Below are 441300 nucleotides of genomic sequence, written 5' to 3'. Positions count from 1 at the left end.
GCTCTCTCTCTAGAACAGATAAGTAAATCTTGAGGAGAAAAAAAAGCTTGCAATGATTTGAAAGGGCTTGTAGGCTTGTTCTGAAATGGTAATAGCTGTAATTTTGTCTATCCTGGAAAGCAGATAGTTTATATGGATAAAGAAGTGTGGAAAAGGTGGGAAGAGTAAACAGGGATAAAGAAATGTGGTAGAAAAAGTACAAAGAAGAACGACTATCAAAAGGTGAGTTTGGGAACCAGTGAAGACCTATTTCACATGTTAGGTATTAGAATTATCAAATGGCAGGGTGATCAAATTCATAAATCATTTAAACCTTATTTCCATGGAAAAAAGCTTTCTCTACTTGCTCGATAAAACTTGCCAAAAAGATAACCCTTACTTATTGCTTAAGTTCATTTCTGCATGCACTGAAAGGATGTATATTGTATTACCAGGTAAGGGATTGGGACAATTCACCTACTTCCAATTAACTTATCTAGAAGTTGTGATATGAAAGAGTGTAGTAGAGCACAAGAAGTTTGCTTGTTTTCCACAACTGGACCACAAGACTGTAGCTTACTGTCAATGTAAAATCAGTCTCCCATGAGCCCTTCACAGCTAAGCCTGAGACTCGGTTATAATACAGTGGTTGGAATTAGGTGCTAAGGGCCGAGAATTACCGTGGCTTCCCTACATAACATTCTGAGCAGGATTGCATATGGTGTTGCATATGTGTGTACAAGTATTCCTTAGCAACACAACAGCTTGTGAAGAGGGTTATATTAGTAAGAATGCTGCTGGTAACCAGAGAAGACCCAATTCTGTGGGCTCATAAAGAGTTTAGAGATAACAGAGAACCCTGGTTTCCTTCCTTCCTTCCTTCTCAACCTGTCACTCTGCATTTTCTTTCTGGGCTAATAATACTCCTGATCAAAGATGCCTACCATGATTTCCAGGTGTCACGTATAAGCCAACAATGTCCAGTGAAAGAAAATAACCTGTTTTTTCTTTGCCGTTAGTGACTGTAAAACCTTTCCCAAAGCTTGGCATACTCCCCCTTGTGCCTCGACTACATCTGGCTCAAATACCTGACAAAGGGAATGAGACCACTCTGGTGTAGATGGGTCATATTTACTCAAGTTGCCTGCATGAGAGTGGGCACTGGATCAAAACAGACGGCCAAAATGAAGAAGCAAATAAGGGCTTCCGAGCAGGCATAACCAAACTGCAACAGGGGGAAATGAAATGTTGAGGACCGATAAGATATCAGACATCTTCTGCCCTGGAAGAAGAGCTTGGTCTAAGACTGGTTCTCAACCACATCAAACTTAGCAGATCCTTTTTACTATAACATGGGAACATTTGTAACCTTGATCACACCCACTATCCTAAAAAGAAATTTATGTATAGCTCACCTATATACACAGTTTCAGAAAGGGTCAGTCTCCTGTCTTTACTGTGAAGGAGAAATGAAATCAATTTGTGATAAAACATGCATTTCAACATATAAACGCCCAGATACTACTACACTAGAAAACATGAAGTAAGTAGTCAGGTGTTTGCTCTTAAGCATGAAAGAAGTGAAATTGCTCAATCAAGTACTGTTAACACTCGGATATTTTAAAATGAAGACTGAATTCATGGGGCACCTGGTGGCTCAGTGGTTGAGCATTTGCCTTTGGCTCAGGTCATGATCCCAGGGTCCTGGTATAGAGACCTATACCGGGTTCCCTGCAGGGAGCCTGCTTCTCCCTCTGCCTGTGTCTCTGCCTCTCTCTCTGTGTCTCTCATGAAGAAATAAATAAAATCTTTTAAATAAGACTGAATTCATGATTCATGAAAGCTATAAGGTTACATATAATGTGTACTCACAACATGTATGTTTTATTGGCTAAAGAACATATATAACATTACTGTTGGAAATACCATTTTCCAATTAGTGATCAAATTCTTGCTGAAGTCTTTTTTTTTTTTTTTTAAGATTTTATTTACTTATTCGTGAGAGACACAGAGAGAGGCACAGACACAGGCAGAGGGAGAAGCAGGCTCTATTCCATGCAGGAAGCCTGATGTGGGACTCGATCCCTGGTCCCCAGGACCACACCCTGGGCTGAAGGCGGCACTAAACCACTGAGCCACCCAGGCTGCCCTCTTGCTGAAGTCTTGATTAAAAGAATAATATTCCTTCTGTTGGTAGCATAGTTTGTCTCTAGAGAATATTTAAATTATATAAGTAACAAGATAGTAGTCCTAGGCTCAGATAAAAAAGGTAGCTTGATATTTTTATTGAAGTAATGTTGACATTTTGTAAGTTTAATGTGTACATTTGGTACATTTATATATTGCAATATGATTACTAGGGTTACCTAACACCTCTATTATGTCACATAAATATCATTTCTCTTGGGGTGCCTGGATGCCTCAGTTGGTTAAGTGTACAACTCTTGGTTTCGGCTCATGTTGTGATCTTAGGGTGGTGAGACTGAGCCCCACATTGGGCTCACTGCTTAGCGGGGAGTCTGCTTGAGATTCTCTCTCTCCCTCTCCCCCACCCATTCCTCTCCACTTGCATGCACATGCTCTCTCTCTCTAATAATCTTTAAAATTTTTTCTTTTATGTGGTGGAAACAATTAAGATCTAGTCTCTTAGCGACTTTGAAGGTTATAATACAGTATTGTTGCCTATAACCACTATCCTGTGCATTAGATATCCAGGACTTACTTACCAGTTGAAAATTTGTACTTCACATTTTAAAATATTTAATAGTTTTTATAATAGTTTTAGATTTGTAGAAATGATGCAAAGTTCCCATATATCCCAGTTTCCTTTATTTTTAAAGTCTTATATTAGTATGCTAACTTGTTACCACTAATGAAACTACATTGATGCATTATTATTAACCAAAGTCTAGACTTTATTTAGATTTTCTTAGGTTTTTTTTTTTTTTAAGATTTTATTGTATTTGAGAGAGAGAGTGTGTGTGTGTGTTAGTGAGAGAGAGCGAGCACAAGCTGTGGGGAGGGGCAGAAGCAGAGGGGAAAGCAGACTCCCTGTTGAGCAGGAAGCTTGACAAGGGGCTCCACCCCAGGACCCTGGGATCATGACCTGAGCTGAAGGCAAACACTTAACAGACTGAGCCACCCAGGCACCCCCAGATTTTCTTAGTTTTTAGCTACTTTCCTTTGTTACAGGATTTCATCCAGGATCCCATATTACATTTAGTCACGTCTCCTTAGACTCCTGTAGAATGTGATGGTTTTTTAGACTTCCCTTGTTCTGGAGAACTTTGATAGTTTTGAGGAGTGATGACTAGTCAGAGTGTTTTCTCAGTTGGGATTTTATTAATAGGAATTTTTTTCTCATGATGAACCTGGGATTGTGGTTTTATAGGAGAAAGCCTATAGAGGTAAAGTGTCCTTATCACATCTGATCAAGGGTGCACATAATCAACACGGTGTATCACTGATGTGCATCTTGATCACTAGGCTGAGGTGGCTTTGGTTGTTTCTCTACTGTCAAGTTAATCTCCACCTACCCCCTTTCCAAGCTGTGCTCTTTGAAAGGAGGTCAGTAAAAAAAAAAAAAAAAAAAAAAAAAAAAAAAAGGTCAGTTATGTGAAGCCCAACTTCTTAAGGGGAAAAGCAAGTTTTTTACCTATACGAATGCTCAGTGAGACTTTTTAAAGTTGTGCAGGCCTTTACAGGATGTCTCACAACTCTGTCCCACGTCCACTAAGGAAGGACCAGTTGTGAAACTCAGCCGGAAATGCCCCATGAGTTTCCAAAACTACCCCTAGGGGTCAGGATTGCCCTGTGGAGAGCCACTGGTCTCAGCTCTCAACCACTAGTTTCTGTAAAGTGGAGTGTGAACTTAGAGCATTTACAAAGGAATCTGAGTTCAGAATCAATAGTTTCATGCTTTTCTCTGTGGGTTTTTTTTTTTGCCTCTAACTCAGAAGCAGTTTATTTTAGTTTTTTGTCTTTGAGAGTTCTTCAGAACATTCAATTTTCCTTTTACATAAACTTTCTTTGTTGCTTAAATTCATTTTGCATTTTATTTCATTTTAAAAGTTTTTTTAGAGAGAGAGCACATATGAGCAGGGGGAGGGGCAAAAGGAGAGGGAGAGAGAGAATCTCAAGCGGACTCTGCCCTGAGCACAGAGCCAGATGTGGGGTGTGATTCCAGAGACCCTGAGATCATGACCTGTAGTTGAAGTCAAGAGTCCTACACTTAGGGTGCCTGGGTGGCCCAGTGGTTAAACATCCACCTTCAGTTCAAGTCATGGTCCTGGGGTGCTGGGATCAAGCCCCATGTAGGGTTCCCTGATCAACAGCCTGGTTCTCCCTTTCCCCAGACCCCACTCATGCTCCCTCATTCTCTCACTCTCTAATACATACATACATACATACATACAATCTTTAAAATAAAGAGAGAGAGTCCCACACTTAAATGACTGAGCCACCACGTGCCCCTGTATTTTATTTTAAACTAGAGCCTAAAAATGGACCACGAATCTATGGCACACTGGGAGCAGAAGCGCCACCCTGTGTTTATTTGAGAAAGTGCTAGTCAATATACACACAAAACCAATGTAGTGTAATCATCATATTGAACAGCCTCACTCTTCCCCAGGGGTGGTCTCTGTACCAGCAGCAGCAGCAGCACTGGACACCTAGTTAAAAATTAAGATCTTCAGGCTTCACCTGAGACCTCCTGAAGGCGAAGCTTTATTTTCAAAGGATCTCCAAGCAATTAGTAAACAAAATAAAGTTTGAGAAGCAGTTATACAGACTCTTTTCTAAAGCCACTAATATTAGTGTATCTCCAAAAATATGAATTCTTTTCTCCCACTATTATAAATATAGTAAAACACTCATTATTTGTAGCAATGAATATAAGGGACATGTATCTAATCTACAAACTTAGAAGTGTAAGAAATGGAATTTTTATTCTAATTACACATAATCTAAAGGCCCCATTTTCTAAAGGGGTAGGTAGATACTGAATCTCAATAAATTCAGGCTCTCTCCTGCTGCCTTTATCTGAGGTAAAATCTTAAGTTCCTGTAATGTCTGGAAGATTGGAGGAATGTGAGCATCTTATCTTTCCACAGCAGAATCACTCTATTGACATTTGTTAAAATGTCAAGTATCCTTTTTGGTCCTTTGTTATAGATCTATGTAGTCTGCTGTTAGACTATCCTGCATTCTTAAGGTTGAGGCTCTTTCAGGTCTGTCACCTTTCTTGCTACTTCATTCTTCTATTTCCATGCTGTGTCAGCTATTTCCCCATTCTGCTGTTTCCATGTTATGTCAAGGAACTCCCTGGGGCTAAGAGTTTTTCTCTATAACATTTACCCAGGGAACACTAGATCGTTCTGCAGCTCCTATATCACATGAGACCATGGGAAACTAAGTCATGAGGTTTATATATGGTCCACCTATTAGACATCTACCACGGCCATTTCCTCAGGGATCCGCTAACATCCAGGGTTTCTACCTGGGATGCCAAATAGAGGGCCCCTTTCTATTCCAGAACTGCAGACACTCTGTCCCAGGACTCTGATTTCCCTTGACCTTAACCCACAGGTGTAGAGGAAGGTGGGGCCTCTAGGGGATTTACCAGGTCTCAGAGCTCTCCCTCCTCACAACTCAAAGCATGAAGTTTAGATTTTTAAAAGTCAAAGGCCCTTTTCTTTTGTAACATTCCAAATGCCCGTGTTGTAGCTGCCTGAGAAGAGAAGGGCCATGGGTCACAGAAATGTAGGGAGAAAAGTTAACGTTTTAAAGTACCATGCCACATGAATAATAGGATATAAATCCTTTAAGTTTTTATACAGCATTTATAAACTCTTATATTATGTGGTGTGCTCAACATGAGTGGGGACACACAATCAATAATATTAAGTGTTCTCACAGAATCAGAAGGTATGCATAAGGGATGCTTTACTGAACATTATAATTTGTGGAGCAAACTGCACAGAACAACTACAGCACAACACTGAAGCAAAGTCAAGAGTAAAATAGGTTTATTTATTTATTAAATATTTTATTTATTTATTTATGAAAGACACACAGAGAGAGGCAGAGACATAGGCAGAGGGAGGAGCAGGCTCCCTGTGGGGAGCCTGATGTAGGACTTGATCCAGGGATCCCGGGATCATGTCCTGAGCCAAAGTCAGATACTCAACTGCTAAGCCACCCAGGCATTCCATAAAATGGGTTTAAAAGCAATAATAACTAACCTACTCAGGGCTTTTAGTGGTAAGTTGTAACACCCAAAGGACCACCCTTAAATCAGTGCTCCCCTTTTGGGAGCAAGGACCCCTAGACAAGCAGGGCCTAGTGTTGTGGGGGTTGGAAGCAAAGATGCCCCAAGGGAATAACTAAGCAATGGTGGTAGGCAGGGGCTGCTCATATTTCTACCCTTTGGTTCCTAAACCGATATAATGCCTATTGGGAGTACAGAACTAATAATGATACTTGATTCAGGGTATACAATGTGCCCTGGCAGATGGCATCATATCATTGCAGGGTTCTATCTCCAAGCTGATACCTCAGCTACACCTTTAGAAGAGTATCTCATCATACTCTCACACCAGCAGCTTCTCATCTCTCCAAATCTAATTTAAACTGGCTCAAGCACCCACATGCCATTACAAGGGAAGTTCAGAATCACTCTTGGTGGTGCAGTATCTGATAGCGGGTTCCATGGCCACATGTCCACTACTACATCTCCTTTGTTGTAAAATGGACCCTTCGGCTGTCATCACTATGAGAAAAACATGCTCCAGGCAGCCACTGCCCTTCTAGCCTAGATCCAATCATGGGATGCATGGAGCAGAGCCATCCCAGGTGTCCCATACGCTGAAAAAGAGTGACCTTAGCTGATCTGCATGGGCAAGAAATAAGTGCTTACTGTATGCTACTGAGATTTTGTGGCTGTTTGTTACACAGCGTTTTTGTGGCAATAACTGCTTGGCACACATTTATATCTTTACACCCCAAATTTCTTAGTTCATCTGGTTCTTCTTTCTAACTTCTTAAGTGGAATGATTACTTATTAATACTATTTTTAAATCTCAAAAGTGTACTTAAAAATATTAGGTTTTCCTGATGATACAAACAAATGGAAAGATATTCCATGCTCATGGATTAGAAGAACAAATATTGTTAAAAGTCTATGCTACCCAAAGAAATCCACAGATTTAATGGAATCCCTATCAAAATACCAACAGCATTTTATACAGGATCAGAACAAATAATCCTAAAATTTTTATGGAAGCACAAAAGACCCATAATGGTCAAAGAAATCTTGAAAAAGAAGAACTGGAGGTATTATAATCCCAGATTACAAGATACACTACAAAGCTGTAGTAATAAAAACAGTGTGGTACTGGCATAAAAATAAACACACAAATCAACAAAGAGTCCTGAAGTAAACCTACAATTATATGGTCAATTAATCTATGACAAAGCAAGCAAGAATATGCAATGCGAAACATACAGTCTCTTCAACAAATGGTGCTGGGAATACTGGAAAGCTACATGCAAAAGAATGGAACTGGACTACTTTCTTACTCCACACACAAAAATAAACTCAAAATGAATTAAGGACCTAAACATGAGACCTGAAACCATAAACATCCTAGAAGAGAGCACAGTCAGTAACTTCTCTGACATCGGCCATAGCAACATTTTTCTAGATAGGTCTCCTGAAGCAAGGGAAACAAAAGCAAAAGTATACTATTGGGACTACATCAAAATAAAAAGCTTCTGCACAGCAAAAGAAACAGTCCATGAAAGTAAAGGACAACCAACTGAATGGGAGAAGATATTTGCAAATGACATATCTGATAAAGGGTTAGTATCTAAAACATATAAAGAATTCATACAACTCAACACACACAAAAAACAAATAATCCAATTAAAGAATGGGCTGAAGACATGAATGGACATTTTCTCAAAGACCTACAGATGGCCAACAGCCACATGAAAAGATGCTCAAAATCACTAATCAGCAGGGAAATGCAAATCAAAACCACAATAAGATATCACATCACCCTTGTGAGAATGGCTAAAATCAACAACACAAACAACAGGTGTTGGTGAAGATTTGGAGAAAGAAGATCCCTCTTGCACTGCTGGTGGGAATGCAAACTGGTGCAGCCACTGTGGAAAACAGAATGGAGGTTCCTCAAAAATTAAAAATAGAGCTACGTATGATCCAGTAACTCCACTACTGGGTATTATTCAAAGAATATGAAAACACTAATTTGAGAAGATATATGTACTCCTATGATTACTACAGCATTATTTACAATAGCCAAATTATGAAAGCATCCCAAGTGTCCATTGATAAATGAAAAGATAAAGATGTGGTATGTATACACAATGCAATATTACACAGCCAGAAAAGAATGAAATCTTGTCATTTGCAAAAACATGGATGGAGCTAGACAGTATAATGATAAGTGAAATGAGTCAGAGAAAGACAAATACAGTGTACTTTCACTCATATATGAAATTTAAAAGGCAGAACAAATGAACAAAGAAAAAAAGAGAAAACCACAAAATAGATTCTTAATTCTAGAGAACAAACTGATGGTGACCAGCGAGGAGATGGGAGGGGGATGGGTGAAATACTTGAAGGGAATTAAGAGTACACTTACCATGATGAGCACTGAGAAATGTACAGAGTTGAATCACTGTATTGTATACCTGAAACTAATATAGTACTGTATGTTAACTAAGCTGGGATTAAAAAAATAGGTAATTAGGTTAAAATGAAAAACAAATTTAAAAAAATAAAAATATTAGCTTTTCCTTAGAACGGTTTTGCTCACACAGCACAGCTTTTATTTACTATGTAGGCACACAGTGTTATTCTTTTATATGTATTTTTTAAATGTCCATTTTGATTTCCTCTTTAACTCTAGAAGATAAATCTTATTTTGTTACCGTTTTGATGTTAATTGTAGTTTACTGCATTGTGGCTAGTGAATGAGAACTGTGTCATTTCTTCCTGTTGAAATTTACTATAATTTTCTTTGTGAACAAGCATATGCTTGATTCTTGCTACTGTTCCTTGGACAAAAACGGAATGTATCTTGTTATGGTACACTAAGTTCTATTTACAACAGCTAGATCAAGCTGAGAATTTAATTAAAATACTCCACAGTCACTGCTATCCCCTCCCCCTCCTTCTTATCCTTCCTCTTTTTCTTCTTCCTCTTCCTCCTCTTCCTCTTCTTATTTGTCTACTTGGTGCACTGAATTCTAAGAAACATATTGAAGCCTCTTAAAAAAATGTAGTTTTACAATTTTTTTTTTTTGGTAAGTTTTTGCCTCCCATAGTTTGCTACTATAATTTTTGATACATAAAGGTTTAGAACAGATCTTCATTTCTTGGACTTTTATCATAAAAAATACCCTTTCTTTTTCTGTGTAATGCTGTTGGTCTTGAATTCCATTATATGTGAAATTGATATTGCCACCTGTACTTTCTTTTTGTTTGCATTTAGGTGGAATTTTTGCTCTTCTCTTTCTCCTTTAAAATTTTTCTACTTTATTATTTTTAGCTAGTCAAAGTACATAGAAAAAAAAGTGAATCGTTTCCTTCTCCTCCAATAACATCTTTTTTTTTTTTTTTTTACGATTATTTATTTATTCATGAGAGACACAGAGAGGGAGAGGCAGAGTCACAGGCCGAGGGAGAAGCAGGCTCCTTGCAGGAAGCCCGATGTGGGACTCCATCCCAGGACTCCATGATCATGCCCTGAGCTGAAGGCAGATGCTCAACCGCTGAGCCACCCAGCAGGCGTCTCCAGCAACAGCGATCTTTTTTTTTTTTTTTTTAAAGATTATTTTATTTATTCAGGAGAGACACAGGCAGAGACACAGGCAGAGGGAGAAACAGGCTCCTTGAAGGCAGCCTGATGCAGAACCCCATCCCAGGACCCCGGGATCATGCCCTGAGCCAAAGGCTCAACCACTTGAGCCACCCAGATGCTCCCAATAACAGCTATCTTGAATAAATTAATGTTAAAACGTTGGTGTATACCTATACCTTCAATACTATTCCTTAAAGTTCATAAGTAAGTATAACTGTGTTATGGTAGGCTGAATAATGGTTCCCCAAAATACCCAGGTCCTAATCTCTGGAGCCAGTGAATGTTACCTTCTATGGAAAAACAGTCTTTGTATATGTGGTTAAGTTGGGGATTTTGAGATCAGGAGATTATCCTGAATTATCCAGGTGGACCCTAAATGCAATCATAAATGTCCCTGTAAGAAGAGAGAGAGACATTTGACACAGAAGAGGAAAAGACAATCTGGCAATGCCAGTAGAGACTGAAGTGATATGGCCCCAAGCCAAGGAATGTTGGCAGCCACCAGAAGCTGGAAAAGACAAGGAACAGATTTTCCTCTAATGACTCTGAAGAGAACATAGAAATTCAACATATTTATAATACTCTTTGATATATCTTTAGACACATAAGGGTATATAGTGCTTTATAACTCTCAAGGTACGAATATAGGTCCAGGACTCCTATCTCTGCAAATCAAATTTAAATTGGCTCAATCATCCAGATACCATTTAGGTAGGAAATTCAGAATCACTCTATTGGTCTACTCCCATTGACCTGAAATTGATTTTTCTCAATGAAGTATGTGTGCCTTCTGTATCACAACCATCTGAAGATATTGTTAAAAACAGACTCCCCTGATATCCATCAATTAGAATCTCTGGCAGATCATTCTATGCACAACCAACACATAATCTTTCTTAGTCTGAAATTTCCACATGACTTCTAGACTAGCACTCCCCAATAGAATTTTCTACAATGAAAGAAATGTTCTACACGTGCATTGTGTAGCCCCTGGCCACATGTGGTTATTGAGTTCTTAAAATGTGACTAGTGTGACTGAGAAACTGAATTTCTAACTTAATTAAATTTAAATAGTCACATGAGGCTAGAGGCTACCTATTGGATGGTGCAGTTCCAGATGGTTAGTCCTTGAGAGCAAATGCTGCATCTTCAATCTCTGTATCCCCTCTGTGCCTGGCACATGGTAACCTGTAAATAAAAACTGAAATAGGAAGCAGGCCTGCACTACTTTCATTTTTTGAGGTTCCTGGTATATTAAGAAGAAATGACAAAACAGGATTACAAAATTTGTGGTAGATTTTAACTGTTTACACTCCTTTTTTATCTTGTAATGAGGAATTTTAACATTTACTCTTAGCAACCTTCAAATATGCAATACAGTATTGTTACTATTTTTAAAAGATTTTATTTATTCATGACACACACACACACACACACACACACACAGGCAGAGACATAAGCAGAGGGAGAAGCAGTCTTCCTGCGGGAAGCCATCTGATGCAGGACTCAATCCCAGAACCCTGGAATCATGACTAAACCCGAAGGCAGATGCTCAACCAGTGAGCCATCCAGGTGTCCTGCAATACAGTATTATTAACTGAAGCTACCATGCTGTACATCCCATCCCCACAATTTCTTTTATAACTGGAATTTTGTACCATCTGACCCCCTTCACTCATTTCACCCATTCTCCAGCCTCTGCCTCTGTCAACAACCAATTGTTCTCGGTATGTTTGAGCTCAGTTTTGTTTTTCTTATTGTTTTAGATTCCACATTTGAGTGCAATCATATGGTATTTGTTTTTCTGTCCGACTTATTTCACTTAGCATGATGCCCTCAGGATCTATCCAACTTGCTGCAAATAACAAAATTTCATTCTTCTTTTATGGCTTAATCATATCTATTGTTCATACATACATATTGTCTCTTTATTCATTCAGGAACACTTTGCTTCCATATCTTGGCTATTGTAAATAATGCTTTAATGAACATGGGAGTGCAGATATATTTTTAAAATAGTGTTTAGGGGTGCCTGGGTGACTCAGTGGTTGAGTGTCTGCCTTTGGCTCAGGGTGAGATCCCGGGGTCCTGGGATGGAGTCCTGCATCAGGCTCCCCACAGGGAGCCTGTTTCTCCCTCTGCCTGTGTCTCTGTGTCTCTCATGAATACATAAGCAACATCTTTTAAAAAAATAGTGTTTACATAAATACCCAGAAGTGAAATACTGGATCATATGGTAGTTCTATTTTTAACCTTTTGAGGAAGCTCCATACTGTTTTCCATAGTGGCTGCACCAATTTACATTCCCACCAACTGTGCACAAGGATTCCCTTTTCTCCACATCCTTGCCAATACTTGTCATTTCTTACCTTGTACTTTCTTTTTTTTTTTTTTAAGATTTTATTTATTTATTTATTCATGATAGAGAGATAGAGAGAGAGGCAGAGACACAGGCAGAGGGAGAAGCAGGCTCCATGCCGGGAGCCCAACATGGGACTCGATCCCGGGACTCCAGGATTACCCCTGGGCCGAAGGCAGGCGCTTACCTTGCACTTTCAAAGTGCCTTTTTTGTCTATTCTCCAGATAATTACAAGATTAAAATATTATATCATAGACACATTGTAGTGTGATGAGAATGCCTAATTGTTACAGAGTATTCAATTGCCTTTGTACCTTCAACTTAACAAATATAAAAGATGTAGTAAGACAGTGGCAAATCCTGCTTTAAGAGTTTCTGTGTACCTTCGGGGATCCCCAGGTGGCTTGGCAGTTCAGCGCCTGTCTTCGGTCCAGGGTGTGATCCTGGAGTCCTGGGATCGAGTCCCACATTGGGCTCCCTGCATGGAGCCTGCTTCTCCCTCTGCCTGTGTCTCTGCCTCTCTCTTTATGTCTATCGTGAATAAAAAAATATTAAAAAAATTTTTTCTGTGTACCTTCAGTTGAAGCATATACGTGCATATATATATATGCCTGTGAATACAAATCAGGTCACTACTACATGGTAGAAAGAAATTTAAAACAAATAATATGATTTAGATTAGCTAGTAGAAAAGATAATTCTTCAAATTCTGGCCTACTAAAAGAATATATTGAGAGAGGCTGTGAGAAATTATTTGATTGGAGAATTAGGGATTTTTTTTTTTTTTTTTAAGATTTTATTTATTTATTCATCAGAAAGAGAGAGAGGCGGAGCCTGATGTGGGACTCGATTCCAGGTCTCCAGGATCACGCCCTGGGCTGAAGGGGGCGCTAAACCACTGAGCCACCCAGGCAGCCCAAGAATCAGGGATTTCAAGTTTCCTACGTATGCTTGCCAATTACCTTACCTATCTACTTCCATCAGAAGAGGGAGAGAAAAGACTGACATCGTATAGATTGGCAATAGTATTAAAACTTCTTTGAAAATAATTCATTTTTCTAGCTGAATTGAAACCCTGGAGACCTAATAAAACAAGACATTCTTATCAGCATGGAAGTTTCCAATCCTGCTCGAAGTAAGGGCACATGGCTACATATAAGGCAGTTATCATTATAGGTTTATTATTAATTTCTCTAGCTTTTGCCACAATCAACTGAGGTGGCCAGTGCAACTGCACACAGAATATAGAGAATTATAACTAAGTCCAAGCAAGAGAAAACCCAAATTTAAATAGGTTAGGACCAGGGAACAAATTAGAATGCAAATATGTAGGCCACAGGTTCCTATTGAGGCACTAAAGCTGAGATAAAGTTTGACTCAGAGCTTCCTGATGGCCACAGTGAAAAGGGAAACACATCTAGTTACATAATCTACTTGTTTGTAAGGAAGACATATTCAATTATTCAAGGGCAGCCAGGCATTTCATATCACTTGGCTCTGAAAGATAATTCTCTCACAGAATTTTCCATGGGCAACATAAAATGACCAAATGCACAAGCGCTGCAGTAAATGCATTAGTGGGCTTTGTGGAGGAGTCACTTCCTCCTCCTATGTATGCTGAAGACACAATATTCAAAAGACAAGTCAGTAAAACACTCCTGGAAGGGGGTGAGAGGGTTTCCGTGTGTATGAGCTTAGGATAATATGATCAGGTACGTAGTTTTCTGAGGGACCGGCGAACACTCTGTTGTTGAGTAATGGCGAATTCATATTGTTTAGAATTCAGGAATCCAATTCGCAGATGGCAGGTGGTTGACAACCTCCTATGAAGAATGAGTCATCCCATGGAGATTCTCACCTAGATAGAAACATATCTCTCTATGTGGTGGTGAACAGAGGGAGAACCTGGAGGGAATCCAGGATTTTCCTTTAAAAACAGCTCTTCAAAAATAAGAAAAATAGGTGTGCCTATGTGGCTCAGTCAGTTGAGCATTCAACTCTTGATTTCAGCTCAGATCATGATTTCAGGGTTGTTAGATTGAGCTCCCTGTTGGGCTCCGTGCTCAGTGTGGAGTCTACTTGTCCCTCTCCCTCTGCTCCTCCCTTGCTCTAATAAATAAAATTTTTAAAATAAGAAAAATTAATAAGTGTTCAAGTCCATAAAGTTCTATCTGATAGAACAGATGGTCTGTAAACTCACATACAAACCTGGTTTTTGTGTGTGTGTGTGTTTTCTTCGTTTTTACAAAGTCAACTAGGTAACTAACACATTAGTTACCAATACTTAGAGAGCAATAGATTTCAAATCTGGCAACCCTGATAGTGGTCCCACCACTTGGCAACAATCTGCTGGGTTGAGGGTAGAGCATTTAGGTATGTGAATGCCCTGTTAGAAAATGAAGATTTGGACTGAAAAATTTTCAAAGAAATGATCAATTGTTCACTTTGGATATAGGAAAATCTGTATAATGTTCCCATGAAATGTATGGCTTTTAGCAAAGTGACTGGCCAGCAGGTCTACCTGAAAGAATCACTTGCAAAATATATCTTTAAATAAAGAAATGAATCTGGTATTTTATCGGATCTAAGCCAATTAAACTTGAGAACATGTACCAAAATAATTATTTTTATTTTAGAACAAGTGATCTTTATCCATTCTTTCAGTCAATGGTAAATCACAAAATCAACTGTATATGAAACTTCATTGTAATAAAATATCAGCATTAAGGAAGATAATCGACTTTTTATCTTTAAAGCAAGGTAGTATATGTCAAAATAATCCAAAAGTGGTTTTCAGATTATTTAGAAATAGTTTAAAAACAAGGAGGTCCACAACATGCATGCTACTTGAAATACTTTATGATCTGTTTGAACACAAATTCTATTGATCTGGACTTCCAAGAAATGCAGAAGTCCTGGTTTTCTAAGAACTAGGACTCTATATTGAACCCGTGGAATTCAACTTGAAATTAGTTCTTGTTCACAGAATAAAGCCTGAGAAATCATTTAAAGCAGCAAACATTGTTTTATTTGCATTTTCTAATTATAAATGTACACTATCAAAAATTTAGAAAATAAAGAATTTAGAAAAAAAAAGAATTTAGATTATTTTTTCCCCAACTTTTTATTTTGAAAAATTTCAAACCAACAGAATACAGATACACAGACCAACAGTCCTCCCAGTTACTAATTAATGCTGAGCCTCAATTTACTCGGAGCTTCTTGGCAAAGTGAAAGGAGTAAACAGTTATATAATTCACATGGCCTATAAGGAAAAAACATATCAATTACTCAAGGGTAGCCAAGTGTATTGTGACATTTGGCCTGAGAAAAAATTCTCTTGTGTTCACTTAATAAGGAATACAAAGCATATCATACACAACAACCTACAGTTACTGCATCGATGAGTTCTGGAAACTATGTCATCTAGTATCCCTCAATGTTAGCAGAGGGTATGAAAGTAGCAGCCTGGAGGGAAAAGCATAGACTCTAGGCTCTCACTGCCTAGGGTTGAATCCTGGCCCCATCAATTATTGTGTGATCCTGAGTAAACTATTTAATCTTTCTGTGCCTTAGTTTCCTGATTTATAAAGTATTGTGATTAATACCACATACCTCGAAGAGCTGTTATGAGACCTAAATGAGTTAATACCTAGCATCTACCTAAATCAAGACCTGGCATATAGTAAGCATCATTATTAAAATAAATGCTAAAGAAAAAGTGTGCACATGATGTGGTAGTATAGAGGAAGGGCACTTAAACCAAGGGCTGAGGAAAGATGGATGCCTGTGCTGGGTCCAAATCTTAGTCTACTACTTAATTGCTGTTAGTATGACCTTGACCAGATTACTTCAACTTTGTTTTCTCGCCCGCTATAATAGAGATATAATGTCACCTGTTGCTACAGTAAGCGTATGTCTACAAAATTAAATGAGATACTGAGGAGTAGATAAGCAGATGTAATAGAACATGGTATGTATAATAAATAGATGTTTCTTCTTGGATCTGGTGGAAAAGTCAATGAATTCCTCTAGCATTCAACTTTTACACATGTCCATTTTTTTCCCAATTAAACAGTGTAATTTGTTTAGAACTGGTTGTACATAAATAATCTTTCAGATCACAAAACTACTTAGGAATGTTTAATGATTGGCATTGGCTTAGCACAACCCTGTTTTTTTTTAATAACCGTTGAAAATGTTGTGGTACAGTTATATTCATTTCTGAGGCATACTATGCCTGAGAGAGTAGGTAAATACCTTGATTTCCATTAGACAAAACTGCCGCCGTATCTGTATCGCTTTATACATCCCTCATTTCATTTCATACAGGTTTCTACTATAGCATGTGGAATACTGTGTTACAGATAATAGTTCATTCAATTTGTACCTTGCTTTGTTTAAAAAAGAACTATGGTGATTAGTTACATACTTACTTATGTGTTTACCTCCCTTCCAAAATCTGTGAGCTTCTCAGATAACTATGTCAGAGCCATAGTGTCTACACAGAAGCTGGCATATAATATACTGACTATCAATGTTTGGTGAAGTAATCTGAGTAGGATTTGAAGTGTGCTGTTATAAGCAAATGAGTTTAATATAAAGTTGGGGGGATTACCCAGGAATTTATGTGAAAATCAGAGACAGCCTGATCTCTCTTTGGGTGGATGAGAAAACCAAAGCCTGGAATAGTTAAGTGATTTTTATTCAAGGTTATTTAGCTAGTTTGTTGCCAGAACCCAGACTAGAGTTTTAAAATTCCACTTGCAAACCACTGCAGGGTCCAATCCACTATACTGACCTGCCTTTCAGACCCTAGTGATTCGATGTCTATACCTACTACCCCACTAAAGCCATTATTATTGGTCACCAATCATTTTTGTGTTGCTAAATCTAATCAGTGCTTTTCAGCTCTCGATATACTTGAGCTATTTGTGATCTCTGACTCTGCTGACCTATCTCCATCTTGCAATTCTTTCCAATCTTGGCTTTTGAGGTATTATCCTCATCTAGTTCCTTTACCTCTCTGGCCATCATTCCTCAGACTTTGTAGGCTTCTGTTCATCTGCCACTCCCTTTTACAGTTAGTTTTACTCTCTCCTTGGTGTTCTTTATTGCTTCTTCTATACTTTCTCCCTGATTGATCTCATCCATGCCTAGGACTTAAATCACCAATTAAAAGTTAATGTCCTCTAAATCTATTTTGTTTTGACTCGAGTTCTCTCCTCATTCATAGTGTAATTCAATTTCTTATTGGACATTTCCCTCTGGATGTGCAGGTTCCCTCCATCAAGTCACAGTCACAATGTCTCTGAGGGAGCCTATGAAACTGCACCCTTCTTTTTCACATAAAGGACAATGTAGCAGAAGATCAAATATCATCTTTACTACTGATTGTATTAGTTTCCTATTGCTGTTGTAACAAATACCACAAACTTAGTAAACAGCAGAAATTTATTACCTTAGTCTGAAGATTAGAAATCCTAAAATCAACGTACTGGCAGAGCTGCATTCTCTCTGGGGACTTTAAGGGGGAATCCATTTCCTTGCCTTTTCCAGTTTCCAGAAGCTGTCTGCATTCCTTGGCTTCATCTTCAATGCCAGCAGTACATATTCTTCAAATCTCTCTTTTTCTCTTACCTTTGTTTCCATCTTATCTTTCTCCCTGATTCCGACCTTCCTACCTCCAAGCCCAGACAGATAACCTAAAATAATCTCTCCATCTCAAGATCCTCGACTTAATTACAACTGCAAAGTCCCTTTTGCCATGTTAAGGGAGGGAACATATTCACAGATTCATTCACATGAACATCATTGGGGGACCATTATTCTGTATAATACAACCGATGAAGTTGGTATTGGATATTACCTGAAGGCAGAGAGCCTCCTAATGCCAAATTCTGAAGTTAAACAGGTTTACGGACTTTGTAGCCTGGGACCAGGCACCCTCAACCCCACTCAGGTCCTGCTCCTGGAGGAGCAGAGAACACACCGAGGCAATTCTTTGAAGACAATTTTCTTTTAACAGAAAAGAATGGGGTGGGCAATATTATGTCCAGTTTCTCCTTTTAGATTCACCAATCAGGAAGTCACTCCTTCAGGGAGGAGTGAGCTGGGGCGGGTGCCTCGAGAGGGCATATTATATCAATGGATATCACTTCAAATGGAAGAGTATCATGAGTGGAGACTAAGCGTTTCCACAATAGGCATATCCGTATTTGAACTCATCACCAAGTAACTCATCCCACAAATCTCCATCCTCCACCACGGTCACCACTACCATCTGGTAACTTAGCACAGAAACCGTGGATAACCCAGACTCATCTTTCTTCCCATCTTCCTAAATGGTTCTACCATCTACTCCAGCACCCATACTAAGAACGTATGCCCCCACTCAGTGCTGACCACCCTAACAGCACTCACACGCGTTCTTTCTCCTACATCTCCACAGCCAAAATCTTTGTTTTTTTCTTATAAAGACTTTAGTTACTTATTCTTGAGAGAGAGGCAGAGAGAGAAGCAGGCTCCGTGCAGGGAGCCCGACGTGGGCCTTGATACTGGGTCCCAGGATCACGCCCTGGGCCGAAGGCTTCCTGGGTCAACCGCTGAGCCACCCAGGCTGCCCCGCCCAGACCTTTGTTAAGGCCCTTATCACTGGACTGGAGGAGTAGAGCAGGGGCCTCAATACTGGTCTCCCGCTCTTAAGTCTTACTCTTCTGTCCGTGTTCACTCCCATTATCTTTGCTTATGAAACAGCCTTTGCCTGGAATTACGCCCTTTATAGTCAGTCTCCAACCGCCCCCCCCCCAGCCTGGTACCCCAGTTTGCCCAAGCGTCAAGCAAAACTTGAGTAATCAACATCAGCCAGGATCAGACTTGAATCTAGGTTTCTCTGACTCCAAAGTCCCTGCTCTCATCTGCTCTTGCTCGACTGCCTTCTCCTAACATTAAAAATTAATTTTAAGAAAAAAAAAATCACTTAGAGCCTGATGGGCTTTATACTTCCCAAAGCGCCTCCGCAAACATTCTTCCCTCTTAGCCTCACAATCCTCCAGCGTAGGCAGGATGGGTCCTGCCGCCCCGTTTATAAAATGAGGACCCCGGGGAATTCAAGGCTCCGCTCATCACCCCCCGCTGCCGGGTTGAGGAGTCACTGAGCGGCTTCCCGCGTTAACCACGCCCGCAGCCCCCTCTGGTCCCGCTCCCCGCGCGACCTCCCCGCACTTCACAGAAGCGGCCGGCGGGATCCGCGCCAGTCCGGACGAGGCCACTGCTCCTTCCACCGCAGGCTCCCTGAACCTCGCGACAGGGACCGTCCCGTCCGCAATGACGAGTCGGTGACGCAATACGGTGACGTACGGTGACGTGGCTTACCCGGAGCCAGGAGCCGGCAGGGCAGCCACACCCTGGGGCCCCCAGCTCAGGAGGGCCACGGGTCGGGCGGGTGGGGAAACGCCGCGAAACCAGCCTGGGAGACCCCTCCCGCCCTGAACCGTCAGATCCCGCCCGCCGCCGCCGCCGCCGCCCGGTTGCTAAGTGACGCCAGCGCGCAGAGGCGCGTGCGCGGCCACGGCGCTGTGCGTGAGGGCGGACGCGCGCCGCGGCGGCGGCGGCGGCGGCGGCGGCGGCGAGGACGGCGGCGGCGGCGGCCGAGGGGGCGGTGGCTACGAGGAGCGGGCGGAAGAGGCGTCGGTGCGGGCGGCTAGGTCGCGGAGGACCCTCGTTGGGGTGAGTGGCCGGCGCCTCGCAGGGGGGTGGGGCCTGGCCGCACCTGCCGGCGGGCCCGGGGCGGTCCCGCGCGCGCCGCTCCACGCCCCTCTGCCGCTTTTTCCGGGGGCGGGGGAGGGTCGGTTCCTGGGCACGGGCGCTCGGGGAAGCGGCGGCGAGGGCCGGGCGACGGCGGGTGGTCCCGGAAGGTGTGGTGGGAAGTCGGTGTCTGGGGGCGTCGGGGCGGCTTCGCCAGGGCTCCCGGAGCGAGGAGCCGCAGTCTGGAGAAGCCCAGGCTCTCCCAGAGCCGCCTGGCAGCCTGCCTGAGACCCGGTGGACCGAGCCCGAGCCCGAGCCCGAGCCCGAGGGGAGGCGGGGCGCGGGGCGCGGGGCGCGCGGTGGGGGTGCGGAAAGTTTGGCGCTGCGGGGCCCTTCCTCGCCCCTGCCCTGGCTGGGATCCGAGGCGGAGCCGGTTGTTATGGAGAGTTGTGAATCCGTGCGGGCGAGCGGCGCCAGACACACCCACGACCTGGGGAAGGCGGTCGGTCTGTCAGCGCTGCCAGGGGGCGGCCAACCTGTTGCCTGGACTTTCCAGCTTCACGTGTCTGTGCACGTGCCTGAAGCCCGCGGACAGCTCTGCCCCGCGCCTCCCGTCACGCTGCTGCTGCTACGGGTTTTGAGGCCGGGGGCGGATATCCATCCTCGTAGACTCCAGTCAGCTGTTTTTTATTTCCCCGAAGTCTGTTGTGTTTCTGTCGTTATGAGGACCGAGGAAGTATGGAGGCACTGCCTCTTTGTTTTGTTTTTAATTTCCTTTAAAAGTAGTACACACTTGCTAGTTACCGGGCAGAAAAAAGCATATTCTCTCCACGTGCGGGCTAGAGCCTGGTGGTGGGCGGACAGGCCTGGGTGTAAGGTGCGGCAGGTCAGCAGCCCCGTGGTCCCAGTGCGCCCGCTCCCCTCAGGCGTCTATGTGTGGTGGTTGTCGTTACCTTTCTTGGGAGAAAAGAGTATTGGAGGCGGGGGAAAAGAGGGTATTTCCTGACTTTTGATGAAGACCGTGCGTGGAACTGGCACAGAGACTGTACTGAAATTCAGTCGTATAATCTGTGCAAGAGAATTGAAGAGAGTAACTTGTAAGTTTTCGTTCAGCTCTAAAATATTGTGGGCCAGTTTCCTAAGTAAGGATCCGTAAAGTGTGCTGCCTGAGATGCTTGCATCTTGGGACCAATAATAACCTTGCTCTGTAGCACTAAGAGTAATGGAAATTCAGTGTCTCTTGCTCTCCAGACTGTACCAACTTTTAGGACAGGTATCGTGTCTTTTTTACTCATGGCCATATCTTAAGCATCTACAAGAGCGTTTGCCACAGAGTACGCAGGTTATAGGTATTTGTTACACATTGCACTATGAGTGTTTATTGATGTAGAGCAAGCGTTTAACTTCGTCCATCTAGTAGTTAATACATGTGCCCCTGTGCATATAGTCACGTTACATGTGGGAGAAGGTTTATGGGTACAAATGACATAGAAGAGCTGGCTTTTTTTAAAGAGAAATCTGGCTAGGAAAACAAAGCATATGTATGTCAAATCATTATGAAACCAAATGAGGCAGTATGTAAACAAGTGCTATGTGAGGTGCTGTACTTTAAGTGCAGCGGAAATTTAGAAAAACCAAGACCTGTGGTGGGCTGAGGTAGTGAACTCTTTGGAAGAGTTACAAAATTTGAGTTAGAGAAGAGATAAATCACATGTTGAGAAAATAGTGTGAATCTGCTGGGTGAGGGCTATATTGAGACCTTCGTGTCATGTCTGGTGAGTGGAGTAGAAGATCTCTGATAGGGAGATACTGGAGAGAGAAGGTTTAGCAGGCTGGAGAGGGAATGTCTTAAGACTAAGGCAGGCCGGGATGCCTGGGTGGCTCAGCGGTTGAGCGTGTCTTTGGCTCAGGCTGTGATCCCACGGTTCTGGGATCGAGTCCCATATCGGACTCCCTGCAGGGAGCCTGCTTCTCCCTCTGCCTTTGTCTCTCTCTGTGTGTGTATTTCATAAATAAATAAATAAAATCTTAAAAAAAAAAAAAAACTAAGGCAAGCTTATCAGCATCACACTGATAGCAGGATAGGGCCTGCTTGCTGGGTGGGATGGGAGTTGTGTTAAAGTAGAGTCCTAGACAAAAATAAGTGTTATCCTTACTTAAAATTAAGAGATATTATGGTTGAACCAGGATCAGGTTGTTGTATACTTCTGAATTCAGTTACTAATTTGAATAAATGCCTCACTAATGTGAGTGTATCTTATGTAGTCGGCAGTGCATGTCCCCATTTCTAAAATCTGTCATGCTTGGGCCTTTCCATTGGAAATCTGAAATGATGTACCCAAAGCAATTATCCAGCCACTCTCAGTAACACAGTTTTGCTTGGGATTATCTGTTATAGTGGTCTGTGAGGATTGTAGTTACTGCTGATCCTGTAAATACACAAATAATGTTTGCTAGGAAAGGAGTCTATTTGAAGAAAGACACTAAAAAATATTGACAGAAAGATTTGAGAAAATTAAAGATATTGCTGCTGAATATTGAACCTTTGATCTTTATAATATCTTTTGTTGTTAATGTGGAAATTCTTTGGAGTGGTGAATAAACCTGAAGTTGGATTGCTAACCTACCATGTGTAGAGTTGCAACACCATATGTTGCATTATTTAACAACTCAGCAAATATTTATTGGGTGCTGGCTATGGCTAGATACTGTGGTCAGTGCTGGGAAGACAAAGAATAAGACACCTCTTGAGATACTAAGTGTTCGTTAGACTACGGAACCCCTAACTGTGGTATAAGAGTTAATCACTTTGGAATAAGTAAAATGCTAAGGGCATTGATCACTTTGGCTGGGGAAAATTTGATAGAATCAGGGAAAGCTTTCACAAGAAGAGGATAGAACTTAACCCTGGAGGTTGCGTAGAATTTTGCACATGTAAAAGGGAAAATGAACATTCCAAGCAGAGGGGAGAACATAAGCAAAGTTGTCAAAGATTAAAACTAATAGGGTTTTTGGAAAACCTTGAGTTGTTTCTCTTGATGAGACAGGAAAGGAATGTTTGGAGCCAAATTACTTTGGGGTCTTTCATTCCATTCTAAAAAGCTTAGACTTACCCCCCCCCCCCCCCCCCCCCCCCCCCCCGCCCTGCCAATGCCCCTCTCATGTTGGCGATGGAGAGCCTTAGAAGGTGGACGAATCAGACCAGAAAGTTAACTGACAAGTCCTGTGCAGAATTGCATGAGAGTGAAGAGGCAGGGAAACCCGTTAGGATGTAGATGAGAGCTGCTGGGAGCTTGAAGAGGGAAGGTGGGAGTGGATGGATTGTAGAGCTATTTTAGATGTTAAAATCTCTAAATGTTATGACCAGCTAGAGGTGAGAGAGTGAGAAGTCAAAGATGTGTCTGGCTTGAGTAACTGATGATTATGATGACATTAAATTAATGGAGGAGGAACAGATATGCAGGGGAGAGAAGAAATGATGTTAATGTTAATTATCAGGTCCCTGTGTAGAGTTTAGAGAGAGCCACTAGGTGATTGGAAATTCTACTCCAGAGTTGATGAGACAGTTTAGGAATAACTGTGACAGTCTTCAAGGATATGTTTCCATAGTACTATTCTAGAAGTGAGTATAGCAGCTAACGCTGCTGTGGACTTTGGGGTCAGGAAAACTGGAGGTCAGATCTGTTTAACTTATTGGTTGAGTTGGGCAACCTTGGGCAAGTTGTTTAATATCTCTAAGCCTAAATTTCCTTTGAAAAGTGGGGTTAGTAATACCTTAAAGAATCATTGTGGAGATTAAGATAATATGTGCATGATGATTAGCACAGTGCCTAGCTTATAAATACTTAATGATAACTGCTGCTATTAGTAGTGGTAGTTATAGTTATCATTGTAGAGGTAGTAGAATATATAACTACCCAGAAAGATGGAGAATGAGAACTAGAAAGGACAAGGAATGGAACTTTTGGACATTAGCGCTTGGATCAAACTTTGAATGGTTCTCAAACTTAAGCATGCATCACAAATACCTGAGGCCTTGATAAAACACAGATTGCTGGGCCCCAACAGTCTGAGTGGGGTCAAGAATTTGCATTTTGAAGAAGGTCTCTGGTGATGCTGATGCTTGTGTTCCCAAGACCACACTTTGAGAACTACTGACTTGGAGGTTGGTTGAAAGAAGAGAAATCAGCGTAGAGACTAACAGAGAGATTGGGCAGCTGGAAAACCAGGAGAGAGTTCAGAGAAGGTTAGGGAGGTAGCAGCCTGAAGACTTTAGATCCACCAGTGTGCTTCCAGTTCTATAGGTCTCATCCCATTCTTATTTCTGTCTTCTCCAGAATGTGGCACAATGCTTGGCACATAGCATTGCTTGAATGAACCTTGGAAGCCCCTTAATACTGTTCTTGTGCATGATTACACATACTTTGCATGCAGATTTCATTCATCCTCTTATATCTCTGCTGAGTCATAGAGAAGTTACTGTTTCTGGTTTTACACATAGACACAGACGCATGTGCTCGTGCGCGTGCTCAGTAGCTATAGAAAATTTCTTCCAAATGATGCATTAGCTGGGTGCTGTGACTTTGTGTTGGATGTCCTAACTCCTCCCTTTATTTTTAATGTCAGAGTCCAGTTTGCAAAATATTTGTCCATAACAGATGTCAAGATTACAGTCTGTGTCTTGTATTAGGCACTTTGCAGGTTTATTAGATATAGGTATACTCCCTATACCTTGGAAGTTTATAATAAGATGGGCAAAGGAAAGGAGTAGAAGGTGATAACGATTACAAAAATGTGGATTGAGGGGTACCTGAATATAAAGACTTAGTCCTTGTTTGCTGATATACCTTGGATCTTACGTGTCTCATATACTGAGGACTTTTGTCATGCAGAACAAATATTAGTTCTAATCTCTGACAGGAATTTGTAAGAGAGTTCCACTGTGTAAGAAAATCAAACAGTAGTTGCTTGTATAAGATACAAGCATGTTATAAAGAGATTTCAGGAGGTAAGTTGTAGTTTCATGACTCACTAGTTAGCTACTCACCATGCTTCCTGGTCTCTTGTTTTCTCTCAGTTATTCTGTTAACATTTGTTAAGTATCTACCATGTGCCAGAAACTGTATAAAGTGCTGGCTGTAGAGAAATAATTGCTCTGGGTATCTAGCACTGGCATTAGTTGGGGGTATAATATGTGTGAATGAGTGTGTACACACATTGTCAGGGGGAAGATCTGATACTTGCATTTTATAATTTTAAGAATATATTGATATGAGCAGACATCAAGGACTTGAAGTTGAATTCATCCAGCCTTATGTATGCAAGGAGCCATGAAAAAATATAGAAATAAAAGGTTTTGAATATATATTTCTTTTATTAGAAAGAGCACAAGCAGGAGGGCCAGAGGTGGGGTGGGGGAGAGAATCTCAAGCAGACTCCATGCTGAGCGCAGAACCTAACATGGGGCTTGATCTCAGGACCCTGAGATCATGACCTGAGCCAAAACCAAGAATGGGGTACCTAACAGACTATGCCACCCTGGCACCCCAATAAACACAAAGTTTTAAACAAAGAATGTATACTTCAGTAGAGGAGGAAAAATGTATTTATAATACTTAATAGTATTAAGTATAGTAATAGTAATAGTATTAAGTATCATAGAATATGATAAGTACTGTATAAATATTGGTCACAGACTAGAGTCTCCAATGCTTGTTGAGTACCTGAGTGTTCAATTGTGATTTCAATTCATACGTTATTTACTAGGTATTCCAGAAATTGTAATATCATAAATCCAAATTAATATCCTGGAATGCCTCTTGCATCTTTATATGATACCAGAAAATATCTGGTAGTCTGTGTCTTTGTTTCTTGGTTTGGGAAATATTCTTCTAGTACATGAAAGCAAAAAGGTTATTAACAACTGGCTATTGTTTGTCAAGTCACTGCATTATTCTAGGGCTCTTTTCTATATGTTGTTTAATCCTTATAATAGGTTTGTAAATTGGGTATTGTCTCTACTTTACTAATAAGGCGATTGAGATTCAGAATGGGGAGAACAGTTTGCCTGCCATTTGTGGCCAGGGAGTTGAGGCTTAGACTCCAGAGTCATTGCTCTTCATGTCAGCTATTGGCATCGGCGTGGGGCCTAGCACGCAAGTATCCAGATGGAGGAATCCAATCTTGTTTTGCTGATTTGGGAAAAGTTATTGGAGGAAGTTAGAATTTTAATAACTGCCTGAACAATTGAAGACAATTTGATAATATTTTTGGGATAGAGGGGAAAAGGAGGTGGACTTTTAAAAGCCTCAGTGCTAATTCTTCTGTGATGACATGGCTATATTTGACCCCACATTTTTTTTAGTTCTGACAAGAGATTTTACATAAACATCAGATTTCCCACTTTTCTATATATAGGTACAAGTCTTCAAGAGGAGGAACTAACTGTACTTTTCCAAGCTAATGACATTTAAAATAAATTCAGAACTCCTTTTTTTTTTTTTTTATCACGTAGTGAAAAATACCTTGCTCTTCACCCTAAACAGTGAGGTGTTCTCTCCACACCACTCATTCCTTCTATCCCTCCACATGTTTATTTTTTAATCTGTTTACAAGTTAAATAGTTGTATATTCTATTTGATTTATCCCTTTTGGGTCCTATTTTATATATTCCTGAAATAACAACTGTAAGCATCTTTGTAAAGCAGAGTCAGTTCTGGCTAATTTCACTATTAATACCTTTATAAAATTATAATTATACCGATAGATATCAAATGCCGTATTACCTGTTGTTATATAACAAATTACCCCCTTCAAATTAGCAGCTTAAAACAACACTTTTTTTTTTTTTTTTTTTTAGAGAGAGGAAGTGGGGAGGGATGGGGCAGAGAGGGAGAGAAAATCTTAAGCAGGTTCTACATCCAGCTCAGAGCCTGACAGGGACCTCTACAACCCTGAGATCATGCCCTGAACTGAAAATCAGAAGTCAGAAGCCCAATTGACTGAACCACCCAGGCGCCTCAGACATTTATCTAATGATTTCTGTGGGTTAGGAATTCATTTGCAGCTTTGCTGGGTGATTCTGGCCCAAAGTCTCTGATGAATTGCTCTACACCTGTTGACCAGCACTGCCATAGTCATCCAAAGGCTTGATTGGGACTGGAGGGTCTGCTTCCTAGATGGCTACTTCACATGACTGTTAGCACAAGTCCTTAGGTCTTTAATAAAAGAGGTCTTTAATAAAAGAGGTCTTTAATAAAAAGGGGCTGTTTGAGTGTATGTCAGCTGATTTCACCCAGAGCAAGGGATGCAAGAGTGAGGAAGGAGGATACCACATGACTTAATATGGTCTGTCTTGAAAACGTACACTGCCACTTCTGCTCTATCCCATTTGTTATAAGCAGGTCACTAAGGTCAGCTCACACTCTAAGAAAGACAAGTAGCCTCTACTTTTTTTAGGGGGGGATGGGTCAAAGAATCTGTAGACATATTTTAAAACACGATAAATCCATTGTCATATGAAGCTGTATCGTCAGCTGAAATTATATCTATTTTTTTAAAAAGATTTTATTTATTAGAGAGTGTGCATGCAAGAGCGAGGGGAGGGTCTGGGGAGAGGGAGAAACAGACTCTCCACTGAGCAGGAAGCCCGATTCAGGCCTCAATCCCAGGACCCCAAGATCATGGCCTGAGCTGAAGGCAGAGGCTTAATGGACTGAGCCACCCAGGCACCCCTGATTGTCTCTATTGTCACATGTGTAGTAATGTAGTAGTTGTTTTGACTTGTGTATTCACAGTATTTTCTGGAAATGTTCTGAAGGTGGTGGTTTTTTAAATCTAAAGCAGGTTTTCACATATTACAGATTTGTTGGTGATATCTTGAAGTTTCGCATCTATTTCATTAGCTGCAGTTCCAATACCACTGGAATACTTTGATTTTTATCTTATTTTATTAACTTTTTCTTGTATCATTTCATTTACACTATTTAATGGTTTTTATGGTTAATCATAAAGGTTTTTTTATATTAAGATTTTATTTATTTACTCATGAGAGGCACACAGAGAGAGGCAGAGACATAGGCAGAGAGAGAAACAGGCTCCCTGTGGGGAGCTGGAGGCAGGACTTGATCCCAGACCCCGGGATCACAACCTGAGCCAAAGGCTGAGACTCAACCATTGAGCCATCCAGGCATCCCTCCAGGATTAATCTTAAATAGAACCAAACATTTCAAGACAAATTAATTTACTTTCTAAACTTTTTTTTTTTAAAGATTTTATTTATTCATGAGAGACACACACAGAGAGAGAGAGAGAGAGAGAGGCAGAGATATAGGCAGAGGGAGAAGCAGGCCCCATGCAGGGAGCCTGATGTGGGACTCGATCCTGGGTCTCCAGGTTCATGCCCTGAGCTGAAGGTGACGCTAAATCGCTGAGCCACCCAGGGATCCCCACTTTCTAAACTTTTAGAAGAAAAGTCCTTGCTTAATCCATGTTTGAAGGCACTCATTTCAGCTTCTACAGAGCACAGTGACTTTGGGTTTCATGGTTTGGATGAGGCTGTTAACTTTGTTCACATCCTTTGGGTACTTGAGAAATTCTTCTTGAGTGAGATCCTTAATTAGCTCCATTGGATTCCAAATTTTGTTCTTTAGAAAGTATATGTAGGATATAATTGGTTTAGTCGGAGAACCTTTTTGGAACATCACAGTTAGGTACATATTTTGGCACTTTATTTCTTTAGTTTGTTTTTCAATTTTTAAAAAAGGTTCTTATTTATTTTGGAGAGAGAAAGGAAGCGAGCATGAGCAGGGGAAGGGGCAGGTGAAGAGGGAAAGAGAAAATGTCAAGCAGACTCTGTGCTGAGTATGGAGCCCGACATGGGCTCTATCTTACGACCCTGAGATCATGACCTAAGCTGAAACCAAGAGGTGGACACTTAACCAACTGAGCCATCCAGGCGTCTCTATTTCTTTAGATGTTAAATAGATTTAGACTTCACTGTCCCTACCCCCAGCAGGTATCAATTACCTTACTTTTTTCTTTTTTTTTTTTTTTGACCTAATTTTACACAGAAAAGAATTCTACATTCCTCCAAATGTTAACATTTTACCACATTTGTTTTATCCTTTCTCTTTTTGTCTCTCTCTCTCTCACACACACACACACACACACACACTGTTCAAGAGTAAGCTACAGAGCATTATTTACAATAGCTAAACTGTGGAGGTAGCCTAAGTGTCCCATCAATAGTTGAATGGATAAATTATATAATGGAATATTATTCAGCCATAAAAAGAATGAAAATTTGCCATTTGTGCCAACATCTATGGATATAGAGGATATAGATGAAATAAGTCAATTAGAGCAAGACATATACCATGTGATTTCACTCACATATGGAATTTAAGAAACAAACAAAAAACCCCAAATGAACAAAGAAGAAAAGACAATAAATGAACTCTTCACTATAGAGAACAAACTGATGGTTCCCCAGAGGGGAAGTGGGTAGGGTAGGGTGGGTGGAAAGATGAAGAGGATTAAGATCACTCTTACCTTAATGAGACCTGAAAAAATGTATGGAACTGTTGAATCATTAACTTGTACACCTGGAACTACTATAACTGTATGTTACGTACCCTTGAATTGAAATCAATAATAAAAAGAGTAAGTGGCAGATACAATACCCTTTTACCCCAATCCTTCTGTGTGCATTTCCTTAGAAGAAAAAAGAATATTCTTATACTAACTACATTCTAATCATCAGGAAATTAGTATTAATGTAGTATTGTTATTGTCCTGATTGGCTTATGAGTGAATGCCTTTCATAGCAACAACAAAAACCACTCACACACTACCTTCAGTTGTTTTCCTTTGGTCTCCTTTAGTCCGGAACAGTTCCTCAATAGTTGTCTTTGTGACACTGGCATTTTTGAGGAGTATAGGCCAGTTTTGTTTTGTTTTAATATTTGTGCTGCCGAAGAGAGCACTTGTTTTGCTTTAAAACAGAGTGTCCCTCATTCGAGGTTTGTCTGGTGTGCCTTCATGATTCAGTCCACGTTAATCCATTTTTGGCAAGGCTACCACCATGTGTTTCTCGGTGCGTCACCTCAGGAAGGCCAGTGATGCCGCTGTTACTGCTGATGTTACCTTCCGATCATTTTAGTTAATAAGGAGTCTGCCCGGTTTCCCCACTGTAAAGTTACTATTTTTTCCTTTGTAACTGATAAGTGTTTTCTAGAGAAATTCTTTGAGACTATGAATATCCTGTTACTCTTAGACATTTACCTACTAGTTTTAGCATCCATTGTTGATTCTTTCCTGAATCAATTTTGCCAAATGAATATTTCCTAATTCTATTATTCCTCCTACATTTATTAGTTGAATTCTCCCCATTAGTTAATATCACTATGAACTCACAGATTCTTGTGTTATTCAGTGGGTTATGGTTATTATTTATCTTTAACTTTCTGTAAGTGTAGTTAGCATACAGTGCTGTGTTAGTTTCAGGTGTACAATATAGTGATGCAGCAGTTCCATACATAACCCAGTGTTCCTTACAATGCACTCCTTATCCCTATCACCTATTTCACCCAGCCCCTCTGGTAACCATCGGTTTGTTCTCGATAGTTAAGAGTCTATTTCTTGGCTTCTGTCTCTCTTTCTCACTGTCTCATTTACCTTTACTATCATTATTTCTTTTACTCAAATTGCTGCGTATTCATCCAGTGGGAACTTTTTCAAGCTGGTTTTGTCTTTGTGATGTGTCCCCAATATTCTTTGAGCACGTCCTTATTTTCTGGTACAACAAGATAGTCCTATTTTCCTGGCCCCTCCTTTGGATTCAGTTCTAGATTCTCTTAGCAAACAGAGGTGTGTGTGTGTGTGTGTGTGTGTGTGTGTGTGTTTGTGCCCACACACCTCTATATCTAGTTTTGTGTATTTCTGTTAAACCCATGAGCTTACACTGACACTTCCAGTTTCAGTCCTACAACACAGGGTTTTTTCTGTCATTATTCTTTTCATATTTGTAACTCCCTTCTCCTACAGTGAGAACCTGGTTCCCCCCTTTGACCTTATATTTACTTATTTGTACACTTAATATACCTAGAAAGTAAATTCAAAATAGCTAGCCTGTGCCTCTGTGAAAATGAAAGCCATTAACAAGAATTCAGTATTTAACTTTTAACCTTTAGCCTGAAGGCATACAGTACAGCCACTTTGTTCAAAAGTTACATAGTTATGTATCCCCTTCAGTGTGATTATGTTATTTATTTGAAATAGTTTGGTTCATATTAATTCTCTGTATTTCATGTCACTCTATTATCTCCCCATTTTTTATTTTATTTACTGTCCTTTTTTGAGCCTGTGAAACAATAACCAATAATAATGGTTGCAGAAGTCAAGAAGGCATTCTCAGAAGTGTCATTCCCATTTCTTCTGTCCTGTCTACCCTCTTCCTAACCACTTCCTATAATCTATTCATTTACCCAGCTTTATCCTTATTGTATTTCTTTTTGCACAAATAACCAGATAATATGTATATTTTCTTATTTCCCCATTTTTTTCTTACCCCAAAAGTGCTGTAGATATTCTTTTGCATTTTACTTTTTGCACTTAACATTGTATCCTGGAAACCACTCAACATAAGTTCCTAGAGATCTTTCTGTTATTTTTTTTACAGCCTCATAAAATTTCTTTGTGAGGAGGTCACCTGCTTGCTTCTATGGGGTTTCTTATATTTATCTAGTACTTTGGAACACTTTCCTCTTGTTGCCTCATTCCATTCATGCTTCCTTCTATCTTTCCTGTTTAGGTTAGGTGCCTTTCTGAGGCTTCCTTACCCACACTCTCCAAGCCATAGATTAATTTCTTAGCAGATTGAATTTGCTTTTCTTCCCTCTCAATCCTTTGTCCTGATGAATGCTACATTATTCATCTAAGCTGAAAAGCTGACTGTCCTGAACGCCTTTGCTCTTGTACCCTCGTATTCTTGTTAATAATCCCTCATACTCATTTTCTCCTTTCCATTCTTAGGGCTTTTACAACTTCACTGAAGTCCTCAATTTCTTGCCTAGATTATTGCATTAGAATCCTAACTATAGAGCAATGGTTCTAGGACAGTGTTAAAGTCACCTGGTAATTTGTTCGAAATGCAAATTTGAGGACCTCACCTTTTGAATCAGAAACTCTGGGGATGAGGCCTGGCAACCTGTGTTTTACTGTTCCCTCTAGGTGGTTCTGAAACAACTAAAGTTTGGGGACCATGGACAGAGTGTTTACAAAATTGTAGAAGGAGATTTTAAAGAAACTAGTAGATACTGAAAGTGGAGAAAGAAGTAAACAAGCTGTGAAAATGGGAACACTTGAACTGAGGAGCCTCCTTTAAAAAGGAAGAAGGAAAGCTCTTGGGTTCCTTCCTGGCTTTCGTCTTTTTATCCTGTAGAACATGTAGTCTTTGGCACAGGATCCTACAGCTTACACTGATACTTTCCCTGCCTGGGTCCCAGCTTGTATAGAAAATGTCTATATCTTTTAAAACTTTTGTTTCTGCTGTCCAGCAACACATATACAGAAAAGTACATGGAACGCAAATGCTGAACTTAATTACTTTAAAGTAAAATCTAGTTTATTTCCACTTCATTAAGAAATAAAACCCTGCTAGCCCCCAGTCACGCATCAGGTGCTCCTTTTCGATCTCAGCCCCTCTCCTAAAAGTAAACACTGTCCTGACTTTTTTTTAAAAAAGATTTTATTTATTCATTAGAGACACAGAGAAAGAGAGAGAGAAGCAGAGACACAGGCAGAGGGAGAAGCAGGCTCCATGCCGGGAACCCGACGTGGGACTCGATCCCGGGTCTCCAGGATCACATCCTGGGCCACAGGCGGCGCTAAACTACCGTGCCACCGGGGCTGCCCTGTCCTGACTTTTATAATATTACTTCCTTATTCTTTTTTTTTTTTTTTTTAACATTTTATCCTTTAAGTATACACAGAAAACACTTATAGGTTACTAGACCTATTTTTGAACTTTATATGAATGAATGAAATATGTGTGTGTTCCTTATGTTGGGCTTTTAAATTTAATATTACATTTTGATATTATTCATCTTGTTGCATACAGCTAATTTTTTCATGTTCACTGCTGCATAGTGAACATAAGTCCATTTCAGGACTATACAATTTATCCTTTCTGCTTTTGATGGACATATGGGTTGTTTCTAGGGACTTTTGTGTTTTAGCTAGGATGTTTTTTTATATGCTCGTGAATATATCTTACCTTAGTGTATAATAGAGTAAAATACTGAGTTTTATGGAATGCAGATCTTCAATATTAGTAGATAACAGCAAACTTTTCTAAAGTGGTTAAACCATTTAAATATTTCTGTTTATTTTTGAACCTTTATATTATCAGTATGAGTATGACCCACATCAAGCCACCTAATACTCATACCATAGTTTTCAGTACCTTGCTGAAGTCCTAGAGATGGAGAAGGCAGCTTAATGAAGAAATCAAACAGCTTAGCTAACATCAACTCATTATCTTTTTTTAAAAAATCTGTTTTAAGGAGGTAATATATGGACATGGTACAAAATTCAAAAATATGAGGGGATATACTGTGGAAGGTAACTCTTCCTTTCATCCTTACCTGACAGACATCCAGTTCTTCCTTCTGGAAGCAGGTGCTATTACCACTGGTATATTAATTTGTTCAACAAATTTTTATTGAGTGCCACTTAAGCACCAAGAACTGTTCTACTGTTTGGGGATAGAGGGCTGAACAAAATAGGCAAAGATCTGCTGTCATTTATGAAGGCTCCCGTTCTATTGGAATGATTAAAAGTAGTGAAGATTTCTATATGTCTTTTCAGAAATATTCTGTGTGCATATGGCACATTCTTATGTTTATTCCTAAACATAAATGTCGCATACCACATTACTGTGTCACGCTTTTTCCTCATTGCATCTTGGAGGCTGTTACATATCCATATATGAAAAGGCTGCCTGATTCTCTTTAGCAGCCCTTACAATTATCAGGACAGAAAATTGTAGAAGACTGAAATGGGCATAAAAAAAATCACAGACTGTCATATCCAGTGCATTCGTCTGGACTCTCTGTGCCTTTCATTGTCTTTGAGCTGTTTTATAACTGTAAATTGTAGAAAACTGACAGTTATGCAGATGATTCTTGTTTATAGAAACACAAGTTGATTTTGTCCAGCAGAATGCAATTGAATGTTGCCCTGGGGATAGTGACTAGTTTTGCATCTATTTGTAAAGCAGTGTTAGCATTCCAGATACTGCACGCACCTGTGTGTGTGTGTGTGTGTGTTGACTACTTTGGACTCTTTATCTTACTGACTGCTTCATTAATTATTGATTTAAATAAAGTCTTTGATACGTTTTATATTTGTATCATGATTTTACCTTTTTTAAATTTTTTTTATTTTATTTTTTGATTTTACCTTTTTAAAACATTATCTTTTAACAGATACATTACAATGACTCCCTTTTTAATGGGCATTTCACTTCTTTATAAAGTGGTTCCTACCAATTTTAGATGGCTTTAATGACTAGGAAAATCTGTGCTATCATGAAGCAGTACTTTTTGATGCTTTGACAAGGAAATTAATGGATGTGAGAGTTCTAGTAATTCTTCCATTAAGCATTCTGACCTAGCCCCTGCCTTCAAGGAGTTTATTGTCTAGCGGAGGAGGAGTAGGAATGATACAGATGAAGTGTATAGTACAGATATTGGGTAATTACTGAGATAGCTAAGACGAGGTTCCCCGGAGGGAGGAAAGAACTGCATGGTTTCCTCACAGCATCTGCTTTTTCTCACAGGCTGTGCTTGCTAAGGCAACTGGATGTCTCCCTCTTTGTGATGCCAGGTGCTAGCACACTTGTTTTTAGGCTGACTATGGAACTATAGTTAAGTCTTTGGGACTCAAATGGAATCCTGTGGCTCCAACTACGAACACGGTGGTTTGTCTATTCCTATGATGGCATTAGCAAGAGAATATAGTGGAGTCACATAGTTGGGGTGGGAGTGGGTTAGTGGTTATATTCTAAAGTCAGGACAAAATGTAAAAATCGAGTACTGTGAAAATTTCCTGTAGCAAACCCTTTAATGCCTATAAAATACCCTATCATGGTTCTCTTAGTACAGGAATGTCCTAAAATCAGCTAATTTGAGTTATGAGAATTTAATTTTACTAGTTTCGTTTGACACCCCTAATTTGGCTTGTCAACACCTCACATTACTAACCATTTCCTGGCCTGCCTCTAAAGCACCACCACGAAACAGTCTTTGCAGTTACGCAATTTGGTGCTTGATAGAGTTGTCTCAGTTACTTCGTTTCTCATTCTGTCGGTAATAATCTTTTGTGCAGTTGCATTGTTTTCATTGATTTCTTTGCTCTCTCACTGTTCTGTCACTCCTCCATTAAAGGTTTAATTACCCCAGTATTAACATATGTACACTTTGTTAATTCCTGAGGAATTGTGTACCATTTATTTCAGTGAATACTATTAAATTGTTTTGATGGGAAGAAATAACCCTCTCAGAGTTTTTAAAGGATTGGTTACTTTTCCTAAGGCAGGATAACTCTGTTCTTCCACTCCTCTTCCTCTGTTATCACTGTTTCTGTTGGTCCTTCAATTAATTTTTTGCTGCTTCCACTTATTTTTCAATGATTGAGAAACTTCTGAAATCACTTATACCTTGTTTTAAGCTTAAGTACAGCAGGGAACATTGAGTGGGTTCACTCAGTGTTCCCACTATTTCTGACTCTTCCTTCTATATAAGTAATTGAATTCACATAAGTTAAATTCGAATATGATGTGATACTCTCATGGTAAAAATCTGACCTAATTCAGGTGGAATTGGAGAGAAGATTCCCAGGCCGCTTCTCTCTCATCCATCCAGACATCTGTTGAGTTCTTGCTAGGTTATATTAAGTGATGTGGATACAAAAGAGAATGATTTATGTTTCCTGTCCACAAAGAACTTGTAACTTGGTAGAGGTGGTAGATTTCAAGGTAGATGTTTGTGATATAAAGTGGTAAGTGCTGTGAGAACAATATATCCAGCTATATCAGCTTCAAATTTATATGCCATGAATACTTTAGTCTATCAGTACTTCTGAGGAGACCTCTGAATAAGCACTGATATTCAGAGAAGGCTTCCTGGTGATGGGTGACACCTCATTAGGCCTGAAGAATGTGGCCAATGCAGGGGGTCAAGGGAATATGTGTTTTTACAGAGAGATGGCAAAGTGTGCCAGGGCAAGTGGTGTTGCTGAAGCATAAAGTGAAAGGCAAAGTGGAGGCTAGAGTGGTAAGTAAGGGTCAGTTCAGAGAGGGCCATGGATGCCCTGTCTGTGAATATGTGTATCATTCCATTGACTATAATATGATTAGTGTTAATAATATAATCACTAAGAGCTACCATTTGTTAAGCATTTACTAAATGCCAGGAACTATATTCAGTGTTTTCATAGTTATCTCACTTATCTCACTCACTTATCTCATTTAATCCTTTGGGACATTCATAAATGAAAATAATGGAGGTGCAGAGAAGTTGAGTAACTTGTTCAAGGTCATGTCTTGACCTTGCAGTGAGTGCAGAGAGGGGATTCCAAAGTACAGAGGTCTGACAGCAGAGCCTTTTAATTGGAGAATAATTTAAAAAGTGTTAAGCCAGAGAGTAGCTTGATTATATCTTCATTTCAGATTGGTTATTGTACAAAATGAGTGGAGATGGAATTGAGGGGGACAAAATAGGAGGTGGAGAGATAGTTTGGAAGCTGTCATAGTGCAGGTAAGAGATGATTGAAACCTGAATCAGAGTAGAAGTTATTAGGCATAGGAGGGATGAATTAAAGGAATAATATTTAGGAGGTAAAATGAGGAGATAATGGGGCTCCTGGGTGGCTCAATCAGTTAAGCATCTGACTCTTGGTTTTAGCTCTAGTTATGATCTCAGGATTGTGGAATCAAGCCCAGTGTTGGGAATCCGTGCTCAGTGGGGAGTCTGCTTCTCTGTCTCTCCCTCTGCCCCTCCCCCTGCTCACATGCTCTTTCTCTCCCAAATAAATCTTTTAAAAAAAGTTAATTGATTAGACGGGGGTGGGAGGGGTGGTGGGGTGGGGGTGGGGGTCAGGGAAAGGAAGTTAAGGGAAATGTGCAGGTTTTTAGCATGGGTTACTTATGTGGCATACCATATATTAAGACAAAGGACACTGGAGAAAAACGGAAATTAAGAGAAGATTAGTTTGATACTGAGTATGCTGACTTGAAATGCCAGTGGGGACATGTGGTAGAATATTGCAAGCATCTGTACATATGAATCTGAAATTCAGAAGGGATATCTGGCCTAGAGATGAGAGATTTGGAAGTTAACAGGTAGTAGTTGGAACCTGGAGGAACGATAAAAGGAAGGCATAGCCCTGGGGAATATGACTCTTAAAGACACAGTAGTGAAAGAAAGAGACACAAAGGTAAAAGGAGAACCAGGAGAGAAGAGTGTCACAGAGGCTCAGGGAGCAGAGTTTCAAGAAGGGTATGTTCAAGAGTGTCACATGCTGCAGAGAGGTCCAGAAAGGTAAGAATGGAAAAGTGAATCTTGGATATTCCAATTAAGACGTCATTGATGACCCTGGTAAGAGCGGTTTCAGTGGGGGTGGTGGGCTGATAGTGAGGCTTCAGTGGATTCAGGAGTGAATTGGAGGTTAAAAAGAGGAGACCAGGGGTGTGGATAACCTCTTGAAAAATTTGAATAAAAACTGGAAAAGGGATAATAAAGTATGTGTGAAGTGCAAGATTGAACAACTAGCTCTAAACTCTTCATGCTCCCAACCTTGGGGGAAGCTGATGTGGGCTCAGTTCAACAAGTTGAAAGTTATTGAAATCTTTGGAATATATAGACTCAAATCCTGGGGTCAGCTGCTTCCTTTGTGACTGCCTGGTAGTCTTTCTATTCTTGAATGGAATAAAATTTGCTCCAATTTGTTGTCAGTGCTATATGTATATCAGAAAGTCATCACCAAAGCACATTGTTGTGCCCAAGATTGCGAATCTGAGAAACCACCAAGGAGCCGACACATGCAAACACATGAGGGTTTATTTACATGCTCAAGCTTGGGTCCAAGTATACCTGACACAGCGGAGCAGGCACTTGGATCCTGGAACTGGGTTACAGCTGGGTTTTTTATAGGCTGGTCTAGGGGATTTTCAGAAGGGGTGGAGGAATTTCTCAAGTTCTGTGTACATTTTGATATGGGGCTTTCAAGGGCATTGAGCTCTGTTCTTATTCTAATAGGGGCTTTCTGCCCTTGGCTTGGGCTCTGTTCTTATTTTCTAGGATGTTAAGCTGCTGTTTTCTTCCTGTAACTGAAGTAATGCAAATTTCAGCTCTTATTCACAGGGGTCTGGGATGGCTGTATTTGTGCTAACGCTGAACTTGAGGTGGAATGGCCTTGATTTTTCTCGGCCTCCACAGCATCATCCTAAATGATATTTTGGCAAAAAAAACAAAACAAAACAAAAAAAAAACAAAAAACCAAAAAACCAAAAAGTGATGGGAGAGATTAGTGGAGGAATCTCTGGGAAGGAAAATATGTCAGCCATTATACTATGTCCTTTATGTGTTTTATTTTGTATTTTATTGCTTCCTCATAGCCATCATAATGGGGGTGGGCTTATCCCCATTTTCTCAATGAGGAATTGAGATCCTATAGCCCTATCTTTCCTTATCTTTTTTTTTTTTCTTCTTCTTTCTTTTTCTTTCCTTATCTTATGCCAGGTTCTGCCACTGATGAGTGACCTTGGACAAGTTTCTCCGTTTCCTTGTCTATAAGGAGCTGTGGGTTTTGATCTTGAGATGCTTTCCAGCTCTAGGGTTCTAGGAATCTGTGAATATTTATTAATAATGTTGCTATTTGGGCATGAAAAAAGACTATTCAGGGAATTTCCCCCCTTTCAGTGAATTAATAACTTAATAGTAACACTGTCAGATTGTTCAGACTAAATAATTTATTTTCCCATCACAGAGTGAATACCCATTATGTATGTGGCCTTAGAAGGGTACTGTAAAATAAATCAAGTAAATAGGCTTGGTGACAGGCTCTCCATCAATTGTTACTAGCCCTGGGCACATGGGCAAATAGCTACCTGCAAGATTGTGTGATGATTTGAAAGTGTGTTATAGGTTAAGTGCTAAGTATTTTTATTAATTTAGGAAGTACTTTGGCATGTGGCCTTTAAAAATTACATTATTATATTATCATAAATCTTGATTAAGGCAACAAAATGTATTTACTATGGCCAGCTTCACAGCTGGGGTGAAATATTTTATAGTGTGTATAATGAGCCACTAGATGATGGTGATTTTCTGTTCACATCTGAAAGATGAGAGTTGGGAAATGAATTAGAGGCTTTAAAGGGCTATTTAATTGTGAAGATTAATTTCAAGGAACAGTATCATGTGCTCGGTGAGTACTTAATAATTGAGGAGGAGGAGGGGAAAAAAGGGAATTTTGAGGCTTTTGAACCTTTGTAAGTCCCATTTTGGAAAAAGGTTAGGATAAAAATATGCTAATGTGCTAATGACTTTCAAAGACATGCTCTAAAACAGTGATGTAAAAGAAGCAAAATTAACCAATACTAGGCATTTTGAGAGTAAATATATTCTGTTTGAAGCCAGTGTATTCCAGATATACTGATCCTGGCAAGCAGAGGTTTTCAGTGGGTGTGGGTAGAATCTCCCCTCAGAGGGCATCTTGAAAATTTATAGGGAGATTTTTGTTTTCTTTCTTTCTTTCTTTCTTTCTTTCTTTCTTTCTTTCTTTCTTTCTTTCTTTCTTTCTTTCTTTCTTTCTTTCTTTTTCTTTCTTTCTTTCTTCTTTCTTTCTTTCTTTCTTCTTTCTTTCTTTCTTTCTTTCTTTCTTTCTTTCTTTCTTTCTTTCTTTCTTTCTTTCTTTTCTTCTTTTTAAGATTTTATTTATTTCAGAGAGACAGAGAGAGCAAGCAAGCAAGCAAGCAAGCATGAGTGGGAGGAGGGACAGAGGCAGAGGGAGAAGCAGACTCCCTGCTGAGCAGGGAACCGACTGTGGGGCTTATCCTAGGACCCTGGGATCATGACCTGAGCCAAAGGCAGATGCTCAGCCACCTAAGCAACCTGGGACATTTTTGTTTTCTAATGTGGTTGAGATATATATTATTTTATTATAAATTATTTTCTTTTGATTTTTCCCTTCTATTTTAGCCTATATATATATACACACACACACACATATACATACATATATATATATATACACATATATATATAAAGTGTTTAGTAGGTTCTAAATCTCAGCGTGTTGAGGGTATGGGTGTTAAAGTATTTGTTATAAAAAGTAAACTTTGGGTCTGATGGGATTGATTGCCATTGTATTAGTTTTCTTTGATGCAGAACAATGTACCTCAAACTTCTAGCTTAAAAGTAATAGCCATTTTACAGTTTCTATAGGGCAGAAGTCCAGGCACTGTATAGCTATATTGTTTGCTCATGGTCTCCCTAGGCTAAAACCAACGTGTCTGTAGGGGCTGCCATCCCATCTGCGGCTTGGGGTCCTCTACCCAGGCTCAGTGGTGGTAGACAGAACTCAACTCCTTGCCCTTATGTGACTGAGGTCCTCATTTTCTTGGTGGCTATAAGTGGGTGGTGGGGGTCACTCTCAGGCCCTAACTATGTGGCCTGCTCACAGCTTGGCAACTTCTTAAGAGCCAGCTGGAGAATCCTTTTAGTCTGCTATAATAGAGAGAGTGTGTATATATGTATGTATATATGTGTATATATATATATATATATATATATATCTGCATATCTGTATGTAAGATAGCCTAATCACATGGACAGCTATGCCATATTCACAGGTACTGCCCAAACTCAAGGGAAGGGGATTGATTATATAGGATGCTTACACCAGGGGTGGAAATCATGGAATTTTGCCTACCACATAGCTACTAGTATCAACCTTTCATACCTCTATCTCCTTTTCTTTTTAATTTAATTTTTTTTAGTGTAAAGATTTTATTTCTTTGAGAGCGAGAGAGAGTGAAAGAGAGAAAGAGAGATCATGAGTAGGGAGTAGGAGTAGAGGGAGAAGCAAACTCCCAGCTGAGCAGGGAACACGATACAGGACTCAATCCCAGGATCCTGGGACCATGACCAGAGCTGAAGGTAGATGCTTAAGGCAGTGAGCCACCCAGGTGCCCAGGACCTCTATCTCCTATGTCAGTGCAGTTCACTTATTTGAAATGAGACCCATTGAGCTACTTTAAGCATTTGTATATGTGTTGAGTACCTGCTATGCAACAGGTACTTTTCTAGGCACTGAGAGGAACAGGGCAGAGTCTTTACCCCCATGGATGTTATCTTCTAGTGATAAGTGCTGTGAAGAGAATATATTATATAATATATATTATATATCGGTGGAATAGAGGGTTAGAAGTGGGGTGAGGAGGGGTATTCCCTTAGGGAATGCAGTCAAGGAGCAGACATCTGAATGGTGATAGTAATGTGGATCCAGAGAACAAAACACTCCGGCAGAGGGAAGGTAAATATAAGGACCCAGAGTTCAGGGACAAGCTGGTCTGTGTTTAAGGAACAGCAAGACTAGAGTGGACAGAGTAGAATGTGTGAGAAGAGGGGGAGGAGAGGAGTTCAGGGCAGGTGGTTGAGTGTCAGCACATGCAGAGCCTGGTAGGCCTTGGTAAAGGGTATGATTTTTATTTAAAGTGAGCTAAGGAGGCATTGGAGGTTTGTAAGCAATGAAGTGACCAGTCTGATTTGCAAAAGATTTGTGTTGGGAAATGGCCTCTCGAGGAAGGCTGATGTATAAATACTAAGAGATGATTCTACAAAGGAGATGATTACAGTGTATGAGTGCAGATGACAAGGGGCCCTGGCTCCACCAAAGTCAGAGAAGGCTGCCTGAAGAAATGGTACCTGAGTCACACGTAAGGGTGGAAGGTGAAAAAGGAAGGGTGGTCCCAGAGGGGGAGCAACTTATGCCAGGGCTCCATTGCACAAGGGAGCTTGTCATGGGAGTGACTGTTGGGGGAAGTGATGGTGGAGTTGATAGGAGCAGATTCCACAAGCCCTGAAAGCCTCATAAAATGTTTTTCTTGTGTTCTTTCAAATCAATAGCATTGGAAACCACTTAAGGGTTTTAAGCGGGAGTAGGTATCACAAAGAGAAGGGTTGAGGGGAATAGTTCAGAATGTTTTATAAATTGACAGATTCCAGTTTGGCTGTTGTGTGGAGGTTGGTTTGGAGTGGATTAGTTAGGAGCTAAGTGATGGTCTCAGGGAGAGACAAGTGTGGTATGGACTAGAATGGTAGCATAGTTGTTAAGAAGTAGTAAATCAATTTCAGAGCTCATTTAGGAGGTAAAACCAAAAGACTTCCTGCTGGATTGGGTATGGGAAGTGAGGTCAAAGGAGGTGTCATTCTGGTTTCCATGATTGGACTCACTGAGCTGGGAACACTCATGGGGACAGCATGGGGACAGTGTTTTTGTGGGAGAGAGGACATGGAGAGTATGAAGTGAGTTTTGAAGTACCTTTGAGGTAACTAAGTGAAGATGTAAAGTAGGCAGTGGTATATAGGGGTCTGGAATTCAGAGAAGAGGTGTCTCAATATCTATGTGGCCTTTATTGGTTAATTTTGAGGACTTAGATATGACTGACAGTGTATTAGATTCTGGGGATATAAAGAGGAGTAAGATGTTCATTCAGTATTTGTTGAGTACCTGTGGGCACGATGTCATGGTTATTGCCCTCTGTGAGTTACTTCACCATCAAGGTGAGTCAATAACAAAATCCCAGTATGGGGTGTGGGGGCAGTGGTAGAGGGAAACAGAGCATCTAACAGGGGCATCTGACCTAGATTGGCAGCATCAGTGAACGCTCTTGCGGAAAGGCATGAAACCCGTTCTGAGCCTTGGAAGTAGAGGCATATTAGCCAGACGGGAGAATTTAAGAGGTTCTGGCAGTAACCTGGTCATATGAGAGAAGACAGTGGCATCTCAGAAAAACCATCCAGTCTAAATCCCTGGCTTTCATTAGACGCTGAAGAAGTGGGAAGGCAACATCTGTGAATGGAAAAATAGAATAATGATATATCAAAGATTGTAAGAGAATGTTGACTCTCAGGATTATACTGTTGTTAATATTTGTTTATGCTCCATTGAAGTACTTCTGGAATCTACAGTTGAAAAAGCAATTGAAAAAATTGAGAAATAAGAGAAACATTATGTAAAGTGTGATACAGGAGCATAACCTTGGTTAGTAAAGTGGAGATTAAAAAATCAAATACCTGCTGAATAATAGGGGGAGGGAAAACTTATTAATGAAAACATTTGATTATAAATAATTGAGAGATATTTTTAAGATGAGCTCATATATTTTTATAATCTCTGAGAATGACACAGAGTTGTGCCTTTGTGTCTATAGCTTGTGCTTGGGTCATCTCAGTGTCATATTTATGGATTGAATGTTGTCCTTGTGGGACACCAGGGAGCAATACCTAGCCGCTGTTCTTCAGGAATTTGTGTTTTGACTCATTTTTAGCTAACTCTTAAAAATCTGTTATTTGCTAAATTTCTCTCTGCATCAGCATTTGCTCATTCCTCCTCATATTGCTGCTTCTCAGTAAACTGCAACAAATCACATCTGGGGTTTTCATGCTTTTCTTAAAAAAAAAAATGCCTCCTTCGATAAACATAAATATCTCATCACCGTTTTTTTTTTTTTAAAGATTTTATTTATTTATTCATAGAGATGCAGAGAGAGAGAGAGAGAGAGAGAGAGAGAGAGAGAGAGGCAGAGACACAGGCAGAGGGAGAAGCAGGCTCCATGCAGAGAGCCTGATGTGGGACTTGATCCAGGGTCTCCAGATCACGCCCTGGGCTGCAGGCGGCGCAAAACCGCTGCGCCACCGGGGCTGCCCTCATCACCTTTTTTAAGGTAATACTTTAAAGTTTCTTGAAATACCATTTATGTAAAAGATAAACCAGTTCTTGTTTTAAAAGAAGGAAACACTTTAGAAGTAAATTGAGTTTAAATGTAAAACTTGCCACCATTCGCTTGTGGGTCCCGCACACCCATTCCCCTCCCTGAAAAGTATTGCTGTTACTTTCCACTTGGGGTACTGATTGGATGTTTTTGCTGTTAAAAGCAATGCGTAATTATAACCTTATATATTCCTGGAAGTACGATTGTGGGGTTATGGGAAATTGATATTTAGGAATTTCGTAAATTCAGCCAAACTGACCTCCAAAAAGCTGACCAGTTTATACTTCCAACCATGTATAAGAGTATTGTTTCCTATACATATGACTTAGCTATAGAGTTTTAGAACTTGAAGTTACCCCAGAATGTTGCCTAACCACTCCCACCCCTTTTCCAAGGTAGAAACTGAGTCTCAGGACTCGAAATAATTTGTCTAGATCTTACCTAGCAGAACTTATGAGTACTTCCCAGTCTCAGATCTGTGTTCCCTTGGGGGCATCATAGTTTTAGACACATTTTATATTATAAGGTTCTACCATACTGTGTATCTGTTTCTTTCTCTGTTGTTTCTCAAATTTCCTTTTCAGTCTCACATTTTCAGGTATTGCCCTAAGACTCCTGCCCTTGCCATACTGTCTGTGTAGAACATCTTTTATGTAATAGCCTTAAAAAACTACCTTCTTCCATTATTTAAAACCCACCTTATCTACAGGGTGTATGGGTTACCTTAGATATACTCATGGTATAGCACAGTATTTTAAGAATCTTGTTTTCTTATCAGCAGCTAAACCCTACCTGGTTGGCTAAGTAAAACATAAGCTGCTTCATTCTTTATAACTTTACACTACTTCTGCTACACTTGATCGTTTTATGTTTGTCAAATAATGTAATGCCATTTCAATTAAATGAAATCCAGCTTAACATAAAAAACTTTATTAGTCGTAATTTTTTTTCTCTTAGAAATGACCTTCAGAAATATTCTTTTTTTTTGGTGGGGGGGACTTCAGAAATATTCTACTTAAGAAGTATGAATAGATTCTCCTCCTCTTGTGTCGAAATATTTATTCCTAAGGTGCTTGCCTTGTAGGCTTACTTTTCTTATAAAGGCATGGTCCTTGTATCTTTTCTTGATGGGCTGTGAGAATTTGTGTCAATGACATCCCAAGTTGATGCTGTAGCTGAGCTGGTCACATATCAAGATTATGACTTTAGGTAAAGAGTCGACTGATGAAATTCTAAGGAACAGAGATGAGCCTCGATGCGTATTTTGATCATGATAAAAGACATAGAATTCAATATTAGATGTGAATTAAATTTGGTCCATGAATGTTGTTCAAAACCAAGGATAGCAGTCTAATCATAAGCTCATCAATTATTCAGTAGCATCTTGGGGGTATTAGTGCACAGAATATAGAAGACCTGTACACTACCCTTTAGAGTTTTTGTTCTAAAACAGAATGAGAAAAACATACACTATTCTCTTATTTTATGGGTTTTATTCTCCCACAGTGTAAGTGAAGTTTATACATGCACCAGAAGAGGGTGAAAGGCAGGCCACCTATTTGCCTATTCACAGGGGCTTCTGAAAGATTTGGGGTAAAATTAAGATTGGAACATGACAGGGTGACAGTTTTAAAGGAAATGTCCATTTTACTAATCTTAAGAGGCATGGACTTCTTGAACTTTTTGCCTAAGTTTTTCTGTTGCTAAGATGAAAGTTATTTGCTTGACGTGCTATTCATTCCCTTATTGTTATGTATACACTATAGTTTTTTTTTTTCTTTTTTCTTTTTTTTTTTTTTTACACTATAGTTTTAGATGTGGCTATAGATTTGACTTTGGTTACAAATTTGGATCAGTGGCTGTCATTTTGGCCAGTAACTCCTAATCTACATAATAATTATCTCTGATTTTTATTTATTTTTATTTATTTATTTTTGCACTGCAGTAGGAAATGTTATGTTGAAGGAATAAAGAATGCTTATAAAACTAAAGGGAAAGGGATAACAAAAAGGAAGATTAGTATAATTTGTGAACATTTCCTTTAGATTATGTTCTAGAATGGCAACAAATTAACTTATAAATCAAGATTTTGGGTGAATTAACTTCTCAGACTTGATCTTTTTTTAAAATTCACAATTTACAGAAAATAGCCTGTATATTGGAGTTTAACAAACTGCGTTAAAGTATGCACAGTAGAACATTTTTATAACATCTACAGATGAAAAGCCAATTTTCTTTACACAGACGATAATGCAAATGTTCACAGTAGCTTTGCTACAAAGAAATTAGATTGTTGCAATTGATTATTCCACTGTTTTAATGGGAGTTCATGCTATAATAATGCTTATTAATTAGAAAAATATTGTATAATTTAAGTCTAGGCAAGAATATTACATACCCATAAGTTGCCACTGAAGAAATTAAACAGAAATGGCTTGTCCTGTATTTTCAAATATTATTACAACTCATCGTAATGCACTCATCGTGACTTTTACATTGCTTTCTGGCTCTGGGTGCATGTATTTTTTTGCTCCCAGCATACGGTTCATGCGGTTTTCAACCTGGAAAAGGATAGTTATATAAACTCCGAGAACTATAAATGATAGTTACTTCTTAGAATTGCAGTCTGTGACTTGTCATTCCCAAAAGTTATCCCATTGTGTAGAGATTGCATTATAGGGGCTTAAACAGTGGAAAAAATGAGCTGAGAGACTGAGGGAAGATTGGTAACTGGATAATGCAGGTCTTTGGGTAAACGTTCAGAACTTAGATTACTAAAATCTGATGATTTTTCTGCACCTTAACGCCTTTCTGAAGCATAAGCTCAAGAAGGTTTTTTTCAGGGAAGAAAGAAGCAGCAAATTTCAGTATCTGGGGAAACGTTAAAACATAACAGAGGGAAGCACATTTGGGCCATTTGATACTTGTTTTTTTTTCCTAGAATAGCTGATTTAAATGCTTTTGTTTGCAGGTATTTGGGAAACTTTTTTTTTTTTTTTTTGGAAAGATTGTTTTAGAGATTGGATCCATAGAAACTGAAGACAGCTTGAATTGAATAGAAAATAAAATTAATATTGCAAATTACATACTGGGCTGTTTTGCCTCAGGAGTCTTAGATGTTTCGTGAATGAGTGATAGAATAGCTTCTCACAACCACCACAGAATTAGATATCATTGCCAAACTGAGCCAGAAGCATTGCCTGGTTTAGGAGAATGCTTCTCAAAAGATGGCCCAAGGCCACTGGTGAGCCCTGATCAAAAAATATTGGCAAGTGTCCGTTGATCTCGTAGTCTTTCATTTATATATATCCTTTGGCTACTTATTAAAAACTAACCAACTGAAGCATTAAGGATATGCAAAATGTGGCATTCATAAATCTACATTAGCATAGTACTAGAGTTTATAAAGGATTCTATTTTTTAAAAAATGTTAGCAGTATTTTAATATGTATCTGAATAAATGATATGTATGTGATGTTGCTATCTTCTAAATTTATTTATTTATTATTTTTTAAAAGATTTTATTTTTTTGAGAGAGCCAGCCTATGCATGGATGCACAAGTGGGAGAGGGGTAGAGGGAGAAGCAGACTTTGTGCTGGGCAGAGCCCAACACGGCTTGATCCCAGCACCCTGAGATCATGACCTGAGCCAAAGACAGACCCTTAACCAACTTAGCCACTCAGACATCCATAAAATTTTAAAAAATATTTTTAATTTAAGTATAATTAAAAAAAATAAGTATAATTAACATACAGTATTAGTTTCAGGTATACAATTCGATGTTCTGCTAATAATTCTGGCCACTATGGAGCCTGTAAAACATTGTAAAGCTCCTGTTTCAGATATAAACACGCGTAAGTTAGAATTATTTTACGTCTTCAGGAAGATACATATTATCAGTGTACATTGAATTGGTTGTGCTTTTCACAGTTGTTTTTATACTTGCTTTTTTTAAGTCTAAATTACTGTTGAGTTGTATCATCAGTTTAGTTTGTTACAGGTTTTTACTTCACCCCAGAGTGTATATGGATGCATATTTGTATTAACAATAGTCTTGGTAAAAACAAAAACATTAGTCTTGATCTGTAGTTTTTCAGTAACTAGAATTTAACAATGTTGCGACTAAAGTCTGAATTCTTCTTCCTATATCATTAAAGCTGATGTATATGTAATCTCCAAAAGTTGACTTGAAAAGGGACACTTCATTCTTATCACCCATGACATATTCTACCCACTCTGAATAGGGTATCTTTAAAAAGTTTGAGAACTGATCAGAGGAGGTAGTTGACAGGACTCAAAGTGAGAATCATTTCTGATTTTTCCCATGTCACTGTGGCATAGCTCTTCTACATTCAGGAATTTGATAAACCTTGGTTTGGATCTGCTATTTACTGTTTGTGTCCTTGGACAAGTGCCTAATCTTGTCTGTGTCTCAATTTCCTATCTGTAAAGTAGGATAAAAAACATTACCTTCCTAAGCCAGTTATTTGAATATTAGATAACATGTTGTGTGTAAAATGCTTAGGACTCTGCCTGGTTTATAGTCCTCTGTAGATAGCATTATTATTAGATGAAAGGTCCTTTCTGTGTCCTCCTGCAAAATGGTTAATTTGCTACTAATTTGTAGTTTTGTTTTAAGCTTCTTTTTGAGTTAAAACATTCAACCAATATTTATTTATTCAATGCCTTTTATATGGAGGTTCATTGTTAATTATAGTGTATACTTCAAGTTATCTTGATTATTTCAAACTTGGGGGTCATTTTTACTGCAATCTACTTGACATATAACAGATTTAAAATATATAACATGTTAATTTGGTACATTTATATAATGTAATATGATTGCCATTGTAGCCATAATTACCACCTTTATCATGTTACATAATTAGCATTTTTTAAAAGATTTTTTTGTTTATTTATTTATGAGAGACACAGAGAGGCAGAGACACAGGCAGAGGGAGAAGCAGGCTCCATGCAGGGAGCCTGACGTGGGACTTGATCCTGGGTCTCCAGGATCACACCCTGAGCCGAAGGCGGCACTAAACCACTGAGCCACCTGGGCTGCCCGGCATTTCTTTTTAGTGGTTGCAATAATTAAAATTTAATCTTCTGGCAAGTTTGATGATTATAATATAGTATTGTTGTCTATATTCACTGTAGTATGCATTAGATCTGTAGGACTAACATTGGCAGGGGTCACCTTCTTATAAAATCTAATTACTAGGAGTGGAGTTCTCATAATGGCTATTTACTTGTCTCCTTATTTTGGCAATGTTACATTATCTTCTATCAGTGGTTTCCTTGAAGGAACTGTTTTTAGTCCACTTGTCATCTTGTGAGCAATAATTTAAAGTCAGATAATACTTAGAAAATTCACATAAGCAGACACAGGTAAACCTAATACGTTCTTGAACAAATGAGAACACTTCCTGGAGTCCTGCCTCTTTGTGGAATTCCTTAGACATTTATCTTATGACACAAGTGACTGTTTTTTGACATACAGATCATGAGAGGAGGCAGCATCCATCACTTACTAAATATTGCTAAAGCTTAATTTCTCCCCTCATTTTTCTATATTAAAAATACATGTCAACAGAGTGTTAAGGTTTTCTCACCAAATTCCTATGGCTTGTATTGTAGTCATTCTGGCATGCGAGCATCCCATTTTGGAGAACAAGTAGCCAACTGTTAGAATATTAACTTTTATTCTGATATAAGAGTGTAACATAATTTTCTGAGTTTCTGTTCATTTAATAATCTGTTCAGCATAGTTATAGCTTTATTTTTTATTTTTTATTTTTTAAAGATTTTATTTACTTATTCATGAGAGAGAGAGAGAGAGAGAGAGAAAGAGGCAGAGACGCAGGCAGAGGGAGAATCAGGCTCCATGCAGGGAGCCCGATGCAGGACTCGATCCCGGGTCTCCAGGATCACGCCCTGGGCTGAAGGCGGCACTAAACCACTGAGCCACCGGGGCTTCCTAGTTACAGCTTTAGTATGGTACTTAGAGAAGATAACTGTATTTTGCTTTCTAAAAATCATAAAATTATGGCTTACTAGTTCTAGAATTGACATTGTCATCTAGTCCTAGCTTTCTCAGTAGACAGTGAGTTCTTCAAAGGTAGTAACTTTATCTTTTATTAATCTTTGTGTTGCTATCACTTAGCACTGGGCCTGTATCACAGAAGACAGCTCAGTAAATCTTTTTTTTTTTCCTCAACAAATCTTTTATCAGATGAATTGCATACAAATTTAGAAACTAGTTTGTCCCTTGACAAAGAAGTAGAAAATCAACGTGGTAATTGCCAAATGGAATCAAATAATCTTGTCAAATGTTTTTGTTATGATACAGTTATTTAAAAGTGTTCCAAGCTATGCATATCTATAAACATTTATTTACAAACATATAAAATCATAGAGTGACAAGAATTTGGAACGAAACTGGACATTATAAATCATTTCATCTTTCCCAGGGAAAGACATTTGGGGAATCCTGATGCCGGAAAATGCCTGTGAACTACAGCCATGTTTTTCACTGTGGCCCTTTACTGCCCCCGTGACAGGACTCCTCTGCAAGGTTTAAAAGTAGACTTGCAGAACACAGGACCAAGGTTACACCTACCAGTGTGGTCAGTGCACACCTGTTTATTCAAACTTTTGGATGACAAGGGTAGAGTATATATCAAAAGAAGTGAAGTATCCTTCCCATGAGAAAGTAGAAAGTGATTTTTTGAGAGTGTTTAAGATGCAGACAAGATATCCTTTAATCTCCCCAGGCGATATTAATTTAAAGTTTAAGGAATACTACTTCAAATTACACACCACGTGGGTACCAAGAGCAGAAAGAAATTGCTAAACCATATGCTTGTAAATGCCATAGCTTTCCTCAAGAGAAAGATCATTTATATTTTGCAATTAAAAAGCAGAAGGTCTTTTTACCCATAAAGGCCTTTCAGTCAGGATATAGGCGGGTCAGAGAAGGCTTCCCAGGGGAGATTTATACAGCATTCAAGGACTCATTGGCATCTCCCCCTGGTAGAACTTTGCTCTTTGTCTATTTCCTGATTACACACTGGAGAATGAACTTTAAAAAATGTGGAAAGCTCTCTTAAAGCAGGGTTTGTAAACAGTTCTGCCAGAAATGAGCTTTAAATAAGGAAATTGATATTTAGGTCAACTTGTTTTTTTCAAACTCCTTAAGAGGTACTTATAATATTACAACATTATAAACTGCATATGGTAGTCTCGCTTTATTGATGGCCATTGTTTATTATTTCGGTTAGAACAATGGATATGGGTGTCTTATTGCATAGTAAATAGCCAACAACCCTCAGAATTTTAGTACTGTGGCTTTAGTCATTTTTTCTTGAAATGCATTTGAACCCGTGAAATTGACCCAACTGTGAAAGAGATAGTTTCTGTACCACCATCCTAGGTAAATAAATCCATATAGAGTCCCAGAACCCTCACCTAATGATACAATATGCTATCATGAATGGTGCCATTTCCTGGTGGTGATACTCTTCCCTCTCTTCCAGTAAGTCCCTTGTTCCTTCTGCTTTCCTATTCTCCTTCCTCCCACCTTGAAAGTATAGCTTGAGTGAATAAATTACTCTTGCCGTCTTCTGTGAACATCAGCAAATTTAGACTCAGGCTGTCAACAGGAGCAAATCTCAGAGCACTGTGTTTGCATGTGAAAAAAAATACGCCTTAAGTCTAGAAAATGTCATACTGAAAGTCTCTAAGGTGAAGATGTTTCAGTTGGGATGTATCAGATAAGGGTGTCCTAGTAGGCCATGCTGCTGAGGTATCTGATATTCATTCCTGCCTTAGTGTAATGCCTGTCTTGGTGTAATGAACTTTTTGTCCTTGTCTTCAAGTTGTTAATTAATTTTCATCTGCGGAGATAATATATAGTCCCTCTGCTTACTGTTCTTAGTCACTAAATCAGGTACTTCTGGTTGTGGCAAATTAAAACACTTGCTATCTCATACACAAACTAATTTATTTTGTAATTTTAGTGGCCAAGGTTATTAGAATATTTGTATAAAGTTTTATTATAAATAAAACGTGCTTACAAAATTTTAAACATTACAAAAATATGTAGTGCTATAGAAAATATTCCCATAACCTTGATCCATTGGGATAACCCTTGTTAACAGTTTGATGTTTGCTGTTTAAAAATGTATTTAACAAAATAACATTTTACTATAATACTGTTTTGCAGTTTTTCTATGCAACATTTTTTCCATGTAAATACATTTTTCCATGTTGATACATATATTTTAGATTTTTTCAGTGTCAGTAGTATCTAAATTTATTCTTTTTAAATCATTATATAATATTCCACTATATAGATTTGCCATTATTTATCCAGTTACCTTTAAATGAGCATTAAAGCTTTTTCCAGTTTTTTTACTGTTACAGAAAATATTGAGGTTGCTATCATTATATATTTTATTTTGTGTTCTTGTGTGAATATCCTGATTACTTTTTAAAAAATAGCCAACATCTTTTATTGAAAAAAATTCCAAAAAAATTTCCATATTTTCTCCCACTGAATTGAAATGCTTTAATATATTATATCTTATATATACTAATATATTTATATATATATTAGATATATGATATATATTATTTGGGCTTATTTCTGGACTGATATGTTCCAATGATCTTTCTAATATGACATTGTTCTAATTGATTTAATTTATGATTTGCTTTCTCATCCACTAAGCTGGTCCCCCACTGTTCTTTTTTTTCCTACAATATATACCAAATTACATATTTATTCTTCCAGATGAATTCCTTTATCCCAATTTAATTTAAAGACGCTGTTTTGATTGTGATTAGGATTACTTTTAATTCCTATATTAATTAGTACTGTGTTTTTCAACTTAAAACACTTCTGGATAAATATAAAAATCTCAATACTCATTCTCAATTTTTTTTTAAAGATTTTTTTAAATTTATTCATGAGAGAGAGAGAGAGACTGAGACACAGGCAGAGGGAGAAGCAGGCTCCATGCACGGAACCTGACACAGGACTCGATCCCAGGTCTCCAGGATCAGGCCCTGGGTTGAAGGTGGCACTAAACCACTGAGCCACCCCGGCTACCCTCATTCTCAATTTTTTCTGTGTGCCCATTTGTCAAATTTTTACCTGTTACCCCTACCAAGAATGTTTTCTTGAATTTTGCAGTTTCAAAACATTTAAAGTACAATAAAATATTGAATATACTTTTTTTGTACACTGATTTAGGGATGATTGATCTCTTTAAACATTAGATCTTTTTGTGTCCAAACAATGTATATCTCTTCATTTATTTCTCTTAAATTCTTCAATGGACTTTGATCATTTCCTTTACCTTTTCCATGAGTTTATTTCTGTGCTTTGCAATTATAAATTGCAAATCTTTTTATTCATATTTTCTACCTGCTGGTTTTTGGGATGCAAGAGTACTATATATTTTCTTATAATAATATTATGAGATCACCTTAGTGAACCTCCCTTATTTTCTCATATTTTTTCAGTTGATTCTCATGGATTTTTCAAATGGGCAATGAGATTATCTGCAATTTTTCAAATGGACAATGAGATTATCTGCAATAGTGATTATGTTGCCTCTTTGTTTTCTAATCCATTTATCTTTAACTTGGTTCAATTAATTTCATTTTCTTTTGTTTCTGAGAAGTGTTAATAGTGATAAGAGCAGATATCCTTGTCTTATTTCTGATTTCCTAGGAATGTTTCTGGTGTTTTATTATTAACCAAAAGCTTATATCTGTTACAGTTAGGCTACATATGTATATACATGTAGTTATCAAGTTAAGGAAGTATTAGTATCCTAATAAAAGAAAATATCCTTTTATTCCTATTCACTTAGAAGTTTTTAAAAATAAACTTAGTAGTGATTGTTTAAAAGGATATTTTAGCTTTTATTGAGCTAATTTTATTATGATTTTAGGATTTTTTTCCACTCTGACCTTTTGATGACTTATTTTTCCTAATATTCATCTGTCCTTCTTGTAATTGACCCACTGTGTCATGAATCCTGCTTAATTCTGTTTTTCAATATTTTACATAGGATTTTTGTTATTTATGCTGGTTTTTGAGAGTGTGGGTATGGGCATCTTGCTGTCAGGGTTAAACTTGCTTCATAAGAAGCAGCTGAAAACTACTTCCCATATGCACAGGAATTGTTTAAATAGCATTGGATTTATCCTTGAAATTTTGAAGAAACCCGTCCCTAAAACTATTTGGTTCTGGCATAATGGGAGGTCAGGGGTCAGGAATACATTTGGGCAAGTAGGGTAGGCTATTTTCTTGATATTCCTCTTTCCAATCCAAACCAAAGATTAAATAAGTACATCAGATAGACTTTTAGGCTCCTTGTTTTCAGTGCTTTTTCTAACATTATTAGATCCTCTAGTTGAACTGTACAGAAAATGGCTAACATAGGACTGAACTGCTATCTTTAGGAAGTCTGCTTATAAGGTTGGCCCTTCTCTGGCATCTAGATGGAAACTTAGATTTTAGAAGGGTTCCTGCCATCAATTGATAAAAGTGAATCTAACACTTAAGCAGTTTGTACACACAATATAGTTTATGTTGAACACTACTTTCCTTGTGGGAGTCTGGAATTTGAATACATGCCAGACAGGGGCTACTTATTGGAATAATACGCATTATAAATACCCAGGGCAGTGAGTCTCTAACAGGTACTTCCACTGGGAGAGGACCTGTGGCAGCTTATGTCTGGTCTCAGACTTTGCCTAATGTACTTTTTCAAAAACTTTGCTAATTTTGCTTTCTGTTCTTTGGCTGTAAAAAATCACAGTCATGAGTATAATCATATGCTGAGTCGTGAGAGTTCATTTCATATGTCAGGCCAAAACAGTGATATTAAAAGACAGTGGCAGAGTTATAAAATATAACTTTAAAAATAATCTATAACCATATCATTACAGATGTGGAAACAATCTCATGTAAGTTAGAAAATTTGTCAAGGATCACATATGTTGACAGTGGCAGAATAAGTTTAAAGCTTAAGAAACAAGTCAATAAGCAGTTTACTTCAATGAACTTTAACATTTTTTTCCAATTTTATTTATCACATTTAAATTGGAAGTTTAAAAAAATTAACTTTGTAGATGTGTGTTTCTAAAATATGCTTCTTAAAATGCAATTAGGTAGACCCAAACTATTAATTACTTCGCGCTTAAGTCAGGGCATTGGGCAAAAATATTTTCAAATGTTTTCTGTTTATAAGATGTAACATTGGTAATTTTGTTGGCACTATGTACATCTTTGCAGTAAGATTCAAAATGGAATCAAATTCTCCGTGGATTTTCTCAGTGGATATTTCGGGTATTTTTGTGCACCCGAGTAAGGTATGTGACCCTACAACAAGAGAGTCTAAACCAGAGGCTCCTTTTCAGCCTGCTGGTTAGAATCACTTCAGGAGAGTGATTACATATTTCAGGCCAACTAAATCATAGTTTCTGATGTGGGGTGGAAGCATCTTTTTTTTCCCCCTTTGTTAAAGCTCCCATACAATTCCAATGTGTGTAAGCTCATTGACAGTCAGTGGTCTAATTAAAATTATTTTATATGCAAATAAAAATTTTATTTAATCCATAGTAAGTGGCTGTTTTCTATACCTGGCAATATTCACTTTATGTCTTCAGTTGGAAAAGCATGATTAAAATGTAAATTCAGCAAAATGAAGTTGTATGTATTAAGAGGTACAGATCTGGAGAACCTATTAAGGTAGATATTTCTAAATGTAGTATTGATGTTTATTATGTATCAGTTGAAGACTTATAAATTTACCTTTGAGCTAGTTATCCAAAAATCAATAATTTCTTATCAAGAATTGTTTCATCTCACCTATGACCTGGATAAAATTTTAAGTGAATAATTATGCCAGAGAATATATTCACTGGGTATATGCATTGCATTTGTTAAGGCAAGGAAAGAGTCTATTTTGTTTAGAGCCATACACCATCAGTGAAATATGGCATAGTGATGTGAGAGTTCAGGTTGAAGAGGAGTGAGGTTTTGAAGTCAGGTACCAGTAGATTTTGGAGTTTCGTGACTGACACAGAAAATGACTGTGTTATTTTGAACATCAAGTGGGTAACACATCCAGAAAACAAAAACCAGAAACAGTCTGATCCTTTATCTAGAGTATAGCCAGTCTTGATCATATGTTAGAGCAGAGTTTGGCAAACTACAGTTAAATCTGCCCCTTTTCAGTAAGTAGTTTTATTGGAACATAGCCATGGGCTCATTCATTTACTTATTGTCTATGGCTGTTTTTGGCTCCAGTGTTTTATACAGAGACCATATTGCCTGTAAAGCCTAAAATATTTACTATCTGACCCTTTGCAGAAAGTTTGCCAACTCCTATATTAGACTGTTGTATCATACATTAAACAATCAAATCATGCATGTTAAGGCTTTCAAATGGAGTTTGTACTTGAAGAAGAGGGATTTGCTTGGCAATTAGGGGGGTATGCTGCATCCTTTTGATGCTCCTACTATAGAGGGCCGGAGCTTGTCCACTTATCTTGCCTGACTCAACCTCCATGTTCCTCTATGTCACAGTCCTTGCTGTTGCTCTCTCTGTTGGGGGTAGAGGAAGTAACTGGAGTAGCAAGTAACTGGAGATCCTGGACCGTGAGGATTTTTCACTGCAGTTTCTGGGTATAAAGACCACTTTTTGTATACCTTGCTAATAATAATGGATCTAGATATGGAAGTTTAAAAATGAAGAGTAGTTTAACCTTTACTCCTGGTCCAAGTGGAGAGTTGAGGAAGGTGTGAAGATCTAGTGAAGAAGTACATCTGTCTCAATTGCCCCTAGTCTCTGGTGCAGTAGAGGGGTAGCTGTCAGCTACATCTTCACCTGGGGCACCTGAATGCCAGTGAAGGCTCTTATTTATTTACCCTTGGAAAACCGGTACCTGCAAATATTAGAGAGATTGAAGAATATAAGCACATTTAGCTTTCAAAGGACATAACTCCCCTTTCTAACATATGACTATTAATCAAGTTTTAGCCTTTTGGCTCCTAGTTACATCTGTAGAAAAGCACTGCCTACAAAAGTAAGGAAGTGCCTGTAAATGAGATTAAATGTAACAATGTTCTGGTAAGCACAGGCAACCTCCTATCAGAGCTGCAAGTTTGTACTAGAAGTTACAGTCTTGAGAAAAATATTGGTTTTTTTTTTTTTTTTTTTTTGAAGGAGGTTAAGATTTCATTAATAAATGTCAGGCTATTTCAATGATTCTAGAAGATTATTAATTTTTTTAATAAAATATTTAAGATATTTTCAGACCAAAACCTCTGAAGGTATTTGGAATCTGATGATTTAGTTTATTCTGCTTATGATTTAGGTCTGGATCTATGTCCAAATGACTCTCCTTCTGGGTACAGTTAGTTGTACCCAACTTCATTAAATAGATATGTGCTACAAAAGGAGTTCTGGTTGTTGATTTTTTTTTTTCACAGTTCTAGAATATGATGGCTCCAAGTGCTGTTTCTTGGCATTTTTGTTTTTCTAGTGGGATAAAACACTGAAGGTAGCACTGTAGTTCATGGAGTCAGGCTGAATTGCTTCCCAGAATAAATTGGTTGATAGAAATACCAGTAATGATGAAATCTCTCTCATGTGATTTGTTTGAAAGTACTTTAAATTCTTAGCTATGTTTATGGTATGTGATTTTCTCAGTGTACTGCCCTCCCCTCACTAATTCTTATCCCTTCTTTACATAACAGATCAACGACTATCACCTATTCTACAAGATGAGCAACAGCCACCCTCTTCGCCCCTTTACTGCAGTGGGGGAAATTGACCATGTGCACATTTTGTCTGAACATATTGGTGCCTTGCTGATTGGGGAGGAGTATGGTGATGTCACATTTGTTGTGGAAAAGAAACGTTTTCCTGCCCACAGGGTAATTTTAGCAGCGAGGTGCCAGTATTTTCGGTAAGTGTATACTTTTGAAGATTCAAGTAACTTGTGGAAAACACTGGTATTTTCTCCTCTATGAAGAATATGTAACAAAGCATAATGAAACTTGCAAACTTTGAATTCAACTTCTATAAGAATTCCATCTTTGTGGACTTTTTGTTAGTTTAAAAAACAACAACAAACAACAACACCTTTTCCTTCAGGAGCCATCTGAGAACCAGAGGATAAGAAGGCTTCCCATACTCCACTGTCCCTCATCAACCCTTTTTCAGAGTCTCAAGCATATCTCTCAGGCTGAGTCTTTGTGGACCTCATCTGCTTCTCACAGCTGATGACTGATGGAATTTAAGCTGATTTACTGGCTGTTAGGCTTCCTGTCGCTAATGAACATGTATACCTGTTAGTTTCAGACCACTGAGGCCCAGGACCTGTAGGTAACCCAATGGATCTCTCTTCTGAGATGGCAGTTTGGCAACCCCAAATTAAAGGAAATTTAAGTATTTACTGAAACTTCATTTTAGTTACATAGAAGAAACTTCATTTTAGTTACATAGAAGTAAAACTAAGTAAACTAAGTCAAACTATGTACTAATGTAAAAAAGAAAAATCCCACTTATATGCAGCTATTGTTTGTCATTCAAATCTTTAACTTCCAGGGTTATGAAACCCTGGTTATTAAACTAATCTCTAATTACTCTACATTTTACCCAATATTTGTAAAAAGGGAATGATCACTGAATTATTGACTGAATGATAACTTATCCTTGATAAATCCATAGAGTCTCTATCCACAAAATCATGGATTGACCTGGGAAACTCATATCTAAAAACTGAGGTGCCAGTGGCTTAGAGAAAATTTCACTTACCTTCTAGTGAAAACTACAGTATGATTTTCACAACCAGAATTAAGCAAGTCAATAAAACAATATCTGGAGTCACATACATTGTCTAGTGGGTTTAATTCTCTCGGAAATATTTACTATTCAGCTAGAATTCTTTTAGTACATTTTAAACATTTTTAGGACATCTCATCTTGTACATATAAAATGCCACTGTAGATGAAGCCAGGAGCTTTGGAAAGAGAGGAGTCTTTTAAGAGTGCTCAGTGATACTTTCCTATGCCCCTTGATAGTGACCAGCTTGACTCACGCAGCTGGCCTTGATCTGGTCGTTATTAGTTACCTGCCTTTGTCCTCTGCACACTTTTCTTTTTGTGTTTTCCTTTTCTTACTTTTGCTTCACTCATTATTGTTAAAGTGTTTTAGAGACCATTCCTTATCAAGTCAGAACTTTTCAACCTTATGTTTAATATTTGTTAATATTATATATCTTTGCTCCTCCAAAAATAATTCAATACAACTGTGTGTGGATATCTTTTAGATGATCAGTGTATTCTTAAAAGAAACTCACCTGCTTTTAGAAATTGGAAGATCATATTGAGTGAATGGACTATACTCCCTTCACTTACTGAATTTGTTCTTGGTGTCTCTGTAGATATCGAGCATTTATAATATATGATGGCTCACAAGGCTCATGTCGGAGTCATTGGTAATACTGTCTTAGATTCTCATTGCTGGCACTGTCCATATTGCAAAGGAAAATTAGGAGAAGCTTCACTCATTGTTGTCTTAGAGCCTGTCAGTTAAGATAAGGACAACTAACTGTATAGAGGGAATTTTTCACAATTTGGGGGTTCATATTTAGTGTTCCAAGGGAGCCTCATCAAAACTACTTTTAAAGCATTGAGAATTTACATGAGTACCAAGGACCACACTGCAGGAGTAGTAAATCTTGGCGAGATCTTTCTAGAAAAGTATTTTTTAATCTATTAATTTTAGAGCCATGTTCTCTGGATTAATGAAAACCTTCAAGAGTGTTTTGGGGCACAGTATAACCCAGTGAAGAAATATGCTCAGAATATCCATGGATCTCTTCTTAGATGGTTTCTACTATTTCCCTGAGGCAAGCAGAAATGCTAAGGCCTGGAGGAGAGTGGGGAGGAATTCCAATAGGTATGGAGGGAATCCTTGAAATGCTAGTCCTACTATGACAATCTTAGAAGCAGGGGGAATCTCTTTTTTCCCCCCTTATTCTCTTATTTTCACTTTTACACATTTTCTTTCTGCCTTTTATGCTTCCTTTTCTGTATTCCTCCCTTGTCCTCTTTTCTTTCCTGATGGAATAGAGGCTTATTAATTGGTTCATATTATTCCTTTGACAGTAATAAAGGTAGAAATTCAAATTCATTACCTGGCTGGATTGTCTAGTTTTCATTTTTTAGATGATCAGTTAAGCAATAATAGGATTCTTTTTTAATCTGAGAAATTACTGAAAAGACAGGAAAAAAAAAACAAGCCAAATCACCCATGATCCCATCCCCAATTTTATATTTAATTTATAAAGTAACAAATGGCAGTCCTTCCCTCCCAGCCCTCTAATCACACTTCCCAAAGACAACCTCTGTTAACAGTATAAGATGAATTTCCCCCAATTTTTCTCAATGTAAATAGATATATCTCTATACACCTATGTAGGTACATGTATAAGTACATGGTATATACTTTTTCCCATGCAACACATACAGGTCTGCAACTTGACTATATACTATATCCTGGTTATCTTTCTAAGACTGTATATTTTGAGCTACTTAATCTCTGTAATGGCTGCACAGAAGTGTATCTCACAGTTTCTTAACTATGTTTCTGTTGTTGATGGACATTTAAGATTTTCGTTCAGTGTTTCCATTGTTTCACTCTATATTCTTATACATGTATCTTTACTTTGCTGTGTATCTTTACTTTGCTGTATTTTTTCTCTAGAATTGAGTCCTAACAGTGAGATTACTGAGTTGAAGGACATGCCCGTTTTAGATTTGAATAGAAATTACTTAAATTACTTTGCCTAAAGGGGTGCCTATTTATAGACTCAAAGCAGTGCATGGGAGAACCTGTTATTTCATTGCTTTTGCAGCACTGAATAGTTAACAGGGTTTTTAATTTCTGTCAGTCTGACAGGGGAGAATGGCACCTGATTGTGTGTAATTGTTTTTATCTGATTATGTTTTTTCCTACAGAGTTTTACTTTTTAAACCTTATTGACCTTTAATATGTTTATATGGATTTTGCAAGAGCTCTTTCATCTTTCTATTTAATGAATGTCTATTACCTATTTGAATTCTCAGTATATTTCATCAGCCCAATTGTTGATAGAATTAATCCAAAATAGTTTATAAACCATTTCTTTTTCTTTAGAGAATTATTTAAATGATTACTGTGCATTTCTTCACCTGAATCTTTGTGTCATTAAACAAATTTATGTTTGCATAATGCTGATAACCATGATTTCATAATATTGTAGCAACTCTTATTTGAGGTTTTCCTCATGCATTTCTTCTCTGATGTGTAGAGCATTACTGTATGGTGGAATGAGAGAATCACAACCTGAAGCAGAAATCCCTCTCCAAGATACCACTGCAGAAGCATTCACAATGCTGCTTAAATACATCTACACTGGGCGGGCAACGCTGACAGATGAGAAGGAGGAGGTGTTGCTGGACTTTTTGAGCCTGGCTCATAAATATGGATTTCCAGAGCTGGAGGATTCTACCTCTGAGTATCTCTGCACCATACTTAACATTCAGAATGTCTGCATGACTTTTGATGTTGCCAGCCTCTACTCACTTCCCAAGTTAACTTGCATGTGCTGCATGTTTATGGACAGAAATGCTCAGGAGGTGCTCTCAAGTGAAGGCTTCCTTTCCCTTTCTAAGGTGTGTCATCATCTGCAAGTACAGGCATGCATCGTGTTATTTAGATCTGTGCAGTAGGAGAAGAGCCATAGACTAAAAATTAAAAAATAAAAATCCTTGATCTGGAAGGGGTCATCTGTCTAGCTATCTGCCTCCAGCTACTAAGACTATGTAGATCATATAACAGAGAGGTAAATTGGTTCTATGTCTAAAAGAGGCTGTGCTGCAGAGTGGGTGTTTTCAAAGTGATGACTGTCAGGTTTTTTGTGGTGTTGCATACTATTTTTTCATTTTGTATTTCTCCCACAGAGAGATGCAACTAATAATTTGTTATTATGAGAGAGAAAATTCATACAGGATATTTCCTGTGTCATTGGCCCTACCAATACCTCAAATCAGAGCTAGGGCAACAAGGGAGAAAAAGGAACTTATACGAGAGGCTGTCATTTTAAGTCATCCTCTCCCACCCACCCCCACCACTCCCACTGCTGCCAGCTGGCTCAAAAATAAACTCTTTTCCTTAGATCTCTCTCTGAACTCTGGTCTCTTCTTTCCCTTTTTGTGTTCCTCCTAGGACCTGAATATTTCAAATGAAAAAAACCTATTTGAAAAGCTACATATTTTGGCTTGAGTGTAAACCATGATTTTTACTATCCTACTTAATTTTTTGGAAGCAAGGGTCTTTGAGGTTTGCACCAGTGTTACTGGAGATGAGTCTAGAAATCTGAGATCAAAAATATGGGAGTGCAATAATATTGTGAAACAAAAGATTTCGAACTTTAAATACTGAATGTATCCTACTGACTTATAAATTTAAACTCTCCTGAAGAACCTGCATGGAATGACAGCTCCTCATGTTGCCATTTTTCTTCTTGTTTTATTGAAGATAGGTGCAGATATGTTAGAAAGACTAGACATTTGATGTAGTGGTACAAGATGCCCATGGCTATTCATGGAGCCCTGGTGGGCAAGAGAGTATATGGCACAAAGATTAAAGAAAGAAGATGGTCAAAGAGTTGTTGAGATATAAGTGATACTTGTAGTTCTGTGAGGTTTTGCTGATTGATTGGATATATGGCTGAGCTCCATAATAAATGGATTTTTTTTATCCTTTTCAGACAGCACTTTTAAACATCGTATTAAGAGATTCATTTGCAGCTCCTGAGAAAGATATTTTTCTAGCCTTGTTAAATTGGTGTAAGCACAATTCAAAGGAGAATCATGCTGAAATCATGCAGGCTGTGCGTTTGCCTCTGATGAGCCTCACTGAACTGCTGAACGTTGTGAGGCCTTCAGGACTGTTGTCTCCTGATGCTATTCTGGATGCTATTAAAGTTCGATCAGAGAGCCGGGATATGGACCTCAATTACAGAGGCATGCTCAGTAAGTACCTGTTTACCCTAATCTCAGGAAAAGTTTTCTCCCTCGCCTGACAGTCTCAGCTACAAAATGAGCTACAAAACTCTAGTTGCAGGTGTATGTGATATGTGTGGGTCTAAGAACATAGAGCTCTGCTTCCTCTTGTTTTCCTCTTAATTCCCTCAGAGACCGTTGAGTCTTCATAGACCCCAGCATCGGTATTTCTTGCCAGGCCTAGACAGATTTATTCAGCTGTGTCCTAGAATATCAGAAATAGACACTCTGCTGAAAAGCTTCTTCTCATGCTAAGACCTTTCCTGCCTTCCTCCATCCAATTAGCCTTGAGTCCATGCTCTGTTCCCATTCCGTACTGTGACGTGGAGATTCTAAATGATAGTAATAGTTACCACTTGTGTTACATATCCAACACTTACGTGATTGTTCTTATTGATAAAAACAATGGCAGTTAGGAAGTATTTATAAAGTGTTTATATTATCAGTAACAGTTCTACATGATCACTTAATTCTCACAACAACTTATTTTTACAATGAGGAAACTGAATCACAGAGAGATTACACAGAAAGATTCTGAGCAGAGAAGCAGACCTGTGTAGCTAGGCTGTGTAATGAACCACCACACTACACTGCATAAATACAAAATACAGTCTCCTCTGATCCTTTTAATATACTTGTGAAAATAAGACCTACTCCCGTGAAAAGTTAAGTAGGACCATGTTTAAGGTGAACGCATGCTATGAATTTCGAAGGAGGATACAGCTTGGAAGAACTGAGGGAGATTTCATGGAGATCAGGAAGCCTGAGGTGAATCCTGGCCTTAGATATGAGGGTCTTCAGGGTGGAGTGTGTTTCAAGGGGAGGACTGGTTGCGTTTGACAGACAAGGTAGTGCGTTCAAAGGCCTGGGAACAGAAGAAGTGGATGAGAGCAGAGGGGCTCACCTTGATAAACAATGTATATAAAGGTCAGCTCAGGCAAAATCGTGGAAGTCTTCTAACCAGCTTGGGATTTTGCTGATGCACAATGAGAAGCTGATTTTCAAAAGTGAGAGATGTGTGAGTCTGATGATGGTCTTGAAAGTTTGATCTATGGTGCTACGCTTGATGATTTGGAATAAGGAAAACTGGTTTGGGGAGACCAGTGAGGAGGGTGTTTGATCTGTACAAAGTTGATATAACCGTAAACTAGATTGGCAGTAGGGAAAAGGGAAAGTACATATGTATAAGGGAGATATTATTCTGAAAATTAGATCTTGATGATTTATGGGATTTAAATTTAAGAATTAAGTTTAGGAGGAAGTTACCTTATTTTTTCAAATCCAAGAAACCGGAAGTTCTCAAGTGCCATTGTTTTATTTGCCACTAAGAAAGGAAACAGTATTGCCAGTTAAATCATAACACACCATCATGTCTGTATCCCAGTTTCAGAAATGTTAAAATTTGAAAAAAAATATGTATCTTAGAATTAATGAAATGTAGTAGTTCTGAAGATGCTGAGCTTAATTTAAGACTGAGTTTGAGGGTTTCTGGAACATCTAAGTACTAAGTCCTGTCTCATGTTAGTCATTTCCCTGAGTCATCTTTTCCTTGACCATGCTCAGACATTCTCTTAAATACTGATTGATCTTAAGTAGGTGTCCTTAGTCTGGATTTCTCTTCTGACTCATCAGATTTAGATTTCTTTTCTTTCTTTTTTTTTTAAAAGATTTTATTTATTCTCAAGAGACACAGAGAGAGAGAGGCAGAGACACAGGCAGAGAGAGAAAGCAGGCTTCATGCAGGGAGTCCAATGTGGGACTCGATCCCAGGTGTCCAGGATCATGCCCTGGGCTAAAGGCAGGTGCCAAACCGCTGAGCTACCCAGGCATCCCTAGATTTCTTTTCTTTTCTTTTCTTTTCTTTTCTTTTCTTTTCTTTTCTTTTCTTTTCTTTTCTTTTCTTTTCTTTTCTTTTCTTTTCTTTTCTTTTCTTTTCTTTCTTTTTTTTCCCCCTAGATTTCTTTTCAAAGCATTTCCTCACTCCTGCAAAAATATCCCAAGCCTATCCCTGTAATGAATTTAGTTATAGGGCCCTGCCAACACCTCAAATCAAAGCTAGGGCAACAAGGGAGAAAAAGGAACTTATATGAGAGGATCAGACAATGATGACTTAGAAATTCTAAAATACAAGTTTACTCATCTTGTTACTTCTCCCCCCTCCACTGTCCCACTCTTTATCCAAGACTACCCTCAACTAGGACCCCTCTCTAGCACCTCTGGTCTCCTCCCAGACCTCTCTCGAGCTGTTCCCTCTAGCTGCCATATTATTTCTCTACTGCTTTTCATTCTAATTCACACACTGGATGGTCAATGCATTGTATTTACTATCTTTTCAAACCGATGCCTAACTCCCTGTTTACCCAAGCTTCTGCTCAGACAACTCACCAACCGACCATAATTTATATGCCAAAGTTTTCTCTCAGTCCTCATTTTCTGATCTTTCAGCATCCTTAGATACCAGTGACCACCTTCTCTGTATAGAAGTTCTCTCCTCAGTTGGCTTCTATAACCCTTCTTTTCACTGGATATAGAAGAAAAAGTATTGGTTTTGGAACTAAAGAAGTTTGACCTCAAATCCTGAATGAGTCACTTGCTAGTTGTGTGACTTGATATTAAGTTCCATAAGGAATTATACTTTTAGTCCTACTAAAAAGTCCCCATCAAGTTTCCTAATATTTTATGAGAATTTAAATAATGTATGCAAATAATGTCTGTAAACTCAATCTAGGAAACCATTGTTATCATTATTTGTGTTCTTCCTCACCTCTGTCAGTCTGTAGGAATTACTGCATTGGTCATAGAAGCATGTGTGTGAATTAGAATGAAAGGCAGTAGAGAAATACTATGACAGCTAGAGGAACAGCTCGAGAGAGGTCTGGGAGGAGACCAGAGGTGCTAGAGAGGGGTCCTAGTTGAGGGTAGTCTTGGATAAAGAGTGGGACAGTGGAGGGGGGAGAAGTAACAAGATGAGTAAAATTGTATTTTAGAATTTCTAAGTCATCATTGTCTGATCCTCTCATATAAGTTCCTTTTTCTCCCTTGTTGCCCTAGCTTTGATTTGAGGTGTTGGTAGGGCCCTATAACTAAATTCATTACAGGGATAGGCTTGGGACACTTTTGCAGGACTGAGGAGATGCTTTGGACACTTTACATAGTTGGTGGTAGCTTAGAATTGACCAGCTGGTCAATGTAGGTGTCAGACTTGGGTTATAATGAAGCCATGAGACTACTGTGAAAGGGAGTACTCAATAAGCTGAGGCACACTCAGTTCTGGATGATATATTTACATAATTATTACTTATAAATGTTAAATTTTTCTTTTTTTTTTTTTTTTTTTTTTTTTTTATGATAGTCACAGAGAGAAAGAGAGGCAGAGACACAGGCAGAGGGAGAAGCAGGCTCCATGCACCGGGAGCCCGACGTGGGACCCGATCCCGGGTCTCCAGGATCGCGCCCTGGGGCAAAGGCAGGCGCTAAACCGCTGCGCCACCCAGGGATCCCTGTTAAATTTTTCATTTGGGATAAATCAGTGGGATCTTGAGGAAGAAATTATACAGATATTTGGGAATCTTTATCTAACTTCTAAACTTGAGAAATGATTAAACAACAGGCTGGTTTTCTGACTTTTTACCTATATGGACAGCAAAATCAGCAATATTAACACCAAGGATGCATATCACTTTCCTATAAGCTCCTTAAAAAATAGGTTATTCTCTAAGTAAATGTTATCCAAATATACCATTATTTTCTTTTATTACATTTCTTCACTGTTAAGAAAACATAGTCTAAAACTTTAGAAGTTGAGGCGCCTGGGTGGCTTAGTCCATGAAGTGTCTGCCTTCCCCTCAGGTCATGATCTCAGGGTCCTGGGATTGAGCCCTGCATTCAGCTCTAGCTCCCTGCTCAGCCGGGTCTACTTTACCCTCTCCCTCTGGCCCTTCCTCTCCCCCTGTTCATGCTTGCTTGCTCGATCCCCCCCCTCCTTCCCTCCCTCCCTCCCTCTCTCCCTGTCTCACAAATAAATAAATAAAATCTTAAAAAAATAAAATTTCAGAAGTCTTCCTAGAGTGTTCTGGAAGGATAGTTATGCTTATTTTGAAACTGTTGACCAAATTTGTTTGTTCTCCCCTGGGTATAGCTTTATAGCTATATATAGCTTTATATATATATAGCTTTATAGCTATAGTCTTTGGGACTTTTCATGAATTGTGGAGAGGTTCTCTCCTGGACTGGGGACTGCACAGATACTAATGCTTTTTCTTTTGAGTTGATTAGTATTGGTAGTTGGGGGTTCAATTCTCAGAGCTGCATATCCTGAGGATTTTAACCAAATTACAGCAATGTTTCTCCTCCTTAAAAAAAAAGGGGGGGATCCAAAGGATATATTTTTTAAAGATTTTATTTATTTATTTATTCATGAGAGACACCAAGAAAGAGGCAGAGACACAGAGGCAGAGGGAGAAGCAGGCTCCCTGTGGGGAGCCTAATGCATAACTCAGTCCCAGGATCCCAGGATCAAGCCCTGAGCAGAAAAAAAGGGGGATCCGAAGGATATATTTTTTAAAGATTTTATTTATTTATTCATGAGAGACACCAAGAGGCAGAGAGACACAGAGGCAGAGGGAGAAGCAGGCTCCCTGTGGGGAGCCTAATGCATAACTCAGTCCCAGGATCCCAGGATCAAGCCCTGAGCAGAAGGCAGCTGAACTGCAGAGCCACCCAGGCACCACCACCCACAAAGGTTATTTTTTAACTTAACAGTTATGATTAGTCTTTCTGGGGAGATGGTTTTGGCTAGTTTTGTACACACACCTGGGGAAAGGAATTATCTCTTAATGAAATTATTTTTTTTCCTTAGAATATTTTAACTACCTGCACTCAAACCATTCCCTTAATGCTTAGTTTGTCATAACTATTGAGGTATTATTTCTGCCTTGAAAGTGGTTTTTCTGATCAGACTGGATTATACTACTTTTGTGTGTCTCAGATTTTATTTTACTTTATATTTTTAAAAGATTTTATTTATTTATTCATGAGAGACACAGAGAGAGAGGCAGAGAAATAGGCAGAGGTAGAATCAGGCTCCCTGTGGGAAGCCTGATGTCGAACTTGATCCCGTACCCCAGGATCACGCCCTGAGCCAAAGACAGATGCTCAACCCCTGAGCCACCCAGATGACTTGTGCGTGTCTAAGATTCTAGACTTTAGGAAAGAGGACCATAATTATTATTGAGGAAATAATAATAAGAGGAAATAACAATTTATTATTTCTTCACATGTTTATAGCAGGGAGCATATCACAACTTCCATTCTCAAGATTTCACTTTTTAAAACATTTTATTTATTTATTTGAGAGAGAGAGAAGAAGCACAAGCCAATGGAAGGGCAGAGGGAGAGAGAGTCTCAAGCAGACTTACTGCTGAGCATGGAGCCCAGTGCAGGGCTTGAGCTCGGGACCTGAGTCAAAGCCAAGAGTCAGCTACTCAACCGACTGAGCCACCCAGCTACCCCTGAAACTTTTAATACTTTAAAACTTTTTGACTTATATTTTATTTATCTCTCCAACTACAGTTTATAGTATCTTCATTGGTAAACTAGGGGCTTCACAAGGAATCCCTCCTGAGTATTCCTCAGTGGAGGCATTTTATGTCCGATATGTACTTGTCTGTATGAGATGATGAGCTGCTGGAGGCTGAGTCCACTGCAGTCCAGCACACAGAAGACAGCTTAGGAGTTTTCTGTTCTTTAAATAATAAATAGGATGAAGGTTCCATTCAGCTCTTAGAAGTTTTCATTCTGTGATCTTTATAAGTAACTTGCCTAAAGTTACTGAGTGAAATCAATGCCTGAGCTGGAACCAAAGTGCTGATCTGACTCATGAGGCCAGTGCTCTTCAATAGAGTCTCCTGCCTGGAATATTGTCTGTTTCTGTTTTGTGTTTGGTGTGTTTGAGCACCAGTACTGTTAAGTGTGGAGAGGAAGCTTGTGGAGAGTGGAGATAATGGGGAGAGTTGGAAGACAGGAGTGTCAAGGAAGCCATTTGTAATGCTGTGTTTGTTACAAGGGAGCAGCCACACGTTTTTCAGGGAAGTCAGGTTGGGGAGTACAAAATGATTTGGGGTACAGAATTAGGTAAAGAGATTGCAGTGGGCAGAGAACTGAGTGTGGCTCCAAATGTTACCCATCATGAGTGGACAACTATCTCAGCCTAGATGGTAATCTTAGGCTGAGATAGTTCAGTAAAGATAGTTCAGTAAAGAACTACTAGAAAGTTCAGTAAAGGATAATTAAGAACATAACACAATTAAAGAAAAACTCAAGATAATTAGCCTAGCAGCACTCAGATTTTGGCACTGTTTCACTAGCGGCAGGTCTTATTCATTTTCTTTGTTTTTCTAATAATTGGCTTGTTTCTGCCTAGCTGTGGAACTTCAAAGCTTAATTTTTTTCATGTTTGTAAAATGCATCCAAAATTACAAACATAAGGAAAACTTTTGTTATCTGCTATGTTGTTTAATCCCTAACACCCTATATTCTTTGAGAGCTCAGAGCTCTTTTTCTCTACTGATAAAATTATAGATGGTAAGAATATTTGTGGTTTGAGGTATTTTACTATGACTTGAATTTTCTCATGATCACTTTTCTTCTTAAATTATTCTTAAATGTAACTATAGGTTTTTCATATGCATGCAGACATACACACATGCACAAATACTTGGGAGTTGGATTTTTATCCCATGAGACATTCAGATTATGGTCACCATGAGAGAATTTCCACTTGTGTAAATGTTTCCCGTTTTAAAGTAAAAGATACTTTCAGGGGATCTGTATCAAGAATAGTTAGAAAAGTTCTCAAGCACTCTTGAAATAAACTTCAAAAGAAGACTTTAGACTTGTAGCAATTTCATTTCTATTTTAGACTTTTAGTTATAGTCACTTGAAACCTTTGTGCCTAGTGTTTTATTCTGAGCTTGATAAATTTTAGAGATGAAGGAGCTTATATTTAGAGAAAATCAAAGAGTAGCAACACTTTCTAAATTCTGAAAGCTTGAGTTCCTCCCTTTTTGGCGTGGTCTTGACTAATGGTGTCAGAACTGTTGGAGGTGGTTCCAGTGGTCTTCAACAACAGGCTTCAGACCCCCACATTTTACACCCAGCAATAAAGGAACAGATCTCTTTTTACCAAGGGGTACACATTGTTGACACTGAAAAGTGCAAATTGGAAGTTTTTGTTTGCTTTATAAACTGCTTCATCTCTAGATTGGAGGCTGCAGGAGGGCAGGACCCATTTCTGTTTCATTCTCTCATAGATTCCTATGGTATCTGGTACAGATTGAATCCTCTGTAAATGGTTTTTGGCTGAATGCTTTATACTTACAGGGTACTGTAGCATGTATTATTTGTGGTACGATATTTACAGTAATGCAGTGGGTGGGTTGGACATAGCATTATTTGTAGATGAGAAAACAGATTCTGATTCAAAGGCACTGAGGGGTCTCACTCAGGGCCAGTGGGTGGTGGAGCCCAAGTCTTCTCACTTTAAATACAACTTTGTTTGTTTTTATCCTATATCAGACTCTGTTTTTTTTTTTAATTTTTATTTATTTTATTATTTATGATAGTCACAGAGAGAGAGAGAGAGAGGCAGAGACACAGGCAGAGGGAGAAGCAGGCTCCATGCACCGGGAGCCCGACGTGGGATTTGATCCCGGGTCTCCAGGATTGCGCCCTGGGCCAAAGGCAGGCGCCAAACTGCTGCGCCACCCAGGGATCCCAATATATCAGACTCTGTTTTTTCCCTCTGAGTCTTAGGCCACCTTACAGGGAAGGGATTAGAGAGAGGGATAAATATGGTCTTCCCGTCAAAAATCCTTATGAGAGAGGTGGCAGGCAGGGCTCCTGGAGGCAGACTGCCAAGTTCTAATCATAGCTCTGTCACTGGCGGGCTCTGTGACCTTAGGAACCAAAGTCTGTCTGGCTTTTCTCTGCCCTTACTTCCCCATCTGTGAAATGGACACATAATGGTATTTCATGCAAAGAGTTATAAGGAGTAAATCAAAGGAATTAATAAGGTTTGTTAAATAAGTGAGAAATAAATATGAAGAATATGTACGATTACCATGAACTAATAGAACTCAGGAAGTTATAAACCTGTATGAAAAACGCAGAAGAGGTTGAGCATGACTAGGTTTCATTTGCTTTTTTCTTTTCTGAGTTGCCTTAGCCTTTTGCAAGTTAAATAGTCCCATGCACCCCCCATTTGTCACCTGCATTATTGTCATCTTTGTTATCACTCTCTTTACCTGGCTTCATCTGAAAATTATATAAATATATATATATATATATATATAAAATTTTCAATGTAATGAAAATCATATATATATAATTTTCAATGTAATATATAATTTTATTATTTTAATATAAATAATATAAAATATAAAATAATATTAAAATAATTATTTTAATATAATTTATATTATATATAATTATATATATAGAGAGAGAGAGCGCGAGCATGTGTGTGTGCGACCAGGGGTTCAGGAAAGAGAGAAAATCATAAGCAGGCTCTGTGGCCAGCACAGAGCCTGATGCAGGGCTCAATCTCACAACCCTGAGATCACGACCTGAGCTAAAATCAAAAGTCAGACACTTAATCAACTGAGCCACCCAGGCATCCCTGAAAAAAATTTTTTTTAAAACCACATTTTCAAAGAAATATACGGTGATGAGTTACTTACCCCTTTTCCCTAAGAGCCTTATTATAGCTTGCACTGTTCCCTATTCAGATCACATAGTCAAGATGTATATGTACTGTGAGAATTCAGCATTTATTTATAGTCTGTAAACTTGCTTAGTTCTCTTATTATTGTGTGTTTTTTAGTATATAACTTTGTAATCATTCTGATAAATTATTTTTTAGAGCTTACTATGTGCTTTGCAAGTATCATCTCATTCAACCCTTCCAACAAATAAGCGAAAACACTTGGGGCTAGGGATTGCCCTCTTGAGAGACTGAAGTTCAGAGAAGATAACTTCCCCAAAGTGGTTTGCCTGGTTAAAGGTGTCGCCACTATTTGAACTCTGACTCTGAAGGTCAAGCTCTTCACATCTGCTAAAGCTGCCACCTGTCCCTCCACGGGGAGTGTCAGTTAGAACGTTGGCACCTAGAGGACAGGCTCCAGATCTGTGAAGCAAGCTTTGCAAGGAGGACTTCAGAGTTCCAGAAACAATTGACACTTAATAAATCTAGTGTGGGAAGGGGGAAGGAGTTTAATTAGAACCATAACATTGATTTTGATGACAGACTGAATTTTCAGTTGTAAAAATGCTCAAGTGAAGTAAAAATACACCTTTTACACAAATTGTTTTTTAGCTAGATTAACTTCTTGAGTATTATCTGTGTATGGTCCGTGTCCAGCAACTCTAGTATATGTATTGTAATGTGTCTTATGTTGCTTTATCAGAGATCTTTTTTTTTAATAAATTTATTTTTTATTCGTGTTCAATTTACCAACATACAGAATAACACCCAGTGCTCATCCTGTCAAGTGCCCCCCTCCGTGCCCGTCACCCATTCACCCCCACCCCCCTCCCCTTCCACCACCCCTAGTTCGTTTCCCAGAGTTAGGAGTCTTTATGTTCTGTCTCCCTTTCTGATGTTTCCCACACATTTCTTCTCCCTTCCCTTATATTTCCTTTCACTATTATGTATATTCCGCAAATGAATGAGACCATATAATGTTTGTCCTTCTCCGATTGACTAACTTCACTCAGCATAATACCCTCCAGTTCCATCCACATTGAAGCAAATGGTGGGTATCTGTTGTTTCTAATGGCTGAGTAATATTCCATTGTATACATAAACCACATCTTCTTTATCCATTCATCTTTCGATGGACACCGAGGCTCCTTCCACAGTTTGGCTATTGTGGACATTGCTGTTATAAACATTGGGGTGCAGGTGTCCCGGCGTTTCATTGCATCTGAATCTTTGGGGTAAATCCCCAACAGTGCAATTGCTGGGTCATAGGGCAGGTCTATTTTTAACTCTTTGAGGAACCTCCACACAGTTTTCCAGAGTGGCTGCACCAGGTCACATTCCCACCAACAGTGTAAGAGGGTTCCCTTTTCTCCGCATCCTCTCCAACATTTGTGGTTTCCTGCCTTGTTAATTTTCCCCATTCTCACTGGTGTGAGGTGGTATCTCATTGTGGTTTTGATTTGTATTTCCCTGATGGCAAGTGATGTGGAGCATTTTCTCATGTGCTTGTTGCCATGTCTATGTCTTCCTCTGTGAGATTTCTCTTCATGTCTTTTGCCCATTTCATGATTGGATTGTTTCTTTGGTGTTGAGTTTAAGAAGTTCTTTATAGATCTTGGAAACTAGCCCTTTATCTGATACGTCATTTGCAAATATCTTCTCCCATTCTGTAGGTTGTCTTTTAGTTTTGTTGACTGTATCCTTTGCTGTGCAAAAGCTTCTTATCTTGATGAAGTCCCAATAGTTCATTTTTGCTTTTGTTTCTTTTGCCTTCCTGGATGTATCTTGCAAGAAGTTACTGTGGCCGAGTTCAAAAAGGGTGTTGCCTGTGTTCTCCTCTAGGATTTTGATGGAATCTTGTCTCACATTTAGATCTTTCATCCATTTTGAGTTTATCTTTGTGTATGGTGCAAGAGAGTGGTCTAGTTTCATTCTTCTGCATGTGGATGTCCACTTTTCCCAGCACCATTTATTGAAGAGACTGTCTTTCTTCCAATGGATAGTCTTTCCTCCTTTATCGAATATTAGTTGGCCATAAAGTTCAGGGTCCACTTCTGGGTTCTCTATTCTGTTCCATTGATCTATGTGTCTGTTTTTGTGCCAATACCACACTGTCTTGATGATGCTTTGTAGTACACAGCTTTGTAGTACAACCTGAAATCTGGCATTGTGATGCCCCCAGATATGGTTTTCTTTTGTAAAATTCCCCTGGCTATTCGGGGTCTTTTCTGATTCCACACAAATCTTAAAATAATTTGTTCTAACTCTCTGAAGAAAGTCCATGTTATTTTGATAGGGATTGCATTAAACGTGTAAATTGCCCTGGGTAACATTGACATTTTCACAATATTAATTCTGCCAATCCAGAAGCATGGAATATTTTTCTATCTCTTTGTGTCTTCCTCAATTTCTTTCAGAAGTGTTCTATAGTTTTTAGGGTATAGATCCTTTACCTCTGGTTAGGTTTATTTCTAGGTATCTTATGCTTTTGGGTGCAATTGTAAATGGGATGGACTCCTTAATTTCTCTTTCTTCAGTCTCATTGTTAGTGTATAGAAATGCCATTGATTTCTGGGCATTGATTTTGTATCCTGCCATGCTACCAAATTGCTGTATGAGTTCTAGCAATCTTGGGGTGGAGGCTTTTGGGTTTTCTATGTAGAGTATCATGTCATCGGTGAAGAGGGAGAGTTTGACTACTTCTTTGCCAATTTGAATGCCTTTAATGTCTTTTTGTTGTCTGATTGCTGAGGCTAGGACTTCCAGTACTATGTTGAATAGCAGTAGTGAGAGTAGACATCCCTGTCTTGTTCCTAATATTAGGGGAAAGGCTCTCAGTGCTTCCCCATTGAGAATGATATTTGCTGTGGGCTTTTCATAGATGGCTTTTAAGATGTTGAGGAATGTTCCCTCTATCCCTATACTCTGAAGAGTTTTGATCAGGAATGGATGCTGTATTTTGTCAAATGCTTTCTCTGCATCTAATGAGAGGATCATATGGTTCTTGGTTTTTCTCCTGCTGATATGATGAATCACATTGATTGTTTTACGAGTGTTGAACCAGTCTTGTGTCCCGGGGATAAATCCTACTTGGTCATGGTGAATAATTTTCTTAATGGATCCTATTGGCCAGTATCTTGTTGAGAGTTTTTGCATCCATGTTCATCAGGGATATTGGTCTGTAATTCTCCTTTTTGGTGGGGTCTTTGTCTGGTTTTGGAATTAAGGTGATGCTGGCCTCATAGAACGAATTTGGAAGTACTCCATCTCTTTCTATCTTTCCAAACAGCTTTAGTAGAATAGGTATGGTTTCTTCTTTAAACGTTTGATAGAATTCCCCTGGGGAACCATCTGGCCCTGGACTTTTGTGTCTTCGGAGGTATTTGATGACTGCTTCAATTTCCTCCCTGGTTATTGGCCTGTTCAGGTTTTCTATTTCTTCCTGTTCCAGTTTTGGTAGTTTGTGGCTTTCCAGGAATGCGTCCATTTCTTCTAGATTGCCTAATTTATTGGTGTATAACTGCTCATAATATGTTTTTAAAATCGTTTGTATTTCCTTGGTGTTGGTAGTGATCTCTCCTTTTTTATTCATGATTTTATTAATTTGAGTCTTTTCTATTTTGTTTTTAATAAGGCTGGCTAATGGTTTATCTATCTTATTAATTCTTTCAAAGAACCAACTCCTGGTTCTGTTAATGTGTTCCACAGTTCTTCTGGTCTCGATTTCGTTGAGTTCTGCTCGAATCTTTATTAACTCTCTTCTTCTGCTGGGTGTACGATCTATTTGCTGTTTTTTCTCTAGCTCCTTTATGTGTAAGGTTAGCTTTTGTATTTGAGTTCTTTCCAGTTTTTGAATGGCTGCTTGTATTGCGATGTATTTCCCCCTTAGGACTGCTTTTGCTGCATTCCAAAGATTTTGAACGGCTGTATCTTCATTCTCATTAGTTTCCATGAATCTTTTTAATTCTTCCTTAATTTTCTGGTTGACCCTTTCATCTTTTAGCAGGATGGTCCTTAACCTCCACGTGTTTGAGGTCCTTCCAAACTTCTTGTGATTTAGTTCTAATTTCAAGGTATTATGGTCTGAGAATATGCAGGCGACGATCCCAATCTTTTGGTATCGGTTCAGACCCGATTTGTGACCCAGTATGTGGTCTATTCTGGAGAAAGTTCCATGTGCACTTGAGAAGAATGTGTATTCAGTTGAGTTTGGATGTAAAGTTCTGTAGATATCTGTGAAATCCATCTGGTCCAGTGTATCATTTAAAGCTCTCGTTTCTTTGGAGATGTTGTGTTTAGAAGACCTATCGAGTATAGAAAGAGCTAGATTGAAGTCACCAAGTATAAGTGTATTATTATCTAAGTATTTCTTCACTTTGGTTATTAATTTATTTATATATTTGGCAGCTCCCACATTCAGGGCATATATATTGAGGATTGTTAAGTCCTCTTGTTGGATAGATCCTTTAAGTATGATATAGTGTCCCTCTTCATCTCTCACTACAGTCTTCGAGGTAAATTTTAGTTTATCTGATATAAGGATGGCTACCCCTGCTTTCTTTTGAGAACCATTTGAATGGTAAATGGTTCCCCAACCTTTTATTTTTAGGCTGTAGGTGTTCTTCTGTCTAAAATGAGTCTCTTGTAGACAGCAAATAGATGGGTCCTGCTTTTTTATCCAGTCTGAAACCCTGCGCCTTTTGATGGGGTCATTAGGCCCGTTCACGTTCAGAGTTACTATCGAAAGGTAGGAGTTTAGTGTCATCATGATATCTATTCAGTCCTTGTTTTTGTGGATTGTTCCACTGAACTTCTTCTTAAAGGGGAATTTTAAGAGTCCCCCTAAAATTTTTTGCAGAGCTGGTTTGGAGGTCACATATTCTTTCAGTTCCTGCCTGTCTTGGAAGCTCTTTATCTCTCCTTCCATTTTGAATGAGAGCCTTGCTGGATATTCTTGGTTGCATGTTCTTCTCATTTAGGACCCTGAATATATCCTGCCAGCCCTTTCTGGCCTGCCAGGTCTCTGTGGAGAGGTCTGCTGTTACCCTAATACTCCTCCCCATAAAAGTCAGGGATTTCTTGTCTCTTGCTGCTTTAAGGATCTTCTCTTTATCTTTGGAATTTGCAAGCTTAACTATTAGATGTCGAGGTGTTGAACGGTTTTTATTGATTTTAGTGGGGGGATCTCTCTATTTCCTGGATCTGAATGCCTGTTTCCCTTCCCAGATTAGGAAAGTTTTCAGCTATCATTTGTTTAAATACATATTCTGGCCCTCTGTCTTTTCGGCACCCTTGGGAACCCCAGTTAAACGTAGGTTTTTCTTCCTCAGGCTGTCGTTTATTTCCCTTAATCTATCTTCATGGTCTTTTAATTGTTTGTCTCTTTTTTCCTCAGTTTCCCTCTTTGCCATCAACTTGTCTTCTATGTCACTTACTCGTTCTTCCACCTCGTTAACCCTTGTCGTTAGGACTTCTAGTTTGGATTGCATCTCATTCAATTGATTTTTAATTTCTGCCTGATTGGATCTAAATTCTGCAGTCAAGAAGTCTCTTGAGTCCTTTATGCTTTTTTCTAGAGCCACCAGTAGCTGTATAATAGTGCTTCTGAATTAGCTTTCTGACATTGAATTGTAATCCAGATTTTGTAACTCTGTGGGAGAGAGGACTGTTTCTGATTCTTTCTTTTGAGGTGAGGTTTTCTTTCTAGTCATTTTGCTCAGTGCAGAGTGGCCAAAAACAAGTTGTATTGGGAGAAGGAGAAAAAGGGAGGAGAGAAAGAAGGAAAGAAAAGAGAAAAAAAACAAGAAAAAAGGAAGAAGAGAAGAAAAAGAGAGAAAAAGAAAGGGAAAAAAAAAGGGTGGGGGAAGCAAACAAATCAAAAAGAAAAAAAAACCCAAAAACATGGGGGAGTATCTTCTGATTCTGTATACTTTAAGTCCCTTGGCTTCCCCTGGAACTTGTCCGTCTCGTTGGTCTTCTGGGGGATGGGCCTGTTGTGCTGATTTTCAGGTGTGAGCACTTGGGGGAGCTGCTCTGCCCCCTCCCTGGTGCAGGGCTCAGTGGGGGTTGTTTACCCCGTGAGGCCGCAGGAGGAACAACCGCAGTGGTGGCAGCCAGCTCTGGAGCCCTAGAGTCAGCTGCCGCAGTAACTAGGGAGCCCTCCATTTGCAGGGCCTGGAGGCTCCGGGCAGGAGCGTCCTTGGGGTCCTGGGCCCTCCCAGCCTCTGCGTGTCCCGGGGGAGGCCGGATCCCGGGCTGTGTCCCGGCGCCCTGTGCTCGCGGGGCCTGCGCTGTTGGATTCGCGCTCCCGCCCCGCAGCCCCCTCCGCGGAGCCGCCCCCGAGCCCCTCCGAGCTGCTCCTGGAACCGCGCAGCACCCTCCACACGGAGCCTCTTCCTCTGCCCGAGCCCCCCGAGCTGCTCCCGTCCCGCAGCCCCCTCCGCGAAGCCGCCCCCGAGCCCCCTCCGAGCTGCTCCCGCCCCGCAGCCCCCTCCGCGGAGCCGCCCCCGAGCCCCCCGAGCTGCTCCCGTCCCGCAGCCCCCTCCGCGGAGCCGCCCCCGAGCCCCCCGAGCTGCTCCCGTCCCGCAGCCCCCTCCGCGGAGCCGCCCCCGAGCCCCTCCGAGCTGCTCCGGGTCCCGCCGTGCGCTGCAGCCCTTAGGGAGCTCGGCACACTCTCCCGGGCGCAGGTGCCTGTTAGTGTCCCCGGGAGCCCGAGGGCATCCCCGCCCTCCTGGGTCCTGCTCCAACTCCCCGCGAGCCTCTTTCCGCCCGGGAAGGTCGGTGCAGCTCCTGCTCCTCCGGGACGGGGCTCTCCTGTCCTGGGGACACTCGCCCCGGCCTCAGCCCGGCTCCTCGCGGGGCCCCACCCCCTTGGAGGCCTTTTGTGTCTTTATTTCTTTTTCCCCGTCTTCCTACCTTGATACAAGCGCGAACTCTTCTCACTGTAGCATTCCAGCTGGTCTCTCTTTAAATCTCAGGCCGAATTCGTAGATTTTCAGGATGATTTGAAGGTGATCTAGGTAATTTGGTGGGGACGGGTGACTGGGGACCCTACTCTTCTGCCATCTTGCCCCTCCCCGCTTTATCAGAGATCTGACCTGTCAGCTTTGCTTTTCTATGTTGCGCTCACTCCAGATGGCAGCTATAGGTCATCTTATATGCCATTTTTGTCCTGTAGATATTAAATTAAGGCTACTAATAGAGTGAACATGTCAGAGCTGATTTGTTTGTCCTAGTACTTGTTTTGTTTCTAGTATTACCGACTTTTTCTTAGTAACATTAGTCTTAGGCACTCTGTGGCTTTGGTGTGTCATTGAATTTAAACTGTGGGTGGTATCTTAATCCTCATAGACATTCCACATCTTGTATCTCCACAGACTTCTCTCTGCCATTTTTAAATGAAATGCACGTGATAAAATCAACTAGAATGCTAGAATTTTGTGTTCTTCCCAACAATACAGAATAATTACTAAGTAATCATTAACCTTGCTTTCTCTGTTTTTAACTGTAGTACCAGAAGAAAATATTGCAACTATGAAGTATGGAGCCCAGGTTGTAAAAGGGGAGCTGAAGTCGGCCTTATTAGACGGTGATACTCAAAATTATGATTTGGATCATGGATTTTCTAGGCACCCGATTGATGATGACTGCCGTTCTGGCATTGAGATTAAGCTAGGTCAGCCATCTATTATCAATCACATTCGGATACTCCTGTGGGACCGAGATAGCCGGTGAGTGATTAGCATGACTTGGACAGAAAATGACATTATGTTTGATTGAGTTGGCCTAATTTTGTGGTCGTCTTCTTTGGCTTTTCAGATTTGATGGTTTATTTCCTTGGGATCGTTTTGCTATTTCTTTTGAAGTTTAGTTCTGGGGGAAGAGTTAAAGGCTATTATCCTTAAAAAAAATTTTTTTTTTTTGCTTTTTTTCTGCTTATAAAAGTAATGAATATGTGTTTATCATGGAAAACATAGTATAGAAAAACACAAAGACGAAGAATGAAACCATTAGTAAATCACTGGCCATTAATAACCTTTGTATATAGCTAGTATGTATCTAACTAGCACATGTAACTATATGTATTTAACTAGTCACATACACAAAACAGAAATCTGTAAAACCACACATAGTTTTACAAAATAAAGGCTAACTTCACTTTGTAATTAATACATTGTGAACATTCTACTTTAAAAAAATATCCCTTTAAAATATACTTTTAATTGTTATTTAGTATTCTTTCTGGGTTACCAATATTTATTTACTTGATTACTTACTTTTGAATACTATAACTTTTTAGATGCATTTAATCCTATGGATGAAGGAAAAATTTTCTTTTCTTGTGTGGATGAATAATCATTCTCAAATATAGGAAGTTTGTGAAAAAGATTTGGTGAGCTCCAGCCTCAGAACCCACTCTGTTTTGTAGTGGCTTCAAGATTCTGCCTTCTATCCAGCACCTCTGACACTTCCCCCACTGTAGTTTCTAGGGTTCATCCATGATGCTTAGAAGTACCAGAGCAGTTGGGCGACCAAAAATTGTCTCTCATGACTGCCATCATTAACTTAAACCCTCTATACCCAGAAATTGGCATAGAGTCTCCTAGGCCCTACTCACGCCTCTTTGAGTCTGGGCTGGGAGGACTTGGTAGTATTGGCAATGATACCCTTGCGTGGTACTGCATTTCTCCTTGCACACTGGCCACCACTCAGGCCTTTTCGGCCATTTGAACCAAATATGAGGGAAGCTTCATGAAGGGAGTTTGCATTTCCCATAGGTATGGGTGTTTGAGGCTCCCAGGTTATCTTCATCTGTTTTTTCTTTATTAAGAATATATGTCCTGATATGTATCTTGTTGGATATAAAATGATGTTTAGTTGGCAAAATGGAGCTAATCCACATGTGATTTCCAAGAGTCTCTGGGCTAATAATAATAGTATAACAGTAATAATACTTATATAGCACTTTCATTACTTTTATGTGGTAGGTACTGTTCTCAAAGCTTTACATATATTTGTTTAATTAATTGTGAAATTAGTATAAAGATAATAAAAGAAAATGTTAGTATGTTTGAAACCGAAAGTAGTTACCATTTCCATGATGTTAAATATTTATAGGCCGCTTTACTTTAGTATATGCATTACATTCACAGGGGACTTAGCTTGACCATGTAGCAGTTCTTTTCTCACAGAAGTTATCATTCTCAGCAAAGGTGAAAAATTCAGAATCTTAAGCCCAAAAGATTCTGACATGTGTTGTAAAATTATAACCTGCATTACTGATAACCCAGAGAGGTTCAATAAAAGGTTATAACCTGTTTGAGACTGAGCGATAAAATGAATGGAGTGAGGGGACAGCAGAAAATGAGGGGATGACACAAAATAAGCTGACCTTTTCTGGTCACAACTGTTGGTTGCAGGCTGACATTTATGGTCGTCTAAATCTTCTGAGATTGTTCCTGTTGATATTACAGTACAAGTAATAACTGCATCTCAAATTTAAATTTGGCTTATGACAGGGGAATACAGATTTGTTCAGGATGGGACCAGCATCTAATGGTCCAGGGTAGCTGACTAGGGAATGATAGGCTATTTTCATTACTGCCAGATTATTAGCTGCCAAATTCTATGTTGTACCCAGAAGAAACACGTATTATCTCTTCACCCATGTCATTTATTTTTCTTTGGGCTGCATATTTGTGTGGGATGGTGGAGACTGGGAGGGAGATAAGCAGGTCTTTCTGAGGAACCATTCCGAGTTGGCTTCCCTGAGAGAATAGAGCTGAGCACCCAGACTAGGGAAGGTAGAAGGAGAAGGCCCATCTCCCACTTACCAATTTTCTGTTCTCTCTTCTATTATGGCTTTATTAATCTAATATAGTAGGAGCAAGCCATCCTGGCTCTGTTTGAAAAGGAACAAATATCTTGCATGCTGGGTATGTGCCAGACAGTGTGCTAGGCCCTGAATATGTGAAGATAAATATGGCATGCTCCTTGTTTTTAAGCAGCTTGTGATCTAATAAGGCATACAGACCTGTGGAGAGAGAATTACAGTACATTGTGGTGCACACTGCAATAGCAAGATCTATACAGATTTTATTATTATCAGAATTTGATTGTTATGCAGAAAGTTTTGATAGTTTGTAATACAGAAAATATAATTAGTAAGTTATATTTTTTGTATCTTTTAATGTTTTATTGAAGTATAACTTGGTTTTGTTATTTTAATATGGTACTTTTTTCTGCATTTTTCTTTTGATTCATAGGTCTTATTCATACTTCATTGAAGTGTCAATGGATGAACTTGATTGGATCAGAGTGATTGATCATTCGCAGTATCTGTGTCGTTCTTGGCAAAAGTTGTATTTTCCAGCCCGTGTCTGCCGGTTAGTTCTCATGGTTAATTAATGATTTTGCTATTTACTTAAGGAGATTTGGACCTTGGGAAACGGGCTACTTTTTTTTTTTGTCTTAAGGAAGAAGACTTTTTCAGGATATCAGTTACCATATGCATCCCAACTTTAAAAACTTAGGGAAAATATGGAAACTGAAACATCTTAATTCTAGAGTGTATTCTGTTTTATCCACAGTGTTTTGTGCCATACTTATGCAGGAGACAGGCAGTGAACGAGAAGGGACAGAGAACACTGCAAAGTGGAAATGGTTTTTAAGCTCCTTTGGTAGTCCTCAAGGCCAAGAGGAGATTTTTGGATGTTAGTTTGCACATTCTGAGTATCTGTGTTCTTTTTCTAGGTCAGTGCTTATCAATGGAGTTTGACAGAGTAAATATTTCTAGTGGGTTGGGTTTGGAGCAGGGGAAGTGGAGCTGGTGGGGCCCCAGACTCACAGCCTCCCTTCAACCAGAGCAATTTCGCTTTTATTGTTGTTATGTATTGTAGCCCCATGGAAGGTTGTTCTTAAAAAGTGTTGATGAGCTACTGTTCTCATATTTCATAGTCTTCCTTTAGGTTTAAGCCATCTTTTAAACTTCTGAAATTCTGCAAAACCTATACTGTTAATGAATTTGGGAGTTGGGAAAATAGTTCGAGGTGCCTGAAATTCTGCTGGGTTTGTTTTTTTTCTCTGGCAATTTTCCCCTTGGAAATTTCTCTCAGGTATTCCTTACCTTAAAGTCAAAAGATCAAAGGCAGAAAATGATTGGTTCATTTAGTCCAGTGTGGCAAGAGGAGAAGGAAAGGCATATGCTGGGCATAAACCAGGGACAGTGTGGACTCTTACTCCCTCCCGACCCTACCTCATCCATGACCCTAGCTGACCTCCTACTGTGGCTAATTTGGAGCAGATGGGGATGGCCCATAGCACTTAACTCTCTCAGTCAGAAGACAACCTTTAACTTAGTAAACTTATGATCGAGCAGCATCAGGATGAATTCTTACCTCCTCCAAAGGAATTCCACAAAACCTTTCAGCCTTTCTGGTACAGTAAAGAAATGTTGCCTACATTTTTTTTATTATTATTATGGGTATGAATGGACACAATATTGTTACCCAGGGACTCTCTTGTGTGAAAATGAAGAAAATCAATTTCATTTCCCCAAAGAGAGACTAAAATACTTTAGTATTGCAGGTCTGGCAGTTGCTTTTCTATCAGAGGAGTTTTGAATGGATTAAAATGAGAGGGATGAGAAATTGAGTGAAGATTTTGTATCTCAGAGCTGCCTAGGGATTCTTTGAGAGTGACAGAGGGCCCCCAACTTGGAGGAGGAGATTGAGTCTGCATTGACACAGGCTATTACGGTTGTATGGGATTGAAAAATAAGCAGCATAGCAACCAAAGCATCTGATGTGGACAGAAGGACTGTGTGTTTGCATTTAATTTGAAACAAGAGAAACATGACTCCCAGAACAAATCATGAATATAATACTAGCCATGACAGAGTCTGTGTGCTTTACCCACTCGAAAACTCACGCTGTATGGAGGGAGATGTGTGCCCTCAGTCATGATCGCTGGCTTTTACAAAATATACTTCCCCTTATTTATTAATGGGCATTATTTATACTCCCCTTTTGTGATTTTGCCTCTTCTGAGTGGCCTTGCTCTTACTGATGTAACTTTTTTGTGTCATAGAGGTTGGCTGTATTAGTTTTTGTCTTGGGATAGCCAGTTCCCAACTCTGGCCTAGAAAAATTCAGCAAAGGTGATGTTAGAGATAGTGATAACAGGAAAAGGGAAGAGTCTTGATACCCATATTAGTTAAGAAACAAAATTTCAAAGATTTATAACCACTTTAACATATATCACTACATTACTTTATAAACTCTGCCTTTTGTAAAACGTTGGGGACTTTGAAGTTAAAAATGAACCTAAGAATGAGTCTCAGTTGATTATCTAAGGATGTCTTATACTTGGTATTTCTTTTCTTTTCTTTAAATACTTATTTATTTTAGAGAGAAAGAGAGTGAGCAGTGGGGAGGGGCAGAGGGAGAGGTAGAGAGAGTCTCAAGCAGACTCTATGCTGAGCGCAAAGCCCAACACAGGGCTCAATCCCACGATCCTGAGATCACAACCTGAGTGGAAACCAGGAGTCAGTTGCCCAACTGACTGCGCCACCCAGGTGACCCTGTACTTGGTATTTATCTTCATAATCGTTTATTGACTTTCTAAGCAATGTTTTAAATAAACGTTTTCCAGGGACTTCACTGGGCACATATAAATTCATCATTTCCTTAGCATGTAAGTGTTCACTTTGCATTATTTAGTTAATTTGCACATTTGTATGTTACCTTTGTTTTTCAATGTCATTTGAGTCTTTTTGTCTTACTTCTGATACTAAAATTACAACTTCTTGGAAGTGAGTATGGATTCAGATCTTTTATTATTCTTGCATGGTACTCAGGCTATGATGTAGTATGCAGTAGGTACTCTATAAATGGTTTCATGGGGTCAAGGCACTGACTGCATAATGAAAAGAGATCGATTCAGCATTGACCTGCATATATAGTCATTGTTTTTTTTTTATCCATGTTATTTGTTAAAATGTATATCGGTGCTAGAAAGGTCTCCAGTACATGGTTTACAAAAATAACCTTCTATATTTTCATGAAGAAACTGAATTTTGAGGTTAATTTTGAAGGATGTGAATATCATGTATTGAGGAAAGATTATATCAAATATATTCACAAAAGAAGAGAGACTATGAGTTGGGGAGTGTGAGATTACCTAGCTCTCTCTGAGTCTTGGCTGGATTGCATGTAAATCAGCGCTCTGTAGTCAAAAAACAAAACAAAACAAAAACATGGGCTTTGGAGTTAGAGCTCTTCTCACTCTCTGGTTTCATCTGATCATGGCATGGTGATCTTAGTAAAGTTGTGCCTCTCCAAGCTTTTGTTTCTATACCAGTAAAAAACAGGAATAACAACACCATTTATGAGTTCTGCTGTGGAAGGTTTAGATGACATAGCATGTATACAAACATTAAGTACAGTGCCTAGCCCAAAGTGAAGGCTCCGTCACTAGTGGTTTTTATTTTTAGTTTTTTTTTTCTTTTTATAATTTTAAAATTGTTTTAATTTTTATTTTTTTCTGATTTTTAAGACTCCACTTGTGTTTGACCTTCAGAGAAAAAGACCCATTCTTGCCATCCTCTCTAGCCACTGTGGCAGTCACTGTGAGGAAGTTGTTACTGACCTCAGGAGCTTAGTCTTCTCAACACTTTTCCAGATTGCTGGTCCATACACAACAGTCCCAACATGCCTTAAATGGTTTGCTCTACCTTCATAACTGCCTGTTTCCAACAGTTTTAATGTATCTTAATTTTGGTAAAGCATTTTTTTATTGTAGCAAAATATATATGGCATGCATTTTGCCATTTATATATTTGTGGAATGCAATTCAGTTAACACTTCACCTTGGCAAGGTAGTGGACATTGTCTAGCTGCAACAGATAGGATAATATCAGGCTTCAAAGCCAGAGTGATTGCTCCACCCACAGTGGTGAATGGAGGGAAATGATCTGCTCTGTTTTCCTGGGTCCTGTTTAGGAACGTGTTGTAGGGTAAATGGGGACTACTCTATGTAGCCAAAAGCCTAGACTAATAACTCCCCTCACTGAGCCCCTTCCTGAGGATGAAGAAAATTGACTTGTCCATGTTAGTATAATCTTTCATATGTCCCCCGAATCATGTTATGTCTTACCAGCTTTCTCAGGGAAAGGCAATTTCTGCCATACCTTTATGTTGTCTGCTTGGCTATCTAGTAAACTCCCATCTAGATTTTTCTAGATGCTGGAGCCCAGGGCTAAACAAAAAACACTAATAAGGAGTGGCAAATATGGAATGCTTTGGGAGTGTCTTTGAGAGTGTCTTAAAAAAATTTTTGGCTCTTTTTCAACATGGTGCTGGGAATTTGGCAGCCATTTAATGTTGCTGAAGTAGGAGAAGACTTGAAAATGTGGATGTGAAGGATAGAGGACGATTTCGGAGCCTGCAGGTGGCTTGGGTAGCTGGAATCACAAAAGTGATCCTGGGACAAAACCCAGGAGTTTAGAAAAGGAATAGTGGCCTAAAAGCACAGTCCTCAGGGTATGCCTGTTGAGAGATGGAAGAAAAGAGGAGATAGCAGACATGTTTAAACATGCTGCAGAAAAAAAATAAATAAATAAATAAACATGCTGCAGGAGCTGGGCAGAGCCGTGAGAGGGCAATCAGGAGGGGCAGTCACTGAACACTGGCCATCGAGGGTACAGAGAAGGTGCCAGTGGGATGGCCGCATTTCACACAAGACTGGGCTTCTGCCTTTCCTATTATTTTTTAAGTACTATCATGGAAATGTGTTGTTCATGACCTTTTTATTATCAAATTATAATGTAGGACGTATTTTAAATGTTGATAAAGCTTGTCTTTTGGTAAAGTTGTATCCAATTTCCACCAGTAGCACATGAAAATGCTTTCTCTGAACCCTTGCCAATGTAGGCTTGTCAACATTTTGCCAGTGTGAGCTACGATTTATAAAAATAAATGAATAAATAAATAAGACCTCTTAATTTAGATTTATCATCAGTGAGGTACAGTATTGTTTAATAATGGTTATATGTTCTTATTTATGAAAAGTCTGTTTTTGTCTTCTGCATATTTTTCTTCTGAGGCAGTTATCTTTTTCTATCTTATGAGAACTTCATTTTGATATGTTGATATATACACATTGAAATATACAGGTGTGTGTATGTGTATATATATATATATATATATATATATATATATATATGCCATCTTTTTGCCTGTCATGTATTGTGCAATTTGTTTTTCATTTTTAGTGTCTTACTGGTACTTTTTGCCATCCAGAATTTTACTTTTTAAAAAATGTCCAGTCTCTTAATCTTTTTTTTTTTTTTTTTTAAATCTCTGGTGGTTTGCTATCATGTTTAGAAAGGTGTTTCTCAAAATTTTTTCTACTATTTGTTATTTTTGTCTTTATATCTAGATGTTAATTCAGCCAGAACATTTTTTGTGTGTTTTCAGGTAGGGATAGTCAGTTACTAAGGCAATTTATTTAATAATTGTTCCTTACCACACGAATGTGAACAGTCATATTTATCTTATGCTAAATTCTAGCATTTACTCCACTGTTTCACTGATTTCTTTGCCTATAGCTGAAAGTGTTTTAACTGTAGTTTCCCTTCCCTCCTTTTTCTTCTTTTCTTAGAATGAGGTATTATAATGTGCCACATGTGTCGTGGAAAAAAGAAAGAGTGTTATAGAGCATCTGCCAGCCTGTCTTCTGGTCTCATTGGTCACATTAGAGGCCATAAATGATGATAAACATCTTACTAGCATTGTTCTGTTTTAACTTTAACAAGAAATTTAGGCATGCTTCATCAGCTAAAGATTTTTCTTCATTTATTCGTCTGTTCATTCATTTGTCACTCACTCATTCCAAAATAAGCTCCTACTTTGTGCTATGCACTGTACTTAATTATATCAAGGCCACAACACCTGAAGAAGACTGCCATAGTTTTTCCTCTCATGGCATGTGGGAGGATTCCACTTATCAACAAGTAATAAGAACACATCAAGTTATTTTAAGTGTTGTGAAGATGGTACTGATAGTGACTAGGCTCAAGGGGAGGTGCGTGTGTGGGGGTGGGGTGGGGTGGGGTGGCGGGTGGATATTTTAAGTAGGTGGTTTGGGAAGGTCCAAGAAGGGATATTTTTAATTGAGGTGAAAGGAGTGATATTTTCTGGTCATTGTTTTAGATATTTAGCCTTTCTTTGGTGTACATGGACTATTAATCAGGACTAACTGGTCTACTGTTGGAGGCCTCATTAGATGAATACTAAAACTGTACTGTGTTTTGGTACACGGCACTTTAATCTCTTTTATTGCTACCATACATTCCAGGTCCCTCCTCATCCCTGCCATCATTAGAGGCAGTATAATTTTTTTTTTTTTTTTTTTTACCCATCTTCATTAGATTATAGTACCTACACAGTGCTGTAGATCTACAGGACATAAAACAAATGAGAAAATAAACATTGCTATTTATGGAAGCATTCTTTCCCAGCCATATTCACATTGTACAAAAGCTGAGTGTTTTCTTTCTTTTTCTTCATTGTTCTTCCCTGTGCCCATAACTGGGCATTGATATATTTATTTACTTTTAAAGGAAGGCACTTTTACATTATTTTTTGGTTCACCAGGATGCTTTAGAATTGTAGCTAGAATTATGCTGAGACTTTACTTTCTTTATGTGATTGGTGTCTTCTGAGTTCAAGAAATGCCTTATTCAGATGTAAAGGAAAAAGGAAAAATTTCACTTTACAAAAGTAATTTTAGTTCATACTTGGTATGAATTGTATCTCTACCTACAACTTTGATGTCATAATTGAACTAGCATAGAGCAAGCAACCCTGCATTCAGAGGAACATTTTTTTCTAAGAATGCAAAGCAAAATGTAGCCACATGGTGTCACTAAATCATAACAGTTTTACTTGAGGACAAAGAGGTTGAAATCACTTTTTAAAAAAATAAAACTGTATTTATATATAAATTGTTCTGAAGTCTGTGATTTTTGAAATAACATGTGAAACTATTTGTGCCATTTAAGTCTTCCAACTCATGTGATGCATTAATTATGTTTGAAATCCTGTAGAAGTATATATACATACAAGCCGGCTCTTAACTCCTTGTCTACAAATTACAGCAGATATGTGGACCTCTGTAGTATAGTCATTCAGTTTCATACAAATAAGGTTTTTTTTTTTTTTTTTTTTTAATCTTCCTTTGGAATTTTGGCTGAAATTTTGAGGTAGCCATGTTGACATCTGCTTTTTTTTTTTTTTTTTTTTTTTTTTTTAAGATTTATTTATTTGACAGGTCACAAGCAGGGGAAGCTGCAGGCAGAGGGCAAAGGGAGAAGCAGACTCCCCCACTGAGTAGGGAGCCTGATGTGGGACTAGATCCCAGGACCTCAGTGTGGGGCTCCATCCCAGGACCTCAGGATCATGATCTGAGCCCAAGGCAGACACTTAATGGACTGAGCCACCCCAGTGCCCCTTCCTCTGAAATTTTGAAATAAATAAGTAGACGGACTCAAAAAAAGATAGAGCCATTAAATATTTATAAAGAATCAGGGAGCAGAAGAAAGGAGGATAAGAAAGAGAAAGACGGGATTACAGGAGCTTGGGAGAGACAGGAAGAGGACAGTCCAACATTGATTCAGCATCTTCTCTGGCCAGACACATCATTACCTTGTGTCATCCTCACAATAGCTCCACAAGAGAAATACTGCTAACTACCTAATTTTACAAACAAGGAAATTGAGCCTTAGAGAAGCTAAATTTGCAGGTCCCTCTGACTACACAGGTAACAACAGAGTTCTACATTGCCTCTGTAGAATATGAGGTAAAGAAAGAGCTCTAGTTAAGGTAGGAGGAGATGTGCAGCCCTGAAGAAGCTCTTGCTACCTCTTGGGCACCAGCAGTTTCCAGGTATACTGAAAGAGAGGGCCCAGTGTGGCCGCGTTCTGCTCTGCTTGCGCTGGTCACAGCCACTGTGACTATAAGGCTACTAACGATGTGGATGAGGATGATGATGTTGGGGAGGAGGAGGAGGATAAACAATTGGGGAACTTTTCACTTTTAAAATACTCCCAAGGGAGCATAGCAGTCCTTTATCTAGGTATGTTTTGTCAGTTTGTCAATAGAGCTTTGAATTTTCCGGCCCTTTTAGTTCCTAATAAGATCATTCTAGACTTTATTATTACATAGTGAGCCTGATGTTCTTAACTCCTGATTTGTTTTGTTTCCACTGTATTTAGAAACATACCTTCTCTGTTAGGGAGTTTCTTGTCATGCGATCTCTGCAGCATCATGAATTGTTTCTTTTCTCTTTTAAAATTTAGGAATTTTCTATTTATTATTTTCACCTACAATCCTCTCTTACTAAGCCAAAAGAAAAAACATATCCACCATGTTTTATATTCAGCAAGACCTTTGAGACGCAGCTACTTGTGCTTTTCAGTTGCATCCAAGGCTTTTCTGTTTTATTTTGTATAAAGGGCACTAGCACGTTGAACTTTTGTGTGTGCAGTGGAGTTGGAATATGAGAAAACAGAACAGCGTTGTCCTTTCCTTTGTATTTTATTTTATAAATTTAGAATCTAAATTAGTGTCTTTTAATAAGCCTATTGTATGAGATGATGTTAATAACACTAATGACCTGTTATTATTGCCACAAACAGCCGTTGTCTGTTTTTCATTCTGGAAGGGCAAGAACTATATTTGGTGGTGCTAATAGTTGCTTCCCAAGCAGTTAGGTCCAGGATCAAGTGCAGCCAGCACCTCTCTGGCTGAGTATCAGAATCCTTTCTGCTTGCACCCTCCTCAGTACTACTCTGTTACTTAATGGGTTTATTCATGTAGACATTCATTCAACAAACAGGTACTGAACAGCTGCTGTATTTTAAAGGCACTTAGTTTAGGGGTGGGCATAAAAGGATGAAAAAGACACAATTTCTGCTTTTCTAAGGATTGATAAAGTAAAATGTGAAGGAAGACTTGGCTATGCAGGAGCATAGTTATGGGAGTTCCTGCAGAAGAAAGGATTTGGACTGAGTCATAAAGGACCAAGGAATTGAGCAGGCAAACAAAAGGAGAAAAGATATCCTGCATATGCAGGATACTTGCCAAGGCACTGGACTTGACCAAACCTGAACAATTTTCTCAAAACTCTCCATCATTGGGTCCTTCTTCTTCTTTAACATAATCCTTGGTTCTTATGAAAAATGTCTTATTTTGTCTCACCAGTCAAAATCATCTACTTATCATCTACCTCCCTGTACCTTACTAAGCTCTGAGACATGTACATAAATGACCATCCTCTCTTTATGTGACCTTGTAGAAACAGTAGAACTGTTTCAGATATCTGGGACTTGGTTTTATTTAAAGCTTTTTTTTTTTTTTTTTTTTTAAACTTCTTTCAATAAGATTAGAAGACTCCATGGAGAAAACTGTAAATTAGGTTAATTTTCACAAATAATATTCAGAGAATAGTAAAAATTCCCAAGAAGCAGAGAAAAAGTCCCTGTTTTAGAGCCAGGATTGGAGTCAATGTGTCTGTGTTTTGCTTAGAAAAATAACACATTTTCATAGGTACTTCACTGTCCAGTACATGCGCTGTATAAAGAAATTGGTGTGAGTGCATCAGTTTTTCTACTTGAGATCTCCTTTTGGTACCTGTTTTGGTGCTGGAGTTCTCCCAACTCTTAATTATGGAACTTAGGGAATCCTGATCCAGGAAGCCAGGTACTATTGGTCTGTCAAGGAGAAAGCAAGGAAGAACTAGAATACAGAGCCATCTGGGACTCTGGGCCCCTTAATATGAATGAGGGGCCTCCAGCATTGGTGAGCTATGGATGGAACTGGGAACTGGAACCTAAGGATCAATGGCAGTGGTGGGTAAGAGTTTCTCGGACCTCCCACACAGCTTCCAGAGTGAATTAAAAAAAATGCTATGAATGGAGCAAAGCTTCACTGACTTTGCTTTTTCGAAAGATCAAGAAGAGAGAAGGACAGCTAGATCTCAGATCTTGGAGGTCAGGGAAAAAAACTTAGATACAGATTTATTTGTGATTTATGTAGTCTTTTCTGATCCTGCTTACTTTGGAAATGGTAATCAAAAAAAAGATATTGGTGAAGTAGTTAATAATTGTCTCAGTGGAGAGTTAAGCCTATGTATATTAACATTTTACCTCATACGGCTTAGCATGGTTGCTCTGACCTTTTAGCATTTATAGCTTAAATCACCCAATTTAGTCATTAATTATATAATGTGTCTTGTGTGCCTCTCTAATTATTTTGTCGTTCCTGGGCCTCACTTTGGTAGTAGTTGCTCATTAGATATGTTGTCGAATCTCTTTAGCCCTCTAACATTCCTGAATGAAGGTGCCTGAATAATAATCTATTTTTCTGACAAAATTCTTTTAGCCTTGCTATTTTTTTCCCTCGTGTTAGAAGAAGATACCAGGAAATAAGATTTTGTAATATTTCTTTCTGCAGAAAATATGCTCGTAGCAGACTGTATGTACAAGTCCCATGGTTAATAAAACCATTAGAGCTTTCTCAGTGATCATTATAAATGGTACAAGTTCCCTAGATCAGGGTGCTTTCTGTGGATACAAGGTTGGCTCAGGGGAGAGCAGACCAGAAGTGAAACCAGATTGCTTGTCTGCTGCCAGAAATTCTGGGCAGAGTGCCAAACTTGGTTCACCTTCTAAAAATTCATCTCCCAATATGAAAATAGAGGGCTCGATCCCTGCAAGGAATGGTAGTAGCATGAACACTTGGACTTCCTTCAGCCCCGAGTACTTTATCAATATGAGGAAAGCTAGGGGGAACTGATCAGTATGGACTGGCAGCTTTGACCCCATTTAAGAGCCGTAATATTTTCTTTAGTAGTCTTACTTCATTATGTTTCAAATTATAATTTCATCAGTTAATAATTGTTCTTTCAAATAATGTGGGTCATATATACACATGAATATGTTCTGCCTGCTAGGAAGCTGTAGGTTTAACTTCTAATAGTCCTAGAAATTCTGTGCACATTATGAAGCTATTAGGATGTAACAGCTGTTTTAGTTCTTTCACCCTGCAAAAGAAATGTGATGCAGACTAAAATGATCAGTAATTATGTATTTTGAAAGCTAAAGCTTCAGTTTTAGAAAGAGCTAATTTACACATTAGATACTGATAAAACTACAGTATCCTATGAGTTTCAAAGTTAGCCTTATCTCTTGCCTAAGACTATGAAAAAGAATCTGTGCCAAAAGACATTTTTCCCTCTTTGAAATCCTCCTTTGCATTGCCTATTGTAATTTTGAAGTTGCAAATCAACAGTAATGAAGAACTGCTTGATATTTTTCTAAAGAAAAAAATTAGAAGGAATATGAGAGGGAGTAGGATTTAGAAGGATTTTATTTTATTTCTGTTGATCAGTGCCTGCCATCTGCCTTCCATTTAATGTTGTAGAAGCATGCATGCGTTTCTCAGTTCTGAACAGATGATGTGCATGGTTTGTTGAGATATATGTGTATTCTGGATGTGTGTGTGTGTATATATACCTACAGTGCTTAAGATCACACTTGAAGTGTAAAACAGATAATGAGTCTCCATTTTGGTCTGATTTGCATATTCGGTTCTTGTACACAAAACAAAAGACAATGACACTGATTTTCTTTTCTACTTTAGAATCAGCACTAACCAGCTGTCAACAAATATTTTGATTAAACACTTTCCTTTATTGGGGAACTTTGGGGCACATTCTTTGTATAAACATATTGTTTTCTTTGATTTCAAAGGACATATTTTCAATATGATTCATGGATGCATCACACCAGTAAGCTGTCATGCACAAAAATATATTTTCCTCTGTAAAATTCCTTTTTACCATTGATTTCTCTAGGGCAAAAATGTGACTCAGAACAGAATATTCCAACTCAGGATATTTGCCTGAAATAAAGGTGGTAAATAAAAGTATAAGCCTGCTTTAAGTAAACTGAAAAATTTAAAGTACAGATTCACTAAACTAAACTAAATTTAGTACAGACTTTTCTAAGAGATTTTGAAAGAAGGTTTAATAGTTCCTCTAGTACATTTAAAATATGATTTGAGAATAGAAATTTTGTTAACATTTTAATAAATGTTCATTTAGTCTTCCTTATTTAATCATACATAAACATGTTATTTACAAAATAACATATTAACATATTATGGAATATGTACTATTCTGAAACCTTGCACAGATATATTTATATTCACTGTGGCTGTTGTAGCATGTCAGTACATAAACTTTTTTTAATCCTTTTTAATAGCACAATATTCTGAATGTACTGTTGTTTACCTAACAGTCCCCTACTGAGGAATTTAGGATGTTTTCAGTTTTACTACTATAGAACACTATAGTCTCTGCATAGTTAATTAACTCTTCACATGGACAGAGTCAAAGGATGTAATCACCTTAAAATGCAAAGCATACTGATAAATGCCATCCAAAAGCATCATACCAGTTTTTCTAACAGGACTATATGATAGTACCTGTTTCCCCATATCTTTATCAACAGTAAGCGTTATCATCATTTTTAAATCTTTTGTCAAGCTGGTCTCTCATTTGTTTTATTGTGCAGATTTTTGGTTATTTGTAAAGTTAAACAACTGCGCATCTGTTTGTTGATAAGCATCCATATTTTAATATAAAAGACAAAATGTGAGTTGGCCTGAAAGAATGGGTTGAATTTTGATAGGGTAATTTTAGAGGGCTTTTTCTGTGATGTCATCTAGGAAAGTGATTTTCAACTGGGGATGATTTTGCACCAAAATCTTTGACAGTCACAGTTGAAGGGCAGGGTTCTACTGGCACCTAAGGGGTAGAAAGGATGCTGCTAAATATCCTGCAATGTACAGGACAGCCTCCCATGACAAAGAATTATGCAACCCAAAATGTCAACAGTGCCAAGGTTAAGACACCCTGATTTAGGGAAATGTTACAGTAATTCCATATCTGAAAGGGGCTTGAATTAGGATGTCAAACTCAATGCCCAGTTGAATATGGAATAATAATAACAAAAAGTTGAGACAAAGAAAGCTTAAATGTTTGGAACCTAGGTGCCCAGGAGGTGGGATGACACTGGTGGACAAAAGTTGTGAGGGAGCCCGTTTGAGCTAGTTGCAGAATTAATACTTAGGAAACAAATTGTGACCCTCTGTTTCATCTGCGTTGCTTTTATATAGTGAAATTTTTATTTATTGTGTGGTTCCAGGATTGTGTTGAGTTTTGGATTACAAACTCACTAACTAGTATCAAACATCTGATCTCAGGTTCTTCTTTTGGAAATGTTCTTCTTTCATCTCTAACTACTGAAATCTGGTCCGTTCATGTAGTAAGCTGAAGTGCCATTTCCTCCAGGAAATCTTCCTTAATCTCCGCAAATGAAATAAAACTACGTTTTCCTCATTTATTCAGTAAATACTTATCAAGTGCCTGCTACATGACAGGCACAGTGCTAGGTAGTAGAGCTCCAGTGGAGAGCCTTAAGCACACATCCCCTGCCCTTGTGGAGTTTACAGCTTAGCAGGAAAATCAGATATTAAACAAAATAATTACAGGTAAAGGAAGCTATGATAAAGGCAAAGAAGGAAGACACTAGTGAGCATTAGAGGCATGGCAGAAGAACACGGTTTCAGCTGGGTGAGGCAGGGGAAGTCTTTTTAGGGCAGTGTTATTTAAGTAGAGATCCACGTGGTGATGGGCAGTTAACTGGGAAAACAAAAGCAGGGAAAGTAGGGAAAGCATTTGGAGCTGGAACAGGAAAGCTTTGAGGGAGAAGAGATGTAGACCTGTTTAAGGACATGAGAATTAGTCATTGTGATGGTGTGGTAGGGTGGTGGCAAGATTGAGAGGCAGAGGTAGGTGGTGGCTAGGTTGTTCAGGACTGGCAGGACCATACTTAAAAGCTTGTGTTCTTGGGGAATCCCTAGGTGGCTCAGCAGTTGAGTGCCTGCCTTCGGCCCAGGGCCTGATCCTGGAGACCCGGGATCGAGTCCCATGTTGAGCTCCCTGCATGGAGTCTGCTTTTTCTTCTGCTTGTGTCTCTGCCTCTCTCTCTCCATACCTCACATGAATAAATAAATAAAATCTTAAAAAAAAAAAAGAAAAAAAAGAAAAAGCTTGTGTTCTTGCGAATGTGTAGTCCTGGGGGAGGGGATTAGCAAGGGCATGATATGATCTTACTTAAGTTTTTAAAAGTCAAAAACAAAAAGTTTTTAAAAGTCCTGTCTCCTTTGTGGGGAATAGGTTGAGGTGGGTGGGAGACCAGTTGGGAGGGCTCTGCTGTAGTTTAGGAAAGGAATGCTGATTGCTTACGTAAAGATGGTGGCATGAATTCAGGGAGAAATGGGTGGATTCAAGATGTGTTCTTCAGGTTGTGAGACTTCCAAGAAGTGTTGTTCCATATACAGGCTAGGAGATGAAAAAGGAGGTCCGGGTTGGAAATAAGAAATTTAAGAGTTGTTGTCTTACAGCATGGTATTTGAAGCCATGGCAGTTGATTAGATTCAGAGGAGATAGAATGTGATTGGGTGCAGAAGTAGAAAAGAGGACCTAGAACTGAGTCTGAGCGCTCTAGAACTTGCTCAAGTAGGAGAGGAGAAGGCAACGAAGGAAATGGGGAAGGAGCAGCCAACAGGAGAAGGACAAGCAGGAAAGTGTGGCTTCAGGAAGGAGGGATAGATCTAGATGCCAGATTTCCCTGGGAGATGAAGTAGATGGAGGGAGGAAAAGTATCCCTTGGTCTTGGCAACATGGAGTACACTGCCCCTCCCCCCCCCTTAGTGGTAACTGACATGGCCGGGGTGGAAGCCAGGTTAGAATCAGTTAAAGAAATAAATTTATAATGGGTCATGAAATGTAAAGTGCATATACTCATTGAGGCAGCAGGTTCCTTTTGGTGAAATTCGTTCAAAGAAAATGTGTATGCAAGGATGCTGATGGCAGCACTATTTGTAGGTATCAAAAAACCCGTAAACTGCCAAAATGCCCATCAAGAAAGGAATTCATTTAAATTAAAAAGAATTAATTGTATCTACATGAATTGACCTAGGAGGATTTCCATACAAATTGTTACATGAAAAACACATGCAGATCATGTGTTAACTCTGTTGCTTCTTTTTATCAATAATCAAACAACTTTTATATGTATATAAATGTCTGTATGGATTTATATGAGCATAGAAAATGGTGTGGAAGGGTACACATCAAACTTCAATATTGATTACTTAAGGAAAATGAAGTGGGGGTAAGGAAAGTAGAAAAATAGTATTCGGTTTTTATTTATCTTTTGTTATGCTTGCTGTAACATTTTATTTTTATTAAAAAGGGTTGAACTTAAAAAAACAGCTCTGAGATGTGAGCAAATGGAGAAAGAAAGAATAGATAACTGTTGACAAACTTGGCCCTGAAGGTGAATAAAGATTACAGGATAGAAGGTAGTAATGGATGTACTTTAAGGATGAGAGGTACAAAAGCATGTTTAAATGAAGATTAAAAGGATCCAGGAGGGAAAGATTAAAGAGGGAGAGAGAAAGCCGGTGGATTGAGAGACCTTCATTTTGCATGACAGGAGGAGGGAAAGAGGGGACAAATCCAGTCCCAGGTTGCAAGTGCCAGTGTGGATGGCTTTTGTTTCGTTTGAGACATATGGAATCAATGTCAGCTACTCAGCTGCAGGTGAAAGGAATGTTGGAGGTTTGAGGACAGTGAAGAAAGGCAAGAAAGGCATAGTTGCTGCAGACAGTGGGAGAGTCTGAGTCTGTTTGACTGTTTGAGACTGGTAAGCATGATCTGCCAGTAGTGATTCCATCTACCTTGTATGATTGTTTTTGGTGACATTCCATTGCTCAAGTTCATGTTCAGAAAAAATAAGTGGTTGAATTTGGGTGAGAGTTTGGCTAGTCCAGTGCAATAGCAGGTGGCAGGACAAGGAGGTAAAGAGTATTTGCAGAGACTCAGGAAGAAAAGTCTAGAGATTATTGCTGCTGGGACAGTGGTAATAATTGCTTACTTTCAGGTATGTTTTCTACTTCATTTTTGTTTTATGCTGACACCACTGCCTTGACCAGCACTATCATTTTTCAATGCATGTAGAGAACTGCTCTTTTGACCCATTAACTGTGAAGAAGATGTAGCGATTTACTGGCTTTCTTATAGCTCTTGAAAACAGATCCTGGGGCTTATTTTTAAATCTAAAACTTAGGTAAACCTGTGTATACAATCAGATTCTAGAAAGAAAGCAAACGAAGAAAAAGTAGTAGATTTGATTGAAACTGAAAATACGGCTTTCATGGTGCTTATGGCCATTGCCCGTGTCGTACCTAGAAGGGCAGTACGGTGTTTGCAAACTTTTCAGTTGCTTGGCCAACTGAGAGTTGATTCTGAACATTGTCATTGAACAGTACTCATTATTTGACCATTATCCCATTGGTTTTATCAGTTTCTTATTTATGTTGTCATCTTAGAGAAGACATGACCAATAGATATGACATCTTTGGAACAGACCTTAGGAGTAAGTTTTATTGCTGTCATAAGGTGTTTTAAAATATATCTTATGGGTTAAAAATAGACCTGCCCTACGACCCAGCAATTGCACTGTTGGGGATTTACCCCAAAGATTCAGATGCAATGAAACGCCGGGACACCTGCACCCTGATGTTTCTAGCAGCAATGTCCACAATAGCCAAACTGTGGAAGGAGCCTCGGTGTCCATCGAAAGATGAATGGATAAAGAAGATGTGGTTTATGTATACAATGGAATATTACTCAGCCATTAGAAACGACAGATACCCACCATTTGCTTCAACGTGGATGGAACTGGAGGGTATTATGCTGAGTGAAATAAGTCAATCGGAGAAGGACAAACATTATATGTTCTCATTCATTTGCGGAATATACATAATAGTGAAAGGGAATAGAAGAGAAGGGAGAGGAAATGTGTGGGAAATATCAGAAAGGGAGACAGAACATAAAGACTCCTAACTCTGGGAAACGAACTAGGGGTGGTGGAAGGGGAGGAGGGTGGGGGGTGGGGGTGAATGGGTGACAGGCACTGAGGGGGGCACTTGACGGGATGAGCACTGGGTGTTATTCTGTATGTTGGTAAATTGAACACCAATGAAAAATAAATTTATTATAAAAATATATATATCTTATGGAATGTGGGTCTCAAGGACTCTGACTCACATATTGGTCTCTGGAGGTTTTGGGTTTGTTTGTTTTAATACAAATTGTTGATATTTTAAAAATGGCATCTGTGGTATATTCATAATAAGGATGTATGCTGAGTACTGTGTGCTTTTATATAAATTACTTTTTTCAGTTCTTAAAATAATTCTTAAAGATAGGTTTGATTATTCTCATTTTATAGACCCTCAGAATGGTTAAGTACTTTGCCCAAGATCTCAAAACCAGAAAGATTTAAGATTCTTTGGCTTCAAAGGCTGTTGTAGTGTCACTGAGAGAATCCATTCACTTATCTAAATAACTTCTTCCTTCTTATTTGTAAGGCTTAGCAGATATGTCCTTCGGCCTGGGAGCTCATTTTTGGGAGGGAGGAGCTTTATTTATAATACTGGCTTTCTCAAGGAATTCTGACAAATTCCATATAATGATATCAGGACATCTTGTTAGATGTTAGAGCCTCATCAGAGACTGGAAATTTATATGCTGTTATAATGCCTGAAAGAAGGAGATATTTACTCAGCTAAGATATGGTTTATAGCACAGGTACTGACTCCCTACAATTTTCTAGACACATTTAAGTATTTCATTTGGTCTTGGCTGGGAGCTTAGGAACCATTTCATTTCACATGTGGGCAAAGTGGGATTGGATTGCACAATGAACATATAATCACACAGCTGGAACACAACATCTGGGATTGAGGACCAGGTCTATCTGACTCTAAAGGTCTTTTTTAACACACACTACTGTCTTTTCCATCTCTGTTTATCTCATGGCATTATCTTTGTTTTCTTGTGAGGCTTCAAAGATAAAAAATGTTGTTTTATTTTGGACTTCAGGATTCCGAAGTAATAGCTTTTCCCACAGGGCAATCAGCACATACTCACACTCTTACTCACTCTATAGAACAAGGAATATCTGCATGCTACATATTTTTTAATCTTTTTAAAGCACTTAGTACCTTCATTAGATTGAGGTTCTTGCAGCTGCCAGATATACATTTAGATGCTTCAATTAATAAGTCAAGATTTTAATTTTGCTGCTATGGTTAGCAAGTGATGCCAGAATAAAATAATTTCCATTTTCAAAGAGTAGAATGCATAGTAGGTGTCATTTTATTCAGTCTGTTTACACTGTGATGATAGGGCATGTGGACTAGGCAATATTTAAAATGTAAAATATTAGGATGTGTTTCTCAGATTTACTTGTGGTCCTCTGAGAAAGTTTTCTAGCTCCCAAAGACAAAAGCATTTCTGTGATGATTGCGGCCATTCGTATATGGTTCCCCTTGTTCACTGAATACATCGTTTCATGCCTTACAGTCTCAAAGGGTGCATGGGGAAACAGAAACCATCATAATATTAAAATGTTCACTGATGAACTGTCCATGTGTAAAAATCAGTTCTCACTCAAACATTCATCCCTGGTGAATTCTGTCCCTGCCCATCCTGTTAGTTACAGTGTTTCACTGATTGTTGGGAAAGTGTAAAATCATTGTCCTCAATTGCAGAGTCAAATAGCAGATTTTGCAAAAATACAGGAAATAAAGATTTAATGAAATCAAGAAAAATAATGTTGGAGAACTGCCAGACCTGCATGCAGAGTCATTGGCAGATACACCAGCAAATGACTGTAGAAGAGAAAATCCACCGAAATAATGACACATTAGGCATTTCAAGAGAAGGATCTAACTATGAAAAGTTAAAAGATTTGGTGATATCTGCATTTTTGGAAGAATCTGTCATTCTAATTGTGCTGGGAAGTTAGTGAGGAAATGTTAGAAGAACTGTATCTAATGGTATTGAACAAGTGTTTATTACTACTACTATTTGGGTCAGCACAGAGTTGCATTTATTACTTAAATTTTCTTAAGTAGAAGATAAAATACACTGATATTTGACTTTATAATTTTTTAACTTAACGAAACTCTTCTTCCCACATTCACTGTGAAGTTTTGGTCCCCGTATTAAGTGAATTGACTCTAAATGTCCTTTTTCATGTAACTATTGTCCTCACATCATGAGAACCTCCTATAATAGCTGTCTTCTACAGTTATGCTGGTTATGAGCAACAACAAAAAACACTGGCGTGGTGAGTTAGAGAGAGGGATGACTCATCCTGAGTAAAATTGTCTTTTAACCAGTTAGGCAAAGAAACAAAACCTGATGAACCATGGGCTCTTCTATAAGAATGGCTAGCCAACAGATTCCACTTCCATGTTGGAGAAAGGACTTCGGGTCATTCATTAAATCAAAAGGTGTTACCTAAATAAAGATTTCCATTGGGGGTGGGGGGGCTAAGAGGAATGCTTGGCATTGTTTTTAAGTCTTTTGTTTTTCTTCAATAACATCGTGCATCACTTTAATGTTACTCAGACTCCGACAGGAATAAATTTTGGAACTTCTTAATACATTTGAAAAGAAAAACGTGTTTGTAACTTCACCAACCTTCATTTGGCCCATTGATTGACTTGGCAGACTCAGCTAAAACATCAAGAGTGGAGCCGAATGTATACTGCTGGCTGCTTTCACTACAGCCAAGGTTCTGGATGCCCATTATCTCTAGAAATGATGTTCCTTTTGAGGTTTTTTTTTTTTTTTTTTTTTTTTTTTTTTTTAAGTCTTAGAGTCTAACCTGAGTGGCTCAGAGGTTGAGCATCTGCTTTGGCTCTGGTCGTGAACCCGGGGTCCTGGGATTGAGTCCCATATTGGGCTCCCCGCAGGGAGTCTGCTTCTCCCTCTGCCTAGGTCTCTATCTCTCTTTTCTCTATCGTGAATAAATAAATAAAATCTTAAAAAAAAAAAAAAAAGTCTTAGAGTCTGTGGAATATCCCAAAATGGTGGCAGTGTCAGTGAATTCAGTATTTTCTGGATTTGAAATATGTGTGAAGAACATACATCAGTTAAAAGTATAATGCATAGTTGATTTTCTGGTAACCTCCAACAACATGCAAGCTCTGTTCTAAGCAAAACCAGAAGATTGTTTTTTTTTTTTTTTTGAGACCTGCAAAGTAATGTATACCTTAAAGCCATTCTCCAAATAGAGCTCATTCATAATGACCCCCATTTACATTCATGCATCCCTTGAACTTAGGCCAGAATATTTATCTGTGCAATTTAAGTAGCAACACGTTAGTTAAGTGCTTGATTTAAAATAGCTGGCATTTTAATTTATTTTTCTTTATTGGAAAAGTTCATCCCTTTGAGAGGGGTTGAATTAGTCATTGTGTAGTTTAGATAAGTCCCTTGATCTGGGGACAAAACATTTGCAGGATTTGTGGAATTGTCTATAGTACCTGTATGAGGGACATGTCATGAATCTCTTAATAGTTGTGAGATTGCTTTTCACTGAAAAGTATGACATGTGTGACTGGCTCCTTCTCCTCCATTTTATGGCAAATCATGTAGCTCCTATATCATGCTAACCATAAATCTTAATTTATATTTGTTCAAGGATTTTACTCTGAGATTCACCTTCTTAGAGCTGAAAAGGTTCAATACCATATGGTTTCTTTTTATTAATATGATTAAGGATATATTTTCATCAAATATACCATCTGTTTGTTATAAGAAGAATACAGGTAGGTACATTGATATAGCTCTTTCACTTTTTTTTCCTTTTAACCTCCATCTAATTAGCTGATCAGTATAAATCTCTTAGATTGGATTATTTAGAAAATATTTTAGAAAAAAAAGGTATGTATTGAAGTGAGAGCTCCTTCAGGGCAGGTTTTAGCCATCTTTTTGTCACACATATACCTTGTGTTATGTTACATACATAGTAAAATTTTGGAGAATGTGGCAAAGCGATCTGTAGTTATGGTGTTTTCTGTTATATTATAAAACTACAGAAATACATTATTAGGTTGGAATTAAATTTGGCTGACTGAATAACTGATGGTTTCTTGTTCCTAGTCCTGTGGTTGGCTCATAGTTGACATTCAAGGAGTGCTTCTTGACTTAGCTAATGAATTAATTAATTGATAGATTCTTGGGATAATTGAGTCTGATGACTAAATGAGGTTTAAGAACAGTCACGTAACCTTTATTATAATAATGTGTTTTAATAATCTTGCAAGATCAGAATTTGCTAAAAAAATTTGTTTTAATAACTTTGCAGGATAAGAGTATGAAATAGTCTCAAAAACATAATTTATTTATTTTTCTTTATATTCACTATCTAAACCCCCATTGAGTTTTGTGGGTTTTTTTGTTATATTCTCTCTGCCAGATATCTGTATGCTTAAAATGAGCTTTTAAGGTTCCAGTTTAATAAATGTGTAACCCAGGGGTCACTTAGAGTCTTCAACTCCATGCAGTCTGGGTAAGAGTGCCTCAATATCAATTCCCAATTCCATGGTGTTGGAAAGTCCAAAACTCCAAAGATATCTGAAAAATGCAAGGACTTACTTCCTTACCGTTCTCTGCCTTTGGTCTCCTTTATTCTTACATGCTAAATTTGTGCTGCATCAAATGCCCGATGTGAAACTTGGCACAGTTTTCAGTTCCTCCAGAAGAACATTTTCCAACAGAAGCATTTGTGACAATGTTGTCTGTTTTGAGGCTTTCACTGGGAGAGACAAGGAAAAATTTAACATCATTCATCCCATTATTAATGCCTTTAAAAATCTGTATTAGACATTAGTTTTCTTTACTCATTGAAAAATATTTAATGAGTTAGGTACTGTGCTGGGTACTTGGCAATCAGGGATGAGCAAAAGGTAGATAGGTCCCCATTTTCGTGTAGCTTATAGACCAGCAGGGGAGTTAGGTCATCAAGCAGGTACACAGATGAATATAAAATTCTAACTGTGGTTAAGTGCAGCGCAAAGAAGTACATGGTGCTGGAGGACATTTACTGGAGATGGGATGGGTGAAGATTAAAAGAGATTACCAGTGGGACGCCTGGGTGGCTCTGTGGTTGAGTGTCTGCCTTCAGCTCAGGGTGTGATCCTGAGATCCTGGGATCGAGTCTGCAGGGAGCTCTGCGTATGTCTCTGCCTCTCTCTCTGTCTTTCATGAATAAATAAATAAAATCTTAAAAAGAGAGAGAGAGAGAGGGAGAAAGAGAGAGAGATTACGTGGCCAAGGAGGGCGTGGTGCTGGAAGAATGAGAGGCAAAGGCAAGTTGTGGAGTTTCTTTCCCACATGCTGCTATTTGTATTTTCTTCTTGGGTACTTTTGTCTCTTGGTGCCCAATCTTGTTGGCTGCCTTCTCCTCCAAGATTTTCCCTCAGAACGTCCCAGGTCTTCTCCCTGTTAGAGCAGTTCTGCTATGTTCATGTCCATTTTTATAAAACACTCTATGTTCCTGCCAAGATTTCACCTCTAGATCAAGGGAACTATTCCAGACCACACATTGGCAACATCATTCATTTTTTCCTTCACTCATTCAACAAATATTTATTGCATACTTGTTCTCTGCAGTTTGCCTTCTAGGAGCCAGTGATACAACCTTTCAGGAGTTTACAGTCCAGTTCGGGGAGCACTTAAACCCTCTTACAAGATAGTTGAGCTTATGAGAAACAAAAATATTTCTTTTGTGACATAGCAAACAGTTACTTACATGAATCAGGGATGGCTCAGAATGAAATACAACCAAAAACTGTGGCTTCCAACCTAAAATAAAATGTATAATTTTGAAAGTTGTATGTCTTAATTTTCTACACTATCAGATCACCAAATTAAGTACTATGTAAATCTTTTAAAATTTATTTATGTATAAATATAATGATTCTAAAGTAGATTTACCTGTTGTTGTTCCATCATTTTTGCCCAATTAAGTCCTAAAGGAAATAACGTCAGGCGTGTGGGTGATTTTTTTTTTAAATAATTGCATGAGTTTTTTATAGTCCTGTTTTCTGTGAGTATATGTTAGTAAATTCTCATTTTGTTTGGTATTCTATATTTTTAAAGACAGGTGGGCTGTATTAAAATTATTAACTTCCTTTAACCAAAAACATACTTCTTGGTAAGCCTAATGAGCTTTCCTGGAGGGATCATTTGGTATCAGTGGTAGGGAGGGGTAAAACTCTGTAGCAAAAAAAAAAAAAAAAAAAAAAAAAAAAAAAAAAAAAAAAATTGACACTTAGAAGACTAAACCAGTGAATGGATATTTTGTTGAATGTGTTCCTTGTTTTAAGAATAATCTAGAAAACCACTGGATGCAGAACTTCCTCCTTACTACAGCTTAGTAATCCATTTAGATCCTTTAAGTTGGATCATTCAGCAAGATGACTAATTGGAAGTCTTGCCATCATCTCTTTTTTTAGGGTTAGAAGGATTATTATCTGTTGGTTCTTAAACCAGATAGAACCCTATATTACCTAGAATCTTTTTTAGAAGACTTTTTGTTTTTGATCTTTTGGAGAGGCCATGTGTCCCAACCTTCCATTAATATTATGAACTGAGGTGTAAGGTCTATCTAGTTTTTTCTTTTCTGACACTCAAAATGTCAGCCTGAAAGCTGCTAGAATTAAGGTAGTGCTGGCAGAGGTGACAGCTTTTTTCTTGGATCTGTCTCAGTGACCAGTTTGCTCCCTCCAATTCTGTTCCATATTGAGTGAAAATTATAGTCCCCTCACCGCTGTCTTGGAATTAATTTTACTTTGAGATTGACATACCATTGGGTGGTGACCCTGTTTGTCTTTTGCCCTCTAAGCCAATTTTCTAATCCAGCCTCACCAGATTCCTATGTTGTAATATTTGAATGTTGAACTAACTAATCATAGAATGATACTTTGATTTTTTTTCCGCTTTTGATATTTTTAAATGTAAATATATACAGAGAGAATGGTGAATGGTAGAACAGGAATTCCTATGTCTTCAGCCATAATGCTAAAAACGCCTAATAATTTCTGCATAATGGGTACTTCTAAAACCTGCCCTCCCTTTTCTCTCCTTCCTGCCCTAAATCCTGCCTTCAGCATCTTTAGCTTGGACCTCCCTAGCTAAAAATCCTTCTCTTTGACCTTCTCTAGTCCATCCTCCACATTGCAATCAGTTATCTTCCTACAGTACAAACTAATCTTGTTATTCCCCAGTGTAAAGACTTTCAGTCGTTTTTCCTTGTCTATACCATGAAATCCAAGATCCTCAGCGCAGAGGCAGTATGGTGTAAGGGTTAGGAGTAGAATTCTAGCGTCTGTCTACTTGGCTTTAAGTTTGGCTTTCACTTTCTAGCTGAATGGCTTTGGCCAGCCAATTCATTTATTTGTCCTCAGTTTGTACACCTGAAAATGGAGAGAACAGTAGTGGCCTCTTTGTATGAGAAGGATTGCTGTGATGGTTGAATTGCTTAAAAACAGTATAAAGGAATGAAAGCAATGCCTGTCACGTAGTACATGCTTAGTAAGTATTAGACCTCTGTGCTGTCTTCTAGCCTCATGTCCTGCTGAAACCTGAAGCCAACCAAACCCTTGCTTATGGGTTCCAAGTGTACACTATATTAGTTCATTATACTGCATCCTTAAACATCTTCCTTTGCCCAGACTGAACTCACCCTACCTGATAACTAAGCATTGCCTTCCCTTGTGGAAATATCCCAGGCTAATCTGAACAACCTGAGTATTATAGGCATTGAGGATTCAGCAAAGTACAAATTGCACAAAAATGCCTGTCTTTGTGGAGATTATGTTCTAATGGGTAGAGAAGTAAACAAATAAGTAAGGCAAGGAAGAAGGACTAGGATATTTATGGGGTAGGGTTAGCAACTTCGGATAGGCAAGACCTCATTTTAAAGGAGACATCTGAGTAATGACCCCAAGAAGATTAGGAAATAAGCCAATATGGATGAAGAATGTTCCAGGCTGAAGGAACAGCACCTGGCCCTGACCTGGGAATATGCCTTCTATGTGCTACGAATGGTTAGGAGGCCACTAGAGCTTGAGCAGAAGGAAAAGTAGTATAAGATGGGGTCAAAGAGAAAAGGGGCCAGATTTGTGGGGCTTGGTTGAGTGAGATGGAGAGCCAGTGGAGGATGTTGAGCAGACGAATCCTGTGATCTGATCATTCTAACTTCTGGGTGGAGGATAGGCTGGAGAGGGGCAGAAGTAGCAAAAATAATTTAGGCAAAAGATGGTGGTGACTTGAATGAGGGTAGGAGCAGTGGAGGTAGGGGAAAGTGCTTTAGATTATAATATATTTTGAAGATAGAGCTAATGACATTGACCAGTAGATTTTGGGATAAGAAAGAAAGAAGAGAATTGGGTGACACCAAGACTTTTGGCCTCAACAACCCGAAGGATGGAATTGTGGTAAACTGAGATAAAGGGAACTATGAAGAGGTGGTTTTAGAACAGTTTGAACATTTTAGATTTAAGATGCCTTTTAGATGTCCAGGTGGGAATGTTAAAAAGACACTTGAATTATATCTAAAGTCCAAGGGAATCTGGGCTAGATCTATACATTTAGGAAGTATCAGCATAAGATGTGTCTTATAGCTGCGAGACTGGATCAGATCATCAGTGGTAAGAGGGTGAGGACAGAAGAAGGATCCAGCACATTAGAGCAGAGTCAGGCAAGGATGGAATCTTGGAAGCCAAGGGATGGAGTGACTGTGTTGTGCTGCTAAGAGGTCATATAAGAAGGAGACTGATGCTTGATGACTGGATTTGGCAACACAAAGGTCCTGTGCCCTTGGGAAGTAGTTGGTGAGTGGTGGGATGGAAACCTGATTGGAGTAGGTTCATAAGGGACGAGAAGAGGGGAATAACAGTGTGGATTAGACAATGTTTTCGAGAAGCTTAACTGTGAAAGAAAGAAAAGAAGTAGGGGGTAGTGGTTCCCTGAAGCTTAGCTACATATTCACTCCTGCTATCAATTGTCTGGGAAAAGTTATTTTTGCAGAAACCTAGTTATTACCATTAAGATTTTTCCCCCTCTCCTGACAGCTGTCATTTCGAGTTGCTTCCCTCCTTTACTTTGACAATACCTAAGTTAGGACCTACTACAATCTTGCTTTCTAATCCTCAGACGGGATGCAAAAATCCTGAGCCAGCCCCTGCTTGGAAACAGAGACTGTCCTCCAAATCAATTTAATAGGAGTGTCAGTTTGGAAACACAGCATTTCCTAAGACTTGGTACAATGCCATTCGCACCAAGTAGAAGAGCTGATATTTATCGAGTGCTTCCTCTGTGCCAGCACAGTCTAGGTGTTTTACATCATTATCCATTTAACCATAATAGCTACTCGGAGTGATAGAACTTCATAAAGAAAAGCTTACAGGTAAATAATCAGGATTTGTGACAACCCTCTTAGCATTTTGTTTTATCTTACAAACTTTGATAGCTCATTGGAATGCCCAGGGATGTTTTATGAATGACTTTGAAGTGCCAGGCACATTTATGGAACTGGGCATGGACGCATTAAAAGGAGTTACACTATGGGTTACTTTTTAAAAAAGATTATGAACTTCTGGTTAAGAAGATAACCTTTTTTTTTTTTTTTAACTGACAAGCTAGATTTTGGGAAAAACACCCAATTCCATGAAAATCTTCCAAAAGATCTTAAATCCTTAGAATTTACAGGTCCCTTTCTGCAGTTATTGATTTTTCCTGGTGCCTTTTCTATAACGTTGCCTGGCTGTATCCACTTCCTTATGGATTTATTGCTCATCTTTTTACCCTGCTCTCTTTAGAGGAATGCTGTGTCAAACTTTTATCCCTTCCATCAGGTTCCAACAATTTAAAAGTAGATTGTGCTCCTGGCCTAAATATGTTGACAATGACCCTTAATATTTGAATTATAGGATGGTTTTCTGGTAAACATCTTAGTATACTGTTTTCTTTTTATGTATGGACCTTGCCTCTTTATTCATTTACATTTCTCTAGGGAAAGATAAATGCCTGAATGGTACAAAAAATAAATTTTGCTTTGAAATGGCTCTGTTCTTTTTTTTTTAAAGGTACAATCTAGGAATATACTATTTTAAAATTTTGAACTTTGTAGGCACATTTTCATTTTAAAAGAAGAAGCAAAATGACTTTTAAAACATGTGTTGGCAAAACTTGAAAGAAAAAAAAAAAAGTCTCTAGCCTGACCAGAGAACAGGAAGAAATGATTACCAATGATTTCAATTTCCAGTAAATTACAAAGCATACGTAATAGGCTTCGAAGAGAGATCATTCCTATGGCATACTTCATGCTGCCTTCACAGATAAGTGTGTAAATGAAGGGAAATGAATTGTTTCAGCCTGGCAAATCTGTACCATTTTGGTGGAGTGAAAATGAGTGAAATTGAAATAATTCTATCATTCCTTACTGAAAATAAAACATATGAATGTTGTGGTATGTTTCTAGAGAATAGTGTACTTATAGATTTGCTACAGGACACATAATACTGAATGAGATGTAACTAAATATCAAAAAGAAGGGTATAATAGTGTATTATATAATTTGCACTCTAAAATTTGTAAATTTGAAATATTTGGTGACTAGGAACAATTTTTTAAAAAACTCTTTAGAACTTAGCAAATTTTTCACAATGGGAAAGAAACTTCCTATATATATTCATTTAACAAGTATTTTTTGAAAGCCTGCAGTATGCTAGGTTATATTATTAATAAAACAAAAAAATTTGTCTGGCTCCTGCCATTAAGGAGCTTATATTCTAGAGGAGGAAACAGATAATAAACAACCATATAGCTAATTGTATCATTTCACTTACCACACCGTAAAGGCTGTGAATGCAAAGAGGTCCTCCCAAAGGAAATGACTTTTAGGCTGAGACCAGAATGGCAAGGAGGTAACCAAGGAATCAGGAGGTGCAAGGAGTTCAAAGAACTGAGAGAAGCAGAGTCAGGCAGTGTGGGTAGAGCAACTGAACAAGGGCAGAGAGACACGAAATGAAGCTGGTGTAGTGGGCCCAGGATAAGTCCCATAATGCCTCGTAGGTCATCTTGTAGGTTTTGAACTTTATTCCGAGAGCAAGGAGAAGCTATTAAAGTATTTTTAGCAGGTTTGCATTTTTAGAAGATCATCATGGGCAAAGGACCTGAGTAGACGTCCTTCCAAAGAAGATATGCAAATGGCCAATAAGTACACGTAAAGGTGCTCCACATCATTTGCCGTTGGGGAATGCAGATCAAAACCACAGTGAGATAACACTTTACAACCAATAGGTTGGCTGTTACCAAAAACAAATAGAAATGGCAAATAGCAAGTATTGACAAGGATATGGAGAAATTGGAACTCTTGTGCATTGCTGTTGGGAATGTAAAATATGCAGCTGCTGTGGAAAAGAGTTTGGCAGTTCTTCAAAAAGTTAAACATAGTTAAACCTTTAAAATTTTTACTTAAAAACTATCATTTCAAAATATGTGTAAGAGTTAAACATATAAATAGTAAAAGTTAAACCATGTGATCCTAAGTATATACTGAAAAGATTTTAGGGGCACCTGGGTGGCTCAGTCAGTTAAGCCTTGGACTCTTGGTTTCCACTCAGGTCATGATCTCAGGGTCCTGGGATTGAGCCATGAGCCCCACATCAGGCTCCGTGCTTGGTGAGGAGTCTGCTTCCCCTCCCCACTCTGATCCTCCCCTGGCTCATGCTCTCTCTATCTCTCTCAAATCAATTAATCAGTCTAAAACAAAAGAAAAAGAAAGCAGAGACTTAGGCACATGGATACTGATGTTCACAGCAAAATTATTCACAGTTGCTAAGAGATGGGAGCAACTCAAGTGTCCGTTAGCTGTTGAATGGATAAACAAAATGTCATCTATCCATACAATGGAATATTACTTAAGCCTTAAAAAGAAATGCAATTCTGATACATGCCACCATATGGATGAAAACATGGTAGGTGAAATGAACCAGACACAGAAGGAAAGTATTGTACTTTTCTACTTAAATGAGGTACCTAGAATAGGCAAATTAATGGAGACAAAGTAGAATAAAGGTTACCAGGGCCTCAAGGTCGTGGTGCACGGAGAGTCATTATTTAATGGGTAGATTTCTATTTGGGATAATGAAAAAGTTCCAGAAATGGATAGTGGTGACAGTTGTACAACATGGTGAATACACTTAATGCCACTGAATTGTATACTTAAAAATTGTTAAAATAGTCAAAGTCCAACATAGAATATTTTTTAAAATATTACCATGCGTATCAGTTAGGAATGCGTTTTAATACAAATCACAAAAGATCCTATTAATCATGGTTTAAATAATTAGGGTGCTTATTTTTCTTACAAATCTGGAGGTTGGGGGATCCCTGGGTAGCTCAGTGGTTTAGAGCCTTCGGCCCAGGGTGTAATCCTGGAGTCCTGGGATTGAGTCCCATGTGTCTGGCTTCCTGCATGGAGCCTGCTTCTCCCTCTGCCTATGTCTCTGCCTCTCTCTCTCTCTCTCTGTGGCTCTTGTGAATAAATGAATAAAATCTTAAGAAAGAAAGAAAGAAAGAAAGAAAAAGAAAGAAAGAAAGAAAGAAAGAAAAGAGAAAGAAGAAAGAGAAAGAAAGAAGAAAGAAAGGAAAGAAAGAAAAGAAAAGAAAGAAAAGAGAAAAGAAAAGAAGAAAAGAAAAGAAAAGAAAGAAAACTGGAGGTTGGCAGTCTGATATGCAGGGCAACAACACATTTAGGAGCCAAGCTATTTCTTATTTCTGCTTTTCCATTCTGAAATCCTTAGTGTGTTATTGTCCTCATGCTTGTCTCTGTAGGTCACCAAATGTCTGTTCTACCTTCAGGCCTACCTCCAGGCCCTTGTTAGTATTCTAGGTAGGAAAAAGAAGGAAAACTAGCAGGAAGGAGCAGCACCCATGTCCAGAAAAAAAAAAAAAGCTCATTGGCTATACAATCTTTGTGTCACCCTGCATTTCTTTTCTCATATACCACATCCACTCCAGCAGCAAATCCTGTTGGCCCTACCTTCAAAATAAATCAGAATTGGGACCATTTTTCACTGTATGTGTTGCAGCTGCACTAGTCCAAGCCAGCAGCATCTCCTAGATTATTATAGTGGCCTAATGCCTTGTCTCCCTGCTTCCATTCTTGCCTATAGATTCCCAGCCTCTGGGTTTTTGGGGGCTTTTTTAAAAGACATAATTCACATACCATAAAATTTGCCCTTTTAGAAAGTGTACAATTCAGTGATTTTTAGTCTTTTCATGGGGTTGTACAGTCATTACAACAGTATAAGCCCAGAGGATGTTCTTTTTTAAACATAAGTCAAAATCTTCTTAAAGCATTCTAGGAACTCCTTGTGTCATTTAGGGCAAAAGCACCATTCTTGAGCAGCCTGCAAGGCCTGCATGATCTGGCTGCCCGTCACCTCTCAGACTTTATCTCCTGCAGCCTCCCTTCACCACTGCTATGACTACACTGGCTTCTCACTGTTTCATTCCAGATGTGCTGCTCCTTCAGGACCTGTGCCCTTGCTGTTCCCTCTGCCTGGAATGCTTCTTCCCTTATACCGCCTTCCAGCTTCTCCTGATGTCACCCTTTCAGTGTAGGCCCTTTCCTGATCACTCTGCTTAAAATTGCAGCTCCTTCTGTGTATACATGCATGCGCGCTGACATACCCACCAACACACATTTGCCATTCTCCCTCTACCCCTTTCTTTTTTTTTTTTTTTTAAAGATTTTATTTATTCATGAGAGACACACACACACACAGAGAGAGAGAGAGAGAGGCAGAGACATAGGCAGAGGGAGAAGCAGGCTCCATGCAGGAGGCCCAATGCGGAATTCGATCCCAGGACTTCAGGATCATGCCCTGGGCAAAAGGCAGGCGCTAAACCACTGAGCCACCCAGGGAGCCAACCTCTACCCCTTTCATACTCCATTTTCCTTTTAGTCTTCATCACCTTCCAGTACACTGGAAGTTGCTAACCTATTTTGTTTATTGTTTGTCTCTCTCTGCTAAATGAACTCCTGAGGGCAAGGTTGTTTGACTGTTTGATCCCAGCATCTTGAACACTTGTAGTACAAATTTGCTGAGTGACTAAAATGTGTTATATGGTACCCCAGTGGGCAACAGAGGCTGGCCTCCTCTTCCTAGATCAGTAGGAATGAGAAAAGGGGTAGGGAATAGGGTTGACTGAGCCCATTTAAAGTTGCAAGAGCTATTATGGTAGTACATTATTTATTTGACGAGTATTTATAATTAAGTTGTAGGCAGTGGAATTATAAAGGCAGAGAAGACATTTGTGGTTCCTGCTGGAGTGGAGTATACATTCTAGAAGGATGAGATATAAAATCGGTAAATAAATAAGCACTATGATGTTAAGTAGCAATGATTGCTATGAAGAAAATAAGACAAAGACAAGGTAAAAGAAAATAAAGATAGGTTACAGAGGACACTGCTTTATATTCTGTGATCAGAAAGATGCTAAAAGGTGACACTGGAGGTAAAACCTGAATGACAAGGAGGAAATAGCCCTGTGGATATCTGTGAGAGAAGCCTTCCAAGCTTGGTAACAAGGAAGAGAAAGAATGAAGCATAGTGAGTAAGGCAAGTTGCAGGAGATGAAGCCGGACAGGTTATCTCATGCAGGGCCTTTTAAGCCATGTGTATATATAAGAATATATATTAAGAATGTATATATTAAGAATGTGTGTATATATATTATTTCTGTTTGTTTGTTTGTCTTTGTTAATGGACATTTAGGTTGTCCCTACTTTCAGGCTACTATGATTAATCATGCACAAGATTGGGATCCTTGGGTGGCGCAGCGGTTTGGCGCCTGCCTTTGGCCCAGGGCACGATCCTGGAGACCCGGGATTGAATCCCACGTCGGGCTCCCGGTGCATGGAGCCTGCTTCTTGCTTCTCCCTCTGCCTGTGTCTCTGCCTCTCTCTCTCTCTCTTTCTGTGACTATCATAAATAAATAAATAAAAATTAAAAAATCATGCACGAGATTTTGTATGGACATTTTGTGTGGACATATTTTTTTCTGTTAACATTTTTTTATTTGAGTATAGTTGACACACAATGTTACATTAGTTTCAAGTGTACAACATAGTGATTCAACTTTTTTCTACCTTATGCTGTGCTCACCACAAGTGTAGCTACCATCTGTCACCATACAATATTGCAGTGCTATTGCAGTATCATTGACTATATTCCCTATGCTGTGCCTTTTATTTCTATGACTTACTCATTCCATAACTGGAAGCCTGTATCTCCCACTCCCCTTCACTGATTTTGCCCATCCCCACATTTCCCTTTACTTTGGCAACCATCACATCTCTGTATTTATAGGTCTGATTCTGCTTTTTGTTTATTTTTTCATTTGTTTTGTTTTTCAGATTCCATATGTAAGTGAAATCATATGATATTTGTCTTTTTCAGTCTGACTTATTTCACTTAGCATAATGCCCACTAGTTCCATCCATGTTGCAAATAGCAAGATTCCATCCTTTTTAGAGCTGCATAATAGTTCTCTGTGTGTGTGTGTGTGTGTGTGTGTGTGTACACCACATCTTCTTCATCCATTCATCTATCAATGGACACTTGAGTTGCCTCCGTATCTTGGCTATGTAAATAATAAACATAGGAATGTGTATATCTTTTTGACTTAGTGTTTTCATTAGATAAATACCCAGTAGTGGAATTACTAGGTTGTATGGTATTCTATTTTTAGTTTTTTGAAGAACCTCCATACTATTTTCCACAGTAACTATACTAATTTATATTTCAACCAAAAGAGTATGAGGGTTTCTTTTTCTGCATGTTCTCTCCAACCCTTGTTATTTCTTTTTTTTTTTTTTATTTTATTTATTTTTTATTTATTTATTTTTTTTAACCCTTGTTATTTCTTATCTTTTTGAATCTAGCCATTCTTACGGGTATGAGGTGATATCTCATTGTGGTTTTGATTTGCATTTTCCTGATGATTAGTGATGTTGAACATCTTTTCATGTATCCATTGGCCATCTGTGTGTCTTTTTTGGAAAAAATGTCTGTTCAGTTCTTCTGCCCATTTTTTAATCAGATTGTTTTTTTGGTGTTGATTTATATGAGTTATTTTAGGATATTGACCCCTTATCACATGTACCATTTGCAAATATCTTCTCCCATTCAGTAGGTCGCCTTTTTGTATTCTTGATCGTTTCCTTTGCTGTGCAAAAGCTTTTTATTTTAACATGGTTCCAGTAGTTTATTTTTGCTTTTGTTTCTCTTGCCTTAAGAGACCTATCTAGAAAAATATTGCTACAGCTAGTGTCAGAGAAATTATTGCGTGTGTTCTTTTCTACAGTCTTTAAGGTTTCAGGTGTCACATTTAGGTTTTTAACTTATTTTGAATTTATTTTTCTGTATGGTATTAGAGAGTGGTCCAGTTTCATTCTTCTGCGTGTAGTTGTCCAGTCTTCCCAGCATCATTTATCGAAAAAACTGTCTTTTCCTCATTGTATTTTCTTTCCTCCTTTGTTATAGGTTAATTGACCATACAATCATGAGTTTATTTCTGAGCTCTTTATTCTGTTCCATTAGTCTATGTGTCTCTTGTGCCAGTGCCATACTGTTTTGATTAATACAGCTTTGTAACATATCTTGAAATCTGGGATTGTGAGATCTCCAGCCTTGTTTTTCTTGCTCAGGATTGTTTTGTCTATTTGGGGTCTTTTGTGGTACCATATGAATTTTAGTGTCCTGTGTTCTAGTTCTATGACAGAAGCTGTTGGTGTTTTGATAGGGATTGCATTGAATCTGTAGATCACTTTGGGTAGTATGGATACTTTAGCAATATTTTTCCAATCCACAAACATGGAATATCTTTCCATTTGTGTTATCTTCAGTTTCTTTAAATCAGTGTTTTATAGTTTTCAGTGTATAGGTCTTTTACCTCCTTGGTTACACTTATTTCTAGGTATTTTATTCTTTTGGGTGCAATCGTAAGTGGAATTGTTTTCTTAATTTCTCTTTCTGCTACTTCACTATTAATGTATCGAAACAAGAGTTTGTATTTTTACTTTAAGTCACTGTGGAGTCATTAGAAAGTTTAGCTAGGGGAGTAATACTCTGATTCACAGTTTAAATATGAACTTGTACTAGAATGGATTCACATACTCATTTGCTTTCACTGGTCATGCAGTGTAAAAGTATGTAGCAGACTTATATAAACAAAATGATAGTGAAACTGCATTGATAAATGGCAACTCACCTTTGGCCTAAGTGTTGGGAGACAAGTGGAGAGGTGGCTGTCAAACAAACCAGGAGGACATTAGGCCCTATATCAGTAACCATAGCCTCTTCTGAGCCCGACCAAATTTAAGGCAAGTGGAATTATATGGAAATGTTGCCAAGTCTTTTAATTTTCAAAGAGAGAGAGGAATCCAAATTGTTTTGTTAAACTTTTTAATTCATAAGTATTAGCAACTAATGTAAGTAATTTATAAAAATCCTGTGGGCCAGTCATAACAGCCTTGCAGGTAGGATAGGGTTCCAGAGATGACAGTTTGCAATCTCTGGATTAGGGTGATAGCAGTGGATATGTTAAAAAAAAAAAAAAAAAAAAAAAAACCAACAACAGAGGAGTTTGAGATATAATTTGAAAGTAGTAATGACAAGCATGATGATAGAGTGGATGTGGAAGATACAGGAGAGATGGAAGAATGGGAAGCCTCACCCTTGACACTGGATTTCTGACATGAACAATCGGATGAATAGTAAGTAGTTCATTTACTGAGATAGGGATATCTGGGGAAAGGCATATCGTGAGTACAGGAACACCCAACATTTGGTATTAGCAGTTTTTGGGTTTGAGATGCCTGCCTGTGAGTCATCAAAATGGAGATTTCCATAGAGACTGTGTGTAAAGGACTGGCACATGGAAAACAGGTCTTGATTAAAGGTACAAATTGGGAGTTACTGACATACAGTTGAGTTGAAGCTATGAAAGTAGATGAGCTCAGCTAGGGTGAAGGATTGAGAGAGTAGACAGTGTGTGTCTAGCCTGAGAGTCATAACTGTTACATTGTGATAATCCTCTGTGTTCTCCCTCTTCTTATACTCTTCTTCATATAAAATTAGGGGTTAAACAAGTAATAAAAATTATGTTTCCTACTTGAGAAAATAAATACTGCTTTTATCTTTTTAGTAACTGTTAACCATGATCCTAGGAACCTCAGGAATTCAAACTCATAAGGAGTTACTCATATGCAAGTAGAAGAAATGGCTGGTTTTATATTATACTTGCTAGAAGCAGAGGGAAAAGCAGCATTTTGACTAACTCTCAGTAGAAATTTCAGAGTGCAGGTCAGTCCCAGAATGAAATTTTTATAGTTACACTCTGTGTTCATGCTCCACTTATAAAATTCCATCCTATTTGAATTCCTCCCTCCTTCCTGTCCTTCCTCCCACCTTCCTCAAATATTTGAGCACCTACTACATGTAAAGCACTATATCAGCATAGGTAACATAGTAGTCAAAACAAAAAACAAGCCATGAAACTTATCATCTATTGTAAGCAATAATATATGTTTAAATATTCTATTATCCTGACGTTCATTTTTTAAAATTTTTCATGTTTTTTTTTTTTTTATATACAGGAGGGGGTAGCATGAGAGGCCTAAAAATAAAAATCAGAATAAATACGAATGATACATGTTTCACTTTCAGAGTCTTTCACCTGAGACCTCCAGAAACATAGTCATTAAGTTTCTATAATTTACCATTTCACCTATGTGCAACATTAAGACAGCTATTGTGTTTTCTTGGCTTGCTTTCCTTCTGATCAAGCTGTGAATGTATGTGAAAGAAAAGTATCCTGCTTAGCACAGACTATGTGAGGGTGATGCTGTGTGCAGAGTATTGCCACTCTAAGATTTGGCATCTTAGAACACAGCAGGAGAAATAAATCACAGCTCTGCTTTACTTTGGAGTTAAATTCAGAGTAGTAATTTTATTTTTTAAAAATTTATACTTAAACCTTTAGATGTCTCAACATTCATTTCCAGTGAAACATCCCTGAAGCTCTCCTGTTAGTTGGACCAAGCTTTGGTGTCCAGAGATAGCAACGTTTTCTTAGGTTAGACTTTTTATCTTATAAATCCTTATAAAGTTGGCCCTTTAGGTTGACCTTCAGATATAAGACATACTGCTTTTGTTTGGTGCTTTAAAAAAAAAAGAACAAAAAGTGAATCTGAACAGAGCCTGGCTTTTCTTTTTGTTAGAATTTTGTATCTGCTTTTATACCATATGAGCACCTGGAGACATCTTAAGATGGACATGATTTTATAAATCTTAAAAAATAAAGGCCTTATAGGTTTGGTGTTTGCAAGTGTGTAACATGCTGTAGGTCAGTGAGTCTGTTGCAATGCAATAAGGTTTATTGTATTGCAAACCAGTCTCTCAAAAATATGGTCATGGGTTACTAGCCTAATTCATAAAATGGGCCCCTGATATGGAATGCCCCACATTCCATATTAATTTATTCCATATTAATTTTTTATATCTGCATTATGTGTATTATTATTACATAGTACTTCTTAAGTGCCCCAAATTTCTTAGACACTGTACAAAATCAGATGATGGAACTTGACAAAATCTGATAGAGGAACAAGAAGTTGTTTGGCATACTGGCACAGGAGCAAGGTAGAGGAAGGGAAGTCCTGCTTGTCTGTGATGCTCCTATTTTGATGCCCATGCCCCTACTATACTATTGATTCCTAAACTATTTCAGTCCCATTTAAAATTTGCTTGTGATTCACATGTCCTGTTCACTATAGGCATTAATAAAGAACTTTAACTTTTAAGAGGAAAGCACTTTCCTCTTAAACATTAAGATGACATCAACATCTCTGCCCCTCACTCTGTGAGAAACCTTTAAGACTGGCAGTGCAACCACCACGGGGTCTCTAGCTATACTTACTTCCCTTAGCTTGTGTACTCTAATATGGCACAAAATTTTTCTTTAGTCATATTTCTATGAGTCTAATCCCCTATAGAGCTTAATACGGAATCATACTTTAAAATACTTTATTTTTAATACCTGTAGTCAAATCTCCTTTATCTTTTAATAATTACTATGCTTTCCATTTTACTTATGGTAAATTGTTATGCCTGTGTTGAATTGGTCCAGCTTTCTAATTATGCTCCCATCATTTGGCTTGTACCCAGGAAACACGAGTCATTTTTCATAGTATCCCGGGAAAAAGATAATCAAATAAATCTCTTTTAAAAATTAATAGACATTTTCAAAGCCAACTAGAAATGATTTGCAGATTGTTTTTGATCATCTGTGCTTCTGCCTTCAGTTAACATAAATAATCAGAAGTTGGCTGTGGCACAGTGTAATTCTTGAACGGAGCAGTGGTCATCTGGTAATAAATACTTTCAAGACCAGCCATCTGTCCTAAAGGAATTCAGACACCAGAGTCTCAGATTCTTTACTTCACTTCTACCCATCATGGAAATTAGTGTTAACCTTGATTTCATTTGGTTAGAGGAATAAATACATTTAAATAAGGCTGGTATTGATATTATTTGTTTGAACTACAAAAAGTTAATATTACATTAGTTGTTGATAATGTTGATATTAGTTAAATGTGGTATAAGTGATTTAAAATTTGGTAAACAGGAATGCCTGGATGGCTCAGCAGTTGAGCGTCTGCCTTCGGCCCAGGGCGTGATTCTGGGTCCAGGGATCAAGTCCCACATCTGACTCCCTCCAAGGAGCCTGCTTCTCCCTCTGCCTCTCTCTCTGTGTCTCTCATGAATAAATAAATGAAATCTTTAAAAAAGAAATAAAATAAAATAAAATTTGGTAAACAAAGGGCTATAGACTTAGTAAATTTTTTTAAAAGATTTTATTTATTTATTTATTTATTTATTTATTTATTTATTTATTTATTTGATAAAGTAAGAGAGAGAGAGGAAGTAAACAAGCCCAGGGAGCGGCAGACAGAGGGAAAGGGAGAAGCAGACTCCCTGCTGAGCAGGGAGCCCCACGCAGGGCTTGATCCCAGGCCCCTGGGATCATGACCTGAGCCAAAGGCAGACACTTAACCGAATGAGCCCCCCAGGTGATGTAAATAATAATTTGGGGGTATTGATATTACTCTTGCTTATATATAAGAAATGTTTAAAAAAATGTTATGTAGATAACACCTGTCACTCCTAAAATATATTTAGATTTCAGCGTTAAAATCAGAAGGAATACTTTTATCATTTCTCTCACTTCTCCCACTTCCATTTGCTTTTTATTGTTAGTATTGATGATGCACGTGCTCCTAAGGAACTATTAATTTCCCCAAAGTAATTTGTAATTTTCTCATCTTTTGGGTTTAATACTATGGACTCAACCATTACTTTTTTATTTTAAGAAATTAATTAATTCCTAGGTATCAAGTTTGTTTAGGAATAGATTTAAACTAGGTGTTTTTTTCTGCTAAATTGGTACCTCATTACTATGAATGTGCAACGAGTGGTTGGGGTTCTAATAGGCAACTCTGATGTTTAATTTTACCAATATCTGTATCAGTAAGGGTATAGATTAAACTATCCTGTCAGAGAGATATGCTCGCCCTTGTGTTAAAATGGAAGATTAACCTGATACATTAGATCTGCAAAATCAGCAGAAATGGAAAGAATTGCTCTTTGCCCTGCAGGGGTCTTTGACAATCTGTGTGTATTTACATATCCCCCCAAAAAAGTCATTCAGAAGGACTTTTGGCCACTTGTGAAGGGATAGTAAAAGGAAATTCACCAAGATAAATTCCAAGAGAGTAGATCCAAGCACTTTATAAGAGAGTAGTTGTTTCTATGCCTAAAAGTAAGGCTGTTGGTCTGATGCCTTTGTTCATTTGAATCCTAACATTTTTGGAGTAGTACAGACTCATCAGGCACCTTCCTGATCCCCATGCCATTCTTTCCTCAGAGAAAGATCATGCAATCTATAAATATTTCTGATTTCTAAGGCAGTGATTTCTCATGATTAAAAAGAAGTGGTTGGAAATCATAGTGATATATCTCCTCCTTCTCACAGAAATTTGTCTCTGACTATCATTTTTACTAATACTGAAGTGGTTTAACTACAGGAATGGGATGTGCTGATCATGCCAGTATGTATTCTTGACATGACATGTCAAATACTTATGACAAAGTATTGTATATTGTAAATTAATAAATCATTCTAGTGCTTACTTCAGTCTTAAGTGAATTTTACTAAGGGCGAGTCCATTTCTAAGGGCTTGATCACCCAGATACTGACAAGGGAGTGAGATTTGGCTGGCTTCCCCTTGTTTGATAACAACACTCTCCCCAAGGAGGGAATGGCTAATTGGGATCTTTGGTAACTCATGTCTTCACCATGAGTTGTGAGAACTGTAGCTAGAGGACAGAGACTGTCTCTTTTTGTTTTTGTTTTTAAATATTTTGTTTATTAATTTGAGAGAGATAAAAAGCACATGTGAATGAGGGGAGGAGCAGAGAGAGAGGGAAAGCCAACTCTACACTGAGCATAGATCCTGAAGTAGGGCTCAATCCCAGGACCCTGAGATCACTACCTGAGCTGAAACGAAGAGTTAGGATACTCAACAGACCAAGCCACCCAGGTGCTCCATCTTTGTGGTTTTATTATATAGTGTTATCAAGTAAGAGTGGCTTTATGAAGGAATTGAAGTTTTTGTCTAAATGCCACCAAAATGAATATCAGCTGTACCAAAACTAAAACTCATAGTACCCATCTTACAGCATTGTAAGATTTAAATTAAATTAGTTTACATATATATATGTGTGTGTGTGTGTGTGTGTGTATACATATATATATATATATATATACACACACACTAATACAGGCACTATATATAGTGTTTAATACAGTGCTTGATACATAGTAAGCATGATGTAGTAATAATAACAGGAGTAAGAAACATTCTAGACCAAAATGCTGTTGGAATATTTTGTGGTAGAGTAAGCTGAATATTTGAAGGACAGACAGGATTTGATTAATCTTAGAGGAGGGGCGAGCCCTGTCCAGGCAAGTCAGGGAGACTGCAGGATGTATAGAGGGCACTGACTGGACTGGTTTGGTTGGGATGGGATTGTCTGAACCATGAGATTTGAGGGCTGGGCAGAAAGGCCCAGAGTTATGCCCAACTCTGTGACCTTCAGTATATTGTCAGCAGTTTGCATTTGACCTTTGTAGGGGGGAGGGTACAAGCATATTTTAATTCTAATAAGAGGTAGTTTGCCGGATTGATGGAGACAAGTGGTGAGAATGGTGACCAGGGACATTACAGCCATCACACAGATCTGATCTGGGATGGGTACAGTAAAAGCAGAGAAGAAGAGACGTTTGCAAGAGGCATTGTCATGGATAGTTGAAAGGCTTTGCCTGCCTTTAACTTTTGAGCAGTTTCCTCCTGTCTAGGGTGTGCTCTACCCTCATGGTATTTTTAACTACAGAGAGAAAATTAGAATAAGAAGCAATCTGTGGATGGAATATCAAATTTTTGGACACGCTTAGATTGAAGGTTGGAAATGTCTGACAGACAGTTGGAATGAAGGACTGTAACTCAGGAGACAAGTCAAGGCTAGAGGTAGAAACATGGCAATGATCTCCTTGAAACTAATATTTGAAGCCATGAGAAGAGTCAAGATCTTTAAGAAAGAAAATAGGAAAAGCTAAGCCAACTCCTTGAGGAACATCTGGTTTAAAGGAATGTGGCAAAGCAGCCGGAGAATTGGGAGACAACCAAAATGGTGTTAATGATTCACATTAAAGAAGAGTTTGCAAACAGTGCCTACTCATCAGCGTCAGAGGCTACAGAACAGACAGGATGAGACCTAAAATTGTAATTGAATCTGGTCATAAGGAGACCATTAGTAATCTTGGTAAGTGAAGTATCAGGAGAGTACAAGAAGCCAGATTTTGGGACTTCTGTCTGAGAAGTAGGTGTGAAAGGAAGAAGAAATATAGGATGGCTCTAATAGGCTCAAGTTAAGATTTTTTCAAAAAATGGTAGATGTGTACAGTTTCAGGTAGAGAGAGAGAAGCCAGTGGGAAAAGAGAGATTACAGATTTGGGGGAGGGTGGTAAACTGGCAAGGAGCTGGAGTTAGATGGGAAGGACACAGTGGAACCTGTGGGCTTAGCTTCACAAAGGAGGAAGCCCACACTCTTAGGCAGTGACCTGGGATCTTGTGCATCACACAAGGCTGGATCCCCAGCATGTATTTGGAAACAGCATATAAAAGGAAGAAGGTGGGCTAGTTATAAAAACAGATACTCAGAAATAGGTGAAAACAAGTGAGTTAATAATGTCTAATGTGTTAAATTATTTTAAGATAGGAAACAAGACCATCAGACAAGATATTCCTGAGGATGTTAACAATGCTGGTTAGCATCTACCTTGTGTTGAGCACCATTATAAGTGTTTTACACAAACTATCTCATTTATTTCTCAAACAAACCTATTATAGTAACTAATTTGGAATATTTGTTAACATTTAAGACATTTATAGTGGGAATGGTGCCTAGGAAGCAAACTGTAAGATATATTCTTTACAATCTGTAATAGCAGTGTATTTTTAAAAAATGACTTCTTTTTTGGCTATTCTAAAAGTAATATATGCTTATTGAAGAAAATTTGGAAAATAAAGAAAAGTATTCATTTAAACAAAATAATCCTAAACCCGCAGATAGCCTATTTTGACAATTTTTAATATTTTTGTGAATCTTTTTTCCAAGTTTATTTGTTATTTTTATAAAATTATATCATTGTGTGTGTACACAAGTATATCTGTATGTTTAAAAATTTATCGAGTATTATTTCATGTTATCAAACATACCATCAAAATTTCACTGGGTCATTGCTGTATTTTGTTCTTACAAATAATGTTACAGGGACCATCATTCTTTGTCTACAGTTCTTATTATTACCTTGGGCTCCTGTATTACTCAGGACTTCTTGGTATGTCAATGATAGGAACCCACCCTGAACTAGCTGAGGTGGAAACAATGTTTGGGCTTGGCTATAACTGCTGGAATTATCAGGGATGCCGCTGGGGCCCTGGGGTAGCCAGAGCCAAGGTCAACCCAAATGCCTCAAAACCCTCACTGCTCATTCTTGGTTCTGTCTGCATGTTTGCTTTCTGAAACAGTTTCTCCCCATACCTTGGGAAATGAGACCACAGATAGCCCCTGGGCCATAGCTTCCAGCATTGGCAGCCGAGTGGGACCACAGCTTGCTTTTCTCAAGAGAATTATAAAGTTTTTCAAACAAAAAGATTTACTGTACGAGTATGTTACTATATTTGCTTTATCACATAGCTATCAATCCTGTTATCCAGTAATGCATCTTTTATTTATTTATTTATTTTAATTTTTTTTTTTATTTATGATAGTCACACACAGAGAGAGAGAGAGGGAGAGACATAGGCAGAGGGAGAAGCAGGCTCCATGCACCGGGAGCCCGACGTGGGATTCGATCCCGGGTCTCCAGGATCGCGCCCTGGGCCAAAGGCAGGCGCCAGACCGCTGCGCCACCCAGGGATCCCTGCATCTTTTAAAAATACATTTCAAAGTCAATTACAGATACCAGTATACTTTCTTCTGAGTACTTCAAGATCATATCATTAACTTAGAGTTCAATATTTATTTACATTTTTTTCTTCTGATGTGAAATTTGCATACAAAGAAATATACACATTTTAAGTTAAATTTGCTGACTTTTGACAAATCCATACTCACATCCTTATGCTCACTTTTTATGATCTTAAGATGTAAAAAATCCCAGGAAATTGTTCTGACTAGCCTACTTTGGGCCTGGCTTCCATTCCTAAGCTCACATAGAGTGAAAAAGGTACCATTTCCCACATGCAAAGGATGCTGGACAGATAGAACTATAGATATCTACAGGAGAGAGCTTTCTGGAAATTGAATTACACTAATTGAATTTAGACAGCATGACTTTATGTTATATTAAAGAATGTATATTGGGTTCTTTTCCTTCAGAAAGCTGCCTGTATTGTCCCAGAGTAATATTCCTTTATTCTGTGTATTTGTGCTTCATCATTTTTTCTTTAATTGATAATATCACGTATGTCTTAAAAAATAGATTGTGAGCTCTTGTGGGCAGAGACCGGTTATTTTCCAAATCTAACCTTACCCTTTGTATAATGGCATGTAATGGTAGGTACTCAGATTCTTCTCCAACCAGCCAGATCCTTTATGCATCACTGAAGATGCTTTTAGCTGCATGTAATAGGAAACCGTGATCCAAAGAGGATTAAATAACAAGGAAGCATACTTCCTTATGTAAAATGCTGAGATTGGCCAGCTTCAGGGTTGGCCTTAATTTGTGTTTTAAGGATGTTGTCAGTGACCTAAGATTTTCTGTCTTTAGGCTCTCATTGCTTTAGGCCAACACACTATGTCAGCTTTGTCCTCAGACAGTATCTTTTCATGATCATAAGACGGTTCTTAAAAGTCCAGACATTGGGGCGCCTAAGTGGCTCAGTTAAGTGTCTGCTTTTGGCTCAGGTCATGAACTCAGGGTCCTGGGATGGAGCCCCGCATCTGGTTCCCTGCTCAACGGGGAGTCTGTTTCTCTCTCTTCCCCTGCCCCTCCCCCATCCCCATTCATGCTCACACTCTCTCTCTCAAATAGATAAATAGAATCTTAAAAAAAAAAAAGTCCAGGCATCACATCTAGGTACATTAGTATCTCTTTTTTCTTGTCCCTCAAAAGATCTAAGAAACCTTTTCCAGAAGCCCACTAGCCAACTTCCACATGTCATTGGCTAGAACTAGTTGAAATCATCAACTGAGTCAGTCACTGGTGAAGATAATGGAACAATGGTGATATCTGATCAAGATTTACACCTGGATAGAGCATCCATCCCCTTTTCACTTGAGAGGGACATTGACTGATACAGTCAGGACTCTGCTAGAAAGAAGGAAGGAATTTTGAAAAGGCAACAAATATAGTGCAATTTGACAGCATTATTACTTAATGGAAATGCCTAGTTTTGTCCTATGAAGTTGGTGGGGGGGGGGGGACAGGTGGAAGAAATTTATATTTGACTCTTGTTGCTATCTGAATGCTTTCATAGGGACATTTGATCTGTATTGGCCCTGGTCTTTTAGGTTTTAGGTGCGTGATATTTTTTCCTAGGATTTATCAGTGCTTGACTCTGATTGAAAATATGCATTTTCATTTTTTCTTCTTAATTTCACCTGGAATTAATTCCTATAAGCCTCCGTTTCAGGAAAACAGAACCTGAGGCAAGGATTAAGTGTTAATGCTTTTTTTTTTTTTTTTTTTGAGAGGTATAGATCCAGGTCTGCAAGGGTAAAAGCAAAAGGGAGAGAAACAAAGATGCAAAGAAATGGATTTGATGTGTTGTTGAGCTAGCTCTTGCTTCAAAAATTGTAAAGAGACACAGTAGGTCACTAAGCAGGCATGTTCACTTGCCAACAGAATTTCTCTGAAAGGGTATCAAGGAGGAACTATACATGGAGTAGTCCTTGGAAAAAATCAAGAAAGGGGGGAATTTACCTATCTGGTTTCCTTTTGTCTCCTGTTCCTAGTAGTTGGAAGTTTATGCCCTGGAGAGCTGACTCCTGACTCCTCTGCACTCCCAAGTTGTATCATCTAGGTCCTTTGTGGGTATTCAGGATGATAGATCCTATGCACTGCAGAGTGAGATTTCATTCGTGTCCAAAAGTGACTTGGATGAGGCACCAGCTGAGTGGGCAGGAAGGAGAGGGAGATGGTTGCAGGTATCTGAGAAAGTATGCAGGTTTGTATCCTAATATTCTAAAGAAGATTAAAGTTGAACTTAACTTGTTATAATAGCATTACAGCAGTCCCCCCCCCCCCTTATCTGTGGTTTTGCCTTCCACAGTTTCAGTTACAGCAATATGGAAGCAGATAATCCTTCTGACATATCATCATAAGAAGTCCAGTAGTAGTCTAAAGCTACGTCATAATGTCTGTCATTCCCCTCACTTCGTCCCATCACGTGGGCATTTTATCATCTCACATCATCATGAGAAGAGGGGTGAGTACAGTACAATAAGATATTTTGAGAGAGAGAGAGAGACCACATTCACATAACTTCCATAACAGTATATTGTTATAATTGTTCTGTTTTGTTATTAGCTATTGTTGTTAACCTCTTGCTGTGCCTAATTTGTAAATTAAACTTTGTCATAGGTATAATATGTATGTATGATTAGAAAGACAGTATATACAGGGTTCAGTTCCTTCTGTGGTTTGTGGCATTCACTGGGGTCCTGGAATGTATCCCCCATAGATGGGGCAGGCTCCTCCTGTACTTTGGTTTTTAATTATTTGGAAACATACTAGTTTCAGAAAATGAGCCAAAAACTGCTTTTGCTATTGCAGGCTATAAAGTTTAAGATAAGCATCTTATGAAATGTTTTACTTGTCTCTGGTTTGGGAATCACTTTAAGAAGTGTTGGCGGTATTCCAGAGCTCACAAATCATATTGGTTGTTGTGGATCTAGGTCAACATCAACTTCTTCAATAGTCATCCTAAAATATGACTGAGACTGAATGGAGTAGCTCTGGGCACCCTGAGATTGTCTAGTCTTTCCAAGTTTATCAAGATTGATGGGCTCTTTGGAGCTCTAGACACTTGGAAATCCTCTAAGTATTGGCTTTGAATTCTGAAAGTTCTTACAAGGCCACCTTCTTTTCAGAGAGCAATTTTTGCTTTTTATTCAGATTGCAGAGAGAAAATTGTATTGAATTGGTGACAGAAGAGGCACAATTTGATGGAATAAAGGAAAGAATGTCTTTTCTGAGTTGGTTTGGTTTTTGCATTCTTCATATATTTCTTCCATTTTCTTGGGGGGAAGATCTTTGTTTTTTTCCATTAGCGTACTTTACTCAGATCACCATGTCTGCTTAATAGGTATTACAGAGTGATGGTAGCTGTTTTTGTGTGGGAGATTAAAGGATGAGCTTGCCAGAGATGAATGTTAATTGGGTGCATCTAATAAGCCTGAGGAGACTTCCTGCTTCTGTGTCGTCATAGGAACTAAGGCAGAGCAGTTGGACATTCTCAGCATGTCTGTAGCCGAATGCTCTTGACCCATTCTGAATTGGCTACAGTGGATGGCACTGGCATGACACTGGGAGGCCATGTAGCTCTGGAAGCTGCATTGGAAGCATGAGAATCCTTTGCCAGCAGCCTTTGGTTTGTGCTATCTGGATTTTGGAAAGTGTTCTGAAAGGATTTTTTTTTTTCACCAGGCTTTATGTCTAGACTTAACCTAGGGATATAAAGTCACATTAGCTATATTAGCATTAAGACACAGTTCTACGTGTATTTGGTGAGTTGACCTTCTTCCTATTCTAAAAAATTCGTAGAATGACCATTACTTACTTGATGTAGGATAATCTTGCAAATAAAAAATACATCCCTCCATTTTCTAGTCCAGTGAAGATGTTTGCCTTTCTCTTCTGTCCATCTTGGACACTTATTACCAACCATGAGTGTGAGGCTACTTGTAGGGCTGATTTAAGGTGAGATATTTTCTCCTTTTTGAGGCTCTGCTTATGAGCTAGAATCATAAAAATTCAAGAATTGTGCCAAATGTTCTTTTGTTGATGACTGTGATTTAGTCTGTTATGTAACTGTAATGTATAATTTACACATCCTGAAGATCATCAGTCTCTGTACAGAGTGACTATATTTAACCCTCACTTCTTTGGAAAAAGAGAACATTACCAATTATCTTTGAAACTATATTTGTGAGACAATGCACATTGATCCACCCTCTGTCTCCATTTTTAATTTTTGGTGCATTAAGTAGTACTTTATGATTTATTCTATGCTTTTCATGTATAAAGGCTCAAAGGGGAGAGAGCTTAGCAGCAGATGACTAAATCTTGAGGTCCCTACTGCTTATATTGTCTAAACCCAGAACAACAGGCATAATATCCCTGTCATCTCTATTAATAGGCAGGTCCAAAGAGAACAAAAGGGTAAATTTCTCTCCACTATTATCTTTTGGTTACAGAGATGGAGTGAAGAGAGAGAATATTGAAATACTTAATGGTGAACAGTTCTACACTTAGTAGTATGAAAATAACAGTTCCTTTTTCTATTTTGTGATGCCACTACTGCCTAGGTAGTTTTTGAGAAAGGTAGTTTTGAGGTTTTTGAGAAAGAAAATAGTGTTGATTTTTTTGTATCTTAACCTTTGTAAGTTAAGTCCAGTTCTAAGCTCAGATTCCATAATGGTGTCTTGTAAACAAATTCACTTATTCACCACCCAACATTATGCCTCATTGCCTTGCTGCAGGCTCTGTTTATATGAAGTTGTCATGATGTAACAGGAAATGTTGACTGTATTCACATAGGACTGTGTTCCCTTAAGAAAGAAAGCCTTGAATAAGAAAATGATGTTCTCATTAAATCAGCTCTTTAAGAGTAGGTGGGAGGAATTGCTATCGATCTAATAGATTTAATAGTTCATATACAAAGTCTGTGGAATAGAAGTAATATTCTGCAGCTGAGTAACCATAGATTAATCCATCTTCAGACAGAATTCTGGAAGCATCTGTAAAACTAGAAAATTACTTTTTCTTTTTTCAGGCACAACTGGACTAAATGCATTTCCCAAATACTTTAGAATTAAATTATATCCTCATAAGTAGATCTACTAAAAATTATACAAAAAATTGAAATAAAATCATAAAATATAAATGTTAGGTTCCTCTTGGCTACATTTGCTCTGGTGCCAGTTTGTTTGGAAGGGCTGCAGTGTTGAAGGGTAACCAGAGGTCACTTGTAGAAAGTCTTTCTTTGTTAGGGGTTCTCTAATAGCTAGTGGTGGTCTATTTTAGTTCAGTTGGATGAAGTAGTCCTTTTAAGGTGGGTGGTGAAATCAGACATTTAAGCTTCTCTTCATGCTCTCCTTTTGACCCTTTTAAACCTTTTTCTTTTGTTCCACTCACTGAAAGCATAGCACTGAGCCCTCCTTCTTTGTCAGGAAAGGCCAGCCATTCCCTTTCCCCTTTCTGCCCTAACCTTTAATGAGTGGTTGGTTCTGTGAAGATATGGGGGCTCCCAGGACATGTGAGACTTTTGATAGGTATAAGTGGCATTCTATGGATGGAGATGAGGTGTTGCCGATCATATTCATGCTTCATGTTCATATAAACTATGTATTCCATTCATGCTTCACACCCATGGGAAAGTCCGTTTGGGTAGTGTATACCGTTTGAAGGTTCTTGAAGCAATAAAAAGTAAAATAATACTATTAACAACTACAATTCTGTGTATCGGAAATGAAAAATTGCAGAAGGAATTAGGCCTTTTGATAAATTTACAACTAAAAGAATAGACCTGTATTAGGATCAATAGCAGTACCATGCACTTCTATAGAGCACCGCAGTTCACAGAGCACTCTTCATCTGAGTTTCACGTGGCCTTCTATGATAGCAGGTAGCAGGGTATAAAGTGGTTTCTTTAGACTTAAAATCCCTGGATCTAAATCTTCATACCAATGATTTTAATCGGGATGATTGCTGCATTGTATTATTGAACTGCTTGAGTAGTCAGTCTCTTATTGGTGAAGCCGTTCTTTGTGCCTCCTCTTTTCCCTTTTCTGCCTCTCTCATCACTGTCACTTTCCAGTTTGGAAACTGAAGCAGATGTAGCCATCTTTCTTTACTTTTGTTCTATGCTGGCATTTGCCTTCTTCTAAATGAGGTTGTCCTTTATGAGACAGCTGGCAATTTGTTTCTACAGTCAAGGCTCATATACTTTCAGAACCTGGGATGTTACTAAGCCTTCAAAAATAAAAATATCATCTGAATGAGCACTGCCCTGATGCTGATGTGCTACGCTGCCTCCTCCCCACAAAACAAAAGCCACAACCTGAATGTGTCTAGTCACTGGCATCAGTACTTCTCCTTATCTACCCCACTTCTCCTGATAGTTTTAAACAATCAATAGTAGTGCGTAAGAATGGCTATAAATAGACATTGTATGTGTGTGTGTGTGTGTGTGTGTGTGTCTTCATATGGATCTCTTTTCTCCAAGTAGTCATTCCTTCAGTTCATTTTCATGAGCAGTACTCTTAATATGATTTTAATACCAGCCCATGAAGAATTTTTTTCTCTTTCATTTATATCAGGGTAGTTGAAAGCATCATGAGACTTTGAAAGCACAATGGGAACATTTCTTAAAACATGCTTTTATTAAATCAACCTTATGAGAAAAATTCTATAAGCCAGATAAACCCCAAAGCTCCCTGGGCTTTAATGAGTTGCAGAGTTAGGCATTGGGTTAAGGATAGGGAACCATGAATTCCTCAGAATTTTATACTTGGAGTGCATTGTCCAGCCCAGTCAAAAAACACTGCTTTTTGACTGAATCGTTGTTATATCTTTGTCAATTCTGGTGTTTTTAGGTTAGGAATATTTTAGAAACTTGTTACTTTTATATTACATGTATCATAAACTTTAACATTAGGCTACATGGAAATATTTAAGCCTCAACCGATATTGTAGATCACTGTAGTAGTTAGTTAAACATGTGTATAGTACAGTGGTTAGTTTAAATTCTATCAGTATAGTAGTTAAACGTATTTATAGGGGCACCTGAGTGGCTCATGGTTGGACATCTGCCTTTGGCTCAGGTCACAATCTTGGAGTCCTGGGATCGAGTCTCACACTGGGCTCACACCACAGCCTACTTCAACCTCTTCCCATGTCTCTGCCTCTCTCTATATAGTTCTCATGAAAAAATAAATAAAAATCTTTTTAAAAAAATCCTTAAACATTTATTGACAGAATAAATAGTTTATATTGATAGTTTATATTGATACGGATTCACTTTTAAAATCTACCACTTCGTAGTTAAAAGCTCACTTCTTAGGGGTAGTAATGGTATTTCCTGACATTTATTAATCTGTTGATTACTGCCTCTAAAAGGATTGTTTTGTTTTGCTTTGCGAAAGGATCAGGCTTTGTGATTTACATCCCAGCAACACATCAGCTCTATTATAGAAGCTGGTAGGGATTTTGCAGAGCATGTTATGTAAAGTTGCTAAAGAAGCATTCATTTCAGTTCAGTAAGCGAACTCCCACCTTTTGCTTGGCACTGCAAAGACAGTGACAGACAGTGAACCCACATCCCTATTCTTAAACAGCTCACAGTTTACTGGAAGAGGGAGTTTTATGTGGGGTCATCTCAGCTGATGGCACCTCACCGATAGTCACCATATGGTGTTTGGTGTGCACCCTGTGATTACACGGGTTATGGGAACCACCCCATCTCTTTCTTCAGTTACACTTGGTGTTGGTTTTTCAGTGCTCTGTGGCTCAAGCTCAGTATCCCCACTCTGAGCTTGGACAAGAGCCTCACCCCATTTCATTTACCTTTCTTCTGCTTGCACATATCTGAGGTTCCATCTTTCCCAGAATCGTACCTCCTGTCCTTCCTGTCATCTATTCAGGCAAATCTTTTACTCTCTTGTGTGACAATTTTCCAGATCTATGTGAAAAACAAGTTGATGGTTTCCCTTCATCCTTTGTTTGAATTGTACTTAATGAATATGTAGTTAATCACTATCATTCAAATGGGATTCAAATACACTGAAGGTATTTACAAAATACTGTGGAAGAAGAACACAGGCGGAAATGTTTAATTATTTTTGGGGAATTCAGAAAATGTTTCATAAAGAAAATAATCTTTATCTAGGTCTTCAAGGATGAGTCCGAGTTGCCCAGGTGGGAAGATTATTTGGGGGCAGAGGGAATAGTGTATATGAAAAGTTATGGCATCATGAAAGAACATGGCCTTTTGGGGAACGTGCTGGACTGCATGCTGTGCACGTTCATCTGGTGATGCTGGTGCTGGGAGACAATGGCAACCAACAAGATTTGTATGATAAGCTCTGAAATACAAAAGCCAAGCGCATGCAGTTCTTTTAGAATGCTGTGTACTGGCATGTTACCAGCTGTTTAAGGCACTTGATAAATTTTTTTTTGATGAAACATGAGGCTAAGAGGAGCTGGCTCTTTGATCAGGGGAGGAAAATACGAGTAATCCTTTAAGAACCATATTCATTCATCATTCATCAGGCATTCATTCAACAAATATATACTGAGGCTGCTGCGTTTAGAGCAACAAGGGAGATATAAAGATGCTCCTGCCCTGTTTGTGCAATGCCTCTTCCCCAAATACAGGGTTTTATTAGATTTTCCTTTTGAGAAGTGTTAATTCTGTGCCATTTTTTTATGGTTTATGCATGCTTGCTACTAAAGCTAAAGCACTGTATATTATTGCTCTCTCCAAAAGGTTCAAAACCATTTAACCCACTCCACTGCTTTATTTCAGGAGTTTCTCACTCTGCATTTTGAGGAGAGTACAAGCATTCAAATGGCTGGCATTTTTCTGTGTATTGTGCCTTTCTAGCCAGCATTTATAAGGTCAAGAAGGCGGAGCATACAGGATTATAGATGTGAAAGCTGATTTGTACTGAACCTTTTAGGCCTAACGTATCGTAGCTGCCATTCTTTACTTATAGTCGATGCAAAAAGAATATAGTTTAACTGTAGCAAAGAAAAACTGAATAACACTGAAAGCAGAATAGAAATTTTATTCTTAAGAATTGGACTCCTGGTAATATGCCCTATTATGCATGTGTGAGAGAACATTCAAACCTGTTCTAGAGGATTATTTTAAATTCATCTGTTCCCTTCCTCTCCCTTCCCTTCCCGCCCTTCCCTTCCTTTTCATCCACCCACTGCTTGTTCCCTTCTTTCCTTTGCCACATATTTACTGAGAAACTTGAATGCACCAGCACTCTGCTGGTATTGGATTACAATCGTAAACATCAGGCTCCTTGTCCTATGGGAGGGTACAGCAGTTATTCACAACCCTGGCTGTGCATTAGCTATACATACAAGCCTTTAAAAAGCACAGATGCTGAGGCCCCTGCCCTGGAGATTCTGATTCAGTGGTTCTGAGGTGGGTAGGTAGGACAACTGATGAGTTAATAGGCAATTAACAGTTCTCTGAAGTGAGGTATACAGGATAGTTCAGGAGTTCAAAGGAGGATCACCCAACCTAGTCTTGGAAGATCAGGGTTGGTGGGAGGGGTGCAGAATAGAAGGCAAAAGCCTTTCGCAGGCTTTTGGGAATAACATGTATGGACTGCAAGAATGAGAGAGTGTGGAAAATTGGTAGTTTATTGTGGTGGGAGAAGAGAAGAAGCAAGAATAGTGAGAGATGATTCGAGAGGCAAACAGAGTTCAAGTCATTCAGGGCTTTGTCAGCCAGGGTAAGAAATTTGAATTTTATCCTGAAGACAATTGAATAAGAGAGGGAGATTAGAACAAAATTGGAAGACTTTTGCAGATATCTAGACAAGAAAATGGCCAGAAGTGGCTGGAATTAAAATAGTGGAGATGTAGAGCAGTGGACAATTTAAAGGAATATTTAGTTTTAAAAAAAAAAGTAAATCACCTACAAAAAAAGTATTAAGTTGATAGAATATGCTGACCTTGGTTAATATTAAATGTGTTGTTGGAGGTGGGAATGAGAGACATCAGTATATCAAAGAGTAGGTTCTTGGCTTGGGCTCATGGGATGGATAAAAGTACCATTCACTAAGATAAAAACACAAGAGAAGGGGGCAGATTTGGGAAGGGAGGTAATAAGTTCAGTTTAAACACGCTGAGTTTGAGGTGCCAGTCGGACATCTAGGTAGAGGTGTCAACTGGGTATTTAGGCAAGTGGCCTGAAACATGGGAATAGGATCTGAGCTAAAGATAAAGATTTGGGAGATATTTGCATATCAACAGTAACTGAAACTGCATGGGTTCGTGAAATGATTGATTCAGTGTGTATATATAGAGAAAGTTCTGGGTCTAATGGTTTAAAACGCTTAAGAGCACCAACATTTTAGGAAAGGAGAAGAAAAGGGAGACCCTTAGAAAGATTGAAAAGGAATGGTAAAGGTAGGAGTAACATCAAGAGGATGAACTGTCATATAAGGCAAGAAAGCTTTCTAAGAATGAAGGCATGACCAACAGGGTTAAGTATCATTAGGAGATTAATTTTTTTAAATTCCCATTTGTTTTAACAACAGGAATGTTCTAACAGTTGCATGGCATAGGGAGAAGTAAGTTCAATGGTGTAAGCTAAAATAATCATGAGTTACATCAAATCATCGTGTTGTAAACACCTTAAACCAATACAGTGTTTTGTTTTGTTTTGTTTTTAAGATTTTATTTATTTATTCATGAGAGACAGAGAGAGAGAGAGGCAGAGACACAGGCAGAGAGAGAAGCAGATTCCATGGAAGGAGTCCAATGTGGGACTCGATCCCAGGGCCCCAGGATCACGCCCCGGGCCAAAGGCAGACGCTCAACCACTGAGCCACTCAGGCATCCCGTCAATACAGTGTTATATGTAAATTTTATCTCAATAAAACTGGAAAAATAATCATGAGTAGACAATTGTTTCAAGAGATTAGGGACAACAGAGATAGGATGAATGGTCTTACCTAGAGGCAGAAAAGTTGAAGGAGAATTGTTGAGATAGAAGTTTGATCTTTCTGTTGGTTGCCACCATCCCCTACCCCTCTGGGGTGATGGATCATTGAAGACCCTCTGTGAATCAGACTCTGTGTTCTACGCTGGGAAGAGATCCTTGTTCCCATGGATCTTAATTATAGTAAAATGATTTCTTAGTAATTGAATAACAAACAAATAAAACTAATCAGGAAGGAAATAAACAGGATGCTGTGAGAGGACCTACTTAAGATAGTGCAGTCAGGAGAGGAGGACACCTATGGAGGTGTCTTTTTTTTTTTTTTTTTTTTTTTAATTTATTTATGATAGCCACAGAGAGAGAGAGAGAGAGAGGCGGAGACATAGGCAGAAGGGAGAAGCAGGCTCCGTGCACCGGGAGCCTGATGTGGGATTCGATCCCGGGTCTCCAGGATCGCGCCCTGGGCCAAAGGCCGGCGCTAAACCACTGCGCCACCCAGGGATCCCTGGAGGTGTCTTTTTAAACTGAAATCTGATGGGTGAGAAGGAGACAGGATGGAAGGAACCTCAGCAAAAGTGTTTCATTCAGGGAGAGTATTAAGTGCATAAGTCCTAGGATGGGAAAGAGCTTGGTGCATTCTAGAAACCAGCAGGAACAAAAGGTTTCCATGGCCACAGTGAGGTGAGCTGAGGAGAGAAGTATGAGTTAGGCCATGTACACATGTATTAGTTTATGTTTTATTCAAGAGCAGTGGGAAGCCATTGGAAGAACTAGAATGACACAATCTGATTAAGTTCTAAAAAAGTCATGATGGCTGTTTTGTGGAAAGTGGGTAACAAATGGAGGAAGGGCAGGAATAGAAGCAGGGATATCAGTTAGTGGTTGGTTGGATTAGGGTGGGGGTAGAGAAAAGAGGATGACTAGCAAAATGTGTTCTGAAGATAGAATCAGCATGATTTACCTGATGATTGTTTGAGGGATAGAGGGACAGGGAGGAAGAGGGAGCACTTCACTGTGTGGTTAGTGTCTGTATAAATGGTGACACTGTTTACTGAGGGGGAAGAAACTGAGAGGGGGCCAGATTTTCAGTGTGGGTTGGGGCTGGGAGAACATGCAGAATTAAGAGTTCCTATTTTATACATGCTAAAATTCAATTACATAAGAGATTTTAGCTCAGCACTCGAATGTAGATATGTGGAGGTTATAGGAGAGGTTTGGTCTGTGGCTAGAGATTTAAAGTTTATTGATATATAAATGTGTTTCAAGCCATAAGAATAGACAGGATCATTTGAGAAGAGGAGGCAGGACCAAGCCCTGTGGAATGCTAGCATTTAGGAGTCAGAAAGAGGAGACAAAGCTTACAAAAGCAATTGAGAAAACAGCTAAAGAAGTAGTAGGAAACTCATGGTCCAGCAGAAGCTGAGAGAGGAGTGTTTTAGGAATGAAGGGAATATGTGATTCTTGAGTTGTTCTACAATGGTCAGAAAAGTGACTATACATTTGGCCTCATGTAGATTAATGTTTACCATTGCAAAAGCATTTTCAGTGTTATGGTGGGGGCAGAAGATGTGTGAAAGAAAGAGCAAGTGAGGAAGTAAAGTTATACCAATCACACTGGATCTATTAGAATCTATCTAATCACTCTTTTAAGGGCTATATGATGGCCCATAGTGTGGTTCTACTGTAACTTATTCAACCATTTATGATCAGTGAACGTTTGCCTTATTTTCGTTTTTGCAATTGAAAATGAGGCTATCATTAACATTCTTCCCTCTGCTAACCTCATCTCACACAAGCATGTGCACCTCTGTGTGTTGTATCCTTACACACTGGTGAATTTATTTGTATAGGAAAGATTCTAGGGATGAGATTACTAGGTTGAAGAATATATATGTATTTTATGTAATTTTAGCTGGTATTGATAATTACTTTCCTAAAAAGCTGGAAAGATTCACATTTCTCCAGCAATTTATGAGTGTTTGATGATACAGGAGAAAGGAGATCTACATGAAGGTGCAAAGTTTTTATATAGGGTAAGAAGAGATGGATTCTTAAGCATGTGTGAAGGCACTGGGCTATGGTAGGAAAAGGCCACATTCTCCGTTGTAATGGGGGAGAAAAAAAAGGCTTGAGATGTCCATAGTTTTATAGTTTGGGAGGTAGTAACATGAGGAAGTTTTATAGTCTCAGTGAAATAAGATATGGAATCACCAATTGAAGAGAATTGGAACTTGGAAAGCTCAAAAACCAAAATCATTACTAGGAAGTTGAGAATAGTGTCTAGTAAGATTGGTGGGCCATGATGAATTAAAGTGAAGCCTGCCTGTGTGAATTTTCTCTAGCTGTTTACTGTCAGTTGGGTTTGTGCTCAGAGGACATGGATACCTGTGGTCAACTAGCACTGGAGTTTGCCAGGCAAGTATGGTGAAGGGAGAAGGATAAGGGAAGGAGGGTATACTGCAAGGGAATGATTATTCATAGACCATATAGTCTCAGCTCAACAAAAAAGGAAACAAAAGGTGATAGGAAGGGGTTGTGAGATTGGGACAGGGTCAATGCATTAGACAGACTTTTTAGCAGTGAAGATGCTAAGGCATGTGAACAGAAGGGTGGGAAGGGGCACTGGAATATGAGGTATGTGAATTTAGAATTTTGGCTCAGGTATGATTTCTGTTGAGAAAGTCAAGGAGTTGCCTGTGAATTTGGGTCACCGAGGAATAACAGAAGTGGGATCCCTGAAAGAGGATACTAAGGGCATAACAGACGGAGATATTGTTTGCATAGTGTCCGTTCTTGACATGTGGTGACAGGAGTGAGAGTAGAGGGGCAGTGAGCCAGGAGTAGAAGTTTCCAGTTGGTGGAGCAAGTGTGAAGTTGGCAGACAACTGTGGCAGCGTGGGTGGGAGGTGGCCCTGAGCTTTGAAAGAGCAGAGAGATTTGTAGGCAAATGAGGAAGAGGTGGGTGTAGGATAGTAATGGGGAATAGTTGCCTCCCCTCCCTCCTGGCCCTGGGACTCATGGGACATTGAAAGAAACAGAGTCTTCTCTTGTGAGCGATGCGGGGTAAGCATATTTACATGTTGATGATAAGGAATCAGGAGTGAAGGGAGAAGGCAGAGGGACAGGGTGGAGAGCAGAGGCTCCTGAGAAGGGAGAAAAGATGGGCTGTAGTCTTACTGGCAAGATTGGCCTTGGCCTCCTTCTAGAGGGGCAGCAAGCCTGGGTGTGGGTTGGGTAACTAGAGGCTGGTGCCTCTTCCTATTTACCATAGAAGGTAGTGAGAACAGCTGCTGAGGGTAGGGCTGTAGGAGACTGAAAGGAATAGAGGAGGTTTGAAATAGCAGCTGTGGAGAGTAGAGGAATAGACATGAGATGTGGAAGGATCTTCAGGAGATGGTGAGATTATGAGTTAGGCATAAACTTCTCCCTCTCACCCTTCCCTTTACATATGTAATGTCTATTTTACTCTGTTCCCATCAGACGGAATGAATTTGCTTGCTCATCTGTGTTTCCATAGTGTTAAACGCCTACTTTTATGTCACTCATCATATTGTGTTACAGTGATTTACCTGTTTTCCCTTTCACAGTGTGAGCTCCTTGATAGTAGGGCTTATGTCTCATTTATCTTCTCTTCATGATCACCTAGAATAATGATGAGAACATAGCAGGCACTCAGTTAGTGTTTATTGAATCGAATTGAATTACACAAGTATAATCATTTTCTTATAGTTCTTTTCCTTCATTGATCTGACACCATATATTCTAAATAACTTACTGGTTTCAGTGGGCACACTGTGCACATTAAGGGTAAGCCATGCCATGCAAGAGCAAGACCTGTGCAGAAGATTAAGGTATCCCACTAGTCTCCACAGGTTTGGCATGAATTTATTTACCTGAAGAATTTATGTCAACAGAATCTTTGTTTGCCTTGCTATTGACCTTACTCTTTGACTATAAGGACATTTTTTGGAGAATGTAGTGAATGTCCATATTCTTCTGATTGAATGGTACTGCACTGTGTGATTTGAAAGCTGTGGGAGGCTAAACATGGAAAAGAGAGCTTTTCTTATAAAAAGAAGCCAATAAACAAAATAATAAAAGTCACCTTGCTTCCAAAATTTGGAAATATTGTAGTGACATGAAGACCATACAACCATGGAAAAATATTAATTTGCCCATTAACATGCTCATATTGTTTTGTGGGTAGGAAAATGAAGGTACATTAAGTATTATGCATATTCCATGTCAGTGGCCACAACTTTGGAAGGAAGCTTCCTTAGGTTCCCTCCAAGATAGAATTAGAGAATCACATGTGAGAAGGGACCATGGAGGTAAGCTAGTCCAGCCATCCAGTGCAATATTTGAATGCCCTCTTCATGCCTACCAGGTAGGTGCCCAGCATTTACTTGTATACCTCTGAGGATCGGCAGTTATTCTGAGAACAGAAACCACGCTTTGCACTGACACTAGAACGTTGCTATGTCTGTAACAGTAGTTCACAAAACTTGGGTGTCTAGGAGTCCTTTATACTCTTCAAAATTATTAAGGACCGCAAAGAGTTTCTGTTTATGTAGGGTACATCTACTAGTATTTATTTATTAATTTTAAAATGCAGTGATAATAAGCCTATTACATGTCGACATAAGTAATATTTTTAATGAAAAATAGCTATGTATTTTCCAAAACAAAATAAATTTAGCAAGGAGAGTGGCCTTGCAAATCTTAGTGTTTGTTATGATAAGTAGAAGACCTCTGGATTCTCATATCTGTTTCTCATTCAGCCTGTTGTGATTTCACAGATCACGTAGCCTGTGGCAAGCTCAATCGTACGTACTGGAAGGCAAATAACTTCTTAGAATTAAAAAAGTTTGACCTCATACACCTCTTGAGAGATTCTGGGACCCGTAGGAGTCACCAAACCATAACTTAAGAACTGGTACTATTGTGTGCACATCAGCAGATGGGATGATTGATGAAGTAGACTGTCAGGTGCTGGAATCAAAGAAAAAAAAATAGTTACAGAAGGGCAGATGGAAAATATGCTCACACCCGCAGTGAACAAATATTGAGTGCTTACCGTGTGCCTGAATGTAGAGCCCTGAAAATTCGCACATTCGCATCGACTGTACCCTGTCTTCGTCAATGCGAAAACTATTTTTGGGTTTTAAGTTACCTATTTTACCTATAGTGTCCATTAACTGAGAAAATAACAAAAAGCTACTATGAATGTAGTTCCCTTTTTAAAAAAATTTCTATAGTAATCATCACAACGGTGTCTATGGATATGAGAAAATGAATACCATGTCTCTGTCTTCATACATTATACAGTTGGTTTCCAGGTAGTGCTTGGAGTCCACAGGGATTTGCCAAACCCCAGCGCATAACTGTGCCTGGTCTGTGTACCTGCCCCCACCACCTGTCATCCCAGGCTGGGAACCATGGTTCCACGTGTGGTCCCTCCACCCCAGAAGTCATTCATCAGTTCTTGTCATCAGCATTAAAGGTGTTGAGTGATAGAGTTGTTTTGGAGTTGTTTTGAAACTGTCATGACTTTTGGTGCCTTTCATTAAGATGGCTGGGTGTCATAAAGGAAAGCCAAAGACAAATGCCTTTGCTTCTGGAGCCTCTGGTTCTCTTCGTTTGCACTTCTCTTGCCAAGAGCAGTGGATGGGCACATACAGATTGAGCATGGCTCCCCTGCCCTGTGAGATGTTGCTGAGAGCTTGTGGAAGAGAATTGTATTGAGAGAGTTAATATTGAGTTAGAGAAAAGTGGGAAGTGTGGTAATAGTGCAAGGAGAGGAGTGAGAAATTAAATGGTATCTTTTTAGAAGTCTGCCTTATTGTAGTCTGCATTGCTCCTTGGGGATTTTTCTACTGAGTACAAGAAAATCAGCAAGCACTTCTTGAAAAACCCAGATGAAATTACTGCCATAAATTTTTATTTTTTTTTCATGGTATAAAAACCTTAATTTAGATGGGGAGGGTTTATTACCAGTGTTTTCTTGGCATGGCTAAGTTCAATTAATTTCACATGACAAGCTCACCACCCCTCCCTTTGCCCTTTTTTTTTTTTCTCAATATGTGGACAGTACAATTTGTTATTGGTTTGCCTTTGGCTCTGGAGACCTCATTAAGGGTCTGAAAAAGGGATTCTATCTCTCTTTCTTTGACACCTTTCTGTTTTCTACAGGATTCAGACCATTTGCATTGTCACATGGAAAGTATGTATGGTATGTGTGAGGGGAAGGTTACCAGATAAAAGTGGTGCTGTTTATACCTTTAAAATACTGATTTGAAATGACTGTTCCAAGTTAAGAAATTGTTGCCACAGTGTTCAACTAAGGGAGCTCAGCTTAAGATGAGATCTCTGGAAAGAACATGGGCACACTTAGACAGGAAACTTATTTAGCTGTTATGACAGTTCATATGTAACATACCTGGTTGTTTGAAAGCAGGAACAAGATGTCAACAGAATATTGTATTTACTCATACTCCTAAAACATAGGGAGCTGCACCTTCACATTCTTGTTCCTATCAGAACACTGTGAGCATATCTTGCAAACAAGGGAAATAATCTATGGTGTTTTGTTTTGTTTTTCTCTGCATGGCAATATAGAATCTATTGTAGTGTGAATAAAAGAAGTCACAAGAGATTCATTACTGTTTGTGAAGTATACTGTGTGTCTTTCAGCATGCATTTCTTTATTTTACTTACAAACTAGATATAAAAATTAGAATCGAGGTGATAGAGAATATATATTGCATAAATAAGCAATTCAAACAAAAGTTTTACCATTATAACAAATAAATGCCCCGCTTCAGAGGTTGGAGATTAGAATCCTGTTACATTAAATGCTTGACAATTAATTAGCTATTGTCTATAAAGTTCCCAAGATGACAAGTTACTTAAACACTATTATTAGGAGTAGCTGGATTAGTAATAATAATGTTCAAGTGCCATTGGCAACAATGAGGAGATTTTAAAAATAAAGATAAATGCGTGTGATCACAGTCAAAGTGATTTGTGAGCTGCATGCAGAGCAGACGGTCCCCATGCGTAGTGCTTTCTGAGCCTGCAGTGTGGAATGGGCAGTACTTGGCACAGTGTTCCAAGGAGGATGAGACAAAAGTGCTTAATTTGTTAATATTTTTTCTCTGCTTTTTGTGTATTGCTTAACCCCTTGTCAAAATAGTGTTCACTTAGCAAAATTAAAAAGAAAATAAGAAAGCTGACAGAAAACAGGCTCGGCAGAAGGCCAAGTGTAAAAACTGAACCTCTAGCCGTTGCTGACAGGCATTGTTTTAAGATTCCAAATGTGCTAGATCATTCATTAATGTGTTTTGTGTTTTTTAAAAAAATATATGGTACATAATTGGATTGGAGAAAAACGTGTGGGAATTTAACTTGATTGTACAGGTTTTTGTTGTGTAGAATTTATGTCCTTTGGGCCCCATCGGTTTCGGATGTAATTTTTTGAGAAAATCAACATGGAACCGAGAACTGGCCCAATATCAATAACGGGTGAATTACCAAACGAAATGCACATTGTATCCTTCTTATGGAGAGTGAAACTCACAAGAGGAATGATGAGGGGCTTCTTGATTTTTAGAATAAAAAAAATTTTTAAATGGATGATGTGCAGAAGCAGTGGTGCCCATCAGCTATTTTCTATGTCCCTTATGCGACTCAGCCTCTATTGCTGTGAGGCTTGGGCTATGTGACTAGTTCAGGCCAGTGGGCTCTGGGCAGAAGGGGTGTATGGCACTTCCCAGCCAAAGCATTTAAAAGCCAGCGTGCCCCCTTCCAACCCCTTCAGGTTTACTTTCTGCCCTGTATTTTTCAGTATTAGATAACAGAACAAAATAGAACCATACAAATTTTGAAATACGTATGTGCCTCTAAATAGTGACAGAAATTCAGCTTATGTTAACATATATCTATTTAGCACAGTCTGCTGTTAGAAGCATGCATAATAGCATTCTCTTCTCCATGAATATGGAATGCGGATGACAGACTAGCTCTGGTATTGTGGTGTGATCCTTGATACTTCATACGGGCCCTGGAAAGCCCACACCAAGGAAAGCACTGGGATAGGTTGGATTTGGTTTTAGATATTACAGACAAGTGCCTTAGTCAAATTCATACAGTGAACCACTTTTATAAATGATCAGACTTTTGTCTCTGATGCTTCTCTGGGAATCACTCAAATGTTGAGCTCAGTAAAGATTTTTATTAATATGAAAGTAAAGTGTTTTTGTAAAGATAACAAAACTCAAACATAGTAGTGTTAAGACCAAGGGACACCTCAGCTTTAAATCCATTTGTTTTTAGCATACCTAACCCATGTTATTCTCACTGAATGCCTCTTTCTGTATACCTGGCTGTTGCTACCTTGGTTGTTTGCTTGTAGTTCGGCTCTAGCCAAGCTTGTTTAATTAAGACTTGGAAAAATACCTTTAGCCCTGCCTGGGATTTGAGAAAATAGGTAGATCTGAAACCTTTGCTTGCTGCAATAGCTGCTCAGCTAGTTGGCGGGAGTTTTGTAGCAACAAGGTTTAGAACATGATGATTTTCATTTTAATAGGTCTAGTTGTAAGGAGTAGTCATCTGTTTCAATGGAAGTTCTTACTGAATACTTCATTCCTTTCCTGTCCCCTACCCCCCCCCTTTCTCTCCCTCTTTCTTCTCATATAATGAACTGAGAAACCTGAAGAATGGGACCCCCACTCTGCTGCCATGTGTGGGGTCCAGAATCCTGCTCAGTTGGAAGAGCTAGCCAGTTCTGTCACTATACTTAGGAGATATCTTACTGAATATGGCATCTTTGGTGATGAGTGAAATGATAAAAGAGGGAATGTAATTTGAAGAAAAAAAGGACAGCATATTCTTGGACCTACATTAGAGAATATAAATCACAGATCAATATAAAGTTCAGATAATAATTCTTGATCCAGAAATTATATGTGACAGCAATGGGAGGTTGGGAAAAGTTCTCTGTGTGTACATTTTGAGAAGTACAGTGTTTTTATTTAGTACAGTTATATATTCATTTCTAACAGACTGCATCTTAAAAGGATTGGACTTTTATAGATTCTATGAATATTCAGAGAGTCACCAAAACCAATTCCATCTTTTACCTTATGCATCCAGACCCATCTGTCATGTGCTCACTAGATGGTCCTAGCTCTGTATTGTGAGCTTTCCCTTTTGAGAAAAAGGTATTTCCTGCGTGGATGGATGGGAGTATGGGGGAGGACATGTGGTCCCTTTGCTGCCCTGGTTGAAAGTTTTAGCCCTCAAGGTGGATCTTGGTGTGTGTGTTTGTGTCACTAGGCCCACTTTGGGATCTGGCATCAGCTCTCTCTTGATTTTAGGGCCTTGTGTAGGACTCAGACACAGCAAGAGAAGGCAGATTGGCCATTGCTGCTAGTAAGTCATCAGGGTACTTGGCAAGCTGGCAAAAGCCAGAAACCTCACCATTTGCATTTTAATTGGCGTGACCATTAGCCTAAAGTCCGAATTTTAAAAATTGTCCCTTGAGCCCTTTCTCCCTTTTACCCTCTCATTTTCCTGAAGCTGATTAGCATCTTCTAAAAGAAAATGTTTCTCCACATTTTAAAACTCATGCCCTTTTTGATAAACATAAGAGATCTTACACCTCCTTTATTATTTTTTTTTAAGATGCATTTATTTATTTTTGAGAGAGAGCACGTGAGAGGGTGGCCAGAGGGAGAGAGAAACTTAAGCGGACTTCGGACTTCGTACTGAATGTGGAGCAGGATGGAGCCTGATGTGGGGTTCAATCTCACAGCCTAAGCTGAAATCAAGAGTTGGAGGCCCAGATGACTGCGCTACCTAGATGCCTTCCAAATCTTATGCTTCCTTTAATGTTATTTAAAATATCCATTAAAAAGTAAGAATTGCTAGGCACCAAAGTGGCTCAGTCGGTTAAGCATCTGGCCTTTGGCTTAGGTCATGATCCCAGGGTCCTGGGATTGAGCCCCACGTCGGGCACCCTTCTCAGTAAGGAGCCTCCTCCCTCTGCCTCTGCCTGTACTCTCTCTCTCTCTTTCTGTCAAATAAGTTAATAAAATCTTTAAAAAGAAAAAAAGTGAGAATTGCAACAAAAGAATCAAGGCAATGACATTTTTAGAATGATGCCTTTTTTTTACTTCAGTCACATGAGGTCAGTTTGAAAATGAGGTCTGCTTGTTTGCCACAAGCATTTTTTCCTCTTCTTTCTATTGATAAAGCACAGCCTAGGTAACTTTCACATCAACTTGTTCAACTGCTTTGTTTTCATGGTCACACAAGGCAAGAGAGCCTGCTTTGCAAATGGTCTATGTTATTCTGAAAATGCATGTTCAGACTACACATGTGCCCATCTTCCCCAGAAAAAGATTTCGGTATGACTCCTGTGCCATTTCCCACCACCTCACTACTTTAAATACTTAACTATAAAGAGAAAAACAGATGAAAGTAATTAAGCTGGGATAAGTAAGACATTCTTATTCATGAGTACATCCCTGTCTTTCAGCCATTGTCCCCAAGGGTCTCTATGATTGCTCCTCCTCTTTACTGTCTGACCACCTCCATATCTACCGGCCAGGTGATTGATTGGGCCTGGTCCTGCAGTCTTACTTGGACAAAAGTAATCCAGCACCATTGATTCCCATCACATTCATAATTCTGCTGGATAGACACTTGTGATGCCTTAAATATAAGATAATGTATAGAAAACTTGGTGCAATGATAGCATATGACACACAGAACATGTTAGTTCTGTTCCCTTGCCTGCCCTCCCCAAAATTCAGTGTTTTTGCTTCTAGAATCATCTTTGGGTCTTCTCATGTATGATGGTAGAAGAGGACAGAATTTTCATGGATGAAATTCTAAGTGGGTTTTATTGATTTATCCATGTGCCTCCGTCTCTTCTTACTCTGGTTCCAGTCCTCCTTATAGGGAGGATAGGTCTTTTGCATTCTTTCATTAGTAAGGATGAGTATAAGAAAACCAGCATTTTTTGAGGATCTCCTATGTGAGTGCAGGCACCAGGGCAAGTATTTTACTTGCATCATTACATAGAATCCTCACAGTGTTCCCATGAAATGAGAATAATTATCTCCATTTCACAGAGGAAGAAATTGAGGCACAGAGATGTATTTTTGCCTCAGTTGCTCTGCAGTGGTGGAGTCAAAATCCACTATGGAGTTGCTTTATAGGTTCCAATGAAATGAATGATCTTTTCAAAAACATGTTTAACTTTTCTGCTTTTTGGGTAGGCAGAAGAAGAAAAAAAATAAATGATTATCATTCTTTGGAAAATAATTACTTTACTCTGCCTAGTAACTATTTGCTGTAGGGTCTGGGGCAGTGCTTTCCATACCTTGCAGTTTATAGAGTAGAAAACCAGGAATATTATAATCACTTAACTCTATTTTCACTTGTTAATATAGCTCAAATTATCTCTTTCATATGGGAAATCAGTGTACTTTCAGGAATGGAAGTATTATAGGTTGGCCTAAGGGAGCTTTTTTGATAACCTTTAAGGGTAAATAGCTTTCCCTGCTTCTTTAGAATAATATTTGGAGCTCTTAACTTTGGATCCATTTTAATAGGAGTTGTGATAATGAAAAAATAATGTACATAGGAAGAATCTTTTAAACCGTTATTTAAAAGCAATTGTTCATATCCAGAAAAAAATAGTATAAGATATTTCTATAATTTTGAAGTTGCTCTTTGTACTCATTGTTTTGTACAACAGTTCCATGATTTTTATAAAATCTCACTCTAGGTTAGATTTTAACACATAAAAAAATAGTTAATACCACTGTAGTGCTGACATTCCAGCTGTTTTTCTAGGCTTATAGAAAATAATTCACTCATTGTTGTAACTGTGTCTGTGTAAGGTTTGGTTTTGTTTTACTTTGATTTTTTTTTAACTCTCCAGAATATTATTATTTCCTCCTTTCTTTCTTCTTTATTTCTGCTTGCTTTCTTTCTTTCTTTCTTTCTTTCTTTCTCTTTCTTTTTCCTCTTCCTCCTCCTCCTCCTCCTTCATTGATTTATTTATTTTATAGAGAAAATGCACATGAGCAGAGGGAAGGGCAGAGGGAGAGATTCTCAAGTAGATTCCCCACTGAGCACAGAGCCCCACATGGGGCTTGATCCCATGACTCTGAAATCATGAACTGAGCTGAAGTAAAAAAAATAGAGTGCTCAACCAACTGAGCCACCCAGGCACCCCTCTCCAGAACATTTTTTTTTGGAGCAATTTAGATTTGAGTAAAAATCTGTAAGGTCAGTGAGGGAAATTGGCAATGGAAAGATGGTCTGATATTGAAAATATGTGGTGAGATAAGCCATTGTCTTCAAAAATAATAATAAAAGGAGCTAACGTTATATCATCACCATTCAAGATGGAAAGATTTGCTGCTACACTTCATCCTTTGAAAATTGCATTTTGAGCTTCTGACCACTGGAGGGCGCTGTGCTACTGCAAACCACTTACTCAAATCAGAAGTCGTCAAATCTCTTCATTTGTTCTTCTCACTAAAAAGATAAAGGATTTATATTCTTGTAATGCCAAATCAGTTCATACTTAACATTCAGCCTTTAGCTGTAGAAACTTGTTTGAATGACAGTAATGGCTTCATTTCAAGTTATTTAAATGTTTAATGCTGTGTAATTTACTCAAATGTGTATAATCCTTTATTTAACTAGATGAAAATAATATACTGTTAACATTGTTTTTAGCATTAATTAATGTGACTAATTGAAGTTAAAAACACTAAAACAAATTTCCTTGTTTTGTTGCATGATCAGACTGCAAAGAGCTTTCCCTCTGGCTGGGGCTGTTCTTGGTTCAGTGCCCATCTCCCCTTAACCCTGCTCTTTGCCCCACACACACTCCACCCTCTCCCTGCTATTTCTGTGGTTAATTTGATTTCAGTATACTGACAGCTATGGTTGGTAGCAAAACTGATTAGATTGTTTCCCCTCTGGAAACTTGTCTTTGCAATGCATTGTGATAGGAGCTTCCTACTGTTATTTTGTTATTCCAAAATAAACGTGGTAATAATTGAAATCACTAAATTACTATAAACACTTAAAAGGAGGGAGAAAACATGGAAGTACGTTGACATCACTAGTATTGGCAGTTGGTGAGAGCTCATTTTCAGCAGAGCCTCAGTATTCCTGCCTGAAGACCCTATCAACACAGCTCTATTGCCATTGACTCTCAGTAATAATTAAAAAACCAAAAGCCCCTGCTGTTTTCAAGGCTTTGGTATGGTCTTGGAAGTCAGAGCAGAGTAAGTCAAAACCAGGTAACACCTTTATGGTAGCTTGTGTATCCATCCTACTGTGATGTGTTATGTTGGAACTGCCCGTTACAGTTCTCTGTAGGCATAAATAATTCTTCCTCCTTAAACATGGCTCCTCCAGAGTGCCAGAGAAAGGAACATTTTCACTCATTGGAATTGTTGATAAATACCCTTTATTCATAGTGATTGTTAGGTCACAACATGCTTTGTTGTTTTAAACTCTGGAAGTTTTGTCTACAAACTGAACAATTTTTTAAGGGTTAAAAATGCAGAAGCTTCTCATTGTTTTTTAAGATTAAATTCTAGATGAGAATTATCTTAGGTTAAAAGACACCTACAAACACAATTTGTCAATTCCTCACAGTGTTTTGTATCATCACATAATTCTTTATATGCAGTGGCACAATTTTACTTTGTGAATAAAATCAAGTTGAGAATTTAAATTTAATTTCATGAGCAAAAGGCAATCTAATTTAATTTAATGAGCAAAGTGCACATTGGCTCTGGTTTATTTGTTTACCAACAATTTTTTTAAAGAATTTATATGATATATATGTCACAACATAGTTATCATAATTTTGTGTATACTTTATAAATGTACATATATTAAGATATATTTTTTAAACATTGTGTGCATGTGTGTATACTGTTAAAAAGACAAAATTCAGCCAAGTCAATTTGAAGATCTAATAGACTTCATTCAATGATTCATGAATCAAGCAACATCCCATCTAGCAAATAGAAAAGGAGTTCAGAGGAGCTATACAAAATGGAAGGCTTTTGTCAGCAGAAGAGGGCAGGGACAAGGAAAAAGTGGACTATCTCATCTTTCTTTGGGAGATAAAAGGGATGTATCAGGCAGGTTACCTCTACTGCCAACCAGGGAATTTTAGACTGACCCATTACAATTTCCATTCCTGGGGGAGCTTGAAATTGCAGTTAGGTTCAGTATTAAGTTTTGGTTTGGGGATATGGGCTTAACATAAGTGACTCCATCTTGGGCCTCTTGTGTCATCTTTTACCCCCTTTTGATCGGACTCTCAGCTTAACTGAAATGTAACCAAAATTTAAGTGCTACTTGCAGCTGCTACTCAGGCCATGCTGTTTTTTGGTTAATCTCTGTGGTTATTATTCACAGGTCACAATTTAAGGTTTATGATTTTTGAGTCAGTCATTCTTCTCTTTTGTTTTCTAATATTCCTGCCTTAGGGAGATCATTTGCTTGGTAGTTAATGGCTGAGAACATGTATTTAAAGCTTTTGAGAGAATACAGCGCACCAGGGAGATTACTATGATTTTTATAAGCAGGATAATTCCTAGTGTCTGGAGTGCACTCTAGACGTGTGTTCCCCAAGACTCAAACCAATCAAAATTAAGTAAGTCAAAAGAAAGACCCCACTGATGGAGTCACTTTTTAAAAATCAAGTGGCTTGTGCAGTGATCTTATGTAATTGAGTTTCAACTCCCCAGAAGTGTTAATCCAGGTGTAGCAGGTGATACTGGATACACAGCACAGACATCTCCTTGTTCTGCGAAAAGTTCATCAAGAGCTATCCTATTGTCCCAGGCAACTTTGGCCAGAGAATTTCAGGATTTTCACTAGGCAGCTGTTACATTAGCAGCAGATTCTGTTGTACTATTAAGAGTTAAGGAAAGGTTCCTGATCATAGCCTAGTTTGTACTCACTCCTGACCAGAGAAGTGAGGCCCTGCCAAAGGAAGCAAATCCTGAATCATGAATGTTTCCTGGTAATTCCCATCTGAATCTGTGACTCAGGACTGGAAAGTTGACAGCCATGGAGGCCAGTACAATTTTAAGGGTCTATAGACCACATAAGTGGTTTTATTCTGGTTGTCCCTTGTGTACCTCTCATTGCATAGAGCCCAGTCTCAAGTTCCCCAGTGTTTCGAGTTGTTAACTAGAGACAGGGAAGTAGACCAGGGTGTTGCCAGCATCCTGGATAGATTGGAATTCTTGATGACCAGTACAGCAGTCTGAAAGGTTATCTCCCTTAGCAATGGCTTGGGAACTATGGATAATGGCATTAACTTTCCAGGCCAATGCCAGAGTAAAGGAATGAAAGAGAGGGCTTCATATTTAGTTAAAGTTTGAAGTCTTTTTTTTTTTTTTTTTTTATTATTTTATTTATTTATTTATTCATGATAGTCACAGAGAGAGAGAGAGAGGCAGAGACACAGGCAGAGGGAGAAGCAGGCTCCATGCACCGGGAGCCCGACGTGGGACTCGATCCCGGGTCTCCAGGATCGCGCCCCGGGCCAAAGGCAGGCGCCAAACCGCTGCGCCACCCAGGGATCCCCAAGTTTGAAGTCTTGATCCAGCATCTTGGGAGGAGGCAATCTAACTCAATGTCAGCTACTTCTCTTCTTAGTCAGTTTGATTTGGAGGTCTTCAACATTGGCATAGGACCAGATGCCAGGTGGAGCCTTTCTCAATTCTAAGATGTGTGTATTCAAAGTTCAAGTCCCTAAAGTTTAGCTGCTAAACTTCTTACTTGCCAAACTTCCTAAATTTTTTCCCAGTTCACTTTTATGATCTTAAAGTTGTCAGAAACTTGTACTTGTCAAGAGTCCTCTTCTTGAATTTCCTTGAAGGTGAATACTTTTATAAGAACACTTTTGCAAAGAAATCATTAGAGTTAAACAATAACTGCCTGTAAATGACAAAAGACTTACACATTCCCATTGTTAGGGACACCTCGCTGTCTTAGTCAGTAGAGCTTGTGACTCTTGATCTCCAGGTCATGAGTTCAAGCCCCACCTTGGGTGTAGTGCTTACTTAAAAAAAAAAAGGCAGAGGATCCCTGGGTGGCGCAGCAGTTTGGCGCCTGCCTTTGGCCCAGGGCGCGATCCTGGAGACCTGGGATCGAATCCCACATCAGGCTCCCGGTGCATGGAGCCTGCTTTTCCCTCTGCCTGTGTCTCTGCCTCTCTCTCTCTCTCTCTCTGTGACTATCATAAATAAAAATTAAAAAAAAAAAAAAAGGCAGATTGTTAACTATTTGAGAGCTCATTATAATGGAATTGACAAAGAAATTTGGTTATTTCTGTGACATAACATTTCAAGAGAATAATTGGAAATATGACTGACAAACATTACATATCAGACTTTTAGGAATTTTGAGCACTTATGTTTAATAACATGCATAGAAGGATATTCATAAAGAAGGTTTAGCATCACTTATTGACAGTACTTCTCATGTAAATTAGTATGTCAAATATGCTTAATTAGTTTAACATCTTCCTTTTTGTAAGAAGAACAAATGTTAGATGTTTCAGAGATCCTCTTGAAAATCCCAAAGTTAGGAATATAAAAAGTAGTGAAAGGGAATAAAAGGGAAAGGAGAAAAAATGAGTGGGAAATATCAGAAAGGGAGACAGAACATGAGAGACTCCTAACTCTGGGAAACAAACTAGGAGTGGTGGAAAGGGAGGTGGGCGGGGGGTGGGGGTGACTGGGTGACGGGCACTGAGGGGGACACTTCATGGGATGAGCACTTGGGTGTTATTCTATATGTTGGCAAGTTGAACACCAATAAAAAATAAATTTATTAAAAAAAAAGAAAATCAAAAAAAAAAAAAAAAAAAAAAAAAAAAAAGAAAATCCCAAAGTTAGTTCAATATCAAAAAGACTTTATTTTTATTTTGGAAAGCTTGTAAAAAAACGTCAAAAAAATTTTTTTTAATTTTTTTTATTCTTTAAAGATTGATTGATTGATTGATTGATTTTTGATAGACAGAGAGAGAGAGAGAGAGAGAGAGAGAGAGAGAGGCAGAGACACAGGCAGAAAGAGAAGCAGGCTCCATGCCGGGAGCCTGACGTGGGATTCGATCCCAGGACTCCAGGATTGCGCCCTGGGCCAAAGGCAGACACCAAACTGCTAAGCCACCCAGGGATCCCCCTGTCAAAATGTTTTAAAACATTTGGTTGAATAGGATCATAGGTCAGTGTGAAACAATGCTATAGTTCTCTGTTTAACCATGATGACAGAGACTTCACTTGGCAAAAACAGAAAATTAAATAGCTGTACAGTTTCTTGTTAAGAGTAGGCCAATAAAACCAAAAAAAACTTGTCTTTTTTGCAGATGAAAGAAAATTAAGTTTAGTTTTATGTAAGTATACTTTGATATTTTTTTGAAATCCCTTAGTAACATTCAATCTTGTCCAGCTTGACCACACATAGAATTCCTTTCTCAAGAATTTTTTTTTCTCCAAACTTTATACAGTTTTGTCCTGTTTTTCCTCTTTCCCATTTTGAAATTACCAGCCTACCTTTAGGACAAAACTACTTTCTTTTCCATCAACACAAAAGCATTTCCATTCCTTATACCTTCTTTTACTGAAAATACACATCCTACTTTCCTTGTGTACAGAGGTGTTTCCCTTGATGTTTCCAATAGTTTTAGCTATACGTTAGAATTCTTTATCTTTAAAAACTGAATTTCTGGTAAAAATAAAGAAGTAAACAATAGTGAACTTCGTGTAGCTTGGCAAATTTATAAATACTTTTTATAATTTTTAGAAACCTGCCTTCTCCTGGTATATTTCTCAGCATGACACACAAAACATGTTTACTAATAGATTCAGCTATCTGTTAATTCCTCTGTAAGAAGCAGCAAAAAATAGAAAGACCTATGTTTAGTACTTAATGTTTTAGTATTTTATCTTCTTTGGAAATAATCTGGAACTTAATTCAACCTTTAACTTAGGAAAACTTTTTATCCTATTTGTATTTATTTAAATCACTTTTTTTTGAGATTTTATTTATTTATTCATGAAAGAGAGAGAAAGAAAGAGAGACAGGCAGAGACATAGGCAGAGAGAGAAGCAGGCTCCATGCAGGGACCCTGATGTGGGACTCGATCCTGGGACTCTAGGATGACAGCCTGGGCTAAAGGCAGGGATCCCCCAATGCACTTGTTCTTAACAAGTATGTTTAGATTACCTGCAAAAACTTCATGAGACCTTAGACAAACTCAGCCATCATCCCAAGCTAGTTTTCTTGCTGACAGTCTTTGTAAGAGATAACATGAACCCATTTGACCTTTAGTAAGCAGGAGAATAAAAGCTATATGTCTGCATAATTTTTTTTTAAGATTTTATTTATTTATTCATGAGAGACAGAGAGAGAGAGAGAGAGAGAGAGAGAGAAAGGCAGAGACACAGGCAGAGGGAGAAGCAGGCTCCATTCAGGGAGCCCGATAAGGGACTCAATCCCGGGACTCCAGGATCACGTCCTGGGCCAAAGGCAGGCACTAAACCGCTGAGCCACCAAAAGATCCCCTGTCTGCATTATTTTTAATTCATAATTCAATTATGAAGATATGTCTATGTTAATTAAACCAGCAAACTTTAAATTAGTTTTAATACCAAATATTTTCCCAGATCATGTGAGCCTGAAATTCGAGTTAGCTTTTGTTATATTTCTCAGAATTTCATTTATGTTGATACTTCATTTTCATAATACCAATAAAATAGAGCTCTTTCAGAAATTAATTTTGGCAATACCATCCAGAGGTAGAAAAGTACCATAAATCCACAACACATCTATATATAAACACCCTCAACAGAGACCTTATAGCTTCTGTTTTAAAATTACTGCCATGAATCAGGTACAAAACTCACTAGTTATAAAAGAAGTTGGATCTAAGTTGTTTTTCTGCTTTTGTAAAGATTTGTAAGATAAGGGCAGTTGATTTTAATTCTTCAAGGAGTGGGATTGCAACTTAAATGATATTATAGGCTAATTCATCCATAAATCCTTTCACAAGAGCTTTAGGTTTTTCTTTGCCTCTGGATACCTTTAGCTTAAGGGATGAGGCCTGAAAGGAAAGTTCTTACCACATTCTGAATTTCTAACCAGAGAGATACTTGAAAATTATTTTAATTATGTTGTCAGTTTTCAGCCAGGACAAACAGCAAGCATTTCTGACAGTATTAAATAACCCCTCGAAGATGTAAGAGAGGTCCCCAATGAAGATATAAAAGATACTTCATTTTCCTCTCTCTACCGGGGGTGGGAGAAGACTGAGGGGTGGTATGGACTACAGATTGAAGTCTGGGAGAGATGACTCTGATAAAAACTCTCACCCTGGGATCCCTGGGTGGCGCAGCAGTTTGGCGCCTGCCTTTGGCCCAGGGCGCGATCCTGGAGACCCGGGATCGAATCCCACGTCGGGCTCCCGGTGCATGGAGCCTGCTTATGTCTCTGCCTCTCTCTCTCTCTCTCTCTCTCTCTCTCTCTCTCTGTGACTATCATAAATAAATAATAATTAAAAAAAAAAAAACCTCTCACCCTTAGCTGGCTTTTGCCCAGGATCCCCCTCTGCAGGCTCAGAGAGGGGTTTAGAGAGGGTAGCTCCAATATCTCCCAGAATTCAGCAAGTTTTTTTTATTAATTTTAATTTTAGTTTCCCTTTGGTGTTTATGGGAATAATAACAGTTTACTAGAAAATCCCTTGGAATCTTATCAAACCCAGGAGGGGCCCCTATGGGAGTAGATATGAGGAGCATTTGTAAGGTCACTAACTTCATGGACTTTGTTTACAGTCTTGTCTCAAAGTCCTTTCAAAGTGCTCAGCTAGGGTCACAACAGTGGCCTCTCATTCTATTTTCTGCCTTTTTATCAGTCCATTAATCAGGAAGTAACCCATTTAAAAAACTTTTGAAGATCCTCCCTGGTGGGTGGGAAATTCTTTGACTATGGCTTTAGATGAGCCTTTGACCTTGGAAGGAGATACCTCAAGAGGATCCCTATAGGCTTGGGTAGTCTTATTTTAAAAGGTAACTGTTTAATAATCTGTTCAGAGTGGAAAGGCAATTCAGAGGATCACTAAAATAAGTATCAAGTAAAGCAGGACAGAGAGAGGTGATAGGAGTTAAGTCAGTCTTGCTATCTTTTGTTTTAGGCACCTCTTATATCTTTATTTTTATTTTATTTTTTTTTTAGCCTCTACAACAAATCTTTCAATGAAGCTGTTTTGGAATTTTGAAGCCTTGTGGAGACTTCTTATGCCAGTTAAAATAGGCATCACATTCTGTTTGTTTTATTTGCAAGCCCTTGCTTTTCAATGCACTTCTTCAGTGATCTTCCCTAATTGGAACATTTCTCATAATGGCCATTGTAGATCTTGCCTGTAATTCCTCAGAGAGCTGGCAGCAGTTTGTTAGGACCCTAGCAACAGACAGTGTTTAACCCATTTTCTGTCTAGCCATATCTAGCTGCAGATAGAGTGTAACTCATATTTCTCTCTGGCTGTATTTTGGGGCCCCCAACATTATGGTTACCAAGTCAAGCTCTCAGGACATAGTAAGATTTTGCTATTTTTGTGTATGCTTACAGTTTCTGAAACCATCGTTCTTAGACATTAAATAAGCAGGTGGGCCAGAAGGTGGCATGTTCAACTCTTTGAAATTAAAGGAAATTATCTTTCTTTTTTATTTATTTACCTATTTATCTAAGCTTTGGAGCCTCAGAACCAAATTAATACCCAAAAAGAAGATACTGCAGGTTTGGAGATTGGGTGGTGTTTTATAGTGTACATTGCACAGAAAATTTCTTGGGGTTGGTGGGTGACCTAGTATCAATCTAACCCATTCACTGACCACTTATCCTAATGTGGGAGTCTTTGAGTTAGGTGGTGAATGTTCTAACAGCTTTTAAATGCTTTGCTTGTACCCACCAATTTTTGCAGCTTTTTGGTTTCAGAAATCTCTACTAGCAATAGCCTTTGTCTTCACAAAATAAGACAAACAAATACATGAACCTTAACACATTAGTAGTAACCAAGAGATGTTACTATAGACTGGCCAAGAGAAGGGCCTATGTGCACCTTGAACTGGGCAAAGTATGAACCTAGCAGACACCAAAATGAGAACTGGAAACTAGGCTGAGTTTCCCCACAAAAGGGAGATTACAGTCAATTAGATTAGGAGCATGACACAAAGAGAGCAGAGCTCAGAATCTAGAAGAACTTCCCAATGGCCCTCAGAAATGGCAAGAAAGATGGTTCACAGGGTACCGTGCCGGTGTTCCTTGTTCCAAATGTTATCAGGATTTTGCTTAAGATCCCACTGCTGCCACCTGTTATTTTAAAAAATAAAACTCTGGGCAGCCTCGGTGACTCAGTGGTTTAGCACCGCCTTCCGCCCAAGGCATGATCCTGGAGACCCGGAATGGAGTCCCGCGGGTCCGGCTCCCTGCATGGAGCCTGCTTCTCTTTCTGCCTGTGTCTCTGCCTTTTTCCTTCTGTGTCTCTCATGAATAAATAAATAAAGTCTTTTAAAAATAAAAATAAAATAAATAAAAAATAAAACTCAACTAAGTCAATTTGAAGATCTAATAGGCTTTATTCAACAATGGATGAATCTAGTAGCATCTCATCTAGCAGATAGGACCTCAGAGGAGCTGTATAAAATGAAGGCTTTTGTTAGCAGAAGGAGACAGGGACAAGGAAAAAGGCAGATTACCTCGTCTTTCTTTGGGCTGTGGAATGTATCATCTCACTACTGCTGACCAGAGAATTCCAGGCTAATTTAGGATTACATTCCTGGGGGAGGTTGAAATTGCAGTTAGTTTAGGTATTAAGCTTTGGTTTGGGAACATGGGCCTAGCAGAGGTGATTCCATTTGAGGCTTGTCTCCTACTTGTCTCAGTTGGGTAAAACAAAATAGTTGGAACAAAAAATTATGTTTATTCTTACATATATGCCATATGGCTCTTTTAGGAGATGCGTTTATGAAATTCATAAATAGCCAAGTGATAGAAGTGTAAAAGTCATTATTTTAGTTATATCATTCTTCTCTCTCAAGTCCGTAAACAACAAGAATGCCAGTACTTTATAAAGAGGCCTTCCTTCCGTTTGATCTTTAAAAACACTATCCTAGGGAGTTGGTGTAAATATTAACTGCATTTTAAAGTCAAGGACATGAACATGAACTATCAGAACATTAAAATTACTTTCCCAAGATCCCAGCAGTATCATGGTATGAAGCTGGAACTGAGTTCAGTTTCCTGTTCTTCTTCTCCATCTTCTCTCCTTTGAAGGCTGATGTGGACCCCAGAGGGAAGCCATGAACCGAGATCCCAGAAAGAGCCCTTCTACCCAGGGAAGGCAGCCTTGTTTCCCCGGTGTGTTCTAGACTTGCCTAGGCTATTTTTGTGTATCCATTTTCTCATCTCTACAGTGGGATCTAGTTAGTCTTTTTTCAGTTTTATCCAAAATATCATAAATAATGGAGTGGTAATTTATTAAGAATTTTGAGCCTGGAGGTAAAAATCTACTTACAGTGTAGTTTTTTGTTTTGTGGTTTTTATTTATTTTAAGTTTGTTTGTTTATTTATTTATTTATTTATTTATTTATATTTATTTTGTTTTTATTTATTACCTCCTTTGTTTTTGGAAGGGGCAAGTTGCTCTTTTCTTTTCTTTATGTGAAAGACAGTAAACACAGCTTGCAAAGTACTGGAAGTAAACAGATAGATGGGGCCTTTTCCATCATTGAAACACAAGGAACTAACTCTAATCATTCCTAATAAGCCTTGTTGGACCAGGTGAAGGACTCATGATTTGTTTTTCTTCCTCCATTGCTTCCTAGCTTTGTGGTTTCTTCTCACTTGAGAATAGTCCTTTTTTTAAAATATACTTATTGATGTGTGGTAATAGATAGGCTGATTTCTGTAATAGATGCAATGTTATCAGTGTTTGACTGCAAAGATTAAATTAAACCATAAATTAAGACATAACATTTCCTAAAGACATTTTATGTTTTAATCAGTGCTAAGATGAAAAAAGATAAATAACTGCTAAAGTAGCAATAAGGTAAAGAAAATGAACCACCATTACCACTTAATATTATGCAAGAAAAAATAATTACTTGTTAAGTACATGTAAATAAATACTAGTTACCAAAAAAAGGTAAGAAGGGCTTTAGTTCATTAATGTGATTTCTTGTGATCTCGTGTAACCTGGACTTGGGACTTTGTTGGTAGCATCCACAGCACAGTGCTACTCTGATTTCACCAGTGTCTTGCCTTCCCTGGCAGTGTCATAATGCTTGAGAGTGAGAATTGTTTTGTCACAGTATTGTATTTTTCAGGTACCTCATGGGGATGGGAGACATCGCTTTCACACTGTCACAGCTCCACCAATCTGTTCTTGAGACTGTTTCTTCTCTGCTTGAGTTTCGCTGTCTTTTATTCCTTTTCATGCCTGTGATCTAACTCAAGCCTACCCTCAAAGAGCTTCCTCTCAACATAACCCTCACACCTTGTGGAACCTTTTCTCTTTCACCTTAGAACTTTCACCACTTTTTCTCATCAAGTCCCTTCGGGGGCTTTGTTATTCTGGCTTGTATGACAATATCCAACATTTACAGCCTACCACCTGACTCAGAGGAGACCACAGTGAGGTTCCCTGGTGTGTTCTCTGGGAAAATCTGTGCATAGTGTTAAGCCCTTTTCTAGCTTTGGTTCTGTCTGCCTTTGACCTTGTAGATCATGCTGACTGGCTTGAAGTGAATTTATGTAACCTACGTGTCAAAAGGACTTTTTAAGTTCTCTCCTCATTGACAGGTCTCTCTGGGGTGAGGATTCTAACCAGCCTGCAACATCTAGCACTGAGTTCCCTTCCTTCATGTGCCAATAAGAATGAGCCTTGGAACTGGACATGTCTTTTGAGATTGTAGTGTCCATGCCTCTCATTTTATAGGGGAGACATATGGTGCCCAGAGAGACTGTGGGATTTGCCTAGGGACATGCAGCCAGTGAGCAGCAAATCCAGGACTAGCATCCTATTCCCCTGGCTCTGAAGCCATCGAGTAGTGTTTCCTCTACACATTTCTGCCATCTGGCCACCATTGTGCAGAACCTGTGTGGGCTGCACAGATTTGGAAGACTTATACTGTCTACTTTTTGGAGACTAATGTACATCATTGGCCAGATCCAGGAGATATGGCCACACATCAACATTGGGCTATCCTGATCTCTACCAAAAGCACAAAGAACAGAGAGAGGATTTGATTAGATTGCTACATTTCTGAAATTTAAAAAACAATTTTAAAAAGATAAAATTAAAAGGTAAATGGCAAAGTAGGAAAAATACAAAAATTATGACCAAAAGAAAAGGTCAAAATCTTTACTGTTGGCTCTTAAAAAGAATAAGATGAACAACCCAGAAGAAAAATGGGAATAGGACATGTAAGAGGAGGAATTGTGCTTATCCAATGGGAAAATATTCTGAATTATGCTCATAGTCATGGTAGTAAGGGTGGAGTAAAAATTCTGTCATAGATGCCTGTCCCAGAAGAATTAGCTATAGGGATTATGATACATAAATGCGATGGAATTGTCCAACCATTAAAACGGTTTTAGGAGAATGTATGTGACACAGAAATGTTCATGGGTTGACTTGTAACAAATGGGGGAAAAAAGATACTAAAATAAGCAGTTTTCTAATTTTTTAAATGACATATGTGTATATGTACTTTTAAAAACCTGTAAGAAAATACACCAAATGTTAAGTATTTGTCATTGAATGGAGGGATTATGAATGATTACTTTCCTCTTTAAATTTTTTTACATTTTCTAAATTTTCTGTGATGTTTACTACTTTTGAAATTATAAAAAAGAAACAAGCATGTCTTATAAGAGAGATTGAGACCTCACCTTGAATCACACATTCTTTGCAGATATGCTGGTTCCCTTTGGACTTTTTTAAAAAGCTGTCTCTCCTGCTTTTCAGTTTGCAGAGTGTGTGTCTGTGGTAGGACAAAGGCCACACCAAACAGTGGGAATAGATTCAGCCTAAGAACTGGGATGTACCAAGGTACTCTGTGTGCACATTCTAGCCGGGAAAACTCATTGCCCCTCTACTGGGGGTTTCTTCATTTACAGAGTGAAGGGTTTGGTTCCTGGTTTCTAAGGCCCCTTGCCAGTCAAAAATTGGATCGCTCTGAATTTTCCCAGACTCTTCGGCAATCTGCTTTCCTTTCTATGTCCCCTTGTATCATCTCATTGATCCTCATTTGGAAGGCCAGACCCACCTTAAAATTTGACTCTGGGAAGTTTTGTAGTCTAGGGTATTTGAAAACCCCAAAACCCCAAAACCTCCATAGATACTTTCTAAACCCTTCTAGGAATTGTTTCTTCTAAGCAGTGTTTTATTCTCTGTTACAACTATCTTATATTTTGCATCCTACACCCTAGACCAGGGGTCAGCAAACTTTTCTGATAAAGGACCTACAGTAAATATTTTAGGCTCTGTGAGCTACATAGAAGTCTCTGCGACATGTTTGTCTTTTTTCTCTTTAAATGAATCTTTTAAAAGATGTAAAATCCATTCCTCGCTCGGAGGCCCTGAGCAGGCAGGCCATAATTTGCTGACCTGTGTTCATAACTGTAGAGAAACAAGAAATTCTCTTCTCAATACCTGGAATCTGCATTATAGGACTGTTTTAAGTTGTGTGTGTGTGGTTTTTTTTTTTTTTAATATTATGTTCTTATGTTCTTTATAGTATCCCTGAAAATACCCTAAAATCCTAGATTTGAGTGAAGACTCAAAAAGTTGACCCTCATGTTTTTTCAGCAGGGTACGTTCAGTGCTTTAAACTCTCCCTTCTAAACATAGTTAAGACCACAGCTTTTATAATCATATGGACATGGGTTTGGTCCCAACTTGATCATTTTTCCCCTATGGCCTTTCAGGTTAGTTAGCCATGCTGAGCCTTAGCCTCCTTAGCTCTAGAATGAGGGCAGTAAAACCTGCATGTGTCAAAGGAAATCAGGCTTATAATACAGTTTTGGTATAGCTCTTGGCACTCTTTGAGATTACTCAGTTGGTATGGGATATTATTATCCCTTTGTTTTTAAATGTTTAAATTATTTTGTAAATTCCAGTATAATTAACATACAGTATTAGTTTCAGGCGTATGATAGCGATTCAAAAATTCTATGCATTATTCAGTGCTCATCTTGATAAGTGTTCTCTAATCCCCTCATCTGTTTCACCCATCCCCCATCCACCACCCCTCTAGTGACCATCAATTTGTTCTCTATATTTAAGAGTCTTTTTGGTTTGTCTCTTTTTTTGTTGTTCATTTGTTTTGTTTCTTAAATTCTACATATGAGTGAAATCATGCTGTTTTATCTTTCTTTGATTTATTTCACCTAGCATTAAATTCCCTAGGTCCATCCATGTTGTTGCAAATGGCAAGATTTCATTCTTTTTTATGGCTGAGTCCATTGTATAAATATACCACATCTTTATACATTCATCCATCAATGGACATTTAGTTCTTTCTATAATTTAGCTATAGTAAATAATGTGGCAATATTCATAGGGGTGAATATATCTTTCCAAATTAGTGTTTTTTTATTCTTTGGGTAAATACCCAGTAGATCATATGGTAACTCTATTTTCAATTTTATGAGGATCCCCCTCCACACACAGTGTTCTCTACCATGGCTGCACCAATTTGCATTCCCATGAACAGTGCACGAGGGTCCCTTTTTCTCCACAACACTTGTTGTTTCTTATGTTTTGATTTTAGCCATTCTCACAGGTGTGAAATCATGTCTCATTTGCATTTCCCTGATGATGAGTGATGTTAAGTATCTTTACATGTGTCTGTTGGCCATCTGTATGTCTCCTTTGGAGAAATGTCTGTGTCTTCTGCCCATTTAAATTGGATTATTTATTTTGGGGGGTTGAGTTTTATAAGTTCTTTATATATTTTATGGTTTTTTTTGTTTTTTTTATTTTTATTTTTTTAAAGATTTTATTTATTTATTCATGAGAGACAGAGACAGAGAGAAGCAGAGACACAGGCAGAGGGAGAAGCAGGCTCCATGCAGGGAGCCCAACGTGGGACTCAATCCCGGGTCTCCAGGATCAGGCCCTGGGCTGAAAGCGGCACTAAACTGCTGCGCCACCAGGGCTGCCCCCTCTTTATGTATTTTGGATATTAATAGTCCGTTTTTGTTTTAAAAGGATGTTCAATGTTCTTCTTCCAGAACTAATTACAATCTCAAATAGTAGTCAATCCCACGAAGTGTTTCCATGACTCTAACTCACATCTTGTCTACTCTAGGACTCATCGTCCTAGTCTACTGAACCTGTAGTACATTTCTTTCTATTTAATCCTCATTAGACATAAAAAAAAAAAGAAAAGAAAACAACCAGTAATGACCTCCTGAAGAATGAAAATAAAATACATCCTCATCAATTCTAGTTCTGTTAACCTTTGTCATAAGTCTGATTTCTCTACGCACTAGTTATTTTTATGTTTCATCTTTACCCTTCCTTTGCCCTTCTGCAGTTGAAGAGCAAAGAGCTGGGCATAATATCCTAAACAACGATTTCATCATCATTTCATTCATCCGTTCAGTAAGTATTTATAGAATGCTTGCAATGCACTGAACACTATGCCTCGAGCTGGCCATATAGCAATGAACAAGACCAAGTCTCAGCCCTGTGCACCTTACATTCTAGCAGGAGAGGTAGACAAATGAGGTGTCAATAAATAAATATGATACTTGCTGGTTGTGTTTTGAAGGAATTGGAATGGGGTAATGAGCTAGTAAGTGACTGAGTTTAGGGAAGGGACACTTGGGGAGTGAGATGGTCAGGGAAAGCCCCTCTAACAAAGTCATTTGAGCTGAGACTTAAATGATCAGAAGTTGGCCATGCCGAGAGCTAAGAGAAGAGTATTGCAAGCTAGTGAATAGCCATGGTAAAGGTTGTGAAGTGGGAACTAGCTTGGGGTGTTTGAGGAGCAGAAAAAAAAAACATGTATGTCTGAAATCTGGTGATGGTCTGGTCTGCAGGGTGTTGGGAGAAGGTGTGGCTAGAAATGAGAACAGAGAGGAAGGCAGAAGCCAGAAACCATAGGCTTTGGTGTATGGAATTTACTCTAAAAATCCATTGGAGAGTTTCAACCAGAGAATGGAGAAACGTGGTATATATTTTTGAAAGATCACTCTAGCTGCTGTAAGAATGCACTATAAAGGGGACAGGAAGTTAGGGAGGCAAGGAGAAGCAAACACTGAGAATGAGGAAGGAACTGCCAGTGAGGTAGGAATTAAAAAAGAGAATGTTCATGGAAGCCTGAAGAAGACAGTCTTTCAGTAAGGGCAGAGGGGATATGGGAGTGGGCAGTAGATGCTACATAAGACAGATAAGAATAGAAAATTAACTAGTTGATCTAGCAAAATGGAACTTATTGTTGACTTTGCTAAGAACCAATTGAGTAGAGTCATGGGAGAAAATGGAGGGGGAGGTAACAGGATAGCCATACACACAGAAGATGAAAGCAGAAAGTATTACCAGGAGGGGAAGCAGAGAAGTGGCAAAGAGGCTGGAGGGGGCTCAGGGTCCAGGGAGGATGATACCAACGTGTTTGTATGTAAATTAGAATGATTCCACAGGAAGGGACGATTTGATAATGCAGGAGAGTGGATCTTTGCAGGGGCCAAGTGAGAGAAGGGCTGGGACCTCATACTCAAGTGGAAGATTGGCTTTGGGTAGGGATTAGGTTCCATCTTCCAATAGCAGAGGCAGAGTATGCATAGAAGAGATACACACAAGTAGACTGAAAGAGGCAAAAATGGAAGAATTTCCTTCATGTTCACAATCCTTGTGCTTTGTTGGGTCTTTGTGGTGTGTTATGGCCCTCTAGATTTTTTTCTTTTTTTGGTGCTGTTATGCTGATTTATTTGTGCAATATATTTCTTTTCTCCTTCTGCAGGCCATGTGTCTTACATACAGATCTGTTTACATGTCTGTTTCTCCCACTAAACTGGCATCTCTTCAAAGAGAGTGGTTATCTTTGTATCTCTAGACACAGCTCACTGTTTGGCAAGAACTCAGTTGAAGCAATGACAGCTCCATCAGTACAAAGGACTCATGTAGCAGCTACACAAACATGCAGTAGAAAGGAAAGTAATTCAAGAGCATGAATAACATTTAGTGTTTATATTATTTAGAAGAATGAATATATCTTTTTTTTTTTTAAGTTGAATGAATTATTACTGATAACCAGAACTGGGGAGTGCTAAGGGTAAAAAAGGAACCACCTCACAACCTCTTGGAAGGATGTGGGATTTTAACAGCCTTTTTGGATAGGGATGAGTTAGTGTCTGGCATGCCATGCTAGAAAACACTGGTCGAAAACATAGGTTCAGGAGAAAGTGAAACTCAGACTTTTATGAGGAAGAGCAAATCCCACTATGGTCAGTTGTTTGAGGGGATCTCAGGAGCAAGGAGGTTGTATGATAAGAACAAGATAAATGTTGAAGAGAAATGGGCCAAGCAGATTTGTGCTGAAATGAGTGAGAACAACTTTATAGAAAGTTTCGGTTTAGCGTGCAAAGCTCTTTCCCAAATGCCTTCTGCTTGGATTGAGAGAAAAAACTACAACAAAACAAAATAGTTAACTTTCCCCTTCAACATTACATAGCACATCCTCAATGAAACATGACTTTCTGAGTTACAAGCTGCCCCTGCAAAGATGCTGGTTGTAAGAGCATAATCCAATGCATGCCCTGAAATTAATGTTCCATGGGTGCTCCAGATTTGTGTGACGTACTGTAAGTTATATCCAACCCAACTTTAAACCGGCTGCATTAAGTATCATAAAATGAGTTGGCCTGAAAGGAACCATCTGAATAAAGAAGCTTTTATGCCTTTATAACTCCTTACTGCATGACCCCAGGTCACTACCCTTGATACTGGGTGCTTCCTCTCTCACTTTTCACTCTCTTGCCTTTGTTGGGTGGGAGGTCTCCACACCAGGCTTTCTTTCTCTTTTTGGCTGCTAGATGCTAGCAAATGGTGCTGCCATCCCATTGTAGCTGAAAGATATAGGCAGTGGCCTCTCCATCATATCTCTCCCCCTCCCAGAGGCCCGTGGGGTATCAGCGGAAGAAAGGTCACAATCAGAGCTGCCTACTCCACAAAGCTCATTTCCTCCAGACTCATGAAAATGCCATCTTCATCTTTCCCCTGGATTTTTACTTTTCAAAACACTTTCCGATGTGCGGCTTCATTTTATTTTACATTAAACTGACAACATAACATCTCACCAGGTATCTGCTGGGAATACAATTCTGCCCTCGCTGTGCCGTGCCATCTTGCTATTCTGTCTTTGTTACTTAGCTTGCATTCAGAAAGGAATTAATTTGAATTACACAATGCTGTGGTTGTCTCCTTAAAGAAAGCTAGATTCTTGTACACCTTGGGAAAGTATCTATCTGTGAACATATTCAAATCTTCTGGGTTATGTGCCATTCCTCTTTTCTCCTCTTTCTCTTTCACATCATCATGGGGTCCCCTGAAGTTAGAGCTAAATCTTGTTTTGCAATCCTCCACCCAATGGGATTGTACTCAAGGAGCCTATGGCTTCTGTCTTTCGTTTCCTTTTACCTGAGAGAAGTTGATATAAGTGGAAAGGCATTTTCTAAACATAGGGCTACTGCCATAAAAGAAGAGGCTTTTTACTCTGCTGAAGGTGCTCAGGAGTTAGCTTACTCCTCCAGGCGGATTTGGAACAAGCTTGGATTTAGAAATTAAGTTTCTTGTTCTGGGTGTGTTGATTGAGTGGTCATGGCAACATCCGTGGCCTAGTCACACAGATGTGGTCCAGAAAGAGAGTATTGCCTTGTACAGCAGTGATTCAAGCCTGGATCTGGATTTTTAAATGTTGGAAGATTTTAAATAAATGGGATTTTTTTCCTCCAAAGATTTTAAAAACTTTGCCATGGTGTTGTTAATTTAATCACTACCTCAAATTTGTCACATAGCCAATTTGTGTTTTTACTAACATGAAGGACAGTATTATTTTTATGCTTTCTCCTTTCTGTCTTTCTACTTTTTCCCATCTACACTGTGGGTTATCAGATAAACTTAAATAGGAAGGTCAATACCGGGTTAACTAGAGTTTAAGTAATGCTGTGAGTAGGAAGCTGGGTAGAATGAGAGTAGGGACTGGATGGGTTGTGTGTCTGAACGCTGGTCAGTTTGATATGTTCCACATTGGACCCGTTGTTTTCTACTTACCCTTTATGGCTTATTTGGAAACTATCTCATAGGCAGAACAAAGCTCAGCAAAATCTCTACTCTTGCAGTTTGGCTTGTGTTCTTGAGGTTTCCATCTGATAACAGTATAGTTTAGAGAGAACTTTTCAAGCTTTTTTTGAACTCCTGAGACTCTTATTTTGTCTTTGCCTGCAGCCAAGATAATTGAAGCTTAGTCAGTCTGTTTCAGGGGCACATCTTCAGGTAGAATGTGGTATAGTTTGGGATGTTTAGATAGACCAAAGGGATTGCAACTTGTAGCTCTTCCTAGAGCTATAATTCTGGTTGTGTGTATGATGAAAATGAAATGGAATTTTAGCCCACAAGACATACTAAGGCAATTTAGTCATTATTCGGTAGCAGCCTCTCTTGTAATTTCCAAAGCCTCCTCAGATTTTTGATATGGTAATTGTTCATTCCCTTCTTCAAGGAAAACAGGATCCCTCAGCCCTTCCCTGCAATTGCTGAAATGGATTCATACAGAGTTTGAAGGTGAGTGAAGTAGGTGAGAGGCCATCCAGAAGCCAAGAACTGCCATTTCTTCCATTCTTAGTTCTTCTGCTTTGTCCACATTTCTCCCAGTGAAGACAGAGTTGAATTCAATGATGCAGAAAGGAGAGAGAGTGGTTGTACAGGAATGATGAAGTTTGGTACCTTCCTCACTGCCAACCATATAATTTTCTTTAAAAAATGAGAGGATACAGACAGCCAAATCATACTAATAGACCACTTACCAACATCCACAAGCCCAGGGATGCCTAAAAGACCAGTAAATGGAGGTGTCAGATGATATATGTGGGTAAATTAATATGATATTCAAATCAAGAAAGTAAAAACAAAGTATTTCAGGGATGGTAAAGCTCACCAAAGCACAGTACTCACAAATATCTAGCCTTCCTCTGCATACCCCTCTGTCAAGTACGAACCCACCCAAGCAGACACTGACAGACATTGTGAACCTCTGCTCCCTCCCTGGTAGAAGGCATTTGAGGGGACAGAGAGGGAGCAGCATATTGACCACGTGCTGTTTCCTCTTAGGCACCTGCATGTACCTTTGTCCCACCTCATGCTGCACAGCATCCCTGTGCAGCAAGGCTCTTCTCGTGTTTACTGAGGAAGAAACTGGAGCTCAGAGAAGTCACGCCATTTTTTGAAAAGGGGGGAAAAAAAGTGGTGGGACCAGATTTTGAAACCAGGTCTGACTCCATGACCTTAAGCAGATCCTTTTTCTACTAAACTGTGCTGCCTCACCAAAAACTATGGGCTTCTTCACCTGACGTATTTGTAGCATGTTTACTCTTCAGTTTGAGTCAAGTGAGTGATTCTTAAATGACTCCAGGATAAGGGGACCTCCGGTGGAGGCTTTATAAAAAACAAATATCCCCAGTTAGTATTGCTTTCATCTTCACTTTCTTAACTAAAATCAGCATTGATTCTTTTTTATTCCCTAATAGTATTAAAATATGATAACATTAGGGTGACAGAAAATAAAATCGGCAGATATAGATACTGCCTAGGAGATCAGTAAAATGTGAGAATTGGCAACAGTTAAAGTAGGTCTTATCTAAAAAGTATGAACATAAATACAAAGCACAGGCTTTAAAAGCATTTCATATAAAGATAACTCTATGTGCTAGACAGGGTTTTTTTAAGGTGTAAAGGAAATACAATCTTGCTTCTGAGCACCTTTTTATAAGCATGATTCTGCCCCTGGCATGTCCTGTAGATGAGTTAGCTCTTATAAAAGAAGCCATGTCTATTTAGTTTTATTCAGACTTTAGATCTAGCATATAGTAGGTACTCAGGAAGGATTATGTTAGGGACTCAATGTTCATCTTCCTAAAATTCATACATTGAAGTCGTAACTCCCAATGTGGTGGTATTTGGAGGTGGGACCTTTGTTGATAATTAGGTTTAGATGAGGTGGTGAGGGTGAGGCCCCTATGTTGTGATTAATGTCCTCATTTAAAATTAAAAAACAAAACAAAACAGGAGAGACAAGAGATCTCTGTTTTTCTCTCTCACCACATGAGCACACAGCAAGAAGGTGGCTAGTGGCAATCAGGAAGAGAGCTCTTGCCAGGAACCAGATTAGTTAGCACCTCAGTCTCGGGCTTGCCAGCCTCCAGGACAGTGAGAAATAAACATCTTTATATAAGCTACCTAGTCTGTGGTACCTTGTTAAAACAGCAAAGCTAAGACTGGCTAGTGGAAATGATTCTGAAATCAGCGTTTAAAAAAATGTTGCCATCTTTCCAGGACTTTATTTGGCTTCTGTTCCTTTTATGTCTGAATGGCTGTACTGTCCTCTAATTTTGACTGCCATCCTCAGTGATAAGAGGAAGAAAGCACGGATTAAGATTTCTCTTTTCCTTTCTCCAACTTCTGCCTCATTTCCATTTTCGGTTAGGAAAGACATCTGTCTTTGTCTATCCGTCCCCTCTCAACCCTTATTAATCATCTGCAAACCCCACCCATTCCATCCCAGGTGTCCTCTCACTCACACCTGAACAGCATTGGCAGGACCCTTCCTAGTGCTGCTCTACCCTCCTTGGGTGTATTTAAAAATCAGTTAATGAAAGTTTCTATTTAAAAGCTCCAAGGGAAAATTAGGTAGAGTAATAACATTTTCATATGATTATTTGCCATATTGGCATTGAGGCAGAGAAATCTGTTAGAAAAACTGTTTGCTCTTTTCCCATGTGTCCATAATAATATAGAGCTGGATATGCTGTCTCTATTCTGAAGCTGTCATGTGTTGTAATAACTGGTTTAACACTTATTATCTTTTTTAATGCAAAGAGGAAATTGTCAGAGTTCACAACAGTAAAATAGATCCTTTGTTATTTGTATTATTTTCTCTTGAAAGTAGATTTTACTCTCTTTGCCTTGATAAAATTGGAGTTTATGTGGTAAAAGATGATGGCATGACATGAAATGCCAGGATTTGGGCAGTATCAGAGCAGAGCAGGATTCAGATGAAGCTTTAATTGGTTATTTTTAGAACCAATGTTTATAGACAAAGCTGTCAACTCAAATCATAGCCTAACCTCATAGGATCTTGGTGCTGTATCAGAATAATTATTCATCAATGACTTTAATGTATCTTCCTGGAGTGACTAAAAGCATCCTTTCCATGCTGGTTCCTGAGCACATATCACACATCCTGGTTTTACTCAGGCCTGTGTTCATGTATTGTAGGGGTAGGAGGAGGGAAGATGTATCCTCACTGGTACACTAAATTATGCTTTTAATTTTATATCCCTGGGAGGAATTTGTGATCAGATTATTCTGGACTTTGTACTGGCTTTGAAAACAATTTCTGAGGTGCCGAATGGTTAAGCTTAAAAACTAGTTTCATTGACTTTTAATGAACCTTTGATATTCAGCAGTTAGATTAAACAGAGTGAAAAACACAATGGCAATCCCAACTTAATTTTCTACAGCCTTTCAAATGGACGTTTGGGTTATGGAATGGACATTTTCAAACTTGCTTGGCATTTTGCATTCTTTGAAAAGTTAGAGAAAGGAGCTGCTGGTTGGAGTTCTGTCATAGGATGGGCTAGGGATGAGACCACTGAATTTGAGCCATTGTGTTTCTGGGCCTGGCTCTGCCACTGGCTCTCCCAAGGACCTGAACAGAGTGTCTCTGTACTTTTTAGAAGTCTGTTTTCTCTTTCACAAATTTCAGTGGTTGAGCTAGATCCTGTCTCAGGTCTTTTCTCTGCCTTAATAACTGTTGGTGATTTCCAGTGGCAAGAGTGGCAGCAGCTTTTGGGCAGGAAGCAGCAGGGACCCAGGAGATGAGGGCCGCACTAGACTTCCAAGAGCCCAGCAGTGCCCTCAGTGTGCAATAACTTCATTCGGAGCAAGCAACAAATATTAAAAGCCTATAGAGAAGGGACTGTGCCTGGTGCTGTGGGGCAGGATGAAAAAACAAAAACATAGTTGATTTGATGGAGAAGTGAGAGCTAAAGGCACAGAATAGACATTGATGAATCAAGACAGCACATGTTGTGTCAGATGAGTTCTTTCTGTAGCAAAGGTTATGAGCAGGAATTGAGATACTTGGGGAAGCCCTCCTGGACTCAGAGCTATGGAACAGGAGCAGGCCATGTGCAGGCAAGGGTAGAAGCTGGTTCATGGGAAACAGAGTCACAGACTTTTGGGCAAAGACTGCAAGGGCAGCCTAAGGATTAGGCTGAATTTTTTCCTTTTAAATGTAACCATTACTGGGAGATCTTTCTGAGAATAAAGGTATTACTGTTATGGAAAATTTGGATACTAAAAAAATATCATAAGGAAGTGAAAATCATCCATAACCTCATAATCTGTAGATCACCATTTTAATCTTTGATTTATTTCTTTTTGGTCATATGTCTGTGCATGTATTTTACAAATGAACTTCAGATCATATTATTTATATTTTATGTCCTTTTTTTACTTAATATTTTATTACTTTTCCCTACATTATTAAATATTCCTGTAAGTTTTTCAGGACTGTATATCATTTCATTATGCAGAGATACTATAATTTTTTTCTTGTATTGAAGCACATGTGGATTATTTGTTTTGATATTGTAAGTAATGTGGTGATGAATATTCTTATATATAAAATTTTACTTTTTCTCATACACAAATTATGTGGATTTGATATTTCAAAAATTATGCTTCTACTTTTATTTTTTATTTATTTTTAAAGATTTTATTTATTTATTCATGAGAGACACAGAGAGGCAGAGACACAGGCAGAGGGAGAGGCAGGCTCTTCCCAGGGAGCCTGATGTGGGACTCGATCCCAGGACCGGGGTCACGCCCTGAGCCGAAGGCAGATGCTTAACTGCTGAGCCACCCAGGTGTCCCTTAGAGTTTATAATCTTCTTGAGCTTCCATATTGTCTCTGAGGGTAAAAGAAGGGGAAGAATCAGAAATGATGAATAAGGACTTGAACTTAGACGGTTGGTAGGATACAGATGTCATTGACAGAAATGGAGAAATAGGCCAAGTTAAATTAGGAGAGGGATGATGAATCCAATTTTTGACACATTGAATTTCAGGATTAAAGTGGGATAATCCATTGGTAAAATCCAGCATTTCAATACCAACCTCTTGCCTTAATGAAACAAGGCCTGGGTTAACTTTTTGTTCATTTCTTATTTGGGAGTGTTATTCATGAATCAGAGAACTTTTGTAACTGTTTTTTTTGTTTTGTTTTTTTTTTTGTTTTGTTTTTTAAGAATATTACATTTATCTTTCTAAATGGCAGGTAAAGAAATATAATGAAGCTATCATTTTTGTTGCCCTTGAAGCCATGGCATTGTGCCATCTCAATTACAGAAGTCCTGACACCTCCCTGTTCTGTGTGGAGGAGAAAAACAAATTGGAACTTTCCTCCTCCTTCCCTACCTCAGCCACTACCGTCAACTCCTACTTCAATTATTTTGGAAAAATATCTAAATTGCAAATGTGGGGAGTTTCCATAGTGTTTTCATATACTTACGGGGATCTAATCATGTATCAAGCTTATAATGTTAGATTTTGAATGTAGTGTTTAAAGCTTTGATATTTTGTAGAACTGCAAACATAAATTTAAATCAGAAGCTGATTTGATCCGAGAAGTAATAGAAATATTCTTTGCTCTGTGAAATGTGAGTAATGCAAGAATGGACTTGATTATGACTTGAGCAGGATTATGGATCTTAGAAAACCAAACCTAGATATGAGCTCATCTGTTCACAATTTAGACCTAGCATATTTTTAGAAAGTAAGTGAAAATAAAAACCAAAACCCCATCTCATATAGATGCCTTTGGCCTTGTATCTCTAGAAGTCCTAACATTTATCCCTGGGCTTGTTGGTTATCTTTCACTTGTTTTCAAGATGGAGACTGCCTTTGAGATAGAAGTCAGGCACCATCTGTAGGTCATACAAAAATTTTTAAAAGTTACTTAAAAGTCCAAGGTGTTGTCTTTTTGCTGCTTGGGCACCTTTCTGTGACAGTGTCCAGCTCTCTTTCTCAGTAACTGCCTCAGCCTGACACAGTTGTACTTGCTGCTTAATGCTCTGTAAAATGTTGTTTAAATATTTCTAACTTATTGTTTCATGCTGGGTTTTATGGAACATAAATTTCTATTTAGGCCACTAATTTACAGTAGAAGTTTGTTACTAATATCACTGCAGGCTCCATCCATCTAAAAATATTGCTCATAACCTACGCTAAAAATATGTTATATATTTGCACTGTATGTAAACAGTGTTGTGTTTTATTAGTGTGCAGTGCTTTGTCTATGGAAATGTCGTATCGCAGCATATATTTAGAGGGGCCAGGAACTCAAATAGGGAGGAAAGTCTACAGAAAAGTGAAATCTCTGCAGGATGGGATTTATGGAATTTTCAGTGTGCTTTGCAGAAAATCTACATACAATGCCTACATTTTCTCCCCAAAACAAAGTGGAATCTTGCAGAATGTTCTGGGAAGCTCTGTTATTTCATGTATTCTCCATCTTCGTAAGTTGCTTATAGAAGATTGAAATTGCAAATATATTCAACTTAAAAGAGGCAGTCATTTTTCCTGTAATGACCATGGTTTTATTTACTTTTTAATAGTTATTAAATGGACCAGAGATAATATAAGTTGTATCTTCTTTCTGGTAGCGAAGAGGGGTAATTTTAGGGAATGGCATTTTGTTTTCTTTCTCTACCTGCTCTTGAGCTGGAAGAGGTGGTTCAGGGAATGCAAGGTTTAAGACTTTGGAAGAATTTCTTTGTATCATTTTGAGTAACCTTTAGCTACTACAAGTTATTTAGAGTGGTTACCTGAAAGTATTCAGTTCTGAGTTCTAATCCTGGCCTTCACTAGTAAAAATGAGAGAAAGAAAGCAGATTCATTATGATTAAACCCTAGTGACACAAATTTGTTTAATTCCAAACGTCCTGATGGGTCTGAGACAGCGCACGTGCTGACCACTTCTTCCTCACTATGATAACATCATAGCCACTGGGCATCACCTAGTAAATGCAAGGCTGGTACTTGTTGACTAGTAGCAAAGATATTGTGTCTCAAAAACAGACTGATATAAGTGGCCAATTAAACCACCAGAGCTGAGCTTTTATCACCTCTTAAAGGTATGTTGAGATTTGATAGCCAGGCTCTTAAATGTGAAATCTTAGAACTTATTTAAAATACATTTGCAGAAAATTAAGGCCATTGGTTCTGCCCCTAAAGCAGTGATGCTGTGGTAAGAAGTTTATCATCCTGTGTTTTCATGGTTCCCCAGAGTGCCAAAAGCCAACATCTGTGATGAAGATTTTTTACAAACAACTCGGAGTTTTAATGTAGCAAATGAACCTTAGAAAACTGCTCTCTTTTTATTTTACTACTACATACAATGCATGTTAAAGAAGAAGCGGTGAATCACATAATTAAATGTGATTTTTTAAAAACCTTTGAGGTGGCACTTTCCAATTGATACCCACTGGCATTTTGCTTGGTTTGTTGCACTGAGGCCAGAGGTCTTCCAAAGCTCATCTCGTCTAAAGGCAAACCCAGAGTGAAGGGTGCTTTATTAGCAACGCATTGCTCAGTGTGTCTTTAGATAGCTCATGCTGTCATGCTATCATCACTTTGCTTTACATAGGCATAGACTCCACCAGGCCTCTTGTTGGTCATGTTTAACTCAGAAACTTCAAAAATGTTCCTTTAAAATGATAAAGCATTCTCCAAAAGCTGACCACTAGATTATTAAAATAAATAAATAAATGGAATAATAACCTGAGTAATAAAGGTTTTGCAAAAAAGGCTTTTTTTCCTGAGTTCACAATAAAATGAGCACTCGCTAACCAACATTTGTATCCACAGACAAGGCATTTCCTCCAAGTTCCCCCCTGAGCTCTCCTCCACTCATCCTCAGCCTATGCTTTCATTTTCAAGACCAAGACATACTTGGGCTACGTGGAGATTCTATGGGCAAGACCATGGTTGCCCTCCTCTCTAAACTTGGCCTCCCACCCAAGCTTCAGCCTGTGCCAGGCAGGATGATAAATGTGAAAATTGGTCTGCATTTTGCGGCCAGGTTCTTCACTTTGTCATTTTCTTTCCTCCCCTGGTTATTTCTTCAGTTCTTATAAAAAAGGAAAACAAAGCCCATTTAACAACTGCAAAGCACACAGTCTGCAGAGGCCTTAAAGATTACTGGCAACAAAATGTATTTATGTCTTTAATAAGGATTTGAAATTTACCACTCACTAGATAAATTTTCCCTCTCTGTTCTTTCTCTCTGGAAATCCTTGGTGTTGGGTGAAACAATTTGGTCTACAGGATATTACATTAATGTCTTTTGATTTCTAAGAAAATATTTTATAGTGTTTTCTGCCAATAATAAAATTTGGGGATAATTCTAAATTCTGGCATACACAGGCAGTTTTAAATTAAACATTAAATTATTCTGAATGGCTTGCAAATGTCTGGAAACAGAGAGTACATCCCATGTAACAAATGTACATAGGTGTGAGAGTTTATTGACAGGCCAAAGATGTGGCAATGGAATACAGGTGATATATTTCAAGGTGAGCATTGAGTGATCTTTTGTGAAATCCAAATTAAAATCACTCAGATGAAGTGATCATGTTGCCTGCCTAATGGTCTTTTATCAAAGTCTATCTTAAAAGATGAGGTTACAGTGCCACAAATGAGGCAGAATATTTTAAAAGTGGGCTTTCTGATCACTCCTGATCTCTCTTTTCCATACTCTTCAGGAGAGAAGGCCAGGCAGGTGTCAGAGACTTTATTTGGAGATGAGGAGCCTGGAAGTACTGTGGAATTTCCCCATAGAGTATGTTGAGCTGGGCCATCCACTGCTTTTGCCTCATTCAGGTTATTGTTGACCACTCATCCAACATTTCTGAATAGGCCTCTTTTTTTTCTTTTTTGATTCAACTTTAGATTTCTACAGACATACAAATGAGAATAGTGGGCCTGAAAAATTGTTATTTTATTTCCTATTAAGGAATGGAATTACTTCCTTTTCTTTATATCATTATTATTTTTTTTATTTTTGGTGTTTTGATAATCTTCTGAGTTCCAAATCTATCTTCAGGGTTTCCCTTACACATAGTTAAATATTTTGGATGATTATTAGGGAAAGAGGGCTAGGAGTTTTGTTCAGAGAGTAGTCAATCTTTGAGATAGAATATAGACACTGTATTTCAACCTATAAATGTTTGGAGACTGTGATATTCATTCGTTAGCCATTCTGCTTATGTTTGAGGATTTCTGGAGCTACCGTGACATACTGCTCATAGTAACATCATAGAAAAACATCTGTTTTGATTTGAATTTTAAAATACTATTTTAGGAAACCTAGACAGTTCTAGAAAAAAATAAAACGTGATTCCTGCCTTCAGGTGGCTTACGATTTGATAGTTGCAAAAGAACTCTAACATGTGTTAAGTGAGATAAAGAAGTATGGAATACTCTGGGAGTCTAGTGGAAGGAAGCCAGTATATGCAAGGATAATTAGGGAAAGGCTTTCTAAAAAATATTTATGGGAGGCCCTAATATCTGAAAAATGTGGGCCATCTTTCAAGGCCTAATAAAAATATTTTTTTTAGGAAGCCTTCCCTGATTATCTCTTCAATGTACTTGCCCTTTCCTGGGTATGTTCTCACACCCCACTGTGCCACTGTAACTCTTTAAATGTTAGAAGACAGGGAGTGAAGATGTAGGAGTCATAGATGATCAAACTATAAGCTTGGGTAATCTAGGAAAACTGTGCAGCCAGAACAGAGAGATGAAAAGGAGGGAGGAGACGAGTTTTGATGAGTTGATGAATCTTTTGGACATGATGAAGCTGAAGTGCCACCAAAATATTAAAGTAGCTTTTCCAACAGGCAGGTGGAAAGTGGAATGATGTTTCATAGGGGTGGATTAGGTTTTGAATTTATTCTGCACAAGCTGAAGCTATGAATGTGAATGGAAGAAATTGTGTATCAGGTTCTTCTAACTCTAACTTTCTGATACCTAAGTAAAACTATTCCTAGTAACTCTTTGACTAGCGTCTAAGTTGGCACTATGGTCTGCTATTCTGTTAGTAGGGTGAAGTTAATTTCTGTAATTTCTATTTTGGATTTATAACTGAGGTCTTTGTATATAGTGGTGCTAATTAGAGCTAAGTTCAGAAACAGATAAATATGTTTGTTCTTGTGAAAATGACAGGCATCCCTTCCCTAGATCTAGGGGGAGAAACGTTGAGGAGAAAGAAGGGCCTGGCAGGTTCTGGAAACCAAAACTGAAAATCAGGACAAAAAAAGGATGTGATCCTTTTCCATAGCCACCTCTTTCTGGGGGTTTGGGAAACTGTCTTACTAACTTTTTCAAATTCTGTAATCTTTTTTTTTTTTTTTCTTTCCTTAAATTCAAGACCACAAATAGGAAAAGCTGTCATTTGCATTTTGGTTTAATCAGCTCTCTCATTAGCACATTCTAATGTAAGTGTTCCCTGATTTTATTGACTGAAGTCTACTAGATGTTGTATGTGTGGAAGAGAAAACTTTTGTAACCTTGGCTTAATAAGCAAAGGTTTTTAAATCACTTAGGGAAAAGCAATGAAAGTGATGAATTATACTTTATCAAATATAAAAACTTTGGCTCTTCTAAGGACACTGTTAAGACAGTGAAAAGACGAGCCACAAATTAGGGGAAAATACTTGCAAATCATGTATTTGACAAGGAACTTGGATTCAGAATACATGAAGAGTACATGTTATGCAGTAATTTAAAAACCCTAAAAACCCAAGAATAAAAGGGCAAAAGATTTCAACAGATATTTCATCAGAGAGGGTATATGAATGGCAAATAAGCACATGAAAACATGCTCACTATCCTTAGTCATTAGGGAAATGTAAATGAAAACAAAATGAGATGCCACTACTAGATTGGCTCAAATTAAAAAGACCAGCCATACCAAATGTTGATGAAGATGTGAAGGAACTTGTAACTCTTATACTTTGCTGCTCTGCTGATGAGAATATAATATAGTACAGCCACCCTGGAAAATAGTTTGGCAGTGCTTACATTGACAATTTCCTAAAATGGTGAACCTGCATTTACCTTATGAGTTAGCCATTCCACAATTAGATTTTACCCCCCCCAAAATGAAAACATACACCATACAAAGACTTAGATACATGAATGTTCACAGCAGCTTCATTTGTAATATCAAAAACTGGAGACAACCCTAATGTCCATTAGATAAATGAAGAGAGAAATTGTGATGAGTCCCTACAATGGAATACTACCCAGCAATAAAAAAGGGTATTGACACACGCAACCATGTGGATGGACCTGAATATAGTAATGTTTAGGATTGTAATTTTGTAGAGGAGAAATAGAAGCAAAGCAAGGAAATTCTTTGATTGCCTATAGCTTAAGTGGTTACATTATTTGCAAAAGCCTTGTTGGCTGTTTGTAATTGATCTTTTTATCCTTGAGGCATTTATAGGAATTAATTCTGGCTTAAATTTCATTTTGCTTACATAAGCTACCAAGGCCTTAGAGCCACCTCAGTCTGGTGACTTACTTGTTTGATTACGTAAACAAGAGAAACAAACCAAACAAAAAGGAGTACATACTACGTGATCCTATTTATAGAAATTTCTAGAAAATTCAGTTATCTATAGTGCCAGAAAGCACTACAGATTGGGAACAGGTGTGGAGAGTGGGGAGATATAGGAGGGTAGGATATCAGAGGGACCCAAGGAAACTTTGAGGGGGGATGATGTATATGTGCATAATCATGATTATAGTGATGCTTTCATGTGTCAAAAATGATCAAACTATACATGTCAAATATATGCCATTTGGTTCATTCAGTTAAATGTCAATAAATCATACAAGGCAGAGAAAACCACTTTCTTTTAAGAGGGGGTTGGAATTATGAGGCTCAGAGTTTTTAACAACCTGGGAGAGATTTTTAGGACTTGAATTTGGGTCCAGTTTGCCTGAGGTATTCCTAAAGGAAACATGGAAGTGTGTAGCTATAAAATTTACTTTGTCATTCCCTTCACCTGGGAGGACAAACAGAATGAAAGTCCTAGTTAGGATTTGGGAGGTGATTTCCTAAAGCACAAAATTTAATTACTTTTATAGATAGGTGACAAAAATTAAAGATTTCATCAACTATTAAGTTATCCAGCTTAAAAAAAAAAAAAAAAAAAAAAAAGCCCTGACTGTGAAATAATTAGTAACAATTTCCAAGGGTTGGCTGAGTGTCTATATGGTATATGAAGAAACATTTCCTTTTGTTTATTATAAATTCACCAGCTATTAAAGTACCCATTGTTCTTATATTACACTAGTAAATTCTTTTTTTCTTTTTTCTTGGAAGGAGAAATAAATACACAACTGCAGTGTGCATAATGATGTTCAGACTAATGTTGTTACCAACCAAAAAACAAATAGCAATGTGTTGTCAGCTTCCTGGATTGAAGTGACATAAGGGGCAGACGGGTTTTATCATTTCTCAGATCCAACTGTTTGATGATTGCTGTGATATTACTAAATTGGAAAGGAAAAGAAACCCACAAAACGTAAATACATAGAGAAACTCATGTAGAAATAAGATCATTTGGTTTTTTGTTTGTTTTTACTGTATCAAATTTAGATTGCAGACCCTTGGAAGTGTAGTATTGTAACAAGAAGTCTGTTAACTTATGGGCTAAAGTATAAGCAAAGATTATCTTTGAAGTAATGATAGATTGCCCCCCTCACAAACACACTATTAAATAGGCTATTTGTGTAGGATTTTTAGTGATATCTCTATCATAAGTTAGCTGGAGATGATCCCCTACAGATGATGAAACAAATGAGACAGCATAAACCTGTGATTTTGTTCATGAAAGATGGCAAACAAACCAAGGTATACAAATCAATCCAAGAGGCAACAATAGGAAACAAAATAAAAAATAACATACTGGCCTCTACTTTAAAAGAATTAGTCTTTGCAAATAATTATACTTGCAAATAAAATATCCATTTCTGCAGCGTAAAATGGGCTCTTTGACCACAATTAGTCACTGAACTAGTCTCCTCTGGATTATCCTTAGTTATAAATATGATTTTTAACTGTGAAGGTATATCAATAAGGATAGACTAAGGTATGTTGTAACAACAGAATAATCAGAATCTCAGTAACATAGCATAACAAAAGTCTGTTTCTTGTTGGCATTACACATCTACCATAGGTTAGAGATTCTGTTCCACAGAGTCTCTCAGGGACTGAGTCTGATGGAAGCTCCACTGTCTTATAGTTGTATCTTCTGGAACATGTGGCCTCCTTAGTCACTGTAGCAGGGGAAGGAATAGTTGGAGAGTTATACATTAGCCTTTTTCAGCATGAAAATGACATGTTCCTTTACTCACAGTGCATTGGCCAAAGCCAGTAATGTCTCCACCTAAAGTAGCTGGAAAATTGTGAGTCCATGTGTGGTCAATAATAAGTAAATGTGAAGAAAGATGGTTAGCTTATTATTACATAACATGAACTCTACTTTGACATCTTTGAAATAAAACCTTTAATAGAAAGTTTATGTTAAATAATTAAAAGTATCTGACTGCTAAAGATGCTTATAAAATGGCCTTTTTATGTCATGCTTGTATTTTTTATGTATTCTCATTTGGTAATAAGCAGGGGAAGAGAAGAAGAGAATCAATGTATTCTTCAGTTTACTATTATTCATGTAAATATTAAATTGCCAGTTCCCATTTTCCAAATAATCAAAATGACTTGTGACCACAAAGTGAGATTGTGTATGTGTGTGTTTGTATAGAAATATGTGGCTACAAGGGTGCCTGGGTGGCTCAGTTGGTTTGAACGGCCAACTCTTGGTTTTAGCTCAAGTCATGATCTCAGAGTCCTGGAATTGAGCCCTGAGTTGGGGGTCCATGTTCAGCAGAGTCTGCTTGAAGATTTTGTCTCCTCTTCCCTCTGCCCCTCCCCCACTGCCTAAGATTTAAATAAATCTTAAAAAAAGAAAAGAAAAAGAAATTGTGGCTACCGTGAAAATTCAAGACAGATTTTGAAAACAGCTAGAGTGATATAAGGCTTATTTGGTTGGGAGTTTCTCCAGTCCCAGTTTTTACTGAGTTATTATGTTCCTTTTCCCTCCAATAAAGTCAGGCCATTGAGGAAAAGCATCTTCTATCATGATAGCATGATGTTGAGGTTTTATTTAGGCTATTTCCTGTCTTTATAGGGAACAAATGTGGCACGAATCTAGGCTAGCAATGTCAGAGCTAGTAGAGTCCCTTCGCATTCTTTTTTTTTTTTTCTTTTTTAAGATTTTATTTATTTATTTGAGAGAGAGAGCAGCAAGATAGAGTATGAGAGGGTGAGGGGCAGAGGGAAAGCAAACTCCCCTGTGGGGCTCAATCCTGGAACTCTGGGATCATGACCTGAGCCAAAGGAGATGCTTAAGCGACTGAGCCACCAAGCGCCCCAAGTCCCTTTGCGTTAAGAACACCAGGGAAATTATTAATATTCAGACCATCAAATTCCAGAGATTCTTAGTCTCAATTTAACCCAGTCATTTGAGCTTTTAATTCTAATGAAGGGAAAGACTTCATCATTATTTTTCGGATAGGAAATCAAAGCAGTAGAGAAGATAATCCTCAAAAGTTCCAGTTGAAAACCAGCTTCCTTTACCTGCAGACAAATATATTAACTGCTCTTTTGAAGAGCCCCTTTTGCTTGAGATACTAATTGCCCACCATGGACACTGCAAAATATAGCATTTGAAGTTTCCACTCTGGGACTCTAGTCTCTCCTTAGAGTTGCTCATTTTTACCACTCCAGTCCACTTTGGACAACCTGATGTTATCATCCCTCACGTGTTAGTTAGCCTGTGAGAGTTCCACAACCACTTATAAGTACTTGTTAAGTATCAGGCACCAAGATTTGTTAAATATGAGAAAGACATGATCTGTGTACTTGAAGAACTAATAAGCCAATAAGCCAGTTAGGGGAGAGAGACATGTAAACATATTTTTGTTTTATGGTGAGTGCTAAGGGCTTTATCCTGAACTACTCTCTTTTCTCTACCTATAGTCTCCTTTCTTATACATGTATATGCTTCTGGCTCTCAGATTTACCCCTTTGGTCCAAGCTTCTCTATTATGTTCCAGCTATTGACCAGAAATATCTACATGTGTGTCCCTTAGAAATCTCAAACTTAACATATCCCAAACAGATCTTTGATTTTCACTCCTCCAATCAGTTCTTCTCTGTCTCAGTGAATGCATTATTCACCCCATTTTCTTGGTCCCCAAACCTAGGAGCCATCTTTGATTCTTCCCTTTTTTTTTTTGTTCTGAATGCTTTAGCTCATTGGAGAGTCCTGTTGGCTTTAACTCTAAAATAATCTTAAATCTGCTTCTCCCTCTGCCTATGTCTCTGCCTCTCTCTCTCTCTCTCTCTGTGTGACTATCATAAATAAAAAAAAAAAAATTAAAAAAAAAAAAAAAGGGATCCCTGGGTGGCGCAGCGGTTTAGCGCCTGCCTTTGGACCAGGGCGCGATCCTGGAGACCCAGGATCGAATCCCACGTCAGGCTCCCGGCATGGAGCCTGCTTCTCCCTCTGCCTATGTCTCTGCCTCTCTCTCTCTCTCTCTCTGTGACTATCATAAATAAAAAAAAAAAATTAAAAAAAAAATAATAATCTTAAATCTGTCCACTGCAGTTATTTTGCACTGCTATCTCTCCATCTGATACTGGCAACATTTCTTGCCTGGACTGTAGTGGTCTCCTAACTGGTTTCCTTGCTTGCCCCTCCAATTAATTCCTTATGTAGCGAGACAAATCTGTGAAGTTAAGGAAGATTGAATTACTTTCTTTGCTTAAAACCCTTCAGTGGTTTCTTACCTTCAAACTCCTCCAAGGCCTCTAAGCTTTTCCCTGCCTCTACTTCATCTTCATCTCATGCCTCATTCTGCTTACCTTGGTGGGTTCCAGTTATAATGGCCTTCTTGTTTTCCTTGAACTTGCCAAACTCTTTCCCACCAAGGGTGTTGTTAGCCTTACTCTCCTCTCTGCCTTTATGTTCGTCTCTTTGGAGTGGATCTTGGCTCAAGTATCACCTTTTCAGAGAGTCTTTTCTGATAACCCTTCTTCATCATGTGACTTTATTTCATTCAAAGTGATTATTATAATGCCATGCCAGATAACTTAGTGAAAGTCTGTGACAAACTGAGGCGGGGAATGATAAATAAAACAGATGATATTTGAATAGATAGATTAAAAAGGACTGCAAGAGTGAGAAAATACTTGCAATTTCACATATATGGCACGGGACTTGTATCCAGAATATATAAGGAACTCTTAAAACTCAATAGTAAGAAAACAGACAACATAATTTTTTAAAGGTAAAGGATTTTAACAGGTGCTTCATCACAGAAGATACCTTGATGACAAGCACAGGAAAAGATGCTTCACACATTAATCATTAAGAAAATGCAAATTAGGGCAGCCCCCATGGTGCAGTGGTTTATCGCCGCCTGCAGCCTGGGTGTGATCCTGGAGACCCGGGATCGAGTCCCACTCAGGCTCCCTGCATGGAGCCTGCTTCTCCCTCTGCCTGTGTCTCTGCCTCTCTCTCTGTGTGTGTGTCTCTATGAATAAGTAAATAAAATATTTTTAAAAAAATAAAATGCAAATTAAAACCACAATGAGATAACAAAAACCACAATAAGATACCACCAGATGCATATTAGGATTACTTTAAAAAACAAAACAAAACAAAAAAAAACCCAGGAGTACCAAGTCCTGGCTAGGATGGAGAACATCTGAAATTCTCACTTGTTACTGGTAGGAATGCAGAATACTATAGACGTTTTGGAAAATAGTCCAGCAATTCCTTAGAAAGTTAAGCATACACCTACATGTGACCCAGCCATTCCACACAGAAACTTGAATGTTTATAGCAACATTAATAATAATTTGTAAAAGCTGCATATAACACAAATGCATCTTCAGTTGGTGGATGAGTAAACAAATTGTGGTATATCCATATTCTAGACTACTACTCAGCAGTAAAAAGGGAACAGGTTACTCACAGACACAAGAGCATGGATGAATCTCATATGTATTATGCTAAGTGAAAGGAGCAAGATACTACATACTGTATGCTTCTATCATATGTCATTCTGCAAAAAGCAAAACTATAGCAACGGAAAACAGATGACTACTAACCAGTAGAAGTCAGGGGAGGTTTCCCTGCAGAGAGCACAGCGGTGTGTTTTGGGTTAGTGAAATTGTTCTCTGATTGTAGGAGTGGCAGTTTTTAAAGTTCATAGAACAGTACCCCAAAAAGAATAATTTTAACAGTTAATTAAACTTAAAATGAAACAACATGATCATGGGCATTGCTATGTAAACCTTGATTTTGTTTCTTTGTTTTATTACACTGGTTGTTGTACTGCCAGGCTAACAAAATTCAGTTATCTTCTTTCCATAAAAGAAGTATCTAGTTATAGGAAGTGTTGGTTTCTTTCAGGCAGCCCACATGACAGTGGTGTTATAGGAACCCCGGGTGGCGCAGCGGTTTAGCGCCTGCCTTTGGCCCAGGGCACGATCCTGGAGACCCGGGATCAAATCCCACGTCGGGCTCCCGGTGCATGGAGCCTGCTTCTCCCTCTGCCTGTGTCTCTGCCCCTCCCTCTCTCTCTCTCTCTCTCTGACTATCATAAATAAATAAAAATTAAAAAAAAAAGCTGATAATGCTGTATTAATTCTTCTCATGTTTTATTGGCTTTTGTTATGTGAATGAGGTTTATATTTATCATGAACTCAAATTATTATTTCCAATATTTAATTTTATAGTAATGCTGCCTTTTAAAGCTATTTGTGGAAAGATACTTTTTAAACTTACATTTTCCTAAAAATGAGATTTTTTGTAATGTTTTATGACCCATTCCATATGTGAACTTTAACCTCAAAAATAATTAGACTGGCAGCCCCCGTGGCGCAGCGGTTTAGCGCCGCCTGCAGCCTGGGGTGTGATCCTGGAGACCCAGGATCGAGTCCCGCATCAGGCTCCCTGCATGGAGCCTGCTTCTCCCTCTGCCTGCGTCTCTGCCTCTCTCTCTCTCTCTCTCTGTGTCTCTCATGAATAAATAAATAAAATCTTAAAAAAAAATCCTTAAAAAAATTAGACTAAGAAGGTACATAACACAGTGTTTCTCCCAATTTTTAATACTTGGTGCTCATCTCTAATACAGCAGCTGCGGATATGATCATTGAGTTAACATTTATCAGACAGCGTTTTGTACGCTAACTTCATTATATTTTGTCCCAATCCATTGTGCAAATGTTAGGTTAATTAGTTGAAACCCAGACCTACTTGGCTGAAGAATTTCTAGTTTGAAGTACATCAGAGTCATTATTCACTGTACCTTTTGATCTCCTTTGAAAAACTTCCCAGCATTTATTTTTCTATTATCCTCCCTCAACAAAAGGAAACCACTTTTTGAGCTGCTGATGTGTGTATAGTTCTGTTTCATGAGTCTGTAGAATACCAGGTTGGATTTGGAAGGCATCCTCAACATTCCTGCACTGTTTGAAACTTATCCCATGGCCCGATGTCTCCTCTTTCCAAAAAGCAGCTTGATTTATTTATGTAACACTTGCTGCAGTTTTAGCATTTCAATTCCCTCTATCATCTTCTTTCTCCATTTAGGGTGATATGCAATATGCAGGGGGACATTTGATGTTCCAGTGGATATCATAAGAGAATATTGAAGAGCTAAGTAGGGAGCATTCTTCATAAGAGTCTATCCAGTTACCAGGCTGTATTCAATCACAGGGTGGTACTGGAGCTATATCCTCATCTACATCATAGCATTTCTTTTAAAACTTGTCATTTAAAAACTATAAAACCAAATATTTAAAAGCACTCTGGATGTTTACTTTGCTGAGCCTTACTGTTGATTTTGTTGTTTTATGGAACGCCGTAGAGGAGTCCATTGTTAATCACGTCCTAACCCTATAAAATATGTAACAAGCTGCTGAACAGAATGATGACAGCAGACAGAGAACAGAGTTTCATTTGAATGCATGCAAATATAGAGGTTTTCCAGAAAGTCATTTTTAAAGTATGAGCCACATTTTGAAAATAAAACAAAGAATAACGCCTTGGAGTAGAAATCTGTAATGAAACCCATAATAGCTGAAAGAGTACAATAAATTCTGTGGGGAGAGCATTCCATTTTCTGTTCCTTTTCAAATTCTAATACTAAACTCTATTAGTAGTCAGTATAAAATAATGAGACATGAAGCCCTGCTGGTGTAAAACTATTACTAATCTGTTACTTTGCATAAATTTTCACTCAAACGATTGTCTGTGGTCTTCTTATGAAGGACCTGTTATATGCTTTCCAGCTAAACAGATGAGACCTATTAACCATCTCCTTTGAATGAATGGTGTTGGAATTTGCAGGCGTTGCACTTTTTACAAGTTTGGAAAAGAAAGGGGTTGAATGCAAGGGACACAAGAGTATTTACTCAAATCAGAGATCAGTGTTCTTCTGTGAATATGTGAATTGAAGTTCCTCTCATTAGTGTTAGGATTCACACTAAGGAAAAGCAGAAAGGTTTTTTTACTCTAAAGATAGGTATATTCTAAAGGGGTCACTTTCCTACATTTTAGTTACATCATTGTTTTACTCTTCATAACTATAACAAGAAATTTGGGGATCCCTGGGTGGCTCAGTGGTTTAGCACCTGCCTTGGGCCCAGGGCATGATCCTGGAGTCCCAGAATAGAGTCCCATGTCAGGCTTCTGCATGGGACCTGCTTCTCCCTCTGCCTGTGTCTCTGCCTCTCTCTCTCTCTGTGTCTCTCATGAATAAATAAAGTCTTAAAAAAAAAAAAAAGAAAGAAAAAGAAATTTATTATTTCCTCTCCTACAAAGCCTGATCTTGTCCTTGTCTTTCCTGTCTCAGTCATGTTGTCTCTTGGTCATACAGACTTATAAATTAAGTCAGTCTTGATTCCTTTTCTCTTACTTCGTATGTTTAAGCAGCTGCCAGGTTCCTTTGATTCATCTTTCATAATTTCTCTCACATCTGTCTTTCTGTTCGCATTGCCAGCATCCTAGTGCAGACCATTATGGACTCATGCCTTAATTATTACATTTTTAATTGGTTTCCCAACCTCAAGTTAATTCCCTCCCGATCCATGCTGCATATTACCACTAGATTTATCTCATTAAAACATAGCTTTTCTTACCCTCACCATTTTGAAAGTTTGGAAGTGATTGCAGAAGCAATTGAAGCTATTAGTTTTATGAACGGATGGCATGGTATTATTGGTGGTGTATTGGCTTAGGAGCCAAACAGACAAAAGCTGGAATCTCAGATTAATCCTTTAGTAATGGCATGACCTTAGGCACTGAGTTACTTGACCCCCTGGGGCCTTAAGTTCTTCAACTGAAAATAGAATAATACCACGGTTGTTATAGGGAGTAACCAGGGTATGTCAGGTACCTCGTTTAGCAGACTCAATTAGTGATAGGTCTTGTTGGTAGAAGTATTATTGCTGTTACCATTATCTTTAGGAAAAAATGAAGAAAGGAAATTGAGATCAGGAAGCCTAAGGGAAAGAGCCCTTCTATACTGGCAGGTGCTTCTGAAAGAATGAAGACTGTAAAACATTTGTTTATTTTACAGTGTTTGCATTTTTTATATGTCTAGTTTCTTCTCCTTAAATAGACCACAGTATGTGATTTTTCAGATCCATTAAAACTTCTCTGCAAACCCAAGGATCCAAAAGGTCATTGATTTCAATTAGGAAATTAACACTGATTTTCCGCATTGCAGCTTCATATAAGGTGATATGTGCCAGATGGGAATGAGAGACAGAGATGGACATCAGAGAAATTATCAAAAATGAATAAAGAGGACTTCACAAACCATGCCAGGAGTAAATTGTGGTAGAAAAGCAGAGACCGAGAGTGGCAAACTTTTATGCAGAAAGTTTAGGGAGAAAAGAAAGAATAAAATAGGGCATTAGCTGTGGTGCCCCTGGCCTCAGGGAGAGGGGAAGGCTTTTCTACCACAGGCTGGTGACATAAAATATTTAGAAGACAGAAGGGAACCAGTGTTGAGGATAACTATGGAAACAAGGATTCATCATCCTTGTACCATAGAAGAAATGAAAACTGCTACTCTTTTGCCTCTCTTTTGTGACTCTTGATCATTGGTAGACATGTTTGAAGTACATATTTAAGGTTAGTGGCAGGGACTAGATGAGAAAATTACGTTTTGTAAAAATGTCTTCTTATGTAAAACCCAGGGGGAAAAACTGACTGTTACTTATCAGTTAGTTTGATTTAGGGCTGTGGGACTTTCTTGTATATTTAAGTGTGTCCTGGGACCTCAATGGCTAGAGATGAGCACCCGCCTTCACGCAGCTTACACTTAAGTAAGCACTAAATACCCACAAGATAAGACATTCATTCAGTACATATGTGTTAAATTTATGTTTGTAATGCAGTGTGTGCCAATTTGTGTGCAACTAAGGAAGATAGAATGGGAATGAGACACAGACCTTTCCCTCAGAGTATGTACTGTTAACTCCATTGTATAGTAACAAGTTCCACTGGTATGGTACAAAATAGTGCTATAGTTTAGAGTAATCAGGAGTCATGTGTAGTTGGAAAATCAGCAAAGAAATCATTCATCATTTGTTCACACTGGATCTTGAAGGGGTAGATAGGCTTTCAATAGACAAAGAGAAGGAGTTAGTGAGACTTGAGTGAGGATGTTTCCTAAGAGAGGCAACAACAAAAATAAATGATTGGAGCAGGCAATCTATTTGGACAGCTCGAGCAATGGTAGAGGGTAAGTAATAGATGAAGCTTCAGAGGTCATCTAGTCTAGTTCTCAATCTTGAGTGTACATTGGAATCACCTCGAGGACTTGTTAAAATGCAGATTCCCAGACACTTCCCTGTTCTGAGTCATGAAACCTAGAGAGAGGTCCAGGAGTTTGCATGATTTTTTGCATTCCTATTATTTTCTGTTCAGCAAGCATATTAGTTGGTTATAGTTCAGTTTGTCCTTATATTACACTTACAAAAATGCTGACCTGGTCCCAAACTTTCAACCAGTGCTTTACCCCATTTCTAAGGATCTAAGTGGTTGTCTACTCTTTGCATGAACCAGAACCCTGTCTTCTGAGACAGCCTATTCCGTCTTTGAATAGCCCTGCTAAGAAAGTTTTTCCTTTTATTGAGCTGAAGTTTCTCTGTCGATTCTATCCATTGATTTCGCTATCCCACCTTGAGACCACAGAAAACAATAATAGGCCTTTTCCCATGTGAGAGCCCTTCAAATATTAGAGAGCCTCTCTTTTGTAGGCTGAACACATCCAGGTCCTCATTGGTTTGGTTTTGAGTCCTTTCCTTGTCCTGGATGCTTGCCTCTGAATGTGTTCCAGTTTTTCTGTGACCTTTGTAAAGTGTAGCACCCAGAACTAAACATTATTACTACGTGGTCTCTGAGTTGTGTATGAATAGTACCCAGATGGGCCATGTGGTTTTATCAATTATTTCCTCATATGGTCCTCATAAATATTGTAATGGAAACATGGGGACAAAGGATTGATTGGAATAACCTTTATTAAGAGATTTTATGCCACTGAGAAAAAGAGACTCCAACTGGCTTGTATGCTTGCTACTAAATTTTGGAATGTAATAGAATGAGAAAGAATAATGTTTTTGCCCCTTTTTTCTCCCATGCTTAGTTTTACTCTAAGTCATGACTTATAAAAAATAGGCATCTCTTACCTCCTTCCATGGTAGCACTTACTTTCTTAATTTTTTAAGTTTAAATCTTCTAATTTTAATTTCAATATAGTTAACGTACAATGTTATATTAGTTTCAGGTATACAATATAGTGATTCAACAGTTCTATACATTACTCAGTAAATGTACTCTTTTTTTTTTTTAATTTTTATTTATTTGTGATAGTCACACACAGAGAGAGAGGCAGAGACACAGGCAGAGGGAGAAGCAGGCTCCATGCACCGGGAGCCCGATGTAGGATTCGATCCTGGGTCTTCAGGATCGCGCCCCGGGCCAAAGGCAGGCGCCAAACCGCTGCGCCACCCAGGGATCCCAGTAAATGTACTCTTATTCCCCATCTCATGTTTCCGCTGTCCACCCACCCACCTCCCCTCTGGTCACTACCAGTTTGTTCTCTAGAGTTACAAGTCTGTTTTTGGGTTTGTCTCTTTTTTTTTCTTTGTTTTGTTGAAGTTCAAAATGAGTGAAATCATATGGTACTTCTTAACGCTTTCTTTATTCTGTCCCCTGCCCTGTCTTTTTTTCCTTTCCTTATGTGTTAAGAATTTTGCATGTATCAGGTTAGAAGGATTATCTGAGCTTTCATCTCATTTGAGGTACTTTCAAGGAGAGCAAGGTGGAGAATTTGGGTGGCACAAGAGGGGTTTCAGTTTGGGGACAGAGCAAAGTCAGCCATGTCTGTCCCTTCCGTCCTCCTGTGTGGCGCCTGACACACTCTGATTGCTATAGGAAGTTCCTTAGGCAAGGGCTTGGGGTTAAGCTAACCAGAGCTGCAGCTGAACAAGCTGAATTTAAAGCATAAATTGCCTTTTGAAGGGCAAAGTAAGTATTGGAGGGTTACATAAATGTACATTTCTAGGTCTGTTTTAAAGCTGTTGAACCAGGACAAAGAATGTTCATGTATCTTCCCACAGACCTTATTCTCCTATGGCTGTAGTTTTAACTCTGTTTTTGTATCCCAGCAACATCTTTGAATTTTCCCTCAAAAAAGCTTAAATATCAGTTGTTTCAAGATGGAGTATTTTTCTAACCTGGTAAACTATATTGTATAGCCTTCTAATGATGACGCTAGTTGGGGGTGGAAGAGGGGCAGGAGAGATACAATGTTCTTTCCTTTTCCTGAGGAAGCCCTATAATAATTTTTCCTGTTTTCTAATATAAATTATTAAGACAAGATGTCTATTAATTAGCTCTCTTGTGTCAGTTCAGTATGACTGGACAGAGTTTGTATTCTAGCATCCTTGAATTTTTCCACTTTCATGCCCTTTAACAGCATGCTAAATTGGTTGATGACTGTTAGAGCTTTTATTTCTTCTCCTGCTGATATTTTTCTTCTAGAATAAGGGTGCCAGTGGGCTTTGCATGAACTCAATCACAGTTTCCAAATATTACTATCATTTTAGGCTCTTTTTGACTTTGCTGAATTATTTGCAACATCCTTTGTCTGTTGCTTGTTATACCAAGTGATTGAAAAGTCCCTTGAGTCTCTTCCTATCTTTCTGATCCCAAAATTGACGGCTGAATTGTAACAAATTGCTATATATACTGACCCAAATTCTCTATCTCTAATTGATGGGTCATTCATACTTCATGAGTGTTAACAAAGCAGCAGAATTTTTCTGAATCTCCACTCTACTGCAGCATTTTGTCTCTCTCAGTACTAGTGAGCTTTTATAGAGCTTGATATATTTTTGTTTACTCAAAAAAAGTAACTGCAGTTTAGTACTCTTAACAAAAATCCAAGCAATGACAGCTCTTTTGATGAGTTGTAAAATTGCCACTAATAAAGAAGAAAAATATGAATTACATGGGGAAGAGTTATTGTTGTTGATTAAAAAAAAAACAAGGATTTTTTTTAAGGATAATTTTATGCTTTCTAATTAGCCAAGTGCATAGGAATTTTGCCTGCTCTCCCTAATTTGTCTAGATTTGTGTGCGCGATTTGACTTAGGACTTTGCGGTATGTGTTAAAAAATTGATTCCACGCTGCCTAGCTATTTATTGTATGTAGTGAGCGTTTGCTTTGACATCAAACAGACCTGGGTTCAGATTCAACTGTATGAACTTGGGTAAACTACTTATCTAAGCCTCAGTTTCCTTATCCATTAAATATGGTAATACTAGATCCTGTCTCATATAGTACAAGATTAAATGAAATCATAAATATAAAACTGCTCTTAGTGCCTGGCATAGAGTTAGCATTCAATAAATGGCAGGTATCAGTGGTGAACAAGAGTGTTCTATGAGCAGAGTCCACCTCATTGCTGGTTGAGAGAGATACTAAACAAATCCTTATGAAAGTATAGGAGTACCTTGTTGTATTATGCTTTGCTTTATTGCACTTCGGAGATGATTGTGTTTTTTACATACTGAAGGCTTGCGTCAACCCTGTGTGGAGTAAGTCTATCAGTACCATTTTTCCAACAGCATTTCCTCACTTCATGTCTCTGTGACACATTTTGGTAATTCTCATAATATTTCAAATATCTTCATTATTATTATATTTGTTGTGGTGATTTGTAATCCGTGATCTTTGATGTTACTATTGTAATAGTTTTGGGGATGCCAGGAACCGCACCCACATAGGATGGTGAACTTAATAAATTTTGTCTGTGTTCTGAGTGCTCTACCAACTAGCCATTCTCTTGCCTCTCCCTGACTTTGGGCCTACCTATTCCCTGAGACACAATTTTGAAATTAAGCCTGTTAATTACCTAATAGTGGCCTCTAAGCGTTCAAGTGAAAGGAAGAGTCAAGTCACACGTCTCTCATTCTAAATCAAAGGCTGGAAATGCTTAAGTTTAGTGAGGAAGACCTATCAAAAGCCAAGGCAGGCCAAAAGGTAGGCCTCTTGTGCCAAAACCATTAGCCAAGTTGTGAATGCAAAGGTAAAGCTTTTGAAAGAAATTAAGAGTTCTACTCCAATGAACACACGAATAACAAGAAGGTGAAACAGCCTTTGTGTCAACATGGAGAAGATTTTGGCGGTCTAGTTAGAAGATCAAGCCAGCTATCTATATTATTTTCTTAAGCCAAAGCCTGATCCAGAGCAAGGTCCTCTTTTTAATTCTTTGAAGGCTGTGAGAAGTCGGGAAGCTGCAGGAAAAGAGTCTAAAGCTAGCAGAAGTTGGTTCATGAGGTTTAAGGAAAGAAGCTTTCTCTGTAACACAAAAATGTGAGGGGGAGCAACAAATGCTGGTAGAGAAGCTGTAGCAAGTTATCCAGAAGATCTAGCTAAGATAATCCATGATAGTGGATACACTAAACAACAGATTTTCAGTATAGACAAAACAACCTTCTATTGGAGGAAGATGCCATCTGGGACTCTCTAATCTAAAGAAGAGAAGTCAGTGCCTGGCTTCAAAGCTTCAAAGTACAATCTGACTCTCTCATTAAGAGCTACTGCAACTGCTGACTTTAAGTTAAAGCCAGTGCTCATTTACCATTCTGGAAAACCTAGGGCCCTTAAGAATTATGCTAACTCTACTCTGCCTGTGCTCTATAAATGGAACAACAAAGTCTGGATGACAGCATATCTATTTACAACATAGTTTACTGAATATTTTAAATCCACTGTTGAGATCTACTCAGAAAAAAAAAAAATATTCCTTTCAAAATATTGCTACTCTTTGACAATGCACATGGTCACCCGAGATCTATGGAGATGGAGATGAACAACAAGATTAATGTTGTTTTCATGCCTATTCACACAACATCCATTCTGCATCCATTTCATGGGTCAAGGAGTCATTTCAGCTTTCACATTGTATTTAAGAAATACATTTCTTAAGGCTATTGCTGCCATTGATAGCAGTTCCTTTGATGGATCTGGACAAAGTAAATTGAAAGCCTTCAGAAAAGTATTCACCATTTTAGATGCCATTAAAAACATTTTTGATGAATAGTGAAAGGTCAGAATATAAACAGTACTGACAGGAGTTTGAAAGAAGTTGATTCCACCCATCATGTAGGACTTTGAGGAGTTCGAGACTTGAGTGGAGGAAGTAATCGCAGGTGGAGTAGAAAGAGGAAGAGAATTAGAATCATATGTGGAGCCTGAAGATGGGACCGCGTGGCCACAATCTTATGATCAAACTTGAGTGGATGAAGAGCTACTTATTACCAACAAGCAAAGAAAGTGGTTTCTTGAGACAGATTCTACCCCTGGTGAAGATTGTTGAAATGACACCAAAGGATTTAGAATATTCCCTAAACAGAGTTGATAAAGCAGCAGCAGAATTTGAAAGGATTGACTCCACTTTTGAAAGAGCTTCTGTGGGTAAAATGCTATCAAATTGCATCGTATGCTACACAGAAAAATTGTTCATGAAAGGAAGAGTCAATCAATATGGCAAACTTAATCATTGTTTTTCTTTTTTTTCTATTTTCTTTCTTTCTTTTTTTTTTTTTTGAAAGTGAAGGTGCACATAAGCAGGGAGTATGAGAGAGCAGAAGGAGAGGGATAGAATCTTAAACAGGGTCCATGCCCAAAACAGAGCCCAATGCAGGGCTCAATCTCATGGCCCCAAGATCATGACCTGAGCTGAAATCAAGTCGGACGCCTAGCCATCTGAGCCATCAGGCACCCCCATTGTGGTTTAAGAAACTGCCACAACCACCCCCAACTTTCAGTCACCACTACCCTGATCAGTCAACAGCCATCAACATGAAGGCAAGACCCTCCCCCAGCAAAAAGATTACAATTTGCTGAAATCCCAGATGATGGTTAACATATTTTAGCAATAATGTAGTTTTTAATTAAGGTATATACAAGTGTTACTTAGACACAGTGCTATTATTGCAGTATAGTATGGGATAAACATATCTTTTATATGCACTAAAAAACCAAAAAATTCATTTGATTTGCCTTATCGCAATATTTACTTTATTGCAGTAGTCTGGAACTGAATTTACAATATCTGTGAGATATGCCTATGATTGTTTAATTTTGATTACCTATGCAACATGGGCAAAATACAGGATCTGTTCAAAGAAGCTGCTTTTCTATGGTCAATCCCTTGTGGTGATTTACATTGACTGAGTGTGCTGTGTCTTCAGCTGGGTTGATTAACTGGAAGCAAGGGGGGTGGTGTGGGAGAAGAAAGACAGGGAGAGAGTGAGAAGGGGAGGAGAGAGAAAAAAAGGAGGGAAGGGAGAGAGGAGAAGACAGAGGAAAAGAGATTAAAGCCAATTTCCTGATTTCCAACTTGAAAGCTGAGTGCCTTCTGTTCCCTACAATGAATGAGAGGATGGCGGAGAAGTCTTTTGGAAGGGAAGACAGGAGGAGATAGTACCATGTACCCTTATAGTGGGAAACAGGAGTAGAAATGCCAAGATAGGCAGAGAGTGAGACAGGGATGGGGTATGCAGCATGAAATGAACATGAAAACACATGCCAGAAACAGAAGTGTACAGCTAGGCTGTGACACATCGCTAGGTGTTGAGGCATGGGAAGATTTAGCCAGGGAAAGGCACATTTACCTCCCTTCACAGGGACTTAGGCCAGTCTAGACTGATCTAAATGTGTTTTCTTTTCCATTCATAGAGGACTTTTCTCTGTTAGTATCAGGTTTGAATCTTTGTTAGTAACTTTCACCAAGGTCTAAATCTATTTTTCTTTGATTAAGTCTGTGTAGATGTATTATCCAGTCTTGTTTGGGAAATTGTTCACGTGGCCCTTTGTGTCACAAGGTCATATCACCACAGTCCATTTGCGGGCTAAATATTTGCTGGCCATACAAAAGCAGAAATCAAGAGGATTCTGTCCAGCTTGAGCTCTTTACAATGTTGTTTTTTTTAAAAAGTCTTGCTACTGCTTTATTCAGTATCGCAAGGGAGCCTATTCTGCATTACTGTCTCCAAATTTCCTTCTTCATAGGAAAAGGACATCTGTTGCTGACCAGAGCAGATAGGATGAAGTTTCTGGTGGCTTCATTATTAGGATGGGCATGTTCTTACTCTGCGGATATTCAGTACTTTTTTTTTTATATACATAGCTACAGCAAGGTTCTGTTATTATATGACTTTAAGGTTATTGCCCACTAACTCTTGTCCCCATAAAATAATAGGCGAATCTAACAAAAGCCTACTCCTCAACACCAGCTGTTGATTTTGTTATTTGTATTATGATACATTCTGGTTTAGGGGCACCATTCTGTCTTGCCATGGTGTTGCCTGGGCCTTTTGGATAGGAACTTTTGCTCTCACTGAGGAATTCTGGGGAGGAAGCTTCATGCTTAAGCAAGTGACTCTGGAACCAGAATGCCTGGGTTATCGCTGGCTTTGTGCATTCTAGCCGTGTGACTCTGGGCAGTAGGGCTGTAGGATTTCATTTGTACCACATGTAAAATGGGACAGTTGGTAACATCTACTTCATAGGTTGTTGTCAGGAATAATGAGGTACCATATTTAAAGCACTTAGAATAAAATCTGTGACATAGTAAAAGCTCAATAAATGTTAGCTATGGTTGCATTCCCTATACCCGCCCTCCCCCCCCCCCCCCCCCCCCCCCCGGTTGGAAGTGATATATTTTTCCTCTCTGTGACACTCTGTAGTATCTGATACAGGATTCTGTATTCAGAAACCTTCTGCAGCCAACCTGCTTTCCCTCTAAAAGGTTGTGGGACTTAGTAAAGAAATGGAGAAGGGCTCAGTATATCCAAAGGAACCACTAGCACCTAAGAGAAATGAAGAGCAGCTTCAAAACTGGCCCCTTTTGAGCTGTGAGTGGCACCACATACTTTGGGCTGAGACCAGATCACCAGCCTCCCTTGCTTCCCAGGAGTTTTCTCTTTTACCTCAGTGTGTTAGCTCCCAATTCTGTAGAACAGTGAGGTTTTACCCTCAAAGTTATAACTCCTATTATTGCCTTTATAGGTGGTCACCCTACTTCTCTCCTTCTCCACAGGGTGTTTCTGGGAATCATATGATAAAATGAGTTACAGTTTTTCTATACTTATAGGAAAAATAAAAGTGTCTGTTATTTCACTCACTTACACTTCAGCATCAAAAAATTCTAGATTGAGCCAATGCTAAATCAGAAAAGTGAAGATACATCAAGTGAAACATCTTCAGGCCCTTAAAATTTCTAGAAGTCATATGATTATAAGGTTGCAGAGGGCTTACAAATGATCTAGTCTGACCCTCATTTCACAGGTAGTAAAAGAGGCCTGGAGATGCTCTATGTACCTTCAACCTGCCCTCATCACGGTCACCAGTTATTTACACAGTGCTAAGCCCCCTGGTCTGTTAGGACCTGGTCCTCTTTTACCTCCCAGCAGCATTTGATTCGGTGGATCCCACCCTGCTCCTTGAAACGCTTCATCTACTTGACTCCAGGACACCATCCTCCCTGGTTTTCCTTCCACCTCACTGGCCACTCCTACTTTGCATGTCACCAGTGCCTCCTTTTCTCCCTGACCTCTAACTGAAGTGCCTTGGACTCTGGCCATGGCCCTCCTTCCTTCTCTCTTTATACTCATGCTCATACTCTTGGTGATCTCATCTGGGCTCCAGGGCTTTAAACCATTTCTAGGTTCAAAATTCCCAAATTTCTCTCTCCAGCCAGACTTCTCCCTTGAGCTCCAGGGTCACAAATTCAGCTGCTTACATGTCACCTTTACTTGGATAGCCAATAGACATCTGAAATATAATATAAACAGAGGCATGCTTCTGAACGAGCCCCTGATATCCCCCCTCCTCCTGCAGTCTTCCATACTGTGACAAATAGCAACTCCATCGGTTGGCTCAGGCCAAAAACCTGGGCACCTTCCAATCTATCGATAAGTCTCATTAGTTCCATCTTCAGGATTTTTCTAGAACATGTTCTTTTTTCACTGTCTCAGTTGCCCCCACCCCTATTCAACACCTACCCTCTGTCTTCTGTTTGGACCCTTGACACCTGGTGTCTTCTCAGCCCAGCAGCTTTTAAAGTCACTGTTCATAATATTCCTAGCCTTGTCTTTTCACCTGCAGTGATTTCCCATCCCACCCTAATTAAAAGTCACACTGCTTACAGTAGCCTACAAAGCCCCACATTAACTGGTGCCACATTATTACCTCATAAACTTTCTTTTTTACGACTTTTGCTTTGTTTCCTCCACTCCAGCCACAATAACCTCCTTGTATGCCACTTCAACATACAAGGCATACTCTTGCCTCAGGATCTTTGAATTTGTGGTTTCCTCTCCTGGAAGCTTTTTCCTCGAGATACTAGTGTGACTCATTGCCTTAATCTTCTTCAGGTCTTCAGTTGAATGTCATTTTCTCAGTAAGGCCTTTCCCAGCTACCCTGTTTTGAAAATTGCCAAATGCCTACCATCCTTCACTGTTTTATTTTTCTTCATAGCATGGGATCACCATATACCATATGTATTTTACTGATTTATTTCATCTTGTTTACCATTTATGTCTTCCCTCAGAAAAATCCCTCCTAGATCTCCCAGGATCTGGAGCTGTACATGACACATAGTAGATGCTCAGTAATTGTAATTTAAAGGTTGAAAGAATGAACTCTTGCCTTCCTTCGTAGTTTTCAGAGGAATCTGTTCACTTAATTGAAGCCTGAATGACCAAAAGTTTATTGCCTGTTGTTTTTATTTTAAAACATTGCCTTATTGGTAGTACCTGGGAGATGTTTGAGTAGTTCTTTTTGCTTACTCCCTTTGAGCTTATACCCTGTTCATCACTCCCATAATGCCAAAAGAATTGGAGTTATCTACTTGCCATCTCAGTTCTGAAAGGCTGTTAGCTTCTAGTTTGTACCTAGCATAGTGATCATCATCTCTCCACTTGAACTGTTTGTCAGCTACCCAAGCTTAGATTGAGAGTCCAGAGTATGTGAAAGTGATTTTTTATGTATCATATTGCCATAGAGTAGTAAGACAGTAGTAGCACTCCCAAAGCCATATCTTTTCTACAGATATTTCAGAACTTCAAAGTCAGTGCTGTCCACGTAGGTGAAAGTGTCCTCCTGCTCTGTCCCCAGAGATCACTGGGCTTTGGAGCTCATGGATTTTGCTTTGATTAGAATTCCAGCTCTGCCACTTATCCAGCTGTGTGACCTTGAAAAAGTTTCTTAAAATCTAAGACTGGGTCTGAAATGTCACCCTTCAGCACAAGTGAGCTTCCCATTGCCTTTTCTGCTCCCTTGTCCCTTTTCTCTTCCTATCCTCTTCCCAGAGAAGAGATTGATTGCTGAGTTTTCAAATCTTAAATACAGAGATCTCCAGCTGGACATTGTCCCATGCTTTAAAATTGTATTCTAAATTAATCTTGCACATTTCAGTATGATCTTTCCCCCTTAATTGTTATTAATGAAACCACCTTCTTTGTGTGCCTGAGTTCTGTGTTCTGAGAAAAGCCTCAAATCTGTGTTTTACAAGCATTGCAAAGTAAGACAGATATGTCTTGGATGTAAGATTAAAGATGACTGCATCAGAAAACATGTGGAAAGAGTATTACTGCTCTCATAGTTCCTCTCAGGATGCCATTCTTTTTCAAAGAAATAACAAGAATCCCAGAAAAAGACATCTATCATTTTCACACATCTTCTTTTCAGTGACTAGAAATAAAAATTACTAATAATGGGAAAAGAGCATGAATCTAAATGAGGTATTTGCATCTTCCTCTATCCCTTTGTCCTCCAGCTGTTGCAAGCTAAACTGGTAAACCTCGCAGCTATGGGGTTAGAGGCTAAGATACTGACTAGGACCTTCTTCCCCCTTGTAAGGAGTTACTAGTTGTTGTCACCCTTCCATGTTTACCCTAGGGGAGTAGGACACATCCAAGGATGGGTTTGTCATTAATGTCCCTGTTCTCCCTCCATCTTTGTGTCACCTTGACCTTTCAGTTTTAAAACATATACAGATCATCATGGTTGACTCTGCATTTATGTATTCACACTCCTTAAGCCTTGGATTTACTGTAACTTGTGTTAACTAATATATTAGGGTAGAATACATTATCCTCAGTTCAGCTTTTCTTTTTGATACTATGTTTGTTTCTGCATCTCTAGGAGGATAGGGGAAACTGGCTTGCTTTACATATCACGGGAAGCCAGAGGGAAAAGCTGGTCACTCAGAGAGTGGGGCGTACATACATATTCCTGTGACTACAACTACCCCCATCATAGACTTGTAATTTATAGCACTTCCTGTTTACAGATGCTGCAAGGGGGGTTCCTTGTGTGACTTGAATAATGCCAAGAGCTGACTCCAGCAGATAGAGATTTTCGTTCTTGCTGAGAGAAAAGCACAGAGCTAGGGCATGAGGTTTATCCAAACCTGTCTTGTTCACCCTTTTTTTAAATAAAAACCTCCATGATTAAGAATGTTGATGTTAACATATATCTATCCAGACTAGAATTTGGGTGGCTGTTGCTTCATTAGTTTCATTTATAGGAGATTCTATAGCCTTTCCTTCAGTGTTAGACAATGAAATATGGGGGTGGGAGTGAGTGGGATATTTGGATTTAAGATGAGAAATTGGAATGTGTCTTTTTGGATGTTCCTCACTCTACAGCTTCTATTAGTTGTGGGCAGGAATCTGTAACTGTTACCCTCATTTTTTACCTTTAATGAAATGATACTTCCTATTTAGTTGCTTATTAGTACAAGACAGAGATTTTTTTTTAAATTTTCAGGTTCAAGATACTTAGAGGAGATTTATGACATTTAGTGATTTTGCTCCAAATTGTTAACTTTATATTCGGTGTTAATATTGAACATTCCCTTAGATCTGTGGTTATACCAGAATATTCCCGTGCCTCAATGTATTATTAGAAAGAGAGATCTATGGGGTACTTCTGTTCTAAAGGTTGGATATTTTTTTAGTATATTCTAGATTTCTTTTTAGCAAATTTTTAATTATTGTTTCTCGAAGGTGAAATTTAATAGCTTTCTGTGTCTCATGCTTATGAAAGGATGAGAGGAAAACAGGACATGAAGTAGTAGTGTTTCTCTGGGCTAAGAGTGAACCAAAGGAACATAGCTCCTTAGCTGTGGTAAAACAAGTCAAACCTGTATTAAGCATTGTATATGTTCCTAGAAATTTGGGAAAACGTAGAAGCAACAGTATATTTTCTATTGTCTTGAGGTTTTTACGTGGATAGATACAGTAATTTCTCCATATCCTTATATAACAGCATATTTCCTATTCTCTAAAACTTTTTACATGAATAGATACAGATAATCTCTCTAATGTCCTTATCTGTATCTGTATTTGTATGTCTCTGTAGACATAGATATTTATCTGTATCTATAGATGTAAATAACATATTATATATATCTACATGTAGACAGCTAGTATATGTATTTATATATACACATACCTACATGAAACAACTAAAATGAAAATTCATGTGTAATCACAAACTTTTTGAATGCAGGCTAATACTAGAGAGAAAGCAAAAGAGAACTTGAAATTGGATGAACTCATTCAACAAATATTGGTTGAGTGCCAAACACTCACTCTTGCAGTCACTGAGGATAGAACAGTGAGCCCAACAAACATGGTCCATGTTGTTGTGGAGCTTATTATTTTATGGTAGAAGAAAGAAAGGTAATAAATAAACAATGAAATACATATGACAGTTGCAGATGTGATGAATGCTAGAAGAAAATAAAACATGGTTTAGGAATTGGGAAACTTCAAATGGCATGGCCAGAAAAGGTAAAATTTGCCTTGAAGCTTATGTGGCAGGAAGGAATCAGAGAAGTAAAAACCTCTGGGGATGCTTTCCAGGCAGAAGGAGTACTCTGGCAAAGCTGCAAGGTTAGGATGAGCTCGGTATGTAAAAGGACCAGAAGGAAGGCCCTTATGGCCAGAGGGATGATAGTAATCTGTGAAGCTACAGATGGGGCTAGAATCTTGATCAGGTGGGGCTCTGTAGGCTCTGTCAGGGAGTTTGAGTTTCATTCCAAGTGAGATGGGATGCCATTATAAGCAACTTTTTAAAAACTTTTTTTTAAGTTTTTTTTTAAATTTTTATTTATTTATGATAGTCACACACACACACAGAGAGAGAGAGAGAGAGAGAGAGAGGCAGAGACATAGGCAGAGGGAGAAGCAGGCTCCATGCACCGGGAGCCCGACATGGGATTCGATCCCGGGTCTCCAGGATCGCGCCCTGGGCCAAAGGCAGGCGCTAAACCACTGCGCCACCCAGGGATCCCTTTAAAAACTTTTAAAGGAAGTGTTTACTCTTGTTGCAGTGGTGATACAGGCAGAGAAGAATAGAAGCAGAGAGACCAGTAAGGAGTTAAAATGGCCCTGAGGAGAGGTGATGGGAGCTGGGCCTTGGATGCTACTAGTGGAAAAAGAGAGCTATGATCAGATTCAGGATATATCTAGAATTTGCCAGTGGAGTAGATACAGTTTGGGGAAGAGAGAAATTGTTGTTTTAAGCAAGTAGATATAGGATGGTGAAGAGGACCATGGGAGGAGCAGATTTGAAGGACAGAAATCAAGACTTTTGGGATCCCTGGGTGGCTCAGCAGTTTGGTGCCTGCCTTCATCCCAGGGTGTGATCCTGGAGTCCCAGGATTGAGTCCCACGTTGGGCTCCCTGCATGGAGCCTGCTCCCTCTGCCTGTGTCTCTGCCTCTCTCTCTCTCTCTCTCTCTCTCTCTCTGTCTCTCATGAATAAATAAATAAAATCTTTAAGAAAAAAAAAAGGAAATTGAGACTTTTGTTTTGGTCATGTTAATCTTCACATGCATAGTTCTGACCTGTACTATGGATATTGATGGCTGTGGATGTTGATCAAATTGTTCTAATGTCCTCATTTTTTAAAAAAGGGGTTGGTAATAGTACCTATGCCCTATTGCTGTTGTGAAAATTAAATGAATTAATACCCCTGAAGCACTTAAAAGACACCATTGGACACTCCTTAAATTCTCAGTAAATGGGGATCCCTGGGTGGCGCAGCGGTTTGGCGCCTGCCTTTGGCCCAGGGCGCGATCCTGGAGACCCGGGATCGAATCCCACATCAGGCTCCCAGTGCATGGAGCCTGCTTCTCCCTCTGCCTGTGTCTCTGCCTCTCTCTCTCTCTCTCTGTGACTATCATAAATAAATAAATAAATAAATAAATAAATAAATAAATAAATAAATAAATAAATTCTCAGTAAATGTTAACTGTTGCTGCTGCTACTGTTGTTAATATTATTATGATCAAAATGGTATATATTCAAGTGAGATGTTGAATAGGCAACAGGATATGTAAGTCTGTAGCTCAGGACAGAAGTAAGGACTGGAGATGAACTTTGATGGTTATCGGTATACAAGTAGATATTTAAAACCATGGGACTAAATAAAAAAATAAAAAATAAAAAAATAAAACCATGGGACTAGATGACATTGCTTGTGGGGAGAGGAGCGAAGGGGAAGGGGTGAGGACTGAGGGATGGAGAGCCACCAACATTTAGAGATCAGGAGAGGATGCAAAGTCAAAGAACTGAGAAGATGCTGTCAGGGGACATGAGAGAAACCCAAATGGTATGGATGACACCATGGAAGCAAAGTGTAGGAAGAGTTAAAAGACAAAGGTTAAATACATCAAATGATGCTGAAAACAAAGTAAGAGTAAAAAGGAGGATAGACCTGATCATCATTTGTCAAAGGGTAAACTGATGGCAACCTTGACGAGCCGTTTCAGTGGAGTGGTGGGAATGAAATCCCTATTGGAGTGGCTGGAGAGAATGGGGATGTCACAAATGGGGCAGTAACTTGAAAAGGATAGAGTTTGGAAGATGTCTGGTGTTTGTATATTACCTGGAATGTTTCAGCAGAGAGAGTTTTTTGAGAAAAGAAGGAAAGGGAATAATTGTTAGGAACAAAGTCCTTCAGTATTCAAGTAGGATATGATCTGAAAGAGATATTGAAAGAGTTTTTTGAGAAAAGAAGGAAAGGGAATAATTGTTAGGAACAAAGTCCTTCAGTATTCAAGAAAGGATATGATCTGAAAGAGATATTGAAGGGGAACAGAGATACTTCTTCCATTATAAATGGAGGCAAGATAGAATATGGACACAGCCACAGGTAAGACAGTGGATTTGAGGATGGAATGGTGGTAATTTTCCTTTCATTACATGCTTTTCAAAATGAAGTATAAAGCGAAGTAGTTACTAAGAAAGGAGGAGGAAACTTTGAAGTATTCACAATGAGTTGAGGACCTGGGCAAATGCTATAGGCAACAAAAATTGACTTAAAAAATTCAAAGCTAGAATAAGGAAATAATAAGGAAGGGATAGTCCTCAACTAACAAAGGCGATTTAATAACATGTATTACCCTTGAAAAAAACAATTATTAAACTCCTAACTTACTTACATTTTCTTCAGTAGGGAGTTTGGCCTTCAAAAAGGAAAGGGTAAAACAAACATGGTTGAGAAGAATTTGAAGCCCAGTGTGGGTAAGAGAGTCAAAGGAAGAGTAAAGAAGTATTTGCCGCTTTGGATTGTTCTACTCTTTCGACTATGCTAAATTACATCCCAAGGGGACTCCCAAGAACTTTCAGATCCAATTTTGGATTTTTCATTCACCATGATTTCTAGACAGAAGACTAAAGTACTACAGGTGATTTTTTTTTCCCCCCAAAAGAGAGATTTTATATACAAATAACAATAGGCCTGATTTTTTATCCCTGGCAGAGTTCTAGAACTAATGATTAGCTTGATTTATAAGCATTTAAGGGAAAATGCATAGTTCTAGTAACCAGTTTGAGTTGTCTAAAAACAAGTCAGTCATTCCCAAATAAATGGATTTTCCTTTAGAGTTTTCTTGGAAAATCGGGGCAATGCTATAGACACAGAATATCTTGATTTTAGCAAAGTGTTTGATGTGGTTTCTCATGACATTTTAAAAAACAAGGATTGGGTCGGCTGGTGGCTCAGCAGTTGAGCATCTGCCTTTGGCTCAGGGCGTGATCCCAGTTCAGGGATGAAGTCCCACATTGGGCTCCTTGCAAGGGAGCCTGCTTCTCCCTCTGCCCATGTCTCTGCGTCTCTCTGTCTGTGTCTCTCATGAATAAATAAATAAAATCTTTAAAAAAATAAAAATAATGAAATAAATTAAAAACAAGGATGAGTTAACATTTAAGTATCTATATGTGCAAAGCACTTGATAAAATGGTGAAATTATATAGAAAGTTGGTTCTAAAATCAGCCACCTGTAGCAGGGTATCACAGGATTCTGTTCTTGGCTCTGTCTTAACCAAGTCTTCAGAAATGTAGATGAAAATATAAGGGGTGCGTGGAGAGAACTAATGCAGTAGATGACATGGCCAAATGAATAAATCATCTCAATGACTGGATAAGCTGTGTTACTTAACAGTCATCCAAGAGCCATTCAATTAGTTCATTTATTGGTGTTTATTGAGAGCTTTGTATCAAATACTGTTCTTGGTGTTGGGAATATGCAGGAAAACAAAGAGCAATGAGTTCATGGTCCGTGCCTTCAAAGGCCATATAGTATGCTAAAAGAATGCATTAATAGAGCAGTTTTCAACCTAGAGGAGTGTACAAAGGTCTTTTAGGGCATAAGGAGGGGAGTGGTCAGTTCAATGAGGGTGCTGCTCCATGTTGTGCAGCTTTTTCTTCCAAGTGCCCAGCACCTGCAGAGGAGTCATCACTTCAAGCTCCTCCACACCTATTTCATAAATCCTTTGTGTCGCATGCACCTGTTGATGTTTAAATGTCAGGGAATGTATCTCAATCTTTGGAGCCCTATCTTTTCTTCCTCACCCTCGCTCCCACTACTGTGAACAAACCCTCCTCCCAGAACCTGTAACCTTGAGTAGCTGTTCTTTGTCCCCATATTTTTGAAAGGACCTGGTTACCTCTTTTTATGCAAATATAGAAAAGTACCTTCACTTATGCAAATGCTGAACATTAATGCTTCCTAGTGCCCAGGAGCAATGTTCCCTCAAACATTACACTGTTCTGGAGTAACAAACTATGAAGGTTAAGTGTACGGGAACAGTTTAATCTTGTAATCAAATAAAACTTACTCTAGTTAACACAAAACACGTAATAACGAACCTTATCGTTATTGTGCTGCATTGTAATTAGTCAAATCAAGAGTGGTTGACCTAAGAGAATACAATTAGCATTTCTTTTATACGTGGAAGTAGATCTTTGTGCTGTTTTCTCTTCCTTTTGTTAGTTCTCCATTACCTATAATTATCTTACTGTTGACAGATTTTCTTGAGACCAGTATAATCTAATCATTTTATGAACTCCTAAACACATATACAAATACATTGACATGCAGGTTAGAAAAATAAAACTCTAGTCCTTCTAGCTGCTGGGATTCCCTCCTCTCCCTTCTAGGGAGGTGTCTTTTCTGTGGTTAACTTGTGCAGTATCTGTCTGCTCTTCCTCCCCTGCTGTTGACTTTTCTCAATTCCAGATGCACACTGGAATCATTTTGGGAGTTTTTTTATGAAACCAAGATGCCTAGATCCCCCCCTCACTGAGAATGTGACTCAATTGGTCTGGGGGTAGGTCCACCATCTGTATTTTTTTTAAGCACCTCAGTTAATTTTAATATGCAATTAGGGCTGAGCATTAACTACACATAAAAGAATGGAGGTATAGTGTGGTTTCTTGGGGGATGTCCCAGGAGGGTTAGTGGAGCATCATGGTGCTCTCTAGAGGGCAGAGAGGTCATGCTGGCCTGGATATTAAGGTACAGAGTGTAGAGAGAGATTTCACCTAGGAATCTGGGGAGACCAGGGATTGAAGCTTCATTTCTGACATGTAAGGGAGTATTGGAGGCTGGATGATTCTGCCCTAGAGTACACATTGTACCACATCAGACATTCTTCATTATTTCTTGCAACACCTAGTAACAGGCTTGGAGCACCTCTAGATAGCCTCCTCTTCTTTTTTTTTTTTTTTTTTAAGATTTATTTATTTATTTATGATAGAAAGAGAGAGAGAGAGAGAGAGGCAGAGACACAACACAGGAGGAAGGAGAAGCAGGCTCCGTGCCGGGAGCCCGATGTGGAACTCGATCCTGGGACTCGATGCCGGGACTCGATCCTGGGACTCCAGGATCGCGCCCTGGGCCAAAGGCAGGCGCTAAACCGCTGAGCCACCCAGGGATCCCCGACAGCCTCCTCTTCTTTGTAGGTCCATCTTAATCCTCCTTTTTATAAAGACACCAATAATTAGATTAGCTTCTGGGTTTGGCTTGCCATTAAATACAGTGTGATTTCAAGGGGCAACCTGAACTCCTTCTCTCTCCCATTCCCCGTCTTGGATATAACTTTCAGTTAGAATCTTAGAGCTTGAAGGATGATAAGTCATCCTTCTCATTTTTAGATGAGACATTGAAACCTATAGAAATTAAATTTACTGCCTAATGTCACACTAATGATGTAAGTATTAGAACTGAAATGAAAACCCAGTTCTCTTGGCCACAATTTCATTGCCTTTTCTGTACATCATACTGTCTTCTATGTTCTTCTACATATTTCCAGTAGAAAATGTCTCTATATTTTGAAGATAGATTAACTTTTGGAAACTTTTGTAACTCATTCAGATTCAAGTCTAGTAGGATGGGAAATTTACCTAATATTTGCAGTCCATAATTGACAGAAAATTTACAATGAACTGGAGCATTGTCATTGAGCCAATTGTTGGGCAATATTACTTTTTTCTGTATCACAGAGAATTTCTTAACTGCTTCAGAATTTTTCCCTTATAAACTGAATGGACAGTATGACCTTGTGGAATAAATTTTGAATGTACTATGCCATCTGCTTGCTGATGCCTGAAGTTCCTTTAAAGGAGAAAAAGATTTTCATTCCACAATTAGAAGTAAAAGCCTTAAGATGCAAATGCCTCTGAGACATAACCCATTGAAACTCATTCACTCACTCACAAATCAATCAGTAAAGTATAAAAATAATACTAATGGCCATCACTTACTTAGTTCCTCTTAAGTACCTAGCTCCTAGATGCTTTGCATACTCATCTCTAGTAATTTATACAAAAAAATTGAATGTCAGTATTATTTCCATTTTGCAGATGAGGAAGCCCAAACTTCTGAAAGGTCAATTAACTTGTCCAGGGTCTTGCAGCTAGTAAGTGAAAGTGCTGAACATGGCATGGCCCCTGTCATGAACTAGTTAAAAATATAGTCACTTATTTATCTTGGATGAATAGGCCAACAGATCTGGTTGAAGTTTTTGAAATTCTAAAAACTTTGAACCCAGTTTGTTATCTGATTTATCATTGTTATTATTATTATTATTATTATTATTATTATTATTATATGATTTAACTACAGAATCCCATTACTTGTATCCTTTGACCTGATGGATTTCCAGTTTTGTTAACCATTTTGACTTTAATTACCCAAATAAAAAATAAGGAGTTTATTTATAATGACCTGTTTGGCATTTGTGTAGGTTTCCTTTGGTCTTCTTATGATAATTTATAAAGAAGTTAATGGATTTTGATAAAATCACTTAAACTTAAAGGATATCAGGCACACTTATTCCCAGAAAACCCTGGGTAAAATAATTAAATGAGCAAGTTATGACATCTGAGAAATGGGGTTTTCAAATGGGGATATTCTGAATTATCATCTTGAGTAAATTTTACTTTTCTTTCTTTTTTTTTTTTTATTTTAAGATTTTATTTATTCATGAGAGACACAGAAGGAGGCAGAGACACAGGTAGAGGGAGAAGCAGGCTCCATGCAGGGAGCCCGATGTGGGACTTGATCCCAGGACTCCAGGATCATGCTCTGGGCCAAAGGCGGATGCTCAACCACTGAGCCACCCAGGTGTCCCTAAATTTTGTTTTTCATAGAAGATCTAGTCTTAGGATATTAAATCTCTGTTCAGTAGGGGAGAATGCCACATCCTTATTTCATTTAGAACATTGGTTCTTATCTCTATGAGGCCCAACATTCCCTTTTTTAACAAAAAAACGATATATAATGGCCTTTACCATCCTGAAATAAAATTTTAGAAAATATAACCTACCCACAAAAGCAAATGTTTTAAAAAATCAGTGTAACCCCAACTTGGTTTTTTTAGTGGAATTTAATAGACTGATTCTAAAATTTATAAAGGCGTTTTATAAAGGGTCAAAAATAAGCACGTTACCTATGAAGGAGAGGAACAGGATGGCAAGACTAGCTTTACTACCTACCTACTAGGACTTATCAGGAAGGGACACATTTGAGGTTTCTGAGGTGCTGACTAGGGGTTTATTTTACAACTGTTTGCTAAGTTGTACCTTTGTACTTTATCCATTTTGCAATGTGTTGGTTATATCATAATGAAAAGGAGCCTTGAATAAATCAATATTATGCTCTAGCTGTGGCACAAAGAATAAATGGAAGGAAAGGGTTCTACTGGAAGGTGAAAGTGCTCCCACAGATTCCCAGAGTACCTTCCAGAGTGACATCATCCCCATGGAAAATCTCTGATTGAGAAAGTTAACTTGATAGGGAGGTTTTATTTGATGGCACTGGTTTTTTATTTAACCAATTGAAGAATTGTTTCTTAATTAGCTATTCTAAGTCTCACCTCATGCTGCATTCTGATCCTTTGTGGAAACTGAGAGCAAGTGATTGTTATTTCTGGAGGTGAACATGCATATTTGGGGCCAAGCTTTCTGTATTTTAATATCTGTTGTCCCTATTTCCATTTCTTCCTCCTTTGTCTTCTTTTGCTCTATTAATATACTCTGTACTTGTCATAATGAACTTAATTATTTACTCCATTGACAAGTTAGCTTTAGTCAGAACTTCTTGTGTCTGGCTAATGGCTCTGTTTGGTATCATCTCAAAATTCAGTGTAATCTATTTCTCATGCATTTATCTGGTCATGGATACAAATATTAAACATACAGCATTGTTAAAGCTGGCCATGTTACCATGAACCACTTAAATCCTTTGCTCCATGTACTTTATCCTGAGGCTGACATACAGAAAGCTGAACATCCCTGAGATGAGCTGTCTCATCTATCAGGCAGCCTAGGATAGATATAGATATAGATATAGATATAGATATAGATATAGATGATATAGATATAGATATAGTTATAGATATAGATAGATATACACATACATACACACACAGAGAAGGAAATTATTAAAAGATAAGAATAAATTTTAAAACCAAAACATGTTTAAAAACAAATGAAGAAAATAATCTTGCCATCTAAACAGTCTTGCCTTTTAAAACACTTATTTTTTAAAAGATTTATTTATTTGAGAGAGAGTGCATGAGCATGAGAGAGTGCATGAGCACGAGAGAGCACAAGTGAAATTGGGGTTGGGGGGAGAAGCAGACTCCACACTGAGGAGGGAGCCCTTTGAGGGGCTTGATCCTTGGACTCTGGGTCATGACCTGAGCTGAAGGCAGACGCTTAACCAACTGAGCCACCCAGACACCCCTAAAACACTTCTATTAGTAAATATACTTTAAGACATCGTAAAAGGAAATAATCTTAAAAGTTTCATCCAGGCATATCAATGTAACATTTTAACTTTTTTCCATATTCAACAGTTATAAGGTCTTTTAAAATTTTTGTGCGTTTCTTATCTAACATTATCTTTTAAACATTTTGCATTGTAGCCATCACAGGTACCAATTTTAATGATTGTGCAGTATTTTATCTTTTTGATAAAATTCTGTTGACATCTTGATGATCAAGTCAGAAGCAATCACAAGTGTCCATGACCCAGGGATTTTACTGAAGCACAAGTTTGGGTCACGACTGGTGTGGTCCCACAGGTGCCAAATGAGTTTCTTAGGTAGTGAGTGAGCAGAGTTCTGCCCAATGTAGTGTTTTGGTGCCTTCATGTTGTTTCCTGCTGGTCCTTATGTGTACAGTAACTCTTAGAAAGTGGTTAAAGAAAAATACCCTCATAGACACTCTTAAGTTCTTAGATATTGTCACCATAGTAATGATGCAGAGTAGTGTTTATTTAATAACACAATCTATTAGTCTTATAAAAAGTTCTAGTCATCTATTTATAGAATAATTAAAAGCATAAAAGGTTCATTTTTTTTTTCAGTTTTACTTATTTGTCAGGGAAGTGAGATGTTTTGCAGGATTTATAGCTTTATGAGTACCTTGGGATAAATCAGTTTTGACTATTTCAGGGCTAGTACAATTTATTTATATTCCACTGTTGGACATGTAATTTGTAGAGAAGGAAGATTGTTTTGAGCACAATAAAAAGTGTTAAAAATGTTTTCTATTAATACTTCTAAGCCAGCATTTTAGAGTCTTCCAAAATGAGCACTTTTTTCTGGAGTAGATCATATTCTGATTCTCTTAATTACCATGAATTTGACATTTCATATGAGGAAAAAAGGGACTGATGAAAGAGTCTCATCAATATGATGTCCCAAAATTTCTAAATTATAAGCACTACCTCTTTTTGGTTAGCAGCTTTACTGAGATATAATTCATATACCATTCAATTCATTAGTTAAAGTGTACTATCCAGTGCTTTAAATATATTTACAGAGTTGTGCAACTATCACAATTAAATTTTACATTTTCTTTGCCGTCAAAAGGAACTCCATGCCCTGTAGATATCACGCTCCCCTTTTCCCATTCCAACCCCCTACCCCAGCCTCAGGCAATCACTAATATTTCCGTCTCTATAGGTTTGCCTACTCTGAATAGTTTGTATAAACTAAATCATAAAATATGTGGTATTTTGTGACTTATTTTACTTAATGTAATGTTTTCTTTTTTTTTTTTTTTAATGTAATGTTTTCAAGGTTCATCCATGTTGTAGCATGATACAGGTACTAATAAGTACTTCATTCCTTTTTATGACCAAAAAAATATTCCATTAAATACATTTTGTTTCTACATTGTTGATTGGAAAGTAGGATTTTTCAAGAACTTGAAATCCCCGACTCTAGAACTGATAGAGGAATGGATAAGAGAAGTTTTGCCCATAGCCAACCTCTAAAAGAATGATCAGCAAATGGAAAGGATGTCCTGACCCTTTCCTACAGACCTTCTTGGGAATAGAAATTATAGGCAAAAGTTAAATCTACTCCTAACATCCTATAAACAGAATCCCCCTTGAGCCATCAGGATGGTGGGAGGGAGAGCAGAGAACATGGTGCTCTATCACATATAGAACTCAGCCAGGTATGAAGAGATAGGATTTGCCACCTAAGAAGATTATGAAACGCATACTAAGATTAAACTAGCAGTATTTCTAAATAAAGGCAATTTCCATGCCTGAAATTTATCTCACTAATTGTCCTCAAGTGTGAACACATAGCTATTTTATAAGAATGAGTTTAGTGATCTTTGGCCCACCTTGCTTAAGAATAGTGGTACCATGTTCAGACCCTCTAGTTCACACATTCTCATCTAGGGGGCAGGATATTGCCCACAGAGGTGAAAATTGGCTCTTGGGGTCAAAAAGATCTTATTCATTTATGTATAAAGCACAGATACATATAGGCAGTACATAAATAAGTTATGCTACTAAAATTTCATTGGAAGCAAAAGTAATTAGGAAAAAAAGTCTAAAAAATCTTCTCAGGAGGGATGGTAATGAAAAACATCATGAGAAATACTGGCATACAGAGGAAAATCATCATCCTAGAGGAACCTGAGAAATTTCAGGCTCCATTTGGGGATTTTCCTGAGGATCTCACATAGCAGCTGGGAAACTTTAGCTCACCCACTGCGCTCATACACACATATGCTCTCTCTTCCTCCTACCTCCTTTTCATACCTACTCTTTTTGGGGTGGGCAGGAGGTGTTGAGAGTGGTAGAGCTGGAGAGGGAAAAAGGACCAGAATACATTTGGGTAGATAAGTCTGGACCAATTTGTAAATGGACAGTCTTCTATACAATTAGGCCAATTTCTGCATCTGGACCATAACACATTTACATGATAGTTGTGCAACCCTAAACATATTTCTCCCTGTACTTGGAGTCAGAAAGAGTGATTTTGTGTAATTTATTTCCCTTGGAAGGCTCATCTCATACCAACACTTTTGTTTCATCAAGATCCTTTATATTTTTCCCTTAAAATTTCAATGCAGTTAAATCTGACTCTTTATGGGCTATAAGCAAAGACATAAATGATAATAGAAAAAAACATTCTTCAATTATAGCAGGCAAGAGTTCTAGGGTACATTGTTTAGCTGCCTTCTTTTTCCATGGTAGAAAGTTGATAAATGACTTTTAAAAGGTTTTCCTTTTTTTTTTTTTTTTTTTCCATCTTCCCCTTTGGGAAAAAAGTAAGCTGTGATGCTCAGTTACCGAAAACAAATGTTACTCATACTGTGGGAAAATGTAAAAAAGTCACCTAAACTAATATTCATATACTTAACTTGTTTATTCAACAAATGTTTGAATACCAGTTATTTGTCAAGAGTTTATTAGATACTGGGGCACAGAGGTGAATAAGACAAAGTCTCACCCTCAAAGAGGCTACATTCTGGGCAGAAGACATAGATGAAAAGCAGTCAGCCCTTCCCTCTCAGTGAGAGGCAGGCAACAGTAGAGAATGTCTCAAGCAGTATAAGAATTGACGGGACACCTACCTCAGGCAGGTAGGGCTAACTTAAGCGCTACCTCCTAGGATCTGTCCTTACCGATAGATGAGGTGCTTGAGCAAAATCTGGGTGTCACAGACAGAGCCACAGAGGGTGAGAGAACGTAGCTCCCAAGTCTTGGGCAGACAAGTTACTTGGTCCCCTTGCTAGAAGTATTGTTTAATAGTACTTTAGAGATGCTGAGGGCTGTAGAGGAAGAGTTGAGTGAGCCCTCTGGTGACTAGGTCCCAGATTGCAGAACTCGTGCTCTGTGGCTAAGGAGCAGGATTTTCTTAGATGGCAATTCAACATCTACTTGTGCCCCTCAAGAATACCCCTGGGGCCTTTCACTCTCCCCACCCTTCCCACATCCCAGTGTTCTTATGCAGTGCTCAGTACTTTAGAATTCTGTTAAGTATAGTTTTCCTCCATCTCTTTCAGGTTCTTTCTGGCAATGTTTAGCCCCTACCAATGTTAGAATGCTCCATATAGCCAGTCTCTGTTCTGATACGGCTTTAGAGGCTCCGCTAGGGTATTTTAACTTGGTCTTGAAGTTATTGAAGAAATACGATCAAGGAAGGGATACTTATTTTTTTGAGGACTCCTGTGGCAGGCAACAAGAATCAATGGATAGGAATGAAGTTGGGTGAAGGCACCAAACTAAAAAAGAAAAGCCAGTAGGAAATTATGATCATGACCTGACAAAATTGGATGAGGTTGGGGTAATAGAGATGAAGAAGAGGAATTGGATTTGAAAGTTATTTAGATGATAAATCAATAATACTTAGAGAGTGGAACGCCTGGGTAGCTCAGTGGTTTAGTGCCTGCCTTTGGCCCAGGGCGTGATCCTGGAGTCCTGGAATCGAGTCCCACATCAGGCTCCCTGCGTGGGAGCCTGCTTCTCCCTCTGCCTGTGTCTCTGCCTCTCTTTCTGTGCCTCTCATGAATAAATAATAAATAAAATCTTTAAATAATGATAATAATAATAATACTTAGAGAGTAATTGACTAGAAATAGAGGATAACTCTCCAGCTTCTGCCTTGGATGCTGGATTAGTATCTTACTGCTACTATTACAAACTGTCACAAACTTAGTGGTTCAAAAACAGCACAGATTTATTGTCTTTCAGTTCTGGAAGTCAGAACTGAAAGGGTCTCACCAGGCTAAAATCATGGTGTCACTAATGCTTTGTTTCCTTCTGGAGCCTCTAAGGGAGAGGCTGTGTGTGTGTGTGTGTGTGTGTGTGTGTGTATCTTTTTTCTAGATTCTTAAGGCTGCCCTGCCCACATTCCTTGATTCATAGTCTTCTTCCATCTTCAAAGCCAGAAATGGCTGGTTGATTCTTTCTCATACCACATCCCTCTGACTTTCGATCTCTGCCTTTCTCTTCCACATTTAAAGACGTTGGCAGTTTTATTTGTCCCACCCAGATAATGCAGGGTAATTGCATTGCCCCATCTCAAGGTCACTTGATTAGTGACTTTAATTTCTCTTTGCTAATAGCCTAGTCTGTTCACAGATTTTGGGTATTAGGATATGGACATCTTTGGGACTACTTATCTGTTCTGCCTACTGTAAATGCCCATGGAGGTAATGTTGCCATAGCTGTGTTGAAAAGGAAAAAGTTTGTGTGGAAGGAGCACTGAGTTGATAATTTCTGTCTTAGATATTTGCAGGTTAGAGTCCCACATGGGACCTTCCAGAGAAAATGTCCAGTAGGCAGTTGGAATGTGAGTCTGGAGCTTAGAAATTATTAATTTGGGTGTTAGTTTAAGAATAGTAGCTGAAGTCATGATTGTGGATGAGATTGCCTAGGATAGGTATACAGAGTAATAACAAGAGAAAGCCAGGTGAGACTCTTTGATAACACACTGTGTTGAAGAGACAAAATAAAGGAAAAGGACCATGCATAAAAGAGCAAGAGACTGGTAACATAGGAATAGGCAGGAAGAATAAAGGAAAGAATGGTGTCACAAAAGAAGGCACAGCAGACTGTAAAATCTCTGAATTGGTCCAGTGGAGTGATGGGAGCAGAGGAATAGATGGGAAGAGGGAAAGTAGAAATTGATATGAAGCAAGGAAAAGAGAAAGGGCGGTAGCTAGAGGGAGGATACCTTCTGTGAAAAGTTTTTTTGTGTGTGTGTTTTTAATAATAAATGATTGGGGGGGAAATGATGAGTTCATAACAGCAGGCCCTGTGACTTGCACTTTGTTATTCAAAAAACTAGGAAAATGTATTGGTAGAGCAACTATTATCTATTATTTTTGAGATGCCATGGAGCACAAAAGACAGCTGTAAAAAACTAAAGAATAGCTTCTGGATGATCCTGGTAATTACAGATGTCTTCCAATTCCAGATAGCAAGGAAGATATTACAACACATCATCAAACCATCCACTTTAAATAAGCACCTTGACAAACACTAGGCACTGAATAGTAATGACTGTGTTTTTGCAAATGGCAAATTTTGTCAGTTGTTAAGTTCCCCGGTATGGGTCACAAACAAAAGGAGATAATAAAAGTAACACCTAAACTTTGGTGAAACTTTTTGAGATGTTTTGAACTGTATAATTGCTAAATGTGCACATAGTTGACATAGTAGTTGACAATGGCACTATTAGTAGCTTCAGTAAATTTATCTGTGTGCCAGACATTGTGCAGAATACTGGTCACATATTGAATCGGAATACTGGACACATATTGAATCATTCAATCTTCACAACAGCACCATCAAGTAGATACTCTCTTATCCCCATTTCGTGGATAGAGATCTTCTCAGAAGTCACACAGTACATCAGTGAGACGGAAGGGCTGCGTCAGGCATCAAAGGAGCTGACTTCTAATCTGAATTCTGTTTTTTAGAAAAAGGGGGGAAAAAGCACTTTTGTGACTGTGGGCAAGTCCCAGTAAAGGATGATGTACTACTTTTCTTTTTTTTTAAAGAATGAGATTCTAGAATGCTTATATAGAAAAATAACATGTAAAACTAAGATATCACAGTATGCACCAATTGTATCACACACACTTGTAGAAAATTATGTTCCTTTCTAATCTCTATTTAGACAAGTGATGACTAACTAGCTGGTCTAGAGAAGAGCAACCCAAATGATGAATGAGTTAAAAAATAAGCCACCTGAAAAAAAATTTTTTTTTTTTATGATAGTCACAGAGAGAGAGAGAGAGAGAGGCAGAGACATAGGCAGAGGGAGAAGCAGGCTCCATGCAAGCCCGATGTGGGACTCGATCCCCAGACTCCAGGATCACACCCTGAGCTGAAGGCAGACGCTCAACTGCTGAGCCACCCAGGCGTCCCTGCTTTTGTTTTTATACTCAGAAAATCACACACACGCACACACACACACGCACACACACACACACACACATTCTAGAGCTAGCCTTTTAAAAAAAATTCTTAAGGAGAAAAGTAAGCCAGAGTTATGAGCATCTGTTTTTCTGTGTTTTAGAAATACTTTTATGGTTTAAAAATAAAAATAATAACAGTTGCTGGCTACTCTCTGCCTTATGCAATATCTTTCATTTCAAAACTAATGAATACTTATTAAATCTGTATAGACCATCTTAGGAAAGTAATGTCATGGTGTTGCAAATTAAACTTGCTTAAGGAATTAAAGTGATTCACTTTATATTATAGGCCACCAACTATTTCTCTTATGGACAGTTGTCCATAGTTGTCTAGGTATCTATTTTTCTCTAGCACCAGTACTGCAATAGTACCTAAAGCAATCGAAGAATTTCCTATCACTTTCTCTCTTGATACTTGCGTTGAGCTCTGTGTGTGCTAAGAATGGACTGAGGGGTGACATGGAAGAAATGCCTACCTTTAGCCCTAGTTGCAGAGAAAGGGGTAGAGACAAAAGTAATTCAGAAGTCCTGTTGGCAGCAAGACTCATTAGGAAATAATAAAAACTGTTGCCTCTTCTTCGTGTAGATCTCTCTGTTCTTTATGAATTCTACTTGAAAGTTATTTTCTCTGGAGTATTTCCAGCTTGTATGTTAAGGGGTTTTTCAGGAATATTTCTTATTAAGCCAGTATGGAAACATAATGACCCTCTGACTGTGTCTCTTGACACAGGGCTAAGGTATGAATGTAGTAGTCTTAGAATTGTTTCAAAGTTGGAGCTCTTGGGAGGCTCAGTTAGTTAAGCATCCAACTCTTGATCTTATCTCAGGTCTTGATCTCAGGGTCATGAGTCTGAGCCCTGTACTGGGCATGGAGCCTATTTAAAAAAAACAAAATAGGGATCCCTGGGTGGTGCAGTGGTTTAGCGCCTGCCTTTGGCCCAGGGCGTGATCCTGGAGACCCGGGATCAAATCCCAAGTCGGGCTCCCTGCATGGAGCCTGCTTCTCCCTCTGCCTATGTCTCTGCCTCTCTCTCTCTCTCTCTCTCTCTCTCTCTGTCTCTCTCTGTGACTATCATGAATAGGTAAATAAAATCTTTAAAAAAAAAAAAAAGAATTGTTTCAGCTTAGGTAGAAGAAAAACAAATTTTGGTGTGCTTGTCTCCCTATCTGCATTACAAAGCTTTGGATTCTTCAATCTTCAATGCATTTAACCTTTGGGCATTAGAATAAGTGAGTGGAAGGAATAAGAGATGTGAGACCTTTTTTTAAAAGTTGGAAAATGGATAGGACATTGTGCTGTCGCTCATACTACATTATGACTTGAATGAAACAGTGCATGGCAGGGATGGCCTTTGGAGAGTGATTCACAAGTGGCAGTGACAGAAGTTGGCTACTACTCTTGTCTACCAGGCCACCGCAGGGAATCATGTTCACTCACTACTTAGATGCCTTGATTTTAAATCACAGCCTTCAGGTGTGAATAAGTAAAAAAGCTGACTTTTAGGTTATATATTAACTGGTTTCATTGGTACTCCTTTTCTGGAGGAAAAAAAAAAATCCGTTATATCCGAAAAGAAAACAGAAAGCAGCTTTCCTTTGATCATTCATCTGATCATTCATCAGAGCGGGCCCATTCAGGTCCTTGAATGCAAGGATTCTTGAATCGATCTGGATGGGTAGGCAAGCATCCTGGATTTTGTTCGTCTTCTAATCGAATCCAGTTTTGATCATCATTTGCATAGTTCTTTCAAGGTTTCCTATTGATTATCCTTGTAGCCATGAATATAGGAAAACATTGTGAAAATACCTTGGCAAAATGAAATAATATTTTGCTTTTTTGTTGAAAATAATCCCTTAACTGATTTTAACCTGCCTAGTTACCCACATTTAACTTACCTATCTTATCTCCCTCTTCTAAAATAGAACTGAAGTCTAGCACATTGAGAAAATGACTTTAAATGTGTAACTGGAATTCTTCAGAATCCCCCCACGAGACTACGCAAGGGGGTACTACTACAGATTGCACGCAGAACAACTGTGGCTAATTCACTCCTTTTCTGGATTCACACCCAGCCAGGCTTGTGCACAGATATCAGAAAGAGTAAACATACCAGTAATTAATTGGTCTTAAACATAAAATTTCAAAGAACTGGAATTCAAAATTGATCTCCCACTGAAGAGCTTCCTCTCTTACTGCTCAGAAGTGATCTTTCAATTAGGGCTCATTCTGAAAGCTACCTGTTTGAATTGGACTGGGAATAAATGTTGAAATTTACTGACAACAACTCATTGCTTAATCTCTGGCAATTTTGTTTCATTATGTGATCAACAGATATGTTGTAAGTCAGATTCAAAATGAAAATTAAAGTTTAAACAGTTAAAGTGTGGTCACCAAATAATTTTTCAGACTTGTAGGAAAATTAAAATCTGTTTGAGAAGTACTCTCGGATGCAACACAGATTTTTATTCTGTTCTTTTCTTACTCTCTCCCATCTCTGCACCCCTGGTTGTTTGTGTGTTTATTTATGAAAGGCAGTCAAGTACCAAGAACAAACCAAGGAATTGGACTCAGAAGATGTCATTTTTGGACCTGGCTCTGTCACTTATTAGCTGTACGAATCCTGCTCAGACTGGTCAGTGAAGTCTCTTGAGCAAGGTGATACAAGTACCTGTCCTGCCTCCCTCACCAGGGTGATTATTAATTTCGGATGATTTGATGCATTTAGAAACTTTAACTTATCCTAGTGTCATTTCTCTTAATGAGATCACACACCTGGAATCAGTCCTTTTGTCTTTTGATACTGCCTTTGACGATAAGGGTATCAGAAAACTACTTGCCCAGGCTTTTCTACTACTACTGAACTCTCTGGAATTGGGAATGCCAAGTCCTTATGGTAATAAAATTTAATTTCTTAATCTAAGATTCCTTTCCAAGTGCTAATTCTGACAGGAAATTTAATGGAATGGTAATGTATGTATATTCCTATACAGAGTGATGTGGGACTTGCTTAAACTTGCTGATAGTAGGGATCCCTGGGTGGCGTAGCGGTTTGGCGCCTGCCTTCGGCCCAGGGCGCGATCCTGGAGACCCGGGATCGAATCCCACATCGGGCTCCCGGTGCATGGAGCCTGCTTCTCCCTCTGCCCGTGTCTCTCCCCCTCTCTCTCTCTCTCTGTGACTATCATAAGTAAATAAAAAGAAAAATATTTAAAAAAAAAAAACTTGCTGATAGTAGAATTTGGAGGTTGTTTTGTTTCTTTTTTTTTTTAAATCAATTCTCAGACTGTAGATCAACATTTTAACAGTACCTACAATTTGGCAAAGAATTTTGCCTTTGGCCTGTGTTGATGCTCTTATAGTTTCTCTTTCTGGGACTCTAAAATATTAGATATGTTGGAGCCAAAGATTTAAGAAGGTGCAAGGTCCCCCTCCCATAGAATTCCAAAGAATTTGTTTCCTTATCTTCCCCTGTCCTTTACCTCAGGACCTGTGAATGCCTGTTGGATATAAGTTCAGATTCTGGGTTAAGAAGCCTCAAATTTAGCCCACTGGAAGGGTAGCTCACAAATACATCTTTCTGCTGGCCACATTGCCCTTTGACATTCTTACCACTATACAGAGCTCCGAAGCATGCCCGTTTCGCCACTACTCCCCAACATCGTCTCCATATTTCATCAACTAATCCTCCAGAAGCTTTTTGACAATTTAATATGTAACTGTTACACACATATGACTTGCAGAATTAGTCTAAATGAAAAAAAAAAGAATTAGTATAAATGCTGAATTGTTTATTATCTTAATATTAAAATATTTATGATTAGTATAGAAATTCAAGTAGGCTACTTTTCCTGATTGCATTGATTTCTTCTTACTTGAGGATACTTGGTTTTTAGAAATCACAGAACAAATCTGGATAAAATAATTTGAAGGTGCAGTCATGAAACAGTATTTCATTTGCACTGGGAATGCAACACTAGCTTGCTTAGCTAGCTTCCTTCCTTCCTTCCTTCCTTCCTTCCTTCCTTCCTTCCTTCCTTCCTTCCTTCCTTCCTTCCAACAGAACAAATAAAATTTGTGTTTTTGTAGGGCTTATTTTTCATTATAGCTTCAATATTGGAGTGGAAATTAAGTTTATGAATTTGAATCTGATTTTTCAGTCTTCTAACTTCCGATAAGTTATGTGCTGATGCAGAGCTGCTGTTTTTAGGTCATAGTGATTTGGCTTTTCTAGAAGCTATTCTTTTTCTAAGTGACTGACAGGAATCATTACTCTCTATGGCAAGAAACCAGAAGTTGGCAGGAGCCCTATAACAACTGTCCAATTGGATTTATTTTTTTTAACTGTTGTGCCAATTTCCAAATTATCTTCAGTTATAGGGCATCTGTTTTCTTAAAAAGGTTCAAAGCGAGTGATACGCATATAGTGACAGGCCTGCCCAGGTCAGTTGTGAGGAGACAGGGCCTTCCTCAGAAAAAGAGTTTCTATTTAGTGCTCTGGACAGAAGCCAGGGATCACAGTACGTTCCTAGAATTGTGCCAAGTCAAAGCCACAACCATCAGGCAATTGTGTATTAGTTCCTGAAACTCCCATTGTGACTCTGATTCCTTCTGATTGTTTAGAGGTATGAATCTGACAAGGATCGCTTTGTAACGATTGACAATAAGCACTAAAAGCTTCAGTGATTATACTAATATTTCCTGCCTCAGCTGCTTCCCAGTATGAATTTTAAAACACTGAAAAGAAAGGGCCAGAGCTCTACTCTGAAGAGAATTCTGCCTCTTTTCCGAGAGAATTAACTGAGGCAGAAAGTGTTTTTCAGGTGAGGGCCACTCGGAGCTGAGCCCTGCCTTTTCACCTGCATTTAAACAGCTCCACTTTATCCCCTGTTTTGCTGGCCAGGGCCAATTTGATAATAACAAGCCCAGAATGAAAAACATCTGTTTATTTCCCCTTATCTGCTGGTACCAACTAGAAATGCTTTTGCTTGTTTGAGCTTTGCCCTCCCCAGAATCTTGTTATTTGTTCTGAATTTGGGTTTTGGCAGAATGATATCCCATGCATGCCAGGCAGACCCAGGGATGTGTATTTAGTAACATGGGGTTTTGTTTTCTTTTTTTATTGACTTGCTTTAGGCTGAAGCTTTCAGCTTTTAAATGTCTGACTCTTCTCCCATTGTCCTAGCTATGCTGTCAGTAATAAATGCATCCTCTCTTTTGGAATTGGGCTGGATAAGATGCAAATTTGTCTCTTTGGTTCCTTTACTTAGTGAGTTTACCCTACAGGGCCTGCTGCTGTTTTAAAATACTCCGAGACTTGGGACACTTGACTGGCTCAGTTGGTAGAGCACGTGGCTCTTGATCTTGGGGTTGTGAGTTTGAACCCCATGTTGGGGTAGAGGTTTTTTTTTTTTAATGTTAAGTATTCAAGACTCACAAAACTGTTTTTTGGTAAAAGAAGAGTTCTTATTCTCTAAGTCTGCCTAGGGGAGAAAATAGGCTAGTGCTATAAAGGAATAGATCTACATTAGCTACCTTTTTTAATTTATTTTTTTATTGAGATATAATTCACATATCATAGAGGTGACCATTTTGCAGTGTACAGTTAAGTGGGTTTTAGTACATTTAGAAGGTTGTGCAACCATCACTTCTGTCTAATGTAACATTCCCATCACCCGTAAAAAGAACCCCATACCCATAAGCAGTCGCTCCCTATTAGCCTTTCCCCCCCAACCCTTAGCAACCACAACCACTAATCTACTTTGTCTCCATGAATTTGTCTCTTCTAAATATTTCATTTGAAAGTAATCATACAATATTGTGGCCTTTTGTATCTGCCTGCTTTTACTTATCATAACGTTTTCAGGATTCATCTGTGTTGTAGCGTGAGTCAGTACTTTGTTCTTCTTTATGGTAATGTTCCGTTGTATGAATAAATAATTTTATTTATCCACTCATCAGTTTCTGGATATTTGGGGTTTTTTTCATCCTTTAGCTATTATAAATAATGCAGCTATAAACATTTATGTACAACTCTTTAAAAATTTATTTATTTATTTATTTATTCATTCATTCATTCATGATAGACATAGAGAGAGAGAGAGAGAGAGGCAGAGACACAGGAGGAGGGAGAAGCAGGCTCCATGCTGGGAACCCGACGTGGGACTCGATCCCGGGACTCCAGGATTGCGCCCTGGGCCAAAGGCAGGCGCTAAACTGCTGAGCCACCCCGGGATCCCCTATGTACAACTTTTCATGTGGACATGTTTTTAATTCACTTGAGTATATATACCTCGCAGTAGAACTGCTAGGTCCATATGCCAACTTTATGTTTAAATTTTTGAGGACCTTTCAGACTGTTTTTGATGGGCTGCACCATTATATATTCCCACCATCAGTGTATGATGGTTTTTAATTTTCAACATCCCAACCAACACTTGTATTAACAATCACAATTTTTGTTCACAGACATCCTAGTGGGTATAAAATGATACCATATCATGGTTTGGTTTGCATTTATCTGATCAGTAATGATGTTGAGCATCTGTTTCATGTTCTTATTTGGTATTTGCATATTTTCTTTGGAGAAATATTTTATTCAGATCCTTTGCCCACTTTTTAATTGAGTTATTCTTCATTTATCCATTATTTAATTGGGTTGTCTTTTTATTACTGAGTTTTAAGAGTTCTTTACATATTGTGTATTAAAGAACTTTGTCAGATATATATTTTGGGAATATTTTTCTCCTATGGGTTGCCTTTTTAGTTTCTTGATAATGTCCTTTGTGAAGTACAAAAAGTTTTAATTTTGATGAAGTCTAATTTATTTTTTCTTTGATTGCTTTTGCTTTAGGTTTTATATCTAAGACATTATTTTACCTAAACCAGGATCATGAAGATATACACCACTGTTTTCTTCTAAGAGCTCTTTTATTTAGGTCTTGGATCTATTTTGAGTTAATTTTTATATATGATATATGGCAAGAATGTAAATTCATTCTTTTGCATGTGGATATCCAGTTGTTTCAGCATCATCTTCTGAAAGCTTCTTCTTTCCCCCATTGAATTGTCATGGCACCCTTGTCAGCAATCAATTGACCATAAATGAATGGGTTTATTTCTGGACTCTGGAATTCTATTCCTTTATTATATATGTCTGTCTTTATGCCAGTACCATGCTATCTTGATTACTATGGTTTTATAGTAAGTTTTGAAAATGGGAAATGTGAATCTTCTGACTTTTCCTCCAAGATTGTTTTGACTATTTTGGGTTCTTTCCATAAGAATTTTAGGATTTGATTGTCAATTTTAAAAAAAACACCAGCTGGGATTCTGAAAAGGATTACATGGAATCTGTAGATTGCTTTAAGGGAATATTACCATCTTAACAATATTAAATCTTCCAATCCATGAACACAAAATGTCTTTCCATCTATTTAGGGCTGTTTTAATTCCTTTAGATCTATTTTTGTAGTTTTCAGTGTATATATCTTTCACTTTTGTTATTCCTAACCATTTTATTCTTTTGATGCTATTGTAATGGAATTGTTTTCTTAATCTTACTTTCATCTTGTTCATTGCTCACATATAGAATAGAAGTGCAACTGATTTTTGTATATTGATTATATCCACTACTTTTAAGAATATATGCTTGTTGTAATTTCAGATATATTGGAACCAGTTGATAAAGCCAGTGGTCATCTTCTTTGTGATTCTTTTAAAGATGAGACTATGTATAGGTAACATTTATTGGGCACTGATATGTCATGCACTAAGTTATTATGTTATGTTGGATTATTTTCATTTCATTCTTCTGTGTCTGTTTTACAGTAAGGCATCCTTGCCCATAGACCTACTGTGAATACGTAAGTGGCTGAGCTGAGACTTGAACCCAGATCTCTCACCACAAAAACTAGCTTCTTAACTACTTGGCCATTACTATCTTACTGGAAAAATGCATGGTAGTTCTACCCTAAAAGGCAGGCAATAGGTTAAGTAACATGGAAATATTTTCCTGGCCTATGTTTCTTCTCTTCTCTTTTCATTTTTTTTTTAAGATTTTATTCATGAGAGACACAGAGAGAGAGGCAGAGACATAGGCAGGGGGAGAAGCAGGCTCCCTGCAAGGAGCCTGATGCAGGACTCAATCCCCAGACTGTGGGATCACGACCTGAGCCAAAGGCAGATGCTCAATCACTGAGCCACCTAGGTGTCCCTAATTTTGGTTTCTTATCAGAGTTGATAATTTTCCTTTTGTACAATGGTGATTCTCTCTCTCTTTGAGGAAATTTTAATTTCAGAGAGACATTTTAGCAAGAACATATGAACCACTATAGAGCCTGGAGGCAGGAGGTTCTCTCAACAGGCAGGAGATGACTAAGTAGCAATAGAAAACATGAGATAAAGTTGTGCCTTTGAGAGACACTTTGAAAGTAGAATCCAGAAGCCAGTTATATATGGAAATGAAAAAGAGAAACGAATGAAAGGTGACTGAGACTGTTAGCTTCAATGGCCAAATAAATGGTGATGACACTGGCTAAAAGGTAGGTTAGTTAGGTGGGAGAGGATGGTGGGTTCAGTGGAGCAGTAGAGGGAAGCTGGTGATGTAAAGGTTGTAATCTTAGAGTATAGTATAGTAGAAATATGACCTGATTAATATTCTAGTTCATCACTTACTACAAGTTATTTAATTTGTTGTTTAACAGATATGTTGCTGACCGTGTAATGGTAAATAAAACAGACATGGTCCCTATCGTCACAGGACTTAAGAGTTTATTAAGCAAGTCAGACGTAGTAAACACAAAGTACATAAATAACAATTATACATACCATGGAGGGACGGAATAAAATGCTATGAGAGAATAATATGAGGTCCTGATCTAGAAAGGGGGTCAGGAAGAAGTGACTCTAGACTAGAGCTGTGACCTGCCTGCAGTATGGTAGGAATTAGCTTGGCTTAAAGTGGGAAAGAAGCCTTTTAGGCAGAAGGAATGGTAGGTATCTATCTCACAGTATTTTGGTGAGGATTACATAATCATGTAAATGAAAATGCCCAGGCCCGTCACAAAGTATATGCTTTAAAACAACAACAACAACAAAACATTTTTTAAGGTGGCTATAGTTAGCTGAATACTTTTATAATCAGAAATCCAGGTAAACCTTATTATTTAAAGTAGTTGAAGCTCTGGGACAGACTGAATTAGTCTTGGAGAGTGTATTTGCTGAAACAAGAAGATCTGAGATATCCTAGGGAATGACAATTGGGGTAAATCAAAGAGTATGTAGATGTAGAAGAGCCTAACAAGGAAAAGTGAGATGGGAAGGAGGAAATGTGGAGAGTGTCAAAAAAGGTGGAGGGAGGGAAGACTTTTGAGAATAAAGGATGGGTAACCATTCTGGATGCTCTGAAGACTATCACGTAGGACAAAGACTGCAGAGAAATCATGAAGTTAGCCTTTAAGTGGATACTGGCTGATCTGTAAGATCAGTTTCTGTAGAGCAAGGAAAGAAGAGAGTAGAATAAGAAGCTAACTTGGAGATGTAGAAATGAAAGGAGTGTTATGTATGAGCAAACTATGAGTTCAAGAAATGTGATAAGAAAGGGGATTTCAGGGATCCCTGGGTGGCGCAGTGGTTTAGCGCCTGCCTTTGGCCCAGGGCGCGATCCTGGAGACCCAGGATCGAATCCCACATCGGGTTCCGGTGCATGGAGCCTGCTTCTCCTTCTGCCTATGTCTCTGCCTCTCTCTCTCTCTCTGTGTGACTATCATAAATAAATAAAAATTTTTAAAAAATTAAAAAAAAAACGAAAGGGGATTTCATATAGTGAATAGAGTGAAAACAGATGTGTTGCTTAAGGATCTGGTCTGAGAGGAAGTGGCTGGTGGAGAGAGAGAGCTGTGGAAGATATGAGAAGAAAAATAACTGATGGGCAGAGGGAAGAAGGAATTGGCGAAGGAGGCAGGATATTGCAGGGTAGGCATATAGTGAAGAGGAATATAGTAGAGAGAAGATCGAACAGAAAGGGGAAAAATAGTGAAAAGAAGAGAATTGGAAGACACCGTATTGATGGCCTCCATTTTCTCCTTAAAATAGCAGGCAGAGGTCAGGTAGAGAGGTGAAGGTTTACAGTGAAAGAGAGGCCTACAGGAAAAAGGAATTGCTGAAATCTATTGGTCTTATAAAATACGGTGTAACTAGGAGGTATGATAATATGTTTTGTCTTACTTAAATGGTATTAATACATATTTGTGTAGTATACTTTAATTTACACAGTGCTTTTAGATATGCCTTCTTATTCTGACCCCTGCTAACCCTATGAAACGAATGCCTACATGCATTGATCATCACACCTTTATTTGTCTTTCCTTTCTCTTTTTTTTTTTTTTTTTTAAGAGAGAGAGAGAAGGAGAGTGCATGCAAAGGGGGAAAGGGATAGAGGGAGAGGGAGAGAGAGAATCCTAAGCAGACTTCACATCGAGCATGGAGCCTGATGCAGGGCTGGATCCCGTAACCCTGAGATCATGCCCTGAGCCAAAATCAAGAGTTGGACACCTAACCTATTTAGCCACCCGGGCGCCCCTCTTTCTCCTTTTTCTTACAGAGAAAGTAATCAACCATAGTACAGGTATTTATTATCTACTGTGTGCCAGGCACTGTGGATCCAAAAGCAAATGAAAGACACAGTGCTGCCCTCACTGAAATCCAAGAAGAGAATAGACTCTGGAGCAGGCAGGTTATCTATCTGCCATAGATAACCAGACCTGTCTAGGATAGTTGGTAAGCATGTGTAGAGAATCAAAATTATTCACTAGCTCATCAATTATTTCATTTTACTGACAAGCAAACTGATACTTAGGAAGGTTAAGTGGCCACAGTTCACATGATCGGTAGGTAGCATGGCAGAAACTAAAGTCTTCATATTCCCAGATCCAAGATTTTTTTCTCTTGCACTGTTGCTTTTCGTGTGATTATATGCAGATAGAATTTGTAGTTCACCTAATTGACAATTTTAAGATTTAGAGCTTTACTTCCAGATATCTAAATATTTTGAATCTAGGTAGTATTATATGCTTTATATTAAAGTCTAGAGAGATTAAGAAGTCAGTGGGATTTAGATGTGGTCCATTGAAAAGCTTTTTATAATGGATTTAATTTAGTTTTTGTTCAGAAACTCATTTGGCTTTTGAGACACAGTCATTTCTCAGTGTTTTGCAAAATGTTTGCAAATTCTTCCTACTATAGCACTTGCTATTATATCATAAGGAACACTGGTGAGGGCTATTCCTGAATACCATTTATTTTAAAAACAAACCTTTTCTTTGTGAAAACAAATGTTTCTCTATCTTAGTGTTGTGAAATGTATTTCATCTTAGAAAACCCACAATGGAATGAAAAGTGGTGTGATTACAAAGGCTCTGAACTGAGGAACAGGGAGTATGTGGATTCTGGGCAAGTCCCTTCTCCTAGCTATAAAATGAAGTAATTACTTTTAAAAAATGGATATGAGAAATCAGGGAAAAAAATGTTAAGTGCTTAGACTTACACATTTGCAATAAACAGATAGTGTTAAGCTGTCTTTCAGCCACTAGCTTACTTCCCCATCCTGTCATAATTAACTTGTCTGGGGGTTTCCTTATTTTCTGACCTGTTTGCCTATGAAGGGAGGGTAAATGTGCAATGAAATCATTTAGAGCTGAAGAGCATGTGGATGGAGGATGGTGAATGGGCCTGGATGAGAGATCCCTGCTAGATAATCAGCCTGGACTTTCATTGTCTCTTTAGTTCAAGTCATTCAATGGTGACTCTTGAGAGGATATTAACTTCCTTTTTCCTGGGTATTTTGCCTGAATATGTGCTATGCCACTTCAAAGTGAGCATTGTTCCTTGGTATGCCCTTTTACTACTAATGTTTAGGCTTACACTGCACATTTTTACCTGAGCGTGAGGGAAGGAGGGAGAAGGGGAAAGGGAGAAGACTTGCAAAACAGGCACAAGTACAATTTTATATACTTTTCTCACCAAACTGTGAGCCATAGACTATTTAGATGTTAAGGCCTAGAGAAGTCATCTAGCCCAGTGCTTTGTGCTCCATGGAATCCAGTATATGTCATGGCCAAGTGGATGAGGGCTCCTTGTAGTTAGGAAACATGTACCTTAAAGAATGGTAATAAAGATCAAATGAGGTCATGTCACTTCCCTATTTAAAACTTCCCATGACTCACCTTTGCCTACAGAATGAAATCCAAGGTCCTTAGCTTAAAATACAAAGCCTTTCATGATCTGCACCCTCTTGTGCCTTCTCCTGTTCCATTCCTCATGCCTTGTATTCTGATAGGACCAGACTCCTGCTGTTCCCTAAACTTGCCAAGCTGTCTCACAACTCTGCGTCTGCACTTGGTGTTTCTTCTATATAAAATGTTCTTCTCTCTCTGTTTGCCCAGCATTCTTCCTTGCTCCCATCTCATTTATCCCTGTGCTTAAAGAGCCACCCAGCCCTATCCCATTACTCAGTGTCCTTTGATCCTGCTCTATGTCTGGTATAACATTCATCACAGTCCAGAATATCCTTCATGTATTTGTTTTTGTTCTCCACTCTTCTCACTGTGCATATTTTCCCCAAGTAATCTCATGGGTTCACGTGACATCAGTCAGTAGAGATCTTCATCTCCTGCCTACATCTCCCCCTGTGTTTCCAGCTCCCACCTGAAATGGCCTGTGTGGCTTCCTTAGAGTGAACATATATCACATCAAATTCACAACAGAATGCCTCAAGCTAACTAATCCTGTACTCCAACATTTCCTCTTTACGTGTTCTCATCTTAGTGAAAGACATCCACTTGCCTCAGCCAGAAAGCTAGGCATCATTCCTTCTTCCTTTCTTTTTCCTTCTACAGCCAGTTATACCAGTCTTGGATATGGAGCTCTCTCCTCAAATTCCTTTCCATCCATGCTCTTTTCTTTTCTTTTTTTTTTTTTTAAGGTTTTATTTATTCATGAGAGTCACACACACAGAGAGAGAAGCAGAGACATAGGCAGAGGGAGAAGCAGGCTCAATGCAGGGAGCCCGATGCAGGACTTGATCCCGGGACTCCAGGATCATGCCCTGAGCCAAAGGCAGACACTCAACCGCTGAGCCACCCATCCCAATCCACCCTCTTTTCTACATCTCCATTGAAACAACTAGCTGCCCTTTTCTTGCCTAAATTACTTACTGTATTATTCCAGGTCCTCGAGACATTGCTGTCCAACAGAAATACATGTTATTTGAAACTTTTACATTAAAAAAGGTAAAAAGAAACAAGTAAAATACACTTCAATAGTTATCTTATTTAAACCATATATCCGAAATAAAATCAGTTCAACATATAATCAGTATTTAAAATTATTTATTATATATTTTGAACCACTTTATTTTGATATGAACAAGAAGCTACACGCATTTAATGTATACAGCTTGATGAGTTTGGAGGTAAGAGTATAAACCAAACTATGCCATCAATAACATATCTGTCACCTCCTCAGGTTTTCTACTGCCCTCTTTTATAGATAATGATGATTATTGATGATAAGAACACTTAACATATGTCCCTGAATTATGCCCCACTTCCCTTAGCAAATATTTAAGTATAACTACATTATTGGGGTGCCTGGGTGGCTCAGTTGGTTAAGCATCTGACTTTTGATTTCAGCTCAGGTCATGATCTCAGGGTCATGGAATTGAGGCCCCCATCAAGCTCCATGCTGGGTGTGGAGCCTGCTTAAGATTCACTCTCTCCCTCTGCCCCCTCCGTGTGCTCTCTCTCTAAACAAACAAACAAAATGCATAATTGTTAAGTATAGGTATATGCTGTGTAACAGATCCTAGACCTTACTCATCTGGCATAAATGAAACTTTGTACCCTTTGACTGATGCCTGCCCCCCAGCCCCTGGCAACTACCATTCTGATCTTTGCTTGTATGAATTTGACCATTTTAGATTGCTCACATGAGTGGTATTAGGTAGCATTTGTCCTTCTGTGTCTGGCTTATTTCATAACATTCTTAGCTCCTAGGTTCAACCATGTTGTCACAAGTGGTCGATTTACCTCCTTTATTTTTTTTTTTGATTTACCTCCTTTATGAAGGATATAAATGGGATATAAATGGAATAATATTCCATTGTTGATCTATGCCACATTTTCCAATATAAAAAGTTATTAATGAGGTATTTTAAATTCTCTCTTTTTTTAATACTTAAGTCTTCAAAAATCAGCACATCTCAATTTGGATTAGCCACATTTCTGCCTCTAAAAAGGCAACTGTAGTTAGAAGACTCAATACAGCATCACAGCTCTAAAATCTAGAGCCTGAAGCAAGGATTAAAGTGGTGACATTGTCTTTGGTAGGGTCCAGCCCAGAGTCGTGAGGGTAGAGGTTAAATAAGGAAAAATTTGATGCAGTGAATTACCATGCTGGTCACCACCTTATAACCACCAAAGACACATAGCAGGTTTTTCAGTGAACATATTTCTCTCTCATCTTTTATCCATTGATCAAGGTTCACCGCATGAGAAACTAATTTCTCTATACCTCCTCCAACCCCTTGACAACTGTTCAGAAAGCAGTATGACATTTTATCCAAATCTATATATGGAAGGGTGCCTCATCATGGGTTAAAGAGAATGTTGGAGGATGTTGAGAGAACCAGAGTCAACATTAGCTTTGCATCCAGTACAGTGAATGAATGAGTTTTTTGACTCTGGTTTGTGTGTGTGTCTATATGTCTCTCTCTCTCTCCCCAGTACATTTTTCTACACTATAGTCAGGTACTCTTGCTAAATGTAAATATGACTCTGTCGTTTTCCCTACTTCAGAACCTCCAGTGACTCTCCACTGTTTTCAGGATAAAGTCCAACACGTGTTTTGTTCAAAGTTTTACTTGGTCTGGCCTTGCCTACCTTTCTAGCTTCTGGTTTCAGCCACCTCCCTCCCATCTTGAATGCTATGTGTATTACTTACCTGTTTCTGGGTAACAAATTAATACAAACACAATGATTTAAAACACAAGGAGTGGACAGCCCAGGTGGCTCAGCAGTTTAGCGCAGCCTTCAGTGCAGGGCGTGGTCCTGGAGTCCCGGGATGGAGTCCCACGATCGAGTCCCATGTCGGGCTCCCTGCATGGAGCCTGTTTCTCCCTCTGCCTGTGTCTCTGCCTCTTTCTCTCTCTCTGCCTCTGTCTCTCATGAATAAATAAATTAAATATTAAAAAAAAAAAAGGAAAACACAATGAGCATTTCTTATCTCATAGTTTCTGTGGGTTAGCTGGGTGGTTCCGGCTCAAGGTCTTTTATGGGATTGTAGCCAAGTTGACTGCTAGCGCTGTGGTCGTCTGAAGGTTTGACTAGGTGAGGGATTTACTGCAATTCTCGGCAGGCCTTAGTTCTTCTCTTCTAGAGAGCTTCTTGAGAGTCCTCACAGCCTGGTAGCTGCTTCCCTGCACCCCACCCCCCAAAAAAGTGACTAAGAGAGCAAAGCAAAAGCCACAGTGGTTTGTTTTGTTTTGTTTCACCTAGCCTTAGAAGTCACACGTGGTCATTTTCATAATATCCTGTTGCTTACAAAGGTCAGCCTTTTGTAGGGGCACAAATAACAGAAAACAGCCATCGGGGGCTATATGGCAGATTGGCTACCACTGAATGATGCATCTGTAGAATTTAAGTCCTTCTAACATGAATTGATTTATCTCTGAGCATTTCCACATACTGTTCTTGCTTCCCACGAAAGAACTCTCTTGTTTCTCTTCTCGTTTGCCTCGCTAACTCCTATTTATCCTTCACCCATGGCTTCTTTATTCCGTGCTATTAGAGCACGCTCTCTCCTATCGTAGCACTTCTCACATTTGGTCACAGCTGCCTGTTTCCTAGCCTGTTTCCCCCATTAGACTCTGAGTTCCCAAGGGTAGAGACCATGTCTTTCTAGTTTGTTGTTGTATCCCCAATGCCGAGCATAATACCTGGCAACATGTTGCAGGTTGATTGGAAAGATGAAGGAAAAGATGTGTGAATATATGGCTGAATCACTTACCAGACCTCTTGTCTTTTCTTTTAGACTCTGACTCATAAAGAACAGTGCTCTGGTCTTTTCATTTCTGTATCCCAGGGTAAACATAGAGCGCAGCAGATAAGAACCCCCTAGTAAATATCCCTTTTCCTTTTCTTCTCTTACCCCTCTATTTTTCATAATGGAATAAAGATTTCAAGAGACTCAGCATCTCAGTGGATCTGTCATTAGTGATAAATCTGATTATTTACAAAAATTCACCCCTCGATTATCTCTTATTTCAATTCTGATATTCCACTGTAAGTGAACATTGTAATATGATTCCAGATAATATGTAGTTGTGTTTAATAACTGTAGCAGTGTTCATTCCAGCTTAAGTGGATACCTTGAACATGAAAGGTGTTTCCTGAGTGGTGAATAAACTTAACATATTGATAAGTGCTTTTTACAGAGTAACTGTGGTGAAGCTTCAGGTTGTATGAATAGTTTTTCTTCGATCTTGATTCTGTTAACACAAGGAATTACTCACTGACATGTAAGTTGAAGGAAATCGTTTCTGCTTCTGGATTTGAAATTTAGGAGAAAATTGACCTACTACTTGTGGCATTTGATTGTTTTTAAGGCCAGTTATCTTCAGCTACCCTGCTAGCTATGCAAGACAGCAAGTGAAAGGGAGGCTTATTATCAGCAATGCTGGCCCTGTCTCCTCCCCTCAGAGTGCACAGAACCAGGAGTCAATTACCAAGAACAATTACCAAGAACCCAGTAGGATGAAAGCACTAACCTGGGACATAAAATTTGGCTATGCATTCCTTTTATTCTGTTCATCTTCTTTAAAAATTATTGTTTTATTTTGAGGTGCCTGGGTGGCTCAGTCGGTTAAACGTCTGACTCTTAGTTTTGGCTCAGATCATGATCTCAGGGTCATGAGATAGATCCCCACATTGTCAGGCTCACTGCGCTCAGTGGAGAGTCTGCTGAGAGTCTGTCTCTCCCTCTCCCCCTGCCCTTGCTTGCATATTTGCACACACACACTCTCTCTCTCTCTCTCTCTAATTAAATAAATAAATAAATAGATAAATAAATCTATCTTTACAAAATTGTCTTATTTTTTTTTTGTTTTATAAATTAATTCCATATTTGTTCTTTGCACTTTCATTTTCAAATTCTCCTAGCAATTCATTAAAAGGTTTTGGGCTTTGGAATTGAACAGAACTTATTCAAATTCTGACTGCTCCTTCTTACTGGCTTTGAGTCATTGGACTAGTTACTTTATATCTCTGAATCTTATTTTTTTTTTTTAATGTGTAGGATGGGGATAGAAATGACCCCTCCATAGATGGTCACCAAGCTCAATAAGATATTTTATGTAAAGTGCCTAGTGTGGTATGTGGTATACAGTAGATGCTTAATCAAGATTGGATAATACTCCTTCCTCAGACTGTTTTGTTGCCTACCTCAAAGCAGTGCTTAGCAGGTGTCATGGTGATTGAATCACGTTGCCCCAGGAATAAGTGTATTAAGTACTCTGTCAGAGAAGTAGTTCCCTAGGCCATCTGACAAAACTCCTAGTCTACTCTCTTGCTTATTTTATTTTTCAACCAACCAGAGAAGTCCAGTCAGAGAGTATTGTGCTTTTCCTGTGTTTGTTTTCTTTTCTCCTGTTTTGTGTTCCCTTTTCTTCTTTGACCTTGTTTTCTTCTTCTTCCCTTTGATGGTGACTGATATTTTTAGATCCCTGCTTACCTCCATTTTGTGGTATCACCGGGACTAGTTCCCCACCCTACCAGCCTTTACCATGCTGTAGAATCTAGACTCTCTCCTGGAAAGCCTTTGTTTCTAACACTCATAGTTGGGCTTTCCTTGGTGTCCTGCCAAGAAGTAGTTGTTTGAGTGATGTGTCCTCCTTTTTCCCCATATGATCTTCACAGAGATTTGTCTGGGAGGAGTGTGGTGGGCCCCACAAATACACTGGGTATATCCAGATCTTGAGTTGAGTGGCCTGTTAAAACAGGTCTGTGTCAAAAGTGATGAATAGTTTTTGTGGATTTTGAGCAAGTTGCCAATCGATCAGCCACTGTTTAATGAGAGAGAGGCACTGTAAGAGGAGCAAAAGCCCAGCTGCCTGTTCAGGGAGCCACCTGCCTTTTCTCTTTACTTCATTTTCTTGCTAATGAAGGAACCAATTGGTTTAGAACGATCAATGCTGACCTATTAGGATCAGACATTGTTTTGGCATTGCCAAGGCAATTAAATTCAGCAGGGTGAGGATTAGAGAGAGAAAGGCTGTGAAAAAAGAGAAACAAGAGGCTTTTTATTCAGAAACAACCACACTGGTATTAGAGGTATAAAAAGGATTAGTTAAAAAAGAATTAATCATTAGAGCATTTTCTTTCTTGGTGAAATAATCAGAAGATTTGTTGACATTAGTTCTTAGATTTAGGAAGATAGGAAGCTCTGCCTCGCTGATCTGACTTAAGGTACAAGCCTGTATTATTGCTCTCTTTCCTCTTTAGAGCTGTGACTCATCCAAAAAAGCCTCCTCTCTAAGCCTCCATCAGGTAGTAGGTACTGTGACCTATGTGTTAGATTTTCCGAAGCAGCTCTGACTTTAAATAGTCTGGTCCCTCATCATTCCATTAACAGAAAATGTGATTCAGAAATTGTTGATCAGTATATCACTGAAGACTTGATGGAGAGCATAGTATATAAAATCCTTGAGAGCAGGGTTCATGAGCTAATCATCCTGGAACACACAGCCCTCCTCCTAATTCTTTCAGCCAAGTATGATGCCTTCCACTTAAATGCTCAGTAAATATTTGAGTAAACTAACTGACAGATTGATGAAATGAATAAGAGGTTGGGTCTTTAAAAATGGGTAGAATTTGAAAACTTGGTGTTCCAGGGTTAAGAAAAGAACAGGGGCAAGCATATAAAAGCAAAAATGAGTAGAGAAGTTAGGGAAACCATAGGTCCTTTCCAGAGTGGAAGGCATCTACTCAAGCTGCAATTCCCAGACTGAGATTTCACCAGCCTGTGTAATTTCCAAAAGTAGTTTTGCTAAGTAGAAATGTTGACTGTCTTGACCCATAATATCAAAATATGAAATGGATATAATTTGACCAAAAAAGAGCCATTGCTTAAATTGCTTATATTTCACTATATCTTTTCAATTCTCTGTAGTTCTTTCTGCTCTACTAAGGAGAACTGTTTGCACAGATATAGGTATGGCCTCTATTGTCTTGGTCCTTATAGAGTGCCTCCTTCAGAGTTGTGACTAGATTGCCTCTCATGGGCTGGCTCATGGTGTGCCCAGAAAGTAATTAAGATCGCTGCCAGCATCTCTTTGCAATCAAAATAGAGCCCTGCATCAGCTTAAGCAATGACCATGAAGATGATTCCCTGCATGTTCCTCAGAGTGGTATAATATCTTTGATTTGCAAGTAATATCAAGTAATATCTAGATGTCTACATCTGGTGAGTCTTTGATTCTCTCACTGGTTTCCCATGCTTTTTGGCTTGGTTTATATATCATCTATGGAAGTGTCTTTCTTCTGCAAGAAGAGCTAAATGTCCTACTGTCTTTGCTTCAGAATGTTTTCTGCAGTTTTTATTGGATAACTGCCCTGAAATTGCCAGAGAACTTTATACCAGTGGTCTCATAACTTTTTAAATCGTGCACACTATTAGTTTTTTAAAAATTTGCACATGAAAAAGATAATTAACATTATGAGTCATCAAGGAAATGCAAATCAAACTACAGTGAAACACCACTTCATACCCAGTGGGATGACTAGAATTAAACTGATGGTTGCCAGAGAGAGGGGTGAGAGGGAAGAGTTGGGCAAAATGGTGAAAGTGAGTGGGAGATACAGGCTTCCAGTTATGGAATGAATAAGTCACGAGAATAAAAGGCACAGCATAAGGAATATAGTCAAAGATACTGTAGCAGCAATGTAACAGGACAGATGGTAGCTACACTAGGTGAACATAGCTTAATGTAGAAACTTGTCAAATCCCCAAGTCATACACCTGAAATTCACATAACATTGTGTGTCAGCTATACTCAAATAAAAGGAAAAAAATATGGTATTAAAAAAAAAAATCCCTGATAACAACAAATGTTGGCAAGGATGTAGAAACACTGGAACCTTCATAAACTGCTGGTGGCAATGCAAAAATGGTACAATCACTTTGGAAAACAGTCTGACAGTTCCCCAAAAAGTTAAATATGGAGTTACCATTTAACCTAGCAATTCCACTTCTAGGCATATATCCAATAGAAATGAAAATACATATCCACATGAAAACTTGAACATGAATGTTTATAACAGCATTATTCACAATAGCCACATGGTGGAAAAGACCCAAATGTCCTCAACTGATGAATGGATACAGAATATGTGTTACAACTGTGTAATGGAATATTATTCAGCCATTAAAAGGAATGAGTTACCAATATATGCTACAACATTGATGAATCTTGAAAATATTATGCTAAGTGAAAGAAGCCAGCCATAAAAGATCACACATTTTGTGACTCCATTTATACAAAATGTGCAGGAAGTCAATTGGTGGTTTCTTAGGATTGGGGAAATAGGAAGGTAGGGAGGTTGATAACTGAAAGATACAGGGCTGTTTTCTGAGGTGATGAAATGTGCTAAAAATTGATGGTGGTGATGGTTGTATACCTCTGTGAATACACTACAAACCACTGAACTGTGTACTTTAAACAGGTGAATTGTAAAGTATGTGAATTTTTTCCTTACTGAAGCTTTGACAAAAAAGATTTCCATGAGACACCTGGGTAGCTCAGTGGTTGAGCATCTGCCTTTGACTCAAGTCATGATCCTGGGGTCCTGGGATTGAGTCTTGCTCAGGCTCACTTCAAGGAGCCTGCTTCTCCCTCTGCCTATGTCTCTGCCTCTCTCTCTTTGTGTCTCTCATGAATAAATAAATCTCTAACAAAAAAATTTCCAAGCAGGCACCCCAATGTAAGTATATTTATTCATTTATTAATTATATACGTATATTCCTGTACCATTATATACGTATATTCCTGTACCATGCTGCACTATATACATTATACAGCACGAATATGTAGACATTTAAAAAGCATACAATGAAGGTAGTGGTAATATAAAGTCTAGTATTTTCTTTTTGTGACGAATCAAAATTTTACAAGCCCTTGGAGTACATGCATCCTACTTTGGAAAGCAGTCTTTGTGACCACATGATAAAGAATAATGTATGTGAGACAAGCCTATAAAGGAAGGCTAGGTCTTGCAAGTCCAAGGAGCCTTCTATATTCTTATAGCCTAGCACACGTATAGCCTATCCTCTATATGATGGCATGAGCAAAAAGGTATTTTGAATCCTTTCATTGTACCATCAGAAAGAAGTTTGAGTGGCATATGATAACAATCAATGATGGCCCTAGTAGCCTTATATTTCATAATTACTACTAGAATATATTCAATATGTATGTGGGACTCTACAGAGAGAGAAGGAAGAAATCCTATTCCCAACTGAATGACATAAAGCTGTATTTTTATTAAGAGCTTTGACTGACAATATAAATCATAAATCACCAGCATGAAACTTGAGGCACCCTGTAAAATGTACCATCCTGGTATATTTTAATATTCATAGTACCCAGGATTTTAAAGCTATCATATACTGAATTAAGGCATCCAATTTTTTTATTCAATATTTTCTTTTTTTCAAGTGAGTCAGTCTTCTTAATCCTTTGTATAATTTCTTTATCATGTCAGCCAACAATAATCAATTTGGATATTTCTGTATTTGAATGATTGGTTCATGAAAAAGATGGTGAATAATTGCATATTTTTCATTAAATCTTTGTATACCGTAGATACTCTAAAGCATAATCAGTTGTGAATAAATGTGAACACCTAGCAGCATTTAGTATGGGTTTATAAGTGTAGTGCAAGTATTTAATACGTATTTATTGGCAGTGATACTGATGTTAAAGGGTTAAAAGGAGACTATTTTCAAATTGCCTGGCTCTGTTTGGAATGTACAAAGAATATGGTATTGCATTTGCTTGTTTTTTGGTGCAGTAATGTATCATTAACAATTTATTGTGGTGTATCAAGCCATGAAACAGACCACGTCTTGAGCATATTTCTCTGGGAGACAAAGGTACAGATTTTATGTATTGAGTTAAAGGAAATGAAACTTTCCCAGCAAGGATAAGCAGAAAGAAATTTGGCTCTAGATATAATATATGTCTGTAAAATGTGGTGAAAATATGTTAAAAAAGATTCTTTATTAAATCCTCACCTCAATTAATTAATATCTATACTATAAATTATCACAGATTTCCTGCCCGTTAAAGACAGTTAAAAGATCAAGTGGAGAGTTTGGCATATTGCATAGTCCTAAAAATAAATTATTATTGTACTATTGTCATTTTTCCCCCTTTGTTTAAAAATCTTTTTTGCTAGTATGATACCTGTGGTCTAACACAACTCAGATTTCGTTCTTGAGAAAGGATAAGAAAATGCATCATAAAACAGTTTATTTGATCACTTTAAATGTACTTTTTATGATGACATTTTAATATTTCAGAGGTCATGAAGGTTTAAGTTCCAGTTTGTATGATTCTCAGGTCTGGGTATTAGTATTTATTAGAAACAGTCCTTTCAAGGTTAAAGTTTAGAAACAGCATAGGTGTTTTTATACATATACAAAAAAATTGCTGGCTGAGGGATTGATGGGGACTGCCGTTTTCTACACACTTCATTTGAAAAGGACCATATCAGATCCCTAAACACACTAAATTCAGCTGGTATATTCACTTTCAGTCAGTAAGAACTCTGGTAATACAGTGAAGAGATAGGAGAAAGCTAATACACCCTGTGCAGAAAATACACAAATAGCTCTCTGTTCCACAGCATCTTTATTCGTTTTCCTTAGTGAAAAGCAGAAAGCTGTAAAATTATTATGAAAGTCTAAGTAAAAAAAAAAAAAAAAAAAAAAGAAAGTCTAAGTAGACTGTAATCCCAACAGTTAATATAGGTGCTAAGTTATGCCATCTTCCTTTTCTTGTTTTTTTAAAAAGCAAAACAAAATATCTCCTAATGTTGGGAAGGCTGAAGCTGCTGTCACCATACAAGTCAAGTGAGAAAGGGGCCCTGGTTACAACAACGTGGTCTGGCTTCAGCCAATTAAACTGTGAACCTCAAAGCTGTCTAAACTAAAGCAGATTTTTTGTCGGAGCAGTTATACTGGAAGCATTCTCTTGCCACAAAGTACACATCTGAGCATTTTAATCCAAATATGCTAACAGATGTCTCTTGAGCAAAAGCATCATAAAACCAGATTTCACTTGAGTGAAGAAAATACTTTTGCCATCATTTTATATTCACACTTGGAGATTCCATTTCACTTTAGGCGATAGCCCTATGGCCTGTGAGTAGAGTTGGTATATCCTAAGAGTGTGAGGTGAGCACATGCATTTTAAATCACAGTGATGTTACCTAGTTCTGAGAACAGGGAATGCTAATGAATCGGCCCATTCTTTTCTCTCGGTTTTCAGGCCTCTTTGCTACAAATGTCTGACACACTGTGAATTCACTCTTTTCCTTTATGATTCTGCATAAATGTATTTGGCATCTGGGCAAGTTCTTCCCCCCCCCCCCCCAAAATTTAGTGGAATAGCATATCTCTTTGGCTGATTTTCCCTCTGGGCACAGATGGCACAAAGTGAATGATACACATTCAGAAGGTTTATCCCAAATCCATATGGCCAGTATTGTGGCCATCACCCACAATCTCTGCCACACTGACCAGATAGCAACCATTGAATGATGCACATTAGATATATGATCCCTTCATATAATTTTTGTCTTAAATTCTAGATTTAATATAATGTCTCCCAAGAGCAAACAAATATGTAAAGATTTTCATTCAGATCAAAAGTAGTTGAAAAAGAAATGTCATTTGATTATTATCTTGCAGTTCCTAATAAGGTGAATGTCCATGAGGAAATTCTTAAATGTTTCATTGTTCATTCTACCTTATGTTGTCCTTTCTTACAACACGATATATAGAGTGCCACTTGAGAGGTACAGATACATAGTTTGGCAAAAGGTAAAATCAAGACCAAAAATATCACTAACATGGAGGGATCTTTTGGCAAAGAATAAATCTGAAAATATATCCCAAATATAAATGTCATTACAAATTTATTACATTTTTAGTAATCAGAATTTTAAAATTTGATACAATATTGTATCCCAGCACCATCACCTGTTTAGTTGACCCTATGAACACTACTATATTGCATAATCCACACTTTAAGCTGAAATCTGCTGAAAAGCAAGATATTTAGGGGTCAACTCACTTTTCTGTAATTATGTGTTCCTTCATCTGAAATATATTTTATTTAAATTGAAGATAATTATCATGGATGTTATTTATGTTAGCTTAAAGTCTTTTCTTTAATGAAATTTTGAGGTAGCAAAGTTGACATCTGCCTTCAATTTATCCTTACATGACATTAAGATTTCTGAAATAGGATTCTCTTTTCTCTTCTCTCCTCTCTTCTCCTCTCTTCTCTTCTCTTCTCTTCTCTTCTCTTCTCTTCTCTTCTCTTCTCTTCTCTTCTCTTCTCTTCTCTTCTCTTCTCCTCTCCTCTCCTCTCCTCTCCTCTCCTCTCCTCTCCTCTCCTCTCTTCTCTTCCCTTCTCCCCTCCCTTCCCCTCCCTTCCCCTCCCCTCCCTTCCCCTCCCTTCCCCTCCCCTCTCCTCCTCCCTTCCCTCCCCTCCCCTTCTCTCTCTCTCTCTCTTTCTTTTGAGAGAGTACTCTAAGTGGGGAGGGGGGAGGAGGGAGGAGAGGGGAGGGAGGGGACAGAGAGAGAAGGAGAGAGAGAATCTCCAGCAGATTCCCAACTGAGCATGGAGCCTGATGTGGGTCTCCATCTCAGGACCCTGAGATTATGACCTGAGCGGAAATCAAGAGTCTGATGCTTAGTGGACTGAGCCACCTAGACACCCTTCATTGTTTCCTGAAACTCATATCCTATGTGGAACAAAATAAATTTAAATCATTAGAAGTTTTTGTTTATAGTTAGGAATCATAGTTTATAGAATAATGTTATAAAGGTTAGAATTATGATATTTAATCTCTAATAGTTGGCCTCATATTTTTTTAATTTTATAGGAATATTTTGATTGAAAAAGTATATAATGTTCTTCCCAAAGATAACTAGCAAATCTACTTCTTAATATTTGCAGTATTAATCTACCTCCTATTTATGTGACCATTCTGATTTTTTATAATTTTGTACATATTGATAATTTTGTAATTTTCACACAATAATAATTACTTTTGTAGCAATTTAGCCTCACAGTAATGAACACAGATTCAAACTTCAGCTGATTAAGATTTCAATATCAAAACTACAGAAAAGTAAAAAAAAAAAAAAAAAAAAAACTACAGAAAAGAGCTTTTTACACCAAGTAGCATCTAACGTGCTTACCTGTATTTGAAAGTGAATGATTAAATACTGACTATAAGTCCAAATGTCATATCTTGTTCATATTACTTTGGTTGTTATGTTAATTAGATTTTTATCGGAACCTACATATCACATGGCCATTGCTCATGAATATATTCAGAAGCCCAAAATAATACTGAAGCTGACTGCGGGCTTTTAACGCCCTTCCAAAGGCTTGTAGAAGCCAAATAGTAGATAACAGGTCAAAACTAAAAGAATCCTGAACATTTAGGTTTGATATGAAGCCAAGTGTATTTTTGTCAGTATATTCCAAGCAAGATGAGAGAAAATGACCCATGAAGCCTGGAGGTCTTTTATCCTTTTTTTACTTCTTTCTATTGAATTGGCCACCATATTTGAGCATTGTCTTCTTGTTACATTTGAATTCATTCAGGATTTATCAAATATGCCCTAGTCAAATTGTTTTCTAGTCCTCTGAGGCCTGAAAACACTGTGATTTTCCTTATCAATTATGCAACTGTTAGGAAACACTAGTTGTGAAGACCTTCTAACATGTATCTTAAGAGTTATTCTAGTTTGTAAATGCTAACTGATCTAACTTCTGTATAAACTAAGCAGACCTTTACTGGTGGGATGCATTTTGCAAATCCAAAAGAACCATTTGCCTAAAACCTAGGCTCAAAGGAAAGATAAAAAGAAATTTATATCTGACAGCAATCTTTGTCTCTTTTAATACCACTTTATTGAATTCTTCATAAGGTGAAAACTACTCAGTGAGTCTAAAGATACACAAATTAGGGCGGGAGAATCAAGCACATTTGATGTTATAGCAGAGAGGCAGTAAAACTTTATATAATGCAGTGTGCTTTATTTTTATATAGCCTAATTCACAATATCACAAGACACCTTACAGAAAGAATCAATTGCAAGCTTAAAAGAAAAGGGAAACTTTAAAGGTGAGATTTAAGGATAGAATACACTCTAATTTTGTACTTACGGTGTAACTGAGTCAGTCACTGTGCATTATGTGCTGCCATGATAATTTGGCTTAAGATTTTCCCACTGAGCCCTAAAATGTCAGCCTGCCCAAGAGGGCTGTTGTATGACGGAGGAAGAGTGCCGTGTTCCCATGCAGCTTGTCAGTTGTCTAATACAAAAGGCACTGTCTCTGCTATAGCCCGCTCAGGCACCCTGGGATTTGAGGAAAATTCTACCCAACGTCCATGCCCTCTTCTCAGTTATCAACTCAGGCTTTCAAAAGTTAAACACCAACATCTTTGTCTTTGTCTCCATCATACCTTCTGATTTTATTCCAGTCATTCTATCATTGAATGTTGTACATGCATATATATGCATGCATATGTGAATTTTTTGGTTTGACTAAACATTTAATACACTTAACTGATTTTTAGGGGAATTTTTTAAAACTTCTTTAAGACTATCCCTTTAAAATTTTCTTAAACCGTTATTTATTGGACCATAAAACTTTTGTGAAATAGACCATATGTACAAAAGAAGGTACATGATGTTTAGGTACAGTTTAAATAGTGAGTTTTAATAATGACCAATTACTCATCTCTTAAGTTGAAGAGATCAGATATTACCAGTACTTTTGGCATCTTACAAAATCTTGGATCCTCCTATCCATGAATATGATATGTAGCTCCATTTATTTTGGTCTTCTTTACTGTCAATTCAGTAACATTTCATAATTTTTTCTACATCTTGCATATCTTTTGTTAGGTTATTCCTAGTTGTAACATATTTTTGTTGCTAATATATATAGTATCTTTTATTTAATATAGTCCACACATTTATTACAAAATGAACAGAAATGCAACTGAATTCTGGATCTTGATCTTGGATCTGGCAACCTTTCTAAACTCTTATTTATCAAATTACTTGTAGACTCTTTGGGGTAATTTTTTACATGGATAATAATTTCATTTGATTTTTGTTTTTATTTCCCCTTTCTTTATTTTACTCTGTAGGCAATCAGAATGATATTGAACAGAAGGAACTAAGAAACTTTCTCATATTTGTTTTTTAAATTTTCTTTTTTGTTTTTAAATTTTAAAGAAAATGCTTGTATTTTACCATTTAAAAAAAATTTGCTAACAGATTTTGATACGTACCCTTTTCAGGTTAAGGAAATTGCCGTGTATTTCTGGTTTATTAAGAGTTTTAAATTTTTTTGAATAGTGGTAGAATTTTATTAAATGCTTTTCCTTTTTTTAAAATACTTTTTCTGAAAATACTGAAATGATCATATGGTTTTCCTCACTTAAAGTTAATGAAATGAATTATATTGTAAGATTTTCTAATGTTAGACATACCTGGAATTCTTGCAATAAACCTAAGCTGGTCACAGTGAATTACCTTTTCATACGTCATTGGATTTGTTTTGTCAAATATTATCTAGTATTGCATTTGCATTCACAAGTCTGGTCAACTAGAATTTTCTTGTGCTTCTCTTATCTGGTTTTGTTTTCAAGTTTTATCAGCCTCATAAAATGTATTGTGAGCTTTGCTTTTTTTTCCCCATATGAGGTTTGTTTTTTTTTTTTTTTTTTTTTTTATAAAATTTGTTTCTTGAATGTCTGTCAGAACTTACCTGTTAGGGATCCCTGGGTGGCTTAACGGTTTGGTGCCTGCCTTCAGCTTGGGGCGTGATCCTGGAGTCCCGGGATGGAGTCCCACATCGGGGTCCCGGCATGGAGCCTGCTTCTCCCTCTGCCTGTGTCTGTGTCTCTGTCTCTGTCTCTCTCTGTGTCTTTCATGAATAAATTAAAAAAAAAAAAAACTTACCTGTTAAACCTTCAGGTCCTTGTGGGATGATTATTGGCTATTAATTAAATATCTTAATGCTTAATGTTTCTGGAGTCACTGTTATTTCTTATTGAGTCAGTTTTAGTAATTCATATCTTTATAAAAATGTATCCATTTCAAGTAGGTTTGCCAATTGGTTGACTTAAAGGTATTAATAATTTCTTATATTTTTAATCTCTGGAGTGTCTGTATTTATGTTCTTTCTTATGGCTAGTATTGTTTATTCATTCGTCCCTTTATACTGTTATTCCTGGTCCATCTTGTTATAGTTTTATCAATTAACCTTTCAAAGAACTGACTTGTGATGTGCCTGATTCTCTGTATTATATCATTGTTTTCTGTTCTTATCCTTATTATTTCTTCTATTTTCTATTGCTATTGCTTTTCTAACAACTTTAATAGTAATAAATTTATTGAATATCTAATTCAGTAATTTTCAGGGTTTTTTTTTGTTTTTGTTTTGTTGTGAGACAGCACACATGAGCAGAGAGAGGCAGAGGCAGAGGGAGAGAGAGAATCTTAATTTAAGCAGGCTCCATGCCCATCATGGAAGCTGAAGCTGGGCACAATCTCATGACCCTGAGATCATGAACTGAACCAAAATCAAGAGTCAGAAGCTTAACAGACTGAGCCACCCAGGCGCCCCAATTTTCAGTCTTATTTTATAACATAAGCATTTTTTAAAAGTTTTTATTATTTGAGAGAGCGAGCACAAGAGGGGAGGGTGTTTGGGCAGAGGGGGAGGGAGAAGCAGACTCCCACTAAGCAAGGAGCCCCCCATATGGGGCTCAATCCCAGGACCTGAGCTGAAGGCAAATGCTTGCTTCATCAACTGAGCCACCCAGGCATTCCTAACATAAGCATTTTAAACTATAGATTTCCCAACATGGTCTACATTATCTATAGCCTACAGATTTTTAAGTCTTTGTCAAGTAAGTCCAGTACCTTCTTCATGGCTTCTTCTTGGACAGTTTTTTTTTTTTTTTTTTTCTTGGACAGTTCTTATTTTCTTTCTTTCCTGTGAGTGGCCATACTTCCCTGTTTTTGGCATATTTGTAATTTTTTTCCTGAAAACTGAACATTCTAAATATTATAATAATATGACAACTCTGAAAATCATATTCTCCCCCTTCCTGGGGTTTGTTGTTGCTGCTTACTATAGGTTGCTGTCATTTGCTGGTTAATGACTTTTTAAGACTACTTTTAAAAAACTGTGTTTTTTGCTATATGTGCTACTGAAGCCTGTGTTCTATTTGCTTAATGGTCCTCTAGTGTTTTGACAGTTTCCTTAAAAACTTGGAGGCAAAAAAAGAAAAGAAACCTCTTCCAGATTGGTTCTGGGTTGAGGAAGTGTGTCAACACTTAACCCAGCTGTTTATAATTCTGCCTCAGCCTTGACTTCCTCCTTGCACAGTCAGAGCCTTTAAGCGTGGGGCGGGGGGTGGGGCGGGGGAGACTAAAGGGCTTCTCAGGCTTCTCTGAGCATGCACTTGGCCCTTTGGAATGCGTATGGACATCTCTATTCCCTTGTACCTGCAGGAGCTTTTAAATCCCCATGTGTCTCCTTTTCTAACCTCTTCTTTTCTCAGGCTTCTCAATCTATCTCTTCTTTACTGCTCAGCCAGTAATTTGCCTTTAAATGCTTTTGGTAAACAGCTGCTCAGGAAGCCAGCTGAGTCCTAGGAATGTTACACATTGGGCAAGAGAAAAGTAACCTGCACCAGTCACCGTCAGGGTCAGCACCAAAGGGATTGAAAGCTGCAACCACAATTCTTTGGAAATAAGGTCCATCTTGCTCCCCCGGCCCTGGACACTGGCACTGGGAGCGCCAGAGCGTTCCACATGGTCACCACAAGGTATGAGGGGCAAGGGACAGCAAGTGGGTAGTTTAAATGTCACAGCACTGTCTTCCTGCAAGCAGCTGCTTTTTTTCACCTAGGTAGAGCAGCAGGTCATATACATAAGGCTACTGTTAGGAGTAAGAAATCTTTTCTTAATAGATATATTCTGTGTATTCCTCGGGTTGTTCTGAGTTCTTGACTAGATTCCAGAGTTCCACTTCTGACAGTTTCTGCCAGCTCATGAGTTGATTTTGTAAAAAACTGGAAATACCACCATTTTCAGTGATATCACCCCATAAGTTTTAGTAAGTGGTGTTTCATTGTTGTTCATATCAAAATATTTTCTCATTTCCATTACTTATTTCTTCTTTGACCCATGGGTTATTCAAAAATATGCTGAGCTTATAGACATATGATTTCTTTAGTTATTTCTAAGGTATGTGTTTGTTTATTCTTCAGTTAATTGACTATGGTCAGAATATGATCTATATGATTATGAGCCTTGAAAATTTGTAGACAAATGTTTTCTTTTTCTTTTTTTTATCTCTTTTATTTTTCAGCAATAAAATTAAAATAACATGTACATAAAGAGAATAGTGTTCCCAGTAACTGGAACATGCACATTCTTTTCAAGCACACAAATGTGAAAAATACGCTGAGAGAAAGATGTTAAAATCTTCCGATGATAATGGATTTGTCAGTTCCTCATGACTTTGTCACTTTTTGATGCATACACATTTAGAATTGTTACATATTTCTGGTGAAATGAAACATTTATCAGGATGTAATTATTCTCTTAAGTAATGCTTTTCACTTAAACGTTTCCTTTCTCTGATATTATTTTAACTTTTGCCTATATACCTGATACATCTTTTTCTATCCATTTAATTTCAGGCTTCCTTTGTCCTGATGTCTTGTGTTTCATGTAAACACTGTATCATTGGATTTTTTTTCTTAAATTTGGCTATTATGTCTTTCAAAGTACAGAATTTAGTCCGTGCATATTGATTGTGATTCCTTTAAAAATATATATTTATTTATTTATTTATTCATGAGAGACACAGAGAGAGGCAGAAACACAGGCAGAGGCAGAAGCAGGTTCCATGCAGGGAGCCCAATGCTGGACTCGATCCCGTGATCCCAGGATCATGCCCGGGGCCGAAGGGAGGTGCTCAACCGCTGACCCACCCAGGCGTTCTTTGATTGTGATTCCTAATGCAGTTAGCCCTTGAACAACATGGGTTTGAACTAAATGTGGGTTTTTTGGGTACTTACACATGGCTTTTTCTTTCCTTTTCTTTTTGATAAATACAGTACACTCAATGTATTTTCTTTTTTTTTTTTAATTTTTATTTATTTATGATAGTCACAGAGAGAGAGGCGCAGAGACACAGGCACTGGGAGAAGCAGGCTCCATGCACCGGGAGCCCGATGTGGGATTCGATCCCGGGTCTCCAGGATCGCGCCCTGGGCCAAAGGCAGGCGCCAAATCACTGCGCCACCCAGGGATCCCTGTATTTTCTTTTCTTTATGATTTTCTTAACATTTTCTTTTCTCTAGCTTAATTAAAAATATTTTAATTAATTAAAATATTATTTTAATTAATTAAAATAATATTTTAATTAAATTTATTTAAAGTTTAATTAAATTTAATTAAATTAAAATTTAGTTAATTTAAATTAAAATTTAGCTTAATTAAAATATTTTTTAAAATATTTTATCTATTTATTCATGAGAGACACAGAAAGAGAGAGAGAGACAGAGGCAGAGACACAGAGGGAGAAGCAAGCTGCATGCAGGGAGCCCGATGCGGGACTCGATCCAGGGACTCCAGGATCACACCCTGGGCCGAAGGCAGACACTAAACCACTGAGCCACTCAGGGATCCCCTCTAGCTTAATATATTGTAAGAATATTACATAATAATACATAGAACATACAAAATATGTGTTAAATATGTTATCAGTAAGGATTCTGGTCAATAGCAGGCTATTAGTAATTATGTTTTTAGGGAATCAAAAGTTATACATGGATTTTTTAATGTGTGAAGGGGAGGAGGGGTCAGTGCTCCTAATCTCCATGTTATTCAGGGGTCAACTATATTTTCAGTCTATTTCTACTATATCATATTTTGTTTTCTACTTATACCAATTTTTCTTTAATTTCTTATTTTACAAAAAAAAAATAATAAATTTCTTCTTTTATCCATGGTGCCTGGATGGCTCAGTTGGTTAAGCTTCAGACTGTTGATTTCAGCTCAGGTCATGATCTCAGTGTCCTGAGATCCAGCACTATCTCAGGCTGCATGCTTATGAGGAATCTACTGGAGATTCTCTCCTTCCTTCTCTTTCTGCCCTTCCCCATGCTCGCTCACTCTCTCTCTCAAATAAATAATCTTTTTTAAAAAATATTATTACATCCTTTCATGCCTTCTTTTATATTGATTTTTTTGTTATTATTGTTTCTTCTTCATTCTGGTTTTTACCCCCTTCTATTTCCATTTTAGTGGTTTTACTAGATTTTAGAAAATAAATCTTTATTTGTACTCTCTATGTAGATTCTATAAGGACCTTAGAATACATTTATCTCCCATCACCCCTTATCTGACCATGTTTTTTCCCAAGAATTTTGTGTATACCTTGATCTTTTTAACCCCCCCAAATGTGACATATTGTTTTACCTAGTTTATATGTGTTTAGCATTATCTACAAATATTTCATATTCTTTTTTTTTTTTAAGATCTTATTTATTTATTCATGAGAAACACACAGAGAGCAGAGAGAAGCAAAGACATAGGCAGAGGGTGAAGCAGGCTCCTTGCAGGGAGCCCTATGTGGGACTCGATCCCAGATCCCCGGATCACACCCTGAGCCGCAGGCAGACACTCAACCACTGAGCCACCAAGTGGCTATTTCATTTCCCTATTTCATATTCTTGACTCACTATTCTTTCTTGCATTTCAAATCTTCCCTCCAAGATCATTTACCTTCTTTCTGAAATATGTCATTAAAAATTTAAGTAAGAATCTGTTGGTAAATAATTCTTGTCATTTTTCCTTTGAAAATTCTTCATTTTGAAATTCTGAAAATTCTGTCTTTATTTCACTCTTATTCTTGAAAATAATTTGTATGTTCGCAATTGTTTTCTTTTTATTTTTATCAAAGTAATGCATGCATGTGGATTAAAAAGTCAAATAGCACTGAAAAGCATATATAGCAAATATGTACAGCTGTTCCCACACTCACCCATCCTTATTCAGTACAGGCTCCATCTCTAAAGGTAATGACTCCAGCTTTTTGCTCAGGCATTTACACATACCTGTGATTTTCTGTGTGATGCATAATTCTTTTGATTAATCAATTGTAGTCATTTTCTACTAACTGCCTATTATGATCATAGGTGAAAGTTTGGCTCCCTTACACTGCCATCTCCTGTGCTTTCACTCCCCATCCTCCCAATATAGTTGCATTACAGTTTGTAGTTAAAGCATTTTTACTGTTGTCATGTAAATATTACTCACACCCAAGCATACATAATTGTTTCCCTTATTTTTTTTCCTGAAGTTAATTTTGATGATTTTTTTTCACACATCCTAATAGCCTCTAGATAAAATTTTCTTTGAGCACTCTATCAATTCCATTGTTGTCCCTTATAGACATCCTTCTTGGAGACCTGTATTCTCTTCTGGTTGCTCTCTCAGCATTAAATACAGATCTTATTCTAGGGCTTTTCCCTTGCTATTATCTTTGGAATTCTCTCTGCCTTTCTCCTGAGTTGGATTCTCTATTTCTTTGATTTCCTGTCTTCCGTTTCTTTTTTCACTCTGTTGCTTTAGTAGAGCACATATTCTGGAAGTTTCTTCGCATGGCAAAGTGCCTAGTGGCCATGTGTGTGGTGATGAGAGCCTTCAATGTTCCTGCCATTTGAGTTACACTGCTCCCATCATTCAGATTAGTTGCCCTCTGAGGTGCAATGGCCATCTCCCTTCAGCATCATCCTGGAAATTCCCCTTGATTCTCTTCTTTGATAGGTCTTCTGTTTCCTGTATTTCATGATCTGGGACAAACACTTATTTTGGTAGAGGATACCCTTCAGTAGCTTTCTGAAAAAGATTCATGGGAAGCAAAACTGAGACCTTGCATGTCTATTCTACCCTTGCACTTGCTTGATAGTGTGGCTACATATAGGATTCTTGGTTGGAAATTATTTTCCTTCAGAAATTTAAAGGCATTTTCCTGTTGTTTTCTAGCTTCATTGTTCTTGAGAAATCTGAAACTATTCTGATACCTGATGTTTTGTATGAGACCTAATTTTTTGTTTCTTTTTCTCTTTCTGGAAGTTTCGAAGTCTTTCTCTATGTCTAATGTTCTAAAAGTTTCAGGAATGTGCTTAGGCTAGCTCATTTTGATCACTGTTCTTAGCCCTTTATAAGTATGAAAGCTTATATCCTTGATTTTCTCCTATCCATTTTTTGGGTGTCTCTTTCTGAAACTTCCATTATTTGAATTTTGACCTTCCTAGATTGGTCTTCCAATTTTCTTTTCTCCCGTTTACCTTTTTTTAGTTTGTTTTTGTTTTTGTCTTTTAGCTATATATTCTTAGATATTTCCACATCTTTTCTGACTTACTTTGATTTTTTAAATTTCTGCTATCCTGTTTTTAATTTTCAAGAGCTCAGTTTTGTTCTTAAATAATTATCTTAAGGGATTTTTTTTTTTTTTAGTTTGTTTCTTCCAAATTGTTTTTTCCCCATTTGTATTTGCCTTTCTTTGTTTTAGAGGGTTTTTCTCATATGTCTTCTTAAGTAACCCTTGATTTCCTTCTTATTACTAACAGTAGAAGACTAAAACATGGATTGGAAGCTTTGAATATGTCTTTGAGCTTCATTGTTGGAGTGGTTCTTAATCATGGCTGAACCTTAGAATCACTTAGGGAGATTTTAAAAATATCTACTGCTAGTCATCTCCCCACCTCCTCCCTCTCCCAAGACTCACTAACCCAGGCACAACTATTTTTTCAAGGCTTCCAAGATGATGCCAATAACAAGCCAATTTTGAGAACCATTGGTAAGCCATTTGTTATGGAATCCCAGGTGCCAATATTTTAGTTTCCTGCCACTGCCTTCCTGCTGCCCCTGCCATATGCTAGTCTTCATAGCATTCTTCAGAGAAGAAACATCTGCCTAGAGAGTGAAGGCCCAGCTGACATTGTTCTACTTGCTGAGTAGGGAAAGAGAGTTGGGTATCTCATCATATCTGTCAATAAATATGGTCACATAATCACCTGATTTTAGTAACATGCCCATGTGTTTTACTTCCTAGGCCAACTTCTAGTCCAAAGACCATTTTATCCTCTAAGGGATAAACCACCGTTTTCTTTTGTTTTGTTTTTGTTTTGTTTTTTGCCTGGAGAAGGGCTTGTCCATTGGCATAGACTGGTGAGGGGTCTAGACACATAACTGCTTAAGAGTTAATAGCTTTCACGACTAAAACTACTAAAAGTGTCATCCTTTGTGAGTCAGGGCTTTGTTTGGGGGTCTCTGGCTCATCTCACCCTGTTCAGACCCCAGGCTTTGTTACCTTCCCCCTGCACACATGTGGCCTGTTAAAATCCAAACTGCTACCAAAAATCAATCAAGCAAAAGACTTCAAGGTAGGGTGATCATATATCTTGATATGCCTGAAAAAGCATATGTTTATTACAGCTTAGTTACTCATAATCAAAAATGTCCGGGTGTGCACAATAAATTATATGACCACTCTAACACAGGGCAAACACCAGCTGTAAGACTTGCTCATTCCTGTCAAAGATTCTTTTTTGAAGATTCTTGCCTCCAGTTATTCCTGTACTTAACTGCCAACTTTATGTACATTTAAAAGAATTTTTAAAATATGTTTTATCCATTATTTTTAGATATTCTTCTTGAGGAGGGGTTTCTCTGCACATTTAATCAGCTATGTTGCTGGAAATGGAAGCCCTGCCTATATCTTTTAAAAGGTCTTTTCCAAGAAGGAATCTAAAGATTTCTTTCTTAGGAAGAACTTACTGTGTTTCTTCCTTATGCCTCCCTATTAATTATACAACATTTCATAGATTAGGAAAATTATCAACTCTGTCAATGAAGAAAATACTATGTAGAAAATTAATGTTTTAGGTAAACATGATTATTAAAAAAGAGGAACATCTGAACAATAAACATTCTCAAATATTGTAATGGAAATCTCTAGGAGAGTCCAGAATTATTATTAAAGTGAAAGGTAAATCCAGAAGAACTGTGTATGTACATTCTCAGTTTTTATGAATCCAAGAGTGAAATACACAGTAAACTGAGAAACAAAAACCCAAAGTAGAGAGAGGTTAAATCTTGTTCTTCATCTTTAGATAGTAGGATTGCTTTGACCTCAGCCATAACAGTTGTATACTGTCATTGGTTTCTGATACACTTAAAAGGTGCCATAATAAATAATGTCTGTTGCTTCACCCCTAAATAGAGAAGATGATTTCATTCTGTTATGAGTAATTGTTTCCAATGGGAATACTAGTCCTAGCCCCAGAGTAGCTTCCTTGCTGTGCCTGGCATGGTCTCTTCTGAGAAGAATATATTAGGCAGCAATATACAGTTACGTAACTAAAATGCATCTTGTCTACAAACAAGTAAGAAATCATTATGTAAAGTGTTTACTTTTCGTTTATCTACATATCAAAATACACTTATAGCAAGTTCAACCAAAAATTTATGTACTTCCTGAACCAAACAAGATGGTTATAAAGAAATATAGTAGGTTCAAGTAAATGAACCTGATGAAACATTAGAGACCTCATCCATTAACTCAAGAGATTAGTGTAGATAAGCCTAACTTTGCTCAAGAAATTTATCTCTATGCCTTGAAAAGCAACCTTTAGTACAAGGCAGGCTGGGAGAGTGTCACAAGTAGGATAATGCACTTACAGGAAATTATGACACACAGTATATTCAGATGGCAGTCATTGTAATTCTAATTATCTAGTCCATTCAAGGTACTGGATAGCCTTTTATGATTATAACCACTCCAAGAAGGACAAATATAAGGTAATAAGCATACAGAGCTATTGAGTACCCAGAGTACATAGGCTAGGTAAAATGAATGATATTATAATATATCAGCTTGTCGCCAATTTCCTTTGTACACAATTGCAATAAAATTTGATGTACATTGCAGGGTGTTAGGGGGTTTCTTAGTGGTTAATGATTTACATAATGATTTCCCTTTTTTCAGAGAGTTAACACAGCTCTTGTTTCTGGGTTTAGAATAATTTTGTTACAGCCTTCATTCTGCTTAACTTAAATGTCTATCTGCATGCGCACCTGCATGATTTGAGATGTGTGTATTTTATACATTAACCTCCATATATGGTGTTTATATTATATCAATTGTGGGAAAGTTCTGGCATTGAGGATAAATTTTCTTTCCCTTAATTTCATTCCTATTTCTCCTTATCCCTTGTTTCCTAGCACACCAAACAAATATTACCCCCAAAATTCTTTATCCTTGGAATACTCTTCAATGTTAGTCAGCCCTGAACTAAACAGTATGTGTTTAACTCTTACAGTCTCCCTGCAGGAATCTTTTTTTTTTTTTTAATTTTTATTTATTTATGATAGTCACACAGAGAGAGATGAGAGAGAGGCAGAGACACAGGCAGAGAGAGAAGCAGGCTCCATGCACCGGGAGCCCAACGTGGGATTCTATCCCAGGTCTCCAGGATCGCGCCCTGGGCCAAAGGCAGGCACTAAACCGCTGCACCACCCAGGGATCCCTCCCTGCAGGAATCTATCTGTCTGTCTGTCTATCTATCTATCTATCTATCTTCCTTTCTTTTCTTTCTCTTTCTTGAGAGAGAGAGAGAGAGAGAGAATGCAAGTGAGGAGGAGTAGGGACAGAGGGAGAAAGAGAAAATCCCAAGCAGCCTCCTCACCCAGGGCTGAGCCTGACACAGGGCTCAATCTCAGGATGCTGAGCCAAAATCAAGAGTCCGATGCTTAACCTACTGAGTCACTCAGGTGCCCCAGTCCCTTTTTTTCATATGCATTGCTTTCCTTCAATTATCTTCACTTTATAACATCTTACTTTTTGTTTGTTTTTTTTTTAAGGAACTTTTCCTTTATGGCTTCCAATGCTCTTTAAGCAGCAAGGGATAATTTGAAGTTTGCTTTTGCCCCCAAATCTTGGGTATGCTTTCTAGTTGTATTGAATGAGACATAAGAGATTGCAAACATGGGTTTATTTTGTTGTTTTTTGTTGTTGTTACCCCTACATGGATTTTTTGGTTGGCTCAAGGTTAATTGCTTTAGATAAGTTTTCACTAAGTCCAAATTTACATTTTTAGGATTTTTAGTTTAGTAATAAACTGATGTCCAAAACATACTACCACTATCTTAAAAGAACTAGAATTATTCAGTGTGTGTGTGTGTGTGTGTGTGTGTGTGTGTGTGTGTCTATCCCTAGTGACTTAAGCTTGGCTGATTTTTCCAGCTTGCCCTTTCCCACAGACCATGTCTTCCTTGAAGAAGTCTGTTCAATAATTCAAATGGTTAAATTCCGCGGTGCAAGAAAAGGTCTGATATTGTTGCCAGAGTTCAAATATCCGATAACCCTTCATGCTGTGGTTAACAGTGCTAGACAACAATCTGGAAGACATCATTCCCAACCTCATTTCTCAGACTTTAGATGCTTGCCAACTTCTCATCCTCTGTAGTCACTGGATGCAATGATTAGCGTTTGGTAATGAAACGCTAAGTTTCAGTACTATCTGAAGATAGTACTTTCAGAGCACAGACTTTCTGACTTAAACTTTTTTTTTTCTGACTTAAACTTCTTAATGTCAACTGCTAGCACAATAGTGTGCATCTTATGATTATTCAGTAAATATTTGATGCTAATAAAAAGCAGGATACAATCAATCCAGTTGTCCAAATAAACCTTTCCACAGTTCCTGTTGAATGTGATTTTAACCAAATTTATGTTTCATTATTATATTGTCAATCACTTTACATTCTGAGAAGGGGCTCATCTGGACAATTCAGCAGCATTTCTTCTATTAACTTTCTCTGTATTTAGTAGTCTTGGCACAGCTTGCCTCCTGACTTCTCCTTCAATGCTGGTTTTATCAAGGGACTTAGAATTCCATAGATGGAAGGAATATTGAGAAGTGATTCAGTCTCTAGTCCTGCCTTAAAGGCAAGAACATATGAAAGACAACTGTAAGCCTCTTTTTCCCTCTTCAAATCTCTAGAGTGATGGCTATCACATCTCAGCTGCTGCTGGACAGTGCCTTGTGTTTTTTGGACATTGTGTTCCAAAGATCACTAAAATGTCGTTGCTAACTCCGAATCCCTTTCCTTGTTACTATAGTCAAGAAAAAAAGCCAGTGATACTTTTCTAAGACACAGTAGGTGTATCCATAGGGTCTATCAGTGCTTTCAAGGCCACATAAAAGGTATTGATTTCATGCTGATTTCTTTTTTTTTTTTTTCATGCTGATTTCTATTCAGGGTCAGTTCTCTCTGTAGGTCTTGTGTGTGTGTGCGCACATGCACATACACGCATGTGTGTGTGTTTGGGGGGTATGCATGCATGCATGAGTTTTTTTTCCGAATAATTTGTTTTAAATTGAAACATTTCATTAATTAGTTTGTTCATTCTGGTGATTTTGCTGAAAATGAGAAGTCTCAGGGAGATAGGATACAATAAGTTAAAATAATAAGATTTTCAAATAATGGTATTTGTAATAATACAGACATTTCAGTAAATTAGCTCTGAAGTTTGCAGACTATAATCTCTATGCTTGTCATTATGTAGTTAGGGTGTTGATATTTTAAAAGCTTGTATTTCAGAAAGATGCTAAGCATTGAAGCAGGGTTAAGTGTTGACCTTGTTATCTGTATATTCCTTTTCCTGTTTCGATTTTTGTTTTTGTTGTTGTTTTTTAAAGATTTATTTATTTATGAGAGACAGAGAGAGAGAGAGGCAGAGACACACAGACAGAGGGAGAAGCAGGCTCTTCACAAGAGCCCGATGTGGGACTCGATCCCGGATCCTGGGATCACAACCTGAGCAGAAGGCAGCCGCCCAACCGCTGAGCCACCCAGGCGTACCCCTGTTTCGATTTTTGCTAACTTTTAAACCTGAGTGTTTAACCAGTATTAACAAGTTTGCATATACCTCCCAACACTAAATATAGCAGTAAGCTTCCCTAAAGTGCACATTTTATGGTCCCATTAAAAAGGAAACCATCACAGTAAGTTTCCTTCAACACAAATTGAGTATTTAAGTAATGTACTAATAATGTAGGAAATAGAAAGATGACTTAATCACGATTTCTATATGCAGTGAACTTAAAACCTGTTAAACAAGGTCTAAATCTTACTCTGGAATTTTTCTGAATTCTAGATAATTTTCACTGGTGTCCAGAGAAACTTGGGAAACCACAGGATGACACATTTTACTCTTGACCCCTTAAGGCCATGTAGCCCTCTGAGGAGGGTGGCTAGCAAGGACCAACATCATAGTTTTTGTCAAATGGTCGTTCTGGTTGTAACAGAGATAGCCAGCAGCCCTTAAGCTGCAAAAAGCTAACAGAAGGACCTAATTCTATCCCCTCCCTGAAAGATAAAGAAATGTGCAACACATACGCACACAAGGAATACAGAAAAATGTGGAGGGGATGGTAGAGAAAGGCATAGAAAAAGGAACAGGTAGAGAAGGAAGTCCAGCTTAGAGTTTTCACAGAATCTTATAGACTTCTGCTATGCTTGTTTTATATTTTTCTTTTTTTTAAATTTTTTTTTTTATTTATTTATGATAGTCACACAGAGAGAGAGAGAGAGAGAGAGAGGCAGAGACACAGGCAGAGGAAGAAGCAGGCTCCATGCACCGGAAGCCCGACGTGGGATTCGATCCCGGGTCTCCAGGATCGCGCCCTGGGCCAAAGGCAGGCGCCAAACCGCTGCGCCACCCAGGGATCCCGCTATGCTTGTTTTATAGCAAGTGTGACATGGTTTGGGCTAGAAGGGAAGGCATTTGGATATAACCCAAGTACAAAGTGGTAAAAGTCATATCAGATTTGGGGAAAGTAAAAAAAAAAAAAAAAAAAAAAAAAAAAGATTTGGGGAAAGTATTGGAAGACTTGTAAGAGGCTGATGTGGTCTGAGTAGAGGGTGCAGGGGGAAAAGCCAGGGAGTCTAAATAGCACTTATAGGATTTTCTAGCACCACCTGGGTGGGTCATGGTCTCAATGCTGAAAGTGCCTAGAATATATCCTCTAAAATGGGAAAATAAGATAGAAAATGATAAATTTGTTTTTCTTGAAAATATGGATGAAAAGGGTTTTATCCTGTTCTGGTTCATACTTTAAAGTGTTCTTTTTTTTTTTTTTTTTTTTTCTTGAAGGATCTATAGATTGATGGAGCAGGATTTTCTTCGAGCTACTGTAGCACTATGTTTGATTTTTAGTAAAATGGGTTATGTCAGTCCATACCAACTCACTAAAACCCCAGCTCACTGCTGCAGAAATAGCCTGAGGAAGTGACAAATTAGTGCACCTCATCATACTGTGATTAGGCTTAGCATCTTTTAATAATGAGCGTGACTCCACGTGAGAAGAGAATAAACTGGCAGTTTTTACAAAGATATAATTTCCCAGGGATTTTGATTATATTTAAATTTTAATCACTTTAGATTTGGGTTATACATGAGCCAAAGATATGGTTAAGAATCTCTTGCTCCTTATTGACACATGTGACTGGTGGCTCAGGAGATGGCAAATTGTGTGTACTGTTTTCCCATGGGGTTCTTGGGAGAAGACATCTAATTAAACCTGCTTGTTTAACATTGAGGTCGTGTGATTTGTTGTTACATTGATGTGTCAGCCTGTGGTTAAAATTGTCTTCTTCTGTTTTATTTGTTTTGAGTTGTCCAAAACTGTATACTGATCTTTCCTTCAATTTTATAAAAATTCAGTATAGACTTTGAGGCCATAAGAGGTGGCCTCAAATAATTTAATTTAAACATTTTGTTAATTTTTGCAATTGTAAGTGCAGGTTAGATACTGATATAACAGTTCAGAGAAATGAAAGAAGATCAACCATGTTATGCTTACTCGATTCACTGTGGATGCATACCTTATTTTGTGAGCTAACCTTGTTTACATTATTTTCAATGTGCTGGTGTGCAGATTACAGAAAGATTGAGAAGCTGAGAGATTTATTATTTACAGAAGGTGGACAGTAGAGTCTATTGCTTTAGGAAAACACACAGCTCAGAGCGGCAGCCTGCCCAACATTAATGAATCATGGCGATGGCAGTGACCTTGAGAAACCATCCATCTCATTCACCCCATGCTTCTGCACAGGTCTGTGTCTCACAAACACCCCTGGGCAGCTTGGGCTTGTTCGTCATGTGCTAGATGAGATCCTGAGAAGGAGGGCCCACAGTCTCCCCTAAAGTCCTCCTGGCCAGTGATCTTCTGGTAATCCTGAGTGGCCTTCGTATCTATCACAATCACACTGGGCTGATTTTATTCATTGCTGCTTGATTATTGGAACACTATCAGAGTTTAAATTTCTCTGCCTTTTGGAGAGAAAGCCAAAGTTAAACTCTAGCAAAATAAAAGGTCTCATCTGTGCACAATACACAGAATGGTAAATTATCCCAGGCGGACTGGATCGCCTTTCAGTAAACTAATACTGCTGAGATCCATTAAAGCAGTGGGGGGCTGCCAAGTCCTCACATCCTAGACTCATCAACTTGTTTTTTTTGCTGACCACTCAGTCAGTCAGCAAGAGCAATGCGATAAGTCCTGGATGATAAACATGGTTCTGTTGCAGAGACAAAATGGATCATGGCAGAGAAGAAAAAATGTTTTAGATGAGAAAAATAAATGCCAGGAGCAAGGTCCTTTTAGATTAGAGCAGTCCCTTCAGATCCAGAAGAGCCTCATTTCCCATATGAAAACTGGGTAGGGGTAGGGGGAGGGTACATTTTAAAAATGTCCCACACTGGGCACTTAGCCTCAGACACTGGCAAGTCTGCAGAACCTCTCAAGGGGAACCCTTGACTCTATGGCATGTTAAGGGCAAATTTCAGCACTTGCTTAATAGAGTAGAGACATTTGTTGCAATGAAATGCAGATCTGCTGTTAGTGTGAATTTATTGTGCTGCTATAGCATCTTTATTATTTCCTATAAAATACAATCTGATTTAAAAATAACTGGTCCTATGACACTTACAAGGTTGAATCTGATGGAATGTCCATTGCAGATGAATAGCCCTGTAAATAATTTATATCTTTTGTCACTTGTGTGTGTATTCTCTTAGACCTACGGTAATTAGCAATATGTTCTGGAGTAAACTAAAGAGTGAAAGTATCAGAAAGTCATGTAGGTTAGTGAGTTCTACTGATTCTTTAAAATAATTCTATAGTAATGACTATGGGAAAGAAGCCAGTGTTTTTCCATGTCTGATTAATAGCTGATTTAATTCATAAGCCTTAAAGCCCAAAGCAAAGATTCATTTGTTTTGAATTCTGTTTTATGTTTTTTGGAGCATCGAAGCTTGGATAGTTTATTTAAATGAGGTACATTTATGATTTTTAATATGATTGCCCTCCCATTTACACAGAAAGTAATATATTATATTATATTCAAAGAGGCAGGATAAGTGAGTAGTACTGGCTCTGAAACAAAAGAAGGTGATCTGGATCCCATACTGGATGTCAGTTCTGTACTGACGCTGATATAATCAAGTCCCTTATATTGCAGGGAACAGAAATCTACTCAGACTGGTTGAAACAAATGGAATTTACAGTCTGGATACAGGGATAGCTGATGGAACCAGGAAGGGAATGTGGTCAGGCCTCACTGGAGACCCGAACAGGGACTAAAAAGTGGTCATGAGCTAGTGTGGCTTTTGTTGTCCTTCCAGGGCTGTACAGCCTCCTGTCTCTCACCACTGCTTCTGCATGCAGACAGATTTTCTTCTTCATTGACACAATGTGGCCAGCCATGGTTGCCTTCATTTCAGATTTATATTACTTCCCAATTCAGGAAAATACCAGCCAACCAGCTAGAACTCGGATTCCTAATTCCAGATTCCTTGAAAGAAAAACTGATTGCCCCAGTGTGGTCGGTCAGGTAGCCAATGAGCTATGTCCAAGAGGACAGGGTAGTCCAGCACCAGAAGGGCACTAGGACCAAAGCTCCAGTTTCTGCCTAAGATACTTCCTGTTATTCCCCCTCCCTTTCCTACTTGTCTTCTTCTGTGAGCATTACACACATTTTTAGAGCAATTACTTCACAAGGCACAGAAAGGAAAAGAAAAATACTGAAGACGTTTTGGGCAGAGGAAGGGGCAGGAACATCAAGCGCCATGATATGCTGAGTGAACTGCATACAGTTGGTAATAGCTAAGCACCAAGTACTGAGTGGGAATGCCATGAAAATGAGACTGGAGCAAGCAATTTGGAGGCTCTGCTAGGCATCTGGACTTCATCTGGAAGGCCATGTGTGTATTGGTTTGTCTGGGTATGTTTTCCTCCAGGGAGTTGGTCGTTGAAGGATTTTAACGAGAAACTGAGATTTTGCATCACTTAGAAGTTCAGAGAATGGATTGGCTAAAGAAGAGCAAGAGTAGAGACAGAGGCATCATTTGAGAGTCTGGGATGGAAGTTAGAGGCCTCTGCTAGCAGAGCAGTGGAAGGGAGGGACAAATTTGATAAGCATGAAGGAAGCGTAGTGAGCAAGACTTGTTGATGGCATGGCTGTGAAGCAAGAAAAAAGGAATCAGTTAATCCAAATTTCTACCTGGAAACTGGGAGATAGGGTGGTAGGAACTGAGTTGGAATCCAGAAGTAGGTTTGAGTGGAAGACTGTGAGCTCAGTTTGGACAATTGAGTTCGAAGTATCTGTGGGACATCTAAATAGCTATTTCTATCAGCCTGAGCATTTGAGTCTCACTTGGAGTCTGACTTGGAGATCAGCACTCAAGGTATGAATTGGGATACCAGAGTAGTCCAATAGTAGTTAGAGGGATGAGAATATGATCACCCCAGGAGAACATGCAGATCAGAGATGCTTCCTGGCCCATGGAAAGATCCCAGAGGTTTTTTTATTTTGTTTTTATTTTTGAAATTGATTGACTGATTGATGTGTGTATGCACGCGTGCATGCGCACGAGTCGGGGGAGGGGCAGAGGCAGAGGGAGAGGGAGACTCTCAAGCAGACTCCCCACTGAGCACAGAGACTGACCTGGGGCTTTATCCCACAACCCAGAGACCATGACCTGAGCCAAAATCAAGAGTTGGATACTTAATGGACTGAGCTACCCAGGCTACCCAAAACCCCAGAGGCTCTAATAAATCCTCTGATAGTGTATAAAATTTTTTACAGGGATCCCTGAGTGGCTCAGCAGTTTGGTGCCTGCCTTTGGCTCAGGGCGTGATCCTGAAGACCCGGGATCGAGTCCCGCGTCGGGCTCCCTGCATGGAGCCTGCTTCTCCCTCTGCCTGTGTCTCTGCTCCTCTCTCTCTCTCTCTCTCTCTCTCTCTCTCTCTGTCTCTCATGAATAAATAAATAAAATATTGAAAAAATAAAAATAAAATAAAAGTTTTTACAGATGTGTTAGGGGCAGAGAGAGGACAGTGAGAAAAGGGTCTATCGCTTTCATAAAATTCCCAAAAAGGTCTGTGAATCAAAAAATCAATATGGAGCTTTGGTAAAAAGCATGCATTTTGAAAGGGGGCAAAAACTGGTTCTTAAGGAGCAAAAACATCCTTACTCTTTTTCTTGTATAAAGTGCAGATGTAGGGCAGCCCCGGTGGCGCAGCGGTTTAGCGCCACCTACAGCCCGGGGCGTGATCCTGGAGACCCTGGATCGAGTCCCACGTCAGGGTCTCTGCATGGAGCCTGCTTCTCCCTCTGCCTGTATCTCTGCTACTCTCTCTCTGCATCTCTATGAAGAAATAAATAAAATATTTAAAAAATAAAATAAAGTGCAGATGTACATAGAGCACATAAATAGATATGCAGTGTATCTGTGGTATTAAAATTTCATTAAAGTGATTAGAAAGAAAATGTCTTAAAAGGCTCTTTAGTGGAATGATAATAAGGAAAGGATGCAAGACATTGGTATGGAGTAAGAGGAGCAGTGGGCTCTCATCTGTTTTATTGTCCATGTCTAAAAGCCGAGAACAAAAAGAATCTGTGGTGTTTATTGCTGGCAGCACACCTTTTCCTCCCATCTGTTACCCCATCACTGTCAGCACCACCACACACATATCCAATATATAACTTCTGAAAAGTTATAGTACAGTAAGCCACGTTTACCAACGGTACAAGGAATAAAGGAAAAACGTTACATTTTCCAGGAAGGGGTTTGGTTTTTGTTTTTTGCTGTGTTTTGTTTTTGTTTTTTGCCATTTCTGGTACAACACTCTTTCAAGATAATGCATATAATAACTGTTATGAATATCTAGAGTTAGGAAAACATTTTAAAACTATCTTCCAGGGATCCCTGGGTGGCTCAGTGGTTTAGCGCCTGCCTTTGACCCAGGGCGTGATCCTGGAGTCCCGGGATCAAATCCCATATCAGGGTCCTGGCATGGAGCCTGCTTCTCTCTCCCTCCTCCTGTGTCTCTGCCTCTCTCTCTCTCTCTCTCTCTGTCTATCATAAATAATAAATAAATAAATAAATAAATAAATAAATAAATAAATAAATAAAATAAAATAAAATAAAATAAAATAAAATAAAATAAAACCAATCTTCCCCATTAATAGAGATGTCTACTTACCCTGTCTGCTAAGTGAGAAAGAAAGCCCCGTTTGTGGTCTGAGCTTGCTAGAAGCTTCCAAGAATTGTACTCCCCTGGGCCTTTTCTCTACTTTCTCTTCTATAGCTAATAACTTCCTCCGCCGAGTATCTGTTGAGCCCTCACTGTACATGACACCAGATCTAAATGTTGAGTAGCTTCACAGAATTCAAAGAGGACCTAGTACGCTCTTTGAGGAGCTGCTCTTGCCCTCAGAAGTAAAATCAGCAGTTCATTTCAGAGGCAAACCATTGCTGCAGTGTTACTGTCAGAGAAGAGTCCCTTCTTCGAAGTCACTACAAAGTATCAAGAGACTGCCACTTCTCGGTGTAATGTATTACGTACACTTCTAATCTTAATTCTCTTATTAGTTGCTTATGAAAAAGGATGGTCAAAATAACCCAATTTCATTAATCTTTCCATTCTTTTATTTTAATGTAAATTATTGGTCACCCTTGGGGCCAGAGCTGAGAGCAGCAAGTTTTGGAAGGGTAGAGCAAGATCAGCAGGTTTCTGACCACTGTGGTTCGTTAAGCCAGAAATCATTTATCTGCATTAACTCTTGTTCTAAAGTATTCACATTTTTAAACATATGTGAGTGAGGGTTTTCACAGGGTAACTGTACATTGAGAAAACAACTCAGCCCTTTGAATCTGTACTCCTCTTGAAGCCTTATTACTGCAAACAGCTATTTTCAGGCCTTCCTGTTCAGGACATTCAGAGCATGCTGTGTGTGCTCACCTTACCTACCCAAGGACCAAATACAGCAAAATTGCAATAGCAACAAATTGGGAATATTAGAAGAGACTGAACATGTTATCATTAGAGGGAAGGATCATTCTTCTTCCCATTGCTAGTGAATGGTCATAAAGCTGAAAGCCTTTTTTATTATTATTATTATTATCATTCTTCCAAAAGACTCCATAAGATAGATCACCATTACATTTATCATTCTTTTCCACTTTCTTTCATGGGATCAATCACAGTTGTGTGCTAGAAACTTATTGAGCATTTTGATGTGTAGCAACTTTCAAAATATTTGATTTTAAATACAGCTTTTGGTTTTAATTCTTAAGCCAGTCATACTGTTTCATTAAGGGAAGGCCAGGCCTCTGTTTTACATATACCCTTTGGTTGTGTCCTGTAACAAAGTCTACAGTATGTACGTGCTTTGTATGACATGCTTTGGGGACAGCTTTCCTTTTCAGACCCTGCTTTTCGTGTCAGCTGACTGGCACCCGCAGTGCTAGGGAAATGGAGTGGTTCCTTGGTGACTCAAGATAGCTGTCAGAATTAATCTGTAGACAGGAAAAGATTTTCCTTGAAAAGAAGCTGGAGGAAACTGCCAAGCAATGCCTGCACATCATTCTAAGGATGCATTTAATTGTCATGATGGAGGCAAGGAAGGGGGATGCTTATTTTACAAATTAAAACCATGAACCTCTTTTCTTGACAAGTGAAAATCAGGTTCAGTGGGTTTTTAAAATATTTAATTTGTAAATTCTGTACATTTTGATAAATCAAGCCTATCCACTTATGAAGGAGGCCATATTCTCCTTTTAATTCTGAAGAAGTACAGCTGGCATTTTCTCAGCCATAAGCACTGAAGAAGCAGATAAGGAAGCAAAGTTGAGAGGCACAGTGTCCAATGTAATCTTCTCCTTTTGAGTGAGAGGTATCCAGTTAACATGGAAACAAAAGTCTCTGTTTTCTGTTGTTTCTTCTGAACCTTGTTTCTGGAAACCAGCACTTGTCTAATTTGTGAGCAGCCTTTCCTTCCATTTTTTAAAAGCAAAAATTATTTTTTAAATACTTTATCTACAAATTATTTAGAAAACACTTAATGTTACTTATGGGTTGACTTGGCTTTGAGGGATTGTATTACCAGCTGTAGTAGCTTGTTATCCTTTAGCTATGGAAATTAGCTCCAAGTTTTAGACCTCATGGACTGAATCACTTAAATGTTAATTCTAAACATTTTATCATAAATATTTAAAGCAAATAACCAATTTCCACTTAATCATAAAGCACAACTCTTGTTAGTCTGAAACCATTTGCATGGAAAATTACACATCACTTTAATGTATTTTCTCTCTACTTTTGTGTCCATATAAAAATAATAAACCACAGATGCATGCTGACATCATCATCACTGAACCAAAGAAGGGAAAAAGGAAATTATTTCATGAGCTGAAGATTTAAACTGTTCCCTATCAGGTTGTCAATGCTTCGTTTAATATTTTTAGGAAAGAGTGCCCATGTGGAGAGTCAGCTGCAAGATCAAGGACAGTTGACTGCAAAATGAGTCCAAAATTTAAACACAAGTGTCCTCTAAATGTCCCTTGGCACCAAGGAATGTGATTTTTTTTTTTAATGCTACATTAGGTTCTCTAGTTCATCCCACTCAGCTCCATTGCATTTTCTCTAATGTTGTGTCCAATTTTAAATGACTTGAGTGATGGGCCTTCTATCTTTTACCTGGCTGGCATAACCCCACAGTGCCCAGGATTCACAAGGCCTTTTGCCTGTGACAGCCAGGCTGCAGCGGACCTGAGAAAGGGGGTGGCGGAGCTCACAAGGTTTTAATTGCTGCCTAATAGGCTATAGCAACCTGAGCATTTTATTAAGAGAGCATTTAAAATTAGCATTATTATTCCAGAAGATGCTTTCACACTGCAGTAAAAATCATGCTGAATGTCTGATATGCAACCTAATTTCACCATTTTCTTAATTTCTTCCCATTACTCCTAGTAATATACCTCTCAAGCCATTTTATATTCTCTTTGTGCTTCCCTGATGACATAAATAATTTTATCTCCTCCCTTTCTGTTTCTTCCAGTTATGTATGCCCAGAGTATTCATGGTAAGCATAATCCTGCCACTAGAATTGGAGGGTGTTGCCTGCAGGCTCTTTAGAGCTAGAGTAACTTCTTAAAAAGTAGATGTTGATGAATCCCATAGAAATAGGCAATATGCACCTTCTCATAGCAGTCATCAGGATAGTTTCAAGGGTTTTTTTGTTTGTTTGTTTTGGTTTTTTGTTAACCTTTACCTTCATCTTTTCCTAAATCATTCAGTTCTGTCATTTCTGGGCCACTCTTTCCTATTACTGACACTCCCATGAGTGAAAGCCAGATTTCAATATCATCCTTTTTCTAGAGAAGAATTTTTATCTCTCCTCTGTGATGATATTTGAGCAACTCTGCTATCATACCATGGTTATTTAATTCTATTGTATTTATAAGCAATTCTCTAACCTGCTGACGGTTGTCATTTAGAATCCTTACTGGTGTTTTTCCTTTCTTCTGCTATACTCATCAAATCCTGCCGCCTCATTCCTGCAACTGTGCACTGTCCCATCAGGATCCAGCTGCCTTATAAAAAGAGAGATTTTGAAAAAAGAAATACTATCTTATTGAGACTTTCATATACCAAGGCGTAAGCATCTACTTCCATACTTTGTATAACACCCCTGGAAAATTCTTTGTTCTTTGCTCTTTAGGAATAATTTATACTCCCCTAAGAAGTACTTTCACATAAATATTATTTGCTTTGATGAATTTTAACAATCTTTTAAAATTATTACATCCTTAAGTGAAATTCTTTTTTTTTTTTTTTTTTTTTTTTATTTTTATTTTTTTTCTTAAGTGAAATTCTTATAATGATTACCTTTTGTTTATCCACATTGATTTGTTCATTGAGCAAACATTTGAGGGCATTCATTGCATTCCACTGGATACTGTACTGGATGTTTTGAAAAGGAAGATGGCAAGAAAGGTCTGTGTTTTCAAAAAGATGAGAGTCCAATGGGGGGAGGCCGAAAAGTGGACACTTAACACATACATGCTCTAATAGAAATTATGTGAACACTAATTGGGGAGAAATTAATGCTTCTTAGGATAAATCAGTATCATGAGAGACTATGTACAGTGTGAGCTTGGCTTTACAGGAGGCATAAGGGTTCACTAAGGAAGTATGGAGAGAAGGGTATGCCCAGGAACAGAAACCACACAAGAAAAGCATAGACAGGGAATCCCTGGGTGGCTCAGCGGTTTGGCACCTGCCTTTGGCTCAGGGCACGATCCTGGAGTCCCAGTATCGAGTCCCGCCTCGGGCTTCCGGCATGGAGCCTGCTTCTCCCTCTGCCTGTGTCTCTGCCTCTCTCTCTGTGTGTATGTGTGTCTATCATGAACAAATAAATAAATAAATCTTAAAAAAAAAAAAAAAGAAAGACATAGACACCCAAAGCACTTGAGGGATGACTCATGATTCAAACAGAGGGCATATGATGGAAGTAACTAGTAATGGAACTAGAAAAATAAATGGAGGTACACTGAAAAAGTAGAGCAGCAATCCAGTGATCCAGGGGAGAATTAATCCCAAAGTAATCAGTCTTTGCTTTTGAAATGTGTGTATTTATTTATGTATGACTATAGGTGTTTACTATGATTTAGACTAATGGTTCCCATCCTTCACCATACATTACAATTTCTATCTCAATTGAATTAGAATGTCTAAGGGTGGCATTGATATATTTTTAAGCATTTCCCCCACCTGCCCCACCAGGTTTAGCGTTTCTGATGGGCATTCAGGGTGGAGAACCACTGACCCAGACCGCCTCAACACTTGAACAGGTTAATGGAAGCACCCAGTGAGACCCTGACTCATTGGAGCTAGAAAGGGGTATGCTTAAGTCAGAACCCATTCCACCCTTAGACTGCTGGGAGGCAGCAACCTCTACCTCTCTACTCACAGATCTTTCCCCTACAGCATTTAAACCTTCCTGAGATCACTTCCACTTACTAATTAGCAAAACACACCCCTCTCCTGACTCTACCATCTCCCTCTAGCCATCATCCTGCTATTTTCCATGCCCCGTGCTCCCAATTCTATTTCTGCTCTGGTCCAGTGCAGTCTGGACTCCAGTCCCATCACACTGCCTGGTCTTGCAAGCTTTCGGGTATCACGTTTCTAAACTTTGCACACTCTGCTCTTCTTCCTGGATTTTCCTTCCCCATACATTTTTTTTCTTGGCATTTACTCACTCATCTTTCAGTACTCAGCAATCACATCTGGAAAGCAACCTCTGATCTCCCCAGTCTGGATTAGGTACCAATCCTTGGTGCCACCATTCTATTTTGTGGAAAATTTGTATAATAGCATTTATTAGTATCTATTATAATTACTTTTCTACATTAAAATTATGGACCTTTGAGGAATTGACTTACTCCTATGGTTTATATCTAGTACCCAACAGTGCTGAGTATATAGTAGTTCCTCAACTTAAAAAAATTGCTGACTTATATTAAATTTATTCATTTAACATTTTTTTTTCATTTCCCCTCTTTTTTATTTTTATTTTTTTAAGTAAGTTTTACATGCAACATGGGGCTTGAACTAATGACACCAAGATCAAGAGTCACTTGATCTGGCTAAGCCAGCCTAGCTTATTTAACATTTTTGACTAACTACATGCTAGCTACCAATTACTGAGCATTTATGTGCAGGGTTAAGTACTGATTGCTAGGCAAATGTATGCATGCATGTATGTATTTTGGGCACATGTATTTTTAATCATAACATTTATATTATCTTAACCCCAAGTTAGGCACTACTATTGTTCCCTTTACAGATGAGGAAACCGAGGTTTTGAGAAATTAAGTGAATAAACCAGAACTGAATTGCTCTTTCGGGTACCTTTCTCAAATTACTATTTTACATTTAATCTGAACCAACCAGAACTTCTCTAATCTAGGCTGTAAATTTTTAAAGCAAAATATATGACCATCCAATTATATTTATTTGTAAATTGGGACCATTACCAGTTTGTCAGATGGCCTTTTGCAAAAGATGGCATCGGGGCAGCCCCGGTGGCGCAGCGGTTTGGTGCCGCCTAGAGCCTGGGGAGTGATCCTGGAGACCCCGGGATCGAGTCCGACGTCGGGCTCCCTGCATGGAGCCTGCTTCTCCCTCTGCCTGTGTCTCTGCCTCTCTCTCTGTGTCTATGAATAAATAAATAAAATCTTAAAAAAAAAAAAAAAAGATGGCATCTTGCGTGGTTTAAATAGTAATTTTTAGTCTTTTTTGCCTAACATTTATACTTTTACTAGCCCTTCAATGAAAATATAGGACCAGCAATTTATCCTACTAGGTAATTCAGAGAGACCAAATGATTAAAATTGACAGTGCCACAACAGCCCCCCCATTCCCAGTCCTCTTTCCCCACTGAAGAACATCTGGAGCCAATAGTTTGAATACCCTCCCTAGGAAACCTACTCATAGAAAGAAAAATCGGCCAGTTCGACTTTCCCCCATCCTTTTCTTCCTCTTCCTCCCTGCTAATGAGTAGTGAAATGGCCTAATGAGTGGGGCCAGAGGGAGGGGAAAGCAGAGAAGAAAGCCTAAATAATCCACACACTGAATTATCAGCCTCTGCATAATTGAGTTTTCTTTGGCTTCCTTCTTTTCAGAGTTCAGCATTTTAAAGTTCTTGCGGGATGCACCGTTTCCAGGTACTGCGACAAGCCATGTTTTCAGTTTGTGCCACGATCAGTTTGATTCAGCTGTGTGGGCTGGAAGGCTTGTGCTTCTGACAGGACAGGGACTCCAGAAAGGAAGCCGGGAGAGCTCTGAATGACAGAGTTCCCTTTTCCACTGAGAGGCAAGCACAGAATGGCCTTTTAATGCCCTTGTCTGTGAGACTGTGCATGATATAGACTGAAAAGTGTTTGTGTGGCAGGAGCAGCCCTGGAGGATAAGGAAGGTGCTGAGTGGAATATGAATGTAGCCAGCTTCGCCTGAGCCCCGGAAGGGGAAATAGCTGTCGGTGGCATAGGGTGAACGTTTATCCTGGTTTGCCTGAGACTGAGTGGTTTCCTGGGCCTTGAGACTTTCAGGTCTAAGACCAGCACAGTCCCGGGCAAGCCTGGACGGTTGGTCATCCCATGTACTTAACTTCTTCCCTTACCTTAAAGAAAAGAAAGTTCACCATCAGGTGGAAATCATTTCCCATTGTCTCTAAATCCTGCCTTGACTGATTGATTGAGAACAAACAAAAAAATTGAGAATTTCCTTGGATTCCAGAGTAAGTAGTAAAATTGAATGGACCCTTGTTGAAAGCTTTCCTCCTACTCCACCTGCATGTTGCTTTCCTCTTGCCTGATTTAGAACCCTTGGCCACCCTGCTCCCCACGCCTGTGAGGTATTTCTTTGTTCCTCTTCCCCCTCTCCTTTTGCTGCTGCTGCAGTAACTCCAAGGATTAAAGAGGATGTACAGTATGTACTTTCTCCTACTTTGGCACTGGCTTCCCATGGCTCTGCTTAGATGCAGCTGGCTGAGCTGGGGCATTAGGAAGCCTCCAGGCGACCCACAGCTGAATCCATCAAGTCCCCTGCAGCAGCTGTTATCTGAACCAACTGGGTCGTGCCGACAGCAGCCAAGGAAGGATGCAGTGCGAATGTGCAGGAAGAACACCAGACAAGCTTGTCTCTGCTCCAGAGAGTCTAAATCACCCCATCTACATGTGGAGCATGGCGATTGTTCTGGAGAGAGTGGGAAGGGGAGGAGATGGTGTTTTTCCACACTTATCAAGATAAACAGAGCAGCCAATGCTGTCTGTGCAGCTGTTTCAGTGTGAGGATGAGCCGAATTATTTTATTTTTACTCAGAGGGAATTAACACCACCACCACCACCACCACCCCTTTTCTTTTAAAGACAGAGAGTCTGAGGCCAACAAAATCACTGTGATTTGGATCTTTCTGCAGAACGGTGATAATTTATGGGACTATCTGGACATATCCCTGTTTGGACATTTAATTAGTGAAAAACCAGTCCAATAATAAAATAGCTAAATAATCTAAGACAACCCCTTGAGGACCTGGTAGAGGGAATGGGGGCAAGAAAAAGGGAGGGGAGGAGCAGCAACAAGGTGAAAATGTTATTTCAAGACAAGAAGAAATGAAGAGTTGTAGCCCTCAGGCAAAAGACAGGGAAGGAAATGAGGAAGAACGGTTATTACCTCTTGTATTATTGTTTTAACCACCAGACAGTTTTAGAGGTTGTACCCTTGTGGCCATAGCAGCTTGGAAGACCCAAGGTCTCAGGCTAAGTCCGGCAGAGATCCTTGATTGAATTTGTATCCTTATAGGAATAATCACAGGCATGGAATTATTCTAGTGAAAAGTAGTTAAGATTTCAGGTAATGATGGCAGACAGAACACACATCGATGGTCATGCCTTCAGAACAAACCCCACTAAGGTGACAGTGAAGGATTTTTTTGTTTTGTTTTGTTTTAGGTATTTACCTACAAGGGTAAGGAAAATGGGAAAAGGAGGTAAAAAACATGAAACAGGGAGCTGTAAAGAAGATGAATGAGTGGCAAATGATTCAGTAAGCTCAGGAATACTCATTCCTAAGCCACTGCATTGAAAATTAGAGGAACAGATGCCTTTGAAGCCACAATGACTAAGGCAGATAGGAAAGGGCTAAAATGAAGATTGGTTGACTGTGTTTATGAAACAGTTAAGAGCTCTGAATTCTTTTCCCCACTTGATAAAACATTGCTTCTCCCCAACTCTTGGAAAAGTAGAGATTTATTCTCTTCTTTTTTTAGCTTTATGGAGATTATAATTGATATCTAACATTGTGTAACTTTAACTCAACTTGATATACTTACACATTGTGAAATGATTACCACAGTAGTATTAGTTAACATGTCCAACATCTCACACAAGTACCCTTTCTTTTGTGGTGAGAACATTTAAAATCTACTCTCTTAGAATATTTCAAGTGTATAATATAGTTTTGTTAACTGTAGTCACTATGTCTTACATTAGATCTCCAGAGGTTATTCATCTTATAACTGGAAGTTTGTACCTATGGACTAACCTCTTTACATTTCTTTCCTCCTCCCCTACCCACTCCCCCCAGCAACCATCATTCTATTCTGTTTCTCTGAGTTAGGCTTTTTAATTTTATTTTTTATTTTTTAAAGATTTGATTTATTTGAGAGAGAGACTGTACATGCATGGGCAGGGGAAGGGGCAGAAACAAGAGAATCTCAAGCAGACTCTGCTGAGCATGGAGTTTGAGGCAGCACTTGATCCCACACCCTATGAGATCATGACCTGAGCCAAAACCAAGAGCTGGCCACTTAACCGACTGAACCACCCAGCTGCCCTGAGTTAGGTTTTTTTAGATTCCACATGTAAGTGAGATCATGTAGTATTTGTCTTTCTCTGTCTGACTTTGGAAATGTATTCTTTGATGAGGTTAAGACAGTATCTCTAAACCAGGAAAGATACGATGCACAATTGAGAAAGGCCATGGTGTAGTAAGACTAAGTGGTAATGTGCTGAGAGACCCCATCTCTCAGTAATATCCACCCCCTTCCCTCCCACACACATACACAGACAAAATACCCCTTGTCCTCTTTCACCTTTTAGCTTCTGGAACTCTGGCAGTCAGGCCCATGGATCTTCTATGCAGAGGATTAAAACATCTTCCTACATAATTTGACCAGCCTAAGAGGGAAGAGCTAAAGAATCTATAAGTGGGGTTTTCCTAACAGTTGACCCATCAGGCAATTGTATTCTCAGAATTTCCCAAAGACTGCCCAGAGATTTCTTCCTAACTGCCTTCTTGATAACCAGACATCTGAGAAAACTATTATGAAACACAGAGACTGAAACAAACAAGAAAAAAACTATACGGGGAGTAGAAAACTTTAAAAAAAAAAAAAATCATTGCTTTCTTCCAAGAGAGATTTAGTAAATATGGCAATCTTATACCAAAAAGATGCCATAAAAAAAGGAGCATTTGGAGAAGAGTAAGTACAGTTGGAAATTTAAAATATTAAAACAAATGAAAAACTTAGTAGATAGTACAGATGATAAAGTTGCAGAACTCTTTCAGAAAATGAAACGAAATGATGAAGATGGCAAATAGGGAAGGCATAGAAGTGCAGGAGCAGATAAGGCAGTCCAATATTCAAAACAAAGAGTTTCATAAAGAAAGATTCTTAAAAATTCCGAGGAAGAAATCAATACCAATAACTCATGAAAATTTACCAAAACTGAACTACATGGGTTTCCAGTTTGCAGGGACCTTCCAAGTGCCCAAACCAGGGAAAGAAAATAGACCCACACCAAGGCACATCAGAATGAAATTTCAGAATACTAAGAATGTAGAGAAAATCTACATGCTTCCAGAGCAGGACATAGTTTTTTCTAAAGAAGAAGAAAAGAAGAAACCAGGTCAGGTATCATCATGACTTCTCAATGGAAAAACTATAGAAGTTTGACAAGCAGTAGAATAATGCTTTCAAAATTCTGAATGAAAATTGCTTCCAACTTAAAATTCTATGCCCAGTCAAACCACCAATCAGATATTGAAGTAGACTGAAGATATGCTCAGGTAAACAGAGCCTTAAAATTTTTACCTTCCAGGGGTGCCTGAGTGGCTCAGTGAGTTAAGCATCTCTTGATTTCAGCTCAGGTCATGATCTCAGGGTCCTGAGATCAAGCCTTGCATCAGGCCCCATGCTGGGCATGGAGCCTGCTTAAGATTCTCTCTCTCTTCCTCTCCCTCTGCCCCGCTCCCTTGCTCTCTAACTCACTCTCTCTGTCTCTCTCTCTACTCTCATTTTTTTTTTGTTTTTTTTTACCTTCCAGATACTGGGAGATGCTATCTGCCAAAATGAGAGAGTAGACCAAGAAAGAAGACAGCATGAGGTACAGGACAGGGACAGTTCAGCACAGAGAAGAGATGAAAGGAATCCCTGGAATGATGGGGAAGACAGATCTCAGGATAACAGCTTGCATCAGATCAGAGGGCACCCAGACTCAGACTTGACTGGAACCAGCCAGAAGGCTCGGGGAAGCTTCTTCAAGAAGAAGAAATCACTAGAAATACTTGATGTGTTGGAGTGCTTTGAAAGGAGCTTTAGTTCAAATAAGGGACAATTGGGAGAGTGGGGGTGAGTTAGTGTTGAGCACATATAAAACTAAGCAAAACAAAAATCAAGACTATTTTTACTCTGGCAGGGAAAAAAATGTGCAGAAAAGGAAAGTACTTCTGTATATTAGTTATGATTAATGTTTACATAATCCTAATGTAAACACTGAATATCGATTCAACCAGTGTTACAATATAATCTAAGCTGGGGAGATGGGAAAGGGTGCATGTGGAGAAGGGAGAGCTAGATAATTGTCCTCTATAGAAGTAGATTGGTAGATAAAGCCTAAAACCAGATAATCAAGAAGTAGCATTAAAAGCATGATAATTATCAGGGCACCTGGGTGACTCAGTGTGGGTTAAGCATCCCGACTCTTACTTTTATCTCAGGTCATGATCTCAGGGTCATGGGATCAAGCCCCACATCAGGCTGCATACTGGGTGTGGAGTCTCCTCCAGATTCTCTGCCTCTCCTTCTCCCTCTGCCCCTCCCCCCTGCTCATGTGCATGCACATGCACTCTCTCTTTCATAAATAAATAAAATCTTAAAAAAAAAAACTTGGGGGCAGCCCTGGTAGCTAAGCGGTTTAGCGCCCCCTTCAGCCCAGGGTGTGATCCTGGAAACCCGGGATCGAGTCTCATGTCAGGCTCCCGGCATGGAGCCTGCTTCTCCCTCTGCCTGTGTCTCTGCCTCTCTCTCTCTCTCTCTCTCTCTCTCTGTGTCTCATGAATAAATAAATAAATAAAATAAAATTTAAAAAACCCAAAACATGGTAATTATAGATGTGATGTAAATCCTAAAGTAATCCACTAAAACAGGTAAAAAACAGTTGTCTCCAGAGAGAGGAGGAAATGATAAACTTATAGGCTATTTGACTTTTTAACTACGTATGTTTAAAACTTTATTTTAGGGGTGCGTGGCTGGCTCAGTTGGTGGAGCATGTGACTCTTGATCTTGGAGTTGTGACTTTGGGCCCCATGTTAGATGTGGAGATTACCTAAAAATATAATCCTAAAAAAAACCCAAAACTTTATTTTAAAAATATAAAAGAAGAAAAAGGAATAGTTAAGTCAATTTTGTTTTTTTGTTTGTTTTGATTTGGTTTTAATGAGGAGTCCAAGCATCATAGCAATAATAGTGGCTCTTGGTAATATAGTAGAATCTTCTTGTTTATTAAAAAATTATCTTTTACCAAATATGTATTTTACTTTATGTGCATTCCTCTCCTAGGTTTTTCTTTCCTTGAACTTCTGAAACAAGTGTAAGGATTGACATTTTCTTTCTGATCACTGGCTTAGCACTAATGCTATACCAGTAAAGTCTAAGTCATGAATGGTTGAACTCTCAAGAAGCTTTGGGGAGGGGGGAAACATCCTTGCCAAACTACTCCACCTCCCAGCCTGTTTGCTAATCCAGCAGAAATATGGATTGGGGACAGGCTTCAAAAACTGAACCTCAATAGTACATAAGACTCTTAACAGAAAAGGTGTATGGGGAAATGTCTTAAAATGGCTGGGCAGGCTGTTAGGTTTGGACCTGGCCCATGTCTTCTCAGCCTGTGTGCTATAAGCTACATATTTTGTAGACCACCAGATACTGCCAGGTGGAGCCTCTTGCTTTTTTCTCTGTTGCTGGTGTTAAAGTTCTACCACACTGACAGATTTTAGCAGCAAAATCTCTTATACCAGTAGTGCTGAAATTAGTAATCCTTCATGCTATTTGGAACCTGGGGTACAGTGTGATCAGTCATGCACTTCCAGCTTTAACAACCCCTGAGATAGCACATTATACATACCCATACTGGCATTTGCACCTAGGACAAAAATACTTTCCTCTTTCTCTCTTCTGTTATCATTTGCATATTTTGTGGTGTTGGTGGTGAGCATTCTTCTCAAGCTTTTGGTAATATTATTTTATTTACTTTGATTACTCTGCATCTGGTTGGTAGATTTGTACATAGTTGCACTAATGCTCAAATGAACAAGGAATTCTCTGGATTTGTCTTTCCTTCTTTTTTTCCCCCCCTCCATTCTGTATTCTCTAGGTAAAGGCCCAGAATTTCTTAAAGGGCAAAGGAGGGTCCCAGAAATTTTCTGTGAGCATTGAAGCACTTGGGAATAGTAGGTGGTAAGTGTGGGACTTCTATGTTTTGGGTTTGTTTTCCTTACATACATTTCACCTAGTTCTCTGAGGAGCTATTAATGCCTGTAACACAGGTTTCTTTGCATAGCCTATAAAGAATTCAGAGGCTTTGAGGGACCTATGTTCTGTCGAGCTTTGAAATCTCCAGCCTGATTGTATAAGTGTGTACAGTATGGGTTTTCCATTAAAGGAAATAATGCATGCAAAGGGTAGCACATGGGATGTGTTCAGAAGTTGGTGGCTTTTATTTTAATTCCAGTGCTAGTTTCTCAAGGGTCTGGAGTGAAGATCTGTGATTTCCTTACCCCTGTAGTCTCTTTGTTATTCTCTGAGTTTTCACTTCTGTTATTCTGAATGTCTTGAACAGTTCCTGTCTCATTTCTCACTATGTCAAATATTTACATTCTTAGAAGGCTTCTTAGATTCTTTTCTGGGGAGAGGCAAATTCTTTCTCCTTCCATTTACCTATCTTCCTTCTATACTTAATCTTTTACTCTAAAAGGACAAGAGAAGGGGCAGCTCCTCCAGCTCTTAAAATTTCAAGTTATAATAAATGGCATGCATCTACCATAGTCTTAGGGTTTTTTTTTTCTTTTTTTTTTTTTTAAAAAAAAAGAACCTTTCCTTACTCACCATGATCCTAAAAGAGGCTTGCTACAGGTCATAGTCACCAAATGAGTTCTTACAGATTCATAGGGAAACTTAACAAATTTAATTTTCTTCTGTTTTTTCTCTAGTGCACAATTCCATTAGACTCATTTGTCTACATTCGTGGGAATGCACAACCTATTGGGTAAACTGAAAAAGATAATGCAGCCATTTAAAAGATAAAAGTAGGGATCCCTGGGTGGCGCAGTGGTTTGGTGCCTGCCTTTGGCCCAGGGCACAATCCTGGAGACCCGGGATCGAATCCCACGTCGGGCTCCCAGTGCATGGAGCCTGCTTCTCCCTCTGCCTGTGTCTCTGCCTCTCTCTCTCTGTGACTATCATAAATAAATAAAAATTAAAAAAAAATAAATAAAATAAAAATAAAAAAAAATAAAAGATAAAAGTAGTGAAATCCTCTCCCCTGCCCCCAGCATCTTGGGCTAGGAGAAAAGTTAATGAAAAAATGCAAATGTTGAACTTTTGGTAATTTACTTCTATTTCTCAAAATATACTTTGTGTTGGATTCAATGTTTTATTTAGTAATAAAATTGGTTAACAGTATTCCCATATGGGGATTTGTTCACATTAGCACATAACAGAGACAGAGAAAGGGATTGGTTTATTCATATTCATGCTCTTCCCCTCTCCACCTTCCCCCACTCCTCCCTTTATCTTTCTTCTCTTTCTTCCCTCCCTCCTTCTGTCACTCCCTCTCTCCCTTATTCATTTTTTATTTTATATCCTCCACTTCCCATTTTGTCTCTTTATAATCCCTTGAAAATTACAATCTGAGAAAAAAACAAAGATCAAAAAGAAAACTACCACCTCACACCAGTGAGAATGGGGAAAATTAACAAGGCAGGAAACCACAAGTGTTGGAGAGGATGTGGAGAAAAGGGAACCCTCTTACACTGTTGGTGGGAATGTGAAATGGTGCAGCCACTCTGGAAAACTGTGTGGAGGTTCCTCAAAGAGTTCAAAATAGACCTGCCCTACGACCCAGCAATTGCACTGTTGGGAATTTACCCCAAAGATACAGATGCAATGAAACGCCGGGACACCTGCACCCCAATGTTTATAGCAGCAATGTCCACAATAGCCAAACTGTGGAAGGAGCCTCGGTGTCCATCGAAAGATGAATAGATAAAGAAGATGTGGTCTATGTATACAATGGAATATTACTCAGCCATTAGAAATGACAAATACCCACCATTTGCTTCAACGTGGATGGAACTGGAGGGTATTATGCTGAGTGAAATAAGTCAATCAGAGAAGGACAAACATTATATGTTCTCATTTATTTGGGGAATATAAATAATAGTGAAAGGGAATAGAAGGGAAGGGAGAGGAAATGGGTAGGAAATATCAGAAAGGGAGACAGAACATAAAGACTCCTAACTCGGGGCAGCCCGGTGGCTCAGTGGTTTAGCGCCGCCTTCAGTCCAGGGCCTGATCCTGGAGTCCTGGGATCAAGTCCCACGTCGGGCTCCCTGCATGGAGCCTGCTTCTCCCTCTGTGTCTCTGCCTCTCTCTCTCTCTCTCTCTCTCTGTGTCTCTCATAAATAAATAAAATCTTTAAAAAAAAAAAAAAAGACTCCTAACTCTGGGAAACAAACTAGGGGTGGTGGAAGGGGAGGAGGGTGGGGGGTGGGGGTGAATGGGTGATGGGCACCAAGGGGGGCACTTGACGGGATGAGCACTGGGTGTTATTCTGTATGTTGGCAAATTGAACAATAAAAAATAAATTTATTATTAAAAAAAAACTAAACCATGAAATAAATAAGACATTTCTTCCCATGAAATTCAAGTCAGTTCCTCTTTCGAGATCCTAAAAAGCATACTTAATTAGATTTTTGTCTATATCCTGCTAAATATCTATAATAGGTGAGCTGTGTCTACACCTCACGCTCATTTATACTGTATCCATGTTCTCAGACTGAGTGGTGTTCCCATTTAACTCTTTTATTCCTGTGGGGAGAGGTTTTGTCTAACCTTTCAGTTTAGAGTTTGTTTGTAAAATTCAGTGTTAAATAGATCACCTACTAATCAGAGAATAATTATTTGATATTATTTGATTTTTTTGTTGACTGTCCCCTGACCCTGAAATATAAATTCCATGGGAAAGAGATTTGATGTGTATTGTTCAACCCCGTATCCCAGCGCCCAGCAACAGTAGCTAGAACATAGTAAATACTAAGTTAATATTTGTGTGTGTGTGGGTGCCTGCATGTGCGCATGTGTGCGTGTGTGCACATGCATGTGTCTGTGCATGAGAGAAAGAGGGATTAAGGATTATTTTTCTTTTAGCCATATTTATTTTGGTCTTTGAAGCAAAAATAGTTCACAGGGAGGACTTTTAAAATTCATATTGCAAAATTCGGTGTTTTAAGATTAGGCTAACCTCTTCACCATGTGTGAATAGATAAGAAGTTCTTGTATTTTCCTCTTCACTACTGCTACTGTGTTTTAGTCTTGCCTTCTAACTGCACGATAACCTTCTTTAGATGAACGTGTGTGTCTTATCTTTTGAGTACATTCCTCACAGTGCTTATTAGCACAATTTTTTGCACCTAGTAGGTGTTTATTAAATCTTGATTAATAGCAGATTTACCCAGTATACCTGCAAGGGATATTGATTTATAAATGTGCAATCAGGAAATTAAACATTATGGATTTTATCATTTTCATATGGTTTATGTAAATATTATAATTAAGTTATTTTTGTGATATTAATTCCAAATATAATTCCATAAGCTGAAGGCATATAATTAGGGCAGGATAGTTTCTACATATTTCAGGGTAGGAAAAAGGCCTACTTTTCAAAATTCACATTTCCTCCAAATAAAAAACAACACTTAAATATTTATCTCTAATATGACGATCTGTCTTGGTAGCAATGGGTTATGACATGTTAGTAATTATTTACCCATCTCATCCCCCCTGCATACTTGATTTGATATAGCATCAATTTTCTCTGAAAACTAAGATGACTTGTTTCACTTGCCCTTCAGGTTGAATAGTGGAGGTGCTAGAACATGATTGCTCCCTCTGCAGGGCCTAACAGACAGCATCAGGGCTGTTCTCTGAGACAGCAGCTTCTGCTTGGGCTAACTCTGGATACAGACTGTTTAACCTTTCAATAATTCTTCCTCTCCCAAATAAGCAAATGCTGCTGAGGCCCTTTGCTAAAGCAGTAGAGGAGAATCTATAGCTCCACAGATCAGCCAGAGGGAAGATTTTCTAAGAGTAACAAATCTTTTCTGTTGCAACCTGCTTTTTCTAGAAGCTTTTTGTCATTCTGGCAGTAAACTGTTTTCCACTTGCTGCCTTAGCAACAAGACCTGAAGTCATTTCCCCCTCCAATCTGCGGTTTGATTATAAGAGCACTAACACTGTACATAGCACTGGAAGAAAATACCATCCTGGCAAGACCTGCAGACATTACCTGCTTCTTGGGTCAGAGAATTATTTATGTACATTCTTAGCATCACCTTGAAAGGAAGAGTCAAATGGGAAATCTTGGAAGTGAATCCAGACCCCTACATGGTCACAAGTCCCTAGCAAATGCTGAAGCTAAGGTTCTTGCTAGAGGACCACATCTGGCCACAACAGAGTTCTCTGCCGACCTCATAGGAAGAGCCAAAATGTCAAGGAGCCCTTCTTGTGCACAGTCTCAGGCTAAATCTAGTTTCCTCCAGAGTCTTTGTTTAACCCAAGAATATGAAATTCACTTTGAGAATAAAACTTTGTTTACCAAAGAGTAGAATTCTCTGGATTTTGGCTTCAGTTGATCTCTCGAGAGCTCATTTAAATATTTCTTACCAAGTTAAATTTTATCTTACAGTAGAACCTGCTCAGTATAGACATTGATTGATCCTGTAACTAGAGGGAAAGGCTAAGTGTTAACACTGTAACCTCAGGTAGGCTTGTGGTCCACCAGAACTAAAAACTAGAGAATACAAAAGGATTTAAAGTGGGAATGTACTGGTTGCTATTCTCTATACTTTCTACTTTTCTGTACTTGCCTTAATATGTTAAAAAAAAATATTTCATATGTGACTTTGATATGTGACAATCAAATCTGGTTGCATCCTGACAAGAAATGACAGAAAGATAGGTTAAGGCAAGGAATCTGTACCTTCCCAGAACAGGGGGAGAATGCGATGGAATCTTCAAAGCAGAATTCCTCTAGGTCATAGTATTATGACATCTGTCTGCTAGGAAATGCTAATGTATTTTTCCTAATGAATTAAAACTCCAAATTAAAAAAAAAAAAAGAATTAAAACTCCAAACTTCTAGGGTTTGCACAAAAAAGAAACTTCTGTGGGTATGGGTAGCTAGACCAAATATGGGCAAAAGATTCTTTCCTTACTTCTTCATGTATAGCTGAGTCAGGCCAAGAACATTTTAAATAGACTTTTCTAAAAACTAAAAGCTTAAATAAGGAAATCCCATAGAGCCAGGTAATCTGCAGCCAGAATGTAGCCGACCTCTGTGGCCATCACACCTGTGCTGTGGTACCTGAAGAGGAAGGACAAGACTCTGTGTTCTCAAAGTCTGCCCCTGGGTGGGCCTGCCTCCTCCTGAATGCACCATTTTAACATCTACAGTTAGGAATAGTCTTCCAGACAACCAGGATTCTCGAAGCCCAAACCAAGAAATTTTGCATCCAGTGACCTCCTCCTTGAATTTCTGTTTAATCATATCCTCTTCTGCCAAGCACTGCATTAAACACTTTAAATTCTTATCTCATTTAAATATCTTATAAGGATTGTGTTATTGACCTCATTTTAGAGAGAAGAAAACTGAGGTTCAAAAGGTTTAAGGCTTTTTTTTTTTTTTTTTTTTTTTGTCCACAGTGACAGAACTAATTAAGTGACAGGGCTGGGTGACAGACCTGGTTCTGTTAGACTCGAAAGCACACTCTTCAAAACTCTGTAGTGCCTTTCAATTTTAGAATGCTCTCCTTGGAGGTTTTAGATTTCATTTCATTAAAGAAGACAGAATCTCCTTTCACCCACAATATTATAGCTCCTGGAAACTTCTGCCTTGAAACATCCTGTTGTGAACCGTGTAAGAGATCCAGTCTCCGTGAGTGACAAGAAGACAACCAACACAGGGAAGGGACGAGAATATTAGAAACAGACGGTTACATGAGGGCTCATGTGGACAGCATTCATCCTCCTCAGAAATGGCCAATCTGTTGCATAGCTACCTTCTTCGGCACTGTTTAAGTTTTAATTATCTTCCAACTGTCTGAGCTGCTGTTGAGGATCAGAGAGAACAAAGGATGGCTGCTGTATTTTTCAGCAGTGTTCCTCTTTGCGCACTGATGAAGTCACTAGCTGCCACTGCCCTTATTATCAGGTTAAATCAGACTCTGACTGTGCTTTGGAGAGATGATGCTGAAAGGAGAAAAAAAATATTCATCTTAAGCTCTACCTCTTACTCACGGTCTTTGGTGGCAAAGAAAATGTGAGATCTACTCCTGTTTAGGTATTACAACCCAGAAGCGAGTTTTGCTTTGTTTTGCAAAAAAGAGGGGGGGGGGACCCTCTCCCATCCCCATCCCTTGGATTTTCAATAGCTCGGGCAACAGAAACTTCTCTTCAGCCTCAAGGATGCTCCATTGTGAGTGCCATGAAGGAACCCTGCTCATCGTCCATGATGAGTCCATGCCAGCCCCTCTCCCTCTAGGCACCGTTCATGGGTCCGAGCCTCTTGAGTTCTCAGCGTAGAGCTCCAGGTTCCCTTACTGGTCACGAAATTGGGGGATTTATGGAAGCCTATTTTCTTCTTCTAGTGCAGATCTTTGGTGAAGAACAGAGTCCTGTGCTAAACCACTCCTTGCTGGGAAAGAGGAGCATGGTGTCTTTCTTGTGACTTTGTTACCATTTTTTTTTAAATGCATATTTGAATAAAGACTTCATGCCATTTTTGTAAATTATGCTATAATTTTGTGGAGACTTAGAAAGTATTGTAGACCCAGAATAATTAAACTTGTTAGGAGCATTACGTGTAACAGGCTAATCAAGAAGTGTGATGTACAGTGGTGAATTGCTAATTTGACCTCGGGATTATGCAGCAGAGATAACATTATCTTCATTTATAGAGAACTTTTTATCTGGAAGCAGTCTCAGTGCTTTTCCAACCTTATATATTATCTTGTTTGTTATCACAAGCACTATCATTAAGGCTGTAAAATGTATTCCAGTACAATTTTCTGTTTTTAGTTTCTTATAATTGGGGGATGGCGGAGAGAAAGGTTGCATATTTTCTCCCATTTTTGATATTTGGGCCAGGGTTAAATTTGGGAAATGAGTACTATCTAAAGTTGAAGAACCTGGTTCAACATAATGTTTTAAGAAAGGAAGAAAGGGAGGGAGGTAACATTACAGCATCCCCTTAGGTCATCCTGGACTATTAACCTTAAGAACTGCCAATGGGGACTCCCGCCTGGGTGGCTCAGTGGTTGAGCATCTGCCTTCGGCTCATGGTGTGATCCCGGGGTCGGGATGGAGTTCCACATTGGGCTTCTTGCAGGGAGCCTACTTCTCCCTCTTTGTCTCTGCCTCTCTCTCTCCCTCCCTCTCTCTCCCTCTCTCTCCCTCTCTCTCTCTCTCTCTCTCTCTCTCTCTCTGTCTCTGTCTCTGTCTCAGCCACTTCCAGGTTCCTCTATCTTGCACAGCATTAGGAGAGCTGCCTCTGCTTTGGTGGAGACTTGACCTAGGGAACAGGAAAATGATCTGATCAAATTCCCCAAACCACATTCCCTCCATTCCCTCCAAGGTTACAGACAGCAGCACTCAGGCTGTCATGACCATGAGCAGTTGAAAATGCTATGCTGGTTGTGTTCCTGTGGGTTTAAGGAAATGTACAAAATTAGATTCAGGCCAATGTGCCAGGCTTTAACACACCCCTTCCCTTCCAGAAAGTCTGTAGAGACTGTCAGCGCCACGAGTAAAGAACAGCACAACCCCAGTTCCACACAGGCCATTTAGAACTTATTTTACATGAACCCCACCTACCCACCCAAACCCAGTAGCATCAGTACCTTGTCTCTGCCAATGAGGGCTCGAGAGAATAGATCAAGGCCAACCTCCTGCTTAACCAGAGGGCTCTGATGAGTGCAGTGGTGGCCCTGACTCTCCATACAGGAAGAATGGTGTCTCCCTGCAGTGGGCATGGACGCACTGAGCAGCCAGCCCAGGAGGTAGCATTTATATTGGTTATGAAGATGAGTGACCAGCTCATGCCAAGGAGCAGATGGCTAAATGAGGTGCACCCGGAATGCTGTGAGATTCATGCTTGATGGAACAGGAGGGAAAATAGCTCATGATATAAAAACCCCAAATATAGTCTCCTTAATGTGACTTTTTTTTAAAAAATTGGCATTTACATTACACAGTTAACTTGGAGTGATGAGAAATGTAAGGGAATTACCAAATTAGTGAACGGCAATTAGCTCAGAAGTAAAATTATATCATTGAAGTCGAAGGTTGTTTTACACAGCAGAGGAAGGATATTACTAAAACCTTGCCCAGTCTGTCATCTCCTAATTGAAATGTGTTCATTTAATATACCCCATCCTTCAGAGCACATAGCTCATAATTTGGGAGAGTGTTATCACTTAATCTAGTTATTTTTTTTCCTGGTTCTTCCTTTGAATCCCAGTAAGACAGTGTGTGGCACATTCCCCAGCGATTTGTGTGACACTCAGAAGAATGAGTTTGTCTGTTCATTAACCTGTGAACTGTCAGGTCTCTTTGGAGAGTGAAAGGAACAAGTCACTCCAAGGTTAATGCTTGTTTGTAGGAGGTGAAGCCTCCAGGGAGATACAGAGGGTGAATAGGTCGGGATGCTCAAGGCCTGCCCTGTGAAACTCTGCACTGTGTGTAGATGCCAGATCTGTGTGGCCAGGAGGGAGGCTGCAGAGTAGACTGTATCACCTCTGCAGATCACTTCCTCTGGTCAGGAGAACGCTTCCCAGCAGCCTAGTGGAGTGGGGGTGGGGTGGGGTAGGGTAGGGGGAGAGGTTGGAGCCGGAGTGGGGAGCTGGCATCAGTATATGGGGTTAACTTTGTACAAGGATGTAGGAGCAGTGTTGAAATACAAAAAACTGTGAGTGGTTTTTAGTAGTTTCTGTGGATTTTTCTGTTAAACAAGAAGGCAATATTGATTTCATGCATTTGTCTCCAATGGATGAAATCTTTCCTTGAATTGGAAAACATTTGATTTGGCGAGTGTTTGTGCACCTGTGCACAGGCAGATTCCTAACCACAAAATGAGGATAGGAGGCATTATTCTCCAGCGTAAATGTCTCACAGACATAGAATTATACTGACATTCAGGGGCTGAGCTTGATCAGTACCTGGTTTGATTTTCTAGGTGAATCAGATCTAAGTTCTGCTTCATTCTCCGGAAAATGGTATCTCCCCAATTTTGCTGTAATTCTTCCAGGCTCAATTGGAGCTAACCCTCAGGAGCAGATAGAGGGTCTGAAGTCAGGTTGATCTCCCTTAGTCCATGCCGTGGTACTCTGCATGTTTGCAGTATCTTATTCTATTGTCTTTGGATTGGTTGTGATGAAAGCTCATTTTCTTCAACAAATGTTCTCTTTACCCCCAGGTATATTCGAATAGTTGGGACCCACAACACAGTGAACAAGATTTTTCACATTGTGGCTTTTGAATGTATGTTTACAAACAAAACCTTCACTCTCGAGAAAGGGCTAATAGGTAAGTATTGCAATTACATTTTTTAAAATATATGCCTATATATTTGATCTTCAGATACTATACTATCTCATTAATTCATCTTAACCCACCTCTTAATCAGCTTTGACTACAACCTGGTTGCTTTGAATGCTTTATGGCTGAGTGACATAGGGGAAGTCTTATATTTTTAGAAGTAGTCAAAATAATAATTCTGATAAAAAAGGATATAAATATTGCACTAGGAGTTAAGAATTGAAAACGTTCAAGTGATGCATTCAGATTTGCTATGTGGAAATGCTTACAGTAGTCTGGCAAAGCCATTTACACCAAAGGCTTTTCTAATTTAATGGTAGGTAAGATCAGGGAAGTCTGTAGAATATTGATCCAACGCTCATGCTTTCCAAGGCTATGGAGGTATTTTGGCCTTTGGATATGAATGGTATGCTCGCCATTAGAGTGTCACTTTTCCGTGGACACATCAGTCCATATTTGCACTGTTTAGCCAAGTTCACCTCAAGAAAATGCCTGCCTGTAATTTAAATAAGACTAGAGTAACTGAACTGTCATTGTGAAATTCAGGTTATCCTGTGGGAAATACTGTCCGACTGATGTTTCAGAAGAGTATTTTTAATTTTGGTTTAGTTGCTATTTGGTTGTTCTCTGGTGTGTTGTGTTTTTGTTTTAGGTCATATTTAGTCTGGCATTATGTACAGTCCATCCCAGGTCTTGACATTTTAGATACTGGGAGTGACTTTTCCTACCCCACAAAGATCCTAATTTGACTGACTAGATCCTTGAATCTGTCTTTATTGCAGCTTCTTGGAAAAGGGACTCTGTATGTTCAGGTACCCCTACTGTGTACCATCTAAAAGAGAATTCTTTGCCTTTATGATGGGATCCATATCTCCTCTCCTTCCGAGGTCCCCTCCATGCTGGGACACATAACATACTGACACATGTTCTGAAAACACAGTGACGACTAGAATGGAAAAGATGAGTGTAACTTACAAATTGTTCACTAATTCTTGGAATGGTCATAAGACTAAATTTCCTTAATACCTGCTGTATCCTAAATGTAATCCTGTACTTCGGGAAATTTGGAAGAATAATGTTAGCCAAGTAGCAGGAGTAGACATTATTCTAATGTACAGAGAAATTTTAGAGCTCAGCTAAAATAAATAAGTTGGTTTTACCTTTGTTACAGAAGTAACTTTTACTATTAAATATGAGTGTTACTCTCTGTCATGACTTATAAGTAATTTGCAAGTTAACACTGCCCAGGCATTACCTGAGATTATCAAGGCTTTTAATTCTGTGGGCTGTATGGAACTGTGGTGATAGATGACTGCAGGGAGGATACATCTTTGCACCAGCTACCTGTGTTTTCTTATAGACTGTAGGCCTCACTGTGTATGTGATTGTGTAGTTAGAGGTGTCCTTACTGAGAAGGATCTTAGAAAGCCAGCCACGTCCATAGTCACAGCATTGGTACCATTTGACTACTCATTCCAGCCCAGTGTACTGTGTTCTTTTTTTTTTTTTTTTTGGTACTGCGTTCTTGAACATGCTACATGGCAGGCACCATCTACTTAAATCAGCCTCCTGTTCTTATTGGGGGGAAGAACAGGTGGATACCGTAATTATCCAAGAAACAGGTCTGTTTGGCATGAGAGGCCATTACGGGATGAAAGTCAGGATCAGTTGTAGTGAGGGATGCTGTTGTGGGTCTGCATTTTTCTGTCCAAAATGAACTTGTCAGCATCATCGGAAGCCATAATGGTCTCAGGCATTGTCAGAGGACGAAAGAAGACTGCAGAGATGCAGGAATTGTGTTTGGTTTCTGGTCAAACACTTTTCTTCTAGCCCTTTCCTATGATGCTCACAAGTTTGACTGCAAAGAGCACTGCAATCATCTGCCTGTCATCGTCCCTCAACTGAATGGGAGCAGTGGGGCAGGTTGGCAAGTATAGATGTGCACTTGTTGGTAGATGGCCTGTGGTGGGATCCCTTCTGGCCCTCCTCGTACCATCTTCACAGCTCAGAGCTGTCCCCACGCCAGGCAGACAGGGAGGTGGTGTGAGTCGTGAAGAGCATGGGGGATTTCACTATCCTTTGTCTGACATGGCAGCTCTGCTTAGTTTAAAGGGGCATTTGAAATAGCAATGACCAGTTTTCTATATTGATGATCTCAGATGCATTTTGGCTGCACACAGGCCTCAGCCGGTCACCCTACGGGGACCACCGAGAAGGGAGTGGTCCTCTAATTGGAGCACAGTGTACTTCAGAATCACCTAAAGCCACTTACAAATAATAGCACTTACTCCTTCCAGTGTCTTGTGAGATATACACTCCTTCCTTGAGAACCCCTGCTATCCACTCTAACTTTTCATGGGGGAAAAAAAAAGTAAAATGCTGCAATTATGAATAACTAGTAGGGTATATCAACCCTACTTTTATGTTTTAAGATTCAGAACTTCCCTCTTCCACAGCTCCTGCTCTTTGTCTCATAGTTCAGGCTACTCTCATTAGAGCAGTACTCTCCTTATAGGGCTCAAAATTACTTTAAAAATAGGCGTTTTTTTTTTTTTTAATGAGATTTTAATGTTATTACTTAGAACATAAAATGATGCCAGGGAAAAATAAGCTTTGTAAGATTTTAGTCTTGTTTCCCACCAAAGGGTTTCTTTCCCATTTTTGTTGGTAGCATGTCATTCTTCATGCATCTTCACTTGTACAGGTTCATGAGGAAGCCTTGGAACCCTGTGAGTTCATATATCCATAGGAATGGGCCCCACCGTGACGACACTGACCAGATCTAGGTGTCAGCCTCTACCCACAGTGCTTCTCCCACTTCATCTGCTACTGCCACCACAGCCCCTTCCCATTTGGTGGCTGCTTCTAGATCATGTTGGGCTGTATTCTCACCTGGGAGAGCCAGCCAGTAATGACTGTCTCCTCTTTGTTAGGAGACGTTTATAGGAATCGCTAATGTGCCTTACCAGTAAGGCATGGAAGGAGAAATTAGAATAGATATGACCACTATTTTATAAACATTCAGTCTCCCACAGGACACGTTTGCTTTGCCTTGGCACTCCACCTTGTGATATACATATGACATTTGCCAAGGCCTTTCAGATTTTCAGAATAATTGCCAAGCTTCCTTTCATTAAACCTTGTATTTAAATTCACCTCTTTGAATACCCTATTACTTATTCAGGAAGAAGGAATAGTACCCACCACCCAGCTTAAAGAACTGTTAACTCACAGACAACCTAAGTTTTATATATATGTTACCCACTTCCTCTCTGTCAGATTATTTTGACACCAATCCCATATGATAATTTTATTATCTTATCCGTAAATATTTCAGTATGTATCTCTAAAAGTAAGACTCTCTTTTCAGCCATAATGACAATATCGTTATAATACCCCAAAATTGAACCACTTTCAATTTATGGGACTAAACAAAATGGATGTATTTTAATCATTTGCAGTCATTATTATTGACATTCAAATTGTCCCCATCTTTAGCCTCTTCATACTGGCTCTTGAGTCCTTCTGACATGATCTGCATAGACCTTAGCAATTTTTTGATCTCTGATATGACATGACATCCCAGGTTCATTTTGTACATTTCCTGCACCAATCTGTGATCAGCCATTTCTTCAAGAAACCCTGGTTCCTTCCAGTGGGAAATGACATTCAGAAACCTCAGTGGAAGCACTTGCTACTAGGTTGGTTACTATTTCTAAGCCTCTCTGACAGATGAAACTAGGAAATACATGCACATTTGTTTATCATACATTTAACAGGTAAAATATATCATGAGTGCATGCTGACACTTCTAAGTAAAATTCATATAGAGTTTTTGTTTAGCCTTTGATCTTGTAGCTCCTTTTTCCTGTTCTAAAAATTTTAGTGACCAGTGATACAGCACAATAATTCATTTGCCTTGTCCCTAGTACATGCAAAATAGTCTCAGAATTGCAGTATCAGTGCTACCATATGGTTACTGAAAATAATTTAAGACTTTTGCAGTTATTTTGAGGGCCCTTAGGATATATCCCACTAGAGACATATATTAAAATTACTGTGTTATAAAGTCATCTAAAATAATTCTTTGTGTGGTCATGCCACTGTGTCAGTATACAGGTGGATTCATTTACTCCATTTTGCATTCAGTGTTTGGTGATTACCTTTAAAGATTTTTTTGTTTTGTTTTGCAACTACGTAAAATACAGACATGGCTCCAAAATTACATCTACAAAAGAGCTGTATTTAGAGAAATCCAGCTTCTATTCCTGTCCCATCTACTCCTATAGGTGATTTCTTTTCCCCTTTAGTTTTTTGGGATATCCTTCTATTTTAAATAATGGAAAAATAAGTAAATTTATATTATATTTAGTACCCTCCTCAACATTCTTGAATGATTGGTAGCATACTACATGCTATACATTCTTTCTTCACTTCTTATACCTTCTTGTACTTAACACTCCTCCTAGAACCAGCTATCTGGAAGGATATTATGCATTCCTTTTTCTAGCTGCATGGTACTCATTAGAATAGGTGTATGGTAGTGTATTTATTCAACTACATATCTATTGATGAACCATTTGGGTTGCTTTTAGTTTTCTGCTCCTACAAATTGTGCTATTGCCTTGTGCATAAGTCTTTTCCTATTTTTCCTCCTATATCTTTGGGATAGATTCCTAGAAACGGGATTACATGGTCAGAAGGTAAATGCATGTGTAATTTTGCTAGATGTTGCCAAATTCACCTCCATAGGGATTATACCATTTTGAAATTCTCATTGGCAATATAGAATAATGAGTTTCCCACAGCCTTGCCAATGGAACATATAGCCAGACTTTTGGATTTTTGCCAGTTCGATAGGTGAGAAATAGTATCTCAGTGCGGTTTTAACTGCATTTCTTTTATGAGAGAAATTGAGCATCTTTTCATATGTTTAAGGGCCATTTGCATTTTTTTCTTTTTTAAATAGCTCTTCTCTTCTTATGAGTCTTGTAGATGAATAGAGAAGATGCTTTTAGTAAGACTTGGGGAAACAGTGAACACTTTACACTGATATTAGAGTGTGATGAGTGTGGTATTTAGCATTACATGAGTCAGGTTTCCCTTCTTAAGGTCTCCTAAGTTCTTCTGGAAAACATAAGTTCTCCTAAGTCCTTCTCCATCCTTATCCTTGACTCTGCTGCAGCTTAAGAGATAGTAAGCTAGAGCCCCACGCTCTAGGCTCAAAATTCAAGGCTCTTTAACCCTTTTAAAGAATGAGAAGCTTCCATTAGCACCTTTATGCCTTTAAGGGTTACCTCTGTGTCTACCAGGATGGATCCACAAACACCAGTGGCTTTCTGGGTCAAGTTTCTTATTAATAATTGATGTAGGACAACCAAAATAGGCAGCACACACATTGGAATTCTGTTGCTGAAGCTCTGGGGACACACTGCTGCTGCCACCCTGGAACTATACGCTGACAGAAACATTGGAGCCCCTGTTCATATGCCACCAGAACCAGATAGAAAAGAAATGTTTCCTTTCTTCCTCCCACCAGTGTCTCACAAGTTTCTGCTACTGGCAGAACTTCACCAAAAACCAAGCTGGCAAGCTTGGGAGATGTGGTTTGGGAGCTTTAGCCTCTGAGATACAATGTAGAACAAAGAAGGGAACACACAGATAGAAAGTACCAAAGGGGCTCCAGACATCAGGAGACTTACCCTCTGACTCATGGTAGCTAGAGAAGCACATTGGCCAACATGTGGAGTGGAGAACAGTGGACAAAGACACAAGCAGAGCACAAGAAGGTGAAATATTTAGTCAGGCTGTGAAGGGATGAACATATTTCTTGCCTCATAAGATAAGGCTTTGTGAAGAATGGTATTTTGAGCTGGGCTTTGAAGAATTCACTAAACTCTACAGAGCATTACAAAAGGCTGATTTACATAGCAATAAGAATGTCCCCTCCAAAGGGCTGGAAGCAAGAAGTAGAAATTGGTGGTCTGTCCTTGCTACTGTCATCTAAAAGTATTTTGAAATTATAGCAGTATGTTTAGAATTCCATAAAGTTCCCAGGGAAATAAACAGAAATCTGTGCTGTGAAGGGCTTTTGGCATCCACTGAACTAAGGATACACTTCTGTGCTTTGCAACTGTGTTTAAAAAATAAGTGTCCTCTGGAGCAAAAACAGAGATGTGAGAGTGGGGGTGGGGGCTCACCACAGGCTGAAGGTGTTAGAATGTGGCAGAGAAATCAATCTGCTTGAGTGGCAGAGGGGTCCTAAAGACCTTAATGCACATGGTTTCCTGAAATGACACTACTGAGTCTGGACTAGTCTAGACCAAGAGGTGATGCTTCTCCCAGCCTATTTCTCTAACCAGATATTAAGGCTGGTTCTAATCGCCACTGAAGCTTAACTTCTTTATCTACTGTAAATTACTTGGCATTAAGCAGACATTTATTAAGAGGCTGCCAAGTGTATCTTAGGCACTGGGGATTGAAAGATACAGAAGTGTAGTTTCTGCCTTGGAGGATCGTATGAGCTAATGGAGGAGAAAGATACTTAAATAGAAGGTGACAACACAGTACAATAGGTCCTCTGTTGGGAGATCACAGCAGATGCTATAGAAACACCAGAAGGGCGGGGCACCTAATCTGAGTTCAGGATAGTGTCAGGAAAGACCCCCAGTGAAGGCAATGAATGGGCCAGTCCTTGAGCAAAGACAGAAGGTGGTGGAGGGTCAGAGGAGAATCATAGAACATGGTCAGAGTGTGCAAAGGCCTGTTTATCTCTGACCTCCTCCAAAGCCAGTGCTTATTCCAGTGGACAAGCTTGCATGGGGCGGAGGGTTGGCAGTGGAGTAAGAGTGAAGTTAGATGTGCTTTCTCCCCCTTTCCGAGGAGAAAGTTCAGCACTACCTTCTTACAGGATCTTAGAGTTCTACAAGAAATCAGATGAAGTGAACACCCCACAGTGACACATACTAACTAATAGTTTATTTGCCTAATATAGTTTTGTGCCCCCTACTCTCAGGAAGCGTATGTTTGCCAACAGAAGTGAGCTCCAGTTCTTGTGTTGAGGGTAGAGTGAGGGTATGATTAGAAAGCAGTTTTACTCATAATCATGTGTGATTCTCAGTTTAGTATATGGTCCTTCGTGTACATTTATGTTTCATTTTCTTTTGTACCTGTTTTTTTTTTTTTTTTCTGATGGTGTTTTGTTTGAGAATAAAAACCTGGGGAAAGCTTTTATTGCTCTAATTTTATAGAATTTGCTCTACCTTATAGGATTGATTTTTGGGGGTTCTACTTATATATCCCCTTCTTATATAACAGTGATACAGTATGAGTGGGGGTGGTCCAGGTAAATGGAATGTGTGCAACAACTTGTTTCTAAATGGGACATCATGGAGCACATATCCAATATTATGCAACCAATGCAACCATATCACTCATAAACCACAGTTCAGCCTCAGACTGGCATTATGAATAGCCACGTTGTAAATAGGCAAGACATTTCTGTGGCATTGACTATGAAGGATGTTCCAGTGGTAAAGAAGATATAAAATCTAATTTTGTTAGTCTAGTCTCCAATTTAGTACCCCAAGCCTCCTCCCCAAAACCTGATAGGTAATTTTTTAATGTAAGATTTGAAATAGAAAATACAAATATATATTCTTGTTCTCCCCTTTTTATTCAAAATCATAGCACATATTCACATGTATTTTTTTTTCAGTTAGTGTTTCTTAGCAATCTTCCCTTACCAGTACACATAGAGCTTTCTCATTCTTTTTATTTTTACATTTTTTCATTATTCTTTTGAATACAGGTGCTGTAATTTATTTAAACAGCCCCCTTTGATGGACATTAGGTGTTTCCAATCTTTTACTATCAGTAACAATTCTGTAATGACCCATTTTGTACATAGTGAGGTTTAATCAGAGTGATTCCAATAAAGCCTAAAACAAACAAACAAGCAATGCCCATTATAATTCCCAGGGCCAGCTATATAATTTGCAGGGCACATTGCAAAATGAAAACGTGGAACCCCTTGTTCAAATAGACAGAATGCCTTGAAAAGTACTTTTTTTTCCTTTCTCTTTTTATACATTACTCAGTGTTCATCATGTTAAGTGTACTCTTAATCCCCTTTATTTATTTCATTCATTCCTCTAACCTCCTCCCTCCTGGCAACTACCAGTTTGGTCTCCATATAAATCTGTTTTTTTTTTTTTTTTTTTTTGGTCCCCTTTTTCTCTTTGTTCACTTCTTAAATTCCACATATGAGTGAAATCATATGCACAAGCAGGGGGAGCAGCAGAGGGAGAGGGAGAAGCAGGCTCCTTGCTGAGCTGGGAGCCCGGTACAGGGCTGGATCCCAGGACCCTGGGATCGTGACCTGAGCCGAAGGCAGATGCTTAACTGACTGAACCACCCAGGCACCCCTGTGTTTTTGTTTTCTTTGGGTAAATACCCACCAGTGGAATTACTGGATCCTAGGGTAGTTCTTTTTTTAATTTTTTGAGGAGCCCCCATTTCTACAGTGGCTACATCAGTTTGCATTCCCACCAACAGCCCAGGGTTCCTTTTTCTCCACATCCTCACCACACTTGTTGTTTCTTATCTTTTAGATTCTAGCCATTCTGACAGATATGAGGTGATATCACACTGGTTTTCATTTGCATTTCACTGATAATTAGTGATATTGAGCATCTTTTAATATGTCCGTTTTATATGTCTTCTTTAAAGGCACTTTAAAAAATTTTTTTTTCTTTCTTTTGCAGTCTTTCTACTTGGCATGTGTTTGGGATTTTTTTTCAACAACAGATTTATTTTTTTGAAAGGAATGGCTTTTTGAGGAGAAAAAACATGGGGCAGAGGTATGGAATAGAAAATAAATACAAATGTAAGCTCTTCTGCTAATTGTTTTATAACCATAACAAATTCATTCAGAGAATGAATGTTATGTTGTACATAACAACATAATAAAGATTCAAAGACTGAGGTGTTCCCTGAGGCAGTGCTGAAGATTTCAGTCTCTGGTATTTGAAATTAGGGTAGCTCTCTGGGCATGTGACACAGCCTCCTACATCTGAACAGAAGAGTGGCCACTTGGTCCAGGCAGAAGTAGCTGAAATGTTTGGTTTTATGTGTCACAGAACTACCCTAGTTCTCCCTACCATGCAGTGCCAGATGGGGTTGTACTTTTTTTTTTTTTTTTAAGATTTTATTTATTTACTTGAGGTGGGGGAGCATAAGCCGGGGGTGGGGGTGTGCAGGGAGGGTTGCAAGCATAAGAGGCACAGAGAGAACAAGCATAGGAGGAACAGAGAGAAAGAATCCCAAGCAGACTCCACACCAAGTGAGGGGCCTAACATAGGCCTCCATCCCAAGACCCTGAGATTGTGACCTGAGCCAAAACCAAGAGTCTGACACCCAACCAACTGTGCCATCCAGGTGCCCCAGGGTTGTACTTCTCTTCATAAGGGCTGCAGTGGTCTTCTCTATGTTAAATTTCTCCAAGGCCTGAGTCACACTCTCCACTGAGTCCTGTTGTATCTACTCCAACACATTTGGGATCAATCAATCTTTAGCCTTTGAATCTTTGAGCCTTTTAGGATCATGGCCTTTTGGTGGTCCAGGGTTACTGAGGAGCAGGCAGCAGCAGACCACAGCAGTCTCCTGGGGGAGGGGCTGGTGATGCTCAGTCCTGGCAGGAGCCACTGTCACTACCTAAGCCATGGTGCATCTAAGGTGGCATGGTGTTTTTATTTGCTGTTTAATGTCATTCTAAGTAAAGAAAAATTAAACTTTTAAATTATTAGCACGGATCTTGTCATTCACCTTTATGTTGTATAATGATGATTTTAAATGCAAATATAAGAGCATTTATCTTACAGGTAGAATCACCAGAATTACACAGTTCACATGTGGGAGCTCATACATGTGTATGTATTTAGTTCTTACCAGAACAGTGGAAGTTCTGCATGAAACTAAATTATTTTTATTTCACTTCTTGACTTACAAAAACTCTCTATCCTTGGCTTATTCCATAGCTTTCTTAATATGGAAGGACCGAGGAGGAAAGGAACCATGGGTTGCCTGATCTTTGCCTTTATTTTTATGTTATTATCAGCATAAATATCTAGCTATAATAAGGAATTAAGAGTGAAAAAAGATAGGATAGAGTTCCTTGGTCGTTAGTGCTTGGAACACTGTTGCCTTCTTTTTATACTGGAAGCAAGTTTTGCTTGGAAGGGGAAATGTGGCCTCCCCAGGCTGTCAGCAGCCTTGCTTACTCAGTCATACTCATGGCACCTTTACATTAGCCTTGCTTTGAGTCTCATCCAACAACCATACGCTGTGGGTCCACAACCATACGCTGGAATTCCACACTCATGGGGCAGCTGAGAATTGCAGACACACACACTGTATATCTCCTGTGTTCATAGGCTTACTCCATTGTCCCATCAGACTTTACTTAAAAACACAAGTTCATGGACACCTAGGTGGCCCAGCTGGTTAAGCTTCTGCCTTTGGCTCAGATCATGATCGAGCCCTGCATTAGGCTCCCTGCTTGGTGGAGAGTCTGCTTCTACCTCTCCCTTTGCCCCTTTTCCCACTCATGCTGTCTCTCTTGCTTAATCTCTCTCTCAAATAAATAAAATCTTTTTTAAAAAGTTTTTAAAAAGTAAGTTCAGAGATAATTATTAAGAATTTTAAGACCAAAAAAAAAAAAAAGAATTTTAAGACCAAGACAGTGGAGCATTCAACTAACTGTGAGACCCTTCTGAATGTAGGACTTTACATGTGTCTGAAAACACAGGTTGCATTCCCATGAAAGTGGCCCTGATTACCACTATTATTTAGCATTGCTCTAGAGGGACAGAAGGGGAAAGGGCAGAGGGGAAGAACAAGAAATAGGTATGATAAATACTGAGGAAAAGGGACCAAATATCATGATTTTCAGGTGTGGTCTGATACAATACCTAAGGAACTGAAAAATTACTAGAACTAATAAGAACTATGGGGAATGTAGCCAGATACAATAATATGAATAAATCAAGTGTTCTCAAAAAGCCCCAATAACTATTTAAAAAGTATAATGGGGGGGATTCCATTCATAATTGCAGTGAAAACTGCCAAACATCTAGTAACAGTCCATGAGTCATACTTCTCTGTTACGTTAGTCCATCCCTAGCCATATGACCAAGGATCACCCATCTCAAAAAAAAAAAAAAAAAAAGGATCACCCATCTCTGAACCCCTCTATGCCATTAGAGATGGGATAAGGGTCAGAAGCAAAGGTGGGAGATAGAAGGGTGATGGACACTCATAAATGGTGTAGATTATAAGGTGAGCATGCCAGGGAGATCTGCCAGATATAAACTCCTCCTGCCCCCCCCCCCGAAACAACAAATACCTACCAAAGAATAAAGTTAATAAATCCACAGGTTCTAATTAAAGAAACTAGAAATCTTTGGGACGCCTGAGTGGCTCAGCATCTGCCTTCGGCTTAGGACATGATCCTGGGGCACCGGGATCGAGTCCCACATCAGGCTCCTGCATGGAGCCTGCTTCTCCTCCCTCTGTCTATGTCTCTGCCTCTGTGTGTGTGTGTGTCTCTCATGAGTGAATGAATGAATGAATAGATGAATGAATGAATAAATTAATCAAATTAAATCTTTTAAAAAAATAAAAATAAAGGAACTATAAATCTTTAAGAAACACTGGAAAGACATCTTTCTGGATGGAAAACTTTAATGTAGTAAAGATGTTGGTTCTTCCCATCTTGATCTATCTGTTTAATGCAGGACAACTCAGAATCCCAGTCTGTGTGCTTTAAAAGAACAACTTTTGAGTTTAAGAATAAAAATTTCTAAGAGAGTAAATAAATGTAAATCTCTTCCCCCTAAAGATGAAAAAAAAAAAAAAAAAAAAGAGAGGTCTACTGTTACCGGGTGTTAAAACTAATACTACATACTGAAGTAGTATGCCATTATATGTAAGAATAAACAGGTAAGATAAATTAAGCAAACTGTGAATTAGATCTTGGTATATATAAGAATGTAGTGCAGGATAAAAATGGCCTTCCCATCAGTTGAGAAAGAAGGTAATATAGCGAATACTGCAACAGTTGGCAATTGAAAACACTTAACTGAGATTTTTTCCACATACTATATACCAAAATAGTTTCCTAGCAAAAGATTTTATAATATTACTCTAAAAGAACAGTGGGGAACTGTTAATAAGTATTCATCTGAGCTCAAGGTGAGGAGCTCCTTCCTCAGGGTAAAAGCAAAGGCGGAAACCATAAATAGAGTTCAAAGGTGTTTGACAGACTGGGAAAAAATAATTACAACATTCATGACGATGAGTAATTGTCTTTAATATGTAGGAAGTGCTTTCATTAAGTAAGAAAAAAATATTAATTCCCAACAGGTAATGTGCACAAACAGCAATTTATTAAAAAGGCAAGAAAAAAACATTAGTTGTCAATAAACTTGAAAGAGTATGGCCTCACTGATAGTCAAAGAAATGAAAATTGAAATAAGATACCATTTTTTTGGCCTATTGGCAAATATTTTTAATTTAAAAATTTTCATTTACATGAGTGATACAACAATCATTTCTCAGCAACAAACATATATGGTGAAATAAAATATTTCCATTTTTAAATGCATTAACCTAATCATTGTAAACTTGAGTATCTTTTTATGTTTATTGGCTATTTCTACTTTTTTTATGAGTTACATCGTCATATTCTTTCTCAGCTTCTTTTTTGATTGCTTGTGTTTTTTATTACTAATTTATAGTGATTATGGATAGTCATCCTTTGTCTTTTATACATGTTGCAAATATCTTCTCCCACATTGTTATTTTATGACTTTATGATGTCCTTGTTGTGCAGAAGTTTTTTATCTTGATTTAGTGATACCTGTCAATCATTTCTTGCTTCTAGATTTTGTGACTTGCTTCAAAACTCCCTCCTCAGTCCAAAACATAAAAATATGCCCCTCTGTAGTTATTATCAATGATTGGTTGTCATTTTCTTTTTTTTTTAATAACTTTTTTTAAAATTTTACTTATTTATTCATGAGAGACACAGAGAGAGGGAGAGGCAGAGACACAGGCAGAGGGAGAAGCAGGCTCCATGCAGGGAGCCCAACGTGGGACTCAATCCCGGGTCTCCAGGATCAGGCCCTGGGCTGAAGGCGGCGCTAAACTGCTGAGCCACCCGGGCTGCCCTGGTTGTCATTTTCTTACTGTTGTGTGTTTTTAGTATTTAGCTCTTTAATCCATTTAAATTTTATTCTATTTGATCTGAGGGAAGAGTTTACCTTTTATTTCTAAAATATAGAACCAGTTCTTCTGAAATCCTTTATTGATTATTTCATCCTTTCCCTCATTGATTTAAAATAGCAGGTATCATGGATCTCCGTGTCTACTCCAGATTCTGTGACACATCATTTAAATAACTACAGCTTTATAATCTATTTTGCTGCATAGTATTGCAAATCCGCATCCGTAGCTATTCTTTTTCTAAAATTTCTAGGCTATTCTTTCAGATTTTCTTTTCCAATGAACTTGAAAATCAGCTTGTCAAGTTCCATTTCAAATTCTGTTGGCAAAGATGTTCTAAATGAAAATACTTAGTATGGGTAAGGCTGTCAAAATAGGCAGTGTCACATACTGCTGAGGAATGTGTAAGTTTTCTAGAAGGCAATTTGGCAATAAATGAAGTGTCTTAAAAATACCCCTTGATCTTCTACTTCTACCTTTAGTAATTTATCCTAAGGAAATATTCAGGTAGAGCATTTCTCTAGCATAAATGTACAATGCAGTGGTCATAAGGAAATAAATCCTGGCACATTTACACATCAGAATTTCTGTATAACCATTTATAGCGTAGAGAAATGCTTATAACATGCTTATAACATGGGATGCCTGGGTGGCTCAGTGGTTGAGCATCTGCCTTCGGCTCAGGGCATGATCCAGGATCGAGTCCCATCAGGCTCCTTGCGGGCAGCCTGCTTCTCTCTCTTCCTGTGTCTCTGCCTCTCTCTCTGTGGCTCTCATGAATAAATAAATAAAATCTTAAAAAAAAAAGAAATGCTCATAATATAATGTAAAATAGAAGTAGGATGCCACCTTTATAGCCAGATTGATGCCAGTATTTAAAAAATTAAAGATAATATATGTATTTTTGTATCTGCATGTATTAATTTGCTAGGGCTGCCATAAAAAAATACCACAGGCTGAGGAACTTAAACAACAGAAATTTATTTTCTCACAGTTATAGAGGCTGGAAGTCCAAGATCAAGGTGTCTGCAGGTTATGTTTCCCCGGAGGCCTCTCTCCTTGACCTACAGGTAGCTATCTTCTCACTATGTCCTCATGTGACTTTTTTCAGCATGCACTCACATCCTCCCCTTCCTGTTAGACTAGGGCCCCATCCTTATGTCCTCATTTAAACTTAATTATCTCTTTAAATGCCCTAACTTCAAATTCAGTTGAATTCTAAGTTATTGGGGGTTACCACCTCAACATACGAATCTGTGGGGGTAGGGGGCACACAATTTAGTCTATAACAGTTCATTAAAAGACAATAAAGAGGAACATCAGAATGTTCACAGAGGTTTTCTGGATAATGAGATTATAAATAATTTTCTTTTTTTTTTTTTACTTTCTGCATTTGTATATTTTCTTCAAGGAATGTGTGTTACTTTTATAATCAGAGAAAGAATTAATGTTTCTTTTTCAAATAAAGCTGTTTCTACATTGCCTATCTTAAATGAGAGACCAGGCCAAGTGGGCATGGCCAAGACCCCACATGCTCTGAAACGTAGCTCACTAAATTAAGACAAATCCTATTCTGGGTTAGGGAGGGGAATTTCTTTATGAAGTATAATGATTCACCTGATGATTCTGTTGAGTAAACCAAGAGTCCTTGAGAGTCTAGATGAAAGATACCAAACAAAGAGCATGTACTGTAGGATCCCATTTGTAAACAATTCTAGATCATGCGAAGTCATGTATAGTAACAGAAAGTAGATTGACAGTTCTCTGGGTTTGGGGAATGAATTACAGAGGGACATGAGGAAACTTTTGAGGATGATGGAAAGGTTTGTTATCTTGATTATGCTAATAGTTTCATGAGTGTGTACATAACGTTCAACTCATGAAACTGTACATTTGAAATACGTGAAATTTATTATGTGTCAATTATATCTCAAGGAAGATGTTTAAAAATGAGAAGAGGGAACTGGAAGGAAAGAGTCCAAAGCTTTTGGGGCATTACAGTATTCCTTATTATTAAAGTAGCAATGCGAGGGCTGTGCTTTTGGGAATCAAATGAAATCGTTGTGATTTGAAGGCTGTTAGAGCAGGCTATGTAAGATGTTTTGGGAGGGGGGGACCTCTAAACCCGATGGCCTTTTCCTACCTTGTAATGCAGTGTAACAGGACTTGGGCGTGTCACTGACTTGAGTAAAATTAAGAGATTGTATGAGAGCAAGTGCCTGGTAGGTTAATCAGTCCAGGACTTCACAATCTTTCTGAATTTATTGGCTCGTTAATATTGTGGAGATGGGTATCCTTCTTTTATAGCTGCATTCAATACTTATCTTTTTAAAGACAGGAACTGGTACAGTGCTACCAGAGAGGAATGTACTTAAAATCACATTACCTGTGGTAAAATTATCATAAAAACCACCTAGTGCTGAAGCAGGGGATTACTTCAATTCTGCCCTCATAATGACAGGAAATGTTCGTTGGTGAAGTTGTTTTCCATGAAGCTGTGATGAAATCAACTATAATGGCAATAAAGTGGAGTGTAAAAGTGAGGGACTCAAGTGAGATGTAAAAGTGCAGAAGGTGTTAGATGTTCCAATTAGAGTCTTCAGGAAATGATTCTGTAAAATATTAAATATGAATTGGTTGAGTTCTAAGTTCAGAACTGTCGGCCCTGCAGGCAGCTTTCCTGGCTGTGGGAGGCAGACACCACACCCCCATCCTGACCAGGCAACTACCTTCCTATGAATGGCAAATGATAGTTGGCAAAAGGGCTGAGAGCCCCATTTCCTTCCTTCTTGCTCCAAACCAAGGGATCAGTTGCCCTAGGAACATTATCAGTCTTTTTTTCCAGTGATCCTTTGATGAATGTACAGTAGTTTCTGGTTATAAAAAATTGGAAGCACACCTCAGTAAAACCTCAGTGAGTTGTGGAAGCACACTAATATATATATATCATTAGAGATATTTTATATGATAGAAATAACTTATATTGATACAGTATCCCGAGTGTCAACGTGTATTCCCTTATTGCCACAGCTGCCACTACCATCCTAGTGCAAGCACCAGCATCTCGCTTGCACCATTGTCACACCTGTCTACTCAGCAAGGTCCCACATCCTTTCTAGTCCTTCCCCTGGTTCTCCACACTCTGATGGAACACTCCTTTGCTCAGAATCACTCAGAGCCTTTCCATTGCTCTTCAGATAAAATCCAGTTTTCACTATGGCATGCAAGCCCCTGCATAGTCTGCTGCTTGCATACATGCTTTGTCTTATACCAGTTCCTGTCTCACCTTCTACTACTCATGCCACAGGACTTCTTTCTGATCCAGATGACACAGCACATTCTCTGGCCACCTGGCCTTGTACTTGCCATTCTCTCTGATACTTCTCTTCCCATCACCTCATTACATAACCCCACCCACTTTATCTCCGTAACCTCCTGTTGATCCTTTAAATTTCAGCTTCAGTGTCACTTTTGAGGAAAAATTTTGCCCAACCTCCTACCCCCAGTTTAGGTAAAGTTTCTTTGTATGATACTAATAGATTTTTTGTTCTTTCCAAAGTTCTTACTTTCATTTGTAACTATACAGTTTATTCACGTGATTTCTTAATAGGAAGGACTATGCCTGTTTTGCTCACTGCTGTATACCCAGCGTGTGGAATCCCAATACTCAGTAACTATTTACTGAATGGATAGATGGACAGAATGATGTGTTGCATTCTGAGGACCAGAAGAGTAGCCCAGATTCTGGGTCCCTGCTGCTGATTTGTTGTATAATGAATAAGACATCATCTCTCTGAGGCTCAGAGTTCTCAGCTATAAAATGAAAAAATTAACTTAATGATCTGTTTGGTTTTTGCTTTGTTTTGTTTTTAAACAAGCATCTTTTACGTGCAGATAATTGGGTTAATCATATACCTCAGATCATTAATGCATTATCCTCATTGATCCAAGCAAGGCTTCCTTTTTTATGTATGTTTCCTCTTTGCTGTGAACCCCTGCTTCTGTTCCCCTCCTCTATGACAGTGTCTCTAGTATGTTTGGTTATATCCTCAATATGCACATATAATTTGTAAAATTTATAATGTTGGCAGGTTTTGTATATGTGTTTTAATTTTCAAAAATGTTTTTATGCTATAAATCTCATTCTTTTTTATACTTTTCTCAAGCAGTATTACGTTTTTGAGCTTTATACATACTGCTTCTTAATGTAACTTAGTATTCCATCATCATAATTTTTTTTTAATTTTTATTTATTTATGATAGTCACAGAGAGAGAGAGAGAGAGGCAGAGACACAGGCAGAGGGAGAAGCAGGCTCCATGCACCGGGAACCCGATGTGTGGGATTCGATCCCGGGTCTCCGGGATCGCGCCCTGGGCCAAAGGCAGGCGCCAAACCGCTGCGCCACCCAGGGATCCCTCCATCATCATAATTATAAACATATTTACATATATAGTCTTTACTATTTGCCAGACATTATTCTAAGCTCTTTTATAAAATCGGCTAACCCTCACCACCATCTTGTAAGGCAGGTACTTTTGCGATCTTACCTGTTTCATTTATTCATTCCCCCTTGGTTGGATACCTAGATTGCCTCCAGATTCCTGCTCTCAGAAACAATGCTGCTGTGATGGAATGTCCTCATATCTATCTTTGCACCTGCATGGGGATTTCTCTGGGACCTGTACTCAAAAGTATGATCCCTGAGCACTAAAGCACACATCTTTAATTTTGCTCCATACTACCAGATTACCTTCCTGTGCAATTGCTGCCAATTCACATTCCCACCATCTGGAGTGCACGAGAGTGCTTTTCCGCCCCACACTTTTACCTCAGCCCCTAAGGTGGCTGTTCTACTCTTTGCCCTTCAGATGGCCATGAGGTGGTCTCCCATTGTTGTTCGATTTGCGTTTCTCTCATTGCTAATGAGTTACTTGCCACTGCTGCTGCTACCACCCTGGTGCAAGCCACCACCACGTCTGACTGTTGTATAATCTTGTTATATATATATGACTTGTTGTATAAAGGACTCCTGGCTCTGCCAGCATCCTTTCTCTGGTCCTTCTCATTGTTCTCCGACTCCAGCAAAAGTAATCCTGTTGGAACGCGCCTTTGCTCAGAATCACTCAGAGGCTTTTTTTCTTTAATCCGTTGAAATAATAGATGCTCTGATGACACATATTTGCATTCCTAAGATAACTGCTGCTCGGACATGATGTATTTTCTAACTAATTATTGGATTTGGTGTTGGCTAATATTTATTTTAGAATTTTTACACCTTATTTTCTTTTTCTCTTTCTTCCTTCCTTGATTCCTTCCTTCCTTTTTAAATTAGTTTGTTTAAGTAATCTTTATATCCAACATGGGACTCAAACTCATGACCCTGAGATCAAGAGTCACATGCTCTTCCAAATGAGACAGCCAGGTGCCCCTACCCCTATTTTCTTAAATAAAATGGGCCTGTAAATTTCTTTTCTTGACCCATCTATAAGTCATTTTACTACCAAAGTTATATTAAAATGACTTGAAGAGGGGTGCCTGGGTGGCTCAGTTGGTTAAGTGTCTGCCTCATGATCTCAGAGTCCTGGGATGGAGCACCACATTGGGCTTCTGCTCAGTGGGGAGTCTGCCTTTTCCCTCTGTCTTTCCCCTCTGCTCATGTTCTCTCTCTCTCTCAAATAAATAAATAACATTTTTAATCTTTAAAAGAAAAAGAAAAAGAAAAGTTGCCTGAGTGGCTCAGTTGGTTAAGCAACTGCCTTGGGCTCAAGTCAGGATCTCAGGGTCCTGGGATCAAGCCCTGTGTCAGGCTCCCTGCTTCTCTTTCTTCTGCTTCTTTTTCTCCTGCTCCTTCTGCTTGTACTCTCCTTCTCCCACTGCTTGTGTTCTCTTGCGCTCTCTCTCTCTGTCAAATAAATGTTTTTTAAAAAAACAAAATAAGCAGCTTTCCCCATGTTTCTGTTTTCTGGAGCAATATGAAATTAGATATAAATTATTTATTCCTTGAACTGAGTGGTTCTCAAGGTTATTTTCTAACTATAATTCAATGGCTTGATGAGCTATGGTAGCTATGGGTTTCTTACCAGTGTTTCACTTGTTAAGTAGATTAGCCAAGCAAATTCACAGATATTTACAACCTTAGTAATACCAGGGAAGGTTAACCTACCATGGGTGCAAAATGGTATGTTTTCCATCATGTACTGGATGCTATAAACAGGAGTTCCATGGTCAACTAGTAACTATTTTCATCCATTCACCCATTTAACTTAATTTTAGCCACAAAAATTGTGTGGTATAATTGTACCTAATAGATTATAAAGGAGACGTATTGGCCTCACTCCCACTCCAATCCCAACCAGTTTCCCGGGCTCTCTTTTTCTTCCCCATAGAAATACACTGCTTTATTTTATTCCTTCTTCCTCTCTTCTTTCCTCTTCTCCTTTCCATCTGTCTGATTCTTATGGCTCTAGAGAAGAAAATGGGTTCCTTGAGCCTAAAGACAAAGAGATTACCAAAAGGGATGGTTTTGGCAAGATTGGGATTGTGGGTAGCAGAGGGAGGGGATTCAGTCTCTGCAAATTTTGCAGGTGATTTGGTACATATTCTATGATGGAGAGTTTCTGGAGCAGACACAGAGTGTAGGTGTCAGTGCCCAGAGGCTTTAGAGGACGTGAGCGGTTGCACAGTTACCCTTGTGAGCTCAGACCACTGTGATAACTGCATCATGATTCTCTGAATCTCATTCTCAGCAAGAATGAAATCAGGACACGTGACATCACGATTCTAACATCTCCTATTGTTCTTAATACATATCATTTTAAACCATAATGGTAATTCTCATATCATGTTATTTTTATTTCTCATCTGGCCGAGAACACAGGGCATGCAGAGAACATTGTTTGTCAGACAGTGACTACCTGGCACACGCTGTCCATATAATGGCAGTTAAGCTGAGATCCAGAGACTGACAAACATCCTATAAAATCTAAAAGGCAGGATTTCTTGTGATAGATCGGTTATAATAATTTTATGCCTCAGTATTTTACATTTGTGACATTTTGTATAATAAACAATTAACTGCCTGCTTTTGACATTTGAAAGTTAATGTGAAGAGAGTTGTAAAACAGACACTGTAAACATCACCTCCCAAAATAAAGTGGTAAACTGCTATCGGCCTTGGGGAGGGTAAGACCTAATTATTCCTCACAGTGCACTCTGTAACTTCTTACTACCAGTTTGGTTTTCATGGTCTTTGATAAACAAGATAATTGATATAAATGAATGTGATCCTGTAAAATGGTTCCCCAATTGCAGATTTTCATGCTAGAGGTATAATTTTCCTTCTGGCACATTACTGTTAATCTTTAAAAGGGTAGGTTGGTTAATCTGCCTTCCATGAGAAGACATTAGGTGACTTGCTCCTTAATCAGAACTGAGGGAAAAAACACTGGGTGTTGCCAGAGCACAGGAAGAAATGACTAATGGTCAACATTAACAAGCAAGAGTTTTGAGTTTTGAGTGGAGTTTTGAGCAGGAGGTTCAGAGTTGGGAATGCAAGAAAAGCCATGTCAAAGTGGAGAAGGAGCCGCAGCCCTCCTCAGGGAGAGGACACAGGCAGTGTGTGTTGAAAAGGGAGGTCTTACCATGCTCGGCTTTCCCCTCTCCTTACCAGCCCTAGCTCTTCCTACTTCTACTGCTGATTCTATGGCACTGAATGATGGACTTAAGATCTTAAACAGGCAAGCCCTAACATGCTTTCTTCCCTTTTATCTGGTGGTAAAGGACGAGGGCTTTGTAGAAGTGCCATTTTGTCCCATAAATTAATGCTCAGCGTACTTGATCTTCTGCTGGGAGGCTCTCTTTAGGAAATGTCAAGAGCCAAGCAAGCAGAAGAAGCATGTGAGTTTGCACCCAGTTGGGAAGTCTGTGTTAAGATCATTGGCAGTTCGCTTTGAAGAAGCCATTTCTCTTCATGCATAAAGTACAGCAAGGAAGAAAGAATGAAAAAGAAAGTGGACAAGTGCTTAGGAGAGAGTGTAATCCATGACTTCTCTTAGGGGAGTGTTACCACTCAGAGTCACAACAGTTTAAAAAAGCAATAATTAATAATCAGTTACTTGTCTAGGGCATTCTAATATTTAGCTTTAAAAACTAATTTAAACTCATTGCAGGGAAAGCCATGGTGAAATGAGATTTTTCCCAGGACAGTTCTCTTTGGCAGTGTTATCACACAGCCTTTCAAAGATCCAGCATGCTCAGGGTAGTTTGCTGTCCGGTTTAATGTCATCTCTTCACCGAATGTGTGGGCTGCCTCCCTCCCCCGCTCCCGCTCTTGAAAGGTTAGCCTTTCTTCAGAATAGTACAGGTTTTTCCAGCAACATCTGTCAACCTGGCAACAAGCACACCCTAAGGAAATTATGAACATTTGAAGACCATCTAAATACTGTAGGAAACCTTTCCTCTCCCTCTTCCTCCCATCTCTCCTTGTTTCCCTCCTGCCTTCCCCCAGGAAGAGTGGTGCAGCCACGTGGCATTTGCCACATCCGACTCACTGATAAATTACAAGCCCACTTGTGTCTGCGATATTTTTAATGTGTTTTTATTTGCTCATTCAATTGTGATAGCTCATGAAACCACAAAGCAGTGACTCTCTTAGAAGGCAGGCTGCAGGCAGACCCCTTAGTTTCATGAAAAGAGACCTGCTAGCCACTGTACCATTAGCACAAAGAGGCTTTTTTGGCCTAATGACTCAGATGATCTTGATCTGATTCAGTAGGTCAGAAATTGCCGTCCCCAGCAAATATCGACCAGAAAGAATTGCTTTCTTCGTTATTCTGAAACTGCCAGCTGCATATTACACTAGCAGGTACTAACAGTTTTTGCAGGTCAGTAGAATTGTTATTGGTTCTTCCTTCCCTTGTCCCCTATTCTTTTACAGTTATGAAGTGGCTCATGGGAATCGAAGTCTCCCCTCTTATGTGATACCCAGACTCCTGAAATGCTGGTCGCATCTACCCATTCCGCATGGGCAAAAACATGGCTCCTTTCATGGGGTTAAGGAAGTACCAATCATGGGCCTTGTGTGTCTCTGAAATTTTCAAGGTGCTTTTGTAAACATCTAGTTTATTCAGTCAATATTCATACGGTAGAGAGAAGAAGAGATTATTCTCTTTCTTAGTAAATAGACCGAGTTCCAGGGCCATTAAATGCCCTCCTCGAGATAGCCTAAAAAGCAAGAGTAGTTCTTCGGGTGTCTGCATTCCAGTCCACGGCCTGGTCCAGTGGACGTCAGAGCTGAAGTAAGGCAAGAGAAAGCAGCCATTTCCCCTCTTAGAATTCAAGTGTGTAGATGTGATATCAAGAGAGCTAGAACTCAGACATCAGATGCTTCTTAATAGTCAGGCTTGACAATATTCATAATAAAGTTTATTTAAAAATATTTGCACCCGGGGTGGCTGGGTGGTTCAGTCAGTTGGGTGTCTGCGTTGGGCTTGGATCATGATCCCAGGGTCCTAGGATCAAGCCCCATGTCAGACTCCCTACTCGGAAGAAAGTCTACTTCTCCATTTTTCTCTACCTCTTCCCACTGCTTGTGCTTGCGTGCGCGCTCTCTCTCTCTCTCTCTCTCACACACACACACACACACACACACACTCCCTTTCTCTCTCAAATAAATAAATAAAATCCTTAAAAAAAATGCTTGTACCCGTTTTTCATTTCCCAAAGCACTAAGTGTAAACCATTAAAAGAAGCATCGAAAATACTAGCAAAAGGCTCTTTTTTAAAAATTACTTTTATTGTATTTTAGACAAAAAATTTTTTCATCACACAAAGTCTACTGGAAAATACAGCATGATTCTGTTTCCTCAGTCTAGATTAACTTTGGCCTTCAGAAGGTAGTATACATTGTATGTTTTGCTGAGGCTTTTTTTTCCCCCCTGATAACTGCTTTACTTAGAGGTATGAATAGAATTGTTCCAGGTCACCTGGAAGACTGATTGTCAGTCTTTGAAGCCAGGTAGCCAGATTTTCTCAGGGACCCCAGGTTCAGCCTTTAGGAGACATTACCTCCACCTCACCCAGGGGACTGCTCTCAGCTTCCCTACAGCCCTGGGCTGGTCCCTCAGGCTAAAACAGGGAGAGTGCCCAGGATCATGATTTCCCATCAGGCATCCTGTGTGGTTTGATTACAGAGTCTCTGTTCTGAGAGCCTAATATTCAGAAGTTGAGACTTCCCTTTACCCGTCTGTTTCTTCTAAATTCCAGTCTTGCTCCCTTGAGATTCTCAGAGATTCTTCTCTTCTCACACAATTCAGTCTAAAATGGTTTGTGGGAACTAAAACATGTGAGAATTTGGCATTCTCTCCAATCTTTTTCTCTCTGCCTCCAAAAGGTGTGGCAGAAAGATTCTGCCAAAGCGGAATTATAGGAACATACTTGTCACAGATCCAATCAAGACTTTTTCTGTACAATGTACAGGGCTCCTCACTACTGACACAGCTTTTAGTAAAAACTCAAATTTTATAGTTTTTGATGCATTTTAAAGAAATATTTAAGATCTTAAGACTCAAGAGTGGGTAGCCCGGGTGGCTCAGCGGTTTAGCGCCGCCTTCAGTCCAGGGCCTGATCCTGGAGACCCAGGATCGAGTCGCACGTCGGGCTCCCTGCATGGAGCCTGCTTCTCCCTCTGCCTGTGTCTCTGCCTCTCTCTCTCTCTGAGTCTCTCATGAATAAATAAATAAAGTCTTAAAAAAAAAAAATGACTCAGGATCCCTGGGTGGCGCAGCAGTTTGGCGCCTGCCTTTGGCCCAGGGCGCGATCCTGGAGACCCAGGATCGAATCCCACGTCGGGCTCCCGGTACATGGAGCCTGCTTCTCCCTCTGCCTGTGTCTCTGCCTCTCTCTCTCTCTCTCTCTGTGACTATCATAAATTAAAAAAAAAAAAAAAAAAAAAAAAAGACTCAAAAGAGTTATCCATGATCCCAGAATCATTCTGACTGAAAATTGTTAGAGTTTGAACCAAATACATCCTTCAGCTTATAATAAAAAGAAAAGCTACTTCTTTATTAAAGAAAACATAAAAAAAGAACAAAAACTTTAGTTAAAAAAAAAAAACAAGAACAAAAACTTCCTTACAAAAAGTACTGAGTAAACCACTACTTCTTTTGTGGGGCTTTGAAAAAGCCTTTTGCATATCCTTCATTCTGTGCCCAGCATGAATGTGGAACATTCCCCCAGTCTGTGTTAACATCTCTGATCTTGAGTCATAAAATCCTTGTGGCTTAATGAGACCTTTCAACCCATAGTGTGGAACAAAAATAATTCTGTTGATTTCAACATCTTTTAGGACATAAGGAAAAATAAACATGTAAAACTTATATTACTCATAGAAAAAAACACCTTTTATATTAAACTTTGTAATTTTTTTGAAAGTTTTCAAAAATTACAAAACCATTTTCAATGACTCAGTATGTTCGGTATCCTCCCCTCTCCCCCAGTATCAGCTTGAATAACTTGCCCTGATATAGGGGGCAGATGTAGTCTTTTCTCTGATAGATTATGTCCAGAGAAAAGAAAAAAATCACCCCAATGAGATATTGCCTATTAGTTCAAACATATAGTTGGATGTTTGGGATGTCTTTTTTCTTACACCTGAATATGCCTTTGTCCTAAATTTCAAGGCCTCACAGAGTGTTATCTCTTTTTGATACACTGCAGTGGTTACTGCTGTTAAACATCTGATGCTCAATTCTTTAAGGTCTTTTTGAATTGAAGATTTTCACAGCTAAAACCTCCAGCATTCAGAGCTAAAACCTCCCCACATAAGAGAGTAAACCTCTTAAACAGTTAGTTCTGGACCACGCTTTCCTTCAAAGGCCCCAGTGTGAGTAGAGAATCCACTGATCCTAGTGAACTTGTACCTTTGAGATCCACTGGCCCCACCCACCTCACCTTGGCCCTGGGATAACCACCTCTGATTTCTCACCTTCATCTTCTGGAAGGCTGCTGTTACCTCTAGAGTGTTTGAGACTGTGACCTTATAAAGTTTGCATATGTTTGGGGAAGGGGCCAGGCAGCGGGGCATTTGAAGTTTGGAAGTGTTACCTCCTCCTTTCACTGGCTAAATGGAGCCCAGCATGACTGTCAAAGTCCATACAGTCTCAGGAGATGGCATGATTTGGGCAACCTTGATAGTCTCAGAAGTGGAGCTAGAACAGGAATGATGAGAGCACAGAGATTCATACTACCTAAAACAGATGGGAGTGAAAGCAAAGAGAAAAGAAAAAGAGGCACAGAGGAATGGGAAGAAGGCTGCAGCATTCAAAAGGCATGGTCTGCTTTCTTCCTAAGGGCTTCCCCAATAGGTCCAGAGAGGTACTCCCATCTGAACCCTTTGGGTTTGTGTTAGGAAGCATCCCTCTCACGGATATGGGAACTGGGGGGAAATTTGGGGAAGGAGTTTAAAAGTTGCATGTCATACTCAGTGGTTTCTCTTCAGCAATGTAATGTAATGTGATTGAAAAGTGATTTTTTTTTTAACCTGATAGATAAAACTAGGAATTAACATAACTTAGTGCCAGTGTTGTAGAATACATCTTGGTAGCTTTTTGATAGTTTCCAAGAATGGTGGGCTTGTGCTCTAATTAGATATCGTTCTTTTATAGCTGTTAAGATAGAATAGCTGTAGGTATTTTTTCCTTTGAATTACTTGACCAATGGTTGGATTGCAGTTTGGTTGGAAGTTTGTGTGGTCAGCAGTAAGTGCCTATATAGGCTTGGGGATAGGTCCTAGGGTGAGTCCCCCTTTAAAAAAAAAAGTATACCTTAGGGGCACCTCAATGGCTCAGTCTGTTAAGCATCTGACTCTTGATTTTGGCTCAGGTCATGATCTCAGAATCCGGAGATCAGGTTCAATGCTGGGAGCCTACTTAAGGTTCTCTCTCCCTCTCCTCCTCTCCGCCCTCCCGCTTGCTCCATGTACTCTCTCTTAAAAAAAAAAAAAGTGTGTGTGTGTGTGTGTGTGTGTGTGTGTGTGTGTGTGTAGGGGAATATCTAGGTGTGATCTTAAGCTAATAGCCTTTAATAGCCTTAGTAGTGAAAGAAATTCTTTGTGAACATCTTGTCAATGGAGAAGAATTTATTCCAAGACTATTAAGCATATGTTTGCTGCATAGACCAGTGTGCTATTAGAAAACAGTTGGTAATAAAAACAGCTAGGGAAACATTGAATGAAGCCTAACACAAGAACGGTTTATAAAGATGACAGTCCTCTGCAAGTGCTAAGTGTTATTTCATTTTTAAAAAACCACTTCATGTGGGTCCCCCTGCCAACCTCTCAGAGGTGATCTCTGGAGACAGTTGAATAACATGTCAGTCTTATCTTTAAATAGAGCTTGTATAGGTGGCCCTCAGGTCATGTCCAAGTGAAGTAATACTGCCTTTTAAAAAATTTATTACTCCAGAATTAAATTTACTGGCAAGCTGTTGGCCACCCCTGGTGCAGCGTATGAACAGAAAGCAGTAAAATTGTTTTCAGATCACTTTTTCTGCAGCTCCTCACAGTCTGAGTCATCCCAATATTAATATACTTGCAGAATGTATACACTTTGTTAACATGCAACTTTTGCATTCAGAAGCAGCAAATTAAATTTGTCTGAGCAGAATTGCTATGTGCATGGAGAGGGAAAAGTAATTTCTGCCCGGGCAGTTCCCCTTTTGCCTTTTGCTCATAACATAGGCTATGGTAATAGGTATGTAGCTGAAGGATGGTGAAGGAAAACCAGAGAGAGACAGACAGGAGATGCTGGATTTTGGCAGTATGGTTTTGTAAACAAAGTGACGCAAATTGGGGCAGAAATTCCATGGGGACAAGGGAGGAAACTGGAAGACTAGAAACACAGTACAAAGCCAAGTCCCATCCAGATGGCGTTTTTAATAAATTTATCAGATGCATATGAAAGACTGTAATGAACATTCAAATGGGGAGTGGCTTGGCCCTGTGAAGAAGAAAAACAGTAACACCACCTTCTGTGCTTTGCAGTCAGAGTCACTCCCTAAACTTTCCCACAAAAAAAAAAAAAAAACACCCGCAAAACTTATTCAAACCATCATGTTTTTATTAGACTGTTCAACCAGGCAAGCTGCAGTTTGTGTTTCTAGGAAGAGGAGTTAATAGCAGAATTCTTTTCTGCTGAAATTGGGAAAAAAGTGGTCTCTATGTGTTACTAAGCCCAGCAGTGACTTTTAGAACCAACCTCTTCTGGAGGGGCTCCTGTGGTATAACTAAAGCAGAGAGCTCTCCCCACAGGCCTAAAAGAGCTTTTCTGTTCTTTAAAAGCCGCACTGTTATATACATTCCTCCTCTCCCCAAAATGGTTTCTCCATCAGCAAATGTTTTAGTCTACCGTGAGTGACCAAGCTTTGAATATTATGGGATAAACTTTTAGGAAAGGAGAAGTCGAGAGGGCTGAGGGTGCGTGTAATGCTTATATAGCAGCTCTTCTGCACTGGACATATTTGTTTTCTTTTTAATGTTTAGGTCAAGACCCAGAGATTGATCATACTTTACTTTTCTAAGAAAACTTTTACTGAGAAAGCATTTTTTGTTTCTGCTTTATTCAGTAACTTTTAGCTTTTCTAGCTTTTGGTGAGGAACTGTGTTAAGGTTAAGTACCACAACCTACATAAGCATCCTTTTTTTCTGATTCTAAATCATTCATTCAGCAGATATTTATCTAACACCTACTATATGCTAAACACTGTTTCTTGACGGTTGAGACTAGAGCAGTGAAACAAAGGAAAGCTCCTGCCCTTATGAAACTCACATTCCAAATCTTTTTTCTTTTTAAGATTTTATTTATTTATTCATAGAGACACGGGGGTGGGAGGGAGAGAGGCAGAGACACAGGCAGAGGGAGAAGCAGGCTCCATACAGAGAGCCCTACGTGGGACTCGATCCAGGGTCTCCAGGATCACACCCTGGGCTGCAGGCAGCGCTAAACCACTGCGCCACCGGGGCTGCCCCTCACATTCCAAATCTGATTATCACATTAAATCAGATTGACATACTGGTCTGGATAGTAATAATTGGCACAGTGCTGGAATGATGGTGTTATCTTGGTTGTTTATAAAAGGTCCTTGTCCATTGTGTTTATGCCTAAATCCCTGTTTTCTTCTTTCCATTAGTTGATACGGTTTAGTCATTATACTGATAATTTGACTCATTATCAAAAAGTAGGAATGAGAATTAAGAACAGTGGTAATCTTTTGATCTTGTAGATCTTATTAGGAGGTACAGTTGCTTATCAAGAGTTCCAGCAAAAGCTATTTCTTAAAAGGAAATTTGGGACTTGGGATAGATTTCACTGATACAGTTCATCTCTCTATGTGTATGTTGAGATATGTCTGTGTGTGTCTGTTTTGGACACATTTTGTAGATCCAAACTTTGACTAATAAACATTAGTGAATAATTATGCCAAGATCAAAGTGGTATTGTATCCTCCAGCTCAGAGATACAAGATTCTTTGGTAAGAAGGCACAATTCTACAATGTAGCAGATATATTAGACTACCTCAAGATTCCAGAAAACCGGAGGGCAGTTTTGTTTAGAGAAAGTTTTAGAGACTGAAAGAGTCTTCTTGAATAAACCCACTTATAAATGTGTCTATAGCAAAAGAATTCTTAGCATTTATCCCAGCCTTGTTTTCCAAAGAGCTTGAAACTGTATCAGTGATGATTTTGTGATAATCTCCGATGCTGCTACGCTAATTGACCACTAGTTAAAAATCACATTATCTAGGGATAAAGTTGTGAAGCAGTAAGGTTGCATAGATGGAGATTGACAGACTCAGGAAAAGTCCACAAAGACAAGTGGCAAGAACCTAGTAGATGCTACAGAGGTTATCAGTGTTCAAATAATCATAAAGGGTTTTATCCTTTCAGAGGCTTGCCATCTTTCAGATCTTCATAAAAACAGTGTTAAAAACTGTGAAACTTGAAAAAAAACCACAAAATTCCATATGTACAAAAGAACATAAAAAATATATATGTGAAGTTTGGGAAGTAGGAGCCCTGGCATGCTGACCACTATGCTGAGTAGACTACTACCAAACCTCTAAAGCCCTGTATGTGCTTCTCTCCCAGTTGCTTCCCTACTCTCTTCCTGAATTTCAGCATCCACTGTTCCCCTGGATGTCCTTTCTGAGTTGACCACACAAGCATGTATCACTAAATGACAGAAGTGGAATCATGCTTCATGTATTTTCCTGACGTGCTCTCTCCTTAACCAGTTTTCTTTGTGAGACTGACCCTGGTTGATACACATAGCTCTAGTTAATTATTTTTCAATACTGTGTAGTTTTTGTTTATAGTGAAATTTCAATAACTCAGTGGACAGGCTGAACAGCAGATTAGACACACCTAAAGAGAATGTGTGAACACAAATAGTAATTTAAATTAAGAAATTTCCCAGGATGCTTCAAAAAGAGGTATAGAGAGAAAAATGAAAGGAAGGTTAAGAAACAGGGAGGACAGAATGAAAAGTTCCAACAGAGGTCCAGTAAGAGTTCAAGAAGAAAAAAAGGAAAAGAATAGAGTGGCACCTTGGTGGCTCAGTTGGTTAAGTGTCTGCCTTCGGCTCAGGTCATGAACTGGGGATCCTGGGATGGAGCCCCACATCAGTCTGCATGCTCAGCGGGGAGTCTGCTTCTCCCTCTCCCTTTGTGTGCCACTCCCCCTGCTTGTGCACTCCCTCTGCCAAATAAATAAATGAAATCTTAAAAAGAAAGAAAAAACAGAGAAGGTGAGAGAATCAATATTCAGGGAAATAATGGCCAAATCTTCCAGACTTGATAAAAGCCATAAATACTCATATTGAGTCCTAAGAAAGGTAAATTTAATCTATCTCTAGGTATAAGTTAGGTAAAATTGCAAAAAAATCAAAACCAAGAAGAAAACTTTAAAATTAATTGTAGGCAAATAACAATTACAAGTTAGAAGGATTGCAGACTTTAGCAGACATAACAGTAGAAACCAGAAGACTATGGAATAATATCATCAAAGTGCTGAGAGAAAACAGCTTTTAACCAGGAGTTCTGTATCAATTAACCTATTTTTCAAGAGTGGTGGCAAAATGCACTTTCAAACAGAGACTTTGCTGAGTACTAATGGACGTGTCTCAAAAAGAAGGAAGTTGAATCAAGAAAGGAGGATATAGGGATCCCTGGGTGGCGCAGCGGTTTGGCGCCTGCCTTTGGCCCAGGGCGCGATCCTGGAGATCCGGGATCGAATCCCACATCGGGCTCCCAGTGCATGGAGCCTGCTTCTCCCTCTGCCTGTGTCTCTGCCTCTCTCTCTCTCACTGTGTGCCTATCATGAATAAAAAAAAAAAAAAAAAAGAAAGAAAGGAGGATATAAAAAAAATAGTAATGATGAATAAATTGGTTAAGTGTGGATAAATAAGTTTTAACTGTATGAAAAGAAGAAAGGTTAATGAGTTTCATTTCAAGTACTTAGAAAACAAAACGATAATTTAAAAGGAATTGAAGGAAGAAATAATGAAAAGAAGAACAAGGGTGCCTGGGTCGCTCAGCTCAGTTGAATTTCAGGACTCTTGATTTCGGCTCAGGTCATAAACTCAGGGTCCTGGAATCCAGCCCAATGTCTGGCTCTGTGCTGAGTGTGGAGCCTGCTTGAGATTCTCTCTCCCTCCCCCTCTCCCTACTACAGTCACACAGGCACCTGCTCATGTGTTCTCTGCCTCCTCCGCACAATAATTAATTAATTAATTAATTAATTAATTAATTAATTAAAAATACAGAGTAGAATTTACTGCAGTAGGAAATGAATCAACAAAACCAGAAGTTGGTCCTTTGAAAACACTAATAAATGAGACCAGCTATAAAGGCCTGCTCAAAAAAGAAGGAAAAGGTACAAATCCAAATATGTGGCATGAAAAAGAGGACCTACTATGAAAATTTTTATGCAACTGTATTTGAAAGTATAGATAAAATGAAAATTTTTCCTGAAGGGGCCAAGAATATCAAACACAATTTGTAAGAAAAAAGGAAAAGAAGAAGGGAAAGGCAAGGAAACAAAGGTGTTCAATTGATCAGATTTTAAGATTACTATAAAATTATAGTAATTAAAGCAGCATAGTAAAGGCAAAAGGCGAGGCAAATCAGTGAAGCATGGCACAAATCTTAAAAAGAGACATGAATATCTATGAAAACTGTGTGTGTGACTGAAATAACATAAGTTAGTGGGGGCAAGAGTTCATTAAATGGTGGTGGGGAAATTGCCTTCACCATAAGATTAGAAGATGAAAAAAAAAAAGGAAAAAGAAAAAAGATTAGAAGATGAAAGTAGATTTTCTGTGTCACACGTGATAGATCAGAAATAAATCCTAAATAGATCAAAGAACCCCACGTGGAAAACAAAATTTGAGAACTTTTAGAATAAAATATGGGAAAATATCTTTATTAATTGAGGATAGGAAAGAATTTATAAACAAGAAAGGAAAAAGGCACTAATCTTGAAAAGATGAATATTTCATCTCAAAACATAAACCAACCAAAGATTGGTATCCTACAAATCAATTAAGAAACAGTGGAAAGGGGGATCCCCAGTGGCTCAGCAGTTTGGCGCCTGCCTTTGGCCTAGGGTGTGATCCTGGAGACCCGGGATCGAGTCCCACATCAGGCTCCCTGCATGGAGCCTGCTTCTCCCTCTGCCTGTGTCTCTGCCTCTCTTTCTCTCTCTGTGTCTCTCATGAATAAATAAATAAAATCTTTAAAAAAATTTAAAAAGTCAACAGCAAAATTTCTAAAAAAAAGAAGAAAGAAAAAAACAGTGGAAAAATAGACAAAAGATAAAGATAGTTTACAGAAGAGCGGTGGAGAATGATCCCAGGGGAGGGGGTATGGGGGGGGGGGGGAGACCAAAACCATACAACTTCACCAAACAAAAATGAAAAGCTAAAACAAATATCAAGTCACAGTCATCTGTCTGATGTTACCAAGAGTTGGTAAGGATGTGGACCAGTGAGTTGAGAGTGTAAACTTTTACAGCCACTTTGGTGAGTACTTTGGCAATATCCAGGAAAACTGAAGGAAACTCGTAGCCATGAGTGTAATTCATGCATATACACCTGTATAATATCTTATGTATTCCTTTAAGAAACTCTTACCCGTGTACATAAGACACCTTTGTAATCACAAAGTAAACAGTGGTAGCAATCAAAAGGTCCCTTAGCAGGAAACTTAGATAAATAAATTTTTTGGCATGTTTACAGGTTGAAATATTTTTTTTCTTTTCTTTTTTTTTTTTTTTTAAGATTTTACTTATTTATTCGTGAGAGACACAAAGAGAGAAAGAGAGAGAGAGAGAGAGAGAGAGGGGCAGAGACACAGGCAGAGGGAGAAGCAGGCTCCATGCAGGGAGCCCCACATGGGACTCGATCCCTTGTCTCCAGGATCACACCCTGGCTGTAGGCGGCGCTAAACCGCTGCGCCACCAGGGCTACCCAATATTTTCTATTCTTTACGTGAATGGACTAGATTTATTTTTTGATGAAACTTCCTTCATCCTGGTTTAATGTTTGTGGTAAATGTTAATAATGCTCACCAAGCATTCCCTTTTCTTCTCCTGGGCACACAACAGGTTTGCACTTTCCCACTGCCTTTGAAGTTAGGTAAGGCCCTGTGACTTGCTTTGGTCACCCAAACATGAGAGAGGTGATGTGTGTTACTTTGAGAGATGAGTCTTAAGAACCAGGACCTAGCTCACTTTCTTCTCATTGCTGCTGTAATTGAGAAAATTCACATCAATTCAAAGCCTCTGTCACTTGGGTCTTTGGGTAATACAATGAGCAGAACTGCTTTTCTTTTTTTAGATTTTATTTATTTGAGAGAGAGAGCATGAGCTGGGGGATGGGAGCAGGGGGAGCCTGAGAAACAGACTCCCTGCTGAGCAGGGAGCCCCACACGGTGCTTAATCCCATGGGTTCCTGACTTGAGCCAAGGCAGACACTTAACTTACTGAGCTGCCCAGGTGCCCACAGAACCACTTTTTCTGATCATCATTGAATACATTGGGTACACAAAAAGTAAATATACTCTAATAAATAAATATTTTAAAATAAAAACAATAAACATGCACCGTAGAAAGGGAGAATGGGGACTGTTACTGCAGCCTAAGCTACTATCTACAGTATTATTTTATGTCTCAGCTCACTTTACTGTGCACCTTGTGCTGCTTCCTTAAATTCTGCCTTCCAAATCACCCAATACTTCCCCTTTTGCATGAGATAGAAGTACCATGACTTAGCCTCCAACTATAGCCCTTTCTTGTCTTTCCAAATCACAAGGAACTTCTTTCTGAGCCCCTTCCTTCTCTGTGAGGAAACTATCCTTAGAGGTTATTTCACCAATATGTTTGCCTGTTGCTTTGGAGTTAAGCTTGATAGCTGAGGGATTCCTCACCAGAAATCCATCCTCTCTCCCTTCCTCCTTCCCCTTCTCCCTCACCCCTTTCTTAAAGATATATTTATTTATTTGAGAGACAGAGAACATAGAGGGAGAGGGAGAAGCAGACTCCCCACTGAGCAGGGAGCCCAATGTGGGGCTCAATTCCAAGACTTTAGGATCATGACCTGAGCTGAGGGCAGGTGCCCAAGCGACTGAGCCACCCAGGTGCCCCCCCCTTCTCCCTTTTTTATTGGTGGATGGCTTCCTCATCTGCAGAGAACAAAGCAATTAGTGAAGCTGTGTAAGATGAGGCCTCAAGGCATGCCCAGTTTTGGAAAATAAATGCATCGTGCAGGAGATACATGTAAGATTATTTACTCCACATCATTATAAAGGTGGAAATGTTTTGGCATGGTTGTAGTACTGTTGACCCTCCCTCTTTCTTCAGAGAGTATATAATATACTGAAAAGTACAGTATATATCTAATGAGAAATTGTCTTTTTTTCCACCCTATTTTAAAATTATGTAAAGTAAGTTACAAATCTTGAATGTAAATAGCTGGGCCTAATTGTAGATAATGGGTTGAATAATAAATTGAAACCCCAACACTAGTAAATGCACAGAAGAGGTCCCAAGAGAATTTTATTATTCTCTTCTCTGTATTTAGAGAATCTACATCATTATTAGATAGCTATCATTTTGTGGAAACCCTTGGCTTTTATAAAAGAGTAGGTTGATATGGATTTGAAGTAGAGAGAGAGACTCAAATCAAAACAGAGCTGGCGTTTCAAAATACAGCAATTCATGAACAAAGAAAAGAGCATTGTGTGTTAAAATGCCTGGAATAGTAAACAAACAAACAAAAAAGGGAAAGAAATCATAGCTGAGGGCAACTGAGTATTCTGAAAAGGAATTGATACCATTTCCTAGATCATCTTCCTGCTTTATGAATTCTAAAACACTGAATTTATATATATCATGTTTCTCTAAACAAATTTATTGTATTTACTGAATACAATAAATATATATGGTTTAGAGAATACCAATAAAACAAGTGCCTATGTACACACCACCTAACTTAAGAACAGAACAAAACCAGTACTTTTGAAGCCCCCCAACCCAAGATTTCTTCTTCGCAATCAAATCAACTACTATTTGGACCCAATGATGGGAGTCCTTGCAAGATTTCATCACCCTCTTTCTAGACATAGTATCCTGAATTTCATATAATAATTCCCTGGATTTCCTTTTTAGCTTTATATTTATGTATGTATTCCTAAACAATGCATATTTTTAGTTTTGCCTTCTTAAAAAGTTTGTAAATGAACTCATACTGTGTTTTGCTTTGCCTTGCTTTTTTCACTCAACATTGTGTGTTTTTCTTGTTTTAAGGGTTTTGGGTTTTTATTTTTATTTTTTTAAGATTTTATTTATTTATTTGAGAGAGAGGGAGAGAGCATGAGCAGGGAGGAAAGGCAGAGGGAGGGGGAGAAGCAGGCTCCCTGCCGAGCAGGGAACCCCATGCCTGGCTCAGTCCTAGGAACCTGACATGTGACCTGAGCTGAAGGCAGCTGCTTAACCAACTGAGACACCCAGGTGCCCTGGTTTTTGGTTCTTTAGAAGTCAAGATTTTTTTATTTGGTAAACTATTCTGGTTTTTCAATTGTTCTATTTGTAGATAGCTGTAGTTCATTAAGGTAAATTAATGCGTAGTTTCCCGTTGTAGTAATATTTTGAAATGTATTTATCAATTCTGTATTTTATGTGGGGTATCATGTTTCTTTATAGTAAAATACTTCAGGGTTAATTACTACATGTGGTTTGATTTGTTCCAATCTTAGATTCAACTTTTTTTCTTGAAGCCATATGACATGGGAAATGTGTTCCTGTCTTGAGATAATCAGGATATTCAAGTTTCCCCTTTATTGTTGATTTCGGATAGTAATTCATTTTGTTCATAGCACACTATCAGTATATATTTGGCTTCTCTTATCTTGATGCTGAATCTTGTGTTGGACTCACAGTTCCCATGGAGAATGTTGCAACGATTGCCGATTGTGCCAGTGTGATTGAAGGGGTCAGTCGAAGCCGGAATGCCTTGCTGAATGGCGACACCAAGAATTACGATTGGGATTCTGGCTATACATGTCATCAGCTAGGAAGTGGTGCGATTGTGGTTCAACTGGCACAGCCATACATGATCGGGTCAATACGGTAAGAATATTCCTTTTCATTCATTACTTTTAAATGGAAGATGCACGAACAAATTCTGTTTTGGAATAATGACGATCCCAGTAACTTCAGTGAAGATACATTTCTGTTCTTTGATCTAAATATTGAAGCAGGGTAGGGCAGGGGACAAAGAGATACAGGGTGCTTGTTTGAATCTTCTGGTGGGAGGATACACCAAAATTAGGCTTGCAGAAGGACTAGATTAGAGGCCCCCCCTGAGTACAACTCACCTCTTTTTTAAATCTCAGTTTGAAAAAAAAAAAAAAAAAAAAAAAAAAAAAAAAAAAAAAAAATAAATCTCAGTTTGTGTTGGGTAGAGGGTAATGTCAAGAAAGGTTATATAGAATCAAAACTAATTTTCAACTTCAGTAAATTTATATATTAACTGAACATGTGAATATGAGACCTGGTACTAAAAACATCTTTTTTTTTTTTTAAGATTTATTTATTTATTTATGAGAGACAGAGAGAGAGAGAGAGAGAGGCAGAGACACAGGCACAGGCAGAAGCAGGCTCGTTGCAGGGATCCTGATGTGGGACTCGATCTCGGGACCCCAGGATCATGCCCTGAGCCAAAGGCAGACACTCAACCACTGAGCCACCTAGGCATCCCCCCAAAAAATCTTCTTAATGAAAATCTGGACTTTGGGTGGTTGTTTTCATTTTGTTCTGTTTCTTTTTTTTTTTTAATTTTTATTTATTTATGATAGTCACACAGAGAGAGAGAGAGAGAGGCAGAGACACAGGCAGAGGGAGAAGCAGGCTCCATGCACCAGGAGCCCGATGTGGGATTTGATCCGGGTCTCCAGGATTGCACCCTGGGCCAAAGGCAGGCGCCAAACCGCTGCCCCACCCAGGGATCCCTCTGTTTTGTTTCAAGAAAAGAACTTTAACCCAACATTACTTGATTTATAGGATCATATAATTTTGAAATGTGAGACTGGTGACATCCCCTGGAGGATATACTTTTAGTTCAAGAGAGCCATGTGGGTATTGAATAGGCTGCCCTTTTTTTCTTTTCTTCTGAAGGTTCCAGGGTCTCTGAAAATCTAATGTACATATATTTATATGTTTACATTTATGTTTAACAGTAGATAAGGTATTTTACATTATATCTTAGCCTGCCAGGGACAGAGATACCGGTTGGATGAGGCTGTCTTCCCCCCATCATGCTCCACCACATTAGCTGTGTTATTTCCTATTCTCATCTTAAAGTCATTGTGTAGAAAGAGAAAAAAAGACAAAAAATAAGGTAGTAGGATTTTAACAGGCAAAGGTTTATTGATGTTTAGGCAACTAACCACAGAGGTTATGTAACGTGCTAGTCCCAGGGCACACTGATGAATGATGCTGGATTTCTGGGAGAATTCAGACTGTGGATTTCTTCATTTAAATTGTCAAGTCCGGGGATCCCTGGGTGGCGCAGCGGTTTAGCGCCTGCCTTTGGCCCAGGGCACAATCCTGGAGACCCGGGATCGAGTCCCACGTCGGGCTCCCTGCATGGAGCCTGCTTCTCCCTCTGCCTGTGTCTCTGCCTCTCTCTCTCTCTCTCTGTCTCTCTCTCTGTGACTATCATGAATAAATAAATAAAATCTTAAAAAAATAATAAATAGTCAAGCCCTTTTCATAAAGGGCCACATACGGGTTGAGTAACATAGGCAACAAATCACGCAGATAGAGAAAGCATGCCTTCATAGTGCAGACCACACAAAACGCGCTTTGTGCTTACAAAGGGGGAAGAGAAGCCACCACCAGTCTGGACAAGCTACCAGTGCAAATAAACCTCACCGGTCTGGACAAGCTACCAGTGCAAATAAACCTCCGTCAGATAGCAAACAATACTCCATCCTTCCTTTTTTCTCAGCTGCATCCATTAGCTAAAGCAATCATAGGCCATCTATTTAGTAAGCCATTCTCGAATTTTTGACACAGATGGTGTGAAACTTATCTGAATATTTCCCGTTACAGTCTATCCTTCTTCACTTTAAAATTTGGGGAACAGTTGTCCTTCTCCTGTCACTGGCACTCCTTATAGTCTTCACAGTTTCTTGAAGATTACCAATCGTGTCTCTGAGATTACATCTGCAATTTCTTTCAGCAGGCATGGTGTGTAACTCACCGGAGCCAGGAGACTTGGAATCATTTAAATTGACTAGATTCTTTCTTTCACTTCACCTATTTGGGGCTTCAATTTTCTCTTTATTATGTTTGTTGTGCCATTTCTAATTTGAAGACCAGTCTTTTCATCAATGAAGATGGAACAAACTAGCAGCCTAGTAGCTCTTCCCACTCTCTTCTAATGTCCCATGTATTCTTCTGCTTACCTGGTATTCTAGCCCCACCCCCAACAATGTGACATGTGCATCTCACACCAACATGTCAGAAATGGAATTTCATTATCCCCCTCTCCCTGCTCAAGTCACCTGGAGATATACCCCATCTCATTCGGTGGCACCCCTCATCTATCCCTAGACTGAGCTGAAAACTCAGTCTGAATTTACTCCTCTCGCTCACCTCCCCTCTTCAACCAGTTCTGTCAGGACTGGCTCCTGCATATCTCACAAAGCCTTCCACTCTTCCCCCATCCCCATGCTATTACCACAGTTGTACCTTTTATTTTCTTTCTCTACCTCATCTCCCAGACTTCCAGCTGGCCCTTCCTTCCCCACCTGCATCCATCTCCCCAGCCCAGATATGATGTGGTCACTCCACTATCGGAGAAAGTTCAGATGAAGCCATTTAAGAATTATCTGACTTCTTCTGTTGACACAGGTTTGTCTCCTGTTTCTCCATCCACCCCTACACATGTCTGTCTTAGCTTGTCCAGTTACTTGCAGTTTTGCACATGCCACCCCTCTCTCACTTCTCTGCCCTCAACTCTTGGAACATGCTGTTCTCATTGCTGGTATCTTTCACTACCTTCCCACCATCTCTTTTTTTACATGGCTCTTGTTCCCCCGCTTCAAGACTCCACTCCTCTGGGAATGCTTCCCTAACTTCCCATCATCTCCTGGGCTAACACAGACCTTCTCTTCAGTCATTCCAAACATTCTCTGTGTAGCTCCTACGAAGCATTTGTCATATTTGTATTATAATCATTTACATGCTGCCTCCCCCCAGCCTCACCTGGCACATAAAGCCTGTGGCAACTCAGAATAGGCATCCTTTGACAGATCAAATGTGCAGATGAGGTAGTCTGTCAAGATAGAAGGGGAGATTGCAGCAGGTACGGTAGAAGATCTAGAATTTTAGATTCAGCAGAAACACATGAGGTCACTGCCAAGATGGCAACTTGGAGTGAGACAAACAGGTTCTTTGTGTGGCAAGGCCACCGTGACCTCTAGTTCTACCCAAACAATCAAAGATACTCAATCTGACTCCAGAAAAAGATGTCATCAGGGCTTAAAGCAAGAGAGAACAGTGCCTATTTGGCTTTCTTTAAATATGGAGTGAAAATAGTTTCCCCAAACTATATTTTTCTTTCTGGGACTCAGAGTGGCAGTAACAAGCATCAGCACAACCAAAGGAAGAATTGTATATCTCAGCCGCCAAACTTCCTTAAGCCCAGCTATTCTTTTTGCAATGAGAAAATCCATGCGACTGAAGCCCCGTATAACTAGCTGAGCACTCAAAGAGACACGTCTCTGTGAAACTAACATTATGTTGTCAGGATCTGCATTTGCCTCTTCTGTGACATTATTAAGAAGAAAGAGAGAGGGATTTCTTAACCACCAATGCCTGTGGCTGATGCTGGATATCCTGGCAGGCCATAGTTAGCAGCTGCTGATGTGCCCAGACAGACATTTATTGATAGGAAACTAGATCAGTGGCACCTCTTCATGGAGATGGGTAATTGACCAATGACAGGATGATTAGTCAGTGACATTTGACCCACAGCTTCTATTGCTTGTGATGACTGACTTGCTTTCCTAGTCACTGTATCTACAAAAGCTCAATGATTCTGAATTGACATCCAGAGGGAAAGTGCTACAGAGCTGAATGACTAACATTTTCTTCATCTAAGAAGCAGGAGATCTTGCCATCCTGGAAACTCTTCCTCTGGAGAAGCCCAATCGCAGGGTGACACTGGTTTTAAAAATTTAGGTTTCAGGACACCTGGGTGGCTCAGCAGTTGAGTGCCTGCCTTCAGCTCAGGGCCTGACCCCAAGATCTGGGATCGAGTCCCACATCAGGCTCCCTTCAAGAAGCCCGCTTCTTCTCCCTCTGCCTGTGTCTCTGCCTCGCTCTCTCTGTCTCTCATGGATAAATAAATCTTTTTTTAAAAAAATTAGGTTTCTTTGTATGAAGGCAAAGGATTGTCTTGATCACTGCAGTCTTTTTTCCTAAGGGAGGATGTAATTATTTTGTGGGTAAAGATGTCTTTCATTTGCCTGTTTTCATCCACAGAAATCATTTCTTCCTTTCCTGAGCCTTTCCCAGTAACTGGGTAGGCAAGCAGAGCCTTCTTCCTTGACAGACAATGCTTGCACCTAACCACAGCCGGCGGTGCCTAATCCTACAATGTGTCTGGTCCTAGTATCCTTGTGGTGATCTGGGGAGGCTGATCTTGAAACCTGACCCCTCACCATCCCACCTTCACCCCCATTTTCTTTCATTCACTTAGCAAACATTTATTGAGCCTTCTACCATGTGCTGGGCACTGTTTTAAGCACCATGGATAGAGCATTGAAGAGGGAAAACAAACATCCACGCCACCTTGGAGCGAACGTTCTCCTGGGGGTGAGGAGGGGAGATAAACAGTAAACACTATTTGTAACAGGTCAGATTCTTCTTTGTACTGTATGCAATCAGGAGGGGAGAATAGGGGATAGAGACAGTGTGGTTTTAGATGCATGGTCAGGGAAGGCCTGTGCAGAGCCTGAAGGAAGGGAAGAGCAGGCCATCCAGGGATGAGCATCACAGGCAGAGTACCAAGGCCCCAAGGGGGGAGCATGTCTGACAGGTGACAGGGCAGAGGCCAGTGTGCCTGGAGCAGGGTGAGGGGGCCAGAGAAGTGGCAAGGCAACTTGGAGGCGCCAAGGAGGTGACTTGGAGAGGCAGCAGCCCTGAGATTTGTCGCTGTTTCTATATTCAGTTGCCAACTTCCAGAATCATCCCACCCACCACCACATATCCATCTCAGCGTTTCAGTAGCACCAGGAAAGGAGTTTTCTTGGCTAAGGAAAAGAGGGGCCAGGTGGGGGAGGCCGCCATGCCTTCAGAAGCACCTTCCTTGTTCCTGACCTGCCTTTATCCCACCAGCCCCTGGAAGAGACTGCAGAGGTTTCCAGTCCTTACAGCTTAACAGGAAACTTGCTCCCCAGCTTTTTCTTTTTTTTTTTCTTTTCTTTTTTTTAACAGCAGAAATCTATTTAATTTTATTTATTTATTCATGAGAGACAGAGACAGAGGCAGAGAGGCAGAGGCAGAGACACAAGCAGAGGGAGAAGCAGGCTCCATGCAGGGAGCCCGACGCGGGACTCGATCCCGGGTCTCCAGGATCATGCCCTGGGCCGAAGGCAGCGCTAAACCGCTGAGCCACCCAGGCTGCCCCCCAGCTTTTTCTTTTCTTTTCTCCCAAGAGCCAGAGCAGGCTGTGTAACTGGAAAATAAAGAAGTTTGGCTTTCTTGTTACTAGGTTTACAGGCACAGCCAAAATTATTCATTGTATATGAGAAAAAGAGAGAGAAACTGTCTGGAATATACCTTCTGTGTGGATAACTGAGTAGTAATTATGTCATTTTTGTGCCACTTTAAAACATTAAAATTTATATAACAGGAAATCTTCAGAGGCCTGACCACATAAAAAGGCCAGGGTAAAGTCATAATAACTAACCGAATCTACCTAATGTCTTAGTTTATAGTCCCTCTGTCGCCTTAGTTTAAAACTTAATATCTTTCTACTTGCTAATCATGATATCTTTATCAGTGTTTTCAGGCTGGTATGAGAATCACATATGCTGTGTATTATGTACACCTGTCACCCAGTCTTTTTCAGCTAATCATCAACAGCACTTTGTGGAAACTCTAATTATAAGATAGTCAATTGAATTAACAATTTTTACATTAGCCTGAAAATGATTGTTTTGTAATTGATATGTGCAATACTCTAAGTAAAACTCCCCTAATGCTTTAACTAACAAACCTAATTGCAAGTAAGTAGGCTGTCCAGAGATGAAACTGTGTACATAGATGCAGCTAAATAAACCCATAGCCTCTCTGGGTGCTGTGAGGATTAAGGAGTTAATGACACAAAAGTAATTAGAGTTATTCAGTTGAAAAATGTTACATGAATATAATATGTTAGGACAAAATGGGTCCAGCCTAAAGTATGTTCTTGGTGGGTATTCATAATCTCTTTAGTCTGTGAGGATGAGCCTCTTTTTATTTTGCAATAGGAAGAAATCAATTCTACCACTTATAAAAGTAACTCTGGCACAGAATGTCCAAAGCATGAATAGGTTTATGTCTTACAGTTATTAAACATAGAGAAAATGAAGCAATAACAAGTTGATCTTTAAAAAAGAAAAAATTAGGTATGCCATTGTGGTCCTTATTCATCCCAGGGTGTTTTCCTTTCTCTGGTAGTGTCAAGTCCATGCCTGGTTCATCTGCCCTCTCGCTGTTGTGTGGCCACAACCAACTCTAGATTATCTCTTCCATTTGTAAATCATGGAGACCCCTTTTTGACTGTTCTTTTTCCTTCTTCCACTGCTTACCGCCTACGGAGCCATTGCTCATCCACTTCCCTCCCAAAGGATAAGTACAGAAAAGAAAAAGGAGAGGAATCACCAACCATTCAATTCTGTTTCCTATTTAATAGCTCCAAATGAAGGCTTGGTCGATAAGGATGGGGAGAGGAACTGAAGTTAATGATGCAAATGATGTCTTGTAATTGTTTGAGTATTTTCTACATCTATGCTGCCCTCAGTCTCTCATAAGACCACAGATAATCTCCAGGTGAAGGTAGTGATTTTTTAGTACTGAGAGGACATGGGTCCTTGCAGCAGTTTCCAGGTGCCTAGTACAGTACTCTGTGCTGTGAGTCCTCAATAAACACTCATTGACTGAACTGACAACATAGTATGTTAGTGCAACTAAAGGGAGTTCTGTCAACTAAATTGGACATCATATTTGCTCAGTGTGTCTGATTTAAGTGTATGTGAGGAAACTGCTAAAGATGTGGCATCTCCAGCAAATGACTGAGATTAAGCTGTGGAGTTAGGTGCTCACATTAGCACAGGGAAGGACATCTGCCTCATGCACTTCATGCGCCTTCTATTTCCTTCTGTTTGAATGCTGCACAGGCAAGCAGTACATCCATTTACATCAGAAGAGCCTTCTTTGCAACCTAGAGAGCTGGAAATTTCCTTTTTATGGTTTAAAGAATACAACAAACATCTAAATATATGACTCCTCTGGCTTGGATTAAGATTGCCCATAATTCTAGTCAAAATTGGAAAGATATTTTACACAATTTGCTTCATATCAGTCATGCTGAGCATCGTCTGTCACAGCCCTGAACCAAAGAATTCTTCCTTGTCTCACTGATCCATGATTTATTTACCAAGTGTTTCTCTCTCAGCCTATCTGCCTCACACTAAAGTCCTCTCTTATCACCCTCAGAACTCAGAACTCTGGTTCCCAGAAAAACTGTTGAATAAAAAATTTTATCTGTGGTTCCCAGTAGACACTGGAGTCTGGGCTGGGTGACTACTTAGGGGACCAGAAATCCTGGAGCCTGGAAACAGCAGAGTTTGGGGGCATGGTAAATATGTCTCAGCCAGTTTCATTCTAGAGGTATTTCAAGACCAGAAAGTATTGCTATGGCAACTAAGTTGCATGTTAAAATTATAGGAGGGGGGATCCCTGGGTGGCGTAGCGGTTTAGCGCCTGCCTTTGGCCCAGAGCACGATCCTGGAGACCCGGGATCGAATCCCACGTCGGGCTCCCGGTGCATGGAGCCTGCTTCTCCCTCTGCCTGTGTCTCTGCCTCTCTCTCTCTCTCTGTGACTATCATAAATAAATAAAAATTAAAAAAATAATAATAATAAAATAAAATTACAGGAGGGGCACTAGAATTCAGATGTTCTTTGGAAAAGCTGGAAAGGTTAAATGCCCAAAAAGTGTGTGTGTGTGTGTTTCATTTACTTCACATGTCAGCCATTTATCTCTCTTGAGTGATTAGAGAACTTGACAACTAGTCATCATAAAATATAGCTGGATACATAAAAAGAAAATTTTTTCTAGTTATGAAAGATTAACCCATCAAGAAGACATTTTTACACAGGGTATCGGCCCTATTTGACTCAGTATTTCATGCACAAACATATGTTTAGTAATAATCCAGTATTTTTACTTAAGACATATGTAAGAAAAATCTTCAGAAACAACCACAAAATAAATAAGAAAGTGGCAGGAAATACATATCAATCAATGATTACTTTGAATGTAAAGGGCCTAAATGCTCCCATCAAAAGACATAGGGTGGCAGAATGGATTTAAAAAAAAAAAAAAAGCAAAAACAAAAACCAAGTTCCATCTATTTGCTGCCTACAAGAGATTCCTTTTAGACCTAAAGACACCTACAGATTGAAACACTAAGGGAATGGAGAAACATCTATCATGCAAATGGACGTCAAAAGAAAGCCAGAGTAGCAATTACGTACATCAGACAAAATAGTTTGATACTATATGTAAAAAACCCCAAAACCTGCTAGAGCTGATAAACCAATTCAGTAAAGTCTTAGGATATAAAATCAATGTATAGAAATGTGTTGCATTGCTGTACACCAATAATGAGGCAGCAGAAAAGAGAAATTAAGGAATCAATCCCAAATATAATTGTACCCCAAATAATAAGATACCTAAGAATAAACCTAAACCAAAGAGGTGAAAGACCTTTACTCTGAAAATTATAAGACACTGATGAAAAAAAAAAAAATTCAGGATGACACAAAGAAACGGAAACACATTCCATGCTCATGGATTAGAAGAACAAATGTTGTTAAAATGTATATACTACCCAAAATAATCTACATATTTAATGTAATCACTATCAAAATACTAATAGCATTTTTCACAGAACTAGAACAAACAATCCTGAAATTTGTATGAAACCACAAAAGACTCCAGAATAGTCAAAGCAGTCTTTTTTTTTTTTTTTTTTTTTTTTTTTTTTTTTAGTCAAAGCAGTCTTGAAAAGCAAAGCTAGAGACTTCACAATTCCAGACTTCAAGTTATATTACAAAGCTGTAATAATCAAAACAGTATGGTACTGGCACAAAAAGAGACACATAGAGCAATGGAATAGAATAGAAAACCTGGAAATAAACCCACAACTGTATGGTAAATTAATATTCAAGAAAGCAAGAAAGAAAAAAAAAACAAAAAAAAAAAAAAAAAGAAAGCAAGAAAGAATATCCAATGGGAAAAGGACAGTCTCCTCAAATGCTGTTAAAAAAAAAGTGGACAGCAATATGCAAAAGAAAGAAACTGGACCACTTTCCTACACCATACACACAAATAAATTTAAAATGGATCAAAGACCTAAATGTGAGACTGAAACCATAAAATTCCTAGAAGAAAACACAGGCAGTAATTTCTCTGACAATGGCCATAGCAACATTTTTCTTTTCTTTTAAGATTTGTTTATTTATTTGAGAAAGAGGCAGAGAGAGAGAGCGTGAGCATGAGCAGGAGGACAGGAGGAGGGGCAGAGGGAGAGGGAGAAGCAGACTTCCCACTGAGCAGAGAGCCTATTGTGGGGCTCAGTCCCAGGATCCTGAGATCATGACCTGAGCCAAAGGCAAACACTTAAGCTTAATCGGTTAATCAAACGAGCCACTCAGGCGCCCCTAGCAACATTTTTCTAACCATATCTCCTAAGTCAAGGAGAACAAAAGCAAAAATATACTATTGGGACTACATCAAAATAAAAAGCTTCTGCACAGCAAAGATAACATCAACAAAACTAAAGGCAAGCTACAGGATGGGAAACATACCCGGTATAAGGATAGTATCCAAAATATATTAAAAACTTATAAAACTCAATGCCCAAAAAACAAATAACTCAATTAAAAAATGGGCAGAAGAAATGAACAGACATATCTCCAAAGAAGACGTACAGATGGCCAGCAGACACATGAAAAGATGCTCATCATCACTTACCATCAGGGAAATCCAAATCAAAACTATAATGAGATATCACCTCACACTTATCAGAATGTCTAAACACAAGGAACAACAAGTGTTGGTGAGGATGTGGAGAAAAAGGAACCCTGATGCACTGTTGGGAATACAAACTGGCATAGCCACTGTGGAAAACAGTATGGGGGTTCCTCAGAAAGTTAAAAATAGAGCTACCTTGGATCCAACTGTTGCACTACTGGGTATTAACCCAAAGAATACAATACAGAAACACTAATTCAAGGGGATACATGCACCCTGATGTTTAAAGCAGCATTATTTACAATAGCCAAGATATGGAAGCAGCCCAAGTGTCCATCAATTAATGAATGGATAAAGAAAAAAATATATATATATACACACACACACACACCACATATACAATGGCTATATATATATATATATATATATATATATACCACATATACAATGGAATACAAAAGAATGTTATCTTACCATTTGCAATGACATGGATGGAGCCAGAGAGTATAATCCTAACCAAAATAATCAATATATATACCACATATACAATGGAATACAAAAGAATGTTATCTTACCATTTGCAATGACATGGATGGAGCCAGAGAGTATAATCCTAACCAAAATAAGTCGGTCAGAGAAAGACAATTACCATATGATTTCACTCATATTTGGACTTTAAGAAACAAAGCAAACGAACAATAGGAAAAAAGAGAGAAAAACAAACCAAGAAACAGACTCTTAACTATAGAGAACAAATGGATGATTACCAGAGTAGAGAGGGTGGGGACATGGGGGAAATTGGTGAGGAGGATTAAGGTGATGATTCAACATGTTGAATCAGTATAGTGTATACCTGAAACCAATATAACACTGTACAAGAACTAACTAGAATTAAAATAAAAACTTAAAAAAATAAGACCCTCTATAACGAATACTGCTTCACCAGTAGTTCCTTAAACAATCATTTTAAACACCAGAATCATTCACCTTGGAAGAGTAAATAAAAGGAAAGCATCAACCCACTCTTTATGTGGTTTCACTTTGGCAGATACTTTATACAGAGCTCTCCAGCCCCCCATCCCCATAGGCCGTACAGGATCATGGAAATGGCTCTTCTCATGAGAGTTTACAGAACCATAGGGCTTTCAGCAAATTGCCCGAAATTTCTACAGATTTAATACATCAAATTGCTTAAGTATATCTTTTGAGTATTAAATGAATAAAACTATTCTGAAAATTGTTGAAGGGTCACAGCCACTTAAGGTTAATCCTTGAATTAATCCAATGCAGCAATCTACCTTTGAAAACCTCTGTTCCTCAGGTGCCCTTAAATCAGGGACTTTTTTCTCCCCAGGGGCCCAATTTTGTCACCTTGGTAAGTTGCTTAGGTGCCTCTTAGTAGCACCTAATGCAATGTATGTCTTTTTGTTTTTTTGAGCTTTGCCCTTTGTAAACTGGTAACCACAGAGGCACTTGATCAAAACACTCTGAACCCAAAGAAGCATGAGATGGAGAAAAATCCTTCCACCTCTCCCCTCTGTCCATCTCCATTTTGCATCCTTCTCCAAGGAAAAACAGTTATGATGACAGGCTGGTTGGTGCCCCTCAGGGACTCCTTTCAGCAACTTTCTTGGACACACAGGAGCTGAGGTCTAGCTGAGGAATCTATCTTTATGCTGTGTTGCCTCTTTCTACAATGTATTAGATTCAGTATAAGGGGTATTGGTTACTTAGAGAAATGCAGAGTATGCTTTCACTTCTCCCTGGATTTTCTTTCCTTTATCCCCTTACAACCTAACAGTAGGGATCCTCTTTCTTCCTTTTGCCTTATGATAGCCGAAATCATGTCCCTCAATGACTATGACATTACCAGCCTTGCCGCATGATTATTTTACTGTAACTGAACACCAGTCTAGACTGTTCAGATTTACCTACCATACAGTTTAATGTTTAGAAATGGCTAATGGTCCTTTGACTTGCCATGTCTTACAGTAGCTCTAAAGCTCTAACTGCTTCATTGTCCCCATGTAAGAAGTGAAGAAACCAAAGTATAATTGAGTTCTTTCTCTTTTTGTCTCTACCATGAATATGACAATGTGCAGCTGATCCTAAAACTCTAGCTGGGAAGATTCCAGTGTGTTCCACAATCTTTCAGAGCCTCCTATGGCCTTATAATGAAAATGAGAGAAGGCATCACACCTTCTAGTTCAACCCATCCTCTTTCCTAAGGGTGTAAACTATAGACACTTTCATTAAATGTTGCGGCTAAGCCTTGACAACATTTATTTTTATTACTAGACTGCCTTTGCTCCAAAGGAACTTGTATTTTGACAGCATTTAGCTGCAAATAACAAAATGGGATTAAGAACGACTTTTTAAATGCATTTGCTTGTTTGTTTGTTTTGCTTTTGCTTGTTTGGGTGTCACATAACAAAATATCCACAGGTAGATGGCTGCGGCATTAGTTCTGCAAGTCAGCAAGCTGTTCAATTTTCTTTGTCTTTTTTTTTTTTTAAGATTTTATTTATTTATTTATGAGAGACACAGAGAGAGAGAGAGAGAGAGAGAGAGGCAGAGACACAGGCAGAGGGAGAAGCAGGCTCCATGCAGGGAGCCCGATGTGGGACTCGATCCCTGGTCTCAGAATCACGCCTTGGGCTGAAGGTGGCACTAACCGCTGAGCCACCCGGGCTGCCCTTCTTTGTCTTTTTCACTTGCATTTTTGCCTCAGAGTAAAAAACCCTCTGCTAAGGCTTTAACTACCTTGTCTGCATTTAGACAGGAAGAAGGAGAAGGGCAAAGGGTAAAGAGCCCTGCCAACCAAATCTGTACCTTTTTATTAGGAAAAGCCAAAGCTTTATTTGAAACTCCATTTAGCTGACTCCCACTGAGTTAATAAGGTGGAACTGTCATATGCTCAGCCCTAGCAAGTTTGGAAAAGAAGTTGAGGGTCATGGTAAGGAGTTGGCTCATCCATTCGGCGGTTCTGCTACAGAACCCTACCTCCTGCTTGACATTTCACATCTACCTTGGAATTTTTATAAATCCCCATATTTCATGTGGTCTCTTTGGTTTTTTTTTAAACATCCTTATTGGGATAATAACTCATATATCATACAATTTACCATTTAAAGCATACAATTCAGCAGGGTGTTTTCTCCATTTATTTTTCAAAGATACCCTTTAAGTTTATAGCTTCTGGATGTATCCAAAATAGTAAATATAGTAATTGTATTTTATATTATTTTCAGCTTCAAAAATATTCTGGGGATCCCTGGGTGGCGCAGCGGTTTAGCGGCTGCCTTTGGCCCAGGGTGCGATCCTGGAGACCCGGGATCGAATCCCACATCGGGCTCCCGGTGCATGGAGCCTGCTTCTCCCTCTGCCTATGTCTCTGACTCTCTCTCTTTCTCTCTCTCTGTGTGACTATCATTAATAAATAAAAATTTTAAAAAAATATTCTGTAAATTAAAAGCCTATATCTGCTTATGGGGTAGTTCGGATCTAAAACAAGCAGAATTACTGATCATCTATGTTTGCCTTTTTTTTTTTTTAAGATTTTATTTATTTATTCATGAGAGACAGAGAGAGAGAGAGAGAGAGAGGCAGAGACACAGGCAGAGGGAGAAACAGGCTCCATGCAGGGAGCCCGACGTGGGACTCAATCCCGGGTCTCCAGGATCAGGCCCTAGGCTGAAGGCAGCGCTAAACTGCTGAGCCACCTAGGCTGCCCTACGTTTGCTTTCTTAGTTATGAAATTTACCTCATGAAAAACACCGTTTCTGTTACAAACTTACTGGTTTTCTCTAAGTGGTCTTCATACTCTACCAGCAAAATGACAGTGGATGCACCTAATAAAATTTGGAAGGTAGGGTAAGATCCCAAGTACCTTCTAATAGATAAAAAGGTGAAAAATTTTATTTGGAGTGGTTTTACTCTAGTTAAGTACACTCTATCGTATCTGAATTCTTGTTAAAATTGAAAGTTCATTTAAAATTGGCAGGCCAGGGATCCCTGGGTGGCGCAGCGGTTTGGCGCCTGCCTTTGGCCTAGGGCACGATCCTGGAGACCCAGGATCGATTCCCACATCGGGCTCCCGGTACATGGAGCCTGCTTCTCTCTGCCTGTCTCTGCCTCTCTTTCTCTCTCTGTGACTATCATAAATAAATAAAAATTAAAAAAAATATATTTAAAAAAATAAAAAATAAAAAAAAATAAAAAATAAAATTGGCAGGCCATATGGAACCAGTTAACCGAATATATTTGACTAACCAAAACTATAGAGAGTTGGACTTTTCTTCTGTACATATAAAATTCTAATAGCAGAACTTCAATGTGTGTCCATGTTATTTTGTAGTAGTGGATTAATTATGTCAAAAGTCCTGCTAGAAATTGCATTTTTAGTCTTTAAGATCTGGACTCATGCCCATCTGCCCTAAATAAAATGATACATCAAAAGGCCTCTGACTTTCAAAGGAGATATTGGGCAATGACTTTCATACCACCTCCAGTCTTTTCCTCCTGAGTTCTTGGAATGTGGTGTTTTGTTCTATAGGATTACAGTGAGTGTTTCTGGCTTTGGACTGATGAATGGATAAAGACTATGTGAGGTGTGTGTATATATGTAATAGAATAGATAAAATATATGTGAGAAACACACACACACATACAGCCATAAAAAATGAAATTGCCATTTGCAACAATGTGGTGTAGACAGGGCTAGAGAGTATTATGCTAAGTGAAATAAGTCAGTCAGAGAAAGACAAATACCAAATGGCTTTGAAACATTTGAAATAAGAAGTACAATCAGTTGGTAGGTGATGATAGAAATACCATGATTTTGGATCTTTGGAGAAGAAATTCAAATACTCTCTGCTTTTCCTGCCAAAACTTGTTTACACCTCCCCAAAATTATGTCCTCAGGGTCAAGACATTTATTCTTTTCCAGGAGAGATGCTGATCATGTTGGTGAGTTTGCACAACTGAGACTAGACCACAGTTCAGTGGAATCATTTCTTGTGTCTCTTATCTCCCACTGGGCCCTAAGTGGCATAGGCTAGGACTAATTCTGCTACAGAGAGACCTTACCTTCCCTCCTTGAGCTTACCTCTTCCTAGTCTCTCCTCTCTTCTGTGCTTAACAACAAAATAGTAAGCAGATTCATCCTTTTGTCCTTGGGTGCTCTTTTTTTTTTTTTTTTTTTTTAAGATTTTATTTATTTATTTGAGAGAGAGAGCACAAGATGGAGGGACAGGCAGAAGGAGAGGGAGAAGCAGATTCCCCACTGAGCAGAGCACCCAACATGAGGCTCTATCCCAAGACCGTGAGGATCATGACTTGAGCCAAAGGCAGATGCTTAACCAACCAAGCTACCCCGGTGCCCCTCCTTGGGCACTCTTCCTCTTTTATCCTTTAGGGCAGCCAGGGTAAGGTTACTGCCTCAGCTCAGGGACAGCTCAGTGCCTGACAGCAGGAGCCAGTGATCTCTTTCCTACTCACTTTGTTTCAGTGGTGCTATTTGGATTGATCCTTCCTTAAATTATAGTGATAAGAAACAAGAATAAGTTTTGGGTGTTAAAGAAGGGACAGGACAGGCCGACAACCTTGCTTTGGTTGAAACTGTTGAGGCATAACCAACTTGAGAATAGGGAGCAAATGTCCCTTTGCTTCTCACTTGCTGGGACTCTCCTGGCATATACATACCTCAAGAACCTGTGGGAAAGGGTAGTTGTGGTCTAGGATAATAGATTTTATTCCTAAGTTCCTTAGGCATATACAATTTAATTGTCCTCTGATGCCTAATGCACACCTTTCTTCCTGGAGGTTAAAAAAATAATAAAGCAGGACACCAGGGTGGCTCCGTCAGTTAAGGTCCAACTCTTGATATCTCTCAGGTCTTGGTATGATAGGGGTTGTGAGTTCAAGTTCAGCATTGGGCTCCACACCCAATTTTTTTTACTTAAAATAAGTGAATGAATTAATCAATTAAATTAAATAAGTAAATGCATGTATAATCAGATAGTATCTTTATTAGGAAGTTTGTAGTAGCCCTTTTAGAAAGAGATAAGGCATTTTCCATAGGGAATTGTTTGAGAATTGGTGGTAAACAAGGTAAATATCTTATTGATAACAAACTTCTTCGTAGAATAAGTTAAATGGCTTTGTCATGATTGTGTTCACTGTAGTGAACACACTTTAGCTGTATATATTAGACTCAAAGAATCAGTAGATAAGTCATGGGGATTAGTTGGAAGTATTTGGGAAGTACATGTTAAATAGCATTTAAAATTGGTTTCATTAAAGATTCTAAATGAATAGTTCTGTTAACATGCCAAGCACTTGAAGGTTTTTATTGTTCTGTGGCATAGACTGCCCTGGTCAGCTATCTTGTAAGATGCTTTTTGTGCTCACAGTAGACAAAGCAGGAAAGATAGCACGGAGCTAGATCCATACAAATCTATCTTCTTCTGGTGACCAATGAACAACTCAGCACTGTCTGCCTAATTAGTGTGGTTTACTCCATGGTGTCCTCTTAACTCTATAACTGATATATTATTTTACTACTGTCATAATAACTATCTTTTCAGTGACCATATAACTTTTGAGTGTGTGTATTGTTTATTGACTTTAAACACAAACTTCTTCATCCTATAATTTCTTAGTCCTATCCTACTATTCCCATGCACTCTGGAGGGTGCTGGTCAGTGATTGTCCTGTATGCACACATCTTCAGTTTGAGAATGTGGCTCCTGGGCACTTCATCAATTCAGGGAGTAGAGAGGTTTTCAGAATGGTTTTCAGGTTTTTATTTTTAATTGGAGCTTTTTTTTTTTTTTTTTTTTTTCAGTCTCCTTCCCTTCTTTTACCCTTAGGAGAAGTACCAGAAATTTGGGGTGAAAGGCAAGCCAAGAATTGTCAAGACCATTGTCACAGTAACAAACATAGGATTAGGACTATAGCAGAATCTAAAAACTCCATGCGGAATTTGCTACATGAAAATGTGTTGAAACACTTTCAACAGAGGAAAGATTTTAGACATTTCTAGGCTAAGCTCAGCCTTAGTTTAAACTATACCTTTATTTCTTGCCTTGGTGCCATAACTCTTTACTGCTCAATAAGGAACAGCTTTAGTTTTTCTGTCTATTCCTGGCACCAGCAAAGTTTCTCTGGAAAGGGCCGGAAAGTGGATATTTTAGACTTTGTAAGCCATAGTTTCTGTCACAACTGCTCAACTCTGATGAGTGGGCGTGGCTGCATTCCAATAAAACTTTATTTACAAAAATAGGCAGCTATGGGCCACAGTTTACCCGTGTTTAGTTTATGCAGCTCCTTTCCACACTAACAGCTCTGGTCCATAGGTGAAAGCGAAGAATTAGGGAAGTCCATTTGCCTTTTATGGTTTCAAAAAATGTGACCTCATAATACTTACAAGCCTGTTATTAAAATATATGAATATTAATATTAATGTTTAGTTTGGGAACAAGATGGCACACTATGAACCTGGTGGTTTTTCCTATTGTGTTTGTAGGGGGTGAGGCTTGGAGGCTGACACAGGTTGAGGCTGGAAGGAAGCTTGGCAGATTGGCAGATGGAACTTCAGCCCCAACTTTGACCTTAGAAGAGCTCTTCTACTTTTATCTGTTATGGAGATTGAGGTTTTTCTAAGATGTTGTTTGTGAAGGGGTTCTTCTACTAAAGAAAAATTTTGAAAATATTGATTTACTTTTTTTTTTATAATTAGTATAATGCCTTTTTATAGTGGGTACTTTATAAGAAGTACCAAAGGATTTATCATGTATTACTTTGTAATTAAAAAAAATAATAAAAGGAACCAGACACCTAGGTGGCTCATTCAGTTAAGCATCTACCTTTGGCTCAGATCATGATCCCAGGGTCTTAGGATCGATCCCTGGGTCAGGCTCCCTGTTAATGGGGAGCCTGCTTCTCCCCCTCCCTCTGCCTCCCTCTCTCTCTCTCTCTCTCTCACACACACACACACACTCTCTGTCAAATAAATAAATAAAATCTTTAAAAAATAAAATAAAAGGAACCACAAATAACCTAAATTAAAATTCATCTTCCTGCCTTTCCCTACCACACACCCATTCTAACAGATTATGAATCTGAGAGTACAGCGTTCCAAGACAGAGACAAGGTTGAGACTCCTGTTCCCATCCGCGGCCACTACTGCTAGTTGCCCGTATTGCCTTAAAACATCCTTGTGTCCATCAGAGGCTGTGGGAGAGTCAGTGGAGCTTTTCATGCTCCAAATAGGTTCAGGAGATCATTTGACCCAGAAAGTCACTGAAGCCACACTGTTTTCTTCTTGCCTGCTCATGTTCCTTCTTCCTTTGAACTACCAGGAGCCCCCAGGCACCTGCTTGCCCCAGCTTACCAGGGTACAAACTGTGCCAAAAGCTGGAATAATTCCAGCACCAGCTCTTTGGAGGTTACCCCAGGGATGTCTCCCAGCCTCTGACACCTAATCATTGGCTATCTAAAAAGCACTGGCTACGACCGTCTCATGTGTGACTCAGACAGGCTGCTTAGCAGGTCCCCTTTTGCCTCTCAGCATGAGTATCAATGTTGACTCTCAGGATTTTGTGCCTAAGTGGGAGGATCATGGGAAATCTGAAATCTCACTACCTTGGGTGTGATTCCTTCCCTGGCTTATAAGAGCTCTTAATCTTTTCTGTCTGTACCTTTCTAAATGTCAGTCAGGGCAGTGCTATAGAGGGGGGTGTGTTTTGTGTGTGTATCTGTGTGTGTTTATACATGTGCATGCACACATTGGGTGCCTGCATGATACTAGGACTGTACTCAGGGTGTTCGTGTACCTCCTATCAGCCAAAATAAGAAGAAAGTGAAAAACAGGGTCAGCAGATAGGCTTATGGGGCAGAAGGAGGATAAATGTTTGTTCTTCTTGACGAGAAAGGGTAGCCAGATTCACAGAGTGCAGTATTCTAATGCAGCCTTATGCTGTGCTTGATTCAAAATGGCAAGGTCTAGAGAGCAAGTGAGCACACAAGCAGGGGGAGCTGCCTTAGACAGTTCTGAGTAATTTATTCATCTCTGCCTCCTTCACTCAAATTTTCTCCTTTCAGCCATCCAATATCCATCACTGGAAAGCCCAGTTTCTGTACACAAGTTTACCCCGGTAGCTGGCCTGGAATACATTCTGAAGGATTAGTGTACATGGTGTGGAGACTGGCCCCTGTGCTCAGTACACTCTGGTGAATATTCATATTGGCACCTGGGAGGGTTATTGCTAAAAAGGCATTTTTTTAAGAACACATTCCAAAGAGGGAGTGTTTTTCTTGTCTGATGATCTTTCAACCAAACAAATGTGGGAGGGAGGGGGAAGCTGCTCTGTAATTCTGGTGAGTATATATGAGACAGAAAACTGTGTTCTTTCCTCTTCAGCAGGGGGGAGGACCATGACCCCTCTGCATTCTTAGCCTTTGCCAGGGCCTCCCACGCTGGGGGAAATAGATATGTGATTCCAGAAAAAAAAATAAAAAGGGGGGGGCAAATGTCTGTTTAGCCTTTGGTCTTGTAACCCACATGAGTTTGATCTGATTATAGCTGTTTAGCAGTTAGAAAAGTTAGAGTTGTTAATGTTCAGCTGCAAATGTTTGAATTAAAACTTAAGATCCCAGCTTTGAAGACCTGGATCAAGAAAATTGTACCAAGTGGCCAGTGATCAAAAGAATTCCATTGAAAAATATAATTAGCCATTTTTTCCCTCTAGCCATTACAAAAAATTATATAAAATCTTGCGCTTTTTTCTTCTTGCCATTCTTCAAAAGATTTATCACATAGTCACATATTAAATTGATTAATTATCTTTTGTTTATAAGAACTTATCAAACTCAGAATTCTCACTTTTATGTATTGGTGAAGATGTTACTATTATTACTCTCACTAATGCGGTCTTTATTTTTAGTGGTAAATCATATACTGCATGGAGGCTTATGATTTGTCAGACACCTCAGACTTCAAATAGAATAATCCTCTTTAAGTGTTTTAATTTTATAGCACTCGCAACTTATTATAGTTTTATTTTTCTGTTTTCGGATGTAGTTGTTCTCGTGTGAAAGCCTTCACAGAACAATTTCGTGAAGGAAGTTCATTAGAGAAGGGGCTGCAAGGGAGGAAATGCTGACCAGGCAAGTATGGAAAAGGGTGCAGATGAGCATTTCATTGTGCGAGACCTGGCAGGATAACTATGAGATTTGGGAATATGACCAAGGGTGGGCTGGAGGCTGTAACTCAGCAGAGAGAGGACATGAAAGAGGAAGAAGTGATGGCTAGCACAGGTGGTACAGTCGAAGGAGGGTGAGGGCCCAGATTGGGTGGGCAAGTACTTTAAAATCATTTTTAGCAAGAGCTCAGGACTTTATAGATTGTTCCCTGTGGGGAAAAGAAGACAATTCAGAGCTGGAGCAAAGGTTGAAACCCAGATCTGATTTGGGTGAGGTCAGGCTGGTAAGAGAAAGATGTAGGAAAACAGTACTGGCTGCATTAAGAGAGGCCAGAGAAAAGATTTGGTGAGAACAAAAAGAGATTACATGACTGAATAGGAAGATTTTTGTCTTGTAGTTCAGCTCTGCTGGAATGTTCCCTCGTCTGTAATACTGAGTCCAGCCTTACCCACCTTTCTTTTGCCTTTCCATTCTCTCCCTTTATCACCAGGTTGAGAGAATACAAAGCTCTACCTATAGCTAAATTGTGAGTTCTCCCATAGTCACAGATTCCTATGACTACTTGACCTAAGGGAATAGAAAGGAGCTGTGGAGCTTATTAAATTTCTCTTTGGCTCTGCTTCTTGGTGCTTTGTAGGCAGTGTGCATGTGGACACATATTAGCATGTGGTCAGAGGAGGGGTAGGAGAATAAGCTCACAAGATGAAATAGTCAGAGTTGATATACTTCATAAATTACCTCCTTAAGTGAGACTCTCCAAAATGGTGTGGGGGTAGAGGGCTGACTAGGGGGTGTTTCAGATTGAAATATAATGGAATGGAGCATTAAAAGATACTGTACTGGTGGTGGAGCTACCTGAGCCTTGTGAGAGGGTGATTTATCTGTAGTTCCCTCTCCTCTTTCCTTTATCCTCTCTCCTGCCCTGTTCTCCATTTATCCTTCAGTTCAACTCAGTAGAGTTGGTGGTGTGCTGGGGACCATGAGGAATACCAAGATATTAGCCATGCATGGTCCTTATACTCTAGAAGCATGGCCAAGGTGGTTCTTCCTGGCTGGACTTGGTCCTGAAAGCTAAAGGAGGGGCCTTCAGATGATGTTACACAGGGAAACTGCAGCCAGATGACACTTTACTCCTTTATCTATTGAATGAAGACTCACTCACATTGGGTCATTTTATTTTACAGGGGTCATAAATGTGAGTAAAAACCTAGGGAGTAAGATCCCTAACATATAGTTGGTAGAACAGTGAGCTCTGAGCTCATAAACATGTCTGTGCCTTCCTCTCACCCTTCTAATAATTTCATAGAATTGAGGACAGGAAACAGAAACCCTCACACAAGGACATACTGTCCTCAGCCACTAACCAATTCTGGCCTTTTAAAATCACAGTAGCCCTGACTGGCCTTCTAGCAAATGCATTGCAAAGTGAGCTGGACTGGCTGCCTAGGGAGCCAAGCTCTGTGGTCTGGATAGGGCCTCACTGTTTCCACCTCTTGCACGTCCTTTTCCGATCCTGCTGGTGAGCCAAATTGGGCCGATGTCACTGGTGGTGTGTGCGTGTTCTGATGAGGAAGCTGCTGAGATCAAGGAGGATGGCCTCACTGCCGAGAGGGACATTGATGATGCCAAATTTAAACACAGGGAAAGATCTGTGAAAGTTGCATGCCTGCTTAGTGTGTCACAGCCGAAAAGGCCTATAACATAATAAGACTTTACCTTTTAAAATCTAACAAGACCATGAAATGGTTCCCAATAGTTTTGAGGCCAACGTCTTGCTTAAGGAAGGGACTGTATTGGTGAAAGAGTCACCTTGAAAAGTAGAAGAAAACTGCTTTTCTTCTCAAGTGCTATCTGTCCCAGACAAAATTTACTCATATATCCACACTGAAAGCATAAAATGAAAGAATTTTCATCAAATTGGACTGGATAGTATGAAATCTTAGATCACAAGCTTAGGCCCAAACTTAATTATTAATAAAGGGTTTGCCAAGTGACTGAGTAATCTGTGAAAGATTGTTTGGGCGGTGTTTAGCCCCCATAAGAAAATTAACCAAGTAACTTAGAAAGATAGATTTGCATTGAAAGCAGGAAATGTGCTGATTATAAATTGTCCTTTTTTTTTTCCAAATGTGATAATGTATGCAAAAACATCTTGAAACTAGTGAAGTCTATGTGAATGTGAGGTGGGATTATGATGAGTCATTCACTATTCATTCCACACTCAGTGTTTATTGAATATTGCAGGGGCAGCCATGCCGTTTGGTAGCATGGTATTACCTTTTATGTGATCACCTAAAACTGGAAATTAAAAACTTAATCCTTCCAAGGAGTTAAGAGATAGTCTCAATTAACTATTAAAAGTCAACAGTTTCATACTGTCTCAAACTTTCGGAAAGTCTTGTCCCATCCAGCTCTCTACATGGCCCTGTCCTGTGGGCATGTTCTCTATGAGCATCTCTCTACTTTCATAGAATTTACTTGGATTATACCAAACACAGTGTAAGATTTGATAGCAGAGAAAGCCTCTCCTTTTACTCCCTTCCTTTCAGTGCACCAGCCCACACTGGGAAGCCCATTGTATACTCTGCCCTACCTCCGCACTCTTTCTCCATCCTGGAGCCTAAGTGAATAAACATAGAAACTACATATGCCAGATGATGGAGCAATTGCATCTTTTCCCTTGCCAGCTGCAAGAGAATATTGTTAGCCAGTGCCGTTATTTCTTCCTTCCTTGGAGGAATCACCCTCTGTGTCCAGGACATGAGAGATGATACAGTATCAGACAGGGTGGGGCTCTCTGATGTCCTGTGACTAACGCATATCCCCAGATCCCACTCCATCTGGTGAGCAGCCTGTGTTTCCCTCCTCCTGCTTTCAGAAGAAGGCGGGTATCCTTTGCCCTGAAAGGTTGTGGCCCACTTAGAGGCAGGGCCCCCATGGCGGCAGCTCCTCGGGGGTTCTCATGTCTGGAATCTGCAGGGCAGCCACCTGCTCTGCCTCACACACTTTCGATCAAAACGTTGTTACTTGGCTTCAGTCTCCTGCTGAGAATCTCATTTTGGGCTCATGTCCTCCAGCAGCTCATCTCAGCTTGACCTTCTCCACCTGAGGAGGAAGCCACATAACTGAACCGTGTGACAGCCGACAGTCAGGGCCGCTCTCATCTGTGGGAAAATCCCAGTTTCTCCCCTGGAAAGTTGTTCCTCTGGAGCTGTATAATTCCTTCTGGCAGCTGTTAAGGCCCCCTGACCCCCCACCGCCTCACTGCCTCTCAGTAGCAGAGATTAAAATGGAGCATCTGACGTAATGTTTGTCTTTGTGCTCTTCACTCAGAAGAGTGGGGACTGGGCTTTTCTGAGTGAGGTGCCAAAAGCACTGAAGTTTCCTTCTGTGACCATAGCTCCTTCCCCTTGTCCCTCACTGCCATGTCTGCCCCATCCGTTCTCTTGCTTCATGACCTCTAGTCCCACTCTCTTCTGAATGTTAGTCAGCCTCGTTTGGCCCCACTTAACTCCTCAGCAGCTGATACTCTGATTGGTCCTTCTCTTCCCTGGCCCTGCCCTGCATCCTCCTTGCCCCTGGTGGCCCTGCTTTCCTCCCTCCTGCTCCCCCAGTACCACTGCTGAAGAGAGTTATCAACTACACTGTCTCTGCAAGACTCCCTCCCTGCAGCTCTGCAGACTCTGCAGAACCTGCTCCAACACCCCACAGTGCAGCCCTGCCACCATCAGCTTCCATTGAGAATCATCATCTTTTTTTAAAAGATTTTATTTATTTATTTGAGGGAGAGAGAAAATGTGCCCACACGCAAGCAGGGAGAGGCACAGAAACAGAGAGAATCCCAAAATGACTCCCTGCATAGCAGGGAGCCTAATGTGGGGCTCCATCTCACAACCCTGAGCTAATGACCTGAGCAGAAATCAAGAGTTGGATGCTTAACCAACCAAGCCACCCAGGCACCCCAAGAATCTTCTTTCATACTTGAAAGATCTCCATCCAAAGCGAGCTTCCTCATCATCCCTATTGCTTACCTCCTGTCTCTCTGGTCCTGGAGCCCTCACTTCATCATTATCACCCTCATCATGGGGACCTCTGCTCTTTGTTGAGTGGCCCTGCCATCTCAGGCACTGTGCTAGGAGCTTATCTTAGGCTCTTTGATTCCAAGCTGCAGAAACCACATAAAGATGACTTAAGCCATAAATGGCAGGTTTATTAAAATGATGGGGAGATTTGTCATAGAACACTAGGGCAGAAAGTCTGGTGGCCCTCATAGGGACCTATATCAGCTATAGAAATCCTGCCAGGAGCCCAGATAACCCCTCCCTGGGGCCACATCATCTGTCTTCCATGCTTCTCATTGCAGATGACTTGCTTTGTCTCTTTATGCCTCTGATAAAAGAGGGTCACCCCAGAATGCCCACATTTTCATTATGTCATTTTAAGTGAACAGGGCCAGTGAAGCTGGAATCTCACATAATTCTCAATTCTTGAGAAACAAAATCCAGTTGGTGCCACCTAGGACATATGTCTTCCCAGAATGCACTCAGGTCCACAAACCATGGTTGGGAACCCACCCCCATGTCCACCTCAAGATTAGGCCAGAAACAGTTCTCACAGAGAGAAGTCACTGCATAATGGACAGACATGCAAGGAAAAAAACCTCTCACCACCGCCTCCTGCCACCTCTACTGCTGTTGCAACAAATCATAAAATGTTAGAACTGGAGGAGCCCTTAGAAACTATCAAATCTGGATCTTTAATTTCACAAGGGATGAAACTGAAGTACAAGTAAGTGAAGTGACTTGCCTAATGTTATTTAGTCAATACTCAGTAAATATTTGTTGAACGGAAGAAGCTTATTTCTAAAGAACTTAATTTCTGAAGATCTTGAACAGAATAGTCTCCAAACCTTGGAGGTCAGAGTATCTTAGTTTTTGGCTGAAAGATTAAAAATGGATTTGATAATAAATTAGTGTATTACTAATATCCAGGCAGTTGTCTTCTCTTCGTTGCCGAGTTTTGCCCCAGGGAGGAGACATGGTAGCTGCAGCAGACATGGCCTGAGGCCTTCCAGTGGAGTCTCCCGTGAACAACGGACAGTTAGAAATAGGCAAAACAGATACTTTCCGCCGACCTAAAAGACATCAATTCAATGGAGAAGCTGTTGATCTCAACTGTTTAAACCTCAGCACTCTTCACATTCTGGCACAGAATTAATCCCTTAAGAAAGGGATGTAAAAAATGCCATTCAGCACAACATAGTTTGTCATCGCATGCATAATGCAGACTTTCCAATTAGAATGCTACAATTTGGAAACTTTCTTCACAGACTGATGAGAGAGCAATTATTTTAAAAAAGGGAAAACTCAGTCCACTGGGTTTGCCTCAAGTCACTCCTGACTCAAGCCACAAAGACAAGAGTTTTGAAAAAATATTCACTATTGAATTTTGTATCAAAACACCAGCAAGGAGAGCAATTAGTTGCTGTAAACTGGCCCCCAGTAATCAATGGTATGCAGCCAGCCAGAGCATTTATGGAAGATGTAAGCAAAATCACATCTGTTAATCAATTTTAAAAAGCCCAGCACTTCACTGCTTTTAAGGGAAACTCCACGATGAGATAGAAGGAAGATGGAGGAGACGACGTGTAGTATCACCAGGCGTTTCATGCAGTGCTCATTAAGGAGAGGGGTTTGTGGCAGCAAATAAATACAGATCTGATCTGCATCAATAGATCCTGGCCAGTAGTGGCTTCCTTTATTCAGCCTCTTCTGGAAACCACTCCAGATGTCTGGGTGAAGGTGTGTCAGATGGAGGGCGATACGTTTAAAAGGAGCTCCTCTCTTAAGGTCAGAGGGAGCGTGTCTGTCCTAGGCAAGCTCACTGGGCAAACATTCCTCAGCAGATTATAAATCAGAAGCACCTCTGTGCTGTTGCAGGTGCACAGACTGCTAGCAAGAAAGGAAGTGAGGGACTTGGTAGGGTTTTCAGTTGTGCCTTTATTAGAACAAAATCCCTCTCCATGGAAAAAAAAGAGAGTGAGCTAATTTTTCCTTTAGTGTCCTCAGACTGTGCTTGCTTTTTTCAGTTGAATCAACAAAGGGATTTTCATTCCTGACTAAGCCTAAATTCCGAGCAAATATTCATCCGGGCACATGAATCAGAATCTCTCATAAAAACTCCACAAAATATAGGTGGCTTGATAACTGGAGACCCATCAGTATCCCTTTTCCACTCAGGAGTCACCATGACCCCACATTTCCAGCCCCCAGGGACCCATAATAAAGGAATAGAAAGGAGATGTCTCAACCAGTATGTGCATTTGGCTGCTGTTCAGAAAAAAAGAATTTAGGCTAGGAGAAATTATTGAAGTAAAGATCGATAGACTAAGCTAATAAAAATTAATATCTTCAGCATGCAAACTATGATAGGCAGTAGATTAATATCCTTCAAATAGAGGGCATCTTGTAAGTCATTAACAGAAGGATAAATATAAGTAGAAAATCTGCAAAATGTTCAAGTTCAATGATAAAAACTGCAAATGAAAGTAATGACAGATTTCATCTATCAAACTGGCAGTATTTTTGAAGATAATACACAATATCAGTGATGATGCACAGAAAAAAATGCATTTGTTTTATACCGCTGGTAGTCTGAGTATAAACTGGTACAGACTCTTGTTTGGGGGTAGAAATGTGTAGATGTTTTGTAATACATATCAAGGCCTCATCTACTCTGCTCCAGGAGTTTCACTTACAGAAATTTTCACAGGCAGTAGTCATAGATTTTAGCTTAAGAATGTTAATCACAGAGTTTTTCTAAGACTGTAATATTACCAACTACTTAAGTGTCCAATAAGAAACTGATTAAATACATCATGGGGCATCCGTAAGATGAAATTCTGTGAAGCCAATACATAAGGCGAGGAAGAAAATCTTATAGATACAAAAGAAAGGTATGCATAATAAATAATTAAGTGAAAGAAGCAAGTTGCAAATAATTTGCATAGTGTGTATGTGTTTACATAATTACTGGAATTACTGTTGGTCTTCATTTTAAAATAAAAATCTGAGGCCACCTGGGTGGCTCAGTCGGTTGAGCATTGGCCTTTGACTTAGGTCATGATCTCAGGGTCCTGGGATCAAGGCCCACATCTGTCTCCTTGCTCAGCGAGGAGCCTGCTTCTCCTTCTCCCTCTGCCATTCACCTTGCTTGTGCTCTCTGGCTCTGTCAAATAAATAAATGAAGGGGCAGCCTGGGTGGCTCAGTGGTTTAGCGCCACCTTCAGCCCAGGGCGTGATCTTGGAGACCCGGGGTCGAGTCCCAGGTCAGGCTTCCTGCGTGGAGCCTGCTTCTCCCTCTTGCCTGTGGCTGTGCCTCTTGTGAATAAATAAATAAAATTTAAAAAAATAAATGAATGAACAATAAAATAAAATATTAAATAAAAATCTGTCTTAAAACAAGTTGGAGGACTTTAGAGTAAAAACTACTAAGGAACAAAATATGCACTACTTTAAAAATTCTTTTAATATCCTATCACTCCAAGAATTTCTACTAGAGCAGCATCTGTGATACTTATAATTGGTCTTCCTTTTTATCTTCTTCATATCCCATCTCCTTGGGGTAGTCTTTTTCCATGAAATATTATGAGATCTGGTTAGATTCTATCCCAGAAGGGCCTGATTATTTTCATTTGGCTACACTGGTAGAAACACTAACTGGTGATTATCCAGAAGGATAGGGATTACGATAAACCTGACTCTCCACAGATAATCCAAAATCTCGCTGGGGAAATAGCCTCAACATTGTTTCCCAAAAAGCCTGTTACCAGGGCTGTTTAAGTAAAGAGAATGATTAATTAACTTGAAGATACTTTTTCTTGTTTTTAATCTACTCTGGCAGAGTTCTAAGTTATTTCAGCCCAGAACATGTATGGAACATACACTATGAACAGAATCCATATGTTTGGAGTAGAATTTTTTAAAAAGAGAATTATCAACAGTCTTTCTATAATCTTTATAAAGAGCTAGACAAACATAGAAACAAAAATTACACTTTTAAAAGTTACTCAACACAAATGTAAATTAACAGGCTAACTGCATAAAAGTGCTAAGAAACTAGAATAATATTCAAGGAAAAGACTAATGAGAGAAATGATTCACATTTTTATCAGGCAAACTGGCATAAACTGAGAGCAGATTTAATAGACACTTAGAAACAATAGGGTGGGATCCTGTCTGGTTCATTCAGAGTACTTTGATAGATTAAATACTCAGATGAATTAAGGGGAATGTTCAGGTGAATTAAGATAGAACCTGTTTCTGCTTCACTTAAAAGATGAATTCCAAGATATCAGGTAGTGTGGATTTAGTCATTGATAGCAAGCAAAATTATACTTGAAAACAAGAAACAAAGGGCAAGGGGAAAGGGGAACACAGTGTCATTTCTAATCCCCAAAATAGCGTTATAGTTGACACTAAACTGAGCTTGTGCAAAGGGGTTTTTATTGATTGTAATTGCAAGATCAAGGGCAAATAATATGAACTACTTTTGTAGAGTGATAGGCTGCAGGTTGTAAATTGGGACCCAGGTCTATACACTGGTAGTAAAGGAAGCACTTGGCAGAGGGATGATAGAAATGGGCTTTGGCCATCACACCAAGTTTGAACCCTGTATCTGCCAGCACTAACTGAGCGTAGACACGTTACTTAACAGGGGTAAGCCTGACTTTCGCCATCTATAATTTGATGAGAATAATAATGCTTGCTAAGGGGATTTTGGAAAGATTTAATAAGATAAAGTGTATAGCAGGGTGCCTGGGTGGCTCAGTCAATAAGACAAAGTATATAGAACACTAAACATAGGGCCTGGTACACAGTATAAGCATTAAAGAAATGTTGGTCCCGGTGACAGTAATAATCATCATTATTACTGTTGTTACAAATAAATATTCATTGAGTGTAGGCTCTGTGAGACACCATGCCGAGGACCTGGGTATAGAAAGATCAATAAGACATAGGCCCTGCCTTCAGGGAGCTCACTGTCTGTTCTGGCTATTGGAGGAAGCAAATCTGCATAAGCGAATGTAAAACAATAAGATGGGTATCTTGTATGGGAAGGACTTTTGCGGCTGAAATCATAATTTTTTTTTTTTTTTTTTGAGGCTGGAATCATAGAAAACAATGGTCTCTCATCTCTCACCACTGTGGCAGTGTCAGAAGCAAAATGCTGGACTGTTGCCTAATCCTGTAGATTAGATTAGATTCTTTTTTCATACTCTATTTTTTAAAATTGAGGAATAACACACATACATATCTTTCATGTATAACTCAACTTGGTAAGAATCAGCACACTTCCAGCGTCCTGGAAGGTTCCCTCATCCCGTTTCATAAGCTTTACCTCTCCCAGAGGTAACCACTGTCTGATTCCTGTCACTGTAGGTGAATTTTGTCTCTTTTGAGCTTCATGTAAATTGAATCACATAGTCAATGCTCAGGTTCTTATCTGGGCTAAAAAGAAAATATGAGGAACAGAATAATCAATCTCTAAATAACAAAAAAGTTTTACTAACGAATATACATTTGTTTGTATCTCCAAATCAGATCATCGTACCACAGCTGTGCACAAAGTCAGCTAAGAATGAGAGGCAATCTAAAACATGATAATTAAGTCATTGGGGAATACTAGTTATTACCAGTTAGAAAGTATAGATGAACATGAACAGTAGTCTCAAGGATGTTACCTTTGGTCAGCCCGGCTAACAGGAGATGGATCAGGAAGGAGGATTTGGGGACATCTTCACACAGATAAGCCAACCTGAAGACTATAGCTAGCCACGCAGGGGACAAAGCCTGCCTGAGATTGGGTGACTGGTGTGAAGTAAGTTCCTAAAGAGACATGGCTTTCACTAGATTGACTCCACCTCCTGTCACCATACTTTTGGTGATTCACTTCTGTTCTCCAGTCTTGGAAGTGTGGTAGGGCAAAGGAGACAGGAAGGAGGGGTAAAGTAGACAGGATTTCCTTATGCCTACAGCCTCAGGAATCAACCAGTTAGAACACTCACAGCATTCTTACCTGTTTTCTTTTGTTCAGGTTACTACTTTGGGACTGTGATGATCGAAGCTATAGCTATTATGTTGAGGTCTCCACCAACCAGCAACAGTGGACCATGGTGGCTGACAGAACTAAGGTCTCCTGCAAGTAAGTTACGTCTTTTGTGGAATTTATTCCAATTTAAAAGACCGTCTTTCCAATGGATTCAGAAGGTTCTAATGAAGACTCTTGGAATCACCAAATTATATTCTTATTTGGAGGTTAAAAAATCCCGATGATCCTTTACTTCAGTTGTGACTATTAAGTACTTTGATGAGAATTTATTTTATGTGATCAAACAAGCTTTCCTTATGTGGTGGTTTGAACTTGACTCTTGAAAATGGAATGTACCTGAGCAGGGAAAAGAAAGATTTCCATATATAATTCTCTTTTGGGTCCCTGCTCTTGACAGCACACCACCCCTTTAGAACGTTTTTCTTCCTTACAGAATTTTGCCGATGTAGTACACACTTTAGTTATTCTGGAGCTCCATTCCCACCTTCATCTCATTCTCAGGGTTAGCTTTAAATATTTATCTCATCTGAGTGTCAGCTACACTGTTACATAAACCAAGGAAAGCTTGGTATCTAGGTCTCTAGTCATTTAATGTGTATGGCTTTGGGCCTCTGTTTGCATTTACATTTTGTGGGGGAAGCCAGGAAAGAAGGATCATGTGGGTTCTGACCAGCCTGAGATCTTGACTAGAATGAGTATGTACATGTGTCTATACCCGTAAAACTCACTCAGATCAAAATTAACATTCAACATTCCCAGCATCCTAGAATCATACTTTTTCCCAGTCATTACCTAAAAGAGAGCTCAGTGCCTTTTTGTGTAGAGCCAGATTCTCTGGGAGGCAAGATAAAGCAAAGAGCTGAGATTTCTTTTTATTTTTTTTTTAAAGATTTTATTTATTTATTTGAGAAAAAGAACACAAGCGGGGGAGGGGGCAGCAGAGGGACCAAGGGAGAGAGAGAAGCCGACTCCCCACTGAACAGGGAGCCCGATATGGGGGCTTGATCTCAGGACCCTGGCATCATGACCTAAGCCAAAGGCAGATGCTTAACCAACTGAGCCACGCAGATGCCCCAAGATTTTTTTTATTATTGAAATGTGATTCACATACCATACAATTCACCCTTTGAAATGTATAATTCGGTGGCTTTTAGTGCATTTACAGAGTTGGGCAGTCATCTCTACTATCTGATGTTTCAAACATTTTCATCACCCCCAAAAGGACACCTCCTACCCATTAGCAGTTTTTCCATTTCCTTCTAGTTCCCACTCCCCACCCCCACCCCCACCCCCCCCAGTAATCTCCCTGTGTCTCTGTGGATTTGCATATTCTGGACATTTCCTATACATGAAATCATATAGTACATGATCTCTTCTTTTGGCTTTTTTCATTTAGCATATACTTTTGTCAAGCTTCATTCATGTCATAGCATGTATCAGCACTTCATTCCTTTTTATGACTGAATAGTATTCTATCACATGGAAATATATGTGTCACATTTTGTTTATCCATTCATCAGTGGATGAACATTGGAATTGTTTGTACTTCTTGGCTAAAATGAACATTCCTGTGCAAGTCTTTGTATGAACATACACGTTTTCAGTCCTCTTGAGTATATTCCTGGGAGTAGAATTGCTGGGTCTTATGGTAACTCTGTGTTTAAGTTTTTGAGGAACTACCAGACTTTTCCGCAGCAGCTGTACCATTTTGCATTCCTTCCAGCAATGCAAGAGGGTTCCAATTTCTCCCTATTCTTGCCAGTACTTGTTACTGTCTATCTTCTTGTTAATAGCTATCCTAGTGGGAGTGCAGTGGTAGTTTTGATATGCATTTTCCTCATGGCTAATGATATTAAACATCTTTTCCTATATCTCCTTGGCCAAGATTTCATAACAGCATTAATGATGGCTTGTTTGATGCAATGTCTGACTCCTTTACCATCATTATGATAGTAATTATCATAGAACACGTTTAATGCTTACATTGGTTAAGATAACACTTGCTGCTGTAATAGAAATTGGCTTCAGCATTCCAGCATCTCGGCACAATAGTTTATTTCTCACATAGTAGGCCTTATAGGTGTACCTGGTTATTAGATGGCTCTTCTCTCACAGGTGACTAAGAAACCCAGGCATCTTCCTTCTTGGGGTTCTACCATCCTCTAGGGCCTCATTAGCACCATCTGCATCTAGTTGGCAAATGGAGAAAGAACAGAAAGAAGGTATACCTGGTTCTGAACAGTCTTGGCCTTCCACTGGCATTTGATTGGGGAGAAGTAGTTGTTTACCAACTAGATGCTCGTAAGACTGGAAAACAAAGTTCTGGCTGCGCAGCCACTTCTCAGCAGAGCGCACATCTTGTAGCCATCTCTGCCATTGAATGAGAAAACTAACAATTATTTAGTAGCTACTATTTTCTTGACTTTCCTGTATTTTGTCTCATTTTGTCCTGAACATAAAACACCTTGTGGAACATTGTCCTTGTTTTATGAAAGAGAAAATGGAAGGCTCTTTCCATTCCAACACAAAGCATTACTAAAGAGGGCTAAGCCAAACTAGATGATGGAAACAGGGAAACAAGATGATTAACTTACTTCCAAGCACCTAGAGCCCTTTTTATACAATAGGAAGGCCTTTGAGGCCCATGAACAACTGTCCACTTATCTTTTCAGAGCCATTGCTCACTGAGTGTACAGCTCACAAGCCAGACCCTCAGTTTCCCCATCTTTTCCACATCTCACTGGTTACCATCACCCATCTCATCTGTTATTTTTATATGTTATAAATTAGATACCTCATCTCATTACATTCCCCTACTGAAGGTGTTACACGGTATGGATTTTTAAACAGAACTACTGACCCAGGTATATATCCTAATGGCTTTTATAGTTATTTAAATGAGTTTTTTCCTTGATTCAAAAATGCATTCATTCATTAGATTCCTCCCAGTAGCTTTGAATTAAGTCATCGACCTCTTTTTTCCCTTCTTTTTAATATTTTGTTTCCCTTAGTTGGTGGATTTAAATAATTTATATTTTTAACCTTCTTCATTAACACTTATATGCTACAGTAATATACGTTTTTAGAGATTAATAAATAAATAATAACAAAAGAGTAGTAGCAAGAAGGCAAGTGCCTGTTAACCCCCTAAAAATCATTAGAACCAAAGGTTATGATATGTTTATAGGCATAACCTGAATCTGTTATGCCTTTCATTTTTGAGTTGGGTGTTAAGAAATATAATAGAAGATATGCAGATGATAAAAGAGGAAAGCCTTTCCTTTATAGCTAATATACTCCAGCGTAGTCCTCAAGAGAAGATTCTATTAGCTTCAAAAATTGTAGCCTTCTTTTTCTGAAATTAAGTTTGTGAGTCATGTTATAAATGAAATTCTATAGGATCTTTAGAGATCACAGCCCTGCCTCTTGATCATTCTAGTCCAGAAATCAAAGGACAGATTTTTGCTGTCCTCTGAAAAATACATAGGGAATGAGATTCCCCAATGTCTCCCTGTAAGACCTTCTACTCTTGGAGCAGGAGTCCTTTCTGCAACAGTTGGAGCTTCACTTGTTTTACTTTCAGGATAAAGGTTCATTGTCTATCACAGATAACCATGTTTTTGTAGAGACTTATTTGGGTTTTTTTCCCAGGTTATCCAGATATAATTGATACATAACATTGTATAAGTTTAGGGCGTACAATATAATGATACATACATGTAGCAAAGCGATCACCACAGTAAGTTAGTTAACACGCCTCACCTCACATAGTAGTAGTAGTAGTAGTTATGATTTTTTTTCTTGTTATGAGAACTTTTAAGATCTCCTCTCTTAGCAACTTTCACATATGCAATACAGTATCACTTAACTGTAGTCACCATGCTGTTCATTCCATCCCCAGACCTTACAGATCTTATAACTGGAAGTTTGTGCTTTCGGATCCCCTTCACCCATTCCCCCCACCCCCACATACCACTCTGGCAACCACCAACCTGTCCTATTTCTGTAAGTTCGTTTTTTTAAGATTATACATTTAAGTAAGATCATACAGTATTTGTCTTTCTCTGTGTGACTTTTTTCACAGGTAGCATAATGCCCTTAATGTTTATTGATATTGTTGCAAATATATTAACTGACTTCATAAAATTACTTTTTAGCCCTCTTTATTCACATCCTCTAGTCCTGTACCCTGTAATCTTATTCTTAAAGACTTCACTTTCCAACCTTTGATTCCTTTTCTCTAACATCTTCTAAATTGTTGAGCCCTAAATCTGTGTTGATACAATAAGACACTAGCATCAGTTTTTTTATTATAAATGTAAAACATACACAGAAAAGTAATTTAAACAATACAGAAAGATATATGTGAAAAGTAAAATTTCACCTTCCCATCTTGTGCTCCATTTGTCAGAAGTAACTGCTTTTGACTATTTTTTAGTGTTTATAATGTCTCAACTATAATATTTTTATATATATGTTTATTAATTTATCAGCTTTACTAACTCCTCACTATAAAAAATGAGAAATTTGGCTCACTTAACAACTTCTCATTTTTATTGTTTTTTTTCTTTAGTTCTGCTTACTATTTATATTTAACCTTTTAAAATTAAACAATATACCTAAACCTTTTAAAATCAAACAATATACCTGAATGCCCCTCTAAACATCTTTTTTTTTTTTAAGATTTTATTTATTCATGAGAGACACAGAGAGAGAGAAGCAGAGACATAGGCAAAGGGAGAAGCAGGATCCATGCAGGGAGCCCGATGCAGGACTCGATCCCAAGACTCCAGGTTCATTACCTGAGCCAAAGGCAGATGCTCGACCACCGAGCTATCCAGGTGTCCCTAAATATCTATTTTTTGACCCATCAATTGTAGATAGTATTCCTTGAATCACTACTATGTATGAAGAAATTACCACCCTACATTTCCCTTTCTCTCTCACCATCTTCTGTTAACTGTCCCACCACATTGACATTGTAAAGATAAATGATACTTATTTTCTGCTCTGTAACTTACAGTTAAATCATCCCTTTTGGGTACTGGATGGCTCAGTCAGTTAAGTGTCTGCTCAGGTCATGATCCCAGGGTTCTGGGATGGAGCCCCGTGTTGGGCTCCCTGCTCAGCGGGGAGCCTGCTTCTCCCTCTCCTCCCCACCTGTGCTCTCTGTCACTATTTCTGTCTCTCTCTCAAATAAATAAATAAAATCTTTTTGATAAAAATCTTTGTTAACTATAAATTGGTCCTGAAAAGGGAAAACCACTAAAATCTCATTATAATGTTATTTATTTTTTAATAATTATTTTTTAAATAATAATTATTATTATTATGTAACACTGTTCACCACAGATCTATAATCCATTGGATCTATAGTGAGGGAAATATTACTCTATGTAACTAAACTTGCATCCTTTTTGGAAAATTATACTGTGTTCAGATCAAATAGATGTGATTTTCTTAGAAGTGCTCAGGATTATTCCCCAAATAATAAATAAATAGCTTCATATTAGCTGACTTTTTGTTTTCTTGGAGTTTCTAATTGCCTCTTTTTCCTGTTTACAGAAGCTTCTGAGGCATACTATTTGTTCATTGGTTAATTTTGAACACAGTTTTCTAGGCCTATATAACTAAAATTTCTTTTTCTTTCTTATCTAGGTTGGTTTCACTGTTTCTTGGATTTCTTTTTCTTCTTGTAGAAATGTGGGTAAAGAGTTAACAAAAACCTTGTTTCTTTTGTGTGAGATATTGATCTTGGGCCCAGCTACCTTTTTAGATCTGTTCCCCTGAAAACTTGATAGAAATGGAATGTCAGCTATTAGGTAACATTGCTTATGACGAAAATTACCCCAGATTGGTAAATTGCATCTGGCCTGGGAGGACTGTAAATATTTGATTGGGAGCCATAGCTTTGGGTTTCCTGAGCATGATGACTTTTGTGACTAGGCACATCCCTTGTGAAAATTCTGGGATCTTTGTTTATGGAGCTATTATACAAGATAATAGTTTCAATTTGGAATATGAGGCCTCTGAGCCAGAGTGGCTCCACACCTGCCTACTCTCACCTCAGCTGTCATCTTGCATGCCATGGGGAATAGCTCCTCCTCAGCTATATAGACCACTACAAGGACTCCCACTAAGGAGAAATGCCTGCTGCTACTCAAGTGGCCTACTGTTTTCTGTTTTCTCTCCTGGGTGAATCTGAAGCCAAATAGGACTTGGTTGGGTCTCAGTCAAGAGCTCTCATAGGCATTGCACAGAGTAAATGTATTCAGAATTGTTTCCAGAAACAAAGGGTATGTGGTGTGGAAGGCAAATTTTCAGAATTCTTGCATGCCCAGTTTCTTCATAATTTTGAAAGCTTGAATTGATTGCCAAATAACATCTAATGTTGCTGATGAGAAATCTCAAAGAATCTGATTCTTATGATTTATAGTGATGTATTTTTCCCTATAGAAGCCTTAGGATCTTCTTGTTGTTAGAGGTGTTAAATTTCACAATGATATGGCTGGATGTGGACCATTTTGATTTATCCTGCTCAATTTGTTTCAATATGGAAATCTACCCAGCTCCCCTCAGATTTATAAATAATATCCACCTACCGTTTTCTAGAAATTCACAAAAATCTTAATTTGCTTATATCCTCCCCTCCAGTTTGCAACACCTTTGTGAGTGTATTCTCTTTGTATTTCTTTGATGTCACCTCATTGGTTTCCAGGAAGGGAGAAAGGTCACTGTGCCTACAGTGTCACCCATCTTCAATCTGAATCCCCCAAAACTCTACTACACGGGCTATTCATACTCCCCAGTGACCCCAAATCCTTTTCCTTCCCTTCCTTGTACCTGGCTGCCCCTTTTCCATGTTTCAGAGCTGTCTTGTTTCCTACCAGTGTGTATTCTTTAACATATTGACCTCATTCAATGTTCATTTATTAACCATTTCCTTACTTTGTCATGGTCCCATTGGCTAATAGTTTTGTCTGTAGAAGAAGGGTAATAATCTCAGCCATCATCTGTCCAAGACTCTGCCCTTGGCAAGCATTCTGGCAAATATAAATTACTAGATATAAAGAACTAACCATTGATACTACTGAAATTTTTCTTTTTCCACTTGAGAATTCTACAGTCATAATCTAGAATTACCTAGGATTTCCAGTTTTTTAAGTGAATTTTCTCACAGGCTATCTATCTACCCACCAGATATACTATCTGCATTCCCTCTTAAATAAATTTTCTTCTCAAACCTAAGTGTTCATTAAAAACATTGTGAAGGGTTTTTAATAACTTAAGAAAACATTTATATAATAAGATATTTTTAAATCAGAGTACAAAACTGTAGAAATATTATCACAAATGGGGGAAAAATATGGAAGAAGAAGGCCAGAGATACACCAAGACGTTGTTAGTGTCTGCCTCTGTGTACTGGGATTATGTAAATTATTTCTAGTTTTCTGTATTTTTGACCAATTTACATATAAATCTTTTACAATCAAACATAACACTTTATTTGAAAAAGATTTTTTTTTCTTGCCACCATGAATATTTTGTAGATGTTTGTCCTTGCTGTTATTTGAGTAGCATATGCTGGCAGAGTGGCATGATTTATTCACTGCCAGGAATAAATTAAAGAAATTAAGTAAGTGCTGTCCATAGCAATATCCTGGTCACTTTTCAGAACCTTGAAGCCACTTACCTGAAGCATACATTGTGCTTCCCTGAAAAGGGACACCTGAGCCTCATTTTCCTTATGTTACTTCTCCCCCTTGGGCCTCTTCAGGCCCAGGTCTGCGAGAGAACTTCACCTTTCTCCTGGACTTCAAAGTTCATTTCCACCAGGGGTTTGCCCTCTCAGAGAGGCCCAGCCTACTTGACCTTGGAGCACCCCTCTGTGTCAGGCTGTTTTTTACAGCATCTTAACTTGAGAAAGTCTCTCCCCTGTGCCCTCCCTGAGAAGCCCTTTGGTAGCCTCTGTGTCACCTGGAAAAGCCTCTGTGCAGTCAGCTCACCTTCTCCTTGGTCTTCAGCATGATATTAATATCCGAGAATAGCTTTGTCCCTCTTGCTGAATATACTATCATTTAGTCCCAGGGAAGGGCAACCGTCTGTTCTGGGTTCTGTTTCTGTAGCTGATGCTGTTTATTCACCAGGAATCTTAGAAAGGGAGTCATGTTTCTTTATCAAAGTGCTGCGGTGGTTGAGGACAACAGGATAAATTAAAGGTGGAAAGTCACTGCCTCAGAAAACTCTTCCAAAGTGTATTGATTGAAAAATGAAAGATTGAAAAATGAAACATCTGAACCTGAACCATTTACTTTGCCTGTGATTTTGTGCATCTTCTTTGCCATTGTCAGTGCTAAAGCTGAGAAAGCAAAGCCTTCTTTCCACCAGTTTTGTCTCTTAGCCCGACACTTAACAAAACAACAATCTTGGACTGGTTCCGAGAGCTTGCTGCTAACCATGTGACCTAGGGATTGTGTGTAGAGGGCTTGCCTGGTTAATGTGATGCAAAACAAAAGTGAGTTTGAAAGAAGGAAAGGTCTCCACCATTGCGATCAGTGGCAGAAGAAGTTCATACGAAGTGTCAAGTTTTAGTCTCCAGGATGGGATTGCAGCTCGTGGCTGTGGCAGAGGTTCTGTATTGAAATATTACTATTTCTTGCAAGTGTCTGCTGTGCTAACAGCCAGTTACCCTTACCCACTCAGACGCCTGTCCCTGCAGGGTTGGAGGAGTGTGCTTGCTTGCTCCTTCTTAAAAAGGGAGCCAATTAATAGGCACTGGTTGTGTAATTGTCACTGTTAAAAGGCTTGGTGGAGATTTTATTTTTCTCTTTTCAAACTTAATTCCATTTTTCTACACAGCTTTTGACAGTAATGAAAAAAGCCAGTCATGTTCTTTCCTGTGTTTTTTTAAAGGGCAAAGCATTGGTGTTAATTTTGTCATGAGTTTTAGAGCTTGAATGATAAAGAAACATGTACCTATAAGAGGAATGGAAAAGAAAAAAAAGAAAAAAAAAAGAAAGAAAATGAAAAAAGTCACAGAATTCAGATAAAATATATATACACACAGAGGACAAGTCTGATACTGGGCAGACCCCTAGGCTAATGAGACAGGGATGTCAGAACCTGCCCTGTAGAAGAAGTCTGTTAGAACAGACTTGGAGATACGTGTTAATCAAACTGTTGTTTATATGTTTATAAAGCACCAGAATATTTTGGGGTAGAAAACATCAGTAAGGAGTCACTTACTTATACCTACCCATCTAGAGAAGGCATTTATTTATCTTTTGTTCTACAGAACAAAAAAAATTTTTTTTAAGATTTTATTTATTTATTAGAGACACACACGCAGAGAGAGAGAGAAAGATTGAGAGAGAGAGAGAGAGAGAGGCAGAAACAGACTCCATGCAGGGAGCCTGACATGGGACTCAATCCCAGGTCTCCAGGATCACGCCCTGGGCTGAAGTTGGCGCTAAACTGCTAAGCTACCGGGGCTGCCCCAGAAAAATTTTTTTAAAGATTTTATTTATTCACTCATGAAAGGCAGAGACATAGGCAGAGGGAGAAGCAGGCTCCCTGCGGGGAGCCTGATGCGAGAATCAATCCTAGGACCCGGGGATCACAATCTGAGCCGAAGACAGATGCTCAACCACAGAGCCACCCAGCCGTCCCAATGTTCTACAGAAAATCTTTATGCAAAATGTTGGGAGCCATGTGGAAAGTAGATTTTGATGCTAAGTATGTGAACCAAATTCTAAATTTAGGCCTATCAACAGGCTCTGTGGACCACCATTGGAGAAGCCTATCCCCACCCACAACATTTAACAGGGGAAGGAGTGGGAAGGACATGAAGTCCCCCTTGGATAGCAAATGATCAGAAGGGAGAAGCTAAGAGCTCTTTTCCTTCCCCTTGCTTAAGGCAGGAGCCACATTACTCTGTAAAGATAATAATTTTTTCCATGCCTATTATTAAAAAAATGAACATACCTCGGTAAAACTTTCTCAGTGAGCTGTGTTGGCACACTTAAAATTTGCATGGTCAGGAAGACTTTTCTTTCATTATGGAACAACTTTCATACTAGTAATACATTCTAAATGACAAAAATCAATCCAGATCATACTAGTACAACTACCATCATATCTCTCTCCTCTACTCCACTCTGCTAATTCTACTCTCTGCTAATTCCTACCATATTCTCTCTGTACCCTCCCTCTAGTTGACCTGGTGTAGCCACAGTGGCACATTTCAAGGACAATTCTGACATATCTTAAATGTTGATGTTCTGATATCAAACCTTTAACTGGCTTCCCATTGCTCTCTGGATAAAGACCCAAATTCTACATGTGGCCTAGAGTGCCTACACAATCTGGCCCCCTCCTGCCTCTGCAGACATTTCCTGCATCAGTCTTCCTGTACTGGCTATGTTCACATCAGCCTGGCTTCCTCTCATGTCCCACCATGCATTGTGCTCTACCCTCCCACAGGGCCTGTGCCCATGCCACAGCCTCTATCTGGAGCCCACACCCTGCACTTTGCTTAACTCCCACTGTGCTTGGCTCAAGGGCCACATTCTCAGGGAAATCTGCCCTTATCACCCATCTTAACCAGAGTGCTTTGCTGTTCCCTCTCACAGAAATGAGCTATTGCCCTTTGCAGCTGATAGTACAGTTTGCAATGACCCATTCCTTAGCATAGTATTAGATTACTGTTGTTCTTCGCCCATTAGAATGTAAGCGCCATCAGAGCAGGGATGTGGTCCATTTCATTCTTATCCATGGTAGCCTAGCAAGGACCAAGCACTTGTATTCTGTCTGAGTGAACGGACGGACAGGTGCTACCTCTCTGTCTCCAGTTGTGGCATGTGCTGGTTCCATGTGTCCCGCTGTTGTCCAGAGCTATCGTCTTCACAGGGCTCACTCAGGAAGTCCATCCATCCACATTCAGAAACTATCATATGGAGCAAGGAAGAGTTTGTGGGAGAGCATAAAAGTGGCTCATTAACCCTGATAATGTAACCCTTGTAGCCCAGGAATGTGTCTTCCCAACTTCTCTTTATTAATCTGTTATTGATCTAACGTCGCTGATTCATTCCCAGCCTTACTCCACAGATTTAGTCTTTGCCAGAGGTCCCCATCTTCTCTGGTCTCTGCACCTACCCTTGCCCCTCAAGATAATGACTTGGATCCCCCAGTAACAGTTTATCACTCGAGGTTGGCTACTGGCTGGAAGTCCATTACCTTTATTTTTAACCACTCTTAGAAAGAGTGAAGTTTCTCTTTATGGAGGGTCCAAGTGCTTTCAAACCTGTTTCCCAGCTGTGCCCCTTTCACTTCGGAAATTGATTTGATTTAAAATCTCGAGTTTGTCAGATTAATATGTTGCAATTGCTTCTCTGGATTTTTACAGTAAAAGGTTGAAAAAAAAAACAAAACTGGCCTTATTCTCTGGAGAGAAATTCTAAACCATTTGCCCAGGCAGTCCCGGTACCTCTCCCAGCAGGGTAAATAGAGTTTGTCCAACAGAACAGACTTCACTCTGGAGTCCTGGAGCTCTGGACTCCTCCCCTCCCATGGTTTCAGGATGGCTGCAGGGGGTCCTGTCCCAGCACTGTCCGGAATGGTTCTTGGGAGGCACCACTTACCATGACCAAGCCTTGATTAACCCCTTCCCTGAGAGAGGCATTGCCAAACAGCCCCTCAGTGGATCTCTAAAGTCAGGGTTACATAACTCTAATGATGGCAAGTAAGTTGAGCACACAGTGACACCAGAATAACAGTTATCATAGGAATCCGTTTATAAAAATGAATAGCATCTACATCTGCAAAAAAAAAAAAAGCAAAGTAGAGCCTATTTATTAGTCCATAAACAAAGGCAGCAGGAAAGTCTGTGTATACTTTTGATCATACCTTTTTAAAGTGGCCTGCCTCAGTTTGTCTCTGCGTCTGAGTAAGGAGTGCCATCTTAGTAATCTCACCATGATTAATGCTGACTCAGCTCTATCCCAGAGTGCTCAGGGGCTCAGATTTTGCTTCCTGGGTTAAAAACGGAAAAAGGGGGGATCTCTGGGTGGCTCAGCGGTCTAGCACCTGCCTTCGGCCCAGGGTGTGATCCTGGAATCCCAGGATCAAGTCCCACATTGGGCTCCCTTCAGGGAGCCTGTTTCTCCTTCTGCCTGCGTTTCTGCCTCTCTCTCTCTCTATCTCTGTGTCTCTCATGAATAATTAAATAAAATCTTAAAATAAAAAAAAAAAAAGGAAAAAGGGGCGCCTGGGTGGCTCCATCAATTAAGCATCTGATTCTTGATTTCAGCTTAGGTCATGATCTCGAGATCATGGGATTGAGCCCCGAGCTTGGCATGGAGTCTGCTTGGGCCTCTTTCCCATTACCTCTGCCCCATTCCCCCACTCATATGCACTAAATAAATAAATAAATAAAATCTTAAAAAAAGGAAAGAGGACAAACAGAGTGTTCCTGTTAATTCAGGGATCCAGCATGTACATAGAACCAATGTTAGAGCTAAAAGGGCAGGTACTCTTTCTTGATTATCTGATTTATTCTCTTGGCTTCAGCTGTCTCTTTCATTCATATTTTTCATTAAATGTTGGCACCTTCTAGAATGGCGTCTCAAACTCACCTTGTCTAAAACTAAGCTCGCAGTCATCTTTACCCGCAAAGCAGCTCCTCTCCTTTGAAGGCTCTGCTTGAATTTGTGGTAAGCCCCTTCTCCTGGGTGTCTCTTACCCCCGTGACTCCTGCCTTTCCTTTCCTCTCCACAGCCAGTCAGGAACCATGTTTTGTCTTTTATACCCTTTCTCCCTTTATTCTATTGCCATTGCCTCCATCTTAACTCAGACCTTTGTGCCTCTCCGTTAGACTATTATAGTGATTTCCCCCAATCTGTACTTCATCTGCATCTACTGCTGTTTCGATATCTGGAACAGTTGCCGGATCAGTCTGGCTGCCACTCCTTACTCCCCCGAACAGGCACCTCCAGTGGCCAACTGGGAAAAGCCTCATATCTTTGCCTGAGTCTCCTATCTCTACATGCCAGCTTTTCCCAGACATCTCATTTTCAAATCTTCTGCTCTACTGTTAGACCTCACATTCAGATTTTCAAATATATAACTACCATACATATCTGACTTTCACCAAACTTTCTTAGTTTCTTTTTTTAACTCTCTCCTTACCAGTATCATTCTTCCCTTTCAGCCTGGCCCAATTGCTGTTGCCAAATGAGTCCATTCTCAAGATGAGCTAATTTTCTTTGTTTCCACTGGCTGGAAAATCTCCAGCCCACTGCTCTTCTCTTCAAGACCCAGCCAGAAATGCCCTGTGAGCTCTTCCTTGATCTTTCTTCTCCCAAATACAGGCAACTGCTCCCTTTGCTGAATGCCCCACCATATTTTGTTTCCTTGTAGCCTGATAGCATTCACTTTTTCTTGGGTCTATTTCAGAGGAGGGAGGAAATATGGGGCTAGGCTGGGAGGAAGTTTGCTTCTTAAAAACCTAGCCATTTTTTCAGGGTGCACTGGGATATTTCCCTTGGAAGTGTAGGCCAGATTTTCCCAGAGTAGCCTCTGGTTACTAGATCTGTAATAAAATGCATAGCTCACCCAGCTTTGGTTCAGTCTCATATTTGTTGAATGTCCCTAGTAGGTAAAGCCTACATTGTGAGGGAGAATACTATGAGACAGGAAGATACTTCTCCAAAGGAACTTACAGGCTAGGCTGTCCATAACTTCTGAACATTCAGAACCATCACCAGAGACACACACACACACACACACACACACACAGTATAAAATACAAAATAGGATCCTGAAAGATCTAAATGTGAGACAAGATTCCATCAAAATCCTAGAGAAGAACACAGGCAACACCCTTTTTGAACTCGGCCATAGTAACTTCTTGCAAGATACATCCACGAAGGCAAAAGAAACAAAAGCAAAAATGAACTATTGGGACTTAATCAAGATAAGAAGCTTTTGCACAGCAAAGGATACAGTCAACAAAACTCAAAGACAACCTACAGAATGGGAGAAGATATTTGCAAATGACATATCAGATAAAGGGCTAGTTTCCAAGATCTATAAAGAACTTATTAAACTCAACACCAAAGAAACAAACAATCCAATCATGAAATGGGCAAAAGACATGAACAGAAATCTCACAGAGGAAGACATAGACATGGCCAACATGCATATGAGAAAATGCTCTGCATCACTTGCCATCAGGGAAATACAAATCAAAACCACAATGAGATACCACCTCACACCAGTGAGAATGGGGAAAATTAACAAGGCAGGAAACAACAAATGTTGGAGAGGATGTGGAGAAAAGGGAACCCTCATACACTGTTGGTGGGAATGTGAACTGGTGCAGCCACTCTGGAAAACTGTGTGGAGGTTCCTCAAAGAGTTAAAAATAGACCTGCCCTACGACCCAGCAATTGCACTGCTGGGGATTTACCCCAAAGATACAGATGCAGTGAAACGCCGGGACACCTGCACCCCGATGTTTATAGCAGCAATGGCCACGATAGCCAAACTGTGGAAGGAGCCTCGGTGTCCAACGAAAGATGAATGGATAAAGAAGATGTGGTTTATGTATACAATGGAATATTACTCAGCTATTAGAAATGACAAATACCCACCATTTGCTTCAACGTGGATGGAACTGGAGGGTATTATGCTGAGTGAAGTAAGCCAGTCGGAGAAGGACAAACATTATATGTTCTCATTCATTTGGGGAATATAAATAATAGTGAAAGGGAATATAAGGGAAGGGGGAAGAAATGTGTGGGAAATATCAGAAAGGGAGACAGAACGTAAAGACTGCTAACTCTGGGAAACGAACTAGGGTGTTGGAAGGGGAGGAGGGCGGGGGGTGGGAGTGAATGGGTGACGGGCACTGGGGGTTATTCTGTATGTTAGTAAATTGAACACCAATAAAAAAAATAAATATAATATAAAAAAAAAACAAAATAGGATCCTATAGTCATAAAATGGTTTAATTAAAAGTACTTTGGAAGTTATAGTCTAACGCTCTCATTTTACATGTGAGACTCTGAAGACAGGTACAGAGTACAGATGTCTCCCCAAGTTCGCATCTAATGGGAGGGTCTAGATTCCAACCCAGCTCTCCTCATTCTGAATCCCTTGTTTCCAGAATGTCACATGGGCTATAAGACCATAGGGATGTTTTTCTGAAAAGATGCATTTTGAACCTGGTCACTTACTGCTGGTCCACATTGTAGCTACAAAAACTGGTGATTTCCCAACCAAAGGAAGCAATGAACTTTAGACTTAAAAATCACAGAGAGGTACAAGTCAGAAGTAGAGTCACCCTCCAGAAGGCATGATGAAGACTATAGATTACAAAGAAATCCACTTACATTTTCATATGATCTTCTATCTTGCTCTCACTACTACTTCTTCCACAGAATATTAATTTATCCAGCCTATTAGCTGTAACATAATTCATGTTTTAAAAACTGGTTTTAAAAGCAGAGTCTCTATATCAAATCACCTAGGGCTTCGTTATCCAGGTTTGGAGTCTGTTAGCTTCTGTTTTTCTTCCTATTGCTTACTTAAAAAAAATCATTACACTATTCATTAGGCCCTTTATTAGACTATTTCCTTCTACCAAAAGAGACTTGCATGTGTGTTTTTCCTCTGTTTTAAGCCAAGATCCATAAAACATAGTTCCCTCACAGTTGACATTTTCTTTTCACAAGCCCTTGAAATGGAATGTAAGAGAATTTCACCACAGTGCAGTAAATTATGTACTGAGTATCAGTAATAAACATTTCTTACAAAGTTTTAAAGTATAGTTTCAGAGTGGTGATCATCTGGAATTACATACATTTACCAGCTGCTTGGAGGGAGCTCCTGCATGTGTTCTGCTCATACACTTTTCACCTCTTTTTCCAAATTTATACAACAATACAGAGCCCATGTAGTAAACCAAAACAGAGCAAAAGAATGTGTATGCTCCTAGTTATGTGGCTTTGCAGTCTTGACCTGGAAAGGGTGATGAAAGTTGTCGTCTTGTTTGTCCTTCTCTTTCCAGGCAGTTGCACATGAAACTTGTACCAGAGAAGTCGTGATTTTCCTTTGGTGAAAAAAACCTGGATAATATCCCTTACTTCCTTATCTCTGGTTCTCAGAGCCTTTAGCGTGTCTTCCATGGGGGTGATGCTCAGGCAAAGGAGGGCAGCTGGCACTGGTACTGCTGCTCTTAGATGAAAGTAACTTGTTTATATTGTTCATTTTTTCCTTCCTTATTCTCCAGGGAGTCACTGAATTCTCTATAGGACTTGGCAGTGGGTATATAGGCTTAATAGAAATTCTGACTGCTGGAGCTTTGAAATGTATATAGTCTTTTCTCTAGGGTCTACTAGAGGTGGGGGAAGGAGGGGTATATGGAAGCTTGTTTGTTTGTTTCACATTTCCAAATCTTCTCAATTCACTTTTCCTAATTCAAGTAAAAATCCAAACCCACACTACTGTAATGTTGGATCACAGTTTTAAACTAACAAGAGGATGTGAGCCTAAGTTCATGTTCTCACAGCACCACTGAGCCCCTCATATCAGAGCCTCTGCCTGTTTGTAGGTGCTTTGAGTAGACTAATCAAAAAGTAGCAATCAAGTGTTTAGTAAGACGTGGAATGTACTGTCATCTTCAATGACGGATGCATTCGTTTTTGGATTTCTAGTCTGATTTTCAATTTAAACCTTCACAGTACATTAATATCATATTCTTACATTAATATTAATTAACTTTATAAATTTATGAGGAGCTGAGAAGGGAACATAAGGTATGCATAATCTTCCAAACCATTCATATTTGGGGATGGAACAACTGTTACTCTCAGATATACTATTTTCTCCTTTTGTCACTACCTCAACTGATACTGTCTTTCAACTAATGCTGAATCAGTGCCCCAATCTATGGGGCCTGGGCCATGTTAGCTCCATATTTCCTGTTTACGCATCCATTAACTTAGCAGACAGACTCTGAGCCACTGCTCTAGGTTAGGCACTGTGCTGGCTGGACAGTTTCCTCCTCTCATAGGCTCATTAATTTAACTTTTCCAATCAGCTCAGGACCATAGTAACTGAAGGGCCTTGATCCAAATGTAAATAGGGGCATTTGTGGATTCTGACACACTCAGCCAGACCAGATCTTCTCAGAGTGAATCAGGAGGCATAACATTTATGGGAACAAGCAGCATGCTAAATCTGGACACACGCTGTATAGAAGGAAATGGGCTTGGCCTGGATAGATAAAGATCACTCCTTTTGCCTTCAGCCTACTAGATGGGAGTTCAAGTATGCCCTTCTTTGAGCACAGATATTCCCAGACCTGTCAGGGCTGCAGCCTGTACACTCAGCCCAAGTCCACTTCTTTGTTACCTTTTTTTGGTAACAATAACCTCAGCCACAGGGAGGCTTAGCAAGCTGAACATGTTTTGTTGCATGCCCCTGCCCATGCTCTGGCTGCCCTCTCTGATGATAAGTGTGATGTGCAGTTTGTAATGAGCACTTGCAGTTTCTGTAAACTGTGTAATACCATATAATCAGTAATTTTCCACTTATCCTTGATAACAGGAGGTTTCTGCTTGGCTTTTAGCAATAGCCAAAATGTGGGCCGGTTCCCCCCCACCACCACCAATATGATGAATTTTCAGAGGCATCTTTCTTTTCACAGATAGATTGACAGGTTATTTTCCAAGTGTGTCCAAAATGTGTATTGGCTAATCTTGCCTTGAAAGAGTCAAAGTCAAACAAAATGATTCTGAAGTAGCCATTTATAATAAAATGACTATATACATTCTTAAGCTCATTTTAGGTGTCTCCTGGCTATGCTTTTCCTCAAGGGATTAGTAGTTTGAAGCTTAGCCCAATAGCTTGGATGATCAAACTGCCAAGTCTCAAGTTATTGTTTTAAATTTCCTATAAGAGATTATATCTTAAGTATAAAGTGAATTCACCCTAGATGACTTGGTGCTCTTCCCTGAGAAAGGAAAAGGGCTATTATGCTGTGTGCTTTTCTCTCCAGTCACACACTGTCAAGACTGGATGGGATTCTGGTTATGATTTTTTTTAATCATTGGGAAATACTTTCAGAAGAGCAATGGACTCAAGCTTTCCAATGAAATCCTCCCCACCTCTATTTAAAGTCATTTCCTGACTTTCCGAAGATGCTCAGAACACCATAAAATTCAGTGTTTTCCTATAATAAATTAAGATCGCTTTTTCATTATACAGGCTTCTCCCTTTCTGAGATATTGCTTGCATTATCTATTCATTCATCCATTTCTGTAGGCCTCTTGGTAACCACTAACCCCTATCAGATGGCTTAAGCAAGACCAACAGCTGTTGATTTTGTGACATCAGGGAAGTCTCATGAATCATGTTGATGGGAGCCCTGGTACTTCCATGAACACTGGGCACTGCCATTTATCTGTCACAGAGCTAGCCATCCTGCAGATTTCTTGCCTGGCACTTCGATGTATCTGACCTGGTAACACTAGGATATTGATGAGTGGTGGCAACTAAGATATGGAAGTTGCCCGAGCTTACCTCTCATTTAAAAGATGATTGTGGCACAATCATTGGCACAAAAGGTTGCATTTCTTCCTCAGAGTGATAGATTGATCCTCTCCATGTGCAGAGCTCCATGTGGGGTCATGAAGAAAAGAGTAGACCACTTGCCAATAGTCTAGTTGAAAAACAACATACATGTCAAAAAAGACTGCCCTATCAGCTGACTCTTTCTAGGTGTCACCTAAACAGCAAATTGAAGTCAAATGATTGCTTCTCACGTCTGCTTGAAAATTCATCCAAAACACAGAAGAAATAGTGTGCAGTTTATGAAGACAATTTATTAGACCTAAAAAGCAAGCAAGTCACGCTTTTACTGAGTTAGACTTTTGATCCATAAGGGGTTAGGAGAAGTGTGTGATTGGGCAGAGACCAGGTTTCCTACAGACCCCAGTGTTTACCGTGTTGCTCAGAGAAAGTGCTTCTGATCCATTTTGTATATCCATACCCGCATAGCTCTTTGTTTCCCACATCTGAATCCAGATATACACCATTGCAATGGCTCTGGGGTTTGGGAAGCTATTGCTTTTGTTTGCTTCCTCCCGCAGGGCCTTCCATTGACACTCTGCATGTGGAACTGAATTGACTGTGTCCATGAAATGCAATGACCCAGGTGGAAGCAGATTTTTAATCAAGTACCAATAGAACAGCCCATTTTCTCCTGAAATCTCTGGAGTCCTAGTATTACTTGGTGCCCATTTTTCAGTTGTTTATTGGGATTTGATTTCTAGCCTCGCATGTTGTCTTTGGAGTTTACTAAGATTAATTTAGTTAAATTACTATTTATAGTTCTCAAGTACTCTTACTTAGCAACTTTACATGGAGACCCCCCACTATAGATACTACATCATGTGTTGGCAGACAGTCGCGATAAAAGTGAGGGTCTTTCCTTCAAAGCAAAAGCGGTTTGCCCTGCATTTGACTTGGATGTCATTGATTAGCTTCCTTTAGGATGATGGGTATTTAGATTTCAGGTTGGGGGTTAGCTTTCTAGGTTGTTTGAAATGACGTTACAGACAGTATTCTCCTTTGTAAATGTATGGGTCAGATGATTTGTTAATTTGACAACGCTGAAAAGTAAGGTGAGGGGGCATGGAAAAACCAGAGCTGTATTTTCAAAGAGAGGATCTAAAATTTGTACCAGCATTGCCAATTCCTGGTCTCCATTCTGTTTAGAATGGGGGGCCGAGGAAGCAAAGAAGATCCCAGAAGGGGTCTAGGGGAAGGGGCATAGGGAAGCAATATAAAAACTACTGTCGTCATTATTTCTTAAATGAGACATTCCTTTTCTTTAATAAGAACATCAAACTTAAATTTTCTTGAGAAATGAGGGTCCTAGTAGAAGGAGATCTGGAGTCTCAGGTTCCATCCAGGTTCTGAAATCTTGAGCCGTGTCTCACAATTATGTCAAGCGAGGAGACCTGTTCTTTTTACCTCCAGCCAGGAGCCTTTCAATGTCACTTTCCCCAAAGGGTCTGTGGATAGCATTATATATCTGTACCATTAGTTTCCCTTGCATGTTTGCTTTTATGCATTTGAAAACATTCTGAGAAGGGGTTCATAGGTCCACACTGCCAGAGAGAGAGAGACCATGGCACAAAAAAGGGAAAGATCTAACTAAGGGTCAAAGGAATAGTCACATATGAAAACCTCTGGAGAAAGCAGACATTTTGATAAAAACAGGAAATGTTGGTTACACATATCTTGGTTATCGTGTTTTGTTTTGTTTTGTTTTGTTTTGTTTTACCTGATTTCTAGTTGTTCTCCAGTGGCCCTTCCATCTGATATGCGCCTTAGGTCTGGGACCATTTGCCGCTAAAATAAACACATCAGGCTCATCATTGTTACTGACCCTCTCCATCTTAAACCTAGGAATTGGTAACTTCAGTTGTTCCACTTCAGCCAGGGATGCTGAGAGCCAAATGAAGTTCACACCGAAACCGAGTCCTCCTCACCAGGCTCAGATTTCAGATTTATTTCTCTCTTTGATGCTAGATTTGTGCATCAGTCCTGAAGGTTTTTCTCTAGAAGATTAGGGCTGGGGAAACATAGCCAGCCCTTGGCTTCACTTTAGCTGATGCTCTACTTGTTCAGGCCTGCCTTCTTTCAGGACTCCCCTTTTCCTGACAGGAAGCTGATGCAGACCTTTATGCAATCCATTTTTGTGAAGTACCTGCTGTGAGGTTGAAACTCTGCCAGGCATGACCCCGCCTGGCCGCAGAAGTCAAGAGCCCCTAGGAGCAGGCTGATGCTCGCATTTCGGCCGCCCCAGATAACTACCAAGAGTGTAAGGTGCAGGCTGCCTGTGGGTCAGCAGTTCACTGTTGATCCACCACATCCTCATCCACCGCATCCCGGGCCCTCAGCTGAGGGGGAGGTCAGAACCCTGCCTCCGAGGAAGGTACAGGCTAGTGGTTAAAGTAACGTGCACATGGATAAAAGTGAAAATCTGTGTTGGAATTGGTTGGATTTAATGTAAAATTACTTCAGTCTCCGCCTTTATGCTACTGGTTTTGTTCTTGAAGTACTCACCAGTATCTTGTCACTGGGAAGAAAAGGGAGCAGTATGGCAACTTGAACTGCACATGAACGACATAAAATGCAAAATAAAAATCCCTGGACTAGAAATCAGTAGGCTTGGCTCTCAGCCACAGTTCAGCTGCAGACTGGCCCAATGTCCTTGGGCAAGTCGTTTACTCTGCCTATAACTCTGTCTCCACATCTATAAAACACCACTCCTAAAACAAGGCTTACTTATAGGCTCTTAGAGCTAAATTTATTAAAATAGCCCAGTGAATTGTTATCTTAGCAACAAAAATGTGAAATAGTTACATAAATGATAAAATACAATGGATTTGTCTCTAATACTCCTTCTAAAGTTTGCATACCGCAGTTCTAAAGTTCTAAGATAGTGTGTTGGCTGGATGGATATACAGACACCAACATACATGTGTGTTATACATATAAAAAATATATGGAAACTTCAGTAAACTCTTACATAGGAGGTAGAACCAGACCCCCCAGCTGCTTCTCTCTCATCTCCCCTGCCGCCAAAAACTGTGGTTAATTGTCACATCCTAGGGATCCCTGGGTGGCGCAGTGGTTTGGCGCCTGCCTTTGGCCCAGGGCGCGATCCTGGAGACCCGGGATCGAATCCCACGTCGGGCTCCCGGTGCATGGAGCCTGCTTCTCCCTCTGCCTGTGTCTCTGCCCCTCTCTCTCTCTCTGTGACTATCATGAATAAATAAATAAAATATTTTTAAAAAAAAATTGTCACATCCTAGCCACAAGGAGCTCCACTTCCAGAGATAAGCTTGCAACCTCAAATATTCTTGTCGGGAAGTGAAAAAAAAATACATAAAAAACCCTGCAATATATTAAATACCTTGAACTTCCTGAAAATGAAGCCATGAGATATAGTTATATTTGAAAGAAATGTAGTCACATAGAACAACAAACAAAGGTGCATGAGGTTAGATGAGTTCGTGTTGAAAGAAGGGTCAGGAAGTTAGTCTTTTCCTTCTACAATCACTAAGTACATAACTCATGACGAGAAGCCTTTTGCTAATGAAATATTAACATCCATTAGATGGTGGGAATGCATTCAGAATGTTTTAACATTTGTATTTTTAGCCTGGACACAATGGTATCAGTTAAAATAATTAGCTCTTGCCTGTAATCTAAAAGCCTTATCTCTTTACTCTCACTTTTTTAGAAGGCAGATGTTTTAAAACTGATTTGAAAATCAAATTTGCCCTTCAGTGATTTCATTTAGAAGAAACATAGAAGTAAACATTATAAAGAAGGCTTTTCAATACATTATGCATGCAAATGTGGCAGCCGAATTCAGGTTCACAAGTGGAGGTAGATGACTGTTCTGGTTGAGAAAGGTTGAGTTGTTTAAATGAATAGAAAGGTCATCCACCCTCAGAGCGTACTCTGCTGTCATCTAGTAGCAGGGCTGTTGCTTGGTATTAGGCTCTATCTGCCAAAAGGTAAGAAGTGAAAGGTTTTGGCAGGCACAGTGAAGCCACATTAATAGCAAAGTAGCTGTGTTTAAACTGTCCTTGGAGCACTTTTAATCGAGCCCTTGTTCTCTGTCCAGCCCTGTGCTGGATATCACAGAATGGGGTTGAGGGGGTGTTGTGCTCTTCTCGGAGTACCCACTGCTGGTGTGGAGACTATAATGGTTATAGCCATTAACTATGTGCTGCAAAGACTGTCTCTGATATATTTATAGATTTGTCTGATTACCCAAGGGTCAGGGACTATGTCTTACCTATTTTTGAATCATCATAACTCAGCACAAAGGCTGACATATGGTAGCCTAGAAATGGTTCGTGAGCAAGTGAATGAACTTTTGAGTGAATGAGTGGTTATATTTTGGGGACAATTTTTTCTAATGGAATGCTAACAGGGATTTTTCAGACTTACAGTGAATTAGATAAAGGTTATCACTAGGGAAGAACAGAAAGTGAGGTATAAACTAATCCAAACCAAGTTCTTGCTCTCGTCTTGAAGATCAAAAACTTGAGCCCTCCTACAGGTCTGGAGAGAAGAGGTCTCCCATCCAAGGAGGTGTGACCACCCTGCCTAAATGTTGAATTAAGAACCTCATTGGACCTCAGTGGGTGTATTCAGGAAGGGAATGGTTCCCCAGGATGAGCCAAGCATCCCCTGGGAAGAGCTTGCTGGAGTGGGCAGGAAGAAGCCTGACCTCTTTATGTGATACCAATCTGTGCTCCAGAGAGACTCATTTTAAAAAGGCTTCATTAAATGAACTGCAGCTCCAAGTCCAATGACAGCCAAGAAACTTCTGGGAAGAGCTTTATACTACACTACATCTCTCTTGTATCTTTTACCTCTTTCTGTTTAAGAATCTTTTTTTTTTTTTTAAGATTTTATTTATTTATTCATGATAGTCACACAGAGAGAGACAGAGAGGCAGAGACATAGGCAGAGGGAGAAGCAGGCTCCATGCAGGGAGCCCGACGTGGGATTCGATCCCGGGTCTCCAGGATCGCGCCCCGGGCCAAAGGCAGGCGCCAAACCGCTGCGCCACCCAGGGATCCCAAGAATCTTTATTTATCTTCAGCTTCTTGGGGAATATGGTGGAAACTTTTCTGGGCCCTTCTCTAGTATCCATCTTATTTTCCTGCTGAGAGGATTCAGCTCAGGCAAGGATTCTGTTCCATGTGGAGCACGTATTACCTCATTCCTGCTCCTCTAGCACTTTCCTCAGCCTGGACAGGCAAGATCACCTTCATGTCTGCTGTTGAACTGGTGCTGATGGTCCTAGCCTTTCTTCCAAATACTTCAGCTGAAGCTATTTATGTATCTCTGATCATTGGAATGTATAAAAGGGGCTTCTTTCAACAAATATTTGAACACCCACAGCACATGAGACACGGGGTTGGTACTGTGTTTATGCTCATTGTCCTGTTACCTGGGTGAGGTTGAAAATTCACTGAACTCTTTCTTGAACCCTGGAAAGCAGATTTTCTACATCATTGGCCTCCCTCAGAAGCCCTTGGAAGGTAAAACTTTCAGCCTATTACCAAACAAAAATGTCATATTTCAGTAAGAGAGCTTCTCTGACTTTCTGAAGAACTTAAGGCATTCCATGGATAAAGATGATATAGTACATCTACACCATGGAATATTACTCAGCCCTGGGAAAGGTGGATATCCTGCCATCTGTGACCACATGGGTGGACGTAGAGCACGTTATGCTAAGCAGCATAAGTCAGAGAAAGAGAAATACTATCATTTATATGTGGAACCTAAAAAGGCCAAATCTATTAGAAAACAAAGTAAAATGGTGGCTACTAGGGGTGGGTTGGTGGGTAAGATTGATAGTGCCTAAGGGTACAAACTTGTAACAAGAAATAATTAAGTCATAGTGCTCTAATGCACAATACGATACAGTGAATATAGACAACAGTATCATACTATAATTATGTAATATGATAAATATCGCTACAGTGGCAATCATCATATATAAATGTATCAAAGTAGCACACTATACACCTTAAACCTACAGAAAGTTACATGTCAAACTTATCAATAAGAAAATGTCTTTAAAGAAAAAAGAACTTCTTCAGGAAAGGAGAAAGGTTAGAGTGGGAGAGGTGGAGTTTACCTGCCAGACGGATGGCTCACTGATCTGTTAGGAAGCAGAAACTATGCCAACCCCAGTTGTGTGTATTTGTGTCTCTCAGAGGCTGGTATGTGTAGAGAGGTGGTAACAGAAAATATCTCATTGGTTTCCTTCAGGCTTGAGGCACTCTGGTAGATATGAGCCAAGAGAGCTAGAGTTCTTCATTTTACCCTGCCCACGAAAGCATCTTCCATCAGCAAGGTACGGTGGCAGCCTGTGGGGCTCGGTACTTTCCGAGAGAGGGAATGGGGAAACCCCCATGACCAGCCTCACACAGTGACCCACAGTGTTGTCGTCTTTTTTTTTTAAGATTATTTATTTATTTATTTATTTGAGAGTGAGCATGCATGTGAGCACATGAGATGGGCAGGGAGGGGCAGGGGGAGAAACAGAGCAGGAAGTCTGACTCAGGACTCAATCCCAGGACCCCAAGATCATGACCTGAGCTAAATTAGGCAGACACATAACTGATTGAGCCACCCAGGAGCCCTGACCCAGTGTCTTCTACTAACAAGGGCCCCTCAGAGTCCATTCATCCAACCCTCCTCCTTCCCTTACTGCCACATACAAGCTAATGCCCTTTTCTACATCCCCCTAACCTAGAAACATCTAAGAATACTCAACCCATTTCTCTTCATTGTCTGGTTCAATTCTGTTTGCTTCTGCCTTCTCACCAACTCTCAGCTGGTCTCTGCGGCCTCTCCCTCCACCTCTTGTCTTTCTTCCATTCTGCCTCTACAGTTGCCATTATAAAACACAGTTCTCATATAACCACTTGTCCATAATCCACATGTCTCTGCCTGACATGCAAGATCTTACAGTCAGCCCCCAAACATCATAGCCACCTCATCTCTTCTTGCTTCTGTATATGCTGCCTGCATTCAGTGTTGTGGGCTACTACTCCTTCTCTGGAGACAATCTGTACTTTCTCATCTTCGTGAAATATCCACGTGTTCTTAATACCACCTCGAGTGCTAGTCTTTAGTGTCCATCCCCACCCCCTCCACCTTCTCTGGTGAATTCTAGGTCATCCTTTATGCCCAGCTCAGTGTCATCTGCTTTATGAAGCCCAACCCAACCTCTCCAGACTAAACCTGGAATAGCCAGATCCCCAACTCAAGCTAAATGTGGGAGCTGCCCTTCCTTGATCAGTCCTGAAACTGGACTCACAGACTTAGCAAGGGAGGGGAGGATTTCAGGCCTGGTTAAGTGATGAAGCCACTTAAAGAGTTCAGAAGAAAGCATTTTACTTGCCTACCTCTTCTCTGTAAGGAAGGCAGTTTGTTCCAAGCTGGTTTGTTCACTACCACACTCCTGCCATTTGATAGAAGCTCAGTACGTATTGGTGTGCCTGCAGGATCTAGATCATCCATCTCCTGATCTAGGACTTAAAAGTCACAGCTAGAACTTGAGGAGTTCATGGATAACATAGTCATTAGAAAGGAACTGTGGGACCCAGAGACTCCACTTCTAGGCATATAAGAGAAACGAAAACCTACGTCCACACAAAAACTTGTACATGAGTGTCTATTCACAGCAGTATTAGTCATAAGGGCCCCAAATTGGAAACATTTCAAAAGTCTGTCAATGGATGAATAAATGGATAAACAAAATGTGGTATATCCACAGTGCTATTTGGTCATAAATAAAGGAACGAAGTACTGATACATGCTACAACTTTGGTGAACTTTGAAAACATTTTGCTGTGTGAAAGGAGCCATGTATTGTATGATCCATGTACATGCAATGTCCAGAATAGGTAAATCCATAGAAATAGAAAGTACGCTACTGGTTCCCAGAGGCCAACGGTGTTGGGAAGAATGCGGAATGACTACTAAAGGGTAATAGATTTCTTTTGAGCGAGATGAAACTGTTCTAAAATGGATTGTGGTGATGGTTGCACAACACTGTGAATATCACTAAAAACTAGTGAATTATACACTTTAAAAGTGAATTTTATGGTATGTGAATTATGTCACACAACAGCTGTTATTTTTTAAACAAAATAAAATCAGTGGGCATTCCCAGGCCAGTCCACAAAGGACTAGGGACAGTTCTGTGCAGTGGGAAGGCCCGGATGTTGCCCTGTTACAGCCAATTCCAGATTCCAGACCCCCTGCAACTTTGACTCACAGAAGCAAGGAAGCATAACTTCTCTCTGCCTTTTCCTTGCAGTTCCTTTGAGAAGGAAGAGGAGAGGTATGGGTAAGAGATTCACTCTTCCCTTCTCTCCTGTTTCCTGCTCCCACCCCACCTCTTCCTTTTGCCACTTATGGCTCTCTCCAGAGCTGTGTGGCTGGACCAGGGATTACTGCTCTAATACTTTTTTAGAGAAGGGGAAGAAAGGAGGAAGGAGCAGAGGGAAAGGGAAAGGGAAAGGGAAAGAGAATCTTAAGCAGGCCTCACACCCAGCGCAGAGCCGGACATGGAGTTCAATCTCAGGCCCTGAGATATGACCTGAGCTGAAATCAAGAGTTGGACACTTAACCAACTGAGCCACCCAAGCACCCCTAATGCATTTTTAATCTACAATTGCAAATCCAGAGATCTCATTCTGAGGCTTTGGGGTGAAAGGAGAGCCTTCCTGACATAGTGAAAAATGGCCCTATTTTCCTCACATGTGGCTAGGCCACAGCAGACCACTGAGAGCCAGTGTAGGCTTCAGGAGGGTTGGCTTAATGGCATTCTGGTGGATGAGCTGCCAGGCTTTTGATGAACTATTCCAGTCCCGTTCATAGCCCACATAATGTGTTGGATACTTGGTCAACAGTAGGAGTCCCTACTATAGAGCCTTATACTGCCATTGTAAGGGGTTTTAAGTCAATAAAACTCAAAATTTGAAATCAGAATGATCCTTGCCCCTAATGTTACACTAGAATAAGTATATATAAATGCAGGGATTGGAGACATTTACATGAATTTGACCTGATTGAGCAACAGCCCTCATAAATAGCTCTTTTGATGGGAAAGCAATCTAGTTCTATAACCACAGAGTTCCATGTGACATGTTAATTCTGCACTAGCATCATAGAGGTCTCTCAGAGTGCCTGGTTTTTAAGTAGCATGTCTGTGTTATCCCACATAATGCCTTTTTACTACCAATTATTGTGTGACCTAACTCCATACTGGTAATTCTATTTGATTCTTTGATGGCATCATAAAATATTGATAACAAAGCAGAATTGATAATAACAGTGGTAAGAATGGAACCAAGAACCATTTTTATTCATACAAAGGAAATCATAGCAAATATACTTTATTTCTCCTGATTCCATAATTTTCACTATTTTTCATCCCCTTAACAAATAAACGAGCACCCACCAAGTGCTAGGCACTGAACAAGGCAGATGAGGTACCTACTTTCATCAAGCTTACATCTTTGTGGGGTGTGGGGGGGAGACAAGCCATAACAGATAAATAAACTTTCAACTACTGATAAATGCTGTGAAGAAAATCAAACAGGAGAGTATATAGGGGGATCCCTGAGTGGCGCAGCGGTTTGGTGCCTGCCTTTGGCCCAGGGCGCGATCCTGGAGACCCCGGATCGAATCCCACGTCGGGCTCCCGGTGCATGGAGCCTGCTTCTCCCTCTGCCTATGTCTCTGCCTCTCTCTCTCTCTCTCTCTGTGACTATCATAAATAAATAAAAAAAAAATTAAAAAAAAAAAAAAAAAAAAAAAAGGAGAGTATATAGGTAGTGATGGGACTGTGGTAGACAAAAAGCAGCCTCTTGAGCTCAGAAAGGCCTCTCTGACAAAGTGACATTCGAGCTAAGTATTATAGAAGCAGGCCTTACAAAAGGCTTAGGGAAAGAGAGTTTCAAGAAAATTTAAGGCTATGAAGGAGAAATGAACTTGGTGTGTATGCAAAACAGAAAGGTAGCTGGTGCTGCTGAAGCCTGAGAAAGAGGCCAGACAGCGCAAGATGGGATGGACTGGCCAGTACCTCTCAGATCATATGTGACCTTCAGGTGTTGGGCAGGAGTATGAGTTTCAGCCTAAGAGCAGTGGGGCGTTATTTAGGGTCTTAGGCAAGGGAGTACTATGAACTGATTTCCGCTTTCTAAAGATCACTTTGGTGACTGTGTGGGGAGTGAATTGGAGGAAGATAAATAAGGAACTGAGAGACAAGTAAGGAGGCTGTTGCTATAACCCAAAAGAGACATGACAGGGTCTTGGACTAGGTTGGTGACAGCAGGGATGGTGGGGAATGGTTGGCTGTGGAGAACATACTGCTGATGGAACAGGCTGGGAGCCAACATGGAGACACCAGAGAGGAGGGAAAGAGCTCTTGGTATATACCTTTTGACTTTGTCCTCGGTCCTGGGCGTTTCAACATTTCACTGTTTTTATCAATGCCCTGACAGAAGACAAAAGGCAGACATGAAAAAAAAAAAAAAAAAAAAAAAAAGGCAGACATGAGATTCAAAATGACCTCCCTAGCCTCTAAAGTGGGACCAAAAAAAAGTGGGACCAAACCAACAGGATGGGATTTAATGGGAGTAAATGTGATGCCCTCCATTGAGGTTCAGAAAATCAATTGTCCCAAGTACAGTATGGGGGCAGTCAAGCTTGAGAAATGTTTATGTGAAAAAGCTGTGGTTTTTATTTGGCCACGAACTCAATATGAGCTAATGGTAGGATAAAGCTGCTATAAATTTTGGGCAGTCTTAATCTACACCGGGTGCAGAGTGTCCAGATGCCCATGTGACCTTCCTATTGTGCTCTGTGTTGGTCAGGACACATGTCTATGCTTGAGGAAGTACATTGAAAATAACCAGGTGATGAGAGTTTGGGAAGCTGATTCATGAAGATGGGGCTAGGGCCCGGGGTGGGTAGTGCTGTGAACTGAAGGAGCCAGGGATAAAACAGGACCCAGTTAAGACAAGACTTAGGGAGTTATGATGTCATGATAATGATTTTTTTTTTTTTTTTTAGTAAACTTTATGCCCAACATGGGGCTTGAACTCCTGACTCTCAGATCAAGAGTCGCATGCTTCACTGACTGAGCCAGCAAGGTGCCCCTGATAATAATCTAAAATGTATGAAGATTTATCATGTAGAAAAGAGACTAATTCTGTGGCCTCCAGAGGCTGGCACTAACATTTTTTAGTCATATCTTCAACACATATTTGATGAGCATCTATCCTGTGCCACTTTTTTTTTAAGTCCCTAAACTTATTGGTGCTCAGTTTTGGTCCAGAGACATATATATATGCAGTAAAGTATTCCAGATGCCACCATAGAAGTATCTGTTGAGTACAGTGGGGACACAGTGGAGGGAGTGACCTTAGAAGGGTTGAGAAAGGTCTCTTGGTGGAAGTAGCATTTAGATTGAATCTTGAAAGATAAGTGGATGCTGGCTGCGGCACCATCTGGGATAAGGAAGGGGATTTGGAGGCACATATGAGGCAAAAGGCATGCAAAGACACAAGATGTGCAATACCTTGGTGCATTCAGGTAACTAGGTATGGTTTGGCATGACTGAAGAGTGGGCTGGGAGGTCCAGGCACTGGCCATTCTTGGTTCAGGGGTAAAGAGGGTTTGTCCAACAGTGTGTTCTGGGCTGCCCCTGAAGTATAGCGTGTCAATAGGTAGCGAGCTGGAGAGAAGGCTGGAGGGACAAACTGGGACCAGACCATGTGTGGAAGTCCCTGGATACCATGCTGGCCAGTTTACCTTATTCTCTCCTCAGGTAGAAGACAGGACTGCTAAAGGTGTGCCTTATTTGTGTAGGTTGTGCTTACAACAGGATCTAGAATGAGCTAGCAGTGAGAGAGACTGGAGATGGAAAAGCAGGAAACAGCAGTTAGGGATGAGAGTTAATGAGAGTCTACACTAGAACCAAAGCAATATTCCAGGTGAGAAGCTGACGGGTGGGGGCTCTTGGGAGGGGAGGACAAACTCTGTAACTCTGTGCTTCTGGTGCCCCGGGACAGAATTGGGGCCAGCAGTCAGGAAGCTGGACAGCCACAGGCCCAATAGTCAGAGGCAGAAGTGCTTCTTCTTAGCACAGTACCACACATATACTGTTCCAGAAGTGCCAAACTGCAACAGAACCGCTGTTCTCAGGTGTGACCACTGATCAGTCTCCAGGTGCCTGGGTTCTCAGCATGAAAGGACCACCAGCCTTCTCCATTACGCTCTCCCTGGAAGAGCAGGACACTCTGAGGCTGCTCTCCTTCATCAGCAGGAGGAGCTGCAAGCACAGGGGAAAGTGGTCCCTCGTTTTCTTCATAGAGGGGGGCTCGTGACCTTTGGCAGAGGCCTCTGTGGTCTCTTCTGAAGCACTCTTGAACCGATTCCTCAGCCAGCTAACTCTGGCTGCCACTGTGGCCATCCAGTCCTGCTCTCTTGTCCACCTCACACTGTTGATCCCTTTCCTTCCTCCTGCCTCATCAGAGCAGCCCTGGCTGCTCAGTCACCAGTGACTGTGCCTAGGGCTCTGGAGCATCCTGCCACGCCTCGCCAGGCCTCACAGTGAGGCTCTTTATTTTCCAGCTGTTTTTGAGAGGCTCATTGTTTAGTCCTTTGAGAATCCCTGGATTAGAAGTCTGAGGAATTTGAAGGCAGGAGGTGAAAGACTAGAAGCTAGGAACTACATAATAAATAGGTGTCCTTAAAACAACAGTAAGTGGCAGCACTAATGTCTCCAGCCAGGACTTCAAAGCACAGACCCCAAAAGTGGTCTCATCTGGAGAGAAAGCAGAATCTCAGCATTGTTGGAAAACTTGAAGAAAGGCAGTATGTGACCCACCTCTCCAGAACGTGTTCCACATCTCCTTGCAATACAGCATTCGGTTTCCCTGTTAAGTGACTTTGCTCCGGGGGACTTGAGGTATAGGGTGGCTAAGAAAGCCACTCAAAGACACACGTGTTAGGTAGTAAGCCTCACGCTGCCCAAACCTCTGCTTGTCTCAGCTATAAAATCCTGGGTCAAATTGTGGTTATAAAGTTGATTGCTTCCAAAGCAACCCTGCCGTCTTGAGGTCTTTGTTTTATTCAGAGCTGCTCTATCAGCTGTAGCTTGCCTTTGATGGGCCACAGCAGTGTTTTTCATGTCTAACTAGTGTTTTAATGTTTGTGAGATGCTGTGGTTAATTGGATCCCCATGGCACTGCAAACGGCTTTAGAAGCCTCTTATGTTGGGGGAGGTAACTCGGTGGCTGTGTGTGTGTGTACGCGTGCGCGTGTATACACATGTGCCCTCAGACCTGAGCAAGTGCCATGAGATTTCGTTGTGCTCCGGCCCACAGTTCAGCTTTTGAGAGTTTTAATACTTGTTTATCCCAAGTCAAAAATCTTGGCATCACCCCTAGATTCTTAACCTTTCTTCTCTTACACTCTTCTGTTGTGTTGTCCTTGGGCCTGTTGGAGCTGCCCAGCCAGACCCATCCTGGTCATGGCCAACCCACACTTCTAGATCCCTGGGAACTCCCACCATCTTGCTGGTGGCCCTGTGCCACGCAGTCCCCATTTACTGACTCTCCTTTCTCAGGGTAGTAACATAAGCAAGGGCTCACACTCTCTCAAAATCTGTGAAGGCGGGATCCCTGGGTGGCGCAGCGGTTTGGCGCCTGCCTTTGGCCCAGGGCGCGGTCCTGGAGACTCAGGATCGAATCCCACGTCGGGCTCCCGGTGCATGGAGTCTGCTTCTCCCTCTGCCTGTGTCTCTGCCTCTCTCTCTCTCTCACTGTGTGCCTATCATAAATAAATAAAAGTTTAAAAAAATTAAAAAAAAAATCTGTGAAGGCTTCCAGGTACTTGCCTGTTGCTGCATCTTGCTTTGTTTTGTTTGTCATGGCTGCTTTATATCTAAGGGCTCATGACTGACAGTGATCCGCAAACCAGTCCCATCGTCTTCTACAAAAGTGACTTAATATGAACAAGGGGCTGTTTCGCTAGGACCCAGGCAAGGGGCCTGTAGGACTGTGGCTTTAAATCTCAGGCCACAGGCCTTGGAAGGCAGGGAAGAATGGCAGGCAGTCCAGTTCAAATGGGCTGAGTGCCAGTGAGGGGGTTGAGGAGCCTAGAGAGTTCCAGAGAGCCCTTACCCAGGATGACAGATCACCAGGGTAAAGGAGCCAGCAGGTTAAAGCTTTCAGAGCCAAGCAAAGCAGTTCAATCCCCTGGGGCCCTGTCACCCCCGGCCTTAACTCCATGCCATGGCCCCAAGTACACCCCCACAGCCACGCACACTCACAAGCACACTCATCCCCACTTCATACACAAAGAAGGCTGGACGATGGGGTGGGTTCACAGCAGGCTGGCTTGCCAAGGGGTTGAGTCCTCTTCATTGTTACTGACGGGCTGCCTAATGGGCATCTATCCAATTGCTGGGCGTATCCACCGGTTCTGACAGATATGTGACGGGGCATCTGGGATTCCTCTGGGCACATGGTATAAGAGATGACTCTGATGTTCCAGGCACAGTCCATTTTCTCCTCTTAAGACATCTTGTGGTTGCAGGAGGGGCAGGTGAAGTGGGTCTCTAGGGTGCCTATCATCATCTTGGCGGGCCATTTTGACTTTCTGCACCCCATGTCTGTAGGAGGGCAAATGCTCACCTTCCTCCATTGCGATAGCCTCGTTCACCTAGAAGACAGTGGTTTCCCAGAGTCACTACACTTTGAATTGTGCAATCCAGCTGCCTAGGTAGGGATTGGTGTCTTAACAGTTTTCCAAAAGAGAGGGCTTCATACTCCCATCCCCTCTCTAAAACCTGAGGTGACCTATTTCTAGGAACCTGAATGAGCCCAACTAACATTCCTGTGGTGGAGCAGAGAGGCCCACAGAGGGCAAGTTAGGGAACAGGCAGGGATGGAAATAGGCAAGTACCTTGGGGCACAGCAGGTGGGTGTGCCCTAGGATTCGGGACCCCTGGGAAGTAAGAAGCCAGTCTGCCTCTGGTCTTTAGCCTTATATTCCAACCCTGCCAAGGGACTGTGCTCTTTCAATTAAGCACAAGTACTGTTAGTCTCTCTTTTTTTTTTTTAAGATATTATTTATTCATAGAGACACAGAGAGAAAATGAGAGGCAGAGACACAGGCAGAGGGAGAAGCAGGCTCCATGCAGGGAGCCTGACATGGGACTCAATCCAGGGTCTCCAGGATCACGCCCTGGGCTGCAGGCGGCGCTAACCGGGGCTGCCCCTGTTAGTCTCTTTTTATGTGTGTGTCTCAGACCTGCCTCAAATGAATCAGGGTACATGGAGGGAATCTGTAAGTGGTAAAACTCTATGCAAAAATAAGACATCAGGGATCCCTGGGTGGCTCATCAGTTTGGTGCCTGCCTTTGGCCCGGGGCATGATCCTGGGGTCCCAGGATCGGGTCCTGTGTCGGGCTCCCTGCATGGAGCCTGCTTCTCCCTCTGCCTAGGTCTCTGCCTCTTTCTTTCTCCCTCTCTCTCTCTCTCTCTCTGTCTTTCATGAATAAATAAATAAATAAATAAATAAATAAATAAATAAATAAATAAATAAATAAATAAAATCTTAAAAAAAAAAAAAAAAGACATCACTAGATCTCTCTGACTAGGTCATAAGCTCCTTGAAGTCCAGAGTTGCTTCTGACACTTCTCTGTACTCTCCTAGGTAGTCCCTACTCTCTGTTCTTTGCCTGACTGCTCAAATGACCCTTGAGACAAGCTGGTTAAATGACTATTTCCAGCCGAAATGGAGTTGGCCTCCTCTTTTAGTCTCTCTCCTAGTACTGTGTTCTTCTCCTTGATAACACCTATCACAATTTATGATTTTGTTATCTGTAATTTACTTATTAAGTTCTGTCTTTGCAGTAGGCTTTAAGTTCCAGGAAAGTGGGGGACTCTGTCTCCTTTGTTTATATTTACATTCCCAATGCCCATATAATGCCTGGCATATATTAATATTTTTGAGTCACTGAAGGAATGGGTTCCCAGGAGGACATTGACAACTTCACAGCCAGAGAATGTCTCTGTTCTCCTAGATCTTGCCAACTCTAGAGATCGTTGACCTTCACCAGTTTTGCTAGATTAGTTTCCTCTTGCACCCTGAGCATCCTGCCTCTTCCCATGACCTCTGAATTTGACTGCTGGTGACCGGATTTAAATGGATATCTAGGACACATCATTGGGCAAGTGGTGGAAACTTCCTTAACTTATTTGTTCTTGTTCCTTTTGGCCATGGTGTTGTGGGAAATGAAGGGATGGATGGCTTTGAGGCTCCAGAGGCATAGATGTGGGTAAGTGGACCAAGCATGTAGAGACAAATGCACTAGGCTGCTCTGGAGAGCACCCACAAGGAAAGCATATCCCTTCATATCTTCCTGTCCATGGTGACTATAGGTCTCTATCTTATCAGGAGCTCATTAAGCAATTGCCCACCTACCATCTACCAGCAAGAATTCCATCAGAATTTACTTACCTTCAACTAAACGTGACTTTCTGAGCCATAGTTACGGGTTTACCCTAATTAGATTATGGAATTGCTGCATTACATTTCATTATTACCTTGAAATTACACTTCCATTCTGAACAACCATGCCTTATAAGTAATGTGAGTGCTACCTGACACACTCTGAAACAAGCCCCATATTAAGCTGCAAGTTTGTAATGGGTGATATTTGGATAACTCTGATTAAACATATAAATCATGAAAATTAGAAATGGGAAGAAAGCTCTCTACTTAGATTAGCTACATACTAGTGTTTAGCTCAGTAATGGATCATTTTCTCTCCTGCAGTTCTTACTCTTTCACAAACATTTTTCGTTACCTTTGTACCTTTCTTTCATGGTACTTCTTTACCCATGTTCAGACCTTCCAGTAGACAGAGCCTCTCTATTTCTACTCTTTGTGCATTGTATGTACTTTGGCTAGTAATCCCTAAAACCTTTGTGCAAGGTTCTTAAATATTTTTCATCCAACATTGGTTTTGCCCTGAGGATCATCTTCACCCAAGCAGGGACACTGGGTTTTGACAGTCCTTTTCTTTCTCATCATTATGAGATGGCCCTCATCCAGAAGGATGCTCATGACCATGTCCAACATTAGGAATATCGCTCAGAAGGCCAGGGGCTTGCCAGCTGAGCCAGGAAGACAGATAAATCCAAGAGAAGGAATGAGAGGAATTAGAAAAAGAGGTTGTGTGGGGCCATAAGACTCAAATAAATCTTACTACTGAATTATCCATACTTCAGAATTATAAAGAACTCCCAGCCACTCCAAAAGACTGTAAGAAGAAGTAAGATCAAGACAGGGATTCCAAAGCAAGATGAGAAATTGGGAACATTTGGGGAAGATGTTGGGAGTGGGTAGCCAATTTAAAAAAAAAGAAAAAAAAGAAAGGAACAGAACAAAAATAAAGGAAATAAAAGGTTCAGCTGAAATGTAACTTCCCGTGTTTGGAAGAACAGCTATTCACTGTCGTTCAATGGGATCAGCTGTTGGAATTCTTTTGAATAGAATTCTTTTTAAATTATTTATTGTGATAATCCACAAGTATTTCCCCAAACTCAGCATCATAACTTCATTTCTGCTGGTTTACCCCACATCAGATCTATTTAAAAAAATATTTAAAGGTACAGAATCGGTAAAGAAAACAGTAGGGGGAGCGAGAATGAGATGCCAGAAAGAATACATATGGCCACACCCCTGTTTCCATGTGTGTCACCCATCTCGTTACAAGTGAATATTTCATATGGATGTCTAATTTACTTCTGATAGATGTGGGTGTTCCTATTTCTGAGAGACAGAGATGCGTGTTATGTGTTCTTCAGCTAGAACCTGTTCAGTTCATGGTGCCTCCATGGGATTATATTCTGCATCTCATTTTGTCCATTATTAAATTCAGGGTTCTTTTGTTAAGTAAATAAAATGATTGAATTATCAATGCTAATTTAGTCCTTTCTCTCTTCATCACTGTGATTTTTAAGCATTTTTATTGATACTGTTAAGTGCTATATTTGAGTGGCAATAAGCCCTGTTTTTTAAGATCAATCTTATATTTCAGAGTCAGATGTATCCGATTCATGATAAGTGCTTAGACCAGTCTCTTAACTTCTCTGGGTTTCACTTCTTCCCCTGAACAATAAATAATTATTCCAGCTCCTCCCCACACTGGAGAGATATTTGGAAGGTAAATGAGATCACATCTCTGACAGCATTGCCTGGTGTTCGGGGGAAATCTGCAGTGTTGTTATTGGGCTGTTATTGCTCTCTTTCAAATTGCACACCTCATCATGCTTGTGGCGCCCACAGCCTAGCTGGGCTTTCACTGGCAAAATGATTTAAATGCAGCGGCTTGTCTTGGGCTGTGCTCAGGATTCCCTGACATTCTGTGGGCAGGAATCTGGTAGTGTGGTCTCGGCCTGTGTGTCTGTGCAGTGGGGTGTTGAGCTCGAAGTGAAGAGGGTGGCAGTGGGTTCCCAGTGGGAGGCTTTTGGACAGGAAGCGTCTGGGTGATTATATGAAGGCAGGTACTGATTTACCTGTTTGCAGTTTATTTTCTTTGGGGGAGGCAGCGTTTCAATTTACTGCATTCCTTGGAGGTTTGACATATCAATTAGATGTTATCGACAGTAATAGAGGGGCAGTTGCTGTAAATGTGAAGTTTTTACTGGTAGGCCATGAAATGACACCCCAAGGGACTGTAACAGAGTGGTGTGATAAATATCGTGTTACCTGCACACGAGCAGAGGGACTGATTAATAGGGGAGGATGATTCTATCTCCTGCACTAAAATGTTATTTATTCATTTGCTGTCAATCAAACCTTCTGTTCTAATTGGCTGAAAGGTTAAATCATCAAGATCTGCTCATAAACCAAGTTAAGGTAGGAAGAAAAGCAGCATTAAATCATAATCAGTAGCTTGTTTATTTACAGCATTATTGCATCCGTGTGACCTTGGAGAGCCTTTCTCTGCCCTCTAGTTATAGTAGCACTCTGAGCTGGGGAATCACATGCATGAGTGAAGGTTGCTGGAAGGGAGGAGATGTTCGCCATGCCTAGTGGGGTAGCCAGAATTGGAAGAAGGCAGAGCTTAGTGCAATGTTGTCTCAGCATAGTTAGACCACTGCTACTCTTTCTGTTGCATTTTTAATACATGGCTCTTGTATTGTGTGATACTTGTAAAAGGAAGACTTATTTTCGAAAAGACAAATATATTTCCACACTAACAGTTTTATAAAGATGTCAGTGAATAAGTATAGGCATCATTAAATCACATTTTAAAGGCAGGCTTCTCATTGTGGTAAATCTGCATTATCAGGTCTCATTTCTGAAATGAATCATACATTGTAAAACTTTATGGGAGTTGAGTAAAAAGATCCCTTGTTGGCCAGTACAAGTGTATACTGTCAAACCATGCAGAAAGGGTAGCTTCAAATTCCAGTGAAATCTCTGATAGAGTTACAACCCTTTCTTAGAAGCAGTATATTTCAAGTACAAGCTACTTTGGGGAGGTAAGAAGCTTTTCTCACTGCGAAAGCAGCTTATTCAAAGAAAGCCAAGAGTAAACTCCCATTCAAAGGATCTCTCTACTCAGCTTGCTGCCAGGAGAACACAGCTTGCTCTTCAGTGGGGCTGGAAAAGGTCAGTAACCCAGAACCACAGTGCTGAGGAAGATGGGGCCTGCCCTGACGGGGGAATGCTAATCCTAGGATACCATCCTCTCCACACGTACCACCCACGGCCCACGCTGGGCTCATGCTCACTCACCCCCAACTCTACCTTCAGCCGCCCAGCCAGGCAAACACTGCAGTCTAAGAAGTAGATTGATTTTCCTTTATGTTTAACAAGTTCACTTCCATGGTTAAGTATTTTAACCACAGACAGCCATGTCAACTCATGAATCTGATATACCATATTACCATATTAAATACCAACGATCTACCATATTAAGGATAAATTTTTCTCCTTTTTTTTTTTTAAGATTTTACTTATCCATGAGCAACCCAGAAAGAGAGGCAGAGACATAGGCAGAGGGATAAGCAGGCTCCCCGCAGTGAGCCTGATGTGGGACTCGATCCTAGGACCCCGGGATCACGACCCGACCCAAAGGCAGATGCTCAACCACTGAGCCACCCAGGTACCCTAAAGATAAATTTCTAAAGAGAGTCCGTCACCTCTTTGGAGAGCATCTGTCAGATGACAGGGTGGCTGAATGCCTTCCTCAGTGTCTGAAGTTACTTGCATGTGTATTTTAGGTCATTGTGTCTGGTCAAGGGTGAAACATGTTTGTTGGTGGCTCATTGGCAAAAATGGCCAACACTACCGGCTTTTTCATCTTTTAGTGACTGCTGAGTTCATTCTACTCTGAGAACACACACCCATTTCATGGCCACCTGGCGTTATTCATTCTTACTGAATAACAAAACTTCTTGGCTATGTTATCCACAGTCAGATGGCATGTGGGATGCATCACAACTCTCCTAGATAGAAGGACAGAACTGTAGCCATTTCTTCGAGTCAGAGAGTGAATCAGAAAGATGGATGTTGAGAAGCTGGACTTAGGTGGCCAGTTCTGTAAGGAGAGACGATTTAGTGTAAAGGGAACATGATAAAGTCTGAAGAAACAGACTGTGCAACAATAGAATGTGTGTTGCCTCTACTTACTAACCTCCACAAAGAGCTAGTCAGTCATCAGTAGCTCTCAGCAGTAACAAGCCTGGTGCCCTCACAAAAAACTGTATGAGAGAATAGTCTTCCTCAAAAGTCACACTCCATAAATGAATTGTTTCTCCCCTATCAGATAAAATGTCAAGCATAGCCAGAAATTAAATTTCATATATAACTAGCCATTAAATTTTTGTGCCCAAGAAATATACAATCTGTTAATCATTGGGATTGAAGAATAAGGAAAATGAAGACAACCAGTGTTTCCTTTGTGAGGTGGCCTTGTCATGTCCTTGTGAGTTTCTGTTTGTGCCACACACACTCAGCCTACAGGTTAAAACCCAGGAACTGGTGGTAGACATTCCAGATCAGCAAAGTCAGAACCTGGACATGGGTTCAGCCTCCTCCTGGGATGGAAGAGAAAATTTGGGAACATCTCTGCAGTAGGAAGTTGAGTAAAAAGTCAAGATCAGCAACCCTAGGGGAAGTCTGGCAGGTCCAAGACAAATATATTTCCACATATATTTGTCTTGGACAGAAACAGCACAGCCTAGAAGCTGACACTTTGGGAGTGTCACAGCCTTGGATTTTGTAGTCCAGAAGTAGATGATTGGACTAGAAAGGTTATAGCAGGACCTTAGGACTTTAAGGAATGAAAGGAATTCAGCGGAGTAGGGGTCAGGGCCATATTCAGTTCATAGCCTATTTTTATACAGCCTGTAAACTAAGAATGGTTTTTATAGTTTTAAAGGGTTGTTTAAAAAAAAAAAAAGTGGGATCCCTGGGTGGCGCAGCGGTTTGGCGCCTGCCTTTGGCCCAGGGCGCGATCCTGGAGACCCGGGATCGAATCCCACATCAGGCTCCGGGTGCATGGAGCCTGCTTCTCCCTCTGCCTGTGTCTCTGCCTCTCTCTCTCTCTCTGTGACTATCATAAATAAATTAAAAAAAAAAAAATTAAAAAAAAAAGTGAGAATATGTGACAGAGAGCTCTATGGCCTAAAATATTTATTTCTTTGGCCCTTAAGAATAAAAGTTTGCTGATCCTGGGTATAGGCACGGATTGAGTATAGTAAAACTGCTGGACCCAGGGTGTGACATGCTTGTTGAATGACAAGGAATGAGGTGAGAGCCAGTTCCTAGGACCCAAGTACTTGAGAATAGGATACAGAGCACGGCTCACCTTACTGCTGAGTGACTTCCTGCGTTCCCCCTTGCTGGGGGCAAGATGGAACTGGGCCCTGGTAGGTGCTGCAGGGAAGGGAGAGCCAGGTGAGTCCTGCAGCAGGCAGGAAATCCCCCAAGGACACAGGTAGTGTGGCAGAAGGGATTCCTGACATTCATAGTAACAGTTTACAGAGTGCTCTCCCAGCCTCCACCTTGTTTGATTACCTGCAGGATAGGCATTTTGTAAGCATGACAGCCAAGACTCCAGAGATTAAGTGATTTACCCAAGGCCGTAAAGCCAGTGAATGCCAGAACCTGGGTCCAAACCCAGATATTTGTGACTTCTGTCTGGTGGATTTCCTGCTCCAACACAGCTCCTGTCCCAGAGTAGTGACTCTTGGCCAGCAAACCTCTTCTCCCAACCAGGATATCTAGGGAGTACCTTGGAAAGCTGGATTTAAAACCTTCCTGTCTACAGTGTCACCTCCAACATCAGCCCCCCATCCTTACTACCACTAAAATTGTCCTCTATGTCATCCTGGTCCTCTTATTCTAAAACTACCTAGGATTTTAACAGCTTGCTGCCCTCTGCCTAGTGTAACATAGGCTTGTCCTCTTTGTTAAAAAAAAAAAAAATAGAACAGTGGCTCTGAAAGTGGGGTCCCCAGACCATCAGCATCAACTGGGAACCCATTAGAAACACAAATTCTCAGGCCCCACCCCCGACCCACTGAATCAGAAACTCTGGGGGCTGGTGGTCTGTGTTTATTAACACACCCTCCAGGTGCTGCTGATAAATTTGAGACCATCTGGAATAGTACATCAGAATCTCTTACAGACTATTCCTCCCCCTTACCTGTGGGAATCCCTGTGCTAGGACATGTCCATGTTCTCTTCAGAAGGTGATTGCTGTGTTCTACACTGAGTGTGGAGGTGTTAGTGACTGCTACAGTACAGGTCATAGTATATTAGTTCTGTTATGAGAACCAGTGAGAATTTCACTGCCATGGCAAATCCTTAAGATGCTGTCACCAGCTGTGAAGCACCCCTATGCTGGGGGTAGACATAGGAAGATGGGACATAAACCTGCTATACTGTGCATGCAGGGACCCAGACTTGGGAGGGGGGTGGGGAGCCCATGTTTCCCAAATGTTACATTTCTGTGGAATGCATTTTAGTGCATCTAACCAGACTCAGTCACTATAAAAAAAAAAAAAGCCAAGACAAGAACTCTTAGAAGTGTTCTACAGAGCCTATACCAGTCTCCTGGTCCCCAGATCTACTTGTAAACAGGGCACTTTGACCCACAGTTGGGAATCATGATCATTCCCACAAAGGCTATAAAAATGAAGAAAATGAAAATCATAAAAACAAAGATGGATATCCCAAAGGTACAGCCAGTGCCCAGTCACATGCTCTGAGTCAACAAACTACACAGTGTCAGAGTTGCATTCTTAATTTAGGGTGGTTCCCTTTCATGATGTGTCATCATATCCAGGAGAAATGACTCCAGAAGGACACTTGCCATCTTTAGTCCTAGACTAGAGCAATGGTCCTTCATAAGGAGTATAGGGCGAAAATATTGATATCTTCCCCAAAGCTTTCAAATAGATATTGAGGGGCCCTCTCCCTGGGGCAGTTTTTAGGCCTGGGCTTGAATTGTTCCTAGTGTCAGTTTTTAGGCGTTAGGGTTTTGTTGTGGTTGTGTTCATCTCCAGTTTAAAGTCTCCTTCTTAAAAAAAAATAAAAAAATAAAAAAGTCTCCTTCTTACTGAGTCTCAGGTCTAGAGTTCTGCTGACTTGATGGAAAAAACAGCTGAATGACAGAATAGCTGAAATTTCATCCATTTCTGCACCACACACCCCACAGCCCTTTAAGAGTGCCCAGCAGGACATCAGTGTGATCCTGATGGGGGCAGAGCCATAACGGGACAGGGCGATGAGTAAATCATCTAGCAACTTTAGGAAAATCTACCTTGTGCTTTCACACACTTGGTTGAACTTTTCAAAAATATTGACTAAACAACTTGCCAGCTGTGATTACCAACAGCTCTATTTGACAGTCGTTGACAGAAAGCCAATGGGCACATGCAACGTCATCTCGTGCTAATAGGGCCTTCATTAGCAGCTGCTGAGGAGATGAGTGCTCTCCTGGACCCAAAAGAGTGATTCCTGTCCCCTGGTGGTGTTCACTTGAGCATCAGTAAACTGTTTGCTTAGCGAGCTCAGGGGCAGGCATGAAGCCTGCCTGTACATCTCCATCAGTCTGAGGGTTTTTTATGTTCCGATCTCCAAGAACACAAATAATATTCTTTCTAAGCTGCTCCAAACTACAACCGATAGAAACTATCATGGAAAAGGTGAATTGCTAGACAGTAAGCCCTCATGACCAAGAGCTTATTCATAAAATGATGACAAATTTATTGCACACATTCACTGCTGCCTTTCTGAGATTAATAGCTGATCTATCTGATTTTAAAGGCTGACAATGGAATCAGAAAGAGTTACTGGTCAGTTTTCTCACTCATCCCCTTCACCCAGCAACCTTCCTCCCCAAGAAATAATACAGAAAAATAAGCTGATTGAACTTTAGCAAAAGTCTTACAGTATTTTATTGCAGGAGATTTCTATTTGCCAAGGATAACTTTTAACCTTGTTGAATGCAATCTGACTTCTTGGCATCTTCCTTCAACTCTGCAAAACCCTCAGGGCAGGAGACGAGCCCAGCAAATAACTAGGGGCAGATTGAAACACAACCTGAAAGGAAGCCATATTTTTGTGCATGCCTCATGGCTGCTTGTTTACTATGAAGTAGTAAAAAAGTCATTGTTTGATGTCTTAGCCTTGGGGCATGAACAAAATTCAAAGCAGGTGTTTAGAAATGCACTGCTTCAAATCTTGAGTGAGGGCATACACACATGCACACACACACACACCTGAGCACACAAGAAGCCGAGGTTTACAAAATACGGGGAGGGAAATCTCTGAGGTTGCTGGCCTGAGGGGAATCAGGATTCATCACAGAGAGCAAAATGCCTCCCGTGCATTTTGCTCCTGTGATTTTGATCCTGACTTTGCTCCTCTGGCTAATTAAAATGATCTGACCAGACCTCCTGGCCTGCCAGACCTCCAGCCACTCTCCTTGCCCAGAATCCCCCTACCTATCCTGGCATCTGATTTTTGTGTCATAAATTATCTGAATTATTTAGCCTAATTTACATACTTAACACATGCCCTGGTTGTCTCCTGTCCTGTTACATTGGCCACCATGCTTTGTGAGCTCACAGGGGAGCCAGGGGCCACCTCATTCTTTCCTGTGCTATGGCGGGCGGCCTGGCTGAAGGCACTGAGATGAGCACTGCAGAGTCCCAGAGGGGCGTCCTTCTTGTCTGCCAGCGTGCAGGCGTGAGTCCAGGGACGGGGTTAGAGAGTGACTTAGAACCTGCAAGGGTCTGCAAGAGAGCACGCCCCCTGGAATTCGTTGACACCAAGTTGAGGGCGGCAATGGTGACTTTTTAATCAAAACAGTGTTTGAAAAGGGAAAGAAATTATTTTTTTAAGCTCTGCTTTTTTATTAACAGAAAATGTCCCAGAAGAAAGATTGTTACGTGCACCATACTGCCTTACATCGGCTTTAATTGTGTTGAATGTGGCAGTTTATGCAAATTCCAGAAAGGGCCTTTGTGGGGCCTGCCAGAAACACTTGTCACCTTTTTATTATAGAACTCATATCAGAGATTCTAGTGTGTTCAGTGACTCTAGGCTAATCTTGGGCGACTCTGTGCGAAGAGCGATTGTTTTCATCATAGAGAAACATTTTTTTGTACTCTGGAGATTTTTAAAGCTCTCCCCAGTGCCCCCAATTTCTTACCTGTTCAGCTGCAAATATCAGGCCCTTAATGGCTAGAGAGGGAGAGTCTATTTTTAAGTTTTCACTGAATATCTCCCCAGTGCTAGGTGCTGAACGAATTTGGCATGTCATCAGATCTGGAATACCCACAGGAGCTTAGTGTAATTTTTAGTTATGAAATTGGTCAGATTTGATTCAGAGAATGTCTGGCAGCCCCTCCAGAGGGCCACTGGCTTTCTTAGGTGTGTGTACTGTGGTGGGTTTCTGAAGTAGGGTCGGGGTTTTGTTCTATACTGGCATTTGGCATGTATTTCCATACAAGCAGCCCTCTTTTAAAATCTGAAATTCAGGGCCATTTAGTCCTCATTGTGTTCTAAATCCTTTTGGTATTTAAAACACTAGGAAATGAAATTGCCAAAATTCTTAACATTTGAAAACTGGCTCCTGCCCAGGCCTGGTCCTCACATTTCCAGTGCACATCTCAGAGGGAGTGCGCTTCTGGGGGAGAAACAGAGGTGGCATGTTGGACAGTCACGCAGAGCCGAGGTGGAGCGGTGCGCTCTCAGAGGCAGCAGCCTTTTCAGAGCAGGCCTGCTCTCCTTAGAGGCTGAAAGGAGCCACTCACGTCATTAAATCAATAATTCTGTTGAGCATTGTACTTGCCGGAGACAGGAGTCCTCTGAGGAAGAGCAAACTGAATGTGCCCTCACCCCGACTGGCCTCTAGAGCTACCTGCTGGCAGAGAGTGTGGCCACTAGCCAGCAGAGGCCTAGACCCTGATCGTTGTTATATTCAGGCAAATTTCAGCAGCATTCCTAAGCATCCGAGCTGGGCACCAAACAATCAAAAGTAGAAACATCCCTACGGAACACCATGGAGCAAGTCAGGGTCTTAGGAGCCTGTGGAGGGCCATGAGGGAGAAGTGTGTCCCCTCGCGCCCACTCAGGCCACCACCCATGAAACCTCAGGCCCAGGCAGATCATTCTCCCCAGCTGCCATAACTGGGAGAGGCGAATGGCCCTGGACCTATGCCACAGACGGAGACCCCCCCCCCCCCCGCCACCATCCCCACCTCCGAGGGAGGGCCACCTCCCTGTAACATAACCAAGGCAGGACCCCACAGCCTCTCTGAGTTACCACGTTGATGTTTCTGATTTCTCTGGTGAGCCAAGAGTTACTACTCAGTTGCCAGAATCAGCAAGTTGGCTGATTCCCCTTTCTGCACGTGAACCAGTAGTGGACCCCAGTAACATTAGAAGGGCCAGTGCCCTCTGACTCAGCACGGTGAGAACAAAGTGTTGGTCTAGACTACTCCACCTAGCTCCTGAAGTCTGGTCTGAGTCTTTATCTCCAGAGTGAGCTGGGAATTTCAGTCTCCCAAACAAGTGGCAGCAAGAGTCCCTGTATTTGTTAACTACACAAACACTCCCCTGTTCAACCTCATCCTGTCTGTCCCTCACCCATGTGGGGATGACTTGGCAGTATTTATTCTTCATAGGGGAAAAAAGGATTTTTGACTCTGTTGTGGACCTAGGACCATATGAATAATGAATTTGACTAAAGATGAATAACTGGGGTACCTGGACGGCTCAGTGGTTGAGCGTCTACCTTCGGCACAGGTCATGATGCTGGAGTCTCAGGATTGAGTCCCACATCGGGCTCCCCGCAGGGAACCTGCTTCTCCCTCTGCCTGTGTCTCTGCCTCTCTCTGTCTCTCATGAATAAATAAATAAAATCTTTAAAATAAAATCTTCCTACTCAATAAGCTCAGCTACATCTGGCTTCATCAGAAAAACTAACAGAGCTCCTGAAGAACATGTTGTGCTCTCAGTGGGGAGGGGAGGAGTGTTATTAGACGAGGAACTTGGATGGCACGTGAACCAGCTGGTGTTTGGGAGGGTCCATAGGGACTCCTGACACTGTAGCAAAAGGCCTGAGATACACTTTCCCTTCCTTGGAAGAGGCCCCAGATCTCCCTCTCGTACCTGATGGGCTCTTGGAGGAGGCAGATAATAGGCAAGGGTAAAGGTCATTAATTATAAGATCCAAGTGTGACAGGAAACCTATTAGAAAGAGTACATCTCTTCAAAAGACTTCCCAGACATTTAGAAACTGTTTCAACAGAGTTTAAATTTGCGAGGGAAACCATTAAACCTTGGAAGAAAGAAATGCCAGGCCAAGAGGGTGCTTTATAGACAATAATTTGATTGACCAGGCCTCCCCTCTTGCTATACCACGCAAAAGCTCTTGCCCAGATGTTAATGTGTGTGTGCCAGCATGAGCACACACACACACACACACACCCCAACTCCTACCACCAGTTGTATTCAAATATGAATACACAAGCAGGAAGAAGCATGAATTTTCTTTTTTTTTTTTTTCCTGCCTGATAACTCAAATTCATTGCGTTTCTAGCACAGCTGCTGCAAGAGAGAAAAGCACTTGGCCCCGGAGTCTGTTTATGTGTTTGAGCCGAGAAAGCGATTTTTGTTGCAAGGAGCTCTCAGTGAGATAGACAGAGTCAGAGAATAAGAGAGAGAGAGAGAGATAATTATCTAAATTATGTTCGTGCTATTATCGAAGACGAATATAGTTAAAATGTAATTAAATATGACGGGCTAGCAGGATGTAAGCCAAGCTTTGGAATGCTAATCATCAATTACTGCATCCCCTTAGGGGAATCAAGGAGCGCTCCATGGCAGGGAGTGGATGGCACCAGAGAGGGAGCAGGGGGCTTGGGCATGGGGAGCTGAGCGAGATGCAGTATTAAAACAGCCCCTCTCCCCCGTGCTCCCACACATACTCATTTGAACATGCTATGAATGTCCCCAGGACAAGAACCTTCCTGTGGCTGCCATAGGGTTAGAAGCTTTCAGCTCAGCTCTTATGAGGAGCTGGCAGGAAGATCCTGACCTTTTCTTTAAGAGGAAACTCCTCTAAAAGGAAAAATTATGCTATGAGCAGGGAAGGTAAAACCAAGACCAGCACATGCACATGCTTTCACCAGAGAGAGGCCAGAAAGCATAAAATGCCCACATAGGTCCAGAAATCTCAGAGGCTGGAGGAACCTTGGCTCCTGCTGATCTGGACTGTAATTAGGATGGAAGAGGACCCGTGTCTGTCCCAGCAGGTTGCTCCCCAACCCACCATCCCCAGCCAAGATCAGGGCTCCTCCTCTGCTGTACATTGACAGCCCCTGAGGAGTTTAAACGGGATTCATGCAGGGCTCACCCCCAGAGATTCTGGGTTTAATTGGTCTGGGATGTGGCCTGGGAGTTGGGACGTTTAGAAGCTCTACAGAATAACCTTCTACTAACCATAGCCAAGGGGAGGGCAATCAACAGCAACTAAAGACTATCAGCTCTTCTGTCCTTCCACAAACCTCAGTTGTACCAGCCTCAAGGCCAAGAAGAGAACAGTGAAGAAAATAGGTGGGTTTTTTTTTTTTTTTTTTTTTTTTAAGATTTTATTTCTAAGTAATCTCTATATGCAAGCTGGGGCTCGAACTCACAACTCCAGGATCAAGAGTTGTACTGAGCCAGCCAGGGAGCCCCAGAGCCAGCTCAAGAGTTGACTGAGCCAGCCAGGAGCCCCAGAATTATTTTTTAATGAAACATAATTTATATATCTATTCTGGTGCTAGGTTCCCAAAGAATTTTGAGGTGGTATGATTCCTGTCCAAGAGTTATTTTGTTCCATTTCAGCATTGCCTGAGCTCTCTCTATGGCTGGGATACAAACCTGGCTGCCTCCTTGGGTCAGGTGGATAATGTGAGCAGAGCAGGCCAAGGTAAGCTCCAGGGAGTGACAACAACCCCCAGAAGCTCTGTGGCCTGGGTCCGTCTCATTCACCTCAGCTGTAATCGTATTGTCTCTGCAAGAAAGAGGATCCAATGATCCAGATCTTTAGATTTTCAAGAGAAACCAGAAGTTTTTGTTTTCACTGAAATCTCCCAATTTTGGGGGCACCCCAGTTGGCTCAGCGGTTTAGCGCTGCCTGCACCCCAAAGCGTGATCCTGGAGACCCTGGGATCAAGTCCCAGGTCTGCCTGTGTCTCTGCCTCTCCCTCTCTCTGTGTCTCTCATGAATAAATAAATGAAATCTTTAAAAAAAAATTTTTTTAAGTGAGATCTAACTCAAATTTTTAAAAATACTGGATAAACCAGCAAAATATGTCTTCTGAGCCTCCCCCGTGTGACCTTTGATCTCAGTAAGCATTTTGACTGATCAGCTGGTGACTAAATGGTCACTACTCCCAGGGGCTCCTCACAATCTGTTTTCCTGCCACCTCAGGTCTACAGTCAGGTTCCACTAACTTGGCAGTGTTTTTCCTAAGCCTGGTATGTAGAGGGATCTCTGTAAATAGTTGTTGAATGAGAGACAGGATAAATGGAGCAAACCCAGACTTCCCTGTAAGTCAGGTAAGACAGCTATAACATCTAGTTAGGCGCCGTGCAAGACAGAAGAACTTACTCCCAGGGTGCCAGATTAGACCTGCACAGCACAGGGGCTTCTGTTTAGACTGGAGTCAGAGATCTGGGGGTCAGGGAGCTCTCTGGAAGGGGTTAATCAGGATCTGGGCTGACCCCACGCCCCTCTGCTGCATAGGACACTGGGTCACTCTACCTCTGGGGCGAGGGAAGTAGGCCCAGGCATGTGCCAGGCTGGAAGCCAGGTGGGGAAAGACACTCAGGGTGCTGTGTAAGGCCCTATTACAACTCAGAAATTCCCAACCCAGCCAGTGCTATGAAAGATGCACTGTCCGTCCCACCCCCAGCCCAGGCTGCAGTTTTAGACATTATGAAACAGAGGACTATGGGGTCCTTGGCCCATCACAGCTGCCAGGCAGACAGTATAAGCAGCACACTTGGGGGGACAGCAGGCAACAGTGGGGTCAGTGCTCATAAAGAACTGTCAGAGGGATCTTCAGGCAAGCCTGGAGCCTCACTCAGGGCCTCTAATACCTGTCACATCTCAGTGCCACACAGCTCGAGAGGGCGCCGCTGTCACTACAGGAGCTCAGTTGATAGGGGACAGTCTTTAATGTTCCCTTACTTCGCAAGAAGCTTTTTCTGAAGGGCTCGTGTTTGCCTCCCAGCCCTGCTCCTGAAAGCTGTAAATAAATGTTTCCCACGTTCCCTTTCCATTCCTCGCCACTGCCACCGTAGGCTTGTCTCCTCCTCTGGCTCAGCTTTTCTTTTTCAACTTCTGTTGTCTTAAAAGCCAAGTAGAAGCACAGGGCTCATTAACAAAAGCAGGAGGCCCCTGCTTTGCTCTCCCCCAAGCCACTCACCTCCCTGGCCCAAGGCCTACTCCCCAGAGGCAATGGCCTTCCCTCCTTCTCTTTAACAGTTTTTTAATATTTGGAGAAGCTAGTATATTCAGAGGAAGGGAAGTACTTTTACTATGGTTTAAAAATTAGAAACGAAAGACAGTTAAATGTCTCTAACCCACAACCTCTTCCTCCAGAGATTCAGCTGTGCATCAATATGACACAGATCCTCACAGATACCTCGGAGATCTCTAGAACTTCTCCCTCCCTCTCTCCCTCTCCTTAACCCTCTCCAGCTGCACAGTCCTTCATCACAGGGATAGAGACGTGCCATAATTTCCTTAACCAGTCTCTCCTGTGAGGAGCATTTAGGTTGTCTGGATTCTCTTGCTGCTCAAACAGTGCTGCAGTGCAGGCCTTACTCCTGCTGCGTTCCCTGTGCTGTGAGCATATCACAGGCTCCTGTGAAGTAAGAGGAATTGCTAGCTCTAGGTCCAGAGCTCATCAAGCTCAAAATGTTGCTCATCAAGTAAGTCAGTTTACACTTCCTCCAACCCCGCGTAAAAGCACCTGTGCCCCTCACCTTGTCCAATATAACACGTGATCAGACTTTTAGATTTTGAGGCAGACGTGTTCATGCCTTATAGACCTTTCTTTTGGTCCATCTTTCTAAACTATATGCTTATTCTGCTGTCTTTGAACCCTGTTAGGGAAATTACCTATCATCTCCCTACTTTGAAAGGTAAGGATTTAGCCTTGTGACCCTCCTCCCTCACCAGTATGCTTCTCTCCCTCCCCTCAGTTTTTATCCTTTATGGTTGGCATTAGCCTGACTGTGTCACTGTTGTTCAGAGCTAAGCCATGTAGTTTGCTAAGGTCACCTTTCCTCTTAGTATCATTTGTTTTTCCTGGAGTTAAACATGACTTACTTTTCCATAGATGTGTCATTCGTTAATTTTCTAGGCACATCTCACTTATTTTTTTTGCCAGACCCACAGAAATCCCCTCAGGCTGGTCTAATATGTCTGGTAAATCCATTCATTTTTTTTTTTTTTTCCTTTTGGAACCCCGCCTTCCCTCCACAGCGGGGCTAGTGGGGCTAGTGGCCCTAGGCCTGGCTCAGCTCCCTTCCTATCCTTAGTTTAATCCTTTGTTTTTGGTGGAGCACATTTTCTGGAAGTTTCTGGTAAATGCACTGAAGGTAAATTTTTTCAGATCTGTGCCTGAATTGAAGTTTCTTTATTCAATCCAAATGTTGACTGGGCTAGGAATAATCCTCTGGCTGGGACTAACTTTTCCCTCAACATTTATAAAAAAGGGCTCTGTTATCTCCTAACTCCCAATGTCACTCTTGAAAAATCTCATGCAATTTTGGTTCCCTCACCTTTATGTTGACTTGCTTTTGCCCCATAGAGGAAACATTTAGATCTTCTAAAGTTTCTCAATAATATGTTTTGTTTTCTTGCTTATTGTAGTGGCCACTCACTGACCTCTGTAACTTAGGAATTTATGTCCTTCATATATGAGAAAATGTCCTTTTACTTTGACAATTTTATAGCTCAAATCCTCTCTGCTCTTTTTTCCTGGGACATCTACTAATTGGGTAGTGGACTTCTTAGTTTAGTCCTCTCATTTTCATATTCTTTTTCTTCTATTTTCTATCTTTGCCATCTTGTTTGATGGTCTACAAAATTTCCTCAACTTAAGCTTCTATTGTGTTGAATTATTGATTTCAATTCATAGTTTTAATTGACAAGAGCAATTTCTTGTTCTGAATACCCCTTTTTCATATCATTTTATTCTTATTTCAAGGGTGTAATAATTCTTTCATCTTTCTGACAGTAGTGTAAGAGTTTTTTCCTGAGGTTTTATTCTGTCTACTGAATTATAACTCTATCCTCTGAATTATTTTTCTTTTCCACTTGCTTTTGGTCTCTATTTTTCATGTTAGGAGCTTTGGTGCCCCTTGGCTGGCTGTCCACCTTCAAACGTTAGGCACTGAAAAGCTGGTTAGAAGCTTTGTGTAGGAGGGTGGGTTTGTCTTTGAGGCTCTGAGACTGGGATTTGGGCATCTCACCGGCAAACCCGTGCTGCTCGTTCAGATCCAACACACTAACTGCCTTCGGTGTCTTCTCCCCAGAACACTCTTCCAGATCCACATGCTACCTCCTTAAATATGGTATCTAAAAGCAAGATGCCTGTCTCCCTCTACTTACACTGCCATATTTTGCTACTTAGCCCTATGTTTATTTCTCTCTCTCTCCTTCTAGGGTATAAGCTTCTTGAGGTCAGAGTCTAAAATAGGGCCTACTCCATGGTAAACACTGAATAAATATTTATGGAAACCAGACTGGAGCAACAGAGAAAGAGGATGGATCAGTATCTCTAGGTCTTTCCTCTTGGGCTGCTCAGAGTCTCCAGAGGGATCCTTCAGTCTCCTGCCTGGGACTTAATCCTGGCTCACGGTGGCCTGAAAGCCAAGGGACAGTAGGGGCCTGGAAGTCTCACCCTTGAAGATATATTCACTTCTGTGTAATCCTTGCTCCCGGCCTCAACAGGCTCCGACCCTCTGCTGTGCCTGGTGCCCCCAGAGGAGACTCCAGAGTAAAATTCCTTCCTCCTGCCAAGGTGAGAAAGGGCTCATTCCCCCTGTACAGGAAGAAAGAGAAGGGATATGGGGTGGGGGGGTCCATCTGCTCATTTCACAGCTTTCAACCAGTCCTCACATAGTTCTGTCTCCGTATACCCCCACCTTCAAAGGCAACTGGTGAGTAAAGAGTAAAGGACATGAGCCTTTCTAGCAGTAGTGTGAATTGGGGCCAGCGGGTGGGGGAGGGGGGGGTTGTGGGTATTAGAACACATATATTCGATACAAAGCATATATTAGATTTTCATACTGCCCTTTTATTAGATTTTCATACTGCCCTTTTAGTGGAGGGAGCAAAGATTAAACCCTTGTGTTCAATTTGCCTTCTTAATCTGCCCCTCTGGCCCTGGCCATCTCCTCGGTGTTCACCAGGTCTGATCCAAAAAAATTCTGACACTGGCATTCTCTTCATAGCATAGGCAGCAGAATCCCATAAGTTTCTAGAACCAAAAAAGACCAGACACCATTGGTCCAGGATCTACAGGATCCCCAGAGATGGCAGGATGAGGCTTAGGATGGAAAGCCAATCTCAGCCATGCCCCACTGCCTTCTTTTCTCCAGTGGCTCTTGTCACCACAGCCACTCACATAGGCCCTGCCTTCACGGATGCCCCCCTCCCCCAGCCAGCAGCTCTCCCTGTCTTCCACTCACTTCCCACAAAGACACACTTGTCTGGAGCCAGTGGCACCACCCAGCAAAGCCACATGCTCCTCCAGAGACTGACTCCCCTAACCCCGTAAGTTTTATGTTGGCGTTTTGGTTCATGGCACTCCTGGCAAATTCTTTCTCACATAAATACAGACACCGTTTTAATGCTTTTCTTCTCCCTCTTTTTTAATTTCAAGAACTGTTTAAATGCAGAAAAGGATAAGTATTCTAACATTCACTCACATATTTATCCCCAGAATTGACCATAGTTAGTATGTTTTACATAACACTTTGTCTCTTTTATTTTAATCAAAGAAATAAAACATTCCAGTTAATGTTGAAGCCTCCTTTGTTCTCCATCAGCAAACCCATTCCTTACCCTCTCCTCAGAGACAACCACTTGTCATGATTTCAGTGTATCTCCTTCCAGAATACTTAAAAATATTTTTTGAGCCTGCACATTTTCATGAGTCACATGTACAGGTTAGTACAGTTTTAGGACACGACATGTGCTCTTTAGCATAACCTTAGGTGTTTTCCGTCTCTCCACACTATCCATGTGGAGAGAGGGAGCACCTGCCGAGCCTCTTCTCTTCTCCACTTTTCCATATGTGTGAATATAAAGATAGAACAGTTGCCAACAGTTACTGTGCCTTGACCACATGCCAAGCACTATTTTCTCATCAAATCCCCACAACCACTTCAACCCCATTCATTGCACACGGGGACTGAGACCACAGAGACCTAGCACAGGCCACTGGTCAGCTTTCAATCTGCTGCTGTGTGTCATCTCCAGTCTGCCATCATGACAGCAGCACATAAGTGATCCAGGGGACAGGGAAGAGTTGGTGCCTTAGCCTCTCCAAAAGAAAGTTCCTTAGCGTGCCCTTGGGTGGAAAGAGCACAAATGGTCATGAAATCTGGCTTCTGTTGTTGACTTGATACCTGGTGGTGCTGCAATGTTGGCAAGGACTTCTCTTTCTGCCTCAGTGTCTCACCTCAGAAATGGGATTCCACCTGGCTGCCTAGGTACCTAACAGATTGCTGGGGACCCAATGTGATAGATGATGATTGTAAAACACCTTGTACGCCCTACAGAGATCTGCAGATGGAAGACACTGTTAGGACACCTCCTGGCCCACTTTTTCCCTTCTTCTTAACAGACCACCTACCCTGTTCCAGCCACGTGCCCCTGATTTTAGGTGCATGACAGTATTTAATCCTCATTCCTCAAGCAGCAGCTTTAGAAAGTCTGTTCACAAGCTCCTGTTTTTCTGCCTTGTTTAGTTACTACTATGGCAACAACATCATTTTCTTCCCCTTTTTTTCTTCATATATATAGATAGTATTTCAGCCTTGTTATGGGTGGAAATCAATCAAAATTTCTAACTTTTTTCTCCAAAAAAATTGCTTCCAGGCTTCAGCCAACCAATTACAAGGGAAGTTTTGGAACACCACCAGTTTGTGACCAGTGGGACCAATGTACCATTGACACTGTTCTCTACTTAGTTCATGGAAGGATAACTGATCTCCCCAGAGAGACCGTGAACCTCAGAAGGGAAAGCACTACATCTTACATGGATCCCCTGTGACACTCGGGTGCCCGGCTCAAGAGTATATTCAACAAATGCTTGCTTAATTCCTCCAAAGCCCAGTTGCCTTGTCTGCCTCCAAGAAATGGGTGCTGATGGGAGTGCCATGGGCACCCCTGGGAACACCTGCAGTCATCAGTAAATCACATACTAGCAAACTTGATGACTCACAGATGAGGCCCAGGAAGCAGTGTGTTTTGTCCAGATTCATTTGGCAGTATGGTACTTGTAGTAATAACAATACCATCTATTTTTTTTTTTAGTACTTTAGCACTTAACACTTTTTCTAGATGTTTTTATATTTGTTAATGTATCTAATTGTCACCAAAAAAAAAAAAAGTTAGGTATTTTTATTATCTCCATTTTACAGATGAGGAGACTAAAGCCCAGAAAGGTTAAGTAGCTTGTCTAAGATCACCAAGCTGGTATAAAAGGGCAAACCCGAGATTCTCATCCAGAGCCCATGGGTGTCAACCAGTGTGCCAGACCACCTCTGGTTCATAAAAGGCCAGGCTTAAACCCACTGTCTTGACTGTCACTCCCCTCAATTCCCCACCCAATCTGCCCAACTGGAAATATTTTACACAGTAATACAGTGGTGGCATTTTCGTTTGCTTCATGTCATGTGATCTAGATTAAACCTTGAGCAGTAGGCAAGATAGGAACTTTTTAAAAATGCTTACTTACATAAACACTCTACCAAATTCAGACAGTACAGAAAAGTACAAAAGTCTAATAAATGTCTCTGGAAGTGCTTTGATCCAAAGCTAAAATCTTGATTAATATTTTGGCAAACATCCCTAGAGATCTCTCTCTCTGAGCACATCTGTGTATAGATATATATTTACAATCTCCCATACCTGAGACCTCCCTCTAGATGTGCTCTGTAGGAGAGTGGTGCTATTTCTGACAGCACCTGGCAGATAACACCAGAGTTCAGGAGAGGGGAGCCATTCATCTAGTGGAGGGCCCTACCTCCAGTGCCAGCCTTGGGACTTGAGTCCAGGCAGGGTTTTCTGCTTTGTCTTACGTGCTCAAAAGCAGAGACCACATGCATTTCTGACACCGGTTGCTCCTGTTTAGGCACTTTCTCCCATCACCCAGTCTTGGCTGTAAACCAAGTGGGTGCCACACCCCTGAGGCCCCACCATCTTCCTGGGTGTATTGCCCCCTAAGGAAGGGGTTCGGGGTATGTGGTGAGGAGGGATGTTTTACACAGCTCTCAGGAAAACTCAGTAAAGATGGCAGTGGAACCTCGCAGGGACTGCACAACAGCAGTAGCTTGCTGGCCCTGTGAGATCCTTGCTCAGACAGCCCTGCTGGAGTTGCACAGTGATGGCATATGTGGACCCAGCATGATGAGGACTTGAAGTTGTTTGGAAGAAGCTGAGGGGAAGCGGGATCTGGTATTTGGAGAGGGAGAGATGCCCATTACCTCATCCTAACCAACATCCCTTCCTACTGATATTTTGTTTTAGGGTTGGTATCCAGTTTTGCTGAAAATGAAATCATCTTTGAGCTCTCAGGCTGTGTTAGTGAAAATGAACTCTAATGTGATTAGTATTAATGCAATATAATGGAGGATTGGTATTAAATTGAGGCCTTCTGATCTTATTACTCCACAAATGCTCCCTCCTGCTTGGGCTGCTGCCCTGGCAGCCCTGTTTCCCCAGGCACGGGCAAGGGGACGGAGGTGCCCAAGCCCTGAGCCCACTACGGGAGCCTGGCTCTACCCAAGGCGACTCCCAGGGAGACCTCCCTTCCTTCCCTACCTTGGGTTCCCTGCCATATTGTGGGGTTGTGGGGCTCCCCCACAGGGGGTTGGACCTCAGGAGGCATCATTTGGATCTGCCTCCACTCTCAGAGCCATGAGCATGTTGTTGAGGATCATGAGCTTACAAGTGCCAAGTTTTACCTCCACGTCCAGAAGCACTTGAAGTTTTTTATTGATAGGCATGAAGCTAGAAATCTAAGAAGAAAATCTTCACCTCTTCCACTCCCAGCCCCTCTGCACCCCAGTCCTTTCTGTGAAACTGACTTGAACATAATAGTTGTCAATGGCTGCTATCACTTGTCCTGGCTGTGTCTCCCTTTCCTAGAGGGCTGGTCTGAGAAGCAGGCGGTGGCCCAACCCTGGTATGTGTGTAGCTTCCCTTCAGAGCAGGGATGGGCTTCTGCTGCCCCATGCAGCGTGGGCCCTTTGCCTCCCTTGACCTGTGGGAGGAAGTATGCCAGTCTGTCAGTCACACAGCTTAGCTCAGAAGTGACAGGTAGGCCAGTGGGAGCCCAGGCCCAGGGTTGAAGCCCCACAGGCCCTCCTTTGTAGGCCTCCTCCAGCCCACAGGCTGCATCCCACCCAGCAGATTCCCCAAGGGAGCCATGCAGGTCTGGGAGCAAAACCATCTTCCACTGAGAAAATGAACCGGGAGCACAGGCTCTGGGGATGGTCAGATGGCATCACCTTCGTGTATGAATAATAGCATTTTTACAACGAGAGTGATTTTTCTTGTGCTGTTTCCAGAAAACTGCTTTCAGAGGCACAGACTTTGCACACAGGATGGTAATGACTTTTTAATGACCTTAAGGGGCCTGGGTGTCCAGGCAGCAGTGAATCAATCTCAGTGGGAGGCTCATAGTGAGAGAGGAGATGGAACACCTGAAACCAAAGGGGGAAAAAACAAACCACAAATACATATATTTTCTTTGGTAGCATTACTTGGTAATTAGACAATTACAGGAAACAGCTTCCCAGCAGCTGGCATTTCCACTGTGTGAGCGGAGGAGGGATGGCAACAACTGTGAACTCCTCACATTTATTACAGAAAATATTATTGGAGTTTACAGTCGTGGGTGCCGTGCTCTCCTCCAGTGCATTCTGATGAGCTGTGAGTGCTAAACCAGGAGCAGAGCCCCTCCTCTCTGGGTTTGTGTAGGGCCTGCTTGGCTGGGCTTTAAATGAACTGGCTCTTGAGTCCACCCAGAGACTGGCTGGTCCTGAGAAATAAGCCCTTGGTAGGGATGTATATGGAAGCAGGAAAGGGGTAGAGGTAGAGGCCTGTGGAGAAATCACCCCTTCTTCCCCAGGTGCCATCGCTTGCGTGGGGGCAGGGTTCAGACAGAAGAACCTAGGGTTCACAAAGCAGCAAGTGGCCCCCTACTTCTCCCTCTCCTTGCCTTCCCCCTCCCCACCCACACTCCTGCCCTGGTTCAAAACTCTCCTCCCAGAACCCACCACGCCTCTCAGAGCTGAGCCCATCCAGCATAGCCCCCTGAGGTAGGTCCGTTTCACAGATGAGGAAATGTATTTTATGAACCCCCACCAACCTTGATCACTTTTCTCTTTGGCTGTGCTCTTGTCCCAATATGAACTTTGACTGTGCTTTGTGTCTGTTTAGGGGGAAGCCTCATAAAAATTCCAGTTGCCTTCATAGAAGGTAGGAGCACTCTGAATGGGAACACTAGGTACAGACTGCCTCCCTCAGGCACACAGGAGGTGGAGGCCCATTCCCTTCCCCCTTCGGTCAACCATCACGGACCTCCTGAGGATGGAGGACAGGAGCGCTCCCTCCTCATCATAGAGCTCCTCCTGCTTTGTGCTGTTGGCCTGGTTCACTGTCCCGTCTGACCAGACAAATGGTTGTGCTTCCTTTCGCAGGTCCTGGCAATCTGTAACTTTTGAAAGACAGCCTGCCTCCTTCATCCGAATCGTTGGAACACACAACACAGCAAATGAGGTAAGGGTCTCCGTTCATGAGAGACACTGTGTTATTTCACGATGTACAGGTAAATGTTACATCTCAAGTTAAGTGGAACTGTTTGTTCTCCCTGCTAATGGCCTGTTGTTCAGACAGCTTGCTACAGAAGAAAGTCCTGCTCCTGCACAGTGGGGATATCATTATCATTTCTAGATGTCTCTTGACTAGGAAATGAAAGCCAACTCCTATGGCTTTGCTTACTCCCACCAGCCTCCCTGTGGAATTGGCAACCACAGAGCCCTTGAGAGGTCACACACCCTGTCCTCAGAGTCTTCTGCCCTCCGAGACAACAGCTATTTTAGAGGCCCCTTGGCCCTCTGAACATGGTGTTTAAGGAACCTCCACGGGAGCCACCATGGCAGACGATTGCTGGTTTTGTCTGACTGTCTGTTTCATCCTTTGCTAGGCAAACACATCAGTGTTTACAAATGGGCCTGTTCCTCCCCTGGTGCCCAGGCCTAGGTCATTCCAGTAGACCATGCCATTTGTAGGTGTTCCTTCACTTCTGGATTTAATGACAGAAGAGTGGGTGTGTTGTTCCCCCCATTCTGGGCACCCACAGGGCAGCAGCCAGGTGAAGGGCCTGAGCCACGTGGCCATGCTATTTTCTCTGGAATGTAAATGGCCCCTGAGAAATGCATGGGGTTCCTCTAGATCAGAAGACAGGGGACCCCTGATGGCTCAGTCTGTTAAGTGTTCAGCACTTGATTTCTGCTCAGGTTATGATCTCAGGGTCATGGGGTCAAGCCCTGTGTCCAGCTCTGTCCATGCTGGGTGTGAAGCCTGCTTCAGATTCTCTCTCTCCCTCTCCCTCTGCCCTTCTGCTCACTTGCACTCATGCATGCATGCTTTCTCTCTCTCAAATAAATAAATTAAATCTTTTTTAAAAATTAAAAAAAAAAATTTTTAAAGAAAAGTGCCCTTAGTGAATAGAGAAACCAAGACACTTGAGTGTGAGGAAGGGCACTATTACTAATTATACCAGGATAGCAAGTGTAAACCAGGACTGAGCCAGACACACCTGGACTGTCATCCCCTCAACAATATGGATGCCTAGTGGGCTTACAGAGGCACATGGGCATTCACTCACACCATTTTTAAGGTGAGACTAGAGTCAATCAACATCAGTTAATTACTTACCTTCTCTGCTCTTTGAGTGGGTATTGAGTGAGCACTAGTGGCGAGATGCTGTGTCAATCATATGGCCACCCTGTTGACTTCATCTGCTTATCACGCCCTTGCTTTTTATGCAGTCGTGTGTGTTTAGTGTGAACCTCTGAAGGACTGCTGGTTCAAGACAGGAGTCATAGGAATCAGTAATGCTGAAACCCAAGGGTAACCAACCATTCTACAGTTTCACCTTAACATGATCTTTCTCAGATTTGTCTGGGACTGGCTTCCTGGGCATGTGACTGGGGCAGTTGTGTGGGGCTCTACACCCAGAAGGGGGCTCTATGCTTGAGGTTTAATGCTCACAGGCACCATCTTGAATTCTTCAAAATTTTACCTATGAATTGTTTTTATAAGGGGAGCCCCATGGGACAATGAAACATCCACCAGGCGCTGGGAGCCTCGGCTCTCACACAAGCCGGCCTCTGCCCCCTCTGGCCTTCCCAGAACAGATTCTCAGCCACCCACTCCCTGACCCCCCCGTGCCTGGACCTGGCCAGCCTCCCCCGTCTTAGCCTGTCCCATGACTACTGCTACCTTTCACTGTTTGCAAGGAGGGTCAGGGTCTAGTGTGAATCCCACCTGAGTCACAGGATAGGCCCCAGGTGCCTAGGACGGTCCGCCCTGGCCTCAGGAGTTCCCCTGCCCACAGGATTATAACATTTAGTAACAAAGGAAAACTTTGTGTCGTGTCAGGAGAGAAATCATGAGAGGAAAGAAAAAGCTTTTTTCCTGCTTTTTGAATAAGAGGCTCTATATTTTTATTTTGTGCTGAGCCCCGCATATTACATAGCTGGCCCTGGATTCATGTATTGTGTTTGTCAAATCAAAATTCTCCAGAGCACGTCAAGGTGTTTCTGGAGAAACACAAAGCGCATTTTAAAAAGTGAAAATATTATTATAATTTATATTCATTTCACCTTTTTATTCATTTAGAACAAAAATGATACATGCCTACAATGTGTTTCTTGCAGAGAAGAGCTCATAAACAGAAGCCTGAAACTTTCTCTCTTACCTCTTCTAAACAAACCTGAAAATTATAGAAGTAAATAAATTGATATTTTTTAACACAAAATTAAAGAACTCTAAACATCAGGTCAAAAAAGCACCTCTTTTTGGATAAGGTAACAAAAATAAATTTGAATCTGTACTTAATATATATTTGAGCCCCAAACCAAATATCATATTTTTTCTTTTTAAAAATTTTAAATTCTAGTACAGTTAATATACAGTCTTATATTAGTTTTAGGTATACAATATAGTGATTCAACAGTTCCTACATTACTCAGCATATTTTTAAAATTCTGCCAATAAGTCCGAGTTTTTCTTGCAACTTAAACTTACATTAAGCCATATGTTGATTATGTATCAAATCAGAAAACAATTTAAATTTATCTTTACATAATACTAGATCAAGGTAATATTTTTCATTTGCAGTCACTTATTTCTTATGTAATATCTTAAAAAAAAAAAAAAAAAACCCAAAACAATTCTGCCTTTAATTCCTCCATGGGACTCTGCAGTTAGGTTTTCCAGCAGAAGGAATTCTAGTCTGAGAAGGCCAAGGAGCACTGGAGTGAGTGTGATGAGGGTCTCTCAGGGTTTAGCCCCAACACTATCACCGCAGTGACCACATGAAGAATAATTTCCCATGACAGAACCCTAGAGTTGGAATGCAAGAATTTCTCTTCCTGGGTGAGTTTCCTGAACCATCTGTGCAGGGAGCTCCAACCACATCAATCAGCCCATTTGAACACGTTGACCAGTAGGTCACTAATTAACCGGTGATCCGTTGCTTTTGGTTGATGAGCAACTTGCTCAGCTGCCTTACTGAGTTCCCTTACTGTTTGGGGAAGAAATCCTCAATGTGGTGTTTCCCACGGGGGAACATCTTAATCATAAAATAAATAATGAACGGGATCATAAGACAAAACCCACAAACTGGTCTTTCTCCAAACACATTAGAAGACACGAAAGTGCTGAATCTCCCTGGGTATCAATATAGCAAACTATCATAAAAAAAAAATATATATATATATATAGCAAACTATCAAAGAGAAATTTCTTTTCTGGGGCATCATTTTGGACAGAGTAGCAACTGTCTTAGAGAACAGCGGGAATGTGTGTAAGTCAGTGTGATGGCGATCAGAGATGTGAGAGACAAGGTTGCTTTAGGGGAAGGGGGATGACGAAGTCTGGTGGAGCAGGACTCCTGGGGGAGGCAGCTCTGGAGGAGAGCTGAGGTGGCACAGACAGCCAGGGAAAGGAGGCGGGGGGCACACTCAGGGGGGTCCAGGACAAGCCCAATCACTAGTCCTATGGAAGCCAGAACCCTGCCATCAATCAGAATATTGGGGTCAGGATGCCTCTTTCTCGCAGTTGAGGGTAGTATAGGGAGAGGCAGGTTCTCTTCAGCCTTGTCATCGTTTGCCATGTGACATCAGTGGTCTCCATTTAGTCAGAGTGAGTGTTACCAAAGACTTTTGGTAATTTCAAGAATCGCAAATGGAATTGGTTGTTGGCATGTGTGGATAACAGAGAAATGTGGATAAATAACTTGGCTGCATCCTCCATGGAAGACTGCTGCAGACACGGCCCCACTGGGAGGAGGTCAGACAGCGGATGGCAGGGATGGCAAGGAGAGCGTAGCCTGTGACTTGAAGAGCATTCGGAGGGGTGGTGGTTGGGCTGCGTAGGCAGAAGGCCGAAAGCGGCTGCACAGTGTGTCAGTGTTGGAGGGTAGGGGGTTGCTACTGGCAGCCAGGCAGAGGTGGTGCTGGAAACTACCCCGACCTCCAAATCCCGCCTGCTGCTGGAATAGCAAAGGCCTCCCGGGCTAACACAGATTGCAGCTTGCCCAGTGTAGACGTGTGTGTCCTGCCCCCACGGCCAGCCCTTCCTGGTGCAAGGGCCCTGGGCAGCAGCCACGTGTTAATTTCCAAGCTTCCTGCCATCGGGCTCCCAGGTGACAGCAGCCCCAGCCACCGGGAGGTTCAGATTTCTTGATCACCTGTTTTGGCACGCTTCTGATTGCCTGCGGCATTTCATCCCTATCCTCTGGGAAGTGTCTGTCTACTGCGGGCATCTATCTCTCATCTTCCTTTGTGAGCACCGCAGCAAGGAATTCATTTCATTTCTTAGCTACGTTGGCGACTTCTGTCAGTAAATGTCCCTAATGCTTACCTAACAGACTCCACCACTTCCTTCCATGACCTCCTGCCCCTTGTGTACTTCGCATCATCCTTGTCATTTATCTCAGCTTCTGAGAACATTTTCCTTTCATTCCCCTCCAGTGTGTGCTCTGTCACCCTCCTCTGTAATGTCCCCTGCACCTGGTGGGCTTCTCACACGACTCATGTGCCTCGCCTTCACCCTCGGACACCTTTCTCACACCTCTTTGCGCACTCACAGTGTCTTCTTTGTCTTCCTGTCACGCCTAGCGCTAGATGGCAGACACATGTCTTACAGCACAGCTGCCCTCTCGTCCTGCTCTACTTCGGTTGCTTCCATTTGTCTGACTCTCCCTGGGGCCGGCAGCCGGATAGTCCTCCTCGGCTCTTCCCTCAGGCATGGTCTGCCTGTCTTCCTTGCCAGTCTGGTGGTCACGTGGTCATTCAAGTGTGGTTGCCCATCTGCTCCAACTGCTTATCACCTCTGAGTGCCTAGGAGGCAGACCTTGCTTCCTCACTGATCCTCTCTTGTCTGAAAAAGGGTAGAACCCGGGCCCTGTGGACGGCACTTCATGGCAGATCCGAAGCCACAACCCCAGTCACCGTGGCAGAGCCGGGCTGGGTGGGACCCTTCACTCCCGTTTTATTAATGGTCATAGCAGAGCCACGGAGGCGCATACTTCCACCCTCAGAGATCAGACTGGGTCCACAGGGGATCTGTCAGGGGATCTCTGAAAAGCAGCCAGTGTATTAAAGGGAGCAGAAGTTATACCTGTTTCTCTTTATGGCTTTTATGGAAGCCTGGGTTTGAGAGCAAGTTCTGGAGTGATTTACAGTAGGCAGAGAGCTGAGGGGGACAGGCAGCCCCTGGGAGAACGAAACGGTTGTGGGGAAAATGAACTGTCTGCAATATAGAAAGGCTGGGGTCCTGCTCAAAAGAACCCATGCGAGAGCCTTTGCCAAGTCAGTAACAGAAGTTGAGGATGGAATTGCCAGTCTGTTGGCTGCTCTCAGGGCTCCCTTTCACTCACTGAATTTATGTAGCTGAGGGAAGAGGCTGTGTCTCTTTTATCTTTGTATCCCTGGCACCTCACACGGGCCCCGTGCATGTAAGCATAGAGTGCTTGTTGGCTGGTGAGGGAATGAACCCTTCAGTCTGTCCGTCCATCTCTCCCTCGCGCATCAGCCAGACATGTAAAGGAAAGGATTTAGTATTACAACCTCTCACCATTGAGAGCCTGTGGCAGACTCTCTGTAGTTGCACTGAAGAGGTTCTAAAACCAGACACTTTTGTAAGTGGAAAGGTAAATATGCCACATCCCTCAGCATGTCCTAGTTTAAGACCCTTATTATAATGATTATTCTTAATGTAAATTGTTATAGCAGCTTGAATTTACTGAGCACTTACTATGTGCCAGGCCCTATTCCACGCCCATTAGGCTAATTACACTATCTAATTGGCATAGGTGAAGTAGATCCTACTCTTACCCACTTTTTAAAAATGAGGTAACTCATTACCAAGTGGTGGCAAGGATGAGGAACAGCAGGGAGTTTGCATCCTGCTTCGTGGGAATGTAAACTGTGGTAGTCGCTGAAGACAACAGTTTTGGGAAGATCCAATAAACTTGTACATGTGCACATCTACCCTAAGACTAAGCATCTCACACCTGTGTGCATTCTCTAAGGAAGCTCTTACACATGTTCCAGATACAAGAATAAAAATGCTTACAGCAGCACTGTTCATACCAGTCCCAAGCAGGACACCCCCCAGTCATCCATCCAGGGACAATGGATAAGCCAAGCATAGTACATCTTCCAAGGAGCTGTGGTCCACGGGATGAGTACCACACATGTCAAAGGAAAGAAGCCAACATTATATTCATATAACATCAGAAACAGGCAAAAGTAAGCTATCACATATAAGGATGTGGATACAGGTAGTAAAACTTAAAAAAAAAAAAAAAACAAGAAAGCAAAGGAATAATTATTATTAAAGCTGGAATTGGGGATCCCTGGGTGGCGCAGCGGTTTGGCGCCTGCCTTTGGCCCAGGGCGCGATCCTGGAGACCCGGGATCGAATCCCACATCGGGCTCCGGGTGCATGGAGCCTGCTTCTCCCTCTGCCTGTGTCTCTGCCTCTCTCTCTCTCTCTGTGACTATCATAAATAAATAAAAATTTTAAAAAAAAATTAAAAAAAAAAAAACAGCTGGAATTGTGGTTCCCTCAGGGTGCAGAGGCTTGGCTCAGGAAGGGCCGGCCACGTAGAGGGACCAAGGAACACCAGCAATGTTCTGGGTCCTTGACCCTGGTGGAGTTTACGTGGCATTCACTATGTAGTTATTCAACAAGCTGTATATTTGCATTTCATGCACTCTTTAGTGCATGGTTTTCACAGTACAAATGTTTTAAGCAAAAAGCAAGGTTTGATAAGGAAACTAGAGCTGAGCGATGCTAAGTGATTTGCCCAAGGTCACCTCCCTGGTGAGTGACAGGATTAGAATCCAGGCAATTGGTCCCTTAAAACATCCAGGTTCCTCTGTCTGCCAAAAAGACAGAACACATAAGTGAAGCCACAGAAATGAGCCAGCTCTGCCCTGGCACAGACTCGGTGAGCAGAAGGCTCCTTTGGGCACACTTCATCCACCAGCCCACCCACATCTAGGAGAGAAACCAAGGCAGGGCCCAGCCTTAGGGACGTCGCAGCTTTGTGCCTGGTAGAGGTCAGCCACAGGACCGGCTCCAGCGACCCTGTGGAGAGACAGTCGTGGTGGAGACCGACGTGCAGGACGGTGAGCCCCAGCAGCTCAGCTGAGGTGGGCAGTGCAGGGGCCGCATCTGCCGAGTGGGTCAAAGGATCCTGGCCCCGGGGACCAGAGAGACGGAACACAATTGTGTCGTGGGGACTGTGGCCGGGTGTGGGGGGAGGGGGCAGACTCCTGTGCACACCCCGTGCTGCTGTGCGGGGAGAGCAGTGAGCTGCCGAGCCGGCAGCAGCACAGAAGGTCCACACGTGGCCTCCTGAGCTGCCCTCCAGGACCACTCATCGCCAAGCCTGGAGGGAGGCAGAGTTTATTTACGGGCTTCTGTCAGGCCAGTGAGTGACCGTGGGTCCCAGTGCCACAGTGCCATCTCGTTCCCATAGCAACATGTGGCTCAAGTGAAGGGGGAAAAAAAACACAAAAATAAGGAAAGGGACTCTTTTTTTTTTTTTTTTTTTTTTTTGGATTTAAAACAAAAAACTCACTCACTCCTGGCCTGGTGGTAGTTATTTCCCAGACATTTCCCCCCGCCCTCACTGGGTCTGGTCACACCATCCCCATCTCCCCTGGGATATCCCCTTCCAACATCCTCCAGGGGCTGTGCTCTAAGCCCCCAGAGGAGGTGTACCTCAGAGCAGTCATAGGCTGGCTCTCAAGGCCAGGATTCCTGGTCGGTCAGCACCAGAACTGAAGACTCAGAGAGATAACAGAGCAAATGGACAGTGAGCCTCGATGCCCATAAATAAAACGTGTTCAGGAGTAGAAATAACCAACACAAACCAGGCTTCAGGTGGCACCTGGATGCCCTGTGGGATATATGCAAGGCAGGGGTGGTATTCGCAGGGGCAGGACTGGGTATGGGCCAAAGACAAGGGAAGCACAGGAATAGCAGGGCCTGAGCACGGGACAGGTAAACCAGCCTGGCACCTGTGAGTTTGCCCAATACTACTACAGAGGCTTTGCTCAGGTCCCTGCTTCACTGCCCTTCTTGAAGGTAGAGATGGTGTCTTGGTATCTTGTGTGTCCCAGCATCCAGCCCTGTGTCCCCCACACAGGAGCCCCTCCATAAATCAGACTGAGAGCCAGGGCTTTTGTGCAGGGTTGTGAGGGAAATAAGCTTTCAGGAATCACTTGTGACAATCTCCATCTGATGAGTAAGGAAGAAGAGAAGGAAAGTAGGGAATGAGCAGAGGAGGAGAGAGGGGAGAATGGAAGGAAGGGAAAGCTTCATGGAGTATGGTCCAGGAGACCCCAGCACTGGTGCCAGCCTCACCCCCAAACAGCCCTGTGATCCTCAACAAGTCACTTCACTCCCTGGCTCTCAGGACACTTGCCTTTAAAATAAGGAGAGTGAATTCAGTCTTAAGGGTTCCTTCCCACTGAGACAAAAAAGCAGGAAAATATTTCATTTGTAGCATAATTATAAAAGAAGACCTGGGGATCCCTGGGTGGCTCAGCGGTTTAGCACCTGCCTTTGGCCCAGTGCGCGATCCTGGAGTCCCGGGATCGGGGCCCATATTGGGCTCCCAGCATGGAGCCTGCTTCTCCCTCCTCCTGTGTCTCTGCCTCTCTCTTTCTCCATGTCTATCATGAATAAATAAATAAACAAATCTTTAAAAGAAAAGAAAAAAGACCTATTATAGGCATCTTTATTTTTAAATGTCTATTATAAAAGATTTGCTTAGGCAGAGAAAGGGGGAGCAAATGCCATTGTTCCAAACACTCCACAGACCTTCTGCATATTGTAGTGGAGCAGCAAGTACTTTACACCAAATTATTGGCCCAGGAGGAGGTGCCCACAGAACCTGAGCAAGTGAGGCCCAGGAGCCGCTCCGCAGGGAGACAAAGGGAGACATCTGGCTTATGAGGATCATCTCTAGCCATGTCCCACTGCCAAGCCAACAGTTAGGAGCTGGGCCCACAATCTCCGTGCAGTTGGAGCTTCTGGACAGAATAGACACATGTCACCTGGATGAGGTGAAGACCTGCCCCACACAGCTGGGGTGACACATGCTGACCTTCTGGGGGGAGGGGGGCGGCACAGACAAGCTTTCCTTGATACCCTCCAGTGGGAAGGGGGCCTTGGTGAGGCCACACCTACCAGGTTCTACCTGGGAACTGGAATGTTTCCCCCTTTTTTTTTTCTTAGGTTTTTTTGTTTTTTCAAAAAACAAAGATACCTCTAACACTCCAGGGCCAAATTAAGTATGATGAGAGAGTAAATGGTTCTCCTGGAACTCTGGAGTGTGCACATGTTTAAAAAAAAAAAGTAACTAGGGATTGCAGGGCTACCTGGAATGATATGTATTAGAAAGGCTAGGGACACCTGGGTGGCTCAGAGGTTGAGCGTCTGCCTTTGGCTCAGGGCGTGATCCTGGAGACCCAGGATCAAGTCCCACATCAGGCTCCCTGCATGGAGCCTGCTTCTCCTTCTGCCTGTGTCTCTGCCTCTCTGTGTGTGTGTCTCTCATAAATAAATAAAATATTTATAAATAAATAAAATAAATAAATAAATAAATAAATAAATAAATAAATAAAAAAAATCTTTAAAAAAAAAAAAAACTCTTTTTCCAGAACCTTCCAAGCTGTAAAGTTCCAGGGATCTGTGGGAGCCCTGGCCTATATGAATATGGGAAAGTAGCATTGGAAAGCTTAAAAACTTGCCATACGTAAGCAGTGTCACCAAGAAGTATACTCTTGTACCTATTAGAATTAAGTAGTTATGCAAAATGGTCTGGGCATCCTGTTACCCCTAAGCAATACTGAAAAAGTATTGTTCACAATCTGAAAATGTCTCCCTCTATGGGATCCCTGGGTGGCGCAGCGGTTTAGCGCCTGCCTTTGGCTCAGGGCCGATCCTGGAGACCCGGGATCAAATCCCACGTTGGGCTCCCGGTGCATGGAGCCTGCTTTTCCCTCTGCCTGTGTCTCTGCCTCTCTCTCTCTCTCTCTCTGTGACTATCGTAAATAAATAAAAATTTTTAAAAAATTAAAATAAAATGAAAATGTCTCCCTCTAAAAAGGGTGTCTTAAAACAACGTTCTGGGCTATTCAAATGAACACATAACAGAACTTCTGCTTATAAAAAGGGGTGTTTTGCTGGAGACACTTGGGCCTCGTTTTTATTTTTATTTATTTTTTTAAAATTTTATTTTTTATTGGTGTTCAGTTTGTCAACATACAGAATAACACCCAGGGCTCATCCCGTCAAGTGCCCACCACCCAGTCACCCCCACCTCCCGCCCACCTCCTCTTCCACCACCGCTAGTTCGTTTCCCAGGTTTAGGAGTCTTTCATGTTCTGTCTCCCTTTCTGATATTTCCTACTTATTTTTTCTCCTTTCCCCTTTATTCCCTTTCACTATTTTTTTTTATATTCCCCAAATGAATGAGACCATATAATGTTTGTCCTTCTCCGATTGACTTACTTCACTCAGCATAATACCCTCCAGTTCCATCCACGTTGAAGCAAATGGTGGGTATTCGTCATTTCTAATGGCTGAGGAATATTCCATTGTATACATAGACCACATCCTCTTTATCCATTCACCTTTCGATGAACACCGAGGCTCCTTCCACGGTTTGGCTATTGTGGACATTGCTGTTAGAAACATTGGGGTGCAGGTGTCCCGGCATTTCATTGCATCTGTATCTTTGGTGTGGGCCTCATTTTTAAAGGAAAACATCCCTGCAGTCTGCAGAGGGACTCTTAACCTCTGCTCCTGAGGTGAGTGTAAGAAAGATGTTCATTGTCACCAGCATCAGGACCCGTTAACACATATTGACCGTGGAGTGGGTGCAGGGTGCCACCACAGCAGATGCCGTGAAAGTGGAACAGGCAGTCTTCTGGGTGGTATTACTCAGAATCCGTGTCTTTGTGTCTGACTTATGGGCAGATATCACTGAGAGGTGGTATCTATTTTATAAAGATATGTCACCTTGGAAATGCAAGTCGAAAGCTTGGGTCAGGAATCCTATTTGTATTGGCTGGCATGAAAGCAGTCTGTGAAAATTACTCAGGAGAAACCAGAAAAGCAAAGTAGAGCCATGGATCAACATGTATTAAATTTTCCCAATTTCTACTACAGTTCACGGTGGACTCTTAGTGCAACCTGGGAAAATTAGCAGAGGCTTCTCTGCTTCTAAGGCTCTTGCAGATCTGTCAAGCATACCGTGCTTGGGGAGACCCTGTAATGAAAGGCAGCACGGCCAGCAGCCAGCTGTGGGGCTAGCCTGGTCACCCAGAAGAGGTTGGCGCATCCGTACACATCCTTTCCAGGTGGCTCACGAAGGAAAGAACACCCCAGACTATCTCAAATATGTCAAGAATTATGGCTCCCAGAGAGGAAAGGCAAAGTGATAATAAACAGCAGCTACAAAAAAGGACACCCGGATAGTGACTAAGGCTGTGTCGGATCCCTACACACGACTACATTCCAAATTAGCCAGTTCCTCTCGGGGGATAGATCCAGAGGCCATTGACGCTGGTTCAGCGAAGGTGCCCCTTTGTGAGTAGCGGCAATCAAACAGGCTAATGGGATACATGATTGCCGAGAAGGGGACGGGAAAATGATGCGGCGGCGGTGGTAATGGTTTTGCATAAATCAGTAGTGCGACTCTGCCCTGTATGCCTCATTCACTTTTGGTCACATCCTTTCTGAGGGGTATTGCAGTGTTGGGAAGGTGTGCGGGAAAGAAATGGAATTTCACAGCTTCTGCGCAAAGAGAAACTCCGGCAGGACCTGGATGTTCCCCCTAGAGGGAGGCAGAGGAGCTTAGTGGTGATGCTAGCAGGCGCACACTTCAGGGGGCACCCTGCGCCCCATGGCTGGAGTGAGGTCTCCCTGAGCCCCTGGGTACCTCCCCTGCTTTCCGTGTGAGCAGGGCGGAGGCCTGAAGCCTCTCTTCCCGTGGGCACTTCTTCAAGGGGTAGGAGGCCACTTTGGGCCCTGCCCCAACCGTGTGGGCCCCAGTTCCTCACAACAGGCTCCCTTTCTGCCCCGGCTTCCTCTCTGGGTGACCAGGCTCCCAGCCTGGCATAAGCCAGTGGTGCAAGAGCCCAGGACCTTGCATGGTGGCCAGTTCATGTGGCAAGTGGTGTTACCACCTACAGTAGAGCCAGCAGGCTGTTCCACAGAGGGGTGAGCGGGCTCGGAACTGCTCAGCCCCAAGGTAGAATCCTGCCACCTGTGGGACCCTGGGCACACTGTGGCCTCCTTTGCAGAAAAGTAAATTCATATAGACAGGGGAGCCCCTGCTATCTACCCCCCCCCCCCCCCCCCCCCCGCCACCACCACCACCCTGCTCAGCACCTGGTCAATGTCTGTGCTCAGTGGCACTTGAAAGTTAAAAAAACGGAAACAGGAGAAAGATCTGAAGGTGAGGACAGGCCCTCAGAGGTTGGCTGAGGCTGGAGCCCCCTGGGACCCTGCGGCCACCACCTTCCTAGCAGGCCTCCCAGAGAACCCTTGGAGCCACTTTTCTTTCCTGTGCAGGTCTCACTGCATCTGTTTTCAAGTTCTTACCTTCCTTTAAAAATGATTCTTTCCTGTGTATCCCAAACTGCTGCTGAAGTCTACATCAGGTGTTTCAAGGATTAAGGGTTTCTTTCCCTACCTTCTTCCTTTAGACACTTTTCCCCCCTTTAGACATTTTATTTGTCACTATAAAGATGTATTCCTTTGGAGTATTTTTAATTTAATCCTTTGTTAAGAGTCACCCCGGTCCGGAGCCTCTGGCCCCCTGCCCGGGTCTGGCCAGATCCTCATAGTGTTGTCCTGAGCCATGCCCCCACTGCCACCGACCGTGTACCCTCCCCTCCATCATCACCCTGGGCTGGAGAGCTACAGTAGCCTCCCCTCTCCTGCTGCGTCAAGGGCTCCCTCCTCTGGCCTTTCCTGCTTGGCTGCCTCAAGCTTCCCGACTCAGCTCAGGTATCTCCTCCCCCAAGAAGCTTCTCCAACTGCTCCAGTTGGCCTGTGACCCCTCTATACCCTCACGGCCTCCTATAGGCCCAGAACCACTTACTCGTCCACCAGTGTGTGAGCTGTCCTTACTGGGTGGTGCATCCTCTGAGGAACCAGGACCCACATGGTGAGCGTGCAGGGGTGCCTCATAAAGTTGTGGAGTGAATGAAGAAATGAATGAATACATGCAGACCTCCTGACCTCCAAACGCCAGTAACCCAGTTCCTCTGGCTACTCCTCCTACGGCTGTGGGGTCCCTCTGCCCTCTGTGCCTGGCACATGGAAGCACCCTTCCTTTCCCTACTGCTGCCCACTCTTTGCCTGCTCGTTCTAACTCCCACTACACATTTTACGTGTTTGTTGACTCCAGGCCTTACCCATTTTTCCATTTGTAAAACTGCTTTTCCACTTAGAATCGTCGCCACACTGTTTGTGACTTAATAAAATTAGCTGTTTCCTGTGTGTTGCCTTTGATTCTGGCAGAGCCTGCTCGGCTCTCTGGAGATGCTCAGGGAACCCACATTAAAGTTCATTGGTAAAAAAATAAATAAATAAAAATAAAGTTCATTGGTCCTTCAGTGACACCCTTGGGTCCCAGACTGAAGCTCAGCTCGGAGGGGGCCCATCTCTCCTGTCTGGTCACCTGTATGCCCACCCCGGGGCCACAGGGCAGTGCCATCAGGCAGCTGGTAGCTGGAAAAACTTAAAACCTTGAAAAACTTAAAGAATGTTAAACTGGTGGAGAATGGATTAATAGCTGCCACTTAGAGGCCGTTTGGATTTGCCCTGTATGGTACAAGTCAGAGCTGATGGCCCAGACCGTTTAAAATCATAAAAGGCCCTCCCATAGGGCTGTGGACAGGTGAGTACCTGCAGATGGGCCCAAACAGGGGGATTTACTCTAACTGGCAGGGAGGATGAGAAGAAAGGAAAAGGAAGGAGGGACAGATGCTGCGAGGCCCCCAGGAGCACCATGGCGAGAGCAGGCCCAGTCTGAGCTGTGAAGAGAGAGATCTGCTCCCTCTAAGAGACCAGCTCTGCCCCTGTGAACAGGGCGGACCTGGAGACGCATGGCCTCCATTAGTGTTCGTATTAGAGTTTGAGATGTGAAATTTGAAACAGCAGTGGATAAATGAATTAAGTGGGAACATGGAGAAAATAGTGATGCAGGAAGGTAAGCACAGAATTTATATTTTGACTATAATCTTGCAGTTGATACTTGTCTTCTCTGTGCACCTGATTCTGCAGTAGGTCATGTGTGTGCACGCACGTGTGTATGTGTGCACAGTGCATGTACACGCACGTGCTCAGCCGTGGAGGACATCGAGCCCTCGGATGAAGGAGGGACTGTTCCCTGCCCACCCCCCTCCCCGCCCCAGCTCTCCCTTGGGAAGAGTAGCAGGGGCCCACCAGCCCTGCCCTGCGTCCTGCCCACCCCTGGAGTGTCAGCGCCTTAGCCACTGCACACAGGCCCTTATCCAGAAGAGACTCCCCAGACGTGGGCACACCAGATGCTGAGTGGCTCCGGTCCAGCCAACAGGTCCACGGAAAGAAAGGGTGGAACCCTACCACGAGGGAGCAGGAGGGGTGGGGGCGCTGTCATTCTCCTGGAAGCACTGGGTGGCCAGGGAAGAGCCAGCAGTGTGTCCCACCCTTGTGGGCTGGGAGCATGCCATGCCCCCGTGTCACCCGGCCTGTCCTTCGTGGCTGTTGCACGGGCTCCAGGCATGCACTCCATGTCCGTACCCAAGTTTAGTGACACCCTTACAGGTCTCGCCATCTTACTTCTTTAGCAGAAGGCTGGGGACAACAGGGAGAGAGCCTGGGGAGGAGGTCGTACTGTTAGGGGAGCCTCGCAGGTGTTTGTTGGGACTCTGGCCTCCCCCCGAAAATCCCCTGGCACATCACCAGCCCAGTACCCCAGTGTGTGTAGGACCATTGCGCCATGGGGCCCCTCAGAAAGTAGAACTCACCCCTATGCCCCATTCCAGCTGACCCTCTGTCTGCCGCTGGCTGCCACTGCCTCCTGCTTGGATCCAGCCCTCCTCGGACCCCTCAGTTTCCCCAGTAAGTCTGTGCAGCCCTTCCTGCGCTGCCTCTCCCCCCACCTCCACCTGGGCTCCAGCTCCTGTGCCAGCTCATCTCAGTCTGGGCCCCCTCCTGGATTTGTCCCACTTTGCTGAACTTCACCTCCAACAGGTAGCCAAGGTTGATGCCGTGAGGCATCAACTCCTCCTGGACCACAGCCCCTCCCTTCCTCCTCACAGGCCTCTGTGACCTGCGGCCCAGAGCGCTCAGCCCTTGCCCTGGACAACACCGTTGGCCCTGAGTTGACCCCACTGTCCTCCATCTCCGGGCCACCCTGCCCCTGGTGACCAGACCAGTCTGTCCAAACACCTGGCACCTCATCACCAGCGCGCACACTTTGGAGGGCCTTTGTTGTTGGATCTGACGTACAAGCCCAGCCCTGTGGGAAGCGGTGTTCATGGGACGAGCAGGTCATGGAATGTTCTCCCCAGACACCTCGCCAGCCTCACCAACCCGGGTCTTTCCTTCAACACTGGGCCTTCTCTTCCTGAGGGTCTTCAGCAGTGTTACTCCGCTTGCCCGAAACACTTCTAACCCCCAAATGCCCCTCTGTCCTCCAGGCCCTGCCTGTTAACTTAAAAGCACTCTCTTGAGGGCTTAGAATCTCCTCTGAGGACAGACAGCAGCAGGGGCCTTCAAACATTTTTTTTGCTTATCTCCTAAAAGAACTTTGGGAAAAAGTACAATAACCCTTTGAACATGTAAGGTTGAAAAGGAAAATATTAAGTTGAAATACAATTATTTTTATAAATAGGAGGTAAAAAAAACCATAGGATGGAAGATGAGGAACCAATTACTAGAAGTAAATATTTAATGACACGATTCACTAAAATAGATTTTAACCAACTCCCTGAATAAGGCACAGCAAATCTGTAGTCATCGTGCAAGACTTTTACTCATGGGCTTTAGCCAGTGTATCTTGAAAATGTTTAAATTCTGGAAAAGTCTCAATTATGTTCAAAAAATCACCTGAGTCCCGATTACCCATCAGTTCTGAATTCTGAACATCTGACGGGCGGAGCCCCGCTCTCATGGGGCCCAGGAGGTGCGAGGGCCCCTCGCTGAGGCCAGGTGACTGCTGTGCTCTGCTTCCGTGGGGGTGGGGAGGGTGTTGTGAATTCAGTCATGTGTGCAGGCAGTTTTAGGAAATATAGGGGTTGAGGATCTGGAAATTCATTCCCTGAAAACTGCCAGCACGCCCTTGGAAAGTGGATCTGCGTACCCACACCAAAAACCACGGTGCAGAGGATGGGGTTCTTCCCCTTTAGAGTTCGGGGCAGGCGGTGTTGGTAGAGAAAGGAATATCCGGGTGTGCCAGGGAGGGTAGGGCGGCTGCCCTAGAGGCCCGCCTCCCACAGACTTCCTGGCCGTCGCCAGTCCCCCCAGCTCACACACCAGCGGTGACCTGTTTCACAGCCGCGTGTCAGGCTCACACCCGCACACACCGCATGCTGTGAATTCTCAGGGCCAGGCAGGCCTCCCCCTGGTTTGCTGAGCACAGAGCACCCAGGCTTAGCCAGCTCCGCCTGGCTCCTGCGGCCGGCCTCCACCCTCCGCGGAGGGCCTTCCTTCCACACTGGCCCCAGCGTGCCGGAGCTGTTCCCTCCCCCAGGGCACAGGAGACGCCTGACAGGGGGACTCGATCTGACCCTGGGAGATGGGCCCTGGTCCTCCCCCAGGGGGTTGACGCCCTGCTCACTTTATGTTTAAATACCGACTTTAGTGAAATCTAACCCACAGCCCGAACAACTCACCCATTTGCAGCGTAGACGCAGGGGTTTTTATGTGCAGCTGTCACCCCAGTCAAGCCCTGGTGACTCTTAACCCGACTGCCAGAGGCAGGGATTCATCAATTAATTACAAGAGCGCTCCTGTGACAAAAGGAACCCGAAATGGAGTAATCCAGAGAGGACATTTTCTAGGAGGCCGTGTTACTGCCTGTAACCCACAGACCCTCAGCCCATTTGCCTCTGTCCCAACTGAGACAGGTGCACCAGCCTCTTGTCGCCGCCCCGGGGCCGCCGGCCCAGAAGGACACCCGCCATCGCTCACGGGCCTTTGCTCTCTCTCGCCAGGTGTTCCACTGTGTCCACTTTGAGTGTCCGGAGCAGCAGAGCAGCCATAAGGAGGACAGCAGCGAGGAGTCGGGGCCAGGGGAGCCTGGCCCGGGTCCGCAGCTCGACCCCCACGCCCTGCAGGCCCCCAGCGGCAGCTCCCTGCCTTCCAGCCCCGGCTCCGCCTCTCGCTCCCCCAACCGGCAGCACCAGTAAAGGGCCCCCAGGCCCCATTGAGGGCAGAGGCAAGGACTGGTGCCCACCCCCACCCCCCCACCCCCCGGCCAGGAGGGATCTCTGTTGACTGCCCCTGACCCCTCCAGGGAGGAGCAGAGCCCGCTGCAAAAAGGGACACACAACAGGCGTTCTCCCAAGGACAGAAAGGGGGCTGCTTTGTTCTCCTCAATTTGTTCAAATCAGGCTGGTCTCCAGGGGGAGAAAATGGGTCTTCAAACTTCATCAAGTCCACCATTAACACCCTACCTCTCTAATGTCACTGGGGCAAGGGGGACAGAGGGAAGCGGTAGATGGGTGGTGTCGGAATTCCTACAAAGCACAGCGCAGCAGGGGCGCGTGCAGGGCAGGGGGTGGGCTCTGCTCCCCGGAGGCACCCGAAGGCAGTGGGTTTCTGTAGAGTGCTGACTTTCCTGGAACACATTGCCGTGGGAACTGATTTTTTAAAAATTTCTTTTAGTTATTGTCCATTTGCTGAATCATAGGTGTTCCAGATCGTCTTTTGCACTGCTTAAACAGCACATCCCTTGTTTTCATCCCTCTTGATGCTGTAATTTCCCTCCTTAGTTTTGAGCGGTTAAGCCTGGGGTGGAGCAGAGAAGCACTGCCCACGTCTCCCGTCTCCCGAGTGAAGCACAGACGCAGCTCATCACGGCCCCTGGTCTGACAGGGAAAATCCTCCGAGGAAGTTCAGCAAAATACACAATGAGCAAATCAATCCAATGACACTGGAGTTAATGATCGCTCGAATTCCTGAGTTATTAACCTGTCATTCCTGAGACGCATCCAGCCTTTGAGCTTGGGAGGCTGACAAAGAAGGAGTTGCTAAGCCACCTGCTAATTTCATGGTCCGAAGTATGTAAATGTGTATATAAGTGTGAGGAGTCAGCGCGGTGGCCGAGCGGGGGTCGGGGTTGGGGACAGGGAACTGCGCCTTTGCGGCAGGTTGAGGCTGTTGGGTGGCGCTGCTGTGCCTCCCCCGCAGGACGTACTGCACACCCGGGGTTTAGAACAAAAAGCAGTTCTCGGAAGCTTTTGTCCTCGTCCTCAACGGAGTGGGCCTCCCGACTGCGGTGGCCGAGCCAGCCCTGTCGCGCCTCCTACACAGTGGTTTCCAGTTGGGCGCCGACCACCCTGCGTAACCCGCTTGGCCTCTGCCTGCTTGTCCTCTCCTCACCCTGGGGCCCACCCAGTGGCCTGGCTGGGCACCGCGGACCTCGGGGCCCCCAGATGCAGGCCCGGGGCCTCTGCACACCCTGTGATCCCCTTGGAGGAGGGTGGACTTACCCGGACTTCCGTCTTGGGGTCTTGAACACACACTGGTTGTGGGCAGACACAGAGTCACTGGGTCGACTTACTAAATGCTTTCCCCAGTGTGACCTGGTCTCGAGTGATCTATCGATATGGGAAGGGTAGGGGGCATCGGGCCACCTGACTAAACAGTCTGTTTGAACACGGCGTGGAGGAACAGGGGGGGTTGGGGAAGAGGAGCCACAGAGCCAGCTGCCCCTTCCCCACCTTGTGGGGAGTCCCTGGAGCCCCTGAGGGGTACCAGGCATGTCACAGGAGGAGGGTGGCTCCCACAACCCCGTGTGACGCTGGTGACAGCACCAGTCTCCGGTGGTAGGTCAGCGTGGAGAATCGCTGTCCCCTCGCACGCACTTCCTTGGGCGGCATTGGCACTACCTGGTGGGGAGCAGCAGGTGCCAGGGAGCCAGCGGGGCCTGAGCTCAGGCGTTCGCCGCGTATCCACTCGCTAGAAGGCTTGCTTCCTAGACCTCGGAGCCCCGCATCCAGAGAGGAGTCCTGGGGCTCGGAGGCGGTCGCTGCTGGCTTGGGAAGAGACAGCGGGCTGGTGGGGACCCGGATGGTTCCCACGCTCCATCTCCAGACTGGGGGGCCCGCACCCCCACAGCGCACATCGCCTTGGGCCACGGGTTTGGCAGCAGCTCGGCGTCCCCCCGAAGAGGCACACGCCCACCCCTGGGTGCTGCCTGGCCAGCAGCCTGCTGCCCCCGCCTCCCCCCCCCCCCCCCCCCCCGCAGATCTCCTTCAGCATCTGCACCTTCCACGCATGCCCCAGGTCTGGCTCCGCAGACAAGGGAAGGAGGGGGGAGAGGGGGCAGAGCTGCCAGCACAGGGCGGCAGGGAGGCTGGGGCAGCGCCTCCTTCCCCTCCCCACCCCGCCCCCAGCGCGCCCCTCGGCTGGCCGCCCCCAGGTCTCCTGGCCCTGAGCAGAGGCCTTGCCCCGTGGAAGCCCCTCTGGGCCCCAGGCAGACGTCGACGAAGCTCGACTCAGCAGAAGCCGCTCTGGTCTACCTCCTGTTCCCAGGCCGGCGGGCTCCGCCCTCTGTGTGCGCCTTCTGAAGGGGGGTGAGGCGCCAGGGCTGCTGGGTGGCCCCGCAGATACTGACATAGGCAGAGCGAAGCATGGGTCTCCAGGAGCGAGGGATGAGTGGGCCGCCAGTGGCCTGGCATCCCCGCAACCCTGGCTGGCCCTGTGGAGGACGCCTCCCTGCAGCCGACCAGGCCAGAATGGCCCCAAACCTGGAAGAGGCCAATGGAGCTAAATGGGAGTGCAGGTGAGAGGCCTGGCCTGCAGCCAGAAGGAGTCCCCGATGCCCACGGAGTCCTCGTCCCAGCGGAGGGTGGGGGCTGACGCCCCTGCGAAGTGTGGGGAAGGACACACGGCCAAGTCATGAGGGGGCCAGGGCAGATGAGGGACTCCGCCCTCTGAGGTGCAGCCTGGGTGCTACTGGTGTGAGGAGAGGTCAGCTGAGGTCTGGCCTCCGTGGGGACAGACGGGGAGCTCGTGGCCCGAGGCCCTTGACTGTGATGCTCCCCAGTTACCCTGAAACGACACCTTTGTGACCATCGCCCAGGTCAAGAAATAGGATGCCAGAACCGCCCCCCGCCCTTCACTGCAGATCGTGATTTGGGGGAGAGTGAAAATAAACGGCACTGGGGCTTGTGGGGAGAGCCTCCGCCTCTGGCAGCTGCTGGGTGGGCCAGTTGGGGTGACCCCGAGCGCACCAGTGGGCCTGTGTCCAGTGCATGTGTGCCCGGGGCTGGCGGGGCTGGGGCATGGCGGTCTCAAAGACAGGGTTGCCGCCGAGCACTTTGGATCTGAAACGGGTAATTGGATGACAACGTGCACCCCACCCGTACACAGATGCTTGTTTACCCGTATTCTCAGTGCTTTTTCTGTTTTACTTCTGACTTTAGTTAGAACTACGAGCCCGTGATGAATGTGGGACTCTTCTCAATTGCTCTTTAAATTGTCACTTTTTAATCTTATTAAATGAAGTGTCGATTCCTGACAAATACATTAAAAGTGTTTTATTCCTAGAAGAGTTGGGAAAAGAAATTATTTTCAGCAAGAGTGGGATGTGTTTGTTAGACTGATTCCTTGGTCCCCCCCCCAAAAAAAATGAGTTTTTGAATTGTGCAAAAAATTGCTCAGTAGTTACGCTGTCACTCCAATTGTCAAATCACTGTGCAGACAGCGCCAACCCAGTCAACTTCACCTTTTTTTCCCCAAGAAGATAACAAAATTGTAATCACTTATTTTTTCTAGAGACTCAGAAGAAAAAAAAGTATAATCTGTAATAAAAAGCGGAGCGTCCTGTGTGCCAAGGTCACTTGGTGATAGAGGGAGCACACCCCATTGCAGGCTTCAATTAAGAGACTTCCTTTGGACGAGGAAGAAAGGTGTCAAAAGAGGAAAAAAACTAAATGTGTCTCCTTCCAGGAGTTTCTCCTCGTTCGCACACTCTGTGGCATTACCACTGAGTCCTGCCTCCTGTGCAGGTGGCGGGTTCCTGCGGACGCGGCCGAGTCGGGGAGCCGCGGCGCGGGGTGGCCGTGGCCGCCGTGGGCCGTGGCTGTGGCGGGCGTAGGCCGAGCTCCATGTATTTCTGCCGCCACAGCCATGGCTTGTGTGTCTGGCCCGACGACAGCTCCAGCGGGAGTTCAGGCTCATTAGTGGCCCTAGGAATTTAAGATGCAGCTCCTGGCTCTGTGCCACCCTGGTTTTTATAATATTAAATTAGAAGTCGTCCCGGTGCCTGCTGTTTGCTCAGGAGTTTCTGGAAAAGAGGAAGGGAATGGTTAGACAGCATGTGGGGCCACCAGGGCGCCCTGTTTCTGCCCCTCGAGGTCAGCCTAATGGCTGGGCAGGATTCCGGAGCCCCGGTGGTGTGAGAGAAAGCCTGTGGGCAGGGCGGGGGGACGCGCGGTTGGAGGATAGACCCGTTCCCCTGTCCTCAGCCCTGCTACCCCTGGGCAGTGTCCTGGGGAGCAGGCAGGACTGTGCCTCTGCTGGTTTCCATCCGACTGGCCGGAGGGGCCGTGCGCCTCGTGCCTCTGCGGACGTGGGCAGCTGCCCAATGACCTTGGACCCCCCAGCAACCACCCCACGTCCCTCCAGGCAGGGCTTCCCATGGATGGAAGTGAGCTGGGACCTGCTCCATCGCAGGGCTGGAGCAGGTGCACGGACAAGCTCCCTCCGCCACACGCTTGGGATACCACTGGTCTCTTAAATTACTTGTTAAAAAATATTAGTAATCAGGGATCCCTGGGTGGCGCAGCGGTTTGGCGCCTGCCTTTGGCCCAGGGCGCGATCCTGGAGACCCGGGATCGAATCCCACGTCGGGCTCCCGGTGCATGGAGCCTGCTTCTCCCTCTGCCTGTGTCTCTGCCCCTCTCTCTCTCTCTGTGACTATCATAAATAAATAAAAATTTAAAAAAAATAAAAAAAATAAAAAATAAAAAATATTAGTAATCATGCCCATGGAAGAACATTCCAATCTAGCAGAAAGGACAGAGGTGCCCTCCCCGTCATCTGGCCTGAGTCCCCCTTGACCCGGGGCCAGGTCGTTTCCGCTGGGACAGGAAAGTCAGTCCCCTGCTCCCCCGCCCCTCAGCCCTCCTTCCCAACACCCTGGCCTCTCCCTGGCAAAAGCCAGACTGTGAGGGGGGCCCTCCTATCTCATCAGGTTAGTTTTTTTTTTTTAAGAGTTAAAATATTCCCCAAGGGGCTTCACAGCCTAAAGATTCACAATCATCCACCTATAATTTATGATAAATGTCTCGAGCATTTACCATTTGCATCCCGAGTATTTATAGCTCTGGGCCGGGAGCGGGGGAGGAGGAGGCCTCCACCTGCCTCCACCATCGTCTCCTGCTCGGCTGGGGCAGCTGAAGAGTGCCACCCCCGGAGCCCGGGGCAGTGGCTCCATCCCGTCCAGGTGAGAGGTGCCCGCTCTGTGCGGAAGGTGGTGCGACCCTGAGCAGAGGGCGCAGAGGGGGCCTGCGCTCCGCGGCTTGGGTCTCCACGGATGCCCCGGCCCCCTGGGCCCCCTGGTACGGTCCATCCCTCCATCCCCAAATATGCTCGTCCTGTCAGAGGAGCACCGGGGTGTGTGGCCCACTCGGGTACAGATGGGCCCAGCCTGGCCACAGTGGCCACACATCTGCCCGGGGCCTTAGGGGCAAGCTGGTCCTCGCGTGGCAGCTCCGGCCCCAGGGTCCGGGTTACCCTGCACCCACACCTCGTACCTGGGCCTCCAAGCTCTTTCCTCCAAGACCAGCCCCCAGGCCGGGGTGGGGGGGCACCTCATCTTCAGTGCTCCACCATGGCTGGGCTAGGTGCTGTCGGCCACATCTGTGCAGCCTGCGGGCCCAGCCTCTCCTCGCCTCGCTCCCCCACAGTGCAGCTCAGCTGCTAGAGCCCCCTCTGAGAGGCAGCGGCCACTCCGCACAGCCCTCAGACATCTCCCCATAGCCAAGGTCCTGAGGCCACCCCTGCTCCAGCACCCGGGAAAGCTCAAGGTGAGGAGGGCCTTGGGCTCAGCCTGCGAGCAGTGTGCAGAGTGGGGGACGGGCACCTCGGGGCTGCTGTGGGGCTTGACCCCGAGCTACTGTGGCCAAGTCCCCAGAGAGCATGGACCTCCTCCACCTTGGGGGTTGCACCCCATTCTCTGTCTCCCCGCAGCTCAATGGCAAGACTGTGGGTGCCCTGGCCCCCCGCCCGTAGCTTGCTCTCGTTCAGCCGGCGGCCCCTGCATGGGAGGGCCCTGCCTTGCAGCTGGGCTGGCACCTGCAGACAGGTGAGGGGCAGGGGTGGGGGTGATGGCCTGGGGGGGTGGGAGGCGGGGCCGGTGCAAGGTCCTGGGGAGGCGGGGCTGGTCTGCATGCGCTTCACCGCCCAGCTGCGGCTGCCCGACCGGAGGCCTCCATGGGGAGCAGGCCAGTGTGGGGGGCGCGGTGCTGCGGCAGCAGACGGCCTAGGGGTGTGTGGGCAGGATGGGGGGGTGCGGTTGGGTGTCATCACGGTGTTCCTGTAACTGGCACGAGTGACCGGCCAGGAGGGATGGCCCCGGAGCCCCCAGCGGGTAGAGCCTGGGGGGCACGAAGGGGCAGCAGAGGAGCCCCGAAGGCCTGGTGGGGACAGGCCTGGGGGACGGCGGGTCAGTGTGTCAGGTGCCCTGAGGGTTCAAGAAGAGCCGCGGGCTGAGGTGTGAGGGGACTCGGGGCACCCGGTCCAGGTGGGGTCTGGCGTGGGGGCTGCCCGTCTCGGAGACTGTCCCCGAGGCCGGCTGTGAGCTCATGTGGGGCTCCTGGGATCCCCAGCTGCCTTTGCCCATGTTTCCAGCCCTCCCCACGCTCTTCCTGCGTCTCCCTGAGCGTCGGCCCGGGCTTGGAGCAGCCTTCGCCGGCTGCGGCCCCTGCGGGCTGTTCGCCCTTGGACAAGATTTTCCCGCCCGCGACCATCGGCTGCCCCCCGGGACCTGTGCCCAGGACACACCTGCCCCGACTCGGAGGGCCAGCCCCTCCGAAGTGGTCCGCGTCCTCAGGCCCTCCACCCGCTGGGACTGCCAACGTTCCAGCATATTCTTCTTGTTTCATCTATTTGGGTGGCAACAATCTCGCCCTTGGGACTCAGAGCGCAGACGGGAGTCGAGCGCGGCCAGCGGTCCGTCCGCACGTGCAGTGACGGGCAAGGAGCACACGCTGCCCTCCCTCCCTCCCTCCCTCCCTCCCTCCCTCCCTCCCTCTCAGCTGTGACCTTTGACCCAAAGAGTTTGCAACAAAAATATCCAGAGTGGAAAGTAAGGAGGCGGTGCCAAGACACCCAGGAAATGGGGAAAGGGGAGCAACAGAGGGGTTGGTTGCCTAAAGCCACAGCGACTTGGCCTTTACACACAAACACGATGTGGGACACGCGGAGCACACGAGTGTCCTCAGACACATTCGGTGCTTCAGAGAGTGGCTGCATCTCTGCCCGCGCATCCTGGGGGCCCCCTCCCCCCGGACCCACCCAGCACCCAGCTCTCCTCCCCAGGGCAGCAGGGTCCCCACCCAACAGGGGAGCTGCCGGTGTCCACAGCGCCCAGAGGATGAACTCTGCGGGCGACAGGCCCTGGGACGGGCCCCGGTGCAGCAGGTGCAGCGACGGCCGCTGCTCTGGCGTCCCCGCCATCCGACTGGCCTGGAGCAGGGGCCCTTTCCGGGGCCCTGTCTGCAGTTTTCTCACTCCAGAAAGAGTTGTTAAGGCCACATGGTCATCAGGCGCATCTGCCCCAAGCCTCGGCCCCTCAGGCCGCTGCTGTCCCTGGCACTCGTGGTCATGCCTCCCGGTGCCCCCTGGAGGGGGGGCTCTTCAAGGCACCTTGAGCCGCGGTGGCTCGTGAGCTCCTCCTCCTGGGGATGCGATCCTTCGTGGGGTGCGTGGGCCCTGGGGCAAACCGCTGACTTTGGGCGGCCGTGGTGGGAAACCGCAGCAGGTGAACTTGGGGATAGGACCCCCAGCTCGGCGGCCCTTTGTGGGACTGGGAGACACGGTCAACAGCGCTCCAGACCTGTTGCCCTTTCCTTCCTTAACAGGACTCCTGCAGAGTTCAGTGTCCCATCCTTACCCACGCTTTCCCCAGTGACAGGCTCTGGCCACGGAGTCACCTTTCTCTTACTTTTTGAAACCTGGTTGTCTCTAACCCTGGTTAGTGCCCTTCCAGCCCTTTCCTCACCACAAGCAGCTCTAAAAGGACGAGCTCGTCTGTCCTGGGGCCCTGGCCCCCCACGTCCGGGTCCTCCACCTGCTCGGGCCTCCAGGGAGGCGCAGCTCCTGTCTTGTGTCCTGCATCTCCCCCACGACAGTGCTCTGCTACCCAGGAAGGGGCTGGGTTCGCTGACACGCTGCCAGCGACCTCGAGGCATCATGGGGTACACGCCTCCCTACCTATGTCGCCCACCTCGTCGCTCCTAAGTCGCTGTCATCCCCACCTCACAGGCGCTGGGGCATCTGACCAGGGCCGGGTTGGCATCTGGAGCATTATTAAACGGTGTGTCCCTCCGTCCCCATCAAAGGGACCACCCCGGCAAGGGGCTGCTACACCAACACCCGAAAGCCAGGTGTCCTCAGCAGGTTTACCTGGGGTTCCCCCCGATGGCCGCTCAAGTTCAGCGGTTTGCCGGGGGTACCCCCGCACACCCCCCAGAGTCACACCCCCGAGGAGGAGGAGGTGCTCGCAAGTGGTCTCTGTGGAATCTACCAGATGCCCATGAAGAAAAGCACACTTGGTCATCTGTCACATACTGTTGCTAAACGTCTATAGGTTCCAAAGTTTAAAGGGCAAGATGTTTGTGGGGAAATCCACCCACTATTTTAAAGTTGTCTCTACACCCTGTGTGGGGCTCGAACTCACAACCCCGTGAATAAAGCGTTGCATGTTCCACCAACCCAGCCAGGCGCCCCTTTTTAATTTGCAAATTGAAAGATGTTATTAGCTGGGGCACAGCCAGTTTTGAAAATTAGTGCTCGATGGTTACAAACATTCATTCTTTGTGCTTTTTAATGTATATTTTTTTATTGGAGTTCAATTTGCCAACATACAGCATATCACCCAGTGCTCATCCCGTCAAGTGCCCCCCTCAGCGCCCGTCACCCAGTCACCCCAACCCCCCACCCACCTCCCCTTCCACCACCCCTTGTTGGTTTCCCAGAGTCAGGAGTCTCTCCTGTTCTGTCGTCCTCTCTGATATTTCCCACTCATTTCCTCTCCTTTCCCCTATAATCCCTCTGTTTATATTCCCCGAATGAATGAGACCACATGATGTTTGTCCTTCTCGGACTGACTCCCTTCACTCAGCATAACCCCCCCGCCCAGGTCCATCCGCGTCGAGGCCAATGCCCCGTTGTAGACCCAGACGGTGTCCTTGAGCCTTCCTGCAGCGGGGCAGGATGCTGTGCGTTGTGGCGGTGGCTCAACCCAGCTGCGCCCTGTGACAGCCTCAGGAGCTCTGACGAACACTCATGACCGTGCCCATCTGTGACATCCTGGTTGACCTGGGCGTGGGGATTTTTTAAAAGCTCCACAGAAGATTCTAAAGGAGCTATGTCTGAGGCCTACTGGGCGAGTGTGTGGGATGGAGAAATTTTCCACATTCCCCAGCGAAGGAGGGGCCAGAGGGAGGCGGTGCGTTGGCAGAGGCCCAGCCACAGAAGAACCGTGTCCTGCCTGTCGGGCCAGGGCTGCCATACGCTGCGGCCGGGGCTGAGCCGGTGGAGGGGTCCCCGAGGCCACCAGGGCCGCTGGCATCACACACTCTGCTCCTGACTACACCGGGCATCCTGCCACCCTAACCCCCAACAGCTCTCCGGTCCAGTGCCCTCCACCATCCTTGCCCAGCACAGCCACCTCTGAGGCCTAGTGCCACCCTCCAAGAACCTGGCTGGCTGAACCCACTGGCAGTCGTGATGCCTTGGGGGCCGGGAGCTCCCTGCAGTCATCGGACATCGCCTGTTCACATCACATTACTGCAGACCAACCATCCCAGGACCTAGTGGACCGAAAACGACATTTATTTTGCACACAGATCTGCAGTTTGGCCAGGGCTCAGTGGTGAGAGCCATCTCCGCTCCACCTGGTGTCATGTGGGTTAGCACGGAAGCTGTGGCAGGTCATCCGAAGAGCCCGCTCACTCCCCACAAACCCGGCAAGTGCCCTGGGGACCCAGACAGCTGGGCCCCCTGGCTTCTCTCTCAGTATGGGCTCTCCATGTGCTCTCTCCAGTACGAGGCTCCAGAGTAGCCAGATCTTTTTTTTTTTTTCAATTGAGGTGAGATTCATATAACATGAAATACACCATTTTAAATAATTCAGTGGCACTGAGTGTGTTTCCAGTGTTGTGCAAACAGCACCTCTGTCTGGGTCCAGAACATTTGTTATTACCCCAAAAGATGCACACCCACTAAGCCATCAGCCCCCATTCTCCCCATGACCCTACTGACCACCGTCTGGATTTGCCCATCCTGACACTTCCCTTAAATGGAATCCTATAACATGTCATCTTCTGTGACTGGATTGTTGCGCTCGGCATAATGTTTCTGAAGTTTGTCCATAGCCTGGCATGTGCATTTGCTTTCTTTTTGTGGCCAAACTGTAGGACTCCACCGCATTGTGTTTATCCACTCATCCCCTGGTGGCCACCCGGGCTGCATCCACCTTTTGGCTATTCTGAGCAGAGCCGCAGTGAACACGTATGTGTGCATACACTTGAAGACCTACGTTCAAGTCTTTTCAGTGGATTCCAAGGAGCAGAATTGCTGGCATATGGTAATCCCTTGGAAATTTTTGAGAAGCCGCCGCACAGTTTTCTACAGTGGCCACCTCGCTGTACATTCCCACTGGCAATGTGCAGGAGGCCCCATCTTTTCCACAGTTGCCAACACTTACTTTCCTTTTTTTTTTTTTTAAGATTTTATTTATTTATTCATAGAGACAGAGAGAGAGAGGCAGAGGGAGAAGCAGGCTCCATGTGGGGAGCCCGATGCAGGACTCGATCCCAGGTCCCCAGGACCACACCCCAGGCTGCAGGCGGCGCCAAACCGCTGTGCCACCGGGGCTGCCCTACTTTCCATTTTTTGATCATCACTGTCCTGGTGACGTGACTCCCGTGTCAGCCCAGGCTCCTGGAGCACAGGTGCGAGAGCGAGCCCGACTGACGTCCTATCCTGTGCCATTCAGAGCTCACCTGGAGCCAGGGATGGCTCCTGCCGTATGCTAAGCATTAGAGAAGCAAGTCGCCAAAGCCAGCACACGCTCAAGGGGAAGGGCTCTGCTTTTTGATGGGAGGCGTGCCAAAGAATTCAGGGACCCATTTGAAGCCACAGTATCGTCATGACACTTCTCATCCGGTGCCTCTCAAAGTGCCAGTCTGTGCCAGGATAGAGGAGCAGGAACCAGCACACGGCCCCCTCATGAGGTCTGTCAGCTGGCCCAAGTGGGTGCTTAGCTACTTAACCGACTTACCTTCAGACTTGAGCTCCTCATCTCAGCCTGTGACACACGTGACACAGGGAAAGGCTGTGGGCACCCGGGCATCCTGCTGCCCCCCTCCCCTGACGCTCATGCTGGGAACTGACTGACCATTTAAGGCCTTCAACTCTTGCCCTCCTTTTATGAGGCCCCCTTTAGGAAAAAGCATAAAAAATATGACTACAAAATTAGGTTCAAAGATGAAGAATTAGAAATCACAGCAAATCACCCACTTCTCAAAGTTGACACACACCCAGACATCGAAAACGCTGGAAAACCAGCACAAACATTTCAGCAACTGTGGGACGCGTCTGTGAGGCCTGGGTCCTGCACCGCCAGGCTGCGCACTCGTCACCCTCCTGGGGAGAGCCGTTTGCGGACTCCGCGTCAGAACAGAAGGACGCCTCCTTCCTCTAGCACGGCCGGCCACACTTCCAATTACTGGTACGTTGGAGAAGTTTCCTTCATCTTCACAACTCACCCTGGCTGGGGCGTAAGTTTTTAGAACTACTGCCACGTGTGGGGAAACTGCAGTCCGGGGTGTTTCCTGGGGCAGCGGGAGGATTCCAGGAGCCTCCGGAACTCCCCCGCCTCGCACGGTGGCATCTGCACCTGGGCGCCGCCGGGGACCTTCCGCAAGAGCAGGGGCACCTTCCGCAAGAGCAGGCCTCCCGCGGGCGCAGGCGGGAGAAGCGTCTTCCCCTGGGCTTGCACACCCGCCACTGCGCTCGCTGCAGACCCTTCGAGGGCCGTCTCCCCTCCAGGCCTCCGGGCTTCGAGCCGCGACGCGGGCGGTCGTCGGGCGGGCAGCAGGGAGCGACCAAGACCACCCAGCTCCGAGGCGACGGCACACACGCGACGCTGTCCCACTCCCCCAAGCTGAATCCCCCCAAGTCCACTGCACCTCGGCATCCCCAACCTGCCGGCCGCCTCGGTGTGGCCCAGCGGGAGGCGGCGTGACGGGCGCTTTAGCCGGGCTTCAGGTAGCTCAACTCTGGCAAGTTTCATAAGGTCGGACGGCCTGGGTGAGTGAGGGGCCTCGGGCTACGAACCCGTTTCCCCGCAGGTGCTTCTGCTCGCTCCTCTCTCCCTTCCTCCACCCTTGCCCGGCTCCGGCCCCTTCCCCCGACGACCGGGGCAGGACCCCCCTGGCCTGCTGCTGCTGGCCCCCGCCGGCAGGAGCCCCCCGTGCCCCGTGCCCCCTCCCTCCGTGACCGCCGCGTGCCGACGACCTCCAGCCAGGGCCTCTCGGCCGCGCCAGAGCCGCGGGTCCCGCGTCCCCCCTTGTCCCCGGAGGCCGGCGCACACCTCAGCTGAGTCCACGGAGCCGGCCGCCGCGTGGCCCCACCCGGCCCACCTCAACCGCACGTCCATGTCCATCCTTCCGTGGGGCCCAAGCGGCTCCCCGCGGCCCCGCCTCAGTGAAGCCCAGCCTGACCGCTGGCCCAGCCCTTCGCCACCGCCAC

General features: G+C 40.6%; 1 protein-coding gene and 1 pseudogene across 7 annotated transcripts; one reads left to right on the top strand and one right to left on the bottom strand.

Annotated features, from left to right (window-relative positions):
• The first annotated feature begins 19846 nt into the window (after positions 1-19846).
• Positions 19847-429895, top strand: BTBD9 (BTB domain containing 9). 7 transcript variants are annotated; one of them, XM_038553943.1, is made up of 14 exons: positions 19910-19960; positions 56651-56749; positions 57824-58035; positions 61426-61789; positions 62887-63151; positions 79453-79672; positions 82208-82327; positions 270301-270342; positions 286207-286316; positions 322103-322292; positions 352782-352889; positions 410976-411054; positions 428304-428527; positions 429084-429895. In XM_038553943.1, the coding sequence occupies exons 3-13, from the start codon at positions 57851-57853 to the stop codon at positions 428496-428498; spliced, it is 1878 nt and encodes a 625-aa protein (XP_038409871.1). In that variant the 5' UTR covers positions 19910-19960; positions 56651-56749; positions 57824-57850; the 3' UTR covers positions 428499-428527; positions 429084-429895. The 7 variants fall into 7 exon arrangements, with proteins under 7 accessions (XP_038409870.1, XP_038409873.1, XP_038409872.1 ...); XM_038553942.1 differs by lacking the exon at positions 56651-56749 and having other exon boundaries at positions 19847-19960; XM_038553945.1 differs by lacking the exons at positions 56651-56749; positions 270301-270342 and having other exon boundaries at positions 19847-19960.
• Positions 385876-386148, bottom strand: LOC119874241 (annotated as a pseudogene).
• Positions 429896-441300: the final 11405 nt, after the last annotated feature.

Source organism: Canis lupus, chromosome 12 (assembly GCF_011100685.1).
Source record: "Canis lupus familiaris isolate Mischka breed German Shepherd chromosome 12, alternate assembly UU_Cfam_GSD_1.0, whole genome shotgun sequence".
Taxonomy (NCBI): Eukaryota; Metazoa; Chordata; class Mammalia; order Carnivora; family Canidae; genus Canis; species Canis lupus.
Note: the sequence above shows the minus strand (reverse complement) of the source record. Positions and strands in the feature narration are given on the sequence as shown.

Coding starts and splice junctions, on each gene's coding strand:
- BTBD9 (XM_038553942.1), top strand. CDS start 57,851: ATGAGCAACAGCCACCCTCTTCGCCCCTTTACTGCAGTGGGGGAAATT. Junction 61,790..62,886: donor GCTTCCTTTCCCTTTCTAAG/GTGTGTCATCAT, acceptor TATCCTTTTCAG/ACAGCACTTTTAAACATCGT. Junction 286,317..322,102: donor TCTCGAGAAAGGGCTAATAG/GTAAGTATTGCA, acceptor TTGGACTCACAG/TTCCCATGGAGAATGTTGCA.